The sequence below is a fragment of the Hemitrygon akajei genome, chromosome 32 (genome assembly GCF_048418815.1).
Source record: "Hemitrygon akajei chromosome 32, sHemAka1.3, whole genome shotgun sequence".
Classification (NCBI taxonomy): domain Eukaryota; kingdom Metazoa; phylum Chordata; class Chondrichthyes; order Myliobatiformes; family Dasyatidae; genus Hemitrygon; species Hemitrygon akajei.
Genome location: NC_133155.1, coordinates 6,045,689 through 6,571,355, shown reverse-complemented (window position 1 = coordinate 6,571,355; position 525,667 = coordinate 6,045,689). Strand labels below are relative to the sequence as shown.

Here is a 525,667-nt window from a genome sequence, read left to right as displayed (position 1 = left end):
TAATAGATGGGTGGCCAAAACCATCAGCACAGTCATCCCAGCCTGTTGTTTCACATTACTCCCAATTTGAAGGCGGCTGCTTTGACTCACTATGGGCTGGTTCACAGAGCGATCCCAATCTCCCATTCCCCTGTAAACTATTCTGCCCACCTTCCTATCAACTCCACTCAGATTCCTTTAGTCACAAGCAAGAGAAAATCTGCAGATGCTGGAAATCCAAGCAACACACTGGAGGAACTCAGCAGGCCGGGCAGCACCTATGGAAAAGAGTGAAAAGACGACGTTTCGGGCCAGCCCTGATGAAGGGTCTCATCCCGAAACGTTGACTGCAATCTTTTCCATGGACGCTGCCTGGCCTGCTGAGTCCCTCCAACTTTTTGCGTGTGTTTCTTTCAGTCATGAATGGTGTTTGTCCATCATGTTCAACGATGACAGGAAATCTGTGTAGGAGAGTTTTTAAAGTGGAAGTGACGTTGCACTGGGGCAGTTCCACTTTTGGCCTCAGAAGTCTGAGTCTGGTGATACAAACGAGTGTCACAGACTGGGATTTTGCTCGGTTGTAGTGGACGACCGTGCCTTGTCATGCTCTTCGTTCCCCGCGGAGCGTTGCTGTACCGTCTTCCTGGCCGTTGGATCTTACTGAGGTTCTCATCCGCCCAGTCCACCGGAGCTGACTTTGCACGTTAGGACAGGCATGTCCCTGTCTCACTGGCTGCCCTCACCCGCTTTAGCCGGCCTGTCGGGACGATGTTATGGGGTGTGGCTGCTGTCGCGTGCAAACAGCTACCTGCAGCCACCGGTGAGACCCGAGTGTCCAGTGGGGACCAAAGGTGGGGGAGCTGCCCCAGAACGGACACGACAAGCCCCTTCACCAGAGGTGCTACCCCTCCCTGGACACCCCACACACCTCATTCATGTGTAGACTGGGGGTAACCTACAGCAGCCAAAGAATCTACTAACCCGCACGTTTGGGATGCGGGAGGAATTGGAGACTGCCAGGGACAAGCAGAATGTAGAAATTCTGCATAGACAGGACAGCAGGATCAAACCAAGTTCACTGGAGCTGTCAGGCAGCAGGTTAATAAGATGCACCTCTGTGTCACCCACAACACTGTTGTCTGTCAACAGACCATTGGGATGTATAATAATAAATACAAGGAATATCAGGAATGTCTTTTTAAAACCAACAACATTTATCAGGTGCAGCCTTGCAGGAATGAATAGCTCCTGCCTTTGTTGCATAAACAGCAGTCGTGTGATCATCTTCAATCACTTCACCAATGTGTAGACCGGGTGCTTCAAAGTACATTTATTATCAATGTTTGCATGCTGTATACAACTCTGAGATTGGTCTTCCCACAGGCTGACAAATGAGAAGGATAGGTTCATATCCAAAACACTATGTTTCTTTTTCTCCCAGATGCTGCCTGATATGATGTATATTATAAAAACTCAATGATTTTATTTCTGATTTCCAGTCTCTGCAGTATTTGCATTTTTAATAATGTGGAATGGACAATTATATTTATAGTTTGCTGACAATACAATGCCTGGTGGCAGTGTGGGCTTTGAGTATATAATTGCACACAGATTCTCTTGTAATAAAGGCCAATATATTATTTGCCTTCCTAATTGCTTTCTGAACCTGCATGTTAATTTTTAGTAATTTGTGTGTGAGGACATTGAGATCCCACAGAAGAATTCTCAATCTCTCAGTGTTTAAAAATTATTACTATTGTTTTCTATAGAAGTGTATGATTTCACAATTTTCTGCATTACATTATGTGTCAATTTCTTTATGGATTTATAGTTAGGCTATCTATATTTCCTTGAATTGTCTCTTTCCACAATGTAAAGGGGACAAGGATCTGATGAGATATTGATGCCCTCCTCTAATTTGGTGTCAATACACTGCTGTGATTGGATATTGCTCTATCGGCTGTGCAAATATCAACGTCTTGCTCTGTGTAGGCAACAATACCAAACCTCAGTGGAACCACCACGTGAAGGTAACTCACTGATGGACCTGAATGATTGGTTGCACGTAGGGATTATGCTCCTTGAGACAGTTAATGTGCAGACTAAATTTTAGCTGTTAGGGGAAAGCCTAAGACCCTGCTGTTTGTAACTGACTCCTGATTTCCGTTCCAATTTTTTCCTTGTAGTACCTCGATGTACCAATGTGGTGAAATAATCTGTACGGGTAGATTCAAGACTGTTTAATGTCATTTCCTGTACACAAGTGTAAAGGGGAACAAAATAATTGTTATGCCAGAACCAATGCAGCACAAAAAAACACAAAAGATAAAGAACACAATAATAAGAAACACAATTAATATAAATACATAATACAACTTATATCTATAGATTAGTTGCATGTCCATAAATTGATGCCAGGCACAGGAGTATGCAAAAATAAGTTTTTCACTCCCCCTCAGTATATTTGACAATATTTAGCCAATTACCAATTATATCCAATCAAACATGTATAGAAACAATGGAATTCTGTACACAGATATATATGTTTAAAATTGCCTTTCTAAAAGTGATCCATTTTAAATTCCTGTCCTTGTCCTTGACAGGGACAGGTATAATAGTACACCATTTTGTAGAAAATAGTGAAACATACAAATTAAATATTTTGCATCTGATGACAGGACGTATTTTCAATCACATGGAGATGAGCTATTAGCAGCACTACTTGCAGATGGGTTTGCTCTACTAACGATAGCATGGATAGCTTGCATTGTCGCCAGAGTGACAGTTAAATATTTCGAAGATGATTACAAAAGACAAACAATAATGAAGAGATGTGAACGAATGTGTGCACGGAGAGTGGGGTGAAGATAAGAAAGGATAAGAACTGCATAATTGTCCCTAAGCTTCTGAGAGGAGCACAACCTTGTTGTGGTTTGAAGGCTTGCGTGCCTCAATGACCCAGAGAGCCATGTTGGCTGGAGTCAGGGCTTTATGCTTTGGCTCTTGGTCGGGTCACCCATGCCAAACAGGTCAAAGGGTAGAGTCCAGGCTAAAAGTGGTTCACCAATTCTCCAGGTTCATGGGTTCTGCTCAGGACTAACAACCCTGACTGGTCAAACATAACTGCTAGGGAAACAACAATGAAGAATCCTTCTACATCTGTGTGCAATGCTATTCCTGAGTCTCCACCTGGGACTTGCATAACTGACAGTAATGAAAACCAAGAGGAAGCTACTGACATGATTAGGGAAGCTCTGAACACCACTGCTAAGGACAATAAGAGATGGAGGACTTTGACTGCTGCCTTGAACATCTGTGGTGTAACTCACAAGAATAAGTAATTGTCTCTGAAGAACAGGATGTAGAATTAATCTGGCTGGACGTATGTGCAAAAAATAATCCCAAAACATTAATGACAGTGCTTTACTGGTTCGTTAAAACCAGAAGCCCAATTGGTCAGAGTATCAGGCAGTAAGAAGAAGCTTGTAGAAAGAGGAGATTTATTTTTCAGCCTGACTGAGGAAAACAAAAATATCTTGGTGGATGAGCTCAGGGAGAACAGTAGGAGATATTTGCTGGACCAATATCTCATGGAAGCAACTAGGAATGCTGTTCACTAAACTCACATTGGGCCTTGTTACCACAGTACGAGATGCCACAAACCAGGTTATACTGGGATTAGGTTGAATAATTAACCTGGTAAGTATTTGGAAGTTTAGGCTTGCTCTGAAATGGAATCAAACAATCTACATTTGGTTTCTCCAACATAGAACACTAAACACGATACACTGGATTAGGAAAATTGCAGATTAAGCCAGGTGAAGCAGCAACTCACCAATTTGTGTTCTTTCTTCATTAACCTATCAACCAAATGACTTCATCATCAGCTTATCCCAATCATTAACACGAGAGATTCTGCAGATGCTGGAAAGCTTGAGCCAACACACACAAAGTACTGGAGGAGCTCAGCAAATCAGGCAGCATCTATGGCGAGGAATGAAGAGTGGACAGTTCGAGTCAGGACGGGAATGGAAGGGGAAGGAAGCTGGAATAAGGTGGGGAAGGAGTACAAGCTGGCTGGTGAGGGGGAAGGTGGGTGGTGGGGGAGAGGTGATGAAGTGAGAAGCTGAATGCCACTGACTTGGCCCTAGGCAGACCAAAGATCTTGTGGTTCATCTAGAGCCAATCTAGAGTTCATCTTGTGGTTGAGGAAGACTGAATTATTTTGCGAAGCCACGCTCATCTACGACTGTTTTTATAAAATCAATGACAACTGTGGCATATTTGTTCAGATCCTCCCTCCCTCATCTTCTGTGTGCAATTCAACATTAACTTTGTTTTCTGTCTTTCCTAGTTTTGACATTAGCCCAGTTTCTCTTTCCACACATGCTGCCTGACTTTTTGAGGGTTTCCAGCATTTTCTGTTTTTACCTTAATAATCCCAGTGTATGGTTTCATTATTTGAATTAAAATTTTAAAAATACGTATATAAATAGTTGACAAAAATTATAAGTATTTAAATAATTATTTTAATATTCTCAGTGAATATATATTCTCTTGAGAAATAAAATCTCCATCAAGAAGTGGCAAACTCAGAGACCGATTAAAATTTGATTAAGTGAAGATATTAATAATTTTTTAATAAAAAGTAATCAGTAACAAAGCATGATTAAACAAACCAGCATGATTTTATGAAGGAAAGTCAAATTGAATGACTTTAATATAGTTTTTTGAGCAAGATCGTAATAAGGCTTAACTATAATGGATCCTAACTATTAAACACACGGCTGGTGTTCATTGCTTTTGGTCATTCACAAGCTGGCAATCACATACTATTGACATTTACTCAGTCACAGAATAAAGGATTAATTTACCCACACCATTAAATTAAAAGGAGCTTGCTAATATGATCCAATAACAAACCATGAGGTTAGGGACTTGATGCAATCTGAATTGTATATTTCTTATGTGTGTTTTGACAGGTGTCTATTGTTCTTTTTAGAAAACTGTCAAGTGATGATTTTTCCCTTAGCCACAGATCTCCAGGTGTCCATTATTTCCTTTCAAACCAAATGGCAAGCCGGTAATTATAAACCATATTTATCAACAAGACCTGGTGGGTGTTCGTCACATCCGACGATGACAGGAAACCTATGTAGGAGAGTTGTTAACGTGGAAAAGCCATTGCACTGGGCGCAGTTCCAATCTCTCGACCTCAGAAGTCGAGAACAGGCTGTGGACGACCACAGCTTCTGTGCCTCATCGTGCTATTCGCTTTCCATGGAGAGTTGCAGACCCACCTTCCTGGTCATTGGATCCCTCTGTAGATCTCATCTGCCCAGTCCCCTGCAGCTGACTTTACAAGCTTGTCCCCATCTCACCGGGGCACGAGGCCGCAGCTTACCCTGACCTGGTTTAGCCCACCTGTCGATGTGGTGTACGGGGGTGCGGCCGCTGTCGCGTGCAAACATCTACTTGGAGCCGCAGGTGAGAGCCGGGTGTCCAGCGTGGAGCAAAGCTGAGTGAGTTACCCTAGAATGGACATGACAAGCCCCTTCACCAGAGGTGTTACCCCTCCCTGGACACCCCATTCTGCTCTGAGCATGTGGGCCTGTGACCTGTATTTGTTAATTATTGTCTTAACTTGAGTATTTAAGCCCTTTTACTTCCTGTTTAATCTTGTCAAGTTGATTGTGACTGGCACAGGTTTTCTGCATACTATGATTATTTGAAGCAGATTCCCAGTCGGCTGTTACCACATCATACTTGTGTGCTTTGAGAATGATTCGTCTTACAGTGTCACTCAGTCAAGCCACCGATATTCTGTTGGAATTCCTATGAATAAATTCTTGTTTCTGTCTCTACATGGGAGTAGGTCATTCTTCTACACCTGGGTTCAGTTGTCTGTCAGTGCACACCATAACACCATACACCCTATCAACAATACACGTAATATATAAAAGACAAGTTAATTTCTAACTGTGTAGTGGTGAGCAATCTTGTTACAGCCATATGCATATAGTTCAAGTTTAATTGTCATTCAACCATACATGAGCACAGCCAAACAAAATACTCTGGGGCCAAGGTGTACCAACAGACATACACAGCACAAGGTGCAAATGATGCATGTAAGATATCAGGAAAATGTAGTCACACAAAAAAACATAGCCCAGGCCCTAAGTCCATGAATGTTGCAGTAGTGTGTAATCGACCACAATATAGTTGTCTTCTGCCGAACGAATACTGTGTGGGCAGCACTGGCTCCAGCTGTGCCACATTGCCTCCGGTGGAGAGCCCTGACTCCTACACCTCTCTCCTGGCGTCCGTAAGCAGGTGGCGCTCAGGCTCGAGGCCTTGTCCTCACTGCAGCTGAGGCCACGTTGCTCCCCCGCCGTCCCCCAATCAGTCAGTAAATCAGGCATGCGGCATTCCACATTAATGAAGGCGACTAAGAGAATCACTTGCTGTTAGACTGAACACTGCCCTGGTGCATCAACTCCTCTGACACAAGCAGCAGTATGATCTGCACCGTCTAGTTCCTTCTGTTTTGAGCCAACGAGCAGCTCACTGATAGAGTAGACCTGCTAGAGCTTTAAGTACTTAATGTCTAGCAGGGCCTTGTGATCATAAAATATACATTTACAAAAGACAACCTTTGGTTGGCCCTGCAGAAGCCACTGCGATTGAACTTGCTGCCATTTTACTGGAAGAAATTATTTTAGACACAGAAAGATCTGGTTCTTCTATTTATTTAAGGTCAGTTTGCTGCCCACCCTTTGAGAAGGTGCTGGCAAGTTTACATCCTGAACTGCTGCAGTCCTTCTGGTGGGGTTACTCCAACGACACCCTCTCCCCACCCGTATTCAACGCAATCTGAACGGAGAATACCAGTAACGAGTTTGAAGAAAGGCAGTGTCATTTTTAGTTACATCATATCAGATAGAGTATCATTTCATTGACCAGACACACTTCCTCTGCTCTGACCAATTTCTGGATCATTTCACCATCTCCAGTGTAATTGGACAACAAATTTTTTCGTAAGTATTGCTTCATCAGAATTTCTTTTGTTTATGATAGACTGCTTGAAGCTGAACACAAATATAATTTCAGACTACTTGTATCACGTAAGAATTTGGAGAAAGAAGAAATTAACTTTTATTGCATAACAATGCCGATGTTTTGCAATGGTTCAAATTAGCTAAAAATGTTTTGTTGATGATTTTTGTTTGTACTCAGTGTCTGAGGCTTCTCCCTTAAGTGTCCAACAATAATTAGCTGGCATTGATGGTTTCTAATTCCCCTGATCTCGTTTCTCCATGACCGCAATGACTTGGTGAAACCTTTTACCGTGCTCGTCACTGACAGGGCCAAGATTTGTAGTGAAGTAGGCTAAATGGGAATGAAGAAAATGAATCTTTAGTGACATGTTGCACTTTATGGTTTTGTACGCTTGAAGCATATTGCCAGCCAGCTGCACATAGTTTGGTGCTCTGTAGTGGGAAGAAAACTTTCAACAACACCCTTAAATGCCTTCCACGTGATTTTCTCTGGTCTCCCTGGAAGTTCTTTGAATTGCCTCTCATTGATGACCTGTTTGATTTGTGGACCAACAAAAATGCCTTCCTTAATCTTAGGATCAGTCATTCCAACTTGAATTATGAAATGAAATGACAAATATAAGCAATTTTTAAAACAATATGTGTGATAGGGAAACTTCATGATCAGCAGCCCAACATCCATAAGATACACTCAAAAGTATTGAGGAAGCAACAACTTTGTTGTCTCATGATATCAGACTGGAAACTTGTGGTCTGTAAAATATTCAAAGTTATTAAAATTGTGGAAATGAATTTAAATTATAAATAAGAATTAAATATTTAAGATCAATGAGAAACATTGATCAGTTAGAACTAATTAAATAATAATAATTTAAAAGGAACTATACCTTCCCTGTTATCATCTAATTCTTTGCTTACAGTTATTGGAATCTAACACGTAGTGAGTGGACTGACAGCTTTGTCCACCTGAGTAGTTGTTATTTTTGATATGCTTCCTTCACTCTCAAGTGCCTGAAACAGGAGGTCAGGTTGGATGTCCCAGTAGATGGTGAAGATTTGAGTCTGAATGTTGGAGGTACCCAGAAAAGCCTCTTGATCATAGTTGTCAATCCTTCCCAACTTACCAATGATGGTCATGTCACTTCCAAATAGACATACATTTCCACTCTAGGTGATTGTTTGTGTAGCTGTCACATAAGCCCGTAGCCCATCAGGACTGAAGCTGCTTCACAGCAAATAGCTCATTTAAAGGCGTCCAGATCTCTGAGATCTGGCTGTTGTTCATTTTGCCATTTCTCCTTACTTTCAACATGAGAAATTCTACACGTCCATGGCCTCCTCTTGTGCCTCAATGAGCCCACCCCCAGCGTGGAGGAGCAACACTTTATCTTCCGTCTGGGTAGCCTCCAACCTGATACCATGAATATTGATTTCTCCTTCTGGGTAAAAAAAAGTTTCCTTCCCCTCCCCTCTTCTATTCCCCACTCTGACCTCTCATCTGCCTATCACCTCCCCCTGGTCCTCTCCTCTTTCCCTTTTTCCCATGGTCCACTCTCCTCTCCTCACAGATTCCTTCATCTCCAGCCCTTTAGCTTTTCTACCCACCTGGTTTCACCTATCACCTTTGAGTTAACATCTTTCCCCTCCCACCTCCGCCTTTTTATTCTGCCATTTCCCCCTTTCTTTTCCAGTCCTTTAGAAGTGTATGGGCCCAGCTGCTTATTCTTTTCCATAGATGCTGTCTGACCTGCAGAACTCCATAATCCAAGTTTAGTTCCTTGGTCTGTGTCCAAGCAATGAAATTCAGTCCCTGTATTCTTGTGGGGGGAGTCAAACACCAGTCTGGATTTCACTGATCCCATTAATTTCTTTATCTGCGTGTGTCTGAATTCCCTAACACAGAGATTCTCAACATGGTTCTCAGAATTCAAAATGCTCAGATATGGGCTCTGGCTGTGAAGCTGACCTATAGATATCAACTCAAAGGTTTGGGTAGAGAGATCCAGCTGTTGGCATTCAGGTCAAAGATAAGACACTGCGCTTAATTCCCACACACACACACACACACAAACAGAACAAGCAAAATAACTTAATGGATGTTTTTTTACCAGTGGATCTGATCCAGAACTAAATGGAAGAAGCTATTTCTCACAAATCAGGAACTACACGATATACGATATTTAACAGTTGACAAAATGAAAGAATTTAAAGATGTAATTATACAACATTCTAAAATTATAGTCCAATCACATGTTATGAATAATAGTTTGATATTCTGTTTCTGCAGGTATTTCAAGTACTGTGTTTTGATGACTGGCTTCTCACTGCAGCCCTTGTGTTCACAAGAGAGCTTAATTAATTTTCGTGCAATGAACAATTTTCTGTGGTTGATAATTAGTGCTAGGATTATTTTGTGGTTGTTTTAATCATTGTCATTGTATTCATTACAAAGAACAAGCAAAAATCTTTCACTCTACCCATGTAGCCATAAATTTCTGAGTATTAGGAGGATATATGGATATTCAAAGTTCAGAGTTGAAAGTATATTTTATTATCAAAGTACATGTATGTCACCACATGAGGTTTATTTTCCTGCGGGCATACTTAGCAATCTATAGAATAGTAACTGTAACAGGATCAATGAAAGATCAACCAGAGTGTAGAAGACAACAAACTGTGCAAATGCAAATATAAATAAATAGCAATAAACAATAAGAACACAAGATAACAAGATAAAGAGTCCTTGAAGTGAGATCATTGGTTGTGGGAACATCTCAATGGATGGCCATGTGAGTGTAGTTATCTCCTTTGTTCAAGAGCCTGATGGTTGAGGGGTAGTAACTGTTCTTGAACCTGGTGGTGTGAGTCCTGAGGCTCTTGTACCTTCTACCTGATGGCAGCAATGAGAAAAGAGCACGGCCTGGGTGAGGTGGGTCTTTGATGATGGACGCTGCTTTCCTACGACAGCATTTCAGGTACAATTTGGATTCAGATTCAGATGAATTAGATGGCATGGTAGTGTAGTGGTTAGCACAATGCTTTACAGTATTAGCAGCCTGGGTTCAAAGCCCGCCACTGAACAAATCAAGTCCAGTTCAGTGGGACCGATGGCAGGGGAGCGGCGTGGCTCTCAGTTGTTGCACGGACTAGAGCTCACGTGTGGTATCAGCTGTTTGAAGCCGTCCAGGAGAGAGGTGTCAGAGTCAGGGCCTGGAGGTGATGTGGCGTGCCCTCCGCTGTTCTCTCGATAAAGACAAGCTGAGTTGCAGACGTCTGCAGACTGCTGTGGCCTTGTTCTTGCCAACAACATTCATGGAGTCAGGGACGAGGACCAGATCATATATTTTCCTGTGACTGCATACTGTACTGCTATCTTATACATGATATATGTGCCCTATGCTGGCTATGATCGGTGGTATTACAGTTTTGCATCCTGGCCCTGGAGGAATACTGTTTCGCTTGGCTGTATTCATGGGCGATTGACAATTAAACTTGAACTGCAAGAGCAATGTAACTCAATCCATTCTACACACACTCCCCCTCCGAATGCTTTTCTTGAATCTACGTCCACTATCTCCAGCAGTACACACCAGTTCCTATCCACTTGTGTAACGACGGATTTTCTTCATGTCAGCTTAGTTTTCCTGACCTTCACTCTGCTCCCCTAGTTCTCGACTGTTTACCAAGTGGAAACGTTTCTCTCTACGCATTCTGTCTTTATTTATTTATATTTATTAGCAATACGGCACGGTAACAGGCTCTGCCACCCATGTGACCAATTAAGCTAGTATCCCGCACGTCTTTGGAATGTCGGAGGAAGCCCATGCAGTCGGGGGAACGTACAACCTCCTCACAGTCAGCAATAGAATCCCGAGGAACACACACAGAGCGCTGGAGGAACTCAGCAGGTCAGGCAGCATCTATGGCAATATATAAACAGTCGACATTTCAGGCAGAGACCCTTCTTCAGGACTGAGAAGGAAGAGGAAAGACGCCAGAATGAAAAAGCAAAACACACAAAATGCTGGACGAACTCAGCAGGCCAGAAACTTGGGTGTGTTGCTTTGGATTTCCTGCATTCGCAGATTTTCTTTTGTTTGCTAGAACTAAAAGGTGGTGGGGGGGAGGGGAAGGGGTGTGGTGAACTACATATACCTGTCTGGACATGCCCCCCCGCTGACTGCTCCTGTGGCTCTTCCCACTGACTGTGGCTCCTCCCACAGACCCCGGTATAAAGGCGATTGGGGCCTGAGCCCTGGTCTCAGTCTCCAGGATGTAGCATGGTGGTCAATTGCTGCTTGTTCTTTCTTCCAGTCAATAAAAGCCGATATCTCGCCTCACGTCTCAGAGAGTTATTGATGGTGCATCAGGGGGAAAGGCTAGAAGGTGATGGGTGAAGGAAGGGTGGGTAGGAAAGGTAAAGGGTTGGAGAGGAAGGAATCTGATAGGAGAGGGGAGTGGACCATAGGAGAAAGGGGAGGAGGGGCACATGGAGAAGTGATAGGAAGGTAGATAAGGGGCCAGAGTGGGAAATAGAGGAAAAGGGAAGGGGGAAGGAATTTTTTTAACTTGAAAGAGACCTCAATATTCATGGCATCAGGTTGGAGACTACCCAGGTGGAATGTAAGGCATTGAGGATGGAGGAGTAACACCTCATCATGGCACAAGGGGAGGCCATGGACCAACATGTCGAAATGGGAATGGGAATCGGAATTAAAGTGTTTGGTCACCGGGAAGCTCCGCTTTTGGTGGAAGGAGAGGATGTGCTTGACGAAGCGGTCCCCCAATTTATGACGGGTCTCACCAATGTAGAGGAGGCATCATCGGGAGCACCAGATACAATAGATGGCCCTGCCATTGGGTTGGAGGCAGAATATAAGGCATTACTCCTCCACCCTGATGGGGGCCTCGTTGGGCAAGATGTAGCACCTGCTTAGCCCCTGCCCCTGATCAGTGTCATGAGAAGTCATGGGAGCAGGTGGTGGATGGTCGAATGATCAGCCGGTGCAGATCACAAGTCCTGGTTATGCAACCACTGACACCTGGCAGACAATCTCTGAAGAGTATTGATAATGGCTGGGGTCACCCATCTTGTAAAGACACTGCCCAGAAGAAGGCAATGGCAAACCACTTCTGTAGAAAACTTTGCCAAGAACAAACATGGTCAAAAGACCATAATCACCCATGTCATACAACTTGGCACATAATGAAGATGAAGAATATTTTGCATTGCTCGGTTTCCAAGATATATTTTCTGATTTACAGTTACTTGGTGTGTGAAAATGACTAAATTGCTACACCTACCATGAAGTAATGGTGGTTGAAATTACGTGTAAATATGCCCAACCCTTATTACTAAGTGACTGTAGATGTTGAAACCTCTTTGATGAGAAGCCCAGCGAGGATGCTATGGACCCAAGTGCTGGAGTATCCAAGACTAGGATCAAGACACGATTGCAAAATTGAGACGATGGAGACCAGGGTTCTTGACCAGATGCTAGCCAAGAACTCAGACAAGGTAAAAACCCAAAAAATGCAATCACAGCCTGAACTGAGGTTGAGCCCCAAAACCGAGTTCAGGTATTCTTTAATTATTAAAATCCTGGCACCAAAACATGACCTCCAATTTGCAGAGGGGCCGGCTATCCACACTCTGGAGAATTGGAAGCTGGCGTTGTCGGGTGCACACCAAAACAACCTCCCTCCTTGTTGGCAAGTTCTAATAACCATCCAAAACAAAGTCAATGGACTTACATTCACTAAAATAAAGGCAGGATTTCTAACTGCAAAGGATAGGAAAAAATACAAAAATGAATGCAATGTGAATGGCTAGCCACATCTGTGACTGGAAGTTTATATATCCTCCCTCTCCAGCACTCTTGGTCCAGGCTTTTAGTCCAAATACTGAGATCATTAAATTGTCAATGTTATGATAATAACAGGGTTTCAACACTCTCTGTCACATTTATCTGACAGAAGGTGTTGAAACCCTGTTCTTAGCATTATACCCACAACAACCTTTATGATCCCAGTATGTGGATTAACAGCCTTGCTGGAGAAGATGTAAAATTAACAACTCTAAAACCTAACATTAAAATAATAGGTTGGAAATATGCAAGGACTCTCAACATTTGTAGGAAGAACAGAGACTAGACACAAGAGAATGCTAAAAAACTAGAGAATTACACACAATGTACTGGAGGAGCTCAGCTGGTCAGGCAGCATCTATGGATGGGAATAAAGAGTCAACGTTTCAGGCCGAGACAACTTCCTCAGCTCTCGGCCCAAAGCACTGACTCTTTATTCCCACCCTTCGATGCTGCCTGACCTGCTGAGCTCCTTTTGCACATTATTTTAAAGTATATGCTAGTTTCAAAAATTCAGTCTCATTAACTTGGGTCCTTGGACCCCTTGATTAATGGTAGAGCTCCATGGCATGAAAAGGGTTGGGAATCCCTGGCTGGAATGAACTTCCAGAATTTTCAATTGCTCCATTCGTTCAAACAGAATTAATGGAAACTGGAATAGCACATGCCAAATTTGTGTAACCCAGGATTAATTTCTCCCCTACAGGGTTAAGAAATGCTACTGAGGAAAATACTCCATCAATAATCTTCATTGTGAAAGCAAAAGGCAGTGTTTAATATTACAGTTTGGTTCTGCGTATTGCCATGGTTACAAGAATGGGAAACATAATGTAGGGGACAGTGACAATGTTACCGTGTTGAAATGAGTGCAACAACATGTTAGACTATACAGGTTCCATTTTCTCAGAACAGGTGCTGCCTACTACAATACAAAGTCTCGGAGAAATTTTCTGTAGAAATTGATCCCCCAGGGATGATTTCAGCTAGAAAGGGGTATTAACTTATAAATGAATAAACAAACTGGATGAAACAAAATTTAATGTATATTTATATGTCAGTCTCTGCTACTGGAGGAAATAACCTCTACATTAAAAAATGTTAAACAATAAATATCCAAAAAATGTACACCCAATATTTTAATTTTAAAAAAATTGAGATACAGTGCAGAATAGGCCTGACACCCCTTTGAGTTGCACTGTCCAGCCCAATTTGACCCTAGCCTAATCATGGGCCAAGTTACAAAGACCAATTAACCTACTAACTGGTATTTTGTTTTTGGCTCCAAGGGTAGTCGTAGCCGAAGGGTGGTGGTGGGGACGAGCTCCCACTGTTAAACAAATGTTCTTCATGACGTGCGTCTCAAACAGCCTCTGACAACCAAGACCGACTCCTGGCCTTCATGTGTGGCATAGATCTTATGCCCAGCGGAGCTGTTCTCACTGACAGAAGAAGGGGCAAAGGCGGGCCACTGGCACCTTAAAACCAGTTGCTCCGGGCAAATGGGGCTCGTTAACCATGGATGGTAGCTCATCTAGGAGAGGGAAAATTCCGATTTCAAACCTCCGCTGCCTTGCAGCTATACCCGCTCACAGGAAAGGCTTTGGGAGTATACACCGAGGAAAAATCCGGAGTCGGCTGACTGCTGTATCCAGCACCGGCACGGCAATTCCTGCGATGCTGCTGGCACCAAACTGTATTGACTTTCATTGTTCCTTTGGACTTGTCATCAGCATGGAGAGGGGGATCCCACTGCATGTGCAACAGACGGATCTCCATATCAACTCTGCCCTGGCTTGCATCCTGGAGAGGCCACTCCGTGACTACCAGTGGCGCAGTATTCATGGTCGACCATGACCGACGGAGGTACATTTTTGGCCTGTGGGAGGAAACCAGAGCACCCGGAGGAAACCCACATATGTCATGGTGGGAACGTACAAACTCCTTACAGGCAACAGCTGGAATTGAACCCTGGTCGCCTATACTGTAAAATGTGCTAACCACTACATTCTAGTTGAAGTTCAGCGAAGTAAAACCTTGTGGCATTGAATTGTGTCTTTTCTACATTTATTGACCTTCAGAATCACGATCAGAATTATTTTTGTTATTTTGGACATACCCTACTGTATCCTTCCTTTCAGTTAGTCCTGACGAAGGGTCTCGGCCCGAAACGTCGACAGCGCTTCTCCCTGTAGATGCTGCCTGGCCTGCTGCGTTCCACCAGCATTTTGTGTGTGTTGCTAAAATTTCCAGCATCTGAAGATTGCCTCGTGGTAGATGCAAACAGCTTCTTTATTCGACAAAACAAAGTTCAGCAGGCATCATACGGACAGAGACGCTTTCGGTGGAAAGGTCTGCCAGCCCTGTGATGGGGCTCGATATTTATTTGCTAAACCCTCAGGACAATTCATATTTACAAGTATAGACAATGTGTTCTCCTGAAGCTTTCACACCTTTTGATGAAATCTGTTCCACTGACGCCAGCAGCACTCGGGCTGGTATTCAGGAATCCATTGTTCCAAACTGAATCCACAATACATTTATTTGGTATTTTACGTGCTTAACATGAAGGACAATCCATATTTACAAAGTGTAGATAAGGCTGTCTTTGAAACTACCCCCAGGCACCAGCAGTGTATTCTGGTATTCACAGCCTTTAGGAAATGCTTCGTTGAACAGAAGGCTGGTGGCTGAAAGTCATTTGCTAAGTATGAATATCCTAAACCCAAAATTCACTCTAACAGAGAGAAACATCAACCCCCCCCATACAAAAATAAACATATCCTGATCATCAACCCCCCCCCCCCACTCCCACACAAAATGGAACAGGAACATTGACCCCCAAAAAGCTACCTCTCCCCGCACAAACAATATAACAGAATATTAACAGAACATCAAACCCCAAACACCCTCTCCTCGCACAACAAAATGGAAAAGAAAAGTTCCCTTGCTTTTCTTATACTCCTCAAGTACCTCATTTGTTTCTTGGGCAACACGAGTGAATCTGCAGATGCTGGAAATAAATCAAAAACACAAAATGCTGGCAGAACTCAGCAGGCCAGACAGCATCTATGGGAGGAGGTAGTGATGACATTTCAGGCCGAAACCCTTCATCAGGCCCGAAACGTCGTCACTACCTCCTCCCATAGATGCTGTCTGGCCTGCTGAGTTCTGCCAGCATTTTGTGTCATTTGTTTCTTGCTGTTTATACTTCCTAAGCAGCTCCTTCTACTTAACCAGGGCCTCAATATCTCCCAAAAACCAAGATTCTCTAAACCTGGTATCCTTTCCTTTTATTCTGACATTAGAACCGCATAAATGCTGAAGGAGTACACCACCTTCCAAGAAAGCCACTTACCAGCACATCAAACACCTCTTTGAGGTTGTACAATATCCTTGAGCCTATAGAACTGACATAGAGGCAAGCTTCCTCATCCCAAAGAAGATGAAGGTTTGCCTTAGAAAAGCAATGGGTTCAAAACAAGTAGAAGGTAGGTGAAGTTCTTCACTTGGAGTGCTTTTAATCAACTGATGTCACATGTAATTTGCTGATACCAACACCAAGGACCTATTTTTGTGACGACAGACCGAGGCGAGGGTGGTTAGGAGCCAAGTGCTGGAGTATCTGAGATTAGAATCGAGACACAATACGAGACTTGGGGTTCTAAACTCGATGCTGGACGAGAATCCAAAGTAGAGCTGACAACTGAGTATCGAACCTTAGTTCAGGTGCTCTTTAGATATTAAAACCCTGGTGCCAAAACACAGCTGCCAATTAGTGAGGTGGGCCTGAGTCTTTAAGGGGGTCATGATGGTTATCCATATGTTGGAGAGTTGGAGCGTGTAAACCCCAGAAGCTGTTGCAGTCAGGTGTGTATCATGACAATTTTAGCCCTCTTACATCCCATAAAAATAGTAATCTTTCCTGTAATAGGATGAGATCTGAAACCATTACCCTCTCACTTTTACCATGCTCAGCTGACAGAGTAAACAGATATGAGGATTTAATATATAATTCATACAATGTGGAAAACCAGTGACCGATTTTATTCAAGAGGGAAAGGAGCTGGGCTGTCCAAACACTCCCATTTTCCAAAGCACCACACACAAATTGCTGAAGGAACTCAGCAGGTCAGGCAGCATCTGTAGAAATGAATAGACCGTCAATGCTTCAGGCCAGGACCCTTCTTCAAGGCTAAGAAGGAAGATGCCAAAGTAAAAAGGTGTGGGGAGGGGAAGGAGGCTAGCTGAAAGGTGAAAGGTGAAGCCAGGTGGAAGGGAAAGGTCAACAGCTGGAGAAGAAGGAACCTGATAGGAGAGGAGAATGGACCATAGGAGAAGGGGTAGGAGGAGAGGACCCGGGGGAAGAAATAGGTAGGTGAGGAGGTAAAAGGTCAGACTAGGGAATAGAGGAAGGGGGGATTTGTTTACTGGAAGGAGAAATTGATATTCATATCATCAGGTTGGAGGCTACATCAATGGAATATAAAGTGGTGCTCCTAAACCCTAAGGGTGGCCTCAACTTGACATACTATGAAGGCCATGGACCAACACATGGGAACGGGAATGGGAATTGAAATTAAAATGTTTGGCTACCCGGAAGTCCCCCTTTCTTCTTGAAATAAAATCAGCATTACTCTAAGAAACAGTTTATTTAAGGAAATATAAACGTGGGTTTTTAATGTGTGGTACATTCTGTGTACATTTCGGAGAATGAAGTGCGAAGCTCTGTTAAGTGAAATCCAATTATTAACTGATGTGATCTTGAATTCAAGATTCTCTTCTCAAGGTTGAAGTTGTGCTTCTCTGCGGAATGATGCAATTTGGAAGAGCACTTGGAAATAACAATGAAGCTAATAAGAAACAACTGGTGTGAAAATTATTTTACTTTAGGGCATTCCGTATATCAAATATATTGCTGTTTTGGTGTCCCAACAATAACTGTGCTCAATGACAGAAGTAAACTCCTTTGTCGTGGAATGTGCCGTGCTTCTTCATCATTTCTATGCTGACTGGATGAAAGAATTCTAAAACATTCCTTAACCAAACATTCATCAACTCTGAAGGAGCAGTGTGAAGCACTTACTGCGTTGCTATCCAGCCTCCCCCTTTCTTGCAGACGTTATGTGTAGCTGCTCCAATTAAACTCAAAGTCAAAGCAATTCACAAGAAGTTAATAGAGGAGATCTCAGCAGTGCTGAAAGTTTTGATAGGGCCCACTACGGTCATCAAAAAATAATAAGACAGTCAACATGCCTGGCCCAAGGCTATGAATGCTCGCTGAAGACGATGGTGAATTTCATCTTGATGTCTGCGTTTAATTAGAAAAATAACTCTCAACATATGGAAAATAGTCACTTTTCCCAGAGTCCTGTGGGTCTTCTTGGGGTGGACAGATGTACTATTGCACAATATGAACATAAGACTATAAGGTATAGGAGCAAACTTAGGCCATTTGGCCCATTGAGTCTGCTCTGCCATTTCATCATGGCTGATCCATTTCCCTCTGAGGCCCAATCTCCTGTCTTCTCCCCATGTCATTTCATGCCCTGACTAATCAAAAATCTATCAGGCTGGTAAGGGACTTTTGTTTTCTGATTTTCCACACAAAATTATTATGCTTTCCTACTTTTAAATACAATGTTAAAAGCTCCACTGTGCATTTAATTCCTAATTTCTCAAAATAACCTCTCTTTAACCTTTAGACAAAGTTAGCAGTTACTGCAAGGTGAATCATTAAGAATGCTAGTTCTAAATGTTAAAAGTATGAATGAGCAGAAAAATATTAACCATTCATCATTGGTAGCATAATGGTTAGCACAGCGCTTTACAGTACCAGCAGTCTGGGTTCAATTCCTGCTGGTGCCTGTAAGGAGCTTGTACGTTCTTCCCATCCCTGTGTGGGTTTCCTCTGGGTGTTCTGGTGTCCTCCCACAGTCCAAAGACGTACCAGTTAGTGGGTTAATTGGTCATTGTAAATTGTCCTGTGATTAGTCTAGGGTTAAATTAGGGGTTGCTGGTTGGTGCAATTCGAAGGGCTGGTGGGGCCTCCTCCATGATGTATCTCAATAAATAAATAAGTACAGATAAATAAATAAATTTTACTGTTATATCTTGAGTGATTGGAATCCATTCAATTAGCAAATGAATGTGTTTGGATATACAGTACATGTGACAATAAAGCTAAACTCTTAGTTTTCTTTAGTTGAGAAGTGGCTCTAACTTATGCTTCAAGGCCATGAACCTAGTATAATAGAGCAAATAAATTTGAAGAGCTAGAGGTTTTAAAAACCTCTACCTATAAATTCAACAATGCAATGCTCTTTATTTCACTGTTGTGCAAGTGAAATGTGTTTCTTTGCGAGAGTGCAATGGTAAAAAAAGTTGCTATGTTTTGATCCTTTGCATTATTCCAGAAATTCATCCACTCACTTCTTTGCGTGATACGGCACAGCACGGCAACACCGCTACGTACTTAGAAGTGTGCAAAGACTCAGCATGGCATTCAACTTCTACTGATGTGTGGTGACGAGTTGTATCATGGTTTGGTATGGAAACGCCAATCCCCTTGTATGGAAAAGTCTGCAAGAAGTATTGGATATAGCCCAGTTCATCACAGCTAAAGCCCTCCCCACCACCAAGCACATCTATATGGAGTGCTGTTGCAGGAAAGCAGCATCCATCATCAAGGACCCCCAACATTCAGGACATGCTCCCTTTTTGCTGCTGCCATCAGGAGGGTGGTACAGGAGCCTCAGGACACAGATCACTAGGTTCAGGAACCTTACTGTTATGTTTTGTAACTTCCAAACATGAAACTAATTCAATGGAAGACATGGGAATCCGGGAATGTGGGTCTAACTTCAAGTTTACTTTAAGTGAGGCATGCACGTATCACGTGCTAACGTGATAACATAGACAATTAATGTACTTTTACATATAACCATAATTAGTTATTTGAATGAACAAGAATGCTTAATCAAACAATATATGTATAAGGTTGCTCAACTATTATTCAAATATTAAATGCACAATAGTAATTACCCTTCAGCCAGCATGTTCTTGAATATGGGGATAACTTCAACTTGACTCACCCCATCACTGAACTCTTTTCACAACCAATGGACTCACTTTCAAGGACTCTTCATCTCATATTTTTGATATCTATTCTTATTTATTATTATTATTATTATTTCTTTTTTGCATTTGCAGAATTTGTTGTCTTTTGCACATTGATTGTTTGTTTGTCCTGTTGGGTGTGGTCTTTCACTGATTTTATTGTGTTCCTTGTATTTACTGTATTGTCTGCAAGTAAATGAACCTCAGGGTTGTGTATGGTGACATACAAGTACTTCGATAATAAATTTACCTTGAACTTTGATACATCTTCACAATCTTGATCATTTTTCATCATCATGGGGTCAGAAGATAAAATCATTCTTTCTGCAATAGTTGTTTTGGGGTAACTTGAACTATGTTATCCTAGGAACAGCAATCATTTGCAACCCTGGTGTACGTAAGACAGTACATGTGCTCCTGGTGTCCATTCAGAAGGAAGATGCACATAGTGCAGGTGTGTTTCAGGAATGGCAGAGTAGAGTCATAGAGAGTCATAAACTTGTGCAGCACAGAATCAGTCCATCTTGTTCATCCCAATTGTGTGTCTGTTATGCTAATCCTGTTTGCCTGCATTAGGCTCATATCCCACTACTGCTTTCCCAGCCAAATACTTGTTTCTTCATCTTCTTCTTCTGAAGCCCATCACACCAATAGCAGCTCACCAGAGTCCTCTGTCCAGTCTTTCAAGTGTAGCCCATCTTTAAAGATCCTTTCTCTCTGGAGCTCCTGTTGACGTTTCTGTAGCCTTGGGTTTTTGATGGATGAGGTTGCCAGCCTCATGACCAACCAGGCTTCAGACCGCCCGTGCCAAAGTTAAACACTTGTTTAAATTCCTTTAATTGCTGAAATTATATCTGCCTCTACCACTTCCTCTGATAGTGCTTTCCACAAAACCACCAACCTCTGTATGTAAAACTTCCCCTTTAAATTTCTCCCTTTTCTGATTAAATGTTTGGTTTTAGACTCCCCCATCCCAGGAAAAAGACCCTACTGTATCTACTCATAATTATATAAATAGATCACCACATATATTCCTGTGAGTAAAAACCTAGTCTATTCAATCTCTCCTTCTAAGTAAAACCCTGCATTCCAGGCAACATCCTGGTGAATCTCTTCTGCACTCTTTCTACCACTACCACATCCCTCCTGTACTGTGACAACCAGAACTGTGCATGATTCTCAAACTGCAGTCTGACCATTGCTTTGTACAGTAGCACCATGCCATACCCAACTCATACTCAAAGTCTCAATCTATGAAAGTAGACATGCTGAATGCCTTCTTCACCACCTAGGTCACCGTTTTCAAAGGAGTTATGAATTTGCAATCCAAAGTGCCTCTGTACATCAGCATTCCTCGGGTCCTTGTTATTTATTGTAAAGGTCCTGTTTGTATTTGATGTCCCAAAGTGCATACCTTACACTTGTCCAGATTAACTTCCATTTACCCAGTCTTCTAAATGATTTATGTCCCATTGTATTGTTTCTTCACTGCATTTATTTTTGTGTCATTAACAAATTTAGTAATAAATCTACCTATATTATGATCCAAAGTCTTTATAATAGTGGTCCCAACAACTATCCCTGCAGTATGCTGGTTATGGACCTCCAGCTAGATAAACACCCTTCAACCATGCCAACCATACCCTCTAAGTCTTATCACCAACCCAATTCGGGTTCCATTTTGTCAACTTGGATTCTATGTGCACTAATCTTCTTGACTGGCCTACCATGCAGTATGCTGTCAAAAGCCTTGCCAAAATCTCTGTAAACCACACCACCCGCCACAAGCGGGACTAACAGGTGGCCAAGCATCTTAATTCCGATTCCCATTCACATTCTGCCGTGTCGGTCCATGGCCTTCTCTTGTGCCAAGATGAACCCACCCTCAGGGTTGAGAAGAAACAACTTCAGGCCAACTTGATGGCATGATTATTCACTTCTCCTTCCTATAAACAGATTCCCCCCACCCCCTTCCTCTGACCTATTACATCCTTAATTATCAATTATGGATAACTCTGAACATCCTCTACATAGCACCATCCAGAGACAGAGAAGCAGTTTCAGCGACAGGTTACTATCAATGCAATGCTCCTCAGACAGGATGAAGAGGTCAATACTCCCCAATGCCATTAGGCTTTACAATTCTACCGCCAGGACTTAAGAACTTTTTAAAAGCTATTATTAATACTTTTTGAGATAGTGATTTAGTTGCATATCATATTTTTTACTGAGTTAAGTATTGTATGTAATTAGTTTTGCTACAACAAGTGTATGGGACATTGGAAAAAAGTTGAATTTCCCCATGGGGATGAATAAAGTATCTATCTATCTCACCTGTCAATTACTTCCCCTGGGTCCCCTCCTCCTTCCCCTTCTCTTATGGTCCACTTTCCTCTGCTATCAGATTCCTTCTTCTCCAGCCTTTGACCTTTCCCACCCACCTGGCTGCACCCATCACCTTCGAGCTAGCCTCTTTCCCTTCCCACGCCTTCTTATTCTGGCCTCTTCCCCCTTCCTTCTCAGTCCTGAAGAAGGGTCTTGGCCCAAAACGTTGACTGTTCATTCATTTCCATAGATGCTGCCTGACCTGCTGAGTTCCTCCAGCATTTTGTGTGTGTTGCTTTGGATTTCCAGCATCTGCAGAATTTCTCGTGTCTATGTAAACCATGTCTATCAATCACACTGCCTTCATCAATTTTCTTTGTTATTTAATAGTTTGGGTTGTAGTTATGAAAACAGTAAATATTGAGACATTACAAATGTGTAATAGTAGTATGTGTTTTTATTCAAAATTTTCTTCACTTGATTCATTTTTAGTGAACCCATCCAACAGGATGTCTGCTTAAAGGATCAACTCTTCAAGAGCTTCTTAATGCTCCACAGCTATTGGCTTATCCGGATGATGTCAATCACAGGCCTTATTCAAAAATTCAAAGTACACTTATTATTAAAGTACGTATATAGAATACAACTCTGAGATTCGAGCCCCCCCCCCCCCCCCACCCACAGGCAGCCACGAAACCAAAGAAACAGCATGGAACCTGTACAAGAAAATATCAAACACCTAACGCGCAAAGAAAGAACAAGTTACGCAAGCGGCAAAGAGCAAGCGGACAACATATAGAATACCAAACATCAAACCAGGAGTCCAGTAGTAGTTCAAAGACTGAATTGGAGAAAAGAAGGTGATTGTTTTGATATTTAGGGAGAATTAGATAAAATATAGATCATAAAACACAGCACAGTACAGGTCCATGATGTTGTGTTCATTCTATAACCTACTCCAAGAACAATCTAATTCTTCCATCCCACATAACCCTTCATTTTTCTTTCATCCATGCACCCATCTAAGTGTCTCTTAAATGAAATGAAGTCAAAACATTCTGACCTGAGCCAACGTGATGACTGACAATAGATGAAACTGGCTACAACTGATCTCTTACTTCTATAACTGTCTCTTAACAGCTCGTTGGACAAAACTGAAAGCATCTCAGAATTCAGCGTGAAATGATACAGAACTTTCAATCTGTCTGGACGTTGATTCAATTTTCCTGACTTAACGTCCAAAATGCAGGTAAAATCCATATTAAAAAGACCAAGTTTGGATTTTTCAAAGCCTAAACTTAAATTTGGGTGATGGGGTCTCTACCAATGGAGGTGTAAGGCACTCCATCCCTCCGCTAGCCTGCGGGTCACCATTGGGGAAGGTGTGGCACCTGCTTAGCCCGCCCCACTGAATCATGGTCACGTGAAGCCATGGGAGCAGGTGGTGGATGGTCATATGAGCTCCTGGTGCATATCACAAGTCCTGGTTATGTGACCACTGACACCAGGCAGACAATCTCTGAAGAGTATTGATAGTGGCTGAGTTCACCCGTCTTGTAAACACACTGCCCAGAAGAAGCAATGGCAAACCACTTCTGTAGAAAAATTTGCCAAGAATGCTCATGGTGACCATGATATCCTATGTCATACAACCCATGACGAAATTTTAAACTCATTTCATATTCTACAATATTAGGAGCTTTGTCCTGCCTTATGAAATTAATTATTTTAACTTTCCACTACACTATACCATCTATGAGGACGTAGAACATGAAGATACAGTGTATTTTATAACATAATCATAAACTGGACATCTGCTAAGATGCAACTTCTATATGCCACTCATAGGCCCTTACTTTCCCAGGTCGCCAACAGCAAATAACTAACTGGAGACATAATTCACAATTACTTTTAATTTTTCTGAGAAAAAGGGCGTTACTGGCAGGGCCATCTCCTTGAATAATAGATGTTGTTGATATTTCACTGAACGTACTTTTGCAACGTGTGGATTGGACTCTGTAGTTCACATGATGACGTGTCTTGATTCTGGTTACTCTGATCTGTTGTTGCTGTTTTGGGTAACTTTGAATCGGGGCAGCTTGCAGATAAAAGAAAACACAGAGCTTAACAGAATATGCCTAGACTCCTTTGTTTTGTGTTTTATGCCGTGATTTGTCTTTTCACATTTTTTGCTGCCAGTGGCGCAGTTTAGTTTATTTGGGATTTTTCGTGCGTGGAGGAGGGCCGTTTGCTTTTATCTTGTTTTGTGGCTGTCTGTGGGAAGATGAATCTCAGGGTTGTGTACTGCACACATACTTTGATAATAAGTGTATTTTTACTCTTTAATGAACAAGTGGATCAATTATATATCTCATGATTACTACTGAAGGTTTTCGCAAATAAAATGAAGTGAGGTGTTCTATGTTGAAGGAAAACCGTAACACATTTTATTGAACTCCAAAATCTGAACACAAAACCCTTTACATAATTATGCCATCACGTCAGACCTGCCTCTTAACATGAATCGCAACTCAATGTCGGTGGTTGTGAATTATGTATGTGTCCACCAATTACATTATCCGACAGAGGACGCTCCAGAATTCTCTAAAGCGGGCATGGTGAGCTTGTTGAGAGCTCAGACGAGTCATCTTGCTCGGGTCGTATGTTCCATGGGTTGTGGAACAGCAGCTGCCTCTGGCTCGTCCAGAGGTCTGTTCGCATGCTCATGGTCATGTCATGGTGGCAGGGGTATGGTAGTAGAATCCTTCAAAACATGGTGACATGATTTAAGGTGATCCACTGAAACACAGTCAGGTTTACACATCTTATCCATGATAAAAGTCTTTTCTCTTTGTTCCAAAATGTGGAATGGACCATTGTAAAGGGGCCTAAGGGGATGTTAGTGTCTCTAGATCGAAAGACTGCGTGTTCAAATCACAAACAAGAGAAAATCTGCAGATGCTGGAACTCTGAGCAACACACACACACAAAGTGCTGAAGGAACTGAGCAGGTCATGCAGCATCTGTGGAAAAACATAGCTGACGTTTCGGGTCGAAGCCCTTTGGAAGGGCTGGAGAAAAAAAGCTGAGGGGTAGATTTGGAAGGTGGGGGGGTTGGAGAGGAAGGAGAAATACCAGGTGACTGGTGAAACTTGGAGGGGGAGGGATGAAGCAAAGAGCTAGGAAGTTGAAGCGTTTTATGTTGAGGAAAAACTGTAAGACATTTTATTGAGCTCCAGAGACTGAACACAAAGTGCACTAAAAAAGCCTTTACAAAATTACGTTATCACGTCAGATCCGCCTCTTAAAGTGAACTCCAACTCAATGTCAGTGGTTGTGAGTTATGTGCATATCCACCAATTACATTACCCTACTCTATCACTGATCTGTCAGAAAGATTTGAAATACAAAATTGATCATGGGCATTTTCTGGCAAGGAATATAGTTATCATATTCCAGTATTGAGCATGTGATGCACTTAACCATGAATGCCCAGTGACATTAATTGAAGAGCAAAATGTCTGCTGTTGCTATTGCAACACTTAAGTGATCATTAACATTAAATAAATAATTTAGGTCTCAAATAAAGAGGAAAACCTTCTTGAGAATTTTTCAAAGGACTAGAGGTCTCCAGTATTGCTGGGCGGGCCTCAAACGATCTCCTAGATCATTTCAATGATTACTCCAAACAATATCTTGAAAAGCACATTGTTTCATTGAAAAGGAGGGGCTCCAGCTCTCGTGTCCTGTCAGCCACAATGACAGAGAACATGTCTGAGGTCCACAGGATGACCCAGCAGTTCTTTTGAGAACACTTTGAGTTCCTGCCACGATGGGGTGGTGGTGGGGGGGGGGGGGGGGGGTGGGGGTTGCTGGGATAGGATGTGGTGTGTTGCTCATCAATTTCTGCTTCTTCTGTGACTTCTATACCATTACCATATCTAATCATTTTGAAGGTCCAAGATTTGCAAATTTTTCACTCACAGTTCCTTGCACGCATGGGCACAAGGAAATTATTTCCTTGTGTCGCTGGAAGAAACGATTTCAGATGTACAGTGTACAGTTGTCTTTCATTACACACTTCTTGAATGTTGGGATTGCTGCATGCCACTCTTCTGAGACGATTTTTCTGCCTCATTGATTATGGACTCTGGCCAGCAGTCAGTACCTACTTCCTTTACACAAAGAATGAAAAAGGAACTTCCTGATTAACCTTTTCAACTAAGATTCATTTTGCAATGCTGTTGCCAAATGGTGAATAAACATTGTTTGTAACATCATGTAGGTCTTTTAATTGTGATCTATATACAATTCAGCCACTTCGGTGTAGGTTGTAGCATCAACCATCAGGTGGGTGATTTGTCTGGGATGTTATAACAGCAAAAGAAAGGTGAAACTTTTATGCCAGCACATAGTCCATTGGGATCCTGCAAGGAAGTTGAAGTTCAAGCTGCTTCTCAGAATACAAGCCTATGATGTAATGAGAAAGTGTGATCTTTAAATACAACACCATGCAAGCGTTAATTAATTTTTTGGGCTGTTGCTTCTACAACATCATTCTGTCCTGATTGTTGCTTTTTGCATGTCCAACCGAACACAATTCTCAAGTCTAGGTTCAAGAACAAAGATTCTTAACTTTGAGTTCCAAACTTTTCATGTTCCAGTACAGCAAGGTCAGGAGAATCATCGGGACATACGTTTTATTGTTGTTTCTGGCAAGAGTGGATAAAGAAAGAAACCATTTCCACTCCATGCACAGAACTCGTGAAAATAAAAACTGCAATAATTCCAGGATGCTCTGTGGAAAATATCTTTAGTATTCTTAGAAAATAGTTTCCGGAAACAGCAGCACAGGAAGAAGTGACGGCAATGTTCCTGTATTTACTTCCTGCCCAAAGTTAAAATCCGATGTAAAAACTGTGACTGGATGGTAGGAACAGCATTAGATCTAGAAGGCTGTAAAATGCTCAAACAAAAGATGGAGCTTTGAGCTGTTATCAAGCTTTATTAGAAATATATCATGACTGAATACAGAGAAAACAAAAGTGAAGTAATTAAGATTTAAGAAAAAGGTAATCCTTTCTAATGAATAACGGGGTACTCCGAATCTTAGTGTTGACCATTATCAACTGAACTAGAGTAGGCAACTCACAACGCAACTTTTCATTAATCAAAGCTCACAATTCATTGTCTCTGCATAAACAACAATGTAACTATGTTGACTCCAGGGCAACAACTTTACACATGAATTCTACTGTCTCCTCTGTACCAATACTCACTCAGACCACTTCTCCAAATCATAACACCAAAACAGAGATCTCTCTTTGGCCAGATGATCAATCCTTTCTTCTCCCAGCCCTTGACATGGGGGATCTTCCTTGTGACAGCTAGTCTCCTGAGTTCCATTTGAAGCCCCTCATTCTTATATTCTTTCCTTATTGATTTGAATCTTATTGGCTCGAGATCATCTGACTGACCTGTGTCAGATTCCCACTGGTTGTAGTCCAAGGGCTATAAAACTTTGTGCCTTAGGTGACTTGTTTTGTTCGATTCGACTCTGGTTCAAACCAGTCAAACCAGGTCACCCAGACACTGTGCCAAGATAACAATATTACTTTTGCCAACCTTGCATTGTACACAACAAACAGTCCATCTGAGAATGGTCTCAAGTGTAGCAGATCATCGGCAGAAACTCCTTGTGTCCACTTTCAATTGCCCTTAAGTTATCCCAGAGCAAGAATCTGTTCATCAAACAATTCACAAAATGGAGGTTACAAAATGGCAGCCTCCATTCCTTCAAGCACATGGCAAGAATAAAGTCATCTGGTTTGTTTACTTCCACTGAATTGACCCATTCGAGTTTGATGTTTCCTTTCATAGTCCTTTATGGCCAACACCAGGAATAGATATTTCACAACAAATTGCTTTAAAATAAGAGGGAGAATTAGGGGAGATAAAAAGTATGGAGGTAAATTTAAAAAAGTGAAGTCACAGAAACAATACCAAAATATATTAATGGCCAACATTAAAGGGAATTTGTCAGTAACATGGGTGTAGTGGGATCAGTTATGCACTACAATGAGGATCTATTTATGGAGGGAAAATGCCGAGGACCAATCATTCATGTGGACTAGCATAAATATTGAATGAGATAAAAAGAAGAAAGAAAGAAGGTAGTACATATAGTATTGTACAAAAGTCTTAAGGATATGTAAAACAGTAAAGCAAAGACGCTTTCAAAAATAATGAAGAGTTTCTAAATATCAGAAAAACTATAAAGAGCAGTAAACAGAAAAAAATAAATCAAGTCAGCATTTGGTGTGACCACCCTTTGTCTTTAAAACAGCATCAATTCTCTTAGGTACACTGTCTTGTGGTTTTATACGAGAATTGGATGGTAGGCTGCTCCAAGCAGCTGGGAGAACTTGCCACAGTTCTTCTGCAGACTTTGGCTGTCTCGCTTGCTTCTGTCTCTCCAGATAATCCCAGGCAGCCTTGACGATGTTGATTCAGAGCTCTGTAGAGCCCATATCATCTGAAACCATATAAAAAATCTAGTGTGTCTAAGACTTTTGACAGTACCGTATTGAATTGGAATCAGAAGAATTAGGTTTAATATCACTGCAATGTGTCATGAAATTTGTTAACAATACAGCAGCAATACAATGAAATATATGATAAATAAATATAGAAAAAAACTGAATTACAGTTAATATCAATATGTTTATTAAATAGTTAAGTTAAAATAAGTAGTGTAAAAAAAATTTTAAAAGTAGTGAGGAATTGTTCATGCATTCAATATCCATTCAGAAATTGGATGTTCCTGAATCGCTGAGTGTGTGCCTTCAGGCACCCGTACCTCCTCCTCGATGGTAGTGATAAGAAGAGGGCATGTCCTGAGTGGAGGGGTCCTCAGTGATGGACGCTGCCTTCCTAAGGCACTGTTCCTTGAAGATGTCTTGGATACTATGGTGGATAGTATCCATGATGGGGCTGACTAATTTTACAAGTTTCTGCAAATTACCTTGACATTGTGCCACAGCCAATCACCACCCCCACCCATACCAAACGGTGATGCCGCCAGTCAGAATGCTCTCCCCTGTATATTTGTAGAAGTTTTCGAGTGTTTTAGCTGACAAACCAAATCTCCTCAAACTTTGAATGGAAAATGGCCACTGTCTTGCCTTCTTTATAACTGCATCAATATTTTGCATCCAGGTTAGGTCCTCAGAGATATTGACACCCAGGAACTTGAAATTGTTCACTCTCTCCACTTCTGATCCCTCTATGAGGACTGGTGTGTGTTCCCTCATCTTACCCTTTCTGAAGTCCACAATCAGCTCTTAGGTCTTGCTAACGTTGTGTGCAAGGTTGTTGCTGTGACACCACTCAACTAACTGTTATATCTTGCTCCTGTACTCCCCTTTGTCACCATCTGAAACTCTGCCAACAATGGTTGTATCGTCAGCAAATTTGTAGATGGTATTTGAGCTATGCCTAGCCACACAGTCATGTGTATACAGAGAGTAGAGCAGTGGGCTAAGCACACACTCCTGTGGTGCACCAGTGTTGTCAGCGAGGAGGACATGTTATTTCCTCTCCGCACAAGCTCTGCTCTTCCAGTTAGGAAGTCGAGGATCCAGAGGGAGGTACAGAGGCCAAGGTTCTGTAGCTTTCCGATCAGAACTGTAGGAATGATGGTGTCAAATGCTGAGCTATATCTGGCTGGTGTAGATATTTCCATTGTCCAGGTGATCCAAGGCTGTATGGAGAGCCAATTAAGAGATTTAATCCAGAGATTTATTTTAGGTTGCTGAGGGAAGTAAGGGCCAAGACCTTGGAGATGCTGGCCATGGCCTTCTAAGCCTTCTTGGAAAGTGGAGTGATGCTAAAGTATGAATGGATTGCAAAGATCCCCTCTACTTTCAGAAGAAAAAAGGAAAATAATTAGTAATTACAGAGAAGTCAGTTTAACCAGGAGAAGATTAACAGCCACTTGGAAAAACAAAAGGCCGCTGGAGCAGAGTATACACTGATTTGTTAAAGATAAATTGCATTTGGGAAAGCTGATACAGTTTTTTGATGAGATATCTGAGAGGTTATTTGAGGGCTACCCAATTAATGTCATATAGATTTCTAAAAGGAATTTGATATACAGTACACCAAGGTTGCTCACAGAATTCCGAGTAATGAGATAAAAGGAACCGGAGAATGATGGATAACGTTGTTTAAGAGATTAAAACAAATACAAAGTTGTATTATTTCTTTTGTACTGGAGAACTGGTTCCCTAAGAGAGAACTGGAGGCCACTGCTGCTTTAATATCCCATAGTGGATAGTTGTAGCTGATGGTTGTGAAGGGAGCAACGTAAGTAAGTTCAGATTATTTTACTTCAGTGTTTTTACTGATTCGTAAATGTTGTGATGTTTTAATTAGCTCTAATGTGTTAATTTTTATGAAGTATATTTATTTAGTTCTCTGTTACTCATCGAGTAACTCCACCAAGTGAATCAGAATTTGCCTTCAACATATCTTTCCTATTCAATCTCTACTTGTCCTGCCACCAGCTAGTCACTTATGAATTTTATTTCTACAGTTTCCCCACCACCAGTGTTAAAGTTACTGCCCAGTAATTTATCCTTGAAACTTATTTTCCCAAACAGATACAATTCTCCAGTCTGCAGGCACCACCAACATTTCTGCAGAAATTTGGACAATTCAGAGCAACACTTTGTCAATTTCCAGCCCTATTTCTTTCGGCAATCCAGGGTGCACACCATGGGTCCTACAGCTAGCTTTTCTAGTATCACTTTTTCAACTTTCAGCCCACGCAAGTATCTTCCTTTGCGGTGACTCCAACAGTGTCTTCTTCCATGGTGAAGACTGATGCATGCTCTGTCTCCAAAAACAATCCACTTTTTGGTCTTTGAGCAGTTTCCTTTTTATTCTTTTTTCTATCTCTGTTTCTCCTTCTCTCTCTCCTCTCCCTCTTCTTGCTCTCTCTCTCTCTCATTCATTCACTTTCTTTCTCTCCTCTTGTTTCCTCCTCATTTTTTTATAAACCTGCACAATATTTTGGACTGGGTGGCGAGATGGAGATATGTCTCTACCAAAGGAGGTGTAAGGCACTCCTTCCCTCCACTAGCCTGCAGGTCACCCTTGGGCAAGGTGTAGCACCTGCTTATCCTCTGATCAGGGCCAGGTGAAGCCATGGGAGCAGGAGGTGGATGGTCGTATGAGCAGCCGGTGCATATCACAAGTCCTGGTTATGCGACGACTGACACCAGGCAGACAATCTCTGAAGAATATTGATAATGGCTGGGGTCACCCATCTTGTAAAGACACTGGCAAACTACTTCTGCAGAAAAATTTGCCAAGAGTAGTCATGGTCATGAGACTATGATTGCCTACGTTATACAACACAGCACACAACGAATGAACGAACATTTCGGACACACTTCCATCTTACTGCTGTACTTTCCTCAAGGTTTCCCGTGGTCACTCCTGTCTCCCTCCTACTTTCCTGCTGAACTTCCTGTAATCAACTTAGATTCTCACTTGTGTTATCAACCTGACATTCTCCATGTGGCCATTCTTTCCTATTTAGTTTATTTTATTGAGAAGCAGCACAGAATTGGCCCTTTGAGACATTCCACCGATTTAATCCTAGTTTAATCACAAGATAATTTACAATGACCAATTAACTGGCTAACCGGTATGTCTTTGGACTGTGAGAAGAAACCGGAGCACCCAGAGGAAACTCATGCAGTCATGGGGAGAATGTACAGACTCCTTATAGGCAGCAGTGGGAATTGAACCTAGGTCGCTGGTACTGTAAAGCGTTGTGCTAACCACTACGCTACCGTGCTTGTATTATATGATATCCTTTACTTCTATATTCCTTCCAATATTATCTGTACCTTTGGCCATGTAAGGAGTTCTCATTCAAGGATACAAGGAACAACTTTATTCACCATATATATTTACCTGTGTTAGCAATTTGCTGTAGTGTATTGGCGTGACATGCAACAAAAAACAAAATTCAACAATTATAGGAATCATAGAATTATATAAAAATAAACGTAGAGGTTAAGGTATAGGTATGGAACAAAATGAGCATCAATACATAAGTATCAGCATGTATTTACAATGTAAACAGCATTATAAAAAGTGGTAAAGTGGTTTAAAGAGTTTGCAGAGCAGTGCAGAGACTGAAATACTGGTGTGTGTGTGTGTGTGTGTGTGTGTGTGTGTGTGTGTGTGTGTGTGTGTGTGTGTGTGTGTGTGTGTGTGTGTGTGTGTGTGTGTGTGTGTGTGTGTGTGTGTGTGTGTGAGTGTGTGTGTGTGTTGGGGGGGGGGGGGGTTGTTAACGAGAATGGTTGATCAGATTAACTGCCCAGCAGAAGAAACCTTCAAGATGGTGTGATTTTTTTAACAACCCCCTGCAGTATTTTCCAGTAGGAAATTTTTGAGAAAAACAGTTTGCTTGGTGGATATTATCTGTAATGATCTTTTCTTGTCCATTTCTTTGTCCTGGACACATACAAGTCCCCCAATGATGGCAGCCTGCAGTCAATGACTTTTTCAGTTTGCTGTCATTTTTGTGCGAGGATGCTGCAGCAAACGGACAGTAATGGCGGGAATGAAGATGCTTTTTGTTTTGATTTTCTCTGATTTTAATTTCTTACTTTTGCCCTTTTGAATATAGACCATAAAGTTGCTTACTGTTCCACAACAGTTCTAAACCAGAAGATGTTCTGATCACTGTTTAATTGATCCCCCACGAATATATTTTCTCCACCCAGCTCACGTCATTTCTCAGGACCAGTCCCAGGAATGCTTCTCACCTTACGGGGCCAGAAATTTTACAGGTCAGGATAATTCTCCTCAGCAACCCTTTTATTCATTACGTTACCACTTTCTCAGTCCACAGAAGAGTAGTTTAAGGTCTCCATTGCCGTTATCTTTTGCACATCTCTACAATTTTCTCCTTAAGTCCTTTTTATGCGTTGGCAGCCTTTTGAATACTCCCAGAAGTGTTATGTAATTCCAACCCAATAGATCCTGCTCTTGACTGGTCCAGGACATCCCCTTTGTCCTACAGTGGAATGTATCCCTTAATCAATTAAGGGATATACTTTCTCTATACTTCCTGAACAACTTTTATACCAGAATGTTTATTGCACCACATGGCCCTTCCTTTAGATGGATCTCCATTACTTGCTACAACAACATATTCACCTGTGGTTAATTGTGCCTGCTATTCTCCAACATTGTTTATTATATTGTGTGCAGTTATGAACATCTATTATAGACCTGCCTTAGACCATTACATACTCTTGCTTATTCTAATCCTACAAAACTCTGGACTTTATTTTGCTTTCATGCTACTAATCTTTACAAATACTTTTTACTCTTTTCTTCCCTTTTTCATTGCAACATCCTGCCAAATTATTTGCAACCTAGCCCCTCTTCAATACCCAGAGCACCAGTGAATCTTCATACAGGAACGTTAGTCCTAGTACTTAGAAATGGAGTCCATTGTCCCTGTATAGGTTCGATCTCCATCTCCCCTAGAATGTCTCAATATCCAAGGAATCAAAAATCTTTGTTTTCGCACCATCTATCCACATATATAAGCCGGGGCAGTACAGTGGTGACGCTTTACAGTACAGGTGACCCGGGTTCAATTCCTGCTGCTGTATGTAGGTTTTCCCCGTGACTGTGTGGGTTTCCTCCATGTACTCCAGTTTCCTTCCACATTCCGGTCGATAGGTTAGTTGGCCACTGTAATTTGTCCCGTGATTATGTTAGGACTAAATCAGGGGTCGCTGGGTGGTGTGGCTCGAACATTCAGAAGGGCCTACTTCACACTATATCTCAATAAAGAAATAAAAATAAATACCAGGTTAATATCTCTCTCTCTCTCACACACACACACACAATCACCATCTGTTGGTTGTCCATTGATTATGGCGATGATGATTGTGTTTGTGCTGCTCATCTGAAGTGTGATTGTATATCACCATTCATCAACAGGTTGATCACATATATAGATTTTAACTTTTTAAGTAAATAGAACAAGGCTAGACAGGGTAACAGTACCAGTGACATGCTACAAGCATATGTTTGATTTTGGACTCCATTGCAATCTATGACAGTCACAGCAAGTGCTTGCATATTGAGGGAATTCAGTAAAGGGTGTTTCTGTTAAAACTGGACACAATGGGTCTGGTGGATGATGGGGTGAAGACGAGATCAGTGATGAACAGTTGACAGAGACCATTAGTCCTGATACAGGGTTTCAACCTCAAATGTCGACAATTCCTCGCCCCCAACAGATTCTCAGATACTTGCTTAGCCTTTGAGTTCCTCCAGCAGATTGTTTGAGTGATGGACGGTTGATAAGTGAGTAGGGCTTTTGGGAAAGGATATGGATAGCAAAGCTTATGAAGAGTGAAGGATGGGAGCTGAGGAAGAAGAGTTCAAGAATAGTTGAGCCTGGAAGTGACAAGTATCTGAAACTAGCTGAAATTTCAGCATACTCTTTCTATTGTTCCATTCTACTTCCAGAAATACCTCCAGAACAGTCTAATACAGTGTTTCCCAACCTTTTTAGCCCAGAACCCCCCTGAAATTTTCATACTTGCCAACGCCCCCCTTAAAGAACCTTCATACTTACCAATGCCCCCTAATGCACTGTATACTTTCCAGAGCCCCCGTAGTGTAAAAACATGTCTACGATACTACATGAGAAAAATGATCCTGCTTTAAGTTTTTATTTGTCTTTAAAACTAGCTTACACAGTACCTGTGCACTGTGTCAAAAAAAAATCAAAGAAACATTTTAAGAAGCAGCCTTCTGACAGCCAACACTCTTCAGTGTGAAGAAGCCCACCTTCAAACTCTTCATTCTAACCTTGGCATAACTGGAGAAATATTCTGCTATTTGATGCATGAGCTTTAATTTAGTTGATAGCAGATATTACAAGAGTCATGTATGAAAAAAGTCACTGGCTGAGATTTTTGGCTGCGAGATGTTGACGATGAACTTTACACAATGGATTGCAAACAGATTTGGAATTTCTTTTCTCATAAATGCCACTAAACCAGCATGGCGACCTGTCACATATGGTGCTCAATCTGTTGCACAAGAAATCATGTTCCTAATCGCAATACTTTTATCCTCAATATACATTTTGAGGTTGTTGTAGATTGATTCTTCATTGATTTTTTAAAAACTTTTTACAAAAGAGGATCTCTTCATTAACTTTTCCATTTTTGATCAACTGTACATATGCCCTAATCTGTGTGTCTCAAGCAGTTGCCTTATCCAGTTGTATCCCAAATACTGTTTTTTTTATAGCTCTGTGCATAGTTGATACTCAAAGTCTTCACTCATTTTGTCAATACAATAAGCTTCAGAGCTCATACTCTGAGAAATTTATTTTAAAATACTGGTATCCATTTTGAGATCAGTGGTGAGCACTTCTGATACAGCAGGCATTAATAATCTTTCGCCAATTGTATGAGATTTTTCATCCTTGCTATCATTTTGGAAATGTTATAAGAAACAAAGAGACCACTATCAAGGTCATTTTTAGCTTTCTTGGCAAATGACTCGAGTGTGTAATGCTTTTCAAATGCTTCTTTCAATCTTCTGGAACGAAGTAATACCATAAGTAGCCTTTTCAGGGTGTCTTTTACGGAAGTGTTCCTGCAATCTTGATGGTTTCATGGCTTCATTAGACAGCACAGTATTAAAATAAGACACATGGGGGGAGGGGGTTGCTGATCTGATGGGAACGGTATAAAACCACACTTCAGGTATGTAACATTGTATTGACGCACTTTCTGTAGTTTCTGTTTCTTAGCAGTATTGGGATTCAAAGCTTCATCGCCTTCAGATTCTTAGAGATTGTGCCGTACATATTTATCCATCATTAACTGGGCTAAATTAAAATTAAAAATTAACACAAACTGGGAACACCTATTGGATGTTGACGACGCCAGTGAGTTGACACAGGTGGAACGATGGCAGCAGCACGCAAAGGTACAGCGAGACGAAGATGAAGACAATCACAACAGCGAAAACTACATTGACAAGGATTCACATTGGAACCTGAATGTTAGTTGGGTTAGAGCTGGTGCTTGGCAAGCTACCTTTATACTCTTCCAGTTAGCATGATTGACCAATCACATAAGGTCTCATAATCCCCAAAAATGGTTCTTGACCGGAGGTCACTTTGAACACAAGGGGAATCCTCTGGGTCAGCAAAGTCACTGTTTGTTTCCAGCCAGCGTTGTACCATTGCACGGCCTGTTTTCTGTGTATCTGTAGAGAAAGTTGAGAGGGTGTACTTGACTTACCAACTGTTAAATTGCATGAACTCATTCCAGGCTGCAAGGCAAGGGGAATTATTGGGCACCCTGGTTGCTAATTTATGCATCCCCAATAACGTCTGTTTGGTTGGTAGGGTTGGATGAGATTGCGGAGATTCAGATGCGCTGTGACGATGAGTGCTCACTGCCTGCAGAGCTATGGTTCTTCCCGTGTCCCAGTGCCTCATCCTTTTTATGGAAGTGCCTGCTCTACTGACGGTCGGGCAGGTCTTGTGCCTCGAGTTAGGGTGCAGCTTACCATGCACCCCACCAAGAATCTTGAACACCCCCTGCGAAGACTTCCATTTCCCCTAACACCCCTTTAGGACACGTAGCCACCCCAATTGGGAATCACTGGTCTAGTACCTGAAAAGTCTGAACATACTTGTAAAACACAGCAAAATAAATTACGGTAATAATTTCTTGAAAGTTGCTGATAATTCTTAAATAATTTATAAAATTATTAACTTCACTTTAACAGATCTTTACTCATAACCTCCAGGTAACTCTTTCACAGAGAATACACACAGCAAAGTACTTACTAAATGGGAAGGCATGACCGGGCATGACCACGCATATTTTTTAAAAAGTTGTTTTCGTAACATTACTCAAAACCCAGCGTTTCTTAACATCGGTTTGTTTTATCATTACATTTTCTTTGAGTTCTTAAACCTTACTATTTACTGTAACCTTTGAAAGCTTACTGGTAATATGTCTCAAGCTCATAGTTTTAGTTACCTAATGCTTATGACTTTTACGATAACCTTTGCCTGGTCAATGCTTTTAAGGAGGCAGACCAGATTAGAATCATCCTGGTTAAATTTGCAAGCCTGTTCAAACATTCCTGCACCTACTTACAATAAGAAAATACTGCAATGATTTTTGCTTTAGCTTTTTTGTACCTGAACCATTATCCAGTTCAAAAGTTAAATCTAGCAATTTATTTCATTAATGTCAGCAAAAGTGCTATTTTTAAACTAGAGTGTTTTCGTGATTTTGATATTCAATATAATAATATCCATTGTAAGTTAGTATCATACAATGTAATGAAAGCTGGTCTCTCTTGATTAACATATTGCCATAACACTAAGAAGATTAAGGGCCCTACACAGCTTTTGCTGTCAAGTGGCATCAACAAAGCATAACTTGTCAGTGTTGCAATATAACAAATAAATCTATGATTTGTAAAATTTAATAAAGGCAATTTTGCCAATGTTTGTGATTGTTAAATGACTGGCAGGCTACTGTACTAAGGGACTAATACTCAGATTGAACAAAATGAACATTACAGGTAAAGTTTGGGATTAATTCTTAAACCTTTGGTGATATTTGTGCCTTCAGAAGGCAAGAAATAGAGCAAGGAATAATAACCAAACAGAAGGCCACATAAAACATCGTAAATGAACAGAACATGAAATTAATAGACTGTTTATATTAAGCAGAAATGTTTGATGTTCTTTTTTACTTGGCCCCAGTGGAATGCATTTCTGTTTAAAGTACAGACTGATTCCACAGCAACAGTTTCAACATCAAAATAATGACAGTGTGCAGCTGTTCAAAAGGCACAATTGCTGTGTAATGAGAAAAAATGAATTCCTAGGCTGTATGGCTGTAAGATTGAAAAAACTGGCAGCAAAGATTGAAGCAACAAGAAATGGCCCACACTGCAGGCAGTAACATGCATGTTGCTGTTGTAGCTTAATTCCCTGTGGTGGAGTGAGAAGATTGCCTCAAGGTGATTCCCTGTCAGTTAAAATAGTATTGAACTGGAGTGTGGAAAGCAAATGCAGCACAAGATCAGCCACAGCTATGTCACATTTTCTTATCCACCACAACGCCAGTGAAGTATGGCTTTGCAAAGGTTGGTTCACTATCAATTTCCCCAAAGGTAAAACAACAGTAGACCCGGTTATGGATTTTCCAAAATCTATCCAGTTCAGAGAAGGCATTTTGATGAGCACACGGGAAGAAATGCAGGTGGTTATAGATCAGTCACATGGAATGGCTTCAGCGGGAGCAATTTAAATTAGCAAATTAACACTGTAGCACAAAAACAGTTTGGCATTTACAACAAAGCACCATAGGCAATATCACTGCAATTAAAGTCTTAGTGTAAACTGGGCCCAGCTGGATATATGGTTTTACTTTATTCATTTTTAGGACTGCGGATTGCAGGCTAGATTAGGCTCGCCATCCCTGCTGGGGCACAGGCCACAGACAGCAGCTCACCATAGTCCTCTGTCTTTCAAATTGAGCCGTATCCCATCTATATGTCTTCCAGGCAAACATCCTTCTTCTCCTAAGGATGAAGTCTTTGGAGCTTCTAATAGTGTTTCTGTAGCACTGGGTTTTTACGGGATGGTGTTGCTAGCCCCATGCCTAACCCTCCTCTTTTTGCAGCTGGGGTTGGGACCGTCCATGGCGGAGTTTGGAGAGACCACTCCATTGCCCTTGAGAAGGTGTTGGTGAGCTACCTTCTAGCACTGCTGCAGACCCACTCATGAGGATGCTCACATGGTGCAGCCGGATAGGAAATTGCAGGACTTAGATCCAATAATGATCAAAGATTAGAGATATGCTTCCAAGTCAGAACGTTGTGCAACTTGGAGGTTAACCTGGGTAGTAACCCCAATGCATTTTGCAGTTAGTATGCAGTGCAGCCACTGTGTGCTGGTGCTGGTTGAAAGGCTGACAAACATTGGGCTGCTCTTTCCCTCTTTGTGTCAAATTCCATGAAGGTTGCTGTTGACACACTCATTCAGGTAAATGAAGAGTATTTCATCATGCTCCTTGCAGATGGTCCATAGGCTTTGGGAGGCAAGGGGCTTGTCATTTGCCACTGTATATGCAGCCTCTGACTGTCTCTTATGGCTATTGTTGACTGTGGTGTTGTAGCTGTAGTTGTTTCAGTTGAGTTATCCGGGATTGTGAAGGTGTCTTGGCAAAAGTAGTGTTGTTGCATGTCAAGTGAAAGTAGAAACGTTCTTGCTGGAGATGGTCGTTACCTGGCATTTTTAAAGCATGAATGTTACATGCCACTTAGCTGCCAGTGTCTTGATGATGTCTGGTTTTGCTGCAAGCAGGAATGGGCTTCTTCATTTGCTAATTTGGAATGGAACTGAATATTCTGCAATTATCTGCAAACATCCCTACTTCAAAGATTAGTCTTATTTGTCACATGTACAACAAAACACACAGTGAAATGCATCATTTGATTCAAATCAAGTCAGTGAGGATTGTGCTAGGCAGCCTTTCAAGTATCACTGTTAGTATGTACTCTGGAGTTAGGGTGTATAGCAAATATTAACTTCACCAGCAACCAATTTTCAGACATGAACGTGGATTGTAGATTGAATTTAAAATGCAGTCCTGAACAATAGCTTTCCTGGAACTGTGGACTGGAGTAGACGGCAAACCAGACAATGCTGATTAGTATTAATTTTGGGTGTCTGGAGCATGGGTGCAAAGAGGAAGTGTGTGAAAACTTTATGTAATTCAAAGGAAGCATTGCAGATACATTGTAACTATAGAATTGTCCTGCTGTTACCTTTGATCTTTATTATATAAAATGTCATGTAATATTGGGTCAGGAGGCTTCTTCTTACAAGAATGTCTCAATATGATGCCTATTGCTCAGTTTTGTTTAATTAAACACTTCTATATCCACTGGCTTCAGTGATTCTCCAGTGACTTTGTTCATGTTACAACATTGCCACACTTCCAGCACCACCACAGCATGCACACAACTCACTAACCCTAACCCTATGTCTTTGATATGTAGGAGGAAACTAGAGCACCCAGAGGAAACCTATGTGGTCACAGGGAGAATCTATAAACTTCTTACAGGCAATGGGAGACTTGAACTGTAACTGGTGATCGCTAGCGCTGTAATAATGCTTTTGATCTTAGGATGGAAGAAAGTTCACAGATGAGGTACCTGAAAATGGTTGCGGTTAGGACACTGCTTTACGTAACTCCTGCAATGACATACTGGGGTTGGGAGGATTTTTATCCAACAATCATAATCATCTTCCTTTCTGCAAGGGAGGATTCCAACCACTCTAGTATCTTCCTCCTGATGCCCATTGACCTAAGGGTGCTGGATGCTACACTTGATATCAAGGCCAGCCACTCTCACCTCAGCTTTAAAATTCAGTACTTTGGCTCATGTGGCCTGGAGCTGTGTGGGCCTGGTGCCATCTTCTCATTGCTACCATCAAGGAGGAAGTAAAGGGACCTGAAGACACATATTCAACATATTAGGAAAAGCTTCTTCCCCCTCTGCTATCAGATTTCTGAAAGGACAATGAACCCATGAACACTACCTCACTATTTTTTTCATCCTTTTGCACTACTTATTTAATTTAAACTATATAATATATATTCAGTACTGTGCAAAAATCTTAGGCACCCTGTATTTTTTATATGGTGTTAGATAGTGTGGCCTCTATGCAGCCCTGATTTTAACATCATCGAAGCTGTCTTGGATTACCCGGAGAGACAGAAGCAAGTGAGATGGCTGAAGAACTGTGGTAAGTTCTGTAAGGTGCTTGGAACAACCTACCATCCCATTTTCTTATAAAGCTGCAAGACAGTGTACCTAAGAGAATTGATGCAGTTTTAAAGGCGAAGGGTGGATCACACCAAATATTGATTTGATTTCGTATGTTTTTACTGTTTACGGCGCTTGATAGTATTTTTTTGATATTTACAAAGTTTTGATTTAATTATTTTTGAAAGCATCTTCACTTTACATAATGTTTTAACATGTGCCTAAGACTCTTGCTCAGTGCTGTACTTCTTATTGTAATTTAAAGTTTTTATTATTATTTTTTGCAACGTATTGCTGCAACAAATCAACAAATTTCATGACATACACCTCTGATATTAAACCTGATTCTAATAAAAGGGCATAAGTGTGAAGGTTTAGATGAGTAAGTACCATTGAGAGCACTGTTGACACAACCTTCCATTGCTTTACTGGTGATGGAGAGTGAACTGACTAGGAGATAATTAGCCAAATTGGCTATGTCTTCCTTTTAGCAAAAAAGAATATGCCACAGTAATTTTCTACTGTGGATGTTGATGCATTGTAATAATACAACTTATTCCGGGATGATGGTCTTCAGTAAAATAGCTGTGGTGTTGCCTGACCCACACTGTTCCCTCTAAGCTGTGGGGGTGTACGGCTGCGCAGTAACGGAAATGTTCCTGTATGCATAACCTTTCCTGCAACACAGATGAAATTTCCTTTTATGTGATGTTAAAATAATTTGGAAACTATGTTAATATAATTTTGAAATCTATCTTAATATAATTGTGAATATCCTGTAATTATGTGTTAACAAATATAATCCCTAAATTTTCTAAATAATAAATGTACCACAACCTCTAACTTGAAATATTTTAGAGCCTCAATATATTTACATCTGCATTTCAAGTTACAATAGTGTTACAAATTGTAACAATAAACACAGAATGGAAGCTGGTTGCTCATTTTTAATAAACTGCCAGCCCACTGAATGCTGACACCATCTGGTCAAAACATTTTACTTTTGCCATTGTGCCTTTCAGTTGTTTTGACTGCCCGATGTTGTCTTCTTGTGAGTTGTAGTTTGTGTTTGTTTGATGTGCATATTACAAAAAAAAATACAGTGCTGTACAGATTTCAGGCCATGTACAAATTTCCTACTCAGAGCAATGGTTGATCCACACTGTTGTAAAAAAAAATGAGAACATTGCTGTCCCAGACCCTTTGCTGTGTTTAATGATCTTAGTCATTTCTTGATATCATCAGCAATGAAATGAATTGGTTGAGATGGAGGAGATCTCATGAGGAAGCCAAAATGGACTATTCATTTGGCACCTCTGGCTGAACATGTTTGTGAATACTTCAAAATTTTCTTCTGTGCTATTTTGCAGAGCCTGGCCATCACTGAGTTTGGGATTGTTCACAACTCCTCCCTCCCATTACCAGCTTAATTGTCCACTACTATTCAGATGTACATATGCCAGGGGCTGCGAAGCACTTATACGACCCATTGCAACATACACAAAATGCTGGCGGAACTCAGCAAGTCAGGTAGCATCCATGACACGGAACCACCAGTCAACATACTGGGCTGAGTCTCCTACATCAGGACTGGTCCACAGATGCCATATGATTTGCTGCATTTCTCCAACTTTTTGTGTATGTTGCTCAAGATTTTCAACACTGCAGAACCTCTTGTGTATATGGTCCATCGTTTGGTCTTATCTGCTGCAATGTTTTTGTTGTTTATCATGCACACAATCCTGAATTTCAGTTTCAATGTGCAGGCACCTCATCACTTTTATGAGGCTGGGCCTGCTTGTTGCAAGTCCTTTTGCAATATTAATTGAACCCTAGCTTGGTGGTAAATGTGGGATATGTTGAGTCAGGTTGAAGATTGCGATGGTATGCATTGAACGCCCAGTGGTGAGACACCAGATCTGTCCCTTTCCCATTTAACACACACTTGTAGCACCTATAATTTCTTGGAAGATGGCCTCAGATTGAAAGTAAGAGTTTGTGATGGTTATTTCTACTGATGCAATTGTAGGCTGATAGATCCATTACAGGTTATTGGTGAGGATGAGGGCGACTGGGTGCATCCTTTGTGTTGGTTCACCCACTAGTCAGGATTCGGTGAACTGAATCTACCTCTGAATCTGGAACTGAACCATCTACACCCTCGGACTTCAACTACTGCACAGAGTCTTGCCATCTTCAGAAGTTTTCTGATGACTCCTGCCCATAGTTGGATGCATCAGCAAGGGAGATGAGGCTAAGTACAGGGCTACAGTGGGAAACTTTGTCACATGGTGCGAGCAGAATCATCTGCAGCATAATGTGAAAAAGACCTAAGGAGCTGGTGGTGGACCTGAGGAGGGCTAAGGCACCCGGTCACCCCTATTTCCATCCAAGGGGTCAGTGTGGACATCGTGGAGGATTACAAATACCTGGGGATACAAATTGACAATAAACTGGACTGGTCAAAGAACACTGAGGCTGTCTACAAGAAGGGTCAGAGCCGTCTCTATTTCCTGAGGAGACTGAGGTCCTTTAACATCTGCCGGACGATGCTGAGGATGTTCTACGAGGCTGTGGTGCCCAGTGCTATCATGTTTGCTGTTGTGTGCTAGGGCAGCAGGCTGAGGGTAGCAGACACCAACAGAATCAACAAACTCATTCGTAAGGACAGTGATATTGTGGGGGTGGAACTGGACTCTCTGATGGTGGTGTCTGAAAAGAGGATGCTGTCCAAGTTGCATGCCATCTTGGACAATGACTCCCATCCACTCCATAACGTACTGGTTAGGCACAGGAGTACGTTCAGCCAGATTCATTCACCAAGATGTAACACTGAGCGTCATAGGAAGTCATTCCTGCCTGTGGCCATCAAAACTTTACAACTCCTCCCTCGGAGTGTCAGACACCCCTGAACCAATAGGCTGGTCCTGGACTTATTTCCACTTGGCATGATTAACTTATTATTATTTAATTATTTATGGTTTTATATTGCTATATTTCTGTACCATTCTTGGTTGGTGTGGCTGTAATGAAACCCAATTTCCCTCGGGATCAATAAAGTTTGTCTTTATTGGATAACAGACCTCACCTCCGGTTGGCAGAGCTTGTTCTAACTCTCAATAACTTCTTCTTTGGTTCTTCCCACTTTCTCCAGATCAAGTGCGTAGCCATGGGCACTCGCATGGGCCCCAGCTATGCCTACCTCTTTGTGGGTTATGTGGAACAGTCTATGCTCCAAATCTATACTGGCACCACTCACCAACTTTTCCTCTGCTACATTGAAGACATTGGTACTGCTTCCTGCACCCATGCTGAGTTTGTCAATTTCATCAACTTTGCCACTAACTTCTACCCAGCCCTTAAATTCACTTGGTCCATCTCAGACACTTCTCTCCCCTTTCTTGATCTCTCGGTCTCCATCTCTGGAGACAGACTATCCACTGACAACGTTCTAACAAACCCACTGACTCCCATAACTATCTTGACTATACCTCTTCCCACCCTGCCCAATGTAAAAATGCCATTCCCCTATTCCCAGTTCCTCTGTCTCTGCCGCATCTGCTCCCAGGATGAGGCTTTCCATTCCAGGACTTCTCAAATGTCCTCTTTCTTTCAGGATCGTGGTTTCCCTTCTGGCATCATCAAAGATGCCCCTCGCCCGCATCTCCTCCACTTCCTGCACTTCAGCCCTTAACCCCATCCTCCCATCACAACAGGGGACAGGGTTCCCCTTGTCCTCACCTACCACCCCACCAGCCCTCCAGATCCAGCACATTATCCTCCGCAACTTCCGCCACCTTCACCAGGACCCCACCACCACCAACACATCTTTCCCTCCCTACCCCTCTCAGCTTTTCGCAAAGATCATTCCCTCCGCGACTACCCTGGTCCACGTGTCCCCTCCCAACAGAACTCCCACCTGGCACTTATCCCTGCAAGCGCAAATGCTACACCCTGTCCCCACACCTCCCCCCCTTACCACCATTCCGGGCCCCAGACAGTCCTTCCAGGTGAGGCAACACTTCACCTGCGAGTCTGCTGGAGTTGTCTATTGCATCCGGTGCTCTCGGTGTGGCCTCCTCTACACCAGCGAGACCCGACGCAGATTGGGGGACCGCTTTGTCGAGCACCTACGCTCCGTCCGTCACAATAGACAGGGACCTCCCAGTTGCCACCCACTTCAACTCTTCCTCTCATTCCCATCTAGATATGTCCATACATGGCCTCCTCTACTGCCATGATGAGGCCAAACTCAGATTGGAGAAGCAACTCCTCTCTATTTCTGGGCTTCGGCCCTCTCTTCCCCCCCCCCCCCATTCCTGATGAAGGATCTCGGCCCAAAACGTTGGCTGCTCTTTTCTCACGGATGCTGCCTGACCTGCTGAGTTCTTCCAGCGTTGTGTCTGTCTGTCTACCTTGCCCAGGGTATATTCTGTGCCTTTGCTTCTGGCGATGTTGTTCTGCATCGGGGAGCACGGACTCTGGTTTGCAGACCTTGGGAGCTGGAGCATGCGATGCCCGGTTGTGTCCCCCCTTTACCTTGATCCGCCTGACACACATTGTCCTTCGCCGAGCCTGGCCGCAACCGGCGGGCTTGGGCGCGACGTTGGGACGTCGCCCTGCGCGGTGACGTCAGCGGCGCCGGAGGGCGGGGACTGAGCGGAGGGAGGGAGGGAGGCTGGCGAGTTGGTGACTGCGCTTCGCGGGATAGGGGCCGGTCGGGAGCGAGCCGCACGAAGTGACCCGTCCCCCCTTGGCAGAGCGCATCACCTGGCAGTCGCCGAGGCCAAGCCAGCGCTCCACGGAAGTAGTCAGCCAGAGGCATTTGGTCTCGCGTCCGCAGCCGGTTGCAGGATGCCGCTGGCACAGTTAGCCGGTCCCTGGCCCAAAGTGGACGTGGTTCACCTGGAGTCGGAGGTAAATGCTCGAGTGGGGAATTAACGGTTTGCATGTTGCAAACGGGCATGAATTTGCCCGAGGAGAGAACACGGTGGGCATTAACAGTGGCGTGAGGAGACCGGTTTAGAAGCCGAGCCGATGCGTCCGGGTTGAGGTGACTGGATGGGGAATGGAGCCGGATGAACTCCGAATGTTTTTCTCTCTGCTCGACAGAATTCCTCGGAAAGTTGAGGTTTGAAGGGCCGGAGCGGGGCTGTCTCCAGCCTCGCACTTTTCTGAGGGCGATTCAGTGAGATTCCAGATGAATGAAAAACACTGCTGGGGCGCAGTTGGATTGTGTGGAGACGGGTTTATTGGATAATTAAAACCATTAAACGGCGATAAGTGTAACTTTGGAGATGCCAGTTATATTGCCGCGCCGTGTTTGTGATTATGAACATTTTATTAAAGAAATCGAGGATCTTGGAGCCTTGTAGTTTACATGCTTTTTGCCACGATCTTGTATTTTGTTAGACGCTTCAACATCACGCTCCGATTTTCCCAACTTCGGCGTTGTTGCGAATTTGTTGACTTTTATGAGAATAAACCAATTTATAACGTCCTTAAAGGGTCGCCATCTTTATGAATATATTTTTATTTGAATAGCCCGATTTATTTTAAAACCACCGACAAATAAAATGACACGGAACATCTCGCATTACAACAGCAATTTGCGATAAAAATGACGCACGAGAAAGCAGGGACCGTGGCTGTTGCGATGACATTGAATAAAATCTTTTATTGAATGCATTAACGACCTTGTACCCCGCAGTCGGGGGGGGGGGGAATTCCTCCTCCGTGAGGATTTCTTTCAGTCCAAAATAATTTGCTACTCGTATGTAACGGGGCAGCTCCTCTACCGCAGAACGAAACCTGCAATTGAGAGAGTGTTGTTTAAAAGAATTTTTTGTGTACAATATGTAGAAGTGAAAAGTCAGCATCGAAGTGCTAAATAATGGACTTGCAGGATGTCAGTGCATTTTCCCAGCGATCAGCGGCAGGGCTTGGAAAATGCCGTTAGGGATTCAGAACTAACATGAAAAGACTGAAACTGAATCTAGATCGTCCTCGGGGAGGAAATTTGATCTCGGCTAGTAAACCATGTAAACCCTTATAGTTCATACATTTTTCAGAGTTTGTCTGAACTGGAACAGAATTAAATGGCTTGTAGTTCGCTAATTGTATTAAACATTCGAGCATTACGTTTATAATCTCAATCCTATGCTACCGAAACGTAATTCTTAACAAGTGCAGTCGTTCGTTACGGGGGAGGTGTGGGACAATACGCACTGGCAGGATATCTTATTAATGATTCTTTCAACTGGCTGTAGTGGCCCATTGATCTGAAGATTCTGCAACGCTAAACGAATCCTTGATACAATAGTGTCCACCACCTGGTATAAATTTTCTGATATTTGATTGAGCCAACTTGCAACACAGGTTATTATGCTGGTTGATGTTTTGTAAGTCAAATATCACAACTGTCACTGCATTGCCTTGTTGGTTTCTGTAACTGGTGGTCTGTGCCACGAAAAGTTTTTGATGGAGTAGCTGGTAATGTCAAGCTCTTTCATTCCATTCTAGTATTCTGACAAAGCTTTCTGTGGGCCTACGTGATGTATATTGAGACCATAAGGCATAGGAGCAGAATTCGGTCACTCTTTTTGCGTCTGCTCTGCCATTCCATCATGGCTGATTTATTATCCCTTTCAACTGCCTTAGCCCTGTAACCTTTGATGCCCTCACTCATCAAGAATCTATCTACCTCCACTTTAATATACCCAGTGACCTGGCTTCCACAGCTGTCTGGCAGTGAATTCCAGAGTCACCACCCTCTGCTAAAGGAGTCTCTTGTCTCGGTTCTGAAGGGACATCCCTCTATTCTAAAGCTGTGCTCACCCATTAGAGGAAAGATTCCCCCCCCCCCCCACCAATCCACTCAGTCAGTATTCAATAGTTTTCAATGAGATCCCCCCTCATTTTTCTAAACTCAGTGAGTACAGGCCTGGAGCCATCAAACGCTCCTCATGCGTTAACCCTTCATTCCCTTGATCATTCTTGGGAACCTCCCCAGGACCCTCTCCACTGCCAGCACAGACTTTCTTAGATAAAGGGTCCAAAGCTGCTCACAATACGGTCTGAGCAATGCCCTAAAATGCCTCAGCATTACATCCTTACCTGTATATTCCAATCCTCAATTAATTACATCCCTTTCTTCGACATTCCCTTGGGTTTGGAGATTACTTCTGTTCTGGTTTTGTGTGTTCTGCGGTGGCTAAAGAGGTAATTGGAGTTCAGACCTTTGCATTAACAGGGCAGATGGAGGTTGAATTGGTGAGTGGATAGTTTGTGAGCTGGTGGTCTTCCCTGTCTGTGCAGGTATGATATGTGGCCGCAAGCATTTCGGTACTGTTCTCAGTGCAACGCTGTCAGTGGTCACGGTTCATGGGTGCTCCCAGGAGTCACTAATCTTTTCATGTTGCCTCAGTAAGGTTTTAGGACATGTAGTCTGTCTAGTGTACCTGACTGAGTGTAACTAGGGTCTCAATACAGGGGATGTTGCATTGGGAGAGGACATTTATATTGGTTTGCAACTCAGTGCATAAAAGTATAGCTTAGAGTAGGGGTTCCCATTCTTTGTTTTAATCCATGGACCAATACCATTGAGCAAGGGGTCTGTGGACCCCCTGGTTTAGAGGTTCGTTTACTGTATGGACCAAACACCAGAAATGTGATCTGTGTGGCTTTGACCATGGAATGATCAGTGCCAGATGGGGTGGTTTGAGTATCTCAGAAACTGCTGATCTCCTGGGATTTTCACGTACAGCAGTCCTTAGAGGATCGTGTGAAAACAGAAAAGAAACATCCAGTGAGTGGCAGTTCTGTGAGTGAAATTGCCTTGTTGACGAGAGGGGTCAGAGGAGAATGGTCAGATTGGTTCTGGCTGACAGGTTTGTGACAATAATGCAGATAACCATGTGTTACAACAGCGGTGTGCAGAAGAGCATCTCTGAATGAAACATCAAACCAAACAGCAGCAGGAGACTATGAAGAAGATTATGATTTAGTAGCCACTTTATTAGGTACCAGAGGTACCTGATATTTAAATTATGACCTAGTGTAGTTGTGATATTCTGATAAAGTTTGCATGGGTGATATCTAGTGTGCAAACATTGTGAACACATTATGACATGGACATGTTTTACCATTTGCCCTTTGTTTTACAATCACTTTGGGATTGCCAACATTTATTGACAATTCTGAATTGTTCTTGACCTGGTGGTGGTAAGTCCTGTTCTTGATCTTCAAGTACTTTTCATGAAGGTACTGCAGTACTGTTGGGTTGGGAGTTCCAGGATTTTTTGAGTCCAGTGACAGTGAAGGAATCAAGTCAGGTTGGTGTGTGACTTGGAGCAGATGGGGCAGGGGGGTAGTGACGTGCCCATACACCTACTGTTTTGTCCTATGGAGGCGCTTAAGGTAAGCAAGGCAAACAAATGGATTGCATTGGCAGAGGAAATGAGTGCCTTGGGCAGAGGATGGTGCTTTGTCCAAGATGTCATTGAGCTGTTGGAGAATGTAGCTAAACATGTGAAGAGTTTTCATTATGCTCCTAATTTTTGATTTCACAAGATCACAAGACAAAGGAGCAGAAGTAGGCCATTCGGCTCATCAAGTCTGCTCCGCCACTCCACCATGAGCTAAACTATTCTCCCATCTAGTTCCAACTTCCGGCTTTTTCCCCATATCCCTTGATACCCTGACTAATTAGATACCTATCAATCTCCTCATTAAACACCCTCAATGATTGGGCCGCCACAGCTGTATGTGGCAACGAATTCCATAAATCCACGACCCTGATTTGTAAGTAGTCACTTTACTGTGCAAGCAGGTAAGTTGCCCCTGATTTATCTGACCATCCTTTGCAGCCACATTAACAGAGTGGACGTATTGATTTTTCTGATTGTGCCGAGAAGCTTGGAATGGCATTGCCTTAGAAGGCCAAGGCAAGAGGGTTAGATTCTCTTTTTGGGTATGTCCATTGTTTAATACTTGTGTGAGTGAAAGCTCGTGCCTAAATGTTGTGCAACCTCTGCTGTATGCAGGCTCGGACTGCTGTATTTGTTGAGAGGTTGTGAACGGAATTGAATATTACAAAGTTATTACTCATCCCCACTTCCGACGACGTTGGAAGAAGAATCATTCATGAAGTAGCTCATGGTGATTCAGTGTAGGATACGCACCTGTTTTTTTTTTTTGGAAGCAATGTCCTGGGGCCAGGAGACTAACCTCCAACAATCACAACCGTTATTCTTGGTGTGAGATATGACTCCAGCTATTGGCTTTCTCCTGGATGTCCATTGATTTCATTGTTCTCATGGTTCCTTGATGCCACGCTAGGTCAAATGCTTCTTGATGCAAGAGTAGTCATTCTCACCTCACTGGCAGTTTCACCTAGAGTTGAATGATCTTACCAAAACTGGCTTCAGTGTAAAAGCAGACACGAAGAAATCTGCAGATGCTGGAAATTCAAGCAGCACACTCAAAATGCTGGTGGAACACAGCAGGCCAGGCAGCATCTATAGGGAGAAGCACTGTCGACGTTTTGGGCCAAGACCCTTCGTCAGGACTAACTGATAGTAAGAGATTTGAAAGTAGGAAGGAGAGGGGGAAATCTGAAATGATAGAAGACAGGAAGGGGTGGGGTGAAGCTAAGAGCTGGAAAGGTGATTGGCAAAAGGGATACAGAGCTGGAGAAGGGAAAGGATCATGGGACGGGAGGCCTAGGGAGAAAGAAAGGGGGAGGGGAGCACCAGAGGGAGATGGAGAACAGGCAGGGTGATGGGCAGAAAGAGAGAAAAAAGGGGGGGAATAAATAAATCAGGGATGGGATAAGAAGGGGAGGAGGGGCATTAACGGAAGTTGGAGAAATCAATGTTCATGCCATCAGGTTGGAGGCTACCCAGCCGGTATATAAGGTGTTATTCCTCCAACCTGAGTGTGGCTTCACCTTGACAGTAGAGGAGGCCATGGATAGACATATCAGAATGGGAATAGGATGTAGAATTAAAATGTGTGGCCACTGGGAGATCCTGCTTTCTCTGGCGGACCGAGCGTAGGTGTTCAGCAAAACGGTCTCCCAGTCTGCGTCAGGTCTCACCAATATATAAAAGGGAGCACCGGACGCAGTATACCACACCAGCCGACTCACAAGTGAAGTGTCGCCTCACCTGGAAGGGCTGTCTCGGACCCTGAATGGTGGTGAGGGAGGAAGTGTAAGGGCAGGTGTAGCACTTGTTCGGCTTACAAGGATAAGTGTCAGGAGGGAGATCGGTGGGAAGGGATGGGGGGGGCGAATGGGCAGGGGAGTCGCGTAGGGAGTGATCCCTGCGGAAAGCAGAAAGTGGGGGGGAGGGAAAGATATGTTTGGTAGTGGGATCCCGTTGGTGGTGGCGGAAGTTACAGAGAATTATACGTTGGACCCAGAGGCTGGTGGGGTGGTAGGTGAGGACAAGGGGAACCCTATCTCAAGTGGGCTGGTGGGTGGAAGGGGTGAGAGCAGATGTGTGTGAAAAAAAAAGCTACTTAATAGGATTGATGCCACTGTCTTCTGCGTAGCTGCTGATTGCTTAAGTGGTAATTAGCTGGACCTGATTTGTCATGAACAGATCAAGTCTTAACAATTTTCCACATTGTCTGGGAGGTGCTGTGTTTAAACTTGGGTGGAGGCACAGCAAGTTCCAGAGTGTTGATCTCCAGCTGAATTTCTTGTCCTTGCAGTGTCCCTGGCTGTGAATTGAGTTGGCTGAAGTCTGACTTTTCTGATGTTGGGGATCTTGGGAGGAGCCCAAGATGAATCTTCACTGGACACAATAGGGCAAGTAGACCTATGTGAAAAAGCCATAGTTATATGGCATAGAAACAGGACTTTCAGCCCAATTCCTCCTTGCAGACCAGGGTGCCTTCTTGAGCTAATCCCATTTGTCTGCCCTTGGCCCATATCCATTGAAACTAGGGGTTTCTTAATGGCATAAAAAAGGTTGGGAACCCCCGCAAAACCTTTTCTATTGATGTACCTGTCCAAATGTCTTCTAAAGGTTGTAATTTACTTGCCTTACTATTTCCTCTGGCAGCTCATTCCATATTCCATTAACCCTCTTTTTAATAGATACTTTATTGACCCCCAAAGGAAATTACCATTTCCCAAAGGAAAGAACCCTTCTGGTCTCTTTTTAACCTTTCCTCCTCTATCTTAAATCTGTGGTCTCTAATTTTAGACTTGTATCCTGGGGAGGGACAATTCTAACCACTCACCCTATTTAATCTTACCATAATTTGATAAACTAATAAGATCTTCCCTCAGTCTCTTGTTCACCGGGGAGCAATTCCCAGCCTATCCAGTCTTTCCATATAACTCAAGCCTTCCTGGCCGTACAACGTTCTAGTGAATTTTTTTTTGCATCCTCTCTAGCTCATCCTTCCTACAGTATGACAAGCAGAAGTGAACAAAAAAAGTTCAAAGTTCATTTTCTCCAATGTCTTGTACAGCTGGAACATAGTGTCCCAACTCCTGTGCTCAGTATCCCATCCAATGGAGGCAATGTGCCACGTGGCTTTTTAACCATTTTGTCTACCTGTGTACTTGTACAGCAAAATCTCTCAAGTCCTGCCCTGATTTAACTTTGCAAAATGCTTCACCTTACACTTCTGCCTGCCATCCCTTTGCCTATTTTCCCAATTGATCTAATTCCTGTTGTGTAATTAGGCAACCTTCCCTGTCCATTTAAGTTCCTGTTGGTCGGGGTCAAGCGCAGATGTTGCAACCTAGCTATCTACATAGTCGAAAGCGGCTAGTGTGCAAGCCAAGGCAGTACGATATGGAGAGCAAGCCCATGCAGCAGGCTTCCCCTCAATACACAGCTGATGTGATTTCCAAAGAGGAGTAGGGGTTGCCAGGTGAACTCAATGTAGGACTGCCTTAGTGACTCCAGCTCTAGATTTTTCCTGGAGGTTTACTCCTGAAGCCTTCTCCATGAGTGGGTATAGCCACAAGGCAGCAGAGATTTGAGATCAGAGTTTTCCTTCTCCTAGATGAGCTGCATGCTGATCGTGCTCATCATAGCTGATGAGCCCTAGCAGCTCATCACACCGCTAGTTATGTTGTCATTTGCAAACTTACTGATTGTGCTGCCAACATTCTCAACCAAATTGTTAATGTCAAATAACAGGGGACCCGGCACTGATCCCTGAGGCGCACAACTGCTCACAGAGTCTAATCTGAAAAACAATGCTCCTCTATCACATTTGAATTCCACCAGCCAGATCTGCATTGGCTAATTCATTCTGGATCACATGTGTCATCACTTGGGTCAGTCTGCCATGTGGGATCGTGAAAAAGAGGTTTGCTAAAGTTCATATAGTCAGCATCCATTGCCCTGCCCTTAGTCACTTCAAAAGAAAACTCATTTAAATTCATGATGTGTGATTTTCTTTCTCCATGAGCAAAGGTATATTATTGTTATTTACTGGTTTAGACATAGAGAGGGATAGATCCTTCCAGCCCAATGAGCTGCAGCACCTAGCAACCCACCTATTTAACCCTAGCCTAATCACAGGACGACTTACAGTGACCAGTTAACCCACCAACCTGTTTACCTTTCGTCTGTGGGATGAAACCCGTGCAATCACAAACTCTAGCCTAATCACAGGACGATTTACAGTGATCAGTTAACCTACTAACCTGTTCATTTTTGGTCTGTGGGATGAAACCCATGCAATCACAGATTCCATACAGATGGTGTCGGAATTGAACTCTCAAATACCCTGAGCTGTAATAGGGTTGCACTAGCTGCTGTGGCCTAATAAGACTTTGCAAATCAGTGATTCCCAACGGAGGTGGTTATGGTTCTAAGGGGGCGCTAGGTGAAATAGAAGTAGTCCGGGGGGGGGGGGGGGGTGATGAGCGGCATCCTAACTTGAGGCATGAGACCTGACCGTTAGTAGAGCAGGCACTTACAAAAAAAAAAGGATGAGGCATTGTGGCAGTAAAATAGAGCCAAACAGTGAACTTGCCAACACTGAGGCTTCCTCTTGAGATGTGAAAAGTGATCTTGGCTTCATGTGTGCGGTCAAGAACCATCCATGGGGATTATGAGAACTTAATGTGATTGGTTAGTTGTGCTAACTGGGATAGTGTAAATGTAGTGAGCAGAACACCAGCTCTATCCTGACTACATTCAGATTCCATCTGTGTCAACTCGCTGCTGTCAACATACAATAAGCATTTCCAAACTTGTGTTGATTTTTTATTATAATTTAGTCTCATTAATGATGGATAAATAAATATGGTGTGATCTGTGTCTGAAGGTCATGAAGCCATGAATTCTAATCCTGCTAAGAAACAGAAACTGTAGAAAGTGTGTCAATAAAATGATACATATCTGAAGTATAATTTTATTCCTTTCCCATCAGATTAACAATGTGTCTTATTTGTAATACTGTACTGCCTAATGAAGCCATGAAAAAAATCAAGATTGTAGGAACACTTCTGTAAAAGACACCCTGAAAAGGCCACTTATGGTATTACTCAGTTGCCGAAGATGAAAGCAGCATTTGAAAAGTGTTGTACACTCGAGTCGTTTGCCAAGAAAGCTAAAAATGACCTTGATAGTGGTCTCATTGCTTCTTATAGCATTGCTATCATTTTGGAATCTCGTACAATTGCTGGAAGATTAATAATGCCTGCTTTATCAAAAGTACTCACCACTATACTCAAAATGGATATCTATATTTTAAAATCATTACTTTGAGAAATAACTTTAGAGCTCATCATGTTGACGAAATGAATGAAGACATTGAGTATCAACTATGCATAAAGCTTTAAAAAAGTAGAATTTGGGATACAACTAGATGAGTCAACTGTGAGACAATGAGGCATTGTTATTGGCATATGTACAGTTTATGAAGCAACTCTCTTTCTTAAAAAGATTAAAAACAAATATGGAGAACCCATCTACAATGAGAATAAAAGTATTCCGAATAAGAACATGATTTTTTGTGCAACAGATGGAACACCATATATGGCATGTCGCCATGCTGGTTTAGTGACATTTATGAAAAAAGAAATTCCAAGTCTGTTTTCAATCAATTGTGTAATTCATCATCAGCATCTCACAGCCAAAATTCTCAGCCAGCAACTTTTTTCAAACGTGACTCTTTGGAATGACTGCTATCAACAAAATTATAGCTTATCTACTAAATAACAGAATATTTCACCAGTTATGCCAAGATAATGATGAAGAGTTTGAGCGCTTGCTTCTTCACACTAAAGTGCATTGGCTGTCAAAAGGCTTCTGCTTAAAACATTCCTTTGATCTTTTTAATACTGTAGTTGAATTTTAGCTCCGACTAGAGCATGGGAAACGAGATTGAACTTCTACGTGGAGATGTGGCATACCTAGCGGTCAGTATGACAAAATAAATATTCTAAATATGAAAATGCACGGTGAGAATTTCAATTTAATCAAGGCAAAAAGTGCAGTGTCCACTTTTATCGGAAATGTATAAGCAAAACTTTGGGAGAAAAATGTTCTCACAGTTTTCCTACATGGAAAGTTTGGCACTGTCTTTCACAGACGGTGATTTGCAAGAGTACTGCTTACACCAGTCACTGAAGAAGGATTTTCAGAATCGATTCAAGAATTTGAGCGATCTGGAAATTCTTTACTGAGTAATTAACCCATTTCTTGGCAAGGTGGAAGAACAGGAAGAGAACTCACAGATTGAAAAGGCTTTTCAAAAATGTCAGCCTTTGTGGTATGTGTCCTACACTGTCGTACAAAGTTTCCTGGTCTTTGGAGAAGAGCCAAACTGCTCTTCATTGCATTTCCATCCTCCTACCTTGTTGAGAGGTATTAGTGCAGTGAACCACATACTCACAAGAAACAGAAACTGCTTGGACAGTGTTACACGTGGGGACTTGAGGCTTTTACTGTTGCAACTTGAACCAGATATTTCAACTCTTGCTTAAAAAACTATCAAGCTCAAGGATCACATTGATATTGAAGCTGCTGTACAGTGCACAGGTACTGTGTAAGCTAGGTTTAAAGACAAATTAAACATTTAAAGCACAATATTTTTTTCTCATGTTAGCATATGGTAGACATGGGTTTACACTATGGGGGTGCTGCAAAGCATATTGTGCTTTGGGTGGGGGACATTGGCAAGTATGAAGATGCTTTAGGGGGGCATTGGGCTAAAAAAAAGATTGGGAGGCACTGAGGTAGACCCTGTCTTGCAGAATTCCTTCCGACAAATTTCCCACCACCACTCATAATAGGCTCACGGACCTGTAGTCCCATGTCATGTCCTTGCAGCATGTTTGAAATAAAGACACAATCTTAGCCACAGTTCCATCTTCCAATACTTCATGTACGGCTAAGGAAGATATGAAAATCTCAGTCAGGGCCCCATGAAAGTTTTTCGCCTTGTGTCCTAGGGTACGCTTGGTCAGGCCTCAGGAATATATCCACCTTTATGCACTTCATCACCTCCTCTTTCATAATATCGATATGTTTTGGGAGTGTTCCAATCATCTTGAGTGTCCATATGCTGAGTCGTGCCATGGTTTGGGATGTGTATGTTCTGCAGCTTAATTTTCCGCTACTACTTGCCCTGAGACTGAGACAAAATTTTCAGGTTTCATCTGGTTGTGGGATCACTTTGTTCTGTAAATTATACGCTGTTTCTCTTTAATACATGTGTACGTTAGTCCGGTGTGCAGGCTCACCAGGTGGGTGACACATTCATAGCTATGCATGGTGCTGCTCTCGGTATGACCTTACTCGCGTATGACCGCGGAACCGATCATATGCAGCTGTGAGGCGGCACGGTAGTGTAGCGGCTAGCGGACCATCTTACAGCGTCAGCTGTAAATTCTCGCTGCTGTCTGTAAGGAGTTTGTACGTTCTGCTTGTGACTGCAAGATGTATGGTTAGGTTTAGTGAGTTGTGGGCAAGCTATGTTAGAGCTGGACTGCCCCCAGCACGTCCTCATACTGTTTGCGTCAATGTCCAGGGCTGTGCATTTATTGAATGTTTCGATGTTTCAGTGTATATGTGACAAATACCTTTTTCTTTCATCTCTGATCCACTGCTTTGATTATAATGTTGGAGTGTGGGGGATAGAGCCTCAGTGGTTCTTTTAATCTAGTGAGATATTAATTGCAATACCATGGCATATGACACATACTTGATTAAATTTACAATTATAGAAATGCACTTTTCATTTTTGTTATCTCAGGAAATGAAGAAGCTTGTTTGCCAAGTTTCTGTTATCACCACTTTACACGAGACTAGTAAGCACCATCTTTTGCAAAGCATTAAGTGTCTGACTTACAGAAAATTCTCCCTAAAAAGGCAATTATATCGTAGAGTCACAGGAAAGTACAGCACAGAAATAGGCTCTTCGGCCCATCTAGTCTGTGCCAAAGCATGTAAACTGCTTACTTCCATCGACCTGTACCAGGACCATAGCCCTCCATACCCCTACTATCCATACCATCAGACCATAATGGTATGGATGCTAAGGGTATGGAGGGCTCTGGAGGGCTCTGGTTTAGGCCATTTAGCCCATCGAGTCTGCTCTGCCATTCAATTGTGACTTATTCATTTACTTTCTCAACTCGCATCACATGGAGTTATGAATTAGTACTTTTGATTGTACAGAAATTCAAGCTGTTTTACGGGTAGGAGGTTATTGGATCACACATACTGTTCACTTGTGTAATGAATATTTTAAGACTCGTAGCAATTATGATTTGTAAAATATAGAGAGAATGGTTCAAGTTTGAGAATGGACTATTCTTGGGTCATCGCTTTCACTAATGATGACTGCAAAGATGCATATATTAGGATGCTCTATTGACTACAGCTCAAATTTAACACCATCATCCCCTCCAAACTAATCAGTAAAGTCCAAGACCTAGCCCTCAATACCCCCTTGTGCAGATGGATCCTGGATTTCCTCACTTGCAGACCCAGTCAGTTTGGATTGGTGGCAAGATCTCCGTCAGGTGCATCACAAGACTCCCCAGCCCCTCCCCACCCCCCACCGTTCTACTTGCTTTACACCTACAACTGGGTGGCTAAGTGTAGTGGTGTGCTACACGCAGGGCTGAGATAACGACACGCAGTCGGTGAGCTGCAGTTGCAAAAGAGGTTTATTCAAACTTCGTGGCCTCGCTTTAAAGCCTTCCTGATCCTGCCCTCCCCGGGCGGGAATGCTGTAGGGGGCGCGTATTCACAGTCCCGTCCCGCGCGCGGGCTTCTCCCCTTGCTGGTGAAGCAGGCTTGGTGCCCTCTTTGGGACCGGCCTCAATGCCGGCGCGCGCCACTTTGTGAGCCGGTTCGAGTGCGCTGGGAAGTGGGTCGCCACATAACCCACCCCCTAGAACCGGCGATACACCCCCTCAGTCCTCAGTCTGGGAGGTCTGCCTCTGCACTGCAGTGCCTGAATCTCGACCGGCTGCGCCAAGTCCACTTTGGCCGGTTTGAGTCGGTCCACTGTGAAAACCTCCTCTTTCCCCCCAATGTCCAGCACGAATGTGGACCCGTTGTTTCTGATCACCGTAATCGGCCCCTCGTAGGGCCGCTGTAGCGGTGCCCGATGTCCGCCCCGTCATACCCAAACAAGTTTTGCAGGTCTTTGGGTATGCAGGTCGGGTTCTGCCCATGCTGTGAAGTGGGTATGGGGGCCAGGTTACCGAGCCTCTCGCTTAGTCTGCCCAGGACTGCTGCGGGTTCTTCCTCTTGTTCCCTTGAGGCTGGTATGAACTCTCCTGGGACAACCGGGGTGCGCCGTACACCAACTCGGCCAATGAGGTGTGCAGATCCTCTTTGGGCACCGTGTGGATTCCGAGCAGGACCCAGGGAAGCTCGTCCACCCAGTTAGGCCCTTTGAGGCGGGCCATGAGAGCCGACTTCAGATGACGGTGGAAACGCTCCACTAGTCCGTTTGACTGTGGGTGGTAGGCAGTTGTGTGGTGCAGCTGTGTCCCCAAAAGGCTGGCCATAGCTGACCACAGGCTGGAGGTGAACTGGGCGCCTCTGTCGGAGGTAATGTGGGCCGGTACACCAAAGCGAGATACCCAGGTGGCAATCAGTGCTCGGGCGCACGATTCGGAGGTGGTGTCGGTGAGAGGGACCGCCTCTGGCCATCTTGTGAACCGGTCCACAATAGTCAGGAGGTAAGACGCTGATCTCGGCTCCGGTGTCGATCAAAAAGTGGTGTCCCGACTGCTTGTCCCAGACATACAGGAGGCTATCCCGATGGCCAGCACCGTAGCTGCTGGCCCTGGCGTTTTCTGGGAACTTGCAGGGCGGGCTACAGCGGCGGGCTTCTGCGCCCCACTGCTGGTGGTAGAAGCACCATTGTTCATTGGTCTCCTCCTCCCTTGCCTCTGGGGTTAGTGGGCTCTGTGGCTGGGCCTGGTCTGGTTTGCTGCTGGGAGTGTGGCCTGGTGATCTGTGCGACGGACGCCCCACTCTCCTTCTTGGCTTTCCACAGCACGTCCGCCCGGGCCGCCATCTTCCGGGGGTCGCTGAAATCCGTGTCGGACAGCAGCAGGCATATGTCCTCGGGCAGCTGCTCCAGGAACGCCTGCTCAAACATGAGGCAGGGCTTGTGACCTCCGACCAGGGACAGCATCTCGTTCATCAAAGGCGATGGTGGCCTGTCCCCCAAACCATCCAGGTGCAGTAAGCGGGCAGCTCCCTCGTGCCGTGAGAGTCCGGAAGTCCTTATGAACAAGGCTTTGAATTCTGTGTATTTGCCATCCTCTGGGGGCGACTGTATGAACTCCTCAACCTGGGCGGCTGTCTCCTGGTCGAGGGAGCTCACCATGTAGTAGTAACGTGTGGCATCTGAGGTTATCTGTCAAATGTGGAATTGGGCTTCTGCTTGCTGGAACCATAGGTGAGGTCACAGCGTCCAGAAGCTTGGCAGTTTTAACGAAACTGCATGAACAGATGCGGCGTCGTTCATCTCCGGTCCAAATATCGTTTGGGCTGTCGGGGTCACCAATTGTAGTGGTGTGCTACATGCAGGGCTGAGATAACGACACGCAGTCGGTGAGCTGCAGTTGTAAAAGAGGTTTATTCAAACTTCGCGGCCTCGCTTTAAAGCCTTCCTGATCCTGCCCTCCCCGGGCGGGAATGCTGTAGGGGGCACATATTCACAGTCCCGTCCCGTGCGCGGGCTTTTCCCCTTGCTGGTGAAGCAGGCTTGGCGCCCTCTTTGGGACCGGCCTCAATGCCGGCGCACACCACTTTGTGAGCCGGTTCGAGTGCGCTGGGAAGTGGGTCGCCACATAAGTACAGTTCCAGCAGCATATTCAGGTTTGCTGATGACATCACGGTTGTGGGCTGTATCAAAGGTGGTGATACAGGAGGGAGAATGAAAACCCAGCTGAGTGGTGTCAAAGCAACAACCTGTCACTGTCAGCAAGACCAAGGAACTGATTATTGATCCTCAGGAGAGGGAAACCAGGGGTCATGAGCCAGTCCATCAGAGGACCAGAGGTGGAGAAGGTCAGCAAATTTAAATTCCTGGATGTCACTATCTGAGACGACCTGTACAGGACCCATCATGTAAATGTAATCGCAATGAAAGCACAACTGCACCCCTCCTACTTTAGGAGTCTGTAGAGATTCAGCATGACATCAAAAACTTTGACAAACTTCTATAGATGTGTAGTGGAAAGGGGACTGACTGGCTGCATCACTGCCTGGTTTGGAAACACCAATGCCTTTGAATGGAAACTCCTGTGAAATGTGGATTCAGCCCAGTACATCACAGGTAAAGTCCTCCCAACCTTTGAGCACATCTGCAGGAAACACTGTCATAGGAAAACGGCATCCATCATCAAAAGTCCTCACCACTCAGGCCATGCTCTTTACTTGCTGCTGCTATCTGGTAGAAAGTACCAGATAAGTACCAGAAAGCCTCAGGACTCACACCACCAGGTTCAAGAACAGTTACTACCCCTCAACTATTAGGCTCTTGAACAAAGCAGCAGTAACTGTACTCATCTGTTGGGACGTTCCCACAACAAATGATCTCACTTTAAGGATGCTTTATCTTGTTATTGCTATTTACTTATATTTGCATTTGCACAGTTTGATGTCTTTTATGCTCTACTTGCTCTTTCATTGATCCTGTTTACAGTTACTATTCTATAGATTTGCTGAGTGTGCTCACAGGAAAATGGGTTGTATGTGGTGGCATATATGTACATTGATAATAAAGTTTCGTTTGTACTTTGTAATAATGAAAGTATGCTAGCAAAGTTATAAATTTTTCAGCTCACATGCATATTTAACGAGCTATTAGGTACAAATAGATTATTTCAATTTAAATTTGGTGTTAGCTCGGGATTATTACTGGTTAGCTGTGCTGGGTCTTTAATAATTTTTTGAAAGTGGCACCTTTATGATAACCATGCTTCTTGCTTATGCTGAGATTCTTTGTTTGACTTGCACTGTGTTTGATCACCTGGGGCTGAATACACTTATTAAAACCTGTATTTTTGAATTTGCTGTTGGAATCAAGCACATAATTCTGACGAGGTGTCACAGACCTGAAACATTGAGTGCTTCTCTTTCCACGGATGCTGCCGAACTTGCAGAGTTTTCTCAGCGTTTTATGCTCCCACTTCAGGATTCTGACATCTGCATTCTTTTTCCCCCCAATGTTCAACATTATTTCCTGGCTTTTTAAAGATGTCACGTTCAACTATCTTGATTTGTATTAACACATTTTCTCTTTTTTTTCTCTCTTTTTTTAAAAAACTTTTTTATTGTTACACATTTTCTCTTTTAATGCGACCATTGTATAATGTTGGCCGCATGGTAGACTTTATTAATTGTCAGCTCTGTTAATTTAAATATGTGATTGCATGCAGGGCATTTTTTTGCCCTTCCATTAGCGCTGTTCTGCTGGTTTGGAGCCACTGCTGTATTAGTTCCCTTGAGTGTGTGCGTGCATGCACACTCCTGCCTGATACAAAGGGCTGTTTCTTTGATCACTTGGTGTGGTTTTGTGTATTTATGGGACCCTGAGATGTCTTGGCCCGACCTTGAAATGTTCTTGACAGACCTTAACAGCTGCCAAAGTTTGTGCGAATTTGTGTATGGGTGCAGGAGGGAGGAGAGTGGAGATGTATTGTGAGCTGGGACCAAGTCATTTTAAATGTCTGGTCTTCAAAACATCTAAAGACTGTTGACATTTAATTAAGTAATGTGAAAACTTTATTAAAACTGAAGAGCAATGAAACATTTTTGAAAAGAAATTTGCCTTCCCTCTGCCTCTTAAACATTTGATTTACAATCTACAGTTACTGCCACGCGGTGCCGGGGGTTTGATCGTGGCCTCGGGCGTTGCACGCTATTTGGTCACGGCATAGCACACCCACAGTTGAGCTGATTTCATTTAGTGATTGTGAAAAGAAAAATGTTACTTGGCTATTTTCCATCACTGTCACTTTCCTGAGCCTAGTGGGAAAACTCATTGCTCTTTTTTTTTGTAATGTGTCCTTATGCTTCCAAATCTTTCTTGAGTTGGGACCAATGCTAAATACTAATTGGTCAATAATGGTCTTAAGTGAGAGGAGAAGTGGATATTTTGGCCCCAAGTTAATTGTAGTTAATTTTATCCAGATTTTATACTGCAGTGATACCAAGTCAACTTTTAAACAAAATCTAACTTTTCCTTTCTATATATCTCCAAATTTTTAGGATATTCTTTTCTTTGGGAAGCTGCTTATTTTGGCCTTCTTTAAAAATGTTAATCTCATATGAAATGAATATTAATTTCTCATTCCTGTTTTTAAAAAAATCCCTTTCATCTATTCCTCACTCTAACCTTTACCTTTTCTCATCTGCCTCTTACTTCCCTCTGGGTCCCCTGCTCCTTCCCTTCCTCCTATGGCCCACTCTCCTCTCCTATCAGATTCCTTCATCTCTAGCTCTGTCCTTTCCCACCCACTTGGCTTCACCTATTAGCTTCTAACTAGTTCTCCCTCTTCTCCCTCCACCTTTTTATTCTGGCATATTCCCTCTTCCTTCTCAGTCCTGAAGAAGGGTCTCAGCCCAAAACGTTGACTAATTATTCTGCCTGACCTGCTGAGTTCCTCTGGAGTTTTGTGTGTGCTGATATAAAATGGTCATTCAATTTTGTATAGACTGGTCTGAGGTTTGATCACCTTTTTTGTGTTTGTTTTGTAGTTGAAATACTATGGCTTCGAATCTGAGGGCTTTCATATATTAAAAACTTAATTGATTGAGTTTCCTGTCGAAACTACTGGATTTGCACTGTTGAAATCAGAAAATGTTCATCATGAGTTAATATTTGAAGAAGGGAGGCACACAGATTGTATTAGCAAGGAGGTTCCGTGGTGTTCAGATTCATGCAAAAATAATTTGATTCTGCTCTCGATTAATTCCTCATACTACAAGCTGAAGGAGGGTGGATCTTTAGCACTTTGCCAGGAATGTGGGTCAGAGTTTCTTTGCAGAAGTTGGAGTATGCCGTTTGCAATTTGTGGTAAGCCCTTTTGAGGGTGATCAGCATGTTTTCAATAGGATGCTGATGTTTTCTGCCAATCTACATTTGTAGCTTTTATTCCAGTGACCCACATTGAGTCACAACTTGATAATGGCAGCCTTATCTATGATACTTCCTGTCTGTTGTGGTATTTGATATTTCTTAACAATTTGATTAAGTGTGCCTGGTTTCTATCTTGCTGAGATTGATTCTGTTGAGTCTTTGACAAGCAAGCCATTTTGTGTATAAAGCACTGGGTGTAGTTTAAGGATAATTGAATTGGCATTTTTAATGCGGGGGTGTCTTCTGATGCAGAGAGAATGCAGTCTCCTTCATTGATTTGGGGTTTGCATGTCTGAGCTAGTGAGCGTTGTGCAAGTTTTGTATTTGTAAATTCCATATTCAAAGTTGAAAGTAAATTAATCAAGTATGTACAAGTATTTTTTACTATATACGACGAGATTAATTTTCTTGCAGATATTCACGGAACAAAGAAACAATAGAATCAATGAGAAACTGCTCACAAAGGCTAAGAAACAATCAGTGTACAAAAGAAGACAATCTGTGTGCAAATACAAAAAAATCAAGAAATCAATCATGAGTTCTTGAAAGTTAGTCCTTAGGTGTGGAATCAGTTCAATGTTGAGGGGAGTGAAATTATTGATGCGAGTACAGGGGTTGGATGATTGAAGTTTAGTGATTGTTTCTGAACCTGGTGGTGTGGGGCCTGAGGATCCTGTACCACCTCCCTGAAAGCAGCAGTGAGAAGAGAGCAAGGCCTGGATGGTGGGGGTCCTTAATGATGGATGCTGCTTTCCTGTGGTGGGCTCCTTGCAGATGTGTCCAGTGGTGGTGAGAGCTTTTCCTGTGATGGGCTGGGCTGTATCTACCACTTCTGTAGGCTTTTCTGTTCTTGGGCATTGGTGTTTTCATTCCAAGCTGGGATGCAATTACCGGTAGTAGGATGTTGTCCACTGTGCATCTTTAGATGTTTGTCAAAGTTGTAGATAACATGCTGAATTTATGCAAACTTGTAAGAAAGTAGAGATGTTGCCATACTTGCTTTGAAATGACATTTACATGCTAGTCCCAGGACAGATCCTCTGATAAGATAAAGCAAAACAATTTATATTTACCAACCCTTATGCAGGACTGGTTCATGGACCCCTGATTTGTTTCATCTGTAGTCAGTCAGCTCTTTGGTTTTGCTGAGGTTGAATGAGAGGTTGTTGATGTGGCACCATTCAACCAGATGTTCAATCTCCATCCTGTATACTGATTTGTCGTCATGATTTGTATGCATTTTAACATTTGGTCATAGTTATGTTGGTGGAGAATTACAGTTTAGAATGCCTTTTCATATTCTGTTCACAAACTTTTAAGTACTGTATACTGTATATGTTGGTCTGTATTTCTAATAAGGGGACTCATTGGTTCTTAATAATACCTGGTTTCGAATTTGGGTTGGATGCACTAGCACAGTCTTACAGTGACAGCTATGAGATTTCTCAAGGAGCTTCACAAAAATTTGTCAGGAAGATTAATAGGGAATTATGTGGCTAGATTCTAAAAGCTTGGTCAAGGAGGTAGATTTTAAAGAGTTTATCAAAAAAGAGTGAAAATGCAACTGAAAGGTATGGGTCAGAGATAATTCCAGATCTTAACATGCCTGTACCTAGAAATGGTTGAACATAACAACCCTAAGGGTTTATAGGCTGGAGGAAGTTAAAGAAGTGAAAGGGTTCATCTGTTGTGGGATTTGACTACCAGGAAGGGAATGTTAATTTTCATCTGTTGCTTATCTGGAAGCTAATATAAGAGTAATAGGCAGCAATTTTAGGTGAGCTTGGGTTTATACAGCTTCGGGAAAAATACTGCATTGGATTGAAGAGGTTTGGGTAACAGTGACACAGATGAAAGTTACAGTGGATAAACTGTTTCCTTATTTTAACTAAAGGCCCCAGATGTGAAGTACAGTTTGTCCTGCCACCAATGTTGACTGACCTGCAGTGTGTTCCCAGCATTTTCAGTTTTTATTCCAGTGATTGGACTATTCCCAGGGAAAAGATGGAGTTGTCGATGACTAAGTATAGGTACTGGGAGAAACAAAGTCATAGAGAGCACTGCAGCAAACAAGTGGACCCTTAAGCCCATCTGGTCCATGCCTCATCCCACCAGCCCACGCCTGGAAAATGGCACTCCATACCCCTCTCATCCACGTTCTTATCCAAATTTCTCCTAAATGCTGAAATCATACCTGCATTCTCCACTTCCTCTGGCAGGTTTATGCAAGTGTGAAGTGGTAGAGTCGTTAAATAACTGATCCATATACCTGGACTAGCAGTCGAAACACTGGGTTCACATTTCACCATGGCATCGCCATGATGTAGGGAAAACAACAGCTTGCCTTGCAACAATCACCACAAGTGCTACTGGATTTTTGTAAGGCCCCATTTGGCTCTCAAACGTCTTTAAGGGAGGAAGATTTGCCTTCCTTCCCTAGTTTGGCCTGCATGTAATTCCAAGTGCACACTTGTGGTTGGCTCTTTTTAATAAAAAAAAACAACCTGACAAGCCACTCTGTTAAACCAATGTCACTGCTTTATATCGAGAAAAGATAAAACTAGGCAGACTATCTAATTGTATTGTAGGCACAGAATTCGGAAACAGCAAGGTTGTTCTCAGGACAGCCAACCTTGCAAAGTCCTCACAGGCATCTGGGGACTGGCCAAGGCAGATTAGCTTTATTTATTGATTGTATGTACTTTGAAACATGCAGTAAAATGTGTCATTTGTGTTAACAATACGGTTTGAGAATTTGCCTGGGACACCACACATGTTGGTACTAGCATAGCATGCCCAAAATAATCAACAGAACAACACACTTGTAACAGCAGTTGACAACCATATCAGCAAAACAATCCTCTTTTACTGCTCCCACCAACTACACATGCAGATGGGCCTTCAGCCCCAGTACCGGCCACTTCCAGACCTCCAACCTCCAGACTGTGGCCCTGGACTCGTATTCATCGGGCTTCTGACCACCAGACTCTCTGACCTAGAGGCTTCAACTTTCAGGTTTTGACTTTCCTTAAATTCCCCATGGACTCCAGACCTAATGAACTGCCATATTGTTGAGTTAAACTGGGCAAGGGGATGTCTTACTGTTTACCAACTGAAACAGGTGAGTCTCTAGACTGAACAATGCTTGGAAGAGGCATTGAAAGTAGCAGAGGAACAGATTATACTCCAGATGATTGTCTTCATTAACAGTCACCAAAAATGGCTTAGAAGTAACACCATTGGCCAAGCTAATTGAATTCTGAAGATGCTAGAAATCCAAGCAACACACACAAAATGCTTCATCAATCGTGATGAAAAGTCTTGGCTTGAAACATCGACTGTTTATTCTCTTCCATAGGTGCAGCTTGGCCTGCTGAGTTCCTCCAGGGTTCTGTGTGAGTAGCTTTGAATTCTGAAGGACACAGCCACTATTGGATGAAGATATTTCACTGTGTCTTGGCCACTTTACCATCTGTCCTTGAAAGCATTGATAGAAATGACCACCAAGCAGTCCTTGTGGAAACACAGCGCTGCCTTTGCATTGAGATGCCTTCCAATGTGTTGTATGCTACTGCAAATGGACTTAATGGGATGGTCAAATCAAATCTGGGCACCTGAAGCACTGTGTATCATAAGTGAGGCAGAAAGGTACACAGTCACCATCTGTAACTTCATGGCCCCACAGCTCCTTACTGTTCCATTACTATCAAACCAGATGATCAAATCTAGTTCAGTGTGGAGTATGCAAAGTATCTTTGGAGCAGCAGCATCAGGCAAATCTAAAGATGATTCTTCACTTATGGCTGTGTGGCTAGGCACATCTCAGACACAGTTTATACATTTGCTGATGACACGACCATTGCTGGCAGAATCTCATATAGTGATGAGGTTTTGCACAAGAATGAGAGTTTTGTTAGTTTAGTAGTGTCACAACAATATCAGTGATACTGAGGAACTGATTGTGGACTTCAGGAGAAGAAGTTGTGAGAACACACACCAGCCCTCGGACCTCCTTGAGAAGTCATTGATGGAAAGGGTGAGCAGCTTCAAGTTGCTGGGCACCAGCATTTCCAGAGGTTCTATCCTAGGCCCAACACATTGATGCAATCAAGACGTCAATGAAGCTCTACTTCATTACAAGTTTGAGAAGATTTACTTTGTCAACAGAGTCTAGCAAATTTTTACAGATGTACAGTGGAGAGTATTCTGACTTGTTGCATCATCGTCTTCTCCGGAGGCTTCGATGCACAGGATCATGAGAAGCTGCAGAGGGTTGTAGATTCAGCCAGTTCCACAATGGGTACAAGCCTCCCCAACATCGAGGACGCCTTCAAAAGGCAGTCAATTGGTCACGGGTGTAACTGAGTGACGTAGGCTCATTGGGCTGAAAGGCTTGTTACCATGCTGTATCTCGAAATAAAGTTACAACATTGGTATCTTCACAATAGTGCACAAAATTGCTCAGATATGTAAATGATTTTTTACCCAAAAAAAGGACAAATCAAATCCAGTTAATTACCATCCAATCATTTTCCTGTCAACAAAGTAATGGAAGGGCTCATCAAAATTGCTGTCAAGTGGCGTTCATTCACCAACAACCTATTCACTGTCCATTTTGGGTATCCCTGGAACCAGAATTAAGCAAAATCCTGAGTCAAGCATGGTCCAATGAGCTGAATTAATGGGATGTAGTTAGCATGACGGTCTTTGATATCAAGATATCATTTGGCTAAATGTGGCATCAATGAGCTCTTGTAAAATTAAAGACAATGATGTTGATGAGTAGACCCTGCAATGGTTGGAGTCGTAAATAAAGGAAAATGGTTGTGTGTTGGGAGTCAATCATCTCAGTGGCACTTCTGCAGGTACTGTTACTGGGACCATCTACAACTGCTTCAAGGACCTTTATTCTTTCACAATGTCACAAGTGTGGATGTTGGATGAAGATGGGGCAGCATAGCAGTTAGTGCAACACCATTACGCTCAAGGCTCTGCAGAGTTTGCATTCGGTTTGGTGCCATTCTAGAAGGAGCCTGTGTACGTCCTCCCTGTGGAATGTGTGGGTTTTCTCTGGGTCCTCAGGTTTTTTTGCACTGTGGGAGGAAACCAATCGGGTAGGTTAATGGGTCATTGTAAGTTGTCCCGTGATTAGGCTAGGGTTAATCAGGTTTGTTAGGGGTTGTTGAAGCGCTGTGGCTCAAAGCACCAGAAGTGCCTACTCTGCACTGTATTGCTAAAATTAAGATAAAACTACACATTGCTCAATTTCATTTATAATTATTGCACAGAATTTGAAGGTCTCAAAGCAAAACTGGACAATGTTCAGGCATGGATAAAATAATGACAACTTCACAGAGTTGTGGTTGCAGCTCGGCACTTCAAAGTAACCAACCTCCCCTCTATGAACTCTGTCTATCACTGCCTCAGCTTAGCATAATCGAAGACCCACATACCCCTAGCATTCTCTCTTCCCCTCCTCCCATTGTACAGAAATTACAGAAACCCGAAAGCATGTATCAATCGGCTCAAGGACAGCTTCTATCCCACTGTTAATCAGACTCTTGTATGGATCTCTTGTACAATAAGATGGACTCTTTAACCTCACATTTTACCTCATTACGATTTAGCACTTTATTCTTTCCCTGCACTGTGCTTTTTGGGTAGCTCTTACACTTTATTCTGCATTATTGATTTCCCTTATTCAAGCTCAGTGCACTGCAATAATCTGATCTGTATAAACATAATGCAAGACAAGTATTTTTCACTGTATCTAGGTACATGTGACAATAATAAACCAATAGCAATACAACAAAAAGGCTTGGTAATTAATCAGTAACAAAAGTCTCGAACCATTTACCTTTGACGTCCAGTTGCGTTACCATCATCAAAATCCTCATTGATATCCTGTGGGTTGCCATTGATCAGGAACTTGACTAGACCAGCTTTATAAATAACCTGCGTTTGTAGTCATTTTATCATGCAGTGAGTGACTTGGTTCATGATGCCTAAAGGCTTGCCACTATCAACAAGGCACAAGTTGGCTATATAATTGAATGATCTCCATTTGCCTATGGGTACCTATTGCAACACCAACATCTTCAAGAGGGCAAATAGGCCACTTGAGTTGCACCCCATTAGCTGCCCGAACGATTCACCCTCCCCAACACTAGGACTGTAGCATATCCCAGCTACGAAATTCATTGTAGTTACTTGTCTGGACTACTCTGACAGCCCAAACATGGATTCCACCACTAGGAAGGACAAGGGGAGGAGGTGTATGAAAATACCGTCACATACAGGTTCCTCTCCTGGTCGCGTTCCATCCTGATTTGGAAATGTATTGCTGGTCCTTCTTCATTGCTGGATCCAAGTCTTAGAACTCCCTTCCAACAGTGAAGGCACCTTCTCTGGATGGACATCAATGGTCCGAGTAGCTAGCTTGCCTCCATCTTATCTAAGGCAATTAAGAATGAGCAATATATGCTGGCCTTGTTTGCAATGTTCAGATTCCAAAAAAGTATTTTTTCATTAGAACTTGAGCATGTGAATTAGTTAATTATAGTCCTTGACAAATCAGCGGAATATTTTGGCAGTGTTGGAGGTACAGAATGGTCAGAGGTGGGTGCACTTTTTGAACTGGAAGTTGAAGGTTTTCGTGGTGGTTAGGATGTGTTTGAATCCAATGGTGCTGCAGTCAAAAGAGGCTGCCGGGAATGTGTGAGATCCAGTGCTTCCATGATAAGATTTTCAAAGGGATTTGAAAATTTTTGTGCAAAATTGCTGATTGTCGAGTTGAAGGGACTACTACTTCCGCGACTCAAAGGTGATGTTTGACTGTATAGCTCTCAGTAATTGGAGCTAAAGCGGGACCTCTTTGTCCAAATTGATCTTGGGTAAAGAAATATCTTAATGAAAATCAATGTTCACAGCATAACGTGTATGAGTGTGTACATCTGTGCCTTTTCATTGCTTGCTTTTTACTTAATGATGCAACATTTTTACACTTTAAGTGACAATTTGTTCTCTTTTTATTTTACAGAATGGACATGGAGTGTCAGAGGAAATAACAGATATTCCAGCACAGGTATTAATGGACATAATTACCTCCAACTGGATGGCATGAACATCTATTTTTGTTTTCCCACCCCTTCCCTCTTCTATTCTCTACTCTGGCCTCTTACCTCTTCCCACCTGCCTATCACCTCACTGGTGCCCCTCCCCCTTCCCTTTCTCCTATGGTTCACTCTCCTCTCCTAACAGATTCCTTCCTCTCCAACCCTTTACCTTTCCCATCCACCTGGCTTCAGTAATCACCTTCTAGCTAGCCTTCTTCCCCTCCCCATACCTTTTTATTCTGGTGCCTTGCCCCTTTCCAGTCCTGAAGAAGGGTCTCATTCTGAAACGTTGACTGTTTATTCATTTCCATAGCTGCTGCCTGACTTGCTGAGTTCCTCCAGCATTTTGTGTGCATTGCTTTGGATTTCTTGTGTTTATTAATGTACAGTATGCAAAAAGTAGACATTAAAAATAAAACAAATAGAAGTAGAAATTCATTATGTTTAGAGTGTTACAAAATTTAAATAGAACGTACTTTGTAGACGATCACTGAAGAATAAGGGAAGCAGCATCATAGCCAGGTGTATTACAGAAAACATGATTGGCGCAGTTTCCGAAAACAAGCCTTTGCATATGCAGGAAGTCCAAGAGGAGAGAGATTCATTGTGCTGACCTTTCACTGGAATAAGGAAAGGTGTTAGCTGAACAGAGTTTAGTGTGTAAAGGAGGAGCAGAGACTGTGAGAATGGAAGGTAGGAGAGATGAGATGATGTTGACATTAACTCGGCTCTGTACTGCGGGCTGCAGGCTTTGTGTCTACGGACTCGCTTTGCTCTGAATGCTGTTTGACTGCGTGATTTGTTTCTTTTTCTCTCTGCACGTTGGGTATTTAACAGTCTTTTTTTGATGGGGTCTGTTGTGTTTCTTTGTTTTGTGGTTGCCTGTAATGAGACGAATTTCAAGGTTGAATAACATACTTTGATAATAGATGTACTTTGAACTTTGGTGCAAGAAGACTGTCTTAGGGTGGTGAATGTGTGGAATTTATTGCCATAGATAGCCAGCTTGTTTAAAGTGGAGTCTGATGTGTTCATAATTAGTAAGGATATCAAAGGTTAGAGGAGGAAGGCAGGAAAGTAAATTAGCCATGCTTAAATGACAGAGTGGACTCTAACTGAATGGCCTAATTCTGCTCCTATATCTTATGGTCTAAGAAAGGAGTGGTAATAGAACAACTAAGGAAATTATTCAGCTTAGCCGGAGTGATGAACCTGTGAGACTCGTTGTCCTAGGCAGCAGTGGAGGCCAAGTCATTGGGTATATTTAAGGTCGAGTCCAATAGATTCTTGATTGGTCAGGGCATGAAGCGATATGGGGGGGAAGGCAGGAGATTGAGGTTGAGAGAGAAAAAAATCGATCACCATGATGAAATGGCGGAGCAGAGTTGATGGGCCAAATGGCCTAATTCTGCTCCTCTATCTTATGATCTACATGGGAGAATCAGAATTGGTATATGAAATAAAAGATGTTGAAAACCAATCAGTTATATTTGTTCCATTTTCCATAATTCTGTTCTCTCCCTTTTTGCACCCTTCCTGAATCATTTCATTTACCCTCCATCACCCCACAGCCCCCACATTCATTGTTATTTCTGATACTTCCAATGTGATGCTGCCATCTTACACACATTGCCCTTGCCTTTCAGTATTCCACTGGTTCACTGCTTCCTACCCCATCTTCATCAATATGCATTCCTTTTCCCATCGTGAGCAATCAACAAGAGTGTAGTATCTCCTAGGTCTCCTCCCTTCCCACCATTCAGATTCCTAAACACATTTTCCAGGTAAAGCAGTAATTTGTTTGTTTGCCTTTCAATTTAAAATACAGTATTCACTGCTCTCAATGGCATTGGGGCAACCATGTGTAAACTGTCCTTAGCTTCACATCTCTGCCCCTTAAATCCTTGGTTCCATTCCCCCTCTAATTTCTCTTGACCTCCCACGATGGCTGAAGAATGGCACATCAGCTTCCAGCCTCAGTGTTGTTTTCAACAGTTCAGATAATAAACATTTGCAGCATTTTCTAATTTGCTTTCCCAAATTCGTGTTGGGATTAATGTCTATCCCCGTAGAAGGGAGTGTGGGGATGATGGGACGTTATTGTGGACTTGGGTCCTCCTGGTTTGTCAAAAAGGGGGAGAATTGCCCCATCAAATTTTAGAATTTGAGGGGGTAATTCTCCGATATCCCTGACAATTCCATTAGAGTTTATTTTTAATTTTAGGTTTTTGCCTACATATCACATTAGCATCCTGGGTTGCCATATATTGACTTGCCTTTAGTCAGTTTACCTCACCTGCATTCACTTTTGTCTCGCTGTCTCCTTCTTCTGTTGATTGCACAGCTTTCCCAATTCCGGTGAAAGTTTAAGTGTTTTTCTCTCCATATATGTATGTAGCCTGAGTATTTTGAAAGTTTATAGCTGTACTCACATGTAATGTGCTAAGTGTTTTGTACACAAATTTCGCATTATTCTCTTTATCTACTGCCCATCATGCAGTTGGTATTTAGGACAGCAATGAAGGTCTTCCATCTCTGACAGTGTTCAGGGCTTTTGTTCATCATGTCAGTAACTTCCTCTTGGTTTTCACTACTGTCACTCATGCAAGTGCTGGGTGAAGGCTCAGGAATACCGTCGCTCTCAGATGTAGAAGGATTCTTCATTGCGGTTTCATTAACAATGTTGTTTTATCGGTCAGGGTTGTTAGCCCTGAGCAGAACTCCTGAACCTGGAGGACTGGTGGACTACTCTTAGTCTGACCTCTACCCTTTGACCTGTTTGGCATGGGTGACCCTAGCAAGAGCTAAAGCATACAAAGCCCTGACTCCAGCCAACACAGCTCTCTGGTCATCGAGGCACGCAAGGTCCAAACCACAACAAGATTGTGGTCCTCTTGGAGAATAATTCTGTTTAAGAAGGATTAAAATAAAACTTCTGTTCACGGCAGAAGGGATGGTATCTTGACTATTTGCTCATCAGTTATGTATTCTTATCAGTATGTAATTTAACATTCAACATTAAGCTCTGAAGTGATTTTTTTTGCATAACTGACCAGTGGAAATCTCTTTATTTCTTTTCCATGGAAATGTATATACTGACTTTGGATCTGTAAATGTGATGGTGTATCATACAATTTTTATAATGTAACATTTCTATTTAAAATTGCACATCAGTCGCATCAAGAATTGTTGTCAAATTCTTATTTGCACTTGAGTGTATTAATGAATTCTGCTTGATGCATTTCATCTAGTGTTGCAATTTTACTTTAGAACTATGATCACGTACTATTAATTGTTGCTAGTTAAGTTTTAAGATGATATCTGTAATAACAGTGACCTAGATGTGCATTTGCAAAATAATGACATTCATGTGACAGTGATAAGGATTTTTCTTAACCAAGTATTTGTAAGCAGTGAGCAAGTGTGAACTGTTGCTCATGTCCGTTAGAAAAAAATGCTGACTGTTAAAATGTCATCATGAAGTACATGCTGCAGCAGAAGTCATGCTTTTTGTAAATGATGCAGAAATAATTTTGAAGCCGATTGAGCTTGACAATGCTGCAATTATAATACATGTTAACACAAAACTGCCAAGGTTTCTAAGTGTTTGCCCAGGTTTATTGACCTGATGTGTTATGGTTCTGTGTGTTTTTTTTATGACTGATAACTTTGGATGGAGCTTTGATTTCTTCTCCATTGTCATCTTTCAGCTCCTGATGCTCAGATAAAGAAGTATTGGGTGGGGGGGAACTTTATTCATTTCTAATATTCCATCTAATTTTCGTTTACACAGCTGCGTGGACCAACCATTGCTGTGAGCAGGGAATTTTTACTATAAACACCCTAGCAAGTGGTGATGAGGACCCTGGTGTAACAAGTCCAGAGAACCCTGAACGTGGCAGCAGAGGTGGAAAGAGTGGTGAAGAAAGCATATGGGGTGCTTGCCTTTACCTGTTTTAGCCTAGAGTTGAAGTGGTGGGATGGTATATTACAATTTAGATAAGGTTGCACTTGGCACATTGTGCAGATCTATTTGCTATACTGTAGCAAGGAAGTGGTTGTGTTGTAGAAGGTGTAGACACAATTCACCAGGTTGTTGAAATATTTCAACTAAGGATTTGTACTAATTCTTTTCAAGAGGGTGTCTGTGACATGGAAGCATAGATTTAAGGTAAGGTATAGAGGGGAATTTCTTTCATTTGTCTGAGGTGACAGAGGCAGATACTCTTAACTTCTAAGCTTCTAGCCAACCTCTTGAATTGTCAGGACATAGAAGTTTATGCCAAAATGTGAATGAATGTGTGCAAAATGGGCGTCACCATAGTGCAGTGGTTAGCACGATGCTATTACAGCTCAGGGCATTGGAGTTCAGAGTTCAAATCCAGCATCCTTTGTAAGGAGTTTCTGCATGCTCTCTGTGAAAGTGTGGGTTTCCTCCAGGTGCTCTGGTTTCTTCCCACAGTCCAAAGACATACCGGTTAGAATGTTAATTCTTTTTGGGACCCTTAGCTCTTAAGTGCAGCACATGCCATTGATGACCTCCCATCTCCGTCGTCTTCTGAACTCAATGGTATGGTTGGAGTTCATCAACACCTCTGCGATCCATTGCATCCACTGTACAGGGGGTTGGGCTGAGCAGCTTCACCAGACCCCTGTTGGCTGGCCTTGCCCATTTCCTCTTCTCAAGACAGCTTGGAATTTGAGAGGAAGAAGATTAATTGGTCATTGTAAGTTGTCCTGTGATTAGGCTAGGATTAAATAGTTGGGTTGCTGGGTGGTGTGGCTCGTTTAACTGGCCTCTAAATCAAATAGACATATTGCATGGTTGGCTGAATGGCCTCTTCCTGTGCTATTCTTATGACCTGGATGTGAAACTTGTGCAAGATAAGCGATGACATCAGCCATGTGGCTTTTCCCATATTGTGTGTGCTTACTTGCGCTGTATCAAATAGCTTGTACGAAATGAGGCAGAGAAGCCAATCATCATACAATGGTAAGAGCCTTTTACAAAGTGATGAAAAAGTTTTATACACGGGGTTGTGTGTGATGCAATTAATGTTACATAATCTGTCCCCTGTTCAATTCTAATAGGCAAGTCCGTGCAGATAATATGTTGTGAATTAAAATAAATATTATAGACATGGTCTAATGCTGGTTTGTGTTTAATTGGCAGCTAGGAACTTTATAGTGCTTGGAGTATCCATTATCGCTAATGTTACAACATTAATATTGAAGGATGCTTCTGAGTAATTTAGAGATCTTGGTGCCAGTGGTTGACCTCATTGATGCCCACGTATGCAATACTGTCTCCTCAAGTACTGCTTAGGATTGTTGCACTTTTTTAAAAATAATGGTTCCCTGTCAAGACTTTGAAGCAATTTTCAGAAATTATTACGAAGTCGTTGTTCTCTAGCAACCCAACTCAATAATGAACTATATTCAGAAGGAACACACACAAAGTGCTAGAAAAGCCTTAAACCACATCACATTGGTTCATTGGTTGTTTCAGTAAATTATACTTAAACAAAGCAGTAAAATGAAACAAAAATCTTCATATTGCCTTTAAACAGATTTGAATGTAGTCATGAGATTCTGCAGATGCTGGAAATCTTGTGAAAGATCTTGTGAAACAGTTGACGTTTCAGGTAGAGACCCTTCATCAGGGCTGGAAAATGGTGGGGGGGGGGGGGAGAAGCTCGAATAAGATGTTGGGAGGAGGGAAAGCTGGTAGAGCATTGAGTCCAGGTGAGGGAGAAAGTGAGTGGAGGGTGATGAAGTAAGAAGATGGGAAGTCAGAGCTGGGAGAGGTTAAGGGCTGGAGAAGTAAGAGTCTGATGGGAGTGGACATGGAGGAAAGGGAAGGAGGAGGGGCATTAGATGGAGATGATGGGCACATGAAGAGAAGAAAAGGAGTAAGAAGGGAGCCAGAATAGGTAATGGAAATATCGACTGTTTACTCCCCTCCATAGATGCAGCCTGACCTGCAGAACTCCTCTATCACTTCCTGTTCTATCACATTTCTGGCATCTGCAGAATCTCTTGAGACTATATTCAAATCTGTTTAAAGGCAATGTGCAGATTTTATTGCATTTTACTGCTTCATTTTTATTGAAAAGACCAGTGCATCAATGTTCAGGGATTTTGTTTCCCAGCAGAAAGTTGACCAGTGTACTCAGTTGTCTGGGGGCTGAGATGGAGTGACATTGATGGATCGGTTTTGGACTACACTTGTATCATTTTCTTGTTTAGACTTTCTGATTATTGTAAAAGTTTCAAATGGAAATGAAAACTGAAAGCTCTGAATAACCCAAGAGAAATAGAGTTGAAGTGTCTGGTTGTTAACCTTTCATAATGACTTGACAAAAGCTCTTGGAGCTTGACAAGTATGTTTCTGTCGCTATAGATGCTGCCTTACTGACTACTTCCGCCAATTTCTGTTTACATTCTGATGTGCAGATAATTTGAGTAGAAAGCTTAGTGACTCCATAAAATAACGTGAACTTAGTCATGTTCCTTGTTCAGACGAACACTGATAGAAGCTTGGCAGTTGGCATCCCCTTGTTTTTCAAAACAAGTGTGTTATGAGTGGGTGATAAATGGATACCGTAACACTCATAGACCAAAATAATTGCTTGCCATATGGAAATGCAAAGCTCTATTTTTGTTTTTATTCACAGTCTAATGAATTATGATACCATAGTCTTTGATAAATAGTAACCTTTTCTACTTGAATTGTATGCAATTGTGAGCATTTAATTCAAGTGGGCCTCAAGAATCATTGACACCTAATGCATAAACTGGAAAAAAAACATTACATTTAATTAGGGGCATAATTTTAAGCTTTCACTATAGTACAAGGAATGATTTGCCTTGGGGACGGAGGAGGAAGATGATCATTATATGGTAAAATCTTCTGTGCAAGTTCATGTGTAACACAGATTAGCAGATCATCATCATCATTATGTGCCTGGTGTATGACATAAGTGATCGTGGTCTCATGACCATGATTGTTCTTGGCAAATTTTCTGCAGAATTGATTTGCCATTGCTGCCTTCTGGACAGTGTCTTTACAAGGCAATGCACACAGAATGCTGGAAGAGCTCAGCAGGTCAACGTGTTAGAGTCCTGAAGAAGGGTCTCGGCCCAAAGCATCAATTGTTTACTATTTTCCATAGATGTTGCTTGACCTGCTGAGTTCTTCCAGCGTTTTATGTATATTGCTTTGGATTTCCAGCATTTGCAGATTTTCTAGTGTTAATGTCTTTACAAGATGGGCGAGCCCAGCCATTTTCAATACTTTCAGAGATTGTGTGACGTCAGTGGTTGCATAAGCAAGACTTGTGATAAGCACCAGCTGCTCATATGACCATCCATCACCTGCTCCCATTGCTTCACTTGACCTTGAAATGGGGGCTAAACAGGTGCTAAACCTTGCCCAAGGGTAACCTGTAGGCTAGTGCAGGGAACGAGCTCCTTACCTCTCCTTTGGTACAGGCATATCTCACTCTGCCACCCAAGCTGGTAAGTAGAAGTATAAATTAAGACAACAGCTAGGTAAATTTAAGGTAGTTAGATAGTAGTTAGGTTAAAAAGTAGGTAAATTGCTAGAAGTGGATTGGGAGGAGTAGACCCAATGAACGGGTAAGTTTTAAAAACCAATAATGGATTACCAAAGAGTTCAAACTTGTGATGGCTTTATCAACTTTGTGAGAAGAAAGGGAATAGCAAAGATAGAAGTAAACTTTATAGTAACAATGAAAGTGAATGCAGGGAATAAAGAACTAGGCAAGGTACAAAAAAAAGTATTTTATATCTTCCTTTGGTGTAGAAGATGATGTAGCTGAGCTGGGGGTGAACCAAGAGTCATGGTCAAGTATTTAAGTCTTTAATATTGCTGAATAGAAAGTACTGAAAAACTAATGAAGCTGAAAGAGATGATTCTTGGATCTGATGGCTACAGAGATAGCTGATGCATTAATAATCTGTGGAACAGTGTCGGTAGAATAAGACAGCAAATCGCTATTATGGAGGGAAAGAAACATGAGAAAGCTAAAGACCAATTAGCTTGACCACCCAAAGATGTTGCTGAGTTCCTCCAACAGATTGTTACTCCTGATTTCAGCATCTGTGAGCTCTTTGTGTCACCATGTGTCTAGTCCTTGGAAATTCCATAAGACCATAAGACATAGGAGCAGAATGAGGCCATTTGGCCCATCAAGTCTGCTCTGGCATTTCATCATGGCTGATCCATCTCAGCTCCAATCTCCTATCTTCTCCCCGTATCCTTTCATGCCCTGAGGTATCAAGAATCTAAAAATCTTTGCGGTAAATATACCCAATGACTTGGCCTTTACTGCTGCCTGTGGCAATGAATTCCGCAGATTTGCCACTCTCTGGCTTAGGAAATTCCTCCTTGTCTCTGTTATAAATGGATATCCCTCTTTACTGAGGCTGTGTCCTCTGGTCTTAGACTCCCTCACCATAGGAAACACCCGATAATTAAACAAAGTTATGATTTAAAATAATTTGTCAATTGAAGAATGCAACTGGTAATTAAATTATAACATGCAGGATAGGTAATGTGCCATGCAATTAAAAAGGTGGGGGGAAACCTCACAATTGAGCCACCTCTTCATGGATTCCAGCATTTTTGCAGAGCTAGCTTGTACTTCCCTTGTTTTCATTTATTAGGGGCACTTTATAGTTTTTTCCATCTGCAGGGACTTGGAAAGTACAGCCTAACAACAGGAGCTCTCCAGCTATGTTTTAAAAGAATCTGGAACCTAGGGAAACAGGTCCAAAGGATCATCAGACTTAAGTTCCTTTAGTTTGCTGAGTAAGTTTCCTTCAATGATTGTTTTAAGTTCATCACAAGAGGATGATGATTGCTGTGCTGTCCAAAAAGAGAATCCCGCATTTGCTGTTTCCCAGAGTAGCCATCAAATCCCACATGTTGTAGCCATGACACGTTACCTGTCCTGCATGTTATAATATAATCAATTGCATTTTCAATCGACTACATATTACTTTTAATTGTAACTTGGTTTAACTATTAGGGCATCTCCTGTATTCTCAGGAATCTCTCTCCAATTATTTTCTCAGTGATCGTATCTGGTCTAAATTAATTCATGAAGCTGTTAATTAAGTTGTGCAGTAATTAATATATTTAATTTAGTTTTGATACGCTGAGGTCACTGATTTTGTACTTTACAATCATTTGGTATTGTGTCTATTGAGGGGAATTAATGACACTTTCAACAAAGCAAAAGGGTGGCAAAAAGGATCAATCCCTGATGTTTGAAAAAAATGTCAGAATTTGGCAAAAGAGCACCATGAAATTGATAAGTAGACTGCAAGAGTAATCTAGCATAATACAACTTTTATACTGGGAAAGCTTATTTGGATCACAAACAAGAGAAAATCTGCAGATGCTGGAAATCCAAGCAACACACAAAATGTTGGAGGAACTCATCAGGCCAGGCGGCGTCTATGGAGAAAAAAAGTGCAGTCCCTGCCGAAGGTGCCTCAACCCAAAATGTCGACTGTACTCTTTTCCATAGATGCTGCCTGGCTTGCTGAGTACCTCCAGCATTTTGAGTGTGAAACTTATTTGTGTATGAGAAAGGAAACAATAACAGGTTATTGTACTCCTTTACATACTGAGCCAAGGAAAATTATACTGATGAAAAAGGAAATGCAGAGGAATTAAAGTTGAAGGAAGATGTAAGACCTCACAGAGCAATAGATCTAGATTGAATGAGAGGCTGAAATAACTCAAGTAGTAATTTATAAACAGTATTATAGAAATTCATTGTTGGCACTGGAATATATGGCAATGTTGGTGGGCTTCATTGCATGATACATTTCACTGCATGTTTTAATGTAAACACAAAAGCTAAACTTGAATCTAATAGGAGCAGGATTCCATAATTCCCCAGGACCTGGTGATCTGTTTTCCATAAGGTAGCAGTGGAGATGATGGATGCGCTATTTAGTCGTCAAAAATTCTTCAGATTTTAAAATGGCTCCCACAGATTGGAAAGGAGCAGATATAACTCCATGTTTAAGAAAGAACTGCAGCTTACTGATTAATTTGATGACAGTAATGAGGGAAAAGATGCTATTAAAATGTTTAATAGGGCACTTAAAAATATATGGATTAAGCAGAATGAGGAATTGCTATCTGAATATACAAACATAATATAGGTTCTTGATTAGGTTGTCAAAATTTACAGGGAGAAGGCAGAAGTTGAGAGGGATAATGAATCAGCCATGATGGTTTGGTGGAGTAGACTCACTGGGCCGTATGACCGAATTCTGCTCCTATGGCTCATGGTCTTTTAACAATTTTTGAAAGTTAACTTGCAGATGTAACAAGCAATAGGTAAGGCCATTATTGCAGGAATATTTGAGAGCATGGATAAAAATGTTTTACTGCATTTGGTGGTATGGAAACACTAATGCCCTTGAACAGAAATGCCTACAAGAGGTGGTGGATAAGACCCAGTCCATCTTGGGTAAAAGCCTCCACACCATTTTGCACATCTACAAGGAGTGCTGTTGTAGGAAAGCATCATCCACCATCCAGGCCATGCTCTCTTTTTGCTATTGCTGTCAGGAAGAAGGTACAGGAGCTAGCAGGTTTAGGAGCAGTTATTACCCCTCATGCCCATCCGGCTCTTGAACCAGAGGGGGTAACTTCACTCACCCCAAGAATGAACTGATTCCACAACCTCTCAAGGACACTACAACTCATTTCTCCATACTTATTACTTGTTTATTTATTATAATTACTTTGTTTTTTTTATATTTGCGCAGCATGTTGTCTTATTGGCTGTCCAACTTTCTGTGCTGATTTTCATTGATTCAATTGTTTTTGTGAATGCCTGCAAGAAAATTAATCTTAGGGTAGCATATGGTGACATCTGATAATAAATTTACGTTGAACTTTGTAAGGTTCTAGAATATGAGGAAGACAGAGAATGCAATGCTTCACAACATAGGCTGCTGGAACTGGGAGCTGAAGAGGTGGTTAAATAAATGGGGCTGATACTGTTTTGAGTTTGGAAGAATAAGAGGTGTTGTCATTAAGTCATACAAACCTACAGATGAGCAAGATAGGATACATGGAATGCTGATATTTCCCATGTCTTGGGTGTCCAAAGGTCCTGTCTTGAAATAAAGGGCTGATATAGGAAAGAGAAGCAGATGTGGCCAGTTAAGCTGTTTCTGTCAGCCTTTCAGTCGGATCACGTCTGATCTTTCAGCTCGGCCTCACTATCCTGCATTAACTTCACATGCCAAAATTCCCCTCTTATCTAAAAATCTATTGACCTCTCATCACAACTTCATTTATGTATCATCTTTCCACACTAATGGATTTTCAAACAAGGTCTTGTGCATATGATATTTGCATGCACTGACACAATTTCTGACGTACCTCTTTTCAGTCACTGTATTTTTCTTACCTTGTGCATCTCAAACTTTATCTAACCTACTAACCATATCACCATCACTGCACTTTTATGGATGAAGTTTTGTGGCTTTGCCATCCTCCCTTTCCAAAGCTGAATGTGAACATTGTGAAAGCGGGTGTCGCAACCACAACCTTGTCCTCGACATCAGTAAGACCAGGAACTGATTGTGGAATTTAGCAAGGGTAGAATGAGCAAGCACACACCAGTCCTTGTAGAGGGATCAGAAATGGAAAGGCTGAGCAATTTCAAGTTGCTGGGTGTCAACATCTCTGAGAATCAATCCTGGGCCCAACATGTTGATGGCAGCTTACAGAGAAGGCATGACAGCTGCTTATATTTCATTAGGAGTCTGAAGAGATTTGGACTGTCATCAAAGACACACGCACATTTCTACAGATGCACTGTGGAGAGCGTTAAAACTGGCTGCATTTGATATGGAGGTGGGGGGGGGCTACTGCACAGGATAGAAAGAAGCTACTGAAAGTTGTGAACTCAGTTAGCTCGATCATGGACACTAGCATAACATCTTGGACATTTTCAAGGAGCGATGCCTCAAAAGGGTGGCATCCATCATTAAGGACCCCCATCATCCAGGACATGACCTCTTCTCATTACTACAATCAGGAAGGAGGTACAGGAGCCTGAAGGCACATACTCAATGATTCAGGGACAGCTTCTTCCTCTTGGCCATCAGATTTCTGAATGGAAAAGTGAACCCATGAGTACTACCTCACTACTTTTTTTTTCAATGTTCCATTTAATATCAGAGAATGTACACAACATACAGCCTGACATTCTTACTCTCCACAGACATCCTCGAAACACAAGAAAAAAGCCCAAAGAATGAATGACAGGAAAACCAGGAACCCCAAAGTCCCTTGCCCCCTTCCACACACAAGCAGCATCAACCCTTCACCCCCCCATATTTATTCTAGCATATAAAGCATTAGCATTCCCATCTTCCCATACAATCCACCATGCAAACAAAAGTAAAAGCCCCCAAAGAGAGATCATGGCATGATGTATATAATTTTTAAAATTATTATGTATTGCATTGTGCTGCTGCAAAAACAACATCTGCTAGTGATATTAATTCTGATTCTAAAATATGCCTCATCTGTGCACTAATACATCTGCTGGAGTTTAATGCATCTTCAGACCTCCTTTCTCTAGAACTGCCTCCTTTTTTCTTGGTCTATATCTTAGACTCGTCAGAATGTCATTTAGTGTTAGGAACATCGCCACCCATTGCACAAATATTTTCGCTAAAGCTTGTGTCTCCCGGTCACCTATACAACTGCCGAGTACAATACATTGCCTGTTATCATTGCAGCCTTGCCTGAAGACACTTGTTCTCCTTTTCCTTGCCTTGATAGTTGCTCATCAGCAATATCTCAATCTAGTTGGCAATAGAGTTTTTCTCCATATTATTAAATAAGTCAGGCAGCGAGGATAGAGCTTCTAACTAAACATCCTTTATTAAAGCATAGTGGTGTAACAAATGGTACTAATGCATTACAGTTTATGTGACTGGCGCTCATTTCTGAACTTGGGTGTCATCTCTGTGGAATTTGCACATTTTCCTGTGACTGTGTGGGTTTCCTTTCACATCCCAAAGACCTGTTTGTAGATTAATTGGCTACTCATCATTATCATCATCATTGACATGGGTGTCATATGACATGGGTGCTCATGGTCTCATGGCCATGATTGTCCTTGGCAAATTTTCTGCAGAAGTGCTTTGCCATTGCTTTCTTCTGGACAGTGTCTTTACAAGACGGATGACCCCAGCCCATATCAATACTCTTCAGAGATTGTATCCCTGGCATCAGGACTTGTGATGTACACCAGCTGCTCCCATGGCTTTGCATGACCCTGATGGGTGGGGGTGGGGGTCTAGGCAGGTGCTACACCTTGCCCAAGGGTGACCTGCAGACTAGTGGAGGGAAGGAGCGCCTTACACCTTCTTTGGTAGCGATGCATCTCCACCCCACCATCCATAATGGCTACTACAAAATTTTATTGGAATAGTGGGTGACAGGAGAATTGGAGGGTAGTTGAAGAGAGAAATGGTTAAAGGCAATTAAGTGTAGAATAGAATTGATGGGAATTTTCTGAGCCAGTTTAGATTTGATAGGCCAAATGGCCCTCTATGATGTAAAAATATAAGAAATAGAAAATGTGTATGTATGTGTGTATATATATATATATATATATATATATATATATATATATATATATATATATATATATATATTCACCTATACAAGTGCAGATCTCAGTTTGGTTAAGATTCTTCAGCTCATTCTTTGTTATATGCTGCAGTGTTAGCGCAAGTTTTAAAAGTATTTTAAATACTTTCTGTTTCTCTTTTTTTAATTTGGAACAGTTTTTCTGTTTAAGTGGTTTGTTAAACTGGGCGATGTCACTTTTTGGATTTGATAATTGATCAAAGGTTAATAGATGGTGGAAGAAAATAGGCTTATAAAATGTATTTAAAGAAGATAAGAATTCTTTTTTGAGTTGCAAAGCACTGGAAGGTGTGTCAATACATAATGCTTAACTAAGTAGACACCAAAATACTACATAGTACATGAACAGCAAATTAAAGTTCAAAGTACATTTATTATCAAAGTATATATATCGTATACTAGATTGAGATTTGTCTTCAGGCAGGCAGCCACAAAACAATCACAATAGAACCCATTTAAAAACAAAACTACACAGCAAAGACTGTCAAACACCCAATGTATGGGGGTGGGAGAAGAAGAAAATTGTGCTAACAGTTTTATTTTAAAAAGTAAGCAAATTACACACAGAACTTGAACAATAGAGTCCCTGAAAGTGAGCACACAGCCAAGGAACCAGTTCAGAGCTATGGCTGGTCCAGGAGCCCAATGGTCACAGCCATGGAACCAGTTCAGAGCTGTGGCTGGTCCAGGAGCCCAATGGTCACAGCCATGGAACCAGTTCAAAGCTGTGGCTGGTCCAGGAGCCCGATGGCTACAGGTCACAGCCATGGAGCCAGTTCAGAGCTGTGGCTGGTCCAGGAGCCCGATGGTCACAGCCATGGAACCAGTTCAGAGCTGTGGCTGGTCCAGGAGCCCGATGGTTACAGGCCTCAGCCATGGAGTCAGTTCGGCACTGAGGTGAGTGCCGATGGTTGCAGGCCTCAGCCATGGAGTCAGTTTGGCACTGAGGTGAGTGCCGATGGTTGCAGGCCTCAGCCATGGAGTCAGTTTGGCACTGAGGTGAGTGCCGATGGTTGCAGGCCTCAGCCATGGAGTCAGTTTGGCACTGAGGTGAGTGCCGATGGTTGCAGGCCTCAGCCATGGAGTCAGTTCGGCACTGAGGTGAGTGCCGATGGTTACAGGCCTCAGCCATGGAGTCAGTTTGGCACTGAGGTGAGTGCCGATGTTTGCAGGCCTCAGCCATGGAGTCAGTTTGGCACTGAGGTGAGTGCCGATGTTTGCAGGCCTCAGCCATGGAGTCAGTTTGGCACTGAGGTGAGTGCCGATGGTTACAGGCCTCAGCCATGGAGTCAGTTCGGCACTGAGGTGAGTGCCGATGTTTGCAGGCCTCAGCCATGGAGTCAGTTCGGCACTGAGGTGAGTGCCGATTGTTACAGGCCTCAGCCATGGAGTCAGTTCGGCACTGAGGTGAGTGCCGATAGTTGCAGGCCTCAGCCATGGAGTTAGTTTGGCACTGAGGTGAGTGCCGATGTTTGCAGGCCTCAGCCATGGAGTCAGTTCGGCACTGAGGTGAGTGCCGATTGTTACAGGCCTCAGTTGCAGAGTCAGTTTGGCACTGAGGTGAGTGCCGATGGTTGCAGGCCTCAGCCATGGAGTCAGTTTGGCACTGAGGTGAGTGCCGATGTTTGCAGGCCTCAGCCATGGAGTCAGTTCGGCACTGAGGTGAGTGCCGATTGTTACAGGCCTCAGCCATGGAGTCAGTTTGGCACTGAGGTGAGTGCCGATGGTTGCAGGCCTCAGCCATGGAGTCAGTTCGGCACTGAGGTGAGTGCCGATGGTTGCAGGCCTCAGCCATGGAGTCAGTTCGGCACTGAGGTGAGTGCCGATGGTTGCAGGCCTCAGCCATGGAGTCAGTTCGGCACTGAGGTGAGTGCCGATGGTTGCAGGCCTCAGCCATGGAGTCAGTTTGGCACTGAGGTGAGTGCCGATGTTTGCAGGCCTCAGCCATGGAGTCAGTTCGGCACTGAGGTGAGTGCCGATTGTTACAGGCCTCAGCCATGGAGTCAGTTCGGCACTGAGGTGAGTGCCGATAGTTGCAGGCCTCAGCCATGGAGTTAGTTTGGCACTGAGGTGAGTGCCGATGATTGCAGGCCTCAGCCATGGAGTCAGTTTGGCACTGAGGTGAGTGCCGATGGTTGCAGGCCTCAGCCATGGAGTCAGTTTGGCACTGAGGTGAGTGCCGATGGTTGCAGGCCTCAGTTGCAGAGTCAGTTTGGCACTGAGGTGAGTGCCGATGGTTGCAGGCCTCAGTTGCAGAGTCAGTTTGGCACTGAGGTGAGTGCCGATGGTTGCAGGCCTCAGTTGCAGAGTCAGTTCGGCACTGAGGTGAGTGCCGATGGTTGCAGGCCTCAGCTGCAGAGTCAGTTCAGCTCTGAAGCGAGTAAAACCTCATGGTGTAGTGAGCTGAACACCAGTTTGTCTCTCACCTATGGCCACAATGCTGTGATCTTTTGAATCTGACTCGACGTTTAAATTGGCTGAACATCAGTTCATTTTATTACCCTCTGGTGTGAGCCCCACCACTCTATCCAGCCCAAAGTCCACTCCAGCAATGGCCATTGTGACCAAACCTGCATTCTTGAGAGTCTAACTCAATGAGTTCTTCAGGATACCACAAAAATACCTGGCCATGCAGATGGTTCAAAACACAACTCCCAAAGGGAGATTGCCGCGATAATATTCCAGAAAAAGTGTAATTAATAGAATAGTTAGTTTTGTTTGCTTCCTGCAGAGCATCACTGTATCTCGCCAGCATCGTCTTTGTCAGCACTATCTGTTAGGGCATTGACAGAATTCTCTGAAGCTACTGCTTTACTTAGTTAACCACAACCTGTTTTCGTTTGACCTGCACATTTAGCATTAGTTTAGATATCCATGATTTGAGAAGAGCATAGGGCTCTGACGTTGATCCCTATTGGCATTAACCATATTCTGTTAAATTTTTTTGAGATTTTATCTATTTTACAGTGTTTATTTAGTCACAATGCTTGTTGACTGGTGTGATGATTAATTCATTGCTGTAGTGTGCATCTTGTTTTAATTAAGCAGCTTGTTTCTCTTTTCTAGAACAGGGAGAAAACAAGCCTACTCTTAACAATATGTGGCATCCACGCCAGAGCCATCAGACTCAAAAACAGTTACATTCCCCAAGCAGTAAATCTGATCAGCACCCCCACCCACTAACTACCACTACTTTATCATTTCCCATCAGTCACCTTATGTCCAGCTTAATGTCACTTTATAGGCATGCAATCAATCTAAATAAATAAATATATAGTATTATTATTGTGTTCTTTATCTTTTTTAGAACATAGAACATAGAATAGTACAGCACATTACAGGCCCTTCGGCCCACAATGTTGTGCCAACCCTCAAACCCAGCCTCCCATATAACCCCCCACCTTAAATTTAGTATTCCAGGTATACTTTTATTTTGAGTTTCCTCAGATTCAGAGTAACAATTATTTTGCTCTCCTTGCACTGTGTACAGGAAATGACTGCTGGAGCTATGCATCTGTCTCTATCTGCGCTGTATTCTGTGTTGTGTGTTTACTATGGTAACTAGTCACATGGGTGGGGGTGTGGTAAAAGCAAAGGGAATAAGCCACATATTCATACTTGGTTCATTGCAGTTTGTGGTAGCTGGGGGCCAGTGGAGGTCGTATCTTTTGCTGACTGCTTAATTACGCTTAGCTTACACATGGGTACGCTTGTATATTTGCTAATAAAGGATTGAATACATATCCTCGACTTTTGGAGCAATGTTTATTGGAGAGAGGGCACATTATGCAAGTATAACAAATCTGTAGGTGCAGTGGCTGGGGCAATTGTTGTGTTTTTGGTTTGGCTGCTACAATAACATTAAATGATCTTGAACACTTGCTCTATGTAGTACAGAAGTCTGCAGTCTGAAAATCCCTTGCTGGAAGGGCTGTTTCGGGGATAACTGTTGCTGTGTGCCCTGTGGTAAGGTTTGCAGGAGATATTTTGACAATTGTGTGAAGATCCACCTCTGCATTACAGCATTGTCCATCTTCTGAAGTAAAGACAGGAAATTCTGGGCCAAAAGCTCAGTGGGTCAGACAGCATCTCACTTCAGCCCTTCACCCCTAACGGGGCATAGGTGGCCAACAGCAGCTCACCCCAGTCCTTTATCCTGGGCTAGTCTTTCAAGTTGTCCCCAGGTAAAGCCCATCTTAGATCCTCCTCCTCCTCCCCGGGGTGAGGTCTTTGGAGATTCTGTTGGTGTTTCTATAGCACTGGGTTTTTATGAGTTCAGGTAGCTAGACCCATTCCCAACCCTCCTCCTTTCATAGCCTGTTTTAGGACCATCCAGGTGGAGTTGAGGCAGCATCAGTGAGAAAAATAAAGTCACTGTTTCAGATCAATAACTTTTCTTAGTTTTTCAGGTAAGTTTTGAGCAATGTTTTAATTTGGAGAGTAGGGGAATGGTGTAGAGCGTGAGGAGGATGTTGTTGTATGATTGAATATGAAAATATAAAGTAGGAGCAGGAATAGATCACTTGGACCCTTGGGTCTGCACCACCAATCAATTGGATCATGGCTGACCTGATTGTAACCACGACTCTCCATTTCTGTTTACTTTGATGACTTTTTACCCCCTTGCCATCAAATACTTATCTCTCTCCGCCGTAAAAATATTTTAAAACTTTCTTCCTCAAAGTGGTGGAGGCAGAATTTGAAATGAAGTGGAATTGCCTTGACTAGATACTCCACCATCGAGAAACATCTTCTCCTAGTCAAGACACTTGGGATCTAAATTTTTTTTTGTCAATTTCTCTCTCATTCTTCTAAATGCTAGTGCATACAAACCTAGCATGCTTTCATAGTTATTGAAAAGTACAGCACAGAAACAGGCCATTCGGCCCATCTTGTCTATGCCAAACCATTTAAACTGAGCACTCCCATTGACCTGCATTGGCCCATAGCCCTCGATACCCCCTACCATAAATGTAAACTTCTCTCAAGCCCCATCCTGTCAAAACCTAGTGGTACAGTGCTGGCATGTTTCCTCAAAACAATATGCCCATTCCTGGCATTAGTCTTATAAAGTTCTCTGAACTACTTCCAAGGCATTTAAATGATTAAATAAAGATACAAACACTGCATACAATAATTAATTGTCGTGTCACCAATGTTTAATATAATTGAAGCGTAATGACATGTTTGTATTGAATGGCTGCAGTAAAAGATTGTGGCGTTAACATGTTCTGGTAGGTATAAACTGAATATGCCCAGACTCTTTCGATGTCTTCGTGATTTGGTGTTTTGTATTCTGTTTTTATTTGCTCTTTTTTTTTATGTTGTCTGCGCAATTTTTTCTTTTTTTTGTGCGAATTGGGGGTTTTGTGTTTTTCGTTAAACAGGTTTCATGGTTTCCTTTGTTCTGTGGCTGTCTCTGGGAAGATAAATCTCACGGTTGTATACTGATATTGACAAAGGTACTTACAATCTTTTGAATTGTTGAAGTATAAAAAAAAAGATGATTACAGATCCTTGGATGAAAAAGAAGTATTAAAGAGTTTTTAAGAGAATTTAGATTCAACACAGAAACAGGTCTTAATGACCCAATGATCTCATGCTGCCAGATGTTACCAGTGAACCTACGGACCTGCGTGTTTTTGGAATGTGGGAGGAAGCCGGAGTTTCCGGAGGAAACCCAGATGGTGTTGGAATGAATGTACAAATGGCTCACAGACAGCGGTGTAATTGAACTCTCGTCACTGGCACTGTGATAGTGTTACACTGTCCTGATCGTTTGTCAGGAAAAAAGGGCAGTGAGAAACTGGAACTGAGTGAGTTTCTTGAGAAATACAGATGGAGAAAATTTAACAAATTAGGAAGGAACAGAGGGGTCATGCAATATCATTAGCTTGTAAGATTAAGGATTAACCCATGGCATTCCATAAGAATATCAGGAGCAAGAGTAGCCAGAGAGGGCTTGGGTTCTCATCAGGGTTAAAGGATAACCCATGTGGAGTCGGAATGTAGGTGAGATCCTAAGTGAACACTTGTTAGCGGTATTTACCAAGAAGAAAATTGTTGAATAGAGTGTGTGTGAGTCAATGTATATAAGCTAATCTATTGTATATGCAGTCACACTCAAGCAGTTCCTTGTACATTGTGTTTTATAGGATTGCTTTTATATTTGTATTGTGTGTGTTTTTGTAAAATTATATTGCTTGGTGCGTGTGTTTTTTTAAATGTTGCATCAGATACGGAATAACAATCGTTTGGTTCTCCTTTCTCCGTCGGATCCGGAGTGACGATAGTTCGGTTCTCCTTTCTCCGTCGGATCCGGAGTGACGATAGTTCGCTTCTCCTTTCTCCGTCGGATCCGGAGTGACGATAGTTCGGTTCTCCTTTCTCCGTCGGATCCGGAGTGACGATAGTTCGGTTCTCCTTTCTCCGTCGGATCCGGAGTGACGATAGTTCGGTTCTCCTTTCTCCGTCGGATCCGGAGTGACGATAGTTCGCTTCTCCTTTCTCCGTCGGATCCGGAGTGACGATAGTTCGCTTCTCCTTTCTCCGTCGGATCCGGAGTGACGATAGTTCGGTTCTCCTTTCTCCGTTGGATCCGGAGTGACGATAGTTCGGTTCTCCTTTCTCCGTCGGATCCGGAGTGACGATAGTTCAGTTCTCCTTTCTCCGTTGGATCCGGAGCGACGATCGTTTGGTTCTCCTTTCTCCGTTGGATCCGGAGTGACGATAGTTCGGTTCTCCTTTCTCCGTCGGATCCGGAGTGACGATAGTTCGCATCTCCTTTCTCCGTCGGATCTGGAGTGACGATAGTTCGGTTCTCCTTTCTCCGTCGGATCTGGAGTGACGATAGTTCGGTTCTCCTTTCTCCGTCGGATCCGGAGTGACGATAGTTCGGTTCTCCTTTCTCCGTCGGATCCGGAGTGACGATAGTTCGGTTCTCCTTTCTCCGTCGGATCCGGAGTGACGATAGTTCGGTTCTCCTTTCTCCGTTGGATCTGGAGCGACGATCGTTTGGTTCTCCTTTCTCCGTCGGATCCGGAGTGACGATAGTTCGGTTCTCCTTTCTCCGTCGGATCCGGAGTGACGATAGTTCGCTTCTCCTTTCTCCGTCGGATCCGGAGTGACGATAGTTCGGTTCTCCTTTCTCCGTCGGATCCGGAGTGACGATAGTTCGGTTCTCCTTTCTCCGTCGGATCCGGAGTGACGATAGTTCGCTTCTCCTTTCTCCGTCGGATCCGGAGTGACGATAGTTCGCTTCTCCTTTCTCCGTCGGATCCGGAGTGACGATAGTTCAGTTCTCCTTTCTCCGTTGGATCCGGAGCGACGATCGTTTGGTTCTCCTTTCTCCGTTGGATCCGGAGTGACGATAGTTCGGTTCTCCTTTCTCCGTCGGATCCGGAGTGATGATAGTTCGCATCTCCTTTCTCCGTCGGATCTGGAGTGACGATAGTTCGGTTCTCCTTTCTCCGTCGGATCCGGAGTGACGATAGTTCGGTTCTCCTTTCTCCGTCGGATCCGGAGTGACGATAGTTCGGTTCTCCTTTCTCCGTCGGATCCGGAGTGACGATAGTTCGGTTCTCCTTTCTCCGTCGGATCCGGAGTGACGATAGTTCGGTTCTCCTTTCTCCGTTGGATCCGGAGCGACGATCGTTTGGTTCTCCTTACTGCTCGTGCACTGAGGAATGACAATCAACAGTCTTGGTCATTGATGATCTAGAATGTTTTAGTGTTAAGAAGGGAGGGGTGTTAGATGTCATGGAATGCCTAAGGGCTGATAAATACCCAGAGCAAGATGGGATTTATTCCAGGATGTTATGGGAAGCAAGGGAGGAAATAGCTCAAAGTACATTCATTATCAAGGTACATTCATTATGGAACCTTGAGATTCGTCTCCTTACAGGCCACCACCAAACAAAGACACTGAAAAGAGCCCATAAACAAAACCATCAAACACCCAGTGTGTGTGTGTGTGTGTGGGGGGGGGGGGGGGGAGGGGCGGGAGGCATATCATGCAAACAATAAAAACTAGCAAATAGAGTTCATCCCCAGACCCTTAGTTCAGAGCAGCAAGCTGAACCTGCTTGTCCCTCGCCTCTGGCCCCGACATGACTTTTTCCAATTTGGCCTGTCACCTACATCATTAGGTTGGGGCCCTAAGGGAGATATTTCTGTTATTATTAGCTGCAGGTGAGATACAAATGTTCATTCATGTATTCCTTTATTTAAGAAGGGAGTAGTAAGTCTGGTAATCACAAACCAGTGAGTCTTGCTTCAGTTGAAGGGAAATTATTGGAGAAAATTCTAAGGTATCAGAATTAAGTTTGTTTGGAAAGGCAATAGATCGGGAATAGTCAGAATGCATTTCTGCTGGGGAAATACCATTGCACCAATTTAATTATGTTATTTGAGGAGTAAACTAAGAAAATAAACAGTAGTCTTTGATTAATGTAATTTGAAAAATCCCACTTGATAGGCTATTCCAGAAGTTAAAGTCACATGGGACCCAAGGTAATCTGGCTAATGGACCTACAATTGGTTTGATGACAGGCAGAGAGTGCTGTTCCATGGGCATTAGTTCTGAGATCCTTGTTTGTGACATATTCATGTCTAAGCTGTTAATACAGGAGACATAAAGTAAGTTTGTGGATGACACAAATTAGTGGTATTGTGGTTAACAAGAAGGATTGTCTAAGTCTACAGCAGGATATTGATGAGAGGAATGATTAGGTGGAACATTTGTCATGGAGTTTAATTCCCAATAACTGTGAGGTGATAATTCTGAAAGTCATGTAAGGCTACAGTAAATGGTAGGGCGAATACGGTTTCAAGTTCATAGTTCCTTGAAAGTGACAAAGTAGGTAGAGAGGGAGATGAAGAAAGTATATGGCATGCTGGCCTTCATGAATGTGAAATTTTCAATATAGAACTTGGTTGTTATTTTGGGATTATATTGGAGTATTGTGCACAGTTCTGGTTGTCACACTGTTGGAAGAATGTGGTTGTACTACAGAGTGTGCAGAGGATGTTCACTGGCTGCTTCCTGAATTGGAAAGCTTTAGTTATGGAAAAAGATTAGCTGGACTGAGTTTGTTTTCATTAGAATGAAGGCTGAGGATTGTCATCATCATCGTTATGTGCTGTGTCATATAACGCAAGTGACCATCTGTCTTTAAGCTGAGATGTATTAATAAGCACTTCAAAACTTTTGTCTGTCTGTCAGTCCCTTGACGTAACTCATGAAAGTCATGTGCTGATGACTGTGGTTTCTTTCATTACTGCACCTTGAATCTCCTTTGGTAGAGACGTATCTCCACCTTGCCACTCAAGCTGAGGATAGAGTGGATTGCCAGAGTCATTTTCGATTAAAAAGGATAGCAAAAAATAAAAGGCAGGTTTACAGAGACAGGGAAGAGTTCTAAAGGAGTCTGTTTTTTTTTAAAAGAGTTTTTAAAATATAGATCTTGCAGATATACTCACTTTTACAGCTGCAATTCTCTCTCAAAATCGTTAATAAACATCCAGTTGATAATCGTCAAACATTACATTGGATATTTGACTAACTGTATTGTACAGTTAGCAAGTTTTATACTGTCAGAGCAAAAATTTATTTCTTAGCTTCATTATGGCATGTGCTTAAGAGGACATCAGATAAATATTCCAAACAAAATATAACTTGGAAGTCTACTTATGGTTTACACTCAATCTAGATCAGCGGTTCCCAACCTTTTTTATGCCATGGACCCCTACAATTAACAAAGGGGTCTGTGGTCCGCAGGTTGGGAACCCATGTCTAGATGGTGAAGAATGTGCTCCAACGGTTTCACTTAGTGAAAGTTTGTTGTCTATAGTGGAGAGAAAACTCCCAGATACTCTAATCCCTCTTGGAAATGTTTGTCCATATAGTGAGTTTCAGTCGTACATTGGCCTCAAATGCTAACTTCCTGCAAGAAAATTCTCATCTTCTCAACAAGGGATTGCTGCTGATTTGATTGATTAGAGCATTTCTGTTTCTGGCAAGAGTGACAAAGGCTAATTTGAGAATGAGAATGATTAAACTTCATCATGATAAAATCCTCTCCTAATCTGTTTTAGAACTTGCTTCGTAACTGTTCATGAAATTAGTTCTGTGGCCTTTGTGTGTGCTTCTTTATTGATCTAAATGCCTCCTGCAAGCTACTGATTTTATAATGGCCTGTGATCTTGGCCCACTGAACTTCGTATTGAATTACATGCATGCAGCTTTAAATTCTACAGTTTAATTGGAAGTGACATTCAAAGAACAGTTGTATCAAGGACTGATGTTGGCAAGGTTGAAGCACATTGATTCTATTGACTAGTGGGTTTATTTCATACTGGATGTCACACTTCAATGTAATTTATTTTTCTAGCTGTGCAGCTATTTTCAGTCCCTTTCAACCAAGTTGTGTGTGTGTGTGTCCATCTATATGTGTATGTGTGCGTCTGTGTGTGTCTATCTATATGTGTATGTGTGTGTCTGTGTGTGTGCGTCTATCTGTATGTGTATGCGTGCGTCTGTGTGTGTGTGTCTCAGAATCAGTTTTATTATCACCGGCATGTGATGTGAAATTTGTTAGCTTCGCAGCAGCAGCAGTTCAATGCAATACATACTATAGAAGAAAAAATAAATAATAATAATGATAATTAAAAATATTAACAATTAAATAAGTAAATCAATTATAGTATACATATATTGAATGGATTAAAAATCATGCAAAAACCAGAAATATCATATTTTAAAAAGTGAGGTAGTGTTCACTGGTTAAATTTCCATTTAGGAATCAGATGGCAGAAGGGAAGAAGCTGTTCCTGAATCACTGAGTGTGTGCCATCAGGCTTCTGTACCTCCTTCCTGATGGTAACAGTGAGAAAAGAGCATGCTCTGGGTGCTGGAGGTCCTTAATAATGAACGCTGGTTTTCTGAGACACCGCTCCCTGAAGATGTCCTGGGTACTTTGTAAGCTAGTGCCCAAGATAGAACTGACTAGATTTACAACTCTCTGTAGCTTCTTTCGGTCCCGTGCAGTAGCCCCTCCATACCAGACAGTGATGCAGTCTGTCAGAATGCTCTCCACTGTACAACTGTAGAAGTTTTTGAGTGTATGTGTTGACATAACAAATTTCTTCAAACTCCTAATAAAGTATAGTCACTGTCTTGCCTTCTTTATAACTGCATCGATGTGTTGGGACCAAGTTTGGTCCTCAGATAACTTGACATCCAGGAACTTGAAACTGCTCACTCTCTCCACTTCTGATCCCTCTATAATTCCTTTTCGGATCTGCCTCTGTATGTATCTGTGTGCATGTTTGTGTGTGTGTGTGTGTATATATATATAAAAAATAAGTAGTGGAAAAATAGAAATTTAAAAAGTGGTGAGGTAGTGTTCATGGGTTCAAGTTCCATTTGGAAATCGGATGGAAAAGGGGAAGAAGCTGTACCTGAATCATTGAGTGTCTGCCTTCCGGCTTCTCTACCTCATTCCTGATGGTAACAAAGAGAAAGGGGGCACATCCTATTGAATTGGACAGAGTATCTAGACCAATAGCTTAAAATACTTAATATTTTCTATAAATACTTTTTTAAGAATCCTGTACCACTTTGTGTGATAACCTTACGCAATGTAGTGGTGCCACGACAACCTCTTAGTCAATGTCAGCAAGACTAAGGAGTTGATTATTGACTTTAGGAGAATGAAACTGGAGGTCCATGAGCCAGTCCTCACCAAGGATTCAGGGAATTCCTTGCTGATGTTATTTCAAAGGACCTGTCCCAGTCCCAACACGTAAGTGCAATTATGAAGAAAGCATGGCAGCACCTCTAGTTAGGTGCTTGTGAAGATTCGGCATGTCATTTAAAACTTTTGACAAACTTCTATAGACGTGTTGTGAGGAGTATATTGACTGGCTGCGTCAAAAGTCAGGTAAAGAAACATCAATGTCCTCGAACAGAAAAATCCTGAAAAGAAAAGTCGTGGATACGGCCCAGTCTGTCGCAGGTAAAGCCCTCTCCACCGTTGAGTCCATCTACAAGGAATGCTGTCACAGGAAACCAGCAATCATAATCAGGGACCCCTATCACCCAGGTCATGCTTGCTTCTTGCTGCTGCCACCAGGAAGAAGGTGCAGGAGCTGTCTACATTATTTTTAAAGTCAAAGTAATATTAAAACTACAGTTTAAGTAAATTGGAGCAGATGTTTCAGTGGGAAGATTAGTCTCCACCAAAATATTAATGGGTTAATGTTTTGCAATGAGTTTTCCCTATCTGGTGATTTCAGCTGTATAGTGAAGTGTCAAGATTGTTGACTTGGTTGGCCTGGAGAGATTCATGCACCCACTAATCAAATACACTCTGAGATTAGCAATTATATTTTGATTACAAGAACGCTTGGTCTTTGGAGTTATCGTTGTCAGATTTTCTATTTCGCATGAAGGAATGCTGGTGGCATCCGTCGGTCTCGAGAGACCGTGGATCTGCGCCTGGAGTTTCCAGGGCGCAGGCCTGTCAGGGTTGTATGGGAGACCAGCAGTTGCCCAAGCTGCAAGCCTTCCCCTCTCCACGCCACCGATGTTGTCCAAGGGAAGGGCACGAGGACCCAAGCAGCTTGGCACCGGTGACGTCGCAGAGCAATGTGTTGTTAAGTGCCTTGCTCAAGGACACAAACACGCTGCCTCAGCTGAGGCTCAAACCAGTGACCTTCAGGTTACTAGTTGCTAGTTACTAGTGCGCCTTGCCCACTAGGCCACGCGCCAACACAAAGGAATAGTCATTGCTATTTAAAATATTCAAACTAACAGCAAATGACCGACAAAAATCAATATTTTTATTGCATTTGTAGCTACATGCAGTGTACAAGAATAATTCTGCCAAAATCAACTTGCACAATAATTCTTGCGACACCCTGGGCATGTCGTACGGGTAAATTCTCACCTTGCATTTTCCACCACATACTGTGTGGTAGAGTATGTGGGTGGGAGGGTGGGGATGCGTCTCTACCAAAGGAGGTGTAAGGTGCTCCTTCCCTCTGTTAGCCTGCAGGTCATCCTTGGGCAAGGTGTAGCACCTGCTTATCCCTTGATCTGGATCATGTGAAGCCATGGGAGCAGGTGGTAGATGGTTGTTTGAGCAGTTGGTGCAGATCACAAGTCCTGGTTATGTGACCACTGACACCAGGCAGACAATCTCTGAAGAGTATGGACACTGGCTGAGTTCACCCGTCTTGTAAACACACTGCCCAGAAGAAGGCAATGGCGAACCACTTCTGTAGAAAAATTTGCCAAGAACGATGAAGGTCGTGGACCATGATTGCTTATGTTATACGACACAGCACATAACGATGGTGATGACTGTACGCTACCGAAGGTATTGTGCATGGTAGAAATTTCCTTCGTGGTTTTCTGCTGTTATGATAGGGGGCTTTCAGGAGTAATGTTGCAGAGTACTATTTGAGGATTGTTGTGGTGGGGATGCTGGAAATGATTGCAGTGAGGCTGGGGGATTGTTGGTGAGAGTATTTGGACCATGGGGGAAGTGACAGTGTAAAGAAGGGATCAGATTCTGGTTGGGAGCATCAGGAAGGGTGATGATAGGGTATTGGGTGGTGGGGTGTGTGGAGTGTGTTGTGCGAAGGTCAATGCAAAAGCTCCCATAAGTGTATCAAGTATCAAAGTAAATTTTATTACCTAAGTACATGTATGTCACCATATACAACCCTGATATTAATATTCTTGTGGGCGTTCTCATCAAATCTATAGAATAGTAGCTATAGTATGATCAATGCAAGATCAGCTAGAGTGCAGAAGACAACACTAATGCAAATATAAATAAATAGCAATAATTAACGAGAGCATGAGGTAATGAGATAAAAAGTCCTTAAAGTGAGATTGCTGGATGTAGGACATGCAACATGTTGCATGTTTCTGCAATGGCACAAGGGGTCTATAATAAGTGGACGTAGTATTGGTGGAGAAGGAGGAACCAGCTGGAAGGCAGAGTTTCTTTGAGCTGCTGAAGGGCAGGGATACACTGGAGGTGTCAGAGTATGCAATAAGATGCTGAGAGGACAGAAATACAGGAAATGTCACACATACAGATGACTATTAGCTATGATGGTGCAAAATAACACTTGTGGGGAGAAAGGAATATATTAGAAGCTCTAGCAACACGCACAAAATGCTGGAGGAACTCGGCAGGCTAGGCAGCATCTAAGGAAAAGAGTACAGTTGATGTTTCAGTCCTGCCGAAGGGTCTTGGCCTGAAACGTCGACCCTACTTTTTCCATCGATGTCACCTCGCCTGCTGAGTTCCTCCAGCATTTTGTGTGTTGCTTGGGTTCCAGCATCTGCAGATTTTCTCTTGTACGGTATTAGAAGCACTAGTGTGCAATGTGGTGCTGTTAGAACAGATGAGATAGAGAAGCTGAGAAATTGAAGCTCTCTGAGGAAGAAGGGTGGAGAAAAGTTCAAAGTAAAATTATTATCAAAGTACATGTAATCATGTACAACCCTGAGATTCATTTTCTTGCGTGCTTACTCAATAAATCCACTGTAGAATAATAACACTTATAGAATCGATGAAACTGCACCAAATTTGATATTTAACTAGTGTGCCAAAGACAACAAACGGTGAAAATACAAAAAAGAAGAAATAATAATAATAAATAAGCAATAAATATCAAGATCATGAGACGAAAAGTAGGACCATAGGTTGTAGGCAGGAACGTTTCAATGATGGGCAAGTGAAGTTGAGTGAAACTACCCCCACGCCAGGTTCAGGAGCCTGATGGTTGAGGGGTAGTAACTGTTCCTCTAGCTGGTGATGTGTGACCTGAGGATCGTGTACCTTCTACCTGATGGCAGCAGCGAGAAGACCTGGGGAGTGGGGATCCTCAATGGATGCCGCTTTCCCGCGACAATGTTTTGTGTAGATGTGCTCAGTGGTGTGGAGGGCTTTACCTGTGATTTACGGGACAGTGTTCACTGCTTTTTTTTTGTAGGATTTTCCATTCAAGGACATTGGTGTTTCCATACCAGGCTGTGATGCAGCCAGTCAAAATACTCTCCACTACACACGTGTAGAAGTTTGTCAGAGTTTTAATGTCATGCCAAATCTTTGCAAACTCCTAAGGAAGTAGAGGTGCTGCTATGCTTGCTTTGTAATTGCACTCGCACGCTGGGCCCAGGACAGGTCCTTTGAAATAATAATAACACAGAGGAATTTAAAGTTGCTTACCCTCTCCACATCTGATTCTCCATTGTCTCGAAGTCTATAATCAGCCATGAATAGATTGTGGAGTATTTTTTTCATGGGTCAAGTGGCCCAGCTCTGCGTCATATGGAAAGATGAGTTGGAGATACACTGTTTGAAAGTGACTAGAATGGAAATTTGCAGAGCAAGTGATGAAAATTTCTAATGAATTGGGTTGTTACAGTACTGTTTACTATAGGCTGTTCCTAGGTTCTGCTTTTACAGAAGTTCTAAAGGACCTTATGTCTATAAGTCAGAAATTATACAAAAATCACTTGGTAGGATAAACGCACCTGCACAGGGTTGTAATGAATGGCATTGAAAGCCTCTAAAAAAGAATAATTATTAAATATGGAGTGAGGAGAAGCTGATTCTGCCGTTCATTAAGCATATGTGCATATATTAGACTTCAAATGTAATATTATGGGAGGTCGGTACTCAAGTCTGCATTTGTAACCCAGGGACGACATTTATTAGCAAAAAACAATTGATGTTACATCAAGTAGTTGGGGCACATTCTCAGACACGAAATGCTTTATGAACTCGATAGGTCAGACAGCATCTACGGAAATCTCAGCCCGGAAGTTGACATTCCGGGCTGAGACCCTTCTTCAGGTCTGGAAAGGAAGGAAGATGACATAGTAAAAAGGATTATTGCTTTAAATATGTAGTTCAGTTCCTTAATAATGCAGTTTCTTTTAAATAGGATTTGATACAGGATTTAGATATCCTGGCCCACAGTCCAGTAGAGAAGGTGGCAGTAATGCACCTGAAAGCTGTTTGCCAACTGCTATAAAACCTCGAAGAAGACTCCAGAATAAAAAGGTAGTGAGGGGGTGGGGTGGGGAAGGTGGCTTGTTCGAAGGTGATAGGCAAGGCCAGGTGAGTGAGAAAAGTAAAGGGCTGGAGAGGAAGGAATCTAATAGGAATGAATCTTTTGAAATGTATATCAAAGTAGGCCTTTGATCTGCTGTAACTGATGAAAATGTTTTGAAGTTTTACTTATTTTTGCTGTCTGATACAAAGGTCAGGCAGTCGTGTTCAAGGATCTGAAACGGTCACATTGCACCTGAGGAATGTAAATCTGATGTACCTTGTCCTTTTGTTATGCGTAGTTTCATAAAACAACAGCAATTTGCTGCCTGGGTAGAGGCATCTCATTATGCCTGTGCCAACAGGGAAGAAAGAGCAACTTAGTCCAATCCTCTGTCGTAGTTCTTGGTCTAGAGCTTTTAAGATATGACATTTCAAATGAAAATTGAAATATGTTTTAAATGGGAGTTTTTTCCCCCACTCACCAACTTTTCAGTCAGTGAGTTACAGACCCCTCTAGGGGAAATTATTACTCATCTAGTCTCTTGTTCTTTCAATTACTTCAGAAGAAACAAACCCAAGTTCACAGTGCAAGATCATATTCTACCCTACCAACAACTAAAATAGAACATTTATTACTGGTGCTTGCATTTACTGTTATCCCATTTAGTATTAAGTTACAAGCCAGAGCTAAACAGGTTTGCTTTATTTCAGTAGAGCAGCAAAAATAATTTCTCAAGACCAAATGATTCATTTATGATCAAAGTATGTGTCCCTATCCAACTCTGAGATTCGTCTTTTCCAGCTAGCCACAAAACAAAGAAAGAAGATGAAAGCCGTTCGGAGAGAAACATCAAATTGCTCCCCCCCCACCGCACAAAGCATAACAAAAAAGTCAACCCCAAACCCCCTCCCCTTGCACAACAAAACGGAAAGAAATGGGCGAAAAACACAGAATATAAAAACCACGCGCCTGTGGAAGTCCACAGTCCATAAAGACAGTACTCCAATCTTATAACGCAGAACCGTGATAACATCCTCTTTTGTCATCGAAAGAGAGAGACACCACACGAATGCAGGGAGTCTTGCCCACCTGGCATAGCAAGCCACACAACATCAGGATGCTGTGTGGAAAAAATATAAAATTATGAAAATTATCAAATCAGAAAAATTATAAAATGAACAAAATTAAAATAAAAAATCAAAGGTATTTCACGGATGTAAATCAATTAACTGTAATATCTGTGTGAATTCTAATTCCTTGTGTCAGTTCATCTTGGTTCTTTAATTCTGCCATGTTCAGATAGCCTCTGTATTAATAATGTAATAGATCCTCTTGAGATTCTGCCTTGTTCTCAATAACCAGTAGAACCTCAATATCATTAGCATTATTTAACTGCTCAAAACTTTCCTCTGGGAGAATCTAGAAATGAGGGTCACTATTTAAAACATGCCTTCCAATTTCAGGGATAAATTAATTTTCTGAGAGTTATGAGATTCTGAAGCTCTCTTTGAGAAAGATAGTGGAAGCTGTATCTTTAAGGGATAGATTCATTGTATTTTCATTAATTGACCACATCAAGACCAATACATTTTGGCCCAATTAAGTGGCAGCCCAATTAGCTGAAGTTTCGTGGAAATAGTTAAAAAAAGATATTTAACAAAAAAGGCAAGCTGCCATTTAACTGGGTAACAAATTATGTGTTTAAATGAAATACAGAAGTGGAACACTGCCAATATTACTACAGTAATACACAATTGTATTAGTTCTTAATAGTTATCGATGCAGGAATTCATCTGGTGTATTCTGCCATGTCTGGGAATGAACAAAAATCAGCACGGACATCTAGTGCAGATACTGGACTGCCTTCACACAATCCTTTTGATGATTGCATCCTCCAAATGTTCATAGTGCCTAACTTGTTGGAGGAGTGAAGTCATTTCATTTTCACTCCCAGCTGTTTCTGACATCTCCAAGCCTGAATGCTTGAAACTGGAGTGAGCAAAATGGTTCTGAATTGTCTTGCTGCTTCTTTCTCGCCAATTATCAGTGATGAAAATCACTTTTGTTTCTGAACACAAACACATACAACAGAGGCTATTTTAAAACTGTTGGCTCTAGGTACGGTGTAGTGTCTAATGGGCACACAAGCGCACATGACTGACACTAGTTAGAAACTGTTGCCAAGCAGTCTTCCGTTGCAACTAAGTCACATAGAGTCCCATATCCATGAAGGGAAACCCAGCTATTTTCCCAGTTAGTTTTTGTTCTTTAAGAGTTGTCCAAAATTAGCAGCTGTCCTGAGTTAATCGATGGCCCAATTAACTGGAATTCCCTGGTCTTGCCATCCTTTATAGAAGTTGTTACAGGCTAAAGTTTTCATAGTGGCCCACTGCTCTTGTACAACAAAGGAAGGTTTGATTTGGTGAACTTTTGCTGCACTCTTTCCAATGTTGGTACAGTAAAAGCTATTTGAGTATTTAGAAATCCCAATGGTTTGGTATCTGATTCACCAGGCCATGTTGCAGTTTTCTCTTTAACAAACTAGGATCTCAGTTCCTGAGCTGTCATCCAGTCCACCGGATGCTAATTCCCGCATTCCCTTCCTACTTTCTTGGTTGACTAGAAAAGTTATTGTACAGTGTAACATCTTAAGAAGGGAACAACTTATAATAATTGAGATAGTTATAAGAATAGCATCCAACAAGACAAAAATGGGAATCTGATTTGAATATTAAAATTGATGGAAAAAGCTGGTCAAGATTATGTTCTGATAGTATGATAAATACAATAAATGTTCGACTTAGTACAATATAATTTTTTACATCAATTATATATAACACCACAGAAAATAAATAGATTAAATTCAAATATGTCTGACCAATGTTTTCGATGTAATCAAGAAATTGGTACTTTTTTACATTCTACTTGGTCTTGTTTTAAAATTCAATCATTTTGGATAAATCTAAGACTTTTATTGGAACAAATTACTGGAGTAGAACTCCCACATAGTCCAATATTATTTTTATTAGGAGACATTGAAGGGACAATACCGAAACTTAAATTGAATAAGTATCAGAAAAAATTTATAAAAATTGCATTGGCAGTAGCCAAAAAAGTTATCACAGTTACTTGGAAATCTGATTTATATTTAACTATGGATCATTGGAATAATGAAATATATAGTTGTATTCCACTTGAAAAAATTACATACAATCTAAGAAATGAATATGATATATTTTTGAAAATTTGGCTCCCATACCTACAAAAGATATGATTAAATACATAGGTCCTTTGAAGATAAAATTATAAAGTAATTGGGGAAAGTAAAAATAAAAATAAAAATTATTTTGAACTCTATGGAGCATGTGGGGATCCTCCGATATCCAGGCAATCTTTCTCTTCTTTCTTTTTTTTCTTTCTTTAGACAAGGGTTAAGGGGAGGGGGGAGGGTTAATATTATTTTTTCTCTCTCTTACTATTTTATCATTACATTTATTCTTTGTAATTTTCTAAAAATTTAATAAATAAATAAAAAGAATAGCATCCAGTGGGCTCAGTGTCAAGTGTGCTGGATTATCCTTTCCTGTATCAGAAAACCAGAGATTCCCACAGTATTCCATGGTACGACCACACCCCGACTGCAAAGCATTGGAGAAAAAATGCTTCGACATTTTTGTTTCTACTCTTATGCTTACAGAAACAGAGAATTCAGAGAATTTCCTGTCTGACTATTTCTTTCCTGACTGGTTACTGTACCTGTATGTTAACTTGCTGATATCTGCGGATATCTGGGTCTCTCCGAACACCAGAGTGCTAAGTTCAAAGTGCATTTATTGTCAAAGAATGCTTTATACAACCTTCAGATTTGTCTCCTTACAGCAAGCCAAAAAGCAAAGAAATCTAATTAAAATCACCAAACATCAAATGTGAGGTGGGGTGGGGGGGTGGAAGAAAGCAAATTGTGCAAACAGTGAAAGTAATCAAACAGCATTCAGAACTGAAGTGAGTCCATAGACACAAAGCCATGAACCTCTCTGTCCGTTTAAGCAATACTCTGCCTTTCTACTAACGTGGTTGAACTGGGTTTACCACGTTGTGTTCTGTGTTTCACATTGTTGTGCACTCAGTTAGCCTTTCCATATCCCCCAAAGCTCCTACAGCTGTTGTTCACAGCCTACAGTGCCACCTAGCTTTGTATTTCATAAGCTCTGAAGCTAAATGATTGCATAATTTTAAAGCAGCTTTTTATTGCCAGATCCATCACATGATTTTCCAATTCCTGTCATAGCCTTGTTTTTTTTAACTGTTGTTATAATTACAATAAATCTATTAATGTTTGTCATTACATTAGTGATTTCCTGCTGTTTCATAGGCTGTTCTGTTTGCTGGCTTCTCCAGTCGAATCAAAACAAATAAATGATATGTATTTTTTAAAATTGTATGATTGTCTGAAATGATTGGTTAGATAACATTGAGTTCAACGAATTGATTTAACTTGATTATAAATTTTTAATATTTTTTATGGCTTAGAAAGAGCAATTGTTTAGTTTCTAACTTCTACGATGCTGAGATACATCCTAGGATGTGCTGGGACACGTCATCAGTGATGTAACCTGTAGTCATTGGGTGTTTCGGGTCTTTCAGCACCAGATACTCTCACCTAGGTGACCCAGCCAGGGTTGATCAGGCCTTGGCTTATATCCTAGCAGCTTTGGTCCACAGGTCACACCTCTTGATCCCTAGCCACCAGGAGACTCGCTCAGCAGCCTCTGTGATGTCCTGATGGCTCTTTTCTTTGCAGTCCCCGTAATGCCAAGGAGAGAGGTTCTTTAGGGCAGGCAGCCAGCGAAACCTCTACACCCCACCTCTATAGGCTCGCATCGTGCCCACCACCCCTCTCTCTGACACTGCTCTACCAGCTCCTGGTATTATACTCAAGCACCTCCTCAATCCGGTCTTCCCAGGGAACTGTCAGTTCTACCATGCCCACCAGCTTCGAGGTTTCTAACAGAATGACCATGTCAGGCTGCAGGGATGATGATGCAAGAAGTCAGGGAACTTAAAAATAAAATGAGCAGGAAAAGGCCTTATTTAAAAAAAATCATTTGGTCTCCAATTCTCCGGATTTGATTATGGTCCAAAAATCCATTGATCCACCTTTCAGTGAGGATTATCAGCCCTCTGGGAAGGGGAATTGCAAGATTTACAGTCAGTTGCATAAAAGAAATTTCTTCCCTCAGCCTCAAGGGGCTGATCCCTTATTCCTACTGAAGGCAGACCCAGGCTAAACTGTCCAGCCAGGGATAACTGTTTGCACTCTATACCAACCATCTTGGAGAGATCACCTCTTGTTGTTTCAAACTCAGGTGAGAGTTGGACAGTCTTACTCAGACATTCCTTCTTGGGTAGTCCAACATTACCCTAGAATTAACCTAGAAAATCTAAACTGGATGAACTCTAAGATAAGAATATCACATCTCCCTTTAGGGGCAGAGAACAAAACTCTAACTCCAGATGAAGTTTGTTCATTCATTAGGAGCCATGTCGTATGATGTAGACAACCATGGTCTTTCCAGTCATCAGCAACTACTCCTCAGAGATTGTCTGCTTGGTGTCGGTGGTCGCAAGACTAGGACTTGTGATATGCACTGGCTGCTCATATGACCATCCACATCCTTCTCCCATGGCTTCACGTGACCCTGACTGGGGTGGGAGAGGGAGTAAGGTGGGGTAAGCAGGTGCTATACCTTGCCCAAGGGTCACCTGCAGACTCGCGGATGGAATGAGCGCCTTACACCTCCTTTGGTAGAGATGTATCTCCACCTTGTCACCCTCAAATGAAGTTAGCTTCATGAAATGGTTTGAATTTCCAGCAAGTCAAGTCAAGTCACTTTTATTGTCATTTGGACCATAACTGCTGGTACAGTACATAGTAAAAATGAGACAATGTTTTTTCAGGACCATGGTGTTACATGACACAGTACAAAAACTAGACGGCCAATGTACCTTCTGTGCTTCTGTGTTTGTTTACTATGCTTGCAAGTTTATTTTCTGTGCAGTTTCATGGAAAATACATTTTACAGGAGGCATTTTATTTGTGCTAGTTATTGAAGAGATGCCCAGCCTAATCAAACCTTTTAGGAGAAGCTCTGGAGACTCTGGGTCACAGCTCTACCGATACTTTTGAGATATGACTAAGGGTTCCACATCTGTTTCCTGCTCAGACAGCGAGTTCCGGCCCCTACCACCACCTGGTCTCCCATCCAAGCCTCACCCTAGTTGCTTCAAAGTCAATTGTCTCTCGCTTTTGTTCCCCCAGCTCAGGAAATTAGTCCTTTCCTTTTACTCTGTGTTCACCATCATAACTTTATGCACCTCAGTTAACTCTTGCATCATCTGACTTGTGCCAAGAATGCCTGTCCAGTCTTATCCCATTGTTACTTTTATATATTTGGCATAATCCTACTCATGTATTCTATGCCTCCTGTAATAGAAGTAAAACATTTGCGTATAGCACAGTGCTGTATACATGTCTTAGGCACATGTATACAGCTAGGATGACTAAGACTTACATAATGCTGTCATAGTTTCATTATTGCATATGTGAGTGATGATATACTGATTCTGATATGTGTCTCTGTACTGTAGACTGAGTGGGGGAAGGGGGCAAGGAGAGGAGGAATCATGGTTGGAAAAGGGGAAGGGCGAGTAGTGGGAGCAGGAAGCACCTGAGAGACATTCTGCAATGATCAATAAGTTAATTGTTTGGAATCAATAATCCAATTTCCTGTTGTCTCAGGGCTGTGTATGTATGTACTCGTGCCACCCCCCGGCTCCAGTCTTGGGCACCTTAGCTGGCATTGGTGATGGTCCAGAGGAGGTTTACAAGAATGATCTCAGGAGTGAAGGGGGTTAACTTATGAGAAATGCTTGATGGTTGTACTCACTGGACTTCAGAAGAATGATGGAGGTTTCAGTGAGATTCTGTCGAATCTTGAAAGGCCTAGATCGAATGAATGTGGAGAGGATGCTCCTTATAGTGAGGGAGTCTAGGACTGGGAGCACATTCTCAGAATAGAGGGATGTCCACTTAGAACAGATGAGGAGGAATTTCTTCAGTCAGAAAGTGGTGAATCTGTGGAATTCATTACCCCAGACAGCTGTGGAGGCCGCGTCATTGGGTATATTTAAAACCGAGGTTGATAGGTTCTTAGTTAGTCAGGGTTTCAAAGGTTATGGGGAGAAAGCAGGAGAATAGGGTTGTGAGGGAATATCCCTTTTAATCCCATTGTCCTGCGGAGGAGACTTGATGTGTGAATGACCTAATTTTGCTCCTATGTGGTATGGTCTTATGCTCTTAATTTGCTGTAATCAGTGCTTTCAACTGTTTCTTCATGCCCTGTGGATTGACTAAAGGCAAGTTTCTTTGGGGATCTCAAGTGGGAGGGTGAAATGGATCTTATTCGGGGCATATCTGGCAGAAGATGTTTTAAGCCTATTTCCCTTATCCATGTCTTCAGCACTCAAGCACTGGACTCCACCGTGTTTGAGATCAGAAGTGTTTTCTGAGCCTTCTCCTCCCTGAGCTTTTTGTTGACCACAGTCAAATGTGGCAACATGTACAGTATTAGAGTATGTCTCTTGTACTTGGAGCTGTGCTTCAGCTTTGCCAGATTGACAGTTCATTTTTTGGATGCCCTGTTTGGCACTCAATGTACTTTCAGTGCCGAGAGCACTATAAGCTTAACAGGAATGGAGGTAAATCAATTTCCTTATCTACTATGGCTTCACTTTCAAAAATCTCAATTAGACCTGTCAAACAAATGGATGTTGAAAAAAATCACTTGTTGAGATTTTTCCCCCTATTTGGCTAAAGATGGATTCCAGCATTTTATGCTGTCAGTGGTAGTTAGACCAATAGGTTTATAGTTATCTTTCTGTTTCTCTCTATCATTGCTGAAGGAGTGGCATTGCACAGGTAACAAATCTAATCTATTGGTCTTGTTCAAGAACCTTGGGAATGTTGAAATAACATCACAGACAGGACTGCCATCTCTACAGCAATAAATGTTGGTCATATTAAAGACATTTAGGTTATTTTTCCCTTATATTTTTACTTTAGTGATATTAATGACTTCTGGGTCCTCCTGTTTGATCCTTGCTTAAATAGTTTTGTGACATGTACTGTTTTTATCAGCTTCCCTCTTTAAATTTCTCCCAACTTTGTCTCAATAGTGCTTGTGTTTATTTTTGTTTCTTGTAGAAATAAATTACTTTCCTCTTCTTTGTTTTTTTTATCTTTACTTTCTGTTTCCTAAAGTTCTTCTAGTTCTCATTGAATTTATTATTATCTTTGATCTTTTAGCAAAATGCATTATTTCACTCAAGGAAATTTTGTTCCTCATTTAACTTTCATTGAGAAATTTGGATAATGGATAGATATGAAATAACTTTTTAGAATCTTGTCTTTATCTATTAATATTCTATCCTTTAGCATTGCCAATTTACCCCTCCTAGGTATATAACTATAGTATTAGTACTCCAGGTTTCCCTGAACCAACGTTTATTTAATGCTCTGTAAAGGTTTAAAATTTTCAATTCTGTCACTACTTAAGCCTTTTCTTTTTGTTAATGGTTTTCTGGCCAGTCATTGATTGCCAGGGATTCTGTTGAATTAACACGTACTAGTAATCAATAATCAAAATGGAGAATACCTTTTGAGATAGCTGGAACTTTAGAATATCTGTGTTTAAGGTTAGCGATGAGTGTAGTCACATGGATGCTCTCTGCCAAATCCATTCCACTGTTAAAATGCTTTTGTAACTCAGCTCTTCTCAAAAGCCCAAATTGAAAGATTAATGAAACTAGAATTTTTTTTATGATTGATTTCAGCATCTGAATTACACTTGAAATATCTGCCGTAGAACACGAATTTCAAGTAATGCACTTGTGTAGGAGTGTAGTAATCACCTCTTGCAGTGGTTGAAAAATACTCTTTAAAAGCACATGGGAAGGAAGATATTTGCCACGAGTTTCTGTGCAATTTAAGTAATGAAGCACAAAAAGAATGCATTGCTTTTAGATTTGAAATGCATCTCCTGGCAGGAACCTCCTGTCCATTTCATTTCATAATACAAAAATTATCCTGCTGTTTATTTTTAGGTGAAGCGATGGCTCCTAAAACAGTGAGTTACTCAGTGATGTGGTGTATGAGTTGAACAGATCGACAGTGAATCTCAAGTTGATGATTTAAGCTGACAAGTTGGGGCAACAGGTGTTTTGTTTTCATCATGAATTGTTCATTATGTGCCATGTTGTATGATGCCCTTTCTGTGACTGTTCTTGCAAATGTTTCTACAGAAGTGGTTTGCCATTGCCATCTTCTGTGCAGTGTCTTTACAAGATGGTTATTTATAACCCCAGCCGTTATCAATAGTCTTCAGAGATTGTCTGCCTGGTGTCAGTGGTCACATAACCAGAACTTGTGATCTGCACCAGCTGCTTATACGACCATCCATCACCTGCTCCCATGGCTTCACATGACCCTGATTTGGGGGGGTAGGGGTGTTAATCAGGTGCTACACCTTGCCCTAACGTGACCTGCAGGCTAGTGGAGGGAAGGAGTGCCCTACACCTTCTTTGGAGACGAGTAGGATCTTGAGTAGGATTACTGAATGCTTCTACAATTAAGAGGAGCTTTGGTGAGGGCCATTAAATAAATATCATTATTAGCATAATCAAGACTTCACACCCATTTCTCAAATTTCAATAACTAATTCGTGCACAAGAATTCTGAAAATGTGGATCGCTTCCAGTTGTTTAGAAAGATGCTCCCCATGGCAAAATAGAGACGGGCATAAAAACCATTAAAACCATTTGATGTGCTGAAAACGGTGTGTGGGTGGGAAAGGAGGATAAATAAATCGTGTTCATTGACACATTGAAGATATTATAACAAAGTACAAGGACATGATGCCTGTGAGAAAGGAGTGTGCATGTGTTGGTATCTTCTCTCCAGCACCACTACATTAGATCATTGGGCTCTCTTCCAGGGAGGTGGGACCTTTACAGAAGGGACCGTTTGCACTTGAACTGGAGGGGGACTAATATCATAGTGGAAAGGTTTGTTAATGCTGCACAGTGGGGTTTAAACTAGAGTTTCAGGGGGATGGGAACCAGAGTGTCAGAACAGTTTGTGGAGGCAGATGTTGGTAAGACCTCAGACAAAGTTAGGAATCAAAAGGTTGAGCACGGTGCAACTAAATCGAAAGGGTGAACACAGGACTGAAGGTGTTGTATCTGAATGTGTGCAGTATATGGCATAAGGTAGTTGAACGTGTAGCACAGTTGCAGATTGGCAGGTATAATGTTGTAGGCATCACTGAATTATAGCTGGGAGCTTAATGTCCAAGGATAGACATGGTGTCAAAAGGATAAGCTGGAAAACAGAGGGGGCAGTGTTGTTCTGTTGGTTTTAAAAGAAATGAAATCAAATCATTAGGAAGAGGTGACATAGAGTTGGAAGGTGTTGGATCATTGTGGAAACAGCTAAGGAACTGCAAGGGTAAAAAGACCCTGATGTGAGTTGTATACAGACCTCCAAGCAGTAGCAAGGATGTCGCCAACAAATTAGAACGGGAGATTGAAAATGCATGGCAAAAGGGCAATGTTACAATCGTTATGGGGGACTTCAAAATGCAAGTAGGTTGGCAAAATCAGGTTGGTGCTGAATTAGGAGGGGGAATTTCTAGCGTGCCTACGAGCTGGCTTTTTAGAGCAGCTCGTGGTTGAGCCCACTAGAGGATCAGTGATCATAATATGATCGAATTCACCATGAAATCTGAGAAGGAGAAACTAAAGTCAGATGTTTCAGTATTACACTGGAGTAAAGGGAATTACGGAGGCACGAGAAAGGAGATGGCCAGAATTGATTGGAAAAGAATGCTGGAAGGGATGACGGCAGAGCAGCAACGGTTGGAATTTCTGGAAGCAGTTCTGAACGGACAGGATATATACACCTCAAAGAGAAAGAATTATTCTAAAGGAAAGATGACACAACCTTGGCTAACAAAAGAAGTCAAAGCTAAAGAACAGGCATATAATAGAGGAAAGATCAGTGGGAAGTTAGACAAATGTGAACCGAAGAACATTACAGCAACATAATTCTGGCCTCCTTGACATCGCTGCAACCAAGTGTAGATTAGGCAACCATTTTGCAGATCACCCTCTGGCTGTCACCTTCCAACCTTGTTCCACCTTCCATTGTAGTGCTACATACAGGCCATCTTTCCTCATCCCTCTGTGCTGATTCAGGGTTTTGACCTGAAAATTCAACCTCTGCAGATGCTGCTCGACCTACAGCATTCTGTGATTTTTTTTCTTTCCTCCCCTCTTTACTCCTGACCCTACTCCTTTTTCCCCATCTCCATTCCCAACCTCCTGTCTTGCCTCTAACCCCTCCCTCCTACTTTCTCCCTCTCTGTCCTTACCACCTCTCTTGCTGATACCTTTCCTTCACTTTGCCACACTATCTTCTTTCTTCCATCTTTCTCTCCCTCCCACCAATTCCCATCAACCTTCTCTACATTTTTAACAAGAGCAGAAAAAAGGAAGAATACTGAAAATGAACCAGGAAATTGTGCAAGTTTGCAATATTTAGAAATATTTCAACACATTCAGTTTGTAGTGGCTAAAATGGTGGATATTTAGACCAGCATTTTTAATGAATAGATTTTGACAAATACAAATTGTAAACTAAAATCCTTAAGCTAACCAGTAAAGAAAAACTCACCCACTCACTCTCTGCCTCCCTCCTGGTGGCACTTGTCTGCCCAGACCAGTGAAACAAGTTATTGTACATATTGCAAGACCATGGTCAGATCATAAGGAAAATGTAGCAGCATCTTTACTTTTCTTTAAGGAGGTTCAGCATGTCACTGAGCATTCTAACAAACTTAATAAATTTACTTTGTACTTTTTTTTTAATCAAAGTACGTACGTTATCACATACAACCTGAGATTAATTTTCTTCTGGGCGTGCTCAATAAGTCCATAGAATAATAACCATAACAGAATCCTGAGCTGCAGATGTACTGTTGAAAATATACTGATGGGTTGCGTTATGGTCTGGTATGGACGTTGTTTAAATTATGTTCTTTCTTATAAAAATTGTGGATAATTTATATTTAATATGTTTTTTTGTTGTTAGTTACTGCCTGTTATGCCACTGGTGTTTAGGGCAGCAATGAAGATCCTCCGTCTCTGTCTGTCCTTGGCTGTGGTTTCTGTTGTGCCCCAGGTGTGTTTCAGGGTCCCTATTTCTGCCTCTACTGTATGGCGCCGAGTTGTCACTGTGGATGCTACTTGCATGATGCTCTGTGCCTGTGTTGCAGCTGCAAGTGGGATTTTCAACTCATCCGTGTGTACATGCACCTGTGCACATATTAATAAACTCAACTTTGCCTTAAATGGTCAGTATGTTATTACTTGATTTTATATCCTTTTAATCTCCCACTTTATTGTGCCTCTTATTATCATATTATGGCATTTCACCTCTTTCCAATTGCTTTATTATTTCCATTTTATTTTCAATTGTGATTGTTTCCCGTCGACGGAACAGAAACACTGTGTATTCAGCAGCAGCCGTAGGTCCGCCAGGTCCTAAAGTCCACTGCACCGAGACAGGTTAAATAAGGGACTTGAGCATCCGTGTTTTTTGGTATCCGTGGGGTGTCCCAGAACCAATCCCCCATGGATAAGGAGGGCCGACTGTTTTTGTTCAACAATACCATGATTTAAAATTGGTTCTTGTCCATTGATTAAACAATCGTTTGTCAGCGCATGATCCATCAAAGTTTTTCTGATTTAGTGCACTCTGTCTTTCTTCCATAACCCTGCAAGTTAGTTCTCTTTAATTATTTTTCCACTGCCTTTTTGTTTCTCCAGCACCCGTTTATAGCATTCTTTCATGTAGTATGTGCTAGATAAGAGTTCAAAGTAAATTTATTATCTAAGTAAATATATTGTATGTCACCATATACAAACCTGAGATTCGTTTTCTTGTGGGCAATCTCAGTGAATCCAAGAACCGTAATAGAATCAATGAAAGACCACACCCAACAGGGTGGGCAAACCACCAACGTGTAAAAGAGAGCAAATCTTGCAAGTATAAAAGAAAAAGGAAATAATGAAAATAAGTAAGTAATAGAACATGAGATGAAGTGTCCTTGAATGTGAGATCATGGTAACACTTGGTGAAGTAAATCGTATACCTTGACTGCCTTGTTCTTTCTCCCATTACTCTAATTCTTTGACCTATGAGCAACCATCTTGCCAGAGGAAATGTTTTCTCCCTGCTTCACTGTGTCAAAACCTTACTCGTACTTCCTCTTGGATCTCTCTTGGCCGCCTTTGTTTGAAGACCAATCCCAGCTAATCCAGTTTCTCATTATAACTAAAAATCCCGAAACGTTGACCGTTCACTCCTCACTATCAATGTTGCCTGGCTTGCTGAGTTCCTCCAGCATTGCGTGCGTGTGTGTGTGTGTGTTGCACTAATAAACCCTGTTGTTTGACCAATGATCTTGGATTCTGTCTTTAAAGTAATATTGAAAATTAATACATTTGATTAAATGATAATTGAAGATTACTATTATGTAACTTCTGGATACCGATTAATTGCTAGAACAACACAAATATATGACGGAGTAGCAATGTATATTAGTGAGTAATCTTCAAATGGATTTCAGTAGCAGGGAAGTACTTGATAATTCTGATAAGATGGTATAGGCCTACTCCAACTTACAAACACCTGCCCAAACAAGGGCTTAAGGAGACTGGCAATATAGATCTGCCACTGTTATATTGGTGTTAAATCCATTGGTTTATTCCACCTGTGCCATTTATTGAAATGAGGACTGATTTTATTTTGTGGGTTATAGCTAGGGAGCTTCAAGTTTCATGGAAGAGTTTGTAGCCTGATTGCAGTCCTTCTTAAATGCTGAAGGGGTGAGTTGAGTTGACTTGGCTTCAGGACCTGTTTCATTGGAAGAACTACAACTCGTTATTTGAATTGGGTGTTTTCTGATGTATATTATGAGTGACCATTGTGGTTTTTAAAAGGAAATTGCACAAACCCCTGAGTAAAAACTGAAATATAACTTGCGTAGTTCTAATGTGGTTATATTATGGGCATGGAAGACTGAACTAGTACTGAAACAGTATGCTGAAGACACTGTTTGGAATTAAAGCCAAATTACAAGAGGTAAGTTTTTAGTTCTTGATTGTGTTTAAGGGTTTGAGCTTGTATGGGAGCTCAATCTTCACATTATCAAGATTGGTTTTTTTTTGTTGCTTCTCAGAGACTATTTCCATCTGAGATACCAGTCGGCTGTTTGCTTGGAAGTGACTTTATAAAGTTTCATTTCTCTATTTGTAAAAATGGAGCTGTGTGAGGTTAGAGAAATAGGATGTCTCTATGACTAACATTTTTTTCAGTTGAGAGATATAGCGCCAGTCTAAATTATCCGGCTGCATAAGCTAATTTTAAAATGGTGGTGGTTCTCTTAAGGGCTGAAATGATGAAGGCTTTACACATGGTAATCTCAAAATTACATATAAGTAATATACCCCAAATTTGAACTCCTGTTTGTATAATAACTGATCTTAGTTGTGACAGTTGTTAGCTTTGGTAGTCCTAGACTGGGTGGGAATGTTTCCTCTTTCTGATATCAAGTGGCTGCTGTGATGTTCACTCTATTCCAGCATCTTGTCAGATTGACCCTTGGCAGCATGTGAGTACAGTTGACAGACTCTACAGCAAAGCTTATCGTTACCAAGATGCAATTAATTTGAGAGGCAGTGTAAAAATATCTCTCCTTCGTTCACGTTAAAAGCTGAATTATAACTTGGTGGTTGGTTGTAATGTGGTTATATTGTGGACGTTGGTGGCCATTGCTAGCAACGGAAGTGGGAGGCTGAAGACACTGGCAGTAAAAATAGGTTAAAGGCCTTGTGGAGGTAATGGACAGTAGCTGTTGGCTGTGCATTCAAATTCCTACAGGAAACTGGTAGTTGAACAGGAGATGAAAGAAAAATCCTTGCACCTTGCTGTAGCTGTTATTATCTCTCCCTGTGTGAGTCTCCTTCATAAACAATTATTAGAGTTAGCTGGTCAGCGTATAAAATAGTGGGGCTGGGGGGATACAATTAATCAATTCTCCCAGTGTCTCACTTGAATTTTTAAGCTCTCCATTTGTTAATGAATTGTTATGTTTTGCTGTTGTATTTGAAACTGTCACATCTGCACAGCCTGTTATATTAAGTAAAATTCTATAATTGTCTGATCAAAGGGAGAGCTGGTAAAATTGACAGATCTGTACAGCAGGCTATTATTACCAAGAAGGGTGTTAGCAGAGGGACATAATTTGAGATGCTGTGGAAGCATCTTGTACTTCTAACAGCATAGGCAGAGGCCATTTGGTCCATTGGATCAGTGCTACCTTCCAGAAGAGTCAAACATTGTTTCCTTATATCACTGTACTCCTGTAACTTAATTTAATTTTAAGGTGATTGGGGAAAAAAATATAGGCAGATGTCAGAGGTAAGTTTTTTTTAACAGAGCGATGAGTGCATAGAATGTGCTTAAAGGGGTGGCTATAGATCATAGAAAAGTACAGCACAGAAAGAGACCCTTTGGCCCATCTAGTTATGCTGAACCATTTAAACTACCTACTCCCATCGGTCTGCACTGGGACCATAGCCCTCCATACCCCTGCCAAATTCTCTTAAACATTGCAAATGAGTTCACTGGCAGCTCATTCCACAAGCTCACGACCCTCTGAGTGAAGAAGTTTCCCATCACGTTCCCTTTAAACTTTTCACCTTTCACCCTTAACCCATGACCTCCAGTTGTAATCTCACCCAACCTCAGTGGAAAAAGCCTGCTTACATTTACCCTATCTATATCCCTCATAAGTTTGTATACTTCTGTCAAATCTCCTTTTAATCTTCTATGTTCCAAGGAATGAAGTCCTAACCTAATCAATCTTTCGTTATAACTCAGGTCCTCCAGAGCTGGCAATATCCTTATAAATTTTCTCCATTCTCTTTCAACCTTATTTGCATCTTTCCTGTAGGCAGGTGACCAAAACTGCACACAATACTCCAAATTAGGCCTCAGCAACATCTTGTATAAGTTCAACATAACATCCCAACTCCTGTACTCAATACTTTGACTTATGAAGGCTAATGTGCCAAAAACTTTCTTTATGACCCTACCTACCTGTGATGCAACCTTCAATGAATTATGGACCTGTATACATAGATCCTTTTGTTCTGCTGGTTGGTGCCAATGGAGTACAGCAGCTCACACTTTCTCCATTAAATTCCATGTGCCATTTTCCAGCGCATTTTTTCTGGTGGTGTTGGAGACAGATACATTAGGGGCATTTAAGAGACACTTACTGTAATTAGTCACTACAGGAAAAGTAAGAGGGTATGTGGAAGGGAAAGGTTGTTGATCTTGGAGTTGGTGAGTAGGTCAGCACAACATTGTGGAATGAAGGGCCTGTACTGTTCTGCGTTCCATGTCATTTGCACATGCTGCTTAAAAACATCAGCTAGGATTAATCATGGGTGGTATTGTGTTTCATGATATCCTCATGATGGGAGGGCCAAGCAGGAGAAAAGGGATCTGAGTAAGTTAAATGGGCTGAAGGGCTGTACTGTGCTGTAAAATCCCATGTTCTACTCTCTCATGTATGCCAATCAGCTTTAATTCTTTTTGCCTACGCAAATGGGTAATTTATAGTCGCCAATTAATCTGAATCACATGTATTTTGTTTTGCAATCTAATTTAGGAAAAGTCAGAAATCACATGGATAGAAAAGGACTTTGCCTCTTTATGTTGTAAGGTAAGATGCAGAAACATGTCATGCATATACAGTACTGTGCAACAGTCTGAGGCACCCTAGATTTTTTAAATATGGTTTCAGATGGTACGGCCTTCACTGAGCCCTGATCTTGACATTACCGAGGCTGTCTGATTACCTGAAGAGGCAGAAGCAAGTGAGACAGCCAAAGTCAGCTGAAGCACTGTGGCTAGTCCTCCAAGATGCTTGGAACAACCTACCAGCCGATTTTCTTATGATACTGCGCGACAGTATACCTAAGAGAATTGATGCAGTTTTAAAGGCACACCAGATATTGATTTGATTTAGATTTTTACTGTCTACTGCTCTTTATAGTAATTTTTTATATTTATAAACTTTTCATTATTTCTGAAAGCATCTTCGCTTCACAGAAATTTTTACATGTGCCTAAGACTTTTGCACATTACTGTACAATATTGTTAACAGACTAGATTACCTTGCTTGCCAAATTGCCCATTGCTGGGCACATGAATGAATTTTTATGACCTTGTCTTCTTTTCTCTTGGGTTGTAGTCCTAATATTTTATTTGCTTTTGTTAAGATTGGATTGGATATATAATGTAGTAACATCCTTTTGTCCTATTGAACGATTTCAAAAGGTGCCTTTGCAACATTTTTAATAAGCCTGCACAGTTTCTGTTTTGTAAATTGGAAGCCTTTGGGAAGATCAACGCAGTTGGGTATGCCTGAAAATGAGTGCTATCAGGGCAAAGCTGTAGAATAGCACTGCCCTGTTGCACGTCATCAGCATTGGGTTGACATACAGTACTGTGCATATGTCTTGGGTATGTGTGTGTATGTACGTATGTGTGCATGCGTGTGCCTATAAAAAGTACTCATCTCCACCCCCCCCAAGAAGGTTTCATGTTTTATTTTACAACATTGAATCACAGTGGATTTAATTTGACTTTTTGACACTGATCTATAGAAAAAGACTCTTTCGTGTCAGAGTGAAAACAGATGGCTGCAGAGTGATCTAAATATATATTACAAAAATAATTGTTGTATAAGTATTCACCTGCCCCACTCTTTAATATGACACACCACATCATCACTGGTGCAGCCAATTGGTTTTAAAGGTCACATAATTAGTTAAATGGAGGTCACCTGTGTGCTGTCAAGGTGTTTCCGTTGATTGTAGTAAAAATACGCCTGTATCTGGAAGGTCCAACTGCTGGTGAGTCCGTATCCTGGCAAAAACTACACCATGAAGACAAAAGAACTCTCCAAGCAACACTGTGAAAAGGTTATTGAAAAGCACAAGTCAGGAAATGAATACAAGGAAGTTTCCAAGTCACTGAATCTCCCTTGGAGTACAGTTAAGTCAAACATCAAGAAATCGAAAGAATATGGCACAGCTGTAAATTTGCCTAGAGCAGGCCTTCCTCAAAAACTGAGTGACCTTGCAAGAAGGGGACTAGTGCGGGAGGCCACCAAGAGACCTATGACAAATCTGGAGGAGTTACAAGCTTCAGTGGTTGAGATGGAAGAGACTGCACATACAACAACTGTTGCCCGGGTGCTTCACCGGTCGCAGCTTTATAGGAGAATGGCAAAGAGAAAGCCACTATTGAAAAAAGCACCATGAAGCATGGTGGTGGCTGCATCATGCTGTGGGGATGCTTCACTGCAGCAGGTCCTGGAAGGCTTGTAATGGTAGAGGACAAAATGAATGCAGCAAAATACAGGGAATTCCTTGGGGGGGGGGGAGGAATCCTGATGCAGTCTGCAAGAGAACTACGACCAGGGAGAAGATGGTTTTCCAGCAAGACAATGACCCCCAATCATAAAGCCAAAGCTACACAGGAAAGCCTTAACAACAACAAAGTTAATGTCCTGGAGTGGCCAAGTTACAGTCCAGACCTCAATCCAATTGAGAATTTGTGGCTGGGCTTGAAAAAGGTTGTTCACTTATGATCCTCATGCAATCTGACAGAGCTTGAGCAGTTGTGTAAAGAAGAATGGGGAGAAATTGCAGTGTCCAGATGAGCAAAGCTGATAGAGACCTATCCACACAGACTCAAGGCTGTAATCACTGCCAAAGGTGTATCTACTAAATACTGGCTTGTAGGGGGTGAATAACAATGCAAATCAATTATTTTGTAATTAATAATTGTAATAAATTTAGGCCAATTTGTAGAAATGTTTTCACTTTGACATGAAGGAGTCTTCTCTGATTTGTGTCAAAAAAGCCAAATTAAATCCACTATGATTCAATGTTGTAAAACAGTAAAACACGAAAACTTCCGGGGGGGTGGGGGTGAACACTTTTTGTAGGCATTGTATATCTGTATTTGTGCTTAAGATGTTTGCTCAGTGCTGCAGTTAAGTGAGTTAAATAATGGATTAGACCAATGCTCTGCAGTCCTTTCACACCGAGGTGCTGGACATTGTTCATGTGGACAGGGGATATCGGTTCATTCATACCCTGTGAGTGCTGAAGGAGTCATACACATTCAGTCAGGAGTGCTGGGTTCTTTCTGTGTTCTCCACTGTTTTCAACCAATTTGATTAAACCCAGGTATTAATAAGTGGCAGACTATTGGATACAGTTATTATCAAAGGCCAGAAACCATTCCAACTTTAGTTCTGTAGACTTGCACTCCAGACGTAGCTCTGCCTCTGGGCAAGCTGAAACCGTGCAGTTCTGCCAGTGGCATCCTCCTGTGGAATATTACCCAGGTGGATCCTGTTACACTTACTTTTCAATAATCAGTTTGAGTTTTTGATTGGGCGACTTTGCCCTGGACTTCATTCCAACCTTGATCCAAGTGTGGACCTAAGCATTCAATTCCATGGATGCGGTAAGTGTCAGCATCAAGGGAACATTTGGAAAATTAGCATCCAGCGTAATTCCCATAGCTCTAATAGAGCATTCCAGAATTCGGAGTTCAGTTCTGATGCCATTCTACAAGGAGTGTGTACTTTCTCCCTGGGTCCTCCGGTTTCCTTCCATAGTCCAAAGACGTACTGGCTAGGTTAATTGGTTATTGTAAATTGCCCGTGGTTAGGTTAGGGTGAATCAGGTTTGTTGGAGGTTGCTGGGGTGGCATGGCTCAAAGCACCGGAAGGGCCTTCTCTGTGGTTTATCACTAAATAAATTAGTTTGGCACTCCTTTCATCAACCTGAGCAGTCATTCCACCCATGCACCGTGCCTGCAGTCTCTGTCATGTATAAAATAACAAGGCGTGTCACTACTCTGACCACAGCCCAGGTCCCAAGGAGGAAGAGGGCAGCAGGAGTGTGGGAACACCAGCTCCAGGAGATTCCCTGCAGGCTGCACACAGTCACCACTGCTGCCTCCTTCCCCTCAGTTCACTTCTATGATAGTTAGTCTAACTCCTTAAGCAGTGGCATTGTTGGAACGTCTGTAGCAGACCAGGGCGACAATCAGCATCGTGTTGTGAAGCAAAATCAGAGAGAGAATACATGCTGGATTTGACAGAGTGCTCACAGCAGAGGAAGAACATTTAAAAGAAATGCATGGACTCGATGTTAGTTAAGCCCGTCATCCCTGTAGGGACAAAGGCTGCTGACAGCAACTCGCCAGAGTCCTCTGACATGGGCCAGCATTCAAGTTGTCCCCGGCTGTAACCTATTCAACGTTCCCTCTAACTGTTTTTAACAACTGCATGGACCAGCCACTGCTCATGGCAGGAATTTTTCTACACTGCCTGAAAACTGCACGGCACGTCAGTAAAAGTTTATCTAGAGTATGAGAAAATTCCAGCTGTGTGGCAACAAAGGCTACGTACTTGAGAGCATTTCTGTTACTGCGCGGACAGGCACCCGTGCAGCTTTGAGGGAACGGTGAGCCCATCGAAGATCCTACCAGGGATGAGATCCTTGGAGCTTCTGTTGGCATTTCTGAAGCTCTGGGTTTTTATGGAATGGGGTCGCTAGCCCCATGCCCAACCCTCCTCCTTTTGCAGCTGAGCTTCTGACCATCAAAGGCAGTGATTTTTAAATAGTGGCTGCTGGAAAATTGCTCAAGTACGTGTATCTGTAGGCAGGTGTGAACATGTGCACAGCAGTTAAGTTATGCTATTTTTCCCCCCACTGCTGAGTTTGAGCTGCTGCTGTTGGTAACGATAAAATTTTACAAGATGTCATTCATTACCTGGTTCATTCAGGTTGTTATAACGGGGGAGGTAGCATGAGTAAGCTCCCAATGGTGTGCATCCCAAATAGGCTCTGACGTCCAAGTCCAGCTCCTAGCCTTCACGTGCGGCTTAGCTACTAAGCCCAGTGGAACAGTTTCTACTGATGGGAAAAGGGACAGCAGTGGGTTACTGGCTCCATAAATCCAGTCGTTACATGTAGCCGTGGTTGGCAGCTCATCTAGGAGAAGGAAAATTCTGATCTCTAACTAGGCTGCCTTGCAGCTGTACTCACTCATTGGGAAGGTTTCAGGGTTAAACCCCATGGCAAAAATCCGTAATTGGAGTCCCTAAGGCAGTCCGGTGTTGAGTTCAATGCTGACTGGCAACTCCTGCGATGCCGCTGGTGCCAAACTGTATCGGTGTCTGCCGTTCCTTTGGATTCACCAGCCGCATGGCGAGGGGGAGCCTGCTGCACGGACAGCAGCTTGCTCTCCGTATCGCATTGCTCTGGCCTGCGTACTGGCTCGTGTATCATGCAGACAGCTGGCGCGCAACATCCGTGATCGATCCCGAGCAACGGAGGGCCTCATTGATTAACTGAGTGCCACAGTAGCTTAGCAGAGAGTGCAATGCCTTACAGCGCCAACTGTAAATCTGACGAGGGTTCAATTCTAGCCACTGTCTGTAAGGAGTTCGTACATTCTCTCCATGACCACATGGGTTTCCTCCAGGTGCTCCAGTTTCCTCCCACAGTCCAAAGACGTACGGGTATGTTTAGTGAGTTGTGGGCATGCTATGTTGGTGTGGAAAGCGCAACAGCACTTGTGGGCTGCCTCCAGCACATACCACAGACTGTGATGGTCATTGACACAAAATGACACACTTCACTGTATGTTTCGATGTACATGTGACAGATAACTCTGATCTTAAATCTGACATCTAGTATGTTTTTAGTCTAGTTTCTTTACCCCTCTGCATTCAAGGTTGATTATATCTTGCACCTCTCACCTGAGGTCTGCATTACTTTCCTGAAAACACGTTTATATATGGTTTCACTTACTATAATGCAAACAGAGCAAATTCAGCATTATGGAGATAGCAGAGGTTCTGCAAATGCTGGCCATCTTAAACAACAATCTCAAAATTCTGGAGGAACTCTGCAGGTCAGGTAACAGCTGTGGAGGGAAATCAAGAATTCATGTTTTGGGCCAAGGCCCTTCATCAGGACTCAAGTTCAGGAGGACATTAAACAGAGCAGGCTTCCAAAACAACAAATGCAATTAGAGCAAGTGCAAATAAAATTACTTATAAACCTTTAGAAATGAATGAAACCTTCAAAAATTTTTATTCCGAATTATATCAATCGGAATCACAAAATGAGGTTGTTGAGATAGAAAGATTTTTTATCACAAATAACTCTTCCAAAATTGAATTCGGAAGAACAGAAAGGATTAGATAAGCCTTTTACATTAAAAGAAGTTGAAGAAGCTCTAGGATCGCTCCAGAGCAATAAATCTCCAGGAGAAGATGGCTTTCTGCCTGAATTTTATAAAAAATTTAAAGATTTATTAATCCCTCCCTTTATGGAGTTAATATATCAAGCGGAAAGAACACATAAACTTCCAGAATCTTTTTCGACAGCGATTTTAACAGTATTGCCAAAAAAAGATAGAGACCATTTAAAACCAACATCATATAGGCCTATCTCTTTGTTGAACACGGATTATAAAATAATAGCAAAAACAGCTTTTCTTGCTTGTGTGCTTTACACAATAGTCAGCTTGCTACAGAAGGATGAAATTTATTGAGCTGGGATCCACCAAAATCTGTGTGGGTTTTTTTTTTGCCCTTCCTGGCCACATTCACAGGCTGAACCAGACGTCTTGGTAAAGTGGTTTGATCTTGAGCTTCATGTTCTATCAATTGAAAGGACAGCTTTCATATCTGCAGAAGCGTTAAGAGTCTGTGACAGAGAGCACTCGGTAAGCGCACTCCTTACACACGTGCATTTACACATGCATAAGCATTGCCTTGTCATCTGCTGTTGTGTTGAGTGTGCACACTTCTGTCTTCCGCCATTATTCTCATAATGAGTCCTAACCCGAGCCGATGCACTTGGTTTGGTTTCGTGTTGCCTTTCTCATCATACACAGGGGAATTTTCCACTTCTTTAGTAATGGGATGTGTATATGTTGTTTGTATAAAGTATTTAAGGTAGATTCTTGTGTTTATTTTGTAATATGATTGTAACCACATTGTAGGTGCAAGGTATTCTAATTCAGTTGTTAACATTAAGTTAACTTGGGTAATTATAGGTAGTATGTCCGGGTGCCTAATATACAGGGCTCACTGCCCTCAGTATGAGAGAGATGGGGGCTGCCAGTCGTTCACACTCTAAGGACTTCCAGTCAAGGTGTCGCCTGTGTACAACACTTCTTTGGTCGCCGTCTTCTGGATAGATCATGAAACCATATCTTTCACTTCGTTTACATGTGTTTTTTTTTGTCTTGGATGTGATTCTGGAACTGCTAGAGCCTGTGATTTGCTGTTAGGAGAATGTTTGGGTGTTTCAGCACTCTGCAGTCTCCGAGAGGATTCCGGAAAGCAGCGTGCGGGAGCCTCAAGGCGGGCAGGCTGCGAGCTGATGTTTGACTACAGAGAGGGAAAGATCTGCTGGAGAGTGTTGGCCAGGTTTTCTGCGTTTTGAATGTGGACTTGGACTACAGACTTTTCCCCAGTCTTATAGTTTTTTTATATTCTGTGTTTTTCGCCCAGACTTTCTTGTTTTTTTCCTTGTGGGGGTAATGTGCCTGTTTTGTTTGTTATTTTGTGCGGGAGAAGGGGTTTGGGGGGGTTGATGTGTATAAGATGATGAGAGGCATTGATCATGTGGATAGTCAGAGGCTTTTTCCCAGGACTGGAATGGCTAACACAAGAGGACAGAGGTTTAAGGTGCTGGTGAGTAGGTACAGAGGAGATGTCAGTGGTAAGTATTTTATGCAGAGAGTGTTGAGTGCGTGGAATGGGCTGCCGGCAGCAGTGGTGAAGATGGATATGATAGGGTCTTTTAAGAGTCTCTTAGATAGGTATGGAGCTTAGAAAAATAGAGGGATTTGGGTAATTTCTAAAGGTCATGTTTGGCATAGCATTGTGGACTGTATTGTGCTGTAGGTTTTCTATGTTTCTATGTGCCCGTTCCATTTTTTTGTTCATTTTTTGTGTGGAGAGGGTGAATTTTGGGGATTGATGACCGTGCTGCCTTTCTTTTCTTACTTGGTTTTGTGGCTACTTGGAGAAGAAGAATTTCAAGTTGTGTACTTAGATAATAAAAGAATCTTTGAACACTGGACTGTACAGAGCAATTGTGTTTTCCTGTAGATATATTTTTGTAAATATTGCCAGTTTTCCTTTCGTTATTTTCGCTAATATTTGTAAGTTTGATTTTTGACACACTTAATGAACACCTTGCACTGAAGCGGTAAGCGACTCCAGTCAATTTTTTCCTTTGGTCATAACCCACAAGCCAAACAGATTCCTTCCATACTTTGGAAGCTACATTTCATTGCTTTAATACTGCCTTTGCTAGCTTGCCATCTTCTAGTATTTATTTAACCAGTTTACACCTAACTATCCAACATATCTCCATGCGCTCATCACGATAGTCCTTCATGCTTTGGGAATGGATAACAAAACTGTAAGAATTTTTGTTGCTTAGTCTTTACAATATTTATTATAAATTCTGTTCATCCTTCCTGTAAGTCCTACATTCCTCCGAATATGATTTTCCCTCTGAGATTGATCTCTCTGAATATCTTTTCTGCTGCCAATCCACTGTTTTGAACATTGCCTTATATTGCATGCATTCCATTCTAAACCTCTCGTTTTCCTATTAAAAGTACTTAAAAATCAATTATTAGTTGAGAAAATGTTCAACCATGCCATTTGATTGCTTATTACTTGGCCGAGTGTTTAATTCCTATTATGCCTTTGGTTAGACACTTTGGTACAATTTTAAAGTACTGTATTAATGGAAGTTTAGGTGACAGTGTTAGTTTTTTATGTGACATTGGACAGAAATCAGTTTCATAGTTTATGGATCTTTATTGTTTTTCTGTGTTTGACTCTGTAATCTTCCATCAGAGCTTTGAATGCGTTACTGATGGTTTGACTGTTCCTGTTTTAAAATGAGATCTTGCTTCGTACTTCAATGGTAATGGAGAAACACGAAGATACTGTTACGGCATTATTTATTTTTATGTCACCTAATTATGATATTTGTACGCAAAAGGTTTAAATCAAGGAGATGAATCTTAAACTGTTCCTTGAACTTCAGCTGCATATTTAATTGACTTAATGGAATATTAGTTAAGTTTTGACATCTCTAAGCACATTTGGATGTTGCTTGCTGTTTCTTCTAACAAGGATGAATTTTAGCCTGATTAATATTATGCTGCATACTTTAAGTTTTACCTCTTTCAGTACCATAGGCTATAAAATTAATTTTTATAATTATAAAATTATTTTTTATTAGATTCCATCTTCTCCAGCCTTTTACCTGTCTCACCCACTTGGTTTCACTTATCAATCTTCTAGCTGGTGTCCTTCGCCTTGCCCCAACTTCTTATTCTGGTGTCTACCTCCATCCTTTCCAGTCCTAAAGAAAGGTCCCGCCCGAAATGTCAACTGTTTATTTATTTCCATTGATTCTGCCTGACCTGCTGAGTTCCTTCAGCATTTTGTGTCGGTTGCTTTGGATTTCCAACATCTGCAGACTTTCTCGTGTTAAAAGAAGGAACTGAGACGAAAGACTGACTAATGAATGGAGAGCTGAGGTGAATTGAAAGGAGTAGTGAAATGGCTGGCCTTAAATGAGGTAATTTAGAAACAAGATAGATTTGCCTCAAAGTTTTTTAAACTGAGGTTAATTGTAGTTGATTGAAGGTTCAAGATTGTGTAAGAGAAATTCCTAACCTTTTAGCCAACTAATCTGTTCCAGATAGTGACTGTGACTGCCTTTGTGTTTGGGGATTAGATGTGGCAAACTTTAAAAGTGTCCTGGAAAGTTTTCTGAAGCAATAGTGCTGCACTCAACTTCCTCTTAAAGAATGTGTTTGGACAAGTGTTTGATATGTTAGTGAGGGAGCACTTCAGAATAAGGGACCATTATTTATTTCAAGAAAGTCATGGAAAAAGATAGTACTGGTACTAAATTTGCAAATGGCTAATTTTGAAAGCATTGGACAGTACCTCTGTATAGTTGATTGAGAAAGGCTGTCTGCGGATGTAGGGATGTTTGGCTTCTGAAAGTGGGATAGAAGGAGTACGGAGCCACTGTTTTCCTTTCAGAGTGCAGGGCAAATTGGGAAGATTAGAAAATCTTGACTGAATCAAGGAACACACACAAAATGCTAGAGGATCTCAACAGGTTAGGCAACATCTATGGAAATGAATAGATAGTTTACGTTTCAGGCCGAGACCCTTCTTCAGGACTGAGAGTGAAGGGGGGAAGATGCCAGAATAAAATGGTGAGGAGAGGGGAAAGAGGCTAGCTGGAAGCTGATAGGTTAGGCTAAATGGGTGGGAAATAGCTGGAGAAGGAGAAATCTGAAAGGAGAGGAGAGTGGAGCATAGGAGGAGGGGGATCTGGGGGAAGTAATAAGCAGATGAGAAAGAGATAAAAGGTCAGAATGGGGAATAGAGGAAGAGGGAGGTAAAATTTGTATACCAGAAGGAAAATCAATATTCATGCCAGTAGTGTGGAGGCTACCCGGAATGGGAATTGGGATTAAAATGTTTGGTCACTGGGAAGTCCCGCTTGTGGTGGATGGTGCAGAGGTGCTCGACGAAGCGGTCCCTAATTTACGATGGGTCTCACCAAAGCGGGGGAGGCTGCACTGGGAGCACCAGATGCAATAGACGACCCCAGCAGCTGAAGTGTTGCCTCACCTGGAAGGACATATTGATGTGGGATGGAAGTGTATCGGTTCTGAACATCCATGGTGAAGATGAGGCAGTCAGGGCATGGAATTGGAAATTACTGAAGAGACCAAGGGGATGAGAAGTTTTGCGCATATAGGTGGGAAGGGACGGAGCCAATGGGGACGGAATGGAATGGAATTGTTACATGAGTTCAGTGGGGTAGGGGCAGGCAGAGACAATAGGCCTACCCGGACAGTCTTGAGTTTATGGATCTTAGATAGGAGTTAGAAGCAAGCAGTGTAGGTAAGGGAACTGTGAGTTTGTGGCAGTGGATGGGAGTTTCTAGAGTGTGGTTCTGTCCAGGAAAAGAGGTAAATATCATGTATGGGTGGCAGGGATCAACTGAATGCCTTGTGTTAGGAAAGTAGGAGTACTCTTAAGGAAAATAGAACTGGAAGGCCATGAGGTATCCCTGCAGATATGATGGAGCTTGGGAAATGGGTAAGATCTTAAATGAATACTTCTCGTCTTTATTTACTAATGAAAATTGGAGCAAACCAGTGAATTCAGGGGAGGAAGCAGTGATACCCTGGAGTATTATCAATATGTACTTATCTTTTCTCAACTCACACAAGTAACAGTGTATGTTTTCATTTAACCTAGATTGCAACTTGTTTACAAAACAAATTTATTAAAACAGCCATGCTCATTTCTAGAGTTAACCTGGAATACTTTTGAAAATGTTTACACATGTGTTCTACGAAGTCATTAGCACCGTTGTCTTCTATCGAACACTTGTATTTACGCCAAACTTCAGTGCAGGGGAAAGATTTTCTCAGAGCTCCTACAAGACCAGTTCAGTTTTATCTCAGAAAAGGAGTGCTGGCATTGGAGAGGGTTCAGAGGAAGTTCACAAGAATGATTCTGGAAGCAAAAGGGTTAATACACGAGGGCATTTGCTGGCCCTGGATCTGTACTCACAGGAGTTTAGAAGAATGATGGAGGATCTCATTGAAATCTATCGAATATTGGACTGAATGTGGAGAGGATGTTTCCTATAGTGGCTGGGACCAGAGGGCACATCCTCAGAATAGTAGGATGGCCATTTGGAAAAGATGAGAAGGAATTTCTTTAGCCAGAGGGTGGTGAATCTGTGGAATTCATTGCCAAGGATGTTTGTTGGAGGCCAAGTCATTAGGTATATTTGAAGTGGAGGTTGATGGGTTCTTGATTAGTCAGGGCATCAAAGGTTATGTGGAGAAAAAAGGAGAATAGGGTTGAGAGGGTTAAAGCAGCCACAATAGAATGAATGGTGGAGTAGACAATAAGCCAAATGGCCTAATTCTGTTCCTCTGTCTTATTGAGGAGGAGGTATTGATGTTTTGAAACACAAATCCCCAGAGCCTGATCAGATATATTTTAGAATGTGATTGGAAGCAAGTGATGCGATTGCTAGGCCCTGGAAGAGGATTGACCAGGACAAAACAAAGGATATTATCCATGTGTGACTTGAGCAAAGACTTTGACAAAATACTGCATGGTAAATTGGTCTGGAAGGTTAGAACAAGTGAGTCAAAGGTTTGGCCAATTGTATACAAGATTGGCTTGGTGCTAAGGGCCAAAAGGCAGAAGCAGGTATAGTTTGTTCAGGCTGGAGATCTGTGATTGGTGGAGTGCTGAGCTGTGGGTGCTGGTTCAGGTATGTTAATGATTTGAATGAAAATGCAGGTGACATAATTAGTAAGTTTGCAGATGATACCAAAAGTAGTGGTGTAATGGATTGTAAAGAAGGGTGTTTAAGATTACAACAGGGTCTAGAGTAGGGGTTCCCAACCTCGGGTCCATGAAGCTCTTCCTGAATCATTGAGTGTGTGCCTTCCGGCTTCAGTACCTCCTTCCTGATGAGATCCAGGCATGACCTGGGTGATGGGTATCCTTAATGATAGACGCCGCCTTTTTGAGAAGTCCTGGATACCTGGAGGCTGGTGTTCATGATGGAGCTAAGTTCACAACTCTTTGCAGCTTTGATCCAGTGCAGTAGCACCCTCCCCCCGCCATACCAGACGGTGATGCGGCCAGTCAGAATACTCTGCACGGTACATCTGTAGAAATTTTCGTGTGTTTTTGGTGGCAAACCAGATCTGCTCAACTAATGAAATATAGCTGCCGTCGTGCCTGCTTTATAGCCTATCAATTTGTTGGGTCCAGATTAGATGCAGAGATTTTTTTTCTCAGCAATATTTTTATTGTTTTTTTAAAATCAAGAAAGCATAGTACAAAGGAAGTTTGTGCAGTAGATAACAAATGTACAATTCACATCTATGAAAGATATGCACCCATAGTCCGATCATGCTTTGGTTGCCTCCCTGCCCCGACCTACCCCTCCCGATTCCTATCTCCAAGCTACCATTGCATTAGCAAAAAGGGTTGAACAGAACCTTTATCCCCACAGAGCTGCATTGGTATAGAGAAGGTATATTTTTCTAACCCACAAACTGTGGTGTATTTACACATCTGAGTTTGTAGAATTTTACCGGAGAATGCTGAAAGTCAGGGAGTTATGTGCAGAGGAGAGGAAGAAGGGATAAATCTTCAGTTTGGCTGGGAATTCTGAAAATATTCAAGAAAGGGTCCCCACACCTTTTGGAACTTTATGTCTGAATTGAGAGTTGAATAATGGATCTTCTCAAGGTATAGACTGGAGATGATGTCACTAAGCCACTGAGCATGAGTGGGCAGGACAGCATCCCTCCACCTGAGCAAGTCTGCGCGCCTGGCCAAAAGAGAGGCAAAAGACAGTATGCGACGTTTGGTCGGACTTAGGTGTGTGTCCCCCTCTCCGGAGGTGCCGGAAAGAGCAATCAAAGGGTTAGGTTCCACATTGTAATTAAGTATTTGGGATAGAGTTTGGAAAACATCTTTCCAGTATTTTTCCAAGCTAGGGCATGTCCAGTACATGTGAATAAGGGAAGTCTCGTCCCTTTTGCATTTGTCGCAGCAGGGATTAACAACTCGGTAAATGCGAGATAATTTAGTTTTAGACATATGGGCCCTGTGTATGACCTTGAACTGTAACAGGCAGTGGCAAGCACGTAAAGAGGTTGAGTTAACTAACTTGAGAACTGAATCCCATACATCATCGGACAGTGAAAAATTAAAATCTTGCTCCCAGGCAGTTTTAATTTTGTCAAGGGGGGGCTCGCCTCAGAACCGCTAGCTTGTCACAAATAGTAGATATTAGACCTTCACGCAATGGATTCATGCAGAGAAACATATCAACGTTTGTGTCGGGTGCCTCAGGGAAGTTTGACAACAAAGGGCTGATAAATGTCTAATTTGCAAATATTTGAAGAAATGAGTGTTGGGCAAGTTAAACTTTGCAGACAGTTGTTCAAATGATGCAAAGCAGTTGTCTATAAAAAGATCTTTAAAGCGCCTGATGCCCTTTCTGTACCAGTTGGGTCATGTATAGAAGGCTGGAAGCGGTGATTATGTAGAATAGGACTTGAAAGAGAGAAGCCAATGAAGACCACTATACTTTCTGAACTGAACCCATGTTCTCAGGGTGGGCCTGATCACAGGATCAGCAATTAGTTTAGGCGTAAGAAGAGGGAGTGCGGATCCAAGAAGTGCAGAAATAGAGAAATTCTTAACAGAGTTCAGCTCTGTTGCCACCCATATTGGGCAGTCAGATTGGCTGTGGAAATGAGACCAAAAGAAGAGATAGCGTATGTCAGCTGCCCAGTAATTTATGTGGAAATTGGGCAGAGCCATGCCCCCAACACTTTTAGATTTTTGAAGATGGACTTTATTCAGTCGGGGATGCTTGCCCTTCCATAATTTGGATGATGTGACTGAGTCTAACGAGTCAAAGAAGAGTTTAGGAATGAGAATTGGTATGGATTGAAAAAGGTATAAGAATTTAGGAAGGATGTTCATTTTGACAACATTAATTCGGCCCATCAGGGACATGGACAGGGGTGACCACTGTGCTAGGCTCTGTTTTGTATGATTTAACAAATTAGTGAAATTTTCTCCAAAAGGACGCTTATAATTCCTTGTTACTGTGATGCCAAGGTAAGTAAATTGGTTATTCACTACCTTAAAAGGGAGGTTATGGAACTCTGACGCTTGTGCTTCTCCATTTATTGGAAAAAGTTTGCTCTTGTGTAAATTAAGTTTATATCCTGAAAACAGGCTAAATTTGTTAAGGAGTGAGAACATGGGGAGTAAGGAGGTGATCGGGATGCACAGAGATAGTGACACTTAGAAATTTGGAATTGCTCACTCTATCCAATTCACCCTCTATGAGGACTGGTGTGTATTCCCTGATCTTACCCTTTCTGAAGTCCACTGTCAGCTCTTCGGTCTTACTGACATTGAGAGCAAGGTTGTTGCTGTGACAACATCCAACCAGCTGATCTATCTCACTCCTGTATGCCCTTTTGTCACCATCTGAAATTCTGCCCACAGTAGTTTTATTATCAACAAATTTATAGATGCCATTTGAGCTGTGCCTGGCCACCCAGTTGTGGGTGTAGAGAGAGCAGAGCAGTGGACTAAGCACACACCCGAGGTGATTGTCAGCGAGGTGGAGGTGTTATTTCCACGCACAGATTGTGGTCGACCGGTTAAGAAGTGGAGGAACCAGTTGCAGAGAGAGGTACAGAGACCCAGGTTCTGGAGCTTTTCGCTAAGAGCTGTAGGAATGATTGTATTAAATGCGGAGCTGTAGTCAAGAAACAGCATCCTGATATGAGTATTTGTATTGTCCAGGTGATCCAAGGCCATGTAAAGAGCCAATGAGGCCTCACCATTGCTTTATAAAGCCTCAGCGGTACATTTTTGCTTTAATATTCTAGTCCTCTTGAAGTGCATGCTAACATCAATATGTAGTGGGATGTGTAGGCAGGTGGGATTAGAGTAAATGGGAAGGATGGCCAGCAGTGATGTGGTGGTCTGGTGGACTAGTTTCAATGCTGAGTAACTCCGACCTTCTGTTTTGAGATCCTTTTCACTCTGTAGCAAATCCTCTAAGCTTTAAGTTCAAAAGAAAACTCAATTTCCTTTTCATAGGGTGTTTTGAATTTTGTCTCTCTGATTTACAGACCATGTGTCGAATGCAACTTTCTGCCCGTTGTGCTGTTGGCATTTAGGGCACCAGTGAAGGTCCTTCATCTCTGTCGGTACATACAGTTCACACAGGTGTAAAGGGTTCTTCGTTGCTGTTTCCATAACAATTTTATTTTACCAGTCAAGGTTGTGGGCTCTCAGCTGCACCCCTGAACGAGGAGGCCCGGTGGACCTCTCTCAGTCTTTGACCTGTTTGGTATGGGTGACTCTACCAAGAGCCAAAACATAGAGCCCTGACTCCAGCTAAGGTGCCAGTCCTCTTGGCAGTGGTGGGGGTCATGGTGGGAGGGGTTTATGGCTACGTAGGATTGTTAATCTTGGCATGTTACTTTGCAAACTAGCTAATGCGCAAATTAGAATAAATTACAGAAATTGGGTTGTGGTTTCTGCAAATGATTGTTTATGAGACATTGCTTACCACAGGATTAGCTGATACAGTTGCTATTGGTTCAAATGCACAAGGAAATAAAAAGAAAAATGCTTTACTTAACATCTCTTTAAAAACCTGTGATGAAATTGTTTTGTTTGAAGGACCCCCTACCCCCCAGAGTGATGAGCCTTGTTATTGGGTTTGAGATGAGACAGGAAGAATTAAAAAAAAGACATTGACACTGATGTGTACAGGGTGTTGGAAATAATTAGTATTACACGGCGTTTGAAATTCTGGAGGTTATTTTTGTGCATTGCCAGTTTCAAATATTTAAGTAGCAGATATGCAGAAGGTAGTTTTGGGTTACCTGCAGTTTATAGTTAAAGTCTGTACAGTTTTTTCTTTTATCGTGTATTGCATTGTACTGCTACCACAAAGTTAACAAGTTTACAATATATGCCAGTGATATCAAATCGGATTCTGATTTTATATACAACCTTGAGACCTGTCTCCTTATAGTTGGTGACAAAACAAAGAAACCCAGTAAAACCTGTTTTTACAAAAAAAAGAGACTGTCAGACCCCAATGTGCAGGGGAAAAAAGCCAAATTGTGCAACCAACAAAAGCAAGGACACAACTGATGTTCAAGACAGAGTAAAGCCAAGTGATATAAAATTGTAGTTCTATTTCAAATGAAGCTAATTCTAATCTTGGTAAAATGTACATCCAGAGACTCTGGTTAAATCTGTACTTCTACGTTGCTTTTGCCTCTGCTGAGAGATTCAACCTGGCTTGAGAACCGACATCTCTTGACAATATCATGTATTGTGGTGATATGATGGCTGGTTCTTCGCTTGCGAAGATCAGGAGGGAAGAAGAGTCCTCATGAGTGACAGTACAATTGGTGACTGTAGAGGTACCCCTTCTCCGTCGCTGTAGGAGTTTTTTCTTCTTCCCACCTGCACTGCATGGGTTTATAATGAGGATCAGTGCACGCGGACTGATACCGCTCTTTAGGCTGGGGGATGTTCCACAGTGGCACAGCAAGCTGCAATGATCACGGTGACCGCAAGGCTGTAGATTGAGTATCAGGGAGCAGTTATAGCACCACTGATGCCAGACAGACAATCTCTGAATAGTATTGGTAATGACTGGGGGTCACCTATCTTGTAGAGGTATTGCCCAGAAGAAGGCAATGGCAAACCACTTCTGTAGAAAAATTAGTCAGGAACTATCCTGGTCTTAAGATCATGATCGCTCGCATACACCCTATCCTCGTTGTATGCGTCTTCAGACAATGTGAATTCACAGTTATGCGTTGAACCTATTTCTACCAACTTCTCCTTATATGCGTCCAAAACTCAGTTATGCGAGGCTATTGGGGTGAGAAGCACCGCTTTCCCGCCAATACAAGTCACGTGCGCACACCTCACAGTCTCAATCCTGCCAGTCTCACATTGGTTTTGGCAGCATGTGGATGTGCGATCTTGCGCTCTTAAACTTCTGTTGTTATTACCTACGGTACAGTGATTTTGTGCTTGAAATATTTAACTATGCCTCCTAAGTGTCCTATGTCAAGTCCTGGTCCATCAGCCAAGCAGCAGAGAACCACTTTAACACTTGAAAAAAAGTTGGAAATTATAAACAGGGCCGCGTCAGGTGAAGCTCTAGGACACTACTTTGGCCTGGGTGAGTCCACAATCAGAAACATAGAGAAAAATGCTGAGAAAATAAAAAGTACAGTGATTGATTCATCATAAGTGTCTTCAAAGATTGTTACCAAAGTGCGCAAACCGATTATAACAAAAAATGAGAAAATGTTGAATTTGTACATTGAGCATGAAACAGGAAAAAAATCAACACTCCGTTCCAATCATCTTCATGTGAAAGCTTTGGAAATTTATGGTTGCCTTTGTTCAGAGGCTAGTGAGGAAGTTGTTGAGTGATATTGTTAGCTTTAATGCAAGTAAGGGATGGTTTTCTAAGTTTGTTAATTGCCACAGGCTTCACAACTTGTGTGTGGTGAGCAAGCTAGTACTGACCAAGAAGCTGCTGAACACTACCCTTTGCAGTTTTGGGCTATGATAGCTGAGTTAGGCATCACACCAAAGCAGCTGTTTAATGAAGATGAGACCGGGCTTTTTTGAAAGTGTATGCCGAAACACGCTTACATAAGTAAGGATGAAAAGACTGTGTCAGGTTTCAAGGCAGCAAAGGATAGGCTGACTCTGCTTATGTGTTACAATGTCGAAGGAGACCATAAGATGAAGCCTGTTTTAGTTTACCATTCACTAAACCCCCATGCTCTTAAGGGTCCAGTATGTTAACTTTCTATAATTTATTATGTTGAATATTGCCTTAAATTGATGAAATATAATATGAATGTTGCCTTGTGGTACTGCTTTTGTGTTGTATTGGTATGAAAATGTGAATAAATTACAGATAAGACATATTCAGGAAGACCTCCAGAGCGCATCCCTATTTTCTCCATTTAAATAATTATTCACATTATGCATTTTCCATGCTATCCGTCGACTGCGAGGAACGTATCCCCTGCATATAATGAGGATAGGGTGTATATGGTACAGCACATATTGACAATGAAAACTATTAAGCACTACAACAAACAAGTTTAGAACGGGCATATGAAACTTTGAGATCAGTGACTTGTACTTGGAATAATCCTGATGGTGGAATGTCAATTGAGAATTATAATTTTTACTCCAAACAATCTTGCTAGTTGTTTAAAACAGAGATGAGGAAAGACTTGGAGTATCAAATATTGTAACCATGATGGTTCGCAGCAAAGACTTATTAAAAAGATGAAGAAGTTCTGATTACCTTTAGAATTGAAGAACAAAGGTTAAAAAGAAAATCTTCCTGTTTTGCTTTTATGCAGCTGCTGTAAGGATGTTGTATAAATAGGAAGCCTGCGGTCTTTATTTCTGTTGCAAATACTCAGGTGTTCAATTTCTTTCAGAGTAGCAGCAAGTTGTCTTGTGCATTTGCTCTTCACTGATGACTGTAAAAGGCTTTGTGCATGTTGTAAAATGTGCAAATTCAGTGCAGTTTAAAATCTGCTCTCTGCCTGGCCAATAGACTGTCTTGAATCTGTGATATTATCTGAATCTGGGGTTGCTTTACAGACTGCTTCCTTCCTGTGCCAAGAGATAGTTAGATGTTTCATTTCAATTTCTCCTGAAGCTCCTGAAGCTGAGTTCTTTATGCGCGTGTGTGTTTTTGTGTGTCTATTATGCTGTTTGTCCCGGTGGGCTAAATGGCAAAATTATGGAAAAGGAACCAAAAAGGTTCAGTCTCTTCAGAATCTTTTTAATTAATCGGCGCAAGAAGGGCCGGCATGGAATGTGCAAAGGTGACTCATCAGGCTATGCTCAGGTACTTGTGTGAGTATTTGTGAATTGATTACAATTGATTAAATTAAATGCAAAGTTTGATGTTGCGGTGCTCAGTGAGCTTGGCCATTAGCTTGCAGACGTTTTCTCACCAGTCAATGAAATGTCTGCAAGCTAATTGCCAAGCTCGGCGAGCCACAACATCAGACGCCTCAACCCAAGCTGCCAACATTCACCACTGACTTGGTGCAAAGTTATTAGAGAGGAGTGTTTTGGAGATGCGAAGGCAAAGTGATTTTTGCTTTTTGGAATGGCACAGGCACACTGTATCTGCTGATGTTAGAGAACCAGTAAAGTTGCACTTGAAGCTCTATTTATTGCTTATTTGTTTATTATTATTCTTATTTCTTTCTTTTTGTATTTGTATTTTTTGATAAGTTGTCTTCTTCACTCTTGTTGAAAGCTCAGGTTGGGCGGTCTTTCATTGATTCTGTTATGGTTATTATTTGAAAAACGTATTGAGTATGCCCGCAGGAAAATAAACCTCAGGGTTGTGTATGGTGACATATATGTACTTTGATAATAAATCTACTTTGAACTTTTGCACTTTGAAGGTGAGAGAGTTGTGCCAAGGACATTGAAAGATGGCATACGAGAATTACATATCCTCAGTTTGCTGATTTGTTATTGTTCGATATCATACAGAGCGCGTCGCACAACACCTGCGGCAATGTTAAGCCTTTGCCATGTTGATCTATTCGAAAGGATATGTAAAATATCTCAAAATAAGTGGAAATACTGGAAGTACTCAGCAGGTCGAGCAATATCCATGGAGAGCGAAGCAGAATTAATGCTTCAAGTTGAAACTAGGAAGGAGAGAAAATAGTTAGTTTTAAAATAGAGAGGGAGGAGGAAAGGTTAATAAGTCAAAGGGATATCTTGTAAGGGTGTGGTTACCCATAACTGAATATTTGTCCTGGATGTTGTAATGTGCTGACAGAAGATGAAAATAAAATTGCCTGTATCCCAGTTAGATTCTGTAATATATTTCTCTGAGAACAATCACTGATGCCCTCCACAAATACACCTTCCCTGGTACCTCACTGGGTTAAGGGGGGAGTACCAGCAGTTGAGAAAATCGCAAATGAAAAAAGCAGAATAGCAGGAACTATTGACCAATCAGCTTGCATCTGTTACTGGGAAGTTTCTGGGAGTCCATAATCAAAGAATAAATAGTTATTTGGAGAACCGAAGGGAAAGCAAACCGAATCAATATTGCTTTAAGAAACAAAAGTAATTTGTCAATACTCTTCAAATAATTCTTTGGAGATAGAAAGTAGAGGTGAACCTATAGATGTAGTGTAAATTTGGGTTTTGAGAAAGCATATAAATTACCACCAAAAGCAAAGCGTGTAGGAGCATATAGCATTGGGGTTGGGTGGAGGAATGTTTTACATGGATTGAAGACTGATTTTCACATGTATTACAAAGGGTAGGTGTAAAGGATCTTTTTTTTTTGATTGGAAAGATGATAACAAGTGTAATGCTCCAAGGATCAGTTTGTTTGTGATGTGCCATGTCGTATGACGTAGAGGATTATGGTCTTTCCATGACCATGATTGTCCCTGGCAAATTTTGCTACAGATGTGGTTTGCCATTGCCTCCTTCTAGGCAATGTCTTTACAAGATGGGTGATTGCAGTCATTATCGATACTCTTCAGAGATTGTCTGGTCGCTTAATCAGGACTTGTGATATGCACCGGCTGCTCATATGACCATCCACTACCTACTCCAGTGGCTTCATGTGACCTTGATTTGGGGGGTGCTACACCTTCCCCAAGGGTGGCCTGCAGGCTGATGGAGGGAAGGAGCACTTTGTGGCTCCTTTGGTAGAGGTGTATCTCCACTCAGCCATCTGGAAGGATCGGTACTTGGCCGATTATTTATTATCTGTGTTAATGATCTCAAAGTAGGTAGAATGCAACTATTCATGTTTATTGATGATGCAAAGATTGATGGCACGGTAGATTGCAAAGAGAATGTCTGGATTCTGCAGCAGGATTATTGATAGGATGAATGAATACTTTGGCAAATGGAAATCAATGAAGAAAACTGAGGTAATGCACCCCAGCAAGAGGAACAATACTGTAGTGGTTAGTACAGCATTTTTACAGTACCAGCGACCAGGGTTCAATTCCTATCGCTGTCTTAAGGAGTTTGTACATTCTCCCTGTGACCATGTGTGCTTCCTCTAGGTGCTCTGTGGCTTCCTCCCACAATCCAAAAACAAAACGGTTGGTAGGTTAATTGGTCATTGCAAACAGTCTCATGATTAGGCTAGGGTTAAATCGGGGGATCGCTAGGCAGCAGGGCCTACTCCGAGCTACATCTCAATAAATAAATAAATCAAAAGGGAGGCAATTATCTAAGTACAGAGATTCTGAAGTACAGAGGTGATCTGGATGTTGTGTATAACATATAGAAATTAGCATGCAGACATAAAGTAATTAAAAAAAGGTAAATTACATATAGGCTTCTATTTGCAGGGCGATTGAGTTTTAAAATAAATGATTGTTACAGTTGTGCATGTTATAGGTGAGAGTTGGAATCATATACAATTTTAATGTTTATTTATCAATATAGGCCCTTCTGGCCCTTTAAGCCATGCTGCCCCAGCAACCCCGACAAACCCGATTAACCCTAGCCCAATCATTTGACAATTTACAATGACCAGTTAACCTGTCCAGTATGTCTTTGGACTGTGGGAGGAAACCAGAGCACCTGGAGAAAATCCATGCATTCCACAGGGAGGACGTAGAGTCTCCTTACCTAAGGGTGTTGGAATTGAATTCTGGAACACCACCAGCTGCAATAGTGTTGGGCTAACTACTACGCTCCATGTAAGAAAGGATATGTTAACCTTGGAGCCTATCAAAAAACCATTCACTTGGATAACAATGGGGATGGCAGTGCCACTGTCTCACAAACAATGAAAGAAAAATAAGAACTGTGGTCTGAGTTTAGAAAATTAAAGGTTTTTATTTTCTAAAGCACAAGATCCTAACATGACATGCTATGATAGATGTTGAAATATTTCCACTTATGAAAGAGTCTCAAATGGTGAAATTAAGGGAATGGTCATGGAAAACTAAGGCATTTTTCTCAGGTAATGGTAAGTCACTAGATTTCTCAGTCCTATAGGTTTTTGAGGCCAGATCACTGGAATTACTGAAAGAAGGAATAAATATATATTTTTTGAAATATTGAAGGCAAAATGGAGCTGACATAGAAGAGGAGCTGGGGACTGGGACAGATCAGCCATGATGATATTGACGGCTGGGCAGGTAGCCAACTCCTGTTCCTATTTTCTCCTGTTCTTAAATCTTAGGTTGGTTTACTGTCATACCTCTTGATCTAGTTTCTCTAACCAAGTATACCTTCACAGTTCAATTTATTTAGCAAAGTTGCTTTAGCTATCTGAAACTAAAATATTATTTTTACTGTTCCCTAAAGACCCACTAACCCTTCCCTCCTACAAAACCTCCCATTGACTACTACTTGTTACGCAATGCTAGAACCAAAATATCATGTTCCCTTATTCCTCACTCATTTTTTTTTTAGAAAAAGGGAATCTGTTATCCCCTCCCTCCATGAATCTTCATTGTCCATGTTATCATTACATATTAGGTTTGCTTGGTCTACTTTTATAGCAGCTAACTTATTAGATGCACCTCTAATTTCATGCTTTATTCTAAGTTTTATTTATTTATTTAGTGATGCAGCACCAAACATGTCCTTCTGCCCTGACAACCCCGATTTTAACTCTAGCCTAATCACAGGACAGTTTACAATGACCAATTAACCTACGTAGTACGTCTTTGGACTGTGGGAGGAAACCAGAGGACCCAGGGAAACTCTTACATTCCGTGGGGAAGGCAGACTCCTTACAGAGGATGCAGGAATTGAACTCTGACGTCCCTAGCTGTAATAACTTTGCGCTAATTGCTACGTGACCATCTATGTATTTTGCTCATGCTGATCCTTGGGTGTACTGGGTAGGTAGCCACTTTTACTTTACAGATGCTAATCCAGAGGTTCCCACCTTTTTTTATGCCGTGGACCCCCACCGTTTACCAAGAAGCCTGTGGACCCCAGGTTGGGAACCCCTGAATCCATTTACATTGTCTCTTATTCCTCTCTCCCTTGGGTGTTTACCTCGATCGCTTCAATCTTAGGTTACATTATTTGACTAGTTAGTTTTGCATCCTTCCCACAGGGTAGAAAGAAGCATTTCTTCTGACCTTCGTTTGGATTTATGGTGACAAATATAAATGAGCAGGGCGATCTTTGTATACAGAGAGTGGTGGGTGTATGGTAGATAAATTAGGGGTGTTTAAGAAACTCGTAGGCATATTTATGATAGAAAAATGGAGAGCTATGTTGGAGGGAAGGGATAGATTAATCTTGGGAAAAACTGGCTTAATATTGTGGGTTGATGTGTCTGTGCTGTGCTTTAATGTTCTATCTTCTAATCCAATAATCTCCATGAAGAGTTACATTTGGCTTCACTGGGGAAGTTACTTTGATCCCTGGACTGCTGAAGGTAAAACGTATAATGCTCATGACTCCTCAGTAGAAAGTAGCAAGGATCAGCAGTTTCCTGTTTTATCTTCTTAATTGAACAAAATGACCTCTTTAGTCAGCAATCCAGATGCTCTGTAAATTCTGATAAAAATACATGTGACTTTCTGCCTGTGATTAAAATCTTATTTCATTTGTGTGTTCATTTCAATTGCATTCTCGTCTATCCCTAATCACGAGATTCACAAGTTCTGCTCTGAAAAGGGTCGTGAGATTTGCTGACCACCTTTTGAAACACCATTTCCTCAGCAAAGGCAGTTTTGAACTTCTGGTCCACTTCCACTTGTATTTTCCATTCCACTCCCACTTGGATCTGTGCTTTTAGCCTGTGACGTTACTCTGAAGGTTGGCCTTCAGCCCTATTAATTTGCCATGTAGCTCTTTCTGATGATAGAAGTTGTTTATGTTCCTTTATCCCCTTGATTGCCTATCATTACTGAAGTACTTTCCATGTCTTCTATTGTGAACCTTAATCTAAATAACTATTTAGAATCTTTGCCAACATTATAATTCCCATTGTCTAGTTTTGATTTAGCAAGAAGCAGGATATTCCATTTCCTCTGGGAGGAAGAGCATTAATTACCCCTCAAATCTGGTCCAGCATTCAATAAGATTATGGCCAGTCTGGTTTTAGCTCTTGTCATCCTAAGCCCTTTTTACTTCCTGGTAGTTCAAAGTTCTGTAGGCTTCTGCCTTGACTCCACCTCCACACTTCTTTGCATTAAGAATTCCCAAGAGGCACCACCCACTGAATGGGTGGACTATATCCTCTTAAGAAACATTTATTTTATTTATTCTTTTTGAGCACTTGAAAGTCAGGTGTTTATCCCTGGGCGTCTACATCTTGGAGGATCTGTCCTGGCCCCAACACATTGAGGCAGCCATGAGGAAAGCACGTCAGCAACTGTACGTCATTGGGAGTTTGAGAAGACTCTAGCAAATTTTTACAAAGGTACTGTGGAGAGCATTCTGACTCGTTGCATCACCCTGTGGTGTGGAGGCTCCAATGTGCAAGTTTTGAAAGAGGCTGTGGACACAGGCAAGTTGTCTCCCTCATGGGCAAAACATTCCCCAGTGCTGAGGACATCTTCAAAAGGCAGTGCCTCAAGAAGGTGGTATTCATCTTTAGGTACCCTCGCCATCCAGGGCACGGCCTCTTCTCATTGCTTCCATCAGAGGAGTTAGAAGCTAGAAGACCAATACTCAGCATTTTAGGAACAGCTTGTTCTAGCTTACAATGAATTTTAAAGAAGTCCTGATCAATTAGTGAGGTGGGCTGAACAATGAATGGCAAATGGACTTCAACTTAGATAAGTTTGTATTTTGGACCGTCAAGCCAGGGTAGTACTTATACATTGAGTCTCAGGGCACTGACAGCTATTCAAAGTTTTAAAAAAAGTTCAAAGTATGTATTGTGGTATAAGTGCTGTGGAGCGGGGGCCTGGCGGTAGAAGTGCACACCCACACAAGTTTACATGGTGGTGAAGAAGGTGTTTAACATGCTGGCCTTCATCAGTCAAGACATAAGTTTTAGGGGTAGGGAGATGGAGTTAGCGTTCTTTAAGTCACTGGTGAGTCTGCAATTGAGGTATCGTGCAGTTTTGGTCAACCTGTTATAGGAAAGGCCACGTTGTCAAGCTGTATAGGGTTCATGAGATTTTCAAGGGTGCTGTCTCAACTAGAGAACCCCGGTTATAGCAAGTGGTTCGCTATGCTGGATCTTCACTCTCTGGAAGGAGAGGTGACCTCATAGAAGTTTATAAAATCATGGGGGCTATGGACAAAGTGGATGTTCATCAAATACAAAGTGCTGGAGCCACTCAGCAGGTCAGGCGGTATCTGTGGAAGGGAATAAATAGTTAAGACCCTTCATCAGAAGCTCCCTTCCTCTCCAATCCCAATGAAAGGTCCCTGATGAACCCTCCCATTTTTGTTCCGTTTTATTCCTGAATATTCAGTTCCCGGACTTGGTTACCTTGTAGGGATGTCTCTGTGTTGACGGTCGGATCCAACTTATTTATTCCTATTTGTGCTGTTAACTCATCCATCTTGTATTGAATGATGCATGCACAAAGATAAGATCCTTTTATCTTTTTTTCTTACTGTTGTTCTTTCTCTGTCTCTATAGTCCCTGAACTCTTATGCAGGTATGCTCAATCTCTTTCTTGTGCACTCTGCTTTTTTGTTAATTCCTGTTATCTTTCATTACTGCCTTTCAGTGCTTTTAACCTCTGCTGGTAAGGGGGCTTGAGTATTAACCCGTTGATATACAAGAGGCAGGGTTCAATTCTTAATGCTATATGATGTAAGTGCTGAGTATGAGTCTTCAGAGTTACTAGTATATGGGTGTACTCTTTGATAAGTTAATGATAAGTACATAGTTACATAAAACTCCATTGATTTGTAATCACTTTGTTCAGAAATCCTGATAGATCAGCATTTGGCTCTGCAGCCCCACTATGTTAACTGGGACCACGGATGTTAGACTTGCTGGATTCACTGGAATCTTTATGCCATTGTTTAAGGTTTATTGATTATGGAATTGTCTAACATCCAGAAAGAAGTGAATTAAAGGTTTGTTGGGCTATAAGTAGGAGTGATATTAAAGTGTCTGAAAAATCTGCCTGTCTGACAGTGTCAGATTAGACCATAAGACATAAGAGTAGAATTAGGCCATTCAGCCCATCGAATCTGCTCCACAATTCCATTATGGCTGCATTATTATCCCTCTCAACCCCTTTCTCCTGCCTTCTCCCTGTAACATTTGATGCTCTGACCAGTCAAGAACTGATCAATCTCCACCTTGAATATGCCCAGTGGCATGACCTGCACAGCCGTCTGTGACAATGAATTCCACAGATTCACCACCCTCTGGCTAAAGACATTCCTTCTCACCTATGTTCTAAAGGGACGTTCTTCTATACTGATACTGTGCACTCTGGTACTGGTCTCCCCACCCCAGGAAACATCTCCACATCCGCTCTATCTAGACCTAGAGACATCAAATTCTTCTCATTTCACTCTCATGATCCTCCTCTGGACCCTGCCAGTACATCTTTTCTTAAATAAGTGGCCAAAAGCTGCTCATTGGATTTTTTTTTTAACAGGTTTGCTGTTAGTTCATGTATTGTAGGCAAATTCCAAACTGGTTCTGTCTTCTCAACTGACGAACATTTGTATGGGCAATAGTCAAGGTGTTCAGGGATCTCTGTTAAAATGTGTATTTGAGCTTCTGCATGGAATTGAATCTCATTCAGTTGTATGGTCCTGGTCACTTGGTTATCATCTACGATTACTCTCTGGTTCTCAAGCTTTAAGGAACTGTGAATCGAGCAGAGAACTGCTGGTTGCAGAACAGTACTCAAGGTTAAGAGTTTTAAAAACATATTTGTAGAGTTTGTAATTTAGAATTTATGAATTCCTGATTATTTCACAGTATTCATCTGTACTGATGTTGAGGCTTTGTAAGGCACTGGTGAGGCCTTACTTGGTGTATTGTGAACAATTTTGGGCCCCTTATCTAAGAAAGGATGTACTGACAATGGAGATGGTTCAAAGGAGATCGTGAAAATGATACCAGGCTTGAAAGGCTTATTGTATGAAGAGCATTCAATGGCTCTGGACCTGTGCTCACTGGAATTCAGAAGAATGAGGGGGGATCTCATTGAAATCTATCGAATATTGAAAGGTCTTGACAGAGTGGATGTGGAAAGAATGTGTCCAATGGTGAGGGAGTCTAAGACCAGAGAACACAGCCTCAGAATAGAGGGGCGTCCTTTTAGAATGGAGATGAGGAGAAATTTCTTTAGCCAGAATCATGTATCCATGGAATTTGTTGCCTCAGGCAGCTGTGGAGACCAAATCATTGGGTATACTTGAAGCAGAGGTTGATAGGTTCTTAACTAGTCAGGGCATAAAGGAATACAGGGAGAAGGCAAGAGTTTGGGACTGAGAAGGAAATGGATTAGCAGACTCAGTGGGCCAAAAGGCCTAATTCTGCTCCTGTATCTTATGGTCTTACCAAAATTCAAAATGTAGCTTACTGACTGGTGACTATATTATATTTACTTTAACTAAAGCATTCAGCTGTTCCATAGTCCAAGTCAGCTTGGATGTAATGGTATTTTTGTTTCATTTGTGTCGAACAGTCATTGCCACAATGTTCATCATGATTCCTTTGTCCTCCCCTACCTTTCATCTTCTTACCTCAGCAGATTATTTGCAAGTATCTGATTCGGTGACACTCCGCTACTGTCCAAGAGAGATCAAATATCCCTTTTCACATTTGAGTAACAGAACTTCCAACGTAGTTTCACAAAGTCTATAAATAACAAATCGTCATAGATAAAAAGCCTGTGTTATAAATCTATACATCAACGTTCAAGGTAAATGTATTATCAAAGGGTCATCATATACAACCCTGAGATTAATTTTCTTGCAGGCATACTCAATTAATGCAATAAGCATAATAGAATCAATGAAAGACTACGCCAACAGGGTGGGCAGCCAGTATCTAAACGGCAACAAATTATGCAAATACAAAAAGAAAAGATGAAGTAATATTAATAATAATAAATAAATAGTCAATAAAGATTGAGAACATGAGCTGAAGTATCCTTGAAAGTGAGTCCACTGGTTGTGGGAACAGTTCAGTGATGGGGTGAGTGAAGTTATCTGCTCTGGTTCAAGAGCCTGATGGTTGAAAGGGGATACATTTTAAATAAGCAGATTAGGAAGGAAGTGGGACGTTATGGTCTTACTTGCCAACTGCTATTAACGTTGACATCATCTGAAGGCACAAAGAGCATTTGTATTCTTGAAATATTGAGCTCTGGAGTAAGGTTATCAAATGTGTTTCCTTCCATCTTGTAGTTCTGATGTTTATCCTCAAACTGTGGGATTTTCAACATGTATAATCCATCTGCTGTTAGGCAAAGGTATGAGAAGTTAAAACACCATTGAATTCTACTTTGTTTTGGAATAAACATAGATGAGATGCCGTTGGAAAGATCTCTGTGGACTTGTGAATTTCTCAATTGTGCTTGTTGATTATTTTCAGTATGTTATTGAATACCAGTGGTAGTTCTCCAAATCAACATTAAAACCTGTGTGGATGAGTGTGTGCCCACAAAGACTTGCTGTGCATTCCCAAACCAAAAGCCATGGATGAACCAGGAGGTATGTTGTCTGCTGAAGGCTAGATCTGTGGCATTCAAGTCTGGCGACCCAAGCCTGTACCAGAAAACCAGGTATGATTTGTGGAGGGCTATTTCAAGGGCGAGGAGACAATTTCGGACAAGGTTGGAGGTGACATTGGATGCACGGCAACTCTGGCAAGGTCTACAAGACATTACTTCCTACAGAGCGAAACCCAATAGCATGAATGGCAGCGATGCTTCAGTACCAGATGAACTCAACGCCTTCTATGCATGCTTTGAAAGAGAGAACACAACTACAGCTGTGAAGATCCCTGCTGCACCCGATGACCCTGTGACCTCCATCTCAGAGGTCAATGTTAGGCTGTCTTTAAAGAGAGTGAAACTTCACAAGGCAGAAGGTCCCGATGGAGTAGTACCTGGTAAGGCTCTCAAAACATTTGCAAACCAATTAGCGGGAGTATTCAAGGACATTTTCAACCTCGTACTGCTATGGGCGGAAGTTCCCACTTGCTTCAAAAAGGCAACAATTATACCAGTGCCTAAGAAGAATAAAGTTGGTTGCCTTAATGACTATCGCCCGGTAGCACTCACATCTACAATGATGAAATGCTTTGAGAGGTTGGTCATGACTAGACTGAACTCTTGCCTCAGCAAGGACCTGGACCCATTGCAGTTTGCCTATTGCCACAATAGGTCAGTGGCAGATGCAATCTCAATAGCTCTCCACATGGTTTTAGACCACCTGGACAACACAAACACAGGATGCTGTTCATCGACTATAGCTCAGCATTTAATGCCATCATTCCCACAATCCTGATTGAGAAGTTGCAGAACCTGGGGCTCTGTACCTCCCTCTGCAATTGGATCCTTGACTTCCTAACCGGAAGACCACAATCTTTGCAAATTGGTGATAACATGTCCTCCTCGCTGACCATCAACACTGGCACACCTCAGGGGTGTGTGCTTAGCCCACTGCTCTAATCTCTATATGCACATGACTGTGTGACTAAGCATAGCTCAAATACCATCTATAAATTTGCTGACAATACAACCATTGTTGGTAGAATCTCAGGTGGTGACGAGAGGGCGTACAGGAGTGAGATATGCCAACTAGTGGAGTGGTGCCGCAGGAACAACCTGGCACTCAATGTCAGTAAGAAGAAAGAGCTGATTGTGGACTTCAGGAAGGGTAAGATGAAGGAACACATACCAATCCTTATAGAGGGATCAGGAGTGAAGAGAGTGAGCAGCTTCAAGTTCCTGGGTGTCAAGATCTCTGAGAATCTATCCTGGTCCCAATATACCGATGTAGTTATAAAGAAGGCAAGACAGCGGCTATATATTAGGAGTTTGAAGAGATTTGGCATGCCAACAAATACACTCAAAACTTTTATAGTTGTACCATGGAGAGCATTCTGACGGGCTGCATCATTGTCTGGTATGGAGGGGCTACTGCACAGGAGTGAAAGAAGCTGCGGAAGGTTGTAAATCTAGTCAGGTCCATCTTGGGTACAATCTTACAAAGTACCCAGGACATCTTCAGGGGGTTGTGTCTCAGAAAGGCAGGGTCCATTATTAAGAACCTCCAGCACCCAGGGCATGCCCTTTTCCCACTGTTACCATCAGGTAGGAGGTACAGAAGCCTGAAGGCACGCACTCAGCGATTCAGGAACAGCTTCTTCCCCTCTGACATCCGATTCCTAAATGGAAATTGAATCGTTGGACACCACCTCACTTGTTTTTTAATATACAATATTTGTTTTTGCATGTTTTGAAATCTATTAAATATATGTAATTAATTTGTTTATTTTATAATTTTTTTCTCTGCTAAATTATGTATTGCCTTGAACTGTGGCTGCTAAGTTAACAAGTTTCATGTCACATGCCGGTGTTAATAAACCTGATTCTGATTCTCTTCAGCTGCATGTCTGTGCAATGGCCATCCTTTGCAAAAGCTTTTTCTGTGCAAAGATCTAAACTGCCTGCCTGTGGTTACTTTCTCAAGCTTATTCCCAAGTGGATGGGTGACCACAAGGACGTATTGTCTGATTGCTTTACATTGAGTTGCATGCTTTGTCATAAGAGGGGGAAAAAACGTAAACCTGATCATAGTGTCTGGTATGCTAGAAGTACAGTACCGTGTAGAAGTATGAAGGAGAGGCAGAGCGAGATGTATACATATATAAAAATATGCGCACAATAGTGGGGCACAGTGGAAGGGGTGTGGGACAGGTGGCGAAGGAGGAGTGCCAGGGCAGGGGGTGGTGCGGAGTATCCACAGAAAGAGAACAAAGTTCTGAATTATAAAATTATGAAGGTCTTGGGCCCCTTACCTAAGGCAGCACAGTAGTATAGTGGTTAGCACAATGGTTTACAGTGTAGTTGACCCATGTTCTGTTCCCACTGCTGCCTGTAAGGAGTTTGTACATTCTCCCTCTGACTGTGTGGGTTTTCTCTGCGTGCTCGGATTTCCTCCCACAGTTCAAGGTTTATTGGTGATTGTGAATTGTGCCGTGATTAGGATTAAACTGGGGGGTTGCTGGGCAGTGTGGCTCAAAGGACTGAAAAGGCCTATTCCACGCTGTATCTCAACAAATAAAGAAGGGGGGAGAGAGTGATGTGCTGTCCTTGGAGGGGGTTCACAGGAGGTTCCTGAAAATGATTCTGGGATTGAAAGGCTTACTTTATGAGGCGTGTCTGATAGCTCTGGGCCTCTGCTCACTGGCTCTGGGCTCGTACTTGCTGGAATTCAGAAGAATGAGGGGGGATTTCATTGAAACCTATCAAATGTTGAAAGACCTAAACAGTGTGGATGTGGAGAAGATGTTTCCGAAAGTTGGGGAGTCTAGGACCAGGGGCACAGCCTCAGAATAGAGGGATATCCATTTAGAAAGAAGATGAGGAACTTTACTAGCTAGAGGGTGGTGAACCTGTGGAATTTGTTGCTGCTGCCGGCTATAGAAGCCAGGATATTGGGTGTATTTAAGGTGGAAGTTGATAAGTTCTTGATAAGTCAGAGGTGAATGGTTACAGGGAGAATGCAGGAGAATGTGGTTGAGAGAGAAAATGGATCAGCCATAATGAAACGGCAGAGTGGATTCGATGGGTCGAATCACCTCAATTCTGCTCTAATATCTTATGGTCTAAAGTTATAGAGTTGGCATTTTGGTTTGAAGAGCTTCCATCATCAACATTTACACAATGTTCATTTTATTTCTGCATCTGCAGGCTTTAAATTATAAATGATCTTCATTTGATGTCTGAACAATTAAACTAGTGATGCCTTTTTATGTATTTTATAAATTATGTAATGTGAGTTATAAGCTGGGGAAGAAAGTTCAATACTTATGACATCAGTTGATTGTGTTGCGATGCAGTGAATTCCCTGTGTGGTTTGTATGAATTAACCATTGCTTAAGTTATAGATTATACTACATAAGAAGGCGGACTATGACTAAGGAATTAAGAAGCTATGTTAGAACTTAGGAAATATGTGAAATGGTAATATGGATGCAAAGTCTTAATTAGAAGAAAATATTTAAATCCTTGATAGTAATAAACTAGTTTTGATAGAGACTGAACAATATCTGGGAATAACATCAAACTTAAGATCAAATCATCCATCAAAGGGCAGGAATTACCAATGAAAATGATGAAATCAAAAGTACAGGGCTATGGCCATAATGCTCCTTAGTCATAATAATTATTTTAAGTTGTAATCGCTAGACTTGCATTCAATTGGTAAAAGACATCTTAAGCATTATTCCCCAGAAAGCCTTCTGGACAAGAGATGCAATCAGTGGAGTGCTTTTCAAAAATCTTAAGGCATTTCACTAAATTATGATCAGAAATTGATAAGAAAACAGAAGAATAATAGAATCATTCTAGTAATTCAGTCCATGAGCTATGCAGACTGTTATGGAACAATTCCCTGTTCTCTGTCTGTAGCTTTATGGTTTATTTCCCTCAAGTGCCTATTCAGTCTCCTTTTTGAAGGCATTGATCTCTTCCACATTACCCTCCCAGGCAGCAAGTTCCTGATTATTGCCAGTTACTGTTTAAAATGTAACATCCTTTTTCACAATGCCTTGCTCTTGCCTGCAGCCTCCAATCTCTGTGCTGTAATCCTTATCATATTATGGGAATGGATTTTTCTTATCTAATCCTGTTATAATTGCTTCAGTCCTCTTTGCTCTCAGGAGAACAGCCTATTCTCTCTAATCTTGAAGCTAAAATTCCACATCCTAGTCAATCCTGGTTTTCCAGCATCTGCTCCAGCATCTTCACGTGGTTTGGTGACAAAAGCTGGATTCAAAACTTCTAGTCAGGCCACAAGAAGAGCTTATTGAAGTTCGGTACAACCTTTCTGCTTTTGTACTCCATATCGATACAGTGGATTCCAGTTAATTAGGACTCACTGGGACCAGTACATTTTGGCCCAATTATCCAGTTTTATTGAAATAGTTAAAAAGATATTAAAAAAAAGACAAACTAAGTAACACATTATGTATTTCAATCAACTACAGAGCAAATTAGAGCACAATCAATAGTACTATAACACTGTATTAGTTCCTATTAGTTATTACACAATGAACAAACTCAGCGCCGACACCTAGTGAAGATAATGGACTCCTTTCATACAATGCTATGGACGATTGCAGTCTCTAAATCTTTATTTTCATTGTGACATTCAAGGTGATTGTCGATACCATCAAGTTCTTTCTAGTACCTAACTTGTTGAGGTAGTGAAATTGTTTCATTTTTACTCCTAGCTGTTTCTCGCATCTCCAAGCCTGAATGTTTAAAACCACAGTGAAAATACTCAAAACCATGATAGGGTCTTTTAAGAGACTTCTGGATGGCTACATGGAGCTTGGAAAAATAGAGGGTTATGGGTAAAGCCTAGGTAGTTCTAAGGTAGTGACATGTTTGGCACAGCTTTGTGGACTGAAGGGCCTGTATTGTGCTGTATGTTTTCTATGTTTCTAAAACAGTTCTGAATTGTCTTTCTTATTTATTCCTTGCCAAATATCACTGATTAAAATCATTGCTTTTTGAGCATAAACACACGCAAGTGACACTATCTAAAAACTGATCACTCTAAGCACTGTGTGGTATCTAATGGCTACACAAGTGCATGCGACTAATGCTAGTTAGAACCTGTTCAGCAACAGACCCACTCCAGTTAAGTGGCGTAGTGTCCCAAATAAATGAAGGGAATCCCAGCAATTTTCTTGATGTTTTTGTTCTTTAAGAGTTGTACCAAATAAGTCACTGCCCTGATTAACTGATGGCCTAATTAACCACAATCCACTGCAAGTCTGTTGAGCTCGAGATTCTATTTGTTTTGAAGGCTGCTCTCACAGCTTTCAAGGATCTATGCGTATGAAACATCTGTTCCCTCTTTTCAAGCACACTTTAGAATTGTGTCAGTAACTTGGTGTTGCCTTTTTCCTAATCTTTCTGGCAAAATCAATTAACTTGCCCTTCTCAGAATTAAATTGCATCTGTCATTTATTCCAATAACAAATCTGTCAAGTTAGTAATCTATTTTGCTTCAGATTTCCAGCATTGTTTTGATTTGCAGCACAGGTTGACTAAGTAGTTTTTTTTTAAAAAAAAGCATACTGAACCCTGAACTTTCTGAAAAGAGGCATCAAAGACAAAATCAAGGATGTACTGCTGAAATTGGTCATTGTGTCCAAATTTGGACGCCATGCTCCAGAAAGGATGGGAAGGCTTTGATGACGGATCAGAAGGGATTTAGATTTAGATTATTGGAGAGGGTACAGCAGTTTGCAAAGGTAAATGTCAAAGTTGTGTCTTTTGAGGAGAGGATGATGAAAGCAGCTTTGAAAGGAGGCATTGTAAGGACACAAATAGGAATATCAATTTTTAGTGCCTTAAATTATTTAACTATTTTTTATTTCTGTAGCACACTTTCTCATTTTTGCAGAAAGTTTTAAATTTATTTCATGTGAGATACGGTTTGTTGTGTAAGTAATGAGAGAGTAATTCTTAACACAATTAATCCTTTCAGGATGAAGAGAATGTGAAAGAGATCAACATCACACATCATGTAAAAGAAGGATCTGAGAAAGCTGATCCTTCCCACTTTGAGCTCCTAAAGGTACTGGGACAAGGATCCTTTGGAAAGGTCAGTCTTTCTCATGACCATATTTTGAAACTGGTTATAATTTTTATTGTGGTATGTAGACTTGTCAATGAATTCATCATCGTCATTATTATGGACCATTTCAATGATGTGCGCGATCATAGTCTTTTGACCATGATTTTTCTTGACAGATGTCTTCAACAGAAATGGTTTGCCATTGCCTTCTTCTGGGCAGTGTCTTACAATGCGGGTGACCCCAGCCATTATCAATACTCTTCAGAGACTCTCTGGATTGTCTGCCTGGTGTCAGTGGTCGCATAACCAAGGACCTATGTTTGCTTGTTGAGATACTGTGCAGAATAGGCCCTTCTGGTCCTTTGAGCCATGTGGCCACTTTGTACTATGCATCATACAACCATCCACCACCTGATCCCATGGCTTCACATGACTCTGATTGGAGGGTTAAGCAGGTACTACCACACCTTGCCCAATGGTGGAGGCTAGTGGAGGGAAGGAGCACCTTACACCTCCTTTGGTAGAGACACATCTCCACCCCACCACCCAATTCAATAAATTGCATTATCTTTTTCCAGTGCATTTTATTTTCATGCAAGTAAAGTAAGTATTCTAGACTTGGGAACTACTAAAGATTCAAACATGAGCAAGTCTGCAGATGCTGGAAATCCAAAACAACACATAAAAATACAAAATGCTGGAGGAGCTCAGTAGGTCAGGCAGCATCTATGGAAAAGAGTAAACACTCAATATTTCAGACAGAGACCCTTCTTCAGGCCTGTTTACTCTTTTCCATGAATGCTCCCTGACCTGCTGAGTTCCTTCAGCTTTTGAATGTGTTACTTAAAATTCAGTAGTTTTCAGTTTGCATAGACCAGCCTAATATCTGCATTAGTTCACATCTTTGGTAGTAACCAAACCTAAATGCGAGTCTTTATTTCCATCTTCAAAGTGACTTTCTACAATTGAACAGATTTGAAACAGTGCTTCATTTTAAACAAAATTGCCATGTCTACTTGGTGTCAAGAAAATTGGCTTTCAGAACCCTCTAGATATTCAATGAGATGTTAGGAATTAATGATCCACAATTTAATCTGGCAAAGATCCAAGAGAAACATGATGATCTGATATAAGGTGAAGTGACTGTATTTATGTACCTAGTGTACCCTCAAGACATCCCCAAAGCACTTCACAGTTAATAAGGTACTTCAGTAATGATGGAATTGTGACTGCAGTTTGCACACAAAAAAAATTCCTCAAGCATACTTATTTTTTCAGTAATGTTTCTAGGCCAAAGATTCTGTAGGATATGATAGTTGTCTTCCTTGTTTCTCCTTGGAATAACATCGTGACTTTTACCCCCTCCTCCTCTTCTCTTCTCCACTCTAGTCTCTTACTTCTCCTCACCTGCCTGTCACTTCTCCCTGGGTCCCCCCACCCTTCCCTTTTTCCTAAGGTCCACTCACGTCTCCTATCAGATTCCTTCTTCTCCAGCCCTTCACCTTTCCTACCCGCCTGGCTTCACCCATCACTTTCTGGCTACTCTCCTTCCCCTCCTCCTCACCTTTTTATTCTGATGTCTTCCCCCTTCCTTTCCAGTCCTGAAGAAGGTTCTCAGCCCAAAATATCGACTGATTTTTTTTAGATTTTCATCGTTAGGAGGCATTTGGATAAGTGCTTGAGCATATGGAGGGATAGGACCGACTGTAAGCAGAGGGGATTAATTTAAATCGCCATCATAGTCAGCAGAGGCACCACAGGCTGAAGGGGTTGTTCCTGCGCTGTTCTGTTCCATCTGTTAAGTGCTCAGAAGGGAATTTCTGAGTCTACATATACTGTATATCATGTCAAGTCAAGTTTATTGTCATTTAACTATATACATGTAAACGAGACAACATTTCTCCAGACCAGTGTAAAGCACGGAAGCATATAACACACAATAACTTAAGAAAGCAAGAATTAAACCTGCAAATGAATTACCCATAGGAAAACAAAGTAAGGTGCATAATTATCAAGTGACACTTCGAATACAATGCAGCGGGGAGTTCATAAGCCAAATGGCTTGAGGGAAGACACTATCTCCCATCCTGACTATTCTTGTCTTTATGCTTTGGAGTCTCCTACCTGCTGGTCGAAAGTCAAAGAGAACGCTGGGTGAATGGGTGGGATCCTTGATAATTACTGAAGGCACTCTTCATAAATGTCTCAGTGGATGGTAGGGAGACCCCTGTGATCCCCTTGGCCATTCTCACAGTTCATTGTAGGGACTTGCGGTCCAATGCTCAGCTGCTCCCATATCAGTTGGCGATGCAGCTTGTCAGGATGCTCTCAATAGTGCTCCTGTAAAATGCAGTTAAGATGGTGGGGTGGGAGGCATGGGGAGCCTTGTTTGCCTCAATCTCCTCAGGTAGTGGAGGTACTGCTGTGCCTTCTTATTCAGGGAGGTGATACTAAGGGACCAGGTGAGGTTGTCCATGATATGAACACCCTGGAACTTGATGCACTTAACTCTCTCTACCGAGGAGCCATGTATACACAGAGGGGAATATTTCATCTGCACCTTCCTAAAAGTGTTTAACTTTTCTATTGTATCATATAGGTATACTTGTTGCAAGCCATTAAGGTTAATGTTTGCATGCCCTTAAGAGGTTAGTCCCCTCCGTGGATTGATTTTGTATGGATGATTATTCATGATGTCCTACTAGGCAGCCTTCAGTCTGTTTGTTCTACCTTTTGACCGGTCCATTGTGTGTAGCTTCATTAGAAGCTTATTGCTTGCCAGTTCTGAGTTCTGCAGGTCATTACAAGATGAAATCTTCAGGGAAGAAGTAGATTGACATCTGTGGTTCGAGTTCAAAGTTTGCATCTGCAGGTTGACAAAGATCATGATCCAAGTTCTAAAGTTTGTTTTTTGCAGGTGTTTCTCGTGAGAAAGATCAAAATGCCAGATGCGGGTCAACTCTATGCTATGAAGGTATTAAAGAAAGCAACACTAAAAGGTAGGTTCCTGTGAAAGCAGGCTATGAAATCATTACTCATTCATATGATAACAGGGGGTGGGTGGGGGGGGTTGTCACGGGGAAAAATGAATTAGTGGATAACGTATGACACATGGACTGTTGGAAAAGATATCACCAGCCTTGTACCAACAGCAATTTTACCTTCTTTCAGTGCGAGATCGTGTACGTACGAAATTGGAGCGAGACATCTTGGTGGATGTAAATCATCCGTTCATTGTGAAGCTGCATTATGGTGAGAAATTTGCTTTACTTCTTTGCAAGGAAGGGAGAAAAGCCTGAAACACTTATATGGTTTACACCAGAAGAAAAATTATTGAGAGAATTGTCAAAAGTAGTTCCACAGGAAGGATTCCAGCGCAGGGGATGGTCCTGTGTTCTGTACGTTGATTTCAGGAGATGTTGTACGCGGTAGCGCAGTAGTTAGCATAACGCTTTGCAGTGCCAGCAACCTGGGTTAAATTCCTGCTGCTGCCTGTAAAGAGTTTATATGTTCTCCCCAGGACAGTATGGGTTTTCTACTATAGTTGAAAGATGTAGCAGTTGGTGGATTAATTAGTCATTATAAATTGTCCTGAGGTGGGGTGGGGGGAGGTCACTGGGGTTGCAGCTCGAAAGTCTGGAATGGTCTGTCCGCACTGTGTCCTAATAAAATTTTAAAAAGTAAATAAAATAAAAATAGCTGTTTTTATTTGCCAGCTTTTCAAACAGAAGGCAAGCTTTACCTCATCTTGGATTTCCTCAGGGGAGGTGATCTATTTACCCGGCTTTCTAAAGAGGTACGTTTTAGATTTGTCTTCTCTCTGTCTGTCACACCTCCCCTCCCTCCCTTGCCTCTTCCCCCTCACATGCTCGTCTCCTCAGTGTGAGATTAGAAAGATGGATCAGATGAATCCATGATTTAAGAGGGAGATATCCCTAGGAGCTTTTCTGGAGTAGCTGGGAACTGTATAAGCAGGAAGGATGGGACCTGAATCCTAGGGAGGTTTGCTTATGCTGGTTGGAAGTTGTAAATCGGTGTGGCAGGGGGATGGTACACAGTAAATGGGGGCAAGGCTCAGCCAAATTTAGAAGAAAGATTAGATCAGTCCAGAAGGCAGTGCGGGGATGACGTGATGAGACATATGGAAGGTTTGGAAAGGAAGCTGCATCTATTTTAATGCAAGGAACCTGACTGGAAAGGCAGATACATTTTGAGAGTTGATCTGCACAAGGCAATAGGATACTGTTGCAATCGATGAGGCGTAGTTGAAGGGCAGGATTTGAGGATTTAAGTCGTGATGGGTGCTGTTTTATTTTTAAATAAGAGGAGGCTTGAGGATGTCTTGAATCATGTCTGGAGTTCTGATCTCCTCGTGAATTGATGTGTTGGAGATGGTGTAGAAGATCCAGTGGGTTGGTTCCTGGAATAAAGTAGTTGATGTGTAAAGAGATGCTGAGCAAGTCACCTCTACTCATTTGTGTTTAGCAGATTGAAGGAACATTACTTGGGGGAAAAAAGATATGATTCTGAAGGCATTTGCTAAGATAGATGGTGTAAGGATGCTTTCTCTGTAGGAATTATTTAGAACTATAGGGCATAAATCTTTATATAAAGGCTTGACTGTTTAAGACACAGGTGTGAGGAAGTTCTTCCTTCCTCTTTGAAGGATGTGATTCTTGGAATCTTCTGTAAAGAACTGAGCCACTGAATTTTCTTATGGTGGAGATGAATCAGGTTTAATATCATTGACATATGCCATGAAATTTGTTGTTTTGCAGTAACAGTGCATTACAATACACAGTAATAAAAACTATAAGTTACAAAAAGTATATTAAGAATATTCATTAAGTAGTGCAAAAAGAGAGTGTGTTCATGGGTTCAATGTCTATTCAGAAATCGGATGACAGAGAGGAAGAAGTTGTTCCTGAATCAGGCTCATGTACCACCTTCCTGATGGTGACAGCGGGCGTGCCCTGGGTGATGGATGTCACCTTTTTGAGGCATTGCCTTTTGAAGCTGCCCTTGATTGAGCTGGCTGAGTTTACAACTTTCTGCGGCTTTTTCTGATCCTGTACAGTGGTCGCTCAGTAGCAAACTTGATACAACCAATTAGAATGCTCTCTATAGTACATCTGCAGACATTTGCAAGTGTCTTTGGTGACCTGCCAATTGTCCTCTAACTCCTAATGAAATATAGCCGCTGTCGTGCCCTCTTTGTATCGCATCAATATGTTGGGCCCAGGATAGATCCTCAGAGATGTTGACACCCAGGAACTTGAACCTGCTCAACCTTTCCACTTCTGATCTCTTGATTCAGAGGTTTTCAGATTGAGATATTTGAATGACAAGGCAGTCATGGAATGTGGAGAGTGAGCTGGGGTGGCTTGGCAGCATAGGGGTTAGCACAATGTTTTAGAGCACCGGTGACCCAGGTTCAATTCCTGCCCCAGCCTGTAAGGAGTTTGTACGTTCTTCCCATGACCGTGTGGTGCTCTGGTTTCCAGCCACAGTCCAAAGATGTACCGGATGGTAGGTTAAGTGGTCATTGTAAATTGTCCCGTGATAAGGCTAAGATTTCATCAGGGGATTGCTGGGTGGTGTGGCTCAAAGGGCCGAATGGACCTATTTCGCATTGTATTTCAACGAATAAATAAAAATAAAGTGGTATTGGGGTTGGGATCCTTGTGATTGGTAGAGCAGGCTTGAGGAGCTGATTGGCCAACCTGTTTCATAGGTCTCTGTTATTGCTCTGTTAGGTGATGTTCACAGAAGAAGATGTTAAGATATATCTGGCAGAGTTGGCTTTAGCCCTGGATCATCTTCACAGTCTTGGAATTATCTACCGTGACCTGAAGCCAGAAAAGTAAGTGTCAAGAGTTTAGACTGATTGTACACATGTGTCCTGTATGCATTTGCCTCGTACAGCGCAGATGTCATTACAGTGGGCTTAGTTCTCCATTCTGAGCATTCATAGGTAATCACCCTGGTTTCCTTCCTTGTTTCTTTAAGGAAATGGCAGACAATTGCTCAGATGACATGCTGCTGAGGTGGGAACCTGTGGAGAGGCAGCGTGTCAGGGCTTGTGTAGAGTGGGCCCGGATGAACAATGCCGGTGAAGGGTCTGACTTGAAATGTCAGCTGTCCATTTCCCTCCACACACACTGCCCGTTTTCCTCTGCACACACTGCCCGTTTTCCTCTGCACACACTGCCCGTTTTCCTCTGCACACACTGCCCGTTTTCCTCTGCACACACTGCCCGTTTTCCTCTGCATGCGCTGTCCATTTCCCTCCACGTATGCTGCCCGTTCTTTCCTCCAGCAGTTTGTTTGGTTGCTCTGAACATTTCTTTTGCCTATTCGTACGTTTGTAGAGTCAAGGCTGTACCACATGGTGAATGTGAGCCAGTGCCGGGGACTAGCAGTATCTGTCCCACACATTGCCAGATTGCGCCTCTGTTTTGTTCAATTTTAATTATTGGAGTGTAGAATGGTGGGGCAGAGTAAGGCTGTGATCACAGAAAACACATCTTGCTGAAGTGGAGCAAAAAATGTCAGCTGACTCTGGTATAGAATAATTTGAAAGCTTGGTGACTTTAAAACAAAACACTTGCAACTCAACTAAAATGTATGATTTGTCTTCTCTGGTAGTGAACTTACCCAGAACACGATGGGGGCGGCACGGTAGTGTAGTGGTTAGCAGAATGCTCTACAATGACAGCAGTCTGGTTTCAATTCCCGCCACTGTCTGTTAGGAGTTTATACATTGCATGCTTTTCATCCATTTTGGGGTTGAGCATCAAGCTGGGAACTCAGCCTTGCTTTTAAAAAAAAAGCACAAGTGCTGAAGAAACATCAAGGTTGCCAGCCGATGCACCTCAAGGAACAACAACAAATTGGGAATTGCTGGGTGGCATAGCTCCAAGTGCCGGAAAGGCCTATTCCGTGCTGCATCTCAATAAATAAACAAGCAAAAAATTTAAATAAATATAGAGAATTAATAAATCTTCATTTTCATCTCAGTTCAAAGACCAGTAAGCACTGCTGTGCTTTTTTGGGTTATTTTTGGGTTCATGCCTGATGCCTAGCATTGCATATTTCTTTCAAACTATATGTCAGAAGGTATAACAACCCAAGATCTGAAATGTATCTTGAGAGGGCATATTTTAAGGTGATTGAAGAGGATGTCAGGGACAGTTTTTTTTTCTTTCTTTGCACACACACAAAATGCTGGAGAAACTCTCAGCAGGCCTGGTAGCATCTGTTGAAAAGATAAATAGTCGACATTATGGGCCTTGCTGCCTGGCCTGTTGAGTTCCTCCAGCATTTTGCATGTGTTGCTTTGGATACCCAGCACCTGCAGATTTTGTGTTTTTTTTTCTTTTTGCACAGAGTTACGGCTGTGTGGAACACACTGCAGGGATAATGACAGAGCCAGGTACATTAGGGACATTTAAGACACTTTGAAAGGCACATGGATGAAAGGTAAATGGATGGCTATTTGGGAGCGAAGGGTTAGAATGATCTTGGAGTAGATAAAGAGGTCAGCACAACTTTGTGGCCAAAGGAGTTTGCTGCTGTGCTGTCATGTTCTCTGTGTTCTAACCCAGGCCCAGGGGTTCCCAACCTTTTGTCGTAGACTCCTACCATAATCCAAGGGGTTCATGGACCCCAGTTTGAAAACCCCTGTTCTAATCCCTTTTAACACTCGGAATGTATTTTGAGTGTTAAGTGAGGCACTAGTTTTGTACCTAAAGTTGAGGAGGTGCATATTAAATTTGGGCAAGGTAATAGAAAGGCAAGATGGATCCATCCATAGTTGAAAACTGTGTAACCAGATTGAGGAATGATCATCTTTATTGCTATTGGACCACTTTCTGTCAATTTACTGTAAAAGAATAAAAACTCATCATTAATGCCTATCGTTCTGTCTTGTAAATTCTGGTGTGTAAGCATTGGGCTCAGATTAACAACTCAGTCTTGAGCCTAGAGAAAGGTTTATTCTTTGGTAAGAGAAGCAAAACTATAAAAATTTAGTTAAATTGGAAGTTTTTTAAGTAAGATAGCAGCTTCTAGGTTATTTTATGGTATTTTATTTTTGTTGGGTTCCACTTCAGAAAGTTGCGTGTTTTTTCCAGACACAGCCCTGTTCAAGCCACTAGTCAATAGTCTAATGATAAAAATTGAATGAAAAGAATATATTCTATATAATAATAAATCCAGTTTGAATGCAAAAGATTCAAATTTAAATGCTGAATGAATCTCAACGTCCCTGGGATATGCAAGGTGTACAATGGCTTACTTGTAGAAGAATCCACAATACACAATGCTGGAGGGACTCAACAGGTTAGGCACCATGTATGGAAAGGAATAAACAGTCTATGTTCTGGGCCAAGACTGGACTGGAAAGCAAGGGGAAGAATAAGAAGGTTAGGGGAAGGGAAGGAGAACAATTAGCAGGTGATGGGTGAAACCAAGGGGAGGAGAAATGAAGGGAAAAGCTGGGAGATGATTGTTGGGTTAAATGAGGAATCTGAAAGGAGAGGACTGTGGAACATGGTAGAAAGGGAAAGAGGACCGGCTACCCAGAAACCCATAGTGGGGCTTCAGTAAAATCCAAAAACTCATTGTGGGCCAATCAGTTACACATGCTACAGGCGGGCATGGAAGTGTCAGATGCGTTTAGATATCCCGTAAAATACAGGTGTGCATTTTAAAATGGAATGGCTGGATACAACAGAGGGCATGGAACTTTCCACAACTGGTCATGTTTGGAGGGCTGTATGCAGTGTTCAACTTCCTGACATAACATTGAAATGCTGCTTTATCTTCAGTGACGTGATGAATTTGCAACTTGGGCATTTAAGGTAGGGCTCTGCCTATTTGCAGAGTGGAGATTAAAATTTACTGATAAGATTCCTTGCACCATAGAAGTTAAAATTCTCACCTTTGCATCTCTCAAAGATCGCACTGGTGTGCGATCATTTTGACTTTGAACATGTGTATTTTTTTTCTCCTCACAGTATTCTATTGGATGAAGAAGGTCACATTAAACTAACAGGTGAGTTTTAAAGGAAGGGGGCATCTGATGTTGACACATTTCTCTGACTGTAAGTAACAGATGGCTAATTGTTAAATAGACGTCACTAGCTGTTAATTTGATGTTTACTTCTCTGCCTTGCATTCTCATAATCACTTTAATACGTTCACTCTATTTTTTGTCGATCAAGTACTCAAACCTCAATTTATTTTTGTATTTGTTTGTAACATTTCTGTCCAAATTGTACCCAAACTTAAGGGGCAAGAGGACCACAATTTTGCGGTGGTTTGGAGGCTTGCCTGCCTCAGTGATCCAGAGACCTTTGTTGGCTGAAGTCAGAGTTTATGCTTTGGGTTTTGGTAGGGTCACCCACACCAAACGGGTCAAAGGTTAGAGGACAGACTAAGGGTGGTGCACTGGTCCTTCAGGTTCAGGGGTCAGCTCAGTGTTAACAACCTTGTCTGGTAAAACAAAATCGGTACTGAAACAGCAATGATGAGTCCTTCTACATCTGAGAGGCCAAGGGCAGATGGATGGAGGAGCTTCATTGCTGCCTGAAACACCAGCTGCGTAACAGGCAGTAAGTAAGTTAAGAGCTGGATTCTGACAACTGATTGTCCCCCATGTGGACCCAGTAGCTGTATTCCCAGAGCCTCTGTCCTTATGTAGACTCTGAGGCACAAATTGTACCTGAGCATGCACTCAGATGCTGATCCATGTGTTAGACCTAGACACAGCCTCTCATTGTTTTTCTCATCAATCTCTCCTCACTGTTCCCCCTTTCCTTATCATCTTCCTTTGATGCCCCTCCCTCTAGCCCATTTCAGTTGTCTCTCAGTTCTCCATCCAAGTCCCACAACTGCCTGAGAGGCAGATCTTCATCCCCCATTCCTCAGTCTGGGCCATTTTTTCAGTACGTTCCCTGTCAGCTGGACCATATGATATTGGAACCTTGTATGTAGTCCTCTTTAAGTTTCACTGCAGGGATATCTCTCACGAGCTTTACCATCTACCTAATGGTATCTGGTGCTGGTTGGCCTTGCCTGCCCATTTTGCTGTGAGCAGATAAGGGATCTTGCTCTATGTTAAGTTAGGTTGTGAAGAGACTTGTTCTGCAGGAGTATGTTCCATGGATGTCGCCATCTCATAGAAACATTGAAAAACCTACAACACAATACAGGCCCTTCGGCCCACAATGCTGTGCTGAACATGTACTTACTTTAGAAATTACCTAGGGTTACCCATAGCCCTCTATTTTTCCTAAGCTCCATGTACCTATCCAGGAGTCTCTTAAAAGACCCTATTGTATCCGCCTCCACCACCGTCGCTAACAGCCCGTTCCACGCCGTCACCACCCTCTGCATAAAAAAAACCAACTTGCCCTGTGATGACACCTCTGTACCTATTTCTAAGCACCTTATTGTAGAATACACTGGAATGTTTGAATGCTTTTAGAATTGTAAGGATGCCAGTTATTTCTGGTACTTTTCAGTATATTACATTTCAGTCACACTTAAAAATTCCCCACAGTCATACATTTTATGCAGCCACTTCTCATACACGTACACGTGCCTGCTGTCTCGGTTCTGTACTGTTTGTATTTAGTCCCTCCTTGCTATTGCTCCATAACTCTCTTCAAAGTAATTATAGAATTAACACACCTCAATATTTTAAAGAAGGTATTTTTCTCCTTAATTTTTGCCACCATTGTTTTGGGAAAGGTTCTCTGAGAATGTTTAGATAAGGTAAATGTAGTAATTGTTTCTTCCCGGTGGAGATGGTGACGGCTGTTGTGTAAAATGATTGTTGAAGCAGAGCAACTGGATAAAGCTGGTGACTGAACTGTTACAAGTCTGATGGAGCTTTGTGTTCATCTTTTTAAGACTTTGGCCTGAGTAAGGAAGCTGTTGATCATGAGAAGAAGGCGTATTCGTTTTGTGGGACTGTTGAGTACATGGCTCCTGAAGTGGTTAATCGGCGAGGCCACACACTCAGTGCTGACTGGTGGTCCTATGGTGTTTTAATGGTACTTTATCATTACTCTTCTGCAATTTTACTCCCAGACATTCTTTTTATTTGAAAAAAATATTATTTTACCTGTTTTCTCCAACCCAGAAGCATGTTCCAAGTAAACAGTGTGTACAGCAATTGCAGTTATTACCAGAATTCTGTTAAATTGTCAGTATTTCTTTGGGTAATCCCACTGGATGCATACTACTGTTGGTTATGAAGTGACTGAAGTATTCTACAGACTCTGCCACAGGAGGAGCTGATCTCTTGGGTGGGGTTGACGTGAAGGGTGGTTGGGTTGCTTGGGTGGTTGTATGCTCTTCCTACGGTGTTTGGTATCGATGTTTACCCAGTTGAAATATTCAAAGTGTTCCATTTCTTTCTAAACACTTTTCCACCAATGTGAGAAGCCTTGGATGAGGTATTGCATTTGACAGTGAGAAGGTTCTTTTATTGCAAGTTGTGTCGACAGTGATGGGATCACTGCAGTGGAGGTTTTAAGTGGAAGAAATATATTGTAAGCATAAACTGTCAAGGAGTACAAGGAAAAGAATATTTGTCTTGGACCATGATACTGGGAAATTAATCATAGGAAATATGGAAATAGCACAGATTTTGAATAATTGTCTTCCGTTTTTTTTAAAAGTCAGATGGTCAGATGCATTAGGAATACCAACCATAGAGTGAACAGGAGGGGAAAAAAGATTCATTATCACTTGGGGAAAAGCATATGGCAAATACATGCCATAGGAGGTTTTCTGGACCCTGATGACATGCAGTCTTAGTTAGATAGATAGATACTTTATTCATCCCCATGGGGAAATCCAACTTTTTTTCCAATGTCCCATACACTTGTTGTAGCAAAACTAATTACATACGATACTTAACTCAGTAAAAAATATGATATGCATCTAAATCACTATCTCAAAAAGCATTAATAATAGCTTTTAAAAAGTTCTTAAGTCCTGGCGGTTGAATTGTAAAGCCTAATGGCATTGGGGAATATTGACCTCTTCATCCTGTCTGAGGAGCATTGCATCGATGTAGCCTACATCTTAGACTGAGATGACCAAAAGCTAGAACTCAGGATAGAGTGTTGCCAGTGCAGTGGCCAATGTGAGGAGGAAGTTGTTCTGTCAAGGGACCGGGGTCTCTAGAATTTAATTACTCTGTATTTGTGACTGAAATAAATAGATCTTTGGACTATGGCTTAAGGGAACATAGCAGAAAATTGGAGTTGACTCCAAGGTCTGGTTAGTTGTGATCTTTGTGAATGGTAGAACTGGTCTAAGAAGGCCTTGTAGTTGGCTGCTGCTCCTCTGCTTTACTATGTTCTTGTTTTCATACGACTGGAAGAGTCACAATAGAGGTGGGAGTGGGAACACAGCAGTGGTGGCTCTAATTCCATCACTTCAGTCCTCCTGGTATTTAGAGTTACTAAATGTTGTAGTTTGTTTTCAAGAAGTGTTAAGGCTGCCAGCAGTTTGTATTTGTTTGAGCAGTTTACTGAAGTTTTTTAAAAAAATTCTAATCTACATGTACTAATTATGTTTCTCACTTATTTTAACAGTTTGAAATGCTTACTGGCTCTCTGCCATTCCAAGGAAAAGACAGGAAGGACACCATGACACTCATTCTAAAGTAAAATGACATTATTTTATCATTGCTAGTAATAAGTATTCAATAGTTCAATGGTTCCATGTAATATCAGAGAATGTACAGAATGTACAACCTGAAAAGTCTTGCTCTCCACAGACATCCTCGAAACAGAAGAAAAGCACCCAAAGAATGAATGACAGAAAAAACATAAGAACCCAAAAGGCCCCTGTCCCCCTCTCACACCCAAGCAGTAGCAAGCAGCATCAATCCTATCTCTCACTCCCCCCACAAATTAATCCAGCGAAAAGCATCAGCATTCCCACCACCCACCATTAAGCAAAAACAAAGCCCCCAAAGAGAGACCATGATCTACAGTCCATCAAAAACTAACTGTTCATTCCAAGATGTCAACATCTCACAGACTTGCTCTCTCACTAACAAGAGAGGGACAGATATCGCTCTTTCCACAGTGACGAGGGAGACGACAGTAGCTATTTCAATGTTACAGTCAGTCTGAAACATTCTTTTTTACTTTGAGTTCCCCGAATGTTTCACCTCGAGGTAGACATCCGATAATTGAATGGCTTGGATGTTTATACATTGGATTGGTTGATTAAGGTACTTCACCATCACTTTGAGAGGATTTATCAATGGGTGTTAAATAATGGATTTGCTCACGACCCATAATTTTAATTTAATAAATATGTACCTTTAATTAAAAAAACCTTCTATTTCTTTGGACTACCTGCTTCAGGGGTTCCAAACCTGGGGTCCACAGATCCCTTAGTTAATGGTAGGGGTTCATGGCATGAAAAGGTTGCAACCCCTGACGGACTTTAACTTTGATTTGGCAGTGTTTCCCCCCCACTTCTGACTTGAAAGATTAGTCTTAAGTGTTAAAGTTTTTGCAGTAGTCTGGAAGAATATTACTAAAATATCAATTTTAAAGTGTTCAAATGATCTTATAATGGTCTGAATCATAAATCATTTGAAATGTGTTGGAAAGGGCTGAGTTCTGTGCAGCATTTAAATTGCAAACTCTCTTTATCGGGCTAAATTGGGGATGCCTCTGTTCTTGAGTCATGAAACCCAAAGTTGTTGAGCTATGTAATTAAAATCAAAACTATTAATTGAAAGTAGCTTGTTCAAAACTTTCGGCGAACTGTCTTAGGTTGTTACAGTACCTTCGAGGTGCGTGTTTTATTTAAAGAAGTGTTTCCACTGTAGAGCAAAAATAGAAAATGAAAGTTATTGTTAACAGTTGTTGCAAATCAGACCAGTTTTGTTGTTTCATGGCTAATGTGAGGAAATGTGTTGGAAAGGGTTGAATTCTGTGCAGCATTTAAATTGCAAACTCTCTTTTTATAGGGCTAAATTGGGGATGCCTCAGTTCTTGAGTCCTGAAGCCCAAAGTTTGTTACGGGCACTTTTCAAGAGAAATCCTGCCAACAGATTAGGTAATTATTGAACTGGGTTTTGCTGATAAATTAAGTCTGATATTTAATACTGATTCATTCTTTTCCTGAAACATGAGATCAAATCAAACATGAACATTCTTTGCATGAAATCTTTTTGAAAATTAAATTTGAATTCATACAGTGCTGTGCAAAAGTCTTGGGCATATGTATATAACTGGGGTGCCCAAGGCTTTTGCACAGTACTGTAGTAATTTTATGTATTGCACTGTTGCTGCTGCTCCCAAAAAAAAAACAAATTTCATGGCACATTGAGTGATGATAAACCTGATTCTGATATTGGTCTCTAGTGTGGACTGAGAGCGGGAAGCGGGGGTGGGGGGGAAGAGGGGAGGGAGCGAGCAGAAAGCACCAGAGAGACATTCTGTAATGATCAATAAACCAAATGTTTGGATTCAAATGAGCTTGCCTGGTGTTTCAGGGCTGCACCTGCGCCACCCCTTCCCCTTGATCCCCGGCACTTCTTTTCTGCCACCTGTCCAACGGCACCTCGCCCTCACCATTTCCAATGTCCTCTGCTCTGTCCAGATTTACAAACTCGCTCTCTACACGTCAGCACGTACAGTGCTTTGCAGCAGTCGTAGGCATGCAGGCTATGTATATGTGCCGAAGACTTTTATACAGTACTTGTAGGTTCTATCATCATTTCAATGCTTCAAAACAAGACATAGAAGTTTCTCTTTGTTCATGATGACAAGGCTTTAGGCAACTATTTAACACATAACCTCATACACTCCTGGATACAACTTCTGCTCGGTTAATGTCCTCTGCAAACAGCATTGTTCCTACATAATTACAGCTCATACGTGTATTTATTTTTGTAGTAAAACACAAGCACCCTTAATAAAGTAAAATATCAAGGTGCTTTACAGGAACACTATGTCTCATCATTTCCAGGACACTGGAAGTAATCATAATTTCAAATTGTCTACAGGGTTACTTGATGTAAAAGCTAAGCACTTATTGTGGTTTGCTCCATACAGACACAGACTCTGACATTTCCACATTAACACTGTTGTAGGAAGAGCAGTCAGCCACCAACAGTTCCTAGAGGTGCCTTGAAACAACAGCATCAACATAACGCACATTTTCTCTGCCCCTACACCACCTTATAGTAATGGGAAACAAAAAGGGAAGACTGCTTGTGTATATATAAACTTGGGACTCAGTTTTGCTCTGTAAGAATTTGTGATTCATAATCAAATATAACTGTAGGAGCCAAGTATCTATTTCCTGTTTACCTTGAATTTTGTGTTGCGTGTTTATTATGGGTTTTGGTAATTTGTCACATGGGTTGGATTTGGTAGAAGTTAATGAGTACAGTCATGTATTCACGCTTTGTCTTAGCTTAGTCTAGTTAGTTAGAAGCAGCCGTGGATGACTTTCTTGTTGACCACTTCATTATGCTAATTTGAACACTAGAACTCTTATTTCACTGTATCTGTAATTTAGTTTAGTTAGTTTTGTTATTGCTGTAAAATCATATGTTTTTTTTTCCTGGTTTTGCAATGTAAGATTGAACGTACTGTTTTTGACTTGGAACTCAGTTGTTTGGAAGTGTGTTATGCCCAGTCAATACCCCTGCTTGTTCTCTCAACGGTTTTGGTTCGTTTTCAAGTAACCGCTGCAATAATTAAAGCAAAATGCTGTGGATGTTGGAAATCTGAAGCAGAAGCTGTAGGAATGAGTAGATAACATCTAAAGAGAGTGAAGCAAAGTTAATGACTTGGGTCAATTGTAGATATTTAGGAAATTAAGCATTCTAAAATTCTTACTCTAAGAGAAAGATCATGTCCTCATTGTGTCCATACTTGAACCTTTAGGAGCTGGTGTGGATGGTGTGGAGGAAATCAAACGGCATCCGTTCTTTGCAAATATTGATTGGAATGTAAGTAGCAAAATAGTTTTTGGTTAAATTCTGTCAAAGCTTCATTTATAATACTAAAACTCTGGGTAACCATGAAAAAAGTTTGCTCAATTTTTCAACAGCCTTGCAGTTCAGCAACAAAAGAGTCTAGTAAAATTAGACAGAAAAAGCACAACAGGGAAAATGACCATTGTATGTAGTTTTTCTCTCCCCAGCCACCCTCTCCTCTTCTATTCCCCATTCTAGCCTCTTACTACTTCTCACCTGCCTATCACCTCCCCCGGGTCCCTTCCTCTTTCCCTTTCTCCTAAGGTCTACTCCCTTCTCCTATCACATTCCTTCCTCACCAGCCCTTTATCTTTCCTACGCACCTGGCTTTGCCTATCACCTTTTAGCTATCCTCCTTCCCCTTTCCCCAACTTTTTATTCTGGCATCTTCCCCCTTTCTTTCCAGTCCTAGAGAAGGGTCTCAGCCCAAAATGTCGACTGTTTATTCACTTCCATAGATGCTGCCTGACTTGCTACAGATCATTCCCTCTAAGGTGTACGAGTGTGCGTGTGCTCACATCTTTTGCTACTAGTGCACAAAGGAAATTAAACTGTGCACAGCGTTCTCACCCTCTGCCTCATTGGCATGTTAAGTATATTTCACAGTCGTACACAATCGCAATTCTTTTTCCTGTTTCTGATGGTGTTGGTGATGTGGGGTTTGTCCTGATCTGTCTGCAGATTTTAGGACTGACTTAATAATACTGTTTTTATTAAAATAATTACTCTGTGCGCACACATGATAACTGGGCAAAAAAAGTCCAAAGCAACACACACAAAATGCTGGAGGAACTCGGCAGGTCAGGCAGCATCTGTAGAGAAGAGTACAGTTGACCTTTTGGGCTGAAACCCTTCTCCAGGACTGAGAACGAAAGAGGAAGGTTCCAGAATAAAAAGAGGGGGGAGAGGGGAAAGAGACTTGCTGAAGGGTGATGGGTGAAGCCAGGTAGGTGGGAAAGATCAAGGGTTAGAGAAGAAAGAAGGAGAGGAGTGTGGAAAATAGGAGAAAAGGAAGGAGAGGGTGCCCCAGGGGGAATAATGGACAAGTGAGAATAAGTGAATTGTCAGAGTGGGTAACAGAGGAAGGGGTGAGGGGAAATCTGTTCATCAGAAAGAGAAACGATATTCATGCCATCAGGTTGGAGAATTCACAGACGGAATATGAGGCTTTGCTCCTCACCCTAAGGGTGGCCTCATCTTGGCACAAGGGGAGACCATGGATCGACACGTGGGAATGGGAATTAAAATGTTTGGCTACCAGGAAGTCCCGCTTCTGGCCGATGGTGCGGAGGTGCTCGATGAAGCAACCCCCCCCCCCCCAGTTTACAACAGGTCTTGCCAATGTAGGCAAGACAGTATCAGGAGCACTGGCTGCAGTAGATGACTCCAGCAGATTCGCAGGTGGGGTGTTGCCTCACCTAGAAAGACTGTTTGGGGCCCTGAATGGAGGCAAAGGAGGAGGTGTATGGGCAGGCGTAGGGATAAGTGCCTAAAGGGAGATGAATGGGGACGGTCGAATGGACAAGGGAATCGCAGAAGGAGTGATCCCTGTGGAAAGCAAGGGTGGGGGTGGGGCAGGTAAAGATGTGTTTAATGATAGGATCCTGCTGAAGATGGCAGAAGTTGCAGAGGATGATGTGCAGGATGTGGAAGCTGATGGGGTGGTAGGTAAGGACAAGAGGGACTCCTATCACGATTACAGTGGTGGGAAGTACGGCTGTATTGGAAATGGAGAAGCCTTGTACTAGCTTTTAACTGTCTTTGGTCAAGGCTATGGGTAAGGAATTTGTAAATGTTACCCTCAAAAGTTCTTTACCATTGTGGACAGGATAGAATGACTGCCTTCAACAACACAAATAACTTTATTCTGTGACCAAGGAGTACTTCATATTGGAACCCAGAGTGGGTTTTTCCTCTGTGAAAAGGGATTGAAGGAACATAGTGGAATGAACTTTAGAATTTGGCATTGATGTCCCTGACAATTGACTATATCTAGTAATAGTGATTGCTGCCCATGTTGTGAATGAAGTTGTCAAATTCTACTGCAGGGACTCACGATTACAATCATAGTCTTGTATTTTATTCTGGGGACGTGTAGAACATGCATACATTTACCAGCATTAACTTCAGTGTCCGGGGGATGAGTATTGCTCCTTCCTTGCTACTTGCTTCACTGTTTTATTGAGTAGAGACAAAAGAGGAAGTGAATTAATGATAGCACAGGAAGGGCTTCTGTAAGTTTCATGTTTATTTTTAATGCTTTTAGAAACTCTATCGAAGAGAACTGAAGCCACCATTCAGACCTGCTGTGGCAAGGCCAGATGATACCTTTTATTTTGACCCTGAGTTTACAGAACGAACACCCAAAGGTTTGTTGTGTGTGTGTGTTTTTGTGATTTAATTATGGTATTTTAAACTTGGTCACATCAAGGTCCAGAGAATAGAGGCTTCCAGACAACGACAACCACAACATTGCAATTTAAGCTGTGCAATTTCAGAGATTATTCTACTTGTCCTCTTACTGTGAGACCTCCTGTCCCAGAGGTTGTATGAGGGGAGGGTTACTCTCACTGGAAAGATGTCTTTTGCTGAAAACCTGCCCATGGAGATCAAATCAGAGCAGTAACTAGTTCATAAAATGCTAAGTACAGAAATGTATTTGCAAGTTTCAGAGAGAACTAGTTGGCCTAGTTGGTTAGGGAGCAATTAGGTTTATTTGTCCTTGCAAAGTTAACAAAAATAATATTGAAGTTATAATATACAAGACTTCTATATGGCTACTTCTAATTTCTTTTTCATACTTTATTTCCTGCTCAAGTATTTTTCTTATTCAATTAATAATAATACCCAATTTTAAAAAATTTCTTCCTGACAACGTTTGGTCTTTTTTTGGAAGATGCTACTTTTCTTTCGTTGCTAACTGTACTTTCTCCAAGGACATTGGATGAATTAAGATTTCCATTCTTAGCTTTTTTTTCCATCAGTTGCCTTTAGCTCTGACTTGCATTTGCATTTTGTGTCCATGTTGCTTGCTGTCCTACCAAACAATGCAGTATATTGGCATCCTAAGGTCAATATGTTATTGACAATATGTTATTTCTTTGCAGTATGTTCTTTGTAGTCAAAGTTTTCTCCAGTTGGTTCTAAAGGTAAAGCAGGAACCCTCTGTTGACTTAAGTTTGGTATTTCTGATGTGAACCTCATGGACCGTTTATCTGCTTGACACATTGTTGTGACATGAAGAAAGTTGCCAAAGAAATGTAAGCTAGTGGATATTGAAGTGTTTTTTTTAACAAAAATGAGCAGCTGGCAACACATTTAGACACTGTTGGAGGAACTAACTTCCTGACCCAATGCTACAGGACATTTCTATATGCTAAAGATCAAAAACAGCAGGGCAATTCTATAGTTACAATGCATCTACAATGCTTCCTTTGAATTACATATAATTTTCAAACACATCCTTCTTTGTACCCACTCTCCAAGACATCCAAAATGAACACCTCTCACTGCAACGGACGGACGTTCCCACTTACTTCAAAAATGCAACAATTATACCAGTGCCTAAGAAGAATAATATTGGCTGCCTTAATGACTATTGCCCGGCAGCACTCACATCGACAGAGATGAAATGCTTTGAGAGGTTGGTCATGACTAGACTGAACTCCTGCCTCAGCAAGGACCTGGACCAAATGCAATTTGCCTATCGCCACAATATGTCAACGGCAGACGCAATCTCATTGGCTCTCCACACGGCTTTAGTCCACCTGGACAACGCAAACACCCACGTCAGGATGCTGTTCATCGACTATAGCTCAGCATTTAATACCATCATTCCTACAATCCTGATGGAGAATTTTGCAGAACCTGGACTTTTGTACCTCCCTCTGCAAATGGATCCTCAACTTCCTAACCGGAAGACCACAATCTGTGCGGATTGGTGATAACGTATCCTCCTCGCTGATGATCAACACTGGCGCATCTCAGGGGTGTGTGCTTAGCCCACTGCTCTACTCTCTATATACACATGACAGTGTGGCTAAGCGGAGCTCAAATATCATCTATAAATTCGCTGACGATACAACCATTGTGGGTAGAATCTCAGATGGTGACGAGAGGGTGTACAGGAGTGAGACATACCAACTAGTGGAGTGGTGCCGCAGCAGCAGCCTGGCTCTCAAAGTCAGTAAGATGAAATAGCTGATTGTGGACTTCAGGAAGGGTAAGATGAAGGAACACATACCAATCCTCATAGAGGGATCAGAAGTGAAGAGAGTGAGCAGTTTCAAGTTCCTGGGTGTCAAGATCTCTGACGATCCAACCTGGTCCCAACATATCTATGTAGTTATAAAGAAGGCAAGACAGTGGCTATATATTAGGAGTTTGAAGTGATTTGGCATGTCAACAAGTATAGTCAAAAACTTATATAGTTGTACCGTGGAGAGCATTTTGACAGGCTACACACTGTCTGATATGGAGGGACTACTGCACAGGACCAAAAGAAGCTGCAGAAGGTTGCAAATCTAGTCAGCTCCATCTTGGGCACTAGCCTACAAAGTACCCAGGACATCTTTAGGGAGCGGTGTCTCAGAAAGGCAGCATCCATTATTAGGGATGTCCAGCACCCAGGACATGCACTTTTCTCACTGTTACCGTCAGGTAGGAGGTACAGAAACCTGAAGGCACGCACTCAGCGATTCAGGAACAGCTTCTTCCCCTCTGCCATCCGATTCCTAAATGGACATTAAATCTTTGGACACTACCTCACTTTTTTTAATATACAGTATTTCTGTTTTTGCATGTTTTTAATCTATTCAATATATGTAATTGATTTACTTGTTTTTTATTCTCTGCTAGATTATGTATTGCATTGAACTGCTGCTGCTAAGTTAACAAATTTCACGTCACATGCAGGTGATAACAAACCTGATTCTGAATGTTAATTTCCACTGACTCTAGGGTGCATTCATGCATATGCAGGCCTCTGAGTTCTAATTGTTCTGAGCTGTGTTTGAAATTCAGTCCACATTTAGGTCTGAAGAACGGTTGCTGGTGAAGTTAATATTTGCTATATAACCTAACTCCAGAATATGCCCTAACAACATTATAGTTGGATTCAATTCAGATTTGTTTACCAGATGTATATCAAAACATAGTGAGATGTGCTGTTTGCATTAACAATTAACCATGAATATGCTGGAGTCCTCCCACTTCATGGTGCCAACATAGCATACCCACGGTGTTCAGCAGAACAACACAAGCAACATCCGCAACAAAACAAAACAAGTCAACAACAGCAAAGTAAGCCCCTTCCCCATCTTTCCTACCACCCACCCATTCTTTTGACCAAGCATCTAATAGGCAAATGACATTGTAACCAAGAGCAGGAAGTAATGCTTCCTTGTTCTGTAAACATAGAAAAGCTGCAGGGAAACCCAATGTCGTGATGTTAACTGCATATTTTGTGAAATTAATCTAAAATTTGCTGCAGTTATATTTTAGCTCTCTCTTTATCATTATATTTCCCTGCTACCTCATTAGGAGGATTTGCATTGTAATTTTGACTAAAAAAAATGCAAAGCTTCATGATCAATTTTAAATAAATGTGTTTTTTTTCCCCTACACAAGCAGCATTTATTCCTGGTCAGTCTGAAATTCTTTTTTTTTCTTCCGGATCCCAGATTCTCCTGGTGTTCCTCCAAGCGCCAGTGCTCACAAATTATTCCGAGGCTTTAGTTTTGTGGCAACGGGAGTGGATGAGGAAGAAGTAAAGACCGAACATTCAAATCTGGTTATTCACCCAGTTTTGCAGGTAACGTCGTTAATAAACCGCTTCGTATGCTGTAGAGCAGGGGTTCCCAGCCTGGGATCCATGGACCTCTTGCTTAATGGTATTGGTCCATGGCATAAACAAGATTGGGAACCACCGCTGTAGAGTAGCCCTGGTTGGGAAAGTTTGGGAAACTTGGCCTTGTACTATTTAATCCTTGCAGCAAAGCTGTTACTCTGATACAGAAAGAAACCAAAACCGAAAGGTTGGGACTTACTCCTAAACAAAACGTGATTTTAACTAAAAGAGGTTAACCTTTTAGGACAGACCCTTTATCAAAATGGCAAAAAATGAATTTTCTGCATTTCATTGCAGAAATGAAAATGGAGAAGTCTATTTGTGTTTTTTGCTATTTGGGCCATTTCTGATAACAAGCAAAATAGAAGAGTGAGTTATTTAAAGTTGGGGATTTCCAGAAGGCTGCAAGTTGCTCAGAGAGAAGATAAGGTGGCATTGGTCCATGTAGTAATGCAGGACACCACGGTTAGAAAGGTCAGAATGGGATGGTGAATTCAAGTGGCGGTTCAGGGTCAGTTTGTGGATGTTAGTGCATTTATCTTCTCCAACCCAGAGGAGAGCACACTGCAAACACTGAATCAGTACACGAGATTGGAAGAGGTGCCAATGAATCACTACTTCACCCAGAAAGACAGCTTGGGACCCTAAGAATTGAGAAGGATTGGTGTTGCTCTTCCTTGAATTTGGATTGGGCTTCTTTGGAGCTGTGCAGGTCAGACTGCGTTAAAGTGACAGAAGCAAATTACAGTGATGGGCTTGAAGTCCTGGTCGTGCCCTTTTCAGAAAGGTCCCACCAAGTGGTCAACCAATCTTGGTTTGATTGCCAGAATATAGATTGGTTAAGCAATTGTGGAGCGCTCTTGCTTATTATGCAAACATGATGCTAAGCATGATCCTTTGCCACTTTATTTGTTCTTGCCTATCACACTCTGGCCTCTGGTCTTTACATGTTACATTGCTCCACTGCAGCTCCACGTTAGTTCCAGGTTTGCAACTTGTCATCTGAAGAGGCACATCACAGGCTTCTAGCCACAAATAATTTCAAAGGTTCATTTTATTATCGAAGTACTTGTGCAGACTGCAGCTGAGATTTGTCTTCCCTGGATAGTCATAAGATACAAAAAATTATAGAAGCAGCTGAAAGAATCCCCCCTCCCCCGCACGAAAAGAAAACGGAACAAAAACTCACAATCCCCCCCCAACGCCTCCCTCGCACAAAAGCTAACAGATCACCCACATGGAGAAACAACAAGAACATCAAACCCCATACTCCCAGCCGGCCAATCAGCAACAAGAAAAAGTGGACGAGAACGCGATTAAAAACTTAGAGCTGAAAGGCCAATATGAACTACAGTCCAATCCGTAAAACTCAATTTCAATAACATCTCCAAGAGAATCGGGGCCCAGTGACCCCTCCAAGGGCAGTTCACTCTTCTCCGCATTTGCCTCAATGGTTTAATCCTCCTTGGCACTTTAATTGGCGAGAAATTTAGCCGATCATGGCCAATAATCTCGTCTTTGAGCTTCTCCTCTCCTGGAGTTTTCTCAGGGACAGCAGTGCGAACTACAGACTGTAAGTGCAACAGTTTCAAAAACAGAGTTAAGATAAAAAGAATAAACTGAAGACGTAGAAAGGCTGCAATGTTTGGCTATCTGGAAGATGTCGCCTGTGGAATTGCGGTTTGTTGGTGCCATCTTGACCAGGGAATAATGCTCCTGTTACTAGTTATATCCTTCTTTGCTTTTTAACCCAATAACCACATTTGTTTTTATCCATCATCCCACTTGTCATTTCACTTCTCATGTCTTCCATCCATTGTTGGCACTCATTTATTCTCCTCTCTATACATTGACTTCACCTTGACACTTGTTCTTCCCTAATGTTTTCCAACTTTGAAAAGTTATTATAATGAAATACTAATTTTCTCTCTGCACAGAAGCTATCAGCTGAGTATTTCTGACATTTGCTCTTTTTCAAAAAAAGTTGACTTTCAGAGTAATGTTCAACAGTATTGATTTTGAATTATTTTTTCCCAGAATCCTCTATCAGTTTATAAAAATGCTTTATGGGATCACTGTGAGTTCTATTTAGTAACATCTGAGATAGTGAGTTGATCCTTGCCTCTGGTTTGTCAACTTGCACGCCAGAAATCCTGTAGGTGGTTTGGGTGCCTGTAAGCACGATGATATTACAGCTTGAGGTGTTGGGGTTCAGAGTTCAATACCAGCATCCTCTAAAGAATTTGTACGTCCTCCCAATGGAATGCATGGATTCCTCCCCATGCTCCTGTTTCCTCCCACAGTCCAAAGATGTACTGGTTAGTAGGTGAACTGGTCAGTGTAAATTGTCCTGTGATGAGGCTAGGGTTGTATCGGGGGTTGCTGATGGCACAGCTTGAGGGGCTGAAGGGCCCTCTTCTGCACTGTATCTCTAAATAAATCTTTTTTTTTTAAAAATTGCTTTACCTACCTGGTGAAAAAACTTGAGATTTTACTGTTATTTGGTGTTGACTGGGAGACAAATGTGTCACACCAGTGAGCCTGTAAACAACGAATCAAGTTGGTGAGTTGATCAACACTACAGGATGCACCAGAGTGACCAGATGGGAAAATAAAACTCACTGAATCGGTAGAATTTCCAATCACTCCATGGTGCTCAAGTTTATTCCAATAAAACTACAAACAGGAGGCTGTACGAGGACCGCATAAGTAACAGAGTTTAGAGAAGATTTTTCAGATTGAATGGGTTTGAGTTGATATGTGGACTAGATCAGGGGTTCCCAACCTGGGGTCCATGGACCCCTCGGTTAATGTAGGGGTCCATCCTTAAAAAAAGGTTGGGTACCCCTGTGCTGGAGTATTTTAGATGTGATATTTATTATGGTATTTACGTTGTGACAAAATAGCCACAGAGAATATATCAATATTCCCAGAGAATGCTGGATTCTGATTGTGAATAATGACCTTGAGAAATGATTCACAAATTTAGAAAAATGTAAAATACTGTCACAGTGGGGGCATGAATGGGAAATATTATCACTTGGAATTCTTAGTATCAGTGAACCATGGCATTTGGTATTGAGGGAAGGGATTCCCTTGGCATGGATTTTTTTTAAAAAAGTATGTTTTTTTAAGATACAGCGTGGAATAGGCTCTGCTGGTCCTTCAAGCTAGGTTGTCCAGTAATTCCCCCGATCTTAATCTGAGCCTGATCACAGGACAATTTACAATGACCAATTAACCTATCAAATGGTATGTCTTTGGACTGTGGGAGGAAACACACAGTTACGGGGGTTGTGTTGTGAATATCAATAGATGCAATTTTTAAAGAAAAATAAACCAAAAAACATTTCTTGCATTTAGTTACCCTTACATTAACAGCACCTTTGAAATGTTAAACTTGGAATCTTCTCTGTTGAAAAAATTTCAAGATTCACAATTGTTAATAATTATTAATGTTAAAGTGATTTGGCATTTTGTTAACATTTGCTTTTATCAGAGTTTATTTACTGTGATTTTTCCATATGGATTATTTAACATACATGCAGTGGATTCCAGTAAATTGGGACACATTCGGTCCTGTACATTTTGGCCCAATTAAGCTGCTAACCCAATTAGCGAAAGTTTCATGGAAATAGTTAAAAAGGTACAAAAAAAAGACAAACTACTACTGAGCATCAAATTGTGTATTAAATGAAGTATAGAACAAATCAGAACACTACAAATACTACTACAGTATTATAAAACTGTTTATTGTGTTACGTACCCCATAACTGGGTCACTTACCAGCAAAGATAGAGTGGTCCATTGAAGTCTGATGGTACTATTTTTAAAAGTCTTTATTGATAAAGGGGCACAAAAATAAGATTAATACAAACATTCAGATAATATACGTCGTCAATACTCAATCTAAAAGCACGGGTATAATAATAATAATCAATAAGAAATAGCTCTATCGTTGTCTAGGGGATACTGTATTGTCCGATGGAAAAATAAAAGTCACTGTCATTCAAACTGCAGCTCTTTGGGTTTAAGAGAGACGGTTTTAAACTTGCCCGGGTCTTTTATGAGGCCAATCCGTTGAGTCGGGGGAGTTGGTTCCCCGTTGTTAGTTCAAAGCCGTTTTCCGTGGTACCAGCCACCTGTCCCAGGCAATGGAACTGAACGCACGTGGCTTCCTTCAAATGGCTTCCCGCTGTTACGGAATTGCTAGCGTGTCTTCTGGTGCATCTGAGGGGCCGTTTCTACAGCCCCTCTTTTTATCCTGACTTGCAGGGTCGTAGATGTCAATCGGGTTGGGGGATGATGCAATCTCTCCCCTTCACCCAGCCCACTTTGCCCGAGGGCTCTCACGTAGCATAGGATCTCAATCCACAAATGTGTCTCCAAGAGACAATGGCCATTTCCCCTAGCTTTACATCGCCGGGGAACGAGACAGTCCGCACGTCTCCTCATTTCCTGGGCCCCCTGACCCAACCCAATAGTGATCTTGTGATTCTCACAAAGGAGGGGGCTGCGGGCATAACAATTGGTTCCTAAAAGTTATCAATGAAGGAATTCGTCCAGTGTACCTGTACGCTGCCACGTTCTTTTGATTGACTGTAAATGAACAAAATCAGTGCAGACACCTCGTGTAGATAATATACTGACTTCATACAATGCTTTCAACGATGGCATCCTCCAAATCTTCACTTTCATTGTAACATTCAAGATGATTGTCAATGCCTTCAAGTTCTTTGTAGTTCCTAACTTGTTGAATTAGTGAAATCATTTCATTTTCACTCACGGCCATTCTTTGTATCTCCAAGCCTGAATGATTGAAACTGCAGTGAGTGGAACAGTTCTGAATTGTCTGGCTGTTTATTTCTTGCCAACTATCAGTGAGAAAAATCACTGCTTTTTGAACACTAACACAATCAACCGACGCAATAAAGTCCCATGTGATGTCTAACAGCCATGCAAATGCATGTGACTGACACTCATCTGAGAGTGTTTGGCAACAGTCTCCTGTCCCAATTAAGCAGTTTAGTGTTCCAAATAAACAAAGGAAACCCTGGCTCTTTTCTCAATTAGTTTTGTTCTTTGCAAGTTGTCCCGAATACGTGGCTACCCTGATTAACTGGTTACCCGGTTAATCAGAATCCACTGTATTGAGTTGTCCAAATCTCATCTTGAGCTACCTTGGGTGCCGTATGTATTGCTGGAGAGGAAGCTAGCTTTTGCCTAGGGCAGACCATGAATTAACAGCAAGTTGTGTGTGAGAGTGAGAGTGTTTCGAAAGAGGATCATTTGATGTTAATGCATTATTTATATTACATTAATTATCAGATGCCAGCATTATCAGAGTATCGTTTTATGTGGCTAGATTGGGCAGGTGGTTGGCTTCTCTTGCTCCTGGTTCTGAAATGCACTACATCTGTGAAACTGGAGCTGGTATTGATTCACCCTTGGGGACCTCTTCCCACTGTCTACATCTTTCAGATTTTCTGTGCCATTTTTAGAATCATCTTGTCTGTCAATTCCCACTTATATCACAGCATTACTGCCACTTGTTTATTGTCATTGTGTTTTTTTTTAAAAAAATGGAACAAAAGCCTTTACTATACCTCAGCAATTGTCATGGCCAAGAAGGTATCATTTACAGGGTATATCTTGAACAAACTAATCTTGTATTTTGTGTAGCCTGCAGGCATGTTGTTTTGTTCTAGCTGACTGTTATACTGCTGGTGTTCAGGGCAGCCTTCAACGCGCCAATAGTTTCCTCTCGGTTTTCACTACTGTCAGCCACACAATTCCCAGCTGGAGACTCAGGAATATTGTTGCACTCAGATGTAGAAGGATTCTTCATTGCTGTTTCTGTAACGATTTTGTTTGACCAGTTAAGGTTGTTCGCCCTGAGCTGAACTTCTAAATATGGAGGACAGGTGGATTCTCAGTCTGGCCTCTACTCTTTTATCATTTTGGCATCTGTGACCCTACCAAAAGCCAAAGCATGAAGCCCCGACTCCAGCCAATGTAGCTCTCTGGGTCATTGAGGCATGCAAGCCTCCAAACCCAACAACAAGGTTCTGGTCCTCTTGGAGGATATGTTTTGCAGCTGCTGTTAAATTTGTTCCTAATGTGAACCTTTTCTGATTCCTGTGACTCTTCATTTAAGCTTCTTTTCTGAGATGGCGTCAGCAATCTTTTGAAATAGTCATGGAAAAGTGCAGGCCCTTTGGCCCATCTAGTCCATGGTAAACCATTTAATCTGCCTAGTCCCATTGACCACAGCCCTCCATACCTCACCATCTATGTATCTATCCAAACTTTGTGTAAGCGAACTCGTATGCACCACTTGCACTGGCAGTGTTTTGTCAGCATTTTTTAATTTGGCAACATAACGCTTATAAAGTTTTCATTTGACTTAAATTTCCTGTTTTTACTCTCCCCGTTGGTTCTTCTCCATTTGGTTTCTGTGAATGTTGTTATCGGTCCTTCCTGTGCCTCACATTTATAATTATCGGTAGGGGAATGAGCTGAAAGCTGTTGGGTCTTTAGTTGTGTGAGCAATATCTTCCTTGAGACTGTAGCTTATCTTTTTTAAAATTTAGCAATATAGCATGGAGTCTGGCCCTTTGAGTCACGTTGCCCCAACAACCCCACATCCCTGATTAACCCTAACCTAATCACAGGACAATTTACAATGACCAGTTAGCCCACCCGGTATGTTTTCGGAGAAAACCCACGCATTCCATGGTGAGGACGTGCAGAGGATGGCGCCAGAACTGATTTCTGCACTCCGGAACGTCCCGAGATGAAATAGCATTGCACCAAGCTAACGTGGCCCCCAATGGGATGTGCCCAGTAATGCAGGCCTTATGCACGCTAGTGTGAATTACTTAGTTTATGATTAGCAAGCAGACAACCTATTTTACTACCATGCTGTTCTGGCATTTTAAAGTATGGAATTCACTTTATTTATCTGGATAATTGATTCATCTCCAAAGCAATGCATTGTTACTGTATTCCTATTTAATCAAATATTTCATTGTACTGATTATGCTACATTTCAATTTAAACATTCTTTAATTATCTACACATCCCTACTCGACTTCTGATGGTCAGCAAAGCAATTTAAAAAGGATTTAGTCTGACCTGCACTGACTCTCAATTCCATGCTGATTTACATTTGAAATTTCTATCCTGTGCAAGAAAATCACATTTAATCCTGCTAATTCACCATCCTCTGCATCTGTCCCCACAACAGTTTTCATGCCTTCCACCCCATTTTCTATTATCTTTGCCTCAAGTACTGAAAACATTTCCTTTCACCTGCAAATCTTTATGGTCTTTGGTTACACAGCTTTGAAAGTGTGAGAATTCCTTTGCTAAATTCTCCTATGGATGGAGGGATGGAGATGAGTCTCTACTGAAGGAGGTGTAAGGTGCTCCTTCCCTCCATTAGTCTGCAGGTCACCCTTGTGCAAGGTGTAGCACCTGCTTAGCCCCCCCCCCCCCCCGATTAGGGCAATGGGAGCAGGTGGTGGATGCCCGTGTGAGCTGGTGCATATCGCAAGTCCTGATTATGCAACTGTTGATGCCAGGCAGACAATTTCTGAAGAGTATTGTTAATGGCTGGGGTCACCCATCTTGTAAAGACACTGCCCAGAAAAAGCAATCATGGTCATGGATAGACCTTGTCATACAACATGACAAGTAAAGAACAAACAAAATTCTCCAGCCTTTGCCTCTCCTTTAGAACTCCCTCTAATCGTCCGCCTCTGGCCAACCATTGGGCCACTCATCTGTTCTTTCCTTTGACTCTGACTTATTGTCCTAGCTTTGCTGTAATTTGGAGAATTTGGGTATGTAAACTTACTGTCCATTACGCTGCTGGTGATTAAGGCAGCAATGAAAGTCCTCCATGTCTCTGTCCTTGGCTATCTTCCAGAAATCAACTTTGATCTTGTCTTGGTAGTGTTCAACACCAAGTTGAACACTAGTGCGGTTGGGAGACTGTAGGTCTGACACGGTGGTCAGCAGCACAGGAGCGCCGCAGGGAACCGTACTCTCTCCGGTCCTGTTCACCCTGTACACATCAGACTTCCAATATAACTCGGAGTCCTGCCATGTGCAGAAGTTCGCTGATGACACGGCCATAGTGGGGTGTGTCAGGAATGGACAGGAGGAGGAGTATAGGAATCTGATACAGGACTTTGTGATATGGTGCAGCTCAAACTACCTGCGTCTCAATATCACCAAGACCAAAGAGATGGTGGTGGACTTTAGGAGATCTAGGCCTCATATGGAGCCAGTGATCATTAATGGAGAATGTGTGGAGCAGGTTAAGACCTACAAGTATTTGGGAGTACAGTTAGACGAGAAGCTAGACTGGACTGCCAACACAGATGCCTTGTACAGGAAGGCACAGAGTCGACTGTACTTCCTTAGAAGGTTGGCGTCATTCAATGTCTGTAGTGAGATGCTGAAGATGTTCTATAGGTCAGTTGTGGAGAGCGCCCTCTTCTTCGTGGTGGCGTGTTGGGGAGGAAGCATTAAGAAGAGGGACGCCTCACGTCTTAATAAGCTGGTAAGGAAGGCGGGCTCTGTCGTGGGCAAAGTGCTGGAGAGTTTAACATCGGTAGCTGAGCGAAGGGCGCTGAGTAGGCTACGGTCAATTATGGAAAACTCTGAACATCCTCTACATAGCACCATCCAGAGACAGAGAAGCAGTTTCAGCGACAGGTTACTATCGATGCAATGCTCCTCAGACAGGATGAAGAGGTCAATACTCCCCAATGCCATTAGGCTTTACAATTCAACCGCCAGGACTTAAGAACTTTTTAAAAGCTATTATTAATGCTTTTTGAGATAGTGATTTAGATGCATATCATATTTTTTACTGAGTTAAGTATTGTATGTAATTAGTTTTGCTACAACAAGTGTATGGGACATTGGAAAAAAGTTGAATTTCCCCATGGGGATGAATAAAGTATCTATCTATCTATCTATCTATCTATCTATCAAAGCTTCCTTTATCATGTCAGTAGCTTCCTCTCAGTTTTCACTACTGACAGCCATGCAAGTCCTGGGTGGAGACTCAGGAATACCGTTGCACACAGATTTAGAAGGATTCTTCATTGTTGTTTCTATAATAGTTTTGTTTGACCAGTCAGGATTGTTAGCCCTGAGCTGAATCCCCGAAACTGGAGGACTGGTGGACCACTCTTAGTCTGACCTCTACCCTTTGATCTGTTTGGCATAGGTGACCTTACCAAGAGTTAAAGCATAAAGGCGGATTCCAGCCAACATAGCTCTCTGGGTCATTGAGGCATGCAAGCCTCCATGTCATGACAAGAGTGTACTCGTCTTGGAGAATGTGTATAAAAATAGTTCTACAATTATAAATTGTTAGCTTAGCTGGTGTGCAATGTAATGAAATGAAAATACTTGTTTTTGAAGTTGTTGTTTGATCTCTTACAGCAACTGCATGGAAACAACATGAATTTTGCTGATGGTTATGAGTTGAAAGAGGATATTGGTGTGGGTTCATACTCTGTCTGTAAACGTTGTATTCACAAGACCACAAATATGGAGTACGCCGTCAAGGTGAGATTCATTCGAAAAGAAGTTGCCCAGTTTGTTCTTGCTCTTAGTTTGCACTCTGAGGTACTAATCAAGTACATACACCCTTTGTCATCCTACCCTATAACTTGTAAAATTTTAAAGTTCTGAATTTAAAATATTTTAATATCAAAAGAAAATGTTCATCTCTGTGCTGAACTGAGGCTGTAGCCTTCAACTACCTGAAATGGTTGCTGGCTTTGTGCCAGTGGGCACTGTCATGAACTTCAGTTCTGAATGCTATTTATTACTTCTATTGTTTGCATGATTTTGGTTTTTTCCCCTCCACCTTGGGTGTTTAATGGTCTTTTTTTTAATGGGTTCCTTTGGGTTTCTTTGTTCTGTGGCTGCCTGTGAGGAGACGAATCTCAAGATTGTATATAGTATTCATACTTTGATAATTGATGTACTTTGAACTTGGAAACGTTTCCATCTGGAGAGAACTGAGAAAGAGGAGAGACAGACAGCCTGATCTTCTCCTCTACAGAAGCAGTTCTAATCCCCTTTGGTTTGCCATCTGTTTGGTATTCAAAAATAATTTTTAGTCCCCCGGCCAAAATCAGAGAGGTTTACATATGACAAATTTATTTTCTCAATCAAAAGGAGGAGATATAACTCAGTGGGAGAGCATATGCTCTGCTTGTGTGAGGTCCTGGGTTCCATCCCTGACATTTCCATGCTGGTGATCTTGAATTTTTGATGGCCACAGCAGTCTAGTTAAGTTTATTGTCATTTCGACCTTAAACTGCTGGTACAGTACACGGCAAAAACAAAACAACATTCCGCCGGGACCCTGGTGCTACATGAAACAACACAAAACTACACGAGACTGTGTGAGACAGCACAAGGCTACACTAGACAACGTAAAAACAACATAAAAACTGCACTAGACCTGCACAGGACTACATAAAGTGCACAAAACAGTGCAGGGCAGTACAATAATCAATAAACAAGACAATAGGCACAGCAGAGGACAAATTACAATATAATGATAAATGATGTAGATGTCAGTCTAGACTCTGAGTATTGAGGAGTCTGATGGCTTGGTGGATGAAACAGCCTAGGGGTTTGCATTATGCTATAACAGCGCCAGTAGCCCAGGTTTAATTCCCGCCTCTGTATGTTCTCCCTGAGGCCACGTGGGATTCCTGTGGGTGATCTGGTTTCCTGCCACGTTACAAAGATGTACAGGTTAGTAGGTTATTTGGTCCTATGAGTGTAATCAGGATCAGAGTCATACAAAACAGCTGGGCGGTACAGACTGGTGGGGTTGGAAGGGCCTATTTCTGTGCTGTTTCTCTAAATTATTTTTAAAAATGTTCATGTACATCAACTGTGGCCAAAATCCAAATGACCAGAGTTTCCCAACATTGGGTCCATGGACCCCCTCAGTTAAGGGTAAGGCTCTATGGCATAAAAAATTTGGGAAATGCCTGCACTAGGCATCATGTAGCCTGGTTAAGGTTAGGAGCTCCAAAACCTTTGCTTGTATGCAGAAGTGCTGCTGATATGAAACTACACAGATTATTAGTCCAGCATCCTGTTGAGTTTCCCATTGCCTTTTCATGAAGACCACTTTAATTGTACGATGACATTAACTGAGCAAGCAGCCAAAAGCAGTGTCTCACGAGCTTCTCGGGGTTGTCTGGAGTTTAATGGTAAACTCCGCTTCTAAGCAACGGGTTGGAGTCTTCACATGATGATGTCACAGCACCTCAGCTGGCAGACTTGCTGCCTCCCAACGCCAGTGATCCGGGTTCGTTCCTGGCCACAGGTATGGTTTGTGTGGACACTGCATTTTTTCCCTTTGGTCACGTGGATTCCCTCTGGGTGCTCCTGTCTCTTCCAACGTCAAAGTAAATTTGTTATCAAAGTGAGTCTATGTCACTAAATACCACTCTGAGATTCATTTTCTTGCAAGCATTCACAGTAGAATAAAGAAGCACAATAGAATCAATGGAAAACTACACACAAAGACTGACAAGTAACCAAAGGAAGACAAGCTCTGTAAATACAAACAAAGAATAAATAAATAATCCTGAGAGCACAAGTTGTGGAGTTGAGTCAGTAGGTTGTGTTCAGTGGTCTGTTCAGTGTTATGGTGAGTGAAGTTATCAATGCTGGGTCAGAAGCCTAATGGATGAGGGGTAATAATTGTTCCTGAACATGGTGGTGTGGGACGTGAGACTCCAGTACCTCCTTCCTGATGGCAGCAGCGAGAAGAGATCATGTCCTGGATGGTGCGGGTACTTGATGATGGATGCTCCTTTGATGTGGTGGCACTCCCTTGTAGATTAGCCGTAGGTTAATTGACTATTGCAAATTACCCTTAATATGCAGGGGAGTAGAAGAATCAGGAGAGAGTTGATGGGAATGTGGGGAGAACAGGCTGTTGAGGGAAAATTGGTGGGGGATTGGGGTTGCTGTGTGAGACGGCAAAGACCGTTAGGCTGAATTGCCTCCTCTTGTGTTTACAGAAAATATAAAAATATGGAAGCTGGGTGAATGGGTAAATTAGCAGCTTTTGTTAATAGCTTACAAAAGCCTTGTTGAAATTACCAGCTTGTGCACAGGAGTTGCCTTAGTTTCAAATTTTAATTGTTAGAAATGTCACGAAGGAAAATCAGGTATAAATTTAAGGTATGTTTTGTTTTTAAAAAAGATCTTGTTGTAATACTTCAACATCTGGCATGTACATCAATTGTGGTGGGTTGGATAACACAACTGCACAAATTCTTGGGCTGATCATCTAAGGCTTGACCACTAAAATGAAGATTAATTGAACTGATCCTATGCTTTATCTACACAGGGTGTTTCATCTGTGACCGGTTTTACTTGGAGTGCTAATTAAAATGTTTGTGTTCCTTTCAGATTGTTGATAAGAGTAAGCGGGACCCCTCAGAGGAAGTTGAAATTCTGTTGCGGTATGGACAACATCCAAACATCATTACACTAAAAGATGTGAGTGTCAATGTGTACTGTGTAATTGCGTCTGAGCCATTAACAGCTGGAATTAAAGGGCCCAAGTCGTGGCTGAGTGAGGCCTTCATCAGGCAGAGTCAACCATAGATGTTGTGTCCTAGCTGTCTAGATGTGCAGGCATGGGAGAGCAGGCTGTTGCCCAAGTAGTAAACTCCCCCTCTCCACACATCTGATGAATCCAAAGAAACGGTAGAGACTGATACAGTCTGATACCAGCAACATCACAAGAGCTGGCAGTCAGCATTGAGCCTTAGGGACGCCAGCTCCAGACTTTTCCCTCTGGGTTTACTCCTGAAGCCTTCCCCGTGAGTGGGTTTAGCCACAAGGCAGCGGAGGCTCGAGATTAGAGTTTTCCCTATTCTAAATGAGCAGTCAACCGCCCCATCTGCCTGAAGCGACTGGCTTTAAGATGCCAGTAATCCACATTTGCCCCCTCTCCTGTCAGTAGAAATGGTTCCGCCGGGCTTAGTAGCTAAGCCACACGTGAGGGCCAGGAGACGGGCTTGGTTGTCAAAGGTTATTTGTGACGCACACTACTGAGAGCTTGATCGGTAGTGGGAGCTTGTCTCCATTACCACCCCTGGCTGCAGCAACCTTAAGGAACGTCACAAGTCGTAAACAATGTAAATACTAAAACTGTCACTTTCTCTGTGGAGTTGAGATTGGATCAAGGGCAGCACAGCAGTGTAGTGGTTAGTGTGTTTTACAATACAGGCAATCAGGGTTCAATTCCTGCTGCTGCCTGAAAGGAATTTACATGTTTGCCCTGTGACTACATGGGTTTCCTCCCACGGTCCAAAGTCGGTTAATTGTAAATTGCCCCATGGTAACATCGAGCATTGCTGGGCGATGTCATTCAAAGGGCCTATTCCACATTGTATCTCAATAACTAAAAAATATTCTTACTGAAAGCAGTCTTTCATTTACAGTTATTCACAGGTGGTATTTTAATTTGCATTCATTGCAATAATAATTCATTACAAATAATTGATTGCAAGTCACTAGTTTATTATTGCAAATGTTTCTCAATCAAAAACCAATTTGGATTGATAACTTGAAAATGTTGTTTCATGGTCAATAGCTCAAGCTAATAAACTTAATATTAATGTAAATAAATTGAAATAATAAGTAAAGTACTTGGAGGTAAAAATTCATAAAAGTGATCTGCCAAATAGTTAGATAGTGCTGAAAACTGACTTCTGAAAGTGTAAGTGAAACCTCAAAATCCTTCGTTACTTGTTCATTCATTATGTGCCGTGTCATATGACATGGCCAATCATGGTCTAAGACCATGATTGATCTTGGCAATTTTTTCTACAGAAGTGGTTTGCTGTTGTCTTCTTCTGGGCAGTGTCTTTACAAGACGGGTGAGCCCAGCCATTATCAATACCGTTCAGAGATTGTCTGCCTGGCGTCAGTGGTCACATAACCAGGACTTGTGATGTGCACCAGCTGCTCGAACGACCATCCACCACCTGCTCCCATGGCTTTATGTGACCCTGATCGGGTGGTGGGGGGGGGGGGGGGTGGTTGGCTAAGTAGGTGCTACACCTTGCCCAAGGGTACCCTGCTGGCAAGTGAAGGGAAGGGACTGCCTTACACCTCCTTTGGTAGAGATATATCTCTACCCTGCCACCACCACCATCATTATATGCTCTGATTACAGACAAGTGCATCTACTTGTAATTGTCTTCCAACATCAAGAGCTAGTTCCCAGCAATAAGCTAGGTACTGCCACTAGATCAATTGCCTGAACTATGCAGGAATGTCCAATAATAAATTTGACCTTGATCTAATTCCAGCCTGTTTCTTTGCCAATGTATGGTATGAGTGTAAACGGGAGAAAATGATCAAATCAGAACCAGCAACTGAAGAGTTAAGTGGAAACAAGTGAGAGAACTTCAGTAGGAATGAGCTTCTCTGACCAGTCCTTTGTTTTACCCTGGTGATGCTTGTTTAGGTCTACAATGACAGTAAGTACATCTACCTTGTGACGGAGTTGATGAGAGGAGGTGAGCTGCTGGATAAAATAATGCTGGAAAAGGGCTTCTCTGAACGAGAGGCGAGTGCTCTTCTCCACACAATCACCAAAACAGTTGAATACCTGCATTCCCAGGGGGTAAGTGATTTGTTGTAAATATTGATGACCAGGTTTTTTTTTAAAATGCTGGTTGTTCTCTGTTCAAATTTGCTTTTGTATGACTTTTCATTCCTGGTATTTGGATATCACTGGCAAAACCAGTAACATAGACCAGACTGAGTAAAGATGGTGAATTCCCTTCCCCAAAGAACATCGGTGGCCAGTGAGGTTCTTCTTCAAAGTTAAAGTAAATTTATTATGAAAGTACATGTATGTCGCCATATATATCCATGATGTGGGCATTCACAGTAAATCCAACAACCATAATAGAATCTATGAAAGACTTCACCCAACAGGGTGAACAAACAACCAATGTGCAAAAAAAAGGACAACAGAAACAAAGGAGAAAAAAGAAATGGCTTTTTGTAGCTTCTTTTGGTCCTATGTGCAAAGTGTGTAATAGTTCCTCCGTATCAGACGATGCAACCTGTCAGAATGCGCTCTGGGTATATCTGTAGAAGCTTTCGAGTGTTTTAGTTGACAGATCAAATATCTTCAAACTCCTAATGAAGTATAGCTACTGTCTTGCCTTCTTTATAACTGCATCAATATGTTGGGACCAGCTTAGATCCTCCGAGATCTTGACACTCAGGAACTTGAAGTTGCTCACTCTCTCCACTTTTGATCCCTCTATGAGGACTGGTGTATATTCCCTTGTCTTGCCCTTCCTGAAGTTCACAATCAGCTCTTTGGTCCTACTGACATTGACTGCAAGGTTGTTGCTGCAACGCCACCCAACTAGCTGGTATATCTCCTGTACGCCCTCTCATCTCTATTTGAGAACGATTGCATTATCAGCAAATTTATAGATGGCATTTGAACTATACCTAGCCGCACAGAGATAGGTATAGGGAGAGTAGAGCAGTGGACTAAGCACATATCCCTGAGGTGTGTTAGTGTTGATTGTCAGCGAGGAGGAGATTTTACTACCAATCCATACAGATTGTTGTCTTCCAGTTAAGGGCTCAGGGATCCAACTGCAGAGGAAGGTATGGAGGCCCAGGTTCTGTAGCTTATTGATCAGGACTGTGGGAATGATCGATAAACACTGCGCTGTAGTCAATGAACAGCATCTTGACATAGGTGTTTGTAATGTCTGGGTGATCTAGGGCTGTGTGAAGAGCCACTGAGATTGCATCTGCCACAGCGCTATGTAGCCATAGGCAAATTGCAGTGGGTCCAGGTCCTTATAGGAGTAAGGAGTAACTCCTTGCAGGAGTTGATTCTCTCGAAGCATTTCATCACTGTATATGTGAGTGCTGCTGGTAATAGTCACAAAGGCAGCTCACACTACTCTTCCTAGACACTGGTGTAAATTGTTGCCCTTATGAAGCAGGTGGGAGCTTCTGACCATAGCAATGAGAAGTTGAAAATGTCCTTGAATACTCCCTCCAGTTGGCTGGCACCTTAGTTGATTAATATCAGTGACTTAGAAGGTGCGATTGAAGATTGTACATACTGAAAACAAGTGCTGCTGCTGGAGGAAATGAATGAGTAATCTGCTGGATGTTTTCTCCTTGGTGGTGTTGAGTTCTCTAAATGTCATTGAAGCAGCACTCATATTGATGAAGTGGAGAAGTGCCGTATTCCATCACAATCCAGACTGGTGCTTCATAGATAGTTTAACCGGTTTCTCAGGAGTCAGCAGGTGAATCAGACAACACACACTAAATGCTGGTTGAACACAGCAGGCCAGGCAGCATCTATAAGCATCTATACTGTTGACATTTCGGGCCGAGACCCTTCGTCAGGAATCAGACCCTGTTTTGTGTCAGTCTTGGTGAGGTACAGCCCTCTCCTGGTGGCAGTGGTAATACCATTGAGTAGCAAGGGTAACTTTCTTGTTGGCAGTTTTCATTGCCTAATAGTTTTGTGGCATGGATATCATATTGTATGTTACCCCATGCTTGTAGACAGAAACCTTTTCATTCACTTCAATTGTAAATGTGTACATTCATCAGATAATATCTCCACTTCCTGATCTTGTGATAGAAGGAAAGTAGTTGATGAAGCTGCTGAAGATGGCTAAATCCGGGGCCTTACCTGAGGACCTCTTGTAATGATATCTTGGACTGCAATGACTGACCTACAGCAATCTCAGCCAGATTCCTTTGTTCAAGCCATAGGAATGTTTTTCCCCTTGCTGTCCTTTGACATCATGTTTGTCAGACCTCATTGACGGCACACTCAATTAAACACTCTCTTGTTATTAAGGACAGACGCTGTCACCTCATCTTCTCGACGTTATCTTTCTGGTCCACCGTTGGTCCAAAGCTGTGATGATGGCAAGAATTAAGTAGAACTAGTTATTAGATTATAAGTGCCACTAGATAACCCTGCTGAAAACATCTTTACTGGTGTCCAACAATATCTTTGAACCCCTACTATCAGGCAGGAGGTACCACAGCATCAGGATAAGAACTGTTAGGAGGAGAAGCAGCTTCCCCCCCCACCAGGCCGTATGGTTACTAAACACACTGACAGCACACAGTTCTCAGAGTACGTGAAACACCAGTAGTGTTATTATTTTATTTTTTTATTAGTTTTTTAATACATTTTCTACATAACTACAGATAAAAAAACCCAGATCGAAATGAAGAACATTGATACAGTGCAAAAATAAACATACAATAATAATATGATACAAAGAAAGATAATTGAGAAAGCACCCAAATTGAGGACATGTAAAATTAGTATCCTCCCCAAGCCCCGCAACAAACAAAAAAAAAACTCCAGATCAACCACAACACAGTATAGGGAATATAAATCAGGACAATCAAACCCCCAAAACTGTAAATACACTTAGCAACAGAAGATACTAATGCCTACTACCAACAAAAAAAGGAGCTGAAAGCAAGGGACCGAAAAAAAACCCTAGTCAAGAGGAAGGTTATGAAAGTACTCAATAAAAGGTCCCCAGACCTTATGGAACTTTAAATCCGAATTAAGAACTGAATAATGAATTTTTTCGAGGTCTAAGCAGGCCATAGTATCGTTAAGCCATTGAGCATGCGTGGGCGGGGCAACATCTCTCCATCTAAGGAGGATTAAACGTCTAGCCAGGAGAGAGGCAAAAGATAATATTCGACACTTCGTCGAACTCAGACGTAAATCTGTCTCGCCCCAGAAACCGAACAAAGCAATTAAAGGGTTAGGTTCTAGGTGGTGATTCAGAATATACGATAACGTTATGAAGACATCTTTCCAAAATTTCTCCAAGCTAGGACAAAACCAGTACATATGAATGAGAGAGGCCTCGCCCCTTTTACATTTATCACAAAGCGGACTAATGTTAGGGTAAAATCAAGATAATCTAGATTTAGACATATGGGCTCTATGAACAATCTTAAACTGTAAAAGGCAATGGCGAGCACAAAGAGAGGTTGAATTAACCGATTTGAGAATCGAGTCCCAAGTCTCATCAGATAGGGAGGTATTTAGATGGTGCTCCCATGCCATTTTAATTTTATCCACAGGGGCACATCATAAGGCTGCTAATTTATCATGAATAAATGATATTAAACCTTTACCTAGTGGATTAATAGAAAGAAATAAGTCCATAACATTTTTCTCAGGCATTTCAGGGAAGTTAGGAATTAAAGGAGTAATAAAGTGTCTAATTTGGAGATATCTAAAAAAATGAGCATTGGGCAGATTGAACTTAGCAGAGAGCTGTTGAAAAGAAGCGAAGCGATTATCAATAAAAAGATCTTCAAAATGTCTAATGCCCTTCCTATACCAATCAAGGAATGCTGAGTCATACGTAGTAGGTAAGAAAAGGTGATGATGTAAAATAGGGCTAGAAAGGGAAAAACCATGGAAACCATAAAATTTCCTAAACTGAGCCCATATACGCAAAGTGTGTCTAACAAGAGGATTAACTATTAATCTGGACAAACTACTAGGGAGTACAGAGCCAAGAAGTGCAGAGATAGATAATTCTTTAGTGGAGCTCAACTCCATTGCTACCCAATTAGGGCACTCGGGTTGGCCATGGAAAAAGGACCAAAAGGTAGCACAGCGTATATTGGCTGCCCAATAATATAAACGAAAGTTAGGTAAAGCCATGCCACCCTCTTTTTTAGATTTTTGGAGATAAGCTTTATTAATTCTAGTGCGCTTGTTCTTCCACAGATATGACAAAATAATAGAGTCTAAGGAATCAAAAAAAGATTTAGGAATGAAAATTGGGATTGATTGAAATAAATATAAAAGTTTAGGGAGAACATACATTTTAACAACATTAATACGACCTACCAAAGACATAGAAAGAGGTGACTATGTGTTTAATAGCATATGAAAGATTGGCAAAATTTTCACGAAAGAGATCTTTAAACTTCCTTGTAACTGTAATCCCAAGATAAGTAAATTGATTATGAACTACTTTAAAAGGGAGATCACTAAATGTTAATTCTTGTGCTTCTTTATTAATTGGGAAAAGTTCGCTCTTATGTAAATTGAGTTTATATCCAGAGAGCTGGCTAAACTGGTCAACATTGGAGGTAAGGATGTAGACGGATTTGAGAGAAAAAGTAATAAGTCATCAGCATAAGGAGAAACTTTATGCTCAACACCCCCTCTCCAAATCCCGGTCAGTTCAGGACAATTTCGAAATGCTATCGCCAAAGGTTCTATAGCCAAATCAAAGAGAAAGGGACTTAAAGGGCATCCCTGACAGGTGCCACGTTTGAGGTTAAATAACTGGGATTTCTGAAAATTAGTTAAAACAGAGGCAGTAGGACACAAATACAGCAATTTGATCCAAGAGATAAAACTTTGACCGAAGTCAAATTTTTCTAAAACTGCAAAAAAGGTAGTTCCACTCTATACGATCAAATGCTTTCTCCGCATCGAGGGAAATAACACATTCAGGAATCCCAGTTGGAGGTGAATATAAAATGTTAAATAAGTGCCGCATGTTAAAAAAAGGAGACGGTTTTTAATAAATCCAGTTTGATCATCAGAAATAATAGAGGGAATAACAGTTTCTAATCTATAAGCCAAAACTTTGGCCAAGATTTTAACATCAACATTAAGCAAAGAGATCGGCCTATACGAGGAACACTCTGTTGGGTCTTTACCCTTTTTTAATAAAAGAATAATAGATGCCTCATTAAAAGAGGGTGGCAATTGGCCGTAATTAAACGAGTCAGATAATACTGAGAGTAACTGAGGAGAGAGAAGTGAAGAGAATGATTTATAAAATTCTACGGGGAACCCATCAGGTCCAGGAGATTTCCCTGAAGACAATGCAGAAATTGCAAAAGATATTTCTTCTGATGATATAGGCGCATTAAGTTTGGCTTTAAAATCAGATGAAAGCGAAGGAATATTCAGATTATTTTAAAAATGATCAACAGAGATATTGTCATTCAAAGATTCAGAGGAATAAAGTCGAGAATAGAAATTTTTAAATGCGTCATTGATTTCTAAGTGATCCGATGTAAAGTCTCCATTCACCTTCCGGATCTTTGTAATATGTTGTTTGGCTTTGGAACGCCTCAGCTGATTGGCTAGAAATTTACCAGATTTGTCGCCATGGATATAAAAGCGACTCTTATTTTCAAGAAGCTGGCGCTCGACAGGTTGAGTAGACAGAAGATTAAATTTAGTTTGAAGTTCTACACGCTTCTTGTATAGTTCAGGATTCTTAGTTTGAGCATACAGTTGATCCAAATCTTTAATCTGATTAATGAGGTCTAATCGATCTGCACAGGACTTTCTATTAAGATTTGCTGTATAAGAGATTATTTGGCCCCTCAAATATGCTTTCATGGCATCCCAGACAATCAGGGATGACACTTCAGGTGATGTATTGGTGTTAAAATAAAAGGTTATCTGATCCTTAATAAATTTTAGAAAATCATCATCCGATAATAAAGTCGAATCAAACCGCCAGTGTTTATTCCTCTGAGGGAGACCAGGAAAATTTAAAGACAGAGTGATTGGGGCATGGTCAGAAATCAGTATACTCTGATAATCACAAGAATAGACAAATGGAATGAGTTGATTATCAAGTAAGAAGTAGTCAATTCTAGTAAAGGTATGGTGAACATGTGAAAAAAAGAATAATCTCTCTCAGTAGGATGAAGGAAATGCCATATATCAGAGATACCATAATTACAGAGAAACGATTGAATAGCTAAGGCAGATTTAGTAGGTGGTCTAGTAACAGAGGACGATAGATCCAAATTAGGATCTAACCAACAATTGAAATCACCACCCAGTATAAGAGAGTATGAGTTTAAGTCTGGTAGTGAGGAGAAAAAACGTTCAAAAAAATTAACATCATCAAAATTGGGGGCGTACAGGTTTACTAGTACAACTTTAGTATTATATAGTTTACCAGAAACAATAATAAAATGGCCATTTGTATCAGATATCTTATTATGGAGTTCAAAAGGAATATTTGAGTTAATAAAGATGGAGACCCCCCTAGCTTTGGCGGCAAAGGATGAATGAAAATGCTGACCCGCCCACTTTGACAGAAGCCGGGAGTTATCAAAACAACGAATATGAGTTTCTTGAAGGAAAGCAATGTCAGCTTTGAGTTGTTTAATATGTGAGAAGACCTTCCTTCTTTCAACAGGGTGATTCAATCCCTTTACATTCCAGCTCACAAATTTAAGTGTATTAACCATTATCAATTGTTAGTGCGTAGAAGGCAGCAGGCATATAAAAAGTCAAGCAGTACAGTAACAGTCTGGGAGCAAAAATGTAAACATAGATTCGCAGAATCAAAACAGAAACATGTCCTGAGTAACAAAGACAAGCAAAGGAAACAGTGAGTAGTGTTGGAACTGGAGAATCCACCCCATCCTCGCAACCCAAAACTAGACGGCTACCAAAAAAAGCAGCTAGCTCTACCAAAAAAATTAACCCAAGTACTGTGTCGTTAACAACAGTTCCGTATAAATACTATAGCAAATGGTAACTAGTTTATGCACTAGAAAACATAATAACAAGTAGGAACAACTTCAGCAGAAATATAAGACTTAATACAAAGAAAATCAAAAGAAAACCAAAACTAACCTACCCGCGAAAAATTATAGAAGATCAAAAGAAAAAAAAGGGAGGGAGAAAAGAGGGAAATTATAGATTTGAAGAGAGTACTTATCAACCATTTACAGGAAAAAAAAGGCAAAACTTAAACTATGAATCAACCAACAGGGAGGCCTTCAATAAAAACTCCAAACCTCCAAAACAAGTTAAAGTCAATTGTAGATCTCTATAGATAAAGTTATACAAGAATAAAATAGATTACACAAGTACAATCTAAACGTCCGCAGGGAAACATTAAACTCGGATTATCTATTTAGAAAAAACGCACCAGGTCCAGGGAGAGATTGTCTACAACCCTTAGAGTTTCAATAGATAATGTCTGACTTATTCAAGTACAGTCTGGGTTCAGAAAAAATAGCTTTACTACGAGAGGTACTTATCTACCATTTTAGAAGGTCAGACCGGGTTCCTAAGAAGACGGGATGGCCGGAAGACTTCCAACAAATGCCTCAGCATCCTTCACTGATTTAAACCACTTATATTCTCCAGTAGTAAGCGTAATTCGAAGGTTGGCTATGTTCCGAAGGGAGGGTCTAAGACCACAATCAAAAAGCACTTTCATTACACCTTTAAACTCAGCACGCATCTTCAGAACCTGGGGGGCAAAATCCTCCACAAAGCGAATGACTGTATTTTGAAAAGCAAAAGTACCTCTGCGGCGTGCCTCCATGATCAAACGGTTTTTCACCTGGTATTGATGAAAGCACAAAATTACCGGCCGTGGGCGGGAACCCAGAGTTGCACGGGGAACGTAGATCCTGTGTGCCCTTTCAAGCTCAGGTGGAGTCGGGAGAAATTCTTTCCCAAAAATCTCACAGAGAAAGTCGGAAAAAAAATTCACGGGAGAGCCCTGTTCGGTGGCCTCTGGCAAACCGAGAATTTGTAGATTACAACGTCTGCTCCGGTTTTCAAGATCCACCATTTTGGAAAAAAGTTTACAATTCTGCTGCTCTAGGCTGGAGCAGAGAGTCTCGAGATATTGAACACAGCGTTTTAAATCTTCAGAAGTTGAGTCGATGCGAGATAAATATTCAGCATGTTTGTCCACTCTAGCGTTGATCCGATCCAATTTGACATCCAGCTGGTTGAAAGTAGTTCTAAATTCCTTTAAAATATCTTGTCGATGCTGTTCCAAAGCAGCGAAAATGTCAGCCGGCAAATCCGTAGAAGTTTCCTTTTTACCCGGTTTTAGTACTTTTGTTAAGCATTATAAGATAGATGTGTTCGCAGGCAAGTAAAAGAAACCTAATAAAATACCTAACTAAGGTTTAAGAATGGAGACATATAGTGCAAAGGTAGGGAGAATGACGGAGCAAAAGTTCGGAGCAGCTAAACAGTCGTCATCTTACCGGAAGTCCACCTGTAGTGTTAAACTGTTTACTTTTTAACTTGTGTCGCAAATGCACTGTTTGTTAATTTACGGGGGGCGGGGGTGACATTGGTGTAATTTTCCATAGTACCAGGTAAATACCCAAACAAGTTGCTTGGAGATGTGGCTAGTTATGAAGCGCATCTTTTCAGTACTGCAGCTAGAATGCTGTGATTGCTGTTCAATATGGCTGGCAAGAAGGGAATTTTAGACAGCATTTAGATCAGAGCCTGAATTCACAAGTTTCATGTTGGATGATTGAACTGAAATTGTTACAAATCTGAAAGTTGCTACCCTTTATTTTTCCCATGTGAGAAAAGTATTTAATAAGACAATTAAAACCTGATGTGATCCTCTGGTGATACTTCCATTTCTTCATTGGTGACTTGTGCTCTCTTCCAGGTAGTTCACAGAGACCTGAAGCCAAGTAATATCTTGTATGTAGATGAATCAAGTAATCCGGAATCTATCCGAATCTGTGACTTTGGTTTTGCTAAGCAGCTTAGGGCTGACAATGGTCTCCTCATGACTCCATGCTATACAGCCAACTTTGTTGCCCCAGAGGTGAGTATTATTTACAGCATTTTAATGCTATGTGATGCCATTGCTGGGTGCCATGCCGTATGACGTGGAAGACCATGGTCTCATGACCATGATTGCTCTTGGTAAATTTTTCTACAGAGGTGGTTTGCCATTGTCTTCTGGGCAGTGTCTTTACGAAACAGGTGACCCCAGCCATTGTCAATACTCTTCAGAGATTGTCTGCCTGGTGTCAGAGGTTGCAAAATCAGGACTTGTGATATGCACTGGCTGCTCGTACGACCATCCACCACTTGTTCCCATGGCTTCACGTGATCCTGATCAGGGGTTAAGCAGGTGCTGCACCTTGCCCAATGGTGACCTGCAGGCTAGTGGAGGGAAGGAGCGCCTTTGGTAGACACGAATCTCCACCCCATCACCTAACTTAATAACATTACGTCGTAATATTTCATTATACATGAAATGCTGATCCATTTGCAATGAATTTGTATTTCACAACTTTTATGTTATTTTGTTTGCTACCTTTTGTCTAATTGCCCTCGTTACAAGGAAGCAAATTTGCAGGTTTGGCGAGTGAGGGAGAAGGCACTGATTACACTGATTTGTTTTAAACTTCTGGATCGGGACTACATTCTTCTGACAGATGTCAACAACTGATCCTCAAATGAAATCAAAAATATAGTTGTCAAAACAGGAATAGTGCAGCATGTATTTGGGACCCGAGGATTGGGTTGAAAAGACTTCAGCTTCTGACCAATTTGTTTAGAATTGTTGGTGCAGAGGAAATGATTATTTTTTGCAATCTGTTAAATTATTTCTATTGTATTGTAAAATGCATCTAGCAAGATTCCTGTGATGCTCGTAACAGTAGATAGGAAGTGAATCTGGAATATGTCATCATTTTTCTGCCCTGTCACTCCGTGTTAGTTGAATATTTGAACAGCTTTATTTGGAGATGTTATCTGTCATAACACCAACGAATGAACATTTAAATAGAAGTGTTCTGTGTTGCAGGTTCTCAAACGCCAAGGATACGATGAAGGTTGTGATATTTGGAGTCTGGGCATTTTGCTCTACACCATGTTGGCTGGGTGAGTTACCACTTTCCATTGTTTATGGTGACTGTTAGGTCAAAAATCAATGTAATCCTGCTGTATCTGTACTGTGCAAATACACTTTCAATGCAAGCAGTAGTAAGATTACTCCAATAATTCTCCTATAAATTGCAACTTTATTCCCTGGCTTTCTTTGTATGGCCTATTGAGCTGACTGCAGCTGTACTGCATCCTTTACTATGTGTCAGCCTGGTTTGGATAATAATACTTTGTTGTCTGACACACAGGTTTTATGTCCTCATTATAATTTATTCCTGAGCACCACATCCAATATGACAGTTGAGTTGAAGTTTACATGAGACATGAAGTTGAAGCCCTTTTGAATTAAGAATCGGGTGTAATATCACCAACATATGTCATGAAATTTGTTGGTTTTGTGGCAGCAGTACAATGCAATACAGTCACAGGAAAACAACTGTGAATTACAGTAAATATATATATATATATATATATATATATGTGTGTGTGTGTGTGCGAAAAGAGGAAAGAAGTAGCGAGGTGGTGTTCATGGGTTCAGTGTCCATTCGGAAACTGGATGGCAGAGAGGAAGAAGCCAATGAGTCTTAACAATATTCAAAGTCCAAGGAGATTGTCTGATGTCTCACCAACATTCTGTTGTGAAGTTAGCACCACCACGGTAATGTAGTGGTTAGGGTGACCCTATTACAGCTCAAGGAGTAGGAGTTTGGAGTTTAGTTCTGATGCCATCTGTAGGGAGTGTGTACGTCCTTCCCGTGAAGAGTGTGTGTTGTCTCCGGGTGCTCCGGTTTCTTCCCACAATCCGAAGGCGTACAGTTTAATGGGTTAATTTGGTCATTTTAAGATGTCCTGTGATTAGGCTAAGGTTACATAGGTGGGATGCTCTTTGGGCCAGAAGACTCTATTCCTCGCTTGTACCACTAAATAGCTATTAAAATAAAACAGATAATTTAAGCCTTGCCACATTATAGTGTAAGTTTGCGGTGGACAAACTGCCTGTTTCTCTTTCCTGTATGAGTAATTTGTGTAAAGCATTTGGAGGTGATAAGAATGTAAATGTTTTTAATCATTTGCTTTTCAAAAAGAACCCTGACAGTAGACTTGAATTCTAATTTTTTTTCTGCGTGATATTTATCTACAGTGCAATGTGCATTTCAGGATTCATGAGAGGGAGTGTTAACAAGGCAGATGAATTTCTAGATTGTAGAAATAATGTTTCTATTTTAATCTATGTTTGGTTAAACTGCTGCTTAAAAGGCTGAACTTTCCAATTCTATTAATAACCATGTGACTAAGACTATTATGTCCTGCTGCAAAGATGGGGTCATCATAAAGATACGGTACCTGCAAATTTATATTCAGGTTCGGTTTTGCGATAATGAGATATCTCAGTTAGACCTTTGTAGACCAAAAGAAAACTGTAAATTTAAAGTAGTGCGATAAAGGTCGGCTTTCAAACTAAGTGAAGCATTAATTTCACTTATCTTCCATTATTATCTGAAATTAAAAAGCAGTGGTTTAGCTGTAAAGTATTTAACTAAAATCAGCACTTAGTACAAAATGAGCAGCATATTTAACCATAAGACATAGGAGCAGAATTAGGCCATTCAGCCCATCAGTCTGATCCATCATTCAATTATGGCTGGTTTATTATCCCTCTCAACCCCAGTCTCTTGCCTTTTCCTCATAACCCTTGACGCCTTGACTAATCAAGAAAATATCAACCTCCGCTTTAAATATACCAATGACTTGGCCTCCATGGCCGCTTGTGACAATGAATTCCACAGGCATACTGCCCGCCGGCTAAAATGTTTCCTCATCTCTGTTCTAAATGGACATCCCTCTATTCAAAGGCTGTGTCCTCCGGTCCTAGACTACCCCACTATAGGGAACATCCTCTCCACATCCACTCCATCTATATTTGATAGGTTTCAGTGAGATTCCCCTCATTCTTCTAAACTCCAGTGAGTGCAGGCACAGAGCCATCAAACATTCCTCATATGTTAGCCCTTTCATTCCTGGAATCATCCTCGTGAACCTCCTCTGGACCCTATCCAATGCCAACACAACTTTCCTTCAATAAGAGGGCCAAAACTGCTCACGGTATGCCATCTGATAACAACTGCGTGACTTAGTTTCTTTTGATTTATTTTCAATAATTTTTTGGTGTTTAGAGAGACAGGGCATAAATGGTTGAGACTCTGCTGTGGGTGAAATGGTGGTTTGGTGTCTGGGTAAGAGACTGATGTTGTTTCCAGGAGATGATTAAGAGATTACCCTGCAGAGCACTTTTATGTTTAGTGGTGTCTGAGTGTACCCTTGCTATTTTCAATTGCAATGTTGCCCATCGTTAAGGAACAGCGTTACCCAGGACATGCCTCCTTCTCATTGCTGCCATCAGGGAGGAGGTACAGGAGCCTGAGGGCACGCACACAGCGATTCAGGAACAGCTTCGTCATCTTTCATCTCTGCCATCAGATTTCTGAATGGACAATGAACCCATGAACACTACCTTTCTATTTTTCTTCTCTTTCTTTGCACTACTTATTCAATTTATTTTTTTAAATTTAGTTTAAATTGTGTATTGAAAGTTACTGCTGCCAGCATGAAACAACAAATGTCATAACGTACTGTAAACCGATGATATTAAACCTGATTTTGATTCTAATTCCAATATCAGGCTGTTAAAGCTGCTGCATATTTTGCTAGAACAGAACTTTGCTTTTTTAACTGATGCCTTCTGTCTTTGGTCATTTTAAACCAGGTATACCCCATTTGCTAATGGCCCAGATGACACGCCCAGTGAGATTCTGGCCAGGATTGGGAGTGGTCGCTACAATCTACAGGGTGGGAACTGGGACAAAGCCTCTTCTGCTGCAAAGGTCAGTTTAATTTTTTTTTTAATTAAGTCTTTACAACACTGAAGTTGACTAACCTTCTGTGTTATCTAGAAAAAAGGTGCATGTTTCTCAGCTATCTGGGTTGTCTAAGAAAATTGTAGGTGATGCACAGGCAACTGAAGATGAGGGAGAATCATCATGTTCCAGATGTGCATTGACATTGTATGCTGGCATATTGAAAAGGCTGGAATTGAATGATGATTAAATCCCTGGGAGCTGATGACAGCTTCTTGGAGGTTTGCCTCCCTTTTCGGTATTGTCTTCCTTGATCACTGTTCAAAGACCATGAGACATAGTAGCAGAATTAGGCCATTCAGCCCGTTGAGTCTGCTCCGCCATTCCATCGTGGCTGATCCCAGATCCCATGATGTTCTACGCTACATCTATGTTCGTAGTGCTTAGAAGACAGAACAGTGGTGCACAGGACCAGGCCTCTGCCTGCCAATCACATCTGCGCCAACCATGTCAGTCTAATACCACCAGCCCACACGTGGTATGTTTCCCTCTATTCCTTTTTCATCTGCCTGTTTAAGTGCCTCTTAAATATTTCTATCATGTCTGCTTCTACAACCTGCCTTGGCACCTACATCTCTGTTTATGTATCAAAAAACAACTTGTTTCACACATCTCCTTTAAATTTTCTCTCTTCACTTTAAACCTCTGCTCTCCACTTGATATTCTCACTCTGGGAAAACCCATAACCACCTGTGCCTCATCTTGCCCTGTCTATACCTCTAGCAATTTGATCAACCCCCTCCGAAGTTTACAAATACACATTTTACTGGTTGCAATCACGTGCAAGCCCTCGCTCCCCGTTGACCCCATCTTGCCACACTGCTGGTCAGATTGGTAATTTTGTTCGGGTCCTCTTTTATAGTGGTATTGTCTACATTTCTCCCTTCTGAGCCCCAGATTGGCATTGTCATCATTATCTGTCATGTCACATGATGTGGGTGATCATGGTCTTCCCTTTATTCGTGACTATGATTGTTCTGGGCACACTTTTCTACAGAAGTGGTTTGCCATTGCTGCCTTCTGGGCAGTGTCTTTACAAGATGGGTGACCCCAGCCATTATCAAAACTCTTCAGAGATTGTCTGCCTGGTATCTGGTCGCATAACCAGGACTTGTGATACATACTAGCTGTTCATACACCATCCACTACCTGCAGTCATGGCTTCACGTGACCCTGATCCTGGAGGTGGGGGGTGCGGGAGGGCTAAGCAGGTGCTACACCTTGCCCAAGGGTGACCTGCAGTCTAGCAGATGGAAGGAGCACCTTACACCTCCTTTGGTAGAGCCATATCACCACCCCAAATTATAGAACTTTGTAATTACCTTCCTTAAATGGTTCTGTTGTTCCCTTTGTGGCCCAGCGTATAGCTCATCCCCAATTAACCTTGTGACTGCTCTGCTCATTTACCTTCCTTGGCCCAGTGTTAGTTTGTGTCTGATATTTCTTCATGGAGGTGCTTTGAGTTGTATAAGTGCAACAAGTATAAGTTTCTCTTTTAATCCAATTCCTTGAGTAAATTTCTTGTTGAATGACAAATTTAATATTGCTCCTTTCAGTTAACTCATCCATGCATTGCAATATTCCTTATTGACAGGACCTTGTGTCCAAGATGTTGCATGTTGACCCACACCAACGCCTCACAGCAAAACAAGTCCTGAAACATCAATGGATCGTGAACCGTGATCAGCTGCCAAAGAGCCAGCTTGCCCGGCAGGATGTCAAGCTCGTTAAAGTAAGTTGTCTATTGTTGTGGACAAGCAGTTAGTTACGGAGTCATACAGCATGTGAATATTTCTAACCACACCACATCCATGCTGGCCAGCAGGCAGCCATCTATATTAATCCAGTCTTCCAGCGTTCAGCCCCTGCCCACCTATGCCAGGGCAAGTTAATTGCTTGTCTAAGCACCTCTTAAATGCTATCAGCAACTCTGCTCTCTCCACTCTCTCCAGCAATTTGTTTCAGGTACTCACCACTCTAGGTGGAAAAAGCAGCCCCCCTTCCCCCCCCCCCCAGGGCTCATCTCTAAACCATTTACCCATTACTTTAAATTTGTCCTCAAGTTTTAATTGCCTCCAATAAGGGTAATAGTTTCCTGCAAAGTCTAGGTCTAGCCTAGACTAGACAGGTCTAGCCTCCACTCTCTGCTCCGCCACTGAAATGCCCCATCCCTGGCAACGTGTGAATGTGTACCAGCTCCACTGCTATCACATCTTTCCTGTGGTGTTCTGACTACAGCTACACACAGTACTGCAGCTGAAGTCTGACTGTCTTTAAAAATCTGGGACGTAACCTCTTTGCTGTTGTGTTCAATGCCCCAACTATTGAAAGCCAGTACCCATTATGCTGCCTTAAACATGTTGCCTCCCCACACTGCCACCTTTACAGATCTTTAGATTAGCATAGTGATCCAGCTGTATCATAGGTACTAGCATTCCCACCATCAGGAAAATCTTTAAAAGGCGATGCCTCAGTAAGGCGGCATCTAGCATGAAGGATCCCCACCATCCAAGACGTCCTCTTCTCATTACTAACATTAATATGAGCTACAGTAGCTTGAAGACACACACTCAACATGTTAGGAACGGTTTCTTCCCCTCCATGAACACCAGCTCAATATTTTGCTCTCTTTTTGCATTATTTATCTATGTATACTTATTGTAATTTATAGTAACTTCTTTGTATCATACTATACTGCTGCTGCAAAACGAATCAAATATCTTGCCATAATACTCAGTGGCTACTTTCTTTTGGGTACACCTGAACACCTCGTTAATGCTAATATCTAATCAGCCAATCATGTGGCAGCAACTCAATGCATAGAAGCACACAGACGTGGTCAAGAGGCTCTGTTGTTCAGAGCAAACATCAGAATGGGGAAGAAGTATGATCTAAGTGACTTTGTCTGTGCCAGAGTGGGTGGTTCGAGTATCTCAGAAACTGCTGATCTCCAGGGATTTTCCATCACAACAACTCTATAGAGTTTACAGAGAATGTTGCAAAAAAACACATCATCCAGTGGGTGTCATTTCTGTGAGTGAACATGCCTTGTTCATGACAAAGGCCAGAGGAGAATGGCCAGATTGGTTCAAGCTGGTAGAAAGATGACAGTAACTCAAATAACCATGCATTACGACAGTGGTGTGCAGAAGAGCATCAAAACGAAGTGGATGGGCTCCAGCAACAGAACACACACTCGGTGGCCATGATATTAGGTACAGCAGAGCATGAACACACACTCGGTGACCACCTTATCAGGTGCAAAAGATACCTTTAGACGGGGTAAATGCAAACTGGCTTTTTTCACTGAGGTTGGGTGGGGCTACAACTCAAGGTAATGAGTTGAGGGGAAAAGGCAAAAAGTTTAAGGAGAACATGAGAGAAACCTCTTCATCCAGAGGGATGTAGGAATGTGGGATGAGCTGCCAATGCAGGTGGGCTTGATTTCAATGTTTAAGAGAAGTTTGGATAGATATGTGGATGGTAGGGGTATGGAGGGCTATGGTCCCGGAACAGGTCGATGGGAGTTTAAATGGTTTGGCAGGGCCAAAAGGCCGTTTCTGTGCTGTACTTTTCTATGACTCTATGATAAAGTGGCCACTGATTGTGAATCAATGATAATAGCCCAGATCTGATTCTAAGTTCTCTCTGTTCCTCAGTACTCCCCAGGATCATGATATGTCCTAGCAACATTGGTACTCCCAAAGTATATTGCCTCACTGAATTAAACTTCATCTCCCATTCTCAGTCTGTTTCACTCACACATCAATATATCCTTCTAGCCTAAGCTTATCTTCTGCACTGATGTTTATTCCACCAACCGTGGTGTCATTTGTGAATCTGCATGTCTCCTACATCCATATCCGGTTCTTTCAAGTGGAGGGTACATTCTTCCGAACTCCATCTCTGTAATCTTACTGTTGTCTTCTCACCTACTTCAGGGGCATTAGTGTAATCAGGGGCAGGGGTTCATGCATTTCCATTTATGGCACAGTACTGATTATGTGCACCAGAATCCTCCTGTCTGACCATGCTTCTTCACTATACATGATTTGTCAGTACATATGCGAAGCAAACATGAGGACGGTTCTGCTAGTTACACCAGTCAGGTGCTTTGGTATTTCTGGCCACTTCATAGAAGTGCGAGTTCAAAGTAAATTTATTATCGAAGTGCGAATGGCACCGTATACAATGCTGAGATTCATTTTCTTGCAGGCATACACAGTAAATCTGAGAAACATCATAGAGTTGATGAAAGATTGCACCCAACAAGACAAATTAGAAATGTACGAAAGCCAAAAAACTGTACAAATACAAAGAGAAAGAAAGCAAAAGAAGTAATAATAGTAAATAATTAATTAAGCAATAAATATCGAGAACTTGAGAGTGTTCGACAGTGAGTCCATAGATTGTGGGAACACATCAGTGATGGAGCAAGTGAACTTATCTCCTCTGGTTCAAGAGCCTGATAGTTGACTGGTAACTGTTCCTGAACATGGTGGTGTGAGCCCTGAGGCTCCTGTACCTCTTTCCTGATGGCAGCAGTGAGAAAAGACCATGGCCTGGGTGATGGGTGTCCACTGCTTCCTGTGATAGCAAGTCATGTAGACGTGCTCAGTGCTTCACCTGTGCTGGACTGGGTCATATCCCCTACTTTTTGAAAGCATTTGGCATTGGTGTTTCCATACCAGGCCTCGATGCAGCCAGCCAGTATATTCTCCACTGCACATCGATAGAGGACTGTCAAAGTTTCAGATGGCATGTCGAATCTTCGCAGACTTATAAGTAAAGGCACTGCCGTGTTTTCTTCGTAATGTCACTTCCTTGCTGGACCCAGGACAGGTCCTCTGAAATAATAACACTAGGGAATTTAATGTTTCTGACCCTCCCCACCTTTAATCCCCTGATGAGAACTGCCTCGTGGACTTTTGGGTTCCTCCTCCTCAAGTCAATGATCAGCTCCTTGGTCTAGCTGACATTTGAGTGAGAGGCCATTGTACTGATTCATCAACGTAAAGGAGGTTGGAAAATCTGGCTGAGTGGTTACTGCAGTGCTGGTCTGGCATGAATCCTTTTCAGTCCCTGGTTTGATATGTACACCCTGAAGAAAATTTACGTAATACTCAGCTGAAATGTGTCACTAGATTGTAATGTTCATTTACCCATTATCAGTGTGTTAGATTTGTGAGTTGTGTCCAAAGGAAGAAAATACTTGATGTCACTTAGCACTTTTGTGCAAAGGTGCGTCAAAAATCAGGCTTACTAAAATTAGTGAAAATAGTGAAAAGAAAACTGCCAGTACTTACAAAAAGATATCGAGCAGTGAACAATAACAGCTCCATACTTGTCAAGCGTGAACTCTTGGCAGTGAGTCTTCCCCTCTCTCCTCCCACCCTGGGAGTGAAGAGCCCTGTTTATTAGGCACCAGGATATATTATCTTTAATTACCAACATGGTTAACTTAAAACTACACAGGAATTAGAATATGATGCACTCCACAATGTAGTTACAATCGTATTACAAAATAAGCAGAAGTATACAAACAACATATACTTAATTATGCATCCTGATCACTACCCGTGTATGGTGGGAAAGGCATCATAAAGCCAACCCTTTAGGACCCTTACTAGAACATACTGGAGAATTAATTAAAGTGTGCACTGTTTGTGTGTGTGAATGAGCATTTATAAGGAGTGTTTACTGAGTACTCTCCAAAACAGTGTTAATAGAGGCAAGTAACTATGCAATATCATGTGCTTTGTCCTGTAAATTGTTTCCAGATTGTGCACTAGAATTATGATTTCTTCTACCTAGGGGGCGATGGCTGCCACATTTTCCGCCTTGAGCAGTTCTCCACCAGCACCGAAACTGGAGTCTGTGAAGGCATCGACTTTGGCTCAACGCAGAGAACTTAAAAAACTGCCGTCCACGTCACTGTAATTCAGAATTGGCGCCTACAGCTCATTGCAAATTTACATCACTCGGGGGGGGGGAAAGCTGAATTATGTGCACAGTCATAAGAGTGACCCTCCAAGATGTGGGCAATTCATAAGAGTTTGGAGCTTTGGGAATTCGTGGGGCAATTTTGCAGAACATGAGAAATAAGTAACGGAATGGAGCTGAAGGCACCTGACACCATCATGTGAAGTAATTTGCTTACAACTTTGATACAGAATTTTAAACATCTTGCACTATTTTTTTGGTGAAAACCATCATGAGCTGTCAGGAAGCTTTGAATTCTTTGAATATTTATTGTGGATTTTTAATGCCTTGAAAGACATGGGGGGGGGAAGCAGGACTTTTTAAGGTGGCTATGAGCATGTTTGGGGTGCAAATCATGCAAAGCATAATAGCTGGGTTGTTATCAAGCCAAATCTCAGGTTCAGAGAATGCGGCAACATTCCTCAGAGCTTTGAAGATTTTAAACTAATGATTGTACTTAAAGGTTCATCATTGTTCAAGTCTTTCGTGTTGTATTATTCTTCTCTCCAATGCCGTAACTAAATATTTGCATCATAAATCATGCCACCAGCAATTAAATGTGGTAAAAGCTTTATTATGTGCCCCGAAAATCAGTTTATAGCTGCTTTGACTTCTTTTTCCCAATCCTAGGATTATGCAAACTAAATGCACAGTAACTGAAAAGCTGTATTGTAATATCTTAATCAGCCACTGAATCTACCCAAATCCTTAGATTGCATATGTAAAACAAGCATCAAAATGCTTAAAGGCAACAAGTCAGCTGTTTAAAACATCTGCAGAACTCTATACCAACAGGTTATGATGCTATTCGAGAGAGATTTACCACTCAGTGTGGTACTTCCAAATACCATAATTATTTATTAACCATTTACTTGTCCCATAGGCAGTGCTTGAATTCTGCTTCTGGACAGATTAAGTATCCTGACATTGCCAGTATCTCTCTGATTGTATACCTGAATATTGTCTCCATCTGGAGTAACTGTATTAAGTAGTGGCAGTACCATTCTAGAGTGATGTCTGACAGAACCTGGAGGTGATTACATTTTGGGCAGGGACTATAACAGCAATGTGTGTGTGTCCCAGCTATATGTACATATGGGATAAATATGTATTGGTGTGATTGTGTGACTGAGGAGTGATATATCAGGACTGATTTCAGCATATGGGAGTGTAATTACTTGGAATGATAATGCATTTAACTGTGGTTGTACTAAGATTGATATTATATCTGGAGTACATGTAACCAGTATGATTGCGGATCCAGGGCATGTCAGCATCTGCAGTGTTTGTATTCCAACTAGAATAGTTAGTGGTTTTGGTAATAAAGATGATAAGTAGTTAACTTAATTAAAATACTTTTCACTGTTCGGTCTTTGATAGGAAGCTTTTATCTAATGGCAAAGCAACTAACTCTTCAAATAGAATAGTTCACTCCTCTCTTCCTAACATTATGATCCTAAGAGGCAATAGCATCAGTTAGACAGATGGCATGATAAATTGAAAATTCTGTTTGCATTAGATCAAGCATAAAGCATATCAGTATGTCATAGTGTTAGGGTGTAGTCCAAGCTGGGCTGATCATTTTAAGGCAGTGTATACAATGTATGTAAACATTTATATTGAACCTAAAAGCACATTAGATTGTTGGGTTCCATGTAGTTTGATTATCTTATTCTGTGAAATAATGTACTTGTATATTTTCCATATACTGAACCACCAAAAGAGAGCTTATACCTCCAACACGTGTTTCCCTGAAGTGGAGATGCACCTCTTCAGGACACTGTCCGTCTTAGAACTAACTTTAATTGCTATTTGAAGAAAAGTAAATCTCCCAAGTGGTTGATATTCAAAAAGTGTTTTCAGAGACTATTATTAATATGATTGCACAAAGTGTAGAGATTTGAAAAATCCCATGCAAAGTAATTTTTATACTATTTGCAGTGTTATTCTGTGGCTGCCATGGTTAAATAGCTCTGTTGTGTAGCTGTGACATGTATCTCACCATATAATTTTCTGGCTGCAGGATCATTCAATCTGTTTCGCTTCTCATTGCAGGAATTATCTTTTTGCTCCATTGCTGCACAATCTGAGAGTCTTTAAGTTTAAAAGAGAATCAGATTTAGTAAGAAGGATATTTCGTCATTTCTCCATTTCTGCAAATGTCGCTGCAGTATTTTCTTAAGAGCCATGCAGAAATTTGGTCAGTGCTGTAGAACTGGAAATTAACTTCTCCAAAGTTGAAATATGATAACAACCTTTGAGTTGTTTCATGTGCCTCCACAAGTTCAAATGGGCATCTCTGGGCATAAATTGCCTTTGTGTTTCTGACATAGCTTCTGCATTAGTTGTGCATCAAATGCCATCATTTTTCATGCAGTGATCTTTTTAGAGGATTTCTGGCAAAACTGGTCAACATTTTCCCAAGAGAGACCATGCTTGCATTTTCCCAGTGCAAAGCTTTGCTGATGCTTAGCTGGACTGAGACTCCATGAAGTTAATTCCAATGTTTACTCTTTATCCTTCATTACCCTACCTGACCATACTAACTTCACATAGACTTCTCCCAACCTCCTGGCTCCATGCGTTCATTGGCACTTGCCTCTAATTCTCATTACCTTTTCCTTCCAATCAGCTGTGGATGCAACATCTCAGATAGCTAGATCTCCAAAACCTTTGCCTCGCCAACCCCTGGCTTCCCCAAACACACTCCTCTATTGCCTCTTGTATTCCTACATCTCTCATCTTCAACCAGTGGACAAGAAGGCCCCTTGGGTCTGATGGGGCCATATCTCAAAACCATCCGTGCTAACTTTCCATTCCCCACTGTAGATCAGACTTCCAGTGCAGCTCCGCGACACTCTCATCTCGACTCCAACAGCACTTCTGATGCAGCTGAAGAAAAATTACTTGGAGCCATTGTGTATACTGAGAGGTGGTTCTGATCCTGCGTTCTCTGGTGTTAATGCTACAGATAATCAGTGGGGTTGAATTTCATTGCATTCTGCATTTCCTGTATAAATTAGCATTATTTTGCTTTCAGGTGTTTGTTTTTTTTTGTTTGCTGAGTAGAACTGCAAGAGGCTGGTGTGTGGAGTAAGCAAGGTGTAATTTCTGCAACTTGCAATCAACTTTAATGTTCTCATTAAAATTATTGGATAAAATTTAAAGATTCAAAGGATGTAACATTTTCTATCATTTGAAATGAAATATTGATTTTGTAATTTGTTCTTGTAATTCTAAGTTTTGAATATCTCTGCTGCATTATCAGAGGTCTATACTGCATAACTGAATAAACAGCAGACCTGCACTGACTGGGCTTCATCAATCTCTTCCATTTTTGAAATAATTGATGGTAATACATAACCGAAATTGTAGTCTAACCTCAGCAAAGACAAGGAACAAATAATCTTGATTTGTAAAGATTGGTTATGGAATGGCAATGACAGAGGTAAGGATCTGGTCACAGTCTTGCTGTCAGAGAAAGGTCGTTGTTAAGAGAATCATATTTTCATTTTCAAGGATTCAGTCACGCCACCACGATTGGCCAGAACAGACTGAAATAACAGCAACATCTTTCACTTGAGCAGTGAATTTAGTGTACTTCCTGAACTAAACTGGTTCCAGAATATTGCTTTGGGAAGCAAAAACCTAATTTCTGATGTTGCTTTTATTGCGGAAGGTTTTATCAATGATCTCATGTTGCTTTGGAAGAACTGTGTTATGTCTGTTTGATTCAAACATGATGGTGGAAAACCACTGTTCGATTGATGAATGTCTGAAAACGACAATTATTGGTGTTTTCAAAGCAACTGCCCATCCCAAGGAAGCACATTGGTTTTCCTGATTTAACATTTAGATGAATAGCCTATTGGTCCACCGAAACACGCACACATCTGTTCCAACAATCTGCTGATAGCACAATCTCTGTGCTCCTCTCATATATGAACAGTGAGGCCATGACTGCATCATAGACCAGACACTACAACCATCCTGGTTCCTCAAGGTTGTTATAGCCAGTGGTGGTAATGGGGAATAAACTCCCTCTAGCTATTAAATGCTCCCAACAACATGAGTATCAAATAGCCTCTGACATCCAAGTCCAGCTCCTGACCCTCATGTGTGCCTTACTAAACTCGGTGGAGCTGTTTCTACTGACAGGAGAAGGGGCAAAAGCGGGCTACTGATGCCTTAAAACCAGTGGCTTTGAGCAGATGGGACTCGTTAGCCATGGGTAGCAGCTCATCTAGGCAAAGGAAAACTCTGATCCAAAACCTCCACTGCCTTGCAGCTATACCCATTAATGGGGAAGGTTCCAGAAATAAACTCAGGTGAAAAATCGGGAGCTGGAGACCCGAAGGCAGTCCAATGTTGAGTTCACACTGGCAACTCTGGCGACGACACTGGTGCCAAACTGTGTGGGTCTCTGCAGTTCCTTTGGATTCATCAGCTGCGTGGTGAGAGGGAATCTGCTGCAGGGGCAACAGCTTGCCTTCTGTACTGTACTGCCCAGGCTTGTATATGACATAGGAAGGGTGATTGATTAGTTTGTGACCTAAAGTAGAAGTAGATGAGTTATTAATTTCAAACTCTCTTCATAATCACTCAGAGTTGAACTGCACGTGCACGTAGCGAGAGCTGTATAACTCATCTCCTTCCACCTTAGGCCACAAACTTATCAGTCACCCCTGCTGTGGACCACTTCTGGAGGTCCAAGATGCCGACTTCTACAAAGAAGGGATCCGTATGCTCCATGACCGCTGGACTAAATGTGTAAGTGTAGGAGGGGACTATGTTGAAAAATAAATGTGCTAGTCTTTCTAAAATTGACTCCTTCTACCTTAGGCCACAAACTTATCAATCAGCCCTCATAGACAAGTAGGTCCATGGTTGATGGCCTCACATAGGTACAGACCAGCGGGGGAGTGAAGGAATTGTATCCATCGTGATGTAAAATATTAACTTGCCCCCTGCAGATGCTGCTCGACTTGCTGAGATCCTCCAGCAGATTGATTTGTTGCTGCAGTTTATGCCTTGGCAAGCACAGTCTGAATAAACAAACATTAGCAGAGAGAATGCCCATTTCACAAACTTCACAAATTTAGTTTTGGAGTTAGGGTAGACTACACGTACAATGTCAACATTGTGAAGATGCATGGTAAAATCATTGCACAAAACAACAGCCCACCGCCTTGAGATTTTCTTTGTTACTCTCTTATACTGTATATGCTCACCTGGTATGAGAAAGTTCAGCCTGGAAAAGCAATCTTACTGTACGATAGCTGGAGAATCATTGCTGGCAACCTTAAATCACAAACATCGATTTGTACATCACTTTTGGAATTATATCAGTAGACATCCGGAAAGCTGAGATTGCTGCGGAAGTAAAGTACCTGAAAACTGGAATTAAAGCACCAGATACATTCTGAGTTGACTCAATGCAAAAAGAAAATGACTGAGGTTGTGCAGGAACTTCCTCGTGATAACACAAGTATATAACACTGCTGTTGTGACAACCCGGGAGGAGTTGTGGTAAGCATGATCTGCAGACTGTGAAGGTAGTGGGGGTTTTGGTTTTGAGATGAACAGTGTCTGTTGGGTAGAGTAGAAGGCAAATGGACAACCTCCATACCTCTGGGAGCCAGCTTAGTGAAATGACAATGCAAGATAACGCCCAATTGTTCCCTTATCCCAAACCACATTTGAATGTAATGATGTTTAATTAAATATCAGATGTGACAGAAACATCAAAAATACAAAGAAGAACATAGTTTTTGCTTTAAATATCTATTGGGTAACTAAAGTGAGCCCTGACAAGCTATTTTATTTTTTTATCCCTTTGTGCCTTGACAAACTGAACACTAAAACCAGTAATTTGCTGAATTTAGTTATGCATTGCACTTCATGACATTTCTGTTGATTAGATTCAAGTGTTTAGAAAATGGGCTGTGAGAGCCAGCCTTTCATATTTAGTCAATTTTAGTATGAAAATCATTTAAAATGGAAGTTAAAAGAACTATCAGAATCCAATTTAATATAACTGGCATATGTCATGAAATATGTTGATTTGCAACAGCAGCAGTACTTTGTAATACAGAATTTTAAAAATGTATAAATTACCATAAGAAATGTATATATTTATTTTTTCTAAAGAGGGGAAAATAGGTAGTGTTCATGGGTTCCTTGTCCATTCGGAAATCTGATGGTGGTAGGGAAGAAGCTGTTCCTAAAATATGGGTGTCTGCTTTCAGGTTTCTGCACCTCTTCCTCAATAGGGGCAATAGGAAGAGGGCATGTCCAAAGCAAGTGTTATTTGAGGCACCTGTTATCTGCGCTGTTTGAGGATCTGGCTGTGAGGTTTAAAACAGAGTTATCATGGGTTCCATTTAGAGAGTGGCTGTGAAGAAATTACACAAACAGGTAAGTAACTTATCTCTTAAATTGCAACCAAAGGAGCTAGAATGCTCTTCCTGATCAAAGTTCCTCTCCAAAAATCTTTTGTTTCCCACAAAAATCTCTGGTCTACATCTATGTAGACCTCTTGCTCACACCCCAGTGAGCAATAACAGATTAGGTTAAGTTCAGGTCTCAATCAAATGAGGTCGGAGGCGACATCAGATGCACGGCAACTCTGGCGGAGTTTGTAAGACATTACTTACTACAAAGTGAAGCCCAATAGCATGAATGGGAGTGATGTTTCACCACCAGATGAACTCAACGCCTTCTATGCATGCTTTGAAAGAGAGAACACAACTACAGCTGTGAAGATCCCTGCTGCACCTGATGACCCTGTGATCTGTGTCTTGGATGCTGATGTTAGGCTGTCCTCTTTAAAGAGAGTGAAACTTTGCAACGCGGAAGGTCCAGATGGAGTACCTGGTAAAGCCCGAAAACCTGTGCCAACCAACTAGTGCGAATATTCAAGGACATTTTCATCCCCTCTCTGCTATGGGTGGAAGTTCCCACTTGCTTCAAAAAGGCAACAGTTATACCAGTGTCTAAGAAGAATAATGTGAGCTGCCTTAATGAGTGTCACCCGGTAGCACTCACATCGACAGTGATGAAATGCTTTGAGAGGTTGGTCATGACTAGACTGAACTCCTGCCTCAGCAGGGACCTGGACCCATTGCAATTTTCATATCGCCACATTAGGTCAATGGCAGACACAATCTCAATGGCTCTCCACATGGCTTTAGACCGCCTGGACAACACAAACACCTACGTCAGGATGCTGTTCATCGACTATAGCTCAGCATTTAATACCATCATTCCCACAATCCTGACTAAGAAGTTGCAGAACCTGGGCCTCTGCAATTAGATCCTTGACTTCCTAACAATTGGTGATAACATCTCCTCCTCGCTGACGATCAACACTGGTGCATCTCAGGAGTGTGAGCTTAGTCCACTGCTCTACTGTCTACATACACATGACTGTGTGGCTAGGTATAGCTCAAGTATCATCTATAAGTTTGTTGACGATACAACCATTGTTGGTAGAATCTCAGGTGGTGACGAGAGGGTGTACAGGAGTGAGATATGCTGACCAGTAGAGTGGTGGTGCAGCAACAACCTGACAGTCATAGTCAGTAAGACGAAAGAGCTGATTGTGGACTTCAGGAAGGGTAAGACAAAGGAACACATACCAATCCTCATAGAGGGATCAGAAGTGGAGAGAATGAGCAGTTTCAAGTTGCTGGGTGTCAAGATCTCTGAGGACCTAGCCAGGACACAACATTTTGATGCAGCTATAAAAAAGGCAAGACAGCGGCTATACTTTATTAGGAGTTTGAAGAGATTTGGCATGTCAACAAATACACTCAAAAACTTCTATAGTTGTACCGTGGAGAGCATTCTGACAGGCTGCATCACTGTCTGGTATGGAGGGGCTACTGCCTCAGACCGAAACAAGCTGCAGAGGGTTGTAAATCTACTTAGCTCCATCTTGGGTACTAGCCTGCAAAGTACCCAGGACATCTTCAGGGAGCAGTGTCTCAGAAAAGCAGTGTCCATTATTAAGGACCTCTAGCACCCAGGGCATGTCCTTTTCTCACTGTTATCATCAGGGAGGAGGTACAGAAGCCTGAAGGCACACACTCAGTGATTCAGGAACAGCTTCTTCCCCTCTGACATCCGATTCCTAAATGGACGTTGAACCCTTGGACACTACCTCACTACTTTTAATATAAGTTCAGCATTTCTGTTTTTTTGCACATTTTTAATCTATTGAATATATGTATGTATTTATTTATATTTATTGTTATTTATTTTATTTATTTTTCTCTTCTATATTATGTATTGCATTGAACTACTGCTGCTGCTAAGTTAACAAATTTTGCGCCACATGCTGGTGACAATAAACCTGATTCTGATCATCATTTGCATAGCTACCTATGATTGCCAACCTTCTACCCATCAACCTCCTTTGTAGTAAACTGTTAGGGAAGTATTCTGGAGTTACCTGAATGTACCAAATATTAATTCAAACAAGAATCAGTCTTTAGTTCTTATTGTAGATGCAAATAAATTCAGGAAGCTTCAGATTCTTTTTGCAAACTGCAAGCGGTAAATTGAAGTTAAAAGCATAGGCTGCTCCACAGACCAAGAGATTGCACATGCCAGAGCCAAACTTTAATTAAGATGATGGGTTTGTGCTAATTGGCTTGTATCAAACCGGGCAACATGGCTAAGTTATTTGCAGCATTGTGACTGAGTGCAAGTTCCCAGATCAGACGGATGCCATCACTTAGCATATCAAACGTGGTCATAGGTATATCGGCAATCAATAGTGTTTATACACTTATCATATTTGTGTACTCAGAGACAGCCCCAACAACATTTGTGTGTGTGGCTCACTGTCATCAAAAGGCTTTAGAATATTTGTGTTAATTAGTTTCTCCCAAAGGCATTTGGACCTTCAGAAGTGCCTTGTCAATTATAGTGTGCTTTCACTACGTATCTCAAAGGAACCATTTGTCAAACCAAATTATTGAGGTAAGCAATGTCATTATAACTACTGAAATTGAATTGAATCACCTGCTGTTACCTTTGATCTTAAGGGTACAAACTTTGAAGTACTTTTGGGTTAGTGAGCCTCAATCGAGAGTGTCTCCAGAATGATTTCTGCTTGTTGAACTGATTAAAGACTTCTATATCACCAGCTTCAGTGTCTCTCTGGTGACTTCGATCACAGTCACGTCACTTTGCCAACCTCTTCCCCATCAGCCGCCTTTGTACTAAACCTTGTCCTAAGGAGGCGTTACTGAAATCTGCTCAACAGGATAGTTACTGCACAGCTACACCAGTGACTCCGGTGAGTCAGTGCTCAATTGCACTGGTGGCTTCGATCACAGCCTTTTGCCGATCACATTTTGCCAGCCTTTTCTCCATCAGCCTTCTTAGTACTAAACCATGTCCTAGAGGAGGCATTACTGAAGTCTGCAGCAACACAATACCGGGGTAGTTATCACACGGCTATCAGCAAATCCTTTCAGCTAAAAGTCCTTGGCGTCAAAGGACTCAAAGCCAACCGAGAATTAGACGTAGCACACACAAAATGCTGGACGAACTCAGCAGGCCGGGCAGCATCTATGGAGGAGTACAGTCGACATGTTGGGCCAAGACCCTTCATCAGGACCTGATGAACTCAGTCCTGATGAAGGGTCCCGGCCTGAAACATCATCTGTACTTTTTTCCATATCCCTTTATGACGTGATTGAGGCTGAGAGGAAAATTGGATCAGGTATGATGAAATGCTGGAGCAGACTTGATGGGCCAAATGGCCTAATTCTGCTCCTATATTGTATGGTCTTGGAGTAGGCCCTTCTGGCCCTTTGAGCCACGCTGCCCCGGCAAACTCCGACAAACCCGATTGACACTAACCGGATCACTTTTCAAATTGCAATGACCAATTACCCTGGTACATTAGACTGTGGGAGGAGAACAAAGCAGCCAGGGAAAACCCACCCATCCTGAGGGTGGGTGTATAGACACTCCCTACAAAAGAATGCAGAACTTAAACTCTGGAACACCGTGAGCTGTAATAACGGCACGCTAACCGCTATGCTGCCGTGACGCCCAATATCCGCTGAACCCGAGTCCTCTAAGCCCTGCACCTCCATGCACCTTAAATGGCACCATTGTGCCAGCCATTTCCGGCAAATTTGTGTTCTGGTTAAACAGCGGTAATGCTACAGCTTATTTCTATCATTTTATCCTGATGGCTCTCATTTCGTTGAAGTGACTCTGCATCCTCTCCAACATCTGGTACCCAGACCTAAACACAGTACTCTAGACTTATTCTAACCAGAGTTTATGTACAATTGCACCATAATCCTCCATGTTGCAGACCTGTTGAGAACATTATTTTTGGCACCTTGTACTTCTCCATTTGCAGCTTCAAACCTTCTCCATATTATTTCTCACCATTTGGGGAATATCTTTTTTTTTTAAACTTTTTTTATTGTTTTCAAATAGTTACAGAATAAATGTGTATGAGAAAAAAAAATGTTACCCAGCCCCCCTCCCCCCTAACATCCCTAAAAAAAAAAGAAAGAGAAAAAAAAAAGGAATGCCTGGATATTGGAGGGTCCCCACACGCTCCACAGAGTTCGTAATAACTTTAGTGTATGCATTTATTTCTTTCCCCAAGTAACCAATTATTTCATCTTCGGAGCACCTATATATTTAATCTTGATGCTGATTTCCATTCCTGTTCTGACACATTGGTCCATGGCCGTCTCTTGTGCCAAGATGAGGTCACCCTCAGAGTGGAGAAACATAGAAACATAGAAAATAGGTGCAAGAGTAGGCCATTCGGCCCTTTGAGCCTGCACCACCATTCAGTATGATCATGGCTGATCATCCAACTCAGAACCCTGTACCTGCTTTCTCTCCATACTCCCGATCTCTTTAGCCGCAAGGGCCATATCTAACTTCCTCTTAAATATAGCCAATGAACTGGCCTCAACTGTTTCCTGTGGCAGAGAATTCCACAGATTCACCACTCTCTGTGTGAAGTTTTTCCTCATCTCGGTCCTAAAAGGCTTCCCCTTTATCCTCATATTTCATCAGGGTACCCTGGCATGAATATGGATTTCTCCCTCTGATAAACAAAATTTCCCACTCTCCTCTTCCTCTATTCCCCAAGTTGACCTTTTATTTCTTCTCACCTGCCTGTTACTTTCCCCTGGGTTCTCTCTTCATTCCCTTTTTCCAATGCTCCACTCTCCTCTCCAATCACATTCTTTCTTTGGCTATTGACCCCACCCATCCACATGGATTCACCAATCACCTAGCTACCCTCCTTCTCTTCCCCCCCCCCCCCCCCACCTTTTTATTCTGGCATATTTCCTCTTCCCTTTCAGTCCTAAGGAAGGATCTTGGCCTGAAATGTCGACTGCATATTCATTTCCATAAATGCTGCCTGACCTGCTGAGTTCCTCCAGTATTTTCTGTGTGTGGCTCAGGATTTCCGGCATCTGCAGAGTTGCTCGTGTTTCTGATGAAATTGGCTCACAGATTCTGCTCCGTTTGCTGCATGATCCACTACTGCTTTTGCACTCCTTTTAAATCCTCCTGGCTCCCTTCAAATGCGTCCCATTCATCCCTTTGTTTGCATTGGACCTCACTTAACACTTGAGTAACTGCCAGAACTGTCCCACTGAGCTACAAAGTTCTGTCTCTTTCCCCTGGTACTGGCCAGCTGGTGAACGTGGCCAAGTGTGATCAAGCAACTGATAGGCAGGAGGAAATTCAGACGTCAGCTCAGCTGTCCTCTGCCAGACTCGATTGCACTGCACCTTAAGAACCAGAGCTCAAGTATGGAACTAAACTGGGTCGAATTCAATTTGGTAGGATTACTATATGGCATGTTTAGCCTATCATTTCTGGGTGAATTTTTAATATGCAGTTTTGATAGAAAACTGCAGGACTGTCACATGATTGGGAATAGAATACTGGTCCAATACAAACAGAAAATGCTCATCAGGTGGTGTCCGTGGAAAGACAAACAGAGTTAACGTGTTAAGTCTGAGACTCTCAGATCTGAGATATGAATTCTATTTCTATTTCCACAGGTGATGCTAAATACTTTTGTATGTTCTGCTTTTTTGTCAGATTTACGGCATCTGAATTTTTATAAACACAAGAGATTATGCAGAAGTTGGAAATCTAGAATATCACGTACAATATGCTAGAGGAACTCAGCAGGTCAGGCAGCATCTAGGGAGAAGTTAACATTTCTGCCCAAGACCCTTCATTAGGATTGAATTGTTACTTTCAATTACTGAGGGAGTGAGTGGAGTAAATAAACTGAGAAGATATTAAAGCCATACAACAGCTTTACCTTTATAAGCAATGCCAATAAATACAAAGGCAAATTCTAAAATATTATATAGCATTGAGTTCATTTGATTCAAATTGGGACATTCTGCTGAATTCTGGGCTGCGCACCTTGCGAATTATACAGTGGTATTTTGGGCTACGTTTGAAGCTTTAAAAAATGAAAGGCCTAAATCCAACACCACCAGCTGCATATGGGGATTAGGAACGGATCATCAGGACTTGTTACCTTCTTATATTATGTTCTCCTTATTTATTGTTATTTATTTATACTTGTATTTGCACAGTTTGTTGTCTTCTGCACCCTGGATGAACACCCTAGTTGGCCGAGTCTGTTATAGTTACTATTCTATAGATTTGTTGAGTAAGCCCACATAACAAAAAGAATCTTAGGGTTGTATATGGTGACTTTGATAATAAAATTTAGTTTGAAGTGTGGATAGTGGTGCCCATATTTTGGTGAAAAAAAAGCAAGGTGTTACTTCTCTTCGGTGTTAGAGGTCTTGGGCTTACACAGTGTAGACTGCACAACATTTTTTTAATATAGTTCTTAACTTGTTGAAGTAGCGAAATAGTTTCATTATCACTTCCATCTGTCTCTGGCATCTCCAAGCCTGAATGCTTGAAACTGCAGTGAGCAAAACTGTTCTGAACTGTCTTGCTGCTTGTTTCTCGGCAACTATCAGTGACAAAAATCACTGCTTTTTGAACACAAACATACACAACTGACGCTATTTAAAATTTGTTCACTCTGAGTAGTATGTATTGTCAATTGACCACACAGTCAGTCTCCTGTCCAAATAAGCAGCATACTGTCCCAAATAAATAAGGGGAACCGAACCTTGGCTCTTTTTGATTAGTTTTTGTTCTTTAAGAGTTGTCCTAAATAAGTGGCTGTCCCAATTAACCAACGTTTCAATTAACTGGACTTATCTAAAATACAAACACGAGGAAATCTGCAGATGCTGGAAATTCAAACAACACACACAAAATGCTGGTGGAACACAGCGGGCCAGGCAGCATCTATAGGGAGAAGTGCTGACGAAGGGTCTTGGCCCGAAACGTCGACAGTGCTTCTCCCTATAGATGCTGCCTGGCCTGCTGTGTTCCAACAGCATTTTGTGTGTGTTGTTATCTAAAATACAGTACTGTTTGGATTACTTTTGTCAATACAGAGAATTACGGTTAATTGGGACACATCAGGACTAATATATTTTGGTCTAATCAAATAGTTGCTCCAATTATTTGAAGTTTCATGGAAATATTTCAAAATGCATAACAAAGACAAACTGCCGTTAAACTGAGCAACAAATAACTGGATTGGAGAGCATGCATTTTGAGAATAGGCTGAGTGAACTTGGCCTTTTCTCCTTGGAGTGACAGAGGAAGAGAGGTGACCTGATAGAGGGGTATAAGATTTTGAGAGGCATTGATTGTGTGGATAGCCTGTGGCTTTTTTTCAGGGTTGTAATAGCTAACATGAGGGGGCGTAGTTTTAAGATGCTTGGAAGTAAGTACAAGGGGATGTCAAAGGTAAGTTTTTCACACAGTGGTGGGTACATGGAATGCACAGCCAGCAAAGGCGGTAGAGGCAAATACAATAGGGTCTTTTAGACTCTTAGGTAGGTACATGGAGCTTATTAAAGTAGAGGGCTATGCAGTAGGGAAATTCTAGGCAGTTTCTAGGGTAGGATACATGGTTGGCACAACATTGGGGGCCGAAGGGCCTGTAATGTGCTGTAAATTTCAGTGTTCTAACTGGTGCAAATTTGGGTGTAAAAGAAAACGTAGTATATTATAATTATTACGACACCGAGCTGGAAGCGCATCTACTTCATGCATTACGGTTTCAGGCAGTTTGTTTGAATCGCGACCCGTGTTCGTTACTGCAATCTGTGCTTGGCGCGACCAAACATGATATCGGCGAAAGCCCTGCCCTTCGTTCCTGATTGACAGCTCAGTTCTTCAATAGACAACTGATCCATCGTGAGTGTCATCGTTTGAGCCCACAGTTAACCAATGGGAGTAGTGGGCGGGGAGATAGGTTTGGCTGCGCCGCACACTAACGGCTCCCTCAACACCGGCGTTGGGGAGACAGTTGTCCCTGTTGTTGGGTCACTGCTTGGTCTGACATTTCGCTGGTCTGGGAGATAACAGACCGGCCGTTGTAGGAGGTAAGGAGTGGCGGAGGTGAAGCCAGGTGTGTGGGTGACGGGAAGTTTAATGTTGTCGTTTGAGAGAGCCGAGGCCTGTAAAGGTTGGGACATGCAGTTCCTGTGAGTAAAAGTCCACCCTAACCCCTGACCTACGCCCTCTGCCCTCCTCCCCAGCCCTACCTCACTCCTCGTCTCTCACCCTCTGCCCTCCTCCCCAGCCCTACCTCACTCCTCGTCTCTCACCCTCTGCCCTTCTCCCCAGCCCTACCTCACTCCTCGTCTCTCGCTCTCTGTCCTCCTCCCCAGCCCTACCTCACTCCTCGTCATTCACCCTCTGCCTTCCTCCCCACCCTGCCCTTCCCTTAGCCCTCTCCCCACCCTCTGACCTACACTCACTCCCCATCCCCTGGCCGCCCCCCCCACCCTACCCCAATCCCCACCCTCTGTCCTTCCCCTCAACTCTCCCTCACTCCCACCCCACCACCCACACCACCCCTTGTCCTCCACACATCCCCAACTCTACCCTGTACTTCCCCACCCACCCACTGACTCCATACCCTGTTTTCACCCTAATGCCTGTCCCTGATCCTTTCTGTGCCCTCCTTCCACATTCCTCTCCTGGCCTTTCTCCCCTAACACCCCACTCCCTACCCGTCTCCCTCCATCCCAAGACTTGCTCTCCCCACCCCACACTATTTCGCTTCTTTGCCTTTTGATTCCTCTTCCATCCCCCCCCCACCAGACTGCTGTCCCCTTCTAGGCTTTTCCAACCCTCCCCACCCCTCCCAACCTAGCTTGCCCCAGAAGGTTAGACAGTATCTGTGAAAAGAGAAACAGAGTTTATTTATTTATTAAGATACCTGATGTAATTTAGATGATTTGAGGTTTTGTAGTGATTTTGTATTTTTACTCAGTTTGAAATTTTGGAATTCCTGCATCCTTGTTTTATATTAGGTTTGTTTGTTATAATAATATGAATTTGTATGTATCTATTTCAGTGAAGTGCTCCGCTGGGGTTACTCAGTAGAGTGAGTCTTTGATTTATTGCTCTAAATGAATAATTCTCAATTTTATGAAGTGTTCTTTATTGTTGTACTTTAATGTTAAAAGCCTCTGGTTATTGCAGTTTGTACTTTGTGAAAGCTGAGTAAAAACAACTGTAAGGTGCTGTCTCGTATCTTTTACTTAAAAAGTTATATATAAAATCTGCAGTAAGCTAAGCTCTCTTAAATTAGATAAAAGTTATCCTGGATGGAAACATTTTAAATATATCCTAAGCATGTGTCGAATTGCATACGTCTGTTGCTGAACTGAGAATTCATTTCTCTTTAGATCAATGTAATATTTGGGTTTGGTTTTAACAAGCTTTGTACTTCATTTCATGTGGATTCATATCTGCTGTTATTAACAATTAACGAATTAATACCCAGCTAGTAATAATAACAGGCTATGTTTCGTTTCAGTCCATGCTGGTTTTATCGAATTGAGAAGGCAGATTTGACCTTGGATTATGCCTTTTTTTTTTGAAGGATGCAGTCCTAGATTGAACCTACATTGTGCTCTTAAATATGTGATTAGAGAAGGTTACTGAGCAAAGTTCTTTGCTGTGCTGGGTTGACAACACTACTTCTGGTGGAAATTGCGTATGTTCTCCTTGTAGCACAACAGCTGGAGATTCACTACTCAGGGAAGTTATTTCAGAAATTTCATTCTAGTATTGTGTCCAGACAGCAGTCAGGAAAAAGGCTAGTAGCCTAATTTATACTACAATTGTACTTTTTATTTAAATTTAAATGACTATAAGATGCAGTCTTCTACATATTGGTGGGGAGGGGGGTTAGGTTTGTATGCAGCATTTGTATATTGCTGTGTTATTTATTGAGGTACAGCACAGAATAGGCCTTTCTGGCCTTACGAGCTATGCCACCCAATTTTATCCTAGCCTAGTTACAAGATAACTTGCCCAGTATGTCTTTGGACTGTGTGAGGAAACGGAAGGACCTGGAGAAAACCCACGTATTTCATAGGGAGGATATACAGATGACGTAGGAATTGAACTCTGAACTTCGACACCCTATGCTGTAATTGAGTTATGCTAACTGCTTTGCTACTGTGGTGCCCCCATTGTTTTGGGTAATCCGTGGTCAATCATTAGATATTACTTCACATAGACATTAATAACTTGTCACACCATTTGAATCAGAACTTCTCATATCTATTCTTTCAAACTTTTTAGTCTTAGTAACTGAAAAATACAGTTTAATGAGTCACAACACACACAAAATGCTGGAGAGACTCAGCAAGTCAGGCAGCATCTATGGAGGGGAATAAACAGTTGATGTTTCGGGCCAAGACCCTTCATCAGAATTGGAAAGGAAGGGGGCAGAAGGCACAATAAGAAGGTGAAGGAAGCAAAGGAGTACAAGCTGGCAGATAATAGGTGGGGGGGGGGGGGCAGGATATTGGACCATGGAAGAAAAGGAAAGAGGAAGGAAACTAGAGAGAGGTGCTACCTGACTTGCTGAGCTCCTCAAGTGTTTTGTGTGTGTTGCTCAAGATTTCTAGCATCTCCAGAATTTCTTGTCTTTATGGGTACATGCATCTTCTATGACTTAGCAAAAGTATTTGAAGATTAGTACGGCAAGATGTAAATTAAGTTAATAAATAGGAGTGTATTTTCTACAAAATGCAACACCATGTGTTAACAAAGCTTTAGTATTTGAAGCAGTAAAACACACCTGAGCTAGTGCTCATGGTATGTGACTCGTCTGGACGAGTTTCTGATCAGAATGGCCTTAGGATATTGATGGTAGGAGACTCAGCCAGCTTTTTGGCTTCACTAACCTGGGACACTGTCATTGTTTGGTGTGTATTGTGTTGATGTTTGAGCTGACAAGTCCTACAGGCTGCTTAAGCCACTAATATCAAGCCAGGTTGATTTCTGAACTCGGTATCAATAGTTAAAAGAGGAAAGTGCTGAGCCACAGGTTCACAGGTTATAGATGTGCAGTTTTGATCAGACAGCTCTGTTCTGAGTCTATCTCATTTAGCACTATGTAGCAGATGGTGTGTCTCACAGGGCAGTCTGATGGTCACGTTTACCAATACAGATACTTTTTCATAGGTGAGGAGGTCAAATGAAGATCCATTCTGTCAGCTCTGTCCTTTGTGACCCAGCCATCTTGGTCTCTGGTGGTGCTACCAAGCCACCCTTAGTTATAGGCATTGAAGTATCCTCGCAGAGTACATGGTGTCCTTACTACCAATGGTGATTTTTTCCAAGTGTGGCTCAATGTAGAGGAGTTCCAATTCAACAACTGAGGGAGGCTAGTAGGTGATAATCAAAGCAAGTTCCCTTCTTGTTATTTTGCCTATTGCCATGAGATTACTTTATGTTATCAGTTGATGGGAACTTCTGCTTGTGATCCACCATGCTGCCACTTCGTGTAACAAGCTATACCCAGGGATTATGATATATTTTTTAATTTATTTATTAAGGTGGAGTGCGAAATAGGTCCTTCTGGCCCTTTGAGCCACGTTGCCCAGCTCCTCCCCTGATTTAACCCTCAACTATTGTATTTACTGAACCTCAAGGGTTAATTTTGGCATATTTATTGCTTGTAGACTGACAGTGTATTCATCTGATTTAAGTTATGTAGACATTGGCTATCTAGTATGGCACCATTAAAAGATATTTGACAATTTGAGAATAGTAAGCCACATTTCTAATCATCAGATTAGGGTACGGGCTACACTCATGTTTAAATTATGGGAATCTGTCATTCTAGAATTTCCAAATCATTACGCAGAAATCTACGATACTGGATAAAGCTCACCTCACAGTGTACATTGGGTGGAAAAGTGAGTGAATACAATCTTTAAAAAAAAGATGCATTACTTGATGCACACATGTAGGGGTGGCATTGTGTTGCAGAAAATCACAGGGGTCATATGTATTTAAATCAGGAGCTTTGGATGAGTGTGCTTGGAACTTGCAGCATAGAAGCTGACACAGAAACAGACTGTTCTTCCCATTGTGGTCCAATTTGGCTCTTGTGCTTAACTTGGCTTTACCATTATCCTTTAGCTGAGCATATCACGTAATTATTCTCTTTGTCTTCCTGTGCTTGACTGATTGTATTTAAAATGGTGGTGGCATCCATCGGTCTCGAAAGACCATGGATCTGCGCCTGGAGTTTCCAGGGTTGTATGGAAGACCGGCAGTTGCCCAAGCTGCAGGCCTTCCCCTCTCCATGCCACCGATGTTGTCCAAGGGAAGGGCACTAGGACCCATGCAGATTGGCACCGGTGACGTCGCAGAGCAATGAGCTAAGTGCCTTGCTCAAGGACACAAACACGCTGCCTCAGCTGAGGCTCAAACCAGTGACCTTCAGGTTACTAGTCTGATGCCTTGCCCACTAGGCCATGACTAATATTTGCTTCAGCCACTTCTTGTGATAGTGAATTCTCACCACGCTTGGAGTTAAGGAATTTCTCCTGTAGTTTTTAGTGACCATTCTTTATGATGGACTCTAGTTTTAATCTTTTTTGCATCTCTGCATGTATATGATACATGGTAGGTTAGTAGTTAACACAATGCTTTACAGTACCAGCAACCCCGGTCCAGTTCCCACTGCTGCCTATAAGGAGTTTGTACGTTCTCCCCATGACCACGTAAGTTTCCTCCAGGTGCTCTGGTTTCCTCCCACAATCCAAAGTTGTACCGGTTGGTAGGTTAATTGGTCATTGTAAATTGTTCCGTGAATAGGCTGCGGTTAAATCAGGGAATTGCTGTGTGGTGCGTCTCAGAGTGCCAGAAGATAGATAAATACTTATTGATCCCAAAGGAAATTGCAGTGTCACAGTAGTATTACAAGTGCACAGGTATAAGTATTAGAAGAGAAGTATAAAGAATAAAAATAAGTTACCACAAACAGTCTGACAGGAACAGCCCATTCCACGCAGAATCTAAATAAATTAATTTTTAATTTTAAAGGCCTCATTGGGTTGCTCTGCAACTTTTTCCTTACTGCAAGAAAGGTCCTAAATATTTTTTCTATGTAGAGGAATTAAAATTTTAAATAATAACCTACAGTGCAATGTTTTTGATCTCAGCTGCTGTCAACATTCATGTAAGAGACTGCAGCTCACTTGTTTCTCTCGCTCTTTGCTTCTACCTTTGCTCTTTCCCATTCCAGTTCTTGAATCTCATCTGCTAAGCAGTTCCATCTTCTATATCCCGTAAGATGCTGCTGACACGTAAATATGCATTTGCCCAATGATATTTCTGTGAGAGGAGCATCCAAGTTGGTGCCATTTAGTCTGCTTGTATAGATTGGATTCCGAGTCTCCAGTGGCTGTATTAGGTTCCAGCCAAAGGTTTTCCCTGTTAAATTTCAGAGATTATATTGCATAGTGTTGCACCCATTGTATTACGTTCATTGGACATAAGTGTTTTAAATTTCCTACAACTGCATATTTATGTCTCAGAAACTTCATTCATTGTAATCCTTCGTCTTGCTTACCCTGAGTATTGATGGGATATGCCTAATTTGGAGTATACTATCCAACATCTACCTACAGGAAAGATGTAAATAAGATAGAAAAAGTGCAGAGAAAATTGGACTTGAGGACCTGAATTATAGGGAAAAGTTGAATAGGTTAGGACTTTATTCCCTAGATTAATGTAGGAGATCGAGGGGAGATTTGATAGAGGTATACCAAATTATGAAGGGTATAGGTAGGGTCAATGCAAACAGGCTTTTTTCACTGGGGTTGGGTGAGAGTAGAACTAGATGGCATGGGTTAAGGGAGAGAGATGAAATATTTATGGGGAAATGAGGGGGAACTTCTTCACCCAGGGTGGTGAGCGTGTGGAGCGAGTGGTGAATCCAGATTTGATTTCAGCATTTCAAAAGAAATTTGGGTAGGTACATAGATGGTAGGGGTATGGAGGTCTATGGTCTGGGTGCAGATTGATGAGGTTAGGCAGATTAATGGTTAGACACAGATGGGCTGAAGGGCCTGTTTCTGTGCTCTGTGACTCTATCTAGTCATGTATCTTAATCCACAGAATGCTATTATACTAAATGATATTTTTATACAAATTAGAGGTGGCTGTGTAAATCCACAAAGGACATGTATAATGTTGTAACGTATTACTTGATGACTGGAATTTTCAATTAGGAATAAACTTTAGTCCAGCTATTGACTTCCCTAAATTGTTTATCTTGATGGTTTACAACAGAATTAAATATAGTAAATTGGAGCTTTATTGTTGGCTAAATCACAGGATTGATTGTAAATGCAGGGTGTTCTCTCTAATTTGTGATTTTGTGCTTTTCTAGTTGCGAATCCCAAGTAAAAGGGCAGAATAACCAGTATTAGGAACCCCCAAACTCTTCGAGTGACTGAAATTTGCTCTTGCAGTATTCCCATATCATGACCTGAAAATCTGTGATACAGAATAAAATTCACTTTCATTCAACTTGCGTTGGTAGGGGAGAAATAAACTTTTTTTTGAAGTTGTATTTTTGGATACGTATCAATGCCTGATCTTGCATTACAGAAAATCTTGATGTGGACAAATTTTTCAGGTTCGCAACTACTCCATAAAACACCAGTACACAATGTCACTAAGGCTCACCAACGCAGTTTGAAACTACCGTATAAAGCACCAGTACACAATGTCACTAAGGCTCACCAATGTGGTAGGTAACAACCCCGTCAAACACCAGTACACAAGATCATCAAGGCTCACCAAAGCAGTCTGAAACTACCTTAGAAAGCAACAGTACACGATGTCCCCAAGGCTCACTGATGCAGTTTGCAACTACCCCCATCATAAAGCACCAGTACACTATCACCAAGGCTCATCAACGTAGTATGAGACTACCCTATAAAGCACCAGTACACAACGTCACCAAGGCTCACTGATGCAGTTCGCAGCTACCCCCATAAAGCATCCGTACCCAATCGCCAAGGCTCACCAACGCAGTTCTTTTAGGTTAAATGATTTAATTTGGATTCTCGAGTTATGAATGCAGTGGTCTTGTTATTATTACATAAATTAACTGAAGTTAGTATGGATTAGTGTGTAAGTTACATAACTTATTAACTTTAGTTACCCATGCTGGCCTCTTCTTTACGAGACATTAAGCAATTAAGAATTCTGACAAAAAGTTTTGGAGAAAATCAAAACACTTACCTTTTACCTGACTGATATGATGGGCATGTTTAACGTTTGTGGGCATATCACACTTGTCCAAGTCCAGAGTAGTTGGTGAGAGCCATAATTCAAGCCAGTCTGTGCAAAGGAACAACTGTAATCCAGAGCATAAATAATACAACTTGTAACATGACAAGTCAAGAGCATTTTACCCATTGGAGCTGAGCAAAGAGACCAAAAGATATTACTTTTTATCTAAAACAGACAGAACAGTCCTTTCTAAATGGTGAAGAGCTAGAAGAAAAGACTATAGAAACTTAAAGCCCCCAGCTTTGCACTAATCTGCAGGACACCTATTCATTGTAGTGCTCTTAGTCCTTTAGTATGTTACTCATTTCTATTTTAGATAAACCCTATCTGCTCGACTACACATTGCTATGCTGGGATATGAGTGTGATGCCTTATTTTCTCCTGGTGCTCCAATAGCACCTCTCTGTGTGTTAGCAGACAGTCTGCATCTTGTAGTTTCTCTCATTGTCTTCTGTGGGATGGGATAGAGTTTGCTATCTCTTTTATTACTTAGCCCAGAGTTTTGAGTTTGTTGTCATGGAGAAATTTCCAGGTAACTATGAAGTCCAACCAAAAATGGAAAGACAGCAGCATCACATCCAACAAGAGGATGTTGATGGAGATTCTCCGAACTTGGTGGTTCTACAATCCAATTGCCAGCACTTGTGGAAGTACTGAGTAGTCACCTGTTTCACTTCAGCTCGCCAGTGCTAGCCCCCACAGTCAACCCATACCAAGCCAATTGCTGCAAGAATGCCAGAAGAAGGCAGTGATTTGTACCAAGCTCCTGTTGCATCAGCTAGGAGGGCAGTAGTCCCCAGATAAGTAATATTGCCATTAATGCATCTCTTTATATAAAATGATTTAATTGCATCTTTTTGGAACTGATAAAGCCATGGAAAATAGCACAGAAACAGTCTCTTTGGCCCACTGACTGTGTGCAGATCTACAACCACCCATTCACACTAATCCATACTTATTCTCCACACCTTTTTTCTCTGCCCACACTCACTGACTTTTGCATTTATGAGGGTGCAACCTTTGGTTAAACAAGCTGTCAGTGTTGTTTGTAGGTGATTAAAATGTTCAAACCTGTTCCATTAGTAGTATTCTAGGTTTTAAAAAATAATCGCCACTAAAGACTATAAGTACAAGTGTTTCTAATTTGTGCAAACTGGTTAGAGCACACCTGGGCTCCAGAACCTAGGAAGGGTATATCAAAGGAAATGTGTAGATTTGGTAAAATAATCCCTGGGCTCTTATTAAATTGAGAGATTATACAAATTGGAGGTGTATTTGTTGAAATTTAAAGGTTAGGGGTTAATTTAATGGAAATTTTCAAGATGTTGTGCAAAACTGGATGTACTGAAATGATTTCTGTTGGTTGAGCAATCAATCTTAGAATAGTCTCTTTAAAAAAAAAGTCATACTTTTTCTGGTGTGAAATTAAGCAGTTCCATCTGCAGAGGTTGTAAATAATGAAAACGTTTCAACAATTGAAAACTATTTGCAAATGTTGGAAATATGAAATAAAAACAAAGAATACTTCAGTTTCCATGACCTGAGACATTATCTGTTTCCTTTTCCACAGATGGTTTCTGTTCTGCTAAGGTTTTCTAACATTTTCTACATTAAAAATGAAAATTGATTTTGGGTCAGTTGGCCTAATAATTAATTTTAAATCTGGGATCGATGGAATTTTGTTAACCTATGTAGAGTGGAGAGTAGAAGATATAGGCAGGTCTATGAAGTCAATGAGCAGCATGGTGGGGAAGATTTTGGGATCTATGTGGCTTAGCACTAATAACTTTCTTATTTTTAGTTGTGGAATTTGTATAAATTGTAGATTAGTATTTTCCAATCTGCTGTTTTCTCTGTCTGTAGCTCTTTCTTTTAAAACATTAAAATAAATAATAAAATTTTTATTTTTCCTTCCACTTGAATCCGTACTGGAATCCCCACTTAAGAAAAATGAGGCACTTCTGTCAATTCTAGCTGGCTTGTGCCAGTGGAGCCAAATTCCCAGAATAATGCGGGGGATTTCCATGATTGAGCTCCAGGGATGGATTGGTGTGATAGATGCATAAGCATCTGTTGATCAACTTATCCTGGGTTCAGAGCAGTTTTTCACACCCTAATGCTGAACAGCCAGCCACAATGAGATTCACCCCAGTTCTGGTGTTCTTGATCTGAAATGTTAATTCTGATTCTCTTCCCAAAGATGTGGCCTGACCTGAGTATCTCCAGTATGTCCTGTTTGTATTTTAGAATAACAACTTATGCAATTTTATAGAACATAGAAATTTACAGCGCATTACAGGCTCTTCGACCCACGATGTTGTGTTGATCATGTAACCTACTCTAGAGACTGCCGAGAATTATATTTTTTATTCCATTGGAGTTCTTTATTTCACTTCAAGCTGACAAAAACTAGTATGTACATAATTTGCACTTCACTTGTCTTTGAAAAGAAAGTAGGTTCAGAATTATCTTGATGACCACCCAGAACCAGTTCAGTTTTACTCCCTTTAGTTTTGCATTAGTGCATAGCAAAAACATTATGTTGGAGGCATGTCAAGCCAAAAACATCAGGAGAGAGAGTCAATAGTTGAAAATATTAGAATTAGAATGCTGTGGAGGCTAAGTGATTGAGAATATTTAAAGTTGAGGTTGAAAGGTTCTTGATTTTTAAAGGTGTCAAAGGTTATGGGGAGAAAGCAGGAGAATGGGGTTGTGAAAAATAATAAATCAGCTATCATGAAATGATGGAGCAGTCTCAATGGGCCCAATAGCCTAATTTTGCTCCTATGTCATATGGTCTTTTTCTCTTTGAATTGGGGATATCTTTTATTGAATTATTTTCTTCTCCTTTTTCTTTGTTTTCCAATAAATGGTCCATATACGTATGAGTTGTTTCTGAGACTTTTGAAGATTCTGAAAACTAAAGAGTTATGGAATAAAAGGTCATTTAGCATTTTTGGATGTGTCTTTGGCCTACAGAATTGGGAATAATTTGAGCAATTATTGGGATTTGAAATGAGAACAAACAACGGAAAACATACTTGTGTGTGTTTGTGAAAGAGAAGGCTGTTATTTTTATTAGTATTTTGTTAGTGAATAGATAAGCTTCTAATGGGTATTTAAAGATATTCTGATTGAAATTCTTTTGTTTTTGCAGTGGAATGGAAGTGGGAGTGTGAAATTCATATTTCTGTACTGCACAGCATTTTCCTCATCTTGACAGGGGTACTACTTATCACCATCATTTTCAATTTGCCTACTGATGACTTCCATCTGAGCTTGGAAATTGTGGCCACATGGGTAAAGACTGGAAGTAATTTTGGTGTGTGTGCAGGGCAACCATAAATTAGTAATTGTAGGAAAAAGAATTGAATATGAGGTTGAGTATTCTCTCTAGTTCAACTATAAGAAGTAAAATCTATTTTGCAAAATCAACAGAAGTTTTCTGTTCATATATATAATTTATAAAGCTTTTTATAATAATTCAAGAGTTGGTGTTATATCTTAATTAAAATCCAGTTATTGCAATGTCTGACCATTACGTTTATCTTTATCTCAATCATATTAAGAGTGGAAATGTGTTTTCTTTGATACATCCATGGCTAGTCAAATGTTGAAATGTTTTTAATATTCCAATAATTTCAGTGAGTGATATGGCAGAGTGCATGATCAAGAACTGAAGTGTTTGAATTTGGAAAAATTACAGTGGTTTAATAAAATGGTTTCTGTGGAAGACTGCTAATGTGGCTTGTAAAGATGGGACAGATGGTCCACCAATGCAGAACAATAGCTGAAAACAATAAGACCAAAAGCTGAAGTAAATTGAGAAGTAGTAATTAGACAGCTGGATTTGAAGAAATGAAAAGTGTTTTTTTTCTTTACATTCATGTCTCAGTAACACAATCCCAGCATGTAAAATAGATAGATAGATAGATAGATACTTTATTCATCCCCATGGGGAAATTCAACATTTTTTCCAATGTCCCATACACTTGTTGTAGCAAAAACTCATTACATACAATACTTAACTCAGTAATAATATGATATGCATCTAAATCACTAACTCAAAAAGCATTAATAATAGCTTTAAAAAAAGTTCTTAAGTCCTGGCAGTTGAATTGTAAAGCCTAATGGCATTGGGGAGTATTGACCTCTTCATCCTGTCTGAGGAGCATTGCATCGACAGTAACCTGTCGCTGAAACTGCTTCTCTGTCTCTGGATGGTGCTATGTAGAGGATGTTCAGGGTTTTCCATAATTGACCGTAGCCTACTCAGCGCCCTTCACTCAGCTACCGATGTTAAACTCTCCAGTACTTTGCCCACGACAGAGTCCTTATAAGGCTGTCCTTATCCTCAAGGGATTGGTTCCGGGACCTCCCGCAGATACCAAATAATGCGGATGCTCAAGTCCCTTATATAAAATGGCATAGTATTTGCATATAACCTACGCACATTCTCCCATATACTTTAAATCATCTCTAGATTACTTATAATACCTAATACAATGTAAATGCTATGTAAATAGTTGTACAACACACACAAAATACTGGTGGAACACAGCAGGCCAGGCAGCATCTATAGGGAGAAGCACTGTCGACGTTTTGGGCCAAGACCCTTCGTCAGGACTAACTTCTTTTTTTAAAAACTTTTTTTATTGAGTTTTCAAATAATTACAGAAAGAAAAGAAAATATATTAAAAATATATATATACCCTTCCCCCCCCCCCTAACATCCCTATAGAAAAAAAGAAAGAAAGAAAAAAATAAAGAGTGCCTGGATATTGGAAGATCCCCACATGCTCCATGGAGTTCGTAATAACTTTAGTATATATATTTATTTCTTTCCCCAAATAACCAATTATTTCATCTTTGGAGCACCTATATATTTAATCCTGTCTTTTGTAAATAAGGGTGCCAAATTTTCAAAAATGTTTCATATTTATCTCTTAAATTATAAGTAATTTTTTCAAGTGGAATACAGCTATAAATTTCATTCTTCCAACGATCTATACTTAAGTATGCATCCGATTTCCAAGTAACTGCAATAGTCTTTTTGGCTACTGCCAGTGCAATTTTTATAAATTCTTTCTGATATTTATTCAATTTGGGTTTCGGTTTTATCCCTTCAATATCGCCTAGTAAAAATAATATTGGATTATGTGGAAGTTGTGTTCCAATAATTTGTTCCGATAAAACTCTTAAATTTGTCCAAAAAGGTTGAATTTTAGAACAAGACCAAGTAGAATGTAAAAAAGTACCGATTTCTTGGTTACATCGGAAACACTGATCGGATAAATTTGGGTTTAATTAATTTATTTTTTGTGGTGTAATATATAATTGATGTAAAAAATTATATTGCACTAATCTTAACCGGACATTTATTGTATTTGTCATACTATCAAGACATAGTCTTGACCAATTTGTTTCTTCAATTTTAATATTCAAGTCACTTACCCATTTTTGTCTTGACTTATGGACTCCTTGTTTAATTGCCTGTTTTTGAATCAAGCTATACATACAAGAAATAATTTTTTTAATCTTTCCTTTTTGAATTAAAGTTTCTATTTCATTAGATTTCGGCAATAACATTGTTTGACCTAATTTTTCTCTTAAATAAGCCCCTAATTGGAAGTAACAAAAAAGAGTGTTGTTTGATACTTTATATTTATTCTTTAATTGATCAAATTACATTAATATACCTCCTTCAAAGCAATCTCCTATATATCTAATTCCTTTTTGAAACCAATTATATAAAAGTTGATTATCCATTGTAAAAGGAATAAGTCTATTTTGAATTAAAGATCTCTTTGCTAATAAAGATTTCTTTGTCTCATCATCAACATTTATCTTATTCCATAAGTCAATCAAATGTTTTAATATAGGAGATTCTTTCTTTTCCCATATCCATTTAGATTCCCATTTATATATAAAATCTTCTGGTGTATTTTCTCCTATTTTATCTAGTTCTATTCTAATCCATGCCGGTCTATCTTTCTCAAAAAAAGATGCAATAAATCTAAGTTGATTTGCTTTATAATAATTCTTAAAATTTGGACATTGTAACCCTCCTAGATCAAATTTCCATGTCAATTTTTCCAACGATATTCTTGACATCTTACCTTTCCAAAGAAACTTCCTCATATTTATTTAACTCTTGAAAAAACTTCTGGGTTAGTTGTATTGGTAGTGATTGAAATAAGTATTGTAGTCTAGGGAATATATTCATTTTTATGGTATTTACTCTACCTACTAATGTTATTGGTAATACCATCCATTTATCAAGATCTTCTTGAATTTTTTTCAATAATGGTAAGTAATTTAATTTATATAAGTTCTTTATGTCATTATCAACTCTTATACCTAAGTATTTTATACCATTTGCCGGCCATCTAAATTGAGTTATTAGTCGACATTGACTATAATCTCCTTTAGTAAGAGGTAAAATTTCACTTTTATCCCAATTTATTTTATAACCTGATATTTTCCCATATTCTTCTAATCTATAGGATAATTTACGCAACGAGTGCAATGGGTTTGTTAAATAAAGCAGAACATCATCAACAAATAAGTTAATCTTGTATTCTTCCTGATTAACTCTGAAACCCTTAATAGCTGGGTCCATTCTAATTAATTCAGCTAACGGTTCTATCGCCAATACGAATAAAGCAGGTGATAATGGACAACCTTGCCTAGTTGACCTTGTTAACTGAAATGGTGTTGAAATTTGACCATTTGTCACTACTTTAGCTTTGGGATTAGTATTTGTTTTAATCCATTTTATAAAAGATACTCCTAATCCATATTTTTCCAATATTTTAAATAAAAAATCCCATTCCAATCTATCAAATGCTTTTTCTGCATCTAAAGCTACTGCCACACTCATTTCCTCCCTCTTTTGCGCTAAATGAATTACCGTAGATTCCGGATTATAAGCCGCTACTTTTTTCCCACGCTTTGAACACTGCGGCCTTTACTACGGTGCAGCTAATGCATGGTTTTTTTCATGCCGCCAAAAACATTTTGCCTCGTAACAGTAGACCAATAAAATTGATGAGTAGTTCACAGAGGTCCAATGAAATTGTACGATAAATCAAGCGCACTTTCACAATTAAATTATTGTAAATCAGTCATTTGTACTCACCCTCATCAACATGGAAAACACTCGAAGAAAAGCATTGTGCTGCCTTTATGGCAGTTATTTAGTTTATAATATTTTCGCTTAGTAATTCATTTGTTAGTATTTTCTAGTTAAAGTTAGAAGTGTTTTAAGTATATTTGTTTTCTGTACGACATCCCGGAATGCTATGACGTCACATCCGGTTTCGCCGCGTCTTGTGGGAAAATACCGGATAAACGGAAAGGAGGGGGCGAGCGCATTAGACCCGCTGCAAGCATATGATGCAGCTTTTAAGTTAAAGGCGATCAATAACTTTTCCTGGTAGGCTGCAATATATATTTTTTTTACCAGTCGTTAGGAGATATTAGAATGTTGTTCGTGCACTGTTCAGTAAAAAAGTATATGCAACGTAATTTGTGTGTTACCGATACGTATGTATATTTAAAAGTAGCCGTGTTACAGGCACGGTTCAAAAAAAAGCATTTGTAATATGTATTTGTTTATGTTACCATACGGATTTAATTAAAAGTTAAAAAATCCTCACGTGTAATATCTTTCTGTGTAAATATCTCATATTACAACGTGGGACACCTGCGGCTTAAAATCCGGTGTGGCCTGTACAAGTACAAAATTGATTTTCTTTCTAAAATTAGAGCCTGCGGCTTTTAATCAGGTGCACTCTGTAGTCCGGAATTTACCGTATACTAAATAACCGAGTTACATTATCTGCCAATTGTCTATTTTTAATAAATCCTGTTTGATCCATATGTACTAATTTTGGTAAGTATTTAGATAATCTGTTAGATAAGATTTTTGCTATTATTTTATAATCAGTGTTTAATAAAGAAATAGGTCTATATGATGCTGGCTTTAAAAGATCTCTATCTTTTTTTGACAAAACTATTAAAATAGCTGTCGAAAAAGATTCTGGAAGTCTATGCGTTCTTTCTGCTTGATGTATTAACTCCATAAAAGGAGGAATTAATAAATCTTTAAACTTTTTATAAAATTCAGGCGGAAAACCATCTTCTCCTGGAGATTTATTACTTTGAAGTGATCCTAGGGCTTCTTCGACCTCTTTCAATGTAAAAGGCATATCTAATCCCTTCTGTTCTTCCATATTTAATTTTGGAAGAGTTATTTGTGATAAAAACCTTTCTATCTTGACATTATCATTTTGTGATTCTGATTTATAGAACTCAGAATAAAAATTCTTAAAAATTTCATTAATTTCTAAAGGTTTATAAGTAATTTTATTTACTCTTGTTTGAATTGCATTTATTGTTTTAGAAGTCTGGTCTGTTTTTAACTGCCATGCAAGGACCTTATGTGATCTTTCACCTAGCTCATAATATCTCTGTTTAGTTCTCATAATTGCTTTTTCTGTTCGATATGTCTGAAGTGTATTATATTGTAACTTCTTATTAATAAGTTGTCTTCGTTTTTCTTCTGTCATATTTCTTTGAGATTCTTTTTCTAATTTTGTAATCTCTTTTTCCAATTGATCTATTTCTATCATATATTCCTTCTTAATTTTAGAAGTATAACTTATCTGACCTCTCAAATATGCCTTCTCACAAATTGCTTCCCACAATATAAATTTATCATCAATTGAATGTGAATTTGTATCTAAAAAGAACTGAATCTGCTTTTTCATAAAATCACAAAAATCTTGACGTTTTAGTAATATTGAATTAAATCTCCATCTATAAATTGATTCCTCTTTATCTATCATTATCATTGTCATTATCAAAGGAGAATGATCTGACAATATTCTCGCTTTATATTCCATATTTTTCACTCTATCTTGAATATTCGTTGATAATAGGAAAAAATCTATCCTTGAATATGTTTTATGTCTATTTGAATAAAATGAATAATCTCTTTCTTTTGGATTAATTCTTCTCCATATATCAATCAAATTTAAGTCTTTCATCAATGATAGAGTTAATTTTACTACTTTTGATTTTGTGACAACCTTTGTTGATCTATCTAAAACTGGATCTAGACAAAAGTTAAAATCTTCACCTATTAATATTTTGTCATGTGCGTTAGCCAAATTCAAAAAGACCTCTTGTATAAATTTTACATTTTCATTTGGTGCATAAATATTCATAAGAGTCCATAGTTCTGAAAAAATTTGGCAATGTATAATTACATGTCTCCCTGCCGAATCAATTAATACATTTTGTATTTTAATTGGTAAATTTTTATTAACCAAAATTGCAACTCCTCTCGCCTTTGAATTAAATGAAGCTGCAATAACATTTCCAACCCAGTCTCTTTTTAATTTCTGATGTTCTATGTCTGTTAAATGTGTTTCTTGTAAAAAAGCTATATCTGTTTTCATTTTTTTAATGTATGTTAAAATTCTTTTTCTTTTCACCGGTCCATTAAGCCCATTAACATTAAAACTTAAAAAATTCAGTAAATTAGTCATTATTTTTAATTATGTTACTCCAATCTATAATAATACCTAATCTTTCAACTTTCGTGGTATCTTGGGAAATCTTTTTAAAATTCTCCATGTTGCTATGTGCGTCCCCACCGATCATCCAGGCAGAAAGATAGAAGAAAAATAGAGTATAAAGAAAAAAACAAAATACCCCCCTACTAATGTTGTGGAAAAAAAGAACACAACATTACCCCCCTCTGTTGTACGGGTCATGGCGATCGCCATGATTACACACATGAATCCCGTAGTAATTGATCCAAAGCTCCCCCGCCCCCCCACAACATAAAAACGTATATATAAGAAGAAAAAAAATACTATTCTCAATTAGTATTTCTGAAATTTTGCTTTTCTCCCCTGTATCATCCTTAAATGTCCATCACTTCCATTCACTGTCTCTATCTTTATCTTTAATCCATTACGCTTGGAAATCTCTATGTGTAATTAGTGAGTAGATGGAAGTTTTTGTGCGAACTCTTCCGCTTCTCGATAATTGGTAAAAAATCTTCTTTTTCCCTCCTCCAAAAAAATTATCAGTGTTGCTGGGTGACGCATTATAAATTTATAACCCTTTTCCCATAAGACTTTTTTTACTGGGTTAAATTCCTTCTTTCTCTTCAAAAGGTTATAACTTATATCAGGATAAAAAAGAACTGCCTTCCCTGCTATCATCAAATCCAGCTGTCAGTAATATCATCTTCCATTTTATTCATTCTTTCAACCATGTCTTCCGTTGTAGTTTCCAAATCTATAATTCTCTTTTCCATTTTTTCCTGTCTTTTTGTCATTTTATCAAACATAATTTCATATTTATCATTTTTCTTTTGATTACTTTTAATGCATCTAATTTACGTATTATTTGTATCAAAATCTTTTCTATGTTTCCAGAAAAACTTTTACCTCCATCTTTGTCTGATTTTTCCAGAGAATCTGACTCTCCCTCAGATTCACTTTCACTTTCGGTTTCAGTCGTAACTGGGATTTTTAGTTCTGGTTGCTCTCGTTTGTGCATGCTCCTTCCTTCACATTTGTGCAGTTCTCGTTGGTCTTTTTCTTTAGAAATGGTTGATGTTGCCGCAGTTTCCTGTTCTATATCGCCGGAGGTGAAATGTACCTGAGCCCGCGGTTCTTTGGCAGAAGTGGGCCTTGATTCTGTTCCAACTTGCGTTGTCTTCACGGTAGTAGTTTTCTTCATCTTCTGTTTGTGAGGCATAACTTGAAACAATCCGGAGTAGTTTATAAGTAACTTTTAGAAAGTATTGACTAACTTTTCTTCACTTAAACATTAATTTATTGATTTTTTACGGGAGAGCTGGGTTCCAGCGTCTCGATCCTACGTCATCACGTGACGTCCCCAATCGTCAGGACTAACTGAAAGGAGAGTGATGCACCATCAATAACTCTCGGAGACGGGAGGCGAACGATAGGCTTTTATTAGCAGCAAACGAGACCACTACATCCTGGAGACTGAGGGAGGAGCAGTGCCTCCAATAGCCTTTATACAGGGGTCTGTGGGAGGAGCCACAGGAGCAGTCAGCAGAGGGGCGTGTCCAGACAGGTATATGTAGTTTACCACAGAGAGATACTCAGAGATTTGAAAGTAGTGGGGGGAGGGGGAAATGTGATATGATAGGAGAAGACCGGAGGGGGTGGGATGAAGCTAAGAGCTGGAAAGGTGATTGGCGAAAGTGATACAGAGCTGGAGAAGGGAAAGGATCATGGGACGGGAGGCCTCGGGAGAAAGAATGGGGGAGGGGGGAGCACCAGAGTGAGATGGAGAAAGGCAGGGTGATGGGCAGAGTGAGAGAGAAAAAAACAACTAAATATGTGAGGGATGGGGTAAGAAGGGGAGGAGGGGCATTAACGGAAGTCGGAGAAGTCAATAGTTGTTATACTGGTAATGTTTAGACAAGAAAGACGACAAGAAAAAAAACTACATGTTCCTTTTGCTCACAACACACAGCGAACAAACGAGACGCAAGGCGAACAATGATCAAACAACGAGTAAAACTTTTAATCATCTCTACAGAATTTATAACACCTAATACAATGGAAATTCTATGTAAATAGTTGTTAAATTGTCTTGTTTAGGGAATACTGACAAGAAAAAAACTACATGTTTCTGTCACTCCCAATACAAGCAGCAAACAAACGAGAGGTGAGGCAAGCAATGATCAAACAACGAGTAAAACTTGTAATACCTGAACAGTAGTTGTTATACTGTCTTGTTTAGGGAATAAGGATGCTTTACAGGAGGCTCAATAATACTAAAGTCTGGAACTGTGGAGGTTGAGGGCTGAGGATCTTCAGGCATTGAACATCGAGACTTCAGAATTGCAGATGCTTTAGTTAGAAACATTGTTATAGGAAGCTGTCCCTTTTTCTTTGCATCATCAAACAAATCTTGCAAGGTAGCCTTTCTCTTCTATGAGTTTCTTGAGCTCCTCTGGGAACGCTGCTGCAGCCTCAGCATTGGCTGATGCCGATTCTCTTGTGATCTTTAAGTTCTTGAGGCTGTAGCACTTTACGTAGCCAGCCAGCCATCCCTTACTAGCCTTAAACTCTTTTCTCTCGCTCTCATCAACGCCGTCACACAGTACTGCTCATAGAGACTAAGAGCTTTTTCACGTATAATTTGGCCATCGACAGGGATATGCTTCTGTGACGTGTCCTCTAGCCACACACTTAATGCCTTCTCAGTCTTCGCAAGCACTTTACCACGAACCAGAGAGACCATTTTGCTGTGGTAGGGGCAGCATTAACACTTCCATGAATTTGCCACTTTTCAAAAGATCTAATATTTCTACTTTCTCGGCGAGAGATAGTACTTTACACTCCCTCTTAGCCTTTGAGGAATTGCTTTGACCATGTAATTGCTTTTAGGAGCCATTTTTTCCACAGGAACAAAGTAGCGAATAAACGAAATGCGAGGCAAACAATGCTTGAACAACGAGTGCTGGAAGAGCACTTCCAGGTTTTCTCGATTCGCGGTTGGTTGAATTCGTGCATGTGGAACTAGCGGATAAGGAGGGCTGACTGTACTACTTCAACACTATCAAATAGACCAAGAAAAGACAAATTGCAGAAGGTCAATCACAAACAAGAGAAGATCTGCAGATGCTGGAAATCCAAGCAACAGATTGTTTGGTCAGAGTGTTGGTCTTAATGAGCCCCTAAAATGGGTTTTGATAGTTATCAAAGAGTTTAGGACTAGGATGGCTAAATGGCTGCTTGCCATTGATGAGGTACAAAAATTCAGGTTACAGATAAAAAGATGATTGAGGTACAAGCCTGTCTCTGCTCACTGCTCTGTTAGGAACCTGATTTAGGGGCTCACCTCTCTTCTAGTGCCCACCTACAATGAAGCAGTTGGTGATTTCTTTTCATTGCTACATGGCTTGCTGTAGTGTGAGCCACTGAGCTAAAGTACAGTAGCTGTTTAGGTGGGCTGGAGAGAGTGCTCACTTAGTATTGATTTCTAGGGATTACAACTACATCTGTCAAGCACAAGACGTAGGAGCAGGATTGGGCCATTTGGACCATTGAATCTGCTCTACCATTTGGTCATGGTTGATTTAGACACAGTGAGTATGGACCTTTACTGGGGACTGGCAACAGCTGTTCCGTGGAATCACACAGAGGATAAACATGCACCTTGTCTATGCTTACCGTCTAGTATTCAAAAGTACTAATCCTATTTACACTTAGTCCATAATAGTTAATTGTCTTAGTGGAATATCTTTTCCTCAAATCTCCTCTAACCTTCTTTAATCTTTATCTTGAAACTATACTGTCTTGTTTTGGCAATTTTATGGGGAAATGTAACTTTCCATCCTCCCTATCTATGCTATGCATTATTTTATATACCACAACTGTACACAATACTCCAATTATGGCTTTACTAAAGTGCCATGACTAATGAAGCCTATCGTCCTGTATGCCTTTTTCACCACTTTAATTGCCTGTGTTGCTACCTTTAGGAATTTTGAACATGTATTTCAAGATCTCTTGTGCTGTGTCATTAATGATGTACTCTGATTAGACCTCACAAAATGATTAAATTGAATTGACTTTATTTCTTACATCCTTCACATACATGAGGAGTAGAAATCTTTACATTACATCTGTCTAAATCTGCAATCAGATTCAGATTCATAGTAATTTATAATAATAATAATAAATAGAACAGTCAATGTAACATAGAATACACTCAAGTCAGCGCGAGTTAATCAGACTGATGGCTTGGTGGAAGAAGCTGTCCCGGAGCCTGTTGGTCCTGGCTATTATGCTGCGGTACTGTTTCCCGGATGGTAGCAGCAGGAATAGATTGTGGTTGGAATGACTCAGGTCCCCAATGATCTATGGGCCCTTTTTACACACCAGTCTTTGTAAATGTCCTGAATCATGGGAAGTTCACAACTACAGATGTGCTAAGCTGTCTGCACCACTCTGCAGAGTCCTGCGATTAGGGGAAGTACAGTTCCCATACCAGGCAGTGATGCAGCCAGTCACTCTCCTTGCCAAAATCTCATCTTTTGAGACTACCATAGAGATCTGCTGCCATAACTTATTTTTAAATTGCCTGCATCCAGTCATCTTTCTCATCACCTTCTATTGCATGTTTGGACACTCACTTATTAATTTAGGAATATCTATTGAATTGCAAGTTCACTGTATTATTTGATTTCACTTGCAAAATAGGGAAGTTCTATTATTTTATGCATTCTTTCACTTTATAGTAGAATATAGTGTTAGCTGGTATATGTACAGAATAGTCTGAACATAGAGGCTTGTCATTTATTAAATAACTATCCTGTGACTTTTAAACTGCTTGAAGATTTATGTTGATTGGGAAGAAGTTGGATTTGTCTCAAGGTAACTGTTTTTCAAGATGTTTTGTGTGTCAGTTTGCCTGCTGTGCTGAAGACATCTGCTTAGATGAAAGATACAAATTTGGCAATGTTCTCTCTCCCTTCCCATCCCTACTCTGCAAGTTTCTGCATGCACTGGCTTTCTGAGATTACAGTTAGTAAGCCATTTCTTGATAATTGCTTTCCTCTTTTCTTGTTATATCTGGGTTATGTTTACAGATAAGCAGAGGTTTATAAAATAATGAATTTTACATTTTGTGTTTTTTAAAAAAAAAACTTAGATGAGAACTTATTACATTCCATCCATGTACTAGAACACACATTTGTACCCATGTTAAAACATGCCTGCAGTCTTTGAAAAATCAGTTTTAGTAATGTTATCCTTTAAGCAGAACTATACTTATGCAACATGCACTTGGCACAAAACAACTGTTTTTTCAATTATTCAATCCATTCTTAAATAAGCGATGTTAAATGCAGTGTCCTGTGTTGCTCTGGAATAAAATTTGTGACAGAATGCTGTGAAAGATTGGAACAAGATACCAAAGAAATCAGGATAGGTAATAGAAGTATATGTTGGGTTGTTTTAACTGACCTACTGTCATACTACTTTGAGTTGTTTAATACTAGCGCGTATGTGTGACACATTTAATGTACATTTAACTGTCAAAACTTATTATTATTAATGGCAAATTTCTACAAGGACCTGGTGGAATTTATTCTTATGTTTTTAACATAATATGGTTTTAGAACATAGAACAGTTCAGTACAGGAACAGGCCTTTCAGCCACCATATCTATGCCAACAATGATGATTCCCATATAACTGCATGTGATCTCTATCCCACTATCTGTCTGTATAAACACTACTTAAACATTGCTATTGTATCTGCTTCTGTCACTTCCCCGGTTCCATATTCCAGAAACCTACCGCACTGTTTGAATAAAATTTTATTAAAGTAAATGTTAAAGTTAATTTTTTTTAAAGTTTACCATCCCGTTCTCATCTTACATATTTGTCAGGTTACCTCTCCAGAGATAACACTCCAAATTTGTCCAACATAGCTATGGTAATACTCTCCAATCCAGTTAACATCCTGGTGAACCCCTTGTGCACCTTCTCCAAAGCTTCCATGTCCTTCATGTAATGCAGTGACCAGAATTGCACATAACACTCCAAATGTATCAGAGTTTTATCAGCTACAACATGACTCACAACTTTTATACTTGATGCCCTGACAATGAATTCTTGCATGCCAGTATCTTTTATCTTGTTAAGCAGCTTTGTGGCACCTAATCAAATGTCATCTTCATTCTTCTCTTAAAGCCTGCATTAAGTGCAGCTTGTACACAATACCTTTTTACTTCATTTGGTTGTCAGCCATAACCTAAAAGAGCTTTACTCAATCATTGTATATTTTTTAACCAAGTATTTACGTATTTGAATTTTATTGTACTTTCAATTATGAGGTCTACTCATAATTAGTTTATTGTAACAAATAGTATATTGACATTAATAGTATATTAAGACCTGTTTCAAAAATAAAAATGTAACTGTGCGATATGATAGGTTGGCGGTGCCTAAATAGTTGTCTTTTTTTAACATAATTGCTGCCTGATTATGACCTTCTGCCTATTTGTGACTCAAGAGTAATTGTTATCATTCTGTCAATGGAAACAGGTAATGTAAAGGAATGGGAGAAATAAATTATAGAAAAGTTAAAATACGGAACAAGTATAAACTTGAGTAACCAGGAAGATTTTGCAGAGTACTTTCTGTCTGAATCTGCTAGTTTGAGTTTTGAAATTAATATGCCCCAGGCTACTGTGGGAGGCCAGGGAGGAGATTGCTGAGCCTCTGCCAATGATCTTTGCATCATCAATGGGGACGGTTGAGGTTCCAGAGGGTTGGAGAGTTGCAGATGTTGTTCGCTTATTCAAGAAAGGGAGTAGAGATAGCCCAGGAAATTATAGACAAGTGAGTCTTACCTCAGTAGTTGTTAAGTTGATGGAGAAGATCCTGAGAGGCAGGATTTATGAACATTTGGAGAGGCATAATATGATTAGGAATAGTCAGCATGACTTTGTCAAAGGCAGGTCATACCTTACTAGCCTGATTAGTCTGAATTTTTTCAGGATAAGACTAAACATATTGATGAAGGTAGAGCATTGTAGTGTGTATGGGTTTCAGCAAGACATTTGAGAAAGTAAGGAGGCATGGGATCCAAGGGGACCTTGCTTTGTGGATCCAGAATTGGCTTGCCCACAGAAGGCAAAGAGTGGTTGTAGGCGGGTCATATTCTGCATGGAAGTTGGTGACCAGTGGTGTACCTCAGGGATCTGTTCTGGGCCCTCATCTCTTTGTGATTTTTATAAATGACATGGATGAGGAAGTGGAGGGATGGGTTAGTTTGCTGATGACAGAAAGGTTGGGGGTTGTTGTGGATAATGTGGAGGGCTGTCAGAGGTTACAGCAGGACAGTGATAGGATGCAAAACTGGGCTGAGAAATGGCAGATGGAGTTCAACTCAGGTAAGTGTGAGGTGGCTCATTTTGGAAGGTCAAATATGTTGGCAGAATATAATATTAATGGTAAGACTCTTGGCAGTGTGGAGAATCAGAGGGATTTTGGGGTCTGTGTCTATAGGACACTCAAAGCTGCTGTGTGGGTTGACTGTGTGGTTAAGAAGGCATACGGTGCATTGGCCTTCATCAACCATGGGATTGAGTTCAAGAGAGGAGAGGTAATGTTACAGCTGTATAGAACCCTGGTCAGACCCCACTTGGAGTACTGTGCTCAGTTCTGGTGGCCTCACTATAGGAAGGATGTAGAAACCATAGAAAGGGTGCAGAGGAGATTTACAAAGATGTTGCCTGGATTGGCGAGCATGCCTTATGAGAATAGGTTGAGTGAACGGCCTTTTCTCCTTGGAGTGATGGAGGATTAGAGTTGACCTGATAGAGGTGTACAAGATGATGAGAGGCATTGATCGTGTGGATAGTCCCAGTTCGTGAGGCTTTTTCCCAGGGCTGAAATGGCTAACAAAAGAGGGCACAGTTTTAAGGTGTGTGGAAGTAGGTACAGAGGAGATGTTTGGGGTAAGCGTTGAGTACGTGGAATGGGCTGCCAGTGACTGTGGTGGAAGCAGATACAGTAAGGTCTTTTAAGAGGCTCCTGGATAGGTACATGGAGCTTAGAAAAATAGTGGGCTATGGGTAACCCTGGGTAATTTCTAAAGTAAGTACATGTTTGACGAGGCCTTGTGGGTTGAAGGGCCTGTATTGTGCTGTAGGTTTTCTGTGTTTCTATGATGTGGTGCAATGACATTGCTATAAAGTTATTTTACATTTATATAAAAGATAAGTAATTTATTTTTTGTTTTTATCTTTTTTTTAGATTTGTTTATAGGGGAACTCATTTCATATGGCTACCTCTAGCAAGCAAAGAGACTCGATTGAACAGCAGACTAGCACAAAAGGTAGAACACTAATGTGCTTTGAACAACATCCTTTTCCTGTATTCTTGCATTTTCTGCTATGCTTTGTCACCCAGTGCTGTGAAGATTTTGTATTATGTCTATTTGGAAGTGTATTTGCACCTTTTTAAAAATACATTCTACTTTTTCTGTGTATGTATCTGCCTTCCTATTTAAATACTTCTGTGCTGGCTACTTCAACTATTTTGCAGTCATGATTTCTACATAAGGAATCAAAAAAACCTCTTGAAATCTTTATCAAATTCCTTTTTGAATTTATTAGTGACTAATCTACATCTTTCCCAAAAATTTGAAGCACTTCATTGCTCTCTGTAAGTATAACCTGTTGATGCCCTTCATAATTTAAAAAAAATCCATTCTGCATTGCTTCAATATTTTGGAAAGAGACTGTTCAGTCTTTGCTAGAAGATGTATAATTAATATTCCATAATTTGTAGAACACCTAGTGATGTATCTTCTGAGCTGATTATTTCACTGTACTCTAATTAGAAAAAAACATAAAATGCTATAAATGCCCAGCAGATCAGGTAGTATCTGGAGAGAAAATAATCTAATATTTTAGTTTGATAATTGTTTTTATGACTAGGTAAAGTTAGAAAACAAGTGTAACACATTCCACAGAATTGGGAGAAATGATAAGAATAAAGAAAATTGTAGAGACTAGGAAACTGGCACAAATTGGTAGCTCAGGCTGAGACAGGCTTGATGAACTAGCAGCTGATCTGTCTGGAAAAGATGCAGTTACAAGATGAATAAAGATGAGAGAGATGCTCTTCCATTTCCTCATTTTGCCAGCCTAATTTCTTCCCATCTTTTGGGGGTTCTGACATAGCAGGATATTTAGTGCTGGACACCTTGGCCAAATGGATCTTGTCATTTGAGTGAGGATAACGAAGAGAAGGCAATTTGTTACTGAGCATTGAAGTTAAGAATAGTCAACTTCCAATAACTACTCCCAAAAAAATTGATAGAACTTTATAGGTGAGGACCTCGATACAATAACTATCACTGACGAGGTGGTGTTGAGCAAATTTGTGGGCCTAAATATAAGTGAGTCCCCTGGTCCCAGGGGACTGAAAGAAATGGCAGAGGTTATAGTTGAGACTTTGATAATTTATCAAAATTCTCTGGACTCTGGACAGGTCCCGGCAGATTGGAAGAAGGTGAAAGTCACGCCACTGTTCAAAAAAGGATATAGGCAAAAAGGCATTTAATGATAGGCCAGTTAGTTTCATATCTGTAGTTGGGAAAGTGCTTGAAGCTATCATTAAAGAAGAATAGTGAGGCATCTGGAAAGAAGTGGGCAGACGCAGCATGGGTTTAGTTAAAGCAGGTCCTGTTTGACAAAATTGCTGAAGTTCTTTGACGATATAACAAACAGTGGATAGAGGGGAACAGATGGATGTTATTTACGTACTTGGATTTCTGGAAGCTGTTTGATAGGGTGCCACATAAAAGACTCATTCATAAGATAAGGTGAGTAATGTATTAGTGTGGATAGAGAATTGGTTAACCAATAGAAAGCAGAGTATTGGGATACATGGTTGTTTCTCTGGTTGGCAATCACTGGTAAGTGGTGTGTCGCACGTTTCGGTGCTGGGCCCATAGCTGTTAACAATATACATTAATGATCTAGAAGAGGCGACGGAGTGTAGTGTATCTAAGTTTGCTGGTGACACTAAGTTGAGTGGAAAAGCAATTTCTGCAAAGAATACAGAGACTCTGCAGAGAGATAGGTGAAGTGAGAGGGGAAGGGTCTGGCAGATTATTATTTAAATGGTAAAAGATTGCAGCATGCTGCTGTGCAGAAGGACTTGGGAGTGCTTGTGCACGAATCAGAGAAGGTTGGTTTGCAGGTGCAGCAGGCTGTCAAGAATGCAAATCAATGTAGGCCTTCATTGCTGGAGGGATTGAAGTTGAGAGGAGGGAGGTTATGTTGCAACTGTATAGGGTACTGGTGAGGCCACACCTGGAGTACTGCCTGCAGTTCTGGTCTCTTTACTTGAGGAAGGATATACTGGATTTGGAGGCATTGCAGAGGAGGTTCACCAGGTTGATTCCAGAGATGAGGGGGGTTAGACTATGAGGAGAGCTTGAGTCACCTGGGACTGTACTCACTGAAATTCAAAAGGATGAGAGGAGATCTTGTAGAAACATAACATACAGGCAGAAAAGGTGTTTTCACTGGTAGGTGAGACTAGAACTAGGGGATATAGCCTCAAGATTCGGGGAGTAAATTTAGGATGGAGATGAGGAGGAACTGCTTTTCCCAAAGAGTGGTGTATCTGTGGAATTCTTTGCCCAATGAAGCAGTGGTGGCTACCTCAGTAAATATATTTAAGACAAAGTTGGACAGATTTTTGCATAGTAGGGGAATTGAGGATTATGTGGAAAAGGCAGGTATGTGGAGGTGAGTCCGTGGCCAGATCAGCCATGATCTTATTGAATGGCAGAGCAGGCTCAACAGGCCAGATAGCTCCTCTTTCTTTTGTTCTTATGTTGTTATGTGCAGATTTATTCTCCTTCTGTTAATAGAGTTCAATATAAGCTGGCACTAGTCTGAAATATGGCTCAACTTTAAAGTATCTTTGCTAGTGTTGGTGTAGGCAATGATAAACTTTTTTTAAATGTGTGAATAAGACCAGACTCAAGCCTATACTATGATTTTTTTTCTAATCTTCCCTTCAAAAACTGCCATGCTTCTGAGCTATTTTTTTCAAAATTAATTACACCGGCTATAAATGTGAAGTACTTAACAGTTTTCATTTCATGAATAATACATGTGTTCTAATAAATTTAATATTTTGCATATATAATTAGTGTCATACAAAGATATTGAGAATATTTTCCAAATTAATGACTTCTAGCACAATCTTTTCTCATCTATAAAAGCAAACATCTAAACTAGGTACATAAATATTTAATGGTCAGTAGTAAATGTTGAATTTAGAAGTTTCTGGAGAGTGATAAAAATGTGAAACTTGTGCTAGAATGAATAGTTGGGTAATAGCACAGGCAAATTTAGCAAGAGTCAAAGTTCGAAGTAAATGTATTGTCAAAGTACAACCCTGAGATTCATTTTCTTGCGGGCATACTCAATAAATCGAACAACCATAATAGAGTCAATGAACGACCACAGCACAGGGCAGACAACCAGTGTGCAAATACAAAAATACAATGATAATAAATAAGTGGCAATAAATAGTGAGAACATGAGATGAAGAGTCCTTGAAAGTGAGCCCATAGGTGTGGGAATATTTCAGTGATGGGCAAGAGAAGTTATCCCTTGTGCTTCAAGAGCCTGATGGTTGAGGGGTAATAATTGTTACTGAACCTGATGATGTGAGTCCTGAGGCTCCTTTACCACCTTCCTGATGGCAGCAGTGAGAAGAGAGCATGTCCTGGATGGTGGGATCCCTGATGATGGATACTGCTTTCCTGCAACAATGCTCCATTTAGACGTGCTCAGTAGGGGGGAGGGCTTTACCTGGCATGGATTGGGCCATATCCACTACTTTTTGTAGGATTTTCTGTTGATGGGCATTGGTGTTTCTATACCAGGCTGAGATGAAGCCAGTCAATGTACTTAAAATATATATATTTAAAATGAGATTTTGGTGAGATCAGGTGGTGGAAAGGCATTTGGATTAGCAACACTGGCGTAAAACTCCAACGTTTCATTGTGATGCAATAAATACTTATAATATATACAGGTTGGTGTTGTTGCGGAGAAAATCTGTACCACAAATTCTACTAATATCTCTATGACTTGGCTTATTTTGTCAAAAGTGAAACAGTAATTATAGGTATGGTGCTGGTTATTGATGTGAGGTACTGATGAAGGCTTATGTACATGTATCTTCCAGCATTGTCAGAGAGCTGCATTGGGTGAGTCATTTAGTAAAGAAGAGTGGAGTTGTTTTCATTGTGTTATCCCAATTCAATAAAAGAAACAATTCCTGAAATGAAGTTCCATATTTTACAATGTGTAGCTAGGGGGTACATTTTATTTATATTTGCTCAGTGCTACTGTTGGTTTGTGCAGTAGTAATAAGGGAATTTTTTTGTGTAGATACTTGTTGCATTTCAGTTTAAGGCATGTAGCATATTTCACTTTGCCGCCTCCCCCCCCACCCACCATTCAATTTTGTGTACAAATATTTTTTTCAGCCTGTTAAATTTTATATCTCTAAGTATCAAAGGTTCACGTGTCTAATGACACTGATAGAGAATGGCTAGCAGCAGGATGGCAGACAATTAGGTTAAAACTTTTACCGCCCTGCACTGCTTGCTAATCGGCTCGTAACAATGTGTCCCAGTATTAGTAAAACTGTTTTAAGTGGGGATGTTTTGTTGCAGCAGAAAATTGATAGCCCATGAACATCTGTCTAGAATGCAAGCTTGAATGTGAAATTCATATCTGGTTAGGATATGTACAATATCCTGTGTATGTTACTAAAAAGGGCTTCTTTGGTTTGTTATGAGTAGGGATGCTTCTTTGTTAAATGTTTCTCTCGCCATTGTTTCACTTTAGAATGGCTGATATGGTAATTGTATTCATTTGTTAATCAATGGGGAATGTTATTGTGTTTTGTGAGGCTGGGAACTTGGGGGAGGGGTTGCGCGGGCTTGGGGTGTGAAGGGAGTCGGGAGGGAGACGCCGAGGAAGGTGGACGTGCACTCGGAAGACCACCGGGGAATCCGAGGTGGAAGACGTGGAAGTCGGAGGCAAGCGACGAGGGGTCGAATGGTTCGCTGGTTGAGCTCCAACGAGTGCACTAACTGACTGAACTTTGATAAGTTGGCGCCTTTTGTTTTTTTCTTGTGTATATATATATATATATATATATATATATATTGTATTGCCTAATACTCTTTTAATTTTAGTAAACTCTTTAAAGTGTATTTCATACCGGTATTTGTTGTGGGTTTGATACTGTTGGCGGGCGCGAGGCATAAACGCGATTCTCACAGCACCTGCGTGTACGGGAGGTGGGTTGGTGAGTGGCTGGATCTCCTTTTCCCCTAGACATATACCAGCCTTTTGGGTAAGTGTTACAGATAAAATGCATATTGCAATGTCCAAATTAATGAATATGGTGTACTCTGATTTAAGAGTATACCAAGAGTACCAGAAGCCACTGGCTATATAGACATTGAAAGTATCTAGGAGCGCCAAATTTTTGATTTGGTTTGGATTCTTGAAGAACAACTTGATTTTAGACCTTATAATAAGCAAGGTGCAGACACAGAAAAAATATCCCAAATTCCAGTAATGAGCTGACTGTGACCACCTGTGATAGTAACAAGTGTTGGTAAAATCAAAATCAAAATAGGTAGATTCTGGAGAAAACTTTTAACAGGTTTGCACAAAGGGAAGTCATAGTTATTAGAAGATGCTGTAGATTTCCCAATCTTTTTTATGCTGGGGACCCCTGCCATTAACCAAGGTACATTGATGGTCTACGAGCTTTTTTGGAGCACTATCCAAGACTGGACCTTTTTAGGTTACTTCAGAAGTGGAATACAGTTTTCAATTGCATTTGCAGCATATAATGAGAATCTCTGTCTATAGGTAGCAAGACCCAGAAGTAATTCAAGTATGGGCTGATCAGTGTAAAGTAGCACTTAGTCACATAGACAGCAAGCTGTAACTTCACAAGCAAAAGAGATTCAATGACACTAACCTCTTCAAATTCCTATAAATATCTGGAGGTCATCATTAAGCAGAAACATAGCTGAACCACCCCTTTCAATACTATTGCTATAAGAGCAAGTCAGATGCTAGAATTTCTGGAGCAAATCTCATGTCTCTTGATTCTAAAAGCCTTTCCACCATTCACAAAACAAGGGTTATGCAGGTGCAACAAGTGATTGGGAAAGCTAATAATATTATTCATTGTTAGGGGAATTAACTTTTAAGGCAAGGTGAATGTGGTTCAGTTATTATAGGGCTGTGAGACCATATTTGAAGTATTGGTCTCCTTAATTAGGTAAGGATGCTAATACATTGGGAGCAATTCAAAGATTTCCTGGTTATCTTGTGCTGGGCTTGTATATAGTTGAGTTTAAGAATCTTACCCGCCTCTTCTAATGGGTCTTGTGAAAGAGAAACCTGTTTTACTGGAATGTTATCATGCATCTTAAACATATATTCATTCCACTACTGGCATAAAGAGGCTCTATTGTTTATCTATAAAATCTACTGGATTTACTTAACAAAGCTCTTCTAGCAGAAAATCCCAAACTTCGAGCCAAAATAAGACAAGGAAATTTTGTACATATTCTCCTCAAACTGTACACTGTCCGTGCTTGGAATTACAGTGGATACTGCTTAATTGGGCCATTGGTTAATTGGGGAAGTTGTTTATTTGAGACAACACTTAAAGAACAAAAAGTAATCAAGAAAATAGCTGGGATTCCTTTCGATTATTTGGGACACTGTGGTGCTTAATTGGGACAGGGGACTGTTGGCGAATGGTTTCTAATTAGCGTAAATGACATGCACTTGTGTGGCTGTTAGACATTACACACCGTGCTTAGAATGAATAGTTTTTAAAAATAAGTCAAGTCACTTTTTATTGTCATTTCAACCATAACTGCTGGTACAGTACACAGTAAAAACGAGACAATGTTTTTCAGGACCATGGTACTACATGAAACAGTACAAAAACTATGTAAGAACAACACAAAAAAAAGTGCAGGCATTACAATAAATAATAAACAAGACAATAGGCACAGTAGAGGGCAGTAAGTTGGTGTCAGTCCAGGCTCTGGGTATTGAGGAGTCTGATGGCTTGGGGGAAGAAACTGTTACATAGTCTGGTCGTGAGAGCCCGAATGATTTGGTGCCTTTTCCTAGATGGCAGGAGGGAGAAGAGTTTGTATGAGGGGTGAGTGGAGTCCTTCATAATGCTGTTTGCTTTGCGGATGCAGCGTGTGGTATAAATGTCTGTAATGGCGGGAAGAGAGACCCTGATGATCTTCTCAGCTGACCTCGCTATCCGCTGCAGGGTCTTGCGATCCGAGATGGTGCAATTTCCGAACCAGGCAGTGATGCAGCTGCTCAGGATGCTCTCAATACAACCCCTGTAGAATGTGATGAGGATAGGGGGTGGGAGATGGACTTTCCTCAGCCTTCGCAGAATGTAGAGACGCTGCTGGGCTTTCTTTGCTATGGAGCTGGTGTTGAGGGACCAGGTGAGATTCTCCACCAGGTGAACACCAAGAAATTTGGTGCTCTTAACGATCTCTACCGAGGAGCCGTTGATGTTCAGTGGAGAGTGGTCGCTCCATGCCCTCCTGAAGTCAACAACCATCTCTCTTGTTCACATTCAGAGACAGGTTGTTGGCTCTGCACCAATCAGTTAGCCGCTACACCTCTTCTCTGTATGCTGACTCGTCATTCTTGCTGATGAGACCCACCACAGTCGTGTAATTGGCGAACTTGATGATGTGGTTCGAGCTGTGTGTTGCAGCACAGTCATGGGTCAGCAGAGTGAACAGCAGTGGACCGAGCTGACAGCCCTGGGGTGCCCCCGTGCGCAGTGTGATGTTGGAAATGCTGCCTCTGATCTGAACTGACTGAGGTCTCCCAGTCAGGAAGTCTAGTATCCAGTTGGAAGTGTTTGCGTTCAGAAAGCAGTGATTTTTGTAACTGATAGTTGATGAAAAATAAACAAAGACAATTCAAAACTATTTTGTTGGTTTCAGACATTCTGGTTTGGAGATGCTAGATGTGGCCCTGGGTGAAAATGAAACAATTTCACTACTTCAACAGATTAGGAACTATGAAGAATTTGAAGCTATCAACAATCATCTTGAATGTTAGAATGAAAATGAAGATTTGGAGGATGCAATTGTCGAAAGCATTGTGTAAAAGCAATCAATTTGACCTAGGCGTCTGCACTAATTTTCATCATTTACAGTCAAAAGAACACAGCAGCGCACACTGGATTGGTTCCTCTGTCGATAACTGTTAGGAACTAATATGCAGTTTTATAGTACTGTAGAAGTATTGATAGTGTTCTAGTTTGTTCTATTTTTCTGTTAAATCTGTTTATACATTAACTGCCCTCTCTTTGCTCGACCTAATTCCTTTTAATGCCCCTCTACAAATTTGTGTGATCCTGTAGGGTCACTGGTATTTTCAGTTCTTAAATCTGGCACGTCACTTTTTAAAATTTAAACCTAGTCGTCAGACTTCCAAGTTTGCTTGAACCTGGTTTTTCCTTTCAGCATTACAGTCGTACATTGGCTCTGAACTCTCATTTTGTTTTCAAGTAACTCCTGAGTAGTTAAATGTAGGCTAACCTGGAAATAACTCCTCCTAATCATTTTTCTTGTTCCTGTGTCATCTTATTGAAAGTGGCCTTCCACCAATTCAATGCCTTAATTTCCAATCTATCCTTGTCCTGTAAATATTAAAACCTTTGAGTTATGGCCACCACTTCTGAAATGCTCTCTTACTGACACACTGTCCTGGCTTGTATTAGTACTACTTCTTCTCTGGTTAGGCCATCTATGTATTAACTCAGAGTCCTCTGGAATGCACTTCAAAATTCCTGCAAATCCTCTCCCCCACCGCATGCACGCACACGTACACATGCACTAAGAGAAGCCAACTTTGTATTTCTGCGGTTTGTTTTCATTATATACTACTTTATCTCCCACTAATTGATTGGAGGCCTATAGAATAAGCAAAGTGATCACCCTCTTTTTTCTTTCTAAACTCTGTGGCCATGTTGCCACATTTGAAGAACTTTCTTTAATGTTATTTATTCTTACAGCAGTAATAGTTTCCTTGAATAATGGAACATAGAACAGTACAGGAACAGGCTATTCGCACCAATCTGTTGTGCTAAACCAGCAAATCATGAACATCAAAACACTAATTCCTCCTACCTACACTATGTTTATTTCCTTCCATCCTCCTTACATCTGTGTGCCTATCCAATGTCTCTTAAAAGTCTCTAATGTATTTGCCTCTACCACAGTACAAGGCAGCACATTCCAGGCATCCATGGCTCTGAATATAAAACATGCCCCTCACATCCACCTTGAACCTACCCCCTCTTGCCTTCAATGCCTGTCCTCTGGTATTAGACATTCCAATCTTTGGAAACAGATACTCTCTGTTCACTCTGTCTATGAAACATAGAAACATAGAAAATAGGTGCAGGAGTAGGCCACTCGGCCCTTCGAGCCTGCACCACCATTCAGTATGATCATGGCTGATCATCCAACTCAGAACCCTGTACCTGCTTTCTCTCCATACCCCCGATCCCTTTATCCTCAAGGGCCATATCTAACTTCCTCTTAAATATAGCCAATGAACCGGCCTCAACTGTTTCCTGTGGCAGAGAATTCCACAGATTCACCACTCTCTGTGTGAAGAAGTTTTTCCTCATCTTGGTCCTAAAAGGCTTCCCCTTTATCCTTAAACTGTGACCCCTCATTCTGGACTTCCCCAACATCGGAAACAATCTTCCTGCATCTAGCCTGTCCAATCCCTTTAGAATTTTATACGTTTCAATAAGATCCCCCCTCAATCTTCTAAATTCCAGTGAGTATAAGCCTAGTCGATCCAGTCTTTCTTCATATGAAAGTCCTGCCATCCCAGGAATCAATCTGGTGAACCTTCTCTGTACTCCCTCTATGGCAAGAATGTCTTTCCTCAGATTAGGGGACCAAAACTGCACACAATACTCTAGGTGCGGTCTCACCAAGGCCTTGTACAACTGCAGTAGAACCTTCCTGCTCCTGTATTCAAAACCTTTTGCTATGAATGCCAACATACCATTTGCCTTTTTCACCGCCTGCTGTACCTGCATGCCCACCTTCAGTGGCTGGTGTACAATGACACCCAGGTCTCGTTGCATCTCCCCTTTTCCTAATCGGCCACCATTCAGATAATAATCTGTTTTTCTGTTCTTGCAACCAAAGTGGATAACCTCACATTTATCCACATTAAATTGCATCTGCCATGAATTTGCCCACTCACCTAACCTATCCAAGTCACCCCGCATCCTCTTAGCATCCTCCTCACAGCTAACACTGCCGCCCAGCTTCGTGTCATCTGCAAACTTGGAGATGCTGCATTTAATTCCCTCGTCTAAATCATTAATATATGTTGTAAACAACTGGGGTCCCAGCACTGAGCCTTGTGGTACCCCACTAGTCACTACCTGCCATTCTGAAAAGGTCCCGTTTACTCCCACTCTTTGCTTCCTGTCTGCCAACCAATTCTCTATCCACATCAATACCATACCCCCAATACCGTGTGCTTTAAGTTTGCACACTAATCTCCTGTGTGGGACCGTGTCAAAAGCCTTTTGAAAATCTAAATATACCACATTCACTGGCTCTCCCCTATCCGCTCTACTAGTTACATCTTCAAAAAATTCTATAAGATTCGTCAGACATGATTTTCCTTTCACAAATCCATGTTGACTTTGTCCGATGATTTCACCTCTTTCCAAATGTGCTGTTATCACATCTTTGATAACCGACTCTAGCATTTTCCCCACCACCGATGTCAGACTAACCGGTCTATAATTCCCCGGTTTCTCTCTCCCTCCTTTTTTAAAAGTGGGGTTACATTAGCCACCCTCCAATCCTCAGGAACTAATCCAGAATCTAAGGAGATCTTGTAAACTTCTATCTGATCTCTCCTCAGCCTCCGGCACTCCATAGAAAACAACCCAAGCTTTTCCAACCTCTCATAATATCACATGCCCGCTAAACCAGGTAGCACCTTCTCCAAAGCCTCAACATCGTTCCTATAGTGGGGCAACCAGAACTGGTTGCTACTGTGGCCTAACCAAACTTTTGTAAAGTTGCAACATAATATTATAATCCTATCTGTTACCAACTCACCATTGCCACAATGTTTGGTTGCCAGTTTTTTCCCATCATTTAGCCATGTTTCTATAAAAATGATAATGTCATATTTCCTCTGTGTTAAGCAGTAATCACATTTCATTTGCCCGTCAGACTGCTCAGTTGTTTTCTTGAGTCATGCAGAAGTTGCTACATAAATGAGGTGACAAACACAACTAAATGAGGTGGCTAGGATTTGGCAGTAAATCTATTTGGTCAGATTTAACAATATTAGAAATAACAGTTACAATATCTAAAAAAACATTAAATTAGTTTGCTGGTATTTTAAAAAGGTCTTTGGTAGTAACATAGGGAATTTTAGCAGATCACAGTTTATTCACTGAAGGAATTGTCAAAATAAATCACTCCTTGCATGGACAATACATGTATTAATTGATTTTCTTTCTAAAATGCAGGTGTGTTTCAGAAAGATCCTCCTGGTAAAAAAGTCCTTTGAGATTCTAGAGTACAGAACCTCCTGTGTTGCTCTTTTCTAATTTTTACAGTGCTGTGCTTTATTTAATATGATCTAATAGCCGGAGGCAAATAAACTGATGCTTCTTAAAAAAAGATGGGGCTTGCTGACTAGAAGTTAGTGGCAAAAAATTACAATTAAAACTAGCTCACGTTGCAGCACCTTAAAAAAAAAATGAATGGCTGACAACTGGAAATGTCAATTTTGTTAAACTGTTTACATGTATATGGCTGAATGACAATAAACTTAAATTTATATTAACACTGGTCAGCATGTCAACTGTTGAAATAAAAGTAAAAATAACAATTATGTGGGAACTGAACTGAACACCATGACCACATGGTAAAACCATTAATCTTATTATTAAAATCACATTATACAAACTAGAAACCATTTCACATCTGTGAGATGTGGCCTCAAATCCATGACAGAAATGTTTGTGAGGATTTCTAATGAATTGTAGTCTGTTGTCTTTGCATTAGAGAAAGAAATCCACTGAATCTTATCTTGATTGGTCAGGGCATGAAGGGATACTGGACGAAGGCAGGAGATGGGTGTTGAGAGGAAAAATGGATCAGCCATGATGAAATGGCGGGGCCCATTCAATAGGCCAAATGACCTAATTATGCTCCTATATCTTTATGGTCTTGTGCAGTAATTAAAATTAGGGGCATAGCACAAATCTTGCCATTATCAAAAAGAGTAAACTGCGGTGTCATGACGAGGAGCACTCTCTTACTAGGACTTCAGGGAATGATTGAAGTGAAAAAGGTAAGAAGAAAATCAGACTAAAGCTTCAAAAACATCAGCTGTTGGACTGGGATTACACTATCCAGTATGTTCTAAAATTACTGAAGACTTAATTTTGAAGGCAATTAACCATGGAGGAAAACAGAAAGCGATGTGGCTATATAATTGGATAACATAGTATAAGTGGTTGCAACACAAACACAGTGGATTCCAGTGGTCCTGATGGGACACATCCGGACCAGTATATTTTGGCCAGTTAAGTGGCTGTCCCAATTAGCCAAAGCTTCATGGAAATAGCTATAAAGGTATAATAAAAGTTAAACTACTGTTTAACTCAGTAATAAATTATATATTTAAATGAAATACAAAATAAAATTAGAACACTAGCAATACTACCACAGTTATCGATGGAGGAATTCATCCAGCTGCTGTATTCTTTTGATTGACTGTAAATCAACAAAATCAGCAGGCACCTAGTGTGTCCATTTCCATGTTTCTGCACTTAGAATATGAGCTCAATCTTTCTCGCCATATGCTTCCTCGAATTTAGTGTTTTGCTGACATTTCCATCGAGACAACTAAAACCTTTGTGATCAGCTTCTTAGCTAACTACTCTAACCTGTTTTTTTTTTAACATTGGTCCACTGACGTACACATCTTGTCCATTTACAATGGAAAAAACCATTGATTGAGGTCCTCGTCAAAATCTAGATCCTTACTTTCACACTTTCGTTTTTGAGATGTTCCTTGTCCTTCGAGTAATGTCCATTCTTCTCACAGTTTATCTTGCAGGTTAGCCCCCTGCTGTACTCACTTTACACTTATGACTTTGTGGCTAAGTACAGTTCTAATACCATATTCAAGTTTGCTGACAACACCACTGCCATAGGCTGAATCAAAGGTGGTGATGAATCAGCATATATGAGGAGATTGAAAATCTGGTTGAGTAGTGCCACAGCAACAAACTCTTACTCAATGTTAGTAAGATGAAGGAGCTGATTATTCACTTCAGGAGAAAGAACCTGGAGGTCCATGAGCTAGTCCTATTTGGAGGATCAGAGGTGGAGAGGGCCGGTAGTTTCAAATTTCTCAATGATATCATTTCAGAGGACCTGTCTTGGGCCCAGTGAGTGAATTACAAAGAAAATACGGTAGCGCCTCTACTTCCTCAGAAGTCTGCGAAGATTTGGCAAGAGATAAAACTTGGACTTACTTTCAAGGACTCTTCATCTCATGTTCTTAATTTTTATTCTTATTTATTTATTATTATTTTCTTTTTGTACTTGTACAGTTTTGTTTTGCACACTGGTTGTCTGCCTTGTTGGTGCAGTCTTTCATTAGTTCTGTTATGGTTATTTAATTTATTGAGTATTCCTGCAAGAAAATTATTCTCAGGGTTGTATATAGTAACATATACTTTGATATTAAACTCATTTCCCTCTGCTAGCTAACGATGAGTGGTGTTAGGCAGATGGCTTTTGTTTGGTCTAGTAGGGTAATTTTTTTGGCTAGTGTTAAATCTTTTTGTGGTATCTTGGCATGATGTCAAAATAAAATTTAAAAAACAATACTGTATTATCGAAAATCACTGCTATTTGAATTGGCACCCATCAGCCAAGCAGATAACGTAATGCAAGCTCTTGCAACTGACGTTATTTTAAAAACTCTTCACTATATGCATGATGTAGTCCAGCAGCTATGTAAGTGCACGCAACTGATGTTAGAAACTGCAGCAACAGTCTCCTGTCCCAATTAAGCGGCATAGTGTCTCAGATAAACCAAGGGAATGAATATTAGCTATTTTCTTAGTTTTTATTCTTTAAGAGTTGTCCCAAATAAGTGGCTGCTCTGATTACCAGATGGCCCAGTTAACTGGAATTCACTGAACTAGTAGTAATCCTACATGTGAATTACATTAACATTGTAAATCATGTCTCCTGATGTTAAAATTATATTTTGGTGTACCTTGTTTATATATTTCAGTAACATTTTAAAAACCCTGCTTAGGATGGTGGGATGTCTTGTATTCAGTTAGTGAGCCTTTTGGAAAAATAATGATGAGGTTGTGTCCATTTAGAAATCTGATGGTAGAGGGGGAAGAAGCTGTTCCTGAAACTTTGAGTGTGTGTCTCCAGGCTCCTGTGCCACCTTTGTGGTAATAGCAATGAAATGAGGGCATGTCATGTGGGATGGGGGTACTTGATGATGGATGCAACCTTTTAGAGGCATCACCTTTTGAAGGTGTCCTAGATGCTGAGAAGGATTTTGTCTGTGATGGAGTTGGCTGAGCTCACAATTTTCTGTAGCTGTTTTCTGATCTTGCGCAGTGGCTTCTCCATGCTGGACAGTGATGCAGCCAGTTAGAATGCTTACCAATGTACATCTGTAGAAATTTGTGAGTGTCTTTGGTGACATACCAATTCTCCTCAAATTCCTAATGAAATACATTCGCTGTTTGGCCCAGGATGGATCCTCCAAGATGTTGACACCCAGACACAAGAGCATTTGGGAGACTGGTGGGATGAATTTTTGGATGCTGTGGGGCCCCAGGTGTTTTCTGCTGTGTGAGAACTCTGTTTACAGCTGCATTTCCAACTTAGGAATGAAATCCTGTTGTACCTTAAAGAGGATCTGCATTTGCCTCTTCCTTGTACAAGGACACCAGATACCAGTACTCCAAAAGCCCACCATTTACAAACAATTTTCTTGTCTTTTTCCTTGAAGACATCACACTTTTCTATATTTCATCTGCCATGTCTCCCTGCTCCACTTGGCTTATCTATATACTGGGGGCCTGTACCATCAATTTGCGAACTGCCAGAAGACAGTCATGGGACATGTCGCTTGGGGTCTTGCACTATATATGCTTTTTTTTTGCATGACTTTTTTTGCTCACTGTTTTGAATGTGTTCCCTATGTTTTGCACCTTGGCCCCAGAGGAATGCTGCTTCACTTGGCTGTATTAATGTATGTTTGAATGATTAAACTAGATTTGATACGTCTAAGCCTTTCTGCATCCTCCTTACAACTATCATTGGCACCCACTTAGTATCATTAGCAAACTTGACAACATTACACACGTTCCACCAAAAAGCACTGATATAGATTGTGAACGACTGAAGTCCCAATGCCACCGTTTGTGACATCTTCTAGTTATAGGTTCTCAACATGAAAGTGAACATTTTATGGTTAGACATGAAATTCTGCAGATGCTGGAAATCTTGAGCAACACACAAAAAATGCTGGAGGAACTCAGCAATTTGGGCAGCATACATCGAGGGGAATAAGCAGTCAACGTTTTGGGCCAGCACCCTTCAGAACTGGAAAGGAAGGGGACAGGAGTCAGATTAAGAAGATGGAGGAGTAAAACCTAGCAGGTGATAGGTGAAACCAGGTGAGGGGGAAGCTGGAGGGTAGGTGGGAGGGTGATGGGTATAAGAGGTAAAGGGCTGAAGAAGGAATCTGATAGGACAGTGAAACATGAATCAGATTCTAGATACCAACATCTATTGTGAGATTAATTTACAGTGCAATACCTAAAAGATTACTGTGAGTTATAATAAGAAATAATTTGTGCAAAAAAGAGCAAAATAATGAGTTGGGTCCATGGGCCATTCAGAAATCTGATAGCAGAGGGCAAGAAGCTTTTTTCTAAAATGTTGAGTGTGTATCTTCAGGCTCCTGTACCCACCTCCCTTATGGTAGCAATGAGAGGAGGGCATGTCCTGGGTGGTGAGGGTTCTTAATGATGGATGCCACCTTCTTGAGGCATGCCTTTTGAAGATACCCTTGACGGTGTAAAGGCTAGTGGCCATGATGAAGCTGGTTGAGTTTACAACCATCTACAGCTTTTTCCCAATCCCGTGAATTGGTGTCTTCACAGCAGACAGTGATGCAACCAGTCAGACTGCTGTCCATTGTACATCTATAAAAATTTTTAGAGTCTTTGATGACTGACCAAATCTCCTCATATTCCTAAATGAATCTTCAAAGATACTGGCATTCAGGAATTTGAAGCTGCTCACCCTTTCCACTGCAGACCCCTTGATGAAGACTAATGTGTGTTCTCTTGACTCCCCTTTGCTGAAGTCCACAATGAATTACTTGGCCATAATGGCATTGAATGCTAAATTGTTGTTGCAACACCACTCAACCAGTTGATCTATCTCACTCCTGTACACCTCATTGTCAACATCTGGGTCTACCAACAACAGTTGATTTGTAAATGTTTAGGTGGTGTTTGAGCTGTGCCTAGCTACACAGTCGTGAATGTAGAGACTAGAACAGCAGGCTAAACATGCATTCTTGATGCTTCTATGTTGATTGTCAGCAAAGAGAAGATGTTATTTCTGATCTGCACCAACTGTGGTCTCCCGATGAGAAGTTTGAGGATCCCCAGTTGCAGAAGGAGGTACAGAGGCTCAGGTTTTTAAGTTTGTTGAATAGTACTGAGGGGGTGGGTGGTGTTGAATGCTGAGCTGTAATTAATAAACATCAGCCTGAAGTGGGTATTACTGTTGAGGTGGTCCAATGCCATTTGGAGAGTCGGTGAAATTGTATCTGCTGTGGACCTCTTGTGCAAGTAGTCAAATTGGTGTGGGTCCAGGTCTTTGTTTGGCAGAAGTTAATTCTAGTCATGACTAACCTCCCAAAGCACTTCATCATGGTGTGTTATTGGGAAATAGTCATTCAGGCAGCTCCACACACAAAATGCTGGTGGAACACAGCAGGCCAGGCAGCATCTATAGGGAGAAGCACTGTCGACGTTTCGGGCCGAGACCCTTCGTCAGGACTAACCGAAAGGAAAGATAGTAAGAGATTTGAAAGTAGTGGGGGGAGGGGGAAATGCGAAATGATAGGAGAAGACCGGAGGGGATGGGATGAAGCTAAGAGCTGGAAAGGTGATTGGCGAAAGTGATACAGAGCTGGAGAAGGGAAAGGATCATGGGACGGGAGGGGGGGGGGAAGTACCAGAGGGAGATGGAGAACAGGCAAACAACTAAATATGTCAGGGATGGGGGTAAGAAGGGGAGGAGGGGCATTAACGGAAGTTAGAGAAGTCAATGTTCATGCCGTCAGGTTGGAGGCTACCCAGCCGGTGTATAAGGTGTTGTTCCTCCAACCTGAGTTTGGATTCATTTTGACAATAGAGGAGGCCATGGATAGACATATCAGAATGGGAATGGGACGTGGAATTAAAATGTGTGGCCACTGGGAGATCCTGCTTTCTCTGGCGGACCGAGCATAGGTGTTCAGCGAAACGGTCTCCCAGTCTGCGTCGGGTCTCACCAATATATAAAAGGCCACACCGGGAGCACCGGACGCAGTATACCACACCAGCCGACTCACAGGTGAAGTGTCGCCTCACCTGGAAGGACTGTCTGGGGCCCTGAATGGTGGTGAGGGAGGAAGTGTAAGACTAATATATAAAAGGCCAAATTTACTCAGGCAGCTCACCCTGTCCTTGGGCATCGTTATGATTGATGCCTTTTTGAAACAGGTTGGGACCTCACACTGCAGCAGTGTGATTGAAAATGTCCTTTGATACTCTAGCTAGTTCATTGGCACAGGTTTTCAATGACCTACCAGGTACACTTTTGGGGCTTGATTCTTTTTGAGGGTTTGCCCTCTTGAAAGATTTGCTGATATCAGCCTTTGAAACAGTTATCATTAAGTTGCCTGGAATAAAGAGCAGGAGGTGGAGAAACGGGGAGATGATGGGGTGGTCATGAGAGCAAAGAGAAGAATCTTTTATTCTTACTCTTTTCTCTCTTAGTATATGTTGCGTAACATTGCAAACTGCATGTCCTTTTTGCAACACTAATGAGGTCTTCTGAATGTAGAAATGCAGGTTATTTTAGGGTATCCTTTTTATGGAATAGCAAAATGAAATTGTACACGTACAAAATTCCATTGGCTGCTGAATCTCCATGCTGTGCTTCAATCAGCCTTGAAATAGATTATAGTGAAATCAGCCAGGCTTCCAGCACTTGGTTGCTGTCCAGTGACCTTTCTGAAAAGAACATGTTAAACGTTGGCTGAGAATAGATCTAGCTATTTTTCCATGTTGAATAGTCCAGACCTTTATAAGCTTGATGTCCAAGAGGCACAGTTAGTTGCCTGGTTAAGTTTCCTCTGCACTTCTCAGCAGTTGCACCATAACCCTGGATGGGGCCTCTCCCTGAACCAGTGGCGTATGTTGACTTCTGCAGCAGCTAATTGTGATGAAGTGACACCTTGTGCAATGGTCCTAAATTAAAATTTGGACTGAAATCTTGGAAATATCTTAGGGCACTTTAACTGGGGCTTTGAAGCTGCATGTATCCAAAATTGTGTGAGTTTAACAACTATAATTGGGTGTATACTCTATAGTTGGAATGTCTTTTTGCTCAGTGTTTGGAAAACAGAGGCGTTTATCTTTGGCCCCTGTTGCAAACTTCATTCACTTGCCTCTAGATATGCTCCTCACCCTGGCCCTATTTGCAACTGTTATATATGACCCCAAGATGAATTTGCAGTGCATCTCCATAGCAACATTGAAACTATCAATATCTTTGTTAACTCTGTCCTTGACTATCCTATGTATTTGCACTTGTTTGAGCTTCCTCCCTCATCCACACTTGGTGGCCAAATCTTGTGTCCTAATTTGCAATTTGTCATGTACTTAGTGACGTGAATTTGTTCCAGGATCACTTTGTTTTAAATTGTCATTCTTGCTTTCAGTTCATCCACAACCTAGTTCTGACCTTCTTTACTTCTTGTTATTACAGATATCTGTATCTTTTGAATTCTAGCCCCTTAAGGATCCCTGGTTTTAATTCATTTACCTGCTTTCTATAATCAAAGTCCTCTACTCCGGACTTCACTTAATCCCTCCGTTTTATTTAAAAATTATTCATTTCAATTGCATAAAATCTGACTGTTTAGACATGTAGTTATTTGCTGTAATATCTCAGGTGGCATGGTAGCATAGGGTTAGCACAGCGCTTTACAGAACCAGCGACCCTGGTTCAATTCCCACCACCTGTAAGAAGTTTGTAAATTCTCCCATGACTGTGTGGATTTTGTCCGGGTGCTCCGGTTACTCCCTCAGTCCAAAGCCATACTGTTTAGTATGTTAATTGGTCATTGTAAATTGTTCCTTAATTAGGATCGGATTAAATTGGGGAATGCTGGGTGGTGTGGCTCAAAGGGCCAGAAGGGTCTATTCTCTGCTATATCTCAATAAATGAATAAAGTTAAGTATCTCCTGATATAAAATAAGGCAACCTGTTGGGAATATTCTGCTCAGGCAGCAGTTGCAGAAAGAAAAAATGGAAGTTAAAGGCTTCCAGTTAATAACTTATGATTAGATCAGCTCTAATGAGCAGTCCATGATTCTAAAGTTTTGAAGTATATTTTTTAAACTTTATTTCAGATTTCCATCAGCATCATTTTGCATTTCTAACTTCTGAAGTGGCTCTGTCAAAATTTGGTTTGCTATGTCTATAAAGTGCCTGGATGCTATTTTATTGCTTGGATTGAATAGTTCACTCCCTATGAGGGAAAATCACAGAGACTTGGCTTTACAGTATCATAATTTTTTTCCCTGAACTTGGCTTTTCCAGCAATCGTTAATTTATTCTAAAATTCTATCTCTCATCCGTACTTTATATATAGGAATTTCTTAATGTAACCTACTGTCATTCTAGCCAGCAGGAGTGAAATCAAATATGAAGACATATGAAGTTCAAATATGAATTTTTAAATGAATCCAATTTCTTTCTGCAGATTCTGTTATACCAAGAGTAACGTGCTGTGAAACGGAGTGGCAAACACCTGCGATTTCACACAAATATCAACGCAAGACTGAAAGAAGGCCCAGTACAGCTGATAGCGGAGACACTGCTTTAGGCACATCTTGTTCTGAGAGCACTGATGGTAAGTTAAAAGAAATATGTGGGGTGAATGCAAGTTTAGTCTTTTTATTAAACCACTGCCAATGTCATAACTTCATTCTGATCATAGTGTATGACACAACTAAAGTGGTTAACATAGTCAATTGCTACTTTAGTGGTGGCTAGATGTTAGGTCAAAAAGATGCTTTATCAGTAAATCCAATATTGAGAGTAGACTGAATGGGATTCATTGATTGTGCCTCTGTGAGTAGGATGCTGTGGTCATTCACCATTTCAGCTTACCAATAGTACATTGCATATTATGTAACAAATGCAACTAAATGAAATGCCTAAAATACATTGGTTCAGATAAAGGGTCCTGGACCTTAAGCATCAACTCTGATTCTCTTTCTACAAATGCTGCCTGACCTTCTGAGTACCGTAGATTCCGGACTACAGAGCGCACCTGATTAAAAGCCGCTGGCTCTAATTTTAGAAAGAAAATCAATTTTTTACTTGTACAGGCCGCACCGGATTTTCGGCCGCAGGTGTCCCACGTTGTAATATGAGATATTTACACAGAAAGATATTACACGTGAGGATTTTTTAACTTTTAATTAAATCCATATGGTAACATAAACAAATACATATTGCAAATGCTTTTTTTCGAACCGTGCCTGTAACGCGGCTACTTTTAAATATACGTTGCGTATACTTTTTTACTGAACAACATTCCAATATCTCCTAACGACTGGTAAAAAATATATATACTGCAGCCTACCAGGAAAAGTTATTGATCGCCTTTAACTTAAAAGCAGCGTTCGCTCAGATCCAATGCCGCTCGCCCCCCGCCTTCCCGTTTATCGCAAACCGGTATATTTCCCACAAGACGCGGCGAAACCGGGTGTGACGTCATAGCATCCCGCGATGTAGTACAGAAAACAAATATAGTTAAAACACTTCTAACTTTAACTAGAAAATGAATTACTAAGCGAAAATATTATAAACTAAATAACTGCCATAAAGGCAGCACAATGCTTTTCTTCGAGTGTTTTCCATGTTGATGAGGGTGAGTACAAATGACTGATTTACAATAATTTAGTTGTGAAAGTGCGCTTGATTTATCGTACAATTTCATTGGACCTCTGTGAACTACTCATCAATTTTATTGGTCTACTGTTACGAGGCAAAATGTTTTTGGCGGCATGAAAAAAATCATGTATTAGCCGCACCGTATTAAAGGCCGCAGAGTTCAAAGCTGTTCAAAATCTGGGAAAAAGTAGCGGCTTATAATCCGACATCTACGGTATTTCTTGTCTTTTCCATTTTTAGTTCAGGCTTCAAACATCCTGAAGTTTTTTTGACTTTGGTCGCACTTTATGTTATATCCCATTTGGTTGTTCTGTGGGTGTGCTGTTACAGATCTGTTTACAAATGTAACCCTCATGTTCTGTTGGCTGCATAAATCTAGGGAAGACCATCTCTGGCCCCACCAAATGTGTGACATTGAGGTGCAAATTTTCCTCTTTGTGTGGATGCTGCTTGATTTGTTGCCTTGTTTCAGTACCATGAAATAACAAGACAATACACCATATGCAATTAAACAGTTTGGCTTTATAATTTTTAATTTGACTAAAAAGTTAGTGAAGTAAAAAAAAGAAAAGGGCCCATTTTAATGAAACAGTCTAATGTGCACAACTTGGAGCTCACAGTTTCCCTTTTTGTCGATTCTCCATCGAATTCCCTGGGCTTCGTCAACTCCGGGCCCCACTCCAAGTCCACACCTTTCTGGTGTCCACAACCTCTCCTATTTGGCATCTTCTCTCTTTATCTTCTGCTGAACAATTGACCCAGATTGAAAACACAGCTTGAAAACACACTCCCCTCATTGGATAGCTCACATTCCAAAGCACCCGTTATCTCTAACCATAATCCTGACACTGCTTCTACAGAAAGACCATTACATCAGCAGTGAAATCTTTCCCAGGGTGTTACAAAAATATATAATTTTGGATTAAAATATGGTTTTACAATAAAGATGGATTAGTCACTGGCTGATTTGAGAAGGATTCCCAGATATTGAGAATGTTTCCTTGTCCATTTGTTCCTTCACATAACCTCTGTCTTGGTACTTATCCCTACAAGTGGCAAAAGTACTACACCTGCGCATTCACCTCCTCCCTTGCCTCCAGTCAGGGCTTTACCTACTGTTTGGCTGATATAATCGCTGGGCCAGATTGAAAAGGCTATATGTCGGGTCCAGAGGCGAAGGCTGGACTGGTGTTCAGCTCATTGTTCCATGAAGTTTACTTGTCCCTGTACTGATCTGAGGCTCAGACCTGCAACTAACGGGTTCCTGCATCGGCCTTGTGGCTGTGGACTCACTTTCATCAACTTCAGTTCTGAATGTTATTTGCTTGCTTTTATTGTTTGCAAGATTTGTTGTTTTTTTCTGCACATTGGTTGTATGATTGTCTTTTTTTAAAGTGGATTCTATTGTGTTTCTTTGTGGCTGCCTGTAGGGAGATGAATCAAGGTTGTATTTAGTATACCGGTACATACTTTGATATTACTGTAAATGTGCTTTGAACTTTGAAATAATACTGCTGACTTTGAAGTTTGTGGAAGCCCAAAAGTAATTTTAAATCACGAAGAATAAAGAACAGTATGTGATTATTTGAAAACTTGGAACAAAATGCTAAGGGTACACAGTTCTGTGCAGAGGAGTCTCTGGTGTCAAATGTTAAATGTTTTGTTGTATCTCACTGCTGTGAGACAAATGATTTGTGTTCTTTTCTAGATCTTGCTTTGAGTGAGTTTTGATATTCTGTACTTTATTGAAGTACTCCAAGCTCAACATTGAAAATTCATAGAGATATATCTATATGATTGATTTAGGGGCTGTACTTTGCCGAAGTCCTAATACTGCATTCTCCAAGTCTGACATTTGCAATGCGTACTTGAAACTTGTGAAACTTGAGAAGCAGTTCTAATTATACCAACAACTTTTAATGCCAATTTCCTTACTGTTAAAATGGAGTTAGGTATACTCGTCAACCTTAGTTTGATCCTGATGGAAATTTAGTTTCACTGGTGGTATTGATCAACAATCATTTGTGCATCTGAGCAAAGCTGGAGTTTTAGTGAAAGCTGAGACTTGCAATTATGTCATTGATGATGCTGATACTGCACGGATGGATTTTATTTTAGACTTAAGTGCTGTATTTCAAAGATTTATCACTAAGCTTTATCAGGTAAGATTTAAGTCTGTTAGCACTTAGGGCTTTATTTCAAATTTTATAGATTTTTAACAAAACGTCCCTTTTTAAGTATGTTGTATGTGTGAAGTTCTGTTTCCTTTTAGAATTGTGTACTTTTGTGGGGATCTGTAAATGGTGTTTAGACATCAATGTTTCTCCATTGCTTTAGGAAAAAAAATCCAACAGATAATTTAGTAGTGGAGTAAAACTTTGATCTTCTGTTACACAGTCATTCGGAAATCCTGAAGGATTAACACCTGACTCACTGGGTGCTGATGTTATGCATGCTGCCCTCAATGCTCTGGTTCTCATGTTGTAGCACTAAAAAAAGTTATGTATTAGAAAGCAAAGTATAATTTTTCATTAATCTGAACATCTTGCACAGCTAAAATATCAAACTTTCTAAATGGAGTCTAAAAAAATTTTAAGATTGCAGAGTGATTAATTGAAGGCTTATTCTCATACAACATTTCCCATCCAATTGAAATTGTTGGAAGGATAAATCTGTTCTTAATGAAATCAACAGGGGAGAGAGGAACAGTGTTGTAGGCAGGTATCAGAGAGAAACAATAAAACTAAGGTGAAAGGGGGCGGTTCTTGAAAAATAACTGGTAATTCTGAAAACTGTATTAAAGGCAAAAGAATAACCAGGGTAAACAGAAAGAGAAGTAGGGCCTATTAGTGGACATGGACAATCTATGCATGGAGCCAGATTGTGTAAGTAAAATCCTAAATGAGTATTTTTCATTGATTTTCACAAAGAGCACAGACTTTGCAGTTGGTGAATTCAGTGAACAGGCTGGTGAAAGTCCAGTGCAGATCTCCATAAATAGGAGGTAATTGATGTTTAGGATTTAAGGTTGATAAATCCTCTGGACTACATGGGATTATCCCAGGCTGTGACATGAGGCAAAGAAAGGGTTGGTTGAATCTCTGGTCTGAGGTTTTTTAATCTTTGCTGGACAAAAGTGAGGTACCTAATGATTGAAGGATGACAAAGTTGTCAAAGAAAAGCCTGATGACTATGAGCATAACATCAGATAATGGAGAAAGTTAATGATACTTGGAAGCAATGTTCTTTCTAAGGTAGGTGTGTGTGTATCCTTACGCACATATCTTTTGCTACTAGTGCACAAAAGAATTTAAACTGCACAAAGAGTTGTCACCATCTACCTTGTTGGCATGTTAAGTATGTTTCATGATCATACACAATCACATTTCCTTTTCCGGTTTCTGATGTGGCCAATGTTGATAATGTGGATGATGTTGATAACATGGAATTTGTGATGATTTGTCTGCAGATTTTAGAACTGGCTTATTTCTACTGCTTTTATTGAAGAAATTAATTGATTCACTATGTCTACTTCCAAAGAAGCAAAGAGTGTGAAGCGCAAAAGGACTAGTAGTTCAATTAAAGCAGAATGGCTTAATGACCATTTCGAACAACTTTAATAATATGTGAAAAGATTGATATTATGACATGATGTTGTACAGTATATGAGAAATAAGACTCACTGATGTATTATTTTATTTCTTTTAAACAATGGACTTGGTAGTTTATTATCCTCAGAATAGCTTCAGGTTTACTTCCACTTAAAAATTCCGTGCGCACATGATGTCACTGGGCAAAAAATTGCACAGCATAAGATTTTTTTTACACACTGGCTATTACAAATGAGAGGGAATGTTGCTTGGAAAGCAGAGACTAGTTGGAGACAGCGAACGTTTCTTTGTCAAGGATAGATGCTGTCTGATCAATTTGATTGAATTCTTTGAAGAATTGACAGTATCAAAGAGGGCATGGCAGTCAGTCAAGTAAAAGTTTATTGTCATCTATATCAGAATCAGGTTTATTATCGCTGGCATGTGACGTGAAATTTGATAACTTAGCAGCAGCAGTTCAATGCAATACATAATATAGAGAAAAATAGATGAAATAAAAATAATAGTAAGTAAACAATTGCAGTATATGGAATAGATTTAAAAAATGCAAGAAACAAATACTGTATATTAAAAGTGATATAAAAAAAAGTGAGCATATATACGACCAATCAAAACAATGTTCCTCTGGGCTACAGTGCATCCACAAAGCATATATCACATCCAGCACATAAACAAAATATTACCATAAATAAGTTAATAAAATGTAATTCAAAATGCAGGTAGTATGCAGCAGGGTATTCATTAATCCCATAGCCTGAGGGATGAAGCTGTTACCCAGTTTGACAGTGCTGGACCTGATACTTCTGTACCTCTTTCCTGATGGTAGTGGGTCAAAGAGATTGTGGGGTGGGTGGCAGGGATCCTCTGTAGATGTGATTTACATGACCTTTAGTAAAGCCTTTGAGAAGCTCCCTTTATGGAAGACTGGTTCAAAAGTTTAGAGCCCTTGAGATCCAGAACAAATTGGTAAGTTGGATCTGAAATTGACTTGACGATAGTAAACTGAGGATGAAGGTAGATGGTTACTTTTCTGATTGGATACCTGTGACTAGTGGTGTCTCAGTAGGATCGATTCTGGCACCCTTGCTGTTTGCTTTATAAGTGAATAACTCGGATGCCCAGTCAAATTTATTGTTATTTTTCTATACAGTATACATGTATACTGTTAAGCGAGATAACATTTCTCTGGACCGGAGTGTGAAGCACAGTAGTACACATAACACCCATATAACACACAATAACTTATGAAAGTAAGGACGAAATCTACAAATGAATTACACATAAACAAATTAAAGTGATAAATTCAGTATTGTTAGGTACAGAACAGATTGACCGGTGACACTTCGAACGCGATGCGGCAGGGAGTTCAGAATCCTAATGGCCCAAGGGAAGAAACTGTTTCACATCTTGACCATTCTTGTTTTTAGGCAATGGAGTCTCCTACCTGCTGTTACAAGGTCAAAGATGATGCTGGATGGATGGGTGGGATCTTTGATAATGATAAGGGCCCTGCATTTGCAGTGCTCCTGATAAACATCTCCGATAGATGGTAGGGAGATCCCTATGATCTTCTCAGCTGTTCTCACAGTCATGCAGGGTTGGGAAGCATATTGGAGGAATCTGTTAATGAGTTCCTGAGGTGTTAAATGTAGCTATAAATTGACGTCTGGATGAGTAGTCATGTGCAAACCAGTGAACAGCACCTACCACAGACTGCAAGCTGAGTTAAGTTATTGGCAGCCAGAGGTGGCTAGGCAACTTTCTTAGGTGACTCTTACAACCTCTCCATACAAGTTCTATACAAATCTACAGCTGTTGTGTTGTCTATAATTAGTTTACAACTATCAGAAAGTACAGGATGCATTAATTGAATTTCAAGAGTGTTTTTGCAAAACTACTAAGATAGTTCATTCGTTCGTTGTTCGCTGTGTCATACTGCATGGGTGAGTGATCATGGTCTTGCTGTGACCTTGGCTGTTCTTCACAAATTTTTTACGGAAGTGTTTTGCTGTTGCCTTCTCCTAAGCAGTGTCTTCACAAGATGGGTGACCCAGCCATTAGCAATACTCGTCAGCGATTAGTGTAAGTAGTTGCATAACGAGGACTTGTGATATGCACCAGCTATTCATATGACCATCCACCATCTGTTCCCATGGCTTCTCATGACCATGATCAGGGAGCTAAGCAGGTGCTACACCTTGCCCAAAAGTGCCCTGTAGGCTTGCAGAGGCAAGGGGCGCCTTATACCCCAGCTGTGCTCTACAATATGAATATGCAAAAGTTACAGACTTAGTAGGGTGGCAGGGTGGAGATAGGTCTCAACCAAAGGAGGTGTGTCTGATTTTGCTACATTAGTTATGCATAAGTATAGAAGAAGGCATTATTTTCAACATTATTTTGGCAGCCAAACTTGGCCCAGGGCATTTCAGCAGTAAGTGATGATAGCCTTGTGTATAGTGAGCAGGGATCTATATGTGGTTAGGCAGAACATGATTTCTCATTCAATGGAGAAAGTATAAATAGTATATTACCACAGGCACAGTAATTACAAACATGATATTAGGACATGGGCATTCAGACGTGAAATTGGGGAAAACTTCGTCCAAAGTATAATGGAAAAATGGAACCCCTAACAAAAAGTCTGGGTGCCAAGATAAATTAGTTTTTCAAGCATGACAGCAATGTATTTTAATTATATAAGAATATCAAGGGATACAAATTAGAGGGCAATGTTCACAATTGATGCATGATTTAAATGTGTTCTGATTGATTTGGGGTCCTGCCTGAGGTTGGTGAATTGTCTCCTCATTCCTGTGACACAAATATTAATGCACAAACCGTTTCTCCCATTGGGTTATTGCTTGGGGTGTGATATCTTTGGTGCCTCTATCAACAGCTTCAGTCAGATCATATGATTAGCAATAATCCTCTTTCTGCAGTGGTGCTCCTGATAAATGTCCCCAGTGGATTACAGAGAGACCCCTATGATCCTCTCAGCTGTTCTCACAGTCTTTTGTAGGGACCTCTGGTCTGATGCTTGGTTGCTCCCATACTAGACAGAGATGCAACTTGTCAGGATGCTCTCAATGGTGCTCATATAAAATTCAGTTAAGATGGGGGAGGGGAGCCTCAATTGCTTTAGGAAGTGGAGGCGTTGCTGTGCCGCCTTGTTCAGGAAAGTGATATTAAGGGACCAGATGAGGTCATCCATGATGTGAACTCCCAAGAACATGGTGCACTTAACTCTGTATGGAGGAGAGATATATGCACAGAGTGAGGTGGTTCATCTGCATCTTCCTGAAGTTCACGGTGGTTTACTTGGCCTTCTCCATGTTTAGGCTTAGGTGGTTGTTCTCACACCAGTCCGCCAGCTGCTCCACATACGCTCTGTACTCCGTCTTATCATCATTGTTGATGAGGCCAACCACTGTTGTGTTATCAGCAAAATTCATGGTACGCTTTGAACTGATTCCTGTAACAGTCATGCATCAGCGGGCTGAGCACACAGCCCTGGGGAGTGCCATTGCTCAGCATAATGGGACTAAAGATGTTGGTGTCCACATGGATTGACTGTGTCTTTTCTGTTAAGTCCAGGATGCAGTTTCAGAAGGAGGTGTTGAGACCATTGAGGACAGTTTCCCCACCAGTTTCTGGGGTATGATGGTGTTAAATGCCAAAGTAAAGTCTATAAACAGCAGCCTGGGATATAAGACCCAATTTTCCAGCTGATATTGGACAGAGTGGAGGGCAAAGCCTATTGCAATGTCAGTGGATCGATTTGAGTGATAAGTGAACTGCAATGGTCTATTGTAGCCAGGGGTAAGGCTTTAATGTGCTCCATGACCAGCCGCTCAAAGCATTTCATAATGGGTAATGTTAATGCCACCAGATGACAGTCATTTAGACAGGTTACTGTCACCTTCATTGGCACTGAGTAGATTAGTTAGTTTGCAGATGAAACAAAAGTTGGCAAACTTTTTATCCAATATAGTTTAACATTTCTTCGTGTAGAGAAACTTTAACACATTCTGTCTTTCACAGGTTAGGTACTATATGCTTCAACTTAGTGTTGCTTGTGTCATACTTAACCATGACTTTACACCTAGACAGGAGCTTGACCTATTAAGCAGTAAAATATAGCATGACTTTCATAAAAAGAACTGTTGCAGTTCTGTAATGGATGGTAGTATTCCTGTTACTGTTTTCCTCTAATTGAGCCCCCTGTTGGGTGATGATAGCCATTCTTCAGGAAAAATAATTTGCATCCATTTCTGTCTTTCACTCCATTTAGATTTCTGCTGCTCCAGTGAGAGTTCGTCGTTCAAACCCATACGCTTACAATCCATCATCCCTACTGCCCATGTCATGCCTTCCACATCCAGCAACATGCCATCTAATCTTCACTCAATGGGCAATCCAGTGTTTAATTCCACATCTTTGCGGCCAAGTGTTCCCTCAGAAGCCAGAGATGAAAAGTTTGGAACAAAGTGTTCTTTATCCAAGTTTAATGGGGTAGATGTTTCTAGTTTTGAGACTAGATCTAGCAAAATGGAAGATTCTTCTGCCAGTATGAGAGCTTTGCCTATAGATTCCACAAACCTCTGCAGATCTGGATTGAATTTGCTTGACTATTCTTTGTACCCAAATGTTGAACATCTGAGATTGGAGGAGAAGGTGCAAAAATTCGAAGCTCCTCATGTTGAACCAACCTTAAATCAATCTGCATTTTTGGATACAATATGCAGTGAACCCAAGTACAGATTTCAAGAATCTGTCAAGAATGAGACACCCCATAACATCAGTGGCACTGGAGATGAGGATAAGTGCATTAGTTATGACATGACTTTTAAATCTTTGCCTGAGAGTAAATCTGTACCAGTTGGCACTGCACAGTTAGGATCAAGACCTTGCTTGCATCCAAATGGTGGAGGAGGGTCCATTCCTGAAGGGCTCCATACTTTTCAAGGACAACAAACACTTTGGGCTCCAATAGGGTCAAGAGAACAAATGCATGGGAAACATCTCAACTTTCGATCCAATGATAGACCTTGTGACCTAACCACATGGCAGCAACAACAGTTGGAGAGTCTTAGGCTACAAGTGCAACAGATGCAGGTAAAACAGTTGTGTTCACTTTGTGTTTCAGCCATTTTTTTTATAGGCAGCAGATGTGGAGGAAGAGACAGTGGAGACAAATAACATTCTAACTAGTGAATATGTGTGGTGGTATTTCATTGATTCCTGAAATGCTGCTTGGCATAAAAGTTGTGGCAACTGCTTCTAAATCCCTATAAGACACTAGCACATGTTGTCCACTTTGTACCATACCAAGATGACTGCTTTAAATATCTAAGTATTTTCTATTAACAATATTGTTGGTACATCTTCCTAATAATCTTATTTTGTTCCTGCCCATGTTTATCCATGATTGACTAGTTAAACTGAGTTATTTTCCATGTTTGGAATGTGGTTTCATGCTAGAGTAGAGCAATTGTTTTGAGACATGTCTCTTACAAAATTTCTACTTGTCTAGAGCTGGCCTTTGTTACTGAGTCAAGGCTTATAGCAATCATTTTTATTATAAGAACGTGAGGTTTCGAATAGATTTAACCATTTTGTTCTCTCTCTTTCCTTAGGTTTTGAACCATGGTTCTCAGCAGTGTCCTACTTTATATCCTTTTGCACATCATGAACCTAACAAATGGGACCCATTAATAAAAGCAAATGAGAGCTTATTGAAAGAGAAGGAATTGGTGATTGAACGGTTTGTGTTTAAAAAAAATATTCTTTTGGGGTAGAGCAGACATTGTGAAAGATGCATGTTCTCATTTGGTATTGATGCTAAGCACTTTCTCCCCTGCTGTAGTAATGGGTTAGACACAGTAAGGCTTCATTTACTGATACCTATCAAGCACGTTTAAATGCAAAGTATTACCTCAAGCTCCAGCAAATATTCTCAATTCAGCTATAGTTTAAAGTAAATTTATTCTCAAAGTACATATATGTCACCACATACAACCCAGAGATTCATTTTCTTGCGGGCATTGATGGTAAATCCAAGAAACACAATAAAACCAATGAAAGACCGCACTCAACAGGATGGGCGACTGATCAATGTGCAAAAGACAACAGACTGTGAAAGTACAAAAAAAAAGAAATAATAATAAATAAACAATAAATATTGAGAACATAAGATGAAACATCGTTGAAAGTGAGTCCATAGGTTATGGGAACATTTCAGTGATGGGGCAAATGAAGTTATCCCCTCTGGTTCAAGAGCTTGATTGTTGAGGGGTAGTAACTGTTCTTGAACCTTGTGTGTATCCTGAGGATTCTATACCCCTTTCTTGATGGCAGCAGTGAGAAGACAGCATGGCCTGGATGGTGGGAATCGTTGATGATGGATGCTACTTCCCTTCAACAGTGCTTTTTGTAGATGTGCTCAATGGTGGGTAGGGCTTTACCCGTGATGGACTGGGCTGTATTCATTACTTGTAGGCTTTTCTGTTCAAGGGCAATGATGTTTCCACACCAGGCCATGATGCAATCAGACAATATACTCTCTACCGCAATAGAAGTTTGTCAAAGTTTTAGATGACATGTCAAATCTTAATAAACTTCTAAGAAAGTAGAGGTGCTGCCATGCTTTCTTCGTAGTGGCACTTATGGCTGGACCTAGGACAGATCTTCTGAAGTGATAACACAAAGGAATTTAAAGTCGTTAAGCCTCCCCACCTCTAATGAGGACTGACTCATAGACCTCAGGTTTTCTCCTCTTGAAGTCAATTACCAGCTCCTTGGTCTTCCTGACATTAAGTGAGAAATTGTTGTTGTGGCACCACTCAGCCAGATTTTAATTTCCCTCCTATATGCTGATCTGGCCCACAACAATGATGTCACCAGCAAACTTAATTATGGCAATGGAGCTGTGCTTAGCCGCATGGTCATAAGTGTAAAGTGATTAGTGCAGAAGGGTAAGCGCACAGCCTTGTGAAGCACCTATGTTGATGGTGATTGTGGAGGAGATGTTGTTGCTAATCTGAACTGACTGGTCTGCAAGTGAGGAAATCGAGGATCCAATTGCACAAGGCGGTCAAGATGTTCACTGAAATCTAGCTGGTCTAGATGTTGATTGAAAGCTCCTCTGCTACTGCCCAACTGTGGGAGTTTCCCAAATCCCCACTTTGGCATTTGCATCACTTTATTTACCATATTTCTGTTTTAAGTGATATATTAAGCAAATTTTGAGATACTGGAAATTTAATTGAAATTACTCCAGATTTTGCAGGGTTCTTGCAGCAAGTGGTTGGGTATTACCTGCCTAAGTAATTTTCGCTATTGATTTCAAGATGTGCTACCACTATGCTCTTAGTAACAATATGAAAATAAAAACTGAAATCATATCACTATTGTGCGAACCGAACCTAATTAGGTGCTTAAATTACTGAAAAAAAAGACACTTAGTCTGATGTTTTTGAGTTTAAAAGTATGCTGTATCAATCACATTTTGTTGTTTTCTTGTTTGGTTCTCGTAGGCAGAAACAACAGATCTGTCAGCTGGAACAGAAAATGAGGGAGAGTGAGTTACAGATGCACAGTGCCCTGCTAGGGCGTGCTGTTCCACTCAGTGATGTCTGCATACTCCGACTGCAGGTACTATGACTTAAATGTCAAATGTCATAAGGTGAACTCCACAATAGAAGTTGGATTTTGCACACCTGGGGAAGGGGGGGGGGGGGGAAACTTAAAAAGCTAAGTTCCTGCAGAAGAATGAATCAGAGTAGGAGTAATGGGGAGTTAATTCAACATGTTCTGGAACACCTAGGGGAGGTTTTGAAGTTTTGAAGAGTGAGAAGAAAATTCAGAGAAGTGAAGAGAAGTTAATGTTGAAAAGTTTGAAAGTGTGTGAACTTTGTACTTCATATGTTCTAATAGAAAAGTAGGAAGCTTTTCTCCCCATTGTATGTGCTATATTTTTCACAACAGATGTTAGTGTAATTAGAAAGGAGGATCAGAAGTTGAGAAACTTGAGGAAAAAGCAGACTGCTGATGGTGGAAACCTGAAATAAAATTGAAATGCTGAAAGTGCTCAGCAGGTCAGATAGAATAATGTGGAGTTTTGTAGAGTCAATGATACCAAAGGACAATGAATTATTACGGAATGCTGCTTAACTAGCTTTTGCAGCTTTCTGTTTATTTATGATGATGTCTTGTATGCATTTTACCTACCCATAATTAAACTTTTGGAAACCATGTTGTATGTAATTTGCAATTAAATTTGTATTTTCAATTTCTTGATCCACTTTTATTTATCAAATCAGTGCAGGATTCTTTGTAGCCAAGTGTCATAAATTAGAGATTTATTTTACAGGAATCTCTAAGGGAAAATGCTTTCTTGCGGGCGCATTACGTTGAACATACAGAGGCATTGGGTAATGAGAAATTGGAGATAGAGAAAAAGCTAGCAGCAGCAGAAGTGGAGATTCGCCAGCTGAATGAGAGTCTCAAAGAAAATGCACAGAAGCACTCTGATGATATGAAGAGAATGGAGGAAAAGGCAAGTGTGGGGACATGTGTGGCCTGTGGATGGCGTTGGTTCTCAAGATTGGGTATTCTCATGCACAAACCAGACTTTTAACTTGTATGGGTTTGAAGTCTTATCCATAAAAAAAAACAATTTGAATGTTTTTAATTTTCTGATACAGTGGGATAAATTAAATTTTGACTTTTTAAAAATTTTACTTCACATGAGTTTGCGGTTTTCCAATCTACAGAAATGTCATAAGGCATATATGTCAAACTCAAGGCCCGCGGGCCAAATCCGGCCCGCAGTGGAATTATCTTTGGCCCACGAGATAATATCTAATTACTATTAAAGCTGGCCCCAGTAATCGAAGCGCCTATGGCGTATGATATGGCTAATGCTGAGTTTATTCAGGTACCATGTTTTCAGGGTTTTTAGTGTTTATTCGGCAGTCTTGCTCGGCAGTCTTCTTCATAAGAAACGGAATTTGTAAAGTGAAACACTTTGTAGTTATCACAGAGACTGAGACACATGAGAGCAGGCTGAAAAAACGGAGGCAACGAAAGCTGCGTTCGCACGCGTCCGACTGATCCGCCCCGCATGAAGCTGCATTTTGCTCAATCTGGCCCGTGACCTAAAATGAGTTTGACACCCCTGTATAAGGCAATGGTCCCCAACCACCATGCCACAAAGCATGTGCTACCGGGCCTCGATGAAATGATATTATTTGGTGATATGAAATGATATGAGTCAGCTGCACCTTTCTTTATTCCCTGTCACGCCCACTGTTGAACTTGAACGCATGCGAGGTCATCAGTCGCCTAAACGCAGTGATACCCTAGCGCCAGGGATCACTGGTTGGCCTCGGGTAACCGGCCGCCTCACGCAGCCGGCGAGGTGCCGTTGCTACTGGCCTGGAGCGCGGACAGATGGGCACTGCCTCTATACCTGTTTAGCACACCGAATGTTCTTGGGGAACCCGGTGCTAAAATATTCGCAGATGACCTAATTCGGGCTCAGGGTTTTGTAAGTAGCAGAGCAGCTACCTCGCTGCGATCTACTGAAAGTCGTCCCTTGAGCCAAACTTTTGTTGGCCGATAGATGCTACCTACCAGCAATGGAGGCAGGCGCACGCCCTGTCACACTACTCGCTCGGTCGCTCACTCTCTCTGGACTGCAACCGCCGCGGCCCCGGTATGGGGACCTCCGGCCCTTACCTTGTCCTCTCACTGGTGTGCTGCAATGATTTTATATGTTCATACCAGGAAAATATTCGCTGTGTGTTTAAGATCCAAATGTTACTTAAAATGTTATGATGCTATTTACGTATAAATGAGTTATAATTGACTTAACACTATATTCATGCGAGGAAAATATGTGCTGTGTTTAATATTAAATTCGTTAGATAAACCCTTTTAGAAACAAAATTGAGTGTATTAGCCACTTATAAGTGACATAGTTGACTTATCACCTATAATATAGATCCTATATTCCGGTCGTAATTAACACCCCCCCACCACCCCACCATTGGCTGGTCCGTTGGCAAGACGTACAAAAAAGCTGGATGAACTCAGCAGGTTGGGCAGCAACTCAGTCCTGACGAAGGGTTTCGACCCGAAATGTTGACCTCTTCTTTTAACGGATGCTGCCCGACCTGCTGAGTTCATCCAGCTGTTTTGTACATTTTGATTTGACCACAGCATCTGCAGTGTACTTTGTGTTTACTGCAAGAATACATTTGGCTCTCCTTATCCGCGAGGGATTGGTTCTGGGACCCCTCTCAGATATCAAAAAATGCGGATGCTCAAGTCCCTTATTTCCACTTGATATATTTTTTATTAGTTTTTTTTTTTAAAAAAACAGAAGAAAAATATTGTTACAAGACATTTGAGAGTACATAATAGATTGATAAACATTCAAATATATATTGATCCATACATAGAATCTCTCAAACTCATATAATAATATAAATGATTAAGAGAAACCCCCCCCAAAACAAAAAAAAAACAACAACTAAATAGAAAAAAAACTAACCAACATGGGCAATCGCATAATGTTATATATATACAGTAGTGCCTATGACTCCCAACTTCCATCCACACAATTCAGGATAGTGACAATAAGGTTCAGGATCAGACCGTTTAATTCATATGAAAATGCTGAATAAATGGTCTCCAAGTTTCCTCAAATTTAACTGAAGGATCGAAAACCACACTTCTAATTTTTTCTAAACTTAAACAGGAAATAGTTTGGGAAAACCACTGAAATACTGTTGGAGGATTGGCTTCTTTCCAATTCAGTAAAATGGATCTTCTAGCCATTAGTGTAATAAATGCAATCATTCGTTGGAATGAAGCGGATAAACACTTATTATCTATCATTGGTAGGCCAAAAATTGCAGTAAAAGGGTGTGGTTGGAGATTAATATTTAAAACTCTTGAAATAATATTAAAAATATCTTTCCAATAGTTTTGTAAGCAAGGACAGGACCAAAACATATGAGTCAACGAAGCTATATCAGAATGACATCTATCACAGGTTGGATTAACATACGAGTAAAATCGAGCAAGTTTATCTTTAGACATATGAGCTCTGTGTACGACCTTAAATTGTATTAGAGTATGTTTAGCACATATAGAGGATGAGTTTACCAATAATAAAATTTTTTCCCATTGCTCAGTAGAAATAGGGCAATGCAGTTCTTCCTGCCATTCCTTCTTAATTTTTTCAGATATATCTGGTTGTAAATTCATAATCATATTATAAATGATAGCAACAAGACCCTTTTGACAAGGATTAAGAGCTAAAATTCTTTCTGTAATGTCCAATGGACATTCTTTCGAAAAAGACTTTAGTTCATTATATAAAAAATTTCTAACTTGTAGATATCTAAAAAAATGGGTTTTAGATAAATTATATTTATTAGATAATTGTTCGAAGGACATAATGTTATCATCCAAAAACAGATCACGAAAACATGTTATACCTTTTGTTTTCCATAAATAAAAGGCTTGATCTATGGAAGATGGTCGAAAAAAGTAATTAGCTGTTATAGGACTTGACAGTATAAACTTATTCAAACCAAAAAATTTACGAAATTGAAACCAGATTCGTAATGTATACTTGACTATAGGATTAGTTATCTGTTTATTCATTTTAAATAACGAAAAGGGAAGTGAAGATCCTAAGATTGAAATCAATGAGAAATCTTGCACAGATTTACATTCCAAATTTACCCATTGTGGGCCAGCAACTGTAGTCGATTCTTGTGTCCAAAATATCAAATACCGTATATTAACTGCCCAATAGTAAAATCTTAAGTTTGGTAGAGCCAAACCGCCCTCCTTCTTAGGCTTCTGTAAATATTTTTTAGCTAACCTAGGATTTTTGTTCTGCCACAAATACGACGATATTTTAGAATCAACTGTATCAAAAAAAGATTTAGGAATAAAAATTGGTAATGCTTGAAATAGGCATAAAAATTTAGGTAGTATCATCATCTTAATGGCATTAATTCTACCTACCAAAGACATAGATAGTGGGGACCACCTATTAGCAAGTTGCTTAATTTGATCTATTAAAGGCAAAAAATTAGTTTTAAATAAATCTTTATGTTTTTTAGTAATTTTAATACCTAAATAAGTAAAATAGTCTGTAACAATTCTATATGGTACCCGATTATAAATTGGAGTATGCATATTTAATGGAAAAAGTTCACTCTTATTAAAATTCAATTTATACCCAGAGAAGTTACTAAATTGAGCAAGCAAAGAAGAAATAGCAGGAATAGATCTTTCAGGATCAGATATATATAATAACAAATCATCTGCATATAATGATACCTTATACATCGTCTCCCCGCGGGTAATACCTAAAATATTGGGTGATTCACGAATAGCTATAGCCAAGGGTTCCAAAGCAATGTCAAATAATAAAGGGCTTAAAGGACAACCTTGCCTTGTACCCCGAAATAGCTGAAAAAAAGGGGATCTTTGATTATTAGTGAAAACCGAAGCTAAAGGTTTCTGATATATTAATTTAATCCATGATATAAATTTTGAACTAAAATTAAAATGTTGCAAAGTATTAAATAAATATGACCATTCGACTCTATCAAATGCTTTTTCGGCATCTAAGGAGATGACACATTCTGGGATTTTAGATGAAGAAGTATAAGCAATATTAATTAATTTTCTAATATTAAAAGATGAATAACGATTTTTAATAAATCCAGTCTGATCCTCAGAAATAATCCGAGGCAATATATTTTCTAATCTAACAGCCAAGATTTTACTAAAAATCTTAAAATCCATATTCAGCAAAGATATAGGCCGATAAGATGCACATTCAGTGGGATCTTTATCTTTTTTAAGAATTAAAGAAATAGAAGCTTCATAAAAAGATTGTGGTAGTTTACCTATACTTAATGCATCTTTAAAAATTTTACAAAGCCAAGGAGAAAGTATAGAAGAAAAGGATTTAAAAAATTCTGCAGAAAAACCATCTGGGCCCGAAGCTTTACCCGAGTTCATTAAGAAAATGGCCTTTTCTATTTCAGACTCCGTAATAGGTGTATCCAAAAATACACTATCCTCAGCAGTTACTTTTGGAATATTCAATTTCCTTAAAAATTCACTCATTATAGAAGAGTCTTTAGTACATTCTGATTGATATAAAGAATTATAAAAATCTTGAAAGGCTGTATTTATCTCTTTGTGATCAATCGTCAGAGTACCATCTTGTTTACGAATCTTAGTAATTTGTCGCTTATCCGAAACAATTTTCAATTGGTTAGCTAGTAATTTACCAGACTTATCTCCATATGTATAAAATTGAGCTTTCGATTTAATTAACTGACTTTCAATCGAAGAGGTTAACAATAAACTATGCTCCATTTGAAGTTCCACCCTTTCTTTATAAAGTTCTTTACTAGGGGTCAATGCATAAATCTTATCAATTGCCTTAATTTTATCAACTAATGTTGATATTTTAGAGTTAGTTCGTTTCCTAACTCCGGCAGAATATGAAATAATCTGTCCACGAATATATGCCTTAAAAGTATCCCAGAGAGTTCCACTAGAGATGTCTGCTGTGGAATTTATTGAGAAAAACAAATCAATTTGCTGTTTAATAAAGTTAATAAAGTCAGAGTCCTGCAGTAAAACAGAATTAAACCTCCAACTTTTAGTACTAATATGTGAATCCGTCACCTTAATAGATAACTTCAAAGGTGCATGATCAGATATAACAATAGAGTCGTATTTGCAATCCATGACATCTGTAAGGAAGTGCTGATCAATGAAAAAGTAGTCAATCCTTGAGTAATTATGATGCACATGGGAAAAGTATGAGAACTCTTTATCATTAGGGTGTAGAAAACAGATAGCTGAATCAATCATAAAAGAATTAATAAGAGAAGCCGATTTGTTCGGAAAAGTTTGAATGGGTTTGGATCTATCCATCAAAGGGTTTAAACAACAATTAAAATCCCCGCCCATTATCAATCTGTATTGATTCAAATTAGGAAAGGATGTAAATAAACATTTAAAAAATTCAGGACAGTCAGTATTTGGAGCATAAACATTAACTAAAACAACTTTTTGATTAAAAAGCAACCCAGTAATAAGCAAAAATCTACCTTGCGGGTCTGAAATTGTTTCATAATGTATAAAAGCAGTTGATGAGTCTATAAAAATAGAAACACCTCTCACTTTGGCTTGCGAATTTGAGTGATACTGTTGGCCCTTCCAAAACCTAAACAACCTCTGACTATCCACCTTCCTAACATGAGTCTCTTGTACAAAAATAACATTCGCATTCATTCTATGGAATACTTTGAATACTTTTTTCCGTTTAATCGGATGATTTAAACCATTAGTATTCCAAGAAACAAAGTTAATAGTCTTATCCATATTGACAATACATATTACAGTTAACATATAGGTTTAAAAGAAAAGTGAACTCATGAACTCGGAAGGGGGAAGTAAGTTCAAAGGGAAGTCGGAAGTCACAGCACCGCAGCCATTTTAGTAGTTTCATATAAGCCCATGAAGTAAAACTAAGCAAAAAGCAAGCAGAAAAAAGAAAAAAAAGAAAAATCTCCCTCCCACCACCCTCAAAACCCCAGGAAAAAAGCCAAACAGAGGCAAGCGAGCGATCTAATACTAAAATTACCCCCTTGTCTCAAGACGGCAACTCAGACGTAACAAAGTTAAAAAAAATACAAACAACCCACATTATAAAAAAAGGGTTGATATAGGAAAAATTAAAATATAAAATTAGTGTTATAAATGTATATTATCAAAAGGGTTAAAAAAATTAAAACAATAAATGAAGGTTTAACACTTTCGAACGGATCAAAACAGTTATGACGCTACAGACACTGGAGTCTGTCGGGAAGAAGAAACGCCATTTTATTCTTCCAAATCTTAATATTCAAATGCTAAAAATGTAAAAAAAGAGCGTATATCGATTAAAAAAAAGAAAGAAAAAAAAATAACCCTAATAGGTCATCTTCAACATTAATCGGTTAGTAATATATAAAAATATGAAATCGGAATAAACCCGGTAGAAAAAAGAGAGCTTTAATCGTATATAAGAAATACATATGAACCGTATCAAAAAAGAACCCAAACGTCAATCTATAACAGATCCAAATCTATAGGCTAGATTACTTTGATCAGCCCGATCAAATGTCATTGTTCCAGGAAACCTTGAGCATCCGCTGGCGATTTAAACAGCCGAAAAGATCCATCTTGAAGGGTGACTCTCAGGTGTGCTGGAAACAGCAACGCTTGCTTGTAGCCTTTCTGGTGAAAATTCGACATAACCGATCTGAAAGCCAGCCTAGCCCGTAGTACTTCGGGGCTATAGTCCTCCAGAATGCGAAAATTAAAATTTTGATAGGTTATCATACCTTTTTTACGAGCCGCACGAATCAGTCGTTCTTTGATGTGAGGATAATGGATCCTGAGAATTATGTGCCGTGGTTTCAGACTTGAATCTGCCCGATATCTAGAGACTCTGTGAGCCCGATCGATTAATGGGGGGTTATCCAGGACTTCTTCGCCCAGGACATCCACTAGAAATTTGGAGAAGAAAACGGTCAGATCACCGCTTTCAAATTTTTCCAGGATTCCAATTAACCGAAGATTTTGTCTTCGAGAACGATTTTCCAAATCAGTAATTTTAGCTTTATAGCGATCCATCTGTTGGATCGTCGAAGTTTGCTCTTCTTGCATTTTTTCGATTATACGATCCTTCTTACGAGCAGCTTCTTCAAGAACCAAAATGCTTGCATGTTGTTCATTTGATTCCCGTGAAAGGGTCAGGAACTTTTCTTCGAGTGATCTCAAACGATTGTCATACTGTGCGAATCTTCCAAGTAATTTTTTCTCCAATTCATCAAATCTAGCGTCTATAAACTTCACAACAACTTCTAAAGTTAACGGTTCTTTCGTCTGTTTCGGTTCTTTTGCTCTAGACATTTCAGCGGGTTGAGAGTAATTCAAATAGTTTTTAAAAAAATTCTATATGTTTAGACCCCTTTAAAATAAGTTTAAGGGGTGTTTGTAGGTTAAAAAAAAACGTAAAAGGTTTGGAGCAAAGCCTAGATGCGGTTTACTCCATGAGCGCCATCTTGAGACTCTCAAGTCCCTTATTTAACCTGTCTCAGTGCGGTGGTCTCTAGGACCCAGCGGAGTTCTGAATCTGTGTTTCTGTTCACGAAAATAATCACGATTGAAAATAAAGTGGAAATAACAAAGCGACCTCTTCCGACTTACTTGGTAAGAGAACTTCCATGTTTTTTCGATCCTGATCCACGATAAACCTACGCACGTCCTCCCGTATACTTTAAATCATCTCTAGATTACTTATAATACCTAATACAATGTAAATGCTATGTAAATAGTTGTTATACTGCGATGTTTAGGGACTAATGACAAGAAAAAAAGTCTATACATGCTCGAACAACAAGTGCTGGAAGAGCACTTACGGGTTTTCTCGATTCGCAATTGGTTGAATTCGCGGATAAGGAGGGCCGACTGTATTGTCAATATTAAACCAGTGCGCGGTGCAAAAAAGGTTGGTGACCTCTGTCATAAGGAACCCTGACTGAACATGCACAGTTCTGTTCTTTGCCATTAGGTGGTGCTAGTCACATGTTATGCAATTCAAATGGAGAAAAAAGTACTGCTGTATTAGAAACATAAGAAAACCTACAACACAATACAGGCCGCTTGGCCCTCAAAGCTGTGCCGAACATGTCCTTACCTGAGAAATTACCTAGGGCTACCCATAGCCCTCTATTTTTCTGAGCTCCATATACCTGTCCAGGAGTCTGTTAAAGGACCCTATCATATCCACCTCCACCACCGTCACCAGAAACCCATTGCACGTACTCACCACTCTCTGCGTTTTAAAAAAAAACCCAACAACTTACCCCTGATATCTCCTCTGTACCTGCTTCTAAGCATCTTAAAACTGTGCCCTCTCATGCTAGCCATTTCAGCCCTGGGAAAAAGCCTCTGACTATCCACACAATCAATGCCTCTCGTTATCTTGTACATCTCTAACAGGTCACCTCTCATCCTCTGTCGCTCCAAGGAGAAAAGGCCAAGTTCACTCAACCTATTCTCATAAGGTATGCTCACCAATCCAGGCAACATCCTTATAAATCTCCTCTGCACCCTTTCTATAGTGAGGCGACCAGAACTGAGCACAGTACTCCAAGTGGGGTCTGACCAAGGTCCTGTATGGCTGCAACATTACCTCTTGGCTCCTAAACTCAAGCCATGATTGATGAAGGCTAATGCACCGTATGATTTCTTAACCACAGAGTCAACCTGCGCACCAGCCTTGAGTGTCCTATGGACTCAGACCCCAAGAACCCTCTGATCCTCCACACTGCCAAGAGTCTTACCATTAATATTATATTCTGTCATCATATTTGACCTACCAAAATAAACCACCTCACACTAATCTGGGTTGAACTCCATCTGCCACTTCTCAGCCCATTTTTGCATCCTATCAATGTCCCACTGTAACCTCTGACAGCCCTCCACACTATCCACAACACCTCCAACCTTTGTGTCATCAGCAAAATTACTAACCCATCCCTCTACTTCCTCATCCAGGTCATTTATAAAAATCACGAAGAGTAGGGAGTCCCAGAACAGATCCCTGAGGCACATCACTGGTGACCGACCTCCATGCAGAATATGACCCATCTGCAACCACTCTTTGCCTTCTGTGGGCAAACCAGTTCAGGATCCACAAAGCAATTTCCCCTTAGATCCCATGCCACCTTACTCTGAATAAGCTTTGCATGGGGTACCTTGTCAAATGCCTTGCTGAAATCCATATACACTACATCTTCTGCTCTACCATTAATTTAGTTAATGCACAGATAGGAACAGTACTTCCAATTCATTGCCAAGTCTAGTTTAAGTTGACTGTAGTGGGTGTACATGTAACATTTGAAAGTAAAGTCACTAGAAAATAAAGGAACATAATCCATTTGAACCCAATGTGGGTTTTATTTGCAATAGTGGAAAGGTAGGCATTAATTGACATCGAAAAGCTGGATGGTGGTGAGCCAGTACAGTTTTCTCTCAATACAGCTGACTTGGGCTTGTGGTATTCAGATTCAATGATGGTGAAGTGTGCAACTTGGACTTCCCATACTCCTGTTTCCTTTGTTCTTGGTGGCTGAGGCTAGCAATTTTACAGGTGCGGTCAGAATACCTTAAGTATTTCAGGGCATTCTGTAGATTGTACATATTGTAGCTGCTTTGCACAAGTGATGGAGGGAATGCCAGATAAGGCTGGTGAATGGGGTACCAATTGAACAGGTAGGTTTTTTTGGATGATACTGAGCTTGTGTTGTTGAAGCTGTGCTCATCCAAATGTAGGGAAAATACTGTATCAAGCTTCTGATGTGTACTTTGAAGATGTGGAAGGATTTTGGAGTGGTGAGTTAAGTCAGTCACTTGCTATAAGATACTTAGTCTCTGACTTTTCATGTCATAATATTTATGTTCAAATTACATTTATTATCAAAGTATGTTTACGTTATACAGCCTTAAGATTCATCTCCTTACAGGCAGCCACAAACCCAGAAGAACCCATAAAAAAGACTGTCAAAATACTAAATGTGCAGAGAAACAAATCAAATCATGCAAACAATAAACATAACCAAATTGTGTTCTGAACTGAATTTACAGCACTAACTGACTTGAACTTAACTGGCTAATATTAGTTGAGTTTCAACTGGATGGTGGTGGCAGAACATCCTCCAGAGATCATACTGTTGAATATCAAGGGTATACAGTTAGGTCAGTGGTCCCCAACCACCGGGCCGTGAAGTTATTAATGAATATGATATAGTTGGGATCACAGAGACATGGCTCCAGGGTGACCAAGGATGGGAGCTCAACATCCAGGGATATTCAATATTCAGGAGGGATAGACAGGAAAGAAAAGGAACAGTAGTTATAATGGGTGACTTCAATCTACATATAGATTGGGTGAACCAAATTGGTAAGGGTGGTGAGGAAGAGGATTTTTTGGAATGGATGCGGGATGGTTTTCTGAACCAACATGTCGAAGAACCAACTAGAGAGCAGGCCATTCTAGATTGGGTATTGAGCAATGAGGAAGGGTTAGTTAGCAATCTTGTCGTGCGAGGCCCCTTGGGTAAGAGTGACCATAATATGGTGGAATTCTTCATTAAGATGGAGAGTGACATAGTTAATTCAGAAACAAAGGTTCTGAACTTAAAGAAGGGTAACTTTGAAGGTATGAGACGTGAATTAGCTAAGATAGACTGGCAAATGATACTTAAAGGGTTGACGGTGGATATGCAATGGCAAGCATTTAAAGATCGAATGGATGAACTACAACAATTGTTCATCCCAGTTTGGCAAAAGAATAAACCAGGGAAGGTAGTGCACCCGTGGCTGACAAGGGAAATTAGGAATAGTATCAAGTCCAAAGAAGAAATATATAAATTAGCAAAAAAAAGCGGCACACCTGAGGACTGGGAGAAATTCAGAGACCAGCAAAGGACAAAGGGCTTAATTAGGAAAGGGAAAAAAGATTATGAGAGAAAGTTGGCAGGGAACATAAAAACTGACTGTAAAAGCTTTTATAGATAACGTGAAAAGAAAAAGATTGGTCAAGTCAAATATAGGTCCTTTACAGTCAGAAACAGGTGAATTGATCATAGGGAACAAAGACATGGCAGACCAATTGAATAACTACTTTGGTTCTGTCTTCACTAAGGAGGACCTAAATAATCTTCCGGAAATAGTAAGGGACCGAGGGTCTAGTGAGATGGAGGAACTGAGGGAAATACATGTTAGTAGGGAAGTGGTGTGAGGTAAATTGAAGGGATTAAAGGCAGATAAATCCCCAGGGCCAGATGGTCTGCATCCCAGAGTGCTTAAGGAAGTAGCCCAAGAAATAGTGGATGCATTAGTGATAATTTTTCAAAACTCCTTAGATTCTGGATTAGTTCCTGAGGATTGGAGGGTGACTAATGTAACCCCGCTTTTTAAAAAAAGGAGGGAGAGAGAAACCAGGGAATTATAGACCGGTTAGTCTGACATCGGTGGTGGGGAAAATGCTAGAGTCGGTTATCAAAGATGTGATAACAGCACATTTGGAAAGAGGTGAAATCATCGGACAAAGTCAACATGGATTTGTGAAAGGAAAATCATGTCTGACGAATCTTATAGAATTTTTTGAAGATGTAATTAGTAGAGTGGATAGGGGAGAGCCAGTGGATGTGGTATATTTAGATTTTCAAAAGGCTTTTGACACGGTCCCACACAGGAGATTAGTGTGCAAACTTAAAGCACACGGTATTGGGGGTATGGTATTGAGGTGGATAGAGAATTGGTTGGCAGACAGGAAGCAAAGAGTGGGAGTAAACGGGACCTTTACAGAATGGCAGGCAGTGACTAGTGGGGTACCGCAAGGCTCAGTGCTGGGAGCCCAGTTGTTTACAATATATATTAATGATTTAGACGAGGGAATTAAATGCAGCATCTCCAAGTTTGCGGATGACATGAAGCTGGGCGGTGGTGTTAGCTGTGAGGAGGATGCTGAGAAGATGCGGGGTGACTTGGATAGGTTAGGTGAGTGAGCAAATTCTGGCAGATGCAATTTAATGTGGATAAATGTGAGGTTATTCACTTTGGTTGCAAGAACAGGAAAACAGATTATTATCTGAATGGTGGCCAATTAGGAAAAGGGGAGATGCAACGAGACCTGGGTGTCATTGTACACCAGTCATTGAAGGTGGGCATGCAGGTACAGCAGGCGGTGAAAAAGGCAAATGGTATGTTGGCATTCATAGCAAAAGGATTTGAGTACAGGAGCAGGGAGGTTCTACTGCAGTTGTACAAGGCCTTGGTGAGACCGCACCTAGAATATTGTGTGCAGTTTTGGTCCCCTAATCTGAGGAAAGACATTCTTGCCATAGAGGGAGTACAGAGAAGGTTCACCAGATTGATTCCTGGGATGGCAGGACTTTCATATGAAGAAAGACTGGATCGACTAGGCTTATACTCACTGGAATTTAGAAGATTGAGGGGGGATCTTATTGAAACGTATAAAATTCTAAAGGGATTGGACAGGCTAGATGCAGGAAGATTGTTTCCGATGTTGGGGAAGTGCAGAACGAGGGGTCACAGTTTAAGGATAAAGGGGAAGCCTTTTAGGACCGAGATGAGGAAAAACTTCTTCACACAGAGAGTGATGAATCTGTGGAATTCTCTGCCACAGGAAACAGTTGAGGTCGGTTCATTGGCTATATTTAAGAGGAAGTTAGATTTGGCCCTTGGGGAGAGAAAACAGGTACAGGGTTCTGAGTTGGACAATCAGCCATGATCATACTGAATGGCGGTGCAGGCTCGAAGGGCCGAATGGCCTACTCCTGCAACTATTTTCTATGTTTCTATGCGAAGAAACGATATGATTTGGCGATATGAAACGATATGAGTCAGCTGCACCTTTCCTCATTCCCTGTCACGCCCACTGTTGAACTTGAACGCACATGAGGTCATTACCCACACAAGGTTATTACCCGTGGCCTCGGGTAACCAGTCGCCTTGTGCAGCCGGCGAGAAGTGCCATTGCTACTGGTATGGAGCGCGGACAAATGGACACCTGTTTAGCACACCGAATGTTCGTGGGGAACCCGGTGCTAAAATATTCTCAGATGACTTAATTCGGGCTCAGGGTTTCATAAGTAGCAGAGCAGCTACCTCGCTGCTATCTAGTGAAAGTCATCCCTCGAGCCACCGATAGATCCTACCTACCTACAAGTGGGGGGTGGGGGGCAAGCGTGCGCCCTGTCACACTCCTCGCTCGGTCGGTCACTTCTCTCTGTACTGTGACCGCCGCGGCCCCGGTATGGGGACCTCCAGCCCTTACCTTGTCCTCTCACTGGTGTGTTGCAATGATTTTATATGTTCATACGAGGAAAATATGCGCTGTGTGTTTAAGATCCATATATTACTTTAAAATGTTATGATGCTATTGACATATGAGTTATAATTGACTTATAACTATATTCATGCGAGGAAAATATGCACTATGTGTTTAATATTAAATTCGTTAGATGAACCCTTTTAGAAACAAAATTGAGTGTATTAGCCACTTATAAGTGACTTATAGTTGACTTATCACCTATAATATAGGTCCTATATTCTGGTCATGATTAACACCCCCCCGCCACCCCCGTCGGCTGGTCCGCAAGAATATTGTCAATATTAAACCAGTCTGTGGTGCAAAAAAGATTGGTTACCCCTGAGTAGGTGCTTTCTTGTTAGAAATTGCCCTACTTTGGCACTTTGCCGGCATAGGTGTGACTTCCCTTTGTTACCACAAGTCAGAATTTTGACAAGGACTGATGCAAACAGGTGATGACTGTTTCATTTTCTGAGGAGTTTTATATATTTTATTTTTTCATTTAGTGATACAGTATATCCAGTATATCTGTGTGTGTCTGCGTTTTGTGTGTGTGTGTAGAGATAGATGTAGAGTTATTCTCTAATAGTCAGCAAATATCCGCACTTCAGATGAAACATGATTATTTGATGTGATTGATTTTAATAAGGTACTCAAGGGATTTTAAAGGATAATATATCCTTGAGCTGGGATAGCCAGAAGCAGGGAGCATAGTGTCAATCATTCAGAACAGAGATCAATATATTGTCCAAATGATAGAGAAGGAGGCCACTTCAGCATATCAAGTCTACATTGGCTCAAACACAGTCCTGTCTTCTACTTTTCTGCCCACTATCCCATTAACTGCAGATTCCACCAATCATGCATAATGGGGACGATTTATAGTGGGCAATTAACTGACCAACCCCTCACATGTCCTTGCGGTGTAGAAGCAAAATGGGGCAGCTGGGAAATATCCATGTGACCACAGGAAGAATATCCAAACTCCGAACAGTTGCATTCAATTGCTATATTGCAGGGAGATGAATGGAGTTGATAGTGAGAAAACAGTACTGAGAGAAATATCAGTTTCTATATGCCCCCGATGGCCTCCAGCTGCACCTCACTACTAATACTTTGTTCCTACTTTCAAATTTGCTGTAGAAAGCTTCAGTGGTATCTGAAGATAGAAATTCATTAATGGTGTCAGCTAACATGGTCAGAGTTTTTGGTTATAGATTGGTTTTACAGAATTAGAGCTGTGGAAGGCTGAAGTTGGTCTTGTCGTTAAGGTGAGGTAGAAGACAATGTGAGGGGTGATGTACAGTGATGTGCAAAAGTTTAGGCACCCCAGTCAAAATTTCTGTTACTGTGAATAGCTAAGCGAGTAAAAGATGATCTGATTTCCAAAAGGCATAAAGTTAGAGATGATACATTTCTTTAATGTTTTAAGCAGGATTACTTTTTTTTATTTCCAGCTGTTACAGTTTCAAAATAACAAAAAAGGAAAAGGGCCTGAAGCAAAAGTTTGGCCACCCTGCATGGTCAATACTTAGTAATACCAGGAGTCTTTAAACGCTTGTTTGGGGGACTTTCACCCATTCTTCCTTGCAAAAGGCTTCTAGTGCTGTGAGATTCTTGGGCCGTCTTGCATGCACTGCTCTTTTGAGGTCTATCCACAGATTTTCGATGATGTTTAGGTCGGGAGACTGGGAGGGCCATGGCAAAACCTTCAGCTTGCACCTCTTGTGGTAGTCCATAGTGGACTTTGAGGTGTGTTTCGGATCATTATCTTGTTGTAGAAGCCATCCTCTTTACATCTTCAGCTTTTTTACAAATGGTGTGATGTTTGCTTCCAGAATTTGCTGGTACTTGCAGCCAAAAAGTTCTATTTTAACCTCATCGGTCCACAGGACTTGTTTCCAAAATGCATCAGGCTTGTTTAGATGTTCCTTTGCAAACTTCTGATGCTGAATTTTGGCCACAATAAGCAAAGGTATGTTTGGAGAAAAAAGGGTGCAGAATTTCATGAAAAGAACACCTCTCCAACTGTTAAGCACAGGGGTGGATCGATCATGCTTCGGGCTTGTGTTGCAGCCAGTGGCACGGGGAACATTTCACTGGTAGAGGGAAGAATGAATTCAATTAAATACCAGCAAATTCTGGAAGCAAACATCACACCGTCTGTGAAAATGCTGACGATGAAAAGAGGATGGCTTCTATAACAAGATAATGATTCTAAACACACCTCAAAATCCACAATGGACTACCACAAGAGGTGCAAGCTGAAGGTTTTGCCATGGCCCTCCCAGTTTCCCGACCTAAACATCATCGAGAATCTGTGGATAGACCTCAAAAGAGCAGCGCATGCAAGATGGCCCAAGAATCTCACAGAACTAGATACCTTTTGCAAGGAAGAATGGGCAAAAATCTCCCAAACGAAATGAAAGACTCTTAGCTGGCTACAAAAAGCGTTTACAAGCTGTAATACTTACCAAAGGGAGTGTTACCAAGTATTGACCATGCAGGGTGGCCAAACTTTTGCTTAAGGCCCTTTTCCTATTTTGTTATTTTGAAACAGTAAAAACTGGAAATAAAAAAAGTAATCTTGCTTAAAACATGGAAGAAATGTGTCATCTTTAACTTTATGCCTTTTGGAAATCAGGTAATCTTTTACTCGCTTGGCTATTCACAGTAAAGGAAATTTTGACCAGGGGTGCCCAAACTTTTGCATACCACTGTATATGGATTACTTTTGTGTTTTTATTTGTTGAATTTGGCCTGAGTATGGAAAGTCTATTGCGGTTTTGCAGGGGAGCATAAGCCAGAAGTTTTTCTCTTTATATAAAGTTCATTAAATGTAACTAAACAATATAGTTAATGTAACATAAAGCACTAAAAGGGATGTATTTAAAGTAAATGCAAAAGAATTCAATACAACATAACATGCACTGATACAGCCTTTAAGCTGTAATGATCTTGACTTTAACATTTAAAAGTAACTTCACATTGCATGTATTTTCCTTTAAACTTTGAATGCAATATACCCCGGTGGTAATTTGTATGGTAGTTAGTGTGAAAGTGATCAACACTGTCTGCAGTTCCATTGCATGTTGTCAAATACAATGGATTTTGGTTAATTGGAGCACATTGAGACAAGTACATTTTGGCCCAATTAAGTGGCTGCTGCTGTATTGGCCAGTTTCATGGAAATGGTTAACAAGGTATAAAAAAAAGACAAACTACTATTTAACTGGTAACAAATTATATATTTAAATGAAATCATCATCACAATCTTTATGTGCCGTGTCATATGACATAGGTGATCATGTTCTTGGCAAATTTTTTACAGAAGTGGTTTGCCATTGCTGCCTTCTGGGCAGTGTCTTTACAAGATGGGTGACCAGCAACCATTATCAATACTTAATGAAATACAGAACAAATTAGAACATAACCAAAATTGCTACAGTACTATAAAACTGTATTAGTTCCTAATAGATATAAATGGAGTAATTACGGTAATCCTGAGTACGTTGTTTTGTTCTTGCGATTGATTGTAGATGATCAAAATCAGTGCAGACACCTAGTGCAGATAATGGGCTACCTTCAAACAATGTTTTCAGAGATTGCATCCTTCAAATCTTTATTTTCATTGTAACAATCAAGATAATTGTCGATACTTTCAAATTCTTCATAGTTCCTAACTTGAAGTAGCGAAGTTGTTTCATTTACACTCACGATAGTTTCAGGCATTTCCAAGCAGTGAGGAAAACCATTCTGAACTACCTTACTGCTTATTATTCGCCAACTATCAGTGACCAGAATCACTGTGTTTTTTTAACACAAACACGTGCAAGTGATGCTATTTATAAACTGTTCATTCAAAGCACCATGTAGTGTCTAACGGCCATAAGGTGTGTGCGTCTGTTGTTAGAAACTGTTTGGCAACAGTCTCCTGTCCCAGTTAAGTGACATAGTGTCCCAAAAAAACAAACTGAATCCCAGATATTTTCTCAATGTATTTTTGTTCTTTAAGAGTTGTCCCAAATAAGCGTCTGTCCCAATTAACTGATGCCCCAATTAACCAGAATGCAAAATAATCCATTGTTTAAAAAAGTCAAAAAAATACAAAACCTGTGACAGTTGATGTAACTGTTACCTTTATAGTACTATTGTGTTTGCTATGTGCATGTTTGTCCATGACTTGGCATGTAAAGTGCTGCTATATATCACATTTGCCCCTTTTTCTTTAATTTGCTCAATTAGATGGGGTGGCAGAGAAGTTTAAGTTGTGCCTATGTTTTTAGGATTGAGGGAAAGTAAGCAGCATCCATTTTCCTATATGCTGTACATATAATTCAAGGCTGTTTAGAACGCTCACTGTTCTGCTTTATGTTGCTGTAGGTCCGGGGCCGTGACAAACACATCAACAACCTGAAGAGGAAGTGTCAGAAGGAGGCAGAACAAAACAGAGAGAAACAACAACGGGTTGAAACTTTGGAGCGGTACCTGGCAGACTTGCCCACTCTGGATGATTATCAGAAGCAAAGCCGACAGGTGGGACAACCATAGGCTCCTGGCAAATTAAGAGCTTTCATTCAAAATTGAGAAATTCTGCAGATGCTGCATATCTTGAGCAACACACAAAAAATGCTGGAAGAACTCAACAAGTCAGGCAGTATCTGTAGTGGGGAATAAATAGTCAATGTTTTGGGCCAAGACTCTTCATCAGGACTGGAAAGGAAAAAGGGGCCCATTCTTTCCTGATGAAGGGTTTCAGCACGAAGCATAGATGCAACCTGACTTTTTGAGTTCCTCCAGCTTTCATTCACAGTTGAGTTGTACAAAATTGGGTGATGAGCACAGAAATAACACACTGTAAGATATACTGTTTTCATGTGATAACATAGTTCTTTCTTATGGGGAATTGAGGAGGTGATAGATAGGAGCTACATAGACCATAAGACATAGGAGCAGAATTAGGCCATCTGGCTCATTGAGTCTGCTTCGCCATTCAAACATGGCTGATCCTTTTATTTTTCCTCCTCAACCCCAATTCCCAGCCTTCTCCCCGTAACCATTGATGTCTTGTCCAATCAAGAACCTATCAATCTCTGCTTTAAATACACTCAATGACCTGGCCTCCACAGCTGCACGTGGCAACAAATCCACTATAGGGAGATAGTCAAACCTAAGTTGCAGGAGGCAAGTATCTGGGTGACTGTAAGGAGAGAGAGAAAGAAAATGGGCTGCCAGTACAGAGTATCCCTGTGGCCAGTTCCTCAATAATGACCATACCGCTTTGGATATCGTTAAGAAGGGATGACTGACCAGGAGGAGCCGCAGCGACTGGGTCTCTGGCATTGAGACTGGTCTTAAGGTTCAGAAATGGAAGGGGAGATGAGGATTGCAGTAGTGATAGGGGATTCCATAGTAGACATGAGATGCTGTGGATGTGAAAGAGTCACTAGACAGTATGTTTTCTCCCGGGCGCCGGGGGCAGGGACATTTCAGATTGGGTCCACGGCATTCTAAAAGGGCAGGATAAGCAGCCAGAAGTCCTGGTACATACTGGCACCAATGACAAGGGTAGTCAAAGGTAGTAGGTCCTGAAGAGAGAATTTAAGGAGCTAGGTAGAAAGCTGAAAATCAGGACCTCCAGAGCAGTGATCTTTGGATTGCTGCCTGTACCATGCACCAATGAGGGTAGGAATAGGAGGATTTGACAGATGAACGTGTGGCTGAGACGCTGGTGCAAGGGGCAGGGCTTCAGATTTCTGGATCATTGGGATCACTTCTGGGGAAGGTATGACCTCTACAAAAGGGACTGGTTGCACCTGAACCCAAGGGGGGACAAATATTCTTGTGGGCAGGTTTGCTAGAACTGTTGGGGAGGGTTTAAGCTAACTTGGCAGGGGGATGGGAACCAGAGAGATGGGGCTGAGGATGGTTCAGTTAGCGTACAACTAAGTACAGTGTGCAGTGAGTTTGAGAGGAACGACAGGCATATGATGGGGCAAAATTGCATTCAGTGGGATGTTCAAGTATAACATGGGTGCAAAATAGAAAAGGGTGATGAATATTGAACTGGCGGTGTTATATTTGATTACACATAGTACATGGAATAAGGTAGATGATCTTGCAGTCCAGTTAGTAATGAGCAGGTATGACGGACGTTGTGGGCATCACTGACTCATGGCTGAAAGAAGTTGGTAGTTGGGAGCTCAACATCCAGGGATATAAATGGTATTAAAAGGATAGACAGGTAGGCAGAGGGAGTGGGGTGGCTCAGTTGGCTTAAAAAAAAGAAATCAAATCCTTAGAAAGAGGTGACGTGATCGGAAATGTAGAATTCTTGTGGGTAGAGTTAAGAAAATGCAAAGATAAAAAAAACCCTGATGGAAGTTATATACAGGCCACCGAACAGTAGCCAGGATGTAGGCTACGTATTACATCGGGAGACAGAAAAAGTATGTCAAAAGGGCAATGTTACAATAATCATGGGGATATCAATATGGAGATGGATTGGGAAAATCAGGTTGGTGCTGATTTTCAATCCCGAGAGAGAATTTGTAGAATTCTTTTCTACAAGATGGTTTTTTAGAGCAGCTTGTGATTGGGCCTACTAGGGGAAAGACTGTTCTGAATTGGGTGTTGTGTAATGACCCAGATTTGATTAGGGAGCTTAAGTAAAGGAACCCTTAAGAGACAGTGATCATAATATAATAGACTTCAGCCTGCATTTTGAGAGGGAAGAGCTTAAATCAGATGTATCAGTGATACAGTGGAGTAAAATGAATTATAGAGGCGTGAGAGAGGAGCTTGCCAAAGCTGATTGGAAGTGGACTATAGCAGGGATGACAGCAAAAGAGTTGGAGTTTCTGAGAAATTCGGATGCACAGTGTAGATACATCCCAAAGAAGATGTGTTCTAAAGACAGGATAACACAAGTATGGTTGACAAGTGAAGTCAAAAACAACATAAATGAGAGGGCGTATAGTAAAGTAAAAATTAATGGGAAGTTAGAGAATTGAGCAACTTTTAAAAACTAACTGAAGGCAACTATAAAAAAACTAGGGAGGGAAAAGTTGAAATACGGAGGTAAGCTAGCCAACAATATCAAAGTGGATACCATAATTTTTTTTTCAGATGTATAGAGAGTAAAAGAGGGAAGAATATATATTGGACTGCTGGAAAATGATGCTGAGCGGTAGTAATGGGGGCAAGGAAATGGCGAACGAACTAAATAAGTATTTTGCATCAGTCTTCATTGTGGAAGACACAAGTAGTATGCTGGAAGTTCCAGAGTGTCAGGGAGCAGAAGTGAGTGCAGTTGCTATTACTAGGGAGAAGGTGCTTGAGAAACTGAAAAGTCTGAAGAAGGTGGACAAGTCACCTGGACCAGGTGGACTACACCCCAGGGTTTTGAAAGAGGCAGCTGAAGAGTTTGTGGAGGCTTTAATAATGAACTTTCGGGAATCACTAGATTCTGGCTTTGTTCTGGAGGACTGAACAATTGCAAATGTTGCTTCACTCTTCAAGAAGGGAGGGAGGCAGAAAAAAGGAAATTGAAGGTCAGTTAGCCTGAGCTGTGGTTGGGAAGATGTTCTGGTTGATTGTTAAGGATGAGTTCTCAGGGTACTTGGAGGCACATGGTAAAATTGGTTAAAGGCAGGAATCTGATAGAGGAGGAGAGAGGACCACAGGAGAAAGGGGCTACCAAGGGGAAAGGGTCTTGGGGAAACTGAAAGGTCTGAAGGTAAGTCACCCGAACCAGATGGTATGCACACCAGGGTTCTGAAAGAGGTGGCTGAAGAGATTGTGGAGGCATTAGTAATGATCTTTTAAGAATCAATTATTTCTGGCATTGTTCCAGATGAATGGAAAATTGCAAATGTCACTCCTCTCCAAGAAGGAGAGAGGCCAAAGAAAGGAAATTATAGTCTGACCACAGTAATTGGGAAGATATTCAGGGCTTGTAAGGTTATGGGGCGAGCAGGAGAAACTGATTGAGAGAGAAAATGGATCAGCCATGACGAAATGGTGGAGAAGACTTGATGGTCCGAATGGCTTAACTTTGCTCCTATCTCTTATTGTCTTGTGGTAATAGGTATAATGAATGATGTGATGAATAATGCCCTATTACACTTCCAAGAGAGGAACTTGCAATTAATTCTCCAGGTTTCCAGGCTGTCATTACTCTGCTGATTAGCACTTTTCTTGGTGTTGCCATTGTCCTTCAGAAGAAATGTGTTGATTTATAAAGTATAATTGTAACAAAGTAAAGAGATGATGAGATGCTGAACTAATACATGCTTCTGTTTCCCAGACTTGTCTTAGGAGCATGTGAGCTTTGGCCTTTGTGCAGTAACAGAATTGAGGGTCAGGTTCTTGATGACACTCGTAGTTTGTTTTAAATCTTGTGTTAGATGATTGAGCTTGATTAATTGCTCAAATTTAAAGTCTGCAGGAAGGAAATATGTTTTTTTAAGGTTTCAGGTTGCATTTATGAGTGGTGTTTCACAGCCTGTGTACAATGGGCAATTATTTATATGTAGGCTTTATTTTGGAACATTATGATACACTTTGGATGTATCTCCTCTGTCCAGTTGCCTCTGGCTACGGTATAAAAATGGCAAAATGCACTGAATTGCAAGTTAACTCAGTGGAGTACACTCCCGTACTGAACACTGGTCCATAATACTCTTCTAGACTTTTAGTAGGCAGTAATGTAGGGCTCTGTATTTGACAGAGATCCACACACAGAAAAGATGCTCAAAAAAATTTCTCAACTCCTGGCAATTCACTCACTATCTGACATACTGTTTGATGGTACATCTAGTGAATGGACAGCACAATCTGTAGCCATGAAAAACGTGTCCAAGGAATTTTGTTCTATAAATGCTGTTGATACATATATTAGTTCTACATCCTTTACCTTTATCAGAATCCTGCCTTTACCAATAAAATGCAGCCTTTATTTGCACTTAAGTTAAATATGCTGTTTTGTTTGATTTTTGACTCTGTCCTGAATTAACTAATGTTTGGGCATTGGCATCCTTGGGCTGACGAAGGGGGTATTTGTGCAGGTATGATACCAGTGTGTGCACTTGTGACATTATGAATTAAATATTGTGTTTTACAGCTGAAGGACTCAGAGATGAAAGTTGAAGTGCTGCAGAGCACAGTACAGGATTTAGAGGCCAAACTTGGAGAAGCTCATGCGCATTGCAAGGAAAAAGACACCATTCTGGAAAATCAAAAGCAGAAGGAGATGGAGCTGGTCTCCACAGTCCACAGGTAATGTAGTATGCTGGCTGTCTCTTGCTTATATTGTTCTGGTGACCCCTTTGGGGGGGGGGGGGGGGTTCATTCAGAAATAGGTCTGTGGCCTGAAATGGGCCATGTTCCACTTACTATTCTGCGATCATTTTGTCAGTATTCTGCAGGATAATACTGGAAAACTTGGCATTGTTGAGTAAGATAATCTTCTGCAGAAGCCATTCAATGTTTCTCTTAAGCTACCTATTGTGAATTTCTAGTATTTATATTGTCTCTATTTAGGCAAATATCTGAAAGTTCTGAAAAGCACAGGAAAGAACTGCAAAATCAAAGTTTGTGTATAGTTAAAGCATCAGGTTACAGGGAGAAGGCAGAAGAATAGGAATGAGAGGGATAATAATCAGTCATGATCGAATGGCAGAGCAGTCTCGACTGATCTCAAAGGTGCAGGATAGACACAAGAGCAATTATGGGAATCATATATAGACCTCCAAGTAGTAACCAAGATGTGGGGCTGAAATTACAAAGGGAGCTGGAAAAGGCCTGTAATAAAGGTAATGACACAATTGTAATGGACTTCAATATGCAGGGGAATTGGGAAAATCAGGTTGGTGTTGGATCGCAAGAGAGGGAATTTGTTGAATGCCTATGATTGCCTAGCCCTGCCATTTGAGAACAACTTCTTCTGTGGGACATATCTATCCTGTGCCTTGTGAACTATTTCCAGAAACTTCAGCCACCTCTGTTCTGCCATCATCCCCACCAGAATTTTCATCCAATCCACCTGGGCAAGCTCCTCTCTCATGCCTCTGTAGTCTCCTTTATTCCTTTGCGATACTGGTATATGTGACTTATGTTTCTTCCTCTCTAATTGCAGTATGAATTCATTTTGAGAGGACTAAAATTTAAGAACAAGGATATGATGCTGAGGCATTGGATGGTTTGCATTTGGAGTATTGTAAAGCAGTTTTTGGTTCCTTATCTAAGAAAAGACATGCTGGCATTGGAGAAGGTCCAGAGGAGGTTCACAAGAATCATTCCTGGAACGAAAGAGATACTGTATGAGGAGTGTTTGATGGCTTTGGGCCTGTACTCACTAGAGTTTAGAAGAATGAAGGGGATTCACATTGAAACCTGTCGAATATTGCAAGGTCTAGACAGGGTGGACTTGGAGAGGATGCTTCCTGTAATGGGTGAGTCTACAACCAGAGGGCACAGCATCAGAACAAAGATGAAAAGGGATTTCTTTAGCCAGAGAGTAGTGAATCTGTGGAATTCATCCTCACAGACAGCTCTGGAGGACAAGTCATTGGGTATATTTAAAGCAGAGGTTGATAGGTTCTTGATTAGCTGGTGTGTCATGGAGTACGGGGAGAAGGCAGGAGAATGGGTTGAGAGGCATGTCCTGAATAGAATAATATAGACTGAAAATTTTGCAGCAGCAACAAAATTCTGTCAATGCCCTTTGTTAGGAATTATTCTGTCATCTGTTTCTATGGACAAAAATACTTTCATGCTAATATATTGTCAGTTTACCAGTCAGATTAAGATTCATCTATCATATACATCAAAAACAGTGAAGTGCTTTGTTTGCATAAACAACCAGCACAACCTAAGGATGTGCTGGGGTGGGGGTGCAGCACACGTTCTGACCCTAACATAGCATACCCACAGTGTTCAGCAGAACAACATTAGCAACAAAAGAAAATACAAACAGCAAAATAAGCCTGTTTCCTCCCACCCACCCACTCGCACACACAGACAAGACCTCCAACGTCATCTTGATCAAATCAAATAAGAACCTTAATATTCTGCTGAATGTGAAAGCTCTATTTCAAAGCTTTCATGGCACAAATAAAAACTAATTTGCCGCAGTTTATGAAATCAGTATTTTTTTAGTCCTGTTGATGCGGACTGGGTATCAAATGCTGTTTCTCTTTTATATTTTTGATTTCTATTAGAGAACTAGCTTTTTTACAACAATTTTTGTTTCACCTTCTAAATTATTGGTGCTATCCTGTAATTTGTCAGTTTTTAGAAACTCTTCAGATTCTGATTTTTAAATTGATTTCTGGTCTTCTATGTTCAGATATTCCTGAAAGAAATGCCAACATCATTAGTCTGATTTGTTTTGTTTGGATTGATTTGTCTTCTTCCCTGCCATTCCTTATTCCTGCCCCATCACCAACACTCACATTTATGGACTCTCAAGGAGTAAGCCTGTTTCCCAGTATCTCTCTGAGATTTCCTCCTTTCTCCATTCTGGAGAATCCTCCCATGCTTGTAGTCCAGCTGCACAGGCTTTTGTCACTGCTCTGAGAGTGCTAATAGCAGATGTAATCTATTGATGGAAAGGTCAGGAGATTCAAATGGATTGCTGAGTTCTATTGAATGTTGTGCATAGCAGCAGAGCTCATGCTAGTTTGGTGCAAGGCTTATCAGAGTATTGGTACACCAGTGCAAATGCATGTCTGATTAAATTCCAGTCTGAAAGCCCATAGATGCTGGCAACTGCTAGAACTGATGGGGCACATAGAAGCTTACAATTGTGAGCAGAATGTTATTTGTCATAGTTTGTGTGTCAGTCTTCCAGCCAAAGCAAGCCAATGCCTTCTCATACCTGTGAATACTGCCCGTAGCACCAATTTCAATGTCAATATGATTCCGAAGATTGAAATCAGTTGTTATTAATTGTGACTCTTTATAGCCCTTGGATTGTTCTGAGGAAAGCTGTTAACCCTGGCTCAATAACATTGTTATATTGATACAGGCCATCTCAAATGACCACATGCTCTTGCTGATTATTTGCTGTTGTAGAAGAATCACCAGTAGACTTTTTACCGTGTGCAAATGTGAACATCTGTGATGATTATATTTCTGTGCCAACTCCCCTTCATGTTTGATGTTAACCTGAAGTTGGTCAATATGAATTCATGCAATGCTGTTCTCTTCCCTTAAGCCTTCAAGAGAAAGTTGCAAAATGCCTGGAGGATGGTGTTCGGTTACCTATCTTGGATGTAGAAAAGTTGAAGTGTGAGAGCAACAACCTCAAAGGAGATTATGAACGAGCCATAAAGGTGAGCATTCAGTGTTTCACCAACAGGTTGCCTGGAGTTTTATTTTTACAAATCCATAGTTAACTTCAAAGCAATGGCATTAATAATCATGATAGATAAAGACACTGACAGGCACATAGGATATTTTAGCTGTGACTGAAACATAGCTTGGCGTAGAGCAAGACTGACAATTACAGATGTTTTAAAAAGATGGAATATTCAGTATTGGGGAAATAACAACTTTGGGTAAATAAATCAACTGTGTGAAATACTGATACATTTGAAAGATCATAATATAGTGCAATACGAGTTAAAGTTTTTTTTAAAAAGTGCAAAAACACAGGGTGTGTAGTACCCTTGTAGGGCAGTCAAGTATCTTACAAGTGCTAAAACAGTATGGTAGTTAGTAGTGCCCCTGATATTAAGTGGGATATGGATAATGTCACAGATATAGATGTGGCCTCTAGATAACAAAATGCACCAGGTATAAATTAAGCAATTTTTTAAAAAAAAAACAAAGGAAGCTTGTGTGAGACACTGAAATCTTACTACAGTGGAAAACCAAATTAAATATATGAAGCCGCGAATGAAAATACCTGTACAAGGGAAATTAAGCCTGGAGAAGGTGACAGCAAGAAAAAAAGGGAAATAAAAAGAAATCCAAATAAGTTTTAGAATTAGGAGTTTCCAAAAGATAATATACAGTTGGAGTCAGAAAATGTGGATAAGTGTCTGTACAGAAAAGGTAGGTAATAATGTAGTTTTAGATAAATAGGAAGTGATGAATAGGATAGACATAGTAAGGAAGGTAATATTAATGGGCTTAGCATTTTGAAAGTAGAATATCACGCAATGCAAATGAAATAAATTGCACAGCCTTTTACAAAAAAACAAACTAGTAGAATTAGGGTTCCACTCACATTTTTTGAAAGTCCCTGGAAACAAAAGTAAAGCTATAATATTGGATCTAATGGATTGAATGACAGCAAATTTTTGTGCCCTTGTTTACAAATGGAGGGAGAGATAAACTATCATTGTGTCAGTTAGTTTAACTTCAGTGATGGGCCAATTATTGGAATTGGTACCAATGGACACTTGAAGCTTTCTTTTAAAACAGGGCTTCCCAATCTCTCATGCCATAGACCAATACCATTAAGCAAAGGATCAGTGGACCCCAGGTTGGAAACCCCTATTTTAAAAAGACGGATGAGTTGCAGACTGATAGGATTGATTTGATGAAGGAAGGTTGAGTGTGACTAACTTGATTAAACTATTTTGAAGCTGAAAGAAGGATTTGGCTTTCCACAGTGCCTATCTTCTATGTCTCTATCTGATCCAAGTTCTATATCCTTGAAGGTGTTTGTATTTTATTTACAATTATAGATTTAAGCCTGATCGTATTTTTGGTCAGTTTTGCATGAATGTCTTATTCAAGAGGTTGTGAAATCAGTCTGGGGAAAATGTAGTCTTATTCAAAAAGAGAAACTTTTCCCATGCCATCTGCTCAGTGTGTTTTCTTAGCAAAGGAAAGATATTTGTTGTTGTCTGACCTAGAGGTTATGGGATCATAGAATTTTTTTATACTTAGGTTATAATATTATTTAGCTCCCTTAAAGAGTTACCCACTCTTCATTCCTCTACACTGGTCTTTTAATTTAATATTCACTTATCTTTTAGAAGCTAATTTCAGCTTCTGCTCTCGCTATTGTTTCTGACTAATTTAGTTTATTAAAATTTCGTTGTTAAATTGAACAGTTTCATCAGATCTCTATGAGCTTTGTTCTTCTGAAGAATCAGTTTCTCTAGTGTCTGACTATAAATGAAATCACATCCCAAGATTATTTTAGTAAAATTGCTTCATTAATTTCTGCACATTCTGTCACAGTTAGTAAACTGGGTCATTTAGAATAGACTATATGATTCTAATTGCAGCCTAACTGGTGCTGTTTGGTTTAGCATTACCTCCAAGATAATATATTCATGACCCACTTGTAAAATGAGGGATTATGGAATTATTGGCAAGCTTTCATTTTCAAAATTTGTGTATCTGAGCATTTGAAACTCTGCTTTTGAATTCCTCTTAGTATTGCCGTTTAAGGTGGGGCTGCTTGGTAGAAGAAATCATTCTCATTTCCTACATTTCTTCAATGTAATTTTCAGCCTTTGTTTATGTTTGTGTCTTTGTTTGCATGTTTTGTTGTTCTTCCTTCTGGTTTGTCATGGACTCAAAGTTCAAAGTGCAAGTATTTTCAGAGTATGTATATCATTCGCAACCTGGAGATTTGTCTTTGTGCAGGCAGCCACAAAACAAAGAAACACAGTAGGATCTATGAAAATCTCCACACACCAAAGACAGTCAAACATCCAGTGTGCGAAATGAAGAACAAATTGTACAAATAGACAGACAGACATACTTTGTTGATCCCGAGGGAAATTGGGTTTTGTTACAGCCGCACCAACCAAGAATAGTGTAGAAATATAGCAATATAAAACCATAAATAATTAAATAATAGTAAGTTAATCATGCCAAGTGGAAATAAGTCCAGGGCCAGACTATTGGCTCAGGGTGTCTGACACTCCGAGGGAGGAGTTGTAAAGTTTGATGGCCACAGGCAGGAATGACTTCCTATGATGCTCAGTGTTGCATCTCGGTGGAATGAGTCTCTGGCTGAATGTACTCCTGTGCCTAACCAGTACATTATGGAGTGGATGGGAGACATTGTCCAAGATGGCATGCAACTTGGACAGTAACCTCTTTTCAGACACCACCGTCAGAGAGTCTAGTTCCACCCCCACAACATCACTGGCCTTACGAATGAGTTTGTTGATTCTGTTGGTGTCTGCTACCCTCAGCCTGCTGCTCCAGCACACAACAGCAAACATGATAGCACTGGCCACCACAGACTCTTAGAACATCCTCAGCATCGTTCGGCAGATGTTAAAGGACCTCAGTCTCCTCAGGAAATAGAGATGGCTCTGACCCTTCTTGTAGACAGCCTCAGTGTTCTTTGACCAGTCCAGTTTATTGTCCATTCGTATCCCCAGGTATTTGTAATCCTCCACCATGTCCACACAGACCCCTTGGATGGAAACAGGTGCCTTAGCCCTCCTCAGGTCCACCACCAGCTCCTTAATCTTTTCACATTAAGCTGCAGATGATTCTGCTCGCACCATGTGACAAGCAATTGCCAAGTAAACAAATAACACAGAGCAGGAACCATCGAGACCATTGCCACAGAGCCAGGTTCAATGCTGAGGCAAGTGCAGCCAGTCAGGACTCCTGCACCTCGTACCTGATGGTGGGGATGAGAACAAGGGTGGATGAGTCAAGTGGAGGCAGACAGGGCAGGCTCAGGTGGGGAATCCTGACTGACACAGAGCAGTGAGCTGAACACCAGTTCCTTCTCTGCCCTTGGCTTCAAAGCCTTAACCTTTTTAATCTGGCTTGGCAAATAAATCAGCTCGTTATTTGCTCTCGGGCCCAGGCCACACTGCTTCAATCTGGCCCGAGGTCCACTCTTATCAATGATTGACATAGCCGTAACTGCATTCTTGAGAATCCAGTTCACCAAATCCTCTAGGATACAGCAAAAGCGCCAGATCATTCAGATGCATAACTTCCAAAGGGAAATTACAAGCTGTAGATTGCAGTGATCTTAGTTCAGAAAATGTATGTTTAGTAGTCAGTAGTTTTGTTAGCTGCCTATATCACCAGTGCCATCTTCAATTTGACCTGCTTTCGTTATTTGGTATTTTCGATGTAAAGCAGATCCACTACTGAAATCCAAATATATCATCTGGCACACATCCTCTTTCCCATTCTATTTATTTTGAAATAAAGACCTTATGGACATGTTCTACCCCTTAGGTTTTCTTTCCACTGGAGCTTAAAACAGATTTGTTTTCCTATGGTTTGCTGTTTTCTGCATCTTGATTGTTTATCTGCAAAATGACAACTTCACCTAAACAAGCATCACCACCGTTCTCTCTTTTAGTTTGTTCTAAGCAGCCATATAGTTGAAAAATGATAGTGATTGGACTATTCTTAAATAGAAACTACAAAACAATTCAAGCATGATCAGTGTTAGATAGCTGGGTTATGTCCAAAGAAAAATTGGTTATTTGCTTAGCATAGTGCAAGGGTGTTTATTAGGTGCGTCAAAAATCCCAGAAAATTTAGAGAAAATAGTGAAAACTGCCAATGTTTACAAAATGATACCTACCGGAAAACACAATAATAGCTTTGTACTTACTTGTGTCTAGTTTGAACTCCTGTGAGCTCTTCTCTCTCCCTTACTGAAGGTGATCAGCTTTTTTAAAAAAAATCCTAGGATGTAATATTTTTAATTACTAACAAAGTTAACTTAAGACTACATGTGAATTAGAATATGATGCTTGACACAATGTAGTTACAATCATATTACAAAATAAACAGAAATATCTACATTAAATACAGTATACAAACAACATTTTCATATCCCCGCTACTAAAGAAATAGAATATTTCACCAGTATGGTGTGAAAGACACCATAAAGCCAACCTGAGCGCATCAGCCCAGTTTAGGACCCATTATGAGAATATACTGGGAAAGACCTTGAAGAGTATGCACTCAGCGCAACAACAGCAGAATGACAAGGCAATGTTTGAGTGTATATGAATGTGTGTGTGTGTAATGAGAGTGTTTACTGAGTGCAGTCCATCACATTCAAACTGAAGTTTTACTAAAGCTTGCATAATTAAGAGAACCAACTAACCTTCTGACTCAAGATTAGAGTTATATTGAACTTGGACAGTTCCCCCCCCGCCCCCATGTAGCATTTGAGGTTTATTGCATTATCTTTTCCCCATTTGTTTAAGTAAGCTGTTAAGCAGGAAGAGCTGTTTTAGGTTGGCTGACATTTGTTCTTGCCCCTTTGAAGTTAGGAGTCATAAATCAAATTTATGCATATCTCAATGAAAGAAAATAATTTTGTATTTATAGTGCAGATTGTTCACTTCTCTTACCCCCACCAACCCACCGTCACTCTCTGATCCCACTTCCCTGGTTATTAGCAGCCCCTGATGATTACATCTGATATGCAGTACAAATTAATTTTAGCAATAATTTTCTGCAAAATAGGCCAATGCTTTATTCTATCATTTTGTAACTTTTGCAGATGAACTTGGAATGTAAGAAGGAAAGGCTTTAATTTTCTGTATTTTCACAAAGGCTCTGTGACTAGTGCAAATTTACTTTAAATAATTCATGATGTGGCTTCCTTGGCTATAGGAGAGAGCCTCAGAGTAGGGGGGCATTCTTTTAGAATAGAGATGAGGCAAAATTTCTTTAGCAGAGAGTGGTGATGCTGGAATTCTTTGCCACAGGCAGCTGTGGAGGCCAATGTTTCTGTATATTTAAGGCAGAGGTTGATAGATTCTTGATTGGTCAGGGTATGAAGAGATACAGGGAGAAGACGGATTCAGGCTGAGAGGAAAATTGGATCAGTCATGATGAAATGATGGAGCAGACTCGATAGGCCAAATAGCCTAATTCTGCTCCTATATCTTCTGGTCTATATAGCCACTTGATTGGACACCTATGCTGTAAAGGTTTACCCATTAATTATACAATGGATATATGGAATGGGTACAGTCTCATTAGTGGCAGAGTTCATGAGGAGTGGACCGATGGGTTTGAGTAGATTTTAGAGGTAAAACAAAGAAAAGGGATCCTTAGGAAGGCATTTCCAAAAAGTGACAGGATTAGATGTCTTTGACCCTGGATTGAAAGGAGGCTGGACTGCTGAGACAGAAGAAGATAGATGAAGTTTTAAAATCATACTAAGTTAAAATATGGAAATATGTCATTACGTAGCTGTTTGTCTTCCACAGAAATAAATAGTTCTACTCATATATGCCCATTCTACTCTAATATGTTTCTCAATTTTTTTTTCCTGTTTTCTGATCTAATCTTGAGTGAAAAAGGATCTTGTGCTTTCTTGTCGCTCTTCCAGGTATTGATTTTAACTGAAGTTTTGATGACAAAGGATCTGATCTTCGTCAGGGACGATGCCAAGGCATGTCTAGTCCAGTGATATTTATTACCTCGTTGTCTGTTTCTCCTGATAGGTTAGTCCTCATCTCATTAAATTTCAGCAGTCCCGTTTTGTTTACAATCGAATTCCAGTTCTTTCTTAGAGCAAGACCTTCGTCTTTGTTAAAATTCTTTTCTTCTAGTTTTATTTCAATGGTTTCCTTCACCAGGCAGTTCCAAAAGCTATTAGCATGGAACAGTAGTCTTGTGCTATCTAAGTCAATCTTATGGCCATTGCAAATCTGCTACTGCCGATATCTCTGGGTAATCCAAACCGATTTCCACTGTGCGTCCCATCTGGCTGATATACGCTAACAACAGGGAGTCGTCTGTCATTACTGCCCGTCTTTCCTATATTTCCACGGTTTCTGAAAGGATTGCTAGGATCCTAAAGAGGTACTGCATTAATACCATCCACAAACTCGCAAGGAAGCTTAAATCACAGCTTATGTGGGTCAAAGATGACCTGAGACTCAGGACAACTGGCATTGACAGGATTCCCCAGATGGAACATATGGTGGAAACCTGCATCAAGGAGCACAGAAGTTGTAACCGTTTGGTTTACCCGGAGCAATCAGCGGTAGCAGAACATTGTCTTCACAATGGCCAGAGGATTGACTTCAACGGCACAAAACTACTGTGCCGTGCCAATAGCTTTTGGAACCACCTGGTGAAGGAAACCATTGAAATAAAGCTGGAGGAAAAGAATTTTAACAAAGACAAAGGTTTCACTCTGAGTAAGAACTGAAATTCGATTGTAAGCAAGGTATGACAGTGGAAATGTGATTGGATGAGGACTAACCAATCAGAAGGGACGGATGATGGGGGTATAAATGCCATCAGACTAGACATACCCAGGCATCATCCCTGATGATGATGGCAGAGTTTATCATCAAAAAGTAGGTTTAAATTGATACCCGTGCCTGGCTAGAAGCCTGAGAAGAGTTTATTCCTAATCTTGAACGTTGACACTTTCTGTTTCAACCAGCAACCCTGAAAATGAATACTGCAGCAAAACAATTCTGGTGGATTGCAGGTGACCACAGCATCTGCAGTGTACTTTGTGTTTATAATTCTGGTGGAATGTTGTTTAATTTTGCATCTACACTGTTCTGATATTTTATTTGACTTGGTGATCTGGGCCTGAACTTATTACTCATCCCTGATTTCCCCTGGTCAGCCACCACCTTGAACTGTTGGAGTCCTGCTAAAGGAACTCCTAGAGTGCCATCAGATGGGAAGTTCAAGGACTATATTTCCAAATCAGAACAGTGTACAATCTGGAGATCTATCTGCAGATGATGGGTGTTCCTGCCCTCTGCCTCGTTGATGGCAGAGGTTGCAAGTTCGGGAACTGCTGTTGGAGTAGACCAGGTGTCTGACTATAGTGTATTTTGTAGGTAGGGTACACTACTGCCATTCTGAGATATGGAAGGAATCAATGTTTGTGGTTGATGGGATAGTAATCAAGCAGTTTTTTTCTCCCTTGGATGGTTGAATTTCTTCAGAATCGTTGGGTGATTTTGATTTGTCTTCTAAATGACTTTTAAGGCTATGCGGTGTAAGGAAATATATCAGAGGATATTCAATATTTGATCTGCTCTTGTCACCACTATATATTTTTGTGTCTCAGCTTTGTTGACCTTTCAATGATGGGATACTGGGAGTGGCAATACTATAGAAAGTTAAGGAAAATTGATTTGAACTTGTCCTGTTGGAGATGCTTATTTATTGCCATTTGGATGGCATAAATATTACTTTGAGTAGCCCATGTTTGAATATTGTCCAGGTCTTTCTGCTTGTAGGTATAGACTGATTATGAATGGAAGTGAACATCGTGCACTCATCAGCAAACCTCCCCACTTTTGATCACATGGAAAGAAGTTCATTGATGAAGCAACTGAAAAGGTTTCGAGTGAGGATACTATTCTGAGGTACTGCTGCTGTGCTGTCCTGGAACTGGGATGATGATCTCTAATTGTCTCAGCCATTTCCTTTGTACAAGTACAACTTCAACCTTAACACCAAACTACATCTACCCCAGCTGACACAATTGTAGGATTGCACAACACACTGCAGCATGTGCTTATGTGAAGATGGAATTTCCATTAATGCTATTGTAGAGGGGAGCTTTTGCCCCACCAGTTGATTTGTGATGGCAGCTGTTCAATACTGCCTTGATATCAATGACAGTCTCTCTCACCTTACTTTTGAAATTCAACTCTTTGGTGCAAAGCTGTGGTGAGGACTAGAGACAAGTATTCCTGGAGAAATTTAACTGAGTCTCAGGCTACATCCACACCAGACTGGATAATTTTGAAAACGCCGGTTTCGCGTAAAAACGATAGGCATCTACACTATGCGTTTTTAAAAATATCTCCGTCCACATTGAAACAAAGATTTCCTCGAATCTCCTCCTACTGCGCATGCACAGGACACATCTACCAAAAACAAGCGACATGTTTGGCGTTGAATCTTGCTGTGAAAGACGGTGTGTGTTTGTTCAGTTATGGACTAGAAAAACTTAAACGACGGGCAGCTGTTGGCTCTTGCGCAGGAAGATTTAAAAGTTAAAAAAAAAAATACTGAAGCATATGAAGGCAACCGACAGGGAGTTCAAGGACAGTATGACTCGGCTGATGACGAACATTGAAAAACTGACTAACTCTGGTGCATTAATAAAGCACCTTGTTAAATGTGTAAAACATGTCTGCATCAGTGTTATCTTGTGTTTCCATACAATGTTACATTAGGCTGTTACACATCTATTGTCACAGAAGTACTTGCATAACTAGTTAAACCACCTTCATACGAGCAAGGACAGAAAACATGGCAAAGTGAGTACAGTATACTTATTTATTCAGTAAGTTATTGGTCAAAGTATTTGGTGAGTACATTTCTAACTCTTCTGGCTTCAGTCTCATTGCTGTCTGTTCTGAAATCGTTAGACTGCATTCAAGAACACAATGAAATGGCGTGCTGCCATCTGACAGCATTTTCAGATTTCTCCGGTTACCCCGTCCACACTGATCTGTCCAAGGGGTGTTTTCAAAAATAGCCACCCTGGAAAACGTTTCTGAAAAACTCCGGTTTTGGAAGACGAAAACGCCGTTTTAGTGTGGATGGAGGGTAAAAACGAAGAGAAAAGGCTTCAGTTATGGATTTATCCGGCATAGTGTGGACGTAGCCTCAGTGAGTAAATACTTCAGGATAGCATCGTCAAGAACTCCCATCAATTGCTCTGCTACAGATAGCTAACTAAAAAAGTGAGCAGGGTATACTTGGGCAATTCTCCACATTTTAAGGCAGATGCCTACTGTCCTTGGACACCTTGGTTAGAAGTACACTTCATTCTAGAGTGTAGGTTTTCTGTACTGCAGATGAACTATTGACAAGTCCCATTGACTTTGTATTATCCAGTATTCTCTGCCATTCTTTTGAACTGAATTAGATGAAGAATGCCTTCTGTGATACTGGGAATGTCAGGAGTCAGCAGAGATGGATTTATTTAGAACTTTGAACTGAATTTGGTTCAAATGTACCCTTGCTGCTAGCATTTGCATGCTGACTCTGTCATTGCCGATGATGGGGATGTTCCTGTAGCTACATCATCTCTCTGGCTATTTAATTATTCTTCTCCATTTGCACCTAGAAGTGGTAGGGCTGCAGAACTTCATTCTCATTGGTTGGGCATCCAGCCATTGGAATGCTTTCCTCTTGATGCCTAGTGACCAGTTTTAGCAGCACTACCTAAAGCTACACTCTGAAATGTTGCCTTGGTGTTGAGAGCACACTGTCATTTCACCTCTGGAGTTCAGCTTTCGGTACATCTTTGGATGTTTTGGAGCCAAGTCACCCAGGCAAAATCCAAACTAAGTATTATAGAGTAAGTTATTAAAGAGCAAATACTGCTTTGTTAATAGCGTCTTCTGTTATTTGAGTAATAATTAGCTAGATTGAATTTGGCCTCTTTGTAATCTGTAGTAATCCCTTGTGTGGTATGACTATAAATAAAGCACCACAGCCCTCTGTGTGATAGTATATTATAGGATTTGGTTTTTTTTAGATGAGAGTTTTTACCAGAGCTGGAGGCAAGGCCTTGCAATCAAAGGGGGGGGGGGGGGGGTAATCCAGCATTTAAAGAACACCAGAATGTTACTGGATCTGGAGGACATGAGTTATAAGGAGGCACTGGATAGGCTTGGGCTTTTTCCCTGCAGTGTTAGGAAGCTGAAGGGCGATGTTAGACGTTTATCAATTCATGAGTGGCATACCTAAGATCAGTATTTTAAAAAGGGTAGGGGTGGGTAAAACTAGAGCTAGAAAAAGGATCTAGTGCTTTCCTGGCGTATATGATGCATAAACTCTTCTCTGGGACCAGATGTCAATTTTAACCAATGTTTTGATGACAAAACTGCTCCATCTATATCAGAGATGATGCCTAGGTATGTCTAGTCTGGTGGTATGTATACTCAATTCCTATCATCTTGTCCCTCCTGGTTGGTTAGTCCTCAAGTTTCCACTGTCCCGTAAGGATCAAATCCCAGATAAGATGACCTGGGACTTGGGACCACTGGTGTTTACAGGATTCCCAGTGAGTGCAGAGCAGAGTATATTGGCCAGACAGAGTGCATGGTGGAAACCCACATCAAGGAGCATAGGAGGTGTATCTGTTTAGGTTACCCGGAGAAATTGGCAGGAGCAGAACATTGCATATGCAATGACCACAGGATTGACTTTGGCACAGAACTGCTGTGCCACACCAATACTTTTGGGACTACCTGGTGAAGGAAGCCATTGAAATAAGACTAGAAAATAAAGATTTCTACAAAGGCAAAAGTCTCGCTCTAAGTAAGAACTTGGAATGTGATTTTAAACAAGGTGGGACAGCGGAAACCTGATTAGATGAGGACTAACCAGTCAGGAGGGATGGATGACAAGACTTGAGTATATATACCACCGAACTAGACGTGCCTAGGGATCATCCCTGATGAAGGTGGTGGAGTTTGTCATCAAAACGTTGGTTAAAGTTGACACCTGGATCCAGCTGGAAGTCTGATAAGTGTTTAAAAGGGATAAATTTAAGGTGAGAGGAGAGGGCCTAAAAGGAGCCTGAGCGTGGTATGTATACAGTGGCATGCAAAAGTTTGGGCACCCCGGTCAAAGTTTTGTTACTGTGAATAGTTAAGTGAGTAGAAGATGAACTGATCTCCAAAAGTCATAAAGTTAAAGACGAAACATTCTTTTCAACATTTTAATGAAGATTAGTGTATTATTTGTGTTTTGTACAATTTTAGAGTGGGAAAAAAAGGAAAGGAGCACCATGCAAAAGTTTGGGCACACCAAGAGATTTGAGCTCTCAGATAACTTTTACCAAGGTCTCAGACCTTAACTAGATTGTTAGGGGTATGACTTGTTCACAGGCATCGTTAAGAAAGGCCAGATGATGCAAATTTCAAAGCTTTATAAATACCCTAACTCCTCAAACCTTGTCCCAAAAATCAGCAGCCATGGGCTCCTCTGAGCAGCTGCCTAGCACTCTGAAAATTAAAATAAATGATGCCCACAAAGCAGGAGAAGGCTATAAGGAGATAGCAAAGCGTTTTCAGGTAGCTGTTTCCTCAGTTCGTAATGTAATTAAGAAATTGCAGTTAACAGGAACGGTGGAGGTCAAGTTGAGGTCTGGAAGACCAAGAAAACTTCCTGAGAGAACTGCTCATAGGATTGCTAGAAAGGCAAATCAAAACCCCTGTTTGACCGCAAAAGAGCTTCTGTTCTACTGTGCAGCAACACCTGCACAAATGTGACCTTCATGGAAGAGTCATTAGAAGAAAACCTTCCCTTACCACAAAGTTCAGCATCAGAAGTTTGCAAAGAAACATCTAAACAAACCTGATGCATTTTAGAAACAAGTCCTGTGGACTGATTAAGTTAAAATAGAACTTTTTGGCCACAATGAGCAAATGTATGTTTGGGAAAAAAAGGGTGCAGAATTTCATGAAAAGAACACCACTCCAACTGTTAAGCACGGGGGTGGATCGATCATGCTTCGGGCTTGTGTTGCAGCCAGTGGCATGGGGGACATTTCACTGGTAGAGGGAAGAATGAATTCAATTCAATACCAGTAAATTCTGGAAGCAAACATCATACCATCTGTTTAAAAAAAAGGTGAAAAGAGGATGGCTTCTACAACAGGATAATGATCCTAAACACACCTCAAAATCCACAATGGACTACCTCAAGAGGCACAGGCTGAAAGTTTTGCCATGGTCCTCACAGTCCTCTGACCCAAACATCATCGAAAATCTGTGCATAGACCTCAAAAGAGCAGTGCATGCAAGACGGCCCAAAAATCTCACAGGACTAGAAGCCTTTTGCAAGGAAGAATGGGTGAAAGTCCCCCAAACAAGAGTTGAAAGACTCCTAGCTGGCTACAGAAAGCATTGTTTACAAGCTGTGATACTTGCCAAAGGGGGCGTTTCTAAATACTGACCATGCAGGGTGCCCAAACTTTTGTTTCGGGTCCTTCTCCTTTTTTGTTATTTTGAAACTGTAAAGGATGGAAATAAAAAAGTAATCTTGCTTAAAATATTAAAGAAATGGTGTCATCTTTAACTTTATGCCTTTTGGAAATCAGGTCATCTTTTACTTGCTTAGCTATTCACAGTAACAGAAATTTTGACCAGGGTGCCCAAACTTTTGCATGTCACTGTATGTATGTGGAAGAAGCTGTCAGAGGGTTTGATAGAAGTGGATTCAATTACAACATTTAAAAGACATTTAGATGATACATGAAAGGAAAAAATTAGAAGGATATATATAGGTCAAAGGCAAGCAAATGGGCAAGCTCAGGTAGATGGCTTAATTGGCATGAACAAGTTGGGCTCAAGTGTCTGTTGGACATGATGTACGTGCTGTATAATGCTAACTCCATCATCACTGTGTAATTACAGGTCCTACTCTGATTACAGTGGGGTTCTGTTCCTGAGAGTTGTTCATAAGCTGAATAGTTCACAAGTTGGAAATGTGGCCACAATCAGAGTTCCCATGCTGCAGATTGTACCTGTAACCGTGCAGCAGCCTCAGCCATTCTGCTGATCTCCCAAATTCCCAGTTATATGTCCAGGCAGTACATAATTGGAGAGGACCTTTGCCAGTACATAATGATTATCATATTTATTGCCCTTTATGTCTGTCTACCATCCTGCTTACAAATCTAGATGGAGAATTTGATATGCTGGTGTCTATAATAAAATGGAATTTTCTTAAATAAAGTGATTTGAAGATTTGCCAAATCATGCTCCTTTCTGATATTACTTCTAATTGTTTCCTTAGATTATTGATAAGCAGCAAAAGAAAACGGAGCAGCTTTCCTCACAAATACAGGTAAGGAAACTTCAAAACACCTTCTCTGTGTAAAATTCCAATTCTGGGAAAAAAAAGTGACACCACTTGGAGATTTGGGGTGACATTGAATATCAGTCCAAAATATTGGGTTGAAATTCCAAATGGGTAGTCTAGTTACAGTTTCAGGCAACTGTTTGAATTCAGTCAGATAGATAGTTACAACATATGCACTTGTACTTGGAAGAGCTTGGATGTGTCTTATTACTGTTCCAACCATTCTGTTGGCCCAAGATTGCAAGTAACAAACAATTTTGAGAGTAATGAATTTAAGAAAATGCACTATATGAAGCTTATTAAAGCATTTTCATTTCCATTTTCTACACTGATCCATAGGCCCTGGAAGAAAGGGTGACACAGGAAGAAGGGACAAGCCAAGGTCTTCGAGAAGAACTGTCAGGAAAAGAGAATGAATCACATTTATTAAGAAAGGCCATGAAAGAGGTGAGAAATGAGGGATCTAATACAAGTTGAGTACCCATTATCCGAAAACCTCCAAAATCTGAATTTTTTTGAGTGCTGACATGGTGTCACAAATGGAAAATTTCTCAAGGTGCTGGGAAGGTTCCCAAGTGGTAAACAGATCTCTGCACATTATATACAGTTCTAAGAAGTGACCTCACATGTGTAATGAACAGAAGTTAATGAAAAATAGAAAAAACTGCATAAAAAGTGAAAAATAAAGATCTCAGTCATGTATTGAAAGAGTGAATTTGTCAGTGTTGAAATGAACGTGCTGCTTAACGAATTGCTGATCATGAAACAAATAAAGATCTATCACGACAAACTGAAAATTGAAGGTAGTTGTGAATATTCAGCAGGCTGGTTGCAAAAATCTGAGAGAAGGCACTATATTAAATTTTTAAAGGGTCTGATGATCACGAAGCAGCAGAAGTTCATTGATGTGTTCAGGACTCACAAAGGGTCCTGATGAAGGGTCTCCACCCAAAGCGTCGACTGTTTACTCATTTCCATAGATGCTGAGTTCGTCCAGCATTTTGTGTGTGCGGCATGAACTTTACTAAATAAGTTATGAATAAATAAGTGCCACATAATAACACTATTGACATAGTCTTATATCAATTTGCATGTATGTGATTCTGTATTGGCTAATTTTCCCTGGATTCACAGCAGGAATTCTAGAACTTTGAATATGTATTCCAATAGGGCAAATTTTAATGCAAGTAATTAAATCTGGAATTTAAAATGTACCACTTATCAACAGCAACCATCATTCCACAATGTTGTTGTAAAAATCCATCTGATTTATTAACATCCTTCAGGAAATCTGTCAAGCTTGGTGTAAATATGATTCCAAACTCACCAATGTGGTTGTCTTTACAAGCATAAACAAACTGCTGGAGAAACTCAGGATTCGGGCAGTATCTGTGGAGGCAAAGTGATAGTTGATGTTTAATGTCAATACTTTGCATCAGGATTGAGAGTGGTGTAAAAGGGAGATGGCTAATATAAAGAGGTGAGGTAGATGCTGGCAAATAATAGGTGGCTGCAAGTGACGAGGTGTTGATGGGCCGGTGAAAACAGATGAGGAGGCAAAGGGTTTGTAGTGATGACAAAGGGCTTCTGAAAATGGAGGGATGGTGAGAAGTTGGTGGAAGGGATAGGGAACCCAGTAGGTTGAATGTGTGGATTATATAATTGGAGCCAGGTGGGGGAGGGGAAAAACTGGATAACAGGGCAAGGAATGTGCAGGTGTTAAAAGGAAGGGTGTGCCGCAGACATTGTTTCCTCTAAGTTACACAGGTGCACAGCTGTGTGGTAACTGAAGTGCTCCTGTGCACATAGCCTTGTTTCCACACAGCTGACATTTTCTTTTTATATAATGTTAATATAATTTTGCAATTTGTTAATATAATACTGAAATATCCTGTACTTGTGTTAATGAATATATTCATAAATTTTCTAAGTAATAAACATATGACACCATTTACTGACATACTTACATTGTCAGTGTTTCAACTTACAGCATTATGGACTTCCGGTCAAGATGGTGATGGTTTTGTCGCTAAAAGCTATCGCTCCGTTTTATTTCTTATCTCCGCACTCCTTCTCTCCCTTTTTTTCACTCCAAACTGTTAAACCTTTTATTCTCCCTTCTGCCTGCAAATACGCCTGTTTTACAATGGCTTCAAAGACCACCAAATTGGGGAAAAAAGAAGTTCCTATTACGTGGATTGAATCCTATCACACCCTAATGCTTCTGTCAACCTTTCAACCTTAAACGTGGCACCCGGCAAGGGTGCCCTTTAAGTCCCTTACTTTTTGATCTAGCCATAGAGCCATTGGCGATTGCATTTCGTAGTTGTGCTGAATTGATGGGGATTTGGAGAAGGATGTTGAGCACAAAGTCTCTCTTTATACTGATGATCTTTTACTTTTTATATCAAACTTGACTACCTCCTTATCCCCAATGTTTTCACTCCTTAACAAATTTAGCCAGCTTTCTGGATACAAACTTAATTTACATAAGAGCAAACTCTTTCCAATAAACAGAGAAGCACAAATATTAGAATTTCATAACCTCCATTTTAAAGTAGTAAATAATCAGTTTACTTACCTTGGCATTACAGTAACAAGGAATTATAAGCGTCTTTTTGGAGAAAATTTCACTAATCTTTTAAATCATACAAAACAGAGTTTAGCACAGTGATCACCCTTGTCCATGTCTCTGATAGGTCAAATTAATGTTGTTAAAATGTATATCCTTCCTAAATTTCTATACTTATTTCAATCTTTACCAATTTTTGTTTCTAAAGCTTTTTTTTTGACTCGTTACATTCTATTATTTTGTCCTATCTTTGGAAGGGCAAACATCCCAGACTAAATAAGGCTCACCTTCAAAAACCTAAAAGGGTAGGTGGTATGGCTTTGCCCAATTTTTGTTTATGTATCTGGGCAGCCAGCATATGTTTGTCTTATATTTTGGTCTTACTTTTATAATCAGTTTGACTGCCCGATATGGGTGGCAATGGAGTTGAACTCTAACAAGAATCTCCATCTGTGCGCTTTTTGGATCCGCACTTCCTTGACATTTGCCTAAATCAATTGTAAATCCATTCATCAGACACACTCTGAAAATATGGGCTTAGTTCAGAAAATATAATGGTCTTCATGGTTTCTCTTTATGTAGTCCTGTTCTACATAATCATTGTTTTCAGCCTTCTATGCAGGGTATAACATTTCTAGACTGGCACAGAAAGGGCATTAGGAGCTTTGAAGATCTTTTCATAGATAAGCGCTTTGCAACTTTTGAACAACTGTCTGTGAAGTTTGGCCTACCCAACACTAACTTCTTTAGATATCTCCAAATTAGACATTTTATCAACCCTTTAATACCAAACTTTCCTGAGGTACCCGATAAAAATGTTGTGGACTTGTTTCTTCGTATGAACCCAGTGGGTAAAGGTTTAATATCTACTATTCAAGATGCGTTAGCGATGTTGAGGCGAGTCCCCTTTGGCAAAATTAAAACGGCCTGGGAGCATGATTTAAATTTCCCTCTGTCCGATGAGGTTGGGGATTCAATTCTCAAGTCAGTTAATTCAACTTCTCTATGTACTCGCCACTGCCTTTTACAGTTCAAGGTTGTACACAGGGCTCATATGTCTAAAACTAAATTATCGCGGTTCTATTCTGATATTAGTCCCTGTTGCGACAAGTGTAAAGGGGACGAGGCTTCGCTTATTCATATGTATTGGGCTTGTCCTAGCTTGGAGAAATTCTGGAGAGATGTTTTTTTAACTTTATCTCATATACTTAATTGCTACTTGGAACCTAACTCTCTGATTGCTCTTTTCGGTACTTCAGGAGAAGTTGACATGCATCTGACTCCGACAAAGCATCGTACATTGTCTTTCACCTCTCTTTTGCCAGTCGTGCAGTCCTTCTTAGGTGGAGAGATGCTGCCCCACCCAGACATGCTCAATGACTCAGAGATATTATGTCCTACTTAGACCTTGAAAAGATTCATTATTCACTTCTTAATTCGAACATAAAGTTCCAAAAGGTGTGGGGACCTTTTCTTGAATATTTTTTCATAATTCCCATTTAGATTAAGGGTGCATCCCTCCCTTTTTTCTTTTGCATTTAAATCCCTTACTTCCAGCTTCTTTCAGTTAAGATTTATGGTTTTTTGTGTGTAAACATATTATAGTTCAGGTAGTAGGCTACATACCTTTTTATAACTATAGCTCTGTGGTGATAAAAGTTCTGATTAACTTTTTTATATATCGTAAGGTTGGCTTGGAGTTGGGTAGTGGGAGGGTGGGGTGGTAACTATATACGATTCTACTATGGGTGCTCTTTCTTAATTGTTATGAATTGTACATTTGATATGTTTGTTTTGCACTGTATATACCTCTTTTTTACTGTTTTTTGTTCTGTTGCATTGTAGAAACTTATTTAAAAAATTAATTAAAAAAATTACAGCACTATTACAAATTGCAACAATAAACACAGAATGGAAGTTAAGTAGCTACTTCCTGCTAAATGCCCACCCTTCTGGTCATTCATAGTATACATATTACAAAAAGAACATTTAAAGTGCTGCACAGATTTCAGGGCTGTGTGTGTAAAAAAAAAGATAAATTAAACAGAATGTTGGCCACAGAGGACCCTGGTGGATCAGAAGGAGAGAGAATGGAATAGAGCAGATGTGGTTTTACCTAAAATTAGAAAATACAGTATTCATTTTGTTGTGTTGTAGGTGGAATATGAGGCGCTTTTCCTCTAGTTTGCATTTGGTCTCACCCTGGTAGTGGAGGAGAATGAGGAGAGACAGTTTGGTGTGGGATTAGGGAAGGGAGTTAAATGACTTGCAACCAGGAGCTCAAGATGGCCATTGAGGTCAGAGTGCAGGTGTTGACAGACATACTTTATTGATCCCGAGGGAAATTGGGTTTCGTTACAGTTGCACCAACCAATAATAGTGTAGAAATATAGCAATATAAAACCATAAATAGTTAAAAAAAATAATAAGTTAATCATGCCAAGTGGAAATAAGTCCAGGACCAGACTATTGGCTCAGGGTGTCTGACACTCCGAGGGAGGAGTTGTAAAGTTTGATGGCCACAGGCAGGAATGACTTCCTATGATGCTCAGTGTTGCATCTCGGTGGAATGAGTCTCTGGCTGAATGTACTCCTGTGCCTAACCAGTACATTATGGAGTGGATGGGAGTCATTGTCCAAGATGGCATGCAACTTGGACAGCATCCTCTTTTCAGACACCACCGTCAGAGAGTCCAGTTCCACCCCAACAACATCACTGGCCTTACGAATGAGTTTGTTGATTCTGTTGGTGTCTGCTACCCTCAGCCTGCTGCCCCAGCACACAACAGCAAACATGATAGCACTGGCCACCACAGACTCGTAGAACATCCTCAGCATCGTTCGGCAGATGTTAAAGGACCTCAGTCTCCTCAGGAAATAGAGATGGCTCTGACCCTTCTTGTAGACAGCCTCAGTGTTCTTTGACCAGTCCAGTTTATTGTCAATTCGTATCCCCAGGTATTTGTAATCCTCCACCATGTGCACACAGACCCCTTGGATGGAAACGGGGTCACCCTGTTGTTGGCAAAGCAGTTATCTAGTCTGGTTGTCTTTTAACTGCCTCCACAGGCCAGAAGCAGCTAAGAAGAATGCAGATATTATCAGTGATGTCTGCATCCTGTGAATGAACTAAATTTTAGAAGCAATGCTCAGGCTGATGTTGAGACTGTGCCAAGAGAGTAGCCAGGCCAACATCAGGAATCAAGGAGAGAATGACCTAACCAGTGTGCAGGAAGAGCAGAAGATGTTGTGCCAAGTTACAGAGGGAAGAGAGTTCATGGGCCAGCTTGATTAGCTGTCACCTGCTCAGTGTGACATATGCCAGATGATAAAGTTTTTAACGTTATTTTACTCTGTAAATAATGAGAACCGATTAAAAAGCAAGACTGGTCCAATCAAAGCATGAATAGCTTCTTCCCGTCCAAAGCCAACCTAGATTTGATGGGAATGAAAACCTTTGCTTTAAGGATTTGTATTCTAGTGCCAGAACTTAAATATGCTTTTTTTTTTACGTTAATAGTGAAAATTGTATTTTTATACAAAATAAATTGCTTACTGAAGGCTGTTGATAGTGCAAATCTCATTAACTCTCTTAGCCAGTGGTTCTACTGATACTCTATTCGTAAGTTTGAACTGGAATATTATGGTATGAGTCTCTTTATCTTGGTGAGACAAGACTGGCAAGATGATTTTTTAAATATATTAAGACCCTCACTGGCATTACAAAGAAATACAATTGTAACCGAAGTGAACACAGCTTACAAAGTAGATGATATAACAATAACAAAGCAGACACAGATTGTAAGATTACAAAGTTGTTGGGGAATTAGGTGTAAGACTGGAGTGCTAAACTGACTGCATCCTCATTAAGTCATAAGAGTGATACAGCATATATACCAGCCCTTGCTGACCATAGTGCCCATCCAACTGGTTAGTTTCCTGCATTCAGCCCATATACCCTTAAGCCTTGTCACTCCATGTGTCTGTCGAAGTACTTCTTAAATATTATCATTGTACCAGCCTCATCCACTTTGTCTAGCAGCTCATTCCTTATACCACAATGACAATGAGGTGTTCATGGAGCCACCATCTTTAATTGTTTTTCACTATTCCTTGCAGTTTGTAGTAGAGATGCAGAACTTCAGTCTGTTATGGAATTGCTTGGCTTTTTCTATTGCATGCTTTTGTAATTGTTTAACTTGCATGTGATCCTGTGATAATTTCACCAGTCAATGATCCAAACTCAAATAGCGTCATCCCCAAGTATGATAGGTCCAGAGGTGATTACATTATTATGTAGTTGGAAGGGAATGTCCCTTATTCATATCTTGCCCCTGTTACGAACCCCGTTACTGGGTCACTTACCAGCAAAGATAGAGAGGTCCGTTGAAGTCTGATGGTACTATTTTTAACAGTATTTATTGTATTTAAAAATGTATTTAAAAATGCACAAAAATAATATCAATGCAAACATACAGATAATATATGTTGTCAATACTAAATCTAAAAGTAAGGGTATAATAATAATCAATAAAAAATAAGCTCTATCGTTGTCTAGAGGATAATGTATTGTCCGATGGAAATATAAAAGTCACTCAGTTCATGCAGGCTGCAGCCTTTTGGTTGGAGAGAGACAGATTTTAGAAACTTGCCGGCTTTCCTTTATCCAATCTTGATCCATATTCGTCCTTTAGCGAGGCCGTTCCATGGAAGACTTGTCATCCGGGCAAGGATGGACACACACACAAGTCCCCACCGGTCTCATACGTTTCTCCTGGTGCGTCTAAAGGGGTTGTTCCCCAGACCCTCTTTTATCCTTACTCAGGGGGTCTCAGATGTCAATCAGGTTGGGATGATGCAATCCCTCAACCAGCCCACTCTGGTCACCCCCTGAGGGCTTCAATGAATAGTACAGTACTCAATACACAATTCCGTCTCCAAGAGACAATAGCCATTATCAATGGTTCAGTCTTGCTGAGGCCAGGACACATTCCAAACCCTTGTGGATTCTGCGTGTCTCTCTCTTATTTCCTGGGTCCCAGACCCGAATTAATAGCGATCTTGCGATTCTCAAAAAGGAGGAGGCTACTTTGTACCCTTCGGCCCCTCAGAGTTGTGGCACATTCATAACACCCCCCAAAACTGGAAGGAGCTATCTACATGAAAGGGTATCGTAGGAAAGCAGCATCCATCAACAGAGATCCTCACCATCTAGGTCAGGCTCTTTTCTCGCTGTTGCCAACAGATGGAAGGTATAGGAGCTTCAGGACTCGCACCACCAGGTTCAACATCAGGCTCTTGAACAAAAGTAGATAACCACACTCACTTGCGTATCCATTGAGATGTTCCATAACCAATTATCTCACTTTAAGGACAATTTATCTCATGTTCTTGTTATTTATTGCTATTTATTTATATTTACATTTGCACATTTTGTTGTCTTCTACAAATGTTGATCTTTCATTGATCCTGTTATAGTTACTTTTCTATAGATTTGCTGAGTGTGCCTGCAGGAAAATGTATCTCAGGATTGTATATGGTGACATACATGTACTTTGATAATAAAATTTACTTTGAATTTTTGAACTTTGAGCTCTGAGGCACAAGATGTTTTAGAATTGGAGACTTCGAACTCTCATCACTAAAGAGCAGAGTGAATCGGAAGGGTAATTACAACTATCCAAGCTGAATAGCTTGGTTACCATAGCTGAATATATCTTTTACTTCAAGGTTTGTGTAATTACCTGGTTTGAAATTCTTGGCCTGTTATGGTTGGTTTTGAACTTCTGTTCCTTTGTCATTAGTTCAGTACTCTGATTTCCTAATCCAGTGACTTGACCAGTATACATAGTCATGATTCTTTCATGGTATAATGCTGCCTTCTGGCTTAATTTTTAAAAACACTTCTGTTAAAGTTGCTTGTGCAATGTATGCAGCTGGACACTATTTGACTTCACATATTTGTTTCTGATCCAGCAAATAGTAAGCACGTAACTTTTCTAAATGCTAAATAAAGTCATAGATAGAAAGGAGGTTGAGAAGGTGTATGTACTCCCCAAACCAACGATGAAAATACCCTCTAGAACTGTGCACTGCCTTTTGACATTGTCTGAAGTCTAACAGCAGAGTGGCAATCAGCATTCTCCTGTGATGGAGCAGATTTTACTGGTGGGAGAAGATCCTTTTAATTCTGATCTTGGTACTTTCAGATGGTACTAGCAATTATTTTACAGAGTACAGTTACTGTATTTAAAAATGCCTGGTTTCAACACCAATTGGGGAACCACTTATAAAACTGGACATAGAAAATTGTGACTTGGTGCATTATTTTTCTCTGTATTCCAGCTTTCTGCACAGAATCAGGAACTTATTGAAAAGAACTTGACTCTTCAGGAGCAATTAGGACAAGTGGACCAAAACAAGCAACTACCATCGGAGTGTGTGCAGCTAACAGAGAAATTGCACAGAGAGCTAGCCAGGAGTTTGCGTGATCTACAAGCAATCTGCAGCATCCTTACACAGAGAACCCAAGGCAAAGATCCTAACCTCTCTCTCCTGCTTGGCATACAATGTAAGCACACCATGTATCCATGCACTCTCTCTGTTCAATGCATTCCTTTAGTAGCTGGCTAATATCTGAAGATGATCGGATAGAATGTCATTGTATCTGCTATTGGTGTATTAGCGAAAAGTAACAAAGCTTCATATCTAGAAGTGATAGTCTCCTTTTTTTTATTGTAATGGGTTATTTTTTAATTGAAATAGTCTGGGCATGAGGAGGATTAAACTAAGGTGACACTGTGTATGGGCACCAGAATTTGATAATATGTAGAAGTATTAAGGTTGCAAAAAGCGCTGGGTGTGTTAGATACCAATGGAACAGGTGACAACCTTGTACAGTGTTAAAACAGACCAAGAGTGACTCCTAGGACTCTGTGGTTCTGATAACATGCATTAGAAACCAGCTTCTGTGTGCTAACACATTGAAATGAATAGGTGTAACCTTACTGCTCATACAAAAATGTAAGCTTCATGGTGATTAGGGCTGGGATTAAATTCTCCAGGATGCTTGACTTTTAGAAAGGACAAGGGAAAAGTGGGTGATGTAGCACCATTCGTAGGAACAAGATTAATGGTGAAAACTGATCCTTGAATTGTCACAGCATGAGAGTTTCAGTCCAAATCATTAGCTCCATACCCAAACTTTTCCTGGGTTTGTAAGCTTTCCCCCCTAATGTATTTTTCCACTTTCCTCTTGAAGGCCATAGTAGAACCTTCCGCTATCACACCTACGGGTAATATGTTCCAGATTCTAGCCCCATGCAGTGTGAGAATTTTTCTTTTACTCTTCATTCTTCTCCCAGTTATTTTATACATGAGAGCCCTCCATCAATGGAACCAGTCTCCCATAAAACCCTCTGTCCAGGCCCATCATCATTTTATAGAATTCCAACAGATCTCCTTTTGGTCTTAAAAGAAAATAGTTCCTGCTTCCCTTAAAAATGTAATTTCTCATCCGAGAAGCTATTCTCACAAATCTCCTCTGGATGCTCTCCAATATCAACACATCTTTGCTGTAATGAAGTGACCAGAATTAAACAATACTCCAGTTGAGGCCAGTCATTGTTTATAAAGGTTCAGCATGACTTCCTTGTATTTTTGTTGTAACTGCTAAAGCGCTGAACTACGTATGCTTTAGTTAACTGCTTCCACTATCTGCCTTGCCACTTTTGATGACTTTGCAACCATATTCCCAGGCTCTTTTGCTATTGCAACACTCTTGTACAGTATTCTTTATTCTTTAATACCTTTCCTCATTCTTCTTCCAAAATGCATCACTTCTATTTCTCCACACAAAATTCAGCCATGTGGCCCATCAGCTCTGCTCTTCCACTTCATCACGGCTGATTTATTATCCCACAACCCCATTCTGCTGCCTTCTCCCTGTAACCTTTGGACTCCCTTACTAATCTAGAACCTATCAACCTCTGTTTTAAATATACCCAATGACTTGGTTTCCACAGCCGTCTGTGGCAAAGGTTTCCACAGATTCACCATCCTCTAGCTAGGGATTTCCTCCACATCTCTGTTCTCGAGGGACAGCCTTATGCTCTGAGACTCTTCCCTCTGGTCCTAGACTCCCCTATTAGGCCTTCCAATATTTGATAGGTTTCAATGTGATTTCCCCACCCCCCACCCCATTCTTCTAAACCTGAGCAAATGCAGGCCCAGAGCCATCAAACACTCCTCAGACATTAATCCTTTCATTCCCAGGATCATTCTCATGAGGATCCTCTGGACTCTCTCCAAATGCCAGCACATCCTTTCTTAGGTAAGGGGTCAAAACCACTCTCAATACGCCAAGTGCAGTCTGACCAGTTTACTATAAAGCTTTAACATTGCATTTCTCTTCCATTAGTTCACAACTATTAACAGTACTCCAATCACAATCAAGAGAAAATCTGCAGATCAAGCAACACACACAACATGCTGAACAGGACTGCTGAAGGATCTCGGCCTGAAACATTAACTGTACACTTTTTCATAGATCCTGCCTGGCCTGCTGAGTTCCTCCAGCATTTTGGGTGTATTGATGTTAACAGTACTGCTGAGGTTTGTGTCATCTTCAAATTTAGATTATGAGGCTTGCAACCTCCCCTCCCCCTCAATGCTATCTAGATCATTAATGTAGATCAAGGAAAGAAATGGCCCTGACATTGATACTTTGGGTCGTACCTATTCACTTTCCTCCAATCCGTAAACCAGCCCTTTTACCTGTTTTTAGTAAATTTCATATCTGTGATACCTGATGAAAAACCCAGAAGTATTTGCATATGCATCATTTTCTTCATCAACGTTCTCAGTACCTCTTCAAAATCATGTACCTACTTAGTTACCTGCCCTTAACAAACTTATGAGCAATACACACAAAATTCTGGAGGAACTCGGGAGGTTAAGATAGCATCTTTGGAGGGAAATAAACAGTTTAGGTTTTGTGATGAGACCCTTCACCAGGTTTGGAAAGGAAGGTGACGGAGGCCAGAATAAAATAGGGGAGAAGGAGGAGTACAAGCTGACAGGTGAAAGGTGAAACCAGGTAAAGGGGAAAGTGTGTGGGTTGGTGGGGGGTTGTTGAAAGAGAATGATTTTAAAAGCAGGGAGGTGATTGGTGAAGGGCATAAAGGGATGAAGAAGGAATCTGATAGGAGACAGCAGTGGGCGTTGGAATAAAAGGAAAAAGTGTGAAACTAGACGGAGGTGATGGACAGCACATGAGGGTAGGGGAGGGAAAGAGGGCTGGGAAGGCCACTGGAATGAGGGGAAACAGCTGGGGAGGGAGAACAAGGAATGGTTACTGATGCACGCAAAATGCTGGAGGAACTCAGCAGGCTTGCATCAGTTTGTTTTCCTTTGGATCATTATGAATGTGACCCTTGATCTGTACTTCTAAAAGCTATCCCATCATAACAGTGCTACGGAATAGTGAGAAGAGGGAGGGCAGGATAAAATTGTGATAAGGGTAGAAACTCAGTAGAAGTGTGCAGCAGAAACTAATTGTGGATTTGTACAAAGTGTAGAGTCTTGAAAAATAAGGCTCTTTAACACTTGAACTGACAGATGAGTTGATAGCAGAAACATTAACATCAGTGTGACCTTATAGCTGTCACAGTAATATAGTTGCAGGTTGAGCAGAACAAGGAAACAAAAGGAGGGAGGGGTGGATTTGTTAATTAAGAGAGATATTAGCATGTAATTTATAGATGCAGTCGATCTAATGTGGAATCTGGGTGTAAATAACAGCAGTTGAAGAAAGCAGGTAGTAACAGTCTAGGTCCCCAGTGTGATGCTCCTTATTAAGATGAAGTATATCAAAAGATTGCAAGAAGGGAACAGCAATGTTACGGATGATTTGAACATTGATTGAATTAATCAAACTGGCAAGGATACCATGGGGAGAAAATTTGTGGAGTGCAGCAGAACTGACCTGAGAACAGGCTAATTTGGATTTGGTATGTGTAATAGAGAAGAATTAATAAGATGTTATGCTTAAGGATCTGCTGGGAAGCAATGATCACATTGCTCTGATTTATTATATGCACAAGTATGTGTTTGCACAGGTGCAATGAAAAACTTGGAGTAATATCATAGGCACATATACAACAAAAACATAAAAATTATATATAGTTTAATTTATAAGAAAGAACCCAATTAGAAGAAGAAAGTTAATTTTAGTGCAAAGTGGTCATTTGTAGTGATTAGGGTTTTGCCAGTTGGTTGAAGAACATGATAGACTTCTGCATCAAACATGATAGAATTCTGGATATACTTTGGAAGCAAACACCTTGTGTCCATAACCAAAGTCCTCAATCTACACAAGGGAAATTACAATTCATGAATTAGTTGTCTGTGTTTTTACATGAATGAAGTCACTGGAGAGAAGTACTGGCAGATATGAAGCAGCTTCTTTATTCGACAAAACTAGGTTCAGCAGGCATCATATGGAGACACTTTCAGTCGAAAGGTGTGGCTAGCCCATCGTGGGGCTTGCACTATAAACATCCAAATGAATTTTAATCAATATTGTCTGGTCTGGGATTCACAGCTTTTTAAACACATTGTTCAGAGCTGCACTCCAAATTAAATCCACAATTTATACTCAGACCTGAAAGCTGGTGGCCAAAGTCATGTACTAAACTCAAAAATTGTTCTAGCAGTCTGGAGTGGACCAGATCAGTAGACAGGCAATAGCAGATAATTAAACACCTAGTTGAGCCAAAATTTATTCCAAATAGAAAGAGCGAACCCAGGCAAAAGATGAACCATTTTAGTTACAGGAGATTGAAAGGAGACCAGAGCATACAAAGTGATAAGAGCTAATAGTGAACCAGCAGACTGGGAACTTATGGTGCAGGACATTAGAAATATCTGAAATATCTCATAGTTGCAAGCAATATGAAAGAACTTGTAATCACTATGATGAGTTAAGATACTGGTAAAACTGATGGGGATGAAAGCAGATACAAGGTTTTGAAGGTCAGAGAGATATAGAACTATTGAAATATTTTTTTCAAAGCTCTCTGAGTTCCAGGAAGGTACTAATGGATTGGAAAATTACAAAGTAATTCTATTTGTTCAAGAATGGAAGACAAAAAGCAAGTAATTATAGATCCTTTAATCTTTGTTGTTGGCAAGATACTGGAGTCGGTAATCCAGGAAGAAATAGCTAGTCATTTAGATAACATTGACGTAAACAAAACCAAGTGTATGGGGTTTTATGAAAGGTAAATCATGTTTGATAAATTTGCAGGAGTTCCTTGATGTAACAATTAAAGTGGATAGATTGTTTTGGGATTTTAAGAGGCATTTGATGAAGTTTCATATATATGCAGTGCCCCCACATACCAGTCTCCATCACTGTCTGGTTTGCAGTGGCCACTGCACAGGATCAAAATAAGCTGCAGGAAGTTGTAAACTCAATCAGCTCCATCATGGGCAGTAGTCTACCCAACTTCAAGGAACGATGCCTCAAAAATGCAGCATCCATCATTAAGGACAGTCATCACCCAGGGCATGCCCTCTGCTTGTTGTTACCATCAGGGAAGAGATACAGGAGCCTGAAGGCGCACACTCAATGATTCAGGAACAGTTATTTCCCCTCTGCCATCAGATTTCTGAATGGACATTGAAACTATGAACACTGCCTCACTATTTGTTTTTCTTTTTGTACTACTTATTTGATTTAACTTTATACATACACACTTTAATTTCAATTTATGTCAGTGATCTGGAGGAAGGCAAGTTTGCTACTGATACAAAATACAATGTGAGATGGCATTTTATTATGACTATATTTGGACCCTGCAACAAAATTTAAATAAGGCTGAGGCAAAAGTCAAAAGAGAAATGTGACCAGCGAAGTAGGACTACTTTCATTAAATAAATTCTAAAATTGTGTTGGGATTTAAGTATTAAGCATGTATTAAGCCGAGGGCTGGGGCCTTTTAGGAATAAAGGGATGGACACAAAAGGGATGACTGAAATATTAAATTAGTATTTTTGTATCAGTGAGACTACCAAGGACGAGGATGATGCTGGTAGAATTTACCCCTCCTTTTTGTAGAAGGAAGGGTAAAAGAAATGGGGTGAAAATTGATGAGATTGTGCTACAGACACTGGCTGTATTTATAGTAAACAGGTCATCTCAGATGAATGTTGGTTTGTTGAGATAGTGAAGATGGGAGGTTGCTGAGTGCCTTACCACAACTTTCCAATCCTAGATACAGAAATATTCATCATTCTGTTAAGTTACTAGAGTAGTATCCAGGGGCCTGGACTTTTGACTTGGAGGCATACATTTGAATCCCAGGACTGCTGGGGAATATTAATTAACTTTAGAATAAACCACTAACAGTAGTAGTAATAACTAGATCATTGTAACTCTCCATCTAGTTTGCTGACACCCTTTAAAAAAGGAAAACTGCACTCTTAAATCCAGAGAAACATACACACAAAATGCTGGAGGATCTCAGCAAGCCAGGCAGCATGAATGGAACTGAATAAACAATCAATGTTTCGGACAAAGATCCTTCAGCAGTACTGGAAAGGAAGGGGGAAAATGACTGAATTAAAAGGTAAGGGGGAGGAGAAGGAGGACCAGCTAAAATGTGATGGGTTGAAGCCAGGTGGGTTGGAAAGATAAAGGGCTGGAGAAGAAGGAATCTGATGGGGAGGAGAGAGGACCATAGAAGAAAGGGGGGGAAATAATTACCTGAAGGAGAAATTAATGTCAGGCTGGAGGTGACTGAGATGAATATGAGGTGTTGCTCCTGCACTCTGAAAATGGTCTCATGGTGGCAGAAGAGGACACCATGGACCAACATGTTGGAATGGGAATTAAAATGGTTGGCCACAGGGAAATAATGCTTTTGGCAGATGGAGGGAAGGTGCATGATAAAATGGTCCCCCCAAGTTACTTCAGGTCTCACCAATGTGGAGCAGGCTGCATACATCTTTCTTGGTCTGACCTCCTATATGACACCAAACCCAGCAGTATAATTGATTCTTAATTGCCTCTTAACTGAGAAGGCAGTTGGTGATGAACTATTAATGCCAGTAATATCCATATCCTGCAAATGACTAAGAACAGTAGAGAGGACAGATAAAAACCTTGTTCTAACAAAGATGTAAAGATAAGTCAGAAAACAGCAGTTGGTTTAATCTCAGTTGCAGGAAGCTTTTAAAAACACAACAGTCTAGAAATGTTGGTTGATAAAGGAGGACCAGCATAGATTTGTTAAAGAAAATTGTCTTTAATTAACTGGACTGAGTAATGGAAAATGTTATGAAGGAAATTCAATATTTTCAGAAGGCATTTACTGTTATTGCATACAAAGCTGGCTAGCAACATTGAGGTCCAAGAAATTAAGGATCAGGGTAGAAGGAAGAGGAAAATGATTTAAACACATTTGGGGTGAGGAGTAGTATCTGATTGTTTTGAAGACGAACATAATAAACTGCGAGAAAACATAGAAAAAGACAAGGAATTAATCAAGAAAAGGCTAAAGTGATACACTATGGCAGATAAACAACGTGGCATAGTTCTCAATGATTTACAGGAACAAAACGACCCATGTGTTTCCTTGTACAAGTCCTTCAAAGTTGATAGCATTTTCTGTGTTTACTTAGAATGATAACTTGGAGTTCATATATGAAAAGAGTACAAAGCAAGCAATTTGGGCTAAACCCATACAAAACACCATTGCATGTGACAGTAGTGCAGTGGTTAGTGTGTCGCTATTACAGTGCAGGACATAGATTAGCACTAATAGGGGTTGCTGTGCTGGTGTAGTTCAAAGTGCTGGAAGGGCCTATTCCATGCTGTATCACAAAATGAAAATTAAGATAAGCACTGGCTAGAGCACAAATGGGTGCAAGTCAATTCTGATTAATAAACTTTAGCAAAGGTATGAAGTCTAGAGAGAATGTAGAAAAGATCATTACTGGAGTGGGATTTATGGAAAAGTGTTTTTACAATACTGACTAATTAGGAATTTATTGTAGCTGTGTATAAAACAATCTGGGCTTACAAAAGGAAATTAATTTGGAGATGTAGAATATTGTGGAATTTTGGAAAAGAACAGGGATGGAATTGATGAAATTGCAATGGTTTGAATTAGCTTAGATATGATATGTCAGGTATCAGTAACAATCCAGTTATTGTGTTCAATTAAATCTGCATCTGATTCATAAGTATCCTCACAAATGCTAGCTCTTTTTTAATTCAGTCCACAGCATTCTGGTTGGTACATAATTGCCCTCTGAGGGACTGCTATTGATGGACAATAAATGTTGAGATTGGAAAGGAGTAAAAGCAGCAGGAATAGACCATTAACCCCTTTTTGTCTGTTCTTCAGTGAGATCATGACAGCTGTTTCACCTCATCTCTCTCAATTTACTGAATATTCAAAAATCTATAGAAATCTTGCACATAATTATAAAAGAGCATTGTTTCAGATGAGAGCAGCTGATTCTGAAATGCATGCTTGGTGACTATGAGCAAGCTCAGACCTATTAGATTGTTTCTCTCTGATGCTTTTCGGATTAGCACAGGTAATGTTTTCATTCTCAGAATGGCAGATTTAAAAGAAACCCTGTAGCGGTGTGCTACACGCAGCGCTAAAATAACGACACGGAGTCGGTGAGCTGCAGCCAAAGACTAAGTTTATTTCAACTCCACAGTCTTGCTTTAAAGCCTGTCTCTCCCACCAGATACCTTGAGAGGCCCTACTGAAACCCCCTCAGGCTTTCTTCCTTTGTCCCTGCACTCTGGCTAATTGTCAGCCGGTTCGAGTGTGCTAGTAATTGGGTCGCCACATAACCCCCCCCCGAACCGGAGATACACCCCCCCAATGTCCACAGTCTGGGCCGGACCCTGTTTGGGAGGTCGGCCTCTGCGCCGCGGTGCCGGGAACTCGACCGGTTGTGCCAAGTCCACATGGGCCGGTTTGAGTCGGTCCACCGTGAAAACCTCCTCTCTCCCCCCAACGTCCAGCACGAACGTGGACCCGTTGTTCCTGAGCACCGTGAACGGCCCCTCGTAGGGCCATCGCAGCGGTGGCCGATGCCCTCCCCGTCGTACAAACACAAACTTACAGTTCTGCAGGTCTTTGGGTACGCAGGTCGGGTACTGCCCATGCTGCGAAGCGGGTACGGGGGCCAGGGCACCGAGCCTCTCGCGTAGTCTGCCCAGGACTGCTGCGGGTTCGTCCTCTCTCTCCCTTGGGGCTGGTATGAACTCCCCGGGAACGACCAGGGGTGCGCCGTACACCAACTCGGCCGACGAAGCGTGCAGATCGTCCTTGGGCGCCGTGCGGATGCCGAGTAGGACCCAGGGAAGCTCGTCCGCCCAGTTAGCTCCGCGCAGGCGGGCCATGAGAGCCGACTTCAGGTGACGGTGGAAACGCTCCACCAGTCCGTTCGACTGTGGGTGGTAGGCAGTGGTGTGGTGCAGCTGAGTCCCCAACAGGCTGGCCATCGCTGACCACAGGCTGGAGGTGAACTGGGCGCCTCTGTCGGAGGTAATATGGGCCAGTACACCAAAGCGGGACACCCAGATGGCGATCAGCGCCCGGGCGCAAGATTCAGAGGTGGTGTCGGTGAGTGGGACCGCCTCTGGCCATCTTGTGAACCGGTCCACGATAGTCAGGAGGTGCCGCACCCCGCGCGACACTGGCAGGGGGCCCACGATATCCATATGAATGTGATCGAAACGCCGGTGGGTCGGGTGGAACTGCTGCGGCGGAGCTTTGGTGTGTCGCTGCACCTTGGCCGTCTGGCAGTGCAGGCACGTTCTGGCCCAGTCACGGACCTGCTTGCGGAGTCCGTGCCAAACGAACCTGCTGGAGACCATCCGGACGGTAGTGCGGATGGAGGGGTGCGCCAAGTTATGAATGGAGTCGAAAACGCGTCGCCGCCAAGGTGCTGGGACGACGGGACGGGGCTGGCCGGTGGCGACATCACAGAGTAGGGTCCTCTCACCTGGGCCTACGGGGAGGTCCTGGAGCTGCAAACCGGAGACTGCGGTTCTGTAACTCGGGATCTCCTCGTCTGCCTGCTGCGCCTCTGCCAGCACCTCAAAGTCTACCCCTTGGGAAAGGGCGTGAATGTTAGGGCGGGAGAGGGCGTCCGCCACGACATTGTCCTTACCCGAGACGTGCCGGACGTCCGTCGTGTATTCAGAGATGTAGGACAGATGGCGCTGCTGGCGGGACGACCAGGGATCGGACACCTTTGTGAATGTAAAGGTAAGCGGTTTGTGGTCCGTGAACGCGGTGAAGGGCCTACCTTCTAAGAAGTACCCGAAATGCCGGATTGCCAGGTATAGCGCCAACAGCTCCCGGTCGAAAGCACTGTATTTGAGCTCGGGTTGTCGCAGGTGTTTGCTGAAAAACGCCAGGGGTTGCCAGCGGCCCGCGATGAGCTGCTCTAGTACCCCACCGACTGCCGTATTAGATGCGTCCACTGTGAGGGCGGTAGGGTCGTCCATTCTGGGGTGCACTAGCATCCTTCGTTTGAATGAAAGCGGTGGCGGACACCTCGTCCCAGGTAATGTCCTTGCCCGGATCGGACAGCAGAGCGAACAGGGGGCGCATGATCCGGGCAGCTGAAGGGAGGAAGCGGTGGTAGAAATTGACCATACCTACGAATTCCTGGAGGCCTTTGACCGTGGTGGGTCGGGGGAAATGGCGGACCGCATCTACCTTAGTGGGCAGAGGGGTTGCCCCGTCTGTGGTAATCCTGTGGCCCAGGAAGTCAATGGTGTCGAGCCCGAACTGGCATTTGGCCAGGTTGATCGTTAGACCGTAGTCACTCAGCCGGGCATAGAGTTGTCGGAGGTGGGACAGATGCTCCTGACGACTGCTGCTGGCTATGAGGATGTCGTCCAAATAGATGAATGCGAAGTCCAGGTCGCGTCCCACCGCGTCCATCAACCGCTGGAACGTCTGTGTGGCATTCTTCAGGCCGAACGGCATGCGGAGGAACTCAAAAAGACCGAACGGGGTGATGAGAGCCGTTTTGGGGACGTCGTCCGGATGCATCGGGATTTGATGGTATCCGCGGATGAGGTCTACCTTGGAGAAGATCCGTGCGCCGTGCAGGTTTGCTGCAAAGTCCTGAATGTGCGGCACAGGGTAGCGGTCCGGTGTTGTAGCCTCGTTCAGCCTGCGGTAGTCGCCGCACGGTCTCCAGCCCCCTGTCGCTTTGGGCACCATTTGCAGGGTGGAGGCCCATGGGCTGTCGGACCGCCGAATGATCCCCAATTCCTCCATCCTCTTGAACTCCTCTTTCGCCAGTCGGAGCTTGTCCGGGGGAAGCCGCCGAGCGCGGGCATGGAGGGGTGGTCCCTGGGTCAGGATGTGGTGCTGTACGCCATGTCGGGACATGGCTGCCGCGAACTGCGGTGCCAGAACCGATGGGAAATCCGCCAGGACCCTGGTGAAGTTGTTGTCGGACAGCGTGATGGAGCCGAGGTGAGGGGCTGGCAACTGGGCTGCACCCAGGGAGAACGTCTGAAAGGTCTCGGCGTGAACCAGTCTCTTCCTGGGCAGGTCGACCAGTAGGCTGTGAGCCCGCAAGAAATCCACACCCAGAAGCGGTTGGGCTACGTCGGCCAGTGTGAAGTCCCACGTAAACTGGCTGGAGTCGAACCGTAGCTGCACCGGACGGGTGCCATAAGTCCTTATAGTGCTGCCATTCGTGGCCCGCAGGGGGGGGACCTGGCGCCCTGCTGCGGGTGTCGTAACTCGTCGGAGGTAAGACGCTGATCTCGGCACCGGTGTCGACCAAAAACCAGCGTCCCGACTGCTTGTCCCAGACATACAGGAGGCTATCCCGATGGCCAGCCGTCGTAGCCATCAGCGACGGCTGGCCCTGGCGTTTCCCGGGAACTGGCAGGGCGGGCGACAACGACGGGCTTCTGCGCCCCACCGCTGGTGGTAGAAACACCATTGCTCGTTGGGCTCCACACCCCGGCCTCTGGGTTTAGCGGGCTCTGCGGCCGGGCCTGGACTGGTTTGCTGCTGGGAGCGTGGCCGGGTGATCTGTGCGATGGACGCCCCACTCACCTTCTTGGCGTTCCACAGCACGTCCGCCCGGGTTGCCACCTTCCGGGGGTCACTGAAATCCGCGTCAGACAGCAGCAGGCGTATGTCCTCGGGCAGCTGCTCCAGGAATGCCTGCTCAAACATGAGGCAGGGTGTGTGTCCGTCGGCCAGAGACAACATCTCATTCATTAAAGCTGATGGAGGCCTGTCTCCCAAGCCATCCAGGTGCAGTAAACGGGCAGCTCGCTCGTGGCGGGAGAGCCAGAAAGTCCCTATGAGCAGGGCTTTGAATTCTGTGTACTTGCTGTCCGCCGGGGGAGACTGTACGAACTCCGCGACCTGGGCCGCTGTGTCCTGGTCGAGGGAGCTCACCACGTAGTAGTAACGGGTGTCCTCTGAGGTACTCTGGGAGTACAGTTAGACGAGAAGCTAGACTGGACTGCCAACACAGATGCCTTGTGCAGGAAGGCACAGAGTCGACTGTACTTCCTTAGAAGGTTGGCGTCATTCAATGTCTGTAGTGAGATGCTGAAGATGTTCTATAGGTCAGTTGTGGAGAGCGCCCTCTTCTTTGTGGTGTCGTGTTGGGGAGGCAGCATTAAGAAGAGGGAAGCCTCACGTCTTAATAAGCTGGTAAGGAAGGCGGGCTCTGTCGTGGGCAAAGTACTGGAGAGTATAACATCGGTAGCAGAGCGAAGGGCGCTGAGTAGGCTACGGTCAATTATGGAAAATCCTGAACATCCTCTACATAGCACCATCCAGAGACAGAGAAGCAGTTTCAGCGACAGGTTGCTATCGATGCAATGCTCCTCAGACAGGATGAAGAGATCAATACTCCCCAATGCCATTCGGCTTTACAATTCAAACGCCAGGAGTAAGATATGTTAAAGTGCCGGGGTTAGGACTCAATGTATTTAAGTAAACTACTTAAGAACTTTTTAAAAGCTATTATTAATGTTTTTTGAGAGGGTGATTTTAGATGCATATCATATTTTTACTGAGTTAAGTATTGTATGTAATTAGTTTTGCTACAATAAGTGTATGGGACATTGGAAAAAATGTTGAATTTCCCCATGGGGATGAATAAAGTATCTATCTATCTGCTGAACGTGGAATTGGGCTTCTGCTTGCTGAAACCATAGGTGAGGTTGTAGTGTCCAGAAGCTTGGCAGCTTCAAGGAAACCGCATTAACAGATGTGGCGTCGGTCATCTCCGGTCCAAAAACGTTTGGACCGTCGGGGTCACCAATTGTAGCGGTGTGCTACACGCAGCGCTAAAATAACGACACGGAGTCGGTGAGCTGCAGCCAAAGACTAAGTTTATTTCAACTCCACAGTCTTGCTTTAAAGCCTGTCTCTCCCACCAGATACCTTGAGAGGCCCTACTGAAACCCCCTCAGGCTTTCTTCCTTTGTCCCTGCACTCTGGCTAATTGTCAGCCGGTTCGAGTGTGCTAGTAATTGGGTCGCCACAACCCTGCATATTCAGTGGATTGATTGTACTTTTGATATTGAGCTATGGGATTGAGTTGCATTTACCCAATACTAACACCACATGCCTCACTTCCCTCTCAATCCCTAGAGTAGAGCTCACATTGTGGTAATGAGCCCCTTGGTGACTGACCCATGTTATACCTATGAGACCTCCTCCCTGCTTGGCCAGGCTGGGAGATTTCTCCTCAGAACAAAATTTATGAAAATATCAGAGAAAGTAAGTGAAACATTAGCTATACTTTGAGCAGATTAGTTTACATCGGAAAGGAAAAGCTTTAATCCAAGATTTTCTTGGGCTGGGGCCTCTAATTATTATTTTGATTAATTTCATTTATTCATACCTTGCTGTAGTTTACCCCTCTGCCAACATTGTGCATTTCCACCCTTCTTGGATACATGAATATATTTTGAGCTGCTTTCAACTAGTAAATGGGAGTTAGATTTCTCTCTATCTGTTACCCCAGGGTCCTTTCTTTCATGCTCACGTTTGGGTACCCGTGTTGAACAGCTCTTACTGCTTCTGCTGAGAACCATAACTGAGCAGACAGCAGAAAGAACCTGACTTTTGGGGTTCAGTTTTGGACTGTACAGCTTTATTTTAAAATAATTTTGCTAGATAATTTCCTAACACTTGAATTTAGGCAAACATCATTCCAATTTTCAAGTAAGAAGCAAGGGACAGAACAATTAATTGGTCAGTTAGCTTAATGATAGTGAAATACACAAGGGTATTCTAGAGAATTAACACTAATGAGTGTAAGAATCACAGGGAGCTGTCAACATGATTCAACAATTCCTTGAAATTATGTGGCAATGGGTGAAAATACTGAGCCCTGTAGGGATAAATATTCTAATAAATTTTCATTCCTAGAACAACACACACAAAATGCTGGAGAAACTCAGCAAGTCAGACAATATCTATGAAAGAGTAAAAGCAGTCGATGTTTCAGGCTGAGACCCTTTATCATGACTAGAAAGGAAGTGGTGGAGGTGCGGTGGTTGGGCAAAGCTGGGATAAGAAGGTGGTGGGGGAGGAGGAGGAGTACAAGCTGGAAAGTGATGAAGCCAGGTATGTGGGGGAGGGGGGATGAAATAAGAAACTCGGATGTCTTAAGTGGTAAAGATAAAGGGTTGGAGATGAAGGAATATAATAGAGTGGAGCACGGGAGAAAGGGATTGAGGAAGGTAGGGGGATAAATTACCAGACGTTGGAGAAAACAATATTCGTGCCGTCAAGTTGGAGGCTACCCAGAAGGATTATGAGATTTTGCTCCTCCAACCTGAGAATGGCCTCTCCTTGACAGTGAAAGAGGCCGTGGACTGAAATATCGGAATGGGGAGTTAGTGGTTGGCCACCGGAAAGTGTTGCATTTTGTGGATAAAGCAAAGGTTCTAGATAAAGCCCAATCCATGTCAGGTCTCACCAATGTAGAGGAAGCCGCATCGGAAGCACTGGATATACAGTAATTGATAACCCCAACTGATTCACAGGTGAAGTGCTGCCTCACCTGCAAACATAGGTTGGGTCCCTGAATGGAGGCAAGGGATAAGGTGAATGGGCAGCTGAAGCATTTCTGCCACTTCAGGGTTATGTTCCACAATGGAGATTAGTGGGGATGGACAACTGAACAAGGGAATCACAGAGAGAGTGATCCCTGTGGGAAGTGGAGAGTGAGTGGAAGGTAAAGATGTGTTTGGTGGTAGGGGTGTCTAAAATTAGAAGGTATAGTTCAAGGTGAGGGGGAAGAGGGTTAAAGATGATCCAAGGGGTAAATATTTCACACATGCAAACTTTTTTGACTGTCTGTGAAAGTGATTAACACAAGAATGTCATAAACCCATTGTCTGTAGTAGTTGAAGATGGCAGAAGCTGTGAAGAATGATGCAGATGATGGTGTAAGATGTAGTTCCTCCTTCACAGTTCCCTGTACTGGAAGGTCTCTGTTCATGCTCATGTTGGAAAAACTGCTTTGACTGACTGTGAAAGTGATTATCAGAAGAATGCAATAAACCCAATGTTTGCAGTAGTGTTACTCTTGTTGCTAAAAGGTTTTAATACTAGGAAAGAAATGTATCTGATTTGCATTTGTGGATTAAGATGTGGCAGATGGGTTTCAATTTTGATAACTATTGGGTATAAAACTACAATGTCTTATGTTTGCTAAAGCCAGAAGCAATTAGAGTGATTGGAATTCTAGTCATATGTAGTTATAGTGTATTGAAATAGTATTCAGTGAGACATGAGATTCGGAGGCATTGAGAGGCCTGTAGAAGGCATTGTACTGTGCCAGAATGGACCAAATTGTTGTCTGTGGCCATGGGAAAGAAAGTGTCAGATTTATGCGGGTTTGGTGCAAGATCAGCCTGTGCTGAACTCCAGTTGCCAGCATATCTGTCTCTCATTCGTGGATTCCAGTGGCAGAGACTAAATTCCTGGAATTCCTGAGAATTATGCTGAAGAGATCCCCAGGTCTGACAAAGGTTTTGTAAACCTGTTCATTTGAATGGGGATTCCTGACATGAAGATGTGATGTCAATATTTTTATTTATTCTGTAGGTTTTTAATGTCATAGTTATTCAGCTTAGCAAAAGCTGAATAGACGCACCATGTCTATACCAACCATCATGGCTATCTTAACTCATCCCACTTGCCTGCATCAATTGCAAATCCTACTATGCCTTGGTCATTCAAGTACCAGTCTGGATGCCCCTTAAATGTTACTATTCCTACCCATATCACACTGAGAGTTCATTTCAGATACCAACTACTATGTGTGTGAAATATTTACCCCCAGATCATCTTTAATCCTCTTTACATAGAACATAGAATAGTACAGCATATTACAGGCCCTTTGGCCCACAATGTTGTGCCGACCCTCAAACCCTGCCTCCTATATAACCGCCCACCTTAAATTCCTGCATATACCTGTTTAGTAGTCTCTTAAACTTCACTAGTGTATCTGCCTCCACCACTGACCCAGGCAGTGCATACCACGCACAAACCACTCTCTGAGTGAAAAACTTTCGTCTAATATCCCCCTTGAACTTCCCTCCCCTTACCTTAAAGCCATGTCCTCTTGTACTGAGCAGTGGTGCCCTGGGGAAGAAGCGCTGGCTGTCTGCTCTGTCTATTCCTCTTAATATCTTGTACACCTCTATCATGTCTCCTCTCATCCTCCTCCTCTCCAAAGAGTAAAGCCCTAGCTCCCTTAATCTTTGATCATAATCCATACTCTCTAAACCAGGCAGCATCCTGGTAAATCTCCTCTGTACCCTTTCCAATGCTTTCTCATCATTCCTATAGTGAGGCGACCAGAACTGGACACAGTACTCCAAGTGTGGCCTAACTAGAGTTTTATAGAGCTGCATCATTACATCGCGTCTCTTAAACTCTATCCCTCGACTTATGAAAGCTAACACCCCATAAGCTTTCTTAACTACCCTATCTACCTGTGAGGCAACTTTCAGGGATGTGTGGACATGTACCGCCAGATCCCTCTGCTCCTCCACACTACCAAGTATCCTGCCATTTACTTTGTACTCTGCCTTAGAGTTTGTCCTTCCAAAGTGTACCACCTCACACATGGTTGAACTCCATTTTCCACTTCTCAGCCCACTTCTGCATCCTATCAATGTCTCTCTGCAATCTTTGACAATCCTCTACACTTTCTACAACATCACCAACCTTTGTGTCGTCTGCAAACTTGCCAACCCACCCTTCTACCCCCAAATCCAGGTCGTTAATAAAAATCACAAAAAGTAGAGGTCCCAGAACAGATCCTTGTGGGACACCACTAGTCACAACCCTCCAATCTGAATGTACTCCCTCCACCACGACCCTCTGCCTTCTGCAGGCAAGCCAATTCTGAAACCACCTGGCCAAACTTCCCTGGATCCCATGCCTTCTGACTTTCTGAATAAGCCTACCATGTGGAACCTTGTCAAATGCCTTACTAAAATCCATGTATTATCACATCCACTGCACTACCCTCATCTATATGCCTGGTCACCTCCTCAAAGAACTCTGTCAGGCTTGTTAGGCACGATCTGCCCTTCACAAAGCCATGCTGACTGTCCCTGATCAGACCATGATTCTCTAAATCAGGGGTGTCAAGCTCATTTTAGGTCACGGGCCAGATTGAGCAAAATGCAGCTTCATGTGGGCCGGATCAGTCGGACGCGTGCGAACACAGCTTTCGTTGCCTCCGTTTTTTCAGCCTGCTCTCATGTGTCTCAGTCTCTGCTATAACTACAAAGTGTTTTTCTTTACAAATTCCATTTCTTATGAAGAAGACTGCCGAATAAACACTAAAAAACCCTGAAAACCTGGTACCTGAATAAACTCAGCATTAGCCATATCAAACACCATAGGCGCTTCGATTACTGGGGCCAGCTTTAATAGTAATTAGATATTATCTCGCTGGCCAAAGATAATTCCACTGTGGGCCGGATTTGGCCCGCGGGCCTTGAGTTTGACATATATGCTCTAAATGCCCATAGATCCCATCTCTAAGAATCTTTTCCAACAGCTTTCCCACCACAGATGTAAGGCTCACTGGTCTATAATTACCTGGACTAGCCCTACTACCTTTTTTGAACAAGGGGACAACATTTGCCTCCCTCCAATCCTCCGGTACCATTCCTGTGGACAATGAGGACATAAAGGTTCTAGCCAGAGGTTCAGCAATCTCTTCCCTTGCCTCGTGGAGCAGCCTGGGGAATATTCCGTCAGGCCCCGAAAACTTATCCGTCCTAATGTATTTTAACAACTCCAACACCTCCTCTCCCTTAATATTAACATGCTCCAGAACATCAACCTCACTCATATTGTCCTCACCGTCATCAAGTTCCCTCTCAGTGGTGAATACCGAAGAGAAGTATTCATTGAGGACCTCGCTCACTTCCACAGCCTCCAGGCTCATCTTCCCACTTTTATCTCTAATCGGTCCTACCTTCAGTCCTGTCATCCTTTTGTTCTTCACATAATTGAAGAACGCCTTGGGGTTTTCCTTTACCCTACTTGCCAAGGCCTTCTCAGCCCCTTCTTAAGCTCCTTTCTTGCTACCCTATATTCCTCAATAGACTCATCTGATCCTTGCTTCCTAAACCTCATGTATGCTGCCTTCCTCCACCTGACTAGATTTTCCACTTCACTTGTCACCCACGTTTCCTTCACTCTACCATTCTTTATCTTCCTCACTGGGACAAATTTATCCCTAACATCCTGCAAGAGATCCTTCAACAACAACCACATGTCCATAGTACATTTCCCTGCAAAAACATCATCCCAATTCACACCCGCGTTTGAGCCTTATAGCCTCATAATTTGCCCTTCCCCAATTAAAAATTTTCCTGTCCTCTCTGATTCTATACTTTTCCATGATAATGCTAAAGGTCAGGGAGCGGTGATCACTGTCCCCCAGATGCTCACCCACTGACAGATCTGTGACCTGACCTGGTTCGTTACCTAATACTAGATCTAGTATGGCATTCCCTGTAGTCGGTCTGTCAACATACTGTGACTGGAATCCATCCTGGACACACTTAACAAACTCTGCCTCATCTAAACCCTTGGAACTAATCAGGTGCCAATCAATACTAGGGAAGTTAAAGTCACCCATGATAACAACCCTGTTATTTTTGCACCTTTCCAAAACCTGCCTCCCAATCTGCTCCTCGGTATCTCTGCTGCTACCGGGGGCCTATAGAATACCCCCACTAGAGTAACTGCTCCTTCCTGTTCCTGACTTCCACCCATACTGACTCAAAAGAGGATCCTGCTACATTCTGCCATGTGCAGAAGTTCGCTGATGACACGGCCATAGGGGGTGTGTCAGGAATGGACAGGAGGAGGAGTATAGGAAACTGATACAGGACTTTGTGATATGGTGCAACTCAAACTACCTGCGTCTCAATGTCACCAAGACCAAGGAGATGGTGGTGGACTTTAGGAGATCTAGGCCTCATATGGAGCCAGTGATCATTAATGGAGAATGTGTGGAGCAGGTTAAGACCTACAAGTATCTGGGAGTACAGTTGGACGAGAAGCTAGACTGGACTGCCAACACAGATGCCTTGTGCAGGAAGGCACAGAGTCGACTGTACTTCCTTAGAAGGTTGGCGTCATTCAATGTCTGCAGTGAGATGCTGATGATGTTCTATAGGTCAGTTGTTGAGAGCGCCCTCTTCTTTGTGGTGGCGTGTTGGGGAGGAAGCATTAAGAAGAAGGACGCCTCACGTCTTAATAAGCTGATAAGGAAGGCGGGCTCTGTCGTGGGCAAAGTACTGGAGAGTTTATCATCGGTAGCTGAGCGAAGGGCGCTGAGTAGGCTACGGTCAATTATGGAAAACCCTGAACATCCTCTACATAGCACCATCCAGAGACAGAGAAGCAGTTTCAGCGACAGGTTACTGTCGATGCAATGCTCCTCAGACAGGATGAAGAGGTCAATACTCCCCAATGCCATTAGGCTTTACAATTCAACTGCCAGGACTTAAGAACTTTTTTTAAAGCTATTATTAATGCTTTTTGAGTTAGTGATTTAGATGCATATCATATTATTACTGAGTTAAGTATTGTATGTAATGAGTTTTTGCTACAACAAGTGTATGGGACATTGGAAAAAATGTTGAATTTCCCCATGGGGATGAATAAAGTATCTATCTATCTATCTATCTATCTATCTATTACCCACCCTTTCTGCAGCTGTAATAGTATCCCTGACCAATAATGCCACCCCTCCTCCCCTTTTCCCCTCTCTCTATCCCTTTTAAAGCACTGAAATCCAGGAATATTGAGAATCCATTCCTGCCCTGGTGCCAGCCAAGTCTCCGTAATGGCCACTACATCATAATTCCATGTATGTATCCAAGCTCTCAGTTCATCACCTTTGTTCCTGATGCTTCTTGCATTGAAGTACAGACACTTTAGACCTTCTACCTTACTACCTTTATACCTTTTATTACCCCTCAGATCATCTTTAACCCTCTTCCCCCTCACCTTGAACCTGTACCTGCTAGTTTTAGACGCCGCTACCATGATAAACCAACTCTGACTATTCCCCTTATGGCTCTCATCATTTTTATGTCTTATCCTGTTATCCCTCAGCTCCAGAGAAAATAGAAACCTATAGGAACATAGAAAACCTACAGCACAATACAGGCCCTTCGGCCCACAAAGTTGTGCCGAACATGTCCTGACCTTAGAAATTACCCAGGGTTACCCATAGCCCTCTATTTTTCTAAGCTCCATGTTCCTATCTAGGAGTCTCTTAAAAGACCCTATTGTATCCCACTCCACCACTGTTGCCGGCAGCCCATTCCACGTACTCACCACTCTCTGCATTTAAAAAAAACTTACCTCTGACATCTCCTGTGTACCTACTTCCAAGCACCTTAAAACTATGCCCCCTCGCATTAGCCATTTCAGCCCTGGGGAAAAGCCTCTGACTATCCACACGATCAATGCCTCTCATCATCTTATACACCTGTATCAGATCATATTGTACATATTGGTTGGAGTACGTTTGGAGGAATGTTTCAGACAATTGTAATATGATATCCAACAGACATACTTTGTGTGTTGGCCATTGAAGGCAAACATACCATACACGTGCCTTGACTTCCTTTCCAAATCATTCCTAATGGGTTCATTTTAATTTTTAATTCAGACTTCAGATGTTTTAAATGATTGTGAATATCAGCAACATTCACAACAAGTTCTGATGGCTTTAAGAGATGGTCAGGCTCTATTCCAACCTTTTCTCCAACTAAGGTTCATCACTATGCTCCAGCTCCAGAACCTTAGGCACCTGAGCTGGATACCTGCTGGGCCAGCTTGTATGTGCAAGGAACATGACTGGTAAGACTGGGAAGCAGGATATGTCCAGCTTTAATTGGTCCATTATATTCTTTACAGTATACAAAGCATTCATAGAGCACCCCAAAGCATTGCTTATTGTCATCTTCAATTGGTTCAAAAAGGTGATTAGAATGATCACTTGAATTGTTGAGAAAAACTTAACAACCTGTTCATTTGGTTGCATCACAGCCTGGTATGGAAACACCAAGCCCTTGAACAGAAAATCTTACAAAAAGTAGTAGATTGCCCAGGCCATCACGGGTAAAGCCCTCAGACTATTGAGCACATCTACATGGAGCATTGTCACAGGGAAGTAGCAACCAGGATCAAGGATCCCCACCACCCAGGTCATGCTCTCTTCTCGCTGCTGCCATCAGGAAGAAGGTACAGGAGACTCAGGACCCACATCACCAGGTTCAGGAAAACTTATTACCCCTCATCCACCAGGCTCTTGAACCAAAGAGGATAATTTCACTCATATTCACTTGCCTCATCACTGAACTGCTCCCACAGCTAAATGACTGACTTTCAAGGACTCTTCATCTCATGTATTTATTGCTTATTTTTATTTATTTATTATTATTTTTAGTTATTTTTATATTTCCACAATTTGTCTTTTTGCATGTTAGTTTTGCCCAGTTGGTGTGATCGTTAATTGATTCTAATGTGGTTATTATTCTATTATGGATTTACTGAGTATGCCTGCAAGAAAATGAATCTCAGGGTTGTATATGGTGATATTTATGTACTTGGATAATAAATTTACTTTGAATTTGGCAAATATTTAGAAATGTGCGATAGCTATGCCTATTTAAAGTTGCTGTTTCCATTAGTTTTCTTCCGTTAAGGCAGGTGACTGTGTGGTATAAGTTCAAGCAGAAAGATTGTGATTCAGTGTTAGTTTAATTTTACTTTTTTTAGAGATATGCCACAGGGTAGTTTTTTCCAGTCCTTTGAGCTACACCAATCCCAGCCACCCAGATTTAACCCTAACCTAATCATTGGGCAATTTACAATGACCAATTAACCTACCTAGTGCATCATTAGACTGTGGGAAGAAACTGGAGGACCTGGAGAAAACCCACACGATCCACAGGGACTCCTTATAGAGGGCACCAGGATTGAACTCCAATACCCCGAGCTGTAATAGTGTCACACTAACCACTATACTACCGCGGTGCCCCAAACTTGCAAAGGGGACAGATTTTGTACTATGGAGAGAACGATGATGGTTGTTGGTAGTGTGAGAATGAAATGGAGTTTGATAACAATATTTAATTAATTGTATTTTGAGAACAGGAACTTTAGAGATTGACGAGATGCAATCTGTTAGGCACTACCTGTCTATGGCAAGTTCTTTGTGAAATGAGTAGGCTCTGACAATACATTCTACATGTTCTGAATTTACTGAACAAAATTGGCAGTGAAGTGTCGTCACTGAGAAATTGCTGGGAAATGGTGAGGGCGTTACCCTTTTCTGATTGCAGTATTTATAATCTACAGTATGGTTTAATATGGCATTGATGGTCACAGTGATTACATGTAGTTTCAGTGGGACTGGATTAACCATGAAGACATTAGAGATATCTCTACATAAATTGAGCAAATGATATTTTCCTGGTGTAGACTTCATTTTGTGTTCAATTCTCTATCCTCAGCAATGCATTACACCAGTGCAGAAGAAGGAGACTGGCAAAGCGTTGAGCAGCTGACCAAGAAACTGGCTGAAGTGAGGCAGCTGGGCAGAGATATTGATGAGTTGCGAACAATGATATCCGACCGATATGCTCAGGATATGGGTGACAACTGTATCACACAGTGAATGTATGCAGTCGGTTGCTGGGAAGGTGGATGGGTCCACTCCATTGGGTCTTAAAATCTGTCCAAAAAAATGCCTTCATTGAAGTTAATTCAAGAAACTATTTCACAAACTTGCTACATTGGCACTTTCTTGTAACTTGCAACAGAGATGATGTCATCACAGTTGTGTGACTTGCACCTTTAGGGTGTTAGACAGCAGCATTCTTTCGCATGCTACCATTGTGATTGTAGGAAATATTCTTGCTGCAGAGGAAAAGTGCATGTTCATCTGCCTTGTGAACTGTCCTCCTCTTCCAAATGAAAATAACAATATTTCTGGTAACCAGCAAAGCAGCTGAAGCTTTGAGAGTCAGACAGCAGATGCCTGAAACCCGAAAGTGTTGGAAGTTATCTGGTCAGATGTCATCTGTTACAGATCAATAATCTTTGTCAGCACTACATTGTTGATTCTTTCCCTTTCCGTAGTTGCTGCCCAACATATTTCCAGCAATGTTTCATAAATATTTCTAATGCCAGTTCCAGTTCAAATGAACTTCTGTCAGCTAAACTTCAAGTTTGTAGTCAAAATAAAATTCTAAGAATGGGAATTGATGAACACTTCTCAGTGAGCAGCCAAATCTGTTTTGGAAGAGAAGAGATTTTGTTGACTAAATTTAGTAGATATAGCGTTAAATTGATGAACTTTTGGATGAGAAAGCTTTTAAGGAATGAGTTACTTTTATCAGCAAAAGTTAAAGCACAGTCCAGAGGAAGAAAAGTAATTAATAAACACATTTATGAAAGCATTTTCAGTTTTTACACCCAGATATTACTGTGTGATATTGTTGCTATCTCTCTGTAATTTTATGCCTCATTACTGGTGATATGTGTTTACTCTGGTGTAATTGGACAGGAATGTGTGTGTGTAATTCTTCTGGTCCACACCACCTCGGCAGAGTTAATCTCTATTAATTTTAAATCTTGTTCTGTTTTTTTTTGGTAAATATTGCACTCAAAATGAATCCTCTTCCAGACCGAGAAATGGACATTGTCACACTGGGAACTGATATATGTGCAGATTTCTCCCCTCCTGTTGATTTATGCCAATCTGATTTTCTCTTCCTCTGTGAATCTATCAGATGATCCAAATGCAAGTTGGGAGCATTAAGAATTGAATTGCAACTACACAATCAAAACTAAAACCTCACATGCAGGAAAATGTTGAATAAATGAATTAAGTGGACTGTTAAGTTTTCAGGCCTTTCTTGAAATCTCAAAAGTGGAGTGTATTGAAATGGCCCTGGGTATGTTAAATGCACATTTGAAACTGCACTCTGTTCCAGTTAACTGTGACAAAAATGATTTTGTATTTAACTTTGAATAACGTGAACCTAGGGTCTGATCAAGAAGCATTGTTGAACAGTTACCTGTAGAAGATCCTTACTTTGGGCAATGCTATAATAGTAACAAACTGAAAGATTTTCAGTCCGAGTTTCTCAGGGTGTTACTGTCAAATATGGACAGAGAAGCTTGTTTTCCGTCCATTTCCTGCGTTTGTGGATTGAAAAGCCTCATCTGTAAATAACTTAATATTAATGATTTGCTATATTTATCTAAGTCCCATCAGTGATTCACTTTGTCCAGTGGTCTGTGAATAAAAGTTTTCCTTTATATAATATTTGATGCAAAATTAGACTGTTTCTGAACTTCTACCAGCCTATGAAACTTTGTGTTTTTTCATACTGAAAAATATAAAGATGCAAAGATGTAGGGAATAATTTATGTCTAATATAACTGGAAAGTGCCCTGCAAATTGAGCCATAGCTCGGGATATTTCATCTGATAAAATGCAGGTTTAATTGTGATAGTCAAATTCACACCATCTCCTTTGCCTTGAAATCACATCCGTTTATACTGATTTTAACTTTTTCTATGTTTATAATGCCAAGAGTTATTTATAAATTTAATACATTATGTTTGTATTTGCAAATAAAATTTATATTTTACTGGCTGAACCTGTGGTAACTTGGAATCTGTCATTAGCTTACATTATTTCAGGTATCGAAATTCCTTATGGAAACAACCTAAGTTTCCAATTTGCTGCTTTCTGTTGCCCTCAATGGTGTCTTTTCCCAAGAGAAGATGAGGGCCAAGTTCTTCCAAGGCTTAATTTTGTTGACACATTTTACACTTTCCAATTGACTGACTCCTTGCCCAACAATACTTTTGACTTACTTGTATTCAGAGTGCTGCATGTTTTCCTCCCTTCCAAATTTGCGCCTCATGGATACCTCTTGCACATGGCTTGTGCCCTACTCTGTAGTTTGGTGCGATGTTGTTTTGATTGTGCTTTGTGAAGCATTACTGTGTAAATTCAAGTAATTGTCATAGGAACTACGATATACTTGTCTAAAATGCAGGTGTTGCATCATAAAATGAGAGAAGAAATTAAATTCTAACCATTTATAGATTAATTTCAGAAAGAGGAAATTAGTTTTCACAGTGCCTCTAGAGTTAATGAAATAAGGACACAATTGAACACCAAGCCTAATTTAGTACTGTATAGGCTATATTTGAGAATGTTAATTCGAGAAGTTCCTTGTGCGTTTCAGCTATTCTGTTCTGAGTTTGGGTGGCTGTGCATATGAAGTCAGTTGCAAAGTTGTGTCCATTGCAGAAATCCCGGGTGAACAATCATTTAGTATTCAGTTGATCTGTTACCATGCACAGGTAACTATGAGTACAAGATGGTGTGATGCAGATCAGGTGGGGTTCAATTGTTTGTTGTGCAGCTCTGTACATTTCACAGAACAAAACACCAAGGACAAAATAACCCGAAAAGCATAATATTTATAGGAATAGAAACAGGTTTACATTCTGTATTTTAAAATCAAAAAAGCTGCACATATTGAAAATCTGAAATATATTTACCTTTTTGAGTAAATAGTCCAGGTCATTTGCTTCTTCATGATGTTCCATATTTATTGCACTTTATTTTAGAAATGCAAATGAGCTGTCTAATCTCTTGGATAACAATTACAAAGAACCAACAACTCCAGGTAATTTTAAAACACGCCTTGCTTATGGACTGTTTGACTTACTCCCATCAGGGAAAGGGCTACGTAGCATCCATACCAAGACCACCAGACTCAAAATCAGTTACTTTCCCCAAGCAGTAAGGCTGATGAACACCTCTGCCCAATAACCCACCACTACTTTATTATTGCCCGTCAGTCACCTTATGTAGCCTGGTGTCACTTTATGGACATACTGTACAATCAATCTATACATTTAAACTACAGTATCTTATGTATTTATTGTGCATTTTTAAAATAATGATTGTATTTTTTATATTTTGTGTGTTTTGTGCTGCATCGGATCCAGAGTAACAATTACTTTGTTCTCCTTACACTTGTGTACAGGAAATGATGTTAAACAATCTTGAATCTTAAATTTTGAATATATTACATATTTCTCTGTCCCTGAACTGACCTGGCAGTGTTTAGTGTGGAGCGTACAGAAAGCTTTACCCTTATCTAACGCATGGTTAATCAGGCCTGTGGGTGTTTGATGGGCAGAATGCCCAAAGTAAAATGTTTACCCAGAAAACAATTGGTATTTAACTGAGTATATATATTTGATCTAATCCATTGTTCACCGTCCCGTCCCCCCACACACACTACTTTATACTGCAAATACCCTCGTATTTTTATTGAAGATAGAAAGTTGAAGCAACGAATGTAAATATGGTATTGCAGTATCACTGAAACTAACAAGAACTGTTATTTTTACATTTAAAGACGGTCCCTGAACTTCCTGACGCGATGAATGGACGGTTTTCCTATTGGCCGTGATAAATCACATGGCGAGGCTCAGCTTGGAAGTTAGTGCCTGTGTAGATGTGTCTGTGAGAGAGAGAGTGAGAGAGAGACGGAGTATCAGCAGCGAAATGAGTATACGAGTGTATTACACAACCGTTGCCGGCTCCAGGGAGGTGAGTGTGCAGCAGAATGGGGAGCGGAGAAGGAAGGAATGGAAAGAGGCAATGGCGGTGTAAAGATGCTGAAATGTCTATTGTTAGGAGGAACGGTGAGGATGGAGAAAGTGACACACCCGGTGAAGGATCTGCAGAAAGTGGCCAAGGAATCCCGGGCAATGGGTTTCCGTAACCGAGCAAGATCCCGCACCACTTTAGTTATTGTGTAGTCTAGTTTGATTAAAGCAGTCGCCACTCTCATTTACCAACAGAATTTTCGAAATCCCTTTATTGTAATTGAGCTGCGAGTTTTGCCCCCACGCCGCCCCACCCTACCAATCTCTTCCATTCATATAGACACCATCTGTTCTCTTGACATCCGATTCTTCCCGTCTCCCGTTCCACCATTGTAACTCCGTCTGCAGCACTTATATACGACTTGTTCTTCCTTGGCCCTTTTAAAAAAAAATCTTTGACGTTGCTCCATCTCCCCTCGTCTCAGAAAGAAAACAAAATTGGTGCAACAAATGTATCGCGAGGATTAGACTGAGGGTTGTTCTATTACAAATATAACACGTTGACTAAACCTGCAAATGAAATGCAAGTTCCCTGGAAAGATGAGTAAATTTGAACTAATCAGGTTTATTAATGCGCTTTAATTGGATTTTAGGTTTGATGTTCTGGGTTTTTTTAAAGTAAATTTTGTAAACTGTTCCACGGTCCAGTTAAAAGGACTCCTGTTTAATAAATAAATTGAGAAGGAAATTAACATTAATCCAGGTTTGGCAAAGCCTTTGTTTCAAGATGTATTTTGTAGACCCAGTCTTATCAACGGTGAGTGTGAATGGTCATCATGAGTGCGGTTATGCCTACTTAAAATATTTAGTTTTCATCTGTTTAAAAGCAATCTTTGAAAATATTAAGTTGTGCACATTCAGCTCTAATTTATATCTATATTTGTATGCAGTTTTACTGTACATGCCTTTAATATGTCTTTTTAAAATCGTGGCTCATTCATGCAGTGCAAAACAAGACTTGATAACAAATCGCTTAAGAAAATATTTAGGTGAATGATTTAAAAAAAAATCTTGATCAAACAGTTAAGTTTTAAACGAGAACTTTGTGTGTATGGGAAGAGGGGATGGTGCAGGAGTAGCAGAAAAATATAGTGAAGGAATTCGAGAGCTAGAGGCTTCAAACTGCTAAAGGAAAGGTTGTGCTGGTGATGAGACAATGGAAATGGATGAGTGTAAGATTTGAATGGGAGCAGAAGGCTCCTGTGATACAGGTAAGACCATGGAAGCATGAGAATTTGCTGTATGGCTGGGATCTTGTGCGAGTCAGTATGCACAATGGTGATCGTGACCTACCATTTTAGTTCCAATGTATCTCAGCTTTTGAAAACATACAGAAATCTCTAGTTACAAAATCTGCCAAATATACAAAACGTAAGTAGAGACGTGAAGACACAAGAAAGGGTTGTAAAGGTCAGGGTTCCTTTTTTAAAAGACAACTAAAATATTAACATTATGTAATTGTCCACTTAGTATAGATGCCATAAGACATAAGAGCAGAATTAGGCCATTTGGCCCATCAAATTTGCTCCACCATTGTATCATGGCAGATCTATTTCCATCTTAACACCACTCTCCCGCTTTCTTCCATAACTTTTCACGCCTTGACTAATCAAGAACCTGTCAACCTCCAATTTAAATGCACACAGTGACCTGGCTTCCATAGCCACCTGTGGCAATGAATTCTGCAGATTTGCCTGCCTCTGGCTAAGAAATTCCTCTTCATCTCTGTTGTAAATTATGTCCTTCTATTTTGAGGTTGTTCCCTCTGGTGCTAGACTCCCCCATCAAAGGAAGTATCCTTTTCACATCCACTCTTCGACATTTGATAGTTTTCAGTTAGATCCCACCCCCATTCTTCTAAATTTCAGCGAGTACAGGACCAAAGTCATCAATTGCTGCAAATTATCCTTTAGGGAATCCTGTGTGAGGACTCCCAAATCCCTTTACACCTCAGATTTTTGAATTTTCTTCCTGTTTAGAAAATAATTATTCCTTCTATCAAAGTGCATGACACTTCTGGACACTATTCCATCTGGCACCTTTTTGCCCATTCTCCTCCTCTAGACCTTCTGCAGCCTCTCTGCTTTTTTAACACTACATGCCCCTCCACCTATCTTCGTATTATCTCTAAGCTTGCTCACCAAGCCGTCAATTTCATCATCCAAATCATTGACATACAACATAAAAAGAATCAATCCCAACGCAGACCCCTGTGGAACACCACTAGTCACTGGCAATCAGATCAGAAAAGGATCCCTCTATTCCTACTCTTTGCTTCCTGCCAATCAGCCAATCCTAATATTCATGCTCGTATTTTCCCATAATACCCTGGCTCTTGTTTAGTAGCCCCATGTGTGACATCTTCTGAGGATCCAAGTACACAACATCCACCGATTATCCTTTATCATTATTTGTTACTTCAAAGAATTCCAACAGTTTTGTCACGCAAGATTTTCCTTTAAGGAAACCATGGGATTTTGACTTATTTTGTCAGGTGCTTCCAAGTACCAAAAACCACATCCTTAACAATCTACTTCAACATCTTCCAACCACTGAGGTCAGGCTAACCCACCTGTAATTTCTTTTATTCTACCTCCCTCCCTTCATGAATAGTGGAGCGACATTTGCAGTTTTCCAGTCCTCTGGAGCCATGCCAGACTCTATTGATTATTGAAAAATCATTACTGATACCTCCACAATCTCTTCAGCTAACTATTTTAGAATCCTGGGGTGTAGTACATCAGGTTCAGGTGACTTATCTACCTTAAGACCTTTTAGTTTCCCAAGCACCATTTCCCTTGTAATTGCAACTGCATTCACTTCTGCCCCTTGACATTCTTGTACTTCCGGCATACTACTAGTGTCTTCGGCAGTGAAGACTGATGCAAAATACTTAATCAGTTCATCCGCCATTTCCTTGCTTCCCATCTCATGGGTAGTGATTTCTTGTGGGGAGAATTACAGAACATTTATGTGTGGCAATGAACGTTAAATCAAACAGGAAATTTGAATGAAATTGAGTTACGTGTTGAGTGGTATGAATATCAAACTTACTCACAGATTAGAGGAAGTTAGGAAGAGTCTTGCTGAGTATGAGGTAGGAGGAAAGTGTGTGAGTAGGCCCGTGTGATAGACTGGAAGGACCATCTGCGTCGAATTATCCATTTCTGTGTTGTACCTTAATTCATTCAGTATCTATACCAATATAAATGTCAGCTACATAGGTTTACCATAGAAAAGTGGAATTGCTACTTGTGCTTAGATTGTGTCCATCGCCTTTCTTTCATGAGTCATGTTGCATCTCAACTTTGTTAAAATATCATCTCTCCTGGTTAGGATTTCTTGGCAATGCTGATTTAGTGCTATCCTGAGGAACTGCTACTCAATCAATAAGGAGCAGAAATGAAGAGCAATATTCATGAATCCTAAGCACAGATCAGAAATGGAAAAATCAATCCTGGTATAAAAAAAACCACTTAGCCTGACCTTGAGCTCTCCCTCTGAAAATGTTTTCCAATGCACCCCCTGCCTTCTCTATTTCCACAGCCCTCAAACAGTTTTCCATTTAATTCCCTTCTAGATGATAGTGTTGACTTTGCTTTTATCACTTTTGGGTTATTCAGCAGGATCATTACAACATCTTGTCTCCCATTTGGTTTTTAATCTGACAATTATCTTAAATCTGTGTACTTTGTTTCTGAATCTTGCACTGGAAGCAATTTCTCTTTATCAGAAGGCCTTATAATTGTGTGCATTTCCATTCCTATTTTCAAACAACCCGTATAGTGGTCCATCACGTCCCATTTAATCTTTGCTAGCCCCTCTAGTTTATAAAACAAAGCTACAATGAATAAGACAGTCATTAACAAGTAATTGTTTCCATGTAACACAGTTCAGATTTGCAAGCATTGCTATCATCAGGTGCTGTGCATGAATGGTGTGATGTACATCTTTTTCACCCTCTCGGTCATCTGATATCCCTCTGTTTCTCTCCCTTCCCATCTTTAGCTTCTGGCAAACTGCAAACGAATATATAAACAATAAAGGATGCCAGCAGGAATGAAACTTGCTTCATGCCACAGACTCAGTGGCATCAAGTCCAGATGTATAGTTCTTACTTATAGAGTCAAAGACATAGTGTGGTAGAGAGTGAGTGCTGTGTGGGCTCTTCAAGTGGCTGAAAGGTTTGCATTATTCATACCAGCCATTCATCCTAACACCAACTCCTTACTAATAGGGAAGCTATAGTGTTGAAAGCAAACTGTGCATGGGAATGTCCAGACCAAGCAGCCACTCTGGCTCCAGTTAATGGTTGAATTGTTTGTCCTTTATGTCTGCATGCACTTTATTATTTGTTAAATTATTTTTGCTAATATTACTGTGTGAGTTGTATGTACTGTGTTGGTCCATTGGAACATGTTTCATTTGGCAGTATACATGTGTAGAGTTGAAAGACAATAAACTGAACTTGAATTTCATCCAGGAACTGCCCTTTGGAAAGATTGGGATAGATGTCATTGTATTTACAATAACCTATAAAGACTTGTTTTTAGATTAAATACTTCAGTTTTCATTTAAAACGAAGCATTTAAATAACTTCAATGTATGCCATAATATTGCTCAACGCCTGTTGAAAATATTCCTGGTAATTAGTCTCTTGGAGGCCTGATCTCCAATTGACACCTAAAGCTCAGGTTCAGCTCAGAAACCACTCTGGACACAACTGTTTCCTGGCCTCCTGGAGCCGACGTAATGAATGGGCAAAGCTGCTTTGTAAGACAGATTAGTTCTGGCCAAGTACGTGCTGAGCCTTCCACACACTGTTCCTGACCCATCCAAACCCGAGTTCACTCAACATCTGTTGCCAATTAATATCTTCAACTCCAGCTGAAAAACACTTTACTGGATGAGTATTGTTATGATGGAATTGCAGGCCAGGAATAATTTGGATTGTGAGAACTGGAAGTCCCATCAGATTAGATTTTTAATCAATTTATGAATCTTAATCAGAAGAACATCATGAGGTTTTTTTTGGATTGTCATTAAAATCCAACCAATATATTCATATACATCTATTGTCTTCAAAGTATACTCCATTCACACTTTACCCCTCTCACTTACAGAACTCCAACTAACAGACTCGGTAGCATTTGAACCTTTTATGGACCTTGTATCTGTGACAGCACTTAGACTGATGGTGTCCACTCTGACTCTGCTGCAGAAAGCTCCTTCAGATGGGGCTCAGGCAGGAGTTGATACGTTTCATCACAACCTTCTCAAGGCACTTAATCACGTGGATGTAAGTGCTACTAGATGATAGTCATTGGGCATCTTACCACGTTCTTCTTAGGCACCGGTATAATTGAAGCCTGCTTGAAGTAGGTGGATACCTCAGGCTGCTGAAGCAAGAAGTTAAAGATAATCAGTGAACACTCCAGCCAGTTAATCAGTGCCAGTCTTTAGTACTCGGGCAAGTATCCCATCTGGCCAGCTGATTTCCGTGGGCTCCCCCTCCTGAAGGATGTTCTCACAGGGCTGTCAGGGTCTGTGGGAGTTTGTGAAGAACAAAGTGAGCATAAAAGGCATTGAACTTGTCCGGGAATGAAGCCTTGTTGCACATCCTTGCCCATCTCCAGTTCCACAATTTTCACTGCACATATAACTTTTTGAGCTATTTTTGCTGCTCTAACTCTGGCCTGCCTCTCATACCAATGAGAGCCATGCCTTCAGCTTCCAAGGATCTGAAGTTGAGGCTTTCCCTACCTAAACCAGTCCTTGAGCACCTTCTGCTCAAGTTTCTTTGATTCAGTGTTAAATAATGTTGCAGCTAGGGAAGCCTACTATTGTTAACCTGCACTAGTATAAACAAGCTCTCAGCCCCACATCAGTGTATTTAACTTGCTTTTAATTATGTTGGGTGGCAGGGTGGAACTGCGTCTCTACCAAAGGAGATGTAAGCACTCCTTTCTGCTAACCTGCAGGTCACCCCTGGGCAAGGTGTAGCACCTGCTTGGCCCCCCTATAAGGGTCACATGAAACCATGGGAGCAGGTGATGGATGGTCGTATGAGCAGTAGTTACATATCGCAAGTCCTAATTATGCGACCACTGGCGCCAGACAGACAATCTCAGAAGGGTATTGATAATGGCTGGGGTCGCCTGTCTTGTAAAGACACTGACCAGAAGAAGGCAATGGCAAACCACTTCTGTAGAAACATTTGCCAAGAACAGTCGTGGTCATGGATAGACCATGAATGCCTACGTCATATGACATAGCATATAACAAACAATTTTATGATGGAATCTAGGAGCCACAGGGGGGGAAAGGCATAAGTGAATGTTATCTTAAAAATATAGGAAGAAGGTATGAAGCATGTAGGAATTTTGTGAATTAAATGTGCACATGTCGTGACATTTCAATGTGATGCTTACCCAAGTATTAAGTTAGCTGAGTTCATTGGCCTTGTAACCCTGAGTATTTTATTAAAGATAAATAATCACTGAAGTTAAAATTTGCATTAAATGCGTCACTGCAGATCACCCTCCCCGCATCTCCAGCTTGATACAAGCCAGATGGGTTCTACAGGTTCTGTTACTACTTTCTCAATTTTCACTGAGCACGGATGTTTGATGCAATAATATTTAAAAAGCTGAAGATGATCAGCTAAGCTTGTTTTTTGTAGATGGGCTCATGTACCATGGGCTAAGGCGGTTCTCCCTTCTGCACGTTCCTCAGTATGTCTCTCTGGTCAGTACATACAGCACTCCCGCCACCTAAGACCAACCTGACAGCTGGGGATTGTGACCATCCAGCGAGATTTAAGGTGGACATTTGTACCCAGGTACAAATTTGCATCCAGCTTCACTTGTTCAATCCTTTTAGAGAAAAGCTAGAAGTCAGTGGAACCTTGAGAACTGAGGCAGAGAGCAGCTGATTAGAGGAACCTGACCAAAACCAAAAGGAACAAGAGTCCTGTACCCAGTTGTTGTGAAGGAATGGGGAAGGAACAAAGTTAGTCGGAGAGCAGGTTGAGTGATGACGGGCTTGGAGGCAAGAAGGGATTGAAAGGGTTGGACGGTTTTATTTAGGAGCTGGGAAGCAAACGGATCCAAGGATGGGATGTTGTGGAGAACGGGATATGAGGGAAAACCAGCATATGCATGGAGAAGGATGAAATTACTACAGTATTGTGGAAAAGGTCTTAGGCAGGGAGCAGGGAATCGTGGTAGGAAATGTGGAAGGGAGCAGAAAGCACCAGAGAGACATTCTATAATGATCAATAAACCAATTGTTGAGAATCCAACAGTGACCTTGCCTAGTGTCTCAGGGCTGGGTGCGTCTACACCTGTGCCACCTTCCACCCCTGACACCTGCTCTTCCCTCGCCATTCCCAACATTCTTTGCTCTTGCAGATTTACAAACTCGCTCTCCAATTTATATTGACAAATAAGTTCTGTGTAAAACTCATAGGTACCCTAGCTATATATATGTGCCTAAAGCTTTTACATAGTACTGTAGTTCTGGGGGATTCTTGGGGGGGAGAGGGAGTTGGAGTGAGATGACAAGCTACTGTTGGAGAATTGAAGAACAGTACAGGCCCTTCAGCCCATGATGCTGTGCCAGCCTCATAACCTACTCCAAAATTGATCTGCTTTCCTCCCACGTAGCCCTCCATTTTTCTATCATCCATGTATGACGTTTTACTGAAGTGAAATGTTACAGGATTTGCCAGCTGCCGACAGTGGGGTGGGGGTTGTGGGGAGAGGAGAGCACTATGATGATTGATATTTTGTTGTTACTTTGCTCAATCGATTGCAGGTGAAATCCCAGCAGTCCGAGGTGGCACGTGTCTTGGACAGTAAAGGCATCCAGTATGAAATGATTGACATTGCACAGAATAACTCTTTGAAGGAGGAAATGAGGAGCAAGTCGGGAAACCCCAGCGCTCTGCCTCCTCAGATCTTCAATGGTGACCAACATTGTGGGGTAAGGCTGGGGTCTGTGGGGTGCTGGATGGCACAGTTGGCTCCGATGTCAATCACCAGTCCCCAGAACCCTGACATAAGGGTCTTTCTCCCATTGCTGCCTGCCTGTAAGGAGTTTGTACGTTCTCCCCGTGACTCTGCGAGTTTCCTCCGGGTGTTCCAGTTTCCTCCCACAGTCCAAAGACGTACCAGTTGTTTGGTTAATTGCTCATTGTAAATTGTCCTGTGATTTAGCTAGGATTAAATTGGCGGGGGTGGGGGGGTGTTGCTGGGTGGCATGGTTCAAAAGAACTATTCCGTGCTGTATCTCAATAAATAAATTTACTCCCTTCGGAGCTGATTCTTTGGGTGGAGTTCAATAAATCTCATTGGCTGAAAATTCAAAAGAAAACTGCAGATGTGGGAAATCTAAGATTAAAACTTCTTTAGAAACTTTAAGTTGGGCTGTGTCTCTGGAAAGAGGAAACCTGACGAGCCCAGTGACCCAGAGTTGCAGGTGTTGCCCTGAATGTCGATATGGATATTTTGAAGTGGGTCATTTGCATTGGGATGGAGATTGGGGGGGTGTATGTGGATGGAGGGGAGTGGGGTTTTGGGGCTGTTTGGAGTGCAGGAGAAAAGACATTTAGAAGCCTTGGTGGATAGTGTCTGGTATGTTTATGTGGGGAGCAGGGAGTCGGGTGTGTTTGTGTATAGAAATAGAGGCTTGGTGTGTAATGTGAACAGCAGGGCTGGTGTGCAGAGGGCAGAATTAAGTGGGCTACAGAGTTTGGAGTGGTGATCAGAAGTCTCTGTAGTGGGTTTCTTTAGGTATAATTCGCATGGAACATTTATTACAGGGTAAGTGTTCAGATGTGGGTGTGAGGTGGTGAATGTGTATATAGGATAGATACATCCCAAAGTAGTAGTAGTATTCTAAAGGCAAGATGACACATCTGCAGTTGACAGGAAAGTCAAAGTCAACATAAAAACAAAGGGCATATAATGGAGCAAAAATTAGTGGGGTTAGACGATTGGGAAATGTTTTAAAAACAACATAAGGCAACCTAAAAAGCCATAGGAAGGAAAAGATGAAATATGGAGATAAGCTAGTCAATAATATCAAAGAAGACACCAAAAGTTTCTTCATATATGTAAAAAAGTAAAGAGAGCCAAGAGTAGATACTGAACCACTGGAAAATGATGCTGGAGAGGTAGTAATGGCGGATGAACTAAATAGGTATTTTGCATCAGTCTTCACCGTTAGAGACGCTAGCAGTATGCTGGAAGTTCAAGAGTGTCATGGGAGTTGCAGTTGCTATTACTAGGGAGAAGGTGCTTGGGGAAACTGAAAGGTCTGAAGGTAGATAAGTCACCTGGTATGAAAGGATACAGGAGAAGGTAGCAGGATAGAACATTGAGAGGGTAGTGGATTAGCCATGATGAAATGGTGGAGCAAACTCAGTGGGCCAAATAGCCTAATTCTAGTGATACATCTTATAAGTATGTTTTCAGACAAACTCTTACCCAGGCTAATAAAGGATGAAAAAATAGTTGTTTTTCCAGAGTTAGTTGCAAAGACCTTCTTAATTCTAGAGAAATGGGTTGCTCAGGGGGCAGAACAGTGTAGGGAGTTAATCTGAGTCATGGCTCATATGACAATGCTGGAACAATCAAGACAGTAATGAGCAAAAAGTTGGAATAAGAAGGCTTTGGAATCTGATGGTCAGAGAGTTCAAGGAATTTCTGGAGAATTGTGGGGGTGAGAGCATGAGTCGTCGAAAGGGGATGGAACTATGCTGGACATGGGATCAAAGATTACTTGGTGTTGGGAGGTGGAGAAAAGCAGGCCAGGAAATTATTTGGGGAGAGGAGTTGGAAATTGGTGTGGGGTGGGGGGTGTGTACAAATGGGTGATGTGGTAATCTATTCCCAGCCTGAGACGGAGGACCACATTTAATCAATGGACTCTTGCTCCCCCCCCAGGGTTACGAAGATTTTGTGGAAGCTGTGGAGACAAGTGATGTGCGGAAGTTTCTGAAGCTTGACTAAATTCGCTCCGCGCCAGATTGACGAAGAGCAGAGTGCAGAGCCAACCCTGATACAACTCTCACACCCCACGTGCAATCCCAATCATCCAGCGGTTTTAGAAGCACCCATAAACAGTAACGGCGCCATGCTTGCTCACCCTTTGCTCCTTCATTGGAAGCATGTTGCCAATTCTGCATTCCATAGTTATTCTTCAACTATTAATGAGTTAAGCCTAGTTACTCCACAGCTGCATTAACAACTTGCCATTCCTTCAGGGTAAGGGGTAGGATGCAAAATTAAATGGGGTGGGTGTTGAGTGACTCACTATCTAGGGGGGAGAGAGAGCAGCTGGGATTTGGAAGAGGACCAATTGTGAAATTCAGCTCCCTCTCTCCAGGTATTTGGGATGGGAGGGTGAGTGAATAGGACAGTGGGGGGGGGGGGGTCTGAGTCCTGAGCTGGTGTTTGGGACTGGGAACAAACCTGAGATGGGGGCAGTTGCTGATGAAAAGTAACATGTTCTTGGCTGGGGAGTAAGAAAGGTATGTGCAGTCCTTGGCTGGAGGGTCATAAGCTAGTGGAAAGATGTTTTTTTGTAGTAGTGGGGTGTGCCTCAGTAAATAAACTTTATTGAGGCTGCTCCATGTGCTCGTTCTTAAATGTCTATTGTTTACTGTAATCCCTGGGATGTTACGTCATTGAGACTCAAAACTCTTCCTGTGATATCGAGTTTGCAGGAGTCAGTGGGATTTGGAAAGGTGGCTTATTTTCGGTCGAGTTTGTGAGGTAATGGGTCATTGGAATAACCTTTGCTCTGGTGTGCTGATAGACCCTCCACCCCTCCAGTTAGTGCAAGTACTCCTGTCCATTGGGTTTGGCATCCTGTTCTGTCAGTTGTGTCCCAGGAGAAGGCTCTGCATTTTACACCCACAGACTGCGAAGATTCCACTCCCTGCTGCAGCCTCTCCGATGCTCTGAGAAACAAGTTTGCAATTATCATGGGAATGTCTGCAAGGATGCACAGCAGCTGTTACGGAAACGCTTCACAGCCATTGCAAAGCCTATGTGCTCACACCCTTGTTCTTTTTCCTTGGCTCTATTTTCTCTTTTATCCCCTCTTCACAGCTCTCTCCTTTTCGCTATTCCAACCTGGACCAAGTAGGTTTTCTGCCAAAATATTAAATAATGTCTTCCAGGAAGATATGAAATGTTTTGAACTCTCCAACTGTGTCTGGCTGTATTTTTCCCCCCATTCTTCAAGTGTTTGCCTTCTGAAAGGAACTGTGCGCAACTCGGTGGGGTTTGGACTTGTGAGGGAAAGGACGAGAGTTGAAAGGTGCCACCGCTTGGTCCGCGGGCACGGAAGGGTTGGCAAACGTCATCACTGCTGAATTTGACCCTACTACAACCTGCAAAGTCAATAAAGGAGTGAGTGGACTCAAGGTAGGGAGGTGGGTCTAGTTTAAGGTGTTATTTCCTGCCTGTGTCCCAGTGGCTGGAAGGAAAGGGATCAGTTCTGCCAGGAGCAAAGGAAAGTCAAGTTCAAATTTATTGTCAAGCTGAGTACATTGCATGCAAAAGCCCACAAGAATTGGCTTTTTGCAGCTGGTGTCCCTTGCCGGATTGGAGATCTGACTGCTGCTCTGGAAACCAGCCGTGGGTGGGATAATGTAGCACATGGGTTGAGGCTGGTGTAGCCACTGGGCATGCGATTAGGTGGCCACGCCACTTTCAGAAAACTGGTAGCGTGCACACAATGCTGGAGGAACTCAGCACGCCAGGCAGCAGCTATGGAAAAGTACACAGTCAATGTTTCAGGCCAAAACCTTTCATCAGGACTGAGAAGGAAGGGGGCAAGAGACAAAAATAAAAAGGTGGGAGAAGGAGGCCAGCTTGGAAGGTGAGAGGTGAAGCCAGGTGGGAAAGGTCAAGGGCTGGAAAAGAAGGAATCTGCTGGGAGAGTGAAGTGGACCTTAGGAGGAAGAGGGGTCCAGGGGGAAGTAATAAGCAGGCAGGAAGAGGAAAAAGATCAGCGTGGGGAGTGGAAGCATTGCTTCTCTTTCTGGGCAGAATGTTTTTTATATATGTATAAGCAATTCTTTCAAAATTAAAGCCAGATATTTGGCGCGTGTCCCGTTTGGTCAGTAGGCCAACTGTTCAATGTAAAATAAAGTACGAAAGAAGTGATCTTTTGGGGTGTTGAGCAACACACAAATTCATGAGCTAAGGGAAATGTATCTGCCGATCTATAGCACGCATTTATGTTTCTCCGGTAACGCAAAGCTGGCAGATAATTTACACGGCACCTCTCCAATAATGCAAGCAGTTCGTAAATGGATAAAGGGTTAATGACAGTATTTGTTTTGCTGTCTGTGCAGCGTTCTGTTGGGGACAACAGAACAGAACCGGGAACGGCAGAAACCAGCGTGCTTTGTGACCCAGATGCGGCATCGGCAGAGAAAGTTTGTCCCTTGAGTGTTTTGCTTTAACTTGTTGGCCGCAGCGCGAGGATGTGAAGCAGCTGCGGTGTAAGGGCGTGTGCCTGCGAAGCTCCGACGTCCGGAAGCTAATCTGTTCAGTACGGGGATGGGGACTCGTTAGTCAGCACATGTAAAGTTTAAATCTATCGTTTGGTTTACAACCCGGATCTCCTGTGGACGAAAGTTCTTTAATGTTTGTGCTTCTAGCACTGTTTATAAATCAGACTAGCAGCAGGATAGAGTTAGTTAGAATCTATAAGCTCTTGAACAGATACAGAATATGGTGCAAAGCAGTTGGCAGATCAGGCGTCATCTGAGGAACCGTGTTAGCATTTCAGATCAACCCCTTCGTAAGAACGAAGAAAGATGCTCATTCCTCCATAGATGCTGATCGACCTGCTGAAAGCTTACCATGTTTCCGTTTTTATTTAATATTTTTCATAATCTGAAGGTTTTCTTCTGATATTGGCGCCAGGGTGGAAGAGTGCAGTTCAAATGAAGGGTCTCGGCTTGAAACGTCGACTGTTTACCCCGCTCCATAGATGCTGCCTGCCCTGCTGAGTTCCTCCAGCATTTTGTGTATGTTGCTCAAGTATGCACTGTTCCCACCTGGGGCTCCGTCTGCAGTGAGCCTGGCGAACCGTGACAAAATGTGCAAGAGGAAGTTGGCAAGTGCAGTCTTCATGAAGGGTCTGGGCCGAAACTTCGACTGTTTAAATCCCGTTATAGATGCGTTCCGACCATCTTAGGCGCTCCAACATACTCAAGGTTAAGGTTCAAGGTAAATTCAGTAGCGAATTACATATATGTCACCATATACTTTCCTGAGATTAATTTTCTTGCAGGCATTCAGAATAAATACAATGAAAAACCATATACAGCAAAGATGGAGAAAACAACCAGAGAGCAAAAGATAACAAACTGTAAATAAAAACAAAACAAGACAAAAAAAATAATACTTTAAATAAGCAATAAATATTGAGAACGTGAGGTGAAATGTCCTTGAAAGTGAGTCTGTAGGTTGTGGGAACAGTTCAGTGATGGGGTGTGTGAAGTTGAGAGAAGTTATACCCTCTGGTTTAAGAGCCTGGTGGTTGAGAGGTAATAATGGCTCCTGAACTTGGTGGTGTGGGTTCTGAGGCTCCTGTACCACGTTCCTGATGGCAGCAGTGAGAAGAGAGCATGACCTGGGTGGTGGGGTTCTCGACGATGGATGCTGCTTTCCAGTGACAGTGCTCGATGAAGGGCTTTACCTGTATCCAATACTTCTGTTGGGTGTGCCGTTCAAGAGCATTGGTGTTCCCATACCAAGCCGTGATACAATTGGTCACTATACTCACCACTGCACATCTACACAAGTTTGTTAAAATTTTAGATGACCTGCCAAATCTTAACAGACAGACGTACTTTATTGATCCCGAGGGAAACTGGGTTTTGTTACAGTTGCACCAACCAAGAATAGTGTAGAAATTTCCAGGAAATTCGAGGTGCTGCTGTGTCTTCTTTATAACGGCACTTACAGAGCCTCTAATATACTGCACAGGACTTTAAAGCTATGGACCCTTTTCACCTCTGATCCCCTGGTGAGGACTGGCTCATGAACCACCAGTTTCTTCCCTGTGGAGTCAATAATCATCTCATTGGTTTTGCTGACATTGAAAAATCTAGCAGAGTGGTGTCACAACAATGTCTCACTCAGTCTCCCCGCTATATGCTGATCTGTCACCACCTTTGATTTGGTCAACAGCAGTGGTGTAGTTTGGAAACTCAGCTATGGCATTAGAGCATATGGCTTTAGTTTCATAGTCATAAGTATAAAGTGCCTAGAGCAGGGGGCTAAGAACACAGCCTTGTAGTGCACCTGTGCAATGGTGATTGTGGAAGTGATGTTGATGTCAGTGTGAATAGACTGGAGTTTACAAGGGAGGAAATCAGGGATCCAGTTGGACAAGGAGGTATAGAAGCCTAGGTCCTGGAGCTTATTGATTAGTTGTGAGGGATAATAGATTTGAATGTAGAGCTAAAGTCAATGAAGAGCATCCTGATTTATGCACCTTCACTGTCTGGATGTTCCAGGGTTGAGTGAAAAACCAATGAAATGGCATCTGTTGTGATGCTAGGCAACTTGATGCAGGTCCAAGTTGCTCCTCATGCTTCATCACCAACCTCTTAAAAGTACTTCATCAAGGTGAATGGGAGTGCTACCGGACACTAGTCATTGGGGCAGGTTACCACAGTCTTCTTGGGCACTTATAATTGACACCTGCTTAAAACAGGTAGGTACCTCAGACCATCAAAGCAATAGGTTGAAGGGCCATCAAGGACTGTGGGAATTCGTGAAGTTGTCTCCATGTTTTTCTCAGTCAAAGTGAGCATAGAAGGCATTGAGCTCATTAAGGAGCAAAACCGTGTTGTCACACTTGTTGCTTGGATTTATTTTGAAGGAGGTGATTAACATTCAAACCCTGCCATAGCTATCAAGCATCCTTCTGGGATTCAAATTTGGACTGGAATTGCCACTTCACATGTGAGATGGCTTTCCGGATATTGTACCTGGACCTATTGTATTTTGCTTGGTCACCAAACCTGAACACCCCTGATTTGGCCCTCAGCAGACAGTAGATCTCTTGGTTCATCCAGAGCTTCTGGTTGGGGAAGACTCCAAATGATTTTGTGGGGACGCTCTAGTCCATGACCGACTTCATAAAATTGTATTTGGTCAGATTCTCTGATGAGTCCTTGATCATGCTCTAGTCCATTGACTCGAAGCAGTCCCATAACCCCTGCCTCCCATGACCAGCTGTTTGTTCTCTTTACTTCTGGAGCCTTGCTCTTTAGCCTCTGTATGTGGGTAGAAAGAGGACAGTTAGATGATCAGATTTCTTGAAATACATTCTAGGGACATAACAGTAGACATTCCTTATGGTGGGGGAAGTGTGTTGGATCCCTTCTGTGGCAGGTGATATGTTAATAGTAATTGGGCAGAGATTTCTTCAAGCAAGTTAGATTGAAGTCCTCAGCAATGACTTGAAAGGCTGTTTCTTGTTTGCTAATTACAGCACTCAATACATTGAGTGTTGCTTTTGGTGCTACCTAAGCTGGTCAGTATCATGGAGGAGAGCAGACATTAGATGTTCCAGGGTGGGAGAACACGAGTACAACAAGACTGCTACAAATGAGCACCATGCAGAGCTCATCATGAAACACATTTGGCCCTCTTCCAATTGGAAGGCCATTCACTCTGGTGGATTGAGAAGCCCTCAAGTCTGACTGCTGTATCTCATTTTTCCAGAGTGAGCCAAGTCTCCATGAAATAAAGAATACCACAATCCCTCATTTCCCTCCGATGCAGTATTCTCACCCTCAGGTCCTCAATCTTGTTCTCCAATGACTGCACATTTGCTAATAAGATACCAGGCAGAGGAAGTTTTGCACTCCAGTCTGGCTTAGAGTCATTCTCTCCTTCCTCTTTTCCAACCATGGAGATCAACCTCTAAGCTTGAAGTTCAAAGGAAATGTTATTATCAGAGTGCATGTATGTTACCATATACAACCCTGAGATTCATTTTCCTGTGGGCAAATCTATGCAATAGTAACTGTAAGAGTATCAATGGAAGATCTATCAGAGTGCAAATGACAACAAACTGCACAAATGCAAATATTAATAAATAATAATAAATGATGAAAACATGAGATAGAGTTCTTGAAAGTGATAGGTTGTGGAAACATTTCAACAATGGGGCAAGTGAAGCTAAGTGTAGTTATCTCCTTTTATTCAAAGGCCTGATGGTTGATGGGGATGGTGTTACATCATAATTTATCATAAAATTGCAAGATGGTTCAAAACTATGTTACCTAAAGGGAAATTACAGGTTGCAGGTCATAGTAATAGCAGTTTAAAAGAAGTAAAATCTAGAAGTGTTGTGAGTTACCCACAAAGCATCACAGTGTATCTTGAGTGAAACCAGGATTTCCAGCATCTGCAGAATCACTTGTCCATGGGAAACCATCAGTATTGTAAATGGTTCCAGTAGCTTATTAATGGTCCTGGAATTGAAGGACCCAACCTGTAATTCTAGAAGTCCTTACTCCACCTTAAGACATGCAGTGTTGCTTTAAGTTAGCTCTCCACATTAATGGAAACAGGCCATTCAGCCCTTTCAGCCTGCTGCACCGTTCAACGTGATTGTGTTGATCCTCTAACTCCATGGCAGAATCTACTCACACCCCAACTCTCACCAAACCCCTTGATGACTTTTGATAATATGGAGCCACCAGTCCATATATTTTACAATGGAGACAGGTGGGGTTTCAGTTCTTTAAATTACTTATGCTTGTAATTAGTTTAATTATTTAAAATTACTTTAATTGATTTTTAAAAAAATCCAATTTTGATTATTTAATTTTCCATAGTTTTGTTTCCTATTGCTGTGTTTGCTCACCAATAAAAGCTGTTGAGACCCAAAGCCAGGAGATGGAATAAAGCCAGAACACAAAATAAACCTTTATTCAGTAAAACCTCGCAGCTAGAAAATTTCAAAACTGAAAACTGAACAGTACATCTCAAAGCATGATTATCCAAGAACATTCAAGATGTTGATAGAGAACAACGACCAATCAGTGAAAGGAAGCCTGGGATTGGTTGTCTGCTGACCAATAAGTGTTCATTGCTTCAGCTCGCTGTAACACTTAACAGCTTTGTCAGTGAAACAAAGTATTGGTTTTGCCATCTGAGATTAGATCTGGTTCACACACCTCATCATGTGACGTTGTGAGAATCTTTTGACTTCAGGACCTCTTTGATTGGCATGAAGTTTTGCAAGTTCATCTTTAACATCTGAACCAGGTATGCCCAGCACAGTGAGGCCCAGAAATAACAAAAGAACAGATTCAGCTGCAGATGCTGCAAAGCTGAATTAAAAACAGAAGATCCAGGCAACGCTCAGCAAGTCAGGCAGCAAAAAGAAAAATCTTTCATGTCAAAGATCCCTCATTAAAATACGGTTCTGCACAATCCTGGCATCTTCTATTCTTATTTAAACATGTATTTTCCTCTGGGTCTGTCCTCTGACCTGCCACAATTGGATTGAATTGTTATTTTTTTTATTGGAATAGGCTCTCCAGCCCTTCGAGCCATGCCACCAGAAAATCCAACTCTGTTGGAGTTTTTCGAGGATGTAACCAGGAAGTTAGATGGGGGAGATCCAGTGGATGTAGTGTACCTCGATTTTCAGAAGGCATTTGATAAGGTCCCACATAGAAGATTGGTGGGTAAAATCAAAGCTCAGGGCATCGGGGGGAAGGCATTGACATGGATAGAAAACTGGTTGGCAGATAGAAAGCAAAGGGTAGCGGTGAATGGGTGTTTCTCGGAATGGCAGGTGGTGACTAGTGGGGTGCCACAGGGCTCGGTATTGGGACCACAGCTGTTTACCATTTACGTTAACTATTTGGATGAAGGCATAGAAAATAACATCAGCAAATTTGCTGATGATACTAAGCTGGGTGGTAGTGTGACATATGATGAGGATGTTAGGAGAATTCAGGGTGACTTGGATAGGCTGGGTGAGTGGGCAGATACTTGGCAGATGGCGTTTAATGTGAATAAGTGTGAGGTTATCCGCTTTGGGAGTAAGAACAGGAAGGCAGATTATTATCTGAACGGTGTAGAGTAGGGTAAGGGAGTAATACAAAGAGATCTCGGAGTCCTTGTTCATCAGTCACTGAAGGTGAATGTGCAAGTGCAGCAGGCAGTGAAGAAGGCTAATGGAATGTTGGCCTTTATTACAAAGGGAATTGAGTACAAGAGCAAGGAAATCCTCTTGCATTTGTACAGAGCCCTGGTGAGACCACACCTGGAGTACTGTGTACAGTTTTGGTCTCCAGGGTTAAGGAAGGACATCCTGGCTGTAGAGGAAGTGCAGCATAGATTCACGAGGTTAATTCCTGGGATGTCTGGACTGTCTTACGCAGAGAGGTTAGAGAGACTGGGCTTGTACATGCTGGAATTAAGGAGATTGAGAGGGGATCTGATTGAAGTATATAAGATTATTAAGGGATTGGACAAGATAGAGGCAGGTAATATGTTCCGGATGCTGGGAGAGTCCAGTACCAGAGGGCATGGTTTGCGAATAAGGGGTAGGTCATTTAGGACAGAGTTAAGGAAAAACTTCTTCTCCCAGAGAGTTGTGGGGGTCTGGAATGCACTGCCTCGGAAGGTAGTGGAGGCCAATTCTCTGGATGCTTTCAAGAAGGAGCTAGATAGGTATCTTATGGGTAGGGGAATCAAGGGATATGGGGACAAGGCAGGAACTGGGTATTGATAGTAATTGATCAGCCATGATCTCAAAATGGCGGTGCAGGCTCGAAGGGCCGAATGGTCTACTTCTGCACCTATTGTCTATTGTCTATAACCCTCGCCTAATCATGGGACAATTTACAAATGACTGATTAACCTACCAACCGGTACTGTGAGAGGAAACCAGAGCACCCTGAGGAGATCTACACAGTCACGGAGAGAATGTATAAACTCCTTACAGATAGCGTCGGGATAAAATGAGAAGTTTTTTGAGAACTTAATGAGTGAACTTTCCCAGCTGTTACTAAACACTTCTTCAATCATCATTTCCTTTATGGTTATTTATTGCTTTTACAGAATAGGACAGTATCCATTGTATGTGTTTTAGTCACAGTTAAAGACCATACAAAATTTATTTCAGCATATGCTGTCTGACATCTCCTGAATTTAAAGAGGAATTGCAGGCAGTGAGGGATGAGTCCATTGCTAGGTTTAAGGTGAGGATCAGAACACTCAAACTGCCTGGAGGTGGACTGCTTCCCACCAGGTTAGGCAGGTTGAGGATTTTGGTAAGTAAGCAATCTGTATTCTGTACATTTTTGATGGGGATGGGGAAGTAAGGGATCTTCACGTGGGCCAATGCCCGATAGTATCATCAGGGAACTATCAAAGCAGATAATCAAGTGATTGGCTAGTTTGGATATCTAACATTGCTCTTGATGGCTGGTAAATCTCTGCACTGGGAAATATTAATGTACCTATAATTCACAGTTGACTTCTGATAATATACTTTGGAGATTCTCCTTTGCCACACACACTGGATTGAGTTGCTATGATCTCTACTCAGTATTTGTGGGTAGAATGCTGGCTTCTTTTACCAGCTTGATTTTGTTTTAAGGAATTAAATCATCCTTGTCTAGACAAGAGGACTTCATTCCCGGAAGTTATTCCTGACTGTTTCTTGCTGTTGGGTGAGGATCTGGAACCTTTGTGGTCGCAGGATGAGTGCAGCATTCGGTACCAGCCCATACTCCATCAGCGTCTTGCTCTGGTCACTGTAGACTTTCTGGGGGAAGGTACTGATGATGTCGTAATCAGACTGCTGCTCTCCCCTGCAAAATATCAATCGCCAGGTAGAATCTTCAAATTCTAGCACACTGAATAGAAACTTATCAGCATTCAAACTCATTGAGCACGCAAATGCACCAGGAAGGTGCAGGGAAGATTCAACAGTATGTCTTTGGGATGGAACTTTTCAATTCTAAGGAGATGCTGGATGGGATGGTTTGATTTGGAGATTGCCTGGACCTGACTGAGGTAGACAAAATAATGAAGAACACAGTCAGCCTACATAACAGGAATCTTTATCTCATGTCAGAGGTGCCGAATGTTAGAAGGCAAGGGGGTGAAAGGTGGAAGGAAGCATCTTTGAGAGGATGGTTATGGTCTGGAATACACAATCTGACAGGTAATGGAGGCACCACATTTGGGACGGTTATGGATAAATACTTGAATAACCAGGGCACAGAAGGCTATGGACTAAAAGTTGCTGCATGGGATTAGAGTAGATGATTGGTTTTAACAAGATGGGCTGAATGGCCTATTTCTGTGCTCTATGTCTCTACAGCTATAAAGATAGTAAAGTCGCTCTACCCATCCAATTGATTCTAGATTTAAAAGTCTCAAGCACCTGCACTCCATCCGCCAAAAGTAAGAACTTCCCCAGCAGGCAAACATTTTAATTCCAACTCAACATGTCAGTTCATAGCCCCCTCTTGTGCCACAATAAAGCTACCCTCAAGGTGGAGGAGCAACACCCTACATTCCGTCGTGGTAGCCACCAACATGCCAGCATGAATATCAATTTCTCCTTTGGGTAAAAAAAAAAATCCCTGCCCTTCCCCTCTTCTATTCCCACTCTGACCTCTTACCTCCTCTCAACTGTCACCTCCCCCTGGGTCCCCTCCTCCTACTCTTTCCCCTAATGTCCACTCTCCTCTCCTATCACTTCCTTCCTCTCCAGCCCTTTACCTTTCCTACCCACCTGACTTCACCTATCACCTTCTATCTATCCTCCTTCCCCTCCCCCCACCTTTTTATTCTAGCATCTTCCCCCTTCCTTTCCAGTCCCAAAGGGTCTCGGCCTGAAACATTCACTGTTTATTCATTTCCATAGATACTGTCTGAATTGCTGAGTACCTCCAGTATTTTTTGTGTTTATTGCTTTAAAAGTCTCTCGATTGTCAGGAAAGTGAGAGATGGACTGATGGAGGGAAAGGAGAAGTTCCACTGGAGACGAATGGGACATGGTGCATGGATCTGTGGTTTCATCGTTTTAGTGGAGCTCAGTTGGACACACTCTCAGGATCCTGTGGTCATGTTTCATGTAAGTACCAACAACATAGAAAAGTTCTGCTGAGAAACTTTGGTCAGTCAGGGTCAAAATTGGTTGCACGGATTATCATTTGCTACAGATGGAAAGGCAGTAAATGTAACCCCACGGTTTCAAAGAGAAGGGAGTGAGAGATCGGGCAAGTACAGACCAGTTAGCTTTACATTGTTAGGGGAAAATACTAGGAGGTGTTACAAAATAATGAGAAATGGGACACTTAGAAAATATCAGCAGGATTAGACAATGGCAAAATGGATTCCTGAAACAGAGATAAATTGCCAAGCTACTGGAGGTTTGTTTGAAGAAGCAGCTGGTAAAATGAACCAGTAGATGTGTACTTGGATTTTCAGAGAACTTTTGACAAAGTCTTACAGAAAAGGATGATGTGCAAAATTATTGGGAGTAATGACAAAAGACAATAGCCAATAGGTGCAGAAGTAGACCATTCGGCCCTTCGAGCCTGCAACGCCATTTTGAGATCATGGCTGACCATCTACCATCAATACCCAGTTCCTGCCTTGTCCCCATATCCCTTGATTCCCCTATCCATAAGATACCCATCTAGCCCCTTCTTGAAAGCATCCAGAGAATTGGCCTCCACTACCTTCCGAGGCAGTGCATTCCAGACCCCCACAACTCTCTGGGAGAAGAAGTTTTTCCTTAACTCTGTCCTAAATGACCTACCCCTTATTCTCAAACCATGCCCTCTGGTACTGGTCTCTCCCAGCATCTGGAGCATATTTCCTGCCTCTATCTTGTCCAATCCCTTAATAATCTTATATGTTGCAATCAGATCCCCTCTCAATCTCCTTAATTCCAGCGTGTACAAGCCCAGTCTCTCTAACCTCTCTGCGTAAGACAGTCCTGACATCCCAGGAATTAACCTTGTGAATCTAATGTATTAGCGATAGATGATTGACTGACACAAAATAAAGGGGTTTTTTTTCTGGGTGCAGGCATGAGCTAGTGGTGAGATAAGAGCATGGGCCCCAGCAACTCATCAGTCTGGATGGGGGAATTGAATGTAACATTTTGAAATTTGTGGATGCAGTATGGATTGTCAAAGAGATGTAGGGAGGCTCCAGGGTGAGTTTGATTGAGAAAGTAGGCTTGAACTTGCTAGATGCTGCAAAAGGTAACCACCTGTGTATTATCTACCTCAGTGGGATAAGAAGAAGGGTGCACATGAGCTGGTGTTTGACTGGGAACTGGTGAACTACAAAGAGATTTGGGTGTTCTTATATAATAGTCACTAAAGGCAACCATGTGGATGAAAAAGGAAGCAGTGACTCATTGCCGAACCGTTACCTGCTCTGGTCTAGGTGAGCACGAAGGTCTCCAATTGTCTCAGAGAAAAACATTTTAATGATATACGTCTTCTCTCCATTCTCTGACCTGATCCTGAGAGTGGAGACATTCCTCGACGCTGGGAGGGTTCCTTCCCTGAACTCCAGCCTGTGATGACCAGAAAATTGCTCTGTGATTCTGACAGGATTAGGAAATAACACAAGGCTTTACCTAAAATGATAGGTGCATGGAATGTTCTGCCAGGGAGGTGTTAGAGGCAGATACCTTAGGGGCATTTAAGAAGCTCTTAGATAGGCATGTGGATGGTAGAAAAATGGAGGGATATGTAGGAGTGAAGGGTTAGATTGCTCTTAAGAATAGGTTAAAAAGTCAGCACAACATTGTGGGCTGAAGGGCCTGTACCGTGCTTTAGTTTGTGTGTGTGTGTGTGTGTGTGTGTGTGAGAGAGAGAGAGAGAGAGAGAGAGAGAGAAATGGATATTGGCCAAGGTGCAGGAATAGTTCTGATGGAATTAAGAGAAACAGCTTCTAGTGAAACATTTTTACTGGGCAGCTGAGAAAGAGAACGTAATGGCAAGGACACTGGGAGCTACAATAATATTTTGTTTCAGGGGTAAGATCAATGTGAGTCCATCTACTTGAATATCTTTTGGACCTATATAAAATATAACTGATTACATTTGTAACCAGATACAATGTAAATGTATCCGACTAAGCCTCACTATCTTAGTTAAATACATAGTATATTAACAAGCTGAGAAATTTAATTACAGTTTATGTGCAAATAACACTCAAGACATGGTTTGAAACGTTTGTGTCCATTTCCTTTTGACGGTTTGCCCTCCAAGTAATTTTACAAAGCACCTCCTGTCTTAGTTCTGATACGGAGGTAATTTACCTGCTGCATTTCTTGCAGTTAAAGGCAACATTGGCATGGGTAGATCATGTTAATTAGTTAATAAAAATTTGATCAAAATCTTTTAATATACAGTTCCTTGCAAAAGTCTTAGACACATATACGTATATAGTTTGGGTGCCTAGGATGCACAATACTGTATCCCACAACTGCAACTACTAAATGTTTACCAATAGTAACAAAAACTCACAGATACAGTATTGCTGTTTCACGGACAAATAAAGAGAGGATGAAGATGGTGGTCTTTCCACCGTGTGCTTCAGATCAAATTAAAATTAACCCTCACAGAGAATGATACAAAATACAGCTCTTAAGTGCCTTAGCCTTGTATACGTGCCTAAGACTTTTGCACAGTAATGTACAAACTCCAAAATTAACTGTTGATTCAACAAGGAGAACACCACCATGTCCCATCTGTAATTTTAAAGTTTCCACAGGACATGACTGTCATTTGTTAAAAATTATCCTCTGTGCACAACACTTGATTGTCAGCATTGTCTGAACTGCCAGCTGCAGTCACAAGGGCTCCAGTGCATGGTGCCCACGCCTCTGTCAATAGGTGTGCCTGTGACCACCCTTGCCACTCTGCTCCACACTAGAGGATCGCTCTCTGATTACCCGTACACCAGACACCAGCTACAACCTCCCACCTCTGTTTCTGGCACCTCCCTTCCCACCCCACCCCAGTGGAGATCTAATTCCTATGGGTTAGCACGTGAACACCATTGCTGCTACTGGCCTGGGAAGAAGCAGTGTCAATGAAGCCCACAGGGCCTGTTTAAACACTTCCGAAAGGGGGGTCAATGAGTAAGGATGCCGTTTTCTTTTGGGTGACTTCCAATTTGGCATTTGCACTACACCCCGAGCATGTTTAACACACCATCCTAGTTAATTAGGCCACGGGTTAATTTGGGGCAGCCACTTATTTGGGGCAACTCTTCGAGAACAAAAACTGATCGAGAAAGTAGCCGGTATTCCCTTTGTTTATTTGGGGACACTATGCTGTATAATTGGGGCAAGAGAATGTTGCCAAACATTTCTAATTAGCGTAGTCACACACTCTTGTGTGGCCATTAGACGCTACACTGTGCTTAAGAGTAAACAGTTTTTAAATAGCATCAGTTGCTTGTGTTCAAGAAGCAGTGATTTTTGTCACTAATAATTGGCAAGGAATAAGCAGTAAGATGATTCTGAACAGTTTTGCTCGCTGTGGTTTCCAGCGTTCAGGCTTGTAAACGCCAGAGTAAAAATGAAATGATTTCACTTCTTCAAATTAGGAACCACAAAGAATTTGAAGGCATCAACAACAATCATCTTGAATGTTGCAGTGAAGGTAAAGACTTGGAGGATGAATTTATCGAAAGCATTGTGTGAAGGCAGTCCATTATGTGCACTAGGTGTCTATGATGATTTTGTTCATTGTGTTCTCTTGATAAATTCCTTTATTGATAACTATTAGGAACTAATACACAGTTTCATAGTACTGTGGTATTACTGTTGGTGTTTTAGTTTGTCGCACTTCATTTAAATACATAATTTTTACTCAGTTTGCCTTTTTATACGTTTTAGATTATTTCCATGAAATTTTAGCTAATTAGGGCAGCTGCTTATTTGGGCCAAAATGTACTGGTCCTGATATGTCCCAATTAACCAGAATCCACTGTACATGCCAACTTATACTTGCTGTGTGGCAATGTTGGTCAGTCCATAAGTTCCAAATCTTTGCCGTTGTGACTCCCTGATACAGCTTACTCTTTGCCACCTCACGTGAAACAGACTAGCCTTTCCCTGACCCTTTATTAATGAGCCCTGTACCTTTCCTTCAGCGCCTGGAGACAGGGAGTTTCAATTAGCGTCACACGCTCATCTGCTGCTTTGGGAGGAACCTTCAAGGAAAACAAAAAGGAAAAAAAAAAATTTAGATAAGAACTGTTTTGCTTGAGTCTTGTCAATGACTGGAGAGATATTCTGTAAACCTTGGTGAGCTGTGAGGGCTGTTGGGAATAACATATTGTCCACAGCAGGGGTTCCCCTTTTATGCCACGGACCCCTACCACTAATTGAAGGCTCTGTGGATTCCAGGTTTTGAACCCTTGGACTACAGGTTGTTTCACTTCCCTGCATGAGGGTCAGCTCGACAGTGCAGTGCCTGTTAAGACAATGTCATTCACATTTGGCTAAAATAAAACTAAATGCTAGAGGAAATGAGTGGGTCAGACCACATCTGTGGAGGCAGCAGGATAGTCACCATTCTGGAGCAAAGCCCTGCATAGTCAATGACTCTCAACCAGAGACATGCCCTCTTCTCATTGTTACCATCAAGAAGGAGGTACCTACTCAATAATTTAGGAACAGCTTCTTCCTGTCTTCCATTTACTTTCTGAATGGACAATGAACCCATGAACTTCACCACTTTTCAAAATTTCTGTTTTTGCTTAATTTGACTATTTTGTTTATATACTGCAATTCACAGGGTTTTTTCTATATTATCATGTATTGCATTGTACTGCTGCAGCAAAGTTAACAAATTTCACGATGTACGTCAGTGGTATTAAACCTGATTCTGACATTGAACAGTGATTATCAATCTGTTTCCACGGATACTGTTTGAGTTCCTCCAGCAGACTGCACTTTTCTCTTGATTCCAGCATCTGTAATCTCCAAGCCATTCACTCTATGCAGATAGTATGGCACACAAACTCTGGGACATACTGAAATGATTTTCAGCAGTAAATTATCAAAACCTGATAGTTTCAGATTACTGTAAGACACTAAATTGCTTCCTGATCCCATCTATGTTTAACCTGGTTACACACAGGGTGACCAAGTGTCTGATGATGCCTAACACATGTCTGGATATCAGACTTGAACTTCCCTCCCCTTGAAGCAGATTTTCACAACATATACTTGGTGACCCTCAGTGTAAATTAGAGGGGAGCTGGTTTGCCCAGACCGTTGCTGTGGCATTTAAAACCTCTTATAGGTAACTATAACATTTTAATATATTCTTCAGATCTCCCTCCCCCCATCCATCCTTCATTGTAGTTCACCATAGAATCCCCGACATTTGAACAACATTTTAACCCCTCACTGGGCCACAGCAGCCCACCTACAATGTATCCACTCCCAACCCATGCTGCTCAATATCCTGATCTTCAACCCAACCCATGGTCCATGTTCTACAACATGCTCAATTTACAGACTATCCAAGTTCTTAGAGTCATAGCAAAGTACATCACTGAAACAGGGCTGAATAATTATGCTGAATAATTTAAACTGACTACTCCCATCCATCTGCACCAGGACCATAGCCCTCCATACCCCTACCATCAATGTACCTATCCAAACTTCTCTTAACCGTTGAAATCAAGCTCACATGCACCAGCTCATTCATCTGAAAACTTGCTGATCTAGATAACCACATTATCATTCAGATAATTGATATTTATGCCAAACAACAACAGACCTTGCACTGATCCCTGCAATACTCCACTAGTCACAGGCCTCCAGTCAGAGAGGCAACCATCCACTACCACTCTCTGGCTTCTCCCACAAAGCCAGTGTCTAATCCAATTTACTACCTCAGCTCAAATGCTAAACGACTGAACCTTCTTGACTGACCTCCCATGCGGGACCTTGTCAATTGCTTTGCTAAAGTCCATGTACACATCCACTGCCTTGACTTCATCAGCTTTCCTGGTAGCTTCTCGAAAAGATTGGTTAGATGTAGCTGTCCATGCACTAAGCCACGCTGACTATCACTAATCAGTCCACATCTATCCAAATTCTCGTAAATCAAGTCCCTTAGAATAACTTGCAGAAACTTTCCTATTGCTGACATCAGGCTCACTGACCTACAACTTCCGGCTTTATTTTTAGACCTCCAAGCAGACCACAACCTTGTCATAGGGCTTGGAGGCTTGCATGCTTCAATGATCTGGAGAGCTATGTTGGCTAGAGTCAGGACTTTATGCTTTGTCTCTTGGTAGAGTCATCCATGCCAAACAGGTCAAAGGGCAGAGACCAGACTAAGAGTGGTCCACCGGCCCTCCAGGTTTGGGGGCTCAGCTCAGGGCTGACAATCCTGACCGGTAAAGCAAAATAGTTATGGAAACAGCAATGAGTGTGCATTCTACATCTGAGTGTGATAGTATTCCCGAGCCTCCACCATGAATTGCGTGACTGATGGTAGTGAAAACCGAGAGGAAGCTACTGAGATGATGAAGGAAGCCCTGAACACCACCAGAGATGGAGGACCTTCATTGCTGCCCCTGATAATGAGAAGCATTGATTGTGTAGATAGTCAGAGGCTTTTCCCTAGGGCTGAAATGGCTAGCATGAGAGGGCATAGTTTTAAGGAGCTTGGAAGTAGGTACAGAGGAGAGGTACAGGGGTAAGTTTTTTACGCAGAGAGTGGTGAATGTGTGGAATGGGCTGCCGGTGGAGGCGGAAATGATAGGGTCTTTTAAGAGACTCCTGGACAGGTATATGGAGCTTAGAAAAATAGAGGGCTATGGGCAACCCTAGGTAGTTCTAAGGTAGGGACATGTTTGGCACAGCTTTGTGGGCTGAAGAACCTGTATTGTGCTGTATGTTTTCTATGTTTCTATGTTTAAAGGCCAGCGACGTAGTAGGCAGTAAGCAATTTTCAGAGCCTTTCTTAAAAAGCAGAACAACATTAGCTTTCCTCTAATCTTCTAGCACTCCACCTGTCACTAAGGATGATTTAAATATCTGCACAGGAGGAAAGTGGCTCTGCTCTTCCAGAAAGAGTGAATGAACCAGCCCACATAAAGGCAAAGTGTACGAGCCACAGGTTATTGCAAAAGTGGACAAGACAATAGAACATTGCAGAGGGCTGCAAGCACAAAACATACATTGGACTGTACGAATCACTGGTTTTCATGTACCTTTGGAAGTACAAATACTTCCAGACCTGTGTTGAATAAAAAAAAACCTTTTAATTGATTCCTATACCATACTTTGTTCCTAGTTTTGTTCCTTTGTATAACATCCACACAGGGCAGTATCTTTGATATTGTTCCAGATCCCTCCACAGTGAATCCCCTTGGGAAGCCACCAGCTTCCAACTTGGGATTTCTCTTTGGCAAATTTAAGCCAATTCCATTTCCAATTCAAATTACATTCAGTACCTGATCATAAACACCAGGTGGCAGTAACCACCAGTAATCATGACAACAAGAAGCTGAGCGTTCAGAAAAACTGGACCATCTACTGCATTTTTGTGCTTGTTGCTCAGATTTCCAGCATCTACAGATTTTCTCTTGCTTGTGATGATCTATAGTACACCCTTCGCAGAACTGCAGCAAATCATGAGCACAGAACATGGACTGAAGTAAAACTGAAAGATAAAACGGAGTGAATTACAGTCGAGAATCTACATGTTTGGGGCTTTATATTTCGAATGTCAGGCTCCCAGGAATTAGTTACAAGCTGGAATCTGATCAATTTCTATGACAGGTGGGTGATATTTCTGCATAAATCTTACGTCCTGGACTCCAGTATTTGATTGGGAGGAATGGAGGATTTAAATATAGAATAAAGTATAAAAGCATGAAATCTCACACCAATAACAGGAACCATGGGCGATATCGTTGGTGCTACGGTAGTGTAGTGGTTAGTGCGACGCTGTTACGGCTCAGGGTGTCAGAGATCAGAGCTCAATCCCAGGGTCCTCCCTGAGCACGTGGGTTTCCTCTGGGTGCTCCAGTTTCCTCCCACATTCCAAACATACACCATTTGGTAGGTTAATAGGTCGTTGTAAATTGACCTGTGATTCGGCTAGGCAGCTTGCTAGGCTGGAAGGACCTGCTCTGAGCTGTATTTTAAAATAATATACTGTAAATGGTTCGATATAAGTACACAGAAGACCAATCAAATGAGAATACGTTTATATATTTCACACCTGCAGGATGTCTCAGCAGGCTTCATAGTGAAAAAGTTACTTTTGACATGTAGTCACAGTGGAAGGCAGCAGTCAGACAGGGTAGATGTGTCAGTCTCGGGTTTAATTTCTCAAATGAAAATTCATGCCTTCATTAGTAAGGGACTTTCTCAGTACCACACTGTGAGTGCCTGCCTAGATTTAGTTCTCAAGTGTGGAGTGGTGTTATAAAGCTACGAACATATGAATTGGGGATGAAATAAGGTACGTTTATTTTCAAAGTATGTATACAGTACACAGCCTGTTCACAGATTGCCATGAAACAAAGGAACACCATGGAACTCATTCAAAGAAAATATCAAACACCCAACACTCACAAAAATAAGAACAAATCACACAAACAGCAAAAAAACAAGCAAATAACATCCAGAATATTAAACATCAGATCACAGATTCCCTGGAACAGACTAGGAATATCCAGTTCACTTCACTTCAATTTAGCACTGTCCAAGCCAATCGCACCAAGTAGCAATATAAAAGGAATAACCAGAAACATATATATCATGAACTGGTCGGTCCTCTAAACGAGTCTCGTCCGCACCTTCTTCTGGCAGCAGCGAGGGAGAGGGAGACTGATCAAACACAGGCCGATGAAACATAGAAAACCTACAGCACAATACAGGCCCTTCGGCCCACAAAGCTGTGCGGAACATGTCCCTACCTTAGAAATTATCTAAGAGTGTAATGATGAGAGTGTAATGTTAAAATGAGATTGGAAAGTACTGGAAACACTCAGCAGATCATCAATGGGAAGGTAAACTGAATTAACATCTCAGGTTGAAAACCCTTTGCCAGAACTGGAAAGGAGAGAAGAACTTTCACTCAGTTGTTGTCTGACAAAGGATTGGCTTGAAATACTATCTCTGTTCCTCCTCCCACATTTGCAACTTAACCTGCTGAATACTTGCATCATGTTCTGTTTTTATTATATAGGATGATCTGATCTAACTCCAGCAATATCAGATGCTGAAGGAAATCAGAAACATTCAGAACAGAAAAGGGAAATGTTGCCCATTGGCAAGTTGTTTTGGTCTACCAGTTGTCACGGACACCATGAAGCCAACTACCTATTTGGCATTTGATGACACCTGTACAAAGAGGAATATACGAGGGGTGATTGATAAGTTTGTGGCCTAAGGTGGAAGGAGTCAATTTTAGAAAACCTAGCACATTTATTTTTCAACATAGCCCTCTCCTACATGTACACACTTAATCCAGCGGTTGTGGAGGATACGGATCCGTTCTTTATAGAAGTGGTCCACAGCAGGGATGATTGATAGGTTCGTGGCCTAAGGTAGAAGAAGATTAATTATACAGCTCTCGTTACATGCACGTGCAGTTCAACTCTGAGTGAAAATGCAGAAAGTTTGAAGTTAATAACTCATTTCCATCTACCTTAGGCCACGAACATATCAATCACCCCTGCTGTGGACCACTTCTGGAGGTCCAAGATGCTGACTTCTACAAAGAAGGGATCCGTATGCCCAACAACTGCTGGACTAAGTGTGTAAATGTAAGAAAAATAAATGTGCTAAGTTTTCTAAAATTGACTCCTTCAACCTTAGGCCACAAACTTATCAATCACCCCTCGTAATCAACTGCTCCCTGTGTACAGCAGACATTTCCTGTATGAGTTTCACACACTTATTATTAGTGTTCCTGTCTAAGACTTACCATTGTTAACTGATTATACATCCTCCTTTTTGATCAGGGGTGAGCTTATGACAAGCTATGATCTAAGATCTGTAACCCTTCCGACAGCCAAGGTATTATTCTTCCATCACAGAACAATGGAAGGTAATTGCAGATTGTTTTGTGATTGGTATAACAGTCAGAATCTTTATGCTAGGGGGAAAAGTCAAATACTGATGAACATAGCATTAAGGTGTAGGGAGCTGGGAGGAGTTTATAGGAGACCCATGAGGCAAGTTCTTCTGGGTCAATGCTTTTGCTGGTGCAAAAGGTGGGGGGTGGGGCATCAATGTTCCTATCATTCATTCTATGGAGTTTCTTGTTTCGTGGATGTCTGTGAAGAGTAAGAATTTCAGGATGTATACTGTATACATTCTCTGATAGTCGTGGATGTGAAGAGTAAGAATTTCAGGTTGTATACTGTATACATTCTCTGATATTTGAGGATGTCTGTGAAGAGTAACTATTTCAGGTTGTATCCTGTCTACACTCCATGATATTAAATGAACCTTTGACAGTAAAACAATCTTTGCCTGGAATACACTGCCAGTGGAGGCAATTGAAACAGATACAATAGCTATGTTTAAGACTCATTTAAACGGGCATGTTTGGATTGTAGCCAAGGTCAGTATAAACACCTGTGGACCAACAAACCTTTCCTTGTCTGTGCAGATACAATAAATATGGTTGAGACTCTTTTAGATAGACGTGGGAAGAGGCAGGAAAAAGAGGGTTAGGTGGGATTAGTTTGGACTGCAGTCACAGTCAGTATAAACATTATGGGCTGAACAGCCTGTTCCTACACTGGCTATGATGGTCTTTCTTTGATTCTATTGTGTTTCTTGGGTTTGCTGAGTAAGCCACAAGAAAGTGAATCTCAGGGGTGTATATGGTGACATATACGTACCTTGAATATAGATAGATAGATAGATAGATAGATACTTTATTCATCCCCATGGGGAAATTCAACATTTTTTCCAATGTCCCATACACTTGTTGTAGCAAAAACTCATTACATACAATACTTAACTCAGTAATAATATGATATGCATCTAAATCACTAATTCAAAAAGCATTAATAATAGCTTTAAAAAAAGTTCTTAAGTCCTGGCAGTTGAATTGTAAAGCCTAATGGCATTGGGGAGTATTGACCTTACTTTGAATTTTGATTTGATAGATGTACAATTATTTCAAAAAAAAAACCAAATGGGGAACTAGTCTCTGCACTCCTGAGAAGTATGCATTGTGTGAGAGAGACAGGAACAGGTTGCATCTGTCACTAAAACCAAAACTGCATCTAAAACCACAAACAAAATCCCTGGGAAGCAGATAAGCCTGCCAATTACCACATTATTTGTAGGAGCGAGGTATGTGCAAGTAAAGTTCAAAGCAACTTTATTATCAAAGTACATATATATCACTAATACAACCCCGAGATTCATTTTCCTGTGGGCATACTGAGCAAATCTATAGAATAATAACTATAACATGATCAATGAAAGATCAACCAGACTGCAAAATATAATAAACTGTGCAAATGCAAGTATAAATAAATAGCAATAAATACCCAGAACAAGAGGTAATGAGATAAAGAGTCCTTAGGATGAGAGAATTGGTTGTGGGAACATCTCAATGGATGGGCAAGTGAGTATAGTTATTCCCTTTGTTCAATAGCCTGATGATTGAGGGGTAGTAACTGTTGTTGAATCTTGTACCTTCTACCTGAAGGCTGCAGCAAGAAAAGAGCATATTCTGGGTGATGAGGACCACTGGTGATGGAAGCTGCTTTCCTTCGACAGTTTTTCATGTAGATATGTTCAGTGGTTGGGAAGGCTTTACCCATGATGCACCGGGCCAAATTCAGTACCCAATACCAGGCTGTGATGCAGCCAGTCAAAACACTCTCCACTACGTATCCATATTGTAGAGAGAATTATTATTAGAAAGCCCTTAACTCCAAGTGGAGCCATTGGGACGCCATCATTACAGTGCTTTTTTAGCAGGCTTTCTTGTTTTCACGTTGCTAACTCGACACTCAACCCAGCGCGGATGGAAAGCGTGCAAGGGAGCCGGCTGGATTCGAACTCGGGAGCCTTCACTCCAAAGTCCAGCGCTGATGCCACTACGCCACCAGCAGGTTATCTATATAACCTACATTAAAATGACTATGCTTCAAAAGAAAGAAATAATTGGCCACGAAGAACTTTGGAACATCCAGAGCCTGTGACAGGGGCAATGTAACACAAAACTGTTGTAGACATACTGCAAGTGCGAGCTAAGACAGTGTGACTCTGTGCAGAATATTCAAACGAGAAGGCATCACAGACTGTAACTACTTACAACTCACTGTATGGGCTCACAATCTCCAGAAAGAGAACATAGTTCACAGATCAGGCCCAGGAATCCTGGTCTGAGTCCCGTAAACTCAAGGTCACCGTGGATTATGGAATCCTCCCCTTCGTTGCTGCTGAGGGCTGGAATCAACTCAGGAAATATAGGCCATGGTTTACCAAACTGTACTACACTTATTATTTATCACCTGGCAGCTTATAGTCTGCCTGTCTCCCAACATTCTTGGTCTGGCTTCCGTCCCCTTCCTTTCCAGTCCACGTGAAGGACCTTGGTCTGGAATGTGGACTGTTCATTCAACGATGCTGCCTAACTTGCTGAGTTCCTCCACCGTTCTGTGTCTGTTTTACGATACTGCTCCAATGTCTGCCACCATATTTTACACAAGCTTCCACACAGCAGCACAAATGGATTGTCCCCATCACCCAGTTACCTGCAGCAGAGCTCTGATCTCTTCCTGGATGTCAAACACCCTCCCGGCCCGGATGACGGTTTTGGGTAGTTTGTTCAGAAACCGCTCCACTGATTGCTTCTGGCCTACAAAACAAGATAGACACATTCTTTTAATCTGTTTCATAAGAGTACCACTTCCCATCACACCTCCCTTTGGGAATTGTTGCAGCCGATGCTGTGTTTCAAACCAGATGTTTATGAATATTACTGTCTCTGGAACACAAGACCCTCACACTGCACGTTCAGTCCTCTATCCATCTGGAACACAAGACCCTCACACTGCACGTTCAGTCCTCTATCCATCTCGAACACAAGACCCTCTCACTGCACGTTCAGTCCTCTATCCATCTCGAACACAAGACCCTCACACTGCACGTTCAGTCCTCTATCCATCTCGAACACAAGACCCTCACACTGCACGTTCAGTCCTCTATCCATCTCGAACACAAGACCCTCACACTGCACGTTCAGTCCTCTATCCATCTCGAACACAAGACCCTCACACTGCACGTTCAGTCCTCTATCCATCTCAAACACAAGACCCTCACACTGCACGTTCAGTCCTCTATCCATCTCGAACACAAGACCCTCACACTGCACGTTCAGTCCTCTATCCATCTCGAACACAAGACCCTCACACTGCACGTTCAGTCCTCTATCCATCTCGAACACAAGACCCTCACACTGCATGTTCAGTCCTCTATCCATCTCGAACACAAGACCCTCACACTGCACGTTCAGTCCTCTATCCATCTGGAACACAAGACCCTCTCACTGCACGTTCAGTCCTCTATCCATCTCGAACACAAGACCCTCACACTGCACGTTCAGTCCTCTATTCATCTCGAACACAAGATCCTCTCACTGCACGTTCAGTCCTCTATCCATCTCGAACACAAGACCCTCACACTGCACGTTCAGTCCTCTATCCATCATGAACACAAGACCCTCACACTGCACGTTCAGTCCTCTATCCATCTCGAACACAAGACCCTCTCACTGCACGTTCAGTCCTCTATCCATCTCGAACACAAGACCCTCACACTGCACGTTCAGTCCTCTATCCATCTCGAACACAAGACCCTCACACTGCACGTTCAGTCCTCTATCCATCTGGAACACAAGACCCTCACACTGCACGTTCAGTCCTCTATCCATCTCGAACACAAGACCCTCACACTGCACGTTCAGTCCTCTATCCATCTCGAACACAAGACCCTCACACTGCACGTTCAGTCCTCTATCCATCTCGAACACAAGACCCTCACACTGCACGTTCAGTCCTCTATCCATCTGGAACACAAGACCCTCTCACTGCACGTTCAGTCCTCTATCCATCTCGAACACAAGACCCTCACACTGCACGTTCAGTCCTCTATTCATCTCGAACACAAGATCCTCTCACTGCACGTTCAGTCCTCTATCCATCTCGAACACAAGACCCTCACACTGCACGTTCAGTCCTCTATCCATCATGAACACAAGACCCTCACACTGCACGTTCAGTCCTCTATCCATCTCGAACACAAGACCCTCTCACTGCACGTTCAGTCCTCTATCCATCTCGAACACAAGACCCTCACACTGCACGTACAGCCCTCTATCCATCTCGAACACAAGACCCTCTCACTGCATGTTCAGTCCTCTATCCATCTCGAACACAAGACCCTCTCACTGCACGTTCAGTCCTCTATCCATCTCGAACACAAGACCCTCACACTGCATGTTCAGCCCTCTATCCATCTGGAACACAAGACCCTCACACTGCACGTTCAGTCCTCTATCCATCTTGAACACGAGACCCTCACACTGCACGTTCAGTCCTCTATCCATCTGGAACACAAGACCCTCACACTGCACGTTCAGCCCTCTATCCATCTCGAACACAAGACCCTCATACTGCACGTTCAGTCCTCTATCCATCTGGAACACAAGACCCTCTCACTGCACGTTCAGTCCTCTGATCACCCTGAACACAAGACCCTCTCACTGCACGTTCAGCCCTCTGACCACCCTGAACACAAGACCCTCTCACTGCACGTTCAGCCCTCTATCCATCTGGAACACAAGACCCTCACACTGCACGTTCAGCCCTCTATCCATCTCAAACACAAGACCCTCTCACTGCACGTTCAGTCCTCTATCCATCTGGAACACAGGACCCTCTCACAGCATGTTCAGCCCTCTGACCACCCTGAACACAAGACCCTCTCACTGCATGTTCAGTCCTCTATCCATCTGGAACACAAGACCCTCCCACTACACGTTCAGTCCTCTATCCATCTCGAACACAAGACCCTCTCACTACATGTTCAGCCCTCTATCCATCTCGAACACAAGACCCTCTCACTGCACGTTCAGTCCTCTATCTATCTCGAACAGAAGACCCTCTCACTACACGTTCAGTCCTCTATCAATCTCGAACACAAGACCCCTCACACTGCACGTTCAGTCCTCTATCCATCTGGAACACAAGACCCTCACACTGCACGTTCAGTCCTCTATCCATCTCGAACACAAGACCCTCACACTGCACGTTCAGTCCTCTATCCATCTCGAACACAAGACCCTCACACTGCACGTTCAGTCCTCTATCCATCTGGAACACAAGACCCTCACACTGCACGTCAGCCCTCTGACCAACCTGAACACAAGACCCCTCACACTGCAACACACACAAAATGCTGGAGGAACTCAGCAGGCCAGGCACCATCTATGGAAAAGCATACAGTTGACATTTTGGGCTGAGACCCTTCATCAGGACAGGAAAAAAGATGAGGGGGTCAGAGTAAGAAGGTGGGGGGAGTGGTAGAAGAACCGCAAGGCTGTAGGTTACCAAGCTTCACAGCCATAAAGGAGAGTGGTGACACAGACTGCTTGGTATATGGTGACCTTTGTGGAGGGATGAAGGCTCCTGTTCTGAAAGACTTTACATCAAAGTCTCCCAAAGGCAGCTGATGCCTGTTTAATGCCGGTGTGGCAGTGGACGTCAGATTAGATGGCAACCTCTGACTTCAGGAGGCTCCACGCAACCACCAAACTCTGTAGAGAGTGGGTCCTGGAGCTGCAGTATGCAGATAACTGTGCTCTTGTGTCCCATACTCCGGAGGATCTTCAGACTGTCCTTGCTGTGGTGGTGCGAGCAAGGATACAGCAGGATGGGGCTGACTGTGAATACCACCAAGGCAGAAGTGGTTTGCCAGCGTTGGTGATGAAAAGCTGTCAGTAGTGCCATCTTTCAAATAGCTGGGGAGCACTCTCTCTGAGGATAGCGACATTGACAACGACATCCAGAGCTGCATTAAACAGACACCAACTTACACACACACATTCAACTGAACACCACTCCACTCCCTTTGCAACTTTTGCTCATTTCTTTCTCAATTCCTGCTGAAACATTGTTTGTATTTACATAATTTATTATTATATTGTAATTTGCCCTTTACTGTGCCTATTGTCTTGTTTATTAATTATTGTACTGTCTTGCACTGTTTTGTGCACTTTATGTAGTTCCGTGTAGGTCTGAAGTCTAATGTAGTTTTGTGTTGTTTCAGGTAGTCTAGTGCACATGGTGCACATAGTGCACATGGTGGATTGGATAGTGGACTACTTGACAGATAGACCTCAGTATGTGCGGTTGGGAGACTGTAGGTCTGACATGGTGGTCAGCAGCACAGGAGCACCGCAGGGAACCGTACTCTCTCCGGTCCTGTTCACCCTGTACACATCAGACTTCCAATATAACTCGGAGTCCTGCCATGTGCAGAAGTTCGCTGATGACACGGCCATAGTGGGGTGTGTCAGGAATGGACAGGAGGAGGAGTATAGGAAACTGATACAGGACTTTGTGATATGGTGCAACTCAAACTACCTGCGTCTCAATATCACCAAGACCAAGGAGATGGTGGTGGACTTTAGGAGATCTAGGCCTCATATGGAGCCAGTGATCATTAATGGAGAATGTGTGGAGCAGGTTAAGACCTACAAGTATCTGGGAGTACAGTTAGACGAGAAGCTAGACTGGACTGCCAACACAGATGCCTTGTGCAGGAAGGCACAGAGTCGACTGTACTTCCTAAGAAGGTTGGCGTCATTCAATGTCTGTAGTGAGATGCTGAAGATGTTCTATAGGTCAGTTGTGGAGAGCGCCCTCTTCTTTGTGGTGGCGTGTTGGGGAGGAAGCATTAAGAAGAGGGACGCCTCACGTCTTAATAAGCTGGTAAGGAAGGCGGGCTCTGTCGTGGGCAAAGTACTGGAGAGTTTAACATTGGTAGCTGAGCGAAGGGCGCTGAGTAGGCTACGGTCAATTATGGATAACTCTGAACATCCTCTACATAGCACCATCCAGAGACAGAGAAGCAGTTTCAGCGACAGGTTACTATCGATACAATGCTCCTCAGACAGGATGAAGAGGTCAATACTCCCCAATGCCATTAGGCTTTACAATTCTACCGCCAGGACTTAAGAACTTTTTAAAAGCTATTATTAATGCTTTTTGAGATAGTGATTTAGATGCATATCATATTTTTTACTGAGTTAAGTATTGTATGTAATTAGTTTTGCTACAACAAGTGTATGGGACATTGGAAAAAAGTTGAATTTCCCCATGGGGATGAATAAAGTATCTATCTATCTATCTATCTATCTATCTATCTATCTATCTATCAGTTTTGTGTTGTTTCAGGTAACACCATGGTCCCGGAGGAACGTTGTTTCGTTTTTACTGTGTACTGTACCAGCAGTTATGGTTGAAATGACAATAAAAGCGACTTGACTTGATAGGTGAAATGGTGGTGGGGGGAGTGAAGTAAAGAGCTGGGGTTGATTGGTGAAAGAGAGACAGGGCTGAAGAAGGGGGAATCCAATAGGAGAGGACAGAAGGCCATGGAAGAAAGGGGGAGGAGCACCAGAGGGAGGCGATGGTAGACAAGGTAAGTGATTGAAGGGGGTGGGCATTACTGGAGGTTTGAGAAATCAATGTTCATGCCATCAGGTTGGAGGCTACCCAGGTGGAATATAAGGTGTTGCTCCTCCAGCCCGAGTGTGGCCTCATCGTGACAGTGCAGGAGGCCGTGGATTGATATGTCAGAATGGGAAGTGGAATTAAAATGGGTGGCCACTGGGAGATTCCACTTTTTCTGGCAGATGGAGAGTAAGTGCTCGGTGGAACAGTCTCCCAATCTGTGTTGGGTCTCACCGATATACAGGAGGCCACACTGGGAGCACCGGATACAGTATATGACCCCAACAGGCTCACAAGTGAAGTGGCGCCTCACCTGGAAGAACGGTTTGGGGCCCTGAATGGTGGTGAGGGAGGAGGTGTAGGGGCAGGTGTAGCACTTGTTGCACCTGCAAGGTTAGGTGCCAGGAGGACGAAGGGACAAGGGAGTTGCATAGGGAGCGTTCCTGGCGGAAAGATGAAAGGGGGGCAGGGGACGACTTGCTTAGTGGTGGGATCCTGCTGGAGGTGGTGGATGTTATGGAGAATTATGTGTTGAACATGTAGGCTGGTAGGGTGGTAGGTGAGGACAAGAGGAACCCAATTCCCCGTGGGGTGAGGGCAGATGTGCACAAAATGGAAGAGATGCGGTTGAGGGCAGCATTGATGGTGGAGGAAGGGAAGCCACTCTCTTTGAAGGAGGACTTCTCCTTAGTTCTTGAATGAAACACCTCATCCTGAAAGCAGGTGCGGCAGAAACAGAGGAATTGAGAGAAGGAACTATCCTGTTTTTAGGCAAGGGTTAAATGTGGAGCGGTTGCTGGGCAGTGCAGCTTGAAAGGCTGGAAGGGGTTGTCCCATGATTATCTCTAAATGAAATACAATTGAATACTTCCCTTTAACCTTCAGCATCTGAACCAAAATCCTAATCACTACCTACGTGTAGCAACATCACTTCATTTTTTGTTCTAGTTATGTTTTTTGTATAATTTTGTTTAGTTTGTGTTTTTCTAGTGAATGCTGCTATTTGATGTTCTGAGCCTGTGAGGCAGCTGCAAGTTTTTCCATTGTATCTGTGCACACATGAATCTTCACGTATGGGAGTGAACTGGACTATGACTAAAAATTCATATACAGTCCAGCTGCTTCTGACAGAAGTGTCTAAGACATGTGAACGCACCATTCCAAGCCACAAACCATCCATGATTTTCTTCCTAATCCAGCAAGTACCCCAGCAGACTCAGCATCTTCAGTTCCAAGTCTAGGACCTCTAATAGTCCCACCCTGGCATCCTATGAAAGACTTTCAATCCAATTAATTGAGTCCAATTTTAGTTCACCTACACCCTCATTATACCATGTCTCCAAAGCTCTGGCTGGCTATAGCCATTATTAGATCATTTTCTTCAGGGAAAACTAGATTGAAAGTGACAGGAATTAATCCCATAATTAAACATTATTGTAACTAATTTAGAGTGAAATATAGTGATAGCGGAGGTGACAGCTACGTATGAATGAGAGTGGAGTTATGCACAAGATCGGACTATGTATTGCAGAGGCAGGTAGAATTATTATTATGCCAAGAGAACAGATTACAAGCATACAGGTTGTGAGTACAGGATATGTATAATTAATTTATTTTATTTATAGAGATACAGTGTGGAATACACCCTTACAGCTCTTCAAGCCACACTGCCCAGCAACCCCCAACAACTCCTGATTTAATCCTAACCCAACTATGGGACAATTTACAATGTTCAATTAATCAAAATCAGGTTTAATATCACCAGCATATGTTGTGAAATGTGTTAACTCTGCGGCAGCAGTACAACGAAATACATAATAGAGAAAAAACGACCTGTAGTGAGGTAGTGTTCACGGGTTCAATGTCCATTCAGAAATCAGATGGCAGAGGGGAAGGAGCTGTTCCTGAATCACTGAGTGTGTGCTTTCAGGCTTCTGTACCTCCTTCCTGATGGTAGCAATGAGCAGGGGACAAGTCCTGGGTGATGGGGGTCTTTAATGATGGATGCCTCCTTTTTGATGCATTGCTCCTCCTTGAAGATGTCCTGGATACTACAGAGTCTGGTGCCCACAATGGAGCTGACTAATTTTACAACTTTCTGCAGCTTATTTCAATTCTGTGCTATAGTCACCCACCGCCCCCCGCCCCCCCCCCCCCCATATCAGACGACGATGCAGCCAGTTAGAATGCTCTCCACGGTATATATGTAGAAATCTGCAAGTGTTTTAGGTGACATACCAAATATCCTCGAACCCCTAAAGAAATATAGCCGCTGTTCATGGCTTCTTTGTAGCTGCATCGATATGTTGGGCCCAGAAATACTGACACCCAGGAACTTGATATTGCTCACTCTTTCTACGAGGACTGATGAGTGTTCCCTTGTCTTACCCTTTCTGAAGTCCACAATCAGTTCTTTGATTTTACTGATGTTCAGTGCAAGGCTTTTGCTGTGGCACCACTCAACGAGCTAGTATACCTTGCTCCTGTATGCCCTCTCATCACCATCTGAGATCCTGCCAACAATGGGTGTATCATCAGCAATTATATAGATGGCAGATGAGCCTTGCCCAACCGCACAGTCATGGTTTAGAGAGGGTAGAGCAGTGGGCTAAGCACACATCCCTGAGGTGCACCAGTGTTGATTGTCAGCGAGGTGGAAATGTTATTTCCAATCCGCACTGACTGTGGTCTTCCAGTTAGGAAGTCAAGGATCCAGCTGCAGAAAGAGGTACAGAGGCCCAGTTTTAGTAGCTTTTCAATCAGAACTGTAGGAATGATGGTGTTAAATGCTGAGCTGTAGTCAAGTAAAAGTATCCTGACATAAGCATTTGTATTGTTCAGGTGATCGAAGACTGCACGGAGATCCACCATAGACCTATCGTGGCATTAGGTAAATTGCAGTGGGTCTGGGTCCTTGCTGAGGAAGGAGTTGATCCTAGCCATAACCAACCACTCAAAGCACTTCATTGCCGAAGGTGCGAGTGCTACTGGACAATAGTCGTTAAGGCAGCTCAACTTGCTCTTCATGGGCACTGATATAATTGTTGCACTTTTATTTATGACTAATTTTTATTGCAACACCAACAAATTACATTCAATACAACCAGTTGCTGATTACTTTTTGACTGTTTAACCCAGCCAACCCCCAATCCTCATCCCCCTCTCCAACCCTCCCCCACTCTCCACCTTTCTCCCCTCCACCAGCCAGCTGAATAGTAGTGCATACACAGACAGAGCATTCCTATTTTAACAGAAGATCCTTTAAGTTAGATATCAAATTTGTCCACATTAAGATTGTGTTTGGTCGTGCATCATTTACTCTTGTTGATGATAATTCCAGGTAAGAAATGTCTGAAAAGCTCCGAAGCCAGTGAGTACTTGAAATATCATGAGGAGGTTTCCAACGCTGGACTACAAACTTCTTAGCTGCAGTCAGGCCTGCCAGCCAGATTTTGCCTGTTTTTTCCATTAGGGAAAGGTGGGAGTCATCATTTAGAAGATGTAAAGTGGGATCCATTGGTAATTGTACCCCCATTAGTTCTGTAAGAGTACTGATAACTTTCCCCCACAAACCAAAAACCCCTGGACATTCCCATACAACATGTATAAAAGAGCCAATGGTTCCGTGGGGGCAAAATGAGCAATATGGGTCAGGAACCAGTCCCATTTGATGTCTAATTCTCGGTGTTAGATATGCTCTATGACAAAAATTCAAGTGTATATACTGATGATTTGGGTTTTTCGAAGCACTGGCAGCATTATCCCAAATTGCATCCCAGTCTAAGTCTTGTTCCTTTAAAACAGGGGTGTCAAACTCATTTTAGGTCACGGGCCGGATTGAGCAAAATGCAGCTTCATGCGGGCCGGATCAGTCGGACGCGTGCGAACGCAGCTTTCGTTGCCTCCGTTTTCTCAGCCTGCTCTCATGTGTCTCAGTCTCTGTGATAACTACAAAGTGTTTCACTTTACAAATTCCGTTTCTTATGAAGAAGACTGCCGAGCAAGACTGCCGAATAAATACTAAAAACCCTGAAAACCTGGTACCTGAATAAACTCAGCATTAGCCATATCATACGCCATAGGCGCTTCGATTACTGGGGCCAGCTTTAATAGTAATTAGATATTATCTCGCAGGCCAAAGATAATTCCACCGTGGGCCGGATTTGGCCCGCGGGCCTTGAGTTTGACAGATATGCTTTAAAACATAGGGGAGAGTTTGTTGAACATTTGCCATATAAACTAGTGTGTCGTTCGCATAGTGATATTGAATGTGATGTTGTACCTATTGTAATAGGGGAGATCTGAGGAGAGTTTCTAATTAAATGTGCAAGCAGTTCAATAGGTATAGTAAAAATTAAAGGAGACAGAGGGTCCCCGTGTCATGTGCCCTATCCTATGTCAAATAACTCTGACAGACCTCCTCCCACACATACCCGGGCTGAAGGATTAGCCTACAGTGTTTGAATCATATTGATAAATTTATCGCCGAACTTAAATTTTTTTAGAACTCTCCAAAGATATGGCCATTCAAGGCGATTGAATGGTTTTTCAGCATCTAGAAATAGCTGGTAGTTGGTAGTCACTTAACTTCAGTAATTGTGAAGTAATTGAGGGAAAAAATTCAACCTCGAATGTAGTTGGGGCATGTAGGCTAATGAATGCAACTTTTTTACCCTGAATGGATGTACAGCAAAAAGCTGGACTTCCTTCATTGTCAGAGCCAGTCCTTCCAATTGTTGTACTTTTGAAGCGGGTGGAACTTCTGAATGTAGCAATGAGAGATTGAAAATGTCTTTGAACACCCCAGCCAGTTAGTTGGCACAGGTTTTCAGAGCCTTGTCAGGTACACCATCGGGGCCTGTCGAGTTACGAGGACTCACCCTATTGAAAGGCAGTCTAACGTTGGTCTGAGGTGGGATGATGGCTGAAAGCTCCCACGGCAGATAAAATGGATGACACTTGATTGTGAGGTGTTCTGGGTCTGTTGAAAAGGACTGGGACAACACCACTACATTTGTACAACATGAGGAGTTGATCATGCAGCATATGCCAACTCCTCTGTCTTTGAAAGACGCAGCAGACCTATCTTGGTGGTGTAATATCAACCCATCCAGCTGAATCTCTGCATTTGGTCAGTGGGAGTAAACTGGAGGACCTGGAGAAGGTCCACACATTCCACGGGGAGAATGTACAACCTCCATCCCGGTTGCCGGGATTGAACTCTGACGACTGAGCTGTAAAGCACTTGTTCATTTTTTTGTGCAGGGAGGCAGATTTGGGGGTCGATGTGTCTGTTCTGTTTTGTTTTATTTTGTACGGGAGGAATGGTTTGGGGTTGACATGCCTGTTCCATTTTGTTTGTTTTTTTGAGCGGGAGGAGTGATTTGGCGATCGATGTGCATGTTCTATTTTGTTATTTTTGTCCAGGGAGGGGGATTTGGCAATCAATATGCCTGTTCCATTTTTTTGTGCAGGGAGGGGAGGGGGGGTTTTAGGGGTCAATGTGCCTGTTTTATTTTGTGTGGGAGGAGTGATTTGGGGTCGATGTACCTGTTCCATTTTGGGGTTTTTTTGTGCAGGGAGGGGAGATTTAGGTGTCGATGTACCTGTTCCATTTTGTTATTTTTGTGCAGAGGGGGATTTCGGGGTCAATGTATCTGTTCAGTTTTTTTTTGTGCAGGGAGGGGGGTTGATGACCGTGCTGCCTTTCTTTTCGTTTTTGATTTTACGGCTACCCGAAGAAGAAGAATTTCAGATTGTATACTTCGGTAATAAATGAATTTTGAATACGCAAGGTAATGGTGTGACTCAGTCACCATCACACCTGTTCTCAGAATGAGATACTCTATTTCTGAACGTCTAAGATGTCCTTCTTCAAAGAAAGGTGTCTTTCTGTCCCCACTCCCCTACTCTCCACTTTCTGTGGAGATTGCTTTCTCTGTGTCCCCCTTTTCCATTTGTCCCTCCCTACTGATCTCACTCCTGGCAAACCTTGTGCTACACCTGCCTCTTCACCTCCTCCCTCACCAGTCCTTCCAGACGAGGCAACATTTCTTCAGCTAGTCTGTGGTGGTTATCTGTACCCGGTACTCCAGGTGTGGCGTCTTCTATGTTGGTGAGACCCGACGTACATTGAGGGATCACTTTGTCGAGCATCTTTGCTCCGTCTGTCACAGCAGGCAGAATTTTCTAGTGGCCACCCATTTTAATTCCGCTTCCCATTCCAATTCTGACACATCGGTCCATGGCCCCTTCTACTGCCACAATGAGTCCACACTTAGGTTGGGGGAGCAACACCTCATTTTCCATCTGGGTAGCCTCCAACCCTACACCATGAACATTGACTTCCCTAACTTCTGATAATTTCCCCCACCTCCCCTTTCTCTCTTTTTCCATTCCCCATTCCAGCTCCCCCTCTCACCCCTTCTCTTCTCCTCTGCCTATCACCTCCCTTGGTGCCCCTCCTCTTTCCTTTTCTCCCATGATCCACTCTCCTCTCCTATCAGATCCCTTTCTCTCCAGCCCTTTACCTTTTCCACCTATCACCTTACATTTTATCAATTCTTCCCTCCTCTCCCACCTACCCACCCACCTTCCCCCTCACCTGGCTTCACCTATCACCCGCCAGCTTGTCCTTCGTTGCCTCCTCCCTTCTTTTTGTTCTGGCTTCTTCCCCCATACCTTTCTAGGCCTGATGAAGGACCTCAGCCTGAAATGATGACTGTTTCAGATTGACAGGTTCACAATACACCGCCAAAATCGGACTGCTGAGTCTTTTAAGGCCAAAGGTCAGGGTGTTTGCTTCATGATCAGTTCCTTGTGCTGTTCAAACATGGCAGTGCTGTCCCAGGCCTGCTCACTGGACCTAGAATACCTGCAATAAAGTGCCATCCATTTTAACTGCTGTGGGAGACTTCAGAGATCACTTTGGTAGTGGTGTACATTCCAACTCAGGCCAATGTCAAACAGGCTCTAGATGATCTGAGCAATGTGATCAACAGGCATGAAACAGCACACCCCGTTGCCCTCTCCATCATCGTGGGGGATTTTAACCAGGCTAGCTTGAAGACATTTCTAAATAATTATTACTTGAACAGGTATACCACAGCTGTAACAGACTTTATTAAAACCTGTGTGGGTGAGTATGTGCCTATGAGAACATATATATATATATACTCAAATCAAAAGCCGTGGATGAACCAGGAGGTTTGTAAGCTACTGACAGCTAGATCTGTAGCATTTACGTCTGGTGACCCGGGTCTGTACAAGAAAACCAGGTATGAACTGCGGAGAGCTACGTCAAGAGCATGAAACAATCCTGAGTGAGGTTGGAGGTGACATCGGATGCACGTCAACTCTGGCAGGGTTTGCAGGCCATTACTTCCTACAAAGCAAAGCCCAACATCATGAATGGCAGCAATGCTTCACTCCCAGGTGAGCTCAGCACCTTTTTTGCTTGCTTTGAAAGGGAGAATAAAACTACATCTAGGAGCATCACTGTAGCACCAGTGACCCTGCCATCTGTCTTTCAAGAGCGTGATCCCTCGCAAGATGGTAGGCTCTAACAGACTACCTGGTTAGGGTCTGAAAACTTGTGCCAACTAACTGGTGGGAGTATTCAAAGACACTTTCAATCTCTCACTGCTACAGTTAGAATTTCCCATCTGCTTCAAAAGGTCAACTACATCAGTGCCCAAGAGGAAGGTGGGCTGCCTTAATGACTATCGTGTAGTAGCATTCACACCTACAGTGATGAAGTACTTTGGTAGGTTTATTTTGGCTAGAATGAAATCCTGCCTCAGCAAGGACCCAGACCCACTGCAATTTGCCTATCACCACAATAGGTCTATGGCGGATGCTCTCCACGTGGCCTTGGATTTCCTGGACAACACAAATACCTTCGTCAGGATGCTGCTTATTGACTACAGCTCAGCGTTTAACACCATCATTCCCACAGTCCTGATTGAAAAGCTACAGAACCTGGGCCTCTGTACCTCCCTCTGCAACTGCATGCTCAACTTCCTAACCGGAAGACCACTATATGTGTGCTTAGCCTGCAGTTCTGCTCTCTCTACGCCCATGACTATGTGGCTAAGCAGAGCTCGAATGCCACTGATAAGTTGCTGATGATAGAACCATTGTTGGCCGACTCTCAGATGTGATGACTCTCAGATGTGTTGAGTGGTTTTGCAACAACAACCTTGCACTTAATGTCAGTAAGATCAAAGAGCTGATTGTGGACTTCAGGAAGGGTAAGATGAAGGATCACGAACCAGTCCTCATAGAAGGATCAAAAGTGGAGAGAGTGAGCAAATTCAAGTTCCTGGCTGTTAATAACTTTGAGGACCTAACCTGGTTCCAACATATCAATGCAGATAGAAAGAAGGCAAGACAGCAGTGATATTTCATTAAGAGTCTGAGGAGATTTGGAATGTCACCTAAAACTCATGGAAGTTTCTATAGATGTACCATGGAGAGCATTCTGACAGGCTGCATCACTGTCTGGTATGGGGGTGGGGGGGAAGTGTTACTACAGCACAGGATCATAGTAAGTTGCAGTAAGTTCAAGTCAAGTCAAGTCACTTTTTATTGTCATTTCAACCAAAACTGCTGGTACAGTACACAGTAAAAATGAGACAACGTTTTTCAGGACCATGGTGCTACATGAAACAGTACCAAAACTACACTGAACTATGTAAAAACAACAGTTGTAAAATTAGTCAGCTCCATCATGGGTGTCTTCAAGGAGAGATGCCTCAAAAAGGCAGCGTCCGTCATTAAGGACCCCCATCACCCAGGACATGCCCTCTTCTGATTGTTATCATCAGGAAGGAAGGACAGAAGCCTGAAGTTGCACTTTCAATGAGTCAGGAACAGCCCCTTCCCCTTTGCCATCCAATTTATGAATGGACAGTGAATCCACTACCTCACTATATTCTTATTTCTATTTTTGCACTACTTAATTAACTATTTATTTCCCAACACAATTTAATGTTCCTGCAGCAATATTGCATCAGTGTAAAAGGGGAATAAGTACTCATGGACACAGCAGGGTGACCATGGGACATTCCGCAATCAATCATTTGACAGCTTCACATGCATGATGGCCAATGTTGTATCGAAGTTTATAAATGACCTGGATGAGGAAGTGGAGGGATGGGTTAGTAAGTTTGCTGATGACACAAAGGTTGGAGGTGTTGTGGATAGTGTGGAGGCTGACAGAGGTTACAGTGGGACATTGATAGGATGCAAAACTGGGCTGAGAAATGGCAGATGGAGTTCAACCTAGATAAATGTGAAGTGGTTTATTTTGGTAGGTCAAATATGATGGTAGAATATAGTATTAATGGTAAGATTCTTGGCAGTGTGGAGGATCAGAGGGATCTTGGGGTCTCAGTCCATAGGACACTCAAAGCAGCTGTGCAGGTTGACTCTGTAGTTAAGAAGGCGAATGGTGTATTGGCATTCATCAATCATGGAACTGAATTGAGGAGCCGAGAGGTAATGTTGCAGCTATATAGGACCTTGGTCAGACCCCACTTGGAGTACTGTGCTCAGTTCTGGTCACCTCACTACAGGAAGGATGTGGAAGCCATAGAAAGGGTGCAGAGGAGATTTACAAGGATGTTGCCTGGATTGGGGAGTATTCCTTATGAGAGCAGGTTGAGTAAACTCGGCCTTTTCTCCTTGGAGTGAAGGAGGATGAGAGGTGACCTGATAGAGGAGTACAAGATGATGAGAGGCATTGATTGTGTGGATAGTCAGAGGCTTTTTCCGGGGATGAAATGGTTGCCACAAGAGGACACAGATTTAAAGGTGCTGGGGAGCAGGTACAGAGGAGATGGCAGGGGTAAGTTTTTTACTCAGAGAGTGGCGAGTGCATGGAATGGGCTGCTGGCAATGGTGGTGGGGGCAGATACGATAGGGTCTTTTAAGAGGCTTTTAAAGTACATGGAGCTTTGTGGAAAAGAGAGCTATAGGTACACCTAGTAACTTCTAAGGTAGGGACAGGTTCAGCACAACTTTGTGGGCCGAAGGGCCTGTATTGTGCTGCAGGTTTTCTATGTTTCTAAAGTCATGTGCTGAACAAATGGCTTCCTGCGAAACAGCTGTTTCCTGCATGTTGAGTATGTCTGGTATTTTGTGTTTTTACTTCAGAATTCTGTCCCTTTTGTCTGCCAGGCAAAACCACCTTTAGACAACCTTGCTGAGTTAAAAATGTGTGTGTTCATTGACTTAAGCTAGATCTTGCACTCTCATTGGCTCTTCTCAACCTTGTTTTTGAGTAATTCAAGTATACAGGATAGATCTTACATAGAACATAAAAGCACACTAAAATCCCTTTGACCCACAACGTTTGCTGGCGTTTTAACCTACTTAAATCAAGCTAACCCCTCCCTCCTGCATTGCCCTCCACTTTTATCATCTTTTTGCACACCGGATGAACACCCAAACTAGTGCGGTCTTTCATTGAGTCTATTATGGATTTAGTCAGTATGCCTGGAAGAAAGTGAATGGTGATGTACATGTATATTGATAATAAATTTACTTTGAACTATGTTACGGGCCACATCTAAAATAACGATGACTCAGAGTGCAAGGAGGAGATGGAGAGTTCAATGACACGGAGTCATGACAACAGCATTTCCCTCAATCCCAACTAAAGAGTCAGTCAGTGTCTCTAGAAAGGGGTGGAGGGGCACTTAATGTGTTCCTCTCTACATCAATGATGATATGGTTGAGAGCTTCAAATTCCTAGGTGTGAACAGAATCTTATCCCTGCAAGTGCTACACCTGTCCCTACACCTCCTCTCTTACCACCATTCAGGGCCCCAAACAGTCCTTCCAGGTGAGGCAACACTTCACTTGTGAGTCTATTGGGGTCATCTATTGCATCCGGTGCTCCCGGTGCGGCCTCCTCTATATCGGTGAGACCTGACGCAGATTGGGGGACCGCTTCGTTGAGCACCTCCGCTCCATCCACCACAACAGGCAGGATATCTCCTGATTGCCACCCACTTCAACTCTGCTTCACATTCCCATTCGGATATGTCCATACATGGCCTCCTCTACTGTCATGATGAGGCCAAACTCAGGTTGGAGGAGCAACACCTCATATACCGTCTGGGTAGTCTCCAGCCCCTTGGTATGAACATCGAATTTTCCAACTTATGGTAATTCCCTCCCTCTCCCTTCCCCCATCCCACTTTCACTCTGCCTCCTCTTCCAGCTGCCTATCACCTCTCTCATGATTCTGCCTTCTTCTACTACCCATAGTGCTTTCCCCTTAAATTCCTTCTTCACCTTTCCTGCCTATCCCCTCCTCCACCCCTTGATCTTTCCTCTGATTGGTTTTTCACATGGCACCTACCAGCCTTCTCCTTCCCACCCTCCCCCCACCTTCTTTATAGGGCCCCTGCCCCCTCCCTCTTCAGTCCTGACAAAGGGTCTCGGCCCAAAACGTTGACTGCTCCTTTCCACAGATGCTGCCTAACCTGCTGAGTTCCTCCAGCGTGTTTGTACGTGTTGAACAGAACCAGTAGCCTGTCCTGATCCATCCACATAGACACCATGGCCAAGAAAGCCTCTACTTCCTCAGGAGATAAAGAAATTCAGTACGTCCCCTTCGAACCTTGCCAGTTTTTTATTGATTGATAGTTTAGAAGGCATTCTATCCAAATGCATAATGGTTTGGTATGGCAAATGATTTGCACATGACCGCAAGAAACTTCAGAGAGTTGTGGACACAGCTCAGCACATCAGTGGAACCAGGCTCCTCTCTATGAACTGTGTCAGTACTTCTTGGTGCCTCTACAAAGCATAATCAAAGACCCCATCCACCCAGGCATTCTCTCTTCTCCACTCTCCTGCTGGGCAGCAGATAGGAAAACTGGAAGTACATACCACCAGGCTCAAGGACAGCTTCTATTCCACTGTTATCAGACTCTAGAAAGGACCTCTTGTACAATAACATGGACTCTTAGCCTCACAATCTACTTCATTACAATTTTGCACTTTATCATTCTCCTGCATTGCACTTTTTCAGTAGCTTTTGCAGTCTATTGCAGTGTGGTTTTATCTTATTCAGGCTTGATGCACTGTGTAATAATCTGATCTGTAGAAACAGTGTGGTTCCTTATAGCCGGAGGTGGTAATGTGGACAAGCTCCTACTACCTTTTAAATGCTTCCAATGGTGTGCATCTCAAATAGCCTCTGATGTCCAAGGCCAGTGCCTAGTCTTCACATGTGGCTTAGCTACTGTTTCCACTGACAGGAAACAGTAGGGGCAAAGGCGGGTTACTGGTCCCTTAAAACCAGTCGCTTTGGGCAGATGTGGCTTGTCGGCTGTGGTTGGCAGCTCATCTAGGAGAAGGAAAACATTCATCCAATTTGTAAGCTTTCTTTTTCTGAGAAAATGTGTGATTTGTTTCTCTTGCCTGAGAGCCCAAGAAGTGCACCTGCCTTCAAGTAGTCTCTCTTCAAACTCCAATCCATAACAGTGCCAGTATCACTGCTCGTACTAACACTTCTGCTAGAATGCTCTATTTGATCGTCTGTACACCAAGTGACCCTACACCATCTGATTGTAAAACAAAATCTGAACATTGTATATTTCAGTCAGTAGGTATTCAGCCAGAATTTCTTCTGGTCCACATTTACACACATCAAATGCATAATGTGAAAATTAGATTCTGGAATAGAAAATATCATGATTTTCTCAATATCTTTGAAGGAGATGGCTAGCGTTTTGTGCATATCCAGTTCTCCTAATATTTATAATATTCCCAATGCTTTTCACATTGGGCTTTTGGTCTGTTTTGTTCTTTTCTGGGACCAGGTAATATAATTTGCTCTCAGGAAAACCTCCACTCAAAAGTACAAACCTCTTGCACTTTCCAGCTCATCTATTGCCTGGTGACATTGCTGCACTTTGTACAGAACACTCCTCGCTGGTGCTCACATTTATTATTGCTTTACTACTTCCTCAATGCAGTATTTCACACCAATGTACATTAATATCGCTAATTTCACTTCCTCCCACATTTTATAAATCATGGACACCTTCATAGGGCCCAGCTACATCTGTCTTTTTGTTGGTTACATGGAACAGTCCTTGTTCCAAACTTATTCTATCACTCCGTAAGGAAAGAATTAAATGTGATTCGTCCTTGGTATATGCTAAAATATATGCTAAATGCTAAAAAAATGCTAAAATTGTCTGTAAGACAAAATGGTGTTAGCTTGCAGTTGGATTGTTTTGAGAACCAGTCCACAGCAATGTTTTGAGAAAGTTAAGGGAGTACAAGTCTACAGCCATAACAGGGGAAACTGGTGAAAAGCATGTTTTCCTGGGGAAGTCGAGGTCATTGTGCAGGTGCAGATACCAAATGCATGGAAAAGTACCAGTGTAAGGGGTTTTGGAGGGTAGAAAGGGAGCACCTCCTTGACGCAAGGAGAGAGAGTTTTGTCCCAGGATAAGTCACAGCGGCTGATGTGCTGAGACAGGGAACAGTACATTGAGAGAGCCAGAGTATGTTGAGTTAGAGTTAGACTTAGAGAGGGAGAGAGGGGACTGCTGCACTAAAGTCTGTAGGTATTCGGCTGATCAGCTCATTCAGAGGGTGATAAGTCTTATTTTGATTTCTCTACTGCTACTACGGTAGAGATATTTTTTTCTTTCTGTATTGCATTTGTACTAGTTCTAATAAAGAGTTTCCTTGTGGCCTTGAACACGTGTTTCAGAATACATATGCAAATACCCTGAACAGAACACATTCCAAATTTTAAAATAATTTCCTTTTGCACACTTGTCCCCAACTATTTCTCTTTCACATTAGTGCTCCTGCCTGCAGTCATGTAAAAATACTTCTTTGCCAGAACTCAGCAACAAGCACCAAGAGCTCAGGAGACCAACTGTCCATTATCTACCATACATCTGATTGGCAGTGACAGGGGAGCGATCCATAAGACCCTTTCTGCATGGTTGGAGACTCACTGCCATGGCACACTGCCCTCCAAGATTGCTGTAATGAAAATGAGATTATTGTCCATCTTTCTGTGGACTGTGCATTTGCAAAGAAGTCCTGGAAAAGGATGAAAAGACCCTTGTCAAGGGTTATCCCAAGCTGCTGTGCAAGAGGACTCTGATCCATAAGCTATTCCCAGTGATGCATGTTGAGAGGAATACTGCCGGAAGATCATTATCTTGGTGAAAGACAGACTGTGGTCTACCCAAAACCTGTTGCTCTTCCCATACAATGAGAAGTTCTGTACCCTAGGCTGCAGGAGTTCACTCTAAGGATTCACTGAAGCTTGGTGCAGACAACATAAAGGCTTTGTGGAAAAGGACTGCATTGTAAGGTCCAGCTACACAGGACACTGTGAGATGGGCCTTGTGTAACAGAGCTGTAAACGCTTGAAGAAATATTGTTCAAAGAAACCACGTGAGTGACATTGATGCTTTATAAAAGGAAAGTATGAACTCAATGACAATACAAATATATTAGACCACACTCCGTAAGATACAGGAGCACAATTAGCCCACTTGGCCCATTGAGTCTGCTCTGCCATTTCATCATGGCTGATCCATTTCCCTCTCAAATCCATTTTCCTGCCTTCTCCCTGTATCGTTTCACAGCCTGACTAATCAAGAACCTATCAACCTCCACCTTAAGTGTACACAGTGACCTGGCTTTCATTTCCACCTGCAGCAACAAATTCCACAGATTCACCACCCTCTGGCTAAAGAAATTTCTCCTCATCCTTGTTCTAAATGGATGTCCTTCTATTCCGATGCTTGCCCTAGACATCCTTTCCATAGCCACTCTATTGAGGCCTTTCAACATTCGATAGGTTTCAATGAGATTCCCCACCACCCCCACCTTATTTTTCTAAATTCCAGTGAGTACAGGCTTAGAGCCATCAATCACTCCTCATATGGTAACCCTTTCATTCTCGGAATTATTCTTGTGAATTTCCTCTGAACCCTCTCCAATGTCAGCACATCCTTTCTTAAATAAGGGGCCCAAAACAGCTCGCAGCACTCCAAGTGAGACCTCACCAGTGCCTTATAAAGCCTCAGCATTACATTCTTGTTTTTATTTGTATAGACTGGACAACACTATGAATGTAAAGAAAGCCTTGAACTGTTTCATATTTCATATAGATTCTTTTATACAGTAGGAGTACACCACCTCACAAACTCACCCCCATACATCTGTGGAAGCGTCCATAGTCCCTACATTGACTTCATTAGCCACCTGTGAACCTACACAACTAGAGTGGAAGTGTCGTGGTTTTTCGTGCCTTACAAATGACCAGGAGACGCAGAAGATTCCTCAAGAAGGGTTAAACTTTAATTTGCAAATCAAAGCTGAGACAGTCATTGAGCTAGTCGCTGATTGCCCACCGATCCTCGGACACAGCAGCTTTTATAGCGATCTCTAGTTGCATTTTACACGTGCTGCACGTACATTGTGCATAGCAAATAATAAACTCAGAACTGAGCAATGTTCTAATCTACATTTCTTTAGTTCTTTAGCTACCTCTCATTAACACACCATTGTCATCTTAAGACTGCAGTCTCCTACCAAATTGGGTACATGCATAGCAAATAGGAAACTCAGAACTGAGCAATGTTCTAATCTACATTTCTTTAGCTCTTTAGCTTCCTCTACATCCCTAAGATTTCATTCTACTAAATTGAGTACATGCATAGCAAATAACTGACTTCATAGTTAAAGTTTATACTTTTATACTCCAATAGAAGCAAGTCACGATTAACCCCAAGGGACTTCCTAAAAATAACAGTTTGACAAGGCAGGCAAATAGAATGCAGATCTAAGCCAAAGATGCTGTACTGATGTTGGCCAACACCAAACTAACAACAGTTAGAGGTACAATCTGTTTCCGTGTCCATCCAAACTTCTCAAATTCCATCAAGCCTTCACCCTCCCTATCTCCAGAAACTCCCCAAGTCTTAAAATTCTCTCTGATCTGAGTCATCCTTCATTTCTGGCTTCTTATACAACTTAATTTCAATCACTCTTTCTTGCCTGTGGATGAACTCCTAGGTCATTAGTCCATTACCCTTCAACCTCTATGCCTCGCCAGTCCTTTTTCAATATTCTTTCAAACCTACCTTTGTTGAACCAACCTTATGTGGGTATCAAGCTTGATTCGGTTAGATGCCTGTGAAACCTTTAGGGATTTTCTTTTACTATAAAAGGCATTATTTAAGTGAAAATCATTACTATTACTCGAGCTCTTTGGAGAGTCTGATGTAGCAAGTGAGAACTTTAAATGATCAGAAAATGGGTGGGAAAATAAGAATAGGGATTGCACTGTTTGTGAAGCAAATTAAGACAAGAATACTTCTTCCTCATTTCACACCGGGGCCTTTTGTTTGTTAGGGTGAACATAATAAATCCAACAGTATAGAAACTATATGAGCGGGTTTATATTTCTGGAACTAGTTCCTAATTCTATGATGATTGACATTTGATTTTCTGCCCTATTATCTAAACCTATGTGCATCAGTCAGAATTTTGCAAATTTAGATGGGGTTTTTTCCCCCAGAATTGGCTGATTTAATGGAACTTCTGCCTTTTGTGCTGCAGCTGAAATATTGGATTCATCTAGCTAGAAATGGACTCTTACCGCAACCCTCAGAGTGACTGTATAAACAAGAACCAATTTAATAAAGATGAAAGTTCTGCACTATGAAGGACCTCTGTCAAATTGGAATGGTCTACAATTCATTCATTTAAAAATATTGACTTTACTAGACAAGAAAATTAATGCAGTGTTTATGATGAGGAAATGTGATAAACAAGAATGATAACACTGATCAGGTGGTGTGAGTTACTCAGGGAGTGTGATCAGCCCTGTATAACTGGTAATCAGTAAGTAACCAGTCTATTATTCAATTTGTTCCCCAGCTAAAGTTGAATTTCACCCCAATTTGGTGCATGTCTGGAGTCTTTGGGAGTTAAGACGAGAAGTTAAATGGCTGAGGAAAATATACAATAAATATTAGGTATTGCTAGCTACTTTATGAAAAATTGCCCCATGTTTATGTGTCAAAATAGTTAACTGCATAGCTAACCTGCAGTTGTCCATTAAAGATGCAAATGATTGGCTCATAGAGCATTGGCTGGTCGGCAGAAGGAAGAGAGTGGGAATAAAGGGATCCAATTCTGGCTGGCTGCCAGTTACCAGTGGAGTTCCACAGGGGTCAGTGTTGGGACCACTGCTTTTTATGATGTACGTCAATGATTTGGACTACGGTATTAATGGATTTGTGGCTAAATTTGCCGATGATACAAAGATTGGTGGAGGAGCGGGTAGTGTTGAGGAAACAGAGAGCCTGCAGAGACTTAAATAGTTTAGGGGAATGGGCAAATGAAATACAATGTTGGAAAGTGTATGGTCATGCACTTTGGTGGAAGAAATATAACAGGCAGACTATTACTTAGATGGAGAGAGAATTCAAAATGCAGAGATGTAAAGGGACTTGGAGTCCTTGTATAAGATATCCTAAAGGTTAACCTCCAGGTTGAGTCGGTTGTGAAGAAGGCAAATGCAATGTTGGCATTTATTTCTAGAGGTATAGAATATAAGAGCAGGGATGTGATGTTGAGGCTCTATAAAGCACTCATGAGACTTGGAGTATTGTGTGCAGTTTTGGGCTCCTTATTTTAGAAAGGATATACTGACACTGGAGAGGGTTCAGAGAAATTCACAAGAATGATTCCAGGAATGAAAGGATTACCGTATGAGGAATGTCTGGCGGCTCTTGGGCTGTATTCCCTGGAGTTCAGGAGAATGAGGGGGGATCTCACAGAAACCTTCTGAATGTTAAAAGACCTGAACAGACTAGATATGGCAAAGTTATTTCCCATGATAGGGGATTCTAGGACAGGAGGGCACGACTTCAGGATTGAAGGACGTCCATTTAGAATTGAGATGAGGAGAAATTACTTTAGTCAGAGGGTGGTAAACCTGTGGAATTTTTTGCCACAAGTGGCTGTGGAGGCCAAGTCATTGGATGTATTTAAGCCAGAGATAGATAGGTTCTTGATTAGCCAGGACATCAAAGGGTATGGGGAGAAGGCGGGGCAGTGGGGATGACTGGAAGAATTGGATCAGCCCATGGTTGAATGGTGGAGCAGACCTAATGGGCTGAGTGGCCTACTTCTGCTCCTATATCTTATGGTCTATGGTCTTATGATGAACGAGATGCCTGCTAGGGACAAGGTCTAGAGTCTTCCCATGGATAGCATCCAGTGATTAACTGGCTACTGATTTCACAACTGCAATCAACCACTTACCTGAAACTTCACTTGGCTCTGTTACAAATTCAAAAACCTGCTGATTGGAGCTTTTGTGATCATGATGTCCATCTACTTTCTGTCCTACACCAGGAAACTCCACGTATCTTCGCCTGTCCCTGTAGATCTCATCCCGTCTATCAGTCACCTAAAGCCAAAGGCAACTGCAAGTTAATTATGGCTTCAATATAGTTACGACATTAATAACTAGGAGTCTTAGTATCATAAATTACACAGTTCAGCAAATACCTACAGCTGCCAATCGCACCTTCTACAGGCCCCAAAATTTAATACCTTCCAGATCCCATCATCTCACAACCCCAAAACTATCCCAGATCAATGGTAACTTTGAGCTGCTCCTGTGCTTTCAATGGTTATTAACAAGTCAGAATCTAGAGCAGGGGTTCCCAATTTTTCTTCATGCCATGGATTAACTGAGAGGTCAGGGGAATTCCTGATTTAGGATATCAGCTTATTGAGTCTGCCTCAGAGTCTCTGAAGTTATTTTCTCACGTCAGTGATCTCAACTCCATATTAACACTTGAGAGAGAAAATCCTTCTTTTCCTATTCACCTACACAAGAAAGTTAATTTTCTACCCTCCTCAAGAACACATCACATCCAAACCTACAAACCAATGATGAACACTGATTTTCCAATTTCATGTAACCCACGCCCCCATCCAGGGTTCATTTTCCACTCTCACAAGTCCACCAAGGTTCTTTTTCCCTTTGTTAACACCTCCTTGTTACCTAGGTTTGTTATCCTCATCCACCCTGTTCCATTAGTCCATCACCAACTTACCTATCCAACTAGGTCTCTTCTCCCTTAGTTCATCTTTCCTATCTCCTCTCCAACCTGGTTTCATCTGCCCATCATCCCTCCCATATCTAGTTCAACCTATCACTTATTGTCTTCTGCCTCTTCCCTTCCCCACCAGGTTTCATCAGCCTAAAACATTCCCTTATCTGTTTCCACTTACCATCCACCTGTCTCTGTCTCAACACTCCCCACTAACCATCCAGGATCCAACTGTCCATCTTCTCCCACCCTCATCCATTTCCACCCATCTGCTCCTGTCCCTGCCTCACTCCTCCCTTTCGCTTCTATATACTAGCCACTGTCCCTCTACATTCTCAGTTCTGATACGAGGTCTTGACCTGAAATGTCAGCCTCCACAGATGCTGTTTGGCCTGCTTTTCCAGTAGCTTTTCTTTTGTTCCAGATTCGAGCGCCTGCAGTCTCTTGTTTCTCCAGTATCCAACCCCAATTAGACATCAGAAATAAGACAAGCATTATGATTCAGAAAATTAGATATCAGAATTTCTCCCATTCAAAAGCACAATGGACAAAATCTTCACTGTGTATCAGCTCCAAGATATATGCACTGAGTGGCTTCAACTATTTTTGACCTCCCTTAAGGCTTTCAAGTTTGTTAATTAAAAAGGAATATATAGCATCCTTCTCTGCAAAAAATGTGTCTGTCTTGCCTGTTTCATAACAGCATGCAAACCGTGACCGTAACCAGTGGTTCCACGACAAACTAAATCGCAGAGCAGATTGACATCAAGAAAGGTCAAAGTTGAATTTATTGTCATATGTACAAATGCAGTTGAAAACATACTTGCAGCAGCGCCACTGGCATATAGCATCAGAATTCAATATTCGTCAAGTACACTGGTATTTTATTGTTTATTTGGATGTTTACCTTAATTGGAATTCCATTTGGATATCTGCTCTGCAGTTCAGAAGGGAAATATCCATCCATGATGTCCTGCATACATTGCTAAAACCAGATAGTTGAGAAAATAAGAAACATTAATGTTAAATTGTCTTGGGAAATTGAGATTAGAAACACAAGACGTTCTGCAGATGTTGGAAATCTAGAGTAACATGCACAAAAAGCAGGAGGAACTCAGAAGGTTAGGCAGCATCGATGGAAACCTACGGAACAGCTGAGTACCTCCGCTCCATCCACCAAAAGCAGAATTTCCCGGTGCCCAACCATTTTAATTCCTATCCCCACTCCCATTCCAACATGTTGGTGCATGGCCTCCTCTTCTGCCGCAATGAGGGTACACTCAGGGTGGAGAAGCTGCATGTCTGGTAACTTCCAGCCTGATGGCATGGACATAGACTTTTATTCTCCCCCCCCCTTCCTATTCTCTTATTCTCCACTCTGATTTCCTACCTCTTCCTCTCAACACTTATCACTCTCCCTGGTGCCCCTCCTTCTACCCTGTCTCCCATGGCCCACTCTCCTCCCCAGCAGATTCCTTCTTCTCCAGCCCTTTTACCTTTCCCACTCTCCCACCTTCCCCTCCCCTCCCCCCACCTTTTTATTCTGTCGTCTTCCCCCTTCCTTTCCAGTCCTGATGAAGGGTCTCGGCCCGAAATGTCATCTGTTTATTCATTTTCCTAGATGCTGCCTGACCTGCCGAGTTCCTCCAGCGTTTTGTGTGTGTGTCTTGTTGATTCACATTAGATACAGGACCTCAATACACGGAACCATCAACATAATCTCAGAAGCTCCTGTCATGTAGTCAATAAAGGTATACTTTGTTTGTAGATTACACAGGGCAAGAAGCCATTCATCTCCTACACTATCATTAACATATTTGGCTCACACTATGGAGTCTGCTATACCTGTGTCAAAGGCTGACTGAATGATCGGAATGGTCCATTAAACAACACAATCCCATTTCTGAAGAGAGTGAGGGGGATGGGGTCTGGTCTCTTTAGCCGAGCTCCTCCTGTGACATGCTCGACAGCAGCTTCCCCTTCACCAGCCAGAATATTGAGATCTTTGAGATTTTGTAGAACCAAATCGAAGTCCATTTGAAAAGAATCTATAGTGGCATCACCTATAAACAGAGGCAAAGAACAGCACAAGAAAGCGTATGAGCACCAACCTGTTTCATAGAGTTACAAAAAGGTATTGATAATATCCTGCAGTTAGGGGGAAGCGTATGTGAAAATAGTTTGCAGACTTCTATGCCTTTCAACACAACGCATTTCCATTTCTACTGTAATTTTAAAGTGAACATGAGTGAACTACAGAGATAACAAAATCAATGGAAATTGACTTGGATGAGAGCAGAAGTCTTGTATTCAGAGGTAGGGAAATTTTAGGGAAAGATTCCGAGGGACAGGATTTATGTTCACATGGAAAGGCGGGGACTGATTGGGATGAGTTAGTGCAGTTTTGTACAGCAGAGACCATGTATCTCAAATCCGACTGAATATTTTGAGGATGTAACCAAGGAGACCGATGAAGGCAGGGTGGGCCATGCTCTCCACGTGAACTTTAGTAAGGCCTATGCGTAGTAGGTGGGATCCAAGGTGTGTGGGTGAAATGAATCCAAAGCGTACTACGAGGCAGAGGGAATGGTAGATGGGTGTTTCCCTGACTGGAAACCCATTACAACTGTGTACAGCAGGGATCAGTGCTGAGACCAAAACGTCGTCGTAATATATATGAGGTTAGTAGGATGCTATTACTGCCTGGGGCACAGTCTGTAAGGGGTTTAAACATTGTCCCTGTGACCTCGTGGGTTTCCTGACACGGTCCAAAGACACAGCAGTTAGTCGGTTAATTGATCATTGTAAATGGACCTGTCAGTAGGCTAGGGTTAGTGTATGAGCTGCTGGGTGGTGTGGCTCACTTGGGCTGGAAAGGGCCATTCCATGTTGTATTTCTAAACAAAATAGAATGCAGGGGTTACAATTAATAAAGTTGCCAGAGTTGTAGATAATGAAGAAGGCTGTTCTTCAACAACCACAGATGGAAAATTGGCTGGAGGGGGCAAGTGGAATTTAATCCAGAACTGTGTGAGGTAATCCACTTTGAAGGTCAAATTCTGCCAGGATATTTAGAGTAGTTGACGGGGACTCTGGAGTATTGATATACAGAGAGATCTTGGGGTGCATGCCCCTAACTTCCTGGAAAGGGTTTGCGAAAATGGCATTTGGTATGCTCGTTGCTATTGGCTGAGGCATTGGATTAAGCTGGCATGTCATGCTGTGGGTGTACACGTAAGGCGGCATGGTAGTGTAGTGAGTAGCACAACACTTTACAGTACCAGAGACCCGTGTTCGTAAAGAGTTTGTTCATTTTCCCTGAGACCACATGTGTTTCTTTCACGTGCTCCAGTTTCCTCCCACAGTCCAAAGGGGTACCAGTTGGTACGTTAATTGGTCTTTGTAAATTGTCCTGTGATTAGGCTAGGATTAAATCAAGGAATTGCTAAGTGGCATGGCTTGAAGTGCTGGCACTATATCGCAATAATTAAGTAAATATTAGAGAGACCACATTTAGCATGCTATACAGATGTGAACATCATACTACAATAACGATGTGGTTGTAATAAAGAGAGTAGAGATTCGTCAGGATGTTGCAAGAATGGAGTTGCTGTCATGAAAAGGAGAGATTGGATAGGTTAAGTTTATTCTCATTGGAATGTAGGAATCAGAATCAGGTGTAATATCACTGGCAAACCATGATATGGTCTCATAGAAGTTTACAAAGTTAGAAGGGTCAGAATCTTTCTCCCAGGGCAGGGGAGTCCAGAACTGGAGGTCACAGGTCTGTGGTGAGAGTGAATAAATTTGTAGGAGATCTGAGAGTTGGGTTTTTTAACAAAGGGTGGTGAATATTTGGAGGCACTTGACCAGGTAGATGTACAGGAATGGAGTGGGGGGGATAGGGAATGAAGCAATGTTAAAGTGCTGAAAATGGTCTCCTCTCAAGTGTGTTCAATCACCATTAAGATAAAAACAGATGTAGCATAAATCAGGAACATGTTCAAAACGGATGTTGATGAAAATAGAAAATTAAAATGCATTGTTTAATGCTCATGGGACTTTCTGGAAAACAGAAGGAAATACCCATCACTTCATTGCTCAAAATATCTCAAAATGTTTTAGAATAAAGTATACCCAAGTCCTAGTGCATGAAATATAAATGATAGACAAGAAAGTTAGCAAATTATTGATGGACATTTAAAGACGATAAGTGAGTTCACATTTTAAGTGCTGCAAAGAGTTTTGGTTCCATATTTAACGGAATATGTTGGAGGTAGTGCAAGAAGATATATAAGATTAATTCCTAGGATGAATGCTTGTCATACGAAGAGAGGTCGGGCAAGCTGGGTTTATAATAATTGGAATTTAACGGAATAAGATGTTTTGATGTACATGTGACAAATAAAATTTATCTTTTAAGAGGTGATGCTATTGAAAAGTGAAGCCTTCAAATGTGGCTTAGCTACTAAGCCTGGCAGAACTGTTTCTGCAGAAAGGGGAAGAGGCAAAGGCACCTTAAAACCAGTCGCTTTGGGCAGATGGGGTTCATCAGCCATGGTTGGCAGCTCATCTAGTAGAAGAAAAACTCTGATCTGAAACCTCCGTTGCCTTGCGGTTATACCCACTCGTAGAGAAGGCTTTGGGCATAAGCCCCAAGGGGAAAATTTGGAGCTGGAGTCCCTAAGGCAGTCCTATGTTGAGTTTAATGCTGACTGGCAACTACTGTGACGCCACTGGTGCCAAACAGTACCAGTCTCTGCTGTCCTTTTGGGTCCATCAGATGTGTGGAGAGGGGTAGCTTGCTACATGGGCAACAGCTCACTCTCCATACTCTGCTACCCAGGCCTGTATATGTATACAGCTAGGATGCAACGTCCATACACTACTTCTTTAATTTAATTTCATAGATATAGTAATTTATAGTTTTCTTATGTATTGGAATGTACTGCTGCTACAGACAACAAATCTTACAACACATGCCAGTGATATTAAACCTGATTCTGATACAGTTCTGAAATATATCGCACATCCAATTTTGCTGAAAGAGCACATGTTGGTCATTACTGTTTGTGGAATCTATAGTGAGAAACGTGACAAGCACTCTTTCCATATTACTACTCTGATGATATATATATATCCTGCAAATTTTTGCGAGGTGGTTGAAAACTGGAGCATTTGATGGAAACAGGAAGGACATGCCTGTTCTTCACACGCGAGAGTCAGCATTGAACTCAGACCTCTGGTGCTGTGAGACAATGCTTCACATCACTGCGCCAGGATGCAGCATGTCTATCATAATTGGTAAAGTCAGTCACTCAAATAACACAAAGCACCACCTTCCTGCTGTGGCTATAATCAGAATACAGGTTCATTGTGGTTTTACCACTTCATTGTACTTTGAATTTAACAAATGTAATACTTACTTTATTTTGAACATTCATTTTTTTGTTATAAAAAATTCTATTTGGAAGTGAAAGGTCAAGGTGATAAAACATGCTGCCAAAGTTAATCATTTCTTTTCAGTGGAAACTCAAGGAAGTTATGACTCAAACTTGAATATTTGACAGCATTTGTAGATTGGTTTAAGAGTATTCTAAAAGGAGGCCTGATTGAAACATCATTCTAACTGAATCGGGTGGGTACTTCTGGCTATTGGAAAGAGACCTACTGGAGAAGTTGGACCAGTCTGGAACTGCAAGGCACTCCTGCCTATGCAACAGTGCTACCCTTTTCACAGCAGAATGTAGCTTCTCCATTTCTTTAGGTGAGTGTGAGTTTACCTCAAATATGAATCTTTTTACTCAATATGTGAACACCTCAAATGTAAATATTTTAATAGTGACAACCTACAGAAACTCTCAGTACAGTATCCTCTTTTTCTTCACTTTGTGCTTGTTCTTATTTCACTGGGAGTGGTCAGAAAGGGAGGAACATGCCTACATAGAAATCCACATAAGATACAGCAGTAAAACCTGAGTTTATTTTTCTTGGAAGTTCTGTAGAAAGAAAATGCAGAAGTAAAAATCCCAGAACTTGAGTGAGTTACTTGGGTGAATACGAATCAAAAAGCCACTGGTGGTTGGGGGGGGGGGGGGGTGGAATTACTGTCAAGTTATGCTTTCTGTAACATTATTAAAAGTTGAGGGAGTTGGGTAATTCCTGTTCTGAGAATCTAGAACTACCCTTGAGATGGACCACGGATGCTGCTATTTTTATTCTTGTCGATTGGCCCCTGCAGTAGACTGTAGGATCTGCCCCAGGGTGTAATTGAGGGCAGCTAGGGTACTTGAGACCTCCTGGATGACATTGTTCATGTTGTGCTCTAGTTTTTGGATGCCTTTCATAACCGGCTCCTCCAGGCTAGAAGCCAAGGTAGAAGTCTGAGCATCCTGCTGTACGACTGCATTCTCCTCGGGGGCACTCTGGGGTTTGCAAGGCAGGACTTCAGTCTGTGGCGAAGCCTGTCTTGGTGGAGAAACTATGGGCTGTGCCTCACTTTCAGCCAATTCAGTCACATAAGACTGCTGTGGTTGATGCTCGCTGAATTCCCTGGCTGCAGGACTATGGCCATTGATGCCTGCAGAAAAGAAAGATAAGTTCATCACCAGCTGTGACACACAAGGGTAGCCAGCAATTGCACTGAGCTGAACTAGTGACTATTTTTTTCTAAAATCACTTGCTTCCCAGACGAATCATGGTATGAGAGAACAGTTTAGCGGATGAGACCATTCTACTCATCCAGTTCCGAAATAAGAGTTGTCAAGCCAGACTCACTCACTCATCCTGCAAATCCTTTCCTTTCAACTATTTGGGTCCCACGGTAGCATAGCAGCTAGCAAGAAGACTATTACAGCTTGTGGCGTCGGAATTCAAAGTTCAATTCTGCCGCCATTCTGTAAGGAGTCCCTGTGGAATGCATAGGTTTTCTCTGGGTGCTCCAGTTTCCTCCCACAGTCCGAAGACCTACCAGTAAATAGGTTAATTGGTCCTTGTAAATTGTCCCATGATTGGGTTGGGGTTAAATAGGGGATTGTCTGGGGTTGTTGTGTGGCACGGCTGGAAGGGCCTTTTCAACGCCGAATCTCTAAATAAATAAATATTTGATTAGCTCCATTCAGAGTGTTACAATTGGATCTGTCTCTACTTGCAGTGCATTCTAGACCCTAACAAACAGCTGTGGAAAGCCTCATCGTTTGGTTATCTTGTCAATCACCATCATTCTATGGCCCCTTCTTTTTGCCCCTTCCACCAGTGGGACCTCTTTCTGCTCTGCCTGCATCCTCATGACTTTAAATAACGTTGATTCCTCTGCAACCTCTTCTTGTAACACCCTCTTCTTTAGTTTCACTGCCCTGCTCAATCTCTTGCACACGGGCTCCCTTGGTCTGAGATGGCCAATTTGGAAAGCGGAGAGGAGTCAGTGTGTCGCAGGATGGGCAGGGTGGTGAAACTAAAAAGAGGTTGCTTTGGAGATAGTGAAAGTTCCAGTCATCATTTCCCCAAACTCTCCAGGTTCTAGAATCATTCCTGCAGACAGCATATGTGGAAGGGAGCACACAGAAGGGTTAGTACATGTAGGCTCAAAGGATTCTAAGTACAGTACGGACACAACCCTGAGATTCGTCTTCCCCTCAGACAGCCATGTGGAACCCATTCAAAGAAAAACATCACACTCCCACGCACAACAAAACAAATTCAGCAAATGGCGAGAAAAAAAAGAATGAGTGAAAACACAGAATAGAAAACACAAAAACAGGAAAGTCCACATCCAGTTCAAATCAGGGATCAGTGAGAGTCAGAGAAGTAGCAGACTGCTCTCAGAGGTTTGGGGAGCTTTAGCCTAATCAGTGGACTTCATTCAGAACTGAACTGATCCAGATGTTGCTGCTGTGGAGACTGCAGCCTCCGTGTGAGAGGCAACAAAGAAGAGCCACCCTCCGGACCGCAACGCTGCAGTCTTGTTCACAAGTGATGGCATATGATAGAGAAAGAGCAGAGACAAGTTTTCTACTTGATAAGCTTTAAAATGGTATAGGAAATATTTATATGGTTTAAGATGGCCTTCCCTCCCCCCAAACAAACATGACTTCTACAAATGACTGCTATTAACCAAACGACCTCCATTACTAGATAATATTGCTAGATGCTTCCATTATTTTTCTGCAACCTTGTCTGTCATGCCTGCAATGAATTGAAGTAGATTTAGTAGGGCCTTAACATCTAGCAATTTAACTTATTCTGCATGGAGATGACAAAGTTTTCATCTTAGATGTGAATATTATCTAGTCATCTTTAGACCTTATCACTTGTATGGAATACCTGTACTCAGCTGTCCCAGTCTGGCCAAGTCCAGTTCTTACTTCTTACTAAGAATGCTAGTTCTTAATTCTAAATAACAGGATTAAGAAGAGCAATGCCATTTGTAATTCTGAAAACTCATATTGAAAAAGCAAACTGCCCGAGGAACCTGGTCTCAACCCCGAACATTCACCATCTCCCTTTCTCCATAGATGCTGCTATTCCTGCCGATTTCCTCAAGCAGTTTGATTTGTTTTTCCCTCTAAAGTCTTAGGCACATGTATATAGCTAAGATGCACAGTACTGTAAGCTGTTTTTATATAAGTTCCTGCGTGGGTTAATCTTGATTTGATTTGAAGCACATCCTCTCCTTATTTGTCCATGGAACAACAATATCTGTGAGTTTTAAGTCTTTGTCGGTAAACATTTAGTAGATACAATACTATGCAAAAGTCTTAGTCACTCTAGTTGTATATATGTGCCTAATACTTTGCATATAATGAATATATCATCCATCTCTTGTGCTTGCAAATTCATTAAGTAGCTACACAATAACACACTGCAGGAGTGAAACCACACACATTATGCTCCCACAGAGCAATGCAAAAATCAACTTCAGCTCAAGGCTCTTAAAGATTATTTTAAAAAGTCACATCTCAGCAAGTTTAATAGCACAGTGCACAAACAAGCAAAATGAGGGTTTAATTTAAGTGGATTAAGTATTTGAAAACACGATCATTTGTAAGAAATCAAGGATATGATGTGTTAAAATGTAGCATCAGCACCAACATCACAGAAATATTTTCAGACTGTGTAATTAATGTACAGACTGTTGTGTCAAACCACAAAAGCACCTTCAAACAACATCCTTCAGGTATTGCAGTTCATCTTTGCAAGTTAATTCAATAGTATCACCACAGTAATCCAACATCAGTGTTACATCTAAAGATAACATTTACAGAACACACCATGCTGCCTGCATGGCAGTTAAGTTTAATTAGATGAATGAAATGAGACCACATAACCATAATATATAGGAATAGAATTAGGCCATTTGGCCCATCGAGTCTGCTCTGCTATTTCATCATGGCTGATCCATTTTCCCTCTCAGCCCCAGTCTCCTGCCTTCTCCGCGTATCTCCTCATTCCCTGACTTATCAAGAATCTATCAACCTCTGCCTTAAACATACCCAATAACCTGGGCTCCACAGATTCCCCACTCTCTGGCTAAAGAAATTCCTCTTCATCTTCATTCTATAAGGACGTCCCTCTATTCTGTGGCTGTGTCCTCTGGTCTTAGACTCCCCCACCATATCATGATTATAGACTTCAGGAGAAGGAAATCAGAGCCAGTAATCATTGAAGGATCAGAGGTGGAGAACTTTAAGTTCCTGGGTGTCACTATCTCAGAGGACCTGTCCTGAACCCATCAGATAAATATTATTGCGAAGAAAGCGCAACAGCTGTTACTTCCTCAGGAGTTTGTGGAGGTTCGGTATGTCATTGAAAACCTTGGCAAACTTCTATAGCTGTGTGGTGGAAAGTGTGCTGACTGACCGCATTATGGCCTGGTATGGGAACACCATTGCTCTTGAGTGGAAAATTTGACAAAAGGTAGTGGATTTGACCCAGCACATCACGGGTAAAACCCTCTCAACCATTGAGTGCTTCACATGAAATGTTGCCGTGGGAAAGCAGCATCCACCATCAAAGATCCTCACCACCAAGGCCATGCTCTTTTTGCACTGTTACCATCAGGCAGAGCCTCAGGACTCACACCACCAGGTTCAAGAACAGTTACTACCCCACAACCACCAGGCTCTTGAACAAAAGGGGATAGCTACACTCATTTAAGGACTCTGTTATATTGTTATTTATTGCTATTTATTTATATCTGCATTTGCACAGTTCGTTTACAGTTAATAGCTCCTGATGTTTACAGTTACTGTTCTATAGAATGCCCACAGAAAAAACAGCTCAGGGTTGGATGTGGTGACATGTATGTACTCTGGTAATACATTTTACTATGAATTTTGAACATAGGAAACATCCTCTCCACATCCATTCTATCGAGGCCTTTCAACATTCAATAGGTTTCTATAAGGTCACCCCTCATTCTTCTGAATTCCAGGGTGTAGAGGCCCAAAGCCAAACATACCTCATATGACAAGCCATTCAATCCCAGAACCATTTTTGTAAACCTCCTTTGAACCCTCTCCAATGTCATCACATCCTTTCTAAGATAAGGGGCCCAAAACTGCTCACAATATTCCAAGTGAGGCCTCACCAGTGCTTTATAAAACTTCAATATTACATCCTTTTATATTCTAGTCTTTTCCAAATGAATGCTAACATTGCATTTGCCTCCCTCACCACTGACTCAACCTGCAAAAATGAGGTTTAGCATTTTACTATACAATGTATACAGTAGTAAGTTACCTTCAGTCAAGTTTACTCATCAGTTTAATTCTCGAAAGAAAACTTTAATGTAAATGTTCTCCAGTTCCTACTGAAATAGAGCAACATAAATCCTAGAAAACTTAATCATCCCCAGGAATATATTATTTGTTCAACAATGCAGATGATGGAATTTGGAGCAACACACAAAGCCCTGGAGACACTCAGCAGGTCAAGCAACATCTATGGGCTCTGGATTCCAGATGCAGTATTTCGACCCAAAACATTGGCTGTCCATTCCCCCCACCCCCCTCACCACAGATGCTGCCTAATCTCCTGTGTTCTTCCAGCGCTCTGTGTTGACTCAAATACAGTATGTCAGTCTGTACCTGACCTTATAGTATTTACCTTTGTTCTTCAGAAGAAGAAAATTTATGTCATTGAGTGCCCCGTCAGAGTCCTGACCTTAACCCAAGTGAACATCAGAATCAGAATCAGGTTTATTATCACTGGCATGTGGCATGAAATTTGTTAATTTAGTAGCAGCAGTTCAATGCAATACATAATATAGAAGAAAATAAATAAATAAGTAAATCAATTACAGTATACATATATTGAATAGATTAAAAATCGTGCAAAAATAGATATACTGTATATTTAAAAAAGTGAGGTAGTGTCCAAGGGTTCAATGTCCATTTAGGAATCGGATGGCAAAAGGGAAGATAGCTGTTCTTGAATCGCTGAGTGTGTGCCTTCAAGCTTCTGTACCTCCCACCTGATGGTAACAGTGAGAAAAGGGCATGCCCTGGGTGCTGGAGGTCCTTAATAATGGACGTTGCCTTTCTGAGACACCACTCCCTGAAGATGTCCTGGGTACTTTGTAGGCTAGTACCCAAGATGGAGCTGACTAGATTTACAACCTTAGAACCATAGAACATTACAGCACAGAAACAGGCCTTTTGGCCCTTCTTGGCTGTGACAAACCATTTTTCTGCCTAGTCCCACTGACCTGCACCTGGCCCATATCCCTCCATACCCCTCTCATCCATGTACCTGTCCAAGTTTTTCTTAAATGTTAAAAGTGAGCCCGCATTCACCACTTCATCTGGCAGCTCATTCCACACTCCCACCACTTTCTGTGTGAAGAAGCCTCCCCTAATGTTCCCTTTAAACTTTTCCCCCTTCACCCTTAATCCATGTCCTCTGGTTTTTTTCTCCCCTAGCCTCAGTGGAAAAAGCCTGCTTGCATTCACTATATCTATACCCATCATAATTTTATACACCTCTATCAAATCTCCCCTCATTCTCCTACGCTCCAGGGAATAAAGTCCTAACCTATTCAACCTTTCTCTGTAGCTCAGTTTCTCAAGTCCCAGCAACATCCTTGTAAACCTTCTCTGCACTCTTTCAACCTTATTAATATCCTCCCTGTAATTCGGTGACCAAAACTGCACACAATACTCCAAATTCGGCCTCACCAATGCCTTATACAACCTCACCATAACATTCCAACTCTTACACTCAATACTTTGATTTATAAAGGCCAACATACCAAAAGCTGTCTTTACTACCCTATCTACCTGTGACGCCACTTCTAGAGAATTTTGTATCTGTATTCCTACAAACGTTTGTAGATCCCTCTGTTCTACTGCACTCCTCAGTGCCCTGCCATTTACCTTGCATGTTCTACCTTGGTTTTTCCTTCCAAAGTGCAATACCTCATACTTGTCTGTATTAAACTCCATCTGCCATTTTTCAGCCCATTTTTCCAGCTGGTCCAGATCCCTCTGCAAGCTTTGAAAACCTTCCTCACTGTCCACTACACCTCCAATCTTTGTATCATCAGCAAATTTGCTGATCCAATTTACCACATTATCATCCAGATCATTGATATAGATGACAAATAACAATGGACCCAGCACTGATCCCTGTGGCACACCACTAGTCACGGGCCTCCACTCTTGATTCCCCAATCTGAAATGCACAATATGAATAAGGTGCTTTGGACTCGGCCAAAATCTAGAATGTAGAGATAAAATTGAATTTAATGTGGTAAATGATCAGTCACCCACATCATATTCATTCTGTTGACATTAACAGCTTTGAAAAATGGGTGGGATTTACAATGATTAGCTAGTGCAGTCACATGTTTTGTATCCCCACTAGTTAAACAGCAGAAACTTAGAAGCTAACACATTGTTCAGTATGAAAGATTTGAATGTTTACTGCAGCTTTCTTGCTAGAGCACCTCAAGGCACATCACTGTGAAGGATATTGTAGTTCAAAGATGTGCGTTTTTTCTGTGTTTCACTTTCATTATCACCTTAAAATGTGTTTCTTAAGCAAATCCCAAGTTCAGCTCTCCTCATCATTCCTCAATGTCTCAGCCCCGTTTTCCTGATCTATTTCATTCCAAGGAATTCATTTTATGTTCATTTTATGCCATTTTGTTGAAGGGAACTTGCAAACAAATGAAGTAGGAATTCACCAGCCAGATATCTAACAATGACACTTAATTTCAGTTAAAAATACGGTAGTTCCACTTTAGAAGACACAGGAATAAAATGTTAACAATCTATTGGTTGGAGTTGATGAGCGAGGAGGCTCTTGTTTCATTGTAACAAGTAAAATTGGGCTAAACCACAGTCCTCATGTGGTGTAATGACAAAATGCTTTTGCAGAATGTTCTAGCAAACTCGAGTTTCATTGTGTTAAAAGATCAAACAGCAAACGTACACCCTTCGATCTGGAAATAATCACGTCCTTGAAGTCTGCAGACCTCTGAAAATATCACTCAGCTCTATTTTATTTTAACTCTCTGTAGGCGCACTCTCTTTATATACAATTGAACAAATCAGTACTACAATAACAGCTGGAAAAACAGATCAAGCAGCATCTGTGAAGAAAGTAATAGGGTCAATCATATTTTGTCAGAATTGGTTGTACTTTCCCTCTCTATGAACGACACGTGACCTGCTGTCTGTCCCGCTCCTATCAGAGTGGAGGCTACGTAGCATCCACCCATAAGCACCTGACTCAAAAACAGTTACTTTCCCCAAGCAGTAAGGCTGAGCAACACCTCCACCCACTAAGTCCACCATTACTTCATTTCCTGTCATTCACATTATGCACAGCCTAGCATCTCATTATAGACATACGATCAATCTACATTAATAAGCTATCTTCCGCATTCATATTTATTGTGTGTATTTAGTGTTTTTATTATGTTCTTTATCTTTTCTCGTTTTTTTGTGCTGCATCAGATCTGGAGTAACAATTATATCATTCTCCTTCACACTTGTGCACAGGAAATGACATTAAACATCTTTAAACTTGAACCTTCTATGTGATAACAACATTTTGTATTTTTAGTTTCAATCTCCAGTATCTGGATTTTGCTTAACTTTTTGGTTTGTATTAAAATGGCTGCCATACCTTTTGTTTGGTACTAGCCTCACTCCAGCCCAAGAACTTAAAATCTAGACTGGCCACCACTGTTATGTCTTGTAACTCCAAAACATTAACCTAATTCAAAGGAAAACAAAAGCCAAGAGATACAAGTCTTATGTTTGCTCTTTACTTTACATGAGGTACTCTATCACCCGCTAGCGTGATGATGTATGCAATTCATGTATTCATTCATGTAACCTGTAATTAATTATTTAAACGAACAAGAATACTTAATTGTAAAGAAAGGATGGAGCCTGCAATGCAAGTCTAACTTTGTGTTTTATTTTAAGCAAGCCATGCATATATCACCTGGTTGTGTCACGATGTAGCAATTCACTTATTTTTACATATAACCCGTAATGAATTATTTAAACAAACGAGAATGCTTCCTCAACAACATATTTACAATATTACTCAGATACTACTGAAATATTAAATCCACAACAACCACAACTGGAAGGCTGACATCCTGACATATGATAAATATCCCCTAGGCATTTCTGGAATAAGGAAACTTTTCCCAATGTCCTGGTCAGCATTTCCTCTTCAACCAACCATCAGCAACATCGATAAGGGGATCTCATAGATCATTCTCAATACTCAAACTCTGTGTAATGCATCTGTGCCAGTAATTTAAATATCCTCTTTTGGTAAGCACAAATTCTTTATAATAATTCACTGTTATATATTTTTTGTAACTTCTATATCATCAATAAGCTAACCACTACCACTGCAGCATTTCAGTAATAAAATGTTTCAGAGGCTGATCTCCAAAGTTCCATGTAATCATGAACAGGAGATTCAATTACTCCACAATAAACTGTAGGCACAATCAGGCCTAACTTATTTCTACAATTTATTCTTGCCCTACAGTGAATCAGAATCAAATCAGGTTTATTATCACCAGCACGTGACGTGAAATTTGTTAACTTAGCAGCAGCAGTTCAATGCAATACATAATCTAGAAAAAAAGTAAAAATAAATAAGTATATCAATTACAGTATACTGTATATTGAATAGATTAAAATTTGTGCAAAAACAGAAGTAATATATCTTAACAAGTGAGGTAGCGTTCACAGGTTCAATGTCCATTTACGAACAGGATGGCAGAGGAAAAGAAGCTGTTCCTGAATCGCTGGGTGTGTGCCTTCAGGCTTCTGTACCTCCTACCTGCTGGTAGCAATGAGAAGAGGGCATGCCCTGGGTGCTGGAAGTCCTTAATAATGGATACTGCCTTTCTGAGACACCGCTTCTTGAAGGTGTCCTGGGTACTTTGTAGGCTAGTACCCAAGATGGAGCTGACTAAATTTATGACCCTCTGCAGCTTCTTTCGGTCCTGTGCAGTACCCCCCCCCACCCCCACCTGTTTCTGTAATCTCATACACTCCTGGTCTTTGTAACCTCCTAGAATCCGCGGGGATTAATGTGCATTCCCAGTTTTGCCTTCTTGTGTATCTTCACTTTCTGTTGCTATATCAATGGTACACAAGATCTGTTTTCTCCTTCTCCAGAAAATTCTGCCATTTCACATTAATGAGGTTATTTAAACCTCACTTATTCTAATAATCGTTTTGGAGTTTGGTGTCAAATTCTGAGGGATAAAGATCTAGCAACACATTTGGGAAAGCTTATTTTGATAATAGTGTTATGAATGTTGAAACTGTTCAGCAACAAAGTTCTAAAAGTTAGATTACTATATCTGATTCCCAAGAATTGCCTGGGTGAGTAATGGAGGAGAATAAGACCATAACATTTAAGTAGTATCTAGACACTTAGAAAACCTACAGCACAATACAGCCCTTTGGCCCACAAAATTTGTGCCGAACATGTCTCTACCTTAGAAATTACTAGGCTTACCTATAGCCCTCTATTTTTCTAAGCTCCATGTACCTATCCAAAAGCCTCTTAAAAGACCCTATCATATCCACCACCACCACTGCAGGCAGCCCATTCCACGTACTCACCACTCTCTGAGTAAAAAACTTACCCCTGACTTATCCTCTGTACCTATTCCCCAGCACCTTAAACCTGTGTCCTCTTGTGGCAACCATTTCAGCCCTGGGAAAAAGCCTCTGACTATCCACACGATCAATGCTTCTCATCATCTTAGACACCTCTATAAGGTCACCTCTCATCCTCCGTTGCTCCAAGGAGAAAAGGCTGAGTTCACTCAACCTATTCTCATAAGTCATGCTCCCCAATCCAGGCAACATCCTTGTAAATCTCCTCTGCACCCTTTCTATGGCTTCCACATCCTTCCTGTAGTGAGGCGACCAGAACTGAGCACAGTACTCCAAGTGGGGTCTGACCAGGGTCCTATATAGCTGCAACATTACCTCTTGGCTCCTAAATTTAATTCCATGATTGATGAAGGCCAATACACCTTACGCCTTTTTAACCACAGAGTCAACCTGCGCAGCTGCTTTGAACGTCTTATGGACTCGGGCCCCAAGATCCCGCTGATCTTCCAAACTGCCAAGAGTCTTACCATTAATACTATATTCTGCCATCATATTTGACCTACCAAAATGAACCACTTCACACTTATCTGGGTTGAACTCCATCTGCCACTTCTCAGCCCAGTTTTGCATCCTATCAATGTCCCACTGTAAACTCTGACAGCCCTCCACACTATCCACAACACCTCCAACCTTTGTGTCATCAACAAACTTACTAACCCATTCATCCACTTCCTCATCCAGGTCATTTATAAAAATCACGAAGTGTAAGGGTCCCAGAACAGATCCCTGAGGCACACCACTGGTGACCGACCTCATGCAGAATATGACCTGTCTACAACCACTCTTTGCCTTCTGTGTGCAAGCCAGTTCTGGATCCACAAAGCAATGTCCCCTTGGATTCCATGCCTCCTTACTTTCTCAGTAAGCCTTGCATGGGGTACCTTATCAAATGCCTTGCTGAAATCCATATACACCTTATCTACTGCTCATCCTTCATCAATGTGTTTAGTCAAATCCTCAAAAAATTCAATCAGTTTCATAAGGCATGACCTTCCCTTTACAAAGCCATGCTGACTACTCCTAATCATATTATACCTCTCCAAATGTTCATAAATCCTGCCTCTCAGGATCTTCTCCATCAACTTATTAACAACTGAGGTAAGACTCACTGGTCTATAATTTCCTGGGCTATCTCTACTCCCTTTCTTGAATAAAGGAACAACAGCTACAACCCGCCAAACCTCTGGAACCTCTCCCTTCCCCATTGAAGATGCAAAGATAATCACCAGAGGCTCAGCAATCTCCTCCCTCACCTCCCACAGTAGCCTGGGGTACATCTCATCTGGTCCCGCTGACCTATCCAAGTTGATGCTTTCCAAAAGCTCCAGCACATCCTCTTTCTTAATATCTATATGCTCAAGCTTTTCAGTCTGCTGCAAGTCATCACTACTATCACCAAGATCCTTTTCCATAGTGAATACTGAAGTAAAGTATTCATTAAGTATCTCTGCTATTTCCTCCAGTTCCATACACACTTTCCCACTGTCACACTTGATAGGTCTTATTCCTTCACGTCTTATCCACTTGCTCTTGTAGAATGCCTTGGGGTTTTCCTAATCCTGCCCACCAAGGCCTTCTCATGGCCCCTTCTGGCTCTCCTAATTTCCTTCTTAAGCTCCTTCCTATTAGCCTTATAATCTTCTAGATCTCTAACATCACCTAGCTCTCTGAACCTTTTGTAAGCTTTTCTTTTCTTCTTGACTAGATTTATTACAGCCTTTGTACACCACGGTTCCTGTACCCTACCATAATTTCCCTGTCTCATTGGAACGTACCTATGCAGAACTCCACACAAATATCCCCTGAACATTTTGCCACATTTCTTCCATACTTTTCCCTGAGAACGTTTCCAATTTAAGCTTCCAATTTCCTGCCTGATAGACTCATAATTCCCCTTACTCCAATTAAACGCTTTTCTAACTTGTCTGTGCCTATCTCTCTTCAATGCTATTGTAAAGGAGATAGAATTATGATCACTATCTCCAAAATGCTCTCCCACTGAGAGACCTGACACCTGACCAGGCTCATTTCCCAATACCAGATCAAGTACAGCCTCTTCTCTTGTAGGCCTATCTACATACTGTGTCAAGAAACCTTCCTAAACACACCTATCAAACTCCACCCCATCTAAACCCCTTGCTCTAGGGAAATGTCAATCGATATTTGGGAAGTTAAAATCTCCCATCACGACAACTCTGTTATCTATTCAGACACTAATCACCAAAACATTATTGGCTATGGTGAATGAATTAGTACAGGCAGGTCGGGTTCCTTAAGGTTGTTGTAGCCGGGGGGGGGGGGGTGGGGTGATAATGGGAATAAGCTCCCACTGCCTACCCAATGGAGTGCATCTCAAATAGCCTCTGACAACCAAGTCCAGCTTCTGGACTTCAAGTGTGGCTTAGCTACTAAGTCCAGCGGAACTACCTCTATTAACAGATGAAGGGGCAAAGGCAGGTTACTGGCACCTTAAAACCAGTTGCTCCATACAGATGGGCCTTGACAGCCATGGTTGGCAACTCATCGAGGAGAAGGAAAACTGATCTCAAACGTCTGCTGCCTTGTGGCTACACCCATTAATGGTGAAGGCTTTGCGAGTAAACACCAGGGAAAGAATTTGGAGCTGGAGTCCCTAAGGTAGTCCTACGTTGAGTTCAATGCTGACTGGTAACTCCTGTGTGGTGGCTGGTGCCAAATTGTATTAGTTCCTGAATTCACCAGCCGCATGGAGGGGGAAACCAGCTACATGGGCAACAACTTGCTCTCCATATTGTACTGTCCTGGCTTATGTACGGGCCTGCATATCATGAGGGCAGCTAGGACTCAAGATTCATGATTGACCCTGACCAATGGAGTGCCTTAGATAGTAGGTTCATATCCATAGTGTATATAGTATAACAGTTGACATGCACGTTGTGGAGCAAAGTTGCTCCTACGCAAAAAGATTCCAAGAAATGGGTTTGTTTTTTTCCAAAGACTATGAGTGGTGGGCTGGATTGCAACTGAGCCACGTGAGGTCTGCTAGCTTACAATCAGGAAAGGAAGAGCTAACTTTCATCAGCATTGCTCCCATGCCCCTCGCAACCAACCCTCAGGGAACTGAGTCCAAATGGAATATTCAAGCTGTGCTTCAACTGAGCTCCTCCAAGTCCGCAGGTACAAGGGATGGGTTACATACACAGTCAACTGTGACCAAAGTTCAAAGTACTTTTATTATCCAAGTATGTATACTTTATACAACCTTGAGATTTGCCACAAAACAAAGAAACCCAACAGAACCCATTAAAACACAAGAAGACCATCAAACACCCAGTGTTAGAGAAAAAGAAACAAATCATGCAAACAATAAATATCCATTCTCTACCTTTGCAACAGTACATTTGATTGATACACCAAACCACTGCGGGCACCTGTGAAACTCAACATTGGCTACATTGCAGAATATTGCATTGAATTAGAAGCAATCTAATAGGAAAGATACACGGACAAGCTGAGGGTTGGGGGGGGGGGGCAGAGAGAGATGCAAGCTAGGATCATAACTAAAATCCCCAAGAATGTGGGCTATGCATGTTGAGAGAGTTGTTAAATGACCCAGTTGACTGGGAAAGAGAAGAAACTTATCTCCTCTCACCAGTGAAAAACCAAGTTTACAGTTCCAGTGCTCCCAAAGGAAGGGAGCACAGGTTAGGTACAGGGGAGCACACACATTAGAGGAAAGGAGACATAAGATGTTGGAAATCTGGATCAACAACCACACACAGGAATGCTGCAGGAACTCAGCAGGTCAAACAGCATCTATGGAGGAAAATGAACGGTTGATGTTTTGAGCCATGACCCGTCATCAGGACCGATGAATGTGCGGAGGAATGACCGAGTACTTCAAGCTCACTAAATTCCAGGTGTGCAGTATCGTGGAATTTACTTGAAAGGATTCTCTGTGTAAGATGGCAGATACTTCATGAGTTTATCATCAGAATCAGAATCAGGTTTAATATCACTGGCACATATCATGAAATTTGTTGTTATGCAGCAGCAGTACATTGCAATAATAAAAACTGTAAACTACAGTAATATATAAATAAAAAAGTTAAATTAAATAAGCAGTGCAAAAGAGAAAAAAAATGTAGTGAGGTAGCGTTCATGGGTTCAATGTCCGTTCAGAAATCTGAAACATTGAACTTGTGCCTTCAGGCTCCTGTACCTTCCTCCTGATAAGAAGAGGGCATGTCCTCAAATCAAGTGGAAGCTGTACTCACTACCCCACAGTATGAAGTCTTTAAGGAGAAAGTAAAGGATAAGAAGGAGAGAGAAAAAGACAAGAGGATACACAGATAGGATTCAGATGTAGTAGGGTGGAGATAAATTATATATAGCATAAAGACAGGCATTAAGCAGACGTGCACAATGGCTTACTTTTGTGCTGTTAACTTCCAAATAATTCTATTGAATAAAATTGACTTTTTTAAACTTATTTTCTCATTTATATAGAGATTTAAAACATACAGTTCCTTACATTATTTTCCTCAGACTTTGAAACCACTTGCTTGAACAACTTACCTTGGACTATTCCTTTTTGGATTTTCAAGATTCTAGATGTTCTTTGACAACAGTATATTATAGAAGGAAACCTGCCAACTTCTCTTGGGTCTGAGCCACATCCTTTCAGGTGCCACAAGTTCCTCTGATGCAGGGATCAGAGCATGACACTGTCTGCAGAGATAGTCCAAACAAGACCTACCATTACAGTGCAACTAACCTGGGTACAGAACTTGCCCGCTGGCATCAGGGTTCTCTGGAGGTTCCAGTTTTTCCTTTAGGTGCACATTGCTGGTCGCTTCCTTCTTGGTACCGACCCAGATCATCCCGTAATCATTCAGAAACTTCTGCGGAAATCAGTCATATCAAAGAGTCATACACTCCTTCTAACACTGTTTTTGATTTATTTATTTAAAGCTTCACCTCCAGCTAATGAACTCCCCTCAGCATAATTCCTATACTAATTAAATTGCTTGGAAAATATATTAATGAATGTTTCTATCATACTTTTCAGCAGAACATGCCAAATCACAAAAACAAATTAAGAGGAAAAAAAACTTAACATGTTCTACCTCCTCCCATAGATGCTGTCTGGCCTGCTGAGTTCTGCCAGCATTTTGTGTTTTTATTAACATGTTCTTTTCTGCTTTAACTTATTCACCATAACAAAACAATTCATGGTAAAATTTCCAAAACCCCTTCTGCAAAAGAGAGAGCAGTCCCAGCATTTCGTGCACTTCTTTTAGGGTTTTGTTTCTCTGTTTGTTGAGGAACCCTTAGGAAGATGAACTACATGAACTTGGGATTCCAACAAACTGTTGGTTCAACTCAAGCACTCTAGTTATGAAATCAAAAGGCTATGGGTCTAAATACACCCCAAACACTTGGCTGGCACTGTAGAAATGGACTGAAGGAACACAACACTATCAGAATGGCAGCCCTGTCAGAAGGATATCGCTGAGCGTACACTGTAGCAAGAGGCGGCGGGTAGCATATATTAGCATGATGCTTCACAGTACCAGCGATTTGGATTCAATTCCCACCGCCGCCTGTAAGAAGTTTGTACATTCTCCCAGTGACCATGTGGGTTTCCTCTGGGAGCTCCGGTTTCCTCCCACAGTCCAAAGATGTACTAGTTGGTAGGCTAATTGGTCATTGTAAATTGTACCATGATTAGGCTAGGGTTAAATTGAGTGACTGCGGGCCAGCACGGCTCGAAGGAGCCCAAAGGGCCTATTCCGTGCTGTATCTCAATAAAGGGAAGAATTGAGGGAATGCTGCACTTCAGGATTCAGGGAGGAAAGTGTTGACAGAGGGCATAACCAACCAGGTGAAATATGTACTCAAATTTCTTTCTGGGTCTTGAACTTAAACATTCTAGATCATAAGACAATAAGATATAAGAGCAGAATTAAGCAATTTGGCTCATCGAGCCATTTCATCATGGCTGATTCATTTCCATCGCCTGCCTTCTCCCTGTATCCCATCATGCCCTGACCAATCAAGAATCTACCAATCTCTATATACAATGACTTGGCCTCCACAGCTGTTTGTGGTAATGAATTCCAAAGAATTTTCTAATTTTGATAAAGGATAATATCCATTCAGCAAAAAATGAAATTGTAATAATTGTTGTAGCATAGTTTACATCTGGCCTTAGAAATAACACATCATACAGCCATCTGGAGTGCTAAATGATGTGTGGGAGCAGGTTTGCTGAGATGTACAAGATTTGTAAGCAAATTGGGAAATTATTAGCTTATCAGCAACCTCGGAAAATTACAAAAACTTTTCCAAAAAGTGATCCAGACCACTATTAACATGCAGCTTGCATAAACCAAGGAGGGGAACATCATTGAGATTATTACAAATTAAGCTTTTGTTGGAACTTCTCATGGTCTGGATTTTAAGAAAAACTTGGTAAACAGAAAGAAGAAAAGTTTGGGATAAGAATTCAGAAGTGGGGAATACTACAGAGAACTCTCGGGATTTTTGTGTGGGGGAGGGGTAAAAGAGTGCAGACTTTGTGATGGAGCAAGGGTGGAACAAGAGGCAAGGAAGTTGTGTAAAAGATATAAACAGGAGATAGATGAGTCTTGATTCTGAAGTACAGTCTGATCTCTTACTTCCATTTCCCACACTTGATTCTGTAGCTGTAGGTATTTTTCTACCTCCAGTTGTCTTTTGGACTCATCAGTTGTTTCTGTTCAGAAAATTAAGAGAAACATTTGAAAATAAGGGAAAGAATCTCCTATTTCCACCAGGTCTCACCCCAATTTTAACAAATCCATCTCCCAATTCAGTTACTCCTATCTTTGCATAACAAATCTCTGTAAGAAGAAAAAAATCTTATTCTGTTCCCTTCACTTCTGACATTAAAATCTACTCTTACTAATGAATTTGGCACAACATTTTGGACAGAAGAACCTGTTCCTGTGCTGAGCAGTTCTATGTTTGCATTTTCACATTTGGAATACCACTACCATATTCTGCCCTTAACCTTGGAAGGAAAACAAACCTTGTACAAGTTCTCCAGTCTCTGCACGTGTCTGAAGTGCTTCATCTTTTAAAGAATTTCCTGTTTGGCACACTGGCTTTCATAAATTGAAGTAATGACTACAGGAGTTAGGGGGTTATGTTGAAGCTGTTTAAGATATTGGTGAGGGCTAACTTGGAGTGCATTTTCAGTTACCTACCTACAGGAAGGATATCAATAAGATTGAAAGAGAACAGGGAAAGGTTGAATAAGTTAGGATTTTTTTATATATATACACACACACACACACACAAAATACAAGCAGGATTTTTCTACTGAAGTTGGGTAAGAGTAGAACCAGAGGTCATAGGTTAAGGATAAAAGATGAAATATTTAAAGAGAATGATGGCAAACTTCTTTACTCAGAGAGTGGTGAGAGTGTGGAATGAGTTGTCAGCATAAGTGGTGTGTGTGAGTTTGATTTCAAAATTTAGGAGAAATTTGGATAAGTGCATGAATGGGAGGAGTATAGAGGGCTACGGTCCAGTTGTAGGTCATTGGGAGTAGACAGAATAATAGTTTGGTATAGACTAGATAGGTCAAATGGCCTGCTTTTGTTCCATATAGTGCTCTGTGACTCTTACCCCTTGATATTCTTCCAAAGATATGGTGTCTAGAATTTAATTCTTTTGTATGTGAGGTCACCTGATTGCTGAAGGTCCAGTGACTAGTCTTGAAGCATGGTGACATTACTAAATTTGACTAAACTACTGTGCATTGTAACAACTATAAATAAACATTCTGTACAACTACGCACTATTTTGCAGCATTCTAGCACAGAACTAGAATTAGATACAACTCTACTTAAAGTAATGAAATGGCCCTTACTGTTGGATAATTGAAGTGCACTCAACTTTTCTTCCAACATAGCTATTTGCTGATTCTGTAAAAAAAAACAGAATACAGTTCAGTTCTCTTTAGTAGAGTTAAAGTGTCATGTGATTTCCTCTGTGCTCAATGACTGTATAGTTCTATGATTCTGGCATTGGCTCAGAACTTCCCTTACCTTCCTGTTGATCTCCTGTGCTTGACTTCGGACCCGTTGTTCCATCTTGGTTAGCCGCTTTGTCATTATGGACATGAGCTCACTGTTACCAGGAGTCGAGTCTGGAGTTGTATAAACAATGTTCCAAGAAAGGCAAATTATATACATTAAAGCGACATTAACACCATTTCCAACATCCAGTAGTCAGCTATGACTCAGACATTAGCACTCTTAATTCAGACCATCATGTAGTGGCCCACATCCTGTTCCCAAGACTTGTGTACAAAAGTCCAAACTGAGGCAGTGCATCAGTGAAGTATTGCACTTTTATAGCGTCTTCTGAAACTGAGTAATTCATATTGGCCTAGAAATACTTAGCAAGTCGAGCAGCATCTATGGACAAAGAAATAAGCCTTAATCAGCCTTCAGTGCCCTCCCTCAGATAGCACAACCACCAGGTGTGATGTTCAGTCTTTCTTAGTTTCTGTCTTATCATAGATATTCTCTTTATATTCTCCACCTCTCCCCCTTTATTCTGCAACTTAAAAGATGTTTGATTATTCATTTTTATTAGTAAAATAAAAGGTCAAATACCAAAAATATTAATTCTGTTCATTCTTCTGACTAAGTACTTCCAGGATTTTCCATTTTTCTCTTGTTTAAATTAGATTTCTGATGCACTCCCCTGCCCCCACCTTTGATCCTCATTCCACCATTGGTAACTGTGTATTAAATATTTCGGAGTTCATGCTATGAAATTTCTTCCATGACAGGTTTAAAGGAAGCATGGTTAAGAGTGTGGCTGTAACTTTTTGACTGGTGGTCAAAACTAAATGTATAAAAACATTGATGTTTCACTGACACCAACCTTCAGTAATAAACTGTCATCATCATTGTTTGCACAGTTTGTTGTTCATTGATCCTGTTTACAGTTACTGTTCCACAGATTTGCTAAGTATGCCCACAGAAAAAGAATCTCAGGGTTGTATGTGGTGACATGTATGTATTCTGATAATAAATTTTACTTTGAACTTTGATGTGCCGTGTCATCTGACATTGTGATCATTGTCTTCCAACTGTCTTTAAATTGAGAAGTTCTAATAAGCTCTTCAAAACTTTTGCCTGTCCATACTTTCATGTAACTCATGAACGGCATGCACTTTTGACCGTGACGTTTTCTTCCATCAATTTTTCCCATCACTGCAAGATGTTAAAGCTTCTCTTTCCTCAGTACATGTCCTAGAAATTCCAGCTGCCGTTTCCCTATCAGTTCTCTTCTTAATCTGACTTTTCACAACACTTGTTACTCTACTGAGTCATAGCTGACTACTTTGTTACTCTATCGTTCCACAATAACTTCATCATTCATCTCAAAAACCACAGTGTTGCAGCTTTGAGTCTTCCCTCATTTCACTTTGATATTGTCCAAAATTTGCTTCCATATGTTAGCATGGAACTGCAAGTTTTGTACCTGTAGAAATTATGTTATTCTTCAGTATCCTGTTCAAAATAAACTATACAACAGCAAGATAAGAAGATATTGAAGACTCAGTGTCACTTGGGTCAGTATTAGGTTACTGGTGAATCTTCCAGTTTGTAGTTTTACTTGGTTTTGTATTAATGTAAATGGACTTTAACAAATTAGCATGAAGCTGGAAGGGCAAATGGCCTGTTTCAGTTATGTATTACTGTGTTTCTATAAATCTCTCTATTTTTCAATCTTCCAATCCAACCTCAATGGCCATGCTCCTAACTGGCATTTCATTGCAGGTGAACTGCAGCTTAAGATGCAGCCACCACTGTTGGGATGAATTTATTTTATTTTATTTAGCAATACAGCAAGGACCAGGCCCTTTTAGCCTTTCAAGTCGCGCCACCCAGCAATGCACCAATTTAACGTCAGTCTATTCATGGGACAGTTTACCTGCTAGCTGCCCACATCCACATGGGAAGGAACGTACAAACTTGCTTGCAGAGGACACTGGAATTGAACTCCAAACTCCGATGCCCTGAGCTGTAATAGTGTCATAACTGCTATGCTACCCTGGTGCCCCACTTACAGATTTCACCCAGTTTGGTTTGGGATGAATTTCTCGTTACACTAATGCAAATCCTAACAAACTTTAACCACTGCATTTTGCTGCCTTTTTATCAACCCGTACCATTTGCCTTTGACCTTGCTGATGGCGAAGGAGCAGAAGAGGTTGAATTGTGTGCCCAGGATAAAGGAGGCAGGATTTCACCCAGTAACGCAGCCTCATCATCTAAAGAAAGAAGTAAACAGTTTTGATAATGATGTTTTACTCAGAATTTCTGAGACTCTGTAAAGTTTTCTCTGCACACAGTCTCACGAAGTGCATAGGATATTTCTAGTACTGTAGTGTCTTTATATATAAAGCTTCTTCTGTAAATACCATCTGAACAATGCAACTACACTCATGGTTCAGAACAATATTTTTTACAATATGTGTGACACATTTCTCCTAATAACTATGGCAGTCAAACCACAATGGCCAATTTAATATGAATTTGTGCTAAGTCCCCACTGTTTCTGAAAGAACACCACCCTGTCTGTGGGGTGCTCAGAAACCAAAGTGGGAGTGTGGGGGGGGGGGGGGGTATGAAACCATTGTTACATGCTCTCTGCCCCAACATCCTGAAAACACTGGGCTCTCAGCATGCAAGATCAGGTAAAGGGTGTAAATACTGTATAACAAGAACATCTTGGACCTCCATGTGGTCCACAGCAGGGGTGATTGATAAGTTTGTGGCTTAAGGTGGAAAGAGATGAGTTATACAGCTCTTTGCAGTTCAACTCTTTGAGTGATTATGCAGAAAGTTTGAAGTTAATAACTCATCTCCTTCTACCTTAGGACACAAACTTATCAATCACCCCTGCTGTGGACCACTTCTGGAGGTCCAAGATGCTGACTTCTACAAAGGAGGGATCCGTATGCTCCATAACCGCTGGACTAGATGTGTAAATGCAGGAAAAATAAATGTGCTAGGTTTTCTAAAATTGACTCCTTCTACCTTAGGCCACAAACTTATCAATCTCCCCTTGCATTTAGGAATCGGATGGTAATATGATAGTTACTATCCTAAGAAATGTGGTGTCATAGAAAGTCATGTTATAGCTGAAGAGACACACACAAAATGCTGGAGGAACGCAGCAGGTCAGGCAGCACCTACGGAAGAAAGTTGACATTTTGGACTTCAGGACTGAGAAGACTGCAGTTGCCTTCAAAGCACAGATTTCAGAATCAGAGTTAGGTTTAATGTCACCAGCATATATTGTGAAATTGGTTATCTTTGCGGCAGCAGTATAATTCAATACATGATAAATGTAGAAAAACCTTAATTACAGTAAGTATATACATGTATATTAAATAGTTATGTTAAAATAAGCAGTGAAAAAAACAAAATAAAATTTAAAAACTAGTGAGGTAGTGTTTATGGATACAATGTCCATTCAGAAATCGGACGGCTATTCCTGAGTGTGTCCTTTTAGGCTTTCTTACCTCCTTCCTGACGGTAACAATGGAAAGCGGCATGTCCTGGGTGGTGGAGGTCCTTAATGTTGAACCTCACCTTCCAGAAGCACTGCTCCTTGAAGATGTCTTGGATAATATGAAGGCTAGTACCCATGATGGAACTGACTGTTTTAAGTACTCCTCTAACTGCATTCTCAGCTTAACCATTTTCAGCTGCTTCACTAATGATTTTCTCTCTGTCACAAGTGTGCATATACAGTAGTTAGTTCTGCTATAAGGGTCCACGATACAGATTGGTTATAAATCCATTTATGGATTAGGGACCACTATTTTTGCAGGTGGTATTGGTTGGTTGGTGAGCAATTGCAATTGCAATCAGAAAAACCCATTTAAGACTCGAAAACCTCTTCAGATGTACCTTGAGACATTCTGATTGATTGCCTCACTGTCTGGTATGGGGTGCTACTGCTGAAGTTGCTGAAGGTTGTAAAATTAGACAACATCTATGGAAATGAATAACAGTCAACTTTTCAGACCGAGACCCTTCTTCAGGTGGGTGGGAAATGTCAAGGGCTGGAGAAGAAAGAGAGGAAGTGGACAATAGGAGGAGAGGGGACCCAGGGACAAGTAATAGGCAGGTGAGGAGAAATTGATATTCATGATATCAGGTTGTAGGGTACCCATTTCTGCTTCGAGTACACAAAATTCCACCCCCCCCCCCCCCATCTCTATCACCTCCCCATGTCCCCTCCTCCTTCTCTTTCTCTTACTGTCCACTCTCCTCTTCTATCAATCTCCTTCTTCTCCAGCCCTGGACCTTTCCCACTCACCTGACTTCACCTATCACCTTCCAGCTAGCCTCCTCCCTCTCCCCCCACCATTTTATTCTGGCATCTTCTCCCTTCCTTTCCAGTCTTGAAGGGTCTCAGTCTGAAACATTGACTGTTTATTCTTTCCCATAGATGCTGTCTAATCTGCAGAGCTCCTCCTGCATTGTGTGTGTGTGTGTGTGTGTGTGTGTGTGTGTGTGTGTGTGTGTGTGTGTGTGTGTGTGTGTGTGTGTGTGTGTGTGTGTGTGTGTTGCTTTGTATTTCCAGCATCTGCAGAACTTTGTGTGTTTATCCTTATTGACAAGCCATGTCTAATGCTGTTGCCAAAGATAACTCTCACTATATTTCTAGATTTCAGCCCTTTAGTCTATGTTGGACCAAGGCCTGTGGTGAAGTTGGGAGCTAAGGGCCCAGTGCAGGATTATTGGCACTCCATTGTTAGCTAGTATTTGAGAATAGAGTGGTAAGACATAATTATATTAGTGATTCTTCTGAATACGGTTGAGCCTGGGCAATTTGCCAGGAAGATATCCATATCATGGCTATACTGGAATAGCAGGGTGTTCGGGGAGGGGTCGTACCTCTGGTGGAGGGCCTTGTTGTGTCCATTCTGGGGCAGCTCACTCACTGTTGGTTCCCACCGGACACTCAGCTCTCACCTGTGGCTCCAAGTAGTTGTTTGCATCTGACAGCGGCCACACCCCTGGTACATCGCTTCAACAGGTGAGCTAAACCAGGTGAGGGCAGCTGTGGGCCTCATACTCCAGGGAGATTGGGACATTCCTGTCCTAGCAGATTGGGCGGATGAGGCCTACAATGAGATCCAATGGCCAGTAATGTGGTTCCGCAACTCTTTGTGGAGAGCAAAGGGCATGACAAGGCATAGAAGTCATAGTCATCCACTGTAACCAATGAAGGGCCCAGTGTGACGTTTGTTTGTACCACTGGACTGGACTGCCGAGGTCGAGTGAATGGAACTGCCCCAGTGCAAAAGCTTTTCCACTTTAAAAACACTCCCGCACAGGTTTCCTGTTATCGTGGGATACGGCGGGGAACCACTGGAATAGCCCAGCTAAAGAAACAGAAAAGGGTGAGGAATGCCAAGTGTAAAAAAAAGTAGCTTATAGCAGGTTTAGTGAATTGAAAATAGTGAGGCCTTGCAGTGCCTAGGAGATATTTTTTTAATTGGGGAAACAATTGGGGACATGAATTGGCAATGGTGGACAAAACTAAGTAAAATCTCAAAGCACTTTGGAGGTATATTAGAAGCAAGAGGAGAACCATTTAAAGAGTAAGGTCCATTAAGGGCCAAAGTAGAAACTGTGCAAACAGTGAGAGGACATAAGTCATACAAACTTCGTACCTGTTTTCACTATGCATCAGAACATTGAGGGTGGAGAATTTTAGGAGGGGGATGACAGAATTCTAGAACAAATTCGTATTTGAAAAGGAGGTGATATCAGTGGTTTAGAGGTGAATAATTTCCTAACCTGATAAGGCTATAGAGGGCAAGTGAGGACATTTCCGGGGCTATAAAAGATATTTTCCAAACTGTGTTAATGGCAGAAGACTGGTGAATGTAATAACTTTATTCAGGTTAGGCAGAAAGGGTAAGACAGGCATTTTACAGAAATGTGAGACTAATATCAGTGGGAAGGAAACTATTGGTAAAGGTTCTGAGACAGGATTAATTTTCACTTGGTGCGATAGGATTAAGGATGTTCAGCATTGCTTTGTTAACAGAAAGCTCTGTCTGACTAGAGTCATAGACTTAGAGGCATACAGTTCAAATACAGGATTTCATACAATTCACCCATGCTCTCACCCAAAATGCCTATTCAAGCTGGTCCCATTTATGTTTGGCCCAATATACCTTGAAACCAGTATAAATTAACCTGGGTCCGTGAACTTGGATAGGAATAAATTTACATCTTTATTTTTACTAACCTCTAACTGAAATTTAGCATTTCCTTCAATGACGAATGTAGGCAATAAACCACAGTAGCATTCACAGTACCACAGGTATATTCATTTCACATTACAGTTGTTATAAATAACTCAACATATTGTATATGACAAGCTCATCATTGCTTCTAATTATTCATGCTCTTATTCAAGCTAAGCAACAACAGCCTCCATACCGATATGTCTTTAAAAATAAAATTCAATTTTAACTTGCCTATATTTTAAATGTATATTTAATTCATAAAGGACTTATATTACTATATCACATTTTGTTTTTTTGATATTTTGATAACTGTACTTCAATATAGTTGTTTTCTTTTGTAATCCTGGTTTATATATTTAAATACATTATTCTGAGAAGAGTCCATGGGCTTCATCAGACTGCCAAAGGGATCCACAGAATAAAAAAAGTTGGGAGCCACTGCTCTAAACCTTTTCTATCCATTTACCTCTCCAAGTGTCCTTTAAACATTGTAAACATCCTCAACTCCACCAATTCCTCTGGCAGCTCATTCTATGTAACCAACATCTGTATGAAAACATGCCCTTCAAGCCTGCTTTGAATCTTTCCCCTGCTACCTTAAACCTACGCCTTCTAGTTTTAGACTCCCCTATGCTGTGAAGAGGACTGACCATCCATCTTATCTACAACCCTCATGATTTTACATAACTTTATATAAAATCCTTTGTCTGCTGCAGTCCAATAGAGAATCCCAGCCTTTTGGATAGGTAACATCCTTGTGAATTTTTTGCACCTTTTCCAGTTTAATGCAAGATGACCAGAACTGTGCACAATAAAGTGTGATCTCACCAATGATTTGTACAGTTGCAACACGGCATCAGAACTCCTGTACTCAAATGCCTTCTTTACCACATTGTTTATTTGTTTTGCCATTTTCCCCCTAGATCTCTCTGCTCTGCTCCACAGTCCAGGGCTGTGCATTTACTATGCAAGTCCTGCTGTGATTTAACTTCATTTGCATTGTCCATCTTTTACCTGCCATTTCTTGGCCCACTTCTTCAGTTTATCTAGGTCTTGTTGTAATCTTATCATTCTCCATTACACCATCAGCAAACTTACTCACTATGTAAACAGCATTGATTAACTTTTCTTCATAGGTGGTAAAGTGTGTCAATGAGGGTAATCTGGTTCACAAAATCTACTTGGACTTCAGCAAAGCCTTTGACAACATCTTACAATACATGAGAGACAGTACTTGTCGAAAAGTTAAGAGCCATGGAATCGAAGATAATTTGACAATTGGTTTATTGACAGGAGGCAACAGGTTGTGGTTGAGGGTTATTTTTGAGTTTGGGAGCCTGTGTACAATGGGGAAGCATTGCTGTTTATTGTATACATTGATTATGAAGTTCACGGATGGCATGAGCATTGGTGATGTTGTGGGAGGTGAGAAGACTAGCCTTTGGTTACAGAATCAGTTGGTTGAATGGGCAAAGAGTAATAGATGAATTTTGTCCAAAACATGTGAAGCATTACAGGTAGATAGGGTAGTTAAGAAAGTGTTAGCTTTCATAAGTTGAGGGATAGAGTTTAAGAGTCACGGGGGTAATGATGCAGCTCTATAAAACTCTGGTTAGGACACACTTGGAGTACTGTGTCCAGTTCTGGTCACCTCACTATAGGAAAGATATGGAAGCATTGGAAAGGGTATAGAGGAGATTTACCAGGATGCTGCCTGGTTTAGAGAGTATGCATTATGATCAGAGATTAAGGGAGCTAGGGCTTTACTGTCTGGGGAGAAGGAGGATGAGAGGAGATGTGATAGAGGTATACAAGATATTAAGAGGAAGAGATAGAGTGGACAGCCTCTTCCTCACTGCTCACTTCAAGAGGACATGGCTTTAAGGTAAGGGGTGGAAAGTTCAAGGGGGATATTAGAGGAAGGTTTTTTACTCAGAGAGTGGTTAGTGCGTGGAATGCACTGCCTGAGTCAGTGGTGGAGGCAGATACACTAGTGAAATTTAAGAGACTACTAGACAGGTATATGGAGGAATTTAAGGGTGGGGGGTCATATGGGGGGGGGGGGCAGGGTTTAAGGGTCGGCACAACATTGTGGGCCAAATGGCCTGTACTGTGCTGCATTGTTCTTTGTTCTTTATTATACAGCAACACACACAAAATACTGGAGGAACTCAGCAGGTCAGGCAGCATCAAAGGAAATGAATAAACAGTTGAGGTTTCAGGCCGAGACCCTTCTTCGGGGCAAGTATTACATGTAAGGATTAATAAAGCTAGGGCATAGACAATGAATGGTACGATCTTAGGAAGTACTAAAGAACAGGATATATGCGTATCTGTTAAAGGATTCCTAAATGCAGAATAAGATTCAGATTTATTATCACTGACATATAGCATAAACTTTGTTGTTTTATGGCTGTAGTACTGTACAAAGACATAAAAGTCTATATATTAGGGAAATTAATAAATAAAACAAATAACACTGTAGGATTCATGGGTTCATGGCCCATTCAGACATCTGATGGTGGAGGGGAAGAAGCTGTTACTAAATTGTTGCGTATAGGTCTTCAGGCTTCTGTACCTCTTCCTTGATAGTAGTAACAAGAAGAGGGTGTGTCCCTGGATAGTGATGGATGTTGCCTTCTTGAGATACCACCCCTTGAAGATGTCCTCGATGGTGGAATGTGGGCTGCGCCCATGGTAATGCTGGCTGAGTGTACAAATCTCTGCAGCTTCCTGCAATCCTTGCATTGGAGGTTTCATAGAGGGCTGTGATGCATCCAGTCAGAATGCTCACCATTATACATCTGTATAAATTTGTAAGAGTTTTTGGTGACATACCAAGACACTTGGCATACTTGATTTCATTAGCTACAGATTAGGAAGGTCATGGTACAACCATAAGTTGTGCCACATCTAGACTTCTCCGTGCAGGATTGATTGCCACGCTATAGGAAGGATGCAGAAGAGATTCACAAAAATGTTGGGTGGGATGGAGCACTTGAAATATGAAGAAGACTACATAGGTTTGATTATATTCTTTTGGACAAGACAAAGTTGAAGGGTTGATCTGGTTGAAGTATGCAAAATTTTGAGGAGCATTGAAAAGACAGGTTGTGATAAACATTTTCCCTTTCCAGCCGGCTAAGACCAAGGGACATATACAAAGTAGTAGAAGACATTGAGGAACATTTTCATCAACCAAAGAGTGGTTGAAAACTGGAGCTCATACCCTGAAGGGTGCGGTAGAGTAAGTGCTCAAACAGTATTCACAGGTATTTGGAGGTGCAGCTGAAATGCCATGATATAGAAAGCCACAATGCAACAAGTGCTGGGAAGTGAGATTATATAGGCAAGTGATTGATGGCTAGCTCAGACATTATAGGTCAAGAGGCCTATTTCCTCATGCTATTACCCGAAATAAGCTGTAGAAACTTGTAAACTTAGTCAGCTCCATCATGGGCACTAGCCTCCATAGTATTCAGGACATCTTCAAGGAGTGGTGCCTCATAAAGGCAGCATCCATCATTAAAGACCCCATCACCAAGGACATGCCCTCTTCTCACTGCTACCATCAGGAAGGAAGTACAGGAGCCTGAAGACACACACTGAACAATTCAGGAATGGCTTCTTCCCCTCTGCCATCCAATTTCTGAATGGACATTGAACCTATGAACACTACCTCACTACTTTTATATTTTATTTATGCACCACTTAGTTAAATAAACTCTCTCTCTCTCTCAATACACACACACACACACACACACACACACACACACACACACACACACACACACAGTAATTCACTGTTTTTTCTGGATTTTTTCTTTATTATTATGTACTGTATTGTACTGTTGCTGCAAAAACAACAAGTTTCACAACATATACCATTGATATTAAACCTGAATCTGATTATTTTATTTATTGGGATTTAAGAATTTGTTCATCTCAGTGAATTTGGCCATTTCTTAATATCATATTGAATGAATTTAACTGGCTGAAGACTGGCAAACTTTCCATCATAATGTCACAAGCAAAGGAGTTTTCCTGATCATTGCACAATATTAAGTTTCATTTCATCTGGTTAACAAGTGAAACAGGTCACACATGTGCGTAGCAAGATCTAGACAACATTCAAGCCCGGACTGATAAATGGTAAGTAACACTTGGCTACAAAAACATCAGGTAATGAACATGGCCAACCTGGGACAGTCATCAGTTCTCCATTTAGAATTTGATGAAGGTTTGGCTTTACTCCAAGACCTTAAGACCATAAGATATAGCAGCAGAATTAGGCCATTTGGCCCATCAAGTCTGTTCCACCATTTCATCAGGGCTGATCCGTTTCCCTTTCAGCCCCAATCTCACGCCTCTTTTCACTAAGGAAGACACAAGCAATCTCCCAGATGTATGGATGGGCCAAGGACATAGGGTAACAGAGGAAATGAAACAGATTGACATTCGGAAGGAAACGGTGATGAGAAGACTGATGGGACTGAAGGCTGACAAATCCCCAGGTCCAGATGGTCTACACCCTAGGGTACTAAAGGAGGTGGCCCTGGAAATTGCGGATGCATTGGTAATCATTTTCCAATGTTCCTTAGAGTCAGGATCAGTTCCTGAGGATTGAAGAATGGCTAATGTTATCCCACTTTTTAAGAAAGGAGGGAGGGAGAAAACAGAGAACTATCGACCTGTCAGCCTGACATCGGTGGTGGGAAAGATGCTAGAGTCCATTATTAAGGATGAAATAGTGGCATATCTAGATAGCAGTGATAGGATTGGGCCGAGCCAGCATGGATTTACCAAGGGTAAATCATGCTTGACTAATCTGTTGAAGTTTTTCGAGGATGTAACCAGGAAGTTAGATGGGGGAGATCCAGTGGATGTAGTGTACCTCGATTTTCAGAAGGCATTTGATAAGGTCCCACAGAGAAGATTGGTGGGTAAAATCAAAGCTCAGGGCATTGGGGGGAGGGCATTGACATGGATAGAAAACTGGTTGGCAGGTAGAAAACAAAGGGTAGCGGTGAATGGGTGTTTCTCGGAATGGCAGGTGGTGACTAGTGGGGTGCCACAGGGCTCGGTATTGGGACCACAGCTGTTTACCATTTATGTTAACGATTTGGATGAAGGCATAGAAAATAACATCAGCAAATTTGCTGATGATACTAAGCTGGGTGGCAGTGTGACATGTGATGAGGATGTTAGGAGAATTCAGGGTGACTTGGATAGGCTGGGTGAGTGGGCAGATACTTGGCAGATGGCGTTTAATGTGAATAAGTGTGAGGTTATCCACTTTGAGAGTAAGAACAGGAAGGCAGATTATTATCTAAACAGTACAGAGTTGGGTAAGGGAGTAATACAAAGAGATCTCGGAGTCCTTGTTCATCAGTCACTGAAGGTGAATGAGCAAGTGCAGCAGGCAGTGAAGAAGGCTAATGGAATGTTGGCCTTTATTACAAAGGGAATTGAGTACAAGAGCAAGGAAATCCTCTTGCATTTGTACAGAGCCCTGGTGAGACCACACCTGGAGTATTGTGTACAGTTTTGGTCTCCAGGGTTAAGGAAGGACATCCTGGCTGTAGAGGAAGTGCAGCGTAGATTCACGAGGTTAATTCCTGGGATGTCTGGACTGTCTTACGCAGAGAGGTTAGAGAGACTGGGCTTGTACACGCTGGAATTAAGGAGATTGAGAGGGGACCTGATTGAAACATATAAGATTATTAAGGGATTGGACAAGATAGAGGCAGGAAATATGTTCCAGATGCTGGGAGAGTCCAGTACCAGAGGGCATGGTTTGAGAATAAGGGGTAGGTCATTTAGGACAGAGTTAAGGAAAAACTTCTTCTCCCAGAGAGTTGTGGGGGTCTGGAATGCACTGCCTCGGAAGGTAGTGGAGGCCAATTCTCTGGATGCTTTCAAGAAGGAGCTAGATAGGTATCTTATGGATAGGGGAATTAAGGGATATGGGGACAAGGCAGGAACCAGGTATTGATAGGAATTGATCAGCCATGATCTCAAAATGGCGGTGCAGGCTCAAAGGGCCGAATGGTCTACTTCTGCACCTATTGTCTATTGCCTTCTCCCCATACCCCTTCATTCCCCTCATCCCCTGAATTCCAGTGAGTACAGGCCCAAAGACATCAAATGCTCCTCATATGACAAGCTCTTCAATCCTGGAATCATTTTCGTGAACCTCCTTTGAACCCTCTCTTTCTTCAATAACAGGCTCAAAACTACTCACAATACTCCAAATGAGGCGTCAATAGTGCCTGAGAAAGCCTTAACACCACATGTTTATTTTTATATTCTAATCCTCTCAAAATGAATGCTAATGTTGCATTTGCCTTCCTCGCTCAACCTGCAAATTAACCTTCAGGGAACCCTGTACAAGGACTCCCAAGTCTCTTTGCACCTCAGATTGTTGCATTTTCTCTCTATTTAAAAAATAGTCTATGCTTTTATTTCTTCTGCCACAGAGTGTGACCATACACTTCCTGACACTGTATTGCATCTGGCACTTCTTTGCCCATTCTCCTAATTTGTTTGTCCTTCTGCAGTCTCACTGTTTCATCAACACTACTTGCCTGTCCACCTATAACTGAATTGTCTACAAACTTGGCACAGAGCCATCAATTCCGTCATCCAAATCATTGACATATAACATAAATGAAGTGGTCCCAATACCAGCCCCTGCAGAACACCACTAGTCACTGGCAGCCAACCAGAACAGCCCCCTTCATTCCGATACTCTGCCTCCTGCTTGTCAGGCAATCTTCTATCCATGCTAGTACCTTTCCTGTTATACCATGGTCTCTTATCTTCTTAAGCAGCCTCATGTGCAGCACCTTGTCAAGGGCTTTCTGAAAATCCAAGTAAACAACATTCCAATCAATTTGTTACACGGTGCATTCAGGTAGTACAAGGTAAGACAATAGCAGAATGCAGTATAAAGTGCACCAGCTACAGAGGAAGTGCAGAGCAGATAACAATACCTTTTTACTGTCCTCTCATCCGGTCGGCACTACAGGAGCCTCTGCTCCCACACCAGCAGGCTCAGGAAGAACTTATTCCCTGAGGCCGTGACCCTGCTGAACCTCACATCACAGCGCTAAGCAGAATTGCACCCATATTGTACTGTCTCGGTACTTTTATATTTGTGTGCTGTAGCACTTACTTTTTATTCGCAGTTGTTTTGTAAATAACACCATTCTTTGCATTTCTGGTTAGATGCTAACTGCATTTCATTTGGCTTTGTATCTGTACTCAGCACAATGACAATGAAGTTGAATCTAATAGAATCTACTCTAATCTAATAAGGTACATGATAAGTTGTGAGGTCAAGAGTCAATCTTATCATTCTAGAGAACTATTCAATACTCTAATAACAGCATGGTAGAAGCTGCCTTGAGCCTGGTATCATGTCCTTTCAGGAAGTTATGTCTTCTGCTTGGTGGAAGAAGGGAGAAGAGAGGATGTCCAGGGTGATTCTCTTCTTGTCTTGGACCTTCAGCTCAGGGTGGAGCATAGGCTGTTAAGACCTCCTGTCTCCATCGTCCAATGCTTGGAGTTCAATGTTCCTGTAATCCGCTGTATCCGCTGTACAGGGGATTGGCCTATACAGCTTCTCCAGAGCTCTGTTGGCTGGCCTAGTTTCCACCTCTCACGACACCAGGGTGAGTGTTGTCTTTGATTATGTTGGCTGCTTTATGAGGTAGTAAGAGGTATTGACAGAGTCCATTGATGCACCATCAATAACTCTCTGAGACGTGAGGTGAGATATCGGCTTTTATTGACTGGAAGAAAGAACAAGCAGTAGTTGACCACCATACTACATCCTGGAGACTGAGGGCTGGGCTCAGGCCTCAATCGCCTTTATACCGGGGTCTGTGGAAGAAGCCACGGTCAGTGGGAGGGGCCACAGGAGCAGTCAGCAGGGGACGTGTCCAGACAGGTATATGTAGTTCATCACATTCATGGAGGGGAAACTTGTTTCCATAGTGTGCTGAACGTTGTCCGCAACTCTCTGCAGATTCTTGTGGTCACAGGTAGAGCAGTTGCTATACCAAGCTTTAACATATCGAAATAAGAAACTTTCTATGGGTCATTAATAAAGATTGGTAAGGGTCAATGGGACAAGCCAAATTTCTCTGCAGGTCATTGTATTTAACCCCATAAGCATATCACTCAACACATTTTTTAAAAAGACTCTATTTATCACATGTCACAGACAGATTAAAAAAATGTAAATTTCAATTGACCCCAGTGCTAAATATTCTGAAACACAAACTACTCCAAATGTGTGGTTTGTGGCAGATGTGGTGGGAGAAGTGGCATTGACCTGCCTGACATTTGGTGTTATTTACGTGCAGCTGAGCATACCAGGTTAAAAGTAAGATGAAACTACATAAACCACACCAAGCTGGTGCATTTTAGTACTTAAGTATTTTCTTGTTACATGTCTTCTGAAATGCCGTACCAACCCTTTCATCTCATTCCAATGAAATTGTTCACGTGGCGATCTGAATAATAGTGTAAAAGTCACTGAACTTCCGGCTTGTTAAGTACAGAGGTCAGAGCTATACACAGACATGATGAAATTTCTCAGCGCAGTGTCTCAGTGGTGTTGGGTGGTGGGGTGGAGGTACATTTCCACTAAAGAAGTTATAAGCTGCTCTTTCCCTCTGCTAGTCTGCAGGTCACCTTTGGACAAAAGGTGTAGCACCTGCTTAGCGCCCCCCCCCCCCCCCCCGCCAATCAGGGTCACATGAAGCCACGGGAGCAGGTGGTGGATGGTCATTTGAGCACCTGGTGCAGATCACAAGTCCTGGTTATGCAACCACTGACACCAGGCAGACAATCTCTGAAGAGTATTGGGGTCACCCATCTTGTAAAGACACCGTCCAGAAGAAGGTGATTGCAAGCCACTTCTGTAGAAAAATTTGCCAAGAGCAATTGTGGTCATGGGAAGACATGGCACATAACGAACAAATGAACAAGTATCTCAGACTAAAAGACCTTCATCTCTGTCACAAATGATTCAAAACCAGACAGGATTTTTTTCTGTCAGTTACTGCCTGAACTTTAAGTCAGCAGTCAGTTGCAGTTGTAAGGTTCGTGGCTCATGATCATTGCCATACTGAAAGGTGCTGTGGCCATCAGACAGAACCCCACGAGGAACAACGTTATGTTGCAGAGGCATAGGAGGTCTTGGCGCTGGGAATTTTCAGCAGCTGTTGCTCTTTACTGAATTGATAGTTTAGTGTTACGAATTATTTAAGAAAGTTGGTTTGTCTTACCTGTGTATGAATTCTCTTCAAAGTAAGCTATTCGTTTGCTGTGGAAAATACACCAAAATTAATCAAAACAATGACACATCAAAGCAGAAACAGAAATGATGGAGGCACTCAGCATCAGTAGGGAATAAAGCAGAACTGGCAATTCAGCTCAAGGACTCTTCATCAAAACTAGACAAGTAAAAAATGTAAGTGTCAAATGCAGAAAGGGAAAAGATTGGAGAGAATAGAGGAAATTCATTACTTTATAAATGAGTCACTGGAGACAAGAGAAAAGAGTAAAGTGGCATGATTATCTGAAATTATTCAATTTAATATCAAGTTTCAAGTGTTTAAATATAATGAGACAGAAGAAGTGCTCTGTTGAGCATTATAGGAGGAATGTAGGATATCAAAAATGGTAAAAATGGGGAGGTCAGAGTGGGATTATAGTAGTGAATTAAATGGCAGGGAACTGGAAAGTAAGGATTTCCTTGCAACTCTACAGAGATATTCCACAAAAAGGTTGTCTAATCTGCATTTAGTATTTCAAGTATAGGCCCAAGCGCAATACATTAAATTGGAAGAAGGGCAAGTGAGTCACCTTTTCAGTTAAAGGACTGTTTTGAACCTTGGATACTGGAAGGGAAGACGTAAAATTGCAAGTATTGTATCTCTCTCTCTCTCGATTGCATGAGGAAGTGCCGTGACAAAGAGAGTGACTGGTGGAAATGGAAAAGTGAATCTGGAAGTTACAGAGGGAGTGCTTCCTTTGGAGTGTTAATAGAAAGATGTTGAACGCCTGAAGGTAGAACCTGTTGGAAGTGTAAGAAATTATGGAGTATGGTCCAGTGGATGTGGAAGCGCATAGAGTGGAAGGTGTTGTCTTGGAAAACCTTATCAATGTTCAGGCTGGAAGGAGTGGGAGAACAGCAGAAGTACTGGAAATAAATGAGACACAGTTGAGAATCCTATCAACTGCAACCATGGAAGATTCAAAGACAGATCTGGTTTCCCTTTCTCCTACTTTCTACCCCACCAGCCTCCATGTTCAATATGTTACCTTACTAATTTCTGTCACCTCCCAGAAATATCCTGTCCTAACTTTCCCTTTCAGCATTCCAAAAGGACTTTTTTCCTCCACAACTTCCTGGTCTACTCCATGTCCACATAGCGACTCCCTTTTCACAGTAATTTCCCATACTACTGCAGATGAATATTCGCCCTTTGACTTCTTCCTTTCATGGTCCTGGCCAAGCATACAGCCCATCCAGTCCAAATAGCAGGTTTCTTGCACCTTTTCCAATTTAACATCCTGCAAGGTGAAATATTCTCCATGCTGGAGAAGTCAAAGACAAATGGTGGACCATTTTGCTGAACACCTCCATTCAGTCTGCAGTGCAGAGCTGAGCTTCCAGTTGTCAGGCTGCTTCATTCCCACTTTGACCTCTGTGCTTGGCCTCCTACATTACTTCAACAATGATTACATTTCTGCCTCGGTACGTCAGCCAGTATAATCAATAAACCCAGCCACTCAGGACATTCCCTCTTCTCCCCTCTTCCATCAGGTAGAAGATCCAAACAGCAGAAAGCACACATCGACATGCTGAGGGACAGCTTCTATCCCTCTGTTATAAGTTATTAAATAGCTCCCTAGTACAATATAGGGAGGTGTATGGGTTGTCCAGGGAAGGGGCTTGTTGTGCCCATTCCAGGGCAGCTCACTCACCTTTGGTCCCCAATGGACACTCCACTCTCACCTGTGGCTCCAACTAGCCACTTGCATGTGACAGTGGCCACACCCCGGTACACCTCTTTGACAGGTGGACTAAACCAGGTGAGGGTAGCCAGCAGCCTCAAACCCGGTGAGTTAGGGACACACCTGTCCCAGCATGTGAACTCAGCTCTGAAGGATTGGGAAGATGAGATCTATAGTGAGGTCCAACTGCAACGCTCTGTGGAGAGCAAAGGGCATGACAAAGGCACAAAAGACATCATGGTCGTCTGCTGTAACCAAGGAAAACCCCAGTTTGTGACGTCTGCTCGTACAACTGGATCTGGACTTTGAAGGAAGAGAGTGGAAGTCTCAATACATGTAACAATAAAAATCCTATTCCATTTTCCATCTTCTTCCATCTAGGTATATTGAAGCGCTTAGGACTAAATACTGAATTTATCAGTTTTAGGTAACCACACTTTTCTCTTTATCTTTCTGGTCCTTCAACACATTTCTTTTCCCTTTTGTTTCCTATTGGTGATCTTTAAAGCAAACCATCATTATCTGTGTTATATCTACCTCCCGCTTCTCTGGAACTTAGTTACTTACATTTCCAGTTCTGTTGAGGGATCCATGACCTGAAATACCTTCTGTTTCTCCCCCTAATGATGCTGCTTGACCTGCTGAGCCTTCCAAGGTTTTCTGTTCCTGCTTTGAATTTCCAGCTTTTTCTTTTGCTCCAAGCTTCAAGCACACGTTCTATATTTTTTATGCAGGTGTTTTGAACAATTAAGCAAATTGAGGAATATTTTAGTATTTTAGTTACAAGTAGTTTAATAGCCCAGTGGTTAGTAATCTCACTTGTAAGTCAAAAGGCGTTGCATTTAGGTCCTAGTCCAAAGAATCAGATTCAGGTTTAATATCACCAGCATACGTCATGAAATTTGTTTACTTTGCGGCAGCAGTATAATACCAGTATGATAATAGAGAGAACAAAATTGTGAATTACAAAAAGGATATACTGCATATATTAGTTAAATAAGTAGCACAAAAATATAGAAATAGAAATGTAGTGACGTAGTGTTCATTGTCTATTCAGAACTCAGATTGCAGAAGGGAAGAAGCTGTTCCTGAATCATTGAGTGTGTGCCTTCAGGCTTCTGTATCTCTGTCCTGATGGTAGCAATGAGAAGAGGGCATGTCCTGGGTGATGGAGGACCTTAATGATGGAAGGTGGCTTTCTGAGGCACCCTCCTTGTAGGTGACCTGGCTAAATAGATGGTGTTAGATGAACTAGGCTCTGTTACCCAGACTGACACGTCCACTGTGAGTTAGACATATCGAATTATCAGAGGTAGTGTCCTTTACAAGGGGGTCATAAAACCAGTGCTCCTTCTGATTTGCAGCAAGGTCAAAGATCATTTGAAACTATTAGAAGTGTTCTTCCTGGTGTACTGCTGATTTGTCAGTAAAACAGGTCCCAAAATTAGCTCCCATGTTTCCTACAGTACATCAAAGACAATATTTTTTTAAATTACTTTATTGTCTATAAAGTACTAAGATTGTGAAAGGTTCGGAAATGGATTTTGAGTTTATAGAGAGTACCATAAAGTACTAAAGTTGTGGCCATGTTTCAAATTGCAGTCTTTGACTATAAAAGCAAAGAGCATCACTGCACATTTCCGTACAGGCACGATCAAGTCGGCTTATATGTGATGCCAAGGTACAGACAGCTCCGCAGTTTCCGACTTTAAGTGAAAGAATAAGTCTATACAGGTCTTTCTCCGGTTTATGAGGTGTAACTAAATCTTACATACTATAGCTGCACTGTTAACTGGAGTCACGAGAAAAATAAAACAGGGTTCATGGGGGCGGGTCGCAACCCAGAAACATTGACTATCGTCTCCATCCACAGGTGCTTCCTGAACTATTGAGATTTTCCAACATTTTCTGTTTTTAAGTCACGTTGTACATTTACAACACAAAAAAAAAGCTGAATGAAATAAAGCCTAACTTACCCGTGTCCCCGCAACTCGGGTAGATTTAGGGGAATTTTCCTCAACTTTCCTAAGGATGATAGCGGGGAGCTCATTGCGCTTTCAATACCCTGCACTCTCTGACCAGTGCCCAGACCAACCACTCACTCAGTCCCTTCCAAGACAAGTGTCCATCTTTAGACCTCACTAACCCTCCCCCACACTGCCCGCCGACAAGTCTCCAAATCTTCCCCACTTCCCCCAGACGTGGTGGTGTTAACCAGTAACCTGCCCTCCGCTAACTACCCCCTGTCCCCCTGATGACCACGAGCTCTCACTCCCCTCTTCCCCCAGCCCCGCTGACCACCTCTGCCCCAGTGCTCTGAGCCCGGCTTGGTTGCTATGCCGCCCGCCGTATTGTTGTGCCGCGTTGCTAGGAAAATCAAAATGCAAAGAGATGATTGGTTGCGCTGAACTAGATTGAATAGGCACAACGATTGGTGAAACCGAGGAGTTTTTTTCTCTCTGTGACCGGTCACATCCAATCAGGATTCGGGCACAAGAGTGATTGGTCCGATAGCACTACTGAATACACTGATTATATGACATTAAGGATTTATTCGTTTTTGCGTTGTGTTTATGCTTTTATACGTTTTTTATTAAGATCAAAGTTTATTTTTGAAATAAAAATTTGAAGAACAGGAATGAAAGTGAAAGACGCTGCAGACGATGAGAATCTGAAATAATTTTTATTTTATTTTGGAGACACAGCGCTTCCCGCCCTTCGAGCCGACCCCTGAAAACCCGATTAAACCCGAGCCTAATCACAGGACAATTTACAAAGACCTAGCGGGTACATCATTGGACTGTGGGAGGAAACCCCACACATTCCACGGGGAGGGCGTGGAGACTCTTCACTGAACTCCGAATTCCCGAGCAGCCCTGAGCTGTGACAGCCTCACGCTAACCGTTACACAAACCTGCACAGGAAACGTTGCGACATCTCAACTGTTGGACCGTTTTGAAAGAGAGAGAAACAGTTAACATTTCGGGTCCGGGACCGTGCTTCAGTTTATTTATTACATAACAGGTGTATCTGTCCAATACAAGGTCTGCCCAATCCACGCTCGGCGGCCACTTCAAGGATCGACGTGTTGTGCATTCAGAGATGCTCTTCTGCACACCACTGTAGTAATGGCTGGCTATTTGAGTTACTGTCGCCTTCTTGTTAACTTGATCTAATCTGGCCATTCACCTCTGACTCTCGTGTACGAGGCATTTTTACCCACACAACTGCCACACACTGGATGTTTTTTCTCCTGCTTGTTTTTGCACCATTGCCCGTAAACTCTAGAGACTGTTGCGCATGAACGTCCCCAGAGATCAGCACTTTCTGAGATTCTCACACCACCCTGTCTGGCACCAACAATCAAAGTCACTTAGATCACATTTCTTCCCCATTCTGATGTTTGGTCTGAACAACAGCTGAGCCTCGTGACCATGTCTGCATGCTTTTCTGCATTGAGTTGCAGCCACATGATTGGTTGACTAGTCATCTGAATTAATGAGCCCATGGGCAAGTGTACCTAATAAAATGGCCACTGAGGAATTCCCCATGTTCTCCAACTGTGTATATGTTTTCTTGTGAGTGCTACTATGTGATGTAATGCTGCTGCAAATAATATTTAAATTTTGCTTGTGTATACATATACTATTGTGAACGGTAATAAATGACTTAGACCTTTTGGTTTAAGGTGAGTGGTAAGAAGTTTTTGGGTATCAAAAGAACTTATTTCTCCTACCTTGATTCTATCCCTTCTTGCCTTGGTCACTCTCTTCCCACTTACATTCATTATTCCCAGTCTGGATTGGACAACATCCAACATCCAGCTCACTTTCGCCAAGGACACCCTGCAACGACACTAAGGCAGCCTGAGACCCTTTACTTCTTCCTTGAACAGAGGCATAACCAGTCCCCTTGTGCCACCGTTCTCCTTTGTCTGGCTAAATTTAATCGCACTGTGAACAATTTCTCCTTTCATAACAAAATAGACAAAGTTGGTGATTACTCAGGAGGTGAAGCAGCTTCTGTGGAGGAAGAAACAAAGTTAATGTTTTGGGCTGATGATCTCTAGCGTCTTTTCACCTCGATCCCTCTTTCACATCACTGACACTTCCGTTCCCTCCATTACCTCTATCTTTGCCTCAGCTGATAGACAGTGGTTGCTAACCTAAGTCCATGGATACTGGTTTCTGTGAGAACTCCATTCCATTCTCCCATTTTCTCCAGCTCTGTCTTATCCACACCGTAGCTTCTGGGGTGTTCTTCTCTCTCCTTAACCAAGATGGTTGGTTGGCATCCGTCTGTCTTGGAGGACGATGGGTGATGGTGGTGATCATCACAAGCCTGGGTGGGAGGTATGGAGATCCTGAGATGCCCAGTTGTCAGAATCCCCCTCTCAGCCTCACCAGTGTAGTCCAAAGGAAAGATTATGAAGTGATATGTTTGGTTGCAGAAGCTGCCGGAAGGATGTTCAATGATGTCCAGCCGCCTCAGGGGCTCCACTCCGGATTTGCTGTCTGGGTTTACTCCCGTAGCCTTCGTCTCTCCCGAGGCTGCCCACAAGGCAGTGGGGTCATTTGTCCATATCTGAGGGTCTGGTTCACCACCACCAGGACGTGTCCACACGCTGGTGGGCCCGTGTGCTACGTGTGCAGGGGCCAGGCCTCCTCCCCGTCTTCTGTAGTTCAGCCTCAGTCCAAAAGGAGTTCAGTTTCCATGTATCGCCAGCGAGGAGGCACGATGTGAAGCTTGCTGTTGGAGAGGCTGTGTACCGGCAGGGAGAGACTTACACATTTAGCTCCCCTTTTCACAAGACTCCTAGCCTGTAGTGGAAGCTGAAAGTGAGAGTGACAAGCACTACCCACTGCACTACCACACTGGGCGCATCACAACGACCATTTCGACACCACAAGACAGGTGACCCCAGCCATTATCAAGTCAAGTCAAGTCACTTTCATTGTCATTTCGACCATAACTGCTGGTACAGTACATAGTAAAAATGAGACAATGTTTTTCAGGACCATGGTGTTACATGACACAGTACAAAAACTAGACTGAATTACGTAAAAAACAACACAGAAAAAAACTACACTAGACTACAGACCTACCCAGGACTGCATAAAGTGCACAAAAACAGTGCAGGCATTACAATAAATAATAAACAGGACAATAGGGCAAGGTGTCAGTCCAAGTTTTGGGTATTGAGGAGTCTGATAGCTTGAGGGAAGAAACTGTTACATAGTCTGGCCGTGAGAGCCCAAATGCTTCAGAGCCTTTTCCCAGACGGCAGGAGGGAGAAGAGATTGTATGAGGGGTGCATGGGGTCTTTCATAATGCTGTTTCCTTTGCGGATGCAGCGTGTAGTGTAAATGTCCGTGATGGCGGGAAGAGAGGCCCCAATTACCGATACTCTTCAGAGATTGCCTGGCATCAGTGGTTGCATAGGCAGGGTTTGTGGTACGCACCAGCTGCTGATACAACCATCCACCACCTGCTCTTGTGGTTCACGTGACCGTGATGGTGGGGGGGAACTAAGCAGATGCTATACCTTGCCCCAAGGGTGACTTGCAGCCCAAAAGAGAAGGAGTACCATACACCTCCTTTGGTAGAGATGGATCTCCATCCCATTGCCATAGAGTATAGAAGAATGAAATTTATAAAGATTTAGCTAAATTCCTGACCTTCTTGTTTGAATTTTGATCTTGGAAGATTATATGTACAAATACACTAAAGCCTTCGTTATTTCTACCACATTCTTACACAGACTAGTGACATTGCTTACAACACCTGCCAGAGCAGTTACTGCTACATCATGCAGAACAGACAAAAGCCTTCAAGATTTATGAACATTTTAACCCTTCTGCTTCTGAACTGTTTGAAAATTGCAGAATTTCTTCCTGCATAGGTATTTCTCTATTTATATTCCCTATGTCAAATTTGGGCACGATGTTTCTAAAAGCAAATTTTGAGTCGAACTTAAAAGAATAAAAAGCTCATTTTTTTCATGGAAAAGGGCAACAGAAATTGGACAGTATACTGTAGAAAACATAGTAACATATTTATTTAGTGATAGAGTGCTGAGTAGGCCTTTACAGCCTTTTGAGCCACGCTGCCCAGCAAACCCCCAGTTTAATCCTAGCCTAATCACAGGACAATTTACAATGGCCACTAAACCTACCAACTGATAGGCCTTTGGACTGTGGGAGGATCACTATAAGTAAACCGAAACCAATTATGCACTATCCTGACATCTTATTGTTCCTTTATTTTCACCAGGAACTGGGAACTCAAGCACCATCAGTACAAGGATTTCAGGGATTCCATCTCAAGAGCCAAGATGAATAGGCAATAAATAACAGCCAATCCAACAGCAATTGTCATGCCACGGATAAATAAATAAGTTTAATACATTCAATAGCAGTTCCAGGTGTTTAGCAAGACTGCATGAATGGCAGCAACGCTTTACTACCAGATGAGCTCAATGTCTTCTATGCCCGCTTTGAAAGGGAGAACATAACTACAGTTGTGAAGATCCCTTCTGAACCCGGTGACCCCGTCATCTCTGTCTCGGAGGCTGGTGTCAGGCTGTCATTAATGAGGGTGAACCTGTGCAGGGCAGCAGGCCCTGATGGTGTACCAGGCAGGACTCTGAAAGCTTGTGCCAGCCAACTGGTGGGAGTATTCAATGACATTTTCAACCTCTCTCTGCTACAGTTGGAAGTTCCTATCTGCTTCAAAAATCCAACACTTATACCAGTGCCTAAGAAGACTAGTGTGAGCTACCTTAGTGACTATCATCCAGAGCACTCATATCTATGGTGATGAAATGCTTTGAAAGATTGGTCAAGGCTAGAATGAACTCCTGCCTCAGCAAGGACCTGGCCCTACTGCAATTTGCCTATTGGCACAATAGGTCTATGGCAGACACAATCTTAATGGCTCTTCACACGGCCTTAGATCAGCTGGACCAATACAAACACCTATGTCAGGATGCTGTTCGTTGACTATAGCTCAGTTTTTAACACAACCATTCCCACAGTCTTGATGAATAAGCTACAGAACCTGGGCCTCTGTACCTCCCTCCACAATTGGATCCTCAGCTTCCTAACCAGAAGACCACAATCTATGCAGATTGGTGATAATATCTCCTCCGCGCTGATGATCAACACTGGCACCCCTCAGGAGTGTGTACTTAGCCCACTGCTCTATTCCCTCTATACCCATGACTGTGTGGCTAGGTATGGCTCAAATACCATCTATAAATTTGCTGATGATACAGCCATTGTCGGTAGAATCTCAGATGGAGATGACAGGGCATACAGGAGTGAGATATACCAGCTAGTTGAATGGTGTTGTACTCAATGTCAGTGGGCTTCAGAAAGGGTAAGACAAGGGAACATGAACCAATCCTCACTGATAGATCAGAAGTGGAGAGAGTGAGCAATTTCAAGTTTCTTGGTGTCAATATCGCTGAAGATCTAACCTGGTCCCTGCATGTCGATGCAGCTATAAAGAAGGCAAGACAGTGCCTATATTTAATTAGGAGTTTAAAGTTTGAAGGGATTTGGTTTGCCATCCAAAACACTCAAAAACTTCGATAGGTGTACTGCAGAAAGCATTCTGACAGGCTGCATCGCTGTCTGGTATGGACAGGCAGAATAGTGGGGGGGGGGGGGGTGCTACTGCACAGGACTGAAAGAAGCTACAGAAAGTTGTAAAATTAGTCAGCTTCATCTTGGGTACCAGCCTCCATAGTATCCAAGGCATCTGCAAGGAGCAGTACCTCAGAAAGGTGACATCCATTATTAAGGATCCCCACCACACAGGGGATGTCCTCTTCTCATTGTTACTGTCGGGAAGGAGGTACAGGAGCCTGAAGGCACACACTCAATAATGGAGGAACAGCTTCTTCCCCTCTGTCATATGATTCCTGTATGGACATGGAACCCATGAACACTACCTCACTTTTATATATATAAAACTTCTGTCTTTGCACTATCTTTAATCTATTTAATTTGCATATAATATGCATATATGTATGTATATATATATATATATATATATATATATATATATATATACTCACTGTGGGCCAGGCAGCATCTATGGAAAAAATACAGTGATGCTCAGGCTGAAACCCATAGATTCCACCTGGCCAGCTGAGTTCCTCCAGCATTTTGTGTGTGTTGCTCGGATTTCCAGCATCTGCAGATCTACTCCTGTTTGTGATTTGATATATTATCATGCATTGTACTGCTGCTGCTAAGTTAACAAATTTCACGACACATGCCGGTGATAATAAATTTCATTCTGATTCTGTTTAACTTTCAATCATTGCAATTTCATTGTCAAGTTATTTTTATATCATTTAGTAGTTTCTGCTAAGTTTCTGGAAAATGACTGTTCTTATAGATCTTAACCATCAATAAGCAAGAAACTGGAGGACCTCAGCAGGTCAGGCAGCATTTTTTGGAAAGAAATGGAAAGGTGATGTTTCAGGTTGAAATCCTTGATGGTATTGGAGAGGGTGCAAAGGGGGTTCTCAAGAATTATTCTGGGATTGAAAGGGTTAATGCAGGAGGTGTGCTTGTTGGATCTGGGCCTGAGCTCGCTGGAGTTTAGAAGAATGAGAGAAGAACATATTGAAACTATCGAATATTGAAAGGCCTGGATACACTGGGCATGAAGCGGATGTTTCCTATACTGGGGGAGTTTAGGACCAGACGGAACAGCCTCAGAATAGAGGGACATTCATTTAGATCAGAGATGAGGAGGAATTTCTTTAGCCAGAGGGTAGTGGATTTGTGGAATTCATTGCCACGGATGACTATAGAGGCCAAGTCACTGAGTATTTTTTAAAGTAGAGGTCAATAAGTTCTGGATTAGTCAAGGCGTTAAAGGTGATGGGGTGAAGGCAGGAGAATGAGGTTAAACTAGCCATTATGGAATGGTAGAGCAGCCTCAATGGGCCAAATGGCCTAATTCTGCTCCTATGTTTTATGGTCTGTCTAATTAGTCCATCTGAAGGGTTTTGATCCAAAATGTTTCCTGTGCTTTTCCCACCACAGATGCTGCCTGATGTGCTGAGTTCCTTCAGGTGCCAGAATCCACAGTCTCTTGTGTTTCCATCAGCTGAGTCTCATGTAGCCTACAACAATCAAATTGAATTGATTTGACGGATCTGGTTCATTAAATACAGATCCTTTATGCCAGCTGAAAAACACCGAATAAAACTGGAGTTCTGATAAAATCCATCAGTTTAGCAAAATGAATGGATTGAAATCCTGTGGATTCTATAATTAATACCAGATTCATTATGCACGTTTTGGGCCAGACTGTAAAGCAGAAAATCTACCCAACTCTGCTTATCACCACCTTTCTGTGACCTTTCCACATGCTCTGATTAGCTGCGACATTTGTGTAATATTCTGTTACAATCAAAGAAAAATTCCTCAATTATATAACGGGGAAGAATGAAACATTCTTTGCCATGAACTTTCATTTCATCCATCCATCTATCTATCTATCTACTTATTTGTATTAGCATTGTCTGTCTTCTTTTTCACATTCATTGCTTGTCAGTCTTTGTGTGTAGTTTTTCAATGATTCTATTGCATTTCTGTTTTACCATGCCTGTATGCAAGAAAATGAATCTCAGGTAACATCTACTATATGTACTTTGATAATGTGCGGTTGGGAGACTGTAGGTCTGACACGGTGGTCAGCAGCACAGGAGCGCCGCAGGGAACCGTACTCTCTCCGGTCCTGTTCACCCTGTACACATCAGACTTCCAATATAACTCGGAGTCCTGCCATGTGCAGAAGTTCGCACATGGCAGGTGTGTCAGGAATGGACAGGAGGAGGAGTATAGGAAACTGATACAGGACTTTGTGATATGGTGCAACTCAAACTACCTGCGTCTCAATATCACCAAGACCAAGGAGATGGTGGTGGACTTTAGGAGATCTAGGCCTCATATGGAGCCAGTGATCATTAATGGAGAATGTGTGGAGCAGGTTAAGACCTACAAGTATCTGGGAGTACAGTTAGACGAGAAGCTAGACTGGACTGCCAACACAGATGCCTTGTGCAGGAAGGCACAGAGTCGACTGTACTTCCTTAGAAGGTTGGCGTCATTCAATGTCTGTAGTGAGATGCTGAAGATGTTCTATAGGCCAGTTGTGGAGAGCGCCCTCTTCTTTGTGGTGGCGTGTTGGGGAGGAAGCATTAAGAAGAGGGACGCCTCACGTCTTAATAAGCTGGTAAGGAAGGCGGGCTCTGTCGTGGGCAAAGTACTGGAGAGTTTAACATCGGTAGCTGAGCGAAGGGCGCTGAGTAGGCTACGGTCAATTATGGAAAACTCTGAACATCCTCTACATAGCACCATCCAGAGACAGAGAAGCAGTTTCAGCGACAGGTTACTATCGATGCAATGCTCCTCAGACAGGATGAAGAGGTCAATACTCCCCAATGCCATTAGGCTTTACAATTCAACCGCCAGGACTTAAGAACTTTTTAAAAGCTATTATTAATGCTTTTTGAGATAGTGATTTAGATGCATATCATATTTTTTACTGAGTTAAGTATTGTATGTAATTAGTTTTGATACAACAAGTGTATGGGACATTGGAAAAAAAAGTTGTATTTCCCCATGGGGATGAATAAAGTATCTATCTATCTATCTATCTAATAAATCTGCTTTGAACTTTTTGAAATTTGAATCAATGTTGTCATCTTTCTGCTACATGTCTATGGCCCCTTCTTTAGCTTCACCATTGGTCATTGAATATTTCAGCTACTTAGAACTAAATTTTGTGATTTCTTCCGACCGTAACCATAATCAGAAGAAATGCAAAAGGACAGGGGGTCCCAACCTTCTTCATGCCACAGACTTGTATCATTAACTGAGGGCCCCAAGTTGGGAATCCCTGCACTAGGAGCAGAATTAGGCCATTCAGTCCATCAAGTCTGTTCTGCCATTTGATCACGGTTGATTTATTTCCCTTTCAATGCCTGATTCACCCTCCACCTGTTAAATAACCGTTGAAGCTTTTTTTTACCAAGCTATTGGTCAACTGTCTTGATTCAGGCCACATTTTTAGACAAGTTACCCAGCAGATGAAATACTTCGTGTATTCGTCCTGTTGACAGTCTGATTAGGATCATTTTAACACCCCTATGTTATTTTAAAATATGAGATTGGTTTTAAAAACGATAACTTCAGCTCTGGATTTAGAGGCAACCTCTGTTTCACAGAAACAGAATCATATGTACACCAGTCAATATCAGTGTGTGCAATGCCACTAGAAATGCTCCTAATTTTGAAAATGTCTGAGTTTCTCTCTCGGTTTTATTATAATCGTTTGCACGTTTACAAGATTCACACCCTCAAACCCCACCCCCCCCCCCCCCCCGTCATTTTCATTGGCTGTCTGCTTTCCTTTGATATAAGGGACCGTACTTTCTGGGTCACTTGCTCTTCGGGTCCGCGAGTTGGAGCAACAGGTCGCCACAATGAAGAAAATCTTGATTTGTCTCCTCTTTTGCTGCCTGGTGGCTCATCTGAGCGCGGATCAAAAACCTCTTGATCAGTGGAAGGTACGGTTACTCTCCACAACTGAATTTAACAATGTTTTCACAGGATTGAGATGATGCCGATTTGATTTAATAGCTTGTAGTCAGGCTTTTACTAAGTCGGGGCCGGATATTAAAGGACGAAATACATTGAATCGTGAGATAAAACGCGGCGCTGAAAAAAAAAGACAGGTTGTAGTACGATTGAAATTCACTTTAGATTTCAGCGCTTGGTGAGATTCCTGAGACAGCAGTTCATCCAAGTACGTGATTCCAGGTTCACCCGAGTACGCGAGATAACTCAGTCTAAACAGTACGACTGTTGACTTCTTTCCCCCCCATGGATGCTGCCGGACCTGCTGAGTCCCTCCAGCATTTTGAGTGTGTTGCTTTGGATTTCCAGCCTCTGCAGATTTTTCACGTAACGGTCCGTGCGGCTGCATGATTTTGTTTCATGATATGTATTCGTTTAATAAATAACGTTTAACATGTATTCGTTCACTATGCTCCTACCCCGCCGACAGGAAAGAAAGCTTTCTTTAAAAAAAAAGAATACAGTCCCTCTGGATCCCGCATCGACAGCCGAACCTCTCTGTCAACTGAAAACCTTTTTCCTGTTTCCGAATAGTCCGGTTCTCTGAAAACGTTCTGGGACTATTTCTATTTTGTGTTTAAGCGGACTTTTTTTTTAAAAAAACTGTAGTCGCTGAACCAAAAAAAAAGAATGAACTCAGGGAGACTGTTGGATAACAGATTCCGATCGGTCTCAAGCACCTGTTTCCTGGTCTACTTCTTTGAAAGTGTTTCAAAAGAGACGGTCATTGCGTTGGATTTAGAAGTTCTCGAACTAATTCTTTGTCGTCGGTTTTAACTCTTCATCTGTCTTCTGCCTAGGTCAGGATTTCAAGTGGTCCCCAGGTGTAGACCATTTTCTATTAGGTCTTTGGAGCTTCTGTTAGCGTTTCTGTAGCACTGGGTTTTTACGGGTTGGGGTTGCTAATCCCATGCCCCAACCCTCCTCCTTTCGCAGCCGGGTTTGCCACCACCCATAGCGGAGTTATTTCTCTCCATAGACTCTGCCTAACCTACTGAGACCCTCCAACATTTAGTGTCACTTTGGATTTCCGGCCGCTGCAGAATCTTTTGTGTTTAAAACTAACTTGCTTTGACTCTTTTTCGGTTCTGATGTGGGTCTTCCAATTGAATTATTAACTCGTTATCTTTCAACAGATGCTGCCTGGTTTACTCAGTGTTTCCTACACTTTTGGTTTTTATTTCAGATTTTCAATTTATTTTCTTTATTTCCCTGTTTGATAACTCTAAATTCCTGGATGTGATTGATTTCCCGCACACTGCAAGCTTAATAAACGTTTCTTCTCGGGACAAAACCATCTCTTCGACGCTGACGTAAGAATGTTTATGTACTTTTGTCATCTGTGAGTTTTGGGGGCTTGTGTCAAGTTAATCTGACTGCAAGCGCACAGAAATAAGATCAAATAGTATTCTTAAACCCACCACACTCCACACCCTCACCGTCGTTATTCATCTCTCTCTCTCCCTCCCTCTCCCCCTTTCTCGTTTCCCACAGGGGAACCAGAACGTACCCCTATATATTCAAATCTGCACAATTTGAAATTCCAGGAGTACCGTCAACTTGACACCAAAGATGGAGGGCTCGCTGTCTCAAAGTGCAGACGTTGCCACGGCTGGTGACGTGAAAAGGAAATTCCATAAGGAAGATTCTAATCCTCTCATTCTCTCACTCTCACCCATCCGTCCATTTATTTATTTAGAGTTACAGCTCGGAACGGGCGCTTCGAGCAACCCCTGACAAACCCCAGTTTAACCCTAGCCTAATTACAGGACAATTTACAATGGCCAATTAACTTACCCCCGTACATCTTTCGATTGTGGGAGGAGACCGGAGCACTCGGGGGAAACCCACTCATTCCAAGGGAAGGACGTACAGAGACCCCTTACAGAGGACGCTGAAGTTGAGCCTTGAACTCCACTGCCCCGAGCTGAAATGGTGTTGCATTAACCGCTACCCTACCGTGCCGCGCACCCCACACCCCACCCGGAGTAAGATCAACTTGAGACCGAAGGTTGCGGGCTCACGGTCTCAAGGTGCAGTCACTGTCACCGCTGGTGATGTGAGAAGGGAATTCCATAATGACGTTGAAAGTAGGTGGGAAAGGAGGGCTTAAAGGAGTTGCCAAGCGAACGATGGCATTTGTGATCTTTCTGCCTCACACTGGTCCCCCTAAAGCGCGGTAGTTCTGGAACATTCTAAATTCAACTATTCACTCCACTTGTTTGATTGACAGAGGTGACATACGGTCGGAAGGTGTTGAATCATTGCGGATAGAGCTAAGAGTAAAAAGACCCAAATGGGAGTTGTATACAAACCTCCAAAACAGTAGTAAGGGTGTGGCCTACAAATTGCAATGCCAAAAGTTTAGTGCTGTATGACAGGAGGGGCAATTTCTAGAGTACATACGAGATAGCTTTTTAAGAGTAGCTCATGGTTGAGCACACTGGAAGATCAACTATTCTGAATTGGGTGCTGTGTAATGAACCAGAATTGATTAGAGAGCGTAAAGTAAAAGAACCCTTACAGACAAGTGATCATCCTGAAATTTGAAAAGGGGAAGCTAAAGTCAGGTGTATCACTATTACAGTGGAGTAAAGGGAATTACAGAGGCTGGAAAAAGGAGTTTGACCAGAATTGATTGATAAAGAACACTGGCAGGGATGATGGCAGAGCAGCAATGGCTGGAATTTCTGGAAGAATTCAGATATATACATCCAAAAGAGGAAGAAGTATTCGAAAGGGAAGATGACACTAACCATGGCTAACAAGAGAAGTCAAAGCCAACATAAAAGCCAAAGAGAGGGCATATAATAGAGCAAAAATTAGTGGGAAGTTAAAGGATTGGGAAGCTTTTAAAAACCAACAGAAGGTAACTTAAAAAGTAATTAAGAAGGTAAAGATGGAATATGAAAGTAAACTAGCAAATAATATTAAAGAGGATAGCAAAAGTTTCTTCAGATACGTAGGGTGTAAAAGAGAGGTGAGAGTGGATGTCTGAATGCTGGAAAACAATACTGGAGAGGTAGTAATGGGGGACAAGGAAATAGCAGATGAACTGAATAAGTATTTCGCATCAGTCTTCATGCTGGAAGACACTAGCAGTCTGGTGGAAGTTCGAGGTGTCAGGGGTCTTGAAGTGTGTAAAGCTACCATAACTAGAGAGAAGGTTCTTGGGAAACTGAAAGGCCTGAAACTAGATAAGTCACCTGGGCCAGATGGTGTAGACCCTAGAGTTCTGAAAGAGGTGGTGAAGAGATTGTGGAGGCATTAGTAATGATCTTTCAAGAATCACTAGATTCTGTAATGGTTCCGGAAGACTGGAAAATTGCAAATGTTGCTCCACTCTTCAAGAAGCAAGAGAGGCAGAAGAAAGGAAACTATAGGCCAGTTAGTCTGATCTCAGTGATTGGGAAGATGTTGGAGTTGATTATTAAGTATGAGGCACATGATAAAATAGTCAGCATGGTTTCCTCAAAGGAAAATCTTGCCTGACAAATCTATTGGAATTCTTTGAAGAAATAACAAGCAAGATAGACAAAGGAGAATCAGTTAGCCAGAGAGTGATGAGTCTGTGGACTTCTTTGCCACAGGCAGCTGTGGAAGCCAAGTGTTAATGTATATTTAAGGCAGAGGATGATAGATTCTTGATTTTTCAGGGCATGAAGGAATATGGGGAAAAGGCAGGAGACTGTGGCGGGGAGAAAAATTGGGTCAGCTATGATGAAATGGTGGAGCAGTCTCAATGGGCCAAATGGCCTAATTCTGTCCCTATATCTTATGGCCTTATGATCTATGAGTGTTATCGAGCTGCCACCTCATAACAGCAGAGACCCTGCTTCAAATTGGACTTGGTTGTTGTCTGTGTGGAGATTGCATATTCTCCTTGAGAACCTGATTTGTAGAGAAAGGTAGAATAGGTCAAGCAACACACACAAAATGCTGGAGGAACTCAGCAGGCCGGCAGCATTTATAGAAAAAAGTACAGGCGACGTTTTGGGCCAAAACCCTTCGGCAGGACAGGTTGACATTTTGGGCTGAGACCCTTCAGGCTAATTGCAAGCAGGCTTTTACCTTTGAGGTTAGGTGAGACTAGAACTCAAGGTCATAGGTTAAGGGTGAAAGATGAAATATTTGAGGGGAACTTCTTCACTCAGTAGGTGTACGCAGTTTTGATAGCAACATTGGGAAGAAGGTTGGATCAGTACATAGATGACAGGGGTTTTGATGGTAATGGTGCAGGTGTGGGTCGATGGGACTAGGCAGAATAACAGTTCGGCACGGTTAGATGGGCCAAAGAGTCTGCTTCTTTTCTGAGTGCTCTATGACTCTAAAATAGTAGTCGACAACTTCTCAAGAAGATAGCAAGGGAGTAGTCACCACCATTTAATACATAGTTATTACCCTAGCTTGGCCAAAAAGTAGCAGATTGAGAGATATGGGTGTTAGGGTGGAGATACATCTCTACCAAAGGAGGTGTAAGGCACTACTTCCCTCTGCTAGCCTGCAGGTCACCTTTGGGTAAGGGGTGGCACCTGCTTAACCAACACCCCCCACCCCGATCAGGGTCACATGAAGCCATGGGAGCAGGTGGTAGGTGGTTGTATGAGCAGCTGATGCAGATCACAAATCCTGGTTATGTGACCACTGACACCAGGCAGACAATCTCTGAATAGTATTGATATTGGCTGGGCTTGCCCATCTTGTAAGCCACTTCTGTTGAAAAATTTTGCCAAGAACAATCATAGCCATGAGACCATGATTTACATCATTTTACATACATCATGATTACATACATCATTTCATTTTTCATTTTCAATCTTTTTTCACTGATTTTTAAAAAAAATATACGAATAGATACAAATCAGAGAAGTTATATCAAATACATAATACAATAAATGTACAAAGAAAAGGATATACACTATCAAAATCATGTATAATATAATATTAGGCTAATATATATATATATAAACAGAACCACAACTCCTCTTGACAATTCATAGAAAAAAAAAGACTGGAAATTTTCTATTTATAAAAAGAAAAAAAAACCCACTAAACTAACCTAAACAAAAAAAAAGGGACTGGGCAAATTACAAAAAAAGAAGAAAACAGCCTTCTGGTCAAATCTGAAACTTTGCGGAGGGAGAAATTTTTTTTGTTTTTTAAAAGTTACCTAAAAAAATAGAAAAGAGAAAAAGAGAAATTAGATCATACATTAAATAAAAGGTCGCCAGGTTTGCTCAAATTTGAAAGATGTATCAAATGTCCGTCTTCTAATTTTCTCCAAGCTTAAACACGACATAATGGAGAGCCAGAAAAAAAAAGGTGGATTAGGATCCTTCCAATGCAACAAAATAGCTCTCCTAGCCTCTCCTTGTTGAAAAGGCTATCACGTGTTGAGCAGAAGCAGTAACATTTCCTGCTTCTTTGATCACCTACATCAAATGACATGGCACATAAAGATGATGATGATTGTGAGATAATACTATCTCACTTCATGCTATTCCTTGGCCAAGTTAGGGCAATAAAAATATTAAGGTGCTTAGTGATAAAAGCACATAATTCTGGAAACACTCAGCAGGTCAGGCAGTATCTGTAGCAACAGGAATCATTTCAGGACCGAACTGGACAATGTGAAAGAAAGTTAGTTTTAAGTTGCAGAGAGGGTGGGCAAGGAATGGTAGGACAAGGAAAATATCTCTGTAAAGGCAAGGCCTGGATTGCCTTATTGGCTTGCTCATAGTCCTAGAAAAGTACAGCACAGAAACTGGATCTTTGGCCCACCTAGTCCATGCTGGACCATTTAAACTGCCTCCTCCCCTCAGGATCATGCCCCTACCATCCAGGTGCCTATCCAAACTTCTCTTAAATGTTGAAATCAAGCCTGCATCCACCATTTGCACTTGCAGCTCATTTCACAACCTCACCACCCTCTGACTGAAGAAGTTTCCCCTCATGTTCCCCTTAAATTTTTCACCTTTCACTATTAACCCATGACCTCTAGTTGCAAAGTCATCCTGTTTGGATGGATAGATTAATGAAGGCCATTAAGACAGAGAGAGAGAGATGGAAAAAAAAGAATGTAAAAGTTGTAAACTGCGGGTTAGAGCCATTGGAGAGAGCTGGAACCCAAAGGGGAACATTTTAAATGTTCTGCAGACCAGACAATGTCTATAAAAGACAGAGTAAACTCTTGAATTAGCATTACAGTCCGATAAACTTCCAGTAGAATGGTGATTTGTGTTAGAAACAGAAAGTGAGTCACCTGAATTTTTCGAATTTGATAGTTTTGAAGCCAGCAATGTGGCCAGATAGAAGATGAAATATTTCCCTTCCACCTTTAAGTTGGGCTTCATTGTTCTGATCTGGATTTCATAACTTTTTCATCTTTCTTATGGGCATCAGTGAGTAATGATTGGTGAGTTAAAGTCCCACTTCATCCAGATATACATATACACCTTGATGCCAACATAGGAGATCCAACCGGAATCTGCAGCTAGGAAAGCAAACTGCTGGAGGAACTTGGTAGCCTCTGGAAAGCGAAGGGGTATTTGAGGTTTTGAAATGGTACCCTGTATCAGGATTGAGATTATAGAGCGTCTCCAGGTAACTTAGATGTGTAACACAATTTTGCTGCTGTTTAAATGGTGTTAACCACATGCTCTTCTCCTTACAGGGGAAGAATCATGACTGAACACAGTGGTAAAGGGAGTAACTTGTTGAACCCAGTGGTATGGGTGTGACGTGCCTTGGTTGTTGTGTAGCTCTTGCCTGTTATTCGGCCAGGTTGCAGCCTCTACGGTTTCACAGAAACTGGGGAGGGATCAGGGCAGGATTTATTTCTTTTAGCTGATTCCATCTGGGTAGCCTTCAACCTGATGGCATGCACATCAATGTTTCAAACCTCTGGTAATTTTTCCCCTTCCCCCTCTTCTTCTATTCCCTATCCCTTTCCCATCTCCTCACCTGCCTATCACCTCCCTCTGGTGCCCCTCCCGCTCCCCTTTCTCCATAGTCCGCTCTCTTCTCCTATCACATTCCTTCTTCTCCCGCTCTTTGCCTTTTCCACCCATCACATGCAGCGCTGCGCAAATTTCTCAAAACACTGACTGTTTATTCATTTCCATAGCCTGTCCTGCTGAGTTCATCCAGCATTTTGTGTGTGTTGCTTACATATAACTGAGCTGCCTAAGACTTTAGCACAATACTATAGGCTGCTCTTTTATATAATTTCCTGCCTGGGTTAATTTTAATTTGATTTGAAGCACACAATGGAAAGACATCCATCTCATTCCTCTCTTTATTTGCCCTTGGAACACCAATATCTGTGAGTATTAGATTTTTGTTAAGGTTGGTAAATATTTATACAGTGCTGCACAAAAGCCTTAGGCATCATAGCCATTTATATGTGGCTAAGACTTTGTACAGTACTGTAACAGCTTCTCATATCATCCATCCACCTATCTTCCCCGATCACCATCTAGACTGTTGTCCTTCCTCACCCACCACCTACATATTCTGGCTCCTTTCCTCCATCCTTCCCAGTCCTGACGAAGGGCCTCAGCCCGAAACATCGACTGTTGATTCATTTCCATAGAAGCCTCCTGGCCTGCTGAGTTCCTCCAGCATTTTGTGTGTGAGTGTGTGTGTTTGTGTGGGCGGTAACCAGGCTTGCAGCATCTGCAGAATCTCTTGTGCTCTCCTTTTAGATTCTCCTGCCGATTCTCACATTCGGACTGGTACCTGACTGCAGGCTCTCCAGAACGCTCACTTCCACATTGTAAGGAAGGGAGAACTGATTCAAAGAGGAAACTGCAGGAATGAGTCACTTCCTCATGTGGGCTCTCATCTTTAGGTGTGGGAACCTTCAATAGCAAGCCAGGAATGATTTTGATCAGAAGTTAGACAAGGGAACTCACTGAGGTGATTAATACTTAAACCTGCCCTGCTCTGGTTACGGTGTGCACTGGCCATAGTGGAACCCAGACCGCCATGTAAAGATGGCAAGCAGAGTTTATACATAGGAATTCGACCAAGTGTCACCACAAGATGGAACATTTTCCTAAGCTAGGGCCCTGTGAGGAGCACTAAGGAACATCTGTTTGAATAATACAGGTGACTCGGAAGTTCTAGTCCATCAAAATAAACTTAATAAGGTTAAGCAATTAACAATACAGTAAAACAACAGCTAACTGATTAAGATGCTCTAGAAACGTTGGAGCAAATCGCTCTCCAGCCCCCTGCACAGGCCCAGAGAACTCATTATTGTCCGAGTCCTTACACTTCATCCGCCACCTCAAATTCACGTGCTGCAGGATCATTGTTACAGGCTATTGATGACTTCCACCGGGAACAAACAGACGCCCCTTGTCTCCCTGAAGTTCTATGACTTGGATCTGCTTCCACCGCCATGACATCCAAGGTGTCCACCCTTCCGATCAAGAGAAGCTCTCAGAATCAGAATCAGGTTTATTATCACTGACGTACGTTGTGAAATGTGCAAGTGCAGTGGTACAGTGCAATGCATAAAACATACTATAAACTATAATAAGAAATATATATATTTAAAATAATGAATTAAATAAGTAGTGTAAAAAAATTGTGAGGTAGCATTCATGAGTTCATTGTCCATTCAGAAATCTGATGATGGAGGGGAAGAAGCTGTTTGTAAAACATTGTGTGCCTGTCTTCAGGTTCCTGGACCTGCCCACTGGTGGTAGCAATGAGAAAAGGACATGTCCTGAGTTGTTGGTCCTCGTTGATGTCCTCAATGATGGGGTGGCTGAGTTTCCTCTCTGGCTACCTTCCCCACAATCAGTCCTTGTTATATTTGTTACATAGTGCAGTTATGATGTACTGGATTCTGGTTAATTAGAACCAGTACGTTTTGGCCCAATTAAGCTGTTGTGCCATACAGCTGAAGTTTCATGGAAATAGTTAAAAAGGTATAAAAAAACAAACTACAGTTTAACTAATTAACAAGTTATGTATTTAAACAAAATACAGAACACTATTGATACTACTACAGTACTATAAAACTCTCGTTCCTAATAGTTATTGTTGGAGGAATTCGATCAGTGTACATTGCTGCATTCTTTTGATTGACTGTAAATGAACAAAATTAGCACCGATAATAGACTGCCTTCATACAATAGTTTTGACATTTGCTATCCTACAAATCTTCATTTTCATTGTAACATTCAAGATGATTGTTGATACCTTCAAATTCCTTGTAGCTCCTAACTTGTGGAAGTAGTGAAATCTTTTCATTTTCACCCCCGGCCGTTTCTGTCATCTCCAAGCCTGAATGCTTGAAACCGCAGTGAGCAAAGCAGTTCTGAATTGTCTTACCGCTTATTCCGCACCAATTCCCAGTGACAAAAATCACAGCTTTTTTAACACAAATATGTGCTTCTGATGATATTCAAAAAATATTTGCTCTGAACATGGTGTAGTGGTTAATGACCAAGCAAGTGCTTGAGACTGACGCTAGTCAGAAACTGTTCGGCAAAGGTCTCTTGCCCCAATTAAGTGGCACAGTGTCACAGGAAACAAACAAGATCCCGCTTATTTTCTTGATTAGTTTTTTTTCTTTAAGAGTTGTCCCAAATAAGTGGCTATCCTGATTAACCAATGGCTCAATTAACCTGAATCCACTGTACTTAAAGTGTTGACATTGTGGCTTTCGGACAAAACATTTAATCGGCAATCTTTTTCTATGGCCTCTGCTAAGTTTTTAAAAATTAGAGAGAAAAAAGATATTTCTGTGTTGGCTCATTTTCTATTTTCCTTTTGCAGGTGAATTTTACAAGCACTACGAAAGACCCAAAAGGAAATGGAGCTGTTGTATGTATCCCAGCCACTGCTGTGGTCCTGCTTCTGTCCCTGCTCCCAGTCGCCCTGCAGAAAGCTATGTGCTAACTCAGTGGCCCCCGGCAGCCATCTTCAACCAGCTCATGCGTCGCTATGGAGACCGTCCTGTCCTGCTAACCTTCATTCTCCAATGTGTGCTCAAGATCGGCCACCAAAATGAGTCCGCTGATGTCTGATCACTGACTGGCACCCGCTCCTCATTCTTCAGCCCACTCTACCTTTTACTGCCTGCCCTCCTGCATAAGTCCTGTAAATAATCTCACAAAACCACCATTGTCAAAAAGGAGAGAGAGAGATAATTGGCAAGTAACCTAAAATGTTGTGGAAGGTCATAGAACAGGAAGCAGAACAGCTTCAAATTTCCCCATTCTCTGTAAGATATGTTGCCTGTTGGCTTCAAGCTATGTATAATTTCACAGCAATAAAAACATTTTAATATTGTGCCAGTGTGTCCCTTTATTGACTGTACTTGATGCAATAAGATTGTCTTGCAGCACAAATGTTTTAGGCTTTGTTATCTAAATCCTCTCCTGACTTATTCCCAGGAGGCCTCTGGCGTTAACCGAAATGATACCATCTTCCTGTGATACAGAAATCCCTGCTTCCTCTTAATAAAGGCATTTGGAGATTGCTCAGCATATTTGATAGGTTAGCGTGGTGATTCTATTCCTGCAGCAGTCAAAGAGCATGGGAGAAGAGTGTTGGAGGACAGTGTTGGGGCAATTCAGACAAAATCACTTACCGTTTTTTAATGAAAACTAAGATATGTCTATTGAAGTAGCTGTTTCGAATAACTGGTGAGAGCCTGCTTAACTTTTTACAGTCATAGAGTACCACAGCATTCAAACAGGCCCTTCAGCCCATCTAGTCCATGCTACATGATAATTCTGCCTAATCACATTGACCTGCACCCGAACCATAGCCCCCATACCCCTCTCATCCATGTACCTCTCCAAATTTCAAATTTCGAAACTGAACCCTCACCCACCACTTCCAATGGCAACTTGTTCCATGCTTTCACCAACCTCTGAGTGAAATAGCTCCCCCTCATATTCCCCTTAAACTTTTCATCTTTCATCCTTAACCCATGGCCCCTTGTTGTAGTCTCACACAACTTCAGTGGAAAAAAGCCTGCTTGCATTTACTCTACCTATACCACTCATAATCTTGTACACTTTTACCAGATCTCCCTTCATTCTCCTATGCTGCTGTAAATAGAAGTCCTAACTTCCCTTCTAACCTTCCTAACATTATGCAGAATGTCATGCGTGCCACGGCGAGCACAACGCTATTACAACTTGGGGTGCGCTGGAATTTGGAGGTTCTGTTCCAGTGCTGCCTGTCAGGAGTTTGTACGTTCTCCCCGTGAACCACATGGGTTTCCTCCAGGTGCTCCTGTTTACTTTCACAGTCCAAAAGCTTACCAAATGATCATTGTAAACAGGTAGGTTGCTGGGTAGGTGGGTGACGCAGCAGGTTGGGCCAAAAGAAAACCTGTTTTGCGCTTTATCTGGAAGTAAATAAATAAATATGTGGCTACTAACTTATGGCTCCACTTGCATGGGAGTGTCATGCAATGAAGATGGGGGGGGGAGGGGGAGAGGGGGAGAGAGAGAGAGAAAGAGAGAGTGTGTGTGTGTGTGTGTGTGTATGTGTGTGTGTGTGTATGTGTGTGTGTGTGTGTGTGTGTGTGTGTATGTGTGTGTGTGTGTGTGTGTGTGTGTGTGTGTATGTGTGTGTGTGTGTGTGTGTGTGTGTGTGTGTGTGTGTGTGTGTGTGTGTGTGTGTGTGTGTGTGTGTATGTGTGTGTGTGTGTGTGTGTGTGTGTGTGTGTGTGTGTGTGTGTGTGTGTGTGTGTGTGTGTGTGTGTGTGTGTGTGTGTGTGTGTGTGTGTATACCCGCACTACTCTCTGGGGAGTCCCATACGAGGAACACTCAAGCTGTAGACGTCCAACACTGTGATAGACCTTGTGGCTTGAGCTATTGGGGGGGGGCAGGGCAAGGCCATTAATGGGAATTATGGGGAAGAAGTGGCTCGGGAAAGAATTGAAGATCAACTCTATTTAGTGTTACAGATGAGAAACAGTTATCATCAATTCCCAGACAATGCCAGGGAGACTCCGGCCTTTCACTGTCCGGAATGATGATTTTCAGTGCATCCCAAGGACATTATAGCCAGTGATATATTCTTTTCTGAAACACGTACTTAATAACTGTAAGGAAAGGTTTTCTGCACCTAACAAGATCCCAATGTTACAGAAGGTGCAGCTTCAGGGATATTGATAAGAAGGAAGTAAAATATTAACCAGAATGCTGAAGTGAATGTGGTGACAGAAACAATGGTTGGTGTTTCCATTCCTCATTTCATCATCTCAGTACCAAAAACAACATTCCACTTGTTACGTATTCAGGCAACAATAAATATATGAGTTAGGCAAGGAGTTTTTGTAACAAATAACACGTTTATTAAACACTGAAAACAAACCCCCCAAAAGTAAACATAACACTAACGTAACCGGAAATCAGCTGCTGTGCGGCAGCTTAAACAGTTCTTAAAGCAATGAAGCTTACAGTCCTTAAAGCGGTGTTGCAAGAACAGTTCTTTAAAGTAGTATTGCCAAAAGTGTAAAATGCTCACAGTCCATTTAAAGGAGAGACTTTTTAAGACGATTTAAATTCTCTTTCACGTCATTTTGCTTCGGTCCCTGAAGTCAAACTTTTCCCACGAAGAATTTTACGAAACGAAACGGCTTAAAGGCACTGACCTTTCCTTTACCACACTATTCTCAATCCTTTCTGGAATCACAGGGATTAACATGAGAATAGTCAACGAAATCCTTCCGAATAAGGATCAAACAAGGTCGAACCCGTTTCACCGTCGAAAATCGATTCTCCTTGATCTTTAACTCCCGAACTCCGATCTTCACTCTCCACTGATTCTCAACTAGCAGTATTGTAAAGAAACTGCTGGCAATAGATAAAACTTCATCTTTCAACTAAACTGCGTCATCACATTAAATCACGCAGTGGCATGAAGTCAACATGGCAAATCCAGCCACGAACTGCCCCTCCCCACAGGGAGGGGTCCTCCTTTTATACCCTGTAAAAAAAACCTGTCACATGATCTCTACTGGCAGGAAAATGACATCACTCCACCATCACAAGACCATTACCTCAAGTCCAGTATAGCCTCAACCCCAGTCACGTGACAAGGGTACCACTGTCACGTCACAGATACGTAACACACCAGTAATCACCATCTCAGTACCGGGCCTCCAACAGAACAACGTTCCACCAGTAATCACCATCACAGTACCGGGCCTCCAACAGAACAACGTTCCACCAGTAATCACCATCTCAGTACCGGGCCTCCAACAGAACAACGTTCCACCAGTAATCACCATCTCAGTACCAAAAACAATGTTCCACCAGTAATCACCATCTCAGTACTGGGCCTCCAACAGAATAACGTTCCACCAGTAATCACCATCTCAGTAACAAAAACAATGTTCCCCCAGTAATCACCATCTCAGTACCAAAAACAACGTTCCACCGGTAATCACCATCTCAGTACCAAAAACAATGTTCCCCCAGTAATCACCATCTCAGTACCAAAAACAACGTTCCACCAGTAATCACCATCTCAGTACCAAAAACAACGTTCCCCCAGTAATCACCATCTCAGTACCAAAAACAATGTTCCACCAGTAATCACCATCTCAGTACCGGGCCTCCAACAGAACAACGTTCCACCAGTAATCACCATCTCAGTACCGGGCCTCCAACAGAACAATGTTCCACCAGTAATCACCATCTCAGTACCGGGCCTCCAACAGAACAACGTTCCACCAGTAATCACCATCTCAGTACCAAAAACAACGTTCCACCAGTAATCACCATCTCAGTACCGGGCCTCCAACAGAACATCCTTCCACCAGTAATCACCATCTCAGTACCATAAACAACATTCCACCAGTAATCACCATCTCAGTACCAAATACAACATTCCACCAGTAATCACCATCTCAGTACTGGGCCTCCAACAGAACAACGTTCCACCAGTAATCACCATCTCAGTACCGGGCCTCCAACAGAACAACGTTCCACCAGTAATCACCATCTCAGTACCGGGCCTCCAACAGAACAACGTTCCACCAGTAATCACCATCTCAGTACCAAATACAACATTCCACCAGTAATCACCATCTCAGTACTGGGCCTCCAACAGAACAACGTTCCACCAGTAATCACCATCTCAGTACCGGGCCTCCAACAGAACAACGTTCCACCAGTAATCACCATCTCAGTACCGGGCCTCCAACAGAACAACGTTCCACCAGTAATCACCATCTCAGTACTGGGCCTCCAACAGAACAACGTTCCACCAGTAATCACCATCTCAGTAACAAAAACAATGTTCCCCCAGTAATCACCATCTCAGTACCAAAAACAACGTTCCACCAGTAATCACCATCTCAGTACCAAAAACAACGTTCCCCCAGTAATCACCATCTCAGTACCAAGAACAATGTTCCACCAGTAATCACCATCTCAGTACCGGGCCTCCAACAGAACAACGATCCACCAGTAATCACCATCTCAGTACCGGGCCTCCAACAGAACAATGTTCCACCAGTAATCACCATCTCAGTACCGGGCCTCCAACAGAACAACGTTCCACCAGTAGTCACCATCTCAGTACCAAAAACAACGTTCCACCAGTAATCACCATCTCAGTACCAAAAACAACGTTCCACCAGTAATCACCATCTCAGTACCGGGCCTCCAACAGAACAACGTTCCACCAGTAATCACCATCTCAGTACCGGGCCTCCAACAGAACAACATTCCACAAGTAATCACCATCTCAGTACCAAAAACAACCTTCCACCAGTAATCACCATCTCAGTACCAAAAACAACCTTCCACCAGTAATCACCATCTCAGTACCGGGCCTCCAACAGAACAACGTTCCACCAGTAGTCACCATCTCAGTACCAAAAACAACGTTCCACCAGTAATCACCATCTCAGTACCGGGCCTCCAACAGAACAACATTCCACAAGTAATCACCATCTCAGTACCAAAAACAACCTTCCACCAGTAATCACCATCTCAGTACCAAAAACAACGTTCCACCAGTAATCACCATCTCAGTACCGGGCCTCCAACAGAACAACGTTCCACCAGTAATTACCATCTCAGTACCGGGCCTCCAACAGAACAACATTCCACAAGTAATCACCATCTCAGTACCAAAAACAACCTTCCACCAGTAATCACTATCTCAGTACCAAAAACAAAGTTCCACCAGTAATCACCATCTCAGTACCAAAAACAACCTTCCACCAGTAATCAACATCTCAGTAGCAAAAACAACGTTCCACCAGTAATCACCATCTCAGTACCAAAAACAACCTTCCACCAGTAATCACTATCTCAGTACCAAAAACAACGTTCCACCAGTAATCACCATCTCAGTTCCAAAAACAACCTTCCACCAGTAATCACCATATCAGTACCAAAAACAACGTTCCACCAGTAATCACCATCTCAGTACCGGGCCTCCAACAGAACAACGTTCCACCAGTAATCACCATCTCAGTACCAAAAACAACCTTCCACCAGTAATCACCATCTCAGTACCAAAAACAACGTTCCACCAGTAATCACCATCTCAGTACCGGGCCTCCAACAGAACAACGTTCCACCAGTAATCACCATCTCAGTACCAAAAACAACCTTCCACCAGTAATCACCATCTCAATACCAAAAACAACGTTCCACCAGTAATCACCATCTTACAATACAAAGGGTACTTTGTACAATGCAATGCTTTAGCATCGCTGCATTCCAGCGTTCTTTCTAACCGTGCAATAATTTTCCTCATTATTCTGCTTCCAGTTGTGTAACACTCGTTCTGTAATTTCAACGATACACTGCCTCATCAGTATTATCTCCCAGTGGCCTGTCAGTACCACTCCACCCATTCTGCTGCACTCCCTCAGCACCATGCCAACAACTATGAAAAATTTTATTGATTTTTCATTTGTGCCACATTCCCACTTTATCGATTCGTCAACAATGTGGTGTTCCAATGGGACGTGGCAGACATCCCAGAACAGCACAGCGCTCCCTCAGTACAGCGCTGAGGTGGACCATGCAGATTATTTACTGGAATAGGGTTTCAAAAGGTCTTTGCTTCCTGCTGTCCAGGAAGTGACACGTGTCCAAGTGGGGGGGAAAGCAAACAGAGAGGTAAACAGGAAGCATGCTTTTTGAGTAGGATAGGATGACATTTCAGATGACTGGAGGCAGTGACTAGTGGTGTGTCACAGGGATCAGTGCTGGGTCCGTAGTTGCTTGTCGTCTATATCAACGATCTGAATGATAACGCGGTTGACTGGATCAGCAAGTTTGCCGATGGCACCGAGACTGGGGCTGTAGTGGACAGCAAGGAAGACTACCAGAGCTTGCAGCGGAATCTGGAACAGCTGGAAAAGTGGGCTGAAAGCCGACAGATGTAATTTAATGCGAGGTGTCGCACTTCGGTAGGACCAACTGGAGTAGGTCTTACACAGTGAACGGTAGGGCATTGAGGAATGTGGGAGAGCAAAGGCATCTGGGAATACAGGTCCATAATTCAATGAAAATGGTGGCATAAAGAAAGCTTCTGGCACTTTGGTCTTCATGAATCAATATATTGAGTACAGGAGACGGGATGTTACGTTGAAGTTTTACAAGACGTTGTACAAGAATTTGGAAGATTGAGTACAGATTGAAAGAGTACAGAGAAAATTTACAAGAATGTACAAGGTTATAATGAAACATTGAACAGGTTAGGACTTTCCTTGGAACGCAAAAGATTGAGAGGAAGTTTGATACAGATATGCAAAATTTTGAAGGTTACAAATAAGGTAAGTGCAAGCAGGTTTTTTCCGCTGAGGTTGTGTGGGACTACAACTAGAAGTCTTGAGTTAAAGATGAAAGGTGATTAGTTCCTGCGTAATGTGAGGGGAAATTTCTTCACTCAGAGGGTTGTGAGAGCTGCCAGCTCAAGTGGTGGATGTGTGAAGTTTGGATAGGTACATGGATGGTAGGGGTATGGAGGACTATGGTCCCGGTGTAGATTGGTGGGAGTAGGCAGTTTAAATGGTTGGGCAGAGAGGAGGGCCTGTTTGTGTGCTGTCCTTTTCTCTGACTCAATAGATACCATGCAGGCTGTTGGGGAGTGTCCATAGGAATGGCTGAAACAAGACATTGGCTAAGGATGGAATCTTAACAATGAGTTTATCCACTGGGAACTGTCTCCAGATCCAGATTTAGGAATCCCACTGTGACCGTTCTTTCCCCGATAGTGTATGGAAAGAGTTGTTATTGCTCCTTGAAAACGCTAGGGGGCGGTGTAACACCATGTTAAGAACAGAACGGCGGGGGCTCTGCGAGAAGAGATGCTTATTTCTTTTCATCACGGATTGCAATAGAAACACCGGTCGTTTTCAAGATTTCCTCGGGTTGAGACTAAGCCTACTTTCTTATTAGAATTCATGCTGGATTTCTGGTCTCATACCTTCTTTATCACCACAGTTCTGTATAATCACCCGATTGCCCTAGGCCCTGATTATCTGGTATTTTGACCCTCATACTCTAACTACTAAACTCAGCGACTCCAAGGCTCTCAAGGCCAGAATTTCACCCTTATCCCGTAAATTCAATTACAATTCATCAGTTCATCACCCTTATGCTCACTGTGTGTATTAACTTCAAACCAGTTTTCAATAATCTCTGTGGATTCATACTTCGTAATTCCTTAACATCTACCACATAGGGTACTGTGCAAAAGTCTTGGGCACATATATGACTACTGTAGTAATTTTATGTATTGCACTGTACTGCTGCCACAAAAAAACCCAACAAATTTCATGACATGTGTGAGTGATGATAAACCTACTCCTGATATGGGTCTCTATTGAGGACTGAGAGTGGGAAGGGGAGGTTGAAGGGGAAGGGAGAGGGGAGGGAGCAGGAAGCATCAGAGAGACATTCTGTAATGATCAATAAACCAACAGTTTGGAATCAAATAACCTTGCCTGGTGTCTCAAGGTTGGGTGTATCTGCACCCTGCCACCCTTGGCACTCCTTCTCTGCCACCTGTCCCACACCCCTCACCCAGCGCTCCACCCTCGCCATTCACAACATCCTTTGCTCATGCCAGATTTTCCTCTCTGTTCCACGTTGACAAATACAGTAATGTGCTAAAGTCTTAGGCACCCTAGCTATATATCTGTACCTAAGACTTTTCCCAAAGTTCAAAGTAAATGTTATTATCAAAGTACACATATGTCACCATATACAACCCTGAGGTTCATTGTCTTGTAGGCATTCATAGTGAATAGAAACACGATGGAATCAATGAAATACCACACACGCCAAAGATGGATGAACAACCAATATGTAAAAGACAAGAAACAACAAAAAGAATATTAAAGATAATATATAAATAGTTAAAGCACATCGAGAGCATGAGATGAAGAGTCCTTGAAAGTGAATCCGTAGGTTGTGGAATCAGTTCACTGTTGGGCTGAGTGAATTGCCCCTCAGGTTCAAGAGCCTGATGGTTGAGGGGCAATAACTTCAAAATACATGCACCCCTCCAGTTCTGCCCTGCAGCAGATCATTCTAGTGCTGTACCAAGTCCTTCATCTAATCATTGGAATTCCCTTTCTGAACCTCCTTTTGAAGCTTTCCTTTAAACCGGAGCTTTTGCCTGTATCAAGAAAAAAATGGCTTCAGGGACCAGACTTCAAATGGTGACATCTTTATTTATCATGGAGAGCCTGCAGCAGAGTGCAAGCCTTTATCTTTCAGAGCAATTTCAGCATATATTATACTTCTAAACAGGCAAATATACGTGACTGTCATGGGGTGTAGGAGGCTTTGGATAGAGGTAGTATCTTTGATGTCTGGTAGCTGCACTCTACCTTGTAGCATGGACAGTCCTCAGCCATCTCCTAAATCTCTCACTTCTGCTTCCAAGCTCAACGACACGAGGGGGTGATGTTAACACCACTGGGTGAAGGACCTTATCAACAAAGTCACCGGCTCCAAAGAACCACAACGGCCAAGGTGAGCCACCAAGATGGAGGCCTGTGGTCTGGCCTGGAGAGGGATGGGCACTGACAGGCCTCACCATACCAAGTTGGAGGACATTTGCCTGTGGTCTGGCCTGGAGAGGGACGGGCATTGGCAGGCCTCACCATACCAAGACACGTGTAAGCACCCATAGGCAGATTGTGGATTCTGAACGAAACTGGCATGGAAGTGAATCTGTTGCACAAGCAGATATACATAACCAGGAGCAAATAGGTACATCCATAGCACAAGGTACTTTTAATTATGGAACAGAGTCACTAGTTCCTCATTTCTGCACTCAGTGCTGGATATTGATCATGAAAAGCTGTCTGCTGTAAGTCTAAGCTTAGGACAGAAGTTGGGCTACAGAAGTTCATTAGGTTACAAAGTTCAAATAGAAAAATGCAAGATAGCTGCTTAACTCATTAACCCTTTTACTATGCCTGTCATTCTACCATTCCTTGGTGTGGCACTCTGTTGAGTTGGGGCTGGAAATGTTCCTGTGCCATTTGGGAGCATTGAACAAACAATGTACATTTACTCCCAGCCAAATGACAGCTGTGTTGTACTGTTAATGATCTGCAAGCAATGGAAATCAAACATTTTATTTGTAGTAGGGCAGCATTCCATTTGGGTGTGGAGAATTTACCACAGGGAGATTGTAACAACCATTTACATATTAAACACATTCTATTGTTCCCAACGAGTGCAGTCAACTCAGAAACAGAGCAAACACAATTCTGGCTGTGATTTCATGAAAACCAGAGGGGCACAGTAGCAACAAACACACAAAATGCTGGAGGAGCTCAACAGACCGGGCAGCATCTACGGAAAAAAGTGCAGTTGACGAGAGTTAGAAGAGTCAGTGTTAAATCTCCTGTGGTTCGAGGGGAAGGTGCTATGAGAAGCGAAATAACTGGTGTAGATGGAAAGCGGAGCTTCAAAAGTCATAGCTCTCTCAGTGTGCTGAAAGTTTCTCTTTCTCTGTCATACCTGCACTTGGGCTTCTCTGAAAGCTTTTCCATTATCCACAAGTCTGCCTTTCCATTATTGACCATGTCCTCTCTAATAACTACTCATAGAGTCATAGAAAAGTACAGGACAGAAACAGGCCCTTTGGCCCACCTAGTCCATGCCAGACCATTTAGACTGCACAGTGCCAGTGACCTGCACCGGACCACAGCCCTCCATACCCGATATCCAGGAACCCATCCAAACTTCTCTTCAATGTTGAAATCAGGCACGCAGGCACCAATTATGCTGGCAGCTCATTCCACCCTCTCACAACTCTCTGAGAGTGAAGAAGTTTCCCCTCATGCTCTCTTTACTCTGAACCATACCCCACTCCCCAACACCCCCCCCCCCCAGACAGGGCAAGGATGGAGTTCCCTGGTCCTTCCAATCCACCCCATTACCCTTTACATTTAATTGCATCTTTTGCTCAAAACAGAGACTTCACCACTGATATACCTTCACCTTGCCTTTCTGAAGAGAAAGTTCCCTTCACAAGTTCCTAGTCGGTTCTTCCTTTGCCCATCAACCATAAACACATTGTGGCTGTTACTGTTGAATAAAAGACCAGCAAATGACAAACTGGAAATTATAACCTGTAGCATGTCACCAAATGTTATTTGTGTGTCTATATATATACACACATACAAATACAACAGCACTCCTCCCCCACCTCCCTGACAAATCGACTACCACCCGGTCTTCAAAGTGCAAAAGCCAGTGCTGAATCCAGCTGGCCAATTCACCGTTATGTCCCCTCTGGATGACCCTACCTTGAGGGACCTTGTCAAATGCCTCACCACAATCCATGTGGACAACTTTTGCTGTTCTACCTTCATCAACCTCCTTTGTCACCTCAACAAAAAACTCAATCAAGTTCATGGGATGTGAGCTTCCCTGTACAAATCCCTGCTGACTGTCCCTAATCGGGCCATGCTTTTCAAATGCTCATAACTCTTATCCCTGAGAATCCTCTCCAACTGCTTTTCTGCAACTGACATGAGACTCAGCAGTCCATAATTTTCCAGGATTATCCCTATTTCCATTCTTGAAAAAAAAGGAAAGGCATTAGCACCAGTCCTCTGGGACCTTGTCTGTGGTTACAGAGGACACAATGATGTTGGTCAAAGTCCCAGCAACCTCATCTCTTGCCTCTCTCAGTAACCAGGGGAATGTCCCATCAGATCCTGTCGATTTATCCATCTTAATGTTCTTCTAGAGGGCTAACACCACCTCTTCCTTTACCTCAAAATGGCCTAGCATAATCCACTGATATCACCATCCTCCGATCCGTCTGTTGATCTTGGGGTCTAGGGAGAGACGGTCCGTGATGGAGGAGCCGAGGTATGTAAACTCGTGAACTACCTCCAGCTCGCAGTTGTCGATGGTAATGGCAGGGGGGTGCTCAGTGCCTTGGCCCAACATGTTGGTCTTCTTCAGGCTGATGGTCAAGCTGAAGTCCTGGCAGGCTCTTGAGAAGCTGTCCATGAGGCATTGCAGTTGCTCTTCAGAGTGTGTTTCCAGTGCCGTGTCAACTGTAAACAACATGTCCCTGGTGAGTACTTCACCAACCTTGGTTTTTGCCCTCAGCCGGGACAGACTGAACAGCCTCCCGTCCGATCTGGGGTGGAGGTAGACACCACCAGTTGATGTTCCAAAGGCGTGTTTCAGCGTGACGGTGAAGAAGATGCCGAACAGGGTGGGGGCAAGCACGCGGCCCTGCTTCACACCGCTGCGGATGTTGAGGACCTCCGAAGAAAAGCTGTCAAACTGAACGACACCCTTCATGTCTGTGTGGAATGGCTGAACTATCCTCGGGGGACAACCTGACAAAGAGAGTCTGGGAGAACAGAAAGCTGACGATGCACACCAAGGTTGCAGTCTACAGGGCCTGTGTCCTCAGCACACTGCTTTACGGCAGCGAGACCTGGAGCCTCTACTCCAGACAACAACAGCGTCTCAACATCTTCCACCTTCGCAGCCTGAGACGCATCCTGGACATCAAGTGGACCGACCGAGTCACCAACAATGAGGTCCTGGTCCGCACCCAGATACCCAGCCTCTTCACCCTGCTCCACAACGCTGTCTCCACTGACTGGCCACATACTCCACATGTCAGACAGGAGGATCCCGAAAGACCTGCTGTATGGGAAACTGGCCTCTGACAAGGGAGCATAAGGGCAGCCCCATCTTCGTTTCAAAGATGTCTGCAAGAGAGACATGAAGTCACTGAACATGAACGTCGAGAGGTGGGAGGACATCGCGAGAGATCGCTCTCGCTGGAGACTGGAACTACGCAGAGGTGGGAGGACATTGCAAGCGATCGCTCTCGCTGGAGGCTGGAACTACGCAGAGGTGGGAGGATATTGCAAGCGATCACTCTCGCTGGAGGCTGGAACTACGCAGAGGTCTAAAAGGGGGAGAAGAGAAGCTGAGGATTGCTGCTAAAGAAAAGCGCACTCGCCGAGAAAACAGCACCGAGACTACGCCGGAGGACAGCGGCTACAAGTGCAGTGGGTGCAGCTGAGACTGTCACTCCCGTGTGGGCCTCTACAGCCACAACAGTCGCTGCGGCTGAGACTGTCACTCCCGTGTGGGCCTCTACAGCCACAACAGACGCTGCGGCCGAGACTGTCACTCCAGTGTGGGCCTCTACAGCCACAACAGTCGCTGCGGCCGAGACTGTCACTCCCGTGTGGGCCTCTACAGCCACAACAGACGCTGCGGCCGAGACTGTCACTCCAGTGTGGGCCTCTACAGCCACAACAGACGCTGCGGCCGAGACTGTCACTGACCTGTGGGCCTCTACGGCCACAACAGTCTCCGTGGCCGAGACTGTCACTCCCCTGTGGGCCTCTACAGCCTCAACAGTCGCCGCTGCCGAGACTGTCACTCCCGTGTGGGCCCCTACAGCTACAACAGTCGCTGCGGCCGAGACTGTCACTCCCGTGTGGGCCTCTACAGCCACAACAGATGCCGCGGCCGAGACCGTCACTCCCGTGTGGGCCTCTACAGCCACAACAGTCGCTGCGGCCGAGAATGTCACTCCCGTGTGGGCCCCTACAGCCACAACAGTCTCTGCGGCCGAGACTGTCACTCCCGTGTGGACCCCTACAGCCACAACAGTCGCTGCAGCCGAGACTGTCACTCCCGTGTGGACCTCTACAGCCACAACAGTCGCTGCGGCCGAGACTGTCACTCCCGTGTGGGCCCCTACAGCCACAACAGTCTCTGCGGCCGAGACTGTCACTCCCGTGTGGACCCCTACAGCCACAACAGTCGCTGCAGCCGAGACTGTCACTCCCGTGTGGACCCCTACAGCCACAACAGTCGCTGCAGCCGAGACTGTCACTCCCGTGTGGACCTCTACAGCCACAACAGTCGCTGCGGCCGAGACTGTCACTCCCGTGTGGGCCCCTACAGCTACAACAGTCGCTGCGGCCGAGACTGTCACTCCCGTGTGGGCCTCTACAGCCACAACAGATGCCGCGGCCGAGACCGTCACTCCCGTGTGGGCCTCTACAGCCACAACAGTCGCTGCGGCCGAGACTGTCACTCCCCTGTGGGCCCCTACAGCCACAACAGTCGCTGCGGCCGAGACTGTCACTCCCGTGTGGGCCCCTACAGCCACAACAGTCGCTGCGGCCGAGACTGTCACTCCCGTGTGGGCCCCTACAGCCACAACAGTCGCTGCGGCCGAGACTGTCACTCCCGTGTGGGCCTCTACAGCCACAACAGTCGCTGCGGCCGAGAATGTCACTCCCGTGTGGGCCTCTACAGCCACAACAGTCGCCGCGGCCGAGACCGTCACTCCCGTGTGGGCCTCTACAGCCACAACAGTCGCTGCGGCTGAGACTGTCACTCCCGTGTGGGCCTCTGCAGCCACAACAGTCGCCGCGGCCGAGAATGTCACTCCCGTGTGGGCCTCTACAGCCACAACAGTCGCTGCGGCCGAGACTGTCACTCCCGTGTGGGCCTCTACAGCCACAACAGTCGCTGCGGCCGAGACTGTCACTCCCGTGTGGGCCCCTACAGCCACAACAGTCACTGTGGCCGAGAATGTCACTCCCGTGTGGGCCTCTACAGCCACAACAGTCACTGTGGCCGAGAATGTCACTCCCGTGTGGGCCTCTACAGCCACAACAGACGCTGCGGCCGAGACTGTCACTCCCGTGTGGGCCTCTACAGCCACAACAGTCACTGTGGCCGAGAATGTCACTCCCATGTGGGCCTCTACAGACACAAAAGTCGCCGCGGCCGAGAATGTCACTCCCGTGTGGGCCTCTACAGACACAACAGTCGCCGCGGCCGAGAATGTCACTCCCGTGTGGGCCTCTACAGCCACAACAGACGCTGCTCCAACAACACAGACTGAAGCAAGACTTTCCAGGCGCAGATCCATGGTCTCGCGAGACTAACGGATGCCACCACTATCCTCCACATCCTACTTGGTAAATACTGCTGCAAAGTATTAATTTAGGACCTCACCCATATCCTTTGCCTCCAAGCACATCTCTCCCATTGTCCTTGAGAAGTCCTGCTTGCTCCCAAGTTTTGAATTGAATTGACTTTATTACTTACGGCCTTCATAAACATGAAGAGTAAAAATCTTTATGTTATGTCTCCATCTAAATGTGCAATTATAGTAATTTATAATAAATAGTTTGTACAACAGGACAGTCAATGTAACATAGAAATACAGTTGTGTCAGCATGGGTTCATCAGTCTGATGGCCTGGTGGAAGAAGCTGGCCCGGAGCCTGTTGGTCCTGTCTTTTATGCTGCGGTACCACTTCCCGGATGGTAGCAGCTGGAACCGTTTGTGGTTGGGGTGACTCGGGTCCCCAGTGATCCTTTGAGCCCTTTTTACACGCCTGTCCTTGTAAATGTCCTGAATCATGGGAAGTTCACAACTACAGATGCACTGGGCTGTCCGCACCACTCTCTGCAGAGTCCTGCGATTGAGGGAAGTACAGTTCCCATACCAGGCAGTGATGCAGCCAGTCAGGATTCTCTCAATTGTGCCCCTGTAGAAAGTCCTTAGAATTTGGGGGCCCATAACAAACTTCTTCAACCATCTGAGGTACTCTCTTGCACTTGATTATGTTTAGAACACCTTAGGATTCTCTGTAATCCTGCCTGTCCATGGCCCCTCCTGGCTCTCTTAAGTTCAAAGTTCAAAACTACATTAATTATCAAATTATGTATACATTATACAAACTTCAGATTTATTTATTTACGGGCAGCCATGAAACAAAGAAACCCAGAAGGACCTATTAAAAAAAGTCGGTCAAACACCCTGACGCGCAAAGAGAAAAAACAAATCATGCAAACAATAAACCCAAGCAAACAGCGTTCTGAACTGGTCCACAGAGAGAGTACAATCACTGACCCTTAGTCCAGTACAAGTGCCTTCTGGCTTCATTGTATTCTTCAAGACTCTGATCAATTTTAGCTGCCAAAACCTTACACATGCTTCTTTTTCCTTTCTTGACTAAATTCATAAACTCTCTCACCTTTCCTTACAGGTAGCCATGAAAGGATCCCTTACCTTGCCATCCCCATCCTTCCCTCTTACTGCAACTCAACTGACCCGGACGCTATGCATCTGGTCTTTAAACAACCTCCACACGTCAAATGTGCACTTGCCACTAAAACACCTGCTCCCAGTTATCTCTCCCTAGCTCTTGCCTAAAATTGCTTTAGGTTGCCCTCCCTCAACTTAACACTTTCCTGTCATGTCCATACTCGCCTGCACTCATAGCTTTCTTAAGTTGTGATTACTGTTTCCTAAATGTTCCACCATTGAAATATCAGTCACGTGACCAGACTCATTTCCCAATAAAGGTCCAGTATAGCCCCTATTGCAGTTGGTGCATCTACATTCTTTCTTAAGAAACATTCTTCGGTGCACTCTGAGAGAAACAATCTCAGGAAGTTTTAAACTCTCTCCATGACTGTTCTCTGTAATCAAAACAAATGAAAGTTCCTTAGGTTTAATCTCTGATGCAAATTAGAACACATCTATACTCAGTTCCCACTTTATTTGTTACACCTGTACACCTGCTCATTAATGCAAATTTCTAATCAGCCAATCATGTGGCAGCAACTCAATGCATAAAAGCATGTAGACATGGTCAAGAGATTCAGATGTTGTTCAGACCAAACATCAGATTGGGGAAGAAAAGTGACTTTGACTGTGGAATGATTGTTGGTGCCAGTCAGGGTGGTTTGAGTATCTCAGAATCTGCTGATCCCCTGGGATTTTCATGCACAACTGTCTCTGGAGTTTGCAGGGAATGATGCCAGAGCCAAAAATCATCCTGTGAGCGGCAGTCCTATTGACAAAAATGCTTTGTTAATGAGAGGTCAGAGGAATATGGCCAGACTGGGTCAAGCTGACAGGAAGGCGACAGTAACTCAAATAAGCATGCGTTACAACAGTGGTGTGCAGAAGAGCATCTCTGAGCATACAATACATCAAACCTTGAAGTGAATGGCAGAAGACCATGAGCATGGGGAGCATGCCCTATGAGAATAGGTTGAGTGAACTCGGCCTTTTGTCCTTGGAGTGACGGAGGATGAGGGGTAACCTGATAGAGATGTACAAGATCATAAGAGGCATTGATGGTGTGGATAGTCAGAGGCTTTTTCCCAGGGCTGGAATGGCTAACACAAGAGGGCACAGTTTTAACGTGCTGGAAGTAGATACAGAGGAGATGTCAGCGGCAAGTTTTTTTTACACAGAGAGTGGTGAGTGTGTGGAATGGGCTGCTGACAATGGTGGTGGAGGCGGATACAACAGGGTCTCTTAAAAGACTCCCGGATAGGTACATGGAGCTCAGAAAAATAGAGGGCTATGGGTAACCCTAGGTAATTTGTAAAATAACATAAGAAATAGGAGCAGGAGTAGGCCATCCGGCCCATCGAGCCTGCCCTGTCATTCAATAAGATCATGGCTGATCTGTCCGTAAACTCAGCTCCATCTACCTGCCTTTTCCCCATAACCCTTAATTCCCCTACTATGTAAAAACTTATCTAACTGTTTCTTAAATATGTTTAGTGAAAAAGCCTCAACTGCTTCCCTGGGCAGAGAATTCCACAGATTCACCACTCTCTGGGAAAAACAGTTTCTCCTCATCTCCATCCTAAATCTTCTCCCCTGAATCTTGAGGCAATGTCCCCAACAAGTACATGTTTGGCAGAGCATTGTGGACCGAAGGGCCTGTATTGTGCTGTAGGTTTTCTATGTTTCTATAAACTGAGAGACCACTTTATTAGGTAAGGGAGTGTCCTGTGGTGGGGGTGGGGGTGGGGGGGAGGCATGGCTTATTAGTTGGTTGAAAGCCACTTCTGTCGTGATTGGTCAGTTTAAAACTGCAACTGCTCTTTTCCCATTGGTTGGCCTGTGTGCCGTGACACCTTGAGTTCAGTTTCAAACACCTCGGTTATAGAGAAAAATCAAGCGAGAGAGATTTTCTCTCTCTCTCTCTCCCTTTTGTTGCTGGAACCATCAAGGAAGTATGCTCAATGCACAGTTTTAACTAACTACCTGTAGTTTGTAATTGGGGGAACCTAAATATTTGTTCAATTTTTTTGTAAGTTTGCAAATAAATGATGAATATACTTATTTGCAGTCGGTGTTTTCTCTATCGCTCACCGAGCCCGTGAACCTGCTTCAACGTTACAAGGAGTTGGCTATCAAAGTGGCCACTGTTAGCGTGTTACTTTCAAGATAGCCGTACGGGGGGGGGGGGGGGGGGGGGCAAATCCTTCCAGTTTGTTCCACATGGTTCACAGGCACAGAGTCAGGTGACCTCCATCAGGGCTGATACCTTGAAGCCAAAAAGAATACTGCAGCCTGTTAGGTATTGACACTGCAGATTGCAATTACAAGTCCTTCAAAGTACAAGGCTTTGTATCCAATCAGGAGTCAACATTCATAGTGACTTGTTCAACCCTATCAATCATTAATGTATATGTCTCCCTATAAAATAACCATATCCTGACTAGCTGCATTCTGCAGAGAAGCACCAGAGACAGTCACCAAACAGCTGTGTGTGAAATAAAGGAACAGAGAGATGAAGCTTTCACTCAGCCACCTTGTGGTCGTCGCCATTCTGGTGATGGCGATTATGGTAGGTAAAACTCTGTCTTCTCGAGTGCTGGGTCATTTCTGTTCTTTCTCTCCACTGAAAGCAAACCTTCTGCTCCAATTTGCTTCTTGGGCGATGGATGCTCTCTAGCCCCTCACTCATAGCCCGTTATGCCATTCCGACTCTGTGCTACTCAAACCTGGAGGCAAAGTGCCAGGATGCTTTTTCTCCTTCCTCCAGCACACCAGTGTTGAAGGTGAGGAAGTGGCCGATGTCAGAGCAGTTAATTCCACACGGAGTGGGACTTAAACCCAAGATCCTTTGGTCTAGATCAGGGGTTCCCAACATGTTTTTATGGATCAATACAAGGAGTCTGTGGACCCTGGGTTGGGAATCACTGGTCTAGATGTTTTAATATACAATATTTCCTTCCTCCTATCTTTCAGCCTATTCTACTTGATAATTTAACACCCTCAGTGACATAATTTACTATGACATAATTTACTATTTGAATAGCATTGTGTTGTATAAATAGCTCTGTAACTGGTTAATACATTAGAGTCGGGTTATTGTCCTTGCATTCTCCATCAGTTACACAAATCGGGCTTGATTCTATATTTTTCTATTGTTCGACAATTCACCTTTTATCTCAGATCATCAAGTTCTACTTCTGGGACCATGCTTTGTGATAACCCTGCATCGTGGTATTTCTCTCCACTGCTTTAAGATGCTTGTGATCAAAAGCTTAAGGTTCATGGAAGAAAAAATTGTCATATGACTCTTTGTAAAGACCGAGAAACAGAAGCAAGCGTGAGTTATTTAACCCTTTCAGCCTGGTCCTCCATTTAATAACCCAATCCTGGTCTCAAAACTATGTTGGATCGGATCTAAGTGTTTTTGTAGTCTAGAGTTTCTTCGAAAGTCAAGAATGAGGCATAAAACTCTATTTTATTCCATGTTACGTGAACAAAGAACGAGTAAAAGACAAAGAGAAAGGTAGTCGTGGTTGTCTCGTACTCAAGAGTAGAGATAAACAGAAACACTAGTGATAAAAATTAACCTAAAAAATAGCCTTGATCAAGAGACGCCTGATACTGAAAACTAAAAAGTTTCTAGAAAAATATAGAGGCAACTGTACCATAATTATGGAAAAAATCACTGAAGAATTACATGTGTATAGGTGATTATATAAAAATACAAGGAGTCTGAGGAAAATTAAACTACAAGGAAGTAATAATTCTGCGTGCCAGTCTAACAACTAGCCTTATGTTTTGCCCAAACCCTTTGACGTAATTTAAATGCCTTTCATTCTCTGCCCTTTGGAGATATTTGGAGATACAACACGACTGAATGACATTCCTTTCACAGCAGATTTCCAAAGAGCGAGAACACTCTGGGGAAAAGAAATTTCTCGCCGTCTACATCTTAAATGCGAAGCTCCTTAGTTTGCCATTCCTGAAACAGGATGAAGTGCATCACAAAGGTTGCTGCGCAAAAGAGCTCAGAGTGTTTTTTTAGGGTGGGGTACATTGTAAAGGGCACAAGGAGTTTGAACAGGGATATGGGATAGTCATGCAAACAAACAGGAAATTGGCAAGCATGGGGAAATGTTTGGAGAATGGATGGAAAAAATTAAGCCGGTTAAATAGAATGGATCTGTGCTAAGATGAAATGTAGTCCCCCCCATTCCAAATACCCCAATAAGAAGAAATACCCCCCAGCATCCACTCACACTGTACATCTGCCACACGATCTTTTATTTTAAGAAGATTATCTGTCATTCTTCTGAGGATTGGGTCCCTCTGCTCAATTTTTAGGCCACAAAAGCATAAGATATAGGAGCAGAATTAGGCCATTTGGCCCATCGACTCTGTTCTGCTATTTCATCATGGCTGATCCAATTTTCCTCTCAGCCCGAATCTCCTGCCTTCTCCCCATTTCGTTTCATGCCCAGACTAATCAAGAATCTATTAACTCTGCCTTAAATATACCCAATGACTTGGCCTCCACCGTCGCCTGTAGCGATGAATTCCAGATTCACCACCCTCTGGCTAAAGAAATTCCTCTTCATCTCTATTCTAAGAGGATGTCACTCTATTTTGAAGCTGTGCCCTCTAAACTCCCCCATCATAGGAAACATCCTCTGCACATCCACTCTATTGAGGCCTTGCAACGTTCGAGACCCCCTCCCTCATTTTTCTGAATTCTAGTGAGTAGGGACCCAGAACCATCAAATGCTCCTCGGCTGACAAGCCTTTCCACCTCAGAATCATTTTTGTGAACTTCCTTTGAACCCTCTCCAATGTCAGCACATCCTTTTTCTCTCTTCAGATAGCAATAATTTCATCCCAGGAATTATTCACCCTGCAACAAATTGTCCCTCATTTTCTACCCTGTTCTGCTTATGGTACACTCCACTATCTCTCTTTGTTAGTTGCTATGTCTGTGGTCCATTCCCTATTCCATATATCCCACTGCAGCACAGACTCATTCTATTTAACTGGATTCATATTTTTCATCCATTCTCCAGTTTCCCAAAGTTAAATTCCATTTTCCAATTTCCTGATTATTTGCAATAACCATCCATATCCCTGTTCAAACTCTTAGTGGCCTTTACAATTTACAATGTACCCCGCCTCCCCAAAAAAACAGTCTGAGCTCTTCTTCTGTGCAGTAACCTTGACTAGTCTGATACAAGAGCCTCAGGACTCGCACCACCAGGTACAGGAAAAGTACCTACCCTTCAAGCACCAGGCCCTTGAACAAAAATGGATAATTACACTCACCTGCTCATCCATTGTGATATTCCCACACCCACAGATCTCACTTCATGGACTCCGTATCTCATTACCTCATCTTCTCGCTATTTATTGCCATTTATATTCACATTTGAACCCTTTGTTTGTTGTTTCTTTCTCAGTTTGTTCTCTTTTGCACTCTATAGATCAATTCTATAGATTTACTGTGAATGTCCACAGGAAAATGAATCTCAAGGTTGTACATGGTATCATATATGTACTTTGATAATAAAATTTACTTTGAACTTTGAACTGTTTCGTGGGTAGACTTGAGGTGAGATGAGATGCCTGTTTCACACCTTTTTCAACTTGCCTCACACTGGCTGTTTTTAGGTTAAGTTGAAGTGGAGAGATCACTGGAGAAAGTTTTACCCCATGTACTTCCAATCCCTGTCGTTTTCTGGAAGGTGAGCGCGGGTGTGGATATTTGAGTTTATTATAAACCGTTTCTATTGTTTGATTTGCAGAATTGCTCTTCGGCGCTGTCAGCAAAACCTCAGACCAATCTGACAACAACAATGCCTCTTACCAACCAAACAAAGAGTACATCACAAACATCTTTGACAAAGTCAGCAGAAACGCCCACGGCCAGCAAGACGAAGACAACAAACAAACCTACGACTAAAGCCAATCCTACGACTAAAGTCAATCCTACGACTAAAGTCAATCCTACGACTAAAGTCAATCCAACCTCAAAATCAACTACTAAGGGCATCGGCACAATGCCCGCCTTGGCCACGAGTCTGCTGCTGGGATCGGTGCTGATCACGTGCTACAGCCAACTTCCGTAAACGTTCCCACTGCAGCTCGGAGCAGTGGGTGGCTTTGTCCCTCCACCGTTGTCCGGACTCAGTCGAGCAGCGGGCTGTTAGGGAACTGTCTACAGTAATGGATGCCAATAATAAAATTAATCTCCAAATGAATTTACTGTAATTCTAATCCATGCCATGCTTCTAACTAGCATGTCGTTTTTCACATGCTGTTTGAATAAATAGTTAAAGCATATTTGATTATTTTTCTAAGATAAATACATTCTTAACTGCCGAACATAAACACAAGAGATTCTGCAGATGCTGGAAATCCAGAGCAGCACACAGAAAATGCTGGAGAAACTCAACAGGTCAGCAGTGGAAAGGAATAAACAGCTGATGTTTCATCAGGATTGACCTGCTGAGTTCCTCCAGCATTTTGTGTGTGTTTTTTTACTGCTGAGTTAGATCTGCCTTTTGTGCTTGGCTTTATAGATAATATTAATCTCTCCTGATACAAAACTGAACAATCATTATGGAATTGTTGCTGGGCAGCTTATCGTCAACATGTATGGTTAAATAAGTTTACAAGCAGGAAACAGAAAATTTGCCTCAGTAAAAATTTATTGCCACAGATTAAGACGTTCGGAAGTTCCCAAAGTTTCAATGAAAGTTTTAGGAATGTCCGAGAAATTTGGGAGCTGGTTTGGAACTCCTTTCTGTAACACTCGAATGAATTCCTCTATCATGGAGGGAGGGAGAGTGAGAGGATAACTATCGTATTGCATGCTGACATGTACCTGAACTAAGACCTCTTGATTTTTTTTAACAAATAAATTTTGCTCACTTCAATTGTGTGGGTAATGATGATTACAAATACTCTTTGTGCAAAAAGTCATTACTGCTGTTTGTTTATTTATTTACTGAGATATAGTGCAATAGACCTTTCTGGCTCTTGAGCGGCACTACCCAGAAACCCCTGATTTAACCCTAGCTTAGTCACAGGGCAATTTACAAAGAGAATAAACATACTAACCAGTACGTCTTTGGACTGTGGAAGGTAACCTACTGTAAGTTACGGGGAGAACAAACAAACTTATCGCAGGCAGCGGTCCTGTACTTTAAAGCGTTGTGTTAGCCACCCCGTAAGGCTTTGTTTTTTGAAAAGCAAAGGAATCAGAAGATGCTACAAGTAGTGAAGTCGGGCAACATTTGTACAGAGATGAGCAGTCAATATTTTAGGTCAATGATCTTCCTTCTGATGAAAGATCATGAAGATTCTACAACTCAGAAATAAGGAAGAATGACAGAAGATCGCGTTGAGATGATCAAATATTGAAAGACCTTGATAGAATGGATGCTTCCTGTAGTGGGGGAGTCTAGGACAAGAGGGAACAACTTCAGAATGAAGAGCATCCCTTTAGAACAGAAATAAGGAGGAATTTATTTAGCCAGAGGGAGGTGAATTTGTGGAATTCATTTGCCCTGACAGCTTTGGAGGACAAGTCATTGGACATATTTAAAGTGGATATCAGTGGTTCTGATAAGTCAGGTATCAAAGGAGAAATCAGGAGATTTGAGTTGCGAGGGATAATAAATCAGCCATGATGGAATGGCAGAGCAGACTCAATGGGCCGAATGGCCTAATTCTGCTCCTATGCCCTATGGCCTGTCTACACTTAATTGCATTTTCCTGCTGGCAACCCCATCAACCACCATCCCCTCCCCTTCCCAGCTCCCAATTTTCCTTCAGGTCACTTCTAGTAACCAATTAACCTACCAGTCAGCACACCTTTAGCAGGGAACCAAAGCAGCCAGAGAAAGACCATGGGGATCTGAGAGACTCCACACCCAGCACTGGAAATAAGCCCACACCTGCAGGGTTGTGAAGCCACTGTGGGATTTGGTGATGTTTTTCTCTCTCCACTAACGATACCTGACCTACTGAGTCAGCATTTCCTGTTGTTTTTCACACTGGGGTTCAATCATCTGCCATGCAGGAGCAATTTAGCAATTTTACTATGTTTGGGAAACATTCATTTGGTAGTTTAGAAATACGGCATCGAATAGGTCCTTCTGGCACCTGAGCTAGCAACCAATTGAAACCTAGCTTAATCATGGGACAACTTTCAAAGAACAAGTAACCTACTGGTACATCTTTCGACTGTGGGAGGAGGCCGGAGCCACTGGAGAAACCCACACATTCCACAGGGAAGACATACAGATGACATCAGATCTGAACTTCGAACTCCAAAGTCCAGAGCTGTAATAGTACCAAGCTAAGTGTTACTGTCCGTGGCAGACAATAAAGGTTCTGAATAAGATGGGGGGGATGAGAAAATAATCTCAGCTGTGTGAAAGCGTAATATGCTTGAAATGTCATCAGTTGGAGCTTTAGGAGATGAACTAATGAGCCAGAAAGGGCAAAAGCACTTTGGGAGTGTTTTAGAAGTCACCAGAAAATCTGACATACGAAGAGCAAATTTTGGGAAAAATTGTGAAAGATACAAAAGTACCAGGACTTTAGTAGTGCGATCATAATATCAACTTAGGTAGAGTCAGTAACAGGGCTTTAAGGGCACAGAATTGATATTGAAATAAAGGTAACATTTTAGCCAATATAATGCAAGCCTGTTAAGGAGGAATGTAAGTGGGTGGATGAGGGAGAGGGTAGGGGGGAGAGGGTAGAGGGACGGGCAAGAAGCAGGAAGAAGGTTCAGATTCAGAAGGGTAGTAACTACAATTCAGGAGTTAGTTAAGGGAGTGAAGCTCGGTGTGTGGGATTACTAGTAGGTGAGCAAGTTTTCTTAATTCAGATAGATATAGGAAAGTAAGGCAAACGAAAAGTCATAAAAAAGAAGTACAAAGTTGGAAATTAGAGTGAGGCCAGTTTCACTAAAAGTATTTCATAAAATATAACAGAATAAAAACAGCTACCTGAAGATAAAACTTCTCAACATAATGGAAGGCACTCAAGAAGGATATTCAAGAATCCCACGGGAAAGAAACAGAGAGGAGCTGCCAAATCTGGAGATAACATTGAAAAAACTGATAGTGCAAGGAGTGAAGGTCCTATTAGGGTAGAGGTACGTTTCTGTCAAAGGAGTTGTAAGGTGCTCCTTCCTTCTGCCAGCCTGCAGGTCACTTTGGGAAATTGTAGCACGTTTAGCGTCCCACCCTCAGTCAGGGTCACGTGAAGCCATGGCAGCCGGTGGTGGAGAGTCGTGTGAGCAGCTGGTGCACATCACAAGTCCTGGTTAAGTGGCGGGCAGACAATCTCTGAAGATTATTGATAGTGGCTGGGGTCGCCCGTCTTGTTACGACACTGCCCAGAAGGAAACAACTTTGGAGGAAAAATTTGCCAAGAACAATCATGGTGATGGAAAGACCACGATCGCTCTCGTCACATAATGTCAGAATGAACGGAAATTATATAAGACAACAGGAGCTTAACAGGAGAGAAAGATAGGAGGAGAATCTCATTATTGAGTGAAGAAAAAGAAAGAAATTAAGGCAGCCATAAAAGAGTGTAAAACACCATTGACAAATACAATCAAAGGAGAATAGGGAATGAGAATAAAGAAGAAGAGAATAGAATGGAACTGATAGGGATCATATTTCTGGAGAGATTGAGGTTTGGGTTAAAATTTTAATGAATACCTTGAGGTTGTCATCACAAAATATCAAAGCTCAAGTTCAAAATAAATATATTATCAAAGTACATACATGTCACCATACACAATCTTGAGATTCATTCTCTTGTGGGCATACTCAACAAATCTATAGAATAATAACCATAACAGGATCAATGAAAGATCAACCAGAGTGCAGAACACAACAAACTGTGCAAATACAAATATAAATAAATAGCAATAAATAACGAGAACATGAGATAGAGAGTCTTTGAAAGTGTTAAGTTGTGGAAACATTTCAACAATGGGGCAAGTGAAGTTAAGTGTAGTTATCCCCTTTTATTCAAAAGCCTGATGTTTGATGGGGCTGGTGTTACTGTTTAATTTAAAGAGGAAAGTATATTTAAAAAGGAAGATATCAACAGTAAAGGAAGAGGTTCTTATGAGCTTAGCATCTTTGAAAGTGGGAAGGTTATCATGTATAAATCTCTGGAATTTGTTGTCACAGCTGGCTGTGGAGGCCAGGTCATTTGGTACTTAAGACAAAATTTGATGATTCTTGATTAGTCGGGGCATGAAGGATTCTGGGGAGAAGGCAGGAGACTAGGGCTGAGAGGGAAATGGATCAGCCCTGATGAAATAGCAGAGTAGACTCGATGGGCCAAATGGCCTAATTCTTCTCTTATATCTTATGGTCTTATAAATATATTCAGGACTATTAAAACAGACAACAGAGAAAATTGTAGAAATTCCATCTATTACTTTGTCAAAACAAACAAAATACTGGAGGAACTCAGTGGGTCTTGCATCATCTGTGGAAGGAAATGGGCAGTCAACATTTTTCTTTTGGATTGAGACCGTAAATGCAAGGTTATTGTCCATGTCCCAGCTCAAATGCTGCCTGGCCCAATTCATTTCGTTTGCTCCAGCCTCTCATGTCTCCTATTATTTTACAAGCTTCCCTGGTACCAGGAGTCACGTCAGGGCACTGGAAAAGTATGAATGTTACAATATTGTTTAGAAAGGGAATAAACTGAGTAGCTATAAACCAGTTAGTTTAAACTTAGTCCTGGGAAAATTATTGTAATCCATTATTAAGAGACAGAATAACACTGCGCTTTGAAGGTATAAATCGATGAGTGTGTTGTTCCTTTCACACTTTGTTGTGCACCAGGCAGCATTTTTTGCCATTTCTTTAGATTGGTCTGTTTTTACCAGCTAAGTTGCTAGCTCAACACTCAGTATGGATGGAAAGTGTGCAAGGAGCCAGCCGGATTCAAACTGGTGACGCATTAGCATTGAAGTCAGGTGTTGATACCACTACACCACCGGCTGGCATAATCTGATTAGGGCCAATTAAAACGGAATGCAAGTCCTGTGGACTAATTTGATTGATTTTTTTTTGAAGGGGTCACCAGGAGCAAACATTTGATATAATGTTCTTGTATTTTTTCAGGCTTTGCAAAGGTCCCACATGCCAAATTCCTCAGCGGTGCAAACATTCTTAGATCCATGGGAGAGAGGTGATTGTATTCATAATGATTTCAGTGGGGGGAAGCAAAAGGTGCCACAGGTGTACACGTGACAGTGGGTTTCAGGAAAAACCAACTCAAATCCTTATCAGAATAATGCATTTTAATGATTTTCACTTAATTGTTGGGTTTGTTCATTATGTGCCATGTCCTACGATGTGTGCAATCATGGTCTTTCCATGACCATGATTGATCTTGGCAAATTTTTCTGCAAAAGTGGTCTGACATTGCCTTCTTCAAGACGGGTGACCCCAGCCATTATCAATACTCTTCAGAGATTGGCGCCAGTGGTCACATAACCAGGACTTGCGATGTGCACAAGCTGCTCGTACGACCGTCCACTACCTGTTTCCATAGCTTCACGTGACCCTGATCGGGGGGGTAAGCAGGTGCTACACCTTGCCCAAGGGTGACCTGCAGGCTAGTGGAGGGAAGACGTATCTTACACCTCCTTTGTTAGAGACTTATCTACACCTGCCACCCAATTTCTTGGGACATGCCAAATACAGTATACAAATTGTTTATGTCATTGAGGAAGAAAGTTTTTTGGCAAAGTTCCACAATGGAAAGCAACAAAATTGGATGGTGCCTGACCTGCTAACTTCCTCCAGCATTTTTCTGAATTTCCTGAACCTGCAGAATCTCGTGTTTAAAATTGGATCTAAAATTACCCGGTAGTTCAGTAGCAGATAATATTTGGCATCTGTTTTCATGACTATATCTTTTGAGAATATTGCAGCAATTTAAGAACAGTAAGCTGGTTGTGATAGGTTACAATTTAACCATAATTCATGTTATATGCCTTGCATAAATCAATGATATCTGCTTCCTAATCATTATCATATCAATAGGCCAATGCAAGAAATGGTTCATCTTAAAACTTGATCAAACTTGGCAAAGACCAGTGGTTTCAGAAAGGCAATGAGGTAATTCAAGGTGTGGTGACTGCCAGCATTACATTGAAGTCTAAGTCATTAGCTATGACTTAACTTGAACTTTATTTTAACAAATGAGGTTGAGTGGAGATTAGTATGGAATTAGGATGGTGGTGAATATTGGTAGCTCGGGTTGAAGCGTTTGATGTTGTGGTGTTTGCTGAGCTTGGCAATTAGCTTGCAGGCATTTCATCACCAGTCAAGGTGACATCCTCAGTGCACAGTTGTTGGCGTTTCTCTCTAGGGGTGCTTGTGTTTACATAGGGCCCTGTTTCCTTGCCTCAGTCCTGATTGGCTACCCCTTTAGTTGACCTTTGAATTCTGTTGACTTGTATTTCATTGGCTCTAAGGGGTTCATACATGGTGTGTACTTTGATATGTTTATTTACGGCATTATCAGAAGAGAATCCTGGTTCTAAAAATTCTTGTGCCTGCTTTGTGGAATGGAATGGAATTAGTATGGAACGGAGCCCCATACCTTAAGGCCTAAAATGAATATAGCTGGTTTCAGAAGCTGAGAAATTTCCCTGAATTTTCTCAGGATACGGCTGATTCCTTTGGAAAGCAGCAATGAGGTCTCCTTGTAGAGAAGCAGATAAAACCAGAAGTTCCCTGTGGTGAAGAAAAATGCAGCATTTTCTGGAAATCTTTATTAAAGCTAAAAAGAGTGCTGGAAATGAAGGGACAAGAGATTTCAGGTACTTCAGAATAAAGCCAAAAACAAACCATGGGAGAACGCAGTGGGAGAAACAGCACCTGTGGAGATAGTGGGATGGTCAACATTTTGGGTTGAAGTCCTGCCTCAGGACTAATCTTGGAAACAATCAGCAGACTATGCAGCATCCATGGAGAGACAAACAGAATTAAGGCTGTTTAAGGTCATTAACCTTTCATCAGAAGCCTATCTTGAAGATTGTTATTAGTTCTACAAAATGTTGATGAATTTCAATGAGGAGTCATTGACTAGTGATGTTAACTCTTTCTAATGGTGCCTCATCAGCTCTGTATTTCTGACATGGTCTTGTATTATTTCAGTTTTTCCTGTGGGTACTGGAGAAGGAAATATTCAACTTGGTTGGATTTGAGTGGAGAAGGAGGTCCTGATTCGAAACCTTGGGTCTGTGCTGTAGACAGATTTCTTATGAATTTCAGAATCAGAATCAGACTTTAATCGCCAAGTACCTATGCACATACAAGGAATTTACTTCCGGCAGATGTTGTCTCTCTGCTCATAACAATAATAATGATAAATATAAATGAAAATATAGATTATACATACAGGTAGTGCAATCCAAGTAATAGTTAGCCGACAGTTAACCGGCAGTTAACTGTTCAGCAAAGTGACCGCAGTAGGGAAAAAACTTCTCCAGTGCCTATTAGTCTTAGTCTGGAGGGATCTGAAGCGCCTACCAGACGGAAGCAGATCAAAAGGGTGTCCCATAACACCCTTTATTGATTCAACTGAGCTGAAGATATTCAGTCCCTTGAATTAAATTGAATAGCAGCAAATCCTTTGCCCAGCGAGTTGACTGCCCCTGGTTGAGCGATCCAGATAATTGCATGCAAGCAGAATGCCAGGAAAGCTGAAAAAAACTGCTGGAAATCTAAAATAAAAACCAAAATGCTACACATCCAGAGGAAGTCAGACATTCTCACTGGAGAGAGAAATGACCCTCCTTATTAGAAGGAAAGTTAATAGAGTTTAATGAACCAAAGTGCAGTCAATTCTAGAACAATAATCACCTGCTTATAAATGAAAAACAAAACCTAATATCCTTTTACATTTATTTATTGAGATACAGTATGGAACAGGCTGATCTGGTCCTTTGAGCCATGTCACACAGCAAGCCGCTGATTTAACACTAGCCTAAACATGGGACAATTTACAATGATCAATTAACCTCCCAACTGGTACGTCTTTAGACTGCGGTAAGAAACTGGAGCACCCAGAGGAAACCCAGTTGCACAGGGCGAGAATGTACAAACTCCTTACAGACAGCAGCAGGAAGTGAGCTCTGGAGGGAGCGGAATAAAAGTTCAAAGTAAATCTTATTAACAAAGTCTATGAATGTCACCATATACAACCCTGAGATTCATTTTCCTGTGGGCATACTCAACAAATCTATAGAATAATAACTATAACAGAGTCAATGAAAGACTACCTAACTAGGGTGTTCAACCAGATTACACCTGCACACTGTCGGGAGACTGTACCATCAATCGCCGGACATTATTGCTCAGGGTCTTGGACTATATGTACGTTTTTCTTCCCCCCCCCCCCAAGTGAATATGCTTCTTTGCTTGCTGTTTTGAATAACGTTACTCACTATTTTGAATGTTACTTGCTATTTTGAATGTTTGGCACCTTGGCCCCAGAGGAATGCTGTCTCATTCAGCTGCGTCTGTGTATGGTTTGAATGATAATTAAATTTGATTTCATTTTCTTGATTTTCATTTGATTTGATTTGGAGACAACAAACTGTGTAAACGTAAAAAAAGAAACAATAATAATAAATAAATGAGCTATAAATATCGAGAACATGAGATGACGAGTCCATGAAAGTGAGTCCATTTAGCTATGCTCAGCTAAAATGATGATGATGCAAAGACTAAAGTTGCAACTTACTTGCCTTTTTATAGTAAACTACAGATGCTTGAAATCTTGAGGAATACACACAAAATGCTGGGGGAAGTCAGCAAACCAGGCAGCATCAATGAAGAGGGATAAATAGTCAATGTTTTAGACCAAGACCCTTTATCAGAACTCATGAAGGGTTCTGGCCAAAACGCTGACTGTTTATTCCCCTCCATAGATGCTGCCTGGCTTGCTGAGATCCTCCAGTGTTCTGTGTGTTTTGCCCATCTTTGTTTATCAGTTATGCTTATACACTGATTGACTGAGGCAATTTTGAAATGATTAAGTAAACACTGGTGTAACTAAATTTGATGTGGATGCACAAAAAGCCTGAGATCGATGGGAATAATTGTTTTTGGATAAAAGAGACAACAAGAAAAGAGCCATTCAATCTTAAAACTAGTGGGGTAAAATAAATCAAAATCAGGTTAAATTACCTATTAGCAACCAAAAGTATGATAGATCTTTTTTTTTCCCTCCTTCATACACTTGCCTTCCTTCAGCAACTGAAAAAGTAAACAGACTCTTACCTTCCCATTCTGATCAATCATCATTGACAGTAAGCGCTTTCATTCTCGTCGGCAGATAATTCACAACATCATCTAATGAAAAACAAAGCATTTTTAAAGCAGTATTATTTACTTTTCATAGGATTTGCTTAGATTGATCTGTAAATCACAGAGATTCCAGGCCAGTCTCAAGATCTGCAACATATATGTTACCACAGGTTAAAAGGAAGAGAGACTACAGGAGTATAAGATTGAAGAGGCAGGAAGCACAAAGCCTTGAGATATAATTGTTTATCGGACTATGAAAGTGTTTGTCAAGTTAAGTCAAGTTTATTGTCATTTAACTATATACCGCTAAAGGAGACATTTCTCCAGATCAGGGTGTAAAGCACAGTAATATACATAACACACATATAACACACAATACCTTAAGAAAGTAAGAATTAAATCTACAAATTAATTTTGCATAGATAAACAAAATAATGTACATAAATTAAATATTGTAGGATACAGTACAAATTATCCGGTGATACTTTGAGTGTAATGTGGTACTCTAGCCTAACGACCAGAGGGAAGAAACTGTTTCCTATCCTGACCATTCTTGTTTTTATGCATCGGAGTCTCCTGCCTGATGGTAGAAAGTCAAAGAGGATGCTGGATAGACGGGTGGGCTCCTTGATAATACTAAGGGCCCTGTGTATGCAGTGCTCCTGATAAAGGTCCCCAGTGGATGTTAGAAGACCCCCATGATCCTCTTGGCCTTTCTCACAGTCCTTTGTTGGGACTTCTGGTCCAATGCTCAGTTGTTCCCAGACCAGATGGGGATGCAGCTTGTCAGGACGCTCTCAAGAGTGCTCCTGTAAAACTCAGTTAAGATGGACAAGGGAGCTTCACTTGCCTCAGCCTCTTCAGGAAGCGGAGGTGCTGCTGTGCCTACTTACTCAGGGAGGTGATATCGAGGGACCAGATGAGGTCATCCGTGATGTGAACTCCTAGGGACTTGTGCACTTAACTATAGCTAACACGAGAGGGCACAGTTTTAAGGTGCTTGGAAGTAGGTACAGAGGGGATGTCAGGGGTAAGTATTTTACACAGTGAGTGGTGAGTGCGTGGAATGGGCAGCCAGCAATGGTGGTGAAGGTGGATACGATAGGGTCTTTTAAGAGACTCTTGGATAGGTGCATGGAACTTAGTAAAATAGAGGGCTGTGGGTAACCCTAGGTAACTTCTAAAGTAAATACATGTTTGGCACTGAATTGTGGGCCAAAGGGCCTGTATTGTGCTGTAGGTGTTCTATGTTAACTCTCTCTACAGAGGGGGACAGTTCGTCTGCACCTTCCTGTTGGAACCCCTTGCCTTGTTGTGTCAGGTCTCGGTTAAATAGGACATAATTTTGAAGTCTGTAAATTACACAGACTTTGGAAACTGTAGGAAAAAAAATGAGAACAACATCAGGTATCAGGAGGAAATGGAAAAAAATTATGAGTCAGATGATTACACGATAGGTGAAGTTTAATGCCAAGAACATTAGTAGGTAGATGTTAATAAAATCAAGTTGAGTTACTGTCATAGGCACATGTACAATGAAAACAATGCTGCAGCATTGCAGGCATATCCGTAGTCAAGTTAAGTCACTTTTATTGTCATTTCAACCATAACTGCTGGTACAGTACATAGTAAAAATGAGACAACGTTTTTCAGGACCATGGTGTTACATGACACAGTACAAAAACAAGACTGAACTACGTAAAAAACAACACAGAGAAAGCTACACTAGACTACAGACCTACCCAGGACTGCGTAAAGTGCGCAAAAACAGTGCAGGCATTACAATAAATAATAAACAGGACAATAGGGCAAGGTGTCAGTCCAGGCTCTGTGTATTGAGGAGTCTGATAGCTTGGGGGAAGAAACTGTTACATAGTCTGGTCGTGAGAGCCCGAATGCTTCGGAGCCTTTTCCCAGATGGCAGGAGGGAGAAGAGATTGAATGAGGGGTGCATGGTGTCCTTCATAATGCTGTTTCCTTTGCTGATGCTGCGTGTAGTGTAAATATCTGTAATGGCGGGAAGAGAGACCCCGATGATCTCAGCTGATCTCACTATCTGCTGCAGGGTCTTGCGATCCGAGGTGGTGCAATTTTCGAACCAGGCAGTGATGCAGCTGCTCAGGATGCTCTCAATACAACCCCTGTAGAACGTGATGAGGATGGCGGGGAGTGGGAGATGGACTTTCCTCAGCCTTCGCAGAAAGTAGAGACGCTGCTGAGCTTTCTTTGCTATGGAGCTGGTGTTGAGGGACCAGGTGAGATTCTCCGCCAGGTGAACACCGAGAAATTTGGTGCTCTTAACGATCTCTACCGAGGAGCCGTCGATGTTCAGCGGGGAGTGGTCGCTCCGTGCCCTCCTGAAGTCAACAAACATCTTTTTTGTTTTGTTCACATTCAGAGACAGGTCGCTGGCTCTGCACCAGTCCATTAGCCGCTGCACCTCCTCTCTGTAAGCTGACTCGTTGTTCTTGCTGATGAGACCCACCACGGTCGTGTCATCTGCGAACTTGATGATGTGGTTCGAGCTGTGTGTCACAGCACAGTCGTGGGTCAGCAGAGTGAACAGCAGTGGACTGAGTACACTGGGGGGGGGGGGGGGGGGGCCGTGCTCAGTGTGATGGTGTTGGAGATGCTGCTCCCGATCCAGACTGACTGAGGTCTCCCAGTCAAGAAGTCTAGGATCCAGTTGCAGAGGGAGGTGTTCAGGCCCAGTAGGCTCAGCTTTCCAATCAGTTTCTGAAGGATGATTGTGTTGAATGCTGAACTGAAGTCTATGAACAGCATCCGAACGTATGTGTCTTTTTTTGTCCAGGTGGAGGGTGGTGGCAATGGCGTCATCTGTTGAGCAGTTGGGACGGTACGTAAACTGCAGGGGGTCCAGTGAGGGGGACAGCAGGGTCTTGATATGCCTCATGATGAGCCTCTCGAAACACTTCATGATGATGGATATAAGTGCAACAGGACAGTAGTCATTTAGGCAGGACACTGAAGACTTCTTCGGCATGGGGACGATGGTGGCAGCCTTGAAGCACGTTGGAACAGTGCCGCTGCTCAGGGAGATGCTGAAGTTGTCAGTGAGAACATCTGCTAGCTGGTCTGCACATCCTCTGAGCACTTTACCCGGGATGTTGTCTGGTCCAGCAGCCTTCCGTGGGTTGACCCTGCACAGGATTCTTCTCACATCAGTCATGGTGAGACACAGCACCTGGTCATTTGTAGGAGGGGTGGACTTCCTCGCCGCCACATCATTTTCCGCCGCAAAATGGGCATAGAAATAATTCAGCTCATCTGGGAGGGAGGCATCACCCGCACAGTCAGGTGATGTTGTCCTGTAATTGGTGATGTCCCGGATGCCCTTCCACATGCGTTGCATGTCGCTGCTGTCCTGGAAGTGGCTGTGGATCCGCTGGGCGTGTGCACGCTTTGCCCCTCTGATGGCTCAGGACAGTTTGGCCCTTGCTGTTGTTAGGGCTGCCTTGTCGCCTGCTCTGAATGCGGAGTCGCGGGTCCTCAGCCGCGCACGCACCTCCGCAGTCATCCATGGCTTCTGGTTAGTGCGTATAGTGATAGTCTTGGACAGAGTAACATCATCAATGCACTTGCTGATGTAGTTAGTCACTGCTGCCGTGTACTCCTCTAAGTTGGTAGAGTTGCCATCAGTTGCAGCCTCCCTGAACATGTGCCAGTCAGTGTTCTCAAAGCAGTCTTGAAGAGCAGAGATGGCTCCTGCTGGCCAGGTTTTCACCTGCTTCTGAACTGGTCTGAAGTGCCTGATGAGCGGTCTGTATGCTGGGATTAGCATAACAGAGATGTGGTCCGAGTATCCGAGGTGGGGGTGTGGCTCTGCCCAGTACTTGTCGGGGATGTTTGTGTAAACCAGGTCCAACGCGTTCTCTCCCCTCGTTGCAAAGTCCACATACTGATGGAATTTGGGGAGCACTGACTTAAGGTTCGCGTGGTTAAAATCACCGGCGACAATAAACAGACCATCAGGGTGTGCGTTCTGCAGTTCGCTAATAGCCCCGTGCAGTTCACAGAGCGCCTCCTTAGCATTAGCGCTGGGGGGGATGTAGACACAGAATACGAGGACAGAGGTGAATTCCCGCCGCAAATAAAATGGTCTGCATTGAACTGCCACAAACTCCACTAACGATGAGCAGTGTCTGGAAACCAGCACAGAGTTCTTACACCATTCCGTGTCGATGTAAATACACACACCAGCACCGGGGGTCTTACCGGAGAGAGCTGCATCCCTGTCCGCTCGAAACAAGGCAAGTCCATCCAGCTGAACGGCAGCGTCCGGGACTCCATCAGTGAGCCGTGTCTCTGTGAAGACAAACGCGGAGCCAGCTGTACTCCCGCCAAGTATTTCGTTGGAGTCCATTTTATTGTCCAGGGAGCGGACATTGGAGAGCAGAATGGACAGGAGAGCCGGCCGGCTAGGGTTCGCTTTTTGCCTGGCCACTTGCCTCGCTTCCGCTTCCTCGCACATCGCTTACGACGTCTCCATCGCCGGCTACCAGCATCAGGCGAGTCCGAGGAATGTAGGCCCGTTCCCCTCAGCAAGCCGACGTCGCGTAATTCCGCCAGCAGATCTTTGTGAAGGTCTGTTTTTGGGCGATCTCTATTTTGTAGTAGTATCTGGTAGCATTATAGGCACAAACATTCAGAAGAAAAACATAAATTAGAATCAGAATCATGTCACTGTCATATTTTGCTAAATGTGTTGTTTTGTGGCAGCAGTACAGTGCAATGCATAAAAAAAATCTATAAATTTCAAACAAGCAGTTCAAAAGAGAGCAAAAATACCAAGGAAGTGTACTTGGGTTGGCTGGTTGTTCGGAATTCTGATGGCGGCAGGTGAAGAAGCCGTTCCTAAAACATGGAGGGTGTGGCTTTAGGCTTCTGCATCTCCTCCCTGATGGAGAGCGTGGCCTGTATGATGGGGCCCTTAATGATGGACGCCGCCTTGAATGAGGCATTGCCTTTTGAAGGTGCCCTTGATGTTGGGGAGGCAAGTGCCCACTATGAGACTGATGAAACACACACAAAGTTCTCATGACAGAGCTGGGTGAAACATAATTATGCAAGAACTGTACAAGAATATGCACAATCAGACCAAAACAATAAATAATGTTCATTGTAGTGCAAAGTGACCATAGTATTTTTGGAAAAAGAAAATAGTGCCCAAGAGACATGGCATTTTGCTGGAAGCTAACAGGAGAATAGTTAAATTCTGATCATTAGGCACATTAAAGGATATGGAAGGAAGAACTGAAGTATAGGATTAGCTGCAGTCTGATTGAATAGAACAGATGTGAGGGGCTGTAAAATCTCTACTTCTGCTACCATTTGGGGTGTCATGGTAGCGTGTGGTTAGCACAATGCTTTACAGTACCAGTGACCCATATTTGATACCCACCGCTGACTGTAAGGAGTTTGTACGTTCTCCCCGTGACCGCGTGGGTTTTCTCCAGGTGCTCTGGTTTCCTCCCACAGTCCAAAGACATACCGGTTAGTAGGTTAATTGGTCAATGTAAATTGTCCTGTGATTGGGCTAGGATTAAGTTGGTGGATGGCTGGGCTGCACAGCTCGAAGCACCAATAGGGCCTATTCCTCGCTGTATCTCAAAAAATAAATTAATAATTTTCACATGTCCTTACATTGTCCACTCTTTGGAATGATACATTACACAAAGATGGCTGAGGAAATTGTGGGTCAGTTACATCAGCTCAGAATATCAAGGGAATATTCTGTTTCCAACTGCTTCTTCTTGTAGGCATACTCAATAAATCAATAATAGAATAATAACCGTAATAGAGTCAATGAAAAATCGCACAAACTTGGGTGTTCAACCAGTGTTCAAAGGACAGAAAAATGCAATTACAAAAAGAAAGAAGTGATATTGCTAATGCCACAACCTTCTCAATGGCAAGGGCAGTACAAGTTGGCTTTGGCAAAGACCTGAAAATCTTATAATGAATAAAATCAGATTCTTTGGTGGACTTTGCATTGTATGCAAATTAGAAAAAGGGGAAACGAAACTTAAGGTGAATGTAGTCAATATCAATGATGTTAAGTCAAAGGTAGGCCCTTTATTGCAATGATTCACACCTGATAGCAGAAATGTTTATTTAGGGAGTGTCTCTAGTTATCTTCAAAACTATTTGGATGTTATCCAGGAGAGGGTGGGGGTGAAGTAAAGAGCTGGAAAGTTGACTGGTGAAAGAGATAAAGGGCTGGAAGAGGGGGAATCTGATAGGAGAGGACAGAAGGCCATGGAAGAAAGGGAAGGGAAAGGGGCACCAAAGGGAGGTGATGGGCAGGTAAGGAGATAAGCTGAGAGAGGGAAACAGGAATGGGGAATGGTGAAGGAGAGGGAGTGCCTCAGCTACATCCTTCTCCACAGCATTTAAGAGTTGGGAGGAAGCAGAAAATCTGCTCTTGCAGTCAAGCCAGCATTTAGAAGGCCCCAGAAATGTGCCACATAGCAAAACTGAAAGAGATTGTCAGGACCCTGGAAAAGCAAGAAAACAAATGTGTTTTAATTTACGATGAGTGGAAGGTGGGAAAGAACAAAAGGAATGCCTGTGGAAGGTTGAAGTCCAAGGTCGTCCACATTACACAAGTGTTTTAACCATATAACCATATAACAATCACAGCACAGAAACAGGCCATCTCGACCCTCCTAGTCCGTGCCGAACTCTTAATCTCACCTAGTCCCACCTACCCGCCCATAACCCTCCACTCCTTTCCTGTCCATATACCTATCCAATTTTACCTTAAATGACACAACTGAACTGGCCTCTACTACTTCTACAGGAAGCTCATTCCACACAGCTATCACTCTCTGAGTAAAGAAATACCCCTTCGTGTTTCCCTTAAACTTTTGCCCCCTAACTCTCAAATCATGTCCTCTCGTTTGAATCTCCCCTACTTTCAATGGAAACAGCCTATTCACGTCAACTCTATCTATCCCTCTCAAAATTTTAAATACCTCGATCAAATCCCCCCTCAACCTTCTACGCTCCAATGAATAGAGACCTAACTTGTTCAACCTTTCTCTGTAACTTAAGTGCTGAAACCCAGGTAACATCCTAGTAAATCGTCTCTGCACTCTCTCTAATTTATTGATATCTTTCCTATAATTCGGTGACCAGAACTGTACACAATATTCCAAATTTGGCCTTACCAATGCCTTGTACAATTTTAATATTACATCCCAACTTCTGTACTCAATGCTCTGATTTATAAAGGCCAGCGTTCCAAAAGCCTTCTTCACCACCCTATCTACATGAGACTCCACCTTCAGGGAACTATGCACTGTTATTCCTAGATCTCTCTGTTCCACTGCATTTCTCAATGCCCTACCATTTACCCTGTATGTTCTATTTGGATTATTCCTGCCAAAATGTAGAACCTCACACTTCTCAGCATTAAACTCCATCTGCCAACGTTCAGCCCATTCTTCTAACCGGCATAAATCTCCCTGCAAGCTTTGAAAACCCACCTCACTATCCACAACACCTCCTACCTTAATATCATCGGCATACTTACTAATCCAATTTACCACCCCATCATCCAGATCATTTATGTATATTACAAACAACATTGGGCCCAAAACAGAACCCTGAGGCACCCCGCTAGTCACCGGCCTCCATCCCGATAAACAATTATCCACCACTACTCTCTGGCATCTCCCATCTAGCCACTGTTGAATCCATTTTATTACTCCAGCATTAATAACTAACGACTGAACCTTCTTAACTAACCTTCCATGTGGAACTTTGTCAAAGGCCTTGCTGAAGTCTATATAGACTACATCCACTGCCTTACTCTCGTCAACATTCCTCGTAACTTCTTCAAAAAATTCAATAAGGTTTGTCAAACATGACCTTCCACGCACAAATCCATGCTGGCTACTCCTAATCAGATCCTGTCTATCCAGATAATTATAAATACTATCTCTAAGAATACTTTCCATTAATTTACCCACCACTGATGTCAAACTGACAGGTCTATAATTGCTAGGCTTACTTCTAGAACCCTTTTTAAACAATGGAACCACATGAGCAATACGCCAATCCTCTGGCACAATCCCCGTTTCTAATGACATCTGAAAGATCTCTGTCAGAGCTCCTGCTATCTCTACACAAACTTCCCTCAAGGTCCTGGGGAATATCCTGTCAGGACCCGGAGATTTATCCACTTTTAAATTTCTTAAAAGCGCCAGTACTTCCACCTCTTTAATTGTCATAGGTTCCATAACTTCCTTACTTGTTTCCCACACCTTACACAATTCAATATCCTTCTCCTTAGTGAATACTGAAGAGAAGAAATCGTTCAAAATCTCTCCCATCTCCCTCGGCTCCACACATAGCTGACCACCCTGATTCTCTAAGGGACCAATTTTATCCCTCACTATCCTCTTGCTTTTAATATAACTGTAGAAACCTTTCGGATTTACTTCCACCTTATTTGCCAAACCAAACTCGTATCTTCTTTTAGCTTTTCTAATCTCTTTCTTAAGATTCCTTTTACATTCTTTATATTCCTCGAGCAATTCCTTTACTCCATGCTGCCTATATCTATTGTAGACATCCCTCTTTTTCCGAACCAAGTTTCTAATATCCCTTGAAAACCATGGCGCTTTCAAACCTTTAACCTTTCCTTTCAACCTAACAGGAACATAAAGATTCTGTACCCTCATAATTTCACCCTTAAATGACCTCCATTTCTCTATTACATCCTTCCCATAAAACAACTTGACCCAAACCACTCTCTCTAAATCCCTTCGCATCTCCTCAAAGTTAGCCTTTCTCCAATCAAAAATCTCAACTCTAGGTCCAGTCCTGTCCTTCTCCATAATTATATTGAAGCTAATGCTATTGTGATCACTGGACCCGAAGTGCTCCCCAACACATACATCTGTCAGCTGACCTATCGCATTCCCTAACAGGAGATCCAACACTGCCCCATCTCTAGTCGGTCCTTCTATGTATTGTTGCAAAAAACTATCCTGCACACATTTCACAAACTCTAAACCATCCAGCCCTTTTACCGAATGAGCTTCCCAATCTATGTGTGGAAAATTAAAATCTCCCACAATCACCACCTTGTGTTTACTACAAATATCTGCTATCTCTTTACACATTTGCTCTTCCAACTCACACTCCCCATTAGGTGGCATATAATACACTCCAATCAGTGTTACTACACCTTTCCCATTCCTCAATTCCACCCAAATAGCCTCCCTAGAGGAGCTCTCTAATCTATCCTTCCAAAGCACCGCCATAAGATTTTCTCGGACAAGCAATGCAACACCTCCTCCTCTGGCCCCTCCTACTCTGTCACACCTGAAGCAACTAAATCAAGGAATATTTAGTTGCCAATCACATCCTTCCTGCAACCATGTTTCACTAATAGCTACAACATCATAATTCCAGGTATCAATCCACACTTTAAGCTCATCCACCTTTCTTACAATGCTCCTAGCATTAAAATAGATACATTTAAGATACTCTCCACCTCCTCCTCTCTTTTCAGTGTTTCTTTGGAGTGGAAAATGAATGCTGCCTTGATCATAGCTGAACACCTTTTCTAAAGTTAAATCAAGCGACAGAGGTGACACCAGAGCTTCACTTCCAGATGAGCTCAGGGCCTTCTATGCTCTCTTTGACCATCAAAATATGGAAGAACCATCACGAGCTCCCAAATTCCCCGATGATCCTGTGAGTTCAGTCTCTGAGGCCAATGTGCAAGCAGCCTTCAAGAGGGTGAATGCACAAAAAGCATCTAGCCCAGACAGAGTACTGGACCAAGTACTAAACACCTGTGATCAACAGGCTGGAGTGTTCACTGAGATCTTTAACCTGTGTGTGGTACCCACCTGTTTCAAGCAGACTTCAGTTATACCAGTGCTTGAGAAGAGAGTGGTGACCTGTCTCAATGACTATCATCCAACGGCACTTACATCCACAGTGATGAAGTACTTTGAGAGGTGGGTGATGAAACATATCAACTCTTGCCTGAGAAGCGACTTGGATCCACTCCAGTTTCCCTACTGGAGTAATGGGTCCACAGCAGAATACCATCTCATTGGCTCTTCACTCAACCCTGGAACATCAGGCAGCGAAGATGCCTACACCAGATTCTCTTTATCGACTACAGCTTAGCATTCAATACCGTCATCCCCTCAAAACTAATCCATAAGCTCCAACACCTTGGCCTCAATATCACCTTGAGGAAATGGATCCTCGATTGCCTCACATGCAGGCGATAGTCAGTTCGGGTTGGCAACCACATCTCCTCCACGATCTGCGTCAGCACAGGTGACAAGGCTGTGTGCTGAGCCCCCTGCTCTACTCTTATGACTGTGTGGGTAAACATACCTCCAACATATTCAAGTTTGCTGACAACACCACTGCCGTGGGCCAAATCAAAGGTGGTGATGGATCAGCATACAGTATAGGGGGAGAGTGAAAATCTGGTTGGGTAGTGCCATAACAACAACCTCTCACTCAGTGTCAGCAAAAACAAGGAGCTGATTATTGGCCTCAGGAGAAAGGAAACAGAGGTCCATAAATAGAGCAAGAGGATTAGACGTGAAAGAATAGGACCTATCAAGTGTGACAGTGGGGAAGAGTGCATGGAACCGGAGGAAATAGCAGAGGTACTTAATGAATACTTTACTTCAGTATTCACTATGGAAAAGGATCTTGGTGATTGTAGTGATGACTTGCTGCAGACTGAGAAGCTTGAGCATGTAGATATTAAGAAAGAGGATGTGCTGGGAGCTTTTGGAAAGCATCAAGTTGGATAAGTTGCCGGGACCAGATGAAATGTACCCCAGGCTACTGTGGGAAGCGAGGGAGGAGATTGCTGAGCATCTGGCGATGATCGTTGCATCATCAATGGGGACGAGAGAGGTACCGGAGGATTGGAGGGTTGCTGATGTTGTTATTTGGGGAAAGAAATAAATATATATACTAAAGTTATTATGAACTCCGTGGAGCATGTGGGGATCTTCCGATATCCAGGCATTCTTTCTTTCTTTCTTTCTTTCTTTCTTTCTTTCTTTCTTTCTTTCTTTCTTTCTTTCTTTCTTTCTTTCTTTCTTTCTTTCTTTCTTTTTTCTTTTTTCTTTTTTCTTCTTTTTCTTTTTCTTTTCTTCTATAGGGATGTTGGGGGGGGGAAGGGTAGATAATTTTTTTTTCTTCTTTCTGTAATCATTTGAAAACTCAATAAAAATAAAAGGGAGTAGAGATAGCCCAGGAGATTATAGAACAGTGAGTCTTACCTCAGTGGTTGGTAAATTGATGGAGAAGTTCCTGAGAGACAGGATTTATGAACATTTGGAGAGGTATAATATGATTAGGAGTAGTCAGCATGGCTTTGAAATGGGAAGGTCATGCCTTACGAGCCTGATTGAATTTTTTGAGAATGTGACTAAACACATTGATGAAGGTAGAGAAGTAGATGTAGTGTATATGGATTTCAGCAAGGCATTTGATAAGGTACCCCATGCAAGGCTTACTGAGAAAGTAAGGAGGCATGGGATTCAAGGGGACATTGCTTTGTGGATCCAGAACGGGCTTGCCCATAGAAGGCAAAGAGTGGTTGTAGACGGGTCACCAGTGGAGTGCCTCAGGGATCTGTTCTGGGACCCTTACTCCGTGATTTTTATAAATAACCTGGATGAGGAAGTGGAGGGATGGGTTAGTAAAGTTTGCTGATGACACAAAGGTTGGAGGTGTTGTGGATAGTGTGGAGGGCTGTCAGAGGTTACAGCGGGACATTGATAGGATGCAAAACTGGGCTGAGAAGTGGCAGATGGAGTTCAACCTAGATAAATGTGAAGTGGTTTATTTTGGTAGGTCAAATATGATGGCAGAATATAGTATTAATGGTAAGACTCTTGGCAGTGTGGAGGATCAGAGGGATCTTGGGGTCCGAGTCCATAAGCCGCTCAAAGCAGCTCTGTAGATTGACTCTGTGGTTAAGAAGGCCTATGGTGTATTGGCCTTCATCAATCGTGGAATTGAATTTAGGAACCGAGAGGTAATGTTGCAGCTATATAGGACCCTAGTCAGACCCCACTTGGAGTACTGTGCTCACTTTTGGTCACCTCACTACGGGAAGGATGTGGAAGCCATAGGAAGGGTGCAGAGGAGATTTACAAGGATGTTACCTGGATTGGGGAGCATGCTTTATGAGAATAGGTTGAATGAACTCAGCCTTTTCTCCTTGGAGTGAAGGAGGATGAGAGGTTACCTGATAGAGGTGTACAAGATGATGAGAGTCATTGATCGTGTGGATAGTCAGAGGCTTTTTCCCAGGGCTGAAATGGTTGCCACAAGTGGACACAGGTTTAAGGTGCTGGGGAGTAGGTACAGAGGAGGTGTCAGGGGAAAGTCTTTACTCAGAGAGTGGCGAGTGCATGGAATGGGCTGCCGGCAACGGTGGTGGAGGCGGATACAATAGGGTCTTTTAAGAGGCTTTTAGATAGGTACATGGAGCTTAGTAAAATAGAGGGCTATAGGTAAGCTTAGTAATTTCTAAGGTAGGGACACGTTCGGCATAACTTTGTGGGCCGAAGGGCCTGTATTGTGCTGTAGGTTATCTATGTGTTTATGCTTCTAAATCTGTGTGTGTGTGTGTGTGTGTGTGTGTGTGTGTGTGTGTGTGTGTGTGTGTGTGTGTGTGTGTGTGTGTGTGTGTGTGTGTGTGTGTGTGTGTGTGTGTGTGTGTGTGTTGCTCAAGATTTCCAGTAACTTCAGAATCTCGTGTCAGTGCTAAAATCCACCCCTTCCCTCTGTCAAATTGCCATTGGTAATGTTGGATGCATATCCAGTTGTAATACTGTTCTGGTGTAATACTGTAATACTGTTCGGGTGTTCTGGTGCTGTCCCTAAAAGTGCATTTTATTTCTCAGAATTCCCCGTGAGGTCTGGAGGAGGAGCATCTTCTAATTCCACTCCGTTCCTGGGGTCTTGGTTGATCTATGCACTTTCTGGTTTTATAGTTACCAATTTAGTCACATAATCTGAAGCCTATATCTTATAACTGATGCAATCTGTGTAATAGAGAGCTACTGCAAACAATCCAATGGTTATTAAATGCCTGAGATACTGCGTCATGGAAAATAAGATCAATATTTACCTGGTTGCTGTGAGGGAGATGTGTGGTATCGGTCGCAGGCAGGGTATGACTGGTCTATGACTTTCTCTTCGGCAAAACAAAAGGGGCATAAATGCACATGCAGACTGAAATATAAACACTGACACAGCTGGCAGATCGGTACACAGAACATTGCACACATGCCAATGTCAATGTGTTAGCATTGGCAGATATGCATATAGACACATCTGTAGATCTGAAGCAACAGGGCAGATGTCAGAACCAAAACAGGCAAATAAAGGAAAAGGGAGGGGAAGAACAATTAGACTCAGAGGGGGGAGAGTCTAAGAGAAATAGGTAAAATGTGAAATTAGAAAATTGTGGATTTTCAATGAATTGAACTGTGCCAACAAGGCCAGTTAGCATTGCATTTATAATTACTAGGTCATTAAATGGTATGTGTACTCTTAATTTTTGACATGGATTTAGTGGGAAATTAAATAAGTTGTCAGGACTGAAGGGTCTCGGCCTGAAATGTCGACAGCGCTTCTCCCTATAGATGCTGCCTAGCCTGCTGTATTCCACCAGCATTTTGTGTGTGTTGTAGGACTGGGTTTATGAGCCTTTGAAGCAATAGGATTGGATTATAGGAGTAAGGAGATCTTAATGAAGGCTCACTTAGCTGGTTCCAGGGATGACGGATTTGTGGTATGAGAGGAGCTTAAAAGGATCAATGAAAGTGGCAAAATTTCTAGAGGACTTGACAGGCTACATGTAGGAAAGATGTTTTTCCTGAGTGCTGAAACTTAGACAAGTCAGCATGGTTTGAGAACAAGGAGAAGACCAATTAAGACTGAAATGAAATACACACAGAAGGTGGGGAACAGAAAAAAGAATTTCAGGATGTATATTGTATACACTTCTCTGACATTAAATGCACCTATTGAAACTTTTGGAGTTCTCCACTCTGAGAGGCTGTGGCGCCTCAGTTGTTCTGTAATTCAAATGAAGATGAATAGGTTTCTGAACATAAAGAGAATCAGGACATATTGCAGCAAATGACTCATCTCCTGACTCCCTTGCAGGCCCAGATTACTACCTCCATCTGTACTGGGTGAGGGCAGTTCCTACAAATCTCTTAGAGGTTTAACCCCATCCCAAACAGAGTAGATCTCTTGACTGGCAGTCATTCATTCATTCCTTCCTCTCTTAATGCCTGCAGTGTATGCCATTTGCATAATCCGCAGTGGCTAATCATCCCAGCTACTCTGCCTGGACTGGAACAGAGGAATCTGATAGGAATGGGCCGTAGGAGAAAGGGAAGGGGGAGGGAACCCAGGGGAGGTGATAGGCAGGTGAAAAGAGGTGAGGAGGCCAGAGTGGCTCTTATTTTCCTGTAATCATTTAACGTACTGACTGCATATAACCATACTCCCAACATGAAACATACAATTTGGAACAGTAGATTGGACTATTTAACAGATTCCATTGATAATATCTCATATCTCATTTTGTAATGACTAGCTTACTCATTTCATCATAAATTACTTTCCTCTTCCTTGTAACATAGTTTATTTTATTTGGTGCATTTTGCTCCTTCTTCTCCTTTAGTTTATGAAACTGAATAATTAACAAAGATTGCAATGTATAAATAGCTCTTCCATCATAAAACAAGTAGCAAGATGGCTACCATAAACAGATGTTAGCCATTAAATCTTTAATCGTACAGCTGCAATCAAGTTGGAACACTTCTTGCCTCAAGGCTTCTTAAGGGCATGTTTTCTCTGCTGCCTCATTGCAAGCAGTTACATCACATAAGATTCTCAGAGAAATACAGCAAACTGCTGTCACTGTTGTGTGGCATTTTTGCTAGCAATCCATCTTCAGAATCAGAATCAGGTTTAATATCACGGGCATATTTCGTAAGATTTGCTGACTGTGCAGGTTAATGCAATACATGATAATAAAGAGAAGGAAAAAACTGTGAATTATAGTAAATATATATAATTGTTAAATTAAATAAATAGTGCAAAAAAAAGGAAATTAAAAAAGTATTGAGGTAGTTTTCTTGGGTTGAATGTCCATTCAGAAATCAGATGGCAGAGGGGAAGAAGCTGTTCCTGAATTGTTGAGTGTGTGTCTTCAGGCTCCTGTACCTCCTCTCTGATGGTAGCAACGAGAAGAGGGCATGGCCTGGGTGATGGAGGTCCTTAATGATAGACACCACCTTTGTGAGGAACCCTCCTTCAAGCTGTCCTGTATATTACTGAGGCTTGTGCCCATGATGGAGTTGGCTAAGTTTACAACTCTCTGCAGCTTACTTCGATCCTGTGCACCACCACCCCCCCATCCCACCCCCCCACCATACCAGACTGTGATGCAGCCAGTTATAATGCTCTCCACAGTACATCTGTAGAAAATTGCAAGCCTTTTTGGTGATGTACCAAATCTCCTCAAACTCCTAATGAAATAGGCAAAGACTCATCTTTTCTTTTTTTTCAGTGGCATAGAAATGGTGAAACACTTTCACCATCATAACTATGTCCTAAGTGGAGATACAAGAGATTTGCAGGTGCAGGAAGTCTTCAAAGTACATTTATTATCAAAGTATGTATATTATATACAACCTTGAGATTGGTCTCTTTACAGGTAGCCAGCCATCAAACAAAGAAACCCAATGGAACCCATTAATAAGACTGTCAAACACAGAGAGTGAAAACAAACTGTGTAAGCAACAAAGACAACTGAAGTTCACAAAAGTGAGTCTACAACTGTGAAGTCAGTCATTGCTGCAGCTGATCCAGTAGCCTGTCAGTTGCAGTCCACAGCCTCTGTTCAGCACAGAGACAAGACAGCCTCGTGGAGCACTGGGCTGAACCAACCCATGCCTCACCTCCAGCCCTGACACCATCACCTTTTCAATCTGGCCCACCGCATAAAACGTCCAAACCTTGGGCTGTTCCTCACAATTGGATGCAGGCACTACGGTTTCGATGCTCATGCCATCTCAATTCAACCTGTTCCTGACCTTTCTATAATTCAGCCTGGTGCCTAATTCGATCAGACTATGTGTCTTTCTTTGCTCTCAGATCCGGGTCCTGCCACTTCGATGCACCTTTGAGCCTGGGCCCCAGCACCTTGATTCAGCCTACACCCAACCTTTCTAGTTTGGCCCATCACTTAAATCGATCCAACCTTGGGTCTTTTGTCATTCTCAGGCCTGGGCTTGGGCCTTGGCACCTCGACTCTGCCTCTCGCAGGGCCCAACAGGCAAGTGTAATTGCAAAGAAAGCATGGCAGCAACAGTACTTCCTTAGGAGTCTGTGGAGCTTCAACATATCATCTAAAACTTTGACAAACTTCTATAGAATATGTAGTGGAGAGTATATTGACTGGTTGTATCATGGCCTGGTATGGAAACAACAATGCCTTTGAACAGAAAATTCTACAGAAGTCAGTGGGTTTGGCTCAGTACTTCATGGGTAAAGCCCTCCCAACCATTGTGCATATCTACATGAAATGCAGTCATAGGAAAGGTCCACCACTCAGGTCATTCCTTTTCTCACTGTTGCCATCATGTAGAAGGTACAAGAGCCTCAGGACTCACACCACCAGGTTCAGGAACAGTTACCACCCCTCAACCATCAGGCTCTTGAACAAAAGATAACTACACTCACTTGCCCATCCATTGAGATGTTCCCACGACCAATGATCTCACTTCAAGGACTCTTTATCTCATGTTCTCATATTCTTGTTATTTATTTGTCTTCTGCACACTAGTTGATGTTTCATTGATCCTGCTGTAGTTACTATTTTATAGATTTGCTGAGTATGTCCACAAGAAAATGAATTTCAGCATTGTATATCGTGACATACATGTACTTGGATAATAAGATTTACTTTGAACTTTACAATAAAGTTTGTTGTTGTGCCTTTAAAATTGAGTTTTACTATCTGCAAAGTAATTAGGTAGGCTTGGAATCTGAGACAAGGGACAATATAATGAATTAATGAATCAGGACGTCATCTCAGGGAAAAATTTTCTGCCAGGTTTTCTTGTTACTTCCTTACAGCGAGTGGGTTTCAGTCCAGAAGGGAAGTACATTTCCCTTAAAGTCCCAAAGAGAGTGTATGTTCGTAATCTTCTGCTAATGTAGCCTATCTCCTTTAAGGTTCGACGTGTTGTGCGTTGAGAGATGCTCTTCCTCACACCACTATTGTAATGCGTGGTTATTTGAGTTACTGTCTTCCTGTCAGCGTGAACCAGTCTGGCCATATTCCTCTGACCTC

General features: G+C 41.8%; 4 protein-coding genes and 2 long non-coding RNA genes across 18 annotated transcripts; 5 read left to right on the top strand and 1 right to left on the bottom strand.

Moving 5' to 3' along the window:
* The first annotated feature begins 45,952 nt into the window (after positions 1-45,952).
* Positions 45,953-211,437, top strand: rps6ka1 (ribosomal protein S6 kinase a, polypeptide 1). Of its 6 annotated transcripts, none has more exons than XM_073034403.1 (23): positions 45,953-46,195; positions 70,920-70,964; positions 117,667-117,720; positions 152,458-152,574; positions 155,465-155,546; positions 155,719-155,799; positions 156,264-156,343; positions 158,304-158,410; positions 161,568-161,605; positions 163,468-163,610; positions 165,165-165,235; positions 166,562-166,650; positions 168,492-168,556; positions 170,850-170,952; positions 174,265-174,395; positions 183,897-184,022; positions 186,909-186,998; positions 188,980-189,138; positions 197,993-198,154; positions 199,145-199,221; positions 201,989-202,106; positions 203,734-203,871; positions 207,954-211,437. In XM_073034403.1, the coding sequence occupies exons 1-23, from the start codon at positions 46,133-46,135 to the stop codon at positions 208,077-208,079; spliced, it is 2,265 nt and encodes a 754-aa protein (XP_072890504.1). In that variant the 5' UTR covers positions 45,953-46,132; the 3' UTR covers positions 208,080-211,437. The 6 variants fall into 6 exon arrangements, with proteins under 6 accessions (XP_072890504.1, XP_072890507.1, XP_072890505.1 ...); XM_073034404.1 differs by lacking the exon at positions 45,953-46,195 and adding an exon at positions 55,617-55,679; XM_073034406.1 differs by lacking the exon at positions 117,667-117,720.
* Positions 211,438-222,498: 11,061 nt separating this feature from the next.
* On the top strand, positions 222,499-354,128 carry cep85 (centrosomal protein 85). Of its 5 annotated transcripts, XM_073034577.1 has the most exons (15): positions 222,499-222,631; positions 247,708-247,789; positions 267,684-267,833; positions 276,785-277,608; positions 278,130-278,257; positions 280,029-280,146; positions 280,865-281,050; positions 298,880-299,032; positions 303,621-303,775; positions 306,717-306,834; positions 320,222-320,272; positions 320,627-320,734; positions 329,205-329,430; positions 331,408-331,472; positions 351,976-354,128. In XM_073034577.1, the coding sequence occupies exons 2-15, from the start codon at positions 247,735-247,737 to the stop codon at positions 352,027-352,029; spliced, it is 2,391 nt and encodes a 796-aa protein (XP_072890678.1). In that variant the 5' UTR covers positions 222,499-222,631; positions 247,708-247,734; the 3' UTR covers positions 352,030-354,128. The 5 variants fall into 5 exon arrangements, with proteins under 5 accessions (XP_072890678.1, XP_072890674.1, XP_072890680.1 ...); XM_073034573.1 differs by lacking the exon at positions 331,408-331,472; XM_073034574.1 differs by lacking the exons at positions 222,499-222,631; positions 331,408-331,472 and adding an exon at positions 222,669-222,733.
* Positions 354,129-355,962: 1,834 nt separating this feature from the next.
* Positions 355,963-367,390, top strand: sh3bgrl3 (SH3 domain binding glutamate-rich protein like 3). 2 transcript variants are annotated; one of them, XM_073034572.1, is made up of 3 exons: positions 355,963-356,111; positions 363,989-364,156; positions 366,121-367,390. In XM_073034572.1, the coding sequence occupies exons 1-3, from the start codon at positions 355,980-355,982 to the stop codon at positions 366,184-366,186; spliced, it is 366 nt and encodes a 121-aa protein (XP_072890673.1). In that variant the 5' UTR covers positions 355,963-355,979; the 3' UTR covers positions 366,187-367,390. The 2 variants fall into 2 exon arrangements, with proteins under 2 accessions (XP_072890673.1, XP_072890672.1); XM_073034571.1 differs by lacking the exon at positions 355,963-356,111 and adding an exon at positions 361,317-361,469.
* Positions 367,391-374,806: 7,416 nt separating this feature from the next.
* On the bottom strand, positions 374,807-457,806 carry ubxn11 (UBX domain protein 11). Of its 3 annotated transcripts, XM_073034299.1 has the most exons (15): positions 457,622-457,732; positions 456,213-456,362; positions 453,911-453,948; positions 440,502-440,603; positions 438,361-438,461; positions 438,183-438,237; positions 436,945-437,021; positions 435,039-435,165; positions 415,959-416,176; positions 415,021-415,098; positions 413,314-413,461; positions 389,998-390,101; positions 381,374-381,444; positions 378,644-378,790; positions 374,807-376,055 (listed from the first exon to the last, which is right to left on the bottom strand). In XM_073034299.1, exons 2-15 carry the CDS (start codon positions 456,236-456,238, stop codon positions 375,875-375,877), a joined length of 1,473 nt encoding a protein of 490 aa, XP_072890400.1. In that variant the 5' UTR covers positions 456,239-456,362; positions 457,622-457,732; the 3' UTR covers positions 374,807-375,874. The 3 variants fall into 3 exon arrangements, with proteins under 3 accessions (XP_072890400.1, XP_072890399.1, XP_072890401.1); XM_073034298.1 differs by lacking the exon at positions 456,213-456,362 and having other exon boundaries at positions 457,622-457,806; XM_073034300.1 differs by lacking the exons at positions 440,502-440,603; positions 456,213-456,362 and having other exon boundaries at positions 457,622-457,806.
* A 9,275-nt stretch (positions 457,807-467,081) lies between these two features.
* Positions 467,082-477,622, top strand: LOC140719787 (uncharacterized). The gene is made up of 2 exons (XR_012097004.1): positions 467,082-467,241; positions 477,107-477,622. It is a non-coding gene; the product is annotated as an uncharacterized lncRNA (long non-coding RNA).
* A 17,603-nt stretch (positions 477,623-495,225) lies between these two features.
* LOC140719594 (uncharacterized) lies at positions 495,226-499,843 on the top strand. Its single transcript, XR_012096955.1, has 2 exons — positions 495,226-495,461; positions 498,685-499,843. It is a non-coding gene; the product is annotated as an uncharacterized lncRNA (long non-coding RNA).
* Positions 499,844-525,667: the final 25,824 nt, after the last annotated feature.

Coding starts and splice junctions, on each gene's coding strand:
- rps6ka1 (XM_073034403.1), top strand. CDS start 46,133: ATGCCGCTGGCACAGTTAGCCGGTCCCTGGCCCAAAGTGGACGTGGTT. Junction 70,965..117,666: donor TAACAGATATTCCAGCACAG/GTATTAATGGAC, acceptor AATCTAATTTAG/GAAAAGTCAGAAATCACATG. Junction 156,344..158,303: donor TTACCCGGCTTTCTAAAGAG/GTACGTTTTAGA, acceptor TTGCTCTGTTAG/GTGATGTTCACAGAAGAAGA.
- cep85 (XM_073034573.1), top strand. CDS start 247,735: ATGGCTACCTCTAGCAAGCAAAGAGACTCGATTGAACAGCAGACTAGC. Junction 247,790..267,683: donor ACAGCAGACTAGCACAAAAG/GTAGAACACTAA, acceptor TTCTTTCTGCAG/ATTCTGTTATACCAAGAGTA. Junction 267,834..276,784: donor TTGTTCTGAGAGCACTGATG/GTAAGTTAAAAG, acceptor CACTCCATTTAG/ATTTCTGCTGCTCCAGTGAG.
- sh3bgrl3 (XM_073034571.1), top strand. CDS start 361,332: ATGGACCTTGTATCTGTGACAGCACTTAGACTGATGGTGTCCACTCTG. Junction 361,470..363,988: donor AGGCACTTAATCACGTGGAT/GTAAGTGCTACT, acceptor AATCGATTGCAG/GTGAAATCCCAGCAGTCCGA. Junction 364,157..366,120: donor ATGGTGACCAACATTGTGGG/GTAAGGCTGGGG, acceptor CTCCCCCCCCAG/GGTTACGAAGATTTTGTGGA.
- ubxn11 (XM_073034298.1), bottom strand. CDS start 457,695: ATGAGCTCCCCGCTATCATCCTTAGGAAAGTTGAGGAAAATTCCCCTA. Junction 435,166..436,944: donor ATCAAGTGTGGGAAATGGAA/GTAAGAGATCAG, acceptor TGATTTCCGCAG/AAGTTTCTGAATGATTACGG. Junction 390,102..413,313: donor AGAGCCAAGTGAAGTTTCAG/GTAAGTGGTTGA, acceptor CTTGTTTTGTAG/GCCAGAAGCAATCAGTGGAG.